Source organism: Ciona robusta, chromosome 1 (genome assembly GCF_009617815.1).
Source record: "Ciona robusta chromosome 1, ASM961781v2".
NCBI classification, from domain to species: Eukaryota; Metazoa; Chordata; class Ascidiacea; order Phlebobranchia; family Cionidae; genus Ciona; species Ciona robusta.
Window position 1 is genome coordinate 1,922,508 of NC_143235.1, and position 485,843 is coordinate 2,408,350.

At 36.4% G+C, this 485,843-nt stretch overlaps 44 protein-coding genes, 4 long non-coding RNA genes and 1 other non-coding gene across 77 annotated transcripts; 22 read left to right on the forward strand and 27 right to left on the reverse strand.

Moving 5' to 3' along the window:
* Positions 1-296: 296 nt before the first annotated feature.
* LOC149741254 (uncharacterized) lies at positions 297-8,477 on the forward strand. The gene is made up of 3 exons (XM_089893939.1): positions 297-348; positions 4,649-5,110; positions 6,376-8,477. Exons 2-3 carry the CDS (start codon positions 4,799-4,801, stop codon positions 7,306-7,308), a joined length of 1,245 nt encoding a protein of 414 aa, XP_089750065.1. The 5' UTR covers positions 297-348; positions 4,649-4,798; the 3' UTR covers positions 7,309-8,477.
* A 16,019-nt stretch (positions 8,478-24,496) lies between these two features.
* On the reverse strand, positions 24,497-39,849 carry LOC149741255 (mannose-P-dolichol utilization defect 1 protein-like). Its single transcript, XM_089893896.1, has 7 exons — positions 39,665-39,849; positions 38,951-39,016; positions 38,475-38,607; positions 38,114-38,174; positions 36,874-37,017; positions 25,344-25,526; positions 24,497-24,923 (listed from the first exon to the last, which is right to left on the reverse strand). The coding sequence occupies exons 1-7, from the start codon at positions 39,741-39,743 to the stop codon at positions 24,849-24,851; spliced, it is 741 nt and encodes a 246-aa protein (XP_089750022.1). The 5' UTR covers positions 39,744-39,849; the 3' UTR covers positions 24,497-24,848.
* Positions 39,850-43,275: 3,426 nt separating this feature from the next.
* LOC149741256 (phosphatidylinositol-binding clathrin assembly protein LAP-like) lies at positions 43,276-46,027 on the reverse strand. Its single transcript, XM_089893886.1, has one exon. The coding sequence runs from the start codon at positions 45,919-45,921 to the stop codon at positions 44,074-44,076; it is 1,848 nt and encodes a 615-aa protein (XP_089750012.1). The 5' UTR covers positions 45,922-46,027; the 3' UTR covers positions 43,276-44,073.
* A 3,779-nt stretch (positions 46,028-49,806) lies between these two features.
* LOC149741257 (uncharacterized) lies at positions 49,807-86,174 on the reverse strand. The gene is made up of 5 exons (XM_089893888.1): positions 85,907-86,174; positions 73,768-74,051; positions 62,992-63,099; positions 52,128-52,301; positions 49,807-50,984 (listed from the first exon to the last, which is right to left on the reverse strand). The coding sequence occupies exons 1-5, from the start codon at positions 86,035-86,037 to the stop codon at positions 50,602-50,604; spliced, it is 1,080 nt and encodes a 359-aa protein (XP_089750014.1). The 5' UTR covers positions 86,038-86,174; the 3' UTR covers positions 49,807-50,601.
* Positions 86,175-96,408: 10,234 nt separating this feature from the next.
* LOC149741258 (uncharacterized) lies at positions 96,409-100,740 on the forward strand. Its single transcript, XM_089893887.1, has 9 exons — positions 96,409-96,718; positions 97,107-97,330; positions 97,656-97,816; positions 98,222-98,452; positions 98,818-99,008; positions 99,136-99,258; positions 99,577-99,681; positions 99,949-100,105; positions 100,405-100,740. The coding sequence occupies exons 1-9, from the start codon at positions 96,510-96,512 to the stop codon at positions 100,477-100,479; spliced, it is 1,476 nt and encodes a 491-aa protein (XP_089750013.1). The 5' UTR covers positions 96,409-96,509; the 3' UTR covers positions 100,480-100,740.
* On the reverse strand, positions 97,637-102,251 carry LOC149741259 (uncharacterized). Its single transcript, XR_016387363.1, has 3 exons — positions 102,115-102,251; positions 101,420-101,526; positions 97,637-97,777 (listed from the first exon to the last, which is right to left on the reverse strand). It is a non-coding gene; the product is annotated as an uncharacterized LOC149741259 (long non-coding RNA).
* Positions 102,252-102,535: 284 nt separating this feature from the next.
* Positions 102,536-107,389, reverse strand: LOC149741260 (membrane-spanning 4-domains subfamily A member 8-like). 2 transcript variants are annotated; one of them, XM_089893895.1, is made up of 10 exons: positions 107,252-107,389; positions 106,824-106,919; positions 106,338-106,460; positions 105,642-105,701; positions 105,292-105,402; positions 104,840-104,950; positions 104,311-104,392; positions 103,663-103,790; positions 103,267-103,299; positions 102,536-102,888 (listed from the first exon to the last, which is right to left on the reverse strand). In XM_089893895.1, exons 2-10 carry the CDS (start codon positions 106,905-106,907, stop codon positions 102,862-102,864), a joined length of 759 nt encoding a protein of 252 aa, XP_089750021.1. In that variant the 5' UTR covers positions 106,908-106,919; positions 107,252-107,389; the 3' UTR covers positions 102,536-102,861. The 2 variants fall into 2 exon arrangements, with proteins under 2 accessions (XP_089750021.1, XP_089750020.1); XM_089893894.1 differs by having other exon boundaries at positions 107,228-107,367.
* Positions 107,316-113,420, reverse strand: LOC149741261 (membrane-spanning 4-domains subfamily A member 8-like). Of its 5 annotated transcripts, none has more exons than XM_089893890.1 (9): positions 113,258-113,419; positions 112,775-112,894; positions 111,873-111,929; positions 111,465-111,602; positions 110,947-111,060; positions 109,725-109,812; positions 109,121-109,266; positions 108,714-108,749; positions 107,316-108,444 (listed from the first exon to the last, which is right to left on the reverse strand). In XM_089893890.1, exons 1-9 carry the CDS (start codon positions 113,351-113,353, stop codon positions 108,418-108,420), a joined length of 822 nt encoding a protein of 273 aa, XP_089750016.1. In that variant the 5' UTR covers positions 113,354-113,419; the 3' UTR covers positions 107,316-108,417. The 5 variants fall into 5 exon arrangements, with proteins under 5 accessions (XP_089750016.1, XP_089750017.1, XP_089750015.1 ...); XM_089893891.1 differs by having other exon boundaries at positions 107,991-108,444; positions 109,133-109,269; positions 113,258-113,420; XM_089893889.1 differs by having other exon boundaries at positions 107,991-108,444; positions 109,121-109,269; positions 113,258-113,420.
* A 667-nt stretch (positions 113,421-114,087) lies between these two features.
* LOC149741262 (uncharacterized) lies at positions 114,088-117,698 on the reverse strand. 4 transcript variants are annotated; one of them, XM_089893902.1, is made up of 8 exons: positions 117,544-117,698; positions 117,177-117,302; positions 116,914-116,970; positions 116,365-116,469; positions 115,902-116,018; positions 115,565-115,622; positions 115,187-115,218; positions 114,088-114,783 (listed from the first exon to the last, which is right to left on the reverse strand). In XM_089893902.1, exons 1-8 carry the CDS (start codon positions 117,607-117,609, stop codon positions 114,769-114,771), a joined length of 576 nt encoding a protein of 191 aa, XP_089750028.1. In that variant the 5' UTR covers positions 117,610-117,698; the 3' UTR covers positions 114,088-114,768. The 4 variants fall into 4 exon arrangements, with proteins under 4 accessions (XP_089750028.1, XP_089750027.1, XP_089750030.1 ...); XM_089893901.1 differs by having other exon boundaries at positions 115,187-115,221; XM_089893904.1 differs by lacking the exon at positions 114,088-114,783 and adding an exon at positions 114,820-114,856.
* A 1,025-nt stretch (positions 117,699-118,723) lies between these two features.
* Positions 118,724-125,624, reverse strand: LOC149741263 (uncharacterized). 7 transcript variants are annotated; one of them, XM_089893897.1, is made up of 9 exons: positions 125,465-125,624; positions 124,471-124,593; positions 123,911-123,967; positions 123,407-123,511; positions 122,804-122,920; positions 122,194-122,245; positions 121,844-121,887; positions 120,661-120,696; positions 118,724-119,540 (listed from the first exon to the last, which is right to left on the reverse strand). In XM_089893897.1, exons 1-9 carry the CDS (start codon positions 125,525-125,527, stop codon positions 119,529-119,531), a joined length of 609 nt encoding a protein of 202 aa, XP_089750023.1. In that variant the 5' UTR covers positions 125,528-125,624; the 3' UTR covers positions 118,724-119,528. The 7 variants fall into 7 exon arrangements, 4 of the variants coding, with proteins under 4 accessions (XP_089750023.1, XP_089750026.1, XP_089750025.1 ...); XM_089893899.1 differs by having other exon boundaries at positions 118,873-119,540; positions 121,840-121,887; XR_016387359.1 differs by having other exon boundaries at positions 119,420-119,540; positions 120,597-120,696.
* Positions 125,625-126,527: 903 nt separating this feature from the next.
* LOC149741264 (uncharacterized) lies at positions 126,528-127,149 on the reverse strand. Its single transcript, XM_089893908.1, has 3 exons — positions 126,967-127,149; positions 126,824-126,867; positions 126,528-126,688 (listed from the first exon to the last, which is right to left on the reverse strand). Exons 1-3 carry the CDS (start codon positions 127,107-127,109, stop codon positions 126,636-126,638), a joined length of 240 nt encoding a protein of 79 aa, XP_089750034.1. The 5' UTR covers positions 127,110-127,149; the 3' UTR covers positions 126,528-126,635.
* A 1,823-nt stretch (positions 127,150-128,972) lies between these two features.
* On the forward strand, positions 128,973-136,093 carry LOC149741265 (uncharacterized). Of its 3 annotated transcripts, none has more exons than XM_089893907.1 (4): positions 128,973-129,235; positions 129,568-129,611; positions 133,012-133,096; positions 136,037-136,093. In XM_089893907.1, exons 1-3 carry the CDS (start codon positions 129,012-129,014, stop codon positions 133,065-133,067), a joined length of 324 nt encoding a protein of 107 aa, XP_089750033.1. In that variant the 5' UTR covers positions 128,973-129,011; the 3' UTR covers positions 133,068-133,096; positions 136,037-136,093. The 3 variants fall into 3 exon arrangements, with proteins under 3 accessions (XP_089750033.1, XP_089750032.1, XP_089750031.1); XM_089893906.1 differs by lacking the exon at positions 133,012-133,096 and adding an exon at positions 135,885-135,968 and having other exon boundaries at positions 128,975-129,235; XM_089893905.1 differs by lacking the exons at positions 133,012-133,096; positions 136,037-136,093 and adding exons at positions 129,971-130,054; positions 130,123-130,176 and having other exon boundaries at positions 128,975-129,235.
* A 1,841-nt stretch (positions 136,094-137,934) lies between these two features.
* On the forward strand, positions 137,935-138,908 carry LOC149741266 (uncharacterized). Its single transcript, XR_016387362.1, has 4 exons — positions 137,935-138,117; positions 138,260-138,303; positions 138,700-138,783; positions 138,852-138,908. It is a non-coding gene; the product is annotated as an uncharacterized LOC149741266 (long non-coding RNA).
* A 1,842-nt stretch (positions 138,909-140,750) lies between these two features.
* On the forward strand, positions 140,751-141,723 carry LOC149741267 (uncharacterized). Its single transcript, XR_016387364.1, has 4 exons — positions 140,751-140,932; positions 141,075-141,118; positions 141,515-141,598; positions 141,667-141,723. It is a non-coding gene; the product is annotated as an uncharacterized LOC149741267 (long non-coding RNA).
* A 2,657-nt stretch (positions 141,724-144,380) lies between these two features.
* LOC149741268 (tumor necrosis factor alpha-induced protein 8-like) lies at positions 144,381-146,501 on the reverse strand. Its single transcript, XM_089893936.1, has one exon. It carries the CDS (start codon positions 146,387-146,389, stop codon positions 145,826-145,828), a length of 564 nt encoding a protein of 187 aa, XP_089750062.1. The 5' UTR covers positions 146,390-146,501; the 3' UTR covers positions 144,381-145,825.
* Positions 146,502-147,571: 1,070 nt separating this feature from the next.
* LOC149741269 (uncharacterized) lies at positions 147,572-161,458 on the reverse strand. 3 transcript variants are annotated; one of them, XM_089893924.1, is made up of 13 exons: positions 159,801-161,458; positions 158,908-159,073; positions 158,267-158,395; positions 157,673-157,756; positions 156,148-156,311; positions 155,201-155,296; positions 154,614-154,740; positions 153,099-153,173; positions 152,412-152,603; positions 152,010-152,111; positions 151,578-151,724; positions 151,007-151,072; positions 147,572-148,828 (listed from the first exon to the last, which is right to left on the reverse strand). In XM_089893924.1, the coding sequence occupies exons 2-13, from the start codon at positions 159,037-159,039 to the stop codon at positions 148,709-148,711; spliced, it is 1,434 nt and encodes a 477-aa protein (XP_089750050.1). In that variant the 5' UTR covers positions 159,040-159,073; positions 159,801-161,458; the 3' UTR covers positions 147,572-148,708. The 3 variants fall into 3 exon arrangements, with proteins under 3 accessions (XP_089750050.1, XP_089750051.1, XP_089750053.1); XM_089893925.1 differs by lacking the exon at positions 159,801-161,458 and adding an exon at positions 150,290-150,409 and having other exon boundaries at positions 158,908-159,768; XM_089893927.1 differs by lacking the exon at positions 159,801-161,458 and adding an exon at positions 150,286-150,409 and having other exon boundaries at positions 158,908-159,768.
* A 551-nt stretch (positions 161,459-162,009) lies between these two features.
* On the reverse strand, positions 162,010-164,812 carry LOC149741270 (charged multivesicular body protein 5-like). The gene is made up of 6 exons (XM_089893932.1): positions 164,619-164,812; positions 164,137-164,288; positions 163,635-163,800; positions 163,284-163,392; positions 162,818-162,927; positions 162,010-162,392 (listed from the first exon to the last, which is right to left on the reverse strand). The coding sequence occupies exons 1-6, from the start codon at positions 164,685-164,687 to the stop codon at positions 162,345-162,347; spliced, it is 654 nt and encodes a 217-aa protein (XP_089750058.1). The 5' UTR covers positions 164,688-164,812; the 3' UTR covers positions 162,010-162,344.
* A 708-nt stretch (positions 164,813-165,520) lies between these two features.
* LOC149741271 (uncharacterized) lies at positions 165,521-173,727 on the reverse strand. Of its 3 annotated transcripts, XM_089893917.1 has the most exons (17): positions 173,554-173,726; positions 173,045-173,255; positions 172,600-172,700; positions 172,139-172,306; positions 171,597-171,787; positions 171,056-171,166; positions 170,268-170,959; positions 169,631-169,859; positions 169,092-169,304; positions 168,653-168,734; positions 168,233-168,319; positions 167,748-167,870; positions 167,053-167,181; positions 166,792-166,857; positions 166,418-166,488; positions 166,004-166,139; positions 165,521-165,728 (listed from the first exon to the last, which is right to left on the reverse strand). In XM_089893917.1, exons 1-17 carry the CDS (start codon positions 173,606-173,608, stop codon positions 165,721-165,723), a joined length of 2,673 nt encoding a protein of 890 aa, XP_089750043.1. In that variant the 5' UTR covers positions 173,609-173,726; the 3' UTR covers positions 165,521-165,720. The 3 variants fall into 3 exon arrangements, with proteins under 3 accessions (XP_089750043.1, XP_089750042.1, XP_089750041.1); XM_089893916.1 differs by having other exon boundaries at positions 166,418-166,485; positions 170,268-171,166; positions 173,554-173,727; XM_089893915.1 differs by having other exon boundaries at positions 170,268-171,166.
* A 2,760-nt stretch (positions 173,728-176,487) lies between these two features.
* LOC149741272 (glutamate--cysteine ligase catalytic subunit-like) lies at positions 176,488-185,127 on the forward strand. Its single transcript, XM_089893920.1, has 15 exons — positions 176,488-177,678; positions 178,537-178,649; positions 179,036-179,185; positions 179,241-179,306; positions 179,612-179,728; positions 180,000-180,058; positions 180,383-180,588; positions 180,955-181,061; positions 181,276-181,397; positions 181,725-181,837; positions 182,472-182,669; positions 183,022-183,130; positions 183,440-183,516; positions 183,854-183,971; positions 184,221-185,127. Exons 1-15 carry the CDS (start codon positions 177,526-177,528, stop codon positions 184,409-184,411), a joined length of 1,899 nt encoding a protein of 632 aa, XP_089750046.1. The 5' UTR covers positions 176,488-177,525; the 3' UTR covers positions 184,412-185,127.
* Positions 185,128-186,756: 1,629 nt separating this feature from the next.
* LOC149741273 (glutamate--cysteine ligase catalytic subunit-like) lies at positions 186,757-198,920 on the forward strand. Its single transcript, XM_089893921.1, has 15 exons — positions 186,757-186,952; positions 187,523-187,635; positions 187,776-187,925; positions 187,979-188,044; positions 190,612-190,728; positions 191,119-191,177; positions 192,273-192,478; positions 192,830-192,936; positions 193,234-193,355; positions 193,700-193,812; positions 194,447-194,644; positions 194,992-195,100; positions 195,406-195,482; positions 195,823-195,940; positions 196,190-198,920. Exons 1-15 carry the CDS (start codon positions 186,800-186,802, stop codon positions 196,378-196,380), a joined length of 1,899 nt encoding a protein of 632 aa, XP_089750047.1. The 5' UTR covers positions 186,757-186,799; the 3' UTR covers positions 196,381-198,920.
* A 263-nt stretch (positions 198,921-199,183) lies between these two features.
* LOC149741274 (uncharacterized) lies at positions 199,184-201,796 on the forward strand. Its single transcript, XM_089893930.1, has 6 exons — positions 199,184-199,489; positions 199,776-199,971; positions 200,191-200,282; positions 200,556-200,733; positions 200,852-201,046; positions 201,409-201,796. Exons 1-6 carry the CDS (start codon positions 199,404-199,406, stop codon positions 201,523-201,525), a joined length of 864 nt encoding a protein of 287 aa, XP_089750056.1. The 5' UTR covers positions 199,184-199,403; the 3' UTR covers positions 201,526-201,796.
* Positions 201,797-201,883: 87 nt separating this feature from the next.
* Positions 201,884-209,279, reverse strand: LOC149741275 (mannan-binding lectin serine protease 1-like). The gene is made up of 16 exons (XM_089893918.1): positions 208,967-209,279; positions 208,499-208,661; positions 208,039-208,203; positions 207,626-207,729; positions 207,125-207,217; positions 206,598-206,754; positions 206,096-206,284; positions 205,716-205,836; positions 205,327-205,442; positions 204,906-205,016; positions 204,524-204,614; positions 204,296-204,368; positions 203,809-203,937; positions 203,196-203,325; positions 202,745-202,892; positions 201,884-202,501 (listed from the first exon to the last, which is right to left on the reverse strand). Exons 1-16 carry the CDS (start codon positions 209,222-209,224, stop codon positions 202,306-202,308), a joined length of 2,244 nt encoding a protein of 747 aa, XP_089750044.1. The 5' UTR covers positions 209,225-209,279; the 3' UTR covers positions 201,884-202,305.
* Positions 209,280-210,754: 1,475 nt separating this feature from the next.
* LOC149741276 (hematopoietic prostaglandin D synthase-like) lies at positions 210,755-219,402 on the reverse strand. 2 transcript variants are annotated; one of them, XM_089893935.1, is made up of 5 exons: positions 219,151-219,402; positions 212,279-212,481; positions 211,616-211,708; positions 211,026-211,194; positions 210,755-210,878 (listed from the first exon to the last, which is right to left on the reverse strand). In XM_089893935.1, the coding sequence occupies exons 1-4, from the start codon at positions 219,281-219,283 to the stop codon at positions 211,030-211,032; spliced, it is 594 nt and encodes a 197-aa protein (XP_089750061.1). In that variant the 5' UTR covers positions 219,284-219,402; the 3' UTR covers positions 210,755-210,878; positions 211,026-211,029. The 2 variants fall into 2 exon arrangements, with proteins under 2 accessions (XP_089750061.1, XP_089750060.1); XM_089893934.1 differs by having other exon boundaries at positions 210,755-210,893; positions 219,151-219,399.
* LOC149741277 (uncharacterized) lies at positions 212,807-215,554 on the forward strand. The gene is made up of 2 exons (XM_089893923.1): positions 212,807-215,020; positions 215,298-215,554. The coding sequence occupies exons 1-2, from the start codon at positions 213,552-213,554 to the stop codon at positions 215,302-215,304; spliced, it is 1,476 nt and encodes a 491-aa protein (XP_089750049.1). The 5' UTR covers positions 212,807-213,551; the 3' UTR covers positions 215,305-215,554.
* A 310-nt stretch (positions 219,403-219,712) lies between the features above and the next one.
* LOC149741278 (metallo-beta-lactamase domain-containing protein 1-like) lies at positions 219,713-221,709 on the forward strand. Its single transcript, XM_089893931.1, has one exon. It carries the CDS (start codon positions 220,614-220,616, stop codon positions 221,349-221,351), a length of 738 nt encoding a protein of 245 aa, XP_089750057.1. The 5' UTR covers positions 219,713-220,613; the 3' UTR covers positions 221,352-221,709.
* Positions 221,710-221,843: 134 nt separating this feature from the next.
* Positions 221,844-250,063, reverse strand: LOC149741279 (disks large homolog 2-like). 5 transcript variants are annotated; one of them, XM_089893910.1, is made up of 26 exons: positions 249,931-250,063; positions 249,069-249,200; positions 248,697-248,836; positions 241,244-241,369; positions 240,528-240,575; positions 240,055-240,108; positions 239,714-239,838; positions 239,255-239,353; positions 238,351-238,466; positions 237,854-237,990; positions 237,192-237,447; positions 236,692-236,824; positions 236,126-236,282; positions 235,006-235,108; positions 229,458-229,619; positions 228,283-228,359; positions 227,689-227,814; positions 226,496-226,598; positions 226,225-226,266; positions 225,310-225,351; positions 224,742-224,843; positions 224,180-224,352; positions 223,688-223,797; positions 223,315-223,406; positions 222,815-222,933; positions 221,844-222,474 (listed from the first exon to the last, which is right to left on the reverse strand). In XM_089893910.1, the coding sequence occupies exons 1-25, from the start codon at positions 249,947-249,949 to the stop codon at positions 222,827-222,829; spliced, it is 2,781 nt and encodes a 926-aa protein (XP_089750036.1). In that variant the 5' UTR covers positions 249,950-250,063; the 3' UTR covers positions 221,844-222,474; positions 222,815-222,826. The 5 variants fall into 5 exon arrangements, with proteins under 5 accessions (XP_089750036.1, XP_089750037.1, XP_089750040.1 ...); XM_089893911.1 differs by lacking the exon at positions 226,225-226,266; XM_089893914.1 differs by lacking the exons at positions 248,697-248,836; positions 249,069-249,200; positions 249,931-250,063 and adding an exon at positions 245,811-245,983.
* Positions 249,317-277,002, forward strand: LOC149741280 (ATP synthase F(1) complex subunit gamma, mitochondrial-like). Its single transcript, XM_089893929.1, has 9 exons — positions 249,317-249,331; positions 274,012-274,103; positions 274,266-274,303; positions 274,418-274,549; positions 274,898-275,096; positions 275,419-275,562; positions 275,896-275,960; positions 276,231-276,386; positions 276,817-277,002. The coding sequence occupies exons 2-9, from the start codon at positions 274,060-274,062 to the stop codon at positions 276,918-276,920; spliced, it is 882 nt and encodes a 293-aa protein (XP_089750055.1). The 5' UTR covers positions 249,317-249,331; positions 274,012-274,059; the 3' UTR covers positions 276,921-277,002.
* On the forward strand, positions 250,865-256,302 carry LOC149741281 (cilia- and flagella-associated protein 100-like). The gene is made up of 12 exons (XM_089893922.1): positions 250,865-251,037; positions 251,278-251,453; positions 251,835-252,018; positions 252,304-252,535; positions 252,769-252,880; positions 253,184-253,291; positions 253,622-253,694; positions 253,987-254,153; positions 254,490-254,641; positions 254,868-255,050; positions 255,409-255,658; positions 255,885-256,302. The coding sequence occupies exons 1-12, from the start codon at positions 250,989-250,991 to the stop codon at positions 255,996-255,998; spliced, it is 1,800 nt and encodes a 599-aa protein (XP_089750048.1). The 5' UTR covers positions 250,865-250,988; the 3' UTR covers positions 255,999-256,302.
* LOC149741282 (uncharacterized) lies at positions 256,298-260,182 on the reverse strand. Its single transcript, XM_089893938.1, has 5 exons — positions 259,488-260,182; positions 259,062-259,189; positions 258,642-258,762; positions 257,876-258,003; positions 256,298-256,467 (listed from the first exon to the last, which is right to left on the reverse strand). Exons 1-5 carry the CDS (start codon positions 259,517-259,519, stop codon positions 256,403-256,405), a joined length of 474 nt encoding a protein of 157 aa, XP_089750064.1. The 5' UTR covers positions 259,520-260,182; the 3' UTR covers positions 256,298-256,402.
* LOC149741283 (transmembrane protein 26-like) lies at positions 260,311-268,354 on the reverse strand. Its single transcript, XM_089893928.1, has 9 exons — positions 268,007-268,354; positions 265,633-265,739; positions 264,969-265,134; positions 263,600-263,723; positions 263,166-263,312; positions 262,794-262,925; positions 262,314-262,508; positions 261,899-262,088; positions 260,311-261,534 (listed from the first exon to the last, which is right to left on the reverse strand). Exons 2-9 carry the CDS (start codon positions 265,649-265,651, stop codon positions 261,116-261,118), a joined length of 1,392 nt encoding a protein of 463 aa, XP_089750054.1. The 5' UTR covers positions 265,652-265,739; positions 268,007-268,354; the 3' UTR covers positions 260,311-261,115.
* LOC149741284 (small ribosomal subunit protein mS25-like) lies at positions 269,162-272,598 on the forward strand. The gene is made up of 4 exons (XM_089893933.1): positions 269,162-269,444; positions 269,803-269,909; positions 270,194-270,281; positions 272,259-272,598. Exons 1-4 carry the CDS (start codon positions 269,227-269,229, stop codon positions 272,470-272,472), a joined length of 627 nt encoding a protein of 208 aa, XP_089750059.1. The 5' UTR covers positions 269,162-269,226; the 3' UTR covers positions 272,473-272,598.
* A 222-nt stretch (positions 277,003-277,224) lies between the features above and the next one.
* LOC149741285 (uncharacterized) lies at positions 277,225-281,653 on the reverse strand. Its single transcript, XM_089893919.1, has 9 exons — positions 280,869-281,653; positions 280,482-280,534; positions 280,039-280,152; positions 279,724-279,808; positions 279,379-279,633; positions 279,011-279,155; positions 278,597-278,716; positions 278,033-278,188; positions 277,225-277,666 (listed from the first exon to the last, which is right to left on the reverse strand). Exons 1-9 carry the CDS (start codon positions 281,605-281,607, stop codon positions 277,375-277,377), a joined length of 1,959 nt encoding a protein of 652 aa, XP_089750045.1. The 5' UTR covers positions 281,608-281,653; the 3' UTR covers positions 277,225-277,374.
* Positions 281,654-284,666: 3,013 nt separating this feature from the next.
* Trnag-ucc (transfer RNA glycine (anticodon UCC)) lies at positions 284,667-284,738 on the forward strand. The gene has a single exon. It is a non-coding gene; the product is annotated as a tRNA-Gly (tRNA).
* Positions 284,739-286,018: 1,280 nt separating this feature from the next.
* LOC149741287 (uncharacterized) lies at positions 286,019-292,002 on the forward strand. The gene is made up of 7 exons (XM_089892736.1): positions 286,019-286,306; positions 286,543-286,752; positions 288,483-288,650; positions 289,405-289,524; positions 289,991-290,208; positions 290,730-290,880; positions 291,298-292,002. The coding sequence occupies exons 1-7, from the start codon at positions 286,209-286,211 to the stop codon at positions 291,332-291,334; spliced, it is 1,002 nt and encodes a 333-aa protein (XP_089748862.1). The 5' UTR covers positions 286,019-286,208; the 3' UTR covers positions 291,335-292,002.
* A 315-nt stretch (positions 292,003-292,317) lies between these two features.
* Positions 292,318-310,992, reverse strand: LOC149741288 (potassium voltage-gated channel protein Shal-like). Its single transcript, XM_089892726.1, has 7 exons — positions 310,364-310,992; positions 301,120-302,191; positions 300,239-300,401; positions 298,179-298,283; positions 297,575-297,664; positions 295,466-295,746; positions 292,318-293,432 (listed from the first exon to the last, which is right to left on the reverse strand). Exons 1-7 carry the CDS (start codon positions 310,413-310,415, stop codon positions 292,793-292,795), a joined length of 2,403 nt encoding a protein of 800 aa, XP_089748852.1. The 5' UTR covers positions 310,416-310,992; the 3' UTR covers positions 292,318-292,792.
* A 3,227-nt stretch (positions 310,993-314,219) lies between these two features.
* LOC149741289 (creatine kinase, flagellar-like) lies at positions 314,220-328,646 on the forward strand. Of its 2 annotated transcripts, none has more exons than XM_089892703.1 (25): positions 314,220-314,355; positions 315,108-315,129; positions 315,574-315,740; positions 315,902-316,024; positions 316,329-316,486; positions 316,745-316,938; positions 317,315-317,555; positions 317,975-318,188; positions 318,527-318,703; positions 319,364-319,481; positions 319,986-320,089; positions 320,467-320,576; positions 320,842-320,984; positions 321,240-321,363; positions 322,007-322,109; positions 322,871-323,012; positions 323,549-323,696; positions 324,125-324,242; positions 324,445-324,579; positions 324,825-325,029; positions 325,410-325,534; positions 325,803-325,941; positions 326,392-326,556; positions 326,929-327,030; positions 327,402-328,646. In XM_089892703.1, the coding sequence occupies exons 1-25, from the start codon at positions 314,331-314,333 to the stop codon at positions 327,523-327,525; spliced, it is 3,426 nt and encodes a 1,141-aa protein (XP_089748829.1). In that variant the 5' UTR covers positions 314,220-314,330; the 3' UTR covers positions 327,526-328,646. The 2 variants fall into 2 exon arrangements, with proteins under 2 accessions (XP_089748829.1, XP_089748838.1); XM_089892712.1 differs by having other exon boundaries at positions 314,288-314,355; positions 315,114-315,129.
* A 5,265-nt stretch (positions 328,647-333,911) lies between these two features.
* LOC149741290 (voltage-dependent calcium channel subunit alpha-2/delta-3-like) lies at positions 333,912-358,620 on the forward strand. Of its 2 annotated transcripts, none has more exons than XM_089893959.1 (28): positions 333,912-334,075; positions 334,159-334,243; positions 334,616-334,738; positions 335,007-335,121; positions 335,285-335,401; positions 336,498-336,699; positions 337,403-337,553; positions 345,735-345,809; positions 346,400-346,489; positions 347,458-347,574; positions 347,632-347,766; positions 348,387-348,482; positions 349,377-349,507; positions 350,205-350,327; positions 351,318-351,438; positions 351,778-351,948; positions 352,474-352,681; positions 352,776-352,875; positions 353,860-353,967; positions 354,384-354,538; positions 354,876-354,964; positions 355,250-355,318; positions 355,573-355,734; positions 355,963-356,015; positions 356,223-356,315; positions 356,761-356,862; positions 357,085-357,313; positions 358,038-358,620. In XM_089893959.1, exons 1-28 carry the CDS (start codon positions 333,957-333,959, stop codon positions 358,254-358,256), a joined length of 3,558 nt encoding a protein of 1,185 aa, XP_089750085.1. In that variant the 5' UTR covers positions 333,912-333,956; the 3' UTR covers positions 358,257-358,620. The 2 variants fall into 2 exon arrangements, with proteins under 2 accessions (XP_089750085.1, XP_089750086.1); XM_089893960.1 differs by having other exon boundaries at positions 352,480-352,681.
* On the reverse strand, positions 338,244-344,626 carry LOC149741291 (uncharacterized). The gene is made up of 5 exons (XM_089893961.1): positions 343,020-344,626; positions 340,603-341,257; positions 340,044-340,192; positions 339,357-339,475; positions 338,244-339,031 (listed from the first exon to the last, which is right to left on the reverse strand). Exons 1-5 carry the CDS (start codon positions 343,606-343,608, stop codon positions 338,369-338,371), a joined length of 2,175 nt encoding a protein of 724 aa, XP_089750087.1. The 5' UTR covers positions 343,609-344,626; the 3' UTR covers positions 338,244-338,368.
* Positions 358,621-360,382: 1,762 nt separating the features above from the next.
* LOC149741292 (ruvB-like 1) lies at positions 360,383-363,904 on the reverse strand. The gene is made up of 8 exons (XM_089873276.1): positions 363,649-363,904; positions 363,287-363,415; positions 362,890-363,064; positions 362,450-362,607; positions 361,925-362,138; positions 361,471-361,669; positions 361,028-361,222; positions 360,383-360,605 (listed from the first exon to the last, which is right to left on the reverse strand). Exons 1-8 carry the CDS (start codon positions 363,787-363,789, stop codon positions 360,446-360,448), a joined length of 1,371 nt encoding a protein of 456 aa, XP_089729402.1. The 5' UTR covers positions 363,790-363,904; the 3' UTR covers positions 360,383-360,445.
* A 313-nt stretch (positions 363,905-364,217) lies between these two features.
* LOC149741293 (prolyl 3-hydroxylase 1-like) lies at positions 364,218-376,059 on the forward strand. Of its 2 annotated transcripts, none has more exons than XM_089873232.1 (17): positions 364,218-364,393; positions 364,656-364,728; positions 365,058-365,166; positions 365,504-365,595; positions 365,904-366,034; positions 366,287-366,455; positions 366,843-367,013; positions 368,002-368,130; positions 368,435-368,556; positions 368,627-368,996; positions 369,451-369,563; positions 369,995-370,234; positions 370,602-370,697; positions 370,899-371,058; positions 371,652-371,833; positions 372,391-372,531; positions 375,060-376,059. In XM_089873232.1, exons 2-17 carry the CDS (start codon positions 364,656-364,658, stop codon positions 375,162-375,164), a joined length of 2,403 nt encoding a protein of 800 aa, XP_089729358.1. In that variant the 5' UTR covers positions 364,218-364,393; the 3' UTR covers positions 375,165-376,059. The 2 variants fall into 2 exon arrangements, with proteins under 2 accessions (XP_089729358.1, XP_089729366.1); XM_089873240.1 differs by lacking the exon at positions 375,060-376,059 and adding an exon at positions 372,777-373,211 and having other exon boundaries at positions 364,221-364,393.
* A 130-nt stretch (positions 376,060-376,189) lies between these two features.
* Positions 376,190-387,388, forward strand: LOC149741294 (chemokine-like protein TAFA-4). Its single transcript, XM_089873351.1, has 4 exons — positions 376,190-376,892; positions 378,132-378,302; positions 386,225-386,361; positions 386,701-387,388. Exons 1-4 carry the CDS (start codon positions 376,787-376,789, stop codon positions 386,710-386,712), a joined length of 426 nt encoding a protein of 141 aa, XP_089729477.1. The 5' UTR covers positions 376,190-376,786; the 3' UTR covers positions 386,713-387,388.
* Positions 387,389-388,281: 893 nt separating this feature from the next.
* Positions 388,282-414,555, reverse strand: LOC149741295 (ephrin type-A receptor 4-A-like). Its single transcript, XM_089873219.1, has 20 exons — positions 414,374-414,555; positions 409,692-409,756; positions 408,472-408,629; positions 408,124-408,247; positions 407,688-407,798; positions 407,239-407,397; positions 406,610-406,727; positions 401,050-401,205; positions 399,819-399,927; positions 398,471-398,615; positions 397,376-397,466; positions 395,916-396,139; positions 394,229-394,413; positions 393,732-393,940; positions 392,587-392,837; positions 391,228-391,437; positions 390,688-390,837; positions 390,133-390,320; positions 389,586-389,837; positions 388,282-389,168 (listed from the first exon to the last, which is right to left on the reverse strand). The coding sequence occupies exons 1-20, from the start codon at positions 414,471-414,473 to the stop codon at positions 389,027-389,029; spliced, it is 3,147 nt and encodes a 1,048-aa protein (XP_089729345.1). The 5' UTR covers positions 414,474-414,555; the 3' UTR covers positions 388,282-389,026.
* A 338-nt stretch (positions 414,556-414,893) lies between these two features.
* Positions 414,894-419,049, forward strand: LOC149741296 (structure-specific endonuclease subunit EME1-like). The gene is made up of 3 exons (XM_089873288.1): positions 414,894-415,832; positions 416,182-416,750; positions 418,657-419,049. Exons 1-3 carry the CDS (start codon positions 415,469-415,471, stop codon positions 418,945-418,947), a joined length of 1,224 nt encoding a protein of 407 aa, XP_089729414.1. The 5' UTR covers positions 414,894-415,468; the 3' UTR covers positions 418,948-419,049.
* Positions 419,050-420,277: 1,228 nt separating this feature from the next.
* LOC149741297 (uncharacterized) lies at positions 420,278-425,628 on the forward strand. The gene is made up of 7 exons (XM_089873265.1): positions 420,278-420,563; positions 420,929-421,091; positions 422,038-422,256; positions 422,606-422,829; positions 423,517-423,640; positions 424,380-424,579; positions 424,827-425,628. The coding sequence occupies exons 1-7, from the start codon at positions 420,307-420,309 to the stop codon at positions 425,020-425,022; spliced, it is 1,383 nt and encodes a 460-aa protein (XP_089729391.1). The 5' UTR covers positions 420,278-420,306; the 3' UTR covers positions 425,023-425,628.
* A 205-nt stretch (positions 425,629-425,833) lies between these two features.
* Positions 425,834-465,728, reverse strand: LOC149741298 (complement receptor type 1-like). Its single transcript, XM_089873206.1, has 63 exons — positions 465,636-465,728; positions 457,195-457,426; positions 455,488-455,599; positions 454,323-454,490; positions 453,336-453,472; positions 452,929-452,999; positions 451,330-451,518; positions 450,885-451,014; positions 450,747-450,829; positions 449,691-449,867; positions 449,427-449,609; positions 448,980-449,159; positions 448,292-448,422; positions 447,912-447,993; positions 447,426-447,626; positions 447,032-447,208; positions 446,804-446,930; positions 446,335-446,420; positions 445,915-446,037; positions 445,476-445,655; positions 445,000-445,176; positions 444,535-444,791; positions 443,901-444,054; positions 443,449-443,625; positions 443,005-443,300; positions 442,707-442,863; positions 442,195-442,371; positions 441,613-441,863; positions 441,058-441,211; positions 440,608-440,784; positions 440,031-440,257; positions 439,696-439,849; positions 439,231-439,407; positions 438,762-438,982; positions 438,282-438,441; positions 437,750-437,926; positions 437,244-437,467; positions 436,773-436,929; positions 436,270-436,446; positions 435,769-436,004; positions 435,418-435,571; positions 434,952-435,152; positions 434,539-434,780; positions 434,052-434,208; positions 433,601-433,798; positions 433,201-433,424; positions 432,918-433,071; positions 432,386-432,565; positions 431,853-432,079; positions 431,476-431,632; positions 431,047-431,226; positions 430,659-430,867; positions 430,293-430,440; positions 429,841-430,017; positions 429,554-429,626; positions 429,170-429,276; positions 428,677-428,941; positions 428,228-428,337; positions 427,886-427,989; positions 427,451-427,607; positions 426,917-427,074; positions 426,328-426,485; positions 425,834-426,030 (listed from the first exon to the last, which is right to left on the reverse strand). The coding sequence occupies exons 2-63, from the start codon at positions 457,383-457,385 to the stop codon at positions 425,982-425,984; spliced, it is 10,404 nt and encodes a 3,467-aa protein (XP_089729332.1). The 5' UTR covers positions 457,386-457,426; positions 465,636-465,728; the 3' UTR covers positions 425,834-425,981.
* LOC149741299 (ubiquinone biosynthesis protein COQ4 homolog, mitochondrial-like) lies at positions 464,616-467,555 on the reverse strand. The gene is made up of 5 exons (XM_089873316.1): positions 467,393-467,555; positions 466,777-466,976; positions 466,219-466,327; positions 465,636-465,738; positions 464,616-464,827 (listed from the first exon to the last, which is right to left on the reverse strand). Exons 1-5 carry the CDS (start codon positions 467,493-467,495, stop codon positions 464,662-464,664), a joined length of 681 nt encoding a protein of 226 aa, XP_089729442.1. The 5' UTR covers positions 467,496-467,555; the 3' UTR covers positions 464,616-464,661.
* On the reverse strand, positions 467,503-468,308 carry LOC149741300 (NADH dehydrogenase [ubiquinone] 1 beta subcomplex subunit 10-like). The gene has a single exon (XM_089873327.1). It carries the CDS (start codon positions 468,256-468,258, stop codon positions 467,665-467,667), a length of 594 nt encoding a protein of 197 aa, XP_089729453.1. The 5' UTR covers positions 468,259-468,308; the 3' UTR covers positions 467,503-467,664.
* Positions 468,309-469,182: 874 nt separating this feature from the next.
* On the reverse strand, positions 469,183-484,809 carry LOC149741301 (DNA replication licensing factor mcm7-B-like). Its single transcript, XM_089873252.1, has 16 exons — positions 484,668-484,809; positions 480,793-480,875; positions 478,430-478,594; positions 477,825-477,956; positions 476,316-476,492; positions 475,877-476,014; positions 475,054-475,236; positions 474,760-474,841; positions 474,018-474,134; positions 473,656-473,813; positions 472,559-472,711; positions 472,148-472,329; positions 471,649-471,732; positions 471,212-471,380; positions 469,814-469,923; positions 469,183-469,532 (listed from the first exon to the last, which is right to left on the reverse strand). The coding sequence occupies exons 1-16, from the start codon at positions 484,708-484,710 to the stop codon at positions 469,316-469,318; spliced, it is 2,193 nt and encodes a 730-aa protein (XP_089729378.1). The 5' UTR covers positions 484,711-484,809; the 3' UTR covers positions 469,183-469,315.
* Positions 480,871-483,398, forward strand: LOC149741302 (uncharacterized). Its single transcript, XR_016384494.1, has 2 exons — positions 480,871-482,758; positions 483,162-483,398. It is a non-coding gene; the product is annotated as an uncharacterized LOC149741302 (long non-coding RNA).
* Positions 484,810-485,843: the final 1,034 nt, after the last annotated feature.

The window sequence follows — 485,843 nt, forward strand, 5'->3', positions numbered from 1 at the left end:
AGATTGATAGAACTTGGTTCAGGTAACGTGTCAGAACTTGCAAAGCTATTACAAAATTCCACCCACGTTACAAAAAAGTCTGTTTTGGATAATTTATTTCACATATGTAACCCCATAACGTCTTACAAAATATGTGACTTGTGTATCCTCGCATGGTATGGCGACGACAGTCGTTTTTACACGAGTGTTCCGTTCCGTATACTTCGTACCCGTTTACGAGTTACCACACATGTAACTTTGTGGTGTATATTTTCTTGGTAAATAAATGCCTTATAAAAGGTCTTAATATTTTCCAGATAGATATGTACGAGCACCGAACCCGGAGCATGACAGCGCCACACCGAACAGGTGAGCAGGTCAGACTGTGTGTTGCTTCATTACAAACAACAACACGCAGAGTTAAATCATTATGAGGTTAAGAAGTGTCTTCGCCAAACAGTAAAACAAAAACAAGCAAACACCGAACGTCTGCGCGAGACCTGGACTGAACAAATTCAAACTCTCGGCCGAGAATTTGTGTCATGAAATAGCTGTGTTTTGCCAGGAGGTTGCCGCGCGAGTGTTAGCTTTTCGTCTTAAGGTGCATCTCCCAAACTGGGACGGCTCGATTGCATGTTCGAAAATGATAACGTCTATTGTCCTCTGTAACAATAGAATCGTTCTAAATAACGATAGTGACTTTAGCTTATCTATGCTGGAACACTACGCTGGATCTAATGTCCAGTAGCGAGTTTTCTAATTCAGGTTAACGGCTTCAGTTCCTGTGATAAGTAACGAGTCTGATATTAATTTTTGCTTCGTAAATTTCAAATTTCAATACATACAGACTTACGATGAACCAAACTGCTATAATAGATGATGGTCTATGTTTTATTTTATCACCCCATTTAATAGTAAACAAAGAATATTTAAAGAATTGTAAAACCGTATCCTTACTATGGAACGGTATGCTAACGGTATCCATCTTACACCACAGTACTATAAACCAACATAAACCTCTGTTTTGAACAGTTAAGCAAAAACAATTTTCACATTTTCGGTGCCTTTGTAGCATCCATAGTTTTGTAATGTTTAGAAAACGACATTTCTCCTAAACCGGTTTGTATTGGTTGTACTAACATGATGTCCCTTCAAGACAACAAATGTAATAGCTGATGTCTTTGCGGTATACGGTTTGATGGCATGAGGTAATGTCTGTTTTCAATCCCCCAATATGGGTAAATAACCGGCCATAACAGCCGAAGCATGAATTGCAAGCACATATAGCGTGATATGGGCCAATACATGAATACCATTCGCTGTATTTCATTTTCACGGACAGTCAGTAATACGGAAGCATCGTATACCCACGTCTGAATCATTGGGTATGAGGAGTGTCGTCTCACGACACGGACATTAGTCACCTGGGTTTTATTAAACTATCGCTGCTTCAGAACTATAGGGTAAACTTTGAAGTCTGGTTGTATGTTACCCCGCACCCCGCAATTGGTATCGTTTACATCATTCATTGAATGCAAAATCTAATGTTTTATTCATTGCTGATTGACTGACAAAACTACAACCATTGATAATGGGACAAGTAAGGATTAATGGTATTACATTATTAATGGTAATGATACGGTTTGCTGAGACCGGCGACTCGTGCAAGGACCTTTATTAAGGATTTTATTAGGTGCTAAACGAGGTGGAATTTGGTATTGGTTTTGTCAAACGGTAAGGGGAATTTCGTTCAGAAAACTAAACAAGTTTTAGCCTTTTATAAATGATGTGACATAAGAACTGTGGTGGGCCAGGATGGAGACCTTTAGCACATAATCCAATATATTTTCTAACCGTGTTTTAACAATTAACAACGCTCTTTTAGAGTCCTGAGGATACGGTTATGATAAAAGCAAAACACGGACCATTTTATCACAACTTACAATAACGAGTTTAAATCAATTAAAACACGAGACAGGAGAAATTCTACACGACTTCAAAATGTAACATAACCAAAACTATAGTACAGTCAGCCTGGCCTACGTAGGTTTTTGTACAATGTTACACCGCCTACGATCTAGCCCTAGGGCTAGGAAATACCCGTAGGGGTAAAGGGGCCTCGGGGACGACTGGGCTTGTTATTATTTACACAAGTCCCATGAAGCGTTGCGTGGCCTGCCTCCAGTCGTGAACCAGTTATCCCTCTCACGCAACAAGGTATGCAGCACCCAGTTAACGGTTTGATGGATTGGTGTCGTGGTGGTTAAACTGATTTTGATATAAAGCATATATTAGGGTGGGAAAATGGGACACCTTTTCATTTTATTTCCATGCTCATTTGGTAGTAAACAAAGAACATTGAAATAACTATAAAAACGTTTGAAATTTGTTGTGAAATACACTGTATTTCTTTTTATACAAGTTTAAACGCTAGCATGTCAAATAGTTCGAATTTTATTGTAGAACTCGGGCAGTTGTGATGTAACACGTGAATTGGATTCAGCATTCGTTCTTTAAACCTATGAGTCGGCAAGGAAGCGATCTGTCAAATTAAATCGAATCTTTCAGCGCTCGCATCGAGACATAGCGATACTGGAAGCGTCGGAAATAGAATAGTGGGGTTGATGACAGGTGAAAACAGAATTCGTTGCGCAAATTACGAAATATTTTGCGCTGGTTTTATTACACAACAATTTTCTCAATAGTGGGGTCGAAATTGATGTTTGCATTTTGTTGTAGGGGTTGTACATGCGGGATACGCTCCGTGGTAGGCGTCTATGTTATACAGTCGGTGTAACTTAACGACAAATATAGAATACGTTGTGTTCGTTCATTGATGGTCTTGAGTTGCACGATTTCCCGTCGCAAATGAACCGTTAACACAACTTGGCCCGAAGCAGGCATGGCAGAAGTCGTCGTAAGTAGGCTGGGGTGTCGTGGGGCCGCGCGTCGTCATGCTAAAACCGACCGAGCAGAGCGTAGGCAAAAGTAAGCACTGAATTGAGTGAAACGCGACGAAAAAAACGGTGGTACTTGTCGGTTTGTCCGCGCTGAAACCTAATAACTGGCTGCGCGTGTTTTCTAGGATGTCGAGTGTTCGCGGACACTTGAACACTTAGATATCTACATGCTGTCGTTGCTTTGGTTGGTTTTACACTGGATTTGTATTGCTGGTGTTTTGCTGTAAAGCCAGAGTTTGTAACCATATAGACATCGTATATTTGTAATGTAGTATTCCTAGTTTTGAGTATAGAGCTCGCTATTTAGTTCTGTTGTCAGTTTTAAGTGTGTTAAGGCAAGATACATAAAGAAACAAAGTCTTTATCTATCTTGTCGAATAGAGTAACGAAGATGAAATTATTAAAAGTTTAAAAACAAGGAATTAACAGCAAAATGACAGTTGGTAAAACACGCTATGAATAAACTGTATTGAAAAACATCAGGAAATCGTTTGGTTTGTGTTCAATTTGTTTAATTTAGAAGTTTTGTATTGTTAGTATAATGACTGTTGTCTGTACACAACACGTGTTGACCACTATAGTAGTGTAGTAGCCCAATAACAATTACTGATGTTCTGCGCATAAGTCGCGTGTGCTTTACTGGGCATTCATGCCGGTAGAATTAACCATTCATCGTAAAAGAACAAAACGGTCTATTCTGATCCGTTCATTGAGTGGCTTATGAATTGGCAAAAGTGCTTGTAAAGTCGGCACTGAATGGGCGCTGCCTTTGTTACTGACAATGTGCATTCATGACGATAGTTCCGAAAGGTGTGGAAGTAAAATACACTGTTTGTGTTCATACTACGCATTCCGAGGAGGAATACCTTTTTGATACGCCATGTATGCTTGATTTTTTTTGACAAAATTAAACATTACAATTATTGGAACGACCACAAGGTTGTTAGTTTTACACTTTGTTGATATTTTTGTATGGGTGTTATACGTTAATGGGGATGTTATTGAAATATAGAGTTGTGTAATTGTAATTGTGCGGTTTCATGTTAACGCTTAAAACAGTTTTCTTTCTAAGCTGGTGTTTTGAGTTTTAGGTATATATGCTAAAGGTTTAAGTATTGGGTTATGAGTTTTGTTATTCGTTTCTTTTTTGTAAATATAACTTTTGCGGGTTTTCATATTTTTCGATTCGTATAAAATCGAATTCTGTCTTATCATGAACCGACCACGTTTTTCGCTGATTCGAAGTCGTTTAGATGGTTGCTTTAGGGAACGCTGGATCCCAACGAAAAGAAAAAGGCGACGTTCGCCTCCGCGAAGATAAGCCGTAGCGAGAGAAAGGTCGTTTGTAGCGCAATAAAGGCAGCCTGTGAGATGCCTACTTCATTCATTCTGCCTTTTGTGACTTCATAGTGGCATTGTGAGCTTCTATTCAGGCATTGTCTCCAAGAAAGTTATGAGTCCATAGATTATAAGACCTCTTCTATGGACAAGCAGAACAATTGAATTACAATTGTTAAAAACAATCGTAAATTGTAGACCGTAGTTTCAATAGAATTAACGCGAGAATATTTCTGGAGTAAAAAGTCTGAAATAGAAAAATAGGGACCATTAAAAATTGTCAGCCGATAGCCAGAATATGTTACAAGTCAACTGTGATTTGTGTTTGAAGTTTTTTAAATTGATTTTTAACTGAAACTTCTACTTTACAGCGTTTGGAATCAAGTAAAGATATTTAATTCAATTCTTGCGAACATTCGCCTAAAGTCTCACACGTCATTAAACTGGATTTTGTAGCTTACAAAAACTTCTCCGTCCCTACTCCACCGGGGTTTCTGAAAGAGCCATCTCAGAACGACTTCATGTTAACCGTTGACCACAACCCAAACTGGATGCAGATCCCATACCCGACCTCAGGGGTTCCTGTGATACCAAGCAATGCACATTTGCCGCCTCCAGCCCCAATTGCTGGATCGACGCCGACCTCTGGCTCGCAAGGCGACGTGAAACCATACATCGGGGAAAACGGTCATCTCGGCGGGAGTATGACGCACCTAAGCCCGCCGATGATGAACCACGTTCAGGGAAGCCACAACCAGAACAACAACAATTCGTCCGCCAACAACAAAGTACCACAAGAGCAGAGAGTGAAACGACCAATGAATGCATTTATGGTAAGCGTAATTATATTTAATCTTTAATTTAGTGTTAGCATACGCCACTTAATATTCTCTTTAAATTTTATCCGTCCTTGAAAACAGGCTGTTAAAGTACGATATTACCAGTAATAAAATGTACAAGGGGAACTTAAAATGCCAAATGCCGACTGTAGCTTGGCGCATATATTTAAGCTGTTTTATTGGAGTCGGCACTGCTGGTCTGTGTGCTTGTAAACTCAGTGATATTACAAACCGCTGGGTTTACGATTGGAAGCATTGCTCTTTAATTAATGAACGTCTCGTCCCGTCAAATATTTCATAGACTTGAAATGTCAGTCAAACTTTAATACCTCCGCCCTAAAACAGACAATTCTCAGATGATTGTTTTAACCAATTTTATTTTCGTATAAAACGTTTACGGCCGAATCGTGGCTATGGGAGTATGTTTAAAGTTCGGCCTTGAACAGAACTGTAAACAGGCCAGGAATTTTCAATTCAGTTTTATTGCCAGAACATATATTTCACGAAACCACATAATACTGTCAATACGTTCCCGCGTTTTGGATCGTAAAGTTAACGTTTGGATTTGTCAGTATCGCAATTGGTGGATAGTTATATAGATAGTTAGCGCCGCAATGTTTTATTCATGGGGCACGCCGCTGCGGGTAAGCTGCCTGATATAATGAATGTAATGACTCGACTTAGCGACCTATTTCTTAAACTGTTTTTAGTCAAACTTACTTCCAAACCAACACAGTAATTCGTCGTCAGCATGAATATAAAAAAAACATTAACATTTTTCGATTTAAAATTAAAATGTATTTTGCGATTAACGACGCCATTTTGTTTATTCGATATCGCTGCCTCACGACGTCATGTGATGTGACGTCATAAACGATTCGTAGCGGTATTCTTAGAAGTAAGAAACAAACAAAATAATTATGGAGTTCAATTAAAGAAGTACGGGCGCGATTTTTCTTGAATGCGAAAATTGAACGCGCCTCAAGCGAGTTCCAGTCAAGCAATTATTTGATTGAACTCGCACGAGAAGTCTGCATCAAGTTGTAGAATACGAACAATGCGATTCTAGACACCCATTGTTTTAACAATTGCAACTGTTGTGAACAATGGCAATGGTTACGTTGTGAAATTGCATTGTTTCCAAAACAATGAAATCGAAGTTCGAGCGATAATTACATCGAAACAATTAACTGACAATGATAACACTATACGCTACAGACATCTAGACTTTTGGTTAAGTTGTTTATGTCGATTTACAGGTGTGGTCTCGCGGGCAACGCAGAAAGATGGCACAGGACAACCCAAAGATGCACAACTCTGAGATTTCCAAACGACTTGGCGCGGAATGGAAAACCCTTTCAGATTCCGACAAGCGACCTTTTATCGACGAAGCGAAACGACTGCGCGCTCTACATATGAAGGAACATCCAGACTACAAGTACCGACCACGCCGCAAAACGAAGGCGATCCTTAAGAAAGAGAACAAGTTTGGAATGGGCCCAGGTGGTATTATGGGCGGAGGCGCGGGACCACAAATGTCGGCTTCCGGTCAACGATCTCACATGTCCGCGGCACCGATAGATTACTCGCAATATTACCAGCACTCTATGATGGCGGGCTCGCAAGACCCAATGGCATACGGGGCGCCTTCTCCACACGCTTACCCGGCTATGGCAAACAGTGGAACTGCTGCGAACCGATACGAAATGTATTATCCAAGCTACAGTACTCCCACCACTTTACCCAGCATGAGTTCTCTAACCAGCCAACACAACAGCTACGCACAATCAGCATACAGCGTGGGTGGGTCGCCTGCATACAGCGTAGCACAAGCCCATACACCTACAAACTCTCTACACAGCATGGCGGGATCCCATCACGGTAGCAGCGGCGTCCATTCACCGGCTAACACCAGTCCAGGTGCTTCGTCTGTGACGTCAGCGGCTGCGTCATCAGGGGGAAGTCCCCTACACCAGCAACTACAGTCGATGCTACCATTACATTCACACCAACTGCCGATAAGTCAGATGTATTTGCCCATAAGCGAGCAGCAACCAGCCTCCGCAACCACACCGACCGATCCATCACATAGCCCTGGACTCTCCCGGCTTAATTCAATCGGTCCAGGCACCCACTACCCCATCTCTACATCTATGGGCCAGCTGCCTATGCACATGCCTGCGCATATGTAGGAGTTCGTCACTCAGTCTATAACACGAAGTTCAAAACATACACCTCGCGTGTAGAAGCCGCGCCAGCCGAGCACGAGTTGGAAAAGAAGCCCAGGATCTGAAACTAAAACCACAGAACGACCTATCACCATTGAAGTTGCGTATATTGTCTTTTGTTTTAATTTTCCGTCTAATTTAAGCTTTTAAACTGTGACATTGTACATAAGCTATACACATGTAGCTTTATAAGTTAACAGTCCAGCGGTGCTGGATTTATTTCGGGACTTTGCCCAGAAACGCAACTGCACCGTTTTAACTATCGCCGCGTTTTCTGCTGTACAGTTTTTAATTCGCCGTTTGTGCCTTTTAATATAACACAGTTTGCAACCCAGCCCCGTATCTTCAGTAAGCATCCAATCTTCAATTTGATTTCACTCACAATCTACTAAAACCACTGACTTTTATTTATTTCCATCTTGTGATTCTGCATATGAATGACGTATGTCAACGTGGCAGCACCAATATATTGCAGACTTAAATCAACTGTATATACACGTTACCTATTTGGAAGTTTTGTCCATTTCCAACATGATAATATTGCTAATTTTTGGCAAGACACAAACCCATTATAACTCGTTACGAAACTTTTGCGTTATATGATAGATGTTAGTCTTTTCCCTTTAGAATCGAAGTCAATTTTGTGTCTGAATGTTCTACAGTTATGTTATTATAGTTTTTTTCAAGGTAGCTTTTACACCACCGCTTTTGTTTCAACTTTCTACAGCAACCTACTTCTGGGGTTGTCCACTTTACGAGCCAGTAGTGTAGCAAACCCACAGCGCTGTGCCACCACATCAAACTTTTGTAAATCCTTCGAATGTTTTTGCTTCAAATAATTTGTAAATTTATGATTCCGGTTCCCCATGCGAACGCTACAACCCACACATGCTGCAGCCTCAAAAAGGCTGTAGTATTGTCGATAGCTCAATCGTAACCACTGTCACTGTACAACGTAGCCTAAAACGTACTGAAATCCGCTCTCGAAAGAATATATACCGCGCTGGTTGTGAAACTAACAACTGTACATTACCACTAACCCACTTGAGAGCATTCAATTTTTCTTCTTGCGTTTTGCTGTTGAACGGCCCTGTCTAGTAAAATGTAGTGACCAATAAAATAATTGAAACCAATACTTTTGTGTTTTGAATCTGTATTTTATGAAAGTCTAGAAAGACAGTTAGAAGTTTGGGACAGTTACTATTTTGTATTAGAAATTAAAACACAAAATGAAAAACTTAAATCTATATTTAGTTAAATTTAAAAATACTTTGACTATATAGAACGACCACTAGAATTTGTACTAAGATAGAAAATACAAAATGGAGGTTATAGTGAAAAATACAAGAATTTTCAAGTCATTTTCAATACGAACACAACAGCCTATATATATTGAATGCAACTGTCAATTTTAGATTAGCTTTGATTTCACTGAAAATGGTTTCAGTATAAAAGGCCGTGACACAGTGTACAAGCTTTTTCCCTCCCATTTGGTAGTAAACAAAGAGTATTTATAGAATTATAAAACCGTATCCTCACCACTCTAAAAGAGCATTGTTAATTGTTTAAAACACGATTAGCAAATTGGGAACATTATGTGCCAACGTTATATATCTTACCCTCATAATATTATATTTTAAACCGAAACACCTGGAAATAAAGATAACTATGTCATATATGTGTGCAGTTATATTTTTTATCAAAAGTAATTTGTCTAAGCTTTTGTAACTTTACACGATATTTGAGGCTGTACGAAGCGGTTATTCTCAATATATAAATTAGTAAGCCAGCCAAGCGTAGTAAACAGCGAGTTTCCTAAGTACGTTTTATAAACAGCGAAACCCAGACTGGGTTGTAGATTGCTTTGGATAACATACCATCGTTAATGTTCACGAAATAAAGTGCTGGTAATGTGCACTGTGACGTCATACCGTGACGGTAAACAGCGCTTCGTCGCGTTTTGTAGAAAGACATCGAAGATTTTAGGTCGGGGTAAGATGGAAACCGTTAGAGCACAATTTCTTATATTTCATATTAACAGATTTAACAATTAACAAAGTTTTTTTACAGCCGTGAGGAAACAGCCATAAAATTCTGTAAATACTCTTTGTTTACTACCAAACAAGACGATAAAAAAAATTGAAAACTTTCCCCATCTTACCCACCCTACTGTATAAAAGAGTTCACATTTAAAACAAATTAATTAAGCAAATTCATTCGATTTTGTTTTACAAATTAGGTGCCGATTGGCTTTTGTTTTTGACTGGCTTAAACACCCTTCAAATCTGCTTTATGTTAAGATCAATTGAAAAAAACAGAGAATTTTTATAAGAGAAATTCAGTATCTGGGTGATGGTATAGTTGCATAACATAGCATGGGTCACACTTAGTAGGGGGTTATTATGTTAGGTATTATATGTAACTCGGTGTGGTTAATTTTCAACAGCAGATGTACGTATTGTCTCTACATATTGGCATGTAGCATTAATAAGCTTGTTTTACCTCGAATTGGCATGTAATCCAAAGTTAATTCCATCAAAACAAAAGACTTTGCCCCCCAAGGAAAATATCGATTCTGTACACCGTCTTATTACAGCCAAGCTTTTGTTTTACGGAAGCGTAAAAATGGGCAGACGAATTTTTGACTTTTGAACAAAAAGGGTATTAACGCGTGTATTGATTCGTTTTATATATGGGTAATATTATGCAAAAACGCAATTAAAAGTAGACATGCGATTTATCCAAGGCGCCCTTTGGCAAAGACATTCTGTCATTTTACATTCATATAAAACACATAAGGTTGGGGTATAAGATAGTTAATGTTTTCATTCTCTCTTATCGGCTCATTTGGTAGTAAACGAATAATTTTGACAGAAATACATAATCGTATCTACACGATCTAAAAGATAATTGTTAATTGTTAATAACACGATTGGGAAATATGGGATATTATGGGCTAACGGTATCCATCTTACACTGTAAAACGAACACTTTATTTAAATAAAACTTAAATGAATCGTAAGATAAACCGGTGAAAATACGACGCGATCACTAAATAACTCAAGCATTTAAAGCAACGTTAATGGAGTATATGTTCGTTTCAAGTGCGCTACAGCAAGTAACATGCGTTCCTACAGACGTATGAGCGGACCCACTCCGTTGCTCGAGGGCCATTACCGCTCAGTGTTCCCGAAGTAGTTAACCGCTTTTCACAATAATAAGATCATAAGCAACGCTCTATAGAAGACATTGGTTGTAAGAATGCAAATATAACACAATAGACTCTAACTGCGTAAAAAAACTAATATAACCACAAAGTTACATACGTGGTAAATCATAAACGGGCACGAGGTGTATGGAACAGAACAGCCGTGTTATAACCCCTGTCGTTTTCCCGCCATGCAAGGATAAAACAAGTTTCATTCACTCAGTTATTAATAAAAGTGTTTTGATTTAACATGTACAAAATTACGAGGTTTCGTTTTCCAGCAATGTAACGTTTAAGAGTTGTTTGGGGTAAATGAGAAAACACGCTACACCATTTTGGTTTAGGAATACAAAAAAATGAGTTGTGTCGAATATAGCTAAAAAAGCATGTTGAACATAACTAAATTAGAATGGTCACATCACTGCTGAAATTACTCGTATACGACGAATGTTAATTCCTAACGCAGTGGTCCTCCAAATTAGTTCCCCATCGGTCGTGCTCCTAAGTACAGCTCAACTACTATGAGTGTCTTAAGACCGACAATTGAAAGCAAGTGTTGCCGAGTAAAAAATCTTACGGTTCAAGGTTCGACGTTGCTACCATATTGAGGGTATATGTCATTAGGCAAGACAGTTAACGGAAACTGTGTAAACCTAACGATTCCTTAAGGGTTGTCGAAATGATTAGTCTTATATTAAATAAAATTTCCAAGAAAATGGTTAACCATAAAGTTACCTACGTGGTAACTTGTAAGCAGGCACGAGGTGTATGAATACCCGTGTTTTAACGACTGTTGTTGCCATGCCACAATACCTAAGTTACATTCCCTTATTCAGAAAAAACAAACGCGACGAAAAGCACTGCCGGCAACACTGAAAAGAAAGTGTCGCGACGATTCAGATTTTACGCGCGCACTGACACAAGCCACGAAACGGGCAGTAAACAGAGATGCGTTTACAATATTTGCTCAGCCTGTGACCAAATTAACTCGAAAGCTGGCTAGATGATTGTTTTAAGGCGAGGTCTCCTCAAACGGAATGTTTCCATGTGATAATATATGAAATAACTTTATATATATAATTTATGTTTTTCAAAGAAGTACAAGGATATATACTCGGTTACAAACGTCTTAATCGTGTTTTTAACAATTAACAACGCTTCTTTTAAGCCTTGAAGATACGTTTGTATAATTATTCTTTGTTTTCTACCAAATTGGACGGAATAAGAATAAAACATGGCCCATATTACCCCGAATATTTGGTACATATTGGACCTTTCAAAAAGTCGCACGCCTTATGTTTATGAACCATATTATGCCCTCAATCAAACGTACCACAGTGTTATATTATCACTCTCTCACGTGCTTTTTGTTCTCACCACTTTTTACGGTAGTTGAATTTCCGGGCCGTGGGACAAGCTGTACGCGAATCACTGGAGCGCAAAGATAACGCAATCGACCAACACGTAGAGTAAAGGTAATGATATACACGTGGGTATATTATGGGAGATGAATTTAAAACATGGACAACAACGATAACTCAGTTCGTTTGAATTTACTTTATGATTTGTTTTTTGAATGAAAAACTGTGGTGGATTCCGTGACTGGCCCTGTTCAAGTGCTTATAAAGTTGGACGATTCTCGTAACGAAATAACAGTCAGTATCAAGGGCTACGAAATACAACACATAATAGACATTGCGCCCAAAATGGCATCGTTAGTCTCTTATTCTTAATCATTCCTACTGTTTAGTAAAATACTTTGTTTTACGTTATCTTTTATAACCCATAACAGAAACATAATATGGACTAATATAAAACATGGCCTTTTTGGTTGTTTGCTTTTAAATACAAACTCACAATAGTGGTTTCTCTTTATAATAAAGGCGTATTTAACAAGCAACACATTATGGGCTCAGGTTGTGGGCATTTAAGTAGCAACTGCAGTATGAGCAATTGGGTAGCGTCGTTTTCTCTGGTTCCCATATTCTATTGTTTCAGACACCGTTACCCATCGTGTGTTTCACACGGTTAAAAAAACGGGACAGCAATGCGTCATTCACTCTCACACGTTGCAGTTAGACGCCGAAGGCAGACACCTGGTTACAACTCTGTATATGGTAGGAAACGTTCTACATGCTCTATATCTTACACACGTGGCAACGTAATATTTTTCTCGTATACTTTCTTTTTTTTTTTCAAATGGCAACCGGAGTTGATTTAACTCGAATACAGGGCTTTAAACGCTTTATATTCTACACGTGGCTACAACGACAGCACTATTAGGCTATTTCGGTTATTTCATTTCGCACCCGAGACTTTTAAGCTGTGTAATTTAAGAGCACCGCGACAATTTAGATACCTGCCATGTTGCGTATAATTTAGCTTCGTTTTTTTAACTGGCAAACGAAACGCTGGTTTACGAAAGGTGCCAACACTATTTGTCACGTCATAGTCTTAATTGATTTCGTCACGAACGAAGATACCATGGAAGCGACACTGTTGCATCACAATAGATTTCCGCTCGAGTAGTCTACCTTGGGGTGGCTCGTGCAAGAAAGTGGAGTTTTATGACGAAACAATGACAACGCGTGCCTCATTGTTCGCCACTCCATTGTCCATATTCACACGCGAAGGAAAAGACACTTTTCCAATTCCAATTTTGGGGATTTAATAGAAAAGGAAACGACTTGTCCAACGCCTTTTTTTATGAAGCACTTGACGAATTCGTGTGTGTGTTTCTGTATCTTATACCATTTTTAGTATATAACAAAGCTGTTTATTTATCTTCTAAACGAGAAGAAGTAATCACTCAACAGCAAAACGACAGTCGTCAAAACACCATATGAATAAAAGTATGGAAATGGCTTCAGTTAAAAACGTGATGCTGTACCCATAAAGCATATGTATTGCCGAAGTATGTACTGTGGGCTAAAATGGGCCGCATTAAGCACATAATATACAAATATCCTGATCGTGTTTTAAACAGTTAACAACGGTCGATGGGAGTCGTGAGGATACTGTTTTAGAATTCTTTAAATGTTTTTTGTTGACTATTCCTAATGGGACGAGAAATTAGAATAAAAAGGTGTCCCATCTTCCCCAACCCTACTATATGTACAATACTATATTTTCGAGTGATTGACGCAGCGGTTTTATCCAGTTCTGCTTTATGGCATCGTATTCCTAAAATAGTCGCGCTAAACGACGCCCGCCTACAACTGCGTATTAGCCATTTCCCGAAGACGACATTTTAAGGTGTGGCTCCCAACTACGCCTAGATGAGCAAAGCATTGCCCCTTGATATCTCCGGGTCCACTATGTACGTAGACGGGGTCGGGCGGCTAGGGGGGCGGGGTTAAACGGTACAAACCACCAGAACTTTGGACCCAGCCCAGCAGGTCGATATTCGGGTCCCCGCAATGGCTCAAAAAATAAAAACAAACCTCTAACTGTGTGTGATGCTGAACGCAGGAAACGGTAGAGGTAACGAAACAGAATTCGACCGAAAAACAAAATTGTCAGCTCCCATTTTAGCGTGTCGGGGTAGCGAGTAGTACGAAGACTATACGCAACATATTTAAGGGAACATTTTGCAGCGTATGTTGGCGCATAACGCAAATTGGCATTAATACTAACACAAATAAAATAACACTAATGACACTAACACAAATAAAAACGTATAACATCAATGTGTAACTCACACCATAAACAAAAAATAAACAATATTTAATAAGCTTTATTTGGCTTAAACGCTCTTGTAAAACCTTAACTTATGCATTAATGTGAATAAAAACTGAACGATGCGATTTGCAAATAAATTCAATCCCCAAAATAATTAGCAAACACATTCAACCCCCCCCCCCAAAAGCGACACTTTCACTTTGAAAGTACATGACTTGCGTCCAATAATACACCAGGCACGCGCCTTCGTTTCAATCACTTTCCCCTAAACGATTTTGGCAACAAAACTGCTTTGGCCTTTCATATTCAGAGCCACCCAAAAGTAAACGAACCCAACGATCCGTGCTAAAAGTGGGTTGCCACTGTATTACGTCATCAAGACTACTCCAAGGGTGCGGCGACGGCTTTGCGGTGATTACTGTATTTATGCAACAGGAAAATGGCCGGATTCGGGATCAAGTTACGAGTATACATGAAGTTATACAACGCGCGATAGTGGTATACACGGTGCCACTGTTATGCCTGATATTTTGTAATGTTTAATAGAATATATAGGCGTTTCTAAAACGGTGCGGCATAAAATATAAACCAATATGGTCTGTTCTAATGACAATGACTTAATTACAGCGTCATTAGATGGCTACTGTTAGCATAAATGTTCGTGCAAGTTATTGCAACCAACTAATAGAAAGACCAAGTAACATATTATATGCTTTAAATTATAAGGCATATTATATGCTTTATTTAAATTCGAAAAAATCGAATTTTCGGTTAGTAATAGATAGATATTTCTACTCGTGTGGCGGGGCAACGAGACTTATAGTTACATCACGGGTGTCCTGTTTCATACACACCAAGCGCGCTTACGAGTTTTCACGTTTATAACGTTATGAATATATATGAAATATTTAAATCATCATTTATTCCTGTACACGTGCGCGTATGTGTTCGTAATTCATCATGACTACTTTGCCATAATCCCTGTCTGTACGAGTGTCGGTTCGCCACCCAGATCGATCAGCGACCAAATTAAAGATCGCAGCATGAAGCTGCCCGGACCGTGACGGGAATAAGCAGGGAGGAAACGGGCTAAGTCTAGCGTAGGACGCCTCAAGTTGCCGGGCTTTCTAAAGTAAACAAGGACGCTAAAACAAAACTGGGGCGGGTATAATCGCAGGAAAGGCCAGGTTTAGAGGCCACTCAAGTCGGGAAGTGCTGTTCTTGAGCGTCCTTCAATGCGATATGGGATTCAAGAATTTGCTCTGGTTGCTGGGCTGTGATATGTATGGCAGCCAATACACAGGCTGTGGTAACTTAGGGGGATCTCTATATATAAGCACACGTTTATAGTTGCTTTAAATGGGATTTACAGAGTATGTCGTAGACCTTATAAACCTTTACGCATTCAACATGTTCGTAAATATAACATGTGCATTTAACATGCGACGCACGGTCAAGGTGTAAATTCTGAACATAATGTAAATATAAGAAGTCGATCTGTATAACTAAGACGTCTAAAGGTTGGTATACAAATGACGGAAAAGGTGTTTTGAACAAAAAGTTGTTTTCTTTGCAACAGGTAATTTACATATAGAAGTCGATCTGAGGACACCAAAACTCCAAAACAAAAACACTATTGCGCTTTGCAAAGTATTCACCAATGGCACATATACACTAATAAATACCTTCCTATAAATTAAGCGAAATAAACTAAAAACATTATCACTAAAAATATTATTGTGGCAAACCATGTATACCAGCAACGTAACACAGTGAAAGTTGCGTGTATACAAATACACATACTTATAACCATTTACAAACACATGTGGCCAAGCAGCGAGTGTTTGTATATATGGATATAGTTGGTCAAGAGTAGGAGGAAATGACGGACCACAAACCCACGCCCCGTAGAAGATGGGACGCAAACATACAACTTAAAAATAACTTACGTTTGTATGAGCAAGAGTTTACGTTAGGAGAAAATCTTTTGTCACGCAACAAAATATGGTTCGCGTGAGTGAGTTGAATCATTGTGGTCACACTACGATATGCATGACTGCATATTTAAATGACAAGGTTAAAGAGAAATATGAATTTTTATTTGAAATTTGTTCTGCTGGGTTGTGTAACTTTTGAAAATGGGTAATTGAGTATATAGCACTGTGGGGTAAAATGGTGGGGCAAGATGGGTACTGTTAGAACATAATATTCCATACTTCCTTTTTTAATCGTGTTTTAAACAAATAACAATGCTTATTTAGAGTCATGAGGGTCTACCATTCTACGAGAACGAAAATATGGACAGTCGAAAATATGAACAATCTTACCCTAACCTATAATATTAACAAAAAACAGCGTTGTTAAATTGCGTAAAAATATATGTGACTTCAGCTAAGTGGTTCATAGGAACCTACGTCGTAGCGAAACAAACAACTGCCATTAAAACATCACTCAAGCGTAAAAACACCCACGTGAAAATAAAGTTCCCACAAATCTTGGCAGAAGTTTCGAAACTCACAAGAGAAGTATCGAATATCACATCCGTATGCGTAGAATGTTATGGTGTATACAGCAACGTGTGTACACATACGAACCGCACACGCACAGTCGGTGTTGGGGGTAATGTAACTACAGCTAGTCGCTACGTCTGCATTACCAAGCGTGGGAACGGGGCAGTCGTGCCTACGTACCCGAGAATTTTAAGGCAATCTCTCATACTAGACCCGGAACGAAGCCCAAAATTTCACTGCTGGTGTGTTATTACGTGCGGTCATTACACCGAACAGCTACCTGTTACCATTAAAGCAAAGCACAATATTAAGCGTTCAAATGACGCATAAGGAAAATAACTTAAATATTCGTGATTAAGAACTCGTAAAGATAGTCGTCTTCGAAATGTTATGTATATACCGCACCAGCTGTTTGAAAATTCTCATGGACGATAAACGACCGGATTCCGATTAAACGATGCGTTTTGCTATCTAACTCGTTTGATGTGGTCCTATATACGTTAAAACAAGGGCTAACGGTGTAGACTCGTAACATATGCCGAGGCAGTTAAATTTATCACTGCTCGCAAAATTTTATTGGGAGAAATTAAACGGCGTGAGTTGTGGAGATAGAATTTACCTGACAATAAAAATGGGACGTATGTGTGTAGTAGTCTGTGTACGGGGAGCTTGTAATACGGGAGTATATGTATATATGCCCTCTGTGGTAAAATGCGAACAGGTAAATGCAAATTACCTAGGGATTTTAAGAGAATATATTGGCGGGCTAACTTTACGTTTGTCCATATTGAAGGTGGGGAAAGATGGGACACCTTTTTATTCTAGTTTCTTATCCCATTTGTTAGTAAACAAAGAACATTCAAAGAATTAAAAAACCGTAATCCTACAACTCCCATAGACTGTTGCTAATTGTTATAAACGCGATCAATATGTTTGGATATTCTGTGCTAAAAGTGTCCCGTATTTCCCATACTATATATAGTACTGTGGGTGAAGACAGATACTGTATAAGCACATGATGTCCCATACTTCTTAATTGTTTTTTAACAACTTTAACGCTCTTTCGGGAGGATACGGTAAAATAGTTCTGTAAATATACTCTTAAATGAGGAGATAAAGGAGAATAAAAACATGTCCCACCTTACCCCAACCTATTGTATATTCCACGAGAGTGTAATTATTCCTACATGGCACGCGAGAGATACATTATTCAAAAGGATTAAATAGTTAATTTATTATGAGCTAATAGTTCAACTAATTAAGCGATTTACAAGATTACATGGGTTTATCGACGATGATTTCCGCTCATTCATAATTTAACCGGTTGCGAAACTCGGAAGCGCCATGAATGCTATGATGATGGCATTCTGCCACGGACGTGAACCATGTGCGACCGAAGCCAAACTATAATGATGGCATTGTGAACCTGTACTATGTGTGACCAGAGCCTTTTTAACAATTCATGTCGGTTTTGATGCGATGTCCTTGGTAGACGCGAGGCGGTTACTGCATGTGATGTTTGTTTAACTTCAAAATTACAGAATAGATCGGTTAATTTGGATTGAGTATATTGTTTTGTTGCCCACTATGAATATAGATATTTATCAAACACTGTACATAGGGTAGAATACTTTACAACAAGATGGCTATGCAGATAGGAGGTGCAAACACAACAACCCATATTACACAACCATATCGAAAGTATAAGCCATTGGGGTCATTTGTTGAAGCGACCAAAATAATAATCGTCACTAGGTAATGCCATAACTATAGTAACCACTAGCCTGCTTTGGGTGGAAAAGTCAAAGTTAGATTAATTTTGAGGCCATTTTATTACGGACCAAAATAATGTTCGCGTTTATACGTGCGGGTAAGATGTGTGTTTTACGAAGGGAGGGCCGACCCGGGGAGATCGATCGACTTGTTTTATTTGCCTTGATCGGGTCGCTTATTTGCCGCCGAACCTGCAAATCAACCCCGGGCTCTTCCGTCACAGCGGCGCAAACAGCTCGCGCGAAATTAATCGACTGGCGCGATTTGAAGCTCGGGCGTGAGTCGCGATAGTGACGTCATAAACGCTTATGTGTTTGCGCGAGAAGGATTGTTTCAGCGAAAACTGGCAGCGTAGGCTCGTACTTCCCCCGACTATTTGAACAAGCAAAACATCAAAGCAAGCTATAACGAGCTACAAACGACAGGAACGAAATCAAATATTAAAATCAATCATGCCCACCGCACACGACAGATGCGTATTAACCTTTAATGAACAAGAAATGTTCATAGCGTATTCTATGCAAATACGAAACAAACTATATATAACAGGAAACTGTCATAATAGTATAGGAAACTTAATTCACGATTTTTCAGCTATTGCAAGCATCAAATACATGACAACAATAGTTATGCATATAGTACTATGGGGTAAGATGGAATTTATGCATATAGTACTATGGGGTAAGATGGAATTTATGCATATAGTACTATGGGGTAAGATGGAATTTATGCATATAGTAGTATGGGGTAAGATGGAATTTATGCATATAGTACTATGGGGTAAGATGGGATAACTCTAGCGCATAATAACTTGAATTCCTTAATCGTGTTTTTAACAATTAACAACAAATAAGCTATAAATGGTCGTATTCAACACAACATGAGAATTAATAGCAAAACGACAATCGTTATAACACGCTATATAGACATAAGGAAAAACATTGGTAAAAAGCATGGCTGCTTCGTATTTGTTTAACTAGGAAAAGTGAAATGTAATAAATCTTGACGCGATGAGTTGTTGGGTTAAAAATTAACTCGGATTTTGGAAAGTTAATAGTCGGTCCATCAAAAAGTTTTGGGTCGTTAAAATCTCGCTAGAACAGTTTGCTGTTGGTTGCTGAGCTAACAAGATTGTTTTCCGAAGGCGGCACTCTGCCTGTGTAGACGAACTGAAAGTTTTGGAGCTGGTTGCACGCTGTTAACTGGCTTTATATAACGCTGTGCGTTTAGTACTGTGGGGTAAGATGAGATATTATTAGCATTTAATTCCCATACGTTCCACGCTCTTTAAAAATCGTGGGGATGCGCTTATATAATACTGTAAATATTCTTTGTTTACTACCAAATGGGACAAGAAAACTCTAAACGAAAACATGTCTCATTTTACCCCAACCTATATAACTATAAAGGTTTGAAAACCTTAATTCTAGGAATTCGGTTTTGATAAAACTTTACAATATAGTGTGGTGTGATTATATACTGCTTGGTCTATTATTGCCGCATAATCGATCTATCGTTGCGTCACAGACGAGCTGACCTTTCGTAACCCCGCGGGTGTGGACCTTACATCGCTCCATCAAACGAAAGACAAACAGAAAATCTTTCTCGAAGTCGATGTCTTAATACCCAATTAGATTTTAGATTGGGGTATATTAAAAATACACAAACAGAGCAAAATAACCCAAAAATAAAATTGAATAAACTTTTGCGTCCTAGTATGAACGTAAGTATGAACGTAAAGGCATTTTAAAGGCAAAAAACGATCGAAATACTAAATTTAAAATTTAATATTGAACAGTTAAGAATACCCAGAAAAAAAAATATATAAAAACAAAATTTACAAAAATGAAATTTACGTTGATAGATCAAAATTCCTGCGCTAACGTTTGTACTAACAGTTGTAATAACAGAAATATGGACGTAAAGGAAACTTTCTTTGCCCGAAACAATAGAGAGACCTTTGCACAAACATTAAGAAGTGAAATGTACAACTAACTATATCAACAGACCTACTTCTATGGAAACACGGGGTATATAGCTTGACCAAGCCGGTGAGTTACACTTTCCAACCAGCGGGAACAAAAAACAGGTAACTCGATTGTACACAAGATACAACGATATATGTTTTTACGTTTTTTGAACGCTAAAGAGTGTAGGACGTTAAATATAACAAGACTATATGGGGTAAGATAGATACCGTTAGCACAAAATATCCCATATTTTCTAATCGTGTTTTTAACAATTAACACCATTCTTTAGAGTCGTGAGCATACGGTTACATAATTCTGTAAATATTCTTTGTTTACTACCTAATGTCACGAAAAAAAGAAAGAAATCATGGACTATAACCTTAACCTATTATATATATCGAAATTGACGTATTGCAATAAAATGCAGCAAAGAAACCGCTATGCAACTATAAGCGCAACATCAGAACAGTAAAAACTTTTAAAGTGTTTCTAAAGTAAACAGAAACCATAGTCTGAAACGGGCAGTTATAACTGAACGCTGCAGTTTTGTTTTAATCATATAAACTTAAAGTGGAAACACGTTATAGGGCCACGCCATGGGACCTGGAGTTTAGACTGGGGTTTGGCCCATTACCCGAACACCCAGGGTGCTACCAACGAGATTCAAGACCCACTGATGGCAGTTTATGGAAGCTTATTATTACAGTTATTATTCTATAAGGGTGGAGTACTTTACGACAAGCTATGCCGTAGAACAATAATGAAACTTAGGCCGGACGAGTTGGCCAATTACTCCCGGTCAAAAAGCTCCGAAATATCAAAGGAATTTTCCGTTTGTTTTATGGATATTAAGTCATAGCCGACACCTGCTTATACAAATATGAGATTCCCGTTTAGTTTGATTTCCGATGACGCAGAAATCATTCTATTTGCATTAATACATCGTGAGTTCCGAACATGAGTTTTTATTTGATCAACACATCGCTTGAATATTTACAAACTTTCTAAAAACTTCCTATTTAGGCCTATAGTGAGGTATATGTGTGGGTAACGATAATTTGTTAAACGTTTCGGCATACTTGTGCTAAGTTTTTAAAACAAGCAATGCCGCAAACAGTTTTAATCTATCTTTATCTATAGGTACCGGGAACTCCAAATGCACACCCTAATTCTATGACAAGGCATAAGAAACAAATATTATATCTATCACTACTGCACAAATACCAGTTAATCATATCCTTGAAGAGCAAATTTAAACAACACATGCGCCGTCTTAAGCTTCATAAGGTGGCAAGCAAGGAATTGTTTGAGATAAAATAACAGCTGGCTACACAGACTCGGATGTTTGGCCAACGCTCGCCTCAAAAGGATTTATCACACAAAATCAACACGCAATTAGTCACCCAATATACTCGTTAACCTGCACGGCGTAAAACAAACGAACCGTTTACTTTGGGATGGCGAGAATAGAAAGCGGTTTTTAAGGAGACGGTATTACGATTTATAGCTTTGTTGAGCGACCTTGAGATATTGTACGACAAAGCGAAGTAGAAACGAAACAACATCTTTGCACAAATGCTGCAGTGCTTGGTACAGCATGACGTAGCACCTGGTACATACGTCATGGATTGGTGATTAGCAATGAGTTACTACGTCAATTGTTGTGTGTGTTACGAATTGTTAGAATTCGTGGTTTCAAATTTGAATTGACTTATTTTTTGTGACATTGGTAGAATTCCACTTCGCGCGTGGAAACGCCGTTGTTTAAGCTTGTTCATAATTTTAATTAGAGTTTTGGTGCGGTAATAAAAAGTATGACACTACCGTCCCTTACAATGAATGAATATAGCTTATTTATTTTTGCGTGGCTTGGCAACGACAGTTTTTATAACATGGGTGTTCCGTTAATTTAATACACGCCTGCGTATAAGTTTTTTTTTTCTTTACTACCAAATGGGACGATAAAAACATGACATCATGGGCCATCTTACCCTACCATACTTTATAATATTTAAATAAACCCGATACACTTTTATAAATGTTTAAGAATATTGCAATAATGCTTTACATTATATCAGCGTTGGGTAATTACAAAATCCTTGCATACGTCAGTATTCACTTTGTTTTTAGACTGCCAATAACTACGACGTAATGATGGATCAAGACAATACATAGCACTACCCCGCTGTGGGACGACCGCATTTTATCTCGCATGAGGAGACTTGGGACAAAGGACCCCCGCTGTGTTGCGCGGTTTGGTTTGGCGAACCGAAATGTGAGGCAGACTGAAGAGATTTCAACGTTGGCTGTATATCCAGCTCATGCGTTTGGGTGTGTGGGTTATAAATTGCTCGAAACGTCATACATACGCTTTTTAATTTATTTCTTCAGTATAAAAAAATTGTTCTACATCAACCCTTCGACTGCCTTTTTAGCTAATTTTTAACGAAGACTAAGTTTACATTATGCCTTGGATCAGAAGTAACACAATATTTATTCCATGTATTCCAACGTAATGAGGTTTAAAGGAAAGGACGTGCTTTTGCGTCCAAGACAATATACAGTAAATGGTAATAAGTTAATTATTGCCAAAGATACCAAATTCCATATAGCATACCACGCTGTAGGATCTCATCCTTACAAAATAGAAATGCAGTAACGACAAGAGACACGGCCTGTCAAAATGATCTGACAGCCTGGGAAAATCTTATTCTATGAAAATCAAAACAAAAGCTTGAATGGGCGACGTCGTCTATTCTTCCACACACTTTACAAACTGCTTTAGAATCTAAGGACAATTGTGCCAGCGAAACCTCGGCGGGGATAATGGCGCTAGCGGAAAAAGACAATACGGCGGCATCTCCATTCGGTTCGACAATAGAGAGGTTTTACTATCAATGGACCGCTGGACTTCCAGTGAAGGTGAAATAGAATAGACACTTGTCACAATAGAATAGATTCTTTCCTATTGTATACAGCGCGTGTCACTCGTGTGGGCTACGCCGCAACCAAAATGGCGTATATTCAACGCTCTTTGCTCGCCTAAAGGCGCATTGCAGCAATTGCTTTGCTCGATACGTAACAAAATTTTGATTTTCGCGCTAAATGCAACTTTAAAATTAAAATTGAAAAAGTTGAGGTAGTAAAATATTTTGTGCCCTTGGCTCTCTATCGCCGTTGGAGCTATAGCGTCAAAACGAAACAGCAGCTACCAGGAAGTCGGTTATTTTAGAATCTGATATCGACCAGAGCGTCGAAATTGGCCGTTTACGAATTAAGAGGAAACGGTTCCAAAAACAGGTAGACCTCAACTGAAACAACAGCTACTCTGCGTTTGATGATTTTGCTTTTAAATTGCGAGGAAATGGGTCAAGACCTGTGCCAGTATGGGGCCACAAAACTTTGACTCTAGGAAAGCATTGGTTTCCTAGTAACGCCTCACTTGCAGCCAGCGCGGGAGACACACCTTGGACAATATTTTCTTTTCCAAACGAACACACGCAAGTCTTCCATATTGCGCCTTTGATTTATTTAAACCTACAGCGTATACTGGATTAAAAAAGTATGTTAGCTTAAATTCGATTAACATAGCTAAGAGATGGGGATCTCAATGAACAACAAAACGTTTATAATTTACCAGTTCATGTGCGGTATTTCTTATCGCAAACACGAAAATTAAAAAGCATTTTAAAGCAACCAGCCCAAATCTCAATTCCAATAGCGTGTCTTACTGTAAAATTTAACCAATATAGAGTACTGTGGTGTAAAGACACCTTTAGCACGTAATATTCAAATACCCTAATCCTCGTCCATTTAACAACGGCCTTGGAAGTCGTAAGCATGCGTTTTTTTCTTTTAATGTTTTTTGTTTACTCCCAGATGGGACGAGACGAAAAAATAAAAAGGTGTCCCATCTTCCCCAACCCTACAACATTTGTATTTAGAAACGACAATAAATAAACGAGAAATCGTTCTTACAATACAACAGTTACACAAAATATGCCATCGAATTTCTGCGTAGATTTGATTTATTTTCATATTTGAACATTTACATGAAAAACGCAATTCAGAAACAAAGAGGTTTAATCTCAATTTTACTAAATATACTGACTCCTCGAATCTACTGTTTAATGTGCTTGACTGTATACTAAACCTATATCAGCAAACTGCAGTTAATTAGCCCAAGCTAAATACAAAAGCAACTGTTAAAATAGCCTATGTATGTTATGGAATACAAGTTGTACAATAATTATTATATAAGCCAGGTTTTAATATATAGACTTGCAGTGTATGTACCTTTATAAATTCAACTCTCATTTGAATAAATACTAATTCTGATCTTAATTGTGTTTAAAATTATTTTTAATGTGCCTTTTTCTTGGTGGCAACATAGGTTTTTTTCTTAGTGGCAACATTGGCGTTCCAGTACCAAAGAATCTGTAAAACAAATCAATGTAAGAACCTTTACAGAAGTAATGATTGTGAAACAGTGAGTTTTTACAGAATTATACAACCGTATAATTACTGCTCTAAAATATTCTTCTAACAGTAACACAATTAGAAAATATTGGATATTATGTGCTTACGACAACCATCTTACCCCACAACACTATATATATTTGTCAGCGTGTCTATATGTTTTAATTGGCCATTGTATTTAGAATCATCACATAAAATATGGGTAATGTGCCATATCTGGTTTAAATCATCGTAGCCTTAACAAAGGCCTAACACATAAAGAACAGAACATACAGAATTAATCAATGTAAGAAATCTTCTAGAAATAATGATTTTTTGGAGTAGTATATGTTTTAGAATTCTGAAGAACATTTACAAAATTAAATAACCGTCCATTACCTGGAACGCAATGACACCATTAGACGTAGAAGACACGATGTAGTTTAAAACAACCAAATTGTCCCCAGTCTCCTGAATGGATGTGAAAATACGAGCAAGTGAACCAATGAACATTAGAAACACAGTGATTGCTGATAGTTGGCCAGTACTACCGTTCTTGTAATTATCCAAGGCTTGAATTAGCTGAAAGAAAGAAATATCGGTTATTTTGCTGCTTAATTAGTTAAATTTTATTTATTAACACAAATTTTATTCTTGTCGAAAACAATTGTTATTTCGACAATGTTTTTTTTTTTTTTAAAAAAAAAGCGGTTTTAATTTCAATTGTTTGAACTCCTGAAAAAATAATTAATTTCGCCAGCCGCAGCAACCGCAACACAAGTCACTGTGTTTGAAGTAATTGACGCGTAATGTGTCAAACGTACGTGGGGTAACGCTAACACAAAAGTGACGACTCCAGGGGCGTGAACATTAACCTGACAGCATCAAATCAACAAATTTAGGGGAATCCAAATATTTCGTGTGCTTAGCCAATATGGCCAAGCCTGGGACTATTATTACTCTACAATTCACTTTATTGACGTAATAAATACGGTAGCGCGGCGCGATTAATAATAGAGCTAGGCACAGCGTGGATCCGGAGTTTATTATCGTTGCCACGGGTGCGGCACGCAAGAATACGCGGCCACCTTAGTTATAGGAAGTCATATTCAAGCAATTGTAACGGACCACTACTCCTGTGCGGTATAACACGGCTTTTGTTTTAACAGACCTTTGGTATATTTCGAATCAATTCGCTACAAAGGCACAAGTTCTTCTGTTGGAATTTTGATATAAAATGGGAAATGAAAACGATGGCGAATGTACAATTTTCAGGGCATTTACCACATTAATCAACGAGGTTTCCCATGCTTGAGGACTATGCATGTAACTGCATTTTAACAATGTCACCCCGGATTTAAACCTGCTGTTAGGTATCTATGCAAACAAGCAGAACCAAAGTATATTGCATTTGTAACATTAATTAACGAGGTTACCTATGTTTGCTTCTATGTAACCGCAATTTAACAACGTCATGTAACCATGGAAAAATTTAATAAACGTGACGCCTATAATTTGGACCGGATGGTCGCAATTTTACGACGTATGTCGTGTCATGGTGGAAATATGAAAATGAGTTCTGGGTGAAATGGCCACCCATTATGACGACATAAACCTGAAAATTAACCGCAGTGGTCACGGTTTTTGGTCTAGGTTTTAAAACAAGAAACAAATCTGGGACATTTGGCCGGAATTTGGAAATTAAGACACACCTGGTAGACGCATATTAGAAGGTAGGGTAAATAAATAAATGGCGGCTGGGTGAGGGGTTTGCTATGACTAGTAGGGATAGAAAAACATTAGGAATAAAACGACTCGACTTAAAGGTAGGATTATATTTCAATGAATGTTTTTGTTTTTAAACAAATCTCTGCAGTTTTTAAATAATAACCCATACGCTGTAAAAGTATAGACCCGAACCCCAAACTGCAAAAAAAAACAATTTTCGATGATTGACACCTAAAACACGCATCTAATGTCGTCGAATGTGTTTGCAAAGTTTTCTCCTGCATGACCATATATGGAAATGATTTTCCCAAAGCGTACACGTTCTATAATATAAATCTTACCTACTTGGAGAATATAAAATTGTTTCCATGCCTCTGATTTTAAATATTATTATTATGGCAAAACTGCGGGAAAAGCTAAAACAAATTATACAGTGAGAATTTTCCAGATTAACAGCAAGAAGTATTGCAACACAAACAACGAGGCTGCACAAGCACGGATAACTACACATGGTCCTACAAATTTGAATATGTGTTTTCCATGTTTCGTTTGCTTTCCCACCAGTAAATCATAAAGCTATGCATTTCAAACAGGTTTCCCATGCGTAGCATATATGGAGATAGTAATGTAACATATTATGAATTGCATGTAATGGTACGGTGTGTACAATATGGGTGTATATTATTAAGTCGAGAATTTGTACTTTGCCAGAGAACTATGATGTTTTGTAGATATTTGTAGCGTGTGAAAAACTCACTTGCTACTGGGATAGCGAAGGTAAGGTGTAATTTAACAGGCATGCCGTGTAGTTAGGAGTTCAGTATATACGGTGGTGGGTTTAAATATATAGAAGGTTGAGGTAAAAATCGTAAAATGGTCCAACTTTCATTCTTTGTTATCGTTTCATTTGGTAGGAAACAAAAATAAGATTTGCAGAAATATATAACCGTACGAACTCACGAGTCTTGCGTCGGTAATTGTTAAAAATACGATTAGAAATTTGGAATATTATGTGCTAACGGTATCCATGTTACTCCACAGTTCTTAATGTACACGGGAAAAACACTGGAGAGATGGGGAAAATGACTTGGTCACGACAAGGGCTGGAATGAGACTGAAGTGTTGCGTACTGTCTGTACAGGGCTTTAAAGCCGCCGAGCATTTGTATTAAATATCTCATACTATAGCTCTTGAAAGGCGGGCCAAACATAGAAATGTAATATTCTCTCGCCGTCATATTACGTCACTCAACACGTGTTTGGGTTCTAGTTACGTCACGGCTCGTTGACCTCGGCATTGAACCGTGACGACACACTCAGCAGTAGTAGTGACTCGATTTCGCTGAAAATTGACTTTTACTTGAGACGTGTCGCCCCAATGCGCCGGAAATTGTTCCAAAAAATGAATTACTCAATTAAATGGTTTAAAACTTGCTAAGTAAACATAGGCGCTTGACTTGAATATACAGAGTACGCATAGGCCCTGATATAATTTATGATTTCATTTGTCAATCATCTTAGTATACATAAAAAAAAGACAACGAGAATGCTTCAATTGAAGTAAAATATTAAAAAAGGTCTTAGTAGTACCCCGGTTTCCAAAAAAACGGTAATGATTTTTTGAACTATTACGGCGGAGCATTGGACTAAGTTAATACGGGTAGCTGATCAAAAATGGAAGAAAAAACAGTGAATAACATGAAATATATGCGTGGCACGCCGGGGTTGCACTATACGTATACAGCAATGATAAAATCACCGATGAGAACGCTATAAGTTTGTTTAAGCGACAAGAACAGTGATTTTCATACTCCTACGCTTTCGAGGGCGATAAGGGTTCGGGTATACAGCAAGCACTTACGTTGGACGAGCAAATCTCGCCTCAATCTCCACACCGTATAGTTAGCACCTGAGTAAAGTCGACTGCTGGCGCCTTCCCCGGAGAGGGTCGGCTAATCGTATTAGATCATCGGCGCCACCCATGTAGCCGGAAGCATGGAGTCACGTGGTTTATAGGGGTTTAATGGGCGAAGCCCTTGTAGCGGGATAGGCGTCAAACTTTTGAAAATACGGGAGGTGGATGTAAAAACGCCATTGGCTGCAGTGTTTACGGGTTGATTTAATGCAGAAAATTCCCGGCAGTCTTTTTAGCTTCCCACCCTAAACTTTGTGCCTTTGCCATAGCCGTAGCGGTGTATTAACTACGGGGATATTACATTCAAAGCGCATGCTATATGATGGGTGTTACAATTTCAGAAAATGAAAACTTCGCAAGCCCTCACATAGTATCTATGAAGTAGGGTGGCAGATTGACGTTGGCGCCATATGTAGTGACTTATGGGCGATTATAGTGGGTGATGTATCGCGACGGGAAAGTCGTCGCCGCTTCAGAAACAACAGGAGGATAAAAAGCGGTCGCTAGTGTTTGTTTGTTCGAGGTTTGTTGTTTGTAGTAATCGGGTTGTGTGTCATAAACGATGGAACGACGGTGCTCGGGATTAAAATCAATTTGTTTCACGTTTGATCTTAAATGCTCTTAAAACATAAAGGCGGTGGTGGTGTAAACTGGTTTAACACTACTGGGGTTGGTTTAGTGTGTGGGAAGGCAATCATGTTGTAATTCAACAGTAACGTGTATGAATACACCATGTGTGTCTTGTGTACAAGGGGAAACCTATATGTTATAACTCAGCAGTGAGCATGAGGTGTATAAAAACACAATATGTGTCGGGTGTACAAGAAGACAACCTATGTTTAACTTGCCAATGAGCATGAGGTGCATAAAACACTATGTGTGTGCGGTAGTATATATATAAAGATGTGTAGCTGGGTAGTATGTATAAAGATGGTTATGTTGGATTAGAATAAGCAACGGTTTGGTATCTTTACCGTAAGTGGGAACTTCCTGTATCTGTACTTGCGGACAAACGCAGTATGTAAGATAGGCGATCTGGACGGTAGATCTATGGGTGTAAAAACAACAAGGACGCTTGGGTATGGGGAAGGGTGTGATAGGGTAAGTGCTGTTGTGATAACGTGTCGCCTACCACGGGTGCATAGGAGATTTAAAGTGGGGGGAATGATTACGGAAGTAAATTGGAAGATACCTATAGGAAAAAGCGGAAAAAGAGAAAAACGGGACGATTTCAAGAATTATTAAGAATTTAGGGGGGTGTGTGTAAATCTTACTACTATATTTGAGGTGCATGTGTTAATTACCGGTATTGCCTAAACGACTGTGCCTTATTTAAACGGTTTTTAATAAATGTGCAATTTTAAAGCGAAAAACTAACTCTTCCCCCTTTCTTTAAAAGAGGGAAACTCGTCTTATAGCAAAGGGTTATAGCAAGGCGAATTAAGTTTTAAAGTTTAAACCACTTTATAACTTAAAAGAGAAATAGAAAAATCCAATTGAAAAGTAGGCTAAACCATCAAATATCAGATCTACAAAGGTGCTGGGTCTCGTTATTTTAAAAGCGGTACTAAGCTGGGCGGGGACGTTATTTTGTCGGCGTTCGAATCCAGTTTAATCCGGTTGGATCCGGTTTGAAGGTTGTTAAGCAGGAGTGCCACCGAATCGCCACGATTTGAATGACATGATACATGGGCCGTGTAACGTAGGTTAGATTATAAGGATCGGAGTCGTGTCATAGGCGTGAGAACACAAGTAGCAAAATGCGATTGTTTTGTCACAAATTTAAGCATATCACATCTGTATAAACAAATATATACAGTATATGCATAATAGCGCGTACATACCTACAAATTTAAAAGATATCATTAGCAGCCCATGCTGGCGCATTGAACGGGACAAACAGGTGGAAAACATTTTAATAATAACATTTTACACGGCCTATCACTGGAGCTTGTTCATATATTTTCAAAACGGAAACGTTTGGAATTAAATAAAAATGATCATGTATACTGTATACATTGTATAGGGATGTAATTTGTTTTAAAATTGACCTGGAAATCTATGTTTTAAGTGCGTATATAAGACGCGTTTACTGAAATGGTAAAACAAGACGAAATATTATTGGTACAAAATGGAAGGCAGAAAAAACACTTGGGTAAGTCAACCTGAAACTGGGGACGAAGCCGCACAATAATAATGACATTGGTCGGAGTTAAGTGTATATGAGCAAACTGCCACTACTGGAAATTATGGCTTACCCTGGGAAAGCACGAAGCAGGTAGCTTGTAGGTGAAAATATAAGTGAGAAAGTGTAGACCCTTGACGGTTGCGACTTAAAATAGCGCAGCGTGGAGCGTAAATTGGACCCAAGCACGAAAAGTGCGATGCTTGGTATATCATGGTGACCGGTGTTTGACCTTTCATATTAAATGAGTTGTGTTGCGTCACAGTAATGATTATTGAGGTTAGGGGGTGATAATTTGGGATAGGTTGCGTATGTTTATATATAATTTAGGAGTTATAAAAGGAAATACCAACACTGGGTAAAAGTTGCCTTGCCATTTCTATACGGCAAATTTTAACAAATTGATCACTCGTCGTTTATGAATGAAATCAATAAAAAAAAGTTTTTAAAAATTAAAAAAGGAGAAAAAGGATTACTTAGAAAAATGTCTCGTACTTGAACGGAACATGCAGAAGCAATTACTGGCTTCTTAAAATTTCCACGGGGCGAGGAGTTCTCACACGACAGCCCCGACTTATGGAACGTGTGCGACACTTGAGAACCATTCACTGCTGGCGGAGCGGTTGGGATAATGTTACCCCTGTTTGATGGGGTACAACGTGACGTCACATGGGGGTTGGGTAAGGGCGTAGGGTGTTTTCAAGATGACGTAATATTTAGAAGCATTGGGCTAGTTTTTATTGTGAGTTTAAAAGTGTAAATATGAAGTTACTTTGTAACATAAACAACAATATGTCTAACTCTGGACTAAATCATAGGTCGCATTGCACACCACGCTGTAGCATCCACACATGTAGAATAGAAAATAGATTTTTGTCGTTTTTATATGCTATGCACAACGATAGAAAACGTCATAAAAAGAGTGTTTTTTTGTAATTATATCAGATTTATGGCAATCGGACAAGTTTTTTCGTTGCAAGCTTACGCCTATATTTATCCAACACTTTATACACAGAAACACATTATACACAGACGTTAAATTCCATATTATGGATAATTATGTACCGACGTACATGCTGTGGTTCCACTATAACAGTGAATAAGTCACGACGAAAAAGTGCGTTTTAATATGGCCCAGTTATAGCGGGCCCGGTGTTTAGCTATATGACAGTTTGATTGAGTTAGAATGGCTACGACAATCGCACAAAGAGGTGGATCTACGGATCGTTCATATCAATAGACACCACGAGTGTGACGTAACCACGGTAAACTAGCAGTGTTTCCACGTATTTTTCGGGTTAAAATCAAGTTGGATGAGAATAGCTGAATTATAGTTAATTTTAAAACGTATAAACAATTTTAAAAAAGTGTAAATTAATGAACTAGCGTGATGGTGTTAAATTTTCATTGGTCAACACTTTAAACGGAAGGAGCCACAGCCGCGGTTGGTGTAACACACAGTACACGCTCGAGCGCCACAGTATGTGGGCGTAGTTGGGGGGGACACGGGTTTGATAATTGTTCGTGGGGGTTAAGGGTTATTTTATGATTGGGTGACTTGCAAACTTTAGGTCAAAATTTATGCGACAGATTGTGCGGTTACTTTGTGCAGCAAAAAATCTCTTTATTGTAAATTTCACGTTTTAAATTTCTTTTTTTTTTGGTAAAATACAAAGAGACATTAAAATAAATAACAAATTTATACAAATTCGGAAAATAAATAGATTTAAAACAACAAAAAAAAACTGTTTCATGTTGTTTCAATTAGGAAATGCACGGGAAGAGATACGTAATCCAACGACTGCTTGGTGCATTGAGGCAACGTATAGAGATTGAGACGACAGCCAACCCACAACTCGGGAATGGGGTATGATATTAAAGCGTGGAGCATTAGTGAGGTGTTGAGGTGTCACGAAAACATGCGACAGGACCACCCAGGTTTCGGAACACCGTTGGAATATATTGGGTGAGAAATACGTGAGCTTACAATGGTGACGTGACACTGTATAATCCCTTGAAGTTATAGCTAATATAGGGACTGTGGTATGAATGTACTCGATAGAGATTAACAAAACTACACACAAACCATATTCGTGTACAGGACGTTGTGCATTTCGCATTAAGTTACACCTATGTCGCAAATCGGCACGTAGAAAGGTTAATTAATTAGTGATTGACAAAGTACTAATCACACATTTAACAATCGTATTTTAAAACATTGCCACTCAGCAAGAAGCCAATAAGTGTAAGGTTATAGTGGCTTGGGGTGATATGTGACCTTTAAAACAGGTTTACAAAGCTTTAACATGCTGTTAGGTGGCATACAAACGAGCAGAGACAAAATGTACACTATTCAACAATGATGATGATTATGAATGTAACTGCAATTTAACAATATCCTCCAAATTTTACTAAAAATTAAAATCGTGACTCCTACGAACGAGTTCTACTTTACCGGAATTCCGTATTCTGCTAACTGCGTAGGCGTTGGGATAGCGTTCAACCCATTATCGGGTACTCCGAGCAATTTTTGCAGTAAAATAGCGGGCTTTAAATTAACGGCCACGCGTTTATTTTCGGCGGCCATAGCGTGACAAAACACAAACCAGGAGAAGGACTAGCACGAAGGTAGGATACGCGTGATGCTAACTTAGGGAGAAAATTACTGCTCTGTTAGATATATGCAGCCAATTTCTGGGACATAATGAAAGTGCCGAGGGACTAAAAGTACAAATATAGGTGCCGGGTGTGTAGGTTTATTGAATACTCGCATGCAAAGTGCTGCTGTCGCGAGCAAATAACCGAGCGTTTTGATCACAAAATCACAGGATTGCTGTAACCGCAGGTTAAGGTTAATATGTCGGGTAATATACGCGGAGGTAATTTCAATAAATCACCTTATAAAATAATGAATAAGATAGATATTAGATCCGCAATCATTCAAGTCTGAAACAATTTTCCCAAAAGAGCGTGGCTCTTTAGCGACCGTAGGTGGTAGATACTAGCACGACATTCGACCGGCGTATGGTAAAAGTATAGTTACAAACCGTGGCTCCTAATATTAATATATAGGAAGTTGGGGCAAGTTGTCTATGTTTTAATTTTTTTTATCGTTACTATGGTAGTAAATATTGAAAAGTTACGTAATTTTGTAATCTCCACGAATGTAAAGTTTTCTACTGTACGTTTAAACTTGTCTGTAAATATATAGTTATGTGCGCAGTGATCAATACTATATAAAGTTGTTAAATTTTTGGCTAAACTTATACAATCGTTGGTTTTATCTATAGGTGTGAGGGTCGCCTTAAGCTCTTAGCACGTCTGGAATTTTGGTCCTTGAAATAACACGGAAGGCAACGGTGTCGCACAGATGTCACACGTCCCCCTGTCGTGACAAAAGCTGGAAACCGGAACCGCAAGCCAACTAAGGAATTAGACGGTCAACAAAAAATCGTGCAAGCCGTGGTGAATAGAATTAAGACTGGCGCCATTGTGGACGACAATGGTCAGAAAGCGGATTTTTAATCAGACAAAAACCTGAGGGCGAAAAGCACTTCTAACTTTGGGGTCGGTGGGGGGGGGGGTAACCGATCAGTTTAATTTCCCCCGGACCCCATAACGCGATCCTGGACCCATTGTTCCTCAGGAAGCATCAATCTCACGCGCACGCAATTGTCAGTGAACAATAGAAGACAATGAAACAAACCCTACACCGGTTGCAGCGTTGAGTAGAATGCAGATTTCGCGAATTAAGAACAAAGAATAGTGATTGAAATTTGCACATGGCTGCCAACTATACATATTCACAAATTGGATCTTTATTACCCAAAACATCTTTTAAAAAAGTGTTTAAACTTATACACCAGATGTGCTGTGGATTTTAGAGTAAAATATCTATGAAGTTCTATAATATTCTTCTTGTGGCGACGCCTACGTCTTTTAAAGTCCATACACCTTTTAAGTATTAAAAATGCGTTATATGCGTTTCTGTATGAAGCTAAATTTCAAACCTAACAGTAAACAAGAGTTTTATCGTGTTTACAACTGTATAACAATCCAATCCAAGGACACGGACACCTCAGTGAACAATAGGAAAAGGTTTTAAATTTTTCAGCGACAATAGATCCACTAAATAAATAACACAACTATTTTAATGAAATGCGCGAAAAACACAAAGATTTCGGCTAGTTTGGCCCAAAAAGCGCGGCGTAAGGCATTCCTTTGCGAACCTTAATAGTGTGGGAATATTTAGCTGTGCGACTTTCACAGGCGGACTAGCGGCCGGGTGGAAACAGCTCGCTTTGTGATTTTGTTTGCCTGTAAACTCGGGAATAAAGACCAGCGTGCTAGGGACATGGGCATGCACGGTTGTCGACTTGATACAAAGGTTGTACTTTGAATTCAATGACTTTGTATAAACAGGTCAAGTCAAGGTCGCGTACGGGCTCTGTTTACAAATTTTGAACAAAACATGCAGCACGTTTAGAAACAGACCTATAGTCCTGTTTTCTGTAGTGTTAGATGAATATCGATAGCATACTTTGTATTAAATTTTCGTAATCGTGTGTTAACAACCAACCACGTTCTTTTTTTGAGTCAAGAGGATACGGTTATATAATTCTGTAAATATGAATTGTTTACTACTAAAGGGGACGATAAAAAATGAGAATGAAAACATGGGTCATCCTACCAAAACCTACTATATATAATTTAAAAAAAGCCATACATGTGTTGCCCGAAGTTTTGTGACGTGTGCAGAGTAGGTTAGTAGAATTAGAGACAGACTGTCACATTATACCACAACAAGTTATACTACATGCACTTGGCGAACGAGTTGAGATGATACAGGTTTTTAAAATGGGTATATACCAGATGTAGAACTATGATAAATAAACCACGGAAAAAATGTAAATCATAATGACGGCCATTTTGCCCCAGAACATGGCACACCCATATACCCGCTACGTCGGTGTTAAACCAGAGTTCTTCTGTAGTGTTATGTCACAAGAATTGGAACCATGTATGACGTCAGTTGCGTTGACGTCATCGGTTGGTGTAGGGTTACCAGGGAAACGGTCACGTGGGTAGGGGACAATAGAGATACTTGAATAAGATATGGGGGAAGCGATTGATATCTGGGACCTTTGATTGAAGGGGTTGGGGGGCATACGGAAGTAGAAACATGCACTAAGTAAATACTAATGAACGTCTAAACATTAAACAAGTACTAACGTACTATGGCTTGGTAGCAGGTTCAAAAAGTTACTATGCATTATTGAACATGCACCGAACAGCGGCATTCTAGGTTTCAATAACTCAGTAAGAATACGCCACTTCTCTTAACAAATATTGGCATAATATAGCTTAGAAATAAGCGTTACTGCGCATTCATTATGTACTGTCGTTCTGATATACGGTGTTTCAGGATCAAACGGGAATAAGAATACTTTACTATGCATCAAAACAAATAGTGACTACCGACTTACTATGTGTTGTAATAATCGATTGCGCAACTGGTTAGCCGTGTAACGATTTAACTGGATGTTTCAGTACGTTGTTCAGTGCAATGTTATTCAATAGTCGTTAGGTTGGGTATACCAATACGACTACGAGTATATCGTAGGATTACGCATATAATATGTTGATATTTGATGAACGAATATTACTGTAGTCAATACGATTGCAGTGTGAAGTAATTTTAATACATACTGTGGGTTTTAGACAGAGAGTAAATTCATACTATTAATTTGCGAGCGTCGTTGTCGTCACTTATAACTCTCTGTCGCCACCAAGTGAACGCCGCCACAAAACACACATCGTCATACAGTGACGCTGTTTTTGCACTGGTTATGGTAACTAAATATTCAAGCCAAAACAATCGAAATCAGTTCTACTTATATAACAAAATTATTTATAGTAGGGTGGAAAAAAATAGATAACTTTTCAATGTATTTTTACATTTTATTTGGTCGCAAACAAAGAATTATAAAACCGTTTCCTCAACTCACTTAGACCATTGTTAATTGTTTTGTATATTATGTGCTAAAGGTAACCCCAACCCTACTGTATATCATTATTACTGATTATAAACACCAGGCTCACCTTAGATATAACCACAGCTGGCATTTGACTTGCTTGAAGTGCAGATAACACAGATAAAGGTGTGAAACCAGAGATTAGAATATATACTATGGTTGAATACAACACAACAAATGCACCGCCTGTACCAGTTTTGCCTTTATAATGCTGTAATTAAAGAATTTGTGTTATGTTTTTGAAAATATCATTTGATCGATTACAAAATTGGCACTTGATTATCTTGGTGTTTTAAGACTGCAATTAACTTGGACACAGTGTTTGGAAAACTTGCCTTTGGAGTCTACTTTAGACCATGGCATAGGACATGGGGTTGAAGCTTTACACTGCCACCTTCTTGGTGTATGTCTTGGGCAAGATAGTTACCCCAGTTGTCCCATGAGAGTTTAACACAGTGATTTTATGGGTTTCTGAAATTGTGAGGCATCGCAGAAAAATAAGCACAAAGCAGTGTACGAAACAGAAAACTAGCGTTGTAATGTTACAACTATCATTGTCCCGGCATGCAAACATAACCAAGTTACTTTCAATTACAACAGAGGAGTGCCTATTGTATTAAAAAAACATCTGCCAAATTGTAAGAGAGAACAGCAGCGTCTCTAAAACTAGTGACAATTTACCACCAATTGCTGAGGGACCATAGTAACAAAATTAGGCGGAAAATAATGACATGAGAGGTTAACGAACCTAACACATTTTCACTGCTACTGCAGTAGTTATCAGTCAGGTTAGTAGGTTACTAAACAATTCAAAACATCAGTGGTGGACAAATTAAAAAATATTTGAAGTGGAACCAGTTTATAATATATTACTGCATTTCCTTAAAAAAATAATATGCTATGGTAAATTATTTACATTTTGGACGAACGTATGGCTCTGTTTAAATGAATGTGCAGTTTCTTTATTCTCACATGGCGGGGAAATGACAGTAGGTATAACACGGATACTCTTTTACATACACACTTAAAAGTTACCAATACCATGTTTGTAATTTTGTGGGTGATTTTCTGTGGTATTTTATTAATTTTAGGTAGTTGGCATTTAAAACAACTCATAACTAGGTTGAAAAGTCTGTTAAGTATCTCACACAACGAGACAAAAAAGATTCTTTACATGGTTGTGACAACCATCTTCATTTTGTAAATGACGTGTAGTTTATTTGTTCACACAAGATATGCATGGTTGATGATTAATGTATTGCATATCATGATATCACGAACATAGCTAAACATTAACTTTTATTTACCTGGATCATAGCTCCAATGAACACATTTTGCAACATCAAGAAAAATGCATCGCCCCAAGTACTGAAACAAATACAATGTATTATATTTCATCTCTGTGCAGTTAATTTGATTAAATAAAACTTGTATTGTTTAGTGAGCCATTATACATTCACATGTTTACATTTTTTAACTGTAAGCGTGTTTTAACAACCGGTGTTTTGTCGCTATATCCTGTCTTTTTGTTTAAAATATTTCTAAATATTTGCTACCATAATCGAAGATACAAATAAAGTTATTATTATTACATTGGTGCATAATACACAGATATTCTGGTCAATTTCAATATGAAACAAAAAGTAAAATAAATCCAGCAAAACACACCTGAACGGGAAATCTTTTGCGAGACTGTAAGCAAAGAAAGTTGTGACTGCGTAGATTTCCAATAACAATGAAGTAAAACTGACACCAACAGCACTTTTGGCGCATATTATTTTTATAATTTGAGGAACCTTTACTGAAAAAATATATAGGCTTACTCATATTATTTGGTGAGCATACATGGTCAGCTCAGCAGCTGGTAAACAATTTAAAAAAAGACTATATAATAGGCTATGTTACCAAGTACACTGTCACTGTACGTTAAAAACATTTAATACATATCTTGCAGTTATTGTCATATTATTGATTGGGTAAACAGTGTATTTAATATATATAAAATAGAACATAATTTGTTTCGGTTAATACAACAACTTGCTTTTACACAATTTAATTTCTAAATGTCGTGTATAACAGATACTTTTAAAATTATGTTAGACATATATCGATTTTTCAATATATAAATTAAATAATATTATTACCCATCATTGCCCCGGCAACAATTGAATAACCAAGTAGTTTGCTGATGAGTGCAGTTAGGCATGGTGCTGTGGAAAAAAAGGTATTGGTAGATACTGGATAGTAAATACACATATATCAATAAAACAGAGTTGTATTTAAACTTGTTTCAAACAGTTTAGGTTAATCTTACCTTGGCAAAAACATCTGACTTATATAACTGCAATAGTGTATTTAGATTCAAACTAAAGCACAAACATGGTATCTTCCTGACTAAGGTACACTACTTCATGCACAGATTCCATTTTAATATTTTTAAATTGATACGCAATGCACAGAACATTATTTTATTTGATCACAGTAACGGTAATTATAAACAAATAGAAAGACTCATGAAGTACAGTAAAAGTAATGCAAGACAGAAAGAAAACTTTGTACACAAACATAAATTTAAACCTTCATTCTTCTTATATACATCTCTCTTGAATCAAACTTCAAACAATTATAAAAAAACTGTGTCTCCTTTTAAATTGACTATTATAGCTCAACTAACTGGCTCCTTTAGACCAACCACTTTTAGCTAAAAGTTATGTCGTCTGTAGTATTTACTAAATTTATCACAGAAAGTTCACTGATAAGTTAGTAGTAAATAACAATTAAACAGACGAAAAATGTGTTACAACTATCATAATCATATTCATAACTATGCATACGTTTATACTCTTATAGTCTCTTACCGTTAAAAAAGTCAAAGTCCAAGAAAAATTTGTCATAGCAATGATCTGACATAAACAAGCTCATTGCTTGTTTAAACATTTTGCTTATTAAAACTGAATAATTGCCCTTGCGATCTCTTTCCGTATTTGTTTAGGAAACGATATCAAATTTTCTTCAGACTTTTCAGACTTGAAGTGAGATTACTCTCCCGCTGCTCAGACTTAACTTTAACATTTTACTTGGGGTAACAACAAATCATCACGGAGATTAAGCACAAAATAGCCTGTTTAAAATCTTTAATTTGTTTTTAAGTACATTAATATCTTATTAACTTCGAATTTGTATTAAATATTAATAAATATAGAGTATAAACATAATATACGAAGTGTTTTGGAGCCATAACGCTAAACTGGTATGTTAAAATATCAATGATTGACATGACACGTAACAATCAATTTAGAAACCAGTTTAAATATGAGTTCATTAAGTTTGTAGTAAAGATTGCTAGTTTTGCTGGTTTTGCATGTTAGGCTACGTACTGAAATCTAAAAGAAATGGTGACCCGTTGTTGGCTATAATGCTCATATATTGGCATGAGTTTTATGTTTGTCTGTGTCATCTTGCTGCAATTCTGTGCTGATAAAAAATGAGTGTTATTGAGCACAATCCGGTGTCTGGCGAATTCAGATTAGCTTAGCCAGGAACAATGAGAGTATTGTCGTACTAAGTATGTGTACTTTATTCACTTTGCATTATTCAAATTTACAAACAAAACATCCTCTATAAAGTCTATATAATTATAATTAATTAAGACTCGCGTGGCGGTGCAACGGAAGTCGTTATATAAAGGGTGTTTTGTTTCATACACCGCTACGAGATACCATATTTGTACTTTGTGAATTTTTCTGAATTGATGGCAATCTGAACAACCCATTGCCATTGGTGACCCCAGGGTTGTAGCAATTATAATGCCGTCTGTTGGACCCATTATACGCGGTCAATGGTATTAATATCGAGCATCGAACCCGATTAAGAATTAAGATGCCAGCGCCCAACTGCTACTGCATACAAAGCAGCAAACAATACTTCCGTCGGTAGTTATAACAGATAACCTAAAGTCAAATTTTACCTCATAATGACTATGGTTACACCATGTTACTTAATACGTGACTGTAATTAGGTGGCATGGGTGCTATATGTAAATTTCCTAGACAGAAAATACGCATGGTGCATATATAATTTCTTTATTTCCTGTCCTTTGATCTGTTTTAAACATACTGTTGCAATGTATATACGGTACCGAGACGGTTCGACGTCCTATTTACAGTACGTATAAGGGTAAAAACAAAAACTGCAAAATTAATAAAGTGAAACAAAAAGCCACTGGTCCATTTTTTTAATAAGTTTATACATTTTTATGATACCTTTACGGGCCCTGCATTTTAATTACAAGGGCATTACGCATAAATTATTCTCCCTATACGTACTAGGCAGCTACTGCCCCTCTATGTTACCTGGAACAGTACGGCCCTGACAAACCAATTCCCAGAAACAGATATACTAGTTATGCTATTCAAATGGTTTAATTGCAGTGTCTATTTTTGTGCCGGTGTCCGTAATAAGACGTATACTTATTGAGCCCTATAATATATATATATGTTGCGCGGTAAGTGTTAGCAGTGATATTAACACCTATAAAGTATGGCACAATAATAAATTTACAATTACTGCGCATACCTTAACACTGCCTATACTAGAAATAGGTCGTGACCTTGACTAAAACACGTGAGTTTTTAAACTCCGTTGTCCTATTTGCCATTTATAAAAAAACTGGTATTTCCCACAACGCATGCGTAATTTTTGAACGAGGTACTGCTATACTTAATGCAGTTTCATACCAAACATGTGCAGTACCTGTAGAACACAGTTTAATACACTGCTTTTATGTTGTGTTGGGTAAGATGGTCCATATGTTCTCATGCTCGTTTATCGTCCCGTTTGGTTACTAAAAAAGAATATTTACAGAATCGTACCACCGCAGACCCGCACAGTCGCACACTAAAACAGCGTTGTTAATCGTTCAAATCACCATTATAAAATGAGCTTTAGCTGCTGACTGCTGTATCCTATCTTACCCCATAGCACTAACAAAGTAGGGTGGGGGAAGATGGGACACCTTTTCATTCTATTTTTTGATTCATTTGGTAGTAAAAAAAGAATATTCAAATATTTTTACAAGCGCATCCACACGACTTTCGTAGGCCGTTATTAATTGTTTAAAACACGTTTAGGATATATGTGCTAAAGGTGTCCCGTCTTGTCCCTCCCTACTATAACCTAAATCGTCCAACAATACGTGTACTTGATCATCGCCAAACTCACAAACGTGCCACAGTTAACAGACCTATTGGTGTGTCGATTTTAATAGGACGCCATACTTGAACTCGTTCATTTTATTGCTCTGATCGCAGAATACAATGAGTGAATATATGTATTTTTACGTTAACATGAAAGAATAAGGAAAACTACACCGGAATTTATCATCGTTATGAGTGTATAAACCGTGAGTGCAGCGTGCTAGTGTCGGTGTACATTTGTAGTTAATTTGTATATAGATATAATATACAGATATGTAATTGCAATATATTTAGATAGATACACACGCATAGGTCGAAACGTGTGGGTTGTACAGAAATGTGAAGAAGGGATCTAATTTACACACATACACAGTAAAAGTAGGTATATGGGAATCTAAAATGTCAAATATGCGCGATACGCAATATAATAAATCGTTGAATATATACTAGTTATACAGGGATGTTAAATTTGAAAAATCAGTTATAGGATAGAACTTAGCAGAGAAAGTTTTCCGACGCACTTGCATAGCGCAAATAATGTAAATATTTAAACAAGTTCGAATATACGGGATAGTTAAAACACGTCAAAGTGCGCAAGTAGTATTTTTGGAATGTGTTCGGTCCGACTTTGGATAGGTTCAGGTTAAAAACGCTTATGACAAAACGTGAGTAACGTAAACCAATATGTTTGTTGTTTACTACAATTTAAACAGCTTAGAGCAACATTACACCATAATCAAACGACTAATTAAAGAACAACAAAATCAAATGGCATTACAATACCTAGGTGCTGCTTTGAAAACCAAAAAAACGTCGACGTAACGAAGTGAACTCAATTTGTTAGTTAAATGCATTCCATACGCCAGAATAGGGTATGTAATGAGACCAAAATAGCTTATCAATCGGTACGGCGCAGCGGAAGTGCTCAATGACGTCATCACAATGAGAATTATGACGTTGTGGATAAACAAGTTTGTGGTAAGAGGCAATTACTAAATCCATGCTAAAACAACAAAGTCGCGCAACAAGGAAAACAGCAATGTCCGCCACAAATATTAGTAAGGGTAATCAACCTATTTCCCTAGCGGCTACTGGAGTATTGATTCACGTAGCTAGCTGAGAGCAAAGCCGCTACTTGGGATATGCGATTGACACGGATATATATGAAATGTACAGGACACCAAATGATTGTGGAGACCGAAAATCAATTACCAAGTGCTTTGGGTGGAACGGACCAATAAGATGTGACAAATGCACTGAACAAATTAGGAATGTGCGATTTTGAAAATTTAATTGCTACTGTTACCAAACCTAGAAATTTAGGCTTTGAAAATCATACAAAAATTTCATTTATCTTTAATTAGACTCCATAAAATCAAGAATTACAAAAGTTCGACTATGCTTGGCTGGTGATTAAATATAGTACATACAAACTTGATGTACTATATTTTGCAAAGAGAAAGGAGTATACAATATAGAAATGGTGTAATCACTAAATTGAAAGCTTTTTGGTAAACATTATATCGAAATTATGACTTTTCAATGAGGTGAAGTTAGATTGTAATTGAATTCATTAGAAATGAACAGTTTGATCTATTCTAGTAACTGTAGCACAATTATCAAATTTACAGCCAGTTAGGTGACATATGTGGTTGCAATATTATCAGGGCATTTAAAGGGTTTTAGTTGGATTATTTGTTTCTATGCCCAACACTGCTAACTCAAAATGACAACACAACTACAACAGCTGTTGTTGCATGTTTTTACAAATTGGTGAGCAATTGCTGGCATTACAGCGCATTTAAAACAATCAAAAACTATGCTTTTGATAATGAGCAAATTATACATTTATACAAAGTTTTATATTAAATTGAAAGGTTAGTACAATAATGAAATAAATAGAACAAATAACATACATGCTTAACTGTAGTTCAAGCAGTCACCAACAACATCTAAATTACGCCACAACAAAATCAAATCTGGTAATCAGAAGCGAAAAATTTGAAGGTTTAAAATCCAATGTCTTTATAACGGAACTAATTCATGTTGGCAGCGTTTTTGATGTTCAGTTCTTAAAATTGAATCATTGGACCAAATGGATTGTTTGGATTAAGTTGATTAGCAGTTTGTGCTGGTTGAGCGGGGGGCTGCTGGTATCCCATAGGTGGCTGTGTGTACATACCTTGCGGTCGGACCATACCCATACCTCCCATGGTATTCATAGGCATACCCATCCCGCCAGGCCTTGCACCGTACATTTGTGGCTGTGCACCCATCATAGGAGCTCCATAATAACCCCCAGGTGTCATCATGGTGCTTGGAGCAACTGTAGGCATGTAACTTCCCCCTCCAGTAAGTTGTCTTGCTTCTGGCTTCATTTGCGCTGGGTTGTTACGCTGGCCAAGTGTGAGGTTTTGGTACGCACTTGCCAACGCTGTTTCCAGGTTGCCGTTACCAGTTTGCTGGTTGTTGGGAATTTGTTGACTTTGCGGGTTCATCTGTTGGGTTGGAATGCTAGCCACTGTTGGTGCCATAGTGCTCCCAGTTGGTGAAAATGGGTCTGATGACATGGGTGCAAAGAGGTCAGTTGTATTTGTAGCTTGGGGTTGCTGCATTTGTGGAAAGGAGTTGTTTGTAGGTTGTTGTGAGAAGAGGTTCATACCAGTGTTTCCATACATGTTGGTTTGCATTGCTGGCTGTGTAGGTTGGACATTGAGGGATCCAAATAGATCAAGTGATGATTGTGGAGGACTCTGAGTGAAAGTTGTAGGTGTGGGGCCAAAAAGATCCATTTCAAGTGACGATTGTTGTTGCTGTTGTGGTGGGTTGGTTTGTGCTGCTGGAGGAGAGAAACTCACAGGTGGGTTACTACTCACAGGGTGTGTGGTTTTTATTTCAACTTCTTTTTGTTGTTTAAATTGATTCAATCGTGCTTCTTCTTCCGCCAAAGCAGTCTGCTTGTCTTTTTCGTCAATGCTCTGAAGTGAGGTGTTGAATGCATTGAATGAGCTAACTTGGGCTGCTGTTGCTCCGGTTCTCTTTCCATCAGATTTTTTGCCCTCCATTGCAGCAAGATGCTGCTCCAAAGCATCCAGCAAGCTGCTTGGTGCTTTAGTAAGGTCAGGGATATCTCCTTTGTCAATACCGACTTGCTCGGCCACTTTTAACATTTCCGAAACCTTTTCCATTCTGGTCAAAAACCTTTTGTAAATGTCCAGACTCTCTTTACATTGTGCTTTCTTCATTTCAAAGTACTTTTCCAGTAGGTTGATAATCCCATCATTATAGCATGCGAAAAGCCTGATAAGATCTTTGAAAATCAACAGAAAAGCGGAGTTGATTACGCCACTTGTCAGCTCATTTGGACTTGCATCAAACTCCAACAAGGCATCTAACTGCCTTTGAATAGTGGGCAGTTGTTTAATGAGGTTTTCAGAGGTAAGAGATCGCATTACACCACTTTCTTTGCCCCGCTTTGCCCTTGTGAAGTCGTATGCTACCGTACGGTAAGAAAAAGCTTTCTCATTTAAATACTTGCTATATCTTCTTATATAGGTAGACATATCATAGCCTTGAACGCCCGAATTATCAAGAAAATGTGTAAGATTAAACAGGGAATTCCTTGAAGCAAGATGCTGTAGAAATTTCTCATTCCCATAACACATTAAATGATGTGTTGTTATTAGTGACTTGAAAACTACGACCCACTTTGGTTGTTTGCTTCTTTCGACCAGCATATCAGCTAACTCTGGTATGTTAATGTTGGGTTCATTCGTTAAAGATCTTAAGTAATCCAAATGCTTTTTCTTAGGGCCCATAACTTCTGTAGTTGTAGCTTTACAAACACTTTTTGACATTTCCGAACCAATAATGGTATGTTGAGCAGCATTAAAACGATCGGAAATAGATTGGCCTGCCATTTCTATTATTAACGATGCTAAACTACCAACAGAAAACTAGAATATTCAGTAAACAGGTCGCCCGAGAAGAGAACTAAGGTGACTGCCCGAAAAATATGAGAGAATTTGTGAAAAAGGTAAATCAGGAGTTGTACCTAAATTTAGATGACAATCTCTCCGGTATGCTCATTCTATGTTTGAAAATGTTTATATGCTTGTGTAATGGGGTAATTGATTTATGGTAATAAATACAGATGAATATAATTTTGCTGTAAATTTAGTGTCTAGTCTGTATATTTCTGTAATCTGAAACCTACTGGTACTTTTTGCTGCACTTTGTTAGTTGTCAGTAGGGAAAAAAGCCTAAATCGCTATGTGTTAATAATTTATTACACACCAAATTCAACTATATTCTTTGGGCGCTCCAGTCATTAATATTGGACGCTCGTTACAATTAAACTACGTGGGCAGAACCATAGGTCTATAGTTGGCGATGGTTACGATTGACATTGGAGCTTAGCTACTATAAATGATCACTTCCTCCTAAAGAAATTGAATGAGTGTAACTTATGTATCCTGTATGTCGGAGCAATGACAGTCGTTATACCAGGAATGTCTGCTTTGTGCCCTCTTACGAGTTACAATTACATCTTATGTGACTTCGCGAAAAGAGGCAGGCGCGCTACCAATATATTATAGGACACATTTATTCACAATGGTATAGCAGCGTCGAGCCTCCTAATTGCCTGTCATACACAGACATACTACGCCTACAATCAAGCTGCGTGGGCGGGACTATAGCTCTATTGAATGATTCATAATTATGAGTTACAAGAGCGGGCCAAAGTTCAAATAAATAAACACCTTTTTATTATGGAAATGTTATGCCTTTCGCGAGGAAACACTAGACATTATGCGCTAATGGCATCCAACCTATAGGTGTGTAGGTACAGTTTAATGTCTGCATATTTTACATATTAAATTACAGAAAGTAACATATACGTCTCAGAACTGTGTGTCCGTTAGAGAATAATCTTTTGCGGTAACATGTTTTGCTTAATACTGTCTAGGCTAAAGTCTTAGAAAAGCAGAAATAAAATATCTTAATCGTTGAGACCGACCGAGCTAAATTGCCGAGCGCTAGATGGCGATCGAGAGCAAGTTGCTAATAAACTGCATTGTCTGATCGGATTCCAATAAAATAAAAATAAGCAACCAATCACGTATATAACTTAATGTTATAAAGTAATATCTATTCGAGTTGTACTGTTTTAAACTTAAAAAATTAAATACTTTGTTCTCTTTAGTTTATACTTTATATATAGTCTGAAAGCGTTTTATACCAATACACAATATCAAAAACAAAAATGAAACAAAGATTTTTTTAGACTTTTAATATGCCTGATACCAACATCATATATTTAATGTCCGTGGAATTGGAAATATTACGAACTCCTTATACCAGTGTAAAATTGGGGCAGGCATAATGTTTGTATTACTGGGATTAAAACTTACAATCCGTGGTCGGTTATGACATCACAATCACCGGTATGACATCACAGCGGCGAGCGCGCGGTTAAATAAAGAAATCGACGTAATGTAAACAGTCAGACTTTGCTTGTATTAGCCCAGCTTCTGTTGACAGCGGGTTAAAAAGTCGGCAGTTTTAATCGTTCTGTTTTTACCGTACATGTACAAATAGTATCGCACACCTGCGTCGTTCATGTTAATTGACAAATACCCAGTTGGACACTCTAAATTGGAATTTTATATATATTTTTTTAAAGTGGGACAAAACACAAGCTCCTTCTTCTAGGAAAAGGTGATTGAGTAAATCCAAGAACGAAGCGATTACAACACACACTACAATGTCAAGATCAACTGAGACATCCAATTAGAACTTAAGAACACTAGAAACGACCGCCTACGCCAAGTACGACCAAAGGCTCTTGCACCAATTAATGGAATAGCTCCACCAGTCTTGTGCCTTAATGAACGACTCAACGGAGCAATTGAAAGTTAATTGGCCGTTTTTCGTTTTACTGGATGCCCTACCCGAGTTCGTGCTGCTATTTTAGATTCAAGTACAAGAAAACTCATCTTATTTTGACAACTTGACTTTAGTATCTGCTGATTCATATCAAAGTTTTGTTGAGTCATATAGAAAAAGAAAAAAAGCGATATTCGTTAAGCGTAAAACACCAAACAAAGAAATCAAATAAACAACCATTTTAAAGTTTCCGGAGAGGAAGCATTTGTCTTTGATCTCACTGCAATACTTTATTGGGACAAATATAAACATAAAAAGACGCAAAACAGAAATTGTTCCCAAGTTTGGCGGCTTTTTAGGTGGTGGGAAACGTAAAGTTTTTGGTTAAGCGCCATTTTCGGTAGTCATGTGATATTGTTTATTGCACATATAATATTCGTGGTTTTAAACATTTAACAACGCCCTTTAGAGTCGTGAGGATACGGTTATATACTTTTGCAAATGTTCTTTGCTTTACTACCAAATGGGACGATGAAATAGAATGATAACATGGACCATCTTACCCCAATCTACCATACATACCATATATAGAAAGTTACGGTTACCATATAGAAAGTTAATAAGTGGCAGTTAAAAAAGGGTGATAAACTGATCAAAAACCCCTCCGTTGTCCAGCAACCACAAATCGCTTATTATTTCCATAACGTAACTTTTATTTTCTCTCTAGTTTTATAAAGATCAAAAAATGTATAGGAACCCAAATATAAAGTAAGGTGGGGGGAGATGGGACACCTTTTTATTCTATTTTCTATTCCAATTTAGTAGTAAACAAATAACATTCAAAGAATTATAAAACGGTGTCCTCACGACTCTCATAGGCCGTTGTTTAAATTACGATCAGATTGTTGTAAAATCATGTGCTAAAGGTGTCCCAACTTCCCCCACTAAAACACAATAGTATAAGGAACGACCATATCTTCAGGGCTAAAGGAGGGCGCGCTACCTCTTTTGACAATTAATACAAATTTTTAGTTTATAATACCGTAACACTTAACCTAAAACCCTAATATAAACAGGTAAGCGATTCCACAGCACACGCTTGATGTGTCAAGGTGTGAATGTATCTTAGATTACACATTGTGTTGCGGTTGTTTAATAAGCGGCTTATTCTCTTGTTATCGTCTCGTTTACACTTAACCAAACTAATTCATCATTCTAACCCGATTTTCTACACAAAGAAACCTGTTTGATTTTCCCAAACCCACGTGCAGTCATGCGTGAAGAGGATAAACACGTGACCATCCCACGGTCAATATTTGCGAAGGTAGTCCAGTTACCATTCACCGCCTAATTGGGGTAAAAATGCCCCTTTTGCGCCTTGGTTTGTAACCTTTAACTAGGAAGGTGAACTGAAATTTTACTCCATGAATTTACGGGAAAATGTGCTTGACAGTTTCAAGACACCATGCGTTGTTTTAATGATAAATCCAGTCAGCATAAAACACTGTATAATATATTATTGCATTACTTGTAAACTACAGGAAACAAAACGTGTAAACAAATGATTACCCCTCGGTTTAGATTAGTATGTCAAGCCTCTTACCGACTGTCATATTCTAAAACCACGACCTCTATAATATATCATATTAAAGTAAGCCTTGCTTGAACTAATTTCTGTTGTAAAACCAAGCAACTTTGTTAATTGTTAAAACTTGGAATTTAAAATGTTGCATGATAACCATCTTACCCCATGTTACATTATATTTCGCATGCGAACGTTTCAAATTGCTGCTTTAACCGCTTTTACAGCCAATTCCACGAACACTATAGTTGGGAATATGGTTTTGCGGTATTGGGACATTGGATTTACTAAGTCCTGTTTGTTTAAATTATACGAAGTAACACCAACAACAGTGTAGCATGGCTAAATTGTATTCAACAAAATTAATGAATTTAAAAGCGCGTAAAAGCGAAACGTTGGCAATAAACAAGACAGCAATAAAAGGGTTAAGTAAAAAAAGCATAAAATTCAACATATAGTTTTAAAATGGCTATTCCATACCATATACACCGAAATTGTGGAAAATCTTTGGATAAATCTTTAAGTGAAAACCTAATCTACAACCAATGTATATTGCACCAATTAAACAAGTCCCACACTTATCAATATAACTGCATTGTAACTTTTGCAGCTGTGGTCTAACCCGTACTAAAAGAAAAAGCAACTGCACGAGCGAAAAGCAAAAGAAATATTTAAAAGAACGATTGTTATGTTGGTTGACAAAAGTAAAAGAAAAAGAAATTAAATAAAACCATTTTATATTAAATCTCGTTAGAAGGTGAAACTGACGTTCATTACACCAATCTAAAATAATTGTTTTTCAGAAACAAATAGCTAAGTTAAAATTGAAACCCATTAAAAGCTAAAAATTTCAGACCCCAAACAATACGTCATGGCTTATGCTCCGCAATACAATTAGGTTGGGCACGTAAGTTCCGTGCATTGGGCAGCAAGCTGGACTCGAATGACGTCATCGTTATGACGTAGAAACGTGACGTCATGAAAGTGCAAGGTGCATTTTTGCGCGACTTTTGCGCCCTCTCATCTATGTCGCTAACGCGCTGTAGCGTCGCGGTCGCTTCACAACCCCCTTGGTCGGATCAGCAGCGAATTAAGTTCAGAGCGGGTGAGACATCCCTTTACTCTTAGATCACACCGCAACTACGGGACCTCCGTTGTCCAGGAACGACTCGTTATACGAGGGTGGTGGTCGCTCGCTGTGGGACGACATCGTGCCCGTGCGGTGGCGCTCGTGTTCCGATTGAATACGAGCATGATGTCCGTGTGGCGTTGAGATTGGCAGAAGTGTGACTTGATGGAGTGGCGTGGCGCCACGGGTTGGTGTCATTGGCGGCGACTGGTACTTCTTCATGTGCCGACGCCGCCGATACACTTTGTAGCCCAAAAAACCCAACAGTACAATGAAGAGAACTGCGCATGCGCCAAGGACGACTCCAATTACAAGACCATTGCTTCCTACAGAGGTGCTGTTTTCTGATTGTGTTGGTGCTACGGGATCGACAGGCGGATCAACTGCAAAGAGAAAAAATAGTTTAAACTCAAAACAAAGGATTAAGAAAATGAAGAAGTCTCGCCCAAAACTCGTTTATCATAAACCATCAGTTAACCGACAAAAACAACACGGTTTAAAACTCGATCATATTTCCCTCTGAGGTTTTGGAAACTTTACTTTGTTAAATTAGCGGTACCAGCGACTTTTGGTCAAAGATAATAGAAAAAAATGGTGCTAACAAAAACAAGGTGTGCGCCAACATTCACACAAGGAAGTATCTAGTCAAAGAATTATCCGTTTAAGCGACGCCGTGGCAATGATAGTAAACACAACATGGGGCCAGGGGATAAGTCAGATATCTGGACAAACCAGGCACCAAACCATGGGAACTGTGCCGAGGTTTATCGTGATGATAAATAAACGTAAAGAAAACGATCCGAAGCTACGAGGGCGGTTGTGTTTAGTTGAATTTATGAGTGATTCGAGAAACGCGACGCGGACGCATTTTAGCGTGTAACAATGACGTAACTAGATCTTCGTGAATTGGTAGTGTGATGTCATAATAGGAGATGCGCGATGTAATAATAAACATTAACGGGAAAATCTGAAAATTTACCCGTAACTAGTCTAACGCCGTTTCGTTGCCATTTTTGGCAATATGTAAGAATCGATGTTGCTTCAATAACGGCACCTGGGCATGGGATATCAAAGCGAAATTACGACAAGGTAATTCGTATGCATCAATCTAAGAGCCGACGAAATTAAATTGGGTTTGAGGGGACGATTTTAATATCGTAGCAGTCGTTTTGCTGTAGCCCTACACTGACAAATCGCTACCCGTCGAAACGTGCGCGTAGGTGGCCTTGCCTCTCAGATTACCAATAAACCAACATTGCCACAAAATAATAGGATTTGTGACGTCTTGGATGTCTCGTTTCAAAACCTAGGTTGGTACAAAGTCGAAAAAACTGCGGTTGCTTATTACAAAATCGATTTTTTGACAAGCGCTGTCAAAATATGACTAGATGGAGACGTGCCCATCTGGCTGGACATTAAACTAAATCGAAGCAAACTACGATTTTTTATAAGTAAGTTTTCGAAAATAGATTTTTTATTATATGTTCTATAAAAACCCTACACAAGTTTACAGAAGGCGTTCTCACCTGGATTAATGCTTTGCGGAGGCGTATTCTTGGGTGTGCCTGGTGGTACCACTACCGGGTTATAGTGGGTTGGGGGGTTAGGGTCAATAATAGGCTTGCGATCTGTAACTTTGGGCGGGAGATGGGGCTTGGGGAGATTGTGTTCAGTGGTGTCCACCATTACTCGGTTGTCAACTGTAATAGAAAGAAGTTTATAAAGACTTGTGTTTACTATTTCGGTATATATGGATTTAACTTATTATTCATCGTATGTCAGGACGAAGAATAACACGGCTGTTCTGTTTCATACACCTCGTGCCCGCATACGTGCCCGCATACACATTAGTGGTGAAATTAAAATGTTACAACTTTGACAGCAGGACAACGGGCCATTCATTGTTAAGCATTTTCTCCGAAACCATATTAAACGGATGCATTAAATAATACCAAAGTCACGAAAGGATTTAAAGTTTAGACTTTAGCACGTTAGATCTAAGGCAGTAGGAGACTTGTACAAGAAAACCATAAGTCATTCGTGACGTCAACAACAAGCCTATACAGCTGTTTTTACGGTTAGTTTGTTGCCGTTTGCTTTACTGGTATGGATAATCCTTTCTAGGTTTGTTGTTGGTCTCTAGACACAACTGGTAATCAAAGAGAACGGGCTTGGGCAGGATTAAAAGATTGTAACAATAACAGTGTAAAGAATCGTGTCTCAGATTCGAGCGTTTTTAACCGCAAGTTTTCGTCCTGCTCAAGGTTGATAACTCCACCCAAAAAGTTTCATTTGTGGTGTATAGGATTTCTATGCCCACAAGTTTAGGTTTTCTATGGGCTAACCACAAGTCGAAAAACGCGGAAAACGGGGTGTACAAATGTCTTTGTAAATATTTTGCTATAAGCAAAAACAGACATGCTTTAAAGGTTGGACGCCGCGAGATGATTTTAATGAGGCTTAAAAAAGTCAGTTTAGCGCAAAAACCAAACACGCTTTTGACAGATTGATCGATGGGCTTGTAATTAGAACAGAGGTTCGCAAGCATTGGTGAAACAATTAGGCTGGATTTTTTCCAAATATGATAGCAAAATACTTAACGGAAATGCCTGTTATTTTAAATGTGTGTTGGGTAACGTTTTTCTTTAAGTCTAAACGCGCACATCGTTTTAGTTTGAAAGCACAACGGTACAATTGAGTATACAAACATGAAAAACATTATATCATTCTTAATCTGGGCGGGTTCATTTGCTTAATCTGATTACAATAGCCACGCCTAAATCCATTTTACAACAGTTTCACAGGAATTACATCAAGTAGAATTATTCACAGTTGCAATGGGGCGAATGAACGCAAACAATAAGAAACTCGAGCAGCTGTGGTACGCAGCATGGAAGCAACGCTTCAGACACGTACCAGATATAAGGTGCAAATAAGCCATACAGACCCACTATTGATGAATGACCAATGACCGATGGTGTTAACGACAGACCACGTCAAAAATGACAACACCTCAACTTAGATACGATTTTTCTATTCTATGTGAGGGAGGACCGATAAGCAGAAAATGTGGGACTGCTCCAACACATATCTTTCATTTTATATAAGCGAGACATTACAACTATAGACATATACGACCTTGGAATTAGGCCATAAGTGGATCCTTACTCCAGTATAGCCACTTTATATTTAAAAGTGTAAAGAAATGCTCTTATTGCTAATATATTTGTTAAGAATAAAGGAATTTTAGATACGTCTTAATATATCTTCGTATACACATAAGTGTAGCAAATGTCCGTTAATATTAAAAATATCAAGGTATGAAAAGGAGCAACTTTCTAGAAGCGTGCAAATCATTTTCCGCCACATTAAAATTATACCCAAATCTAACATTCTTGTGGCCCTAATCGAATTTTGTGGTTTTATTCGATACCGCAAAGTTGAAAATCACGATTTGCGAGTCCGATGCGCTTTTCGTTTACTTTCACACCGATTCGAATTTCCGCGAGGGCATTAAAAATCAATTACCCTTATATCTCCACGGTCCGCACCGGCAGATGTTGCCCAAAACAGCAATTTTAAAGCAACGAGCCCCACACCGGTCGACAGTTTTCAGATTTTGTTAAAGTCCATCGGTAAAGAATTTAAATTCGTAAAACCCGTAAATTTGATCGAAGAGCTAAGAAAATGGCCTTAACGCAGTTAATAGCGGCTTCTTGTGTGCGCGGTTGCAGATACCTAATCCGTAACACCGGCGTGAAAAAACTGGCCAGTACTTCAAAGGAGGAAACGGAATTCCTGGCCCAACTGACCAGGCGGTAGAGTTTGATTGATGAATGCTGCTCAGGTGTTTCAGTGCAAGTCAAGTTTACAAACCGACTTCGCACGTTTTATGGTGAATTTAAACGCTTGGAATACTCGCGTGAAAAGTAACTGGACAAAAGCAAATATTTTGTTTGGAATAATAAGTCCGGGCAAGATGGATTCCGTTAGAGCAAAATATATGTTTTACGTTATATCAACAACTAACGTTCACATTTAAATGTTATTGGTTAATTGAGTGTATTATGCCATTTATACAAAATACTGGTTGTTGAGGTTCAATAAATACACATTCTCACGTACATAATTTGCCCATAACTATAAAGGTGCTGTGTCTATACAGTTATACACATCTTCTAACACAATGCGGTGGCATTGGGTAAACGTTCTGATGTTACTTCGATGTTTATCACAAGTTGGTGACGCGGTACCAGGGTTTCGTGCCCATATACTACGTCACAGATTTACCACTTTTGACAGTCGGGAATTTTAATGAAACCTGACTTTTTATCTCGGTCGCGATTTATTTGAAAGCTTTTGCGCGATTGCAATTAGTGTTTCCAGCTAAAATACATTTTCCAACGTTAAACTATTTAAAAAAAGCGAGTGTTTGGGATTTGGCAACACTTGAGTTAGGCCTTAATAAAAATGTATCGACAAATTACATTTTGAAATTAAATGGTGCGATCTAGGTAGAGGTAGCGGTTTGTGACCAATAACAAGCGGATATGTTACCAAAACTAACAAAATATCATTTGCCCTTTAATGCCGTGTGATAAAAAGACACCCGTGTGGCGGTGTTATAAGATACGATGTTGTTACTACATGCGAGAATAAACAAAGGACATTCGTTCATTCTGATGTTCCAGTAGCACATACCTTTATGGTATTTAAAAGAACACTATTCATTACTCAAATTCATTCACGCTTGTAACAGATTTGATATAATTAAGAGACCAAACAAATTGTCATGCTATTACTCATATATCGGTTTTGTAATTGCTTCAATGTAAGCGTCAAATTAACGTAGAAGAATCTAATTTAAACTCTAAGAAATCTTGAATACGAATTATGTACTTGAGACATATTTCAATTAATGTACCAAACACCAGGTTTGGTTTAAGTATGTTTTTGATGCAATCGTTGTTTAAAGAGCGTTCTTTTAATTGTTGAAACCACAATGAGGAAATATGAATATTGTGTGCGAACATCCATCTTACCCAACTGTACTATACATTTAAAAATGTATGTGAAAGAACATTATTTGCATTTAAAAAGCTGCATACTTTTTACATTAGATTCCTGCTCAATGCACCCCCAGACACTCTACAAACACATGGGAGGCTACAATATCCAGCCAGGCGTTTAACCTCGTCTAAAAGTGAATCAGACATTCGGAATTGCAAAGAATTCGGCCTGTTTGCGACCCTTTGCCATCTGTATTGCTACCCTAATAAGGGAGTACATCGGTAGATATAAAACCATGGATTGAATTACAAGCATTCGCTCCGGGCGCACTTAATATTGCGTCTGCATGTAACTTAATACACGGTCGTCTATACTCCAGGCACACCAGTTCCCACTTAACGCAAGATACTAGAGTTCAGGACCGGATGCTAGTTAAGATAACGCGCGACATTTTTTCGACGTCTGACTTTCAAATACAGGTGTAACCAACGTCGGCAATGTTGCTTTTGAGGGTCAAAGGCTAAATGTGCTTAGCGCTAATAACGCACCTGGGTGCTCGGTCCCCTTGTAACAGCATTACTGCGAGTTAGCAAGCCAGCACGATGACAAAGGGAACGAAAGCATGAAAATCGATTGAAAAGCTGTTTATTATTCTTGCTCAAACGCAACGCAGACCATTCGTCTTCTCTCATACGTGCTTAGAGCGGGGACGTCAGACAGTAAAGTTTAAAATCTGACCCCAGCTCTAGGGCGGCGCGAACGAGTGCTTTGGAAACAGACTTATGTCTGTATTAGCCGTTACCCCATTGATAATAATACCTGATTTTTGGCAACGTGCGGAGGAAATGCATGTGGCGCGAAAGTAGCTAAAAGCAGAACTATTACTCCGAACTTAACACCTAGTTGCATTACACGCATCAGTTGTTTCGGTTACTGTTCAGCGAATAAACGTCACGGTTGGAGTAAAACTCAACTTGACTTACACTCCTACGGCAATTAGGTTATTTACTCAGAAGATACGGACACGCACCGCGGTAAACAATGCAATAAATCACAATTACGAGCCTCGTTATAAACCTAATAGGCATGGGGTGATAAAACCCTTGAATTGTTATTCAATTCACACCTTTTCGGCATGCGGTCTTTTCGACAACAAGAAAACTTCCTCGGCGGTCGAGAATACCAACGCCCGGGCAAGGTCAAGCCGCCGAAATCGATATTTTACCGAGGAAACCAATCATTGGGCGTCTATGCGCTGTTCGTGGGGCCTGGAGTTGCAGGATTGCCTCGAAGTTGTGAATAATTAAACAATTCCGAAGTCACATTGATTACTGTTAATATTGAATTATTACTTCGCCCGGGAAAGGTCGGACTTGAAAACAATTTAGACTTCTTTAACTCCGTTCTATTGATCACAGTCTGCTTTCAATACAATTAACGATTTTTGCTAAATCAGGAGTTTGCGCGGCTTGTTTTCGCTTGCATTTGATTAATAGGCGGTAATTTCTGTTAGATGAATCATAGTCTACTCTACAGAATTACCGCACAGCCACGTCGCTAGTCCTCGCTAACCTGAACCCACCACTTCAGATCTAAGATCGTAATCGACACCGTCGGAAGTCCGTGACGTCATCGTGACGTAAATGGAAGCGGTCACTGGACACGGGCGATTGCAAGTTTCAATTCTTGATAGCGTGTATCTTTGAAGCGGAGATTTGGAAACAATAGACTTAACTTTGAGCCGAACGACAAGAGTCTTGGGTTTAGGTGCGTAACTGGCAACAAAACAACATCAGCTATTCCCAGAACACCTTGCCATGGGTGTAATGCAAACCTTGGACTGCGGAAATAGCGGATCTCTAAGCTTATGGTCTGTTGCCTTTACGCCTTTCGTTAACGCAACAACGATGCGAAAAACACGGAGCAAAATACTTGGTTATGTATGCAAGATTGGGTTACAGCTAGATTAGTTTCTGCGGCTAAAACGGCGCCGTGGAATTTTTAACGTGGTTGGTATAAGGGGTGTTTACCTACTTCAAGATTATATAAGAGGTTGGGTAAGACGGTTCATCCTTTCATTATCTTTTATTGTTAAAAATATTTACAGAATTATATAACCGCATCCTCACGACTCTAAAAGAGTGTTGTTAATTGTTCAAAACACGATCAGAAATATGGGACAAATGCTAAAGGTATCCATCTTATCATCCTACTTTATAACTGATGCACTCAAGTCTTGAACGTGGTTAACATAGACATCTTATATGTTAGACCGCCCCACCGAAATCGTATACGCTCTCTACGTAATTCAGCAGGTGTACGGTCTAAGTTTAAGCTCAGTCTTTACCTAAGAGGTATTCGACACCTTTCATAGGTTTATCATATGATGATCTTGACGCGCCGTGATTAATGAGTGAAATTTCACGAATTCCGGAAAGAAAGGAGTTATAGGTGTTTGGTAATGCAACAATATGGCTACACACGAAAACGTCTGTCTTAAAACCCATCGGAGTATATTACGTTTACATACCGGAAACACGGTATATGGGTCTAAATAACTGGCAATATTTATAGATTCTTGAAAATAACTTTTACGTTTGTTATTTTACCAGCGAAAAAGTGCTGCCGACTGCATTCCGAAAATGGGCGTTAAGAAAACTAAAGGTCATGTTGTTGGGAAGAAAAGGGTAAAACTGATAAAGGGCTATAGAGATGCGGACTTTACATTCATAGAAAGCGGTCAAGGGAACAGAGTAATGATGGATTGGGTAAACAAGCTATGGCTGTGGCATTCAATACGAAGGTTAATATCGTCCTTAGGTAGTGGTTGGTAGTTCCTTTGACCTTTACAAATGCTTGCTTGTCTACAGACCGCACTACTAAGTTTTCTAATGTTCGGTTTGGAATTCGGTTGCTGTTCCCGAATCGGCACGTCGCGGAATTTATTCGCGTCACAATGAACGCGACGCTGAATCGCGGTTAGAACACGTTCGACAAACAGTGGATTCGATTACCCTTATCTGCCCCCGCGCTTGAATAAATCAAGACAAGAACCTGTCCAAGATATTTACCACAAACTTTTTGCGCACCAAAGATAAACTAAGACATACAATTTTTTAATATGAAATATTTCAGGTTAAGATGTGACATGCTTTTCATTACTTTTATCGTTTCATTCAAAATGTTACAGAAATATAACCGTTTCTTACGACTCTAAGAACGTGGTTAATGTCAAAAAACATAATTAGGAAATATTGAGTATTGTGTGTTAACGATATCTATCTTATCCCTAGTATACCTTAAAGCTTGGTAGCAAGAGTGACAGGGCATTTTTTTTATGAAGAAACCGCAAAATCCTATTAGTCGGGAATTCGCAACTGACAGCAAATAAAAGTTTGCCTGGCAATGCATGAACTTTTCAATTTCGTCCAATTTCCCCTGCTTTACATAAGGGTCTGATCGATGGTTTTATTTGAAAGGGGGCTTTGTATTAAATTAGAACCTCGATCAATCCGTGCAAATAATAAGGAGCACGATTTTGCAATCGCAATGTTTGAGGAATAAGAAATTTTTAAACAGGAGAGCTTTGAAACCAAACGGTCGGTAAATAAGACGAGAAGAGTGTTTATAATTCATCATTTCAGCAGTGTATGAAGTTCTATAAGCAGACTACAGTCTGTGTCTGTGCTCGCCTTTCGTGTTCATTGAGCGAATACACGTAACTGCAGGTGCGCGGAATTACTGTGTCAAATTTGATTTATTGACGTGTTGGGTGTTTTGGTGGCCCCTGCCTATTCATTTTGCGCATCCGGTAAAAGGGCTTTAACCTTGTGTGGAAGGATTAGGGGCGTTCGATTCAACGCACAAACAACCGGGTCTAAGCACAATGGCGTAAATTACAGTCATTTGGAGAAATATGGCACTTGGGCGATACGTGTAAAATATTTGGACGGTTTCCGGATCGGTTTGTTGGAATTTGTTGGCTGCGAAAATATGAAGATTGGGCTTGCGTTGTATTAACGTGGGTGTTAAAACGAATAACGATCAAAGAAACGGCTTTTATTAAAGGTGGCTTCACGGGGAATGTTGGTGGTAAAATGGGAGCCTGATTGATGCACTCGGCAGAGATTTCTGACGTATATGAAAGAGTCAGGCAATTTAAGAAGGGACCTGTAACTTAAGAACTCGTCGACGTGCGAAAGTTGCTTTTGAGTGAAACTCTCAGATGGTAGAAATACTTCCGATGTAAGATAGGCACGTCCCGTGCAAACCATCGGTTCTTCAGCGGTAAAATAGAAGCTGAAATGAACGGGGTAACCTACGTAGGTCGCAACCTTGTCATCACTAGGCTAATGCTGCCAGGTGTCTATCAACATGCGACGGCTCAACGGTATATAGCGTGGCGCTATTACCGCTAGTGATGCCGCTAATGAACTGGGACACGTCGGGGCAAGACGGCGAAGTTGCGCTGATATACGCGCTAAATAAACATGTCACCTAGAGACAACTTTTAAACGTGAAAACATGGCGCCCGAAAAGTAAGAAAATATCTGGCAACACTGGAACGGTGATGCTCTGACTCACGGAGAACAAAAGCCGCTTGTTTTGGTTCAAGGGCAGACTCGCTTGGCTGGAAAAAACACAAGATGACTTTCTGTTCTAATGTTGTTGATTTGTACAAGATTTCGTGGCGTAGGCCGTGTCACGACTAAATAAAAGACACAAAAGCATCGCTTCTACGGAGATTAATAGAACGTAATGATTGACACGTCGACGGCTTGCGGGCTTCGTGAGTGCCGTAGCATTGATTTAGGGCATTAGGAAATATTAAGCCATGCTAAAATGCAATTCTGTCGACACGTAACAGAAGTCATGACGATATGACGTAGGTATGGTTGAATATTTGTGCAATAGGGCCAGGAGAATAAAAACTTTGACTGCTATATTAAATTACATAAACCTGGGAGGCAGCCGTCAAAAACATCACGTTCTGTAAATGTTTTCGTGGGTTTAATTATTTTGAAGCTTCATTCACAAACCAAAAGCAGGTACCGGGTCTCTGTCAAATGCAATCGGATTTGACACAAAAGAAAACGAACAACACACTGTTACCCGATCCAGGCTACAAGTACAAGGTCAAGTGTGGGGTCCATTTTGCAGACAAGCTCCCAGGCCCCATGGGATCTGCAGGCCATGGAACTATGTTCTTATTTTGTTTTGTAAACTGCGGCTCAATTGAGCAAACGCTTAAGAAACTGGCTTTAAAGCCGAGACCCACAACCTAGCATTCAAGCTTATACAGGCAGTTATTTCTCATATTGAAGAAAAAAAATCGTTGTTTTCCTTTTACTAATTCGTAACAAAGTTCGCAAGTTGTTTGCTATCAGTGCTTTAAGTTATACCTTTAATAAATCGTTGCAAATTCGAGAAAAAATCACCAACTTTCCACTATGGGTTACTTGTTCGTATTTGTGGGATTTATATTGAGTGGATGACGCCATACCACACCTGCTATCATGGATTGATCATCCTTAATACAACTGCGCCGGATTTCACGCTAGATTAGAATTGTTAAAGATGAAATCGAAACTAAGTTTAATCGTGCAGCAATCTTTTAATTTCAGCTTTTGTAATTTACAAGACAACTTTGCGCAGAATGTCCCGTATTGCTTATGTGTTTTAATAATTACCAGCGCTCTTTTAGAGTTATACGGTTACATAATTCTGTAAATATTCTTTGTTTGCTACCAAATGGGACGATAAAACAAGATGAAAGCACGGACCATCTTACCCCAACCCTATCGCATATTCCACTTAAATATGATCGAAGAGATAAACAAAAAGTCTACACAATTCTCCATACTGGACAATGCAGCCAATTTCCTCTGACCACCTGGATCGACATTCTTTCGAGCTTGTTGTTTTGGTCAGTATCGTAACGTATTGCAACAGCAAGCAGGTTGGAGGAGCGGCAGCTTTTAAGTGAGCTATTTTTACCCCGGGCCAATTATAGCGGGACAATTAGGTTTATTTGGTAACAGTAAGCTTCTATGCCTAAAACGGGGGGTCTAACCCAAGTCCTTAACTTGGCGATTTAGAAATTCAGGTAAAGACTAAAGATTGTTGAAACCAATAACATTAGTCAAGAGCACCGACAGTTCTGTCTCTGTTTGGGACTCGAAACACCGCGACTATGAAGGCGTGAAGCTTCAGAGTTTTTACCGATGACCAATATTTCTTACGATTACAATTGTAATGCTGTTTAAACTAAATGTTTAATTACATTTGTGTTTGTAGGAAAAAAACAGTCACGTTATAAATCGAGAATGATTTATACCTTCGTTTCAACCAAAAGCGTGTTATAACGACTGTTGTTTCACCCTAAATTCCCATTATTTTACGATGTTGTATATTGCTCAAGACTTTCGTTACCGTGACCGAAGGTACAAAATGTAGTTGTGCCTTTATCATTCATATGTAAACCGTGTTGTAGGCCACATATACCCCATACATTACCCCTATTTAGCAGACATGGTTAGATCGGCCACTCATGCGCAAGACAGGATCCCGACAGGCAATTACTTTAAAACGGGGCAACGATCCGTTTACCCAACAAAATTTCAGGCCCAAACTGGTTTAATCCTGTTCTTACTGCCAGACCAGTTCCGATGTGTCCAGTTACCTAATGGCGCCTATTTGTTGCTTATAAGCAAAATCTGGGGACAATCTGTCTTTAACGAATAAAGCCGAAGACACAAGACACGCGCATTAAATTCTTGGCTCCCAGATCTCTATGGTTTCGGTAACCCAGTGGTTCCCTATCTAAGGTACGTATTTGGTAAGGTGCGAGTTTCTCACGCGAATATATGAAGTTTTGGCTTGTACAAAATCAAAAAACACAAAAGAAATCAAGACATTGAGTGACATTATAACGTATACTACAGCTGATGATTTTCAAGTCGCGTAAGTTGTACGTGCACGAAACTAAAATAGTTTGGAAACACTGGCATAACGTAATTGAACTTGAATTTCTGTCTGGTTTACAGCCGAGTGCGAATATGGAGCGAGAATGAACTAATCAGGCGCTTGGCTTCGTTTAAGTGAACAGGAACCAACAGTCAAGGAAGGCCTTTTGGTTTTGGCTCGTCGGTCTAGCTAGCCATATCAAACACCTAATTGGAAGTTTCAGGCCACTGCTTCAGCGCGGCTGAGGTTAGCCGACTAATTGACGCGTTTTTTGGCAGAGTATGCGATTTCTTAACATCGTTAGACACGCTCAAGTGATTGGAGGAAAACGATTGATGTTAGGTCACGTGGGCCTCATAACCTTGCACGCTTCAGTGCGCACGGGGTGAGTCAGAATAGAAATCTTAAACTTACCGATTGGGGTATCTTCTGGGTGAACTCTGAGCTCTAATTTCATGTTCATTCTCGTGCAGACTCCGCCTTGAAGACTTTCGATGCCGGATTTAGTTCCGTCAGATGTCGCTGTAACAAATAAAGTTTTTAAATGCATAATCAAATGACACTTATAACAAATGAATAATACTCATTTGGGTTACCGACAGTGGTTGTAACACGGGTGTTCGACGAAAGCTTATAAGTTAAGTTTTTAACTTTGTGAGTGATTATTTTTATGCGTGGCTAACAATATAGGAAACGCATAAGCAACCACTGGGTTTGAGCAATTGTTATTAAGTGATTTGCTCAAACACATATAATCCCATAGTAATAGCAGCGCCGAGCATCGAACCCACAACCTTTATTCTTATTAGGGCGCTTGCTCTTAGCAGTGCACCGTTGGTTGCGCAACATTTAGGAACTTTAAACATGCGTCACTGTTTGAGTCACACGTTGGCACACTTGGTATAATCAGCTCTACTGATAACTTAAGTAACTTACAAGAATGGCCCAACTAGCTATACATTTTTAGGGGAAATAAAAAGTCTATCTAAAACTCTTCGCGATTAAAAAGCTTTAACAATTTGTTTAGTAAACGATACAAAAATTTAAATTTTTTCATGATATAATAGTTTGGTTTAAAAAAATACAAGTCAGATCTAAGATGGCCTAATTATAGCGTTTGGGGTTAAAACAGCGAATGCAGTAAGGTTATCAGTGGCAATCAATGAGGTATGGGAAAATAGCAGCGGGTATCTGTAAGCGCTGTTCCCATGACTAGCCACTTATCGTATCACTGTGTCTGTTTAAAACAGCACGAAGTAAGAAGCAGACCATTAAGTTACTACCGGTCACTGTGATGTAACCAAGCGTAAAGAAAAATGGTTTGTGACATCACAGTGCGCAAGCTGCGTCATAGAAGAAATACTATCGATTTTAATATTATTTTTAGCAAGGGTTTATATATAAATAGTAGGTCGGGGTAAGATGGTACGTTTTTCTCAATTAACCCCCCTCCCAAAAAAATACAAGCGAGTCTAAAATAGCGTTGTTGGTTGTTAAACACGGATAGAAAATATTGGGATATTAAGTTCTGTTTCCATCATTCCCTTCAGAACTATATAGATATATATATGTACATAGGCGCTATGTTGGGGGTTGAATTGACAAACACACATCACGAGCATTCCTAAATAAGCATATACCCCTCACGTTGTTAGGAAACCGTTAAAAGGAGCTGGGATCAAGTCCCATGTCGTAATATTCACAACAAAGCTGTCTTTAAGGTTCATTTCAGGCCAGTGGTTCCAGGGCACCAGATGTTGGTTATGTTTGGTGTAGCGGATGCAGGTGCGGTAAAATATCTTGCAACACTGAAATTCTTTGACAAACTTTTGCTTCCGAGGAGACAAGCCGTTTGTTGTCGGTTGTCGGGTGGTTTACCAAAACTCGGCAAGTGAAATGTTTTTGTCCACGAAATATAAACAAAGGTGCGATCTGATGAAACGGGACAAGTAGAGAAGGATTTCAACGATGCATTAAAGAGCAAGGCTTCAGATAGATTTTTCGGGTGAAATCTAAAGACATTTTTCGAATTTTATACCAAGTTTTTTTGCGACCAATTAATCTGCTATGCGATTGGCACGTGACACAGGACACGCATGAGTGATCCTGCACGCCCTAGCTTTCTTGTATGTCGGGACTTGAAAGGGGAAATGCTTTCATGTCAAGCTAGGGCTGGGGGCTGGTTAAAAACAAGGTAACGATGGATAAGTCAGTGGTGAAACGCTCTACATATCGGGCTGCTGCTTTAAGAGGTCTAAGCGCATTTCCTATAGTGCACAAAAGAGTTTTTTTAAAGAAGTTCTTTTAATTGAAAGTTCCAGCCCGAAACTTGCGTTTCCGCAATACTATCTTAAGCGACCGGGTGCCTGTCGGTAAAAACAACATTTCAGCACAAAATAAACAAAATGCCCGTCTAAAAATAAACCGTAATCGCCCACAAGTGTCCCAGGGGTAAATCGACTCTCTTAATCGGATTCCGAAGCCTTATGAGTGGGGCAACGAACCCAGAGGGTAAGATGCGCCTGTTAAATGAGGCGAGCGCTCCAAGAAACGCGTTAAATGTCTATCTCGAGGCGATGTGTTGAAACAACTATCGACCACCCGTGTGTTGAGTGCCTTTGACATTGAATTTCACTCGCTCATAAAATGCTGCAAACTCGCAGTGAAAAGGATGGCACACAACGTTAACAGACTGTAAACTTTAATGGCTCACATTAAGTCCCACAAAAACCAAACGAGGTGCATCAAATATGTGCCAACAGCTACCAGTACGTGCTATATGTTACGAGTAAAAGCATTTTCGGCCAAACCACAATATTTTGATTCGAACAACATAGTTTTTTCTGAAGTTTCAGATTACATGGCGTTAGTTGCATGTCACGGCACGAAGTCTCGCCACGCAATTAATGTGTTGTGGCAACACCACAAAAGTAACAATTGCAAGTTCTCACGTTGTAAGCCAAAACTGGTTAACGCGAAGAAATTTTCCGCTTAGATTGTAATTGAATATTCATAGTATTTTATTTATGCTGATTTAACTGGGATTCTAACTGACGACTGCAAAACGCTATAATTTTCACACAGGTATGACGTTACAATGAGAACTGTGGCGTCAAAAACGCAGCCGTGAGGGCCTGGTTTATGACGTCACAGAGGGCGAGAGAACCCATTGTTCTGGTGACGAAATAAAGATGCGACAATCTCTTCAATTACATCACAAAGAACGTCTGTGTATCGAGCGATATATGTGACTCAAAGTCACAAACGTGGCAATGAAAGTAACTGGCATTGTTAGATCGAATAGATAAAGTGTTAACGCCTCAAGGTTAGATATATCTCGCGACCATTGGCGCAAAGTGTCTTGGAAATAAATATTTCAAACCAAACGTGGCAAAACTAATCAGAAACAAGCGACCAGGCAATTTCCCCGGAAGCAAGAAGCAACATACTCGACAGCAGCCATGAAAATCCGCCAGAATGTTTATTTCCCATACATAGGTAATATTTCAATGTTCTTTCCAGGCCACCGTGCTATCCAATAAGCTGGGTGTGACACCGGAATAAGCCCTTATCTCTCGCCCACTTACAACCAACAAAATGTAAAAGGTCGTCCTTAGGTCAGGTCGGCAAGACCTATACTTCCCGCCAGGTGTTAATACCGACACCAGATTAGAATAAACCCCAAATGAATGATTTATGCAACGTTATGCAGGTCAGTATCAATAATTAAAACTAATCGTCCATACTAAAGCACGCTCAATTCCGTGTGTTTAAAACGTAAGCCAGTATTCTAGTGGGATCACGTCGTTTCTGCCATGCAAGAATGAAATAGTAATGCGGGGTAATTCATCATACTCTATCTGCGTCCTCACTTGCTCTTTAATCGAAAATGTTGCTTTTTGTCGATTAAAATAAGATATAGTGAACCGATTGGCACAAGGTTATTACACAGTGTGTCGCTAGTTGTCCTATTTTCTATTTTATCTGACAGGTCGTAATTTGCGATGCAATTAACATGAGCTTGGGCCAAGAGTAGCATTATGGCGACTTAATCTCTCAAAGTGCATTGCGTTAACTAGAGTTATGACAGCAGATCGTCGCTCTGCCGATCTTATCGCATCAGCAGACTTGTCCCTGTAAATTGGGCGACTGAGAGCAAATTCGTGTACACCCCTGTGCTTATTCTGATGCTTAATGCTGATAGGGCGTTATCACCGCCCGGTTCGCCTCCGGGAACCTCCAGTTTATATGTGTCTGAGCACGAAGCAACTTTTCGGTATCATTACAATGACAAAGCAAGCGCTAATGCATTGCGGGTTTAGAATGCGTAAACATTTCACAAAAGACCGAGAAACCTAAAGTCGAGATCAAAACCAGATCTTACTGACGAGGATAACATGAAACGATATAAAGAATCATAAATCCATCTTCTGCCCGTCAAAATAAACGTGAACCGAACGCCAGCTTCTCCTAAGGCGTACTTAGCTACGGTTTAATCGAGTAAAAGGCGTAACGGTCTCCACGAGGCTTTAATGTCGTCAAATTATCTCACTGCGGTAGGATTCGGAGGCCTGCCCTTTGAAGGAAAGATTTAATACGTAAATTGGGCCTGCGAGACCACCTGGCGAGGAAAACGGTTTAAAGTGGATGAATACACAGTCGCTGTTTAACCCGAAAGTGGGTATTTTAGGAACCAAAATTGACCAGTAATCCCAAGTGCTGCACGAAGGCGAAAGGCTTTCATCCAATATTTGTAACCGAATATAGTTTCGGAATTTAAATTCGGGAATTAAAATGCAATTGCACTTTTAATACAACGTAAATGCGTTAAGCCATTAAAAGCAAGTTTAATTTGATCAAATGTCGTAAAGCGAGCGAGCGCCGATTCGAGCGGTCTGAGCCGGATGAATAAGTCATGGTACAGATGTGACAATTACTTATTGCATGTTGTGAGATGTAGCTTGGAGTGAGGAGTGTCGAAATGGGAATCCATCAATAATTCATGAAAAACACACCTCGGATGTAAAGCAGCTAAATTGGCCCGACATGACGAAATTGGACGACCCCATACTGTGCTGCTGGCTTAGGCAGTTCGCCCGGACGCGTCTATTATAATCTATCGACCACCAGGGAACTGAAGATGGCTTTCCGCTGCTTTCAGACCCGTCACGTTTGTTTTCGTTTATCAATGCAAATGAATATACGCGATAAAATAGAGAAACTGTCACATTTGCTTCCCTCTTATTTGAAGCATCGAAAACCCTGTACAACCGACTAACAGAACTATTTCAAAGAAAGAATTAAAAGCATATCATACTTTATAGCCTTTTCCCGAATGGAAGGTTATTTTCAAGGAAGAATTAGCCACATACAATATTTTACAGCCTTCGATTATTTTTCCGGTGTTGTGGTCTATAACTTTTCTGGACGTTGACGGCCTTGCATAATGAGCGTTGTGACGTGTTTATACGTTGATTAGTCAGCTTTACGCCTTGCAAGACAACCAGCTGCAAGCAGACTAATTAGTCGAATACAACTCGAACTTGTCTGTGGGAACGTCAACACAATGGGCTGATTTTCTATTTAAAGCAAACTTATAGACAGCGGTTGATTTTAGTCTGGATTCATTGGAATGACAGTTGTTAATAAGGCGCAATTGCGCGTCAGGCCAGATCAGCATAAGGGTTATGTGGGGTTAGATTGTAGGTTCGATTAGAGTTGTTGTTGGGGCTTGGACCCAGTGTCCGGAGTAAAGCAGTGAAAACACATCAATCACAGAAGTTAAATGAATTGGGCGCTGTCTTCGTTTTAACTTTGACTTGGAACACAAAACATAGACTCGAGTGAGTCATTAACAAACCACGTGACTACACGCTCCAATGAAAACAGACGACAGCTAGAACCGAATACGGAAAAGCAGAAACTAATCGTTGGTGACCCAGGACGAACTGACAACAAAAATAGGCTATTAAACCTGGAATATAAGTGTTTACCTATACACACATCATAAGAGCCATCGATACGAGGCGTTTAACACCTAAAGTGGGAATAAATAGACAGTGGTGTCGCGGTATTCATCCAGATACTTAGGTGTGTAGTATTGATGGGTCGTCAAGGTTTCAACTCAACCGTTGGAACGAATTTTTAAGATGCCACAACTCGGTTTCCTTCGTCTTGTTTATTGTTGATAGAACAAAACCAACCAAGTAATTTCTGAATTAACCAAAGCCCAGAATTCCTTGACCAAATCCCCGAGCACAAGTACAAGCCTCCGCGCACTTTTGACCTCTTCTTGCAACGTAGTCTTTATGCACTTAGAACCCAGGGAGCCTGCAATAATCCATTGCCCAGCTCTAGGATTACTGTCTTCTTTATTGACAATGTCGTTACTCCGAAACCGCAAGCTAGTATCGTCGTTGTTTATATTTGTGTTTCAGATAATACTACCCCTCCCCTGGTAGTGTAAGTATATGACGCCTTTTCGTTTTACTTTGTACACTAATTCTGAGTAAACCGTTTCCGCACAATTTAACTTAGCCGGGAATATCTTGGCTCGGGAACCACTGACGTTTTCTGCCACAAGCTTTAACATCATAATTGCCGGTTATGCTACGTTTAGAATAAGCATGGAAGATAAGTAATTACGCTATCCTTCATTCCAGCATATGAGATAGGAAATAACACACAATTGGCGCCTTTGTGAAGTTAGGGCTAATAATAAGTTAGCTAAGACAAATCAGTAAATGATGATCCTCACGAAATACCAAAGTTCTAAACCAGTGTTGATGCCCGTTGACTCAACCATAAGCAGTGGCTTACATTGGTTTCACAGTGGGTAACTTCGTGCGCAACCTAGCATAGATGGCTGGCAAGTACTGACAATGCATTTCGAAAAACGAATGTAGAAATGAGTGTATATAAAATTAAAGTTAAAAATCCACCGTTTCGCTTTTACTTTTGCTGGATAAATGAAGTATTTTGTTTACCGCTACTTCATGTACCTAAATGAAGCTTCAATTTTGATGCATGCACGACTTTTTGCAAACTGTTTCTTCATTTATATTTAAAATCAAGCCGGTCGATGTCTGTTTTGTTGAGACGTCTCCAACATTACAACGATGGGGTCAGAGTAACGATCGTAACCTTGGATCCATTAGAGCTGAGTCTCAACCCACCTGTGCAACTAAAGTAATTGGGGATCCTTGAAACGAGTAAGGTTGAGGTACCTTTGCCTTAGTGGATCCTGGGCCAGGTTGGTCGTAGCCGTGACGAAGCAGTCACAAACATAGAGTAAGTGCGACACAAGGCCATGGAATGTAAAGCATTTCGTCCCCTGCCCACCGAAGGAGTTGTCCTGGCGACATGGGACTCTTGCCACCAATTAACTGGACCAAGTCCGTGGTTTTGTAACCAAAGTTAGGAATCTGAGCCAAGGTAATCAAAACATGTGGGCACAGCCACTTTTGGCCGGACTATGGCTACTTTTAGCTGTCAGTTTCTGCTCCAGTGCAACAAATTCGGGTGGCGACGTAAAAACAGCTGTGCAAAGCCACTGCCAAGTCGTTTCCCTGGGCTTTAGTTGACGTCCAATGATATCTCAAAGTCAACATACTGAGTTCGCGATTCGGGCGGTATTCTTGGGGTCGAAAACATCACGTTCCGCGCCACTGAAGGACTAAATTGGCGCTTAAAAGGATTTCAAAGCCCGCCCGCTAAAAATTATGTGGCGCAATTATAAAACAACCTGTAAACAAAACACAGAACATCTCCCTGCCGGGCACAGTTAGCTGCGATGTTTGTCGAAAACAAAAAGTGGTAAACCCGTCGGAGTAGTTTAATAAACACTATAACGGCAACGTAAGATATATCTCGCCCAAGCTGCCAATTTCGTTGAAGACTATTATTCAGAGCATTATATTGAAAGATTCCAGCAACTCAATTTGAAATCGTGCTTATATTTCGTCAGCAAGGATAGGAGAAACCACCAACACTTAGAACCACAATTGTTCAGTGGATTTTGTTTTCTCGCGCCCCCTGACACCCAGCTGTAGGTATAGGAGCTGGGTCAAGTTACCCCGTGTCTATCGTCAGCCCCACCAACCCTTGACTTAGGAATTTGCTCTTCAGGAAAAGGCGTAGGCTAATTGCTGGCTATGAACGATGTATTGTTAAAATGCACAAAACAACTCTTGTATCTCGTGATCGGCTATTTTTCTTCATAACGTCCTAGTTTGTTCAATAAAGTACATTCATTGGGGTTGCTTGATGAGGAAATACGATGCGGCCAATCTTTTTGTGGTTTGGCTTTAGTAGGTATACTTGAATATATCAAAACAACGCAGCAGTTTTTTCAAAACATCTCAGTTACCTTTGTCTTATTGGTCAAGCGCAGTTGCAGAAGTAATTTATAGTTCAGTGGGGTAAGATTGATGACATTAGCACATATAGTATATTTTCTATTCGTGTTCGAACAATTTTAGAAGATGTGGTTATATAATTTGGCAAAAATTCTTTGTTTACTACCAAATGGGACGAGAGAATAAAAACCTTGACCCTCTTGTCTAAACCTGGTACATAATGATAAATTGGGCAAAGTTACACTTTCACATAAAAATGCCTGAAGGTTTTTTAGTGTTTGGAGTTAAACACAAGTTTCCTAAAACTGCTGGGTTAAAGCGAGTCGACAGTCTTGAGTTACGCATGATTAACCCTCCCCCCACTATCCAGACAACGCTGGGTTGGGTTTCGTGATATTTTTTAACCTGACACCAGCAAAACCCACGACTAACGCACACCGGGTTGAAATTTGCGATATGGGGCATGGAATTTATCGACAGTGAGATAACTTTGTTAAAATTATTATCACACTACTATCGCTTGTTGTTTGGGTGGGCTGGGTTCGAGTTGTTTTTCGTGTAACGTTGATTGGAAGTTTTGACACTAATCCCACCAAACAAAGTGATTCACACCGTGCGTACAAGTTATGCCGCCAATGAATCACTAATTCCTTATCGCTTGTTTTGATAGAGCAGTACCCAAAGTCAACGATGTAAGTGATAAATTCCCCTTATACCCTAGATCTAATATTCGGGGGGAAAGTTGTGGAACGCAACGGATAGAATGGCTGTTTCTGTGTTGCAGAGCAGAGGCAACCTAAGTTACGTTCAAAGTTGTTTTGATTTGCTATATTGCGTGTTACACTTCAAGTCTTTTGGGGCTGCAACGCCAAAGACACAACAACGAAAACATAGCGATCTGCTTTTCAAACATTAGCGAGCCTTAGTAGGAATTCGACCCCTTAAGGTCCCAAGTCATTCTCCGTATCGAGCTATGTCATGTTAGGTGGTCTAACATCTGTGGCGGGTGCCTTCCCAAATTTAGAGCTGTGATATCACCCCGACAGAAGCCGCATCCGCTGAGGCCTAGCATAACTAACAACCAACAAAACATGATACGGGAAAGCGCTACACTTGTTCTTGAAGGTGAAACTAGCTTTAAACGCAAGATCAGAGGCCTCGAGACAGTAAGCAAGGTTTTGATGACATCAAAACATAATATGGGACAACGTTACATAGTCAAACAAACCTTAAAACCTTTGAAGGAAATATTTTAAACGATAGGCCCTGACACAGAAAATACGGCCTGAGCAGGACTGAAAGTGATTTTAAAGACAGCTATCTTTGAATGCAATTGTAGGCATTTATATCCTTGGGCAAGGCACTAAACGGACATTTCTTCAACTAAGCGGTCACTAATGCGCTGAAACACCCTGGGTGTCAGGGTGATGGGCCTAAATCTTCGGTTCTATGGCGTGCCCACTGCAGGACCTCACCCACGAAGAATAAAATCTCCAAATGCGTTGAAATACGTCACAACAAATTTGCCGCTGAACGTAGTGAGCCGTGACTACGCACCTGCATTTGACGCAAGGAGAATTGGGGAGTTATTAATGTAACCCGATGGTGGTCGACGTATTTAGGAACGCGAGTTGAACGTACACGCAATGGGTTGGGGTGTATTACATTGTTTGGCATTGGGGCGTGGAAAACGGAGAACGGGACGTTCGTGCAAGTTCGACATCGAGGGAATGGCCACGCATCGCTGACAAATCCCTTAAGCGCCCCCTATCACGCAAGGCAGGTGAACCGCAGGTAGAGGTGACAATTTTGGAAGGTCGATTTACTTGGTCCCGGCAATTTGCTTGAGGCATGGTTAAACCCAATACTTGGATATACGAATATACGTAAAATGTACAGTATATGCCTGTGCTATAGGGTGTATGCAATCACTGCCAAGGAACAATTGCTTGTATTACAACAAAGTGCAACGATGGTGGATAAGACCCTAATCCAATTTAAAGAGGCATGGAGTTAACGTCTGCTTTCGGATTCTTACCGGTTTATCGACTAAAAGACATCAGAAACGGAAGGACGTGTCAAAATACAGGGGTGGCCGGTATAGGAATGCTGCCAAACCCGAGAGATCGTTTTACACGAAGCTTAAAAACGCGTCGAGTTGCTTGGCTTTAAAAAATACATGAGCGCAAAATTGTGACTGTGATAAATAGGCCTCCCAGAGCGCAGTATCATTGTATGCAGGTTTTGGCGCCAATCCAACGGGAAGCACTATGCTGTGGCTGCCAAACTGGAATGCCCGTCGATTTACGTCAACTGTTTAGGCGAGAAGGCTAATTTGAAACGTGCCGAAACCGCCAATTTGTTGCTGGCTCTGCACCAATCGATTGGCATAGGGATTCATTTAAGTATATCCCCTGGGGTGCTACCGGCGTGTCGTAAACTGTCGGTCCCATAAACATGATTATTCGTTCAATGTAGCGACGCACGTGGAACCATCAACACGGAAAGTATTTCAAACGTCATTGCTAGCTGTCTGTTTAAACTACTTAACGATAAGCCAAGTTACGGTATTTAAAACATGCTCTGGGTATTGAGAATTAGGTATAATACTGATAGACAAGATAGGCACCGTTAGCACGCAATATCTCATTTTCCTAATCATATTTACCTAACAATTATAACAACGCTCTTTTTGAGTCGTGGGGATAAGGTTATAAGTTACATTCGTTGCAACTCGTAAGCGAAGCACCATTATTTGAGCATTTCTATTATATACCAATGCGGGAAACTTATTAACGTGCACGTAGTAGATAAATAATGAAACACAACTTACATATAACGTAGTAAGTCTCATCTGGTTGAAACTCAATTCCCCACGGCGAGGGCGATATCTCTTGGAAGTAAAAAGTATATTTCTTTTCCCGGTCAGGTACATTGCACGTGATAAGACGACGTCTATCATTGTTTGATGCATTACACCTTTTAAAATCTTCCTTGGACACAAGGTACAACTTGTAGTAGAACAACTCCTCGCCCTCATCTCTTCCCCTTCGAGGGCAAATGATGTCCAAACGATCGTTGATTGCTACGTTGATCAATCTCGTCTCAGAATCCCATCTGGAAAATGCAATTTTTCGGTTATAAGTCTATTTGAATTCTATAGTAAGTCAGAAAGCGTCATATTCTGACGGAGTTCGATTGTCCAGAATTTGGACAGTTACAATACTGTGTGTGGGGCAGAATGAAAACCGTCAAAACATAAATGGCATGATACCCTATACTTCTATATATCCTGGGTATTTCGTAAAGACTGGGTAGGGCTCAATCCCCAAATACTAGTTTTACTTTCCCAAACCAATACTTGCTATTGTCGTGTTCTATTGATTTGGCCAAGATCTAGTTTATATATTGATTGATACGCAAGGGTAGTTTACCATGACCAGGAATCGATAAAGTAACGCTAATTACTACCATTAGACAAGGAACGATACTTAGCCGATTTCACGAGTTTATCGAACCTTGTACAATCGAAAACGTTGGCAAGGGTCGAGATGGCATTATTACGTCATAATCCCTTCGCCACGCGTGGGAATTCGAGACGACGATTAGTTTAAACATTGGGCAGCGCTTAAAAGTTAATTACTTGTTTATTTCGTCTTATTAAAACAATAATTAGTTTTAGGGATTATCACGAATAAGAAACCGTATCGAATTGCATGTTTTAGCGATTAGTGGGGATTTGAATTAAGAAATTAAACACAACGAAGCAGGTTTCGTGGCGAACAGGTGAAAAACAGATGATCTACGACTGTCGTTTGGCAGCTCATTCCCTTTTCTTCGTTATTTTACTTATTTTGATCTTCGTTATCGTATTCGAAGAGATAAATAAAATATTTGCTGTTTAATTTTATTTTTGGTATAAATCCCTTTACTAAACGAGATTTTGAACGGAAATTTATATACGACATAAATCCTATGTATTATTTGAATTAAAAGTTGTGGAAATTCTGCCACTCTTAGTATTTTGTTGAAGAGAAACTTCTATTCGTTAATCCGGTAAAGAAACTGTCAAACCATCGCTCTACAGACCGCGTGTATGATTAGAAGCTCATGGCAGGTGCTATGACGGTGCGCCTGTCGTTATGTTTATTTATGCGGGCCAGTATTGCAGGATTTTGGTCCCACGACGCCCGCAATGACGCTCGTACCTGCTTGCAGTATACAAGCTTAAGGTTATGGTTCCGATTCCTCGAAAGTCAATCAAATATTAGGAAGTCTAACCCGAAACGACCTTGATCTATGAAGATTTTTGTAGCGGGTAAAAGCTAAATAAGGCGTGACAACTTATATGGCGGTTTGATACCGCTAGCACATAAAAAAAAATTAGCACATAAAAGAAATTAAATTTCGTGTTTTTTTCAATTAATAACGCTCTTTTAGAGCCGCGAGGATACGGTTAAATGATTTTGTATATATTCTTTGTTTACTACCGAATGAGTTGATAATATTGATTGAAAGCATTGTCCACAATAACCTACTGCTATGGACATACGTTTACTGTAGAGTAATTAATACAAGTTATAACATTAGAATTGGAAATAGTTTGCATTAGGGCAAGGTCTTATAAGGTTTACAAGACCAGTGCCACACATGTGAAGTATTCACATTATAAATTTCTGTGGTTATTTTATTATTACTGCGACGTTACTAGATTGCGATGCCTTGCGTCAAAGGTGGTCTTTTACTTTCACAATTACCGGAGCCTAAACAAGGTATTCTGCTTTGGGTATCGTAATTGAAAGCGTGTCGTCATTGGGCAGTGCCTATAAGTCTAGACCTGAAGTTTTTCGTGACGAAACAGCAGTAATTATTACAAGTGGACTAGATACCGTGTATTAAAGAAATCTGTGTCATTTCAAGTTTAAGCCAAACCCATAAGGCCGTTATACAAGTTTGGGTTTAATTGGTTTAATTGTGAAATAGATACACCGCTTTATAGACGACGTCAGTTTCTATCTTACGTCATTTTAGGAGAAAAGAGTAACTACCATGAGTTTAAAATCTTCGTGGCCTCTGTATAGTAGGTGGGATAAGATGGTTCACGTTTTTTGTCTCTTTTATAGTCTCATTTAGTAGCAAACAGAAAAATTACAGCATTACATAAGCGCATCTTCGCAAATAAGGAGCAGAATTATTTGTCACAAACACAATTATAAAATGTGGGATATTATGTGCTAACGGTAGCCATCTTACCCCACAGTACTTGGACTGTCCCATAGGGTGGACGTCTTAGCTAAAATGTTAAGAGGTTTCAAGATAAGGGTTGAGATATCTTGCTTAACTCAAACTGGGACATTTGACAAATCCAAGACCTGCTGTCAATGCTGGTTAAATTCTCAGACACAAGTCACAATGTTGATTGTTTGACGTTGAACAGGCGGCGGGGCTCAGCTAAAGAATGCACGAAATTAAGCCGGGAATCGCACGAGCGCCTTTTATTACTCGGAACGTGCTTTTTGCTCGAAGGAGTGGATTATATGATGCCATACACTATAGAGTTGGTATGTACGAATTGTAAACATAAGTTGCAATGCTAACCCGGCATGCATGGTTAGTGTTAGACTTGCTTGAAAACATTAATACGTACAGACACAACAGCAGCTAATCGGCAGCAAGTTCTATAAACATGATGGCGAACGGTGGGTCTAGCGTTCTACACTGTTTACAAATAAAAGCGGCTTGAAACTGCCTCTGACGTTTTAATCTGTCGACAATGGCGACTTATGCGGGCTCGAGGGTCTGCTACGTGTCACCGTATTATGGAAGGCCTTTAACTTGATGTTGGTCGCCAAACACTTGTCACGCAGCAATCACAGCCACTTTGACGGACACGTCACCTCCCAAACCGTATAAGCGGATTACTTTCATATTTTGTATGGGGGATTAGGGTTGGAGGGACTGCAGGTACCTGCATTGATTTTAAACCAAAACAAATGCCTTCTAATACTAACAACAAGAAAATATATGTTTAGAAAAATATCAATATTGCTGCGTGGGGGGTTTTACGCATAGATTATTGGGTAAGATGGATACCGTTACCATTAGCACATAGCGGGACCATAAAAGAGATTAAAAACATTGACCATTTTACACCAACCTACCATACAACATATAGACTAAATATAAGAAAAAGTGTCTGCATTCATTTGAAACAAAAGTAAATATTTCCATGAATTTTCACACCACGGCAAAAGTTTCAATTTCGAGTTTGCCACACTTCGAAAGTTTCGTGACCATTCAAGCGTTACATTTTACGTCATAATTCAATTACGTGGTTCCTGCGATGCGCAGTGAGGCTTGCTAAATTGGTGTTAAATTGAGACTAATGGGAAACAGGGGCCGCCGCGCGTTCCATGTTTGCTTCCAATAAACTTGGCTCCGACTACGAGCTTGGCTGTCATTTCGATGCGTTCATAGAAAGTGTCATTTCGTTCCGCTTTTGCGTTAAGTCGCCAGGGTTTTATACGGGTACGGTGGTCTTTATGTGTCTAAGCCCGCCGCCTTAACTCGCATGGTGGGGGCCTACGGACAATGAATGTCAAATAAATAACAGCTTTTGCGATTCCGCTAATGGCAGACGAAGAAAAGAAGGGCAAGCTTCGCCGTTGAACTAGAACATATTTGCACTCCGATTTCTCAACGGCTTAGCTGTCTTCCTATTGTTGTCATGTTTGTCGCACCGGAATCAAAGACTTGGGGCGAAAATTAAATTTTCTGTGTTGGGTGCTAATATTTGAACTGTAGGTGGTGCGTGTAGTGCAAGGCGAATAGAACCAAGGTTTTCTGAATCAATAGAACATTTGTTCCCTTGCCGGTCGTTGCCTGAATTGGTCGGCGGTTTCTATTTTAAACCTGGCCCCACTTTAATGCAGGGGGCGGAAGTAGCATGTGCTAAACCGTGGCAGCTAATCCAAAATATATACACGCTGAAAACAAAAACATCGAATGGAGAATTGGGCTTTGTGGTTAAGGGGGCACAAGGAGAATCGAAACCAAGATTCGAATCAAAGTAAAATTGCGCAATGTATGACGTAAAATTTGATGTCGTCACTAAATTTGAATGTTTGTTTACTATTCGAGTTTGCTCTTTTAAGATAATTGCTCCACACGAATGTAAACATCTAATTATCGCATTGGCTGGTCGTGCTGTGCGTAACTGTGGGCCAAACTTCGATACGGTTAGTTGCGTTTACGTAAGCAAGAACCCTTTACTCCCTTATAAGGATGTAATATTCTGCTTATAATAGTAATTGTGGTTTGGTAACTCATGCGTTGCTTGCGTATTGGACTTGATGGTTTAAAAATGCAAAACAGATTTAGCCTTAATCCCAGATCCTTGACAATGACTTTGCCCACATAACATAGACGTTGTAGTTAATACACACTGTTTCAATAAAACACATTGTTTCATACTTTTTCTTGCATTCGATTAGGTTGATATAGCTGTCTATATTTTACCCAATACTCATTCATTCATTTATTTTATCCTGAACGTGTTATGGCGAATGTCGTTTTGCTGTTAATTCAATATGAACTTTGCTTTCGTAATGAAAGGAATAAATAAAAGTTATGTTATATGGCAGTGTACGTTGTTTAGTTGTATTATGTACAAATGCAGCGGCGGTACAATATCTATTAATTATTTAAAGGCCTGCAACTTGCAAGGGTACAATTACCGCAATAAAGCTCATATGGCATGCACTGGTTTGTTACACTTGTTTTAAAGACTCGTTTTCCTGGAAAGTCATTAAACTTCGCCAGCAAACGGTCATTAGTTCTATTTTTAAACAAGGAAACCGCTAAAGGTAGTTGTTACTATATGTTGGCACGACATGCGTGCATGTGTAGGTCGAGTGGGCAAATTGGATTGGGCAACTTATACGAAATGTACACCGGATTATTGGCGGCTAAATGAAGACGGAAACGGAACTCGCTTAAAATCCGATTAGATAACAAGCCTCGCTTAACCATGTGCATTTTGACGTCATAATACGGGTGAGCGATTTAGGGGATATGTGCTGAGTATGGGACAATTCTCGTAACAGTCAGGATCAAGGGCTACGATAAGTGTAGGTAAACTAATATCAAATTGGTCACTAATACGAAAATTCTGAGGAAAAACTATAAGTTTTATTCACTTTTTCGTTTCCCCCAATTTTCCTGGACAAGGACCTCGTATTTAAATGATTATAGGAATCTTACATTGCTGGAAATAAATAGGCAGCACGCAAGAGTTTGCAGAAGGAATTTTGGTTTCATAAACTAACTTTACTTTTTAAGTTTACTTTGTGGGAAAGTGGCGAAAACGTTGCGATTTTCCAGCCAACTAAAACTGTAACCTCAAATTTAATGCGAACGACTGTAATTTATGGCTATTATCATAAGTGGCACATATTCTCACTGCTGGTCGGGAATTTCCTTAAGCTTGACTTAATACGAACGTTGGGCGGTAATTTTGACCTAGAAACATATGCGATATACTAATACGATAATGGCTCGTGAAAAGTGGAAACACTGGAAGTTATTAACGGGAAACACTGTCAAATGCCTTTTAAATTAACACAAGAAGTTTTAGCGAAAAAGATGGAAATTAACAGCTAAACGATAGTTGCTTCAATACCCTAGGTTAAAATATTTGAAATAATTTTGTTTAAAAGCGCAACGTTTAAACTTATTTAGATTAAAAACTCAATAATAAATACAAAATGAACAAACCAAACTTCGCAAGCGTTGACTTAATTACAGTAAAGATAAGTCAGTTTTCGCAAATCTCGTAACTGAATTAGTTCTTAGGGCTCATTGGGATTGGGAATAATTAAATAAAAGACTTGTTCGGTTTTATTATCCGTTGAGTTACAAGGAGTCTTGCGGAACGAAGGTTTAACGGAAGGGTTTGACAGAAATGTGGTTTTAACCGAATTTTTGTAGTTCTTTAGCGCATTTAAACAGTATATATTGTTCAAGAGAAAACCATGTGATTCGGAAATAAAAATAACTTAATAAAATTATTTCTCTTGTAAGTCTACCGTTGTGAACAATTTTAAAGTGAGCAATTTCTTAAGGTGAAATTTAAATTGCATCACCAGTTTCAAAACAACAAAGTTTCATCTAAACTACAAGATGGATAATTAACATTTTTTGAGCCAAATTAAGATTTTCATTGCCAAGTAGAGACTTTGGTATCATGACAACGTCGTCACGGCAACCATAGAAATAGGAAAACAACCGATAATTAGTTGCGTTGGACGTGAATTATTGGACAGTACGAGTAGGTCACAGTTGTCTATACAAGGTCACACAGGCAACAAAATAAGCGGACGACGCGTTAAGCCGCATCTTAAGAAGCACATTAACCTACAAGCGGAGTTCGCTTAGCTTTTTGCTTAATTGCAACAGTCATTATAGGATTTTCTTTGATATTTATGGAGCAGGCAATTAATTCGCGGAGAAAATAGCCTTCTTGATAGTTTCTGTACATTTTCTTGCCCAATTATTCTTGTTTGTCGTCGCCGTGTTAAGAAACATGAGCAAAACGATCACGATTCTTCTGCGAATCATTGAAATAATACGAAAAGGAGTCGAAATTGCGCGCACTAGTCAAAGCAAAATAACATTAAGTCAAATGACGGAAGTTAATGTTGGTTTTCGTTTCATAAACGACGCTCAAACTTTATCGCGGTTTTTAGAGAAACTAACACGACTTTTAAGAATGTATGCGGTTTATTTTAAGCGATATATTTATAGTCCAGGAGATATAAAATATTGCTGCCAAGTATATAAGGTAATCATAATACACTCCATATGGTAATTTATTACGGTACTAGAGCGTTATTTATAACGACGTGAACTAAATTACCAGAAAAATGTTTGTAGAATTAAATATAATTAACCTTCAATATATTATTGTGGGGTAATATGCTGGGTATAAATACACTTTGTTTACTACCAAATGGGACAATAAAAGAGATTGAAAATAAGATCCTTCTTACCCCAACCAGCAAGGATACAGTTTTATAACAGTATGTATTGCCTTATTTTTATCGTATAAACTGTATTACGAAACAGACATTTTAGACAAAGCCAAGTTTCAATGATAGTTTCTATGCTTGCCACCCGTGGATTTTAGTAATTGGATTTCGCAGCGTGCGATTTTCGACGAGCTGGATCCCATATGAAATATATCGACACCCCGCATAGTAATATATTACCCGTCCAGAGATGCTATTGACGACATTTAATTGCGGGTGATTGGGTATTGACTTAAAACGATTAAACGCGAGCGCTTCGATCGGCGTATGCCGTGCGAATAACAACTCAATTCCTCAAAAGGTCGCAATTGCATTTCGATCAGGATTTCAAGTCTCAGTGGGTTTTATGTCAAGTTGAAATTCGCTGTTGAGTCGCCAGTTAACCTTGGCATGACCGCGAAACTCAATGGTGCTGTCAAAGTGTCCAGCACTTTGAGTTGGATAATACAGCGTAGTTAAACTCGTAGCTGAAAACGCTACTCCTTGCGTGTTTACTTCGCTTAATTAGCTTTTCTTCTATGGCTGGCTGTGGTGAAGGGCGTTTGTTTGAGGGTCATTTGACGCTTTTTCTTTTTAAGAAGGGCAAGCTGCACTTGTGTAGATTAAGGAATCGATGTACCGAGTGCCAAAAGAGTGCTCAAGCTTCGGGAACAATCTTGCTTTTGATGTCATAGGCGACAAACGTCACAATCCTACTTGTTTTCACAATCGAGAAATACTTTTAAATTAACCAGTTATTCTAACGAGAGATGCCACTTTTGTTTTTTTTGCAATATTTTTACCTTAGTTTAAATCAAACGTAGTGTTTAATTGGCACTAAATTGATGGTGTGTCTAATACTGCTGAAATATAAGATATAGTAATCATATTAGCCACAAAGGCGAAGCGTAATCCCGTTTGCAACGATTTTAGCTTTAATGTAATACTGCGCAGCAACGTAGTTTGGTTCCGTGAACATTTTCTTGCAAACCAAATACCGTTTAAAAGCTGGCAGACAGGTTATGAGGCAATAAACGGTAAAATAGTACAAAGCTTTGAAACGTCGGTGTTGCATCGCATGCTCGATTTGTGGTACGTAATAATTGCCTTTATGACGCGTTTTCTGATCGTTGGGGTAATAATGTACCACGCGAAGTAAATAATTGTGAGGTGTTGTCGTCTTGCCCATCTAAAACAGTAGCGCCGACATATATACGACATGTACGTTTCTTAGAAAGCGCAGTGCGATCATTTACGGTTCAATCCAAAGGAATTCAGTATGGCCAATACATCATACGGCTATAAACGACACTTTTGTGACAAAGTTGTCAATTTGCTCTGGGAATATAGAACTACGACAGAGTGAAGGTTTTATATTGCCGATTGCTAAAATTCCCAAGTCAATATACTTTACGGCCACTTTGTTACATTTGAAACATACCGCTGGTTTTTATACCTGGCGCTTTTACTCTGAGTCAGAAAAGACAACAAACTTTTATCGCCAATATGTTTCAAACGAATGGGATGAGACAAATAACGTCATAATACCGACTGTGATGTGGTAACATTAATCGTTTAAGAAGGCGCCTCGCTGCGAGAGCAACTTTTCTCAGAAAAGTTAAGATCTACGCCTCATAAAAACAAATGTCTTTGATATAAGAAAGCGTATTGGTGTACACAATAACGCTGCAATGTTTTGGAGTTTTTATGGTTTAGTTATATTGGAGTGAGATCAGATAATCCGCCTAAGAAAATAGTTTTACTGCGTTGTGAAATATGGCGGGCTTGTAAATTTACACTTAACAAGTGTATATAGTGTTGTATAATGCAATCTCGCCGAAAAAGCAGTTGCATCAAAGCCAAGGGAAACCTGTGAAATACTTTCCCAAAGTAAAGGTTAAAAAATCAAGACAGATTACCTGCGTTAACACCAGGGCAAATCAATATAGATTCCCGAGACAGTTGGGGTACATTTCACAAAGGCGGAAAACGCAAAACCGAAAACTAACGACGTGCGTGGAATAAATGCTACCACGTCATGTAAAGTAAATTTTTCGGTTCATCTGGTTTAGAACTAAGGAGCAAAATGGAATACCGTTAGCACATGATATCCTTTATTTCCAAATTGTGATATAACAATGAACAACGTCTTTTAGAGCGGAAATATATTTTTGCTTCCGAATTCGACACATAGATATTATAAAAAATGTCTTTTGCCTTTCACCCTGCTGTATATATAACGATAAATATACCAAATAAGCCAAAAAAGTGTTTTACATTATCCCTGGTAGCATAGGTAACACAAAACATGACGTCATGAATACGTCACACAGACGACCTTTCGAATTTTCCCATCCCGAAAACAGACGGAAGAAAAATGCAAGCCAACGTAAACGGCGCTGGGCAGTCTAGCAAGGGCGTCTATGCGTCTGCGGTACTTCTCAGCATGCTGGGTTTTGTACAGAATAAGGCCGTTGATAAATAATTCGCGACCGCAGGGCGCAACAGGACACCAACGGTCTCATTGTCAAGGTTGCCACGTCCCGAAGTTTGGGTCGTATTTTAAAACCCAACCGACTAGTCCTTATCGCTGGCTAGGGTATAATACGTTTGACAATAGTGGGAACTTTACGTGATAGACGAGAATGGAAATTCTGAATGCACTGTATCGTGTGACTGTTTCGGGGTGTTGGGTAATGGTCCAAATCTGGGCTAAATCCTAGGTCCTATAACAAGGACCTCACCCATTTATACTGAAATCGTTCGGCCATCTTTTCCATGGCTCGTAGTAAGCACTCTAAGCGATAAAACGTCTATCAATGTCAAACAACAGAGCAGCATATGGCTCTAGTGCAGGGCGTAAATCCTCTTAATTAGCCGTATTGGAGCAACAGGCTGTTCGGCCATTTGTTCGACCGCAAGTTTTAGTTCATTGCCATTAGCACAAAAGAAAATCGAACAAGAACAATGAAATATTCGGTAATTTCGAAAACAGGACAACTTCATTCAGTTGCCATTATGAGTAAACCACCATGCCGGCCTTTCATTTATAAGCAATGATCGCTATTATGATACAACGCCACGAGTTTGAATATATATAGATGCTTTTAAAATCACTTTCATTGTTACGCAAACAAAGTAAAATGTATCATAGCGAGGCATTAAGCTCGATTTAAATATGACGTAAAATCGTCTTCGTCACGGTGTGTGACTTTACCGTTCCGCTATAGTGAGCACGAAATAACGTGAATAAAATTAATGTAGGACACTAAGGTGTTCAAAACATTATTGAAACTAACCCGGAGTTTACAAAATGAAACGATATTTTGTGATATAATAGGTTGGGGTAAGATGGGACATGTTTTCATTCAATTTTATTGACCATTTGGTGTTAGTCAAAGAACATTTACAGAATTATATAACCGTATCTTTACGACTAAAATGGCGTTGTGAATTGCTAGAACATGATTAGTAAATATGGGATAATGCTAACGGTATCTATCTGACCCCACAGTAATATTTCAACTTTTATCTTAACATTAGTCATTCACCAGATCTACCTGGCCGGGTTAGTCACGCCGTTTTACTTTAAACAATAAAACACTTGGCTAGGATGGCTTATTACTGATATATATAACAACGAATCATCGACTGGGTATTTTGGTTGACTTTTTAAACAACAAAACAGGTGCGACCGTTTCATTGTTTTCATAACTGCCAAACAAACACACAATGTATGGAAACGTACAATAGTCATTATTGTTTTGCTATTGAAAATTCTGGAAGTATTTTGACATTATGACGTAATCGCAGTAAATTCTGAACGTAGCCTTCTGGGTCGCATAGTCGAAAGTCGACGTAAAATTAACTGTTTTACCAACATGATATCTGCTTAGACAATGTCTAGTTGCGACTTAAAGGCGGGTCGGTTTATAATGGGATAAAACAGATGATTTTGGCTTCAATTGTTCGTGTTTTGTATTGGGCGGTAATATTATAACAAGGCCCTTTAGTTAGGATACCCAATGAATGCCTTTTCCCCGTGAAACAATGAAGCGTCGGCCAATACAAACACCACTGTAGCCTGAGGCGCTCAGGGCCGCCCAACAAAGGGTCTACATAGCACTACTAGGTGTTAACTTGTATTCTACACACTCATGTCGTTTCATGCCTTGTAAAAACACGCGTACTGCTGTAACGTTTCGGTTTAAATTGAATTACTCATGGCTGGAGTAGGACTTTGCGACGTAGCCTCGCAGGTGGGGTACTAGTACGTGTTATTCTTGCAAGAGACTACTGTACCAACACCGTAAAGATGTAGTACAGAAACATCCTTACGTCGCTGATCGGCCGTACATTCTATAGGATTGTAACGGCTCAGTGCAACAGCACAATAGCGAGATAAAGATAGCTTACACAGACTGTATTCTAGCGCGGAAGAAATAACTTAATGTTTGTCCATTCGCATTTTGCGGAGCTTTCGAATAATTGCAGTTCGATCCGACTGCGAAAACAAACGCACAGCAATTTCGCGAGATTACTATTGTGACGTAACAATGCGGGTGTCGATTATCTTTACGTACAATTCACTACAATTGCTAGTTTCGCTCGAAAACAAACAAATTCGTTGCTAACTTTTGAACCAGAGAACTAATTTTCAGCCGTTATTGCTACAAGGAATAACGTAATATTAATAATACACTGAAGAACTCTCGTAAAATGAACGCTTTTCACCAAAAGAGATATCCCTCGCGAAGTTACATACGTGGTAACTCGTAAACGGACACGAGGTGTGTGTAACAGAACACCCGTGTTATAACAACTGTCATTGCCCAACCACGCGAATATAAAAATGTTACACTCATTCATATTTCTAATGTTACAAATCAAATTAAAGCAACTTACAGTGGGTTCGCTGAGTTCCAATAAATCGGTTCCCGTGTTTTTCCTTCCACGGTGACGCTCTCCGGCCCCCAAATAACGATACTTAGAGCCGCAACAAATATGGTTAATTTGTCCATCTTAACTGTGGTCATTCTCTCCAGGTGCTGTGGTGTGAATATTAGTTTAACTCGCAAGTGGTACGAGCTAATCAATAGCTTCGCTTATAATCCGAATGTTTTTGAAGATATGTATCCTCCTACTGTATTCCAACAATGGATCTAGCTGCAAAACTAAGAACTTATTGATTAATCCGGTCACTGAAAACCTTGGCATGCTAAATAAAGAGCGCGTGTAATAAGCGAAACCAATCGGCTAACAGCCCGACGCGACTAACGGTCTCTGCGGGCCTTGGAGCGCGTCTGGCCCGCGGAGACAGGCGAAACGACCACAGTTTCTTGACGATTACAGGCTCGTATTTCGATCAATGATTTAGATTCGTAAAGAGCAACATCATTGATTTTCAAAAACTGTCGTCGACCCGACCACCGAGCTATGCATTAGCGGATTAAAATAGAAGGAAAATACGAAAGGTGCGAGCTGAATATATCCATGTTATCGACCGCATCCTTGCACTTGAACGGTGGTATAAGCCCAAATACAAGCAATGTTGTCTCAATCGAAAAGAAATCAAATTTTCATCTTCAACCAACCGAGTGGTAGTCTGTTTACGCAAATTTCTGACGACTTTCGACTTTTCTAAGTTTCTGATACTTCTGAGTACAACTTTCCAAATACTTTACTAAATCTTGATCTACTGTTCCAATAACTACATTAATAAAACGCATACATCATCCCTGTCGTACACATCAGCTTCTACATATGTGTCACCACCTTTCGAAATCGAGCAACGCAACACCAACTGCCTGCAAGTTTTCAATCATGAGTGGCAACTCTACTTTTCCCATCCACAAGTCTCGCGCCCGCCGCCTTCTTCTTATACCAGCAAGGCGCCTGGAGCGTCTTGGTCGTAATCAGCGCTCTACTGTAACTGGATAATACGCCAAGAAGACAAAAGCTGTTCAATAGCGCCCTCTGTGACAACAGTAGCCACTCTTACGCCTTCTGTGTGATTGTTATGATAAGGACACGCTACAGTGACAATCCAGAAGAATAGAATTAATTGTACCATTGCAACAATCGACTTATCGTAATCTGAATCAAACATCGACCTATGATTCGACATTGAGTTAAAAGCGTATCAATAGTACACCGCTAAAAAGTCTGTATGCTCTTAAAAACGCAGTTCGTAACGACTGCCACATTGCTGGTAATTCTTATTGACGCATACACATATATTGCTTTAAGCTAAATGCCCCGCTATCTCTTGAAGGTTTGGATTTAGCATCATATTATTTGATAATTTCCGTCGGTGGTTTATAGCTGCAGTGTGTTATGTTCGTTGTTTTTAACTCATACGTTCTTTGTAAGCAATATTATTTTTATTCTACGATATTTTTGCTACTATATAGCAACTTTACAACATATAACACCTTTTCTGTATGATTGAACCTGCGAAATCTGTATGCGTAACTAAACTAAACTTAGCAACTAGTAACACAAGGTGTATAAAACAGAACACCCATATTATAACGACTGTTGTTGCCTGCCGTGGGCGGATAAATAAGATTCACCCATTTGACTGTTGTGAACGCCAATTGTAAATGCAATAAAGTACGAAAATAAAACGAAAGGTAAATGTAAAGCGAAACTGGTGCAACTATCCAACATTATAGTCATAGTTATCCATTAAGTTACATATTTGGTAACTCGTAAGATGGCACGAGCTACATGAAACAGAACACCCATGTTACAACGACCGTCATTTTTCGGCCACACGAGGTTAAATCAAGTTACATTCATTCATTTAGAATATTAATCAATATATTTCAGCAGTGTGTTTGTATAAGTACAACAAGTCTTGGTGGGCTTTTGATACCGAAGTCTGCAAAATAAGAGTCTTATATTAAATAAATATTTTCCTATGGCGTCTTATCAACATTTTATGTATTTAATATTCATATCTAACTAGACACACACTTTCCCGGACTGGCTTATCTGTATCCCTGGAAACTGACTGGAAGATATACACGTGACGTTGGGACTGTACAGACGAACCAACTATCGAGCATTAATGAATAAATGAATGAATGAAACTTTATTTAACTTCACATATGACGCGGCAATGACAGAATTTATAACCCGGGTGTTCTGTTTTATACACTTCGTGCTTGCGTATGAGTTACCACATATGTAGCTTTGTGGGTGATTGTTTTCGATGAGTATTTTCCCTTTTTAAAAACTACAATAGTGAAACCACACTAGTGGTGTGTTTTTTGAAGCAAAATATACACTCTGATATGAAATGCCTGTACAGGAAGTGTTATATTGTTTACTTTTGTATATACACGCTAATATACCAGAGTACATAGACTACATGAACCGAAAAAGAACAGTAAACAATAGTAGAACAATAAAATTAGGGGAAAATGGGCCAAATCTGGTCCAAACCTCAGGCCCCATGATGTGCCACGCTATATAAGCCCTCACCCACGTAGAATAAAAATAGTCTGGGAATTATAGAAAATATATAAAAATCGACTAGACACGTCGTAATAGCACAGGAAGTATTTGGCAACATGGGAAAATATTGATGTGTTATTTCAGGTCGAAAACGTTTCGAAACGGGGGATAAACGACATTTTAACGAGAATTCCAACTCAATAAAAATTTACGATAGCTTTCCCATTTATTAGCTTAACCTACAGAATGGTAGTTACAGTGAATGACTTGGTAACTGGGCGCTCGGTAGCAATAACTCTTTAGTAAGTAAATATTGCTGTGATAGAAATAGAACAAAGGTTTGATTTCGTTTATTCCAAGTTGATAAACAACTAGTCGGCCCCGTTTTGTCAAAGAACGTTGTTACTCATTTCTTAAACAAACGTTGTATACTACAGTTGGGAGTATTTCGGGGTTCTGAATAAACGTTGTATAATTATACTGCGGGGCAAGTTGGTATACCGTTAGCACGACGTACTATTCCATATTTCCTGCTGGTCGTATTTTAACAATTAAAACTCTTTTAGTTGTGAGAATACAGTTATATAATTCTGTAAATATTCTGAGTTTACTACCAAATAGGACGATAAAAGAGAATGAAAACATGGACTATCTTACCCCAACCTATAATACTCGCAACATGTTAACGAGACAGTTTACCAAACGCTTGAAAGTGCGCCTAATAAAACTGCAACAACATCAGTCGGCCGCCAGTGTACAAACAAAAACATTCTGTTATCTCTCTGGTATTTTAACCGTCCCGCCGATGAGTATTTCAGTACACATACAACACCAGCCGTGGTTGCCAATGATTAACAAGCATTGGTGGGGCGGATGGGTTCGTTACTTCCCGCTACGAGAATTTACGTTGTGAGAATTAATCTGTATGCCCCCTAATCAGTTGCTGACATGACTGACATACAAACGACAAACCGATGCCGTTAAAATACACATAACGGGTGCGCACGACCAATTGTGGGTCACATTGGCAACAAATGACTTTCTGATATACGGGCGAATGACTTTAAAATAGGCGATAATGTATCAGTAAATGTGTTTACATGTATTAGCCGTTACGTGTGTTGAATTTAAGGTTTCTTTCCTAGAAGTACAGTATATGTTGAGGTAAGATGGTCTTTATATTTTTATGCAGATAAAGCGGCATTTCAAATTAAAGATGACACAGTTGCAACATTACCTAAGTAGTGTATCACCACATATAAACAATTCAACATTTTAAAAAAAATAGCTCCTCAAGTTTATAAACCCATTTTCAAAGACTACAAGTGTTTTACACACTGAAACATTGTATGTGCTAGGTTTGTATCTAAGAAGATTAATCTACTAACAGCTGCCAAGAGATGAGAGCCACGTTATATATACGCAGTGATGAGAAATATATACCTCTCTCTAGATAAGCCCCGCTTGGTTATAAGGCTTGATCATTGCAAAGGTCACACCAACCTTTTAAGCTGGGAGCTGTTTAGAACTTTGCTGAAAACTTGTAAACATGTTTTAAACGTAAAACAATTCATTATTTTTGACTGTCACACTAAAAAACAGCATTTTTAAAATATAGATTATGGTAAGACTGAACATGTTTTCATTCTCTTTTATCATTTCATTTGGAAGTAAACAAAGAAGTTTACAGAATTATATAAAGTATCTTCACAACTCTAAAATATTGGGAATTGTAATTGGTAGAAACCGATTAAAAATATGGGGATATTATGTGCTAACGGTATATTCATCATTACCCCAATGCAGAATACATAAATCGTTTTTACATCTTTGAACATGCGATAGCGAAATATACCTTTAGCATTGGCATAATGCTCGTATTGTGCATATAGAATTTGGTGTATATAGCTTCCACCCTAAATCAAAGGAATATATATCCTATACAGCACTTATACTATACAGCACATAATATAAGTCCCCTAACCGATATCTCAATAAACATGTGACCGCCAATACTTTGTCCCCTGTACAGCCTTCCACGTTAGAAGCCACGAGCAGATAAGCAGCACGCATAGAAGTAGAAGCTTCAGCTGTAAAAACATGGCTGGTATTTTGAATTCAACTGTTATTGACGGCAACGGAATTTCGTAATATAGATTTCTGACTCCACTGTTTGCAGAACGAAGTATATTGGGTTTGGGTAAGGAGTTTGTTTTTATTTTTATCGTCCCATTTGGTAAAAAACAAAGAATATTTAAAGAATGATATAGGTACCCGTATCCTCACGACTCAAAAAGAGCGTTGTTAATTGATAAAAACACGATAAGGAATCGTATATATGATATTATGTTCTAACGGTATCCATCATACACAGACCAACAGTTCGGTGAAAAAACATAGATTTTTGGATTCGTTTTAATACGAAAAAAACACACTAATATTTTAAACAAAATTCACTTCTATTTAATTGTTTACACATATGTCTTTTATGCAATTATGTTTATATTAAAATTTCATTGATTTATTCACTTCTAGTTGATTAGCTTTAAAAAGATCTAAAATAAATTACAAAAGAAATCTCAATAAGGTCGTAAAACGCTTGAATTTAGTTTGCTATGAATCACCTTGTACCTACCGACAACGGTGCGGTCGACGCTTCAAAGCAACCGATTCGATCTTAATTCTCTTTCAAGATTGTCACCTATTCTACAATAGCTCTCGAAACAATCTAAGACAAAGGGAGACGCTGCAATCTGCATTCTAAAGAAGGGCAATAAAATTTTGTATCTGGTGCCAGACGCAAATTTAAAAACGGCACCTTGCAGAAGTATTTATATACGAACCTTGTAGGGGTAATTTTAATTCCATTTACATTTAATTGAAACATCTTGTAAAATTGTTTAAAAGGAATACGAGGGGTTGTTAACAAAGAAACTACTACAGCCACATAACTTATATATAATGTAGAATCTAAAATCAAAATGGCTGAATATATTGCCGAACACTCTTTTGGTTCATGTTTAAGTTCTCTATAAACGAAGAAAGATTACAAAATTGTAAAACCGTATCCTCATAATTTCAAAAGAGCGTTGTTAATTGTCAAAAACACGATTAGGAAATGTGAATATTATGTGCTAACGATATTCATCTTACCCTGCAGTACTATAAAAAATGTTCTTATACAATACTTTCAAAGGCTCGTTAAATGCCGGCGTTTGTATTATATTATTTATAAAACCTGTTATAGGACTTGTCTTAACTTTTATATAAGAGTAAGGAGATAACAACATGATATTTCAATATCGTGGGAACTGTTATCTCTTGGCGGAATATACACCGTTTATGTAAAGGTGTTGCGTGTTAAACATAGTTTAAATTTAAGGGTAGATTAGTTGCTTAAATATATATCAGTGTAATATTCAATGCAGTGCCAATAAAGTTGAAAACGATCATAAGTTTTAACCAGCAAACTCACCCAAAGAGTAAAATTTAAATACAATTTATACCGCGGAAAATCTTCATGTTCGCATTTTTCGGTCGGTTTTAAAACTCGTGCCAATAATCTTACCGTTTTATAAACCGACACATTTCAAACATTGATTGATGGCTTTAGTCATTATGGGAAGTTTAGCTTTTCTCTGCGGGCTCTAGAACCGCGTATATTTATTATGATGTTGCCCGTCCCATGGCTTTAGTAGTTGAGTAGTTTTAAGCCCTAGTGAAATCGGAACTATAAACCAAAGCGGGGATTTCACATTTAACCTTTACATTTCCCCCTTGAACCATTACATAACCTAACGATGGGCCAAAATAAATTAGAGCCAAAATTCAATGAAAAACCCAAACGAAATGACAGCCCAATGTTGTGATATCGCTAAGACGACGCCGCTAAATTTAACCTGTACGGCAAAGAGTTCTAGTTAAATTAAAGATGTGAAAACATTGCTTGTAGTTTAGGTCAATTGTAATCTTGCTAATCTGATTCAAACCATCACATTTCAACGGACGGTTGTCATCAGAACGATGTTTTTGACCAGTCTTTCCGAATGTTTTAGTCAGTGTTTCCGTACTTTTAACCACAAACTATATCTATAACCCGCAACGCATTTTTCCTAAGTTTAAGTCATATCGATAAATCACATTTGTAAATTGTATAACCGCATCATTACGCATCTAAAAAAGCGTTGTTAATTGTTAAAAACGCGATTAGGAAATATAGGATACTATGTGCTGAAGGTACCTATCTTACCCCACAGTACTTTATTTCAGTTATTTCCTACCTCATGGCGCAACGACAACCCCAGCAGGCTTTAATGTAGAAACCATAACAATAGCAGCGTTTACTGCAACGAGTTTTAATTCCTGCGCAGTCACAGGTGCCGAGTTTGTACAGGGTGCTGTAGGCAGTTGTTTAATCTCATCAAAGCAGTAATCCTACTGCCGGTGTTTCAATAAGTCACTTAGATGTAGGACCTACAATTCAGGTGGCCAACTGGGTTAAGTAATTAAGAGTAAATCTTGTTAAACAAGAAAACGATTGACTTAGTTCACAGCACTCGTATAGGTCGTGTGGTGTTGTTATAATATAACACATGTCTAAAAACGAAACCGGTGTTTCGGTGACGTCACAGATAAAACTTATGTCACAAAATGTATGGTAGGGTGGGGAAAGACGGGTCACTATTTTATTCTAGTTTCTCGTCCCTTTCGGTAGTACAAAGAAAACTAAAACAGCTATAAACCTGCATCCTCACGACTCACATAAACTATTGGTAATTGTTTAAAACACGACCAGGATATTTGGATATTATGTGCTAAGCGTATCCCATCTTCTCCCACCCTAATATTCCAATAAATCTGTTTTTGTTTAACTGACATCGGGCCTATTGCGCGGGTGTGCGTGAGAATATTCTATATTTACTACCGAATGCGACTATAAAAGAAAATAAAAACAGACTTCAACACAGGCTTATACAACTTGTGGTGGTTCTGGTGTTCTCATAACAATCAATAAGTTGAGAACTAACTTGATTAAAAAGACTCAAAATCTTCAAAATTGAAACAGTTTGTATGAAGGCCACTCGCTATGAGAAATGTTGCTAAAACAGCTTATGGAACTTGCATGCAAATTGATACACAAAGATTATTCAGCTTGTATATCCATCGACTACCTGTTTATTGCTCCTTTAAATGTAAATCAGCGGCAATTAACTTATATTCTGTATTTGCACTGAATATTGTATAGGCGCAGCAAAGAAACGATCGAATTGTACATTTAATTCTTGCCTGTTTTTTTGTGCCGTTTTAAATAAACGAATCAAAAGTCTTATGTATTTTATTGAATGCTGTAACAAAGATTAGATTATTTAAAACAAGGAAAATTAGCAGCAAAACGAAAGTCGGTATAAAACATATTCTGGAAATTATGACACGGGTAAAAGTAATTACATAAAAGCGTGGATACAAAACCCAAAATGTAGCGAAGACTCAAACTAACTGTATCGACGTTAATGCCATTAATTTGACATTGATTGATGAGTGGGCGATACTGTTTATTACTATTTATACCTAGAGGGCGACTAATTCCCATACAAACATGAGCCACGGATTTCCAAGCATACAACGTGGTGTGTTCGTTTAATTAGTTGGCTTGCTTCGTGACATAAAAAGTTAAATGCAAGTATAACTTGTACAGTGCAAAATTTGGGAAACAGGCTTACACAGAAGTAAAAACTGTAAATTTAAACTGTAAAGGTCGTGAAATGTTGCCAAATAGCTATATATGATACCCGTATATCTTCTGTGTCGAAATAATTTATCAGGTTGGGGTAATATGCTCCATGTTTTCATCTTATTGCATCGTTTTGTTCGGTAATAAACAAAGAATATTTATAAAAATATATAACCGTATCCTTAGCATCTCATGATCCTAAAAGGGCGATGTTAAATGTTCAAAAGATGCACTTTTCGTTTACGACATTTGGCATAATTTCACTTTTTATCGATTCGCAGCGCTTCAGCGCCATCTTCTGGCTAAAAGCCAGGAGATTTAAGCCATTGAATTTAGCTGTCAGGTGACAAAGGTCAAAGGATCGGGTCATGCGACAGTTAATAAAATACGCTTGGAATGTAACCTGTATGAGACTTTTGATTTGGGCCAGAAATTGAGAATTACTATGTGGCATTGCACAAAAATGTAGCCTATAAGGTTTATTTCTTAAAAGTTTGTGATACACGTCAGATGCAGTACACTTCAAAGCGTTTCCAAATCAGGACAACGTAGAAAAAAGTGTAGAAAAAAAGTGTTTAGAAAAAAGTAAGCAAAAACACCTAAACTTATAGTAAAGTATAGAACGGCAAAGCATTTACTTTAAACTAAGTTTATTGTTTCAATAAAGTTATACCACTTATGGCGGGCTTTTAATTAAAGGATCCAATAACTCTGATAAATTTATTTAGCAACAACTTATTGAGTATTGTGCTAATTGGAAGAAAACGTAAATATTTAAAAAGAGGTGTACGAAACAGAACACACGTGTTATAACGACTTTCGTTCCCGCCTTATTGAGTATTGTGCTAATTGGAAAAAAGCGTAAATGTTTAAAAAGAGGTGTACGAAACAGAACACACGTGTTATAACGACTTTAGTTCCCGCCTTATTGAGTATTGTGCTAATTGGAAAAAAGCGTAAAAAATTAAAAAGAGATGTACGAAACAGAACACACGTGTTATAACGACTTTCGTTCCCGCCTTATTGAGTCGTTGTCTAAATGTCTTCAACCATAGCCGACTAACTTCAGCACAAAAGCTACATTCCCAAATATTTCAATTCAGTTTCAAAGAATAACACGGTACGGTACTTTCCACGCGTTTTGGTTGTTTTTTGGTAAACATTCAGCCAAGGTAGAACGATAAATAGCGCTAGCTTTTATAACCGGTCAATTCTGGAAGGGTTTCTTTACTGCTATTCAACTCGGTATGCAGTTTTCGTTCGCCCTTTTTCGTTTACTTTTATTGTCTGTTCGCTTTAATACCCAAATCGTTAGCTTTTATAATCGATAACTTGTGTGTGTAAGGCTAGCATATAATGTCGTTTTGTGTTAAAACTGTATGGCCGTAGCTCTAATAAGGTGTGTACCTAAATTGTGTACGTATTTATCTTGGGTTATCTTATCTTGTCGTTTTGCGTTCAAATTCTATGGTGTTAACTTAAATAAACGGTAAATTGTGTACGTGTTTTATTTAATGCTGACTTATAATGTTATTTTTCACAATATTCTATATTCGTTAATGCAGTGATAAACGAATCAGAATTCATCAGAATTCTGATTCGTTCAGAATTTAGATTTAGGCCTATAATGTTTTTCAAATCCATTTCTATTATATCTATGGTGACAACGTAAACTGTTGAGAAAATCAATTGCTCTAAAGTTAGATGTAAATTGAAACTATTGTTTTGTTTTGTTCGTTTTAAAACTTTTAACGATCTAAATTTGAACTGGCTACAGATTTTAGCTTGTGTATATGGTTATACGACGCTAAAGATACGGCAGGGTAAGTAAGGTTACCATAGTAGCTGGCATAGCATAATCACGATTTCAAGGAAATATGTTTACGCTACATCAAAGTCCGTATATAAGGATGTTTACCAAATAGGTTCCGCTTTTAGTTAAAACAGGTTATTTCCAGCTAGACCTATAGTGAAGAAAGAAACAACCACGATGCCTCTGCTGTACTGTACACCATAAGTAGTTGAGTAACATTGAACAAGTTCTCAATAAAAGACAGAAAGGGATACAAAGGCAGCCCTGAATATTTAAAGGTATAAGTTAGCTTAGGAATTTTATAGTAAAACGTATATGGCATAAACTTTATGAATAAGACACTAATGACGCTAGAAGATGTTGACAAAATTAGTGTTCGTTACTTTAAAGTTACTACTTTAACATGTGTAAATTTACAGGAGACTTTCGTATAAAAAATTAGATTAAGACACCATACGATAATATAAAAACACACGTGATCGTTATGATATGGAAGTATCATGACATACAGATTCCAACTTAAGAAGCCGGTGTTTAAGGTTCACCGCAAGGCTAATGGATTATGCAAAAACTTGATCATTTGTTTAAGTGGTTCTCATTTTCTTGGACGTACGAAATACCAAATAATTGGACTGGTAGTTATATTTAGCGCATTGCTGTTGGGAATCACTACACTTATTGATATCATTATATTGGATGGAATGATGAAGTACGTATACAAACTTAACCATTTTATACTTCCAGTGTTTATTGTTTGTTTTTACACAGCAAACAAAAGTACTAAGTTTGTATTTCATTTCAGTTTTATTCAATCGAAATCAATTTTAATAAACCTTTGTCAAAAATAAATAACATGTGATGTGTGTATTGCCACATCATGCGTGTTCAACAGGTAATATTGTCACTTTATTTACCAACAAGTCGACCGGTCCGCAAGCTAAAAAGGTTGAGAAACGCTGTGCTACATGGTTCAATAGCATATTCTATACAGAACGCAAAACGCCTGCTTTCAAACAAACGAAATCAAACTGATCTAGACCACTAGACCCATTCTGTTTTATTTGCTTATACCTTTAAAAGACATATTTTATTTTCAGCTTTGCAGTTAAACGCCACCCCCATGTCTGTGAGAAAGCTCATTTCTTCACACAGCAATTCAACGCCCAGCAAAAGATGATTAGTGACGAGATACAATTGCAAAACTTGCTGCTAAGTTCAAGCCACTCCGTCACTGACCATGCTAGGCAGAAAATCCATCCAATCACTCAACAAATTCTGGAGTCTGGGAGCCATATATGCCCCTTGATATCTGGTACACTAGGTATGTAATGGGGTCTAATGGGTGACTTGCCTTAGGACTTTCTCATGTAAAATAGAAATGTAACACTTATTACTCTTACTACTATGCTTGTTCTTTTTACTTTTCTTACTCTATGTAACACTAAGGTAATAGGCTAATCCTGGCCTAAAACAAATCATACTGATAACATGTCATGTACAATACACTTAGTGAAAACTGATCCAACTGAATTGTCACTAAATAAGTTGTAGCACCTAGAGTGTCGAAGGTTTGGGCTAAAAGGAATTATTCATATGATCTTTAATTATTTTTAATCTTACCCAGTCCTTTTATACATGTGTTGCAGTTGGTCCATTAAAAGTTAATGAAGACTTAACCACGCTTGATGAAGATCTTAAAATTCTTGAATCTGAGTTCAAAGCAAGAACTTCTGTTCATTCTAATTTAGCTCATCGGGTTAAGAAAAGTCTGGAAGTAAAGGATGAAAAATTGATCACTGTGAACACTGTAAGCATCTGTATGATCAAAAAGTGTATAATAAACAACGTATGGTACGGTGGGGGAAGATGAGACACCTTTAGCACATAATTTCCAAATATCCTAATGGTGTTTAATAATAAGGGTCTATGGCAGTCGTAAGAATACGGTTCAAAAATTTTGACTGTTCTTTGTTTACTACCAAATGGGTGAAAAAATAGAATAAAAAAGTGTGAAGATAAATTTTGAAGAAAGCAACAACTTATCAATCCTAAGGATTCAATATTTAAACTAAGTAGGCATAAAGTAAAATTTTAACATGTTGATTTATCAAACAATATATAATAGCTTATATCTGCAAACAAAACTACTGCCATACTATTTTAAGATGACATGAAATGCAAATAATAATTATTTGATCTTTTGTACTCACAGATAGAAGAGCTTCAGAAAGCCCAAGTAAATTACACAAATGCATATTTCCCTCTTTCCAATGTGGAGCCTCCAGTAGGAGTTGTTACACCAGGCAACTGCTACCCACACAGACGGACTGCGATTGTTATACCGTACAGAAATCGTAGCGAGCATTTAAAAGTTTTTCTACGCCATTTGCATCCAATATTACTGCGACAGGACATTGAATACGGAATATACGTAATTAATCAGGTGGAAAGTTTATTATAATATTAACTGTCACCTGTAATAAGAAACTTAATCTGTTAGTCAACCAAAATTTACTTTAATGGTAAAGGTACACTACAGACGATACAGTTTTAAGCCACACATTTTCTAAAAGTATGGTTCGCGTTGGCGACGAATATATATATACTAGTATATTAGTCTATTAGAGTGAGAGTCTATTACCATTCTTTATAAAAAGCTTAACCAACCACTGCAATCACACAATGCAATACATGAATTTCTAAATTAACAGTACATAACAGAACCTGAATGAATAGATATTTTTCTAAGATGGAAAAAACACGAAGCAAAAACCAAGGATATGTCTGATAAGCTACTTTTAATTTCAGGTTGGAAATGGGAAATTCAACCGAGCAAAGCTACTTAATGTTGGCTTTAGTGAAGCATTGCAGCATTACAATAAATATGATTGCGTCATATTTCATGATGTTGATTTACTACCAGAGGATGACAGGAACATCTACACATGCAGTTCCCAGCCCAAACATATGTCCATCGCTGTTAATATATTTGACTACAAGTGAGTATCATGCAATATGGTAATGTTGTTCTAATTTTTGTGGGTAAGGTCCCTTGTTTATTTATTTTTGTACCCTTTTTATTTTTTAACCTCTTTTTTATAACTAACATGGTGTTATATCTTCAAGGTTACCATATAATGATATCTTCGGAGGCGTGACGGCACTTACACCAGCACAGTTTCAGTTGGTTAATGGATATTCCAACGAGTATTGGGGTTGGGGAGGAGAAGATGATGATATGTACAAGAGGTAGGAGGGATGGTGTAACTTGTTTATACCCGATTGAGTGTAATAAAAGACATTATCAAACAGCAGTAAGCAAATAAATGCTGGAGCCTGTTACAACACAGGTGTTCTGTTACACCTCGTGTCCACTGACTGGTTACAAATTCTATGCATGTAACTTTGTGGCAAACAAGATAACTTGATATATAGTACATTCATTTCAAATTATACGTTAAAGAGGTAGCGTCACACTTAAAATACATGTGCTATCGTATAGGTTCCAATTCCTATAAAGTTACCAAGTTGAACTGCAAATATAAATCTTACACTTTCTCTTTTCAGAATCAGGTATAACTGCATGTCAATATTACGAATATCTGAAGAGCATGCAAGGTATTTGATGGTGAGACACCATAAGGATAAAGGAAATGAAATAATGCCTGAAAGGTAAGGCCACAGTTACTACTATACACCATATAGGTTTTTGTGCATGGCTATGGTTTTAGAGAGCAACAGATAAAATAATAACATATTTGAATTTTTTGTATACTGAATTATTGTGACAAATTACAACAATCTGTAGTATTTACATTAACATTAGTAACAATTTATTTTCACAATTAACTTTATTATGAAAAATACATGAAATGTCATGGCCATTGTAGAAGTCTGCAATTTTTATATTCTAATTTAATTTTGAACATTTCATTTCAGATTCACGCTATTAAAGGCATCATTAAACAGACAGCCCTACGACGGGTTAAAGTCGCTAAATTACACAGTCCATAATCGTATGTTTGGTGTTTTGTACAACAATATCAGTGTTTCTATCGGAGAACCTTTGGTCAAAACCATGACACAAGAGGAACAGGTAATATAACAGGCACTTATTGTTTGTAATGTGCATTGAATTCCTAATCTAGTGTTATGAAAACAAAAAATTGCATCATAAAAAAAGTCACAGTGAACTGTATTCCGTAAAAGATATATATTTTGCCTAAAATGATATTGTAAGTTAAATCTTAAGTTATAGAAATACATCCAAATGAGTTGTACAGAACATACAGGTATAAAAACTGTTTTTACACAATGGTATACTTTGTGTCAGCTGCATATATTTGAAAATAGTACAGCAAACTATAGGTTTAAAACTTTTTCCTAATTCTGCAGGCTGTTCATTTTGGAATTGGCATTGTCGGAATCTTTATAATCTACATTTTACTGTTTAAACGAACCTGTTCTTGAAAATTCGTCAAACATTTAATTTCAATCATGCCAAACTTGGTCTAAGGTTTTACCTTGTAGTCTAGAAATATTTCTACCTCCAGGTTGCCATGCAAATTTTTTCGCCAAGCATACTGTCTATACAAATGCAACACCATGTTTATTAGAATGCGATACATTAGTTTTATCTTCAACTATGTGTCGAAACAACTGGTGCGTTATTTAAATTTTTCCAAGGAGTTGCATTCTAAGATAAATAATTATAACTTTGGTAAAAATGTCTCCAAGAGTCTGTAGTGGGGGGTTGTAGGCTAGCAAGCATTTCTAAATGCATCACAGCAGAAAAGTTAAGAACCAATGACATACATGCAAATTGTAGCAGCTTCACACATAGAATTGTCCATAGATATAATATTACCAATTACAACTGGATATTTTTAGTGATAATATTTTAATAAGAATTAATCTTGAATGTTCCTGTGCAATAATGCAGTTAAACCATTTATACCCCACTGTTTTCTTATTGATTTGTGTCTCCCTAGAACTAACTATGTAGTAAAATACCCAGCGAAATATTGCTTAAAACAACGCCATAATACTGTTCTTTATTGTGTCAACTAATCTAACATGAATTTTTTTCGTGATTTTGGCGGTAATTCTAACTAAATAATACGTTTTTTGTTATTATCAATTTATCATGTGCCTTACACAATTTGCCATATATATATATCTACGAAATCATTGTGCATGAAATGTAACACAATATTGTTGTTAAATTTGGTTCTACCAGCTTAACAAAATAACTATCTGATTTATTTTTAATCCACCTGTTTCTGGTGTTTATAGCCAGCTTAATATGTACTGTGGAGTGTATGTGAACATTACAAATAGATAAGAAAGTAAGGCTTTTGTTCAGTATACCTTCGTGTTACACTGACTGCAATTGAAAATGTTGACTTACCCAATTATGTTCTGTAGGAATCTGTTGTGTTTCTTTTGCACCATGTTTCCATAAGTGTGTAGCTGATTAGCTGTATCATTAAAACACAGAATCTTTTCCAGTTTTCTCTAAAAACGAATATATATATATATTTTTGTATGTAATTTAGAGCAAGAGATTAAAATGCTGCGAAAAATGATATTTAATTACAGAATTATAGAACCAGAACCTACAAAATGTGTAATTTTGATTTAGGAGAATAAACAAACTTTTTTCACATTGCATGTCATTTATTGAATAACTTTTAAGCAGGGCTTTTTACTGTTACTGTAAGATTCTATCATTTTATTGTCTGCTTGATGCAGTTTAGAATTGTGGTTCAAAAACACCCAGATCTTAATTTACATTAAACATTATTTAAATTGATTGCAATCCAACTTTAAAACATTAAACTATATTGTAGTAAACTTATTTTTATCGAGCTTCTGGAACACTATTACACCGGGTTCCAGCTGAAACGCAACGATGTTTACTAGAGTTTTATCACAAGGGCAATCACAAACAAATTCGCTGCACCAAGTAGAACTTAGAACAGCACTTATAGATACGAGCTTTAGCCTTTAAGTGAATGATACACTGTCCATATTGTCAAACATTATTGGATTGGAAAAATAAAAAGATTTCACATTCAATTATAACGATTGCTTTTCCTTTACCTGTATAACATTCTTTATTTTGACAATAAAATAAATAAAAAGCTAGTAGTTTTTAAAAAAAGGTTAAAATAAGAAAATTCATAAAATATTTGGCTAAAACTTTACTGAGTTGTTTATCTGCATAAACTACCTACAAAATACAACTATTATTATTATTATTATAAAGTAACCTATTTTTCCCCAATTCTGAAACGTCGAGGTAACGTTTGAATTTGGTAGTTCCCGCCATTTTCGAACTGCATTGTGGGTAGTTGTCTTTTATAAAGGTCACGGGGACAAATAAAATTTATGTATATCAATATTTAAAATAAATGTATACATTGTTAATGCGGTGCTGCACTACATACCATTCTTCCTATTAATATAAACTTGTTGGATATGCCCAAAGCATGATTACTAAAATATCAAACTAAAATAACTATTCTAACTCTTAAAGATTCGCTTTATTAGTGCAATACATTTATATACAAACACCATTAAATCTGCACACAGTAAATAACAAGCACCATGTAACATGTACCAGGTAAAAAGGGACACTAATAAATTCATAATCTGTCACACAAACACAAGACGATACAATAACTTGAAAAACAATTTACCCCCAAAACCCAAGATCTTGCATGCTGAACAGTCATAACATGGTGTTTGACAGTTTGAGCATGGCTACGTATGATCGAGATTCGTAAAGCATAAATCACAGGGAAGCAATATTGTGTGAAATAAATAACAATCTTTTTGAAAACATCTTTATTCTGGTGGAATAGATTTCTGGACCTGTTTGAAAATTCGGTTAACCAAGTTTTGTGTTATTATTTATTGTTGTGTGGCAACGACGGTCGTTATAACACAGGTGATCTATTTCATATACCTCGTACCCCCTTACAAGTTACCACATAAACATAACTTTGTAGGTTATTTTATTTTCGTAGGGCTTCTGATTTTGCCAACTATAAGCGACCACTGGGTTGCATTAGATGATGTTAAGCATATTGTACAAGGACACATATATACACACTAACACCTACAATAGCGAAAGGAAGCCTAGAGGGGAGTGTTCTATTCCCTATATAGGTAGTGTTTAACATATACATAAGACAGTTGTTTGGTTTTGTAAACCTTGCCTACAAAACCAATTCACCCAAGCTTACTTACCTCATATTCTGGGGGTGGTGATTCCTGTCCATCCTGCAAAAAAAAAAAGTTAATAAGAAGTTTTAAAATTGTTAATAAGTTTGCAGATAATCTATTTTATGTTGGTAGAGTCTACTTCACATTTGTGGTTAGGCCTACAGCGCAGCACGCCATGGGACCTAACATTTAAACCAGAGTTGGCCTATTATCCCAATATCCAGGGTGCTGCAACATTTTCCAAGTGATTTCTAAGTGCCTTGCCCAAGAACACTACCACTTTATAACACCAGTATTATTATATTAAATCTGGTATCTAACCCAGACAAACTATTAATCTAATATAGATGGCTCTTATGGTGAATGATTCTGATACAAATTGAATTCGTTCTTCATGTTATTCATTGAAGGAAGACTTACCTCAATTTGAACATTAGAAACAGGTTGAGCAGTGGCAGTAGCACTTGGGGGAACATTTGTACTTACTGGCATGTAAGAATAAGCAGGCATTTGCCCTGGAGCTTGTACGTAATACTGTACTGGATAAACTGGAAAATATTGTAAAATAGAATAGTTTAGAAACAATAGGCTAAGTAGTAAGTAGATACAGCACTAAAATTACAAATATTGAACCTTGGTAGCGACTGTTGTTTTGCTGTTAAACACTATCCTATCCAGATGGGTGATGTTAATTAAATAAGACCTTTTTTGTTGCAATTGATAGATAATTATGTTATGTTGCTTTAAGATTTTTGAGAATTAAATTGTTTTTTTGAGAACCACATTTCCATTGGTGTTTTTTTCGCCCCTACTCCTTACTAAAAGGCTGTAAAAACAGTGGTTAATTAAGAGATAATGTTATGTTGCTTTGAGACATTTAAGAATGAAATTGTTTTTTTAAAAACTACATTGTCTATTTAAGGTATTTTCCCTTAACAGTCTAGATAGATGCTTGCTTCAAGCTTGTATAGATGCTAAATATATGTTAATTAAGTCAAACAAAATTGTTATACGGTGGTCTTGGATTAGCCACCAACTTTGCACAAATTATACATTCATATATCATACCTACTGCCTGTTGACCTGCTGCCATATTAATGGCTTGTCCTTGGGGTATTTGTACAATGTGAGAAACAGACTGTGGTTGTAGCTGAAAATAAAATGGATTAATAGCTTAGAGATTTTGGCTTTAGATTAAGAATCAGATTCACAGCTTATTGTACATGTAGGTAAGACATATATAGCATATATTAACAATAATGGCTTTAAGCCAGTGGTTCTTGAAGGGTTATATAAATTGTTGGCTATAAATAAAAGAAAAACATTACCCGAAATGTTACATATGTGATTTTCATGAGCGTGCATGAGGTCACTGAGGTGTATGAAACATTCGTTTTATAACAACTGTCAATGTTTTGACATGCCAGGATGAGCAATTACAAATATGTTATTAACAGTAAAACTAAAATAACTAATTGGTAAGTGGGCACGAGGTGTATGAAACAGAAAATCCTGGTTATAACAACGGTCCTGCCCCACCACGCATGATAAACAAGTTACATTAAAAATATTCTTTTAATAAACCAATGTAACTTACCGTGCTTTTGTGACAGCAAGTACCAGCGCAGCACACAGCTGAATGAACAATTGAGAGAACAAACTCAAAAAGCGCGAAAAAGGCAAGAACAGAATAGAGAATGACGGTGGCCTTGGTTTGAAAGATTCATGTAAATGTATCCAGTATTTTTTTCATGAGTAATTTTAATACAAACATTACAGCATATATATATATCTTACATTAAACAATTCATTGGACCAGATTTTTGTCTAAAACGTATTTTGTAGCGCTTGACCTTGAACATATATATACGATTGTATTTAGTTTTAGGAGTTTCAGATCAAAACTAAAACTGCCTTTAGTGATGTTGGAAGTTCAAATAAAATTGACGATCATAATTGATATGGGCTGTTACGTTCATATCAAAACTGATCAAAAAGTTTTTTGTCACGTTTTTTTCTTAAAATATAAAAGAAAACAGAAAAACTTACATTACTTTCACCAGAAGTAGTGCCTCCAACAACAGCAGTTGTTATGCTGATGATAATCAAATTAAACGCCATCACTGAAGACATTATAGAAAGAACCATAGTTGCAATGACCTGTAATTGTAAGTGTCATTATTTATAAAACCGTGATGAAACAATGGATTACAATGGGCCTCTTATTTTCTGAGCAATTTAGGTGTACTCCTAGGCCATGTATTGAGTAGTAGCCATGGTGTAATTAATTTTTTTTAGTAAAGTCTACAGTGACATTGCAAAATTGGGGTTATATTCGTAGTCGTCAAATATAGGTGACCTCATTTACTAATTTAGAGTGCAATATACTTCGTGCTTACCAAGCATCGGCTGTTCTTTGATTTTGAAGCCAGAAACCCAAGAATTCCAGCTACTAGAAACTGAAATAGATATTATAACATTGAGTGTTAAAGTTTAATTGCATATTCTTGTGTGGGGGGTGGTAAAGACAAGTTTGGTTGGTTTGTTGACTAAAAGTTTGAGTAGACCTTAAGACATCTGGTCGGTTTTCATACAAAAATAACAATATAAACAACAGGCTTGACTTAAACCACACACTTGGTTGTTGGTTGGTTTGCCGACCAAAAGTTTGAGTAGACCTTAAGACATCTGGTCGGTTTTTATACAAAAATAACAATATAAACAACAGGCTTAAATTAAACCACACACTTGGATGGTTTGCTGACTAAAAGTGTGGGTGGAGCTTGTAACATTAGTACCATACGAAAATAACAATATAAATGACAGCACATACATAGTACACCATTGTTTTTAGTTTTCAACATTGTGTTTTAAAACCAAAACCTAATAACAATAATATAATAATAACTTTTATTTGTCTCTTCGATTACAGAAGCGAAGATTTGGAAATATTTTAAACAAAAAAGACAGGACATAGCTTTTCAGTATTATCAAACTTAATGAAAGTTTAAAATTAAACAAAGAAAGGAAATGCTAAACAAAAATGACAGTGAAATACTATTGGTATCCTAAAAATAAAACATGGAACAACTTACAAAAATTCCGCACCAGATTCCTGCGCCGGACTTTCTTATACTGGAGGGATAATAACCTTTGGAAATGATGAAAGATACAATAGCAAGTCCAATGCATAATACACCTATTGTCATCTGCAATATCTGTAGATTACAAACAGTATTTAATTTATTCTGTAAGGGTGAAGTCCTACAATATGTCACACCATAGGACCTGATATATAGACCAGAGTTGGCTCATTACCTGCATCATTGTATATACTGTAACCAGTAACTCCATCATTTATTCTGTGTGGGTAAGGTCCTAGAACATGGCATGGCATAGGGCCTGATATATGGACCAGAGTTGGTCTATTACCTCAACATTTCATATGTACATTCTATACTGTTTGGGTAAGGTCTACATTGTGTGACATAGGACCTGATAATTAGGGACCCATCTTACCCCACACAACTATAAACATAAATTACAGTGGGGGAAATGCCTAATTAAATAAGTGTACTTACCCCAAGAACTTTATGATTGTTTTGACGTTTAGGTTTTGGAGCTGGCATCACTGTATTAGGTTGTGGTTGCGTAACACTGGACATTTTACGAGGATCCTAGAAAAAAGCAACAAGTGCTAAACAGGATTAAAATAACAACATAATCATACTAGTTAGACCTATTTAATAATAATACAACTTAATAATGAAATACTAGTATGATAATACACAATACATGATAATACAATGGTAATAACATGATACATGATATTAATAAGATAATACAATATGATAAAACATGACAGCACTCCAAACAAATTCTAACTATACATCAATTCTTTGCAAATCTAACTTTGGTATTGTAAAGAGGTAAATAAAATTTTGGTATGTTATATATATATATGTGTGTTATATTACATGCATACCTATACTGATATGAACCAACTTACGTTGGAGAATTATCTTTTGTGGCGCTTGACACAGTTACCTACTTACACCTAAACTTTACATCTCCTTTTAAAAGCAAAGTTTAGGTTACTGTACATTTGGCAGCAATGTTAACATTACATTCGCAAACATACATAAACACTTTAAAACCAATTTTTTAGCCAAAGGTAACTTGGTAAACACAAAGGGAAGATCATAAAACAAAAACCAAAACACAATAAATTGTTATGCTGTTCTTTGAGATTTTAGGTTTAAGGTAATGGTAACATGCAAGGTCAGTCACAACATTTTGGTCAAATTGTGGGATATGGTGCATAAAGTTGTGAGATTTAAAATTTCAAACAATATTTAAACACCACTGTCTGGGGTAGAAAACATATTGTTTAATATTCAATTTTATATAGCCTTGAGGTTCTTGCAGTAAAATACTGGGTTTGGCCAAATGGTCAAATCCTTATAACGTCTTGTTAAATGGAAGATAAAACGCTGGAATAAAATTATACCGTAGATGTCAAAAGGTCTATATTATATTATGGTTGGTGAAAGAAATATGAGAATAAACTTTAAATTGTTGGTTGACAATGTTGATATAAAAGCACTAATGAGGAAACAACACCCAAGTGAAAAATTATCTGCAGTTTGATTTCACACAATTACAAAAGTAAGTAAAAAAATTGTAATGGAATTTAGTGCACCTAACTTTTATGGTACAAAAAACTGCGGTAGCGAATATATCACAAATAAAATTAAACGCTCATTATTATTGCAAGCACAACAAACGTACAAGGCAGAAATGATTAAAAAATAATTAGCCTAACACAAAAGTAATGCATTTTGGAATATTTTTGATTGTATTTTATAGCAAAACATTATAATGCCCAAAATGTAATCTAAGGTTATCGTTTTTGGGGAAAAAAATTGTTGATAGGTGTAAAATATATACGTACCAATATGTATGAAGTGCATATAAAAGGCATGCGCAAACTGCAAACACTGTACATTAACGCAGATACATACATACTAAATTTCAAATACTTCTAACTAACTTTGATTTAGGTTTGGTGTTTGTAAATTACGTTTCACACGATTACAATTGTGTAAGTTTTACAGATATGGTAAAATGAATGCTTCAGCATATGCAATTTTTTCACTTTGCAGTTTAAAACCTTCAAATTTTCGCTGGATTCTGAAGTGTCTGTATATGAAAGAATAAATAAATCTAAAAGCAATTGATGTTAAGTGTCTTATCCACAATGGCAGCAGCATCAAGCCTCAAACCCATAACCTCTGGGGATTAGAGACAGAAGTGCTAATCATTATGTCACAGTGCCAAATAATATACAATATGGAAAGGTTACTACAGGTTCGTAAAAGGTGATTTTAAGCTCCAATTATAGATTTTTGTCAACGAACAGTTAAATAAAACGAAATACAAAAAACAAAGATTCTACTTTGACATCATACCTCATATGCCGGAGGTGGGGCAGATGAAACAACGCTCTGTAACAAAACCAAAATAAACTTTCTAATTTATATTCGCGTATGATTAGGGATTTTATAGAGCAAGAATATTAAACTAAATTTTAAACCTTAAATTATTTTTTTTAGAATGGCTCAACGCTAAACATTTCTCAAAAGCTGTGTAAGTATTATAAGTAAGAGGCAACGCATATACCTGGCGTGGCATGAGATCTTACTTGAGAAATAAGTCAGATTTAGACAACAGCAAAATATGTAAACTGTGATTCTGTAAACCCTAATGTTTTGTATTCATAAAGGATCTGGTGCTACAAAAACGTAACAGACAAAAATCAAGTCCAAGACAGGACAATTGGTTGATATTTAAATACATGTAGAAGTCATGACTTTACCTGATTAGGAACCTGATTAGGAGCAAGAGCAGGGGCAGGAGCAGGGGCAGAAGCAGGAGCAGGGGCAGTTATGGGCACAGATTGCATTGATTGGTTGACTGCTGTGTATGTATATGCAGGGTACTGGCCTTGCACTGGGGGGTAAGCTGCTACGACAAACATAATGTTAAAAATAAGACAAACTATTATTTGAACACGAGACTTATAATGCTAGGTATTGGTAGTATATATATCTTTGATATACTATTCGTTGGACCATATTTCTGCTTGCTACATATGTTTTAGCATTTGGTGTATTCTGGTATAATGCAACAAGAATCATCCAACAATCTGAGTGTAAGATCAGGGCCAGATTCACAAAAATATCATGTTAAACCACATTCATCATAAAAGCATTCATAAATATAAAGGTACATTTAAAGGGATTGTAGTCCTATGGCAGCTTGTAAGCAGGTACAAGAAGTATGAAATGAATCACACACGTTATGACGACTGCCGTTGCCCCACATCGCAACATGCAAGCCTAAAGAAGTTACATTCATTCATACACACTCAAAAAAAAAAAAGTTACATACATAATACATTCAATGACAGCATATCTTACCATAAGCAATAGGTTGTTGTAAATACATAGTTTGTCCAGTATTGGGCACATGTACCATCATCACCTGGTTGTGGTTGTTAGAAGTATTCTGTGGAATAAGATGAAGTTAAATATATCCTTCTACATTATATTTAACTCTATATAGGCTATTTAAATCTAGCCTCTGGCATAAGTGGATCTTGTAAGCATATAATACCCCAAATTTCCAAATGGTGTTTTTAACAATCAACAACGCTCATTTAGAGTTCTGCAAATACGGTTGTATAACTCTTCAAATATTCTTTGTTTAATACCAAACAGGGCAAGAAAAGAGAATAAAAACTTAAACTATTTTCCCCAACCTACTATATATAATGCTCTTTTAAAGTCGTAATGATACTGGTATATAAATTAGTAAATATTTATTGTCTATTACAAAATGGAACAGTAAAAAATCATTTTAATGTTTGCATGATACAAGCCCTAAAACTGTAACTTTTATTTGATAAATCTTTTGTGTAAGTAAAAAAAGGAAAATAATAGTTTTTAACCTTTTATATTGATTTTGCGTGTATAGCTAATGTTTTATTAATTGTATCAGCTTTTTACCTAATCTGGTTTAATCTGGACTGGATGTATATAAAAAAGTAAGAAAAGTTAAAATAATTTTCAGATACTCTCAATTTAGGATTTTTCACTGAATAAACAAATGTTTAGAATTTTTTTCAACTGTTGTTAATTTCTTTACAAATTAAACATACATAGCTGCAATGCATACAATGCTGTAGCCTGTAGGTTAAGAAGTAATTATTATTTATCAATTGAAACATACATAACTGAACATATTGAGCTGCAATGGAAACAATGCTTTAGGTTTATGAAGCAATTCCCATTCATTCCATTGTTAGGGGAAAATTACACCTTTTGTTCAAATGCAATACGCAAATGATGTATAAAGATCAATCTTTTTTGGTTGGCTTGCAGTCTGTCACAGCAGGCTTAATGAAACTACCCAAGGATTATTTTATGCTTGTATAACAAAAAATACAGTTATTTAACTCTTCGGATATGATAGCAAGGAGCAAATTTAAAATTAGCAGCAAACAACGACATCAATCCCTTATAATAATAATATTGTAAGACTAAGAACGCTTCACATAATTAAATGCAAGGCCCCCAGGTATTCACCCATGCAGCATAGAATTCTGCAGAAAAATCAACCCAGGTTTTGTCCCCTACTCACCTTTGAACAACTTGCACAACATGACGCTACACAAAAGAAGGCTGAGTGGACGATTGAAAGAACTAGTTCAATGAAGCCCGTGATGGCTAGCAATGCATGGAATGCAACTGCCGCCTGTAAAATAAAAATGTTAATTACTTTATCCTCGCGTGGCAGGAAAACGACAGTCGTTATAACATGAGTGTTTATACACCTCGTGCCAGCTTACGTTTCCAAGTATGTTACTTTGGGGGGGATTTTTGTGTATGCATGGCTGATAATTATATTAGATGATTAAATTTAAAGATTAATTAAAATTTATTTATCCTTTCGTAAAAGGGCATTGGCGGTAGTCATAACACCAGTGTTCTGCTTCAAACACACTTATGGTGTATAGCTACAACTAAGATAACCCACACGCCACCACTTACCCATCAATTGTGAAGAACACATTTTTTACATGTCATTTCGAAATTTTTAAGTAAGAGACAACTATAGTTGTACAAAAAGATTAATTATAAATATAAATAAAGACTTACTTCATTTTTACCGCTGCTGCTATAATTATTATAGTACATATATTGGGTGTCGTACTGCAGAGCATAAACAATAGATATTATGGTGAGAACGCTTGCAAATAAAGCAGCAAATATACACAACACCATCCCAGCTATTATCTGTAAAGAAAATAAATTTAGGTGTTGAAAAGATTACCATAAGTGCCATTAATTAAATAGTTAAATAGTTAACAGTTTTCTTTAAAAAAAATAACCAATACAAAAGCTAGAATAGATGTAAAACTGGGGTCGTAAAAGACAATGACAACATTGTTTTAAATGTTAGGGTGACATTTTACCCACTCATGTTATGACAAGAATCCCTAAAGTTATAAAAATAATTAAAAATAAATACTATATCAACAAAAACAACATGAAAAGAAAACTAACTTTACAACTGTAAGGCTTAGTAGCAGCGTGCATGCTGATCCCACCAGCAAGGAGAAACTGAAAGAAATTAAAATTGACTTTAATATCAATAAATGCATTTAGGCCTATATGACTTATTTATCCTTGTGTGACATGGCAATGACAGTCATTATAACATGGTGGTTTTATGTTCTTTCCATACACCTCGTGACGACCAGCAAGGAAGGGAAATAAAATAGAGAACAGAGAAAGAAGAGAGAGGAATTCAAATTAATGAAATCGTTGCAACAAGGGGAATTTTTAAAAAATGTGCCGGCTTAAATATATTACATGTAAAACACTTTGAAGCAAAGCTTTAATTAAAATTTGTAATTATACTAGTGGGAAGAAATTGTTATTGGAAATGTAAATTGTTTGTTGACTTATCTGTTAACAATGTTTATTTAATTCTGCTTATCTGTTGACATGCTTACTGCTTAGGTAGTAGGTACCGCTAATAGGTAACGAAGACCAAACACAGTTGTTTATGCTCTCTAGTTTTTCGCAGTCACATTAAAAGAGATTTGTATACCAGTACCTCAAAACTTTAACAAGGCGTGACGCGTGATCCGTTACTAATTTAATGAATGAATTCAACTTATTATTTTTGCGTGGCAGGGCAATGGCATTCATTATGACATGTGTATTGTGTACTATATATGTAACTTTGCTGGAGATTATGTTTTTGTATTTTTTGTATGGCTGACAATACCGACATGAACAACCCATTAGTGACCACTGGGTTGGAGCAATTGTTGTTAAGTATCTTGCCCAAAAATATATAGACACACAAAAATCTAGCATTACCAAGCCTTGAACCTAAATCAATTAGACTAAAAAAGATGTTTTAATTGCCTAGCCACAGCACCAGACAACTAACTTACAAAAAACCCGCACCAGATCCCGCTCCCAACTTCAACCATGTAGGAACTAGCAGTGGTGTTGATTAAAAGAGCTGCAATTGCAAAGAAGACAGACAAAGTTCCAAGAATTAACTGGGAAATCTGTAAAAAAATATATATATTTAAGTGCATGATTAATTAACTTAATTAAGACATAACAAAACAAAGAAGAAAAAATTTCACCCACTTCCACTTTGCCGGTACCCCAACCCCCTAAGCCCCAACTTATTATTGGATACAAATGAAATACATTGTGCAGAAGTATGACACTTTTAGTTACATTCCCAACAAATTATAACTCTTATTACAGGCTCAAAACATTTTTTGTGTCCTTTTTGTCTTTACATACATGGCAACTCACAAGCTTGCATGAGGTGTATCAAACATGACATGTGTTATTACAACTGCCGATACCTCATTGTAAAGATAAATAAGTTATACTCATTCATTTCCCAGTCAACTTACCCCAAGTGATCTATATATCTTGGCATATTTAGCTCCTGGTATGCTTCGTTCAGTTGGAACTTGACTTTCTCCCAAGTTCTGATTAACTGTGGTCATGTTGCAGTACCGGTATTATTATTCCTGTGGCACAACTGCTGTGAAATAGTGTTAAGATATAGGTATATTAAACATGAAATGAACAAGTAAATAGTAAATAATATGGTTAAATATATAAACTAACTGCATAAATATAAGTTAATAATTACAGTAAAACAAAAAAATAGGTGCTGACAAATAAGCTTTTTCCCAGTACGTATTTTGTTACGTATTGAAAACTGTAAACAAATGCATTATGTACAAAAATGCATTATGTACAAAAACGCATTATGTACAAAAACGTAATACAACATTTCGACTTCGACTCTATACAAACGCCTGTGGATGCATTAAAAAACAAATCCAACTTAACTGGATGCCAGATTACACAACACTGCAGAAAACCCGGTGGGAATGTCACACAAACTATTGAACTACTGCGGTTAGGGAGAAATAGCGTTTCTAAGTTCCCCTTCAGTCAAAACAAGTTTTAAACCAGATTGGTAACCTTTTGCGGGTAACGTATTCGGGGATATTTGCACGCGAAACGAATTGACTGTTTTCACTTGCTGCTGCATAAAATATCGTGGTTTAACAGAGTTTACCTTTTATACCTAAACGCATATAGTTATCTTATTGCATTTTTAAAGACGCATTTCTGTACATCGAGAACTTACGTAAACCAGAGTGGGTATATACGTACTGTGATAAATACATGTCATTTGCGCGAAGCTTCTGGTGTAATAACTCATACATAGGCTCATACTTAGTACTTTAATACATAAGTTTAATACATTTACATGCAATATCAGTTATCTTTGCTAGTAATATCAACGTGCTACTTCCCACCTTTTTTGCATCACCACCCACATTTATGAAGCAAAAGTTCATGGCAAAGTAAAACGAAATTCGATACATGATGCAGTACAAAAAATTGTTGAATGTACAATAAAAATCAATTTGGGATTACAGCCAAAGGGTTTTATGAAACCTAGTACACAATTTAACTAAAAATGCACCAACACACAAATGTACAATTAAATGAGGATTCATATAGTATAAAATTACCGCAATCATTTTAAAGTGTAACAACTTTTATTTACTAGTGTATAATGTTTAGATTGAAGAGGTATATATATCTTTCAAAATGCATTTTATAGATGAAAGATTGAGTAAGAGTTCTGTACCAACACTTAAACAATTAAGAGTTTCAGAAACACTGTACATGCAAGGCAATATCATTAATTCATTATAAACACTAAAAGGTTAAAATAGCAGAAGTACTAACGAGGTTAAAATGACATGGTGTGTAATATAGTACATAAATGTCTTAATAATACAATAAAGAAATTGGGTGGGCACTATTAGAAAGAAAATGATAACATTCCGTTGGGCAGTAAAGCAGGAGTTTCTTCATAAAGGTAAAGATCGGCACATTAGACTTCTACCTTCTGTGGAATAAACATCAATTTGGGTTTTTGTTAAACTGTTCACGGCCTACTAGAAATAACTGTTCACAGCCTACTAGAAATAATAACAGTTTGTATAGATAATAATCATTATTCTGCCCCGTGGCACAGTGATTAGGGTACGGCTTCAAGTTTAACGTTTGAAATTGCTTTACCAATGTTGTTGGCACGTTTTTTTGAAGACATTTAAAGGCAATTGCTTTAACCAAGTGGTCCTTTATATGTTGTTTAAAATGCCAGTAACGCATTCAAAATATTACCTACAATGTTACATGGATTGCAACTCGTAAGCAGAAATGAGTTATAACGACTGTCATTGCCCGAGAATATAAACAGGTGACACCCATAAAACCAAAAAGGTCTGGCTCAATTCAGTTACACTTACCTGGGGCAACGGAGCTTGTCTTGGATAATCTGCTGCTAAAACAAATAAGTTAATTTAACTATTTAGATTAGTAGTTACTGTTAGTAATCAAGCTAATACCAAATTCTTTAACATGGGATATGTTACATACGTTATCAAGCACATATTAAATTTAATTTATATATGCAAAAATACAATTATTAATATTATTCGGAAAGCAAAATATAATTTAATAATTACCAAACTATTCCCAATACCATTTAACCATTTATATTCATATCATCAAATGATAATTTTACATCATTTATGTTGTTATTTCAAAGCGAAGATATAAAACATGACAACAGTTTGTTGTAAAGAGTTTGAAAATAAATACATTGTTTTTATAATGCTACTCACCTTGTGTGGCTGGTTGGTTTGCCACATATGTTATTGGCACAGCATTAACAGATACTGCCTATAAAATGAAACAGAATTTACTGAACTACTAAGAAATTTAACTTTGGTATTCAATCAAATCGTAAAAACTGTTTTAAGCAAAAAGGGTGCTGTGCCACTGCATATGACTATTTGTTGCAACAGCCACAATGTTTAATGAACACTTAGCATTTTTTATCCAAAACATGTTTTAAAAACTGTTGTATTGCTGTTGATTCCCTTCACCTTGTCCTTAAATAACATAATTTTTGCTATCGTTTCGAACAGAATAAATTTATGTTATGTTGTTGTTACTTACTGCATATCCCTCCTTTCCACAACAAACAACCGCAGAGCAATAACCAGTAAACACAGTAGCAACTATGGTTTCACCCAAACCTATGATAATATTAAGGACAGAAAGCACCCAGATCTCCTGGATAAAATGTAACATGGTAAATAGTAATCATAGAAATTTGATTATATAGACAGAATTCATATAGACATATAACTTCCAACCATACATGCCAGCTATCTCGTAAATATTTTAGAAACTGCCATTTTGGCAAAAATTTTTATGACCGAAATCATGTGTTATAACGTCAGCCATTGTGTGTTCTGCAAAGATAGGTAAGTTGGATATACTTCTTTGTTATGAAAATCTGGTTTTATTAAATCAATAAAGGAATTTACACTTCAAAATGTACAACAACCTCTGTACACTACTTTTGTTCACTTAAAATCATATTTAATGACTATTTTAACATTTTTGCTATACTTACTGTTGGAAACATTGAATGGTAAACCACAATTAACCGAATGGCAAGTATAAGCACTCCCAAGCTGAGAAGGCCAGAAATAACGGACATAACCAATCCAGCAATTATCTGTCAAAGCACTTTATGATTTATATAATGAATAAATGATTTTAACTTATTTGCCCTTAGGTGGCGGGACATCGACAGTTGTAATAAATTGGGTGTTCTGTTTCATACACATCGTGCCAGCTTATAAATTTGCCACTTTATTTACTTTCTAATTTTTAATATATGACTGATAATTTAGACAACACATTAGTGGCCACCGGTTTAAAACAATATGAATTAGGTGTCTTTGTCAGAGCACACATACAACCGCAATGGTAGTGTCAAACTTTGCTAACTATTAACTAATGTTGTGTTTGTAACTACTTAGTTTATCTTCGTACAGCTGGAAAATGACAGTTGTTAAACCTGGATGTTCTGTTTCATATACTGCATCCCAGCTTACAAAGTAGCCTACCAAGTATGTTACCTTGTGGTTAAATGTTAGTTAAAATCAAACATACTTACCACTCCTTTTGCTGGAAACCTGCTGGCTTGAACACCCAGAGCACCGGTACCCATGAACTGTAAGAGTTTAGTTGTATCTTATATTAGTACTCATTAAATATACCCTGTGGTAACTTAACAGAACAGCCGCCAATACAATGTTAGGTAGCCTATATAGGCCAAACTCTTTAAATTTTTAAAAACCTTTTTTTAAACTTTTTTTAAAATAAAAAAAGTTCGTGATAAGAACTCCATTTAGGTATAATGACTAAAACATAACTCACTATAGCTCCAGCCCATATTCCCATGTATATATCAGAACCAGATGAACCATTCTTAATAAGAAAAAAAATAATGTATCCAAAAACTTCTTCTAAAAAGATGGCAGCTCCAAAGCAAATGTGTGATATCTAAAAACAATATTTAGATAAATTTGCAATAAGTATCACCATTAAACAGCAAAAATAAGTAGAAAGTTACATTCATTCAAAATTGGTGCTAGTGAAGAGTCTTTCCCCTACCTTATTTGCTAACCACTAACCCCTAACCCTTAACCCCCTTATCATCAACACCTAACCCCCTAACCATTAATGGTATAGATACCCAGCAATCTACAAATAACTTAATAAATACAATCTTAAACATACATACCCCCCATACTCTGAATGGTATCACATATCTCCATTGTGGCTGTGTAGTTATTGGTGCAGCGATCATTTTAAAGCAGTTGTTTTTAGGCTACCTTTACAAATATAGTACTGTGGAGTAAGATGGATAGCGTTAGCATCTAAAACGCATATTTTATGCCGTGTTTAACAATTAACAACGCTCTTTTTAGAGTCGGGAAGATTATATAATCTGCAAATATTCTTAGTTTACTTAATTTTAATAAAAATTAATAAAACGATAAAAAAGACGATAGAAAAAGAATGAACAAACATGTCCTGTTTTACCCCTGCCCGACGCCGTGGCAAAGAGGTTTTCGCGCATTTCCTACCTAAATCTCAAATCACTGACTTGGCTCAGGTGGAAAAGAAAGCGTTATCTAAACGTTTGCATTTATACCGAGTGTTTTTAGCTGCACCGATAAGAGTAAAGCCTATAATTATATCATAGCGTGGTCGTCATGCGTATAAAGGGAATCGAAGCACCCGCGGCAAATTAGATCAAACGGAATGCTCACAACTCCCACGCATAAACCCAAGGCGTTACCAATTTAAATCATTTTATAAACGATATGCTAAAATCGCCCGAATCCTGACTACTTTACTTCCAATTTCCGAAGTCAATGCTTGAATAAATGTATGATCGTTGGCAAAGGCGTAGCCTACAAACGAACTATAGCACAAGCTAAATAAAACAGAGAACAGTATTCTGCATGAGTGGGTACTCCATGGGGAGTATGCTAAAGCGCATTTTCCAGTGGGATGGCAAAGGTATTACCGCATAAGCCTCTACCCAAGAGGATAGGCTACCGCTACAATACTTGACGCCGCTACTATTGTTGGCATGTGCCCTTGCGCAAGATACAACAGCAATTGCTTCTACCCGGTGGTCGGTAATTATTTTTTGTCTGAACTGTCACCCATACACTAAAAACATTATAATCACTCACACATTTACATATGGGTGAGAACTTGTATGCGCGGACGAGTTTTACGAAACAGACCATCCGTCTTATAACGACTACAGTTGCTTGCAATGCGAACTGTGCCAGTCTTTTCTCTGCCTTATTATCAGCCCAATGCATGCTCGGGGAAGCGGTTAAGAACACCTGCTGTGGGCAGGATCACGGCTAGTAGGCCGTGGCAGGATTCTCATGAGACTACTCTGGTGACTGGGTTGTTTTATTGAAACTATTCTGTTCATTCCATAGCACCATAAACACACAAACACAATAAGCATGCACCAGTAAAACAAAGTGTAAAAAGGCAAATGCGGCAGTTTAGTAACCACAATTCAGTAAACAAAATACATGTATATGTATCGTAGTCAGTTTAATAACTACAATTCAGTAAACAAAATACAGGTGTATGTATCGTGGTAAGACTTTGAAATATTAGGTTACAGTAACGAGCACCAAAGGTAAGAGTGTAATTTAGACAAAATGTATACCAACTTAATGTTTAAAAACAGAAACAATGTTGATTCAGTAATTCTAACAAAACTGAACCGCAGAAAAATATGGCAGTACCATACGCCAATGCTACACAACATGATAAACACTAAACATGGTTATAATAAAAAAAATCAAGCAGATTTCGTTTTTGCATGGCAATGTGCTTTTGTTTGTTTTGTGCTTAAAATATGGTCACAATCTAATTCTTCCAAGATTATATAATTACTGATGTGTATAACTAAAGTGTGGTTAGTAAAATGATTCTGCCACAAACAGATAAAGGCTTCATAATTTCAAAACACTTGTCTGCACTGAATAACAAAAGCTCTACAGGACCATGCATTCTACATTCATGCTATTTTAACAAAATTATTACAGTAGTCTTTTAGTGATTTGAAACTCCATGTATAATAGTGAGTTAGTTCGTTGTAATACGCTTTCATAGTTAGTTGTTTTCTATACTACATGCAAATAGTGGTTGAATGTGGTCATGACGTGTTATTGTAGTAGAAGTCTTTTATTCTTGAACCTGCAAAAAATAAATAATGTTCTGTTTAAATAGGTCAGCTTGGTACAATACCCCAGTACAGATTTGACTGTGAAATACAAAAAAATAATAGTTAACCAGCTGCTTTCAATATTCATGTATTATACATTTTAATGTAAAATGCAGAGATTTTACAAACATTACATAACATAACATTGTTAATTTATCTCTTCAAATACTATATTGAAGATCGAATTCATTTAAATAACAAAGATAAAACAATTAGGAACAAAATGATAGTCGTTAAAACACCCTAAGTAAAAAAACTGAACCTTTAAAAAGTGTGACTGCTATAAACTCACAATATAAATAGTTTGTTAACTCAAATATTTCTTACAGTATATCAAATATATTAATAGATTTTAATTAAACAAAGTTAAATACGATGCACCAAAATGACAGTTCCCTAAAATAGATTATGCCTGGTAGGGGCAGCAACAGAACATTACTATAATCTGGGGCATAGGTTGCTGTTTTATGTGTGGTTTGTGGGTTACTGCATGGAAATTTTACAACAAAGACAAGAAAGCTAGCTCCTAGTTACGTAATGTATGCAATGCATTAGTTATTCCAAGATTGTAACCTAGATTACATTTCCAGATGGGATTTGAGAGGCTCAACCACAAGAAACTCTTATTAATAATTCAGAACTCAGCAAGACATAAACCACCACACTGGGAATAAAAAGCGTGAAACCAATCTTTTTACCAAAAACTATTTTAAATTTAGCAGCCAACAGGCAAGATTGATCCAACTTCTATATTGTAAACCAAATAACTCAATTTTCTCAGATTTAACCAATTCAAGTATATATATTTACGTATACAGTTAGAATATATGAATTTTTAAATAATTAGTTTACCAATTGAATTTATGACTCTCCTTGGGGCAGTCATTATAATACAGCTATTCTGTTTCATACCCATTTTACCAGAAATAAATATAATTTTGTTGCTGCTTAAAATTGTTACGTTGGGAAATGAACTGCCAAGTGATAATCATTGAAAATATTAGTTTTTTTATACATTAACCTAGTACCTTAATGTATAATACAAAAGTAATGAGAGCAGCATACAATATTTATATTTATGTTTCAACTTGCCAATTTATACTCTGGGGGAATCTCTCCTTCAGGCTTCTGCAGAAATTAAATAAATGTTTAATTAGGACCATGTGTTAGGTTTAGATCAATGCATGAATGCAATGTAATAATGCTGTGGTGTAAGTTGGAATGATAGGAAATACACATAAAAATATGGACAACTAAAAACAACATTATATAATTTTTATTTATCTTGCAGGCCACACCCATACAAGTAAAACTTAACCCTAAAAGTTAAAAATGGAATCTTTTATATTTTATTGAAATAAGCTCTATATGGTTGCCATTTATAATACATATAAACATTGCAGTTTGATTATTAATTATTCATTACAAATATCATAGCATTCATTCTTATACTGTTGCCCCCCTCCCATTATAAAAAGAATGCTTGCCAGATATGTGTGTGTGACCTGAATCACACCATTGGTATGCAGTGGTATGTCATGTATGCCACAAATATTGTGACCAATGGGCACACACATACTCCCTCTTCAGTGTTGCCAAATAAAAATCAATAAAACAAAACTAAAAAGTCACATTGAAATAGATTCGAATTTATAATTCTGAAACATTACATTTAAATCATTGTCTTTTTTATTTTTATTATGGTAAACACTGGAACCTAAACCTATTTTACTCTCTTGTTTCTCTCACAGCAGGGCAGCATAATAGCCTTATGGGCGTTTTAAAATCGATCGAAACTATATTATGGTTGTGGGTGCACAGAAGGTGATTTTTTGACCAGTTTCAATAAAAACGTACCAGACCATATATATAATAACACAGTAGTCTTTTATGTTACGACTTTCACTTAAAAATTGTATCACATATAAATCTGAAGAAAAAAATGCAAAAATTCAGTTTCACTCCTAATCGTCAAACTTAAACATTGGAAACTCTATTAATTAATGAGCCAAATGCAATACTAGCTCTGGTTATTAGTAAAGATACCTAACAGCAGGGTAAAAGCTATTTTAAACTGCAGACTAAAACACATAATGTCATGTCTGTTTTAAAGGTTTGAGTTACTTGTTAGCTAAGACACTAACATTCACATATGCCAAAAAACTAAACGTATAATTTAAAAAAGCTGTTCTAGGCTTAACAGTGAAACATTTTCGACACTCCAAATTTAACACCTATGGCCCTATGTAATATTATTTACAATCTACTTACTTACTTGGGATTGGGGTGGGTAGCCTGTTTGAGGTTGGTAGCCAACAACTGTAATAATAAGTTATTTATCAATATATAAAGGTTAAATAAACTTGTTTATCTTGTATATTTTGTATGCCGGCATGAGGTGTATAAAACAGAACACCAGTTGCAGCATTTGTGGCACATAAACATTATATATGATAGTGGAAAGTAGGTTTGGTGGGAATTGTATACATCCCAGTTAATTCATGTTAAGTGCTGTAACATTAAACCAAAGCCTTAATGGACTAAATGTATACATTGGACTATACATTACATGGGAGTCCAAACATGGCATAAATGTTACATACAAACAACAAGCTTAAGCCTTACTTGGTTGATTAGCAGGGACAGTTGTCAGAACAACAGTATTAGCTGGTACTGCCTGGAATATAATTGACAGTTTTAGTTTTGGTCATTTTTTTACACTTACTTTAATTCCAACCACTTTTTGATTTGTTTTACAACTACATATACATAAGTTAATTTACGAGCTTTAAAAATTGCAAAATCAGAAAACATTCTAACCAGCCTACATTCTTTCCATTTACAACATACCATAATAACACCTGTTAGCGGTTTTAAATAAATATTGTTTGTTATCTTTTAGCAGCTGTGGATATTAAATCCCAGGGGCGAGCTGTTTGCTAAATCTACTAACTTTAAGAGTAACCTATAGAACAGTTCTGGTAAAAATGTGTATTTTGTTGTAGCAAACATTTCATTTATCATTCGGCATGATTTCACTATACATAATTGCAAAATTTTGAATATAATATACTTTGGCTCTGTTTATTTGCATAGACACCCGAAAACAGTGCAAAAACTGTTTTAAACTTATATTTGTGCATCTAGGTACCCTTGTGTTACCCCAGGCAACCCTAATGTAGCACTTTATACTTGTACATGTTTCATAACATAAAATTTGATGAAACATACGTACCGCATAATCCTTCTTCCCACAGCACACCGCACCACAGCAGAATGCACTGAACACAATGGAAGTTATGAACTCCCCAAGTCCAGCAATTGCTACAATTAGCCGGAATATCATGATCAGCTGAAAAACACAGAATTTATAACATAACGGAATAAAAATTATAAATTTTTTAAAAAAGTTCCTCAGTTTAAAAATTCCTAATTTTTTTGGCAACCCAAACATTATACAAAATTTAAACAAGCATGTCCAGTAAAATAACTTTAAAGCAATTTTAAAAATGAGGTCAATAGGCATTGTAAACCACTGTAGTGAGTGACAGCTACATCACATTGTGACCTATTTTAGTATTACCAACAAATGGGCAAACAGCATGGTACTTAAAGACATCCATGTTATAATTACTGTCACTGCTCCACCACGCGTAAACATATAAGTTGCATTCATTGAATCATTTATTTATTTATTTATTTGGAACACTAATTGAAAATAAAGTATAATCAAAAAAAGTCTCATAGAATATTACAGATAGAACACCACATGTTATAACAATTGTTGTTGCCCTGCCACCCGAGGATAAATATGTTACATTTCTTTCAGAAAACCTACCGGTAATACGTTTAATGTTAAACCAATCATTGCTGAGATTCCAGTGCACATAATCACAAAGGCAAGTATGCAGGATACAATTGAAACCACCATTCCTGCAATAACCTGAAAACAAGTTTAGCACTTTAGCTTGAAACACCAACTAAGATAATACATTAATAATAATCGTCCGACGCGGTGGCATAGTGGTTAGCACATCTGCCTGTAACCCAGAGGTAATGGATTCAAGGCTCGATGCTGCTACCACTGTGGGCGTATGTGTCATTGGACAAGACACGGCAATTGCTCCAACCCAGGGTCACTAAAGGGTTGTCCAAATTATTAGCCATACATAAAAAAATCTAAAAAAATCATCACCCACAAATTAACATATATACATGGTAACTTGTAAGTTGACACGAGGTGTTAAACCCGTGTTATATCGACCGCTTTCCGGCCATGTGAGGATAAAGTAAAAGCAGTTACATACATACATCACAATAACATTAGACAGACTTAACTTACCAAACGCCTTGTTGGGCCTTTCCCAGCATGTATGCCAAGTACACCGGCAACACAGTACTAAAATTTTGGAATAAAATGTTAAACATACATGAATGTATTTAATGTATACATGCGTAATACGTCAACTACAGTTTAAATCTCAGGGTACGACATATGAGCTTGCCCAATACAACAAATATTATACAACATAAAATAAACTTTAACTTGTATTTATCTATAAGACAGACACTAATAAAGATCAGGTTAATTAAAACAACGAAAGGAAAGGAATAAGCAGCAAAGTGAGTAAACACATTTTATTGGTAAAAATTACTATAGTAAAGGTGGTCAAATAAAACATGTGTACTATAATGTATTCATGGCCAATGGGTTAAAACATGTTTTATATCCCATGTTTAGATTCACCTGTAAAGGTTTTAATAATACCTATGAGAAATTAAAGATAGGACTAACCAATACTTTAATTATAAAATTTAAGGGTCCCAAGTTTGCATAAATTTTCCAAACTTGCATTATTTTTCATAAACAAATATGGGCCAGTTTAAACACTATAAACTCACCAGAGCGCCTGCCCACATCCCCATATAAACCCCTCCAGTTGAAGCACCTAATGCTGCCAGGATATAGATCACGAAACCCATCTCACCCACAATGCTGATTATCCCAAACACAATCTGTGCAATCTGGAAGAAAAGAAAAACAAGAGGTAGGCGACAAGGGCTTTTTTGGTGATGGAAGTTTAAAGATTACATCAACACTTGAGGATAATAAGTTCAGGGCTTGATGCTGCTACCACTGTGGGAATATGTGTCTTTGGGAAATACACTAAACAACAATCCCTGTGGTCACTAATGGGTTACCTAAGTTGTTAGAGATGCAGAAACACAATCGCAAGCAAAGTCCGGCGCCGTGGCGTAGTGGTTAGCGCGCCTGCCTGTAACCATTAGGTAATGGGTTCAAGGCTCGTCGCTGCTACCATTGTGGGCGTATGTGTCCTTGGGCAAGACACTTAAGGACAATTGCTTCAACCCAGTGGTCACTAATGGGTTGTCCAAATTATCAGCCATACATAAAAAAATGAAAAAATCCAAAAAAAAATAATCACCCACAAAGTAACATACATGGCAACTCGTAAGCTGGCACGAGGTGATAAACCCGTGTGATAACGACTGTCGTTTTCCGGCCACGCGAGGATAAAGTAAGTTACATTCATTCATTCATTCATTCAAAGTTACAAAGACTGGGTTTGGATAAAGTGGTACACGGGGTAATGCGGGACAATGTGTTTAATTACCTTTTATCTCATTAGATTCATTTAATAATAAATAAAAATGCTATAAAACTTTTTAAAAGTTTTTTCATGTCTGTATAGATGTCTTTCCAAAGTCGATTACTGTTTTAACTAAATCAGTGTTAAAATATGGGAGAACATGTGTTTAATTGTCCCAATTTCCCCTATTCTACTATATATAACTCGTAAGCGCGTACAACGCGAGGATGAATGTGTAAAACTTATTCATTGCTTACTAATTACACCAAATAACACATACGTACCCCACATTTTCGGTATCTATCTGCGTACTTGGCTCCAGGAAACTCAGGATTAGGTGCGCTCATTGTTCCTGCTATGTTTAATATTCAAAACACAATCAAAAAAATCTATAAAACAAAATCACATTGCAATAAATGTAAAAGTATATAACACGCTTTTTGCAAATTAAACCCATACTGTTTTGCAAACACTACGAACTGCAATGATGGTAAAACTGCTGTCGAATGTAAACGCCTTTCTAACGCACTACGGCGTGGCAAATCCTTCACTAGAGCTACAAAAACATGCTGCAGGCTGGGAGCCGGAAAACGTAGCGAGAAAAACATCCAGCGCGGCGAGTGGTCCAGTTAAGTGGGTTATTAAGAATGGTAGGGAAGTGAAGAGAAAGAGGGAGAGGAGAGAAATAAAGAGTATAGGCACGGAGCAACGGGTTGTGGGAAGAATGCAATGTGGGCAGAAAGAGAATCCAGTTTTACCACTTAACTTGTAGGTCAAGAAAGAGATGGCCCTGGTTCTCTCTCTTTGTAAACCGCAAAGTTTTCGTTCTGAAGGGTTTCTTGTTGAAGCACCCCAACAAAAGAAATGCCGCGGTATCTCACGCATTCTAACCGTTTACAACTGGCGTTTAGTCGGAATTTGGAAACCCCCGATGACTAGGTTCATGCGAATGTTGCAACTGACTAGGTTCATGCGAATGTTGCACTTATGTGATACAGTATACGATATTGGCCCATTAGAGTATATAGTACTGTAGGGTAAGATGGACACCTTATTCATGCTTTAGCACACAATATCTTGTTTTAAACAATTAACAACGGTCAATTAACAACAAACCGAATCCTCATAGGAGTCGTAAGGATTCGATGTTATAATTCTTCCGACAATCTTTGTTTACTACCGAACGGGACGAGAAAATAGAATGAAAAGGTGTCCCATCTTTCCCCACCCCAATTATATATATTTATATATCGCATGTGTGTATTATACATATATGTAACCGATACAGCTGTCTTTGAAATCCACAAGTTATACATTTTATTTCCGTTTATTGGTTCAACACTTTGTTTCGTTCAATTTCACCTACATCAAGATAAATATTGAAATAATTAGGTACGAGATGAAAATAAACACATCCTCACTGAATGGTTGACTCTTATTCCACCCGCACTAGTCTTATTTTTCGTCTGCCATTTGTTGCATGATACGATCCATCTCAGACGCTTCTACTAGAATAAATCTTAAAATCAAATAATTGCGAAAGTGAATATATTCATATGCTCATATATATATAGGTGCTTATGGTTAAATGCTCAAGCTAAATCATATATAACGGCAATAGTTTGTCGCTTATTTAAACTTACATTCATCCTCAATTTCTGGAGCAAAGTTCAAAGAAGCAGCTCGTCTGCAAAAGATGAAATTTGTTTTATAAATTTAACAGCCAGTTTTATATAGCTTTAACCGTCCCAAAATAGAACAGTGAAGAAAGGCGTTAAATACTTACTGATCCCACCCTGATCGGCGAGCTAAAGGTTTAAGTGCATGCGTTAAGCGGAGTAGAGAGCGACCAAGAGAACTCCATCCATAAACCGTAGAAACGTTGAGAGACACCAAGAGAAGAAGAGCAAAAACAATCTTTCGATCCATTTCGTTGAGATTTGTCTGGAATGCGTTGATGATTATGTGGTCGGTGTGGTCGCTTTTTATATTCTTAAACCCCGATAATTCCACCGATGATAAGCGGTGAGAACGCCTCCTGTTTTTGTCTAATTAAATTTAAATATTCCAATGCGGAGTTGCGAGTTATAGAATATAATGGGAGTTATAGAATATAAGTAACCGGCTACAGATGAAAGAACAAATATATATTCACTGTTGCCAGTATAAGAAAAAGATCACCCATGCACAAAGTTACGCCAGAGTAATTCGTATACAACGGTCTATTCCAATGGTTCTTAAACTGGGGGGCGTGAAACACTCGAAAGGGGGGCGCGAAAAACTATAAAATAAAGTGCTATTACAGTGGTGTTCAAAAGGCTAAAACACTACGCAGGTAAAAGTTAAATTAAAAAAGCAAACATTTAAGCCTGTTTTAAACCTCTTACACATGCTAAACGATTAGGTGGTCAATCCCTATTATGACGCAAATAATCGCCGTGTGAATTTCCATTATGTCGTAATTAATTGCCAGGCAAAACAATCGATATTGTGATGCAATGAATCCCTACTATTTCGTAACAAACAACTACCTGGCTAAGAAAAAAATGGTAAATATAAGGTTAAACTACAACGTAAACTGAACAGTTATTTGATTTCACTCTTGCGTTGATCGCGGTAAAGTGTTTAACGCAATAATACAGATAAAGTCAACCAACGGGCGCGGTTTAAAGCATGTCCAATATGTCAGGTTTGGATGTGGTGGATCATGGCAGAAATTAATTGAACACCACTGTGGTAACTTAACAAAGGGGGGGGGGGCGCAAGTTTGTTGCGATCTTTACTTCAAAAAGTTTAAGCACCCCTGGTCCATTCTATTGGAGTCGTGTGGATACGGTTTTATATTTCTTTGGATCTTCTTTGTTTATTTTCAAACGGGACGGGAAAATAAAATATAAAGGTTCCATCTCTATAAAGGTTCCATCTCTCCCACTCCAAATAAAAGGTTGCTGAACCACATGATGCAATCTATTCATAAGTTAATTAACATAATTCCATAGGCTTTACGTTTGCGTTGATTATTCGAAAGGCCACTCAATTATGCTAAACCTATAGCTTGGGTAGTTTGTTGGGTATGTATTCCTGCTTCTCCTAAGTATACAGTACAGTTTAATTTACATTTATGTTAATTTATATCAATCTATATTTTCATGGGACGCTATTCCATGGGATTACTGATTTAAATGTCAATTAGTTACTAAGCACCAAGCAGTGTATATACGATGGAATAACATAGGCATTCCCAGGTACAATACACTGTATAAACAGTTGCATGCAAATAATAATATATGTACACTGATTTGAAGATATACTGCAGCGACGTAATAATTACATATGTCGTTGTTTTGCGTAAAAATTAAAATTTTATCGGGTGTAAACACATCCACTTGATGGTAATGACTTAAAATGTAAACGGGATTAATAAATGTAACTTTTTTTATGCGTGGCGGGGCTTGTTGGCAGTTGTTATAACACGGGTGTTGCGTTTTATACACCTCATGCCCGCTTACAATTATCAACATGTAATACCAAATGTTACATTCAAGAGCCACACATTTTAACTAGCGCTCTTTCACAATCTCTTTACGTTTATCTTCGTTATCGTTTTCAAATATATAAATATTATGTTACGTATAGCGTTGTGGGAAATTTTTGATGTTACATCATTTACTATAAGCCGCAATTCCGCATTGGAATATTCTAATTTAGTTAGACAGAAACAGGAGGCGTTCTCACCGCTTATCATCGGTGGAATTATCGGGGTTTAAGAATATAAAAAGCGACCACACCGACCACATAATCATCAACGCATTCCAGACAAATATTAACGAAATGGATCGAAAGATTGTTTTCATTCTACTCCTGGTGCTTCTGCATATCACTGCAGTCATGGCTAACTGGTCGACAGGTCTCAGATGCGCGGCTGACGCTTTGAGTCGTCGCCGGCGTCGAAGTCGAAGCCAGAGGCGAAGCCGAAGCAGCAGCAGCGGTACAACAGGTAGCAGCAGTAGAAGCAGCATGAGACGACGACGACGCCGCCGCCGCAGCAGTAACGAGTTAGTATGTTTGCTGTTAATTTGTATCCATTTACATATCGTACACAGCAACCCAACTTATATATAGTAGGGTGAGGGAAGATAGGACACAGTTTTATTCCATTTTCTTGTCACATTTAGTAGTAAACAAATAACATTCAAAGAATTCTCAAACCGTATTTTCACGCCTCCCACAGACCATTGTTAAATGTTTAAAAAACGATCGGGATATTTGGATATTATGTGCTAAAGTCACATGAAAAAGAGCCTTAATTAAAACTGTATGCGACTGTACCGTGCCTCGCTAAATCCTTCAACTGAAACAATTAACTGTGTCTCATTTCTACACGCAGGGAGATTGAATCCGACGAATTTGCTTCGGAAATAGCGGATGCACGTAAGTAGTTAAACCACTATAGTTGTATTTAATCGATTATCTCTATTGAAGCGTGTTAACATTTTGCTGCGTGTTTTATTGAATAGCCAGCTTGGTTTGTAATTACTGTTGTTTAGGTTTTTAAAGAATAAATGAAAGAAATGAATGAATGATTGTTAATGTTTTCAATCTCTTTTATCGTTCCACTTGGGTAGTAAACAAGGGAAATTCACAAAGTTATAAAACTGTGTCTTCAAAACTTTAAAATAGCGCTGTTAATTGTTAAAAAATCACGGTTAATTGTCACATAATATGCTAACGCTATATCCATCTTAGGGTAGTATAATTAACCTATTACAATTATTTTTGTTCCGAAACAGTGTCTGCCGCTGAGATGGAAGAAGTAATGCAAAAGATTATGGATCATCAAGAGTAGTGCGGAGGAAATAAGAGTCAACCATTCAGTGAGGACGTGTTTTAAACTCTTTGTTTTCATCTCATACTTTATTATTTCAATATTATCTTGATGTAGGTGAACTTGTCATTGAACGAAACAAAGTGTTGAACTAATAAACGGAAAAATGTATTTTAGTTGTTTTTATTTGCGCCAAAACCATAGTATACTGAAGTGAACTACAGTATACTATGCCAAAACACAGACAATCAGATTGCTGAAAAATCTGATTTATTAATCTGCTAGTAGGCGCTAACACACATAATTTAACAAACTACAAAAATTTAAGTTATTTTTAGTGTAAGAAAAAAAAAATAAGGTATGAAAAAGCGAAAAAGCGAAAGCAAAGGTAAGTGACAGTTGTTTATAACAGGCTTAAAAGTTAAAACAAAGATGATAAACTTATTAAGCAAAAAGCGTGACGGTAAAAACGTAAAAGGGGTGGCAAAAATACAACGACAGAAGTTGCGTACATAGTATGGTGGAGAAACTAGGAAACTAAAGCCCATATTTCCATATATTTTTAAAAACTGCAAACAATCGGAAACAGCTCAAAATTCATGTTAATTTTAATCAATAGACAGATTTATTATTAGAAATACACGTAAATAACACGAAATAATCTTGTACTCTTTGAAAATCAAGTTTAAATATTCTTTTCCTTGCCTTACTGGTGTAGTTTTTAACATTTTACCTACAGTTTGGTATTGTTTAAAGAATTAGTGTTGTTTTAAAATAAACTGCCTGCGTTGTTAAAAATTCTATTGATAATTAAATATTGTATGCTACAAATGTATTTAAACTTTTAGTAACAGAAATTATTCTAAGTTTATATTTTTGCCACAAATCAGGTATAACTTCAATGTGTTTAACACAAGTTATTTCTCATAATTTCTCACCAATTAAACACCAGTGACTAAATTTCGAATCTACTTTCCATAAAATCTTTTTATTAAAACTGAAAGTTATTTTTATATTAGTGGTATTCTACAAAAATAAATGGCTGGGGTAGTTTATTTATCACAAACTTTATAAGCAGTAATTCAAATTGATTTTTCTCATGTAAATCTCAGTTTTTCTCACAATGCCGCCCAAGTTTATAATAGCAACCCGCACGTTTAATACCAATCACTCATAAACATCAAATGTTTCACGTGGCCCTACAAAATATTAGCGTTTTAATATGATTCAATGAGCGTTCAAAATAATTGTCTTACTGTTTGCTGTTTTTCTCCAATAGAATAAATATCGTCATTTGCATGGGTGATTGCTTTTGCCCGCTTATCGCTTAAAACAGTTTGTTGCTACACTTATTCCAACTCCGTCGCATTGGAAAATCCATCAGTGTTTTGAATAAAGGATTTCAACAACACAATGTGCAAGGAATTATGTAAATTGGAAAGAAATTTCGACTTTTCAAATTAACATAAACGCAAACAGGATTTGGGAACCAAGTGTTAATTAGCATATACCGTTAGCACGTGAAGCTAGTTACCCATGCAAATGTTTCTTACAGAAACACTGCCTATCTGTCGAAATTTAAATCAGTATTATTTCTAGAGATCGAGCGAGTATTATTTGGCGAATGTACGTGTCAGCTTAAGTATAAACCAACAACAGGTTTAAAACTTTATGCTCACAAAACACCGAGAGTCCTTTGTTATAATTTTCTATTACCCTCTTAGTTATGAATGAATGTATAACTTATTTAACGACAGAAGTTATAACACAACGATAGAAGTTAAAACACAGTAGTGTTTTGTTTTACACACATCGTGCCCGCTTACGAGTTACCACCTATGTATATTTGTGGGTGACTGTTTTTCCGTTTTTAATGCATTGCTGAGAATTTAGACAGACCATCACGGATATTACGGAATGAAACACATTTAATATATTGATAATTGATGTATGGTAGAGTGGGGGGAGATGGGACACCGTTAGCACATATTATCCAAATATGCTGATCGTGTTTTAAACGGTTAACAACGGTTCATGGAAGTCGTGAGGATACAGTTTAATCTATGGTTTAATCATTTTTTGAATGTTCTTTGTTTACTACTAAATGGGACGGTAAAATAGAATAAAAAGGTATCCCATATTCCCCCAGTCTCCCACCCTACTATACGTTACTGTTGTCGTGACCGAAGGCAGTCGTGCTTATGTTTAATCAATCACTTTACAACGAGAGTATAAGAGTTGATGCCGTTATAATGTGATTACATCATTTTCTATAAGTCGCAACTCCGCATTGGAATATTCAAATTTAATTAGACAGAAACAGGAGGCGTTCCCACCGCTTATCATCGGTGAAATTATCGGGGTTTGAGAATATAAAAAGCGACCACACCGACCACATAATCATCAACGCATTCCAGACAAATATTAACGAAATGGATCGAAAGATTGTTTTTGCCCTTCTTCTGGTGGTTCTTTTTGTTTCACAAGCGGCGGCCGACGACTGGGTAAGTACAGCTGTAGGAGTTGCAAGTCATCTGCTATCGGGTCGTCGTCGTAGAGGTTGGAACCAGTAAGTATGAGAACTTAAAATGGTTTTTATAAGGCATAACGTAATACCAGTAAATATTTCTCCCGGTGATATATGACTATGTTGTTGTAAGCGAAGTGTAATATATAAAGTAATTTGTTAAATCTCTCACAGAGCCAACGGTTTGAAGAAATTCTCCTCTGACGCGGAAGAAACACGTAAGTTCATTGCAATTACTGTATCCTATGTTCCTTTTAATATAGTAATGTGGGGTATGATGGGATACCGTTAGCACATTTTATCCTATATTTCCTAATCGTGTTTTTAACAAAGTAAGCTTGAGGCTATGTCCTCTAGTTTTAAAAATCTCTAACTACAGTTACAAGGTGCCTTAGTTAAATAATGTCTTTATGTTGAAGTGCATTTTGTTTCACAATACTTTATAGGATTTAGTTCTTGTTTTAATAATATTATAACAGTGTCTGCCGCTGAGATGGAAGAAGTAATGCAAAATATTATGGATCATCAAAAGTAGTGCGGGTGGAATAAGAGTCAACCATTTCAGTGAGGACGTGTTTTAAACTCTTTGTTTTCATCTCATACTTTATTAATTCAATATTATCTTGATGTAGGTGAACTTGTCATTGAACGAATCAAACTGTTGAACCAATAAACAGAAATAAAGTGTATTTTAGTTGTATTTTATTTATGCCAAAGACAGACAATCAGATTGCCGAAAAATCAGATTTATTAATCCGCCAGTATAGGCGCTAACGCATAATTGAACAAAATGCATATTTTCCAGTTATATACACAAAAAAGTAAAAAGACGAAAGCAAAGTTAAAATAACAGCTGTTATAACACGCTTACGAGTTAAAACAGAAGTGCAAAAAATGCAAACATGCTGGGTTAAGTGGGATAGCTCAAAATCCGTGTTCATTTTTAATCTTTAAGTGTATTTATTAATAGAATTACACGTAAATAACACAAAATAATGTTGTAAGCTTTAAAAATTAAGTCTAAACATTCCTTGTTTTGACCCCCACTGATATAGTTTCTAACATGTTACCTACAGTATGTTATTGTATGAAGAATTAGAATTGTTTTAAATAAATTGTCGTTGTTAGAACGTCTATTGATATTTAAATATTGTATGCTACAAATATATTTAAACTTTTAATAAGGGAAAATTAATATTAAAGTTTATATTTTTGCCACAAATCAGGCATTGCTACAATGTGTTTAACACAAGTCACTTCTCATAATTTCTCACCAATTAAGTAACTGCGACCAAATTTCGAATATATTTTCCATACATTAACTTGTTATAGAGTGGGACACCAAGTTGAAAGTTATTTAATGCTATTCTGCTACTTGTGTATTTCTACAAACTTAAATGGCTGCGCAATTTTATTTATCATTAACTTTATATGTAGTAAATTAAACGGATTTTCTCATGTAAATCTCAGTTTTTCTCAAAACACTAAAACTAATTTTATCAGACAAAATTAAATTATTCGAAATATTTCAGCCGATTTTATTTAACTTCGAAACTCAGATTGATGATTTATATACAGTACTAGCAAACTGCAAAGTTTCGCCGGTTTTAATATTATTTAGCGAGCATTCAAAATAAGTATCTTTGTATTCGTTCTTTTTCTCCCATAGAATAAATATCGTTGCATGGGTGATTGCTTTTGCACGTTTATCGCTCAAAACAGTTTTTTGCTACACTTATTCCAACTCTGTCGCATTGGAAAATCCAGCAGTGTTTTGAATAAAGAATTCCAACAACACTCTGTGCAAGGAATTATGTAAATTGGAAAGAAATTTCGACTTTTTAAATTAACATAAACGCAAACAGGATTTGGGAACCAAGTGTTAATTAGCATATACCGTTAGCACGTGAAGCTAGTTACCCATGCAAATGTTTCTTACAGAAACACTGCCTATCTGTCGAAATTTATATCAGTATTATTTCTAGAGATCGAGCGAGTATTATTTGGCGAATGTACGTGTCAGCTTAAGTATAAACCAACAACAGCTTTAAAACTTTATGCTCACAAAACACCGAGAGTCCTTTGTTATAATTTGCTATTATCCGCTTATTGGTTATGAATGAATGTAAGTTATTTATCCTTGCGTGGTGGGGCAACGATAGTCGCTATAACACAGGTGTTCTGTTTCATACACCTCGTGCCCGCTTACGAGTTACCACGTATGTAACTTTGTGGGTGACTGTTTTCCATTTTTAATGCATACTGACAATTTAGACAACCCGCAGATATTACGGAATGAAACACATTTAATATATCGATCATTTATGTATATTACTGTTGTCGTGACCAAAGGCAGTCGTGCTTTTGTTTAATCAATCACTTTACAACGAGAGTATAAGAGTTGGTGCCGTTATAATGTGATTACATCATTTTCTATAAGTCGCAATTCCGCATTGGAATATTCAAATTTAGTTAGACAGAAACAGGAGGCGTTCTCACCGCTTATCATCGGTGGAATTATCGGGGTTTGACAATATAAAAAGCGACCACACCGACCACATAATCGTCAACGCATTCCAGACAAATCGCAACGAAATGGATCAAAAGATTGTTTTTATTCTTCTTCTGGTGGTTATTCTCGTTTCACAAGCGACGGCGGACGACGGCTGGGTTCGCACAGGTCTTGCGGTGGCACGTCTAGTCGTGGGTCGTCGTCGTCGATGGAACGAGTAAGTATGAGAACTTAAAAAGGTTTTGTTTTGTTGCTTCAAGGCATAACGTAATACCAGTAAATATTTCTCCCGGTGATATATGGCTATGTTGTTGCAAGCGAAGTGTAATATATAAAGTAATTTGTTAAATCTCTCACAGAGCAAACGGCTTGGAGAAATTATCTTCTGACGCGGAAGAAACGCGTAAGTTAGTTGCAATTACTGTATTCCAGCATGTTACTGCTTGTATAGTAATGTGGGGTATGATGGGATACCGTTAGCACCGTTTATCCCATATTTCCGAATTGAGTTTTTAATTAGCAACGATCTTTTTGGCTCGCAGGCTACGGTTATATAATCTATATAACCATGGCCTACTCAATATGTATTGAGTAGGCCATGATATAACTTTAACAGTCTTTGTTCATTACCAAATGGAAAGAGACAATTGCGGTTTAATGGACACATATGCCCGCAATATTGGCAGCATCGAGCCTTGAAGCTATGTCCTCTAGTTGAAAAATGCTTCAACTACAGTTACAAGGCGCCATATAGTTAAATAATGTCTTTTGTTAGAGTGCATTTTGTCTCACAATACTGTGTATAACATTTAATTCCTTGTTTTAATAATATTATAACAGTGTCTGCCGCTGAGATGGAAGAAGTAATGCAAAAGATTATGGATCATCAAGAGTAGTGCGGGTGGAATAAGAGTCAACCATTCAGTGAGGACGTGTTTTAAACTCTTTATTTTCATCTCATACTTTATTATTTCAATATTATCTTGATGTAGGTGAACTTGTCATTGAACGAATCAAAGTGTTGAACCAATAAACAGAAATAAAGTGTATTTTAGTTGTATTTCATTTATGCCAAAGACAGACAATCAGATTGCCGAAAAATCAGATTTATTAATCCGCCAGTATAGGCGCTAACGCATAATTGAACAAAATGCATATTTTCCAGTTATATATACAAAAAAGTAAAAAGCCGAAAGCAAAGTTAAAATAACAGCTGTTATAACACGCTTAAGAGTTAAAACAGAAGTGCAAAAAATGCAAACATGCTGGGTTAAGTGGAATAGCTCAAAATCCGTGTTCATTTTTAATCTTTAAGTGTATTTATTAATAGAATTACACGTAAATAACACAAAATAATGTTGTAAGCTTTAAAAATTAAGTCTAAACATTCCTTGTTTTGACCCCCACTGATATAGTTTCTAACATGTTACCTACAGTATGTTATTGTATGAAGAATTAGAATTGTTTTAAATAAATTGTCGTTGTTAGAACGTCTATTGATACTTAAATATTGTATGCTACAAATATATTTAAACTTTTAATAAGGGAAAATTAATATTAAAGTTTATATTTTTGCCACAAATCAGGCATTGCTACAATGTGTTTAACACAAGTCACTTCTCATAATTTCTTACCAATTAAGTAACTGCGACCAAATTTCGAATATATTTTCCATACGTTAACTTGTTATAGAGTGGGACACCAAGTTGAAAGTTATTTAATACTATTCTGCTACTTGTGTATTTCTACAAACTTAAATGGCTGCTCAATTTTATTTATCATTAACTTTATATGTAGTAAATTAAACGGATTTTCTCATGTAAATCTCAGTTTTTCTCAAAACACTAAAACTAATTTTATCAGACAAAATTAAATTATTCGAAATATTTCAGCCGATTTTATTTAACTTCGAAACTCAGATTGATGATTTATATACAGTACTAGCAAACTGCAAAGTTTCGCCGGTTTTAATATTATTTAGCGAGCATTCAAAATAAGTATCTTTGTATTCGTTCTTTTTCTCCCATAGAATAAATATCGTCATTTGCATGGGTGATTGCTTTTGCACGTTTATCGCTCAAAACAGTTTTTTGCTACACTTATTCCAACTCTGTCGCATTGGAAAATCCAGCAGTGTTTTGAATAAAGAATTCCAACAACACTCTGTGCCAGGAATTATGTAAATTGGAAAGAAATTTCGACTTTTTAAATTAACATAAACGCAAACAGGATTTGGGAACCAAGTGTTAATTAGCATATACCGTTAGCACGTGAAGCTAGTTACCCATGCAAATGTTTCTTACAGAAACACTGCCTATCCGTCGAAATTTATATCAGTATTATTTCTAGAGATCGAGCGAGTATTATTTGGCGAATGTACGTGTCAGCTTAAGTATAAACCAACAACAGCTTTAAAACTTCCTTTGTTATAATTTGCTATTATCCGCTTATTGGTTATGAATGAATGTAAGTTATTTATCCTTGCGTGGTGGGGCAACGATAGTCGCTATAACACAGGTGTTCTGTTTCATACACCTCGTGCCCGCTTACGAGTTACCACGTATGTAACTTTGTGGGTGACTGTTTTCCATTTTTAATGCATACTGACAATTTAGACAACCCGCAGATATTACGGAATGAAACACATTTAATATATCGATCATTTATGTATATTACTGTTGTCGTGACCAAAGGCAGTCGTGCTTTTGTTTAATCAATCACTTTACAACGAGAGTATAAGAGTTGGTGGCGTTATAATGTGATTACATCATTTTCTATAAGTCGCAATTCCGCATTGGAATATTCAAATTTAGTTAGACAGAAACAGGAGGCGTTCTCACCGCTTATCATCGGTGGAATTATCGGGGTTTAAGAATATAAAAAGCGACCACACCGACCACATAATCATCAACGCATTCCAGACAAATCGCAACGAAATGGATCGAAAGATTGTTTTTATTCTTCTTCTGGTGGTTCTTCTCGTTTCACAAGCGACGGCGGACGACGGCTGGGTTCGCACAGGTCTTGCGGTGGCACGTCTAGTCGTGGGTCGTCGTCGTCGTCGATGGAACGAGTAAGTACGAGAACTTAAAAAGGTTTTGTTTTGTTGCTACAAGGCATAACGTAATACCAGTAAATATTTCTCCCGGTGATATATGACTATGTTGTTGTAAGCGAAGTGTAATATATAAAGTAATTTGTTAAATCTCTCACAGAGCAAACGGCTTGGAGAAATTATCTTCTGACGCGGAAGAAACGCGTAAGTTAGTTGCAATTACTGTATTCCAGCATGTTACTGCTTGTATAGTAATGTGGGGTATGATGGGATACCGTTAGCACCGTTTATCCCATATTTCCGAATTGTGTTTTTAATTAGCAACGATCTTTTTGGCTCGCAGGCTACGGTTATATAATCTATATAACTTTAATTTTCTTTGTTCATTACCAAATGGGAAGAAACAATTGCGGTTTAATGGACACATATGCCCGCAATATTGGCAGCATCGAGCCTTGAAGCTATGTCCTCTAGTTGAAAAATGCTTCAACTACAGTTACAAGGCGCCATATAGTTAAATAATGTCTTTTGTTAGAGTGCATTTTGTCTCACAATACTGTGTATAACATTTAATTCCTTGTTTTAATAATATTATAACAGTGTCTGCCGCTGAGATGGAAGAAGTAATGCAAAAGATTATGGATCATCAAAAGTAGTGCGGGTGGAATAAGAGTCAACCATTCAGTGAGGACGTGTTTTAAACTCTTTATTTTCATCTCATACTTTATTATTTCAATATTATCTTGATGTAGGTGAACTTGTCATTGAACGAATCAAAGTGTTGAACCAATAAACAGAAATAAAGTGTATTTTAGTTGTATTTCATTTATGCCAAAGACAGACAATCAGATTGCCGAAAAATCAGATTTATTAATCCGCCAGTATAGGCGCTAACGCATAATTGAACAAAATGCATATTTTCCAGTTATATATACAAAAAAGTAAAAAGCCGAAAGCAAAGTTAAAATAACAGCTGTTATAACACGCTTAAGAGTTAAAACAGAAGTGCAAAAAATGCAAACATGCTGGGTTAAGTGGGATAGCTCAAAATCCGTGTTCATTTTTAATCTTTAAGTGTATTTATTAATAGAATTACACGTAAATAACACAAAATAATGTTGTAAGCTTTAAAAATTAAGTCTAAACATTCCTTGTTTTGATCCCCACTGATATAGTTTCTAACATGTTACCTACAGTATGTTATTGTATGAAGAATTAGAATTGTTTTAAATAAATTGTCGTTGTTAGAACGTCTATTGATACTTAAATATTGTATGCTACAAATATATTTAAACTTTTAATAAGGGAAAATTAATATTAAAGTTTATATTTTTGCCACAAATCAGGCATTGCTACAATGTGTTTAACACAAGTCACTTCTCATAATTTCTCACCAATTAAGTAACTGCGACCAAATTTCGAATATATTTTCCATACGTTAACTTGTTATAGAGTGGGACACCAAGTTGAAAGTTATTTAATGCTATTCTGCTACTTGTGTATTTCTACAAACTTAAATGGCTGCGCAATTTTATTTATCATTAACTTTATATGTAGTAAATTAAACGGATTTTCTCATGTAAATCTCAGTTTTTCTCAAAACACTAAAACTAATTTTATCAGACAAAATTAAATTATTCGAAATATTTCAGCCGATTTTATTTAACTTCGAAACTCAGATTGATGATTTATATACAGTACTAGCAAACTGCAAAGTTTCGCCGGTTTTAATATTATTTAGCGAGCATTCAAAATAAGTATCTTTGTATTCGTTCTTTTTCTCTCATAGAATAAATATCGTCATTTGCATGGGTGATTGCTTTTGCACGTTTATCGCTCAAAACAGTTTTTTGCTACACTTATTCCAACTCTGTCGCATTGGAAAATCCAGCAGTGTTTTGAATAAAGAATTCCAACAACACTCTGTGCCAGGAATTATGTAAATTGGAAAGAAATTTCGACTTTTTAAATTAACATAAACGCAAACAGGATTTGGGAACCAAGTGTTAATTAGCATATACCGTTAGCACGTGAAGCTAGTTACCCATGCAAATGTTTCTTACAGAAACACTGCCTATCCGTCGAAATTTATATCAGTATTATTTCTAGAGATCGAGCGAGTATTATTTGGCGAATGTACGTGTCAGCTTAAGTATAAACCAACAACAGCTTTAAAACTTCCTTTGTTATAATTTGCTATTATCCGCTTATTGGTTATGAATGAATGTAAGTTATTTATCCTTGCGTGGTGGGGCAACGATAGTCGCTATAACACAGGTGTTCTGTTTCATACACCTCGTGCCCGCTTACGAGTTACCACGTATGTAACTTTGTGGGTGACTGTTTTCCATTTTTAATGCATACTGACAATTTAGACAACCCGCAGATATTACGGAATGAAACACATTTAATATATCGATCATTTATGTATATTACTGTTGTCGTGACCAAAGGCAGTCGTGCTTTTGTTTAATCAATCACTTTACAACGAGAGTATAAGAGTTGGTGCCGTTATAATGTGATTACATCATTTTCTATAAGTCGCAACTCCGCATTGGAATATTCAAATTTAGTTAGACAGAAACAGGAGGCGTTCTCACCGCTTATCATCGGTGGAATTATCGGGGTTTAAGAATATAAAAAGCGACCACACCGACCACATAATCATCAACGCATTCCAGACAAATCGCAACGAAATGGATCGAAAGATTGTTTTTATTCTTCTTCTGGTGGTTCTTCTCGTTTCACAAGCGACGGCGGACGACGGCTGGGTTCGCACAGGTCTTGCGGTGGCACGTCTAGTCGTGGGTCGTCGTCGTCGTCGATGGAACGAGTAAGTACGAGAACTTAAAAAGGTTTTGTTTTGTTGCTACAAGGCATAACGTAATACCAGTAAATATTTCTCCCGGTGATATATGACTATGTTGTTGTAAGCGAAGTGTAATATATAAAGTAATTTGTTAAATCTCTCACAGAGCAAACGGCTTGGAGAAATTATCTTCTGACGCGGAAGAAACGCGTAAGTTAGTTGCAATTACTGTATTCCAGCATGTTACTGCTTGTATAGTAATGTGGGGTATGATGGGATACCGTTAGCACCGTTTATCCCATATTTCCGAATTGTGTTTTTAATTAGCAACGATCTTTTTGGCTCGCAGGCTACGGTTATATAATCTATATAACTTTAATTTTCTTTGTTCATTACCAAATGGGAAGAAACAATTGCGGTTTAATGGACACATATGCCCGCAATATTGGCAGCATCGAGCCTTGAGACTATGTCCTCTAGTTGAAAAATGCTTCAACTACAGTTACAAGGCGCCATATAGTTAAATAATGTCTTTTGTTAGAGTGCATTTTGTCTCACAATACTGTGTATAACATTTAGTTCCTTGTTTTAATAATATTATAACAGTGTCTGCCGCTGAGATGGAAGAAGTAATGCAAAAGATTATGGATCATCAAGAGTAGTGCGGGTGGAATAAGAGTCAACCATTCAGTGAGGACGTGTTTTAAACTCTTTATTTTCATCTCATACTTTATTAATTTAATATTATTTTGATGTAGGTGAACCTGTCATTGAACGAAACAAAGTGTTGAACCAATAAACGGAACTAAAATGTATTTTAGTCGTTTTTTTTAAAATATAATCGACGCAAAGAGACTGAGATTACCGAAAAAATAGATTTATCAATCCGCTAGTAGGCGCTAACGCATAATTGAATAAGCGGCATTCTTTCGCCTTGCGTACAAGGATGGCACGCAAAATCATGAGGCGTTCCATATTCAATTCTTGTAAAAACACACGACTGTCAATTTAAACAATGAATTGACGTTGCTATTGGTTACATAGAGTTAAAGTATTTAGGTATCGCCGATATGGCTATGCGAATAGAGCATGTGAGTTCAAGGCTCAACGCAGCTATCATTGTGGCGTATTTGTAATTGGGCAAGATATTTAAGGGCATTTCAACTCAGTGGGTTCTTATGGGTTGTCTAAACGCTATAAATTGTCAGTCAAACATAACAACTACATTCCCTAAATTGTGGTAAAATAGTCCAATTAAATAGCCAGCCCTATCACTGATACCAGCCAAGTTAATACAGCATGACACATATACAAACATGTATGCATACAAACAAACATTATACAGTACAGTATATAACTTAGTATTTTATATAGTAGGGTGGGGGAAGATGGGACACCTTTTCATTCTATTTTCTCGTCCAATTTGGTGGGAAGCATATAAAACTTAAAGAATTATGAAACCTTATCCCTACGACTCCCATATACCGATGTTAAGTATATAAAACACGACCAGGATGTTTGGATATCATGTGCTAAAGGTGTCCCATCTTCCCCACCCTACTGTATCTATTGCATGAGTCAATATTGCTGTGACGGTTCTATAAACGTGTGGGAATAACCTATACATAAGAGCATGCGGTTCATAATCTATTAATTATAAAGGAAACGTGTAATGATCTATTAAGTTTGAACGTCAATGACAATTTGACATGAAATTTACCGAATGTTTGGTTAAAAGGAAACAATTATAAATTAAACGAATTCGGAGTTCTATCACCAGCGTTGGTGCTGTGGAAGCCACGCAGCCGCGGGCGTTGATGTGGGCGCGATATAAACAATGTAAGCCTTATCTGACAAAACACTTCTGTGACGTCATAACACGATAACGCCGATAAAATCAGCAGGGATTTTAAAAATTTCAAAGTCATGGCAGTTAAGATATTACGAACGGTGTATATTTTATGCTGCCCAGAGCTATATAGACCCTGAGTCCCCTATTCATATGGATAGGGTGGGAAAGATGGTACACATTTTCATTCTATTTTCTTTTCCCATTTTGTAATCAACAAAGAACATTTAAAGAATTATAGAACCGTATCCTCACGACTCTAATAGACTGTTGTTAATTGCTTAAAACACTCAGAATATCGATTTACATGCTATGAAAGGTGACTCATCTTACCCCACAGTACTATATACCTACAATATAAATTTAAAAAAAAAACGATTAGAAAATATTGGACATTATAGGCTATCGGTATCCGCATCTTACGACACCGAAATACATGCGCGGGTTCTTATAGCGCTTCATATGCAGTAACATGCTTCTGTGCCGCATAATGTTGCTGGTTACATTTATGTTGATAAATAAACAGTACGGGCGCCTACAGGCTTTAACATACACCACTGGTACATGTATTTTGAGACATAACTCGTAAGCGGGTACGGGGTCTATGAAACAGAACATACTCTATTGTGGGTTTAGCACGCGTTTTTGGACAGTTTTATTCCGTAGTTTTACCAGTAGCGCATTTTATAACGACTGTCGTTTGATTGCTAATTCCCTTCTTTTTGTTGATTTAAATAAACTAATCTTTTGTACTGTATTCGAAGAGATAAATAAAAAAAATATGATTATGCTGTGTATGTAACATCCGTGTTATTACGACTTTCGCTGCCTCATCGCGCGAGGTTAAATAAGTTTCAATCATATCACAGGTCGTAGAAGCTATAGGATATTTAGCATTATTTATCATCACACAAGGCGTTATGTAAGCTAAAATAGCGACGCCCAAACACGTATTTATTGCGGGAAATGCAAGAACAAGATGAACGCTTTGTGGTTAGAGAACTGGCAGCTCCGAGACCGAGAGCGTAAATAATATTTCCTGTAATACCGACAACCGAAAGCAATTAGCTATGACAGATCATTACCGGGCGTTGTGGTTTTACTTCGGCGGTTAATATTATAAAGCATATCAATTTTATGGTTTGAATTATATGGTTTTTAATTTTTTTATGGTTTATTATCATGGCATATATGTTTATATATACCTTTTTAAAATAACGTGATTCCTTTTTATTCCGTAGCTACATAATTTAATGCAATTTCAAGAACCTCAAACCAAAAATCATTCGCCAATATTTTGGTTACAGTAGGGTGAGGCAAGACGGGACACCTATAGCACATAATATCCAAATATCCTGATTTTGAAAAGGTGTTCCATTTTCCGCTACCACACAATACTTTAAAAAAAAGTGAAGTATAGTGTGGTGCGCAAATTCCTAGGTTTCATGACGCACCCATTCGTAGCACCTCATTCAAACAGAACACGGATATATTCCAGCTGTAGCTACTGTTTACAAAACCATATACAGACGCTACAAGCATGCTGTGCTGTTTTTACGATCACTTACGATCGCATAAGCTACTCTTGTAAATCGTAGATCTGTCACTCAGATATTTAAAAGGTTTTAAGATTGTCGTGTTGTATTTAAGGCATTGCACAAAATATTTCATAAACAGTAAGGCATGGACGGAAAGTAAAATTAATCTCAGGACCCAAGGAGTACGTTCGTGCAATTTAAAATAAAACGTTTACAGTATAGTTATGTTTCCTATAGACACACAGAGTTCTAATAAGAAACACGGAAACGAAAAGATGATTTTTCACCGTTTGTCTCATAAAATTTTTAAAATTGCAGCCTATCGGTACAATTGGTAGAGTTAAAAGGATTAAAATTAATAAAACAGCCTCAAACTGGTTATTACAGGTCGCTGGCGCTTTAAATTGGCCAAGCGGTATAACCATAACAGTTCGGCGCTGTAGGCTTTCTCTTATTAATGTGGTCGACCTATTAGCAACAAAGTAGAAGTAACGAGCTCGAATGTGAGTTTTTCATGGAATAAAGTTGACGATCGGGTTGCGGGGAATAGTGGGTAAAAGGAATCAATTCGTTGCTCGTCGCTTTAAACGCCTGTTAGGCTGTGACGTCATATGACGTCACTAACACTATGTTGGGAGGAAAGCCAATGTCAAATACGTGAGGTGTTTAAACCGGGAATAGTCAAGGCGTAAGAAATGAATTAATGCGGGCAATACGAACGAAAATAGAAACGAGAAGGCCATGGAATTTTGCACAGGATTGTTGGATCGAAGTATAAAGGACAATAAAGCTATAAAAGTGTTAAGCAGCGCTCTACTGGGAAGCTAGCGTGTCAATCAATGCGTCATGCAGTGCATCGAGCTATGGCCGGAAATGACGAATTTACGCGGCACATACACCGCAGGCACGTGCTTCACTGAACGAGCAACAAGCACACACACCTACAAAGTGATTGAGTCGCACAGGAAGCGTCGAGCTGCGACAAAACACGTTCTTTACTCTTTTAAAACGATTTTGTAAAGACTTGCTGAACAAAACACCTTTACCACAATTAGTTTTAGAAAAAAGATAAAAATAAAAAATGTCGTTTTTAGGATTCTTCCTATAGGTAGTCTATTAATTAATTGTGTCTACATTCCTGTGCAAAATTACATGAATCCTAACAGGAAAAAAGAAAATTAACAAACTGTAGCTGAAACACTGGTTATAAAACGATCACAAATTAACTCCAGTGGAGAATACTGGGTAACAGTAACAAAATAAAACAAAAAACAACATTAAAAGGAAAAGGTTAATATAAAAACAAAACATATAAATAAGTATCCGCAATATTCATTGCTGTTAGGTGAATGTTGGACAATTAAAATGGCAGCAAAAGGACAAGATACTGCATTGAAAATAAATATACATTGCACTAACTAATATGGCTGTGTTTTATGATGTTATGTAATGCAGCTTTTTACTGATTTCCAATCTTGTGGCCTCTTGGTGCAAAATTTGCCGGACACAGTCATTTCCTGCACAGTGGAACTATAATACTCCGCTATCGAGAAGTTCATTTATCCGCTCTGCAATTTTGGTGAGGGATGGTCTATAGGTTCCTTGTGGATCAAATAAAGCTTCCAGGAATTCTGTTTCTCCAATTACATCAAAAATTTGGTTGATCCTGCCTTTAGATTTTTCAGTGACATGTTTAGCCACCACTTGCTGTAACAAGGCCCTTTGTTCGTTGATCTGTTTCGACAAGACGAACTTATCAAATGTAAAATCGACCTCATAAAAACTGACAATTGTCATAGCTGTCATCTTTGTCTTTTGTTGGAGTTTATTGAGAACTTTTAACTCATCCGCACTGAACTGATCATTTCTATGCAGCAGCCCAACCTTTACCATGACTTTCACAATATTTTTAAGCATTTTTTCAGCCAGTTTTTTATTCCCGTCAAGACCTTTTTTAACAGTGTATAATTCGTCCAAAATTTCATTAGTCTTTTCATCAATTAGAGTTTTTGCCAAGTTTTTTCCCGCCATTTTGCTAAGGATTTTTTTCTGCGCTTTTAGCGCAAGATCTTTTGATTTCACATCATCAGCCATCACTACAAGGAAAGAACTGACTGAGGTAAAAATCTTAAAAAGAAGGCACTAAAATATCACCTACCTCCTAACACAACAGACATAAAAATCTACAAAGATAGAAACATGATTTAAATAAGACTTCTTCAAATTAGCAATAAAATGCAATCAATTCTTATAACTTATTTTAATAAAACTTTTGAAACAAAATTACATTACATCTGGTTAGTCACATTTTTTACAATAACAAAAACCAACACCAAAAACATAAGCTACCCTTCAGTTACTTTACAAAACCATAGCAATTTTATTTTATAGGCCAATTGACAGTGTTAGTCACATTAAATAAGTTGCAATTATCCAGAACAACAAAACACTCTTGCAATAAGAACATGTAAGAAACACGGCTAAATTACGTGTACGAAGCATTGCAATATACTGTTTACTATACGTGATTACAGCGTATTCATCGAAATATGGGCAAAATATTTGATACGCACCCGAATTCTTAGAACTGTAGCCACAAAAACAAGACAGTCGTTTTGACTTAATGATATAAACAGGCATGCTCTTCTGCTATCGCTTTAACTTCTATTTATAACTTGATATATGCGCAGATGTTGGTCCATTGTGCAAGCAAACAGCTCGTTACTCACGCTTGTTTGACCATTAGTCAACCTAAAGTGATATATTAACACTATGTCAGCGGTCCTCATTATACGTAGGCGACTCTATACGAAGTGATCTAAGCTATTAACCGGTCAAACTAGAATGACTATACTCTTATATCCCAAGAGCCTACAGCTTAATGACAGTCTCCGTCGAAATTGGACCTAAATCACACGGGAGTTTACTGGATATAGCAAATACCGTCACGATCGTATAACTACACTAGGATAACCTTTCACGAAAACGTTCCAAGTAGAATGAGCAAAATTAAATTACGAGGGATTTCCCGGCAAAATTGTTATCGTTTTGCCTTTTTCTTTCGTTCTCTCGTTACTCGTGCCGATTTGTTTGGCAAATCTACAAAGGGATACTTGAATACTACATATCATAAATCATTGCTTTATAATCTGTTTACACCACCATATTTGGAGGTAAACACGGTATTTATAAATTTTAACATTAGTATATACTTACACCCGGATTTTGCAAAAAAATAACGGTTTAGCGAGCAAAAACAGCCAACGCAGTCAACAATTGGATACAAGTATTGTATTTAAGAGTAAATTCTGCAAAATTGAATCAGTAAGAAAGAAAAATGCTGTATTGGGAAAACAAAACATTTTAAGTGGTTTGTATTTGACCAACCGCGATATACAGAAAAATATGTATTTTAACTCAGTCTTTAATTTAACTACACTTGATATTTTGAGTGAAAATGCAGACACAAGATTCAAGAATGTTTAGCGACATTTTTAAAAGGAAATACCAGTTGTAACCTTACATAAGAAAGTTCATACAATTCCACATGTGAATATATATGTTACGAACGCAGCAACTAGCAGAAAAATAGTTGTTCAAAAAGTTACTACTCATTTAGAGGCAGTAATCAGTTTATAGCACCATAAAAATAACAAGTTTATTCCTTTCCAGCAAATAACTTTCTGTAATTCTTGGAGCTTCTTAGAAGAAAATTGTCTTTGACATTTCCAATAAGAAATAGAGCAGATGCAAGCGTGTTGTACCATTACGATGTCTCAATGTGTACGAAACTAAAACAACATATCCCCATAGTGTGTGGTCTCAAGGATGTATGTACAACAGTCTACTTAATTCACGTAGAAAGAAAAAAGGGAATACTGAACGCCTATTTAGGTGCGGCACATTATAATGTACAGGGTGGGGAAATTGTGCCAATAGTGCAATGCACTTGTATATACAACAAAGAGAATAGTTTACAAAACAGAAGAGTATAAAATAAAAAAAGGATTTTAGGGAAAAAACAATGTCAAAGAAAAATTTGTTAATATTGCCTACAAAACAGAGGAAAAAAACAGAAAGAGAAAAATATCAGTTTTTGAAAAAACTCCCAATTTTAATCCACGATTCATAAAAGGATGCATTAATTTTGCAAGCATAGGCTTGTCATGTAATCGAATGTGAGAGAATATGATTTAAAAAAAAGGTTTCATAAAACTGGATCACATAATAATATGCAAAAATCCGACATAGGAAATTAGCCTTCAAAGAAAAAGTTTCTGTGCTTTGTCACTGTAACTTGTAGAACTTATGACTTTTCGTTTAATTCAGATCAAATTGCCTGCTACAGAATTATTTGGTTAGCTAGATTTAGTTTTCACAGTAAATTATTTCTGATTATTTTTGGTTCAACTATCACAATAATATGCAGCATCTGCAATATTTTCTCCGGCCAGAACGATTGTTGTTGTTAATGGAGGGCGCTGGGGAGTTGGGGGCAAAATAAGCGTGGACTTCTAGGTCGGGGAAAGTAGCCTGTAAAAAAAGGTTGAAATTAATTATAATGATAATAATAGTTGAGTCTGCAAGCTTTTTTGGGGTGATGGGTTTGAATTAACAATGTAGTCTGGAAAGGGAAATTTAGGTGTTGAGGAGAATTTAAATATGACTATAGTTATAAAGGCACGTTAAAAGTTATGTGACTTGGGGAAAAGTAAGATTGAATTAGAAAAATTTAAAAATTTTGTTTAAAAAAAATCCTAAAAAGTGTTAAAAGAAGTTTTGTTAAAAGCGTTCAAAAAATAAATTTAATTGTAATGATTTAAAAAATACAAGAGTATTTTTAAATAAGGTAGTAAACATTAATGAATAGAAAAAACGGGAAGTCAGAATATAGTCACGAAACAAAATCCGTTAAATAAGTTTAAAATATTTATGAAGACAACTAGGACATTATTTAATGTCGTAGGTTGAAGTACTTATACACATGATTATACTGTGTTTCAGTAGGTACATAATGCGTTGTAGTTTATATATGTCAACTAATTGAATGAATTTAATTGTTAACTGTGAACATAGGAAATATTAATAACATATGTTCTCATAAATATGTTTAAACATAGCATTTCAGTGTGGCTAAATAACAACCGATGATTGGTTGAAACTAGGTTTTCTTTAAAGCATTAGCACCTGCTATTAGAGATTATGGCACAAATAGATTTTTAAAACCAATAACATATTGAAGCACATGCAAATCTTAATTATGTTGTATGAAGATTAAGTTTAATTAATGATTTGATAAAGAACATATGAGTTATTAAATTGGAGTGGTTTATTCAAAAAGAAGGGAAGCAGCAACAAAAGGACAGTCGTTATAACAACTGAAGAAAAAACATAACCCAAGTTTGGTGGGTTGAAGTGAGAACTAATGATTCCATAAGCTGTGTTAGAAAACTATTGCTTAAAAATCAAAGCATTGAGCAATATTCCATATTCATGAGAATAAAAACAAGTAAAATATTCGTTTCCATAAGAGTGAGGTCTGCATTCTACAGCATTAGATGACATGGGACTTAGGAATTACGACATAACTGCCAAATTACCCAAACACCAGGATCAACACATGGTAAAAATAAATTCAAAACACTTCCAATGATATGATGATGATTAAAAGCAAATGATTTGTTAGTATAAAAATGATCACAAATCTAAATGCATGTGTTTGTACATATAGCAATTTGAGGAAAAAATTGTCAACGTTTAAAATTTTAATAATGTTATTACATAATAATTTAAAGCAGCTTTCTTAGTATAGAAAGAATGCAAATCTAAAAGCTTAGTATTGCATTTAGCTGTCTGTGGAAAAAGTTTTGTCAATGTACTTGTCCCTTGTTACAAAATTACGCAGCATAAAAAGCTGGTTTGTTAATATAAAAAAGGAAAATTTACCACCCTGTGTTTGTAGCCGTTTGAGGAAAAATTCGTTAACGTACTTGCCTCTTATCATAAAATTATGCAGTTGCAGTCAGGGCACAGTCTGCGGGTTGCCGGGCCAACAGAGGGCTGGGGGGTAATTGGTGCAAAGTACGCATGGATTACTAGCTTGCGATTTTGTTCCTAAGCCCGAGAAAACATGACGGGATGTAAAAAATGTGGATTAGTTGATTATTGTGCAGGCAGATGTTAAACATAAATAAAATCAAATTAGGAATGAAGTTTAAAACAAGATGCAAACACAAAATAAAATAATGTGGAAAGAAATTGGGTATCGCAACAAATTAAACCAATAACTTTGTAGCATCTGATGCTAACATGCAAAGTTAAGCAATGCATAACACTAAGCTGGCAGCAAACTAACTACAACAACTTTAGCAATACGTGATAAAACATGTTTCTAGTAAGTTTCAATGCAAACAACAGCCCATATATATCATAGAATTTTAAGCGTTTTAGTTTAAAAACTGAAACCATCTTCAGTGCTGTAAGAATTTTAACTATAAGATAAACGCTACCAAAGGTGCAAACAAAAAAGGCAATAACAGATAATAACAAAATAAAGACAATTATTTCATATATATTGGCTGTTATGTTTGTATTGAAAGCAACCTAAAAGCTGTGTTTTATCACCTAATTTTGGCAACAAGCATTTTACTTTGGCGCAAAATTATTAAGATAAACAACCTTATATTCATACGCCATTGTAATTAGACTGACCTTTAGTTTATTAATCCCAGCTCGGGTGATCAACTGACAATCATAAAGTTCCAATCGACTCAAATTCTGTATTTAAATAGGATATCTATGTTATTGTTTGCAGCACATTTCAAGTGTTTAAAAGTAACATAGCTAACGATAATAGACGATAAGGTACAACCTATTTCAAAGTTTGTTTATTTATATTTAACTTAATGAATGATTGGAGCAACTCTGCAAAATGAATTAGTTAAGGGAAAAACACAATGAACGAAATAACAGTACACTACATGCATTAAACGCACGACTGATGAATTTGTGGTTGCATCACACCACGTGGCATTCACGGGCGAACAATGCCGTGCGTGACGTTTACACGTATAAAGACGATATTCGTCTAGATAACACATATTATGGTATAATTTTTATCCTTTTGATGGCAATTAAATAGGTCATATTTAATAAACATGGCAAAGAGATAGAAATTTTTAAATTCAAACAAAACTCATTGGTTATAATAGTTATGAAGCAGTCTGCTTTCCCTGCAGCCATAAGTTTGACATCTAGGTACTCAATAAAAACAAAACACAACCTGACACCCAACTAGATGCTCGAGACTGTTATCGGTTATAAGAGGACAATTATCGAGTTCCAGAACTTCCAGGTGCTCCGATGCACAAGACCCAGACCCAAGATCTTGAATTCCTTCATCTGTGATCAACTCGCAGTGGGATAACGTCTGGAAATGAATAAATGAAGACACAGAGTAATATAGCTTGTGTAATATTATAAACCAGTTACTAGTGTAATAATATCAAATTTGGGAATGGCAGAACAGCCGTTCTGTTTCATACACCTTTGTGGCATCTTACAAGTTACCTAAGTATGTAACTTTATTGTTTTTTTTTAACATATGGAGCAATTGCCACAGAGTGTTCTGCCCAAAAACACATCATGTCCACTGGCAAGTCATGGTTGTCATCTAATATAACAAATAAAAACAAGAGTAAAATGAACACCGTACCAGTTCTGTTAGTTTGATACAGTGTATTGATAGATAACGAAGTGTTTTGTCCGATACTTGAACGCATTCTTCTAAATCCATTCGCTCTAAATCAGGACAACTCTAGAAAAAAATTTATATAATTCTCCATTCAATATGGGTACGAAAACCTAAGTTATGTTACAGGTATAAATGTATGTCCTAAAAATGTACTATTTTTGGTAAAAACAATCACACACAAAGTTACATATGTTGTAACTTGTAAGCGGGCGCAAGGTGTTTGCAACAAAGCACCAGTGGTATATGACTGTCGTTGCCACATGTAAGGATAAACTGGTTACAATTATTTGTACCACACTCTTGGTCTGGTCCCAACACAACTTTGGCAAAAAATAAAAATTGCTCTTCTTTTAATATCTTTACCTTGGCAAGGCTTATAAATCCAGTATCGGTGAGATTTGAGCACAAAGCAACTTCTAACGTCTTTAACTTATGGCAATGCAGACTAAGTGATTGTAAAGATTCATCTTGAAGATTTAAACACTCAGATAGATTAAGTGATTCTAGGTTCTTGCAACCCTCAGTGAGTTTCTGTATTCCTTCATCTGTTATGTTCTATTTAAATATATTTTAGGATTAAGATATAGTATGGTAGGGGAAGAAGGAACACGTTTTTATTCCATTTACTTGTCCATTTGGTAGTAAACAAAGAACATTCAAAAGATTATAAAACCACATCCTCACAACTCCCATATACCGTTCTTAATAAACAGTTAAACACGATCAAGAAATTTGGATTTATGTGCCCATGCTGTCTACATAACTTATATTTATCCATTGAATTACAATAACAAAGGTCATATTTAATTAATATGGTTCCTGTGACATACCATGGATAAAACAATGAAAGAGTGTTATAAAGTTATGTTAAAAAAAAAGCTGGTTGTACCCCATTACATTTAAACAAAACAGGCGTGTTAAAACATGTGGTTAACCCTGGTTCAAATGTTCAGAAAACATGTCACCCGAGGCATATAAAGGTAAAAGTTAAAAATATTAATAAGGGTAAAAAAGGCCCAAACGTTACATAGTGTATTAATATATACTCACCCCACACTTATGAAGGTTAAGCAGCAGCAAACATGGACAATTCTTTGCAATGTTTTCAAGCGAGTTGTCTGTTAACTGCAACAAAATATTCAATGTTTAATGCGAGTTGTCTGTTAACTGCAACAAAATATTCAATGTTTAATGTATGGCTGATAATTTAACAAATCCATAAAAGCAATTGCCATAGTGCTTTGCCCAAGAACACATATGCCCACACTCCATACCACTATATGCCATAATGTTGGTAGTGCTGAGCTGCCAACACAAAACCAAACAAAAGTAACCTCATTGGTTAATAAGGTAAAAGTAATATACTTTTTATTTGATTGCTTGTATGGACACCTAACAGCAGGGTAAGGCTGGTTTTCATTTAAAACGAGATCCTTAAAACGTACATTGTTATCCCTGTTTTAAAAGTTAGGGTGACAGACCCCCCAGGCACCCCCAATGTTATACCTTATCCAGTACATTGTCATTTGCCAATACATTTAAAATAAGGAAGCTGACAAGATTAAACAGATCAGCTATTCAAGTCACTTATTTTAAATTATTTATCTTGTTTTTAACTGATCTAGGTTCCCTAACAAAGATTAACATCTTTATATATAATCATGACTTGAGCTTTTGCAGGTATGCTAATCAGCTCAAGGCGATTGGGTTGGGCATATGCTTTACCTTTTGTATGTGCATGTAAAATTCATGAACTGGCACAAAAAGGCAAAAATAATTTCTTTCAAAACAATTTTTATTTTAAATCTAAAAATTATTCTGTAAATAACATGTACAAAAACATATATAACTTTGTGGGTGATTGCTTTTGTTGTTTTTTTTTGTATGGTTACTATCTTGATAACCTATATTATAGAACACTGAGTTGGAGCAACTACTGTTAAATGTTATGACCGAGAAACACACCTATAATGGTAGACGGATGTACCGTATTATGAGTGCATTGTGGAAATCTGAACCTTGATGTAATCTAACTAAATCTCATCGTACACCAGATGTAACATATATTAATAATTAATAACTCGTCTATACAGAAGGTTGGCTAAGAAATATTTATATTTAAAACAGAAGGGGAATGTGGTCAAGTATACATTGGTAGGGTCAGTGGCGCTGCCAGAAAAAAAATAAGGGGGAGGGGTTTAAATCAAAAAAATTTCAAAAAAAAATTTTTTTTATTTATTCTTTTATGGTTTATATGGTTTATGGGGTCGCAACCCCTAAACCCCCTTGCTGCGCCACTGGTGGGGTATTAGTGTTTTTATTTGTTAATGTATTGCTGACAACTTAGACAACTCATACGGAACCACTGGGTTGGAGAATGTTGTTTAAGGCTTACCCAATAACACATACGTCCACAATGGTGGCATGCGCCTTAAACCCGCAAACTTTAGGTTAGAGGCAAGTGAAGTAATCACAGACCGGAAATATAAAATCCAATAACTTGCTACAAAACTAGGCGATTAAAGAATATTATGAGTTGAAGTTGCTCTAAACAGCCCCACTCACCCTAGTAACCCCCTTCACAAGCAAATGTTTGAGCTTAGGACATCCATTGGTGAGATGACGTATCCCACGATCAGTGATTCGATCACACCATGATATATCAAGGTGGGACAACAGGGGACATCCTTCTCTGTTGGCAAGGAATAATTAGAAAAAATAACTCAAATAAAACAGGTAAAAAACAGAAAAGTGAAAAATTTGAAAGAACAACAAAGTAAAATATCTGAAAAATGTCTACAGACTGCCTAGACTCTTATAGACTGAAAAAACCATCTATTTTAGTGATATTTAAACTAAAGTATTCTATGTGGTTTAAATCTTAGGGCATAGCATGCCATAGGGTCTTAGATTTAGGCTAGAGTTGGCCCATTTGACACTTAGGGTGCTACAAACCATAAGTGACCACTGCCACTCCACTGGGTTGGAACAATGTCTGTTGAGTGTATTTCTTAAAGACACATATTCCTTTTTTTAATGGTTGCAGCATCAAGCATTGAATTCGACAACCTTCAATTTCGATGCAAGTGCCTAACTGTCAGCCAAAGCGATGGACAAAATGTAATGTACAATTAGACACATCGAAGACTTACCCAAGATGTTTAAGTCCCTGATCAGTTATTTGTGTACACGAGCTTGTATCAAGATAATGTAGCTGAGGGCAATTCTTACCAAGGCTTATAAGCGTCCTGTAATCAACCACAGTAATTATCACAGACTTGTATTTCTAGTATGGTTAGCATCATGCGTGTGTCAACGGTAAATTCAATATGTGAACTATGATTTATTACCACTTAAATCTAAATGTATATAGTTCTGTACGGGTTAAGACGGACACCATTGTTTGTTAGCACATAATATTCAATATTTCCTAATCATGTTTTAAACAATTAACAACGAATTGTGATGGTACAGTTACAAATTCTTTAAGTATTTTTGGTTTACTACCAAATGAGCCATAAAATAGAATGAAAACATAGACATGTATTGTGATTGACGGTCGTTATAAAAACGGTGCAGGTAAAAAGTACTTGTATAAAAGTATTAGATAAAAGCGTGGCAGCTAGGGATGCACATTACAGAATAGTTAGGTATTCTAGGATATCCTAGAATACTTTATTTCGAATCTAGAATTCTGAATCTAGAATTTCGAATCCTTTTTTATATTTATAGGAAAAATGAATTTTTCCCACATGAGTCAGTTTATAGACTCTTTCATAGTAGCCTTGTTGGATCATGAGCTGTAAAATGATCAAAAACTGTACTATTGGGTAGTTTTTGTGTCATGAAACATATAGCATGCTATGAAAAGACGTTGCGAAACGTTTACTCTCGAAAGTCCCACTAACACAAAAATATTTTTTTTTAAATTATTAAGTTTCAAAAATTTGTTAATATAGTGTATGAGATGACGTGTGATGACGTCATTAAACAGAATACCGAATCCCGTAATTAGATTCGAATACAAAAAGATTCGAATCTCACGGATTCAAAATTCTGTAATGTGCATCCCTAGTGGCAGCTAACCCACAATACGTACTGGTCAGTTATCTTCTTGCAGTTGTACAAGTTAAGTCGGTCAAGATTACGACAGTTTTGACTAAACACCCTCAACGTTTTATCCTCCACATTTTCACAACCTTTCAATGATAATTGCTTGAGGAAGCCACCACATCGCTTGGATAAATTCTCAACAACGCCTCCCTGTTAAGGTTAGATATGAGTTAATCTATGGATGTATAAGATTCATATCATTTTCCACTACTTTGAGAAAAGAATTTTTTATTGAGCAAAAGCAGACATATTTCTTTATTGACCAATATTCAAACCAAAACATGTTTTTTCAATTGAAACTTTTTTCGTACTTGTTCATAGTAGTAAACAACCTTAATTTAATATGGCATACAAACATTGTCTAATCCTATATATTTCTCAACAAGAGTCAACATGTGTATGAAATGTGTTATTAATTTAACAATAAAATGTAACATAACATATGGTAGATAATGAATATGTTCAATAAAACAAATATTTGTGTTTTTATCCAAGTGCAAATAATTGCACCTTGTAGTACCATTATTATTAATATAACCCCAATGCTGTATACTATACTATATGGGTGTACTGTTACAACAAAGTAAGCCATATAGGCATAAAAGCTGGGGTGGTACGGTGGGAAGGCCTACCCTGGAGTTTACTACACTTCATGAATTAGTCGGTCTAACTGTACCAATAAGTCAGATATGTTCCACAAAAATGTGTGTCTAACTGTACCTGCCTAATTAAATCCTTAAAAGAATATGCATAACTAGGAAAAGATAAATCTCCTCTCCAAAAAAAGGAATTTATTTTACCATTTGTGCCCTTTGCAAATTGATATTTTTTGGAAACAATACATTTAGGAGTAATCCAAACACCCCTTGCTCACCACTTGAATGTTGTCAATAGTATTATTTAGACTGGGATTAATGGCCGCTATAACACCTGCTGATATTATTAATTAGAATAGGCTACCACCTGTTGCATGTCATCAAAATTGCCTAGGGTTTCAATTAAGTTAGTTAGTAAGATGAATAATGTCAGATCACTAAGGTGACATGGGTCAGTGGTTGGCCGTTTGCATCTAATCGAAGGATACCAGGTTCGATGCTAGATACCAATAGACATATCACATATGTGTCTCTGGGCGAGACAGTTAGTTTTGCTCCAACCCCGTGGTCACAACTGGGTTGTAGCAGTTTGTGTTGGGATAATAGGCCAACTGTGGCCTAAATCTCAAGTCCAATGGAGTGCGAGACTGCAAAACCTCATCCATATAAAATAAATATCAATAATAATAATGACTTCGGTATTAAGATGCTTATTGAATTGAACTTTAAACATCTACATATGGGTTGGCGTAAGCAGGCCTACCCAGGAGTTTTCGGCATTGTATTTATCTATTAATAAACATTGCAACCAAAAAATTAGATTTATTTCATAGAACTGCGTGTCTAACTATGTCTGAATCCCCCTGTATTATAAACCGTTCGGTGATATTTGTGGCTTGGTATTTGTTTGCTTACCTCAACTACAGTTTGAAACAGGAACAAGTCTACCCTCTGCCAGTTGCTGCCATCCAGTGCTAAGTTATTCCATGATGGGGACACCTGTTAAAAAGATACAAAGTTACGTAAAATGGAGAAATAACTGCCATGAGGTATAATATAGGCATATGGTGCGCAAGTGCAACAGAAAGCTTGAAATACTCATTTAAACAATGAAGTAGTTGTTGTTAACCTACAGCTTGCCAGTAAATAATTGACTTTCTAGCAAATAAAAGGGAAATACAATTATCTTTCACGGTGACTCATTTAGACAAAAAGGTTCATGACCCCCTGTAATGGAGTAACAAGCATGTATAAGATGCACAATAGAACACTCATGAAGTTATATATTGCAGTAATAAGCAATAAGACATGAGGTGTATATTATACATGGTGCATAGCAGAACACCAAAGATAATAACTTTGTCAAATACAGGGAAAGTAAATTGTATTCACCACATTAATCCATGAGGTTTCCTATGTTGTACAGCTATGACTGTAATTCTATTTCAACAATGTCACCCTAGCTTTTTACTAGTTAAAAAAACTGTACTTTTATAGTTGCATACGCACCTGTGCGCATCTGCATAAAGTTACAATATCCAGATATGAGAATATCCGAAGCAACAATTCTTTTGGGAGTTTGTGGTTAATGAGACCTTCATTCTCCGAGGGCAGGAATGCTTGGCGAGTTTTGAACTCCTGTGGAAAGTTCACATTGATTAGAAAGCTCAGGTGAAACTACATAATATGAATTTCTTTGAATACAGGTTTCAAAATAAACACATTACTATTATATTTATATAAATATATATATATATAAATTTTATTACATAACTTATTAGGTTACATATAATAAAAATGACATAACGCACTACATAACATAAATGTTTGTTTGTCTTTTCAAACATGATAACAAATATGTTTTTGATTAATTAAAACAGGGAAGAGAATGGTAACCCAATTATACCATATTCAATGCTAGATACTGATAGCAGTAATGGACAAATTCTGACCTCAATCTCAAATACCATGGTGTGCCATGGTGTAGGACCTCAACCATATACCTCTAGGACAAAATGTGTTTCTACAATTGGAGCAATTCGGCAACTTTGGCCTAAATCTAAGGCCCTATGGGCGCTATGGCAGTCCCAAACTGTAGGACCTTAGACATACAGAATATAAGACAAGTTCCTTTTATAAATATTAAATACCTCCAACTTTTGCTTGAAGTTCTCTGTGCGACTCGACATTGCGGATACGGAAGCTTCAAGGTTTTCCTTATCCTCGTTCACGTAATCACAATGTTCTACTCTACGTTTCTTTTTACGGAGTGGCTCCAACATCTACACGGCTCGTGCCATTGGCAATGAGGAGCGACTGTGACAGAACAAACAAAAACAGACACTCATTACACTCTCTGCGATGTAACATAAGTAAAATTAACTCAACTATTGTGTTCAATGATCATACTAAACACCTTGGTCTGTAAACGCTATGTTTATCCTTTTCTGCTAAATGATACGATGTAATTTATTTATACTTGCCTGTCAGGGCAATAACAGTAGTTACTAGTTATATCACGAAAGCAGTTTTAAATAGTTGTAGGCTTGCGTTCAACCTCAAATCTTATTCTTTCGGGTCTAACCACTGCGCCATGGTGACTGGCACATTTTCAAGGTTTTTGATAACAGGACTATATGAACAAACAAGCTAACACCATTGGTATGTCTGAATCATTGTGCAAATAACATTTACACCATGGCACACGTACATCGAAATTTCAAGAGTTAATTGAAAAACCTTTAAACAATGTAAAAAAAATATGGTTTTAACACTTTAAAAGAAAAATAGCATTAACAGTCTGCTCTGCTTACTTTAATACCACCATGGAGAATATATATAAAAAGCTTAATGGTGAAAACTCAACATACAAAAATTCATTGTACTGGCCTGCAGCACTGAGAAGGTGGATTAAGTGTTTGTTAAAATTTAAATAAAATAGCAAATTATATGCGCCAAGTTAACTTATTAAGGTAACTTATCCCTGCTCACAACAACAGTTGTTATAACATAGATATCTTATCTCTGTACTGTTCTTACTTACCTAAAAGCTACAACACAAGATAACATATGCAAGTTGCAACTATTAATAAAATCTGAGGAGTAAATGGAATCAACCTATTTAGCATTAAGTAAACTTAATCAGCACATAATCCAACTAAAAGTAAAGGCTTATCAGTACAAGGAAGTGATAATTGCAGTGATCATTGTTTAATGTACTAAGCTTAACTTACATAATGTAAAAGCAAGCATACTGATTTGCTATTAATATGTAAAACTCTAGCATAGTGTAAAATCTATGTTTTAAATCCACCGAAAGTGTAATAAGGTATAGATATTTCAAACTATACAAATGCATGAATTATAAAAAAAAATTAAAATAAATACTAGCAGTATTCTGAATGCTATTTCCCTTTATAACTATAGGAGTGCCACAGCTTACTTTTAGTCATATTAGTTTGCACTGCAGCATATGTTACAGTTATATAATAGTGGTAATTGTCCCATGATCTGACTTTCTAGGTAAATACAAGTAATTGAACATAAACAACAACCGTGTATTATATAACAACAATAATATAGCAAACATATACTAAAGTAACAAAGCATATAGTTTTAGCCTAATAACACAATTATATATAACTAACTAGTTAATCGACTAGAAACCATTAATAATAGCCTCAGAACGCAAAACAAGTTAAAAGTTGTTGTCCAGTCAGACTATAATGTTCCTAATGAAGCGATGGGCAAAATGGGAAATAAACTGTCTCAAGCAGAAAGCTTAATGTCTTTTCAAATCCCTTGGGGTTCAGAACCTTATGGCAAGATGTACATTGTTAAGGCTTTGTATTATTTCCTACTAGAATCTTGCTGCGTAAGACAATGGATCTTATGTCTAAACACTGACACAAACCAAATCCCAATGGATTTTTATGCATTATCATCAATTTTGCTTGGAGATACCATTTACACATAAGACAAAATGTATATCAATTGTTCAATATTTGTAAAGCCAGAACATGTAAAATTACTTTGTAGGCATGCAAGTATTTTTAAAGTATGGTACACTGCATAAAAATGCTTGGTTTACCAAAAATTTGTTTAATTTATATAAATTATATATTTTTATTAGTGCATGAAGGGTCTTTCATACCAAAATAGCACAATTGTAAATTATACAATATCAAAGTCTAAAAATAACACAGTATGTACAGTGCAGATTTTCCAAATATAAATTGCACAGAAAATGGATGATGTAAACAAAATGATATTTATAACAACAGTAGCAAGATAAAACTTAATAAGATAGACATTGTAGTGATCAGAAAAGCTATTTTATCGATACAATTAGTATAATAATTATTTTATTTGAATTTTAAGGTATACTTCTAGAATTAGATAAAACACAACAGAAAACATGCATTCAAAATAAAACACAATTTTTCGTGCATTCATTTATCTTCAATGAAAGTACATTAGCCGTTATATCTATCAATCAACAGGTAAACTAGTTTTAACTACACTTAACTATATTAGCCACAACAATTTATAACAGCTTGGCATTTGATTGCAGCAGTCACATTTCTCATGGCCTCTATCAAAATTTACGTCACGTTTATAAATTTTCTAATGTCAGCAAACAGTTTACCACATAACTATTGTCAGCAATTTAAAACTGGATATTTTTGCTCAAGGCACGTGTTTGAGTATACCCACTTTTCTTTGTTCAAAAACACGACATCGCCATTTTTAACAAAAACAGAAAAAGGCCGCAAACCGTCGTTAGCCTTCTGTCTGTCAGCTGATCTATCAAAACAATAACAAACATGGAAAACCTAGGTTACATTGCGGGGAGCACAATACTGAACTGTTTCATGCAGTTTTGCGGCATATACCTGTCCCCGACTGACGTTTAAACGTGGATAGATGTTTCATAAATTATTTAACACACATTTTTAATTGCTAAGGGTACATTCCCATTCGTTCACCAAGTTCAGAGTAACATTACATAATGTAGCAATTCAATTCTGACATTGCAGGTTTAATCTTTGTTATTATAACAAACCAATTGCTTTGTTTACTATATGTTGGGATTAATAACCACCCTTCTAAGTGACTCTCCTTTTTCATACTAATCTCTTGAGTATTTTTAACGTTGATCGTTTTACTGTTGATTTTCTTCTGTTCGGGTTCGGATAAAATGATCTTGGCTGTCGTTTTCAAAGAGATAAATAAAAAATTAAGCTATGATATTTGAGACAGATAAACTACACGTTTATTGCGAGCACATGACTGTATACGCGTTCATAAAAGTTGAAGTGAAACAGAATAATTTGCGGCCTACTTCAAAACAATACAATTAATAAAAACATTATCTGAAAAGGTAACCCAAATTATTTCGTGGTTAATTTAAAATATTGAATGTTCCTGCTTTTTTACAACTTTATCTCTTGAATGAAACATTTCATGAAGGTACGAAAAAGAATAACCAATACTAGACCCAATGTGAAGGAGAAAAAGTTATAAAGTGCAAAAGGTATTGGACCAGACTCTTTCAGCTGCAAAACAGCAAGATCTATGCTGATACTCATGCTGGCAGTTGTGGAAGTCCAAACTCGTCAACTGGTACCCCTTCCTGTAATTCAAAAGATATGATGAAACAATTAGTTAACTTTGAACTGCAAATTGAATAGTTCAACTTTGTCATTGTTATTAACTAAACTTGTTCATTTGCGCATACTTGTCTCTAGTACAAGTGTTATGTGTTCAAGTCTCGCTGTGCCCATAATTGTAAGTGTAACCGAGTGGTTTACTATGAGTTGTTGAAATTGTCAGCCTTACATTAAATACTAATCACCTATAAAGTTACATACATGGTAACTTGTAAGCGGTTAAAACGGGCATTAAGGAACAGAACACCAATGTAATAAGTTTATAAGTAACATTGTACCACCATGCAAAGATAATTAAGTTTCATTCATTAGGCTATAAAATTATAGCCTACTACTATATACAGCACCACAGGATTTTCCATATAGAACTCAAATACCATTAACTTACCGAATTAGCAGGAACTGAGTCCCCAATAGCATTGGAAGGAGCGTTAGGGGCTGCCACTTCATCTCCAAGGAATTCATCTTCAAACATATCGTCACCCAACGCATCCAGCTCTGTAGGAAATATAATGTCAATAATTTGTCCATTGGATTGGAATAAATTGTTAAGTGATCGGATATTGTTTACAGAAATCATGTATAAAGTGGTACAGGCGGTCTTTACAACCAACACAACAAAGTCCTGGTGTAGCAGAAGATTTTTAAAGGGGAGGAGATTCAACTGTATTTTGAAACATATTTTATCACACAAGTGCGAAAATCAGAGGTGCAGCGCAATGAAAAATAATTATTTGATGCGTTATATTTTACAAAAAAAGGTTCCAAACCCCCTGACCCCCGTAATACCTAGTTTATGTTGACAACAAACACAGTCAAGGTTGAGCAAACCCTTCCTCTATCGAACATCTCACCTGCTTCTAAATCATCTTCATCCAACTCAGGTGTCCCGTAACTTCTGCCAAGCGTTTCTTGAATTTCTTCCGACATTTCCAACATGTCTGCCATGTCATCTTGCAAGTCCTAATATAAATTAACACAACATGGTTTTATCCATTAACACAACATAAAAGTAAAATAACATACCATCATTTTATAAGATTTTGAAACTGCTTTTCTGATATAAAATACTATTTAAAGCATAAAGATGTAACCTCAAAAGATTTGTCTGGTGTATGTTAGAATTTACAATGACACTTTAAACTTTTTGCAATTCTCAGGGTGACTTGCACACCCTGCAGTACTGCACCATATTAATCATTTACCTCTATCTCATCAAGGTTGATTTTCTTGTGTTCTTTTTTCATTTCTTTGAGTCCAATTTTCATTGCCCCAACCACATTCTTTGTGTCTTTTATTGTTTGTATGGAATAGTTGGTTTGCTCCATGTTAAAGCTTTGGCTCATCATATTGTCTCGTTGTGTTTCATACCTGTGTTGAGGAAGTTATATTATAGCATTATGAATTAATAAGACTAATTTATCCTGTGTGGTGGGGCAAAGACTGTCATTATAACATGGGTGTTTTGTTTCATACACCACGTGACCGCTTACCGCTCAAATGTAACTTTGTGGGTAAATATTGTTGTATGGCTGACACTTTAGACAATTCATCATTGACCACTTGGTTGGGGCAATTGTGCAGAAGTGTCTTGCGCAAGGACACACATACAGACACAGATAATAGTAGCAGGGTCAATCCCCAAACCCTTAATCTCTGGACTAGAGGCAGGTGCTTTTAACATTGCAAACAGATAAAGCAATTTACATTTTCTTCTGCTTTAGAACTCTAAGTGCTCGGTTTTGAACAGCTTTCTTGGCAGGTCCCGGCCTCATTTTTTTCATTTGGTTGCGATACTTTAGAAGCTCTGCATCAAGCTTTGAGATTTTCTTTTCCACTGACTCCGTTCTGTCATCAACCTGTGCCAAATAAATGTTTGTAAATTATATATTACCAACATATGTTACGTTAAGTGTAAAAGTCACAAGATGTAATGGGTGTATAGAACAAACATAATTTATATTTATCTCTATAAAAACAAATGTGATTACCATATTAATAACAACATTGATGAGAAGGAAACTATTAACAAAATGACAGTTTAACACATTATGATAGAAAATTACTTGAGAAAAAGTGTCAAATAAATCAGTTATTACTCGACGTTACCCTTTGCTATACGTACCTACTAAAAATACATTTTTGTAATTGCAATTAGGTATGTCTAAAACACTTTATACAACACTTACAGAGGCAATACAATCATTAAGCGTTGGTGCTGGCTGCTTTGGTTTTGAACTTCCAAAGATTCGATTCATGGTGATAATTTAATGTAAAGCACAGATATCCAAAATACGAGACTAAGTTGACAACATGTACTGTTACAGTTATATATATATAACTATTACGTGTTTTTCGTGGTGGTTCTGTAACGAAAAATAAATTGATTAAGAATGTACAGAGTAACGAAAATCGAAGAATTTTATAAAGCGAAAATAGGCCAGGGGAAGTAACGGTAAAACAACAGTCGTTTTAACATAAAAACTAGCCTCACTCATAACCTATTCTATTATACAAAACATATGTGGCTGAAAACACCCTAAATACTTCATAAAAACACTTAATATCACACAAAAGCAGAACAACAAACCCCTTTCGTTCAGGAAATTGTAATAACAGCTACGCTCTAACTTTAACCGATGGAGCGTAACGTAAAACTCACGTGATGCTGTGATGTCATATAGGCACATGACAGGGCACCCGTGCTTCGTCTTTATCACAGATGAATTTTGGTCATTCTGTAATGGCTCCAGCACTGTTTGATGACTAATCGAACAAATAAGACAAACAAATTACGGAGATGTGTTAACTTAACATACCTTAAAGCCTTAATACCTTGTAAGCGAGCCTATACTTTTATCCCAAACCGTTTTTAATGACTATTTTGCCGCTAATGCTCGTCCCTTGGCGCGTATGGAGTTATAAAACAATGTAACTAACCGCCAACCGCCATGAACTGGTGACCTACGCTTTTCCCCAAAACGCATACTCAGACAATGGTAGCAGCGTCGAGCCTCAAAACCTGCCCATCCTGACCATAAGCAGGCGCGTGAAGTGAACCACGTTGCCGAAAGATAGGCACAACAACAACTGAGCGTCTAACGTCCATGTATTTACACCACAGCGATAAAATAAAAATCACAATGTGTACAATAAAGTAAAAATGGCACCAATGCAAATAACGAATGAAATGAATAAAATAAGGATGAGAAATCTTGACCAATTGAACTGGAAAGCAGATGCTCCTCAAATAGCTAATATATTTTCATGGTTGTTTTTCCCAGTTTGATTTCAATTGACTGTTAAAATAAAACAAAAGTTAATAGAGACCTGTCATAGGATCTTTTATTCAGTCCATGGTTGCCTATTACTCTAACAGCCAGAGTGTTACTGTATGGATCTTAAAAGATGTTAATACTTGACGCTTCCACGAAGATATACGACAAGGGCTTTATAGGTAATAGATGCCTATATTATGTCCATACTTCTATTTGTAATAAATGCCAACAATCTCAAATGAATGTTCACATTATGTCCATAATCTTTTAACGAACTACACAAGTGTATTACGCACCTGGTAAGAAACATGAATGTTGCCCAGGTGTTTGTACCCAACAACACCCCCGTTGTACGCATTTAAACCATTCATGTTCACCACAATCCACCCTTGTAATGACACTTGTACAGCTCTCGGATAAGTTGCTGGATTCCTGTGATATATTTTTATATTTATTCAAGAAGTATTTTATATTTATTCAAGTAGAAAACTGGAGAATAAATAAAATTAAGTTACATATGTGGTGACCAGCAAGCGAGCACAAGGTATAACAGAACACCAGTGTTATAACGACTATCGAGGATAAAAAATATGTTATATTTCTTTATTTAAACCTCTTATCTGTCCTACAATAAAAATTTCTATCAGACATACAGTTTAAACATTATTTGCATTTCAAATTCAGTTAAGTAAAAAGTCATTCCAACTCACCAATGCTGAATGTTCACCGTCCATGTGTTGTGTTCTTTGCTGTGTTGATTTAATTTGTGTGTTTTCTGCTGCTGCAATGTAAGCAAATTAATAAATGAGGAAAAAAGTTTAAAGCATGAACTGTAATATATACAGTAAATGTGAACCACCCGCCTGTTAAATGCAGTAGTATACATGAGCTATTTGACCAATTTTTGTACAAGTATATCTGATTGTTTAGTGTTTAATAAAGTATACAGAACCAATTTTTGTACAAGCATTTCCATACATACGAGCTAACACAATACCTCTATAAGATACAGGTGTATAAAATTTCACTATAAATTTACATTTAAAAGTCTTCATATGGTAAAGTATAAATCAGGAGTACATACCTGTTTGTTGTGTATTTGTACCTGACATGAGGTTCTGTGCTTCTGTTACCGATGCCACTGAAAACACTGTAAAGAAAAATATATTTCAATTTTAAAAAGTGGTTTCAGAAGACCAAAATTATATTTGGGATTTTGTGTAATAGGAGACCCATTGGTCATTAATGGGTTGTCCAAATTATCAGCCATACATGAAACTGAAAAAGTTAGAAAAATATAGAATGACATTAGATGGATATCGTTATATGGTTGGTTACAACTCACTTAAGTTTAGCGTTGGGTCATCAATAGGAGAAATACATCTAGCATTTGAAGCAAGTGGGTTGCTTGGATTCAACATGAGTGTAAGAAGTGGGTTGGCTGAGGTATCCAGGTTCAGGAGACGAGATAGAACTAAAAAAATCAAAATTTAGTGTGCAGATAACTTGATTTTTTCGCATAATCTTTATAGAATATTAGAATGCAGTACAATGCTATCTCATCCATATGGAATGGACAATTTTTCATGTTTCGACATTAACATTAGTTACCATAAGAGTACGTTTATATAAACCATTCTGTTCTACGTGAGTGAGGAACTACACCGTGGAAGGCGAATGGACCCAAGATTTCGGCTACAGTTGGCCCATTATCCTATCTTGACATTGACACCAAAGATTTTAAAACCTATTAGTGACCATTGGGTTGGACCAGTGTTGGCTAAGTGTCTTACCCAAGAAGATACACCTATGGCTATTAGTAGTATGCATTAATCCCAATATCCTTTAGTTACGATGCAAGCCCCTTCCTAACCACAGAACTGCAAGGCTGTCAAATAAGTTAATTTACCTATGCAAGTACAAGAACATCAGACTCATAAAACATTACCATAATATAGGTGAGCATTAATATAGAACAGAATTATTGTAAAACTTGGAAATTATATCACAAAATACAATACAACAATACTATTTACTTACCACTCCCATGGACCCAGCAACACCCAACTGCTACACATTCACTTTCACTGTTGGCCACAACAGATGACAAGCAAGGTAAACTAAATTTACTTTTGCTATATAAGCCTTCAGCATTTTGACATTCTGTTAAGAGAAAGAAAATTTTTATAAGCCACCATTTTTTAAGGTAAAGGTATCTTCGTAGCTTATTATAATTGTTCTACCTGTTATTGTGAATGAAAGTTGTTAAATTAAACAAATAAACATAACTTGTTTATCTCAGCGTGGCGAGGCAATGACGGGCACATCATAGAACCATAGAGATTTAGGTCAAAATTGGCCCATTACCCAAACACACAGGGTTCTAAAACCCAACAGTGATCGCTGGGTTTAAGAAATGGCCGCTAAGTGTCCAAAGACAAAGAGACCAATTAGTAGCAAGCATCATACCGGGTATCTTTCCGTTACGATGTAAGCGCATAATTCTAATTTAAACAACCATTTACCTTTAGTTACAGTTGGCTTTCCACCACCAATAAGTCCCAACAAGTTTCTCTCAAATTGTGGAATTTCATTTGTTCCAGTTGAAAGTGCTGAAAGAAAGAATTTTATTCATGGACTACTTGAAAAGATACAAAGCTATTCAACTTAGTACAACCAAACTTAATAGAATTATTTTAGAAATATTAAGTTATAATATAACATAGGGTGACAATTGGGTTAACTAAAAGTTAAATATTGTAATTAATTGGGTTTGTTTTAATGTGAGTATAACAGCTCATATTATGACAGAATTGTATTCATTTTACTTTTGGTTAAAAACTAGAACGATTATTAGTGGTGTCGGAAGTTAAAATAACCACTGTAAGTGTAAAGGAAAACCCTCCAAACAAGCGCAGTGACAGTTAGGTTTTAAAGTAAGTTACCTGAGGTTAGTAAGTTTGTTTCTCCAGAAAGAACTTGTTGAATGACTTCAGAACTTGGTAGAGTTAAACCATTTGGTCCATACTGAAATAACAACAATGCCTGATTACTTTTAGGTAATGTTTCAATGGGTAACGTATGCAAAACATATTTTATGGGAAAACTGTGTTATATATCTTAAATATACTGATGTAAGGTAGTGCATCATAGGTTTTAACGTATATAGGAAAAGAACATATGCATAAAAAAATACAGTTAGTATAAAATTTTGGAAAAACTTTTAAAATGATGTTCAGCTTTTAGCTATTGACTTTTAGATTACCATGGAATTGATACATTTTTATGACAAATATTTTTGATAGTTAATAATATAATAATGCTCTATTATAAAACATAGTGTAATTTCAAAGATTTAAATTAACAAATATTAACACAGCTTACCATTTGAGCAAAGGAACATATTTTAACCATGTCCCCTTTGACCATATTCAGCAACTTCATAGTTTGGCACATTGACTTAATCCTGGTGTATGGACTAATGGGTTTAACAACCAAAGTTCTGTTGCTTGCTACGGGTTTTGGTGTTTTAGGCAGAGACTGGCTTTTTAAATCATTGCTGTAGTAGTTAGTACTTGCGACTGGTGTCTTGATCATCTGTTGAAATTTAAAACATAAATACTTTTTAATAAGTCTGCCCAGCGCTATAATATTCGTTGGCACACATGCCTTTATAACAGAGGTTTGGGTTCCAGACCAGGAACTGCTTACTGCTAGCATTCTGTGTGTCTTATTTATAGATTTAAGGCTTCTGTGTGTCTTATTTATAGATTTAAATTGTAGCCAAAGAATTGTAAGTTTTTTGGCAAATTCTTTTGATTACATTTTAAATTTTACAACGCCATTTTACTAAGTTTACGAATAAATTATAAACATAGAAGGGCTTTAATTTTGTGTTGCTGATTATAACATGAAACACTTACGGAGCCATTTTGATTCAAATAAGCGACTAAATTTGATTGAACAATGTAAGGAACTTGTGGTCTTGCTTGGTTGAATAAAACAAGAGAGCAAAGTTTGGCGTTTCCCAACAAACATAGAACACGGTTTTGATCCCATGCCTCTACAGCTGGGTTGTTTTGCATTGGTTTAGGTGATGGGTTAGATATGAAAGGATCCTTTGTAGGAATTGGGTTCACAAACTGTGAAGTGCTGTAAAATATAGCTGTGTATAAGATACAGGGGTAGTGGGTTCAAATCTCTGTGGTAGTTTTTGTAAATTTTGCTAAATCACTGGCACAATGGCACAGCAGTTTGAGCGGTAGAGCCCAAAGTTTCCATGCTGTTGTTGTTGCTCAAAACTGCTACCGCTGTGGGCACACGTTTCCTTTGGCCAGAAACTTATGGTCCAAATTGAGAGCCATACATAAAACAGTGAGAAAATCTTTTAAAACCAACCTTATTTATACTTACACAGAACGGCAAACAACATTGATTATAACACAACTGTTCTGTTTCATACACGTTGTGCCCACTTACAAATTACCACATGTGGTATAATTTGTAGACGGTTCAAATATAATTTAAAAAAATTTACTCAAAATATAATTTAAAACTTACTTTTCAATTACGTTGTTTAAATTAGGAGGTGTACGAGCATTGGATGTTGGGGTGCTTGGTCGTGTTTCAGGAAACAACACGGCTACTGTGGTACGAGGGGATATGTTGTTTATTGTTCCTTGGGTGGATCGCCATTTGTATGTTGATGTTTGAACGGGTGGGTTGGTGGTATAGTAAGTTGATGTTGTTGTTGTTCTTGCTGTCGTTGTTGTGGTAGTTGCCATTGTTGTTGTTGTTGTTGCTGCTGGTGTTGTTGCTTTTAATGTTTCTATGGTTGTTGTTGTTATTGGAGTTGTTGTTGTTTTTGGTGTTGTTGTTGATGCCATTGGGGTTGTTGTTGTTGTTCCCATGGGGGTTGTAGTAGTTGCCATTGGTGTTGTTATTGTTGCTGCTGGTGTTGTTGCTTTTGATGTTTCTATGGTTGTTGTTGTCATTGGAGTTGTTGTTGTTTTTGATGTTGTTGTTGTTGCCATTGGGGTTGTTGTTGTTGCCATTGGGATTGTTTTTGTTTTTAGTGTTGTTGTTGATTTTGGTATTGTTGTTGTTTTTGGTGTTGTTGTTTTTGGTTTTGTTGTTTTTGCTTTTGGTTTTGTTGTTGTTGTTGCCATTGGTGCTGTTGCTTTTGTTGTTGTTGCTTTTGGTTGTGTTGTTGTTGCCATTGGTATTGTTGCTTTTGTTGTTGTTGTTTTTGGTGTTGTTGCTTTTGTTGTCGTTGCTTTTGGTGTTGTTGTTGTTGTTTTGGGGGTTGTTGTTTTTCGGGTTGTTGTTTTTGGGGTTGTTGTCATTGTTTTTGGTGTTTTAGTTGTTGGAATCGTAAATTCAATAAACAACCACGATTTTTCTGTTGTTGTAGTTTTTGAAACAGTTGATTCATTTTCTTCATTGTTTTCTGCTGGTTTCTGAATATGTCAATTATGTTAGCTGTTAGGTGTTTATACAAACAAACATAGGCAAAGTTAGGCAAAGTTTGTGCGATTCGTTACATTAATCAATGCGGTTCTATGAGTGTAACTGGATTTTAACAATGTCACCCCAGATTTAGTTATAAATGCAGTCTCATAGTCATAACATTTAGATGTGGTAGACTTGTAGTGCAATCATAACCCAAGGATACCGGGTTCGATGCTCGACTAATGGGTGAATGTGTCCTTGGGCAAGACACTTAACAGGTATTTTTCAAACCCAATTGTTACTGATTGGTTGTACCACCCTGGGTGTTTGGGTAAAGGGCAATAAATTGTGGCATAAATCTCATGACATGCCTTCAGCCTTGTAAAATAGAAGATTAGTTAGAATAAATTAGCATGTTCATAAGTAACACCAACTTACGATTTCCACAGGTTCATTGGTATTCGAATCCATCGCACTGGAATAGAAACACCATGGCGCATTATCAACTTTGCTGTCAAAACAACATCCTCTATTCATACATTGATCTTTAGTGATCTGTTTCCACCCACAGTCTGTTCTTAAGGAGGAAGGAACCTGTTGGCATTTTGCTTCTGATGCTCTCTCAAGGACTAAAAGAAAAAATCGATTAAATATTTGAACCGTTTTAAACAAAAAGGTTAAAACGCTTGTATTTTTACAGTTAATTATTTAAAATACCATGAAAGCATTTTTGTTCTATCTGTGTGAGGTCTAACAGCATGACACGCTCTGGGACCTGAGATTGTGTTCACAGTTTGCCCTAGACCAAAAGAGAACTGAGATTTAGGCCAGAGTTACCCCCTACAGGCCTAGACTACACCATTACCGTTAGACCCAAAGTGCTACAATTCAATAAGAACTGTTGGCCTATTATATTAACCCTAGGACCTAATCAATACAGAATACAGTTAAGATAAATACAAAAGAAAACAAACACTTACATTTATCATAACATGGGAGGTTCTGCGATACGAATGGGTCCCAACAGCAACCAGCATCCAAACATTCATTTTCATTAGTAAGCATCCAAGGATTGTCCAGCAATGCCTGGCATTCTATCCTGTAGTTTGGTGGTGTGGTTTCACATGTGGGTTGTGAGCATAATGACGCTGTTAATGTAAAATACAGGGTATAATAGATGAATGATTGTAGCTTATTTATCCTTGCAGGTCAGGGTCAAATACAGTGATTATAAAAACATGGGCGTTCTGTTACGTACACCTCATGCATGCCTATGAATTACCATGTATATATGTAACTTTGTTTATAGTTATACTTTGAAAGGGAGTTTTTTATGTGCATGACAGCATGGCTAATTTATTTAGATGAGTATAAGGGATCACTCCAACATACAGTGGTTTTGTTTAAAAAATCAATGTGAAATAAGATAATATGAACTTACAATCTTTTTTAAAACATCTTTGCCTCACATCAGAAGCAGTATCATCCCAACAGCAATTACGAGATAAACATTTCTTCTCGCTTTTACCAGTGTATTCACAGCTAGAAAAAGATAACGTTATTTAACACTGATATTTGAATGCCATATTGCTATTTTTTATGCCCTTTGTTTGGTACGGTTTAATGGTTGCCTAAAATGTTAGTTAAACAGAAAACAATCACCCACAAAGTTATATATTAGGTAATTCTAAGCTGCCACGTGGTGTATGAAACAGAACACACCTGTTTTACGACTGCCATTACCCCGCCATTCTAAGGATGAATAAGTTACATTCAGTTGGTCAAGTTTAACACTTTGGATCAGTAGCTAATGCTGTACTCGTTAATGTGTGATAAGCGATAGGTATATACAATATACAAATATTTCATAAACATATTTTACTTACGAGACCCTCCTTCCGTAAGCGGTTGAGCATTCTGCCGCACATGGAACGTTAAACATTTCCTTCTTCTCCTCGCCTTCTTCTTCCACCTCTCTCACTTCGCTTTCTTCTATTTCTTCCTCAAACTCGCCACTCTCAAATGCCTTCAATCTTCCATGCGTCCATTCCTTACTCAGATCAGAAGACATTTTCCAAACAAATTTTGAGAAACATTCTGCCGAAAAGTAAAAATAATTGTTATTAACAGTCTAGAACCTATCCCTGTGATTTTAAGATAAATTGAATTATTTAACACGGATAAATTTGGTCAAATCTTGGAAAAACATGTTTAAATCTGTTCTTCTCCAGACCAGAAGATACACATGCTGCCCCAACACTGGTGTTTAACGAACTATCGATTCATTCATTCATTATACAATCAAACAAACACATATAAACAATGTATTTTGGGACTTTCCTGTGTTAGATAGGATTAAAATTAATCTATTTTCAAAGAAAAACATTTCACATACCTTGCTGCAGTAAAAGAACAAACAAAACGACGAGAGGAATTTGAATTCTTGTCATCTCAAAAAAAACACTGTAGTTATATAAAAACCCTATGGTGTGTATATATAGGCCAGCAGTAATCTGCGAAAACTTGAAATTATTTGTTCAGTTTAAATGTGAGGTTTTATAATTCTGTAAACATTTTTTTAAGTTCCTACCCCAACCTACTATAAAATATATAGTGGGGTGGGGGAAGATGGGTCACCTTTAGCACATAATATCCAAATATCCTGATCTTGTTTTAAACAATTAACAATGGTCTATGGGAGTCGTGAGGATATATTTTTATAATTCTTTAAATGTTCTTTGTTCGCTTTCAAATGGGGCGAGAAAACAGGACGAAAAGGTGTCCCATCTTCCCCTACCCTTCTATACTACGAACGTAATTATTAATATCTTAGAATGATGAATGATAGCGAAGATATTTGTTTTATTTGTTTGTCACCATTTGATAATATCAATCTTACCTCAACTCACTAAAAATATTTTATACACGCTTTCCTGCTGGCCATATAGCTTGTATATATAGTACGTTGGGAGAATAAGATAATACACGTTTTCATTCTATTTTGTCTCCCAAATCCTACAATATGGTAACCCATGCACCTGACTAACTGTTCAATCCCAAAGAAACTAAACTCCCGCTCTTAAAGCTGATGGCTTATATCAGATGTTCGGCTTTCTAATAAGTCTTGAGGTGACTTAACTAATTTCAAAACTACAACGTTACTGCTTCTAAACAAGTTCACGTTCTGTACTCACAAATAAAAGTTTAGAAGTCCGCGCACCGACCATAGCATCATATAGCGATATTCCTATGTGTGTAGTTTAGAAGTAGGTATTACAAGCAACGGGTGTAATCACATTCTTCACGTCTCACACACTGACTTAACTTTGCGGAACAGAGATCGTAATTTTCAAAATGTCGAAAAAGATTCTAGCTTCGAGCCTGTATTATAACCTATAATCATGATAAAAGCCGAGGGCTCTAGCGTTTGCTTTCAACTAATTACAAGTTCTGATTACCGTATGTGTTTGCCGTAAAACGCGCATGTGTTCTTGTAAAATAATCACTGTATACCAAACGCCGGTCTTTTGTTCGGCGCTGTCTTCCGTCATTTTCATTGCAGGACACACGTGCATTTGAAGATATTTTTAATTACAACTTAAATGACTGGCGCCAGCCTGTCTGCACCAAAACTGAATTACCGTCATTGAAGAATCTTTAGAACTGTGAACATACTATAAGCGGTAACTAAGCGTATGTACAAAAATGCAAAAAGCGCTATAATCAAGACAATTGTATTATAGTAGGTTGCTTTATTTTATCGTCCCATTTGGCGGCATTTACAGATTTATATAACCGTATTCTATCGTTGCATATAGTTTACTGTTTTTTGTAGATTTTCTTTGTGTTGAAACGATTTAAAATGTTTCTTATAACAAGCGTTTTTCTATGTAACTTTTTTCTTCTACCTGTGACTGTCGACTAAGAATATAGTGCTGGTAGGTAAAATGAGACACCTTTATCACATATATCCAAATTTTCTGATGTTAACAATTAACAAGGGTCCATGGGAGTCGTGAAAATAAGGTTTTATAATTCTTTGATTGTTCTTTGTTTATAACCAAATGGAACGGCAAAATAAAATGAAAAGATGTCCCATCTTCCCCACCCAACTATATACCACGGACTTGCTTTTAACTTAAGGTTAAACTTGAACGTTTGAATCCTAAGCATTGAAGCGTAAAATCATGTCCAGCCAGTACTTGTTGTCCTACAAGTTGCTTTAGGGGTGTATTTACGGCTAACCGGACAGCTACAAAAAAACTTAACCATATAATAGTCAACGTATAATCGAACAACTCTAGGCCTTTAAACCTATAGGTTCCTTATATGGCAGATTTCGCCGTAGGCTACGTAGGCCTCCACTCATTCGTGTAGAGTAGAATATAGTTAAAAAAGACTCGTTCCATATACGTATTTGGAGCTAGTAGGACAACTAGACGGTGGGCTACCTTATAACGTGACGTTGTAGGGCCTCACTGCAGTAAAGATTATGAGACTATAACCCATATATTGGAATAGTGGAGAAAACCCCGATACATACGTTGAGGGTATTGGTCGACTCAAAGGCAAAATTTCGCTACAGGGTTTCTTGAAGCAGTACAGGCATCAGAGTGCGTCTTACTAGAGAAAGAAAAAAATGCAAGTATTCAATGGTAGTTATTTTCCGATAAAAATATTTATATATAAGGAAAAGAAAGGTAAACGAAAAGCTTAAAATTGTAGTGAGTGATATATCGACAGCAGAGGTTGCGCTAATACATGTTTAAAGGTTGAATTTATTGCAAATATGTTTTACGCTAAAAGGAAAGAAACTATTATTTGGTATAAGTTACAATGTATAACATACTAAGTTTAGGACTTTATTCTACGTGGGTGAAGTCCTATGCAGCGCTTTACAGCATGGGACCTTAGATTTAGGCCAGAGTTTGCCCATTACCCTGACACCCAGATTGCTACAACCCATCCGTGACCACTGGGTTGGAGCAATGTCTGCTAAGTTTCTTGCCCAGCAAGGTAACATACGCGTATTAGTGCACTGAACCTGTATTCCAGCAACCATCATCCTGCGTTTTAACCTTCATTTTTAAGAGTACGTCTCTTATGTTTCTGCATGACCAGCGAACCTGAAATAATGGTATAGTTTTAACATTCTAAGGTGCCCACACACGATTGCCTGCGCCGTTGCATCCATATAGCTCTGGTCTAATCCTATAGTTATTCATTCATTCATCCATTCATTCATTTTAACCCACAACGTGCTTTTAATAATCCTTATATAAGACAGGAAGCGTGTTATTTAACGCAGGCGAGGAGTAAGGCTATAAGATTTAAGCCAGAGATATCCCATTTAATTAAAATACTACGCATATGGTCTGCTAGTGTGGAGCAAGAAATAAAATATTTCCGTATAATTTAATGCGTTATAGTTTATTTCTTCTAACATAAAAAAATAGTAAACTAAATCACAATATACTTTATCGGTACTGCCATTAATTTTATTGCCATTCGTAAATTAGAGTGTTCTATTCGCTCCTTTAAAACCTTATATGCGCCTCCGGGTTTCAAAAGCGTTAAACTTCAATTCTATTTCCGAAAAACGTAAGTATAAATGCTGCTGCTGAATCAGATTCTGTTAGCAAATCCTTACGGACAGTTTCGATTTATATGTGAATAAGGTTATAAAGATTCTGGTACTACGAAAACGTAACAGACAAATATCAAGGCCAACCAATTTATTGTACAGTATACAGGGTAGCGGAAGACGGGACACCTTTAGCACATATTATCCAAATATCCTGATCGTGTTTTAAACAATTACCAACGGTCTATATGGGAGTCGTGGGGATATACAGTTTTTTATTTCTTTAAAATGTTTTGTTTAGTACCAACTGGGCCTAGAAAAATAGAATAAAAAGGTGTCCCATCTTTCCCCACCCTACACTATATTAAAAATAGAAATATTTTGCCTACATAGCATCGTCAATCAAATCGTATGTTTGTTAATTCAGTTATATGGCCTAATAAATTAAACATGCAATATGCCATGTAACATAGCAATTAAATTATTGCATTCTCAGTTTATAATGTCTCGCAACTACCGGACATTAATATGTGTCCCTTCCCCGTTCCAGTTAAGTTGAAATGTATATTAAGCTTCGTAGAGTTCCAGCCGAGTGAGTCAAAAAGTTAGTCAACTGTAGTTTATACCATATACCGCCGAGATTACAATGTTCCAGCATTAGTTTTATTTGTCGCCAGATGTCTAACGTGTTCGTGATATATATGCCGGAACAAATGATTCATTTCTAACTATATTATATACATATAGTCGAAAGTTGTTTAAAGTTATTTCTGTCAAATAGAAATGGGATTTCTAGACTTCAATGGTGAACCGTTGCCGTTTAAGGAAATACGAACTCATATTGATCATGTAAAACGTCATGGAGTGTTGCAATTCCTGAATATTTATAGACGAGGAAAGGAAAGAAACAATGATGATTTTAAATGGGGCGACGAGGTAAAACTATCTAAGTAAATTACTGTGGGGTAAGATGGTATACTGTTATCGTGTTTTTAACAATTAGCATCGCTCTTTAAAGTCGTGAGGATATGGTTATATATTTTTTAATAAATGTATATTGCTACCAAAGGGAACGATAAAGGAGAATGAAAACCTCGACCATCTTACCTTACGCTATTGAAAATATTTTAACCTATAAGCGTATTATAATGATATAACGCCTGTCGTTTTACTTTTAATTCCTACCTCTTATTTGCTATGTTAATTTAATATATGACCTTTCTATTGTAATCATAATAAAACTTCAAAACTATATCATAAATTAATCTAAAATTGCAAATTTAGATATAACATGGTGCACGTGAATGTTACTCATATTTATGCAACCGTGGTCTACTTAAATATTATACGAGGCCTTGTATAGCGTCAAAAGCGATTGAAATTTGAATGGTTTCCTGTGCATGTTTGTTACAATCGTCCAAGTTTCATTGATATAACGATAAACCATAGGCACGCAAAAATATCAAACATCACATTACTACATTCTGCCTAACCTACTATACCTAAAACATTTTATGATCCCAAAAAATATACAGATGGTTTGGGGTAAAATAGTACACGTTTTTATTCTCTCTATAGTCCCCCTTTGGTAGTAAACAAATCATATTTAAAGAATTATATACCCGTATCCTCACTGCTCTAATAGAACGTTGTTCATTGTTAAAACACGATTGGGAAATATGGAATCTTATTTGGGCTAACGGTATCCATCTTACCCCACAGTACTATCCGCTGCAAATCGTTCTTACAATTTATATTTCTCGTCATTAACTTTTATTATTTGTCGTTTTACAGATCGAGTATTCGGTTGTACATTTCGATGATGAAGAAAAGAGAGCAAGGCTGAGTTTACGAGCCGAGGAAATTCTTGCAGCCTTACAAGAGAAATACAACGAAGCAGATATACCGTAATATATAATATTTAAATGCAATGTGGCTTTTGTAGCGTTTGGTAATTCTAAAATAGACCACTAGCAGGTTATTAGGGTGAAGACGTGTTGACGTCCTATATAGTATAAACATGTCGTTTTTTATTGGGAAAACCAAATATAGATTTGTATTTATCCTTTCAAACACGACTGTGAATAATAAATTATCAGAACTAGAAAAGGAATGGACCTATGAAATGAAAAAACGACAGTCGGTAAAACACTCTATACGGGTAAAAATAAGTTACTGAGAAAAAATGTCACACGCAACGCGTTTCTGCTAACTCCAGCCCTTAAGTCAAGAAATACATTCATCTGCTATAAAGTGAGAAGTGACGTATTTTGTAATGTATTTTGTATTTCAGGATTTGTGACCCAAAGTTGCCAGAAGGCGCGAGCTGGGGTTCGCATTGGAACCCAGAGTTTTCCAGTTTTTGTCTTGAAAATTCACCTGATAAGCCTTACCATGGGAGCTTGGAACATTTGGCTAAAGTGGAAGCGAACATGAGATACAGGTATATAGATATATAATTGGTTTGTATTAACCTTATTCTAATATTTAATTTGCAGACGAGAACAAATTAAAGAGTTTTTGAACCCAGACGAAATGGTTTTATCTCTTACAGGATTTCCAAGGTAAATTAAACAAAGTAGTTACTAATACACAGTGGAGGGTTTTAACGCAGTTTGACAACTAACACTATATATTAGTGTGGGGTAAGATGGATGCAATTAAAACATATTATCCCGTATTTCCTAATCATGCTTTAACAATTAACAAAGGTCTTTAAGGGTCGTGAGAATACGGGTATGTACAATTTTACAAATCTTTTTTGTTTACTACCAAATAGGACGATAAAGAGAATGAAAACATGGACCATCTTACCCGAACTCATTATATAACTCCTAATCCTGCTATATTTTTAATTTTCTTCCAACAGGCTTGGCTGTCCCGACTTTCTCCACCCTTCAACCGCAGTGCCCAACCCCATCGAAAACCCGGTGTCAGGTTCAATATTTTACCCTGACGCTGCGCTCTCTTGTCACCCAAGATTCCCGTAAGTGCGTTTTACAACTTGGTACATGCATTTATATGACATATAAGCTAGTGGGCAGGGGGAAGAAGGGACACCTTAGCACATAATACTCACATATCCAGATCATGTTTTAAACCACTTACAACAGGTCTATAGAAGTCGTGAGAATACGGTTTTATAATTTTTTTAATGTTCTTTGTTTACTATCAAATGGACGAGAAAGTAGAATATAAAGGTGTCCCATCTTCCCCCACCCTAACATATAAAACTTTTTTCATATTTTTGTTTTCAGGGGAATGACAGAGAGCATACGTGAACGAAGAGGTTGCAAAGTTGAAATTAATGTTCCAAGTAAGAAATTATTCGGTACTATATTGGTGAAGGGATAGAGTAAACGCGGTTTGACGGCGCACAGACCAGAACCTATGGTTTTATAAGGCTTCATCAAGCTACTCTAAAGATTCTTTCAAAAACTTACAGTAAAATAGTTAGAATTTACGATTGCGTGTGTAAAGCTGTAAGGATAGGAAAACAAACAATTGCGAGTTTTATAAATGGGGAAGTATAGAACGCGAAAGTAATTGCTCAATATCAGATGTAAGCAACTAAGTTTCAATCGCCACTCTATATTTATATTAAAATCGAAATTAATCCAATTTTCCGATTAAATCGCAGTTTTTAAAGACATCAACACAAAGTCACCGTTTATTGAAGTATTTAATGACAACGAGTCAAACACCGCAGCTAAACCAGATCATGTATATATGGACGCTACAGGGTTTGGTTTGGGACAAACTTGTTTGCAGTGTACAATACAAGCCAAGAATCTGGATGAGGCAAAACTACTGTATGATCAGTTAGCGCCTTGGTGCCCGATCATGGTATGTATTAGGTTTGGGGGAAGTTCAAACCTTTAAAACCTGCTCATCAGTGACTGAAATATATAGCACTGTTGAGGATTTTGGTCGATTCTGGCTTGATTCCTATATAATGGCCTAAAGTCTCACTGTATGCTGGTCTCATCGAAGGACCTCACTCATACAGAATATAAAGTAAATTAGTCCGACTAAAATGAACTTGACTAGAAGTAAAGGAAAGTACAAATACAGCAAACAGTTTTAGTAAATAAAAAATAAGCACAAAATTATATAATTACGGTTATAAAATATGGGACATTATTTGCTAACGGTATCCATCTTACCCCGCAATTCAATGTATCCCACCCATATAAATGTAATACATTACAGATAGCTCTGAGTGCCGCCTCTCCGTTTTACCGAGGATATATTACAGACACCGACACACGTTGGGGCGTCATCTCGGCGAGTTGTGATGATAGAAATGCAACAGAAAGGCAAGTTTTAAAAAGATTGTTTAATTAGGATACAAAATTATGAACAGTTACATACATGGTAAGTTGCAAGCCGCGGGCACGAGGTGTAGGAAGCAGGACACCCGTGTTATAACGACTGTCAATGCCTATCTTGCGAAGATAAATAAGTTTTACAACCATTACATTGATTCACAAGATTATTAATGTGCATTAATATTCCACTGTATTCGCGCAGGTCAACGGATCTAAAACCACGGCACGGACCAATTGAGTTATATTTATCACCCCAGTATCATAAGTACAACGATCTTAACTCTAAGATGAATAAAGAAGCAAAGAATACGCTGTTAAAAGGAGGTTGGTTTATATGCGCTGATTATTTTAGCCCACATATGCGTTGCTGGTAACAATTTTAACACTGATCAAGAAAAACAATTTTAAAGATATAGTTATGCGTATCGGTAGTCCTAAATTCGAGGTCATATATAGTATTGTGGGACACGAATATATACCACGAGCACCTATAAATCACCTGTCCTGTGCAGTCAAACTGTATATTTAGCATGGTTTTTAAGAGCGGTAAGTTGCATATGCATTATATTCACAGTGCTATAGTGGTATAGCACCTTAAGTGACGATGAATTTATATGAGCATTTATAAACGTAAAGTATTCTACCATATAGGTGTGGAAGAAGGGATTGCAAACCACATTGCCCACTTATGGGTGAGAGATCCGTTGAATTTATATTCGGGTAGAATTAATATCGACGATGAGACTGAAGCTGATCATTTTGAGGTAAATATGCAAAATATAGGTGTCTCTATATGCAATAACAGTTGAATAAAGGTAACTTGCTTTATTGTCGTGTGGCCGGAAAACATCAGTCGTTATAACACGGGTTTAACACCCCGTGCCGGCTTACGAGTTACAATTCATGTTCCTTTTTGAGTTTTTTCCTTTGTTAAGCTGATAATTTGAACAACCTATTACCACTAAGTTGGAGGTAGGCGCGCTAAGTTACAGGGCCTCACGTTGAAACTAAATCACTGGTTCGTAGGTTAAAGAAGTTAATGCCAAGTATCATGACCCATACAGTTTAATTTTAATGGTAGTAGCAGACGAAAACTTACAATTCCCTTGTAGGTTTAAAAACGAAAAGATTTGATCATATATAGCTTATGAGTCATAAACAATAAAATAGTCGGTTGGGGTAATTTAAGCCCATGTTTTCTTTCCCTTCATTATTCCGTTTCATCGAAAACATTGAATATTTACAAAATTATATAATCGTTTCCTCACGACTGTTAAATTGACGTGGTTGTTGTTAAAAACACGGTTAGGAAATATGAGATATTACGTGCAAAAGGTAGGCTATCCATCTTAACCCACAGTGCTGTACAACGTTACTAATAAAACAACATTTATGCAGTACATCCAGTCAACAGTCTGGTATTCCCTGCGTTTCAAACCACCGACACCGGACAACTCCATTGGTTGGAGGATTGAGTTTCGTGTTCTTGATGGTCAATTAACGGACTTTGAGAACGCTGCGTATATTGTGTTTGTTGTTCTACTGACGCGAGTCATACTTGCTAAGCATCTTGACTTTACAATACCAATGTCGCGTGTAAGTGTTAAATATATTTAAATGAATAACACGAATGAATTTTATTTATCTTTTTTATTGCAATAACTTCTGTCATATTAGTTAACTTTTTGAAAAGATGAAAATTAACAGCAAAAAGACAGTCGCTGTAACACGATATCGGGTATTGCAACGATAAAACTACATATACGTGGTAACTTGTAAGAGCAGGGCACAGCATGGTCTATGAAACAGAAAATGTAGTAATTGGCCAAAATACAAGACCTTTGGCGTGACTTTGGTTTGAAAGACCTCATCCATATATAATAAAACTTAATATGAAAGAATTTGCATCAATAAAATAGTTTATTGTTAAAATGTTAAAACTTTACAGATAACGACAAACATGAAGAGAGCACAAAAGAAAAACGCAGTTCTGTCTGAATTATTTTACTCCAGAAAATGCATCAAAAACAACAAAGTAGAGAATGGAAAAATCAAAGGTATGAATGTACTTTATTTATTTATTTATAAACATACGTCAAATGCGTTTATAAAATATGTGTAAAATACACAGTAATGCTTGGGGAAGATGGGATACCTGTTTACTCATTTTCTCATCCTATTTGGTAGCAAACAAAGAACATTCAAAGAATTATAAAACCGTAATCTCGCGACCCCCACAGACCGTTGTTAATTGTTTAAAACACGTTCGGGACAATTAGATATTATGTGGTAAAGGTGTCCCATCTTCCCCTACCCTACCATATATCTCCCCCTATCATCATATAGCATATTCTATACAATTTTAGAGAGCAGCACCTCAAGACAGAATGGATGGGTAGAAGTTGACGAAGAGATGACGATAGACAGGTTTATAAACGGAAAGGTGAATATACCATTATGTATGGCTGACAATTTAAAAAAAAACAGTGTAGACCACTGGGTTGCAGCGAATGCTGTTAAGTGTCTTACCCAGGGACATAGGTATCGCCCACAATGGTAGCAACGTCGTGCCTGCATCCATTTATATTTTTATGCGAATGGCGCGCGCTGTAACCACGCCTTAATTAAGCAGTGTGTTAATAATTTATTAATATTAAAAAAGGGACTTTCAAATTACTATAAAGGGCAGTTATTAGTATAACGGATCTCTGAATTGTAGTAAACATTATGTGGCATTTAAATTTAAAATCATATAATTAATTTACATTTATCACAATAAGGAGGGATTCACGGGCGTGATACCCGTGATTCGTGAGTACCTGGATGAAACAGGAATTCAAACCAAAGCAAGAAATGTAATTGAACGTTATTTGGAACTTATCAGTAAACGAGCAAGTGGTGAGTGGTTGTTTAGACATATTTTGATCCTAACTACATCGATTTATTTATCTTTTATGCCGTTAGGGCAGTATAGGCTATAATTTGGGGTAAGATTGTTCATGTTTTTATTTTATTTTCGTCCGATTTGGGAGCAAACAAAGAATATTTACAGAGCTGTATAACGCATTTGTAAATATCTGGACTTTAGTAGTATTTGTTTTAAAATAGTGCAGGGAAAAATAGAATCTTATTTTAACCATTATATAGGTGAGTGCCTCACTGCAGCTCAATGGAAACGACATTACATTCGAAGTCACCCAGATTATAAACAAGATTCTGTTGTGTCACAACTAACAGAGTACGATCTTCTCAAGACATGCGACAAACTTGAAAAGGGGGAAACTTACGAACACCCGGTGTATTTGGACGTACAGCACCTAAACCAAAACGGCGCATGATGAAAATCTGCTAGAGTGAAGTCGTACCGTAAAGGCAAGACATGGAAATATAAGCCAGAGTTGGCCTATTACCCCGACATTGTATGCGAGCATTCAATTCTTTATGGGTGAGGTCCTACAGCGAGGTATGTTCTTCGCCGTAGAACCCCAACCATATATAGAATATAGAATACATCTATAGCATTTAGAATTAAAGCACAGATATTTTTACCCATATATTTTTAAATCTTCGTGTTTATACCTGTGTATTGTATTTAAACGTAACCTGCAATTTTATTAATATTTTTATATCATTTGTAATATTTCATTATGTATAGTTATATAGTAGAGTGGGAAAGATGGCACACTTTTTCAATCTATTTCTCGTCACATTTATAGTATTATATAGTAGTAAACAAAGATCTTTTGAAGAAATGTTAAACCGTATCCTCACGACTCCCACAGACGGTTGTTAATTGTTTAAAAGACGATCAGGATATTTGGATATTATGGGTTAAGGGTGTCCCATCTTACCCCACAGTAACGCTTACCGTCGTGTGTTTAATTGTTTGTTTAACTTATTTTTTACTGCTACTTATTCTCTTAGGATATTTTTCTTATAGATCAAATTAGAACCAATATGAGCAGGCGACATTTGAACTTCTATAAACTAGAAAATTTATATCATACGATACTATGTGATGTTTATATTTACCCATTAAAAATTATTTCTAAAGGTTCTGCATATAAGTTAAAGTATTTGGGTAGAACGTTGTCGTATTCTAGTTCCAAGCAGCATGTCAATGAACTGCATATAGTTTGTATTAACATTGGTTTAACATCAGTGATTCCCAAACTTTTAATATGTGATACAACTACAAGTATATATGTAATAACGGTTAGTGGCTATACAAGTAGTATAAAGTATGATATTTTCAAATAGCTATTTGTTTGATGGCAAATCATTTCCAAGCCATATTAAACAGAGAGGGCAAAACTCATAAGTTTGAATGCATTGCATTGTATCTAGATAGTAGGATGGGGGAAAAGGGGACACTTTTTGTTTTATTTTCCCGTTCCATAAGGTATAGTAAACAAAGAACATTCTTAAATTGTAAAACCATATCCTAACGACTCCCATAGACCGTTGTTAATTGCGCTTAAAACACGATCAGGATACTTTGCGGAACAGAGATCGTAATTTTCAAAATGTCGAAAAAGATTCTAGCTTCGAGCCTGTATTATAACCTATAATCATGATAAAAGCCGAGGGCTCTAGCGTTTGCTTTCAACTAATTACAAGTTCTGATTACCGTATGTGTTTATGCCCAGGTAGTAATTGTTGTTTTACAAGTTGCTTTATGGGTGTATTTACGGCTCATAATATCCGAATATCCTGATCGTGTTTTAAACAATTAACAACGGTCTATGAGAGTCTTGAGCATATAGTTTTATAATTCTTTGAATGTTCTTTGTTTACTACCGCATGGGACGAGAAAATAGAGTTAAAATGTGTCCCAACTTCCCGCATCGTACTACAACATAAGCTCAACCTTTTATTCTACATGGGTCAGGTGGTCAATTGTTTTACACCACAGAACTGGAGCAAGGCTAAGAATTGGGCCAGAGATGACCCATTAATATACTACGCATACATTCTGCAATTGTAAAGCAAAAACAACATCATTTTTGTGTAACTTATTGTGTTATATATTATTTCTAACATAAAAAATAGTTAACCAAGTCACAATAAACTTTATGGGTACCGCCATTAATTTTATGGTCATCCATAAATTAGAGTGTTCTATTCACCCAATTTAAATCTTTATGTGTCGCTGGGTTTTACAAGCATTATACTTTAATCCTGTTTTCGAAAAAAACGTATTAAGTATGAATGCGTCTGCTGAATCAGATTCGACAGTATTTCTGCGTCTGCTAATTCAGATTCGCCGTATTTCTGATTCAGGTATATTGCTTAGTAAATCAAACATGCAATACCGGATGTAATATATAGCAATTAGATTGTTTTATTCCGAGTATAAATTGTCTCGCAACTACCGCAAACTAAAATAAGTTTCTAACCCGTTCTGGTTAAGTTAAAATGCATAGCAAGCTTTCTTGATCTTGTTCATGAGTTCCAGTCGTGTCAGTCAAAATGTTAGTCAACTGACATGTTATACCATATATGGTATAACATGTCAGTATAACATGTCAGGATTATGTAATCTCGCTTATAGTTATACCATATATGGTATAGAGATTATGTCATGTTCGAGCATAAGTTTTGTTAACGCACAATACCGAACACGTTTGTTGTATATAGTTGTTTTGTCGGAACAAGTAATTCATTTCTAACTTTATTTTGTACACAGTACAGTCGTAAGTTATTTAAATTTCTGTCAGTGCGAAATGGGATTTTTAGACTTCAGTGGTGAACCGTTGCCGTTTAAGGAAATACGAACTCATATTGATCATGTAAAACGTCATGGACTGTTACAATTCCTGAATATTTATAGACGAGGAAAGGAAAGAAACAATGATGATTTTAAATGGGGTGACGAGGTAAAACTATTTAAGTAAATTACTGTGGAGTAAGATGGTATTCTGTTATCACATAATATCCTGTATTCCTTTATCTTGTTTTTAACAATTAAAATCGCTTTGTACAGTCGTAAGGATACGGTTCTAAATTGTTCTAAAAATATTTTTTATTTACTACCAAATAAGATAATAAATGCTATTTTGTTTTCTTTCACCTCACCGTATTATAACGCCTGTCGTTTTACTTTAAATTTCTATCTCTTACTCTGTATGTTAATTAAGTATGAAATTTGTTGTTGTAATCAAAGGCATAATTTAAAAATATATATTATATAGTAGGGTGAGTAAAAATGGAACACCTTTTCATTCTTTTTTCTTGTCCCATTTGGTAGTAAAAAAGAACATCCAAAGAATTATTGAACCGTATGCTAACGGCTCCCATACAGACCGTTGTTGATTGTTTAAAACACGATCAGAATATTTTGATATTATGCGCTAAAGGTGTCCCATTTTGTCCCAAAGTACTAACCGCTGCTATTCGATTTTACAATTTATATTTCTCATTAACTTTTATTATTTGTCTTTGTACAGGTGGAGTATTCAGTTGTGCATTTTTCTGATGCTACAAAGAGAGCAAGTCTGAGTTTAAGAGCCGAGGAAATTCTTGCAGCTTTACAAGAGAAATACAACGATGCAGATACAACGTAATATATAAAATATGAATAAACTGTGGCTCTCATGCATACAGTGATTCAAAAATTGAACCCAAGCAACCTGCTAAACAGTTAACGTTATAAAAAAAAACTCAACTATAAAGTGGGAAATAATGTAATTTGTATTTCAGAATTTGTGACTCAAAAGTGCCAGAAAGCGCGAGCCGGGGCTCGCATTGGAACCCAGAGTTTTCCAGTTTTTGTCTTGAAAGTTCACCCGGTAAGCCTTACCATGGGAGCTTGGAACATTTGGCTAAAGTGGAAGCGAACATGAGATACAGGTATATGGATATAATTGATTTGTATTAACCTTATTCTAATATTTAATTTGCAGACGAGAACAAATTAAAGAGTTTTTGAACCCAGACGAAATGGTTTTATCTCTTACAGGATTTCCAAGGTAAATTAAACAAAGTAGTTACTAATACACAGTGGAGGGTTTCACCGCAGTTTGAAACATAGTATTCCGTATTTCCTAATTATTTTTAACAATTAACAACGGTATATAGGGGTTGTGAGAATACGGTTTTAAAAATTCTGTAGAATCCGTACGGGTCTGTAGGCACTGGCTGTGACCTACTAGCTTACGAACGAACCAGTTATGCGTAATCAGCAATTTAGTCTGTCTCACCACGTCGAGTTACGTCGTAACCGGCTATTTCCCGCCCGGCTAATTCCCCACCGGCTAATTCCCCCCAACGACTATTTCCCCCCGGCTATTTCCCCTCCGTGACTATTCCCCTCCGGCTATTTCCCCTCCAAGACTATATCCCCCCCGTGACCTTTCCCCACCGGCTATTTCCCCCCGATGACTATTCCCCCCCGGCTATTTCCCCCCAAGACTATTCCCCCTTGGCTAGTTCCCCCCCGTGACTATTCCCCCCAGGCTCTTTCCCCCCGGCTATTTTCCCCCCGACTTTTCCCCCGGCTATTTCCCCCCCGGCTATTTCTCCCCGGCTATTCCCCCCCGGCTATTTCCCCCCCCCAGCTATTTTCCCCCGACTATTCTCCCCCGGCTATTTCCCCTCGGCTATTTCCCCCCCGTGACTATTCCCCCAGGCTCTTTCCCCCCCGGCTATTTCCCCCCCGACTTTTCCCCCCGGCTATTTCCCCCCCGGCTATTTCCCCCCCGGCTATTTCCTCCCGGCTATTTCTCCCCGGCTATTTCCCCCCCGGCTATTTCCCCCCCAGCTATTTTCCCCCGACTATTCTCCCCCGGCTATTCCCCCCGGCTATTTCCTTCCGGCTATTTCCCTTCCGACTGTTCCTCCACCGGCTATTTCCCCCCATGACTATTCCCCCTGTGACCATCGTGTTAGCGTGTTAGGGGTTAGCCGGGAAATAGTCACGGGGGGAATTAGCCGGGGGAATAGTCACGGGGGGAATTAACCGGGGGGAATAGTCACGGTGGGGAATAAGCCGGGAGGAATAGTCACGGGGGAATAGTCACGGGGGGGGGAATATCCGGGGGGGGGGAATATCCGGGGGAATAGTCACGGGGGGAAATAGCCGGGGGGAATAGTCACGGGGGGGGAATATCCGGGAGGAATAGTCACGGGGGGGAAATAGCCGGGGGGAATAGTCTTGGGGGGAAATAGCCGGAGGGTAATAGTCACGGAGGGGAAATAGCCGGGGGGATGGTCACGGGGGGAATTAGCCGGGGGGAAATTAGCCGGGGGAAATAGTCAGGGGGGAATAGTCACTGTGGGGAAATAGCCGGGGGGAATAGTCACGGGGTGGAAGTAGCCGGGGGGAATAGTCACGGCGGGGAAGTAGCCGGGGGGAATAGTCACGGGGGGGGGGGGGAATAGTCACAGGGGGAATTAGCCGGGGGGGAATAGCCGGGGGGAAATAGTCACTGGGGGGAATTAGCCGGGGGGAATAGTCACGGGGGTAAATAGCCGGGGGGAATAGTCACAGGGGGGAATTAGCCGGGGGGAAATAGCCGGGGGGAAATAGTCACTGGGGGAATTAGCCGGGGGGAATAGTCACGGGGGGAATAGCCGGGGGGGAATAGTCACGGGGGGAAATAGCCGGGGGGGGAATAGTCACGGGGGGGGGGAATATCCGGGAGGAATAGTCACGGGGGGAAATAGCCGGGGGGAATAGTCTTGGGGGGAAATAGCCGGAGGGTAATAGTCACGGAGGGGAAATAGCCGGGGGGGAATGGTCACGGGGGGAATTAGCCGGGGGAAATAGTCAGGGGGGGAATAGTCACTGTGGGGAAATAGCCGGGGGGGAATAGTCACGGGGTGGAAGTAGCCGGGGGGAATAGTCACGGCGGGGAAGTAGCCGATGGGGAAAAAGCCGGTGGGAAAACGCCTGGGGGGATATAGCCTAGAACCGAGTTACGTATATACAGTGTATTTACAGTTCAGATGGTACACAGCGGCAAAAGTACATATTCGGGTAAACCAAATTCAATTGCAAATCACCAATTGACTAAGGCAACTAGTCGAGCTAATGAACCAATTAAATTAATCAACTAAATAGAACTAAATTTCGGAAGTTAACAACCCCGGTCAAGATCACGGATGTCACCTTATTCAAATATAATACAGAATTAGCGTTAGTACAGTTTTAAGTGATATAAAATAGACTGTCATTACGAATAATGGAACATAGGTACAACGCTAAATCACTGCGATTAAACTGGATTAATAATACTTAAGAAATGCTGCCCTGCACAGAACCGTTGCACAGAACTAAAAATAGCTACATTGAACTTAGCTTTGCGGTTAACAAAGGAAATGGAAATAAAGGCGGTTTCGTAACGCATGGTAATTTTGGAATGCTACAGCATAGATATCGCATAACACAATGGAGGGGAATTAATAACCGTAACATATTCTTTGTTTACTACCGAATGCTACGATAAAAGGGAATGAAAACATGAACCATCATACACCAACCTATTATATAACTCCTGATAGTGATACTGCTAAACTTCGACTATTCTTCCAACAGGCTTGGCTGTCCAGACTTTCTCCACCCTTTAACCGCAGTGCCCAATCCCATCGAAAACCCGGTATCAGGTTCAATATTTTACCCTGACGCCGCGCTCTCTTGTCACCCAAGATTCCCGTAAGTGCGTTTTACAGCTTGGTATACAAAGTATATACAGCCATCCATGTTTAACCTTTATTTATATAAGGCAGGTACGTTCAAGCACTTTGCCAACCAAGTCGCATTACCCACCAACAGATCGATTTTATTCGTTATAAACGGGTATGGCAGCACGCATAAGTCCATGTAATTTGGAAATTGTCTAATTTTAAGTTAATTTAAAATTAAAGCCCACTTTATAATTGGATTCATGTAACATATAGCAGGGTGGGAAGAAGGGACACCTTTATAGCCTATGATATCCAAATACCCTAATCATGTCAAATGAGACGAGAAAATAGAATGAAACGGTGCCCCATCTCCCCCAACCCTTTTGTATGGAGGTTCCATTTATAATCTTGTATTCAGGGGAATAACAGAGAGCATACGTGAACGAAGAGGTTGCAAAGTTGAAATTAATGTTCCAAGTAAGAGATTGTTATGTACTATATATATATAGGTGAAGGGATAAAGTAGACGCGGTTTAACGGCGCACAGACCAGAGCATTTGGTTTTATAAGGTTTCATCAAGCTACTCTAAGTTTCTTCCAAAACATTACAGTGGATTAGTTAGAATTTACGATTGCGTGTGTAAAGCTGCAAGGATAGGAAAACAAACAATTGCGAGTTTTATAAATGGGGAAGTATAGAACGCGAAAGTAATTGCTCAATATCAGATGTAAGCAACTAATATATCAGTGGCTCATCTGGTGTAAAAACGTAGTGTATTTCCAACGTTTCGTCTGCCATACGGCGACACTTCATCAGGGAATGAAACGCAACAGTTACAACAAGCGAAAAGCAGGAAAGGGTGGGGAAAAAGGCGATATTAACGTGATAAGGCCACTGTAAGGAAGAGACGGTGCGGTGACTGTGAGGGTGTGTACATCGGAGAAACGGGCAGAGCTCTAAAACGCGCTTGAAAGAACATCGCCGAGATGTCGCAGCAAAGGACGCGAGCAAGACGGCTCTGTCCAAGCACTCAGCTCTATGTAATCACCGAGTGGCGTTTGAGAACGTTCGAATTCTCGAACGGGAGACTCACGACCTGACCAAATGTGTGTTTTTAGAGACTCTACACATTCACACACACCGAGAATGTGTCAACAACAAAGAACAATGCACCTATTTCCCCACAGTTTACAACAACCTGATATAAATTTTCAGTTTTCGATTTTTCACGTGACTGCTGTTGTGCGTTTTTGCCCTCCCACCGTCTCTTCCTTACAGTGCCCTTATCACGTTAATATCGCCTTTTTTCCACCCTTTCCTGCTTTTCGCTTGTTGTAACTGTTGTGTTTCATTCCCTGATGAAGTCTCGCCGTATGGCAGACGAAACGTTGGAAATACACCACGTTTTTATACCAGATGAGCCACTGATATATTGTTTATACTATGCCTGGTAGCAGAAGTAACAGAATGTAAGCAACTAAGTTCCAATCGCCACTATATATCGCTATCCAATCGCCACTCTATATTTATATTAAAATCGAAATTAATCCAATTTTCCGATTAAACCGCAGTTTTTAAAGACGTCAACACAAAGTCACCGTTCATTGAAGTATTTAATGACAACGAGTCAAACACCGCAGCTAAACCAGATCATGTATATATGGACGCTACAGGGTTTGGTTTCGGACAAACTTGTTTGCAGTGTACAATACAAGCCAAGAATCTGGATGAGGCAAAACTACTGTATGATCAGTTAGCGCCTTGGTGCCCGATCATGGTATGTATTAGGTTTGGGGGAAGTTCAAACCTTTATAACCTGCTCATCAGTGACTGAAATATGTAGCACTGTTGAGAATTTTGGTCGATTCTGGCTTGATTCCTATATAATGGCCCAAAGTCTCATCGAAGGACCTTACTCATACAGAATATAAAGTAAATTACTCCGACTAAAATGAACTTGACTAGAAGTAAAGGAAAGTACAAATACAGAAAACACTTTTAGTAAAAAAAAAAATAATCACAAAATTATATAATCACGGTTATAAAATATGAGACACTATTTGCTAACGGTATCCATCCTACCCCGCAATTCAATGTATCCCACCCATATAAATGTAATACATTACAGATAGCTCTGAGTGCCGCCTCTCCGTTTTACCGAGGATATATTACAGACACCGACACACGATGGGGCGTCATCTCGGCGAGTTGTGATGATAGAAATGCAACAGAAAGGCAAGTTTTAAAAAACTTAAAGATTGTTTAATTAGGATACAAATTTAGGGAAACGTTTTCGGTCGAACTTTACGTATATGTTTCCCAAACCGGTGGTCACTAATGGGTTGGCTAAATTATTATTCATAAATTAAACAAATTTACCACAAAGTTACATTCGTAGTAACTTGTAAGCGTGTACAAGGTGTATGAACCAGTACCCCTGTGTTATAGCCGTCATTGCAACAATAAGTTACAACCATTACATTGATTCACAAGATTATTAATGTGCATTAATATTCCACTGTATTCGCGCAGGTCAACGGATCTAAAACCACGGCACGGACCAATGGAGTTATATTTATCACCCCAGTATCAGAAGTACAACGATCTTAACTCTAAGATGAATAAAGAAGCAAAAAATACGCTGTTAAAAGGAGGTTGGTTTATATGCGTTGATTATTTTAGTCCGAAGTTAGAGTCGCTGTCAATAATTTTTATATTGGCCAGGGAAAATAAATAGCGGTTTTAAAGATAATTTGTGTATATCTGTGAACCTAAATTCGAGACTCCGTCATATACAGTACTGCGAGGCACAAATTTACCGTGAGTACCTATTATAAATTACCCATACAGTCACACAGTATACGACTATACGTGGTATAGCTTATTAGAGCGGTATGTTACATTCTTTCTTTTCACGGTACTTATGGTATGGTAGCTTATTATATAAGCGATAATGGATTTATACGATTTTTGATAAACGTACCATATTCTACCATAGGTGTGGAAGAAGGGATTGCAAACCACATTGCCCACTTATGGGTAAGAGATCCGTTGAATTTATATTCGGGTAGAATTAATATCGACGATGAGACTGAAGCTGATCATTTTGAGGTAAAATATGCAGAATACAGGTGTCTCTATATGCAATAACAGTTGAATAAAGGTAACTTGCTTTATTGTCGTGTGGCCGGAAAACATCAGTCGTTATAACACGGGTTTAACACCCCGTGCCAGCTTACGAGTTACAATTCATGTTCCTTTTTGAGTTTTTTCCTTTGTTAAGCTGATAATTTGAACAACCTATTACCACTAAGTTGGAGGTAGGCGCGCTAAGTTACAGGGCCTCACGTTGAAACTGAATCACTGGTTCGTAGGTTAAAGAAGTTAATGCCAAGTATCATGACCCATACAGTTTAATTTTAATGGTAGTAGCAGACGAAAACTTACAATTACCTTGTAGGTTTAAAAACGAAAAGATTTGATCATATGCATCTTATGAGTCCTACAATAAAATAGTCGGTTGGGGTAACTTAAGCCCATGTTTTCTTTCCCTTCATTATTCCGTTTCATCGAAAACATTGAATATTTACAAAATTATATAATCGTTTCCTCACGACTGTTAAATTGACGTGGTTGTTGTTAAAAACACGGTTAGGAAATATGAGATATTACGTGCAAAAGGTAGGCTATCCATCTTATCCCACAGTGCTGTACAACGTTATTAATAAAACAACATTTTATGCAGTACATCCAGTCAACAGTCTGGTATTCCCTGCGTTTCAAACCACCGACACCGGACAACTCCATTGGTTGGAGGATTGAGTTTCGTGTTCTTGATGGTCAATTAACGGACTTTGAGAACGCTGCGTATATTGTGTTTGTTGTTCTACTGACGCGAGTCATACTTGCTAAGCATCTTGACTTTACAATACCAATGTCGCGTGTAAGTGTTAAAAATATTTAAATGAATAACACGAATGAATTTTATTTATCTTTTTTATTGCAATAACTTCTGTCATATTAGTTAACTTTTTAAAAAGATGAAAATTAACAGCAAAACGACAGTCGCTGTAGCACGATATCGGGTATTGCAACGATAAAACTATATACGTGGTAACTTGTAAGAGCAGGGCACAAGGTCTATGAAACAGAAAATGTAGTAATTGGCCAAAATACAAGACCTTTGGCGTGACTTTGGTCTGTAAGACCTCATCCATATATAATAAAACTTAATATGAAAGAATGTGCATCAATAAAATAGTCTATTGTTAAAATGTTAAAACTTTACAGATAACGACAAACATGAAGAGAGCACAAAAGAAAAACGCAGTTCTGTCTGAATTATTTTACTCCAGAAAATGCATCAAAAACAACAAAGTAGAGAATGGAAAAATCAAAGGTATGAATGTACTTATTTATAAACATACGTCAAATGCGTTTATAAAATATATGTGTAAAATACACAGTAATGCTGGGGAAGATAGGACTACTGTTTACTCATTTTTTCATCCTATTTCGTAGCAAACAAAGAACATTCAAAGAATTATAAACCCGTATTCTCGCGACCCCCATAGACCGTTATTGTTAATTGTTTAAAACACGTTCGGGACATTTAGATATTATGTGGTAAAGGTGTCCCATCTTCCCTCTACCCTACCATGTATCTCCCCCTATCATCATATAGCATATTCTATACAATTTTAGACAGCAGCACCTCAAGACAGAATGGATGGGTAGAAGTTGACGAAGAGATGACGATAGACAGGTTTATAAACGGAAAGGTAAATATACCATTATGTATGGCTGACAAGTTAAAAAAAAACATTGTAGACCACTGGGTTGCAGCGATTGCTGTTAAGTGTCTTACCCAGGTACATAGGTATCGCCCACAATGGTAGCAACGTCGTGCCTGCATCCATTTATATTTTTATGCGAATGGCGAGCGCTGTAACCACGCCTTAGCCTTAATTAAGCAAGGTGTTAATAATTTATTAATATTAAAAAGGGGACTTTCAAATTACTATAAAGGGCAGTTAGGTATAACGGATCTCTTAATTGTAGTCAACATTATGTAGCATTTCAATTAAAAATCATATAATTAATTTAATTTATCACAATAAGGAGGGATTCACGGGCGTGATACCCGTGATTCGTGAGTACCTGGATGAAACAGGGATTCAAACCAAAGCAAGAAATGTAATTGAACGTTATTTGGAACTTATCAGTAAACGAGCAAGTGGTGAGTGGTTGTTTAGACCTATTTTGATCCTAACTACATCGATTTATTTATCTTTTATGCCGTTAGGGCAGTAGGCTATAATTTGGGGTAAGATTGTTCATGTTTTCATTTTCTTTTAACGTCCGATTTGGGAGCAAATAAAGAATCTTTACAGAGCTGTATAACGCATTTGTAAATATTTGGACTTTAGTAGTATTTGTTTTAAAACAGTGCAGGGACAAACAGAATCTTATTTTAACCATTATATAGGCGAGTGCCTCACTGCAGCTCAATGGAAACGACATTATGTTCGAAGTCACCCGGATTATAAACAAGATTCTGTGGTGTCACAACTAACAGAGTACGATCTTCTCAAGACATGCGACAAACTTGAAAAGGGGGAAACTTACGAACACCCGGTGTATTTGGACGTACAGCACCTAAACCAAAACGGCGCATGATGAAAATCTGCTAGAGTGAGGTCGTACTGTAAAGGCAAGACATGGAAATATAAGCCAGAGTTGGCCTATTACCCCGACATTGTATGCGAGCATTCAATTCTTTATGGGTGAGGTCCTACAGCGAGGTATGTTCTTCGCCGTAGAACCCCATCCATATATAGAATATAGAATATAGAATACATCTATAGCATTTAGAATTAAAGCACAGATATTTTTATCCATATATTTTTAAATCTTCGTGTTTATAGACGTGTATCGTATTTAAACGTAACCTGCAATTTTATTAATATTTTTGTATTATTTATGTTATTTCATTATGTATAGTTATATAGTAGAGTGGGAAAGATGGCACACTTTTTTAATCTATTTCTCGTCACATTTATAGTAGGCCTATTATATAGTAGTAAACAAAGATCTTTTGAAGAAATGTAAAACCTAATCCTCACGACTCCCATACACCTTGTTAATTGTTTAAAAGACGCTCAGGATATTTGGATATTATGGGTTAAGGGTGTCCCATCTTTCCCCACAGTAACGCTTACCGTCGTGTGTTCAATTGTTTGTTTAACTTATTTTTTACTGCTACTTATTCTTTTAGGATTATTTTTTTATAGATCAAATTAGAACGAATATGAGCAGGCGACATTTGAACTTTTATAAACTAGAAAATTTATATCATACGATACTATGTCATGTTTATATATATACCCATTAAACATTATTTCTAAATGTTCTGCATATAAGTTAAAGTAGTTGGGTAGAACGTTGTCGTATTCTAGTTCCAAGCAGCATGTCAATGAACTGCATATAGTTTGTATTAACATTGGTTTAACATCAGTGCTTCCCAAACTTTTAATATGTGATACAGTTACAAGTATATATGTAATAACGGTTAGTGGCTATACAAGTAGTATAAATTATGATATTTTCAAATAGCTATTTGTTTGATGGCAAATCATTTCCAAACCATATTAAACTGAGAGGGCAAAACTCATAAGTTTGAATGCATTGCATTGTATTGGAAAGCCATAATATTTTCTTAAGCGTCAACTGTAAGGTTAAAGTAGATTTCTATTTGGTTAAACAAAATGACCCATGTTTTCATTCACGCTTATTTACAGAAATATATATAACATTCTTGAATGTAACTTGATTTATCCTCGCGTGGCCGGAAAACGACAGTCTTAATAACACGAATGTTCTGTTTTCACGACTCTAAAGCGCTGTTTTAATTCTTAAAAACCGATTGTAAAATAAGGAATTTAATTTGCCTATAGCCCTATAAACAACATTGCCTATATTGCAAGTAGTATAACCATGGTATAACACTGTATGAGCATGCAGTAGTAACAAAAGGGTCACTGCAACCCATACTGCATACTTATAGTTAACATTAAAGCCTATATATTATATTGTAAAAGGTAATACCTGTAGAAGCAGCAAAACAATCTCAGAACAACTGATAAATACTGTCCAAACCTGTATATGTATGTAGTAACAGAAAGGTTAATGTAGTCTATACTTTATACTTATATGGTTAATATTCTGTAGGAAATAAAAGGTTAGACCTGTAGAAGCAAATCGCAAAAAGCAACTGAAATAAAATTAAAACAATAAGTAAAATAAAAATTCGCAAAAGCAGCAGCGCAAGCAAAAATCGCCGCAAAAGCAGTTGAAACAAAAGCAATACTGTTAACAGTGAAGTAGTACTAACTGTTGGCTACTGTTTCGAGCCTACATTATACCATTCGGCACCGAAGTCAAAAACGTTGATTATTTATCGCGCTTTGCACGCTTTTGGCAAGACCCTCTTAGTGAGCTCCGAGCAGAAAGGAGCATTCCATATTTGCCGCCAAGTTCTTTTAGATTGGCCCTGGTTTTCTTATGGTAGAGAATGCAGCTTAATTACAACTGAACATGAGTTAATTTACACTGCGTTGTGTGTTTAACGGCCATGATTTATCATATAGGCCTACATTTAATTTAATAGTTTTTACCCGAAGCGTGTTTTAAAAAACTTTAAAATAGAGGTAACATTTTGATATGCTTTTAGAATGAATGCCATTATATATATTCCCATTGTTTCATACACCTACTGCCATTAGTCCTGTTTCATAAACCTTGAGTACGTTCACCAATTACCAAATGTCAGTATTTATTTTCACTGAGGCATGCTTCAAGCAACTAAAACTTTCTAAGAAACTTGCACAAAATATTCGAAGATAATAATGTATAGATGCATTTCTACACTGCAGTATACAAATAAGTAAGTATTCACAAGTTAAAATACTGCAATGTAAACAAACTAGCAAGGTATATACACAAGAATGTGCCATATTTACATTCGGTTAGCGTATCAAATATTAACGTAATGTTTTTCGTTGTGTACGTGCCCTTGTATTGCCGACGTTGCAAGTAACTTGTATTGTGAGAAAATGGTTTGTAGAAATCGTTACCATAGCCATGTAGGCTACATTGTGCAGTAGTATCAACATGTACAGTATGTTTAAAAAAGTTAAGCATAAACTTTGGACGCTGTAGTATGCTGTGTTTTATAGCACACTTAGTAAATGTTTCTGCGTATTTAGTAGCACTTGTATTCTGTTATGATATAACAAAAATTGTCCAACAAAATGAGTGCTGGATCAGTGCCCGATTTACTGAATGTATCATAGTAATAACGCCAGTCAGAACCGAAATAGCTAATAAGCTACGGTGAAGCTAAGTTAGTGCAAGTATTATATATTAGGGTGGGGGGAGACAGGATACCTTTAGCAAATAATAACCAAACATACTGATCATGTTTTAAACAATTAATAACGGTCTGTGGGAGTCGTGTGAAAACGGCAGTTTTATGATTCTTTGAATGTATTTTGTTTACTATACCAAATGGGACGAAAAATAGAACGAAAAGGTGTCCCGTCTTCGCCCACCCTACTATATTACTAGCCCCCTATTTGCACTGTATAGACTTTTAGTAGCCTAATTTTGATTATTTGGGGTTGTCCCTTCAAGCAAAAGCTATGTATAAGTTTGTTGAAGGACAACCTTTGATCGTTACTGAAAAGATGAAAGAAGATTTTTGGAGAGACGGTTACATCATAGTCAAGTAAGCGTTGTACGTTAGTTTATTATTGAAGCGGGCACGAGGTGTTCGAAATCTAACTTATTTATCGTCTTGGAGGGACAACGACCGTCCTGTATAGCAAGAGTGTTCTGTTATCGAGTGAATGAACAACTTAAATGAAAGTAACTTTTATATCCTCGCGTGGCCAGAAAACGACAACGTTATCACAACGATGTAATGTTTCATACACCTCATGCTAGCTTACGAACCATGTATGTTACTCTGTGGGTGATTATTATTATTATTTTACCACTTGAATCTACTACAGGCAGCTACTCACCAAGGGCGAAATACAGAAGGTTGTTGGGAGTTTAGAAGCCCCCGACTCTGCTGTGATGGCTGAATCATATGAACAAGACGACGGATTTGGCAGAAATGTTCGCATGGTTCTGTGGAACCACCCTGGTAATGACGTCACCGGGATGGTTAATCGATGCGAGAAAATGGTGAATACTTGTGAAAAGGTGGGTTACTTTATTTACACTCAAGTTATAATACGTTTGTTCTGTTTCCTACACCTTATGCTCGCTTTTGAGTTGCCTATATGAGTCGTGAGGATACGGTTTTATATGATTCTTCGAATGTTCTTTGTTTCCTACCAAATAGGATAAAAAAAATTGAAGAAAAAGTGTCCCATCTTCCCAACTCTACTATATTATTAATATCAACTTATTCTTTTCCAGTTATTGGGCGATGATGTTTATCATTACCATAGTAAGTTCGTGATGAAGGAGCCGCATACGGGTGGAGCGTTTCAATGGCACCAGGATTATGGGTACGGACGCTAATGTATTTTTGCCTTGAAATTGAACAAAAACGATTACAGTTTCGTTTTGAATGGAGAAATTCATGCCTTGGAACAAAATTTTGACAAAAAAACGTTTTTGGCTCGCATATATACAGTGTTAATAGAACTGTGTTTACATAAGATGGGATAGATTTGGACGGCTTGCTTTGGTTTCCTTATAGAAGGGTGGGGGAAGAGTGACACCTTTAGCACATACTATCCGAATATCCTGAACAGTCTACTATACAACGTATGTTTCAGCTACTGGTATTTAAACGGGGTTCTCTTTCCCGACATGATATCAGTGCAAATAGGCGTTGATCGCATGGACAAAGAGAACGGATGTTTACAAGTGTTACGTGGATCGCATAGGATGGGAAGGGTGGAACATGGTAGGATTGGACAACAGGCAGGCGCAGATTTGGAAAGAGTTGCAGAGGTTAGTTGACCTAGCAGGGATTCAAAACCGGGGTATTTTTATTCATAGAGTTTTAAAACATTTTAACTTAACATATTCTTTCGTTTAGTTATAAAGAAAAAAATGTTTTAACTTTTAGGCGGAAAAAGTCCTGGATAAAGTTTCAGTCGAACTTAATCAAGGCGACGCTTTATTCTTCCATTGTAACTTATTACATACAAGCAGCGCTAACAACAGCAGTCGCAGACGATGGGCTATGATATGTTGTTATAACAGTGTTAACAACAACCCAGTAAAGAAACATCACCATGCGTCGTACACCCCACTACACAAGGTATGAATGTAAACATAGATCGGAACGTTAGAGAAAACTAACGTTTAAAGAACGATGTATCAATTAACCAAATACACTATGCCTAATATACCGTGTGTGGGGCAATGGTAGTCTTTATAACACGGGTGTTCTGCTTCATATACCTCGTACAAGCTTACGAGTAGCCTACAACTTTTAAATTACTATTAATTCTCCGAATAAGTGGTTACTTATGGATTGTCTAAATTGTCAGCCATACAGAAATATAATCCCCACCAAGTTACATACGAAACACAGAACACCGGTGTTAATACGGCTGTCGTTGCACACCACGCGAGGATAACTAAATGACACAACACATATTCCATTTAATGTTTTTCCAGGTCCCCAACTCTGCTATAATGGATTGCAAAAATCTAAACGATTTATCTGGAAAGTGGTTTGTTAACCCAAACAAAACTGGCAGAGAATATCTGCCGACAGAACCCAGAAAGCAGTGAATACACCTGCTGTGCTGATTAATATAGTACGTTGTGGTAAGATGGTACAAGTGTGCATTTACTTTTTTATCTTATTTGGCAGCAAACAAAAAGATTAGTTTCAATTATTAACTTCATCCTCACAACTCTTTTTAGGTGCTAACGACATCCTATCTTACCCGGAAGTTATATTCACTGATTAAATGTAGCAAGTTAATGACTTTAACATCGCTTTATTTCTGGTGATTTGTGTTTATTTCAATTATAATGAATAAAATTGTTTGATCACTTATTGGATTAAATTCATGGTAATTCATATCAGGGTACGAGATATAAAAAACAGAATAATGGTATATTGACTCTCATTGACCCTCTGTGCCAGGATAAACAAATTATTTTTATTTATTTAGAAGAAAGATATTTAAGTAATGGTAAACCAAATAACTGAAATACATTCATTAATTCACTTGGAACTGATAAACATAAACTTTGTGTGTGATATACTGTATCAAGTAATATATGAAGCATGTACAACTTGTGCAGGATACATAGAGAGCGACTTAAATATGTATTATACAGGGCTGGATTTCTAAAACCAGAACTACTGGAACCATAGGTTAATTCAGTTACAAAGCAATTAAAATTATTGCAATCTGGGTAAAAATGTCTTTTTACTACTAGTTAGCTGTTCCAATAAACTGAATATATTCATTGAGCTTGAAACAGTGCTCTGGTGTAATATTATGTGCTAAGCTAATGGCATCTACCTTACCCCACAGTACTATATATGAATGTTGGAATCTAAAGTCTTGTGTGTGTGTCCAAGAAATCAGTAAAGTTTCCCACATTGGTGTAAACACCCAACACGTTAATTTGATTGCATTGCTGTGATGTTCCAAAAGATACAACTCCATTTAAATACCATTGGTTTGTGATTAGGTCACGGAAAATAAGAGGGCCACCTGAATCTCCAAAGCATGCATCACGATTCCTTTGACTGTATTTAATATAACATGTTAAACCAGGGGCGTGATAAAGGTATGTATTCTATTTTGTTGATGCAATTAGGTCTCTAAGCACTTGGGATTTTAGGCAAGGTTGGCCTATATTCTAGTGAGTTTGCTCCCAAAGGTTACAAGTTTGAAGCTCGATGCGACTACCATTGTGGGCGCATGTGTTCATGGACAAGACAAGTCTATTGACAGGTAAAAAAGTTACATTTATTTATTCGATCACTTACACAAATCCAGCACAAATCATCTTGTTAGTAATTGACAGTCCTTGAATACCCAGTCGACCGGATTGTTCGCGAAACTGCCTTACACAAGTATCATGGTCAACAAACGGAACACGAGCTTTTTGTAAAACTGCAGGCCGGTTGCCGCTGGCTGCAAATGTAATGTGGTAAAATAAATATTGGTGTTGTGCAAACAGTGGTGTACAGTGTAAACCAGTGATATTTACTGCTAAATATCTTCTTAACATTAACAGCTAGAACTAACAACTGTTTTTGTCTAACCATTTCTACATCTAAGAACTGAAACGAAATCACAAACTACTAATTTGATTTTAAAAGGTGTATTTAAAAATTATACTTTTCTGCTCATTTTGCATTTTCAATCTTGATATAAAATAAATTCCAAAAAATCAACTATTTATCGTTAAGATTACAACCACATATGCCAACCCACCATCACTCCCCCACCCGGTAACAACCCCCCTTCTCATATATCGTTCTGTATCATTCATATTCGGTCGGGCAGCCCCTCTTTGTGGAAGTTCTTTATGACGGGGACTTCTTGGAATGCAAATTGGTCGTACCTTGAATGCATTGAATGAATGTAACTTATTTATGCTCATGTGGCTAGGAAGCGACAGTCGTTATAACACGGGCGTACTGTTTCATACACCTCGTGTTTACGAATTACCATGTATGTTACTTTGTGTGTGATTATATTTTTCATTTTTTATGTATGATAATTTAGACAATCCATTAGTGACCCAGCGTTACAGCAATTGCCGTTAAGTGTCTTGCTCAAGAACACATTCGACCACAATGGTAGCAGCATCCACTTTGCCACAACCGCTGGATATAATGTAATGCGCAATTGTTTTTGTAATCTTGAAGGACAGAGACAAATTTCAACTATGTGAGTAGATAATCCATAAGTTACCATTGAGTTCAAAAACTGTCTTGCCTATAAAACAGATACGCATACAACAGTTGTCATGTGCTGATAAGCAGAAATGACCTAATTAGTTTTAACAAAGCAACTGTAATAACAAATTAATTTGCTTACTTACATAGTCATTTATAATAGCGGGACGGTCCAACTGCAACACAGCAATATCGTTGTCAAAGCTTTGTATATTTTGTTGGAGGTTGGTAAGTATATAAGCTGGGTGGCTTGTCTCTCTAATAACCCGAAACTCCTAAAAGTTTAGTAATTTAAACATAATGGGATCTTTGTTAGCCTGCTGGGTGTAGCAACCACGATTCTTTCGTCAAACTAATAATAATTGGCGTTTTGACTCTGAAGTTGGTGTTTTCAAATTATCTATTTTTCTGTTTTGATTAAAGATACAAATAAAAGTTGTTATTATTATTATTAGGTAACATAGGTGTATTGTCACTTGTCAGGGGTAAATCGGTGAGATGTCACCCTAATATTTTGCAGTAACATCATCTGTTTCAGCACCAGTTTTAAACCTGACAACTTTTACCCTGCTGTTGGTGTTTATACAAACATTTACAACCTTAACATTAAATTACAACAGAAATACAACAAACCTGTTTATTTGGATTAGTTGTATTCGTACGATTAGTAACACCCAAATATACTCGAAGATCCTCAGTTTGAATTCTGTAAAAATAAATTTACAATTGTTGCATCACAGATGTTTTTTTCCATACACCTCAAGCGCATTTCAGATATTTTTTTTTCATTTTTTGTATTTTTTTGGGGGAATTTTTTATATTTTATTTTAGTTTTGACGGTCAACTTAACCTATATCTTACTCTCCCATGCAGTGAGCAGCTGTAACTATATGCCGATCTCCAACAAGAGAACCACCACAATACGAAGTACTGAGTTCTGGGCCTCGCAAGTCTGTGGAATAAACTTTTATAGGCAGGTTGTATAGATGTATAACTGCGTATACACCAAACACACATGGTGTGTTCGTAAACCTCATGCTCACAGTCAAGTTATAACAAGAGTGACTTCTTATACACCAGACACACATTTCAGCGACCTCTAACAGTTAATAGTTTAACAATGCAGTTATTTGATTGGCATAAAATTGGAATACTCTTGGCGACCCTGAAGTTTTATTTTATTTATCTTTTTTTTTCTATTAGTCCAAGTTCTTTGTTAAATCACTATAAAAAATTACTGTACCAAGATCAACGAAAGCCATCCAAGGCCACTCTCCGATGCGACTTGCTCTTCCACCGGTTATATAGCTCTCAAGTAAGTTCTCAAGCACAAAGTAATTTTTGATTCCACAAGCTAAAAACAAGAAGTCATTATTATTTGTTATATACTTATTTAACCCAAATACAATAGAATAGAACATTTGCTGTTGCAGTTTAGCATTTATTCTTTTGTGGCAGGGCCATGGCAGTTGTTATAACACAGGTGTTCTGTTTCTTACACCTCGTGCTTGTTTTTCGGTGTTATTTTTAATAATAGACCGGTAACAAACTAACATCTTTTCGCTATTAGGCATTCCATGCAGCATTGGTATCAGCATATACATATGTATACATATTGCATATAACATATGCATATACCGCATATGTTTTAAACATAGACTTACCCGGTCTGCACAATGGGAGATTTCCATTATTATTTGCTTGAATTATTCTGCTGCTTGGTTCCCAAGTTTCACTATCCCCACATCTCCATTCTAATGCTCCAGACATTGCAATATACCTTAAAATTTATGATAAAGCATTGTTATTTAGACATAGTAATGAATGAATGAATGTAACTTACTTTATTCTAGGATGGCCTAAAAACAACTGTTTTTATAATAAGGGTGTTCTGTTTGATAGGCTTGTGCCTGGCCTACAATTTACCATGTATGTTACTTCGTGGATGATTAATTTTTGTATGCATGTCCAAGAATTTGGACAACCCATTATAACCACTGGTTACCACATTACGACATAGATCATTTGAAATAATATTCGCTTGATTACTTACCATTTAATGCATTCAATCCTCACCACAGTCCCATAGGTAACACTAACATCTGTTGCATTCATCCCGTTCTGCTTCGTGTCAGATATATTGAAGAGCTGATGAGGCATGGGACAAGTTTTAACTGCAATAAAATAGAAAATCAATACTTGATTTACATTAGGATCACGTTACAAATACCCTAGTAAACTCTGCGCCACAAATATTATGTATTTTATACACACGCACACCCTTTAAATCTATGTATAAACCAGCCATAAACTTTCTCTTTTCAGTTTAATTAATTACATTCTTTGTTACTGTATTCAAGGAGTAAAATAAAATATATATTATATCACTGATTTTTCATGCGCCTTTTATTTCTCGATATAAACCTCACTTACTCTGACACCTTGGTATCCTGTTCAACCAACCTCCCTCTTCCCCACACAGTAGATGGTCATCTCCTCCAACCAAATGGTAACCAGTGTTACAAACAAAGTTGATGCGATCGTTAAATACAAAGCCTGATGTCTTGTTCGACACAATCCGTCCATTCGAAAGCATTGCAAGGTTAGCTCTGCATCTGGCAACTGATAAATACAAAGAGTAGAATGGGATAACTGAAGTACTTTAAGATTGGTTATCGCACCTGTGAATGGAATATACCAGTAATTTGCAGCAATTCGTTAGTCACTAATTGGTAATGGTTACCCTGATTATCAAACTTTATTCGCCCATACAGTTACATATACGGGGTAACTCTAAAGTGGGCCCGAGGTGTTTGAAACAGGTCACCTGTATTATACTGAGTGTCCTTGGACCGCCACATAAAGTTAAACTAGGGCATGTTTAAATCTGAACAAGTGTTGTATTACTTTATGTATCAAAATGTGAGATTCTTACCACTAATTCTGTAGTATAACTTATATCCTTTAAGCTCAATAGCTAAGTCACTGTGGAAAGTAACTTCAAGCCTTCTTGTGTTGAAATCTATCCATGTTCCGTTGTAAGGGGCAGAGCTTCCACATAAACGAACCCGGTGACCATTGTTTGTCAGAAGCTTCCCAAAATATATGCGTTAATAAAGTTGCAGTGCATGAAAATTACTTTGTAGGTCATAGCAATATAACTGCTGCATACTACCGCAATTTTTAATTGCTGCACTCCTGCATACCCCCTTTCCAGGATACCCCCTTACAATTTACTAGGGAAAAGTTTTCTTGGTAAATCGAATTCAAAAAAAAGGACGGCAACCTATTTACATCTGACATTTCTACAATACAGTTATAGTGAATAGGACATTAGTAAATAAGTTTTCTCGAAACAAATTAATTTCTACTATACTTTATTATGCCCTTCAAGTTTATATAGGTAGCGTCATTGATTAAGTAGCAAAAAATACTTTGATTGTGATTGTTTTTATGTTTTACCTGCACCCAGTCATACACACACTGGTATTCTACGTGATCTTCTATTTCAAACAAAGGATCAAATCTGATCTCCACTGTTTTCCCGGGGCCAGCCTGCATATTGTAAAACATAGTTACGGGGGTAATGGTCCAAATTTTAGTACTGTGCTTCAGCAGTTAGGAGCTTGCATCGCAACTGAATGATACCAGGTTCAATTCTTGACATTATTAATATCAATAGATGTAAGTGTCAACCCGTGGGCACTAATGGCTTGTAACACCTTGGATGTTGGGGTAATAGGCTAACTCCGGTCTAAATCTCAGGTACCACGGCATGACTTGCTTAGGACCTCATCTATATACAATAGAATGTGCTTGTACAATGTTGGGGTAATGGGCCACCTCTGGCCAGATCCCATGACTTGCCAAGGTATGAGACCTAACTTAGGCTATACCCATACAGATCATATAGCAGATTTGTTCTACCATGTAAAAATAAAGGTATATTGAAGTCCACCCAACCTGTATAACCTGTGTACAGTCACTAAGCTTTGGGTAATGTTGTGGATATTCCTTGGATGTCAACACACCAGTGAGTGTTGTATATGTGACAGCTGGACAGTCTTCTACATAATAATTAATACAGAAAGTTGAATAAATTCCTTAAGTAAACTAATTATTAGCAATATTTTGGTACTACAATAATATGTGATTCAATGCATAACTCTGGGAGTTTATATTATAATAAAGTTAGTAAACAAAGCATTAATTCTTCAAACATATATACCAAAAAATATGCAGTAAAATTGTAAAATAACTGTACGTAAAAACATAACACATACAATAGGGAAGTAGACATAGTTAAGTCAAAGAGATTAAAATGGTCTTAATCTCTTTGGTTAAGTATACCAAATCAGAGCTTAACTTGAACTTACCTACACATGTGTGTCTATTTGCATGCAGGTGATACCCCACTCTACATGAACAGTAATATGAACCAGGAACATTATGACAGTCATGATTACAATATACAGCTTCGTCCCAATCGACAACGTTACCAAGTGCCTTCGCACGTTGGTCTCCTATGCATTCATCTTGGTCTGTTATGGGAATATTAATCGGTTTATACGATATTCGTTGTGTTGAAGTGATGAGTATTTTAAAATACGCGCACACGACAGAAAATTCATATATAAAAAACATCAAAAATCTAAGCGGGGTGATAAATATCAAAAATCTAAGCGGAAAATATCAGACAAAACGGAAAAAGTCAGAAATTCAAAACGACCGCGTGCCATTTTCATTATCTATTTTCCCGCTTTGACATGTTACCAAAAACCATAGATGTCTACAGGTCCCTAATAAAACTACGAGTTGCAATAATCCACTTCTTACCCACAGTTCTATAATGCGCCGAAAAGCCAATAGGCCTTGGTGGGTCGTTTGAATAATCAGAAACAAACTGTACACGCATTTGTTGTCCAGTGGATAAAATCTCACGGTTCGGTGCTTGGCTGTGTTGGCCTGTACGCCCGCAATATCTACGACCGTTGTCGATCTGGGAAAATAATTATGACTTTTGTTTGGCAGAGATGTGGTACAGTGCAAGGCTCGTCGCGGCTACCATTGTGGCATGTTTCCTTGAGCCAGACACTTAACGGCAATTGCTTTAACCCAGAGTCTGTATACGAACAACTATGATGGCAGCATCGAGCTTTAAACCCGTAACCTCTTTGGTCTTGACTAAAATCTAGCTTATTTTTGTACACTCGATAACAATTCTGACCTACATCGCGAATACCCTAGCAAATTTCACCGTATAGAAACCTACTCACATACAATAGAATCTTTACACACACAAACCTGTACATAATCATAGACGCAAGAACCGCCTTCAATTTCATACGAATCTTCCAAGTCAAAATAAGTAAAGTGTAGTTGCACCCTGTAGCCGGTCCTTGCCGTTATAACCCATGTTCGATTTACATTATCTTGGTATGGTCTTGGGTATCCGTTGCTTTGCACCCTTCCAAATGGGCCAGACAGACGCTCAACACAACACGCATGGTTAACCATGTATGTGATGCAAAGCATCAACAATATAGCTACTACAGACTGCATGTTGTGTTTAATCTACACACAACGTATAGTCATGACAAAAATTTAAAAGACTTTTAAAACGATCAAGAGATTATATAATAGGCTGGGGTAAGATGGTCTATGTTTTTATTGCTTTTTTTGCCACATTCGGTGGTAAACAAAGAAAGTTCAAAGAATTATATAAGCGTATCCGTCTTCCATATAACTCCATTGTTATACTTTTCACCAATAAAAGTAAAGACAAAAATCGGTTGAAAACATTACCAAATGCGAACTTTGCCTGCAGTCATTTAAAATCAGATGAACTAAAGCTGTTTGACAGGTTAAGCTGGTACATACAAACAACCTAAACCTCCTTTACCTTATAGTTCATCTAATATAACAAATCAAATTACTTTCACAATTCAGTTTAGTAGTTCCCACTTGCATACAAAACACTGCAATGCGCTTAACTTCTGACGTAGCTACTTCCTGTCTGGTTTCGATTGCACCGAATTTCTCCTGAAGTCGTGACAATGGAATTACCCCTTATTTCAAACGTCACTGATTCATATCATAACTACACGTTCGGTTACAATATCGAAGTTTGCAGTATTTGCAAGAACGATTCAAATTAGCATTGTAATCTCCCACAAAGTAACATACTTGGTAACTTATAAGCTGGCGCGAGGTGTAAGAACATCCGTGTTATAACGACTGTCGTTTTCCGGCCACACGAGGATAAAGTCATGTACATTCATTCATTCATTATATGTGTTTAGCCAGGCGATGGGTCTGAATTCTTTACATTGCTGGCTTACTGCGTGTAATGTTTATAGGGAACATTGACTTTGCCTAAAATGCCTTTAATTTCGATATAAAAAAAACAATACACATAGAACCTGAAGCAATTATAACGGGTTCCGGTTCTCTACACATTAAGTAGCAAACGTAACTCCGCTGCAACCTACCCTAAACTTCAACTCGCAAGCTAAACAACACGACAGCAGTAACTTCTCGACACAGAAAATGCTTCAAGCATTTAATTTACAAGCGCGTCATGGCCGCAAAAAGCACAAACCGCTGAAGATTATATTACCTATGAAAGTCGTGGGGATTTTTTGTTTACTTCCAAATGGAACAAAAAAATAGAATGAGTAGGTATCCCATCTTTCCCCACTCTACTATATATAGCATTGCGAAGCAATTCAATTTCGTAGTTACGTATGTCTCTGAATGTATGTTATATGCACGCAGCACGACGTATATTAAACAGAACGACCATGTTACAACACAACTGTGGTTTGCTTCACCACGTGAGGATAAATAAGTTAGATTCGTTTATTCATTTTCATTGCATCTGTGAACACTGGTTTGGAGAAATGATCGACAAATATCATTCCTAATTAATGACACGCATGCTGCACACAGACATCAAACTTCGTTTTAAGTCTGGAATCTTCAGATTAAAAAAACCTAACCAATATGTCACCACGTCGCGACCAAGATGGAAGGAAAACTAAACAACATGCTACTTTTTAAAAACAAAAGCATGACCTAAACACAAGCTCGTAATATGAAATGTACTGGTTTATTATGGTGAGTAACTTTACGGTATATAGAATTAGTCGAGATACATAGGTATGATACTGTATTTGGTCTCCTGATCGCGGTAGGACTTAATTGGTGCTTCAACCTGCAGGTCCAAACCCTGTTTAACGTTTCACGATAATTACAAATAAATAATAAAAAAATAATGAATATAATTCGACCATATTTTTTATTCAAAATAGCAGAAATGTTAAACGTTTTTTTTATTGTAAGTAGTGTGTGAGGTGTTTACCTGTTTACATGCTTGTCTTTGGTCTTGTGGCCACATACTTTGCAATGTTTGGAATACTGAACACTCTTTCCTTGAGGGCTTTTAGCTTTGGCGTTGCGTCGAATATATCAGGTCTCAATGAAAGCAGGTGATCCGCACATGATGCAAACGTGATGTCCCCGATGGTTAACTAAAAATGTTTGGGTTTACGGGTTTAATAAACGTGTTTGGTATACTGAGGTATCGAATATAACATGGATGTGTTCTTGTGTAAATAAGTATAGAGACACTCATGTTATAACTCGACAGTGGGTGTACGAAAATCGCCATGACGTCTGAGTTATAAAAATAGATCCACGTTATAACTTAATAGTGAGTATGAGCTTTATATATACCATGTGTGTCTGGTGTATAAGAAGACACGTATGGTATAACACGACAGTGAGCATGGGGTGTATTAAACCACGTGGACCAAATCAGGCAAACACGTTATATAGATTACGTGGCCAAGTATATCACGGGACGTCTCATGAGATGAATATTATCACGTGAGGGATGATCATATGAGGTATCATATAAATAACAGCGCTATCAGCGTCAAGCAAACAAACCTCGCCCGCCCAGTAATCGCCCTGCAAATATTCTTCGAAGGGCAGTAGCATCGGTGGTATGGTCTCGTTGACAGCAATCTTTGTCAATTCTTCCTGCGGGCAAAGGTTAATTAGATGGGTTGAATCACTACAGGGACAAACACGTTTGATAATCAGTAACAAACTATAGTGATGTCATCACGGGATATCATTACGTTACAAATTAAGAAAACTTCCGTGTACAGCCCAGCAGTCTTATGAAATAGAATGTACATAGCGTATACAATGCTGGGGGTAATGGGCGAATTTTGGTCTAAAACCAAGGCATTATATGGTAAGCCTTGCCGTAGTACCTCACCCGTATATAATATAATGTGGATATACAATATTGGGGTAACTGGCAAATTTTCACTGCCTAGCTACTATGTTAAATGGCAACCGTATGGTAATAATTAGCTATTAAAGTTTGAAAAGCAACTGTGTAAATTAAACCGTTTTCTCCCATACAAGGTTGTTAATTGTTTAAACGCGATCAGGGTTTTTGGATACTATGCGTTAAAGGTGTCCCGTCTTTCCACCCTGCTATATATTTTTTCAACGTTTTTAAAACAAAGTTTTACTTATAATACACCATTCCACAACGTATTTATTGATGCAAGACAATCAGTATTATGACGTTCTAACCTTCTTCTTTTCGTCCTTTTCCGTCCACGGCAATTTTAACATGACGTCATACATTGCGTCACCAAATTCGTCTGACTTGTAACCAGCAAAATTGTCTTTACCGTACAGATTAAATTCACGAGCCAAATACCGACAAATGGCAGAACTCTGCGACATCTTCTTACCGTCGACTTCGAGAATGGGAATCTGCCCGAACGGCATTTCTAACAAGAAATTACCATAATTAATTTTCACAGTTATGAGTTTTTTATAGAAAGAATTAGTGTAACTTAACTATCCTAGCGCATTTTACGAGTCATAACACGGGTTCCATTTTCAAAAGAAAGAGTGAATGAATGTAACTAGCTTCATTCTCGCATGGCGGAACAATGACAGTCGGTATAACGCGGGTGTTCTCTTGCATACAGCTTGTGACGGCTTATGCACACTTTAAAATATGGGATATTGTGTGCTAATGGTACCCAAATTACTCTACCGTTCCATGTCTGATGTTCATTAAATGAGATTAATGATTTTATGTTATGCAAGTGTAATGTCGTGGGTTTAGCACTTAGTTTATTGACACGCGCACTGTTTTTGTTGTTTACGTATAGTATTTGTATTGTATATTAGTTTAGTTTTAAATGTGTTTCTTCTCACTAGTTGTGTTCTTTTGTGTTTTCCTTGTCACTATTTGACCTAGTATTTTGCTTTCCTTATCACTGTTATTCACGCACGACTTGTTTCCCGCACTTGTTTTAACGTTCCAACGTGTTCCTTTGTTGCTGTCATTGCCGTTAGCCGAATTGCTTGTCACGTGTCACGCTTTGCGCACTTTTCCTCCTTCTAGTTTTAGGTGTATGGAGCAGTTCTTGTTGTATCGTGTGGACGAAAGGTTGTATTAATTGTGAACTGCTTTATCGAGTGAAAGCCGTATCGAGTTTTTGTTGTATCGAGTTTTTGTTGTATCGAGTTTTTGTGGTATCTAGTTGTGGTTTATGTGGTTTAACAGTTTAGTGTGTATTTTAATGCCATTCGTTTTTATTCAGTTTTTATTAAATTACATGTTTTTATAGTGAAGTCGTATTCAGTGCAGCTTACAACAGACTACAGCAGTCAGGCCCCGCGATTGGCCGTTAAAGCAGCGTCCCGGACCAAACTCCCGTTATCAAACGTAACAAATTCTTGGCGATCCTGCCAGGACGTTGCAATCGTTTTATCGGCTGTCTGTAGTCTGCTTACAGCGAGAACTCAATATTTTATCAAGTTTTAAGTGTACTGGTGTTAAAACGGTATGGCTTTTAATGTTTTTATGTCACCGCCTGCATACTCTCCTGGTTGCGACCTTGGCAATTTTATCAAACTATTCAATTCGTATTGCGAAAGCGTTAAAGCATCAGACGATGTGAAGCGTCACATGTTCATCACGGCAATCAGTCAAGACTTGCGATGGCAACTGCAAGGTAAAGATCCGTGCATATTTGACTTGTCGTACAAGACGTTGACGGAACGAGCGTTGGGTTTAAATAACAACAAAGTTCAGAGGGAGTACTTAAGAGAAGAGCTAATGAAACGCCGACAGCTACCGAGAGAGAGCACCCGAGATTTCGCTTTCACTGTTAAGAACCTTGGTGACCGCGCGTACCCAAATGCTGTTGATGAAGCGACGATACGCAATGAAGTAACGTATTTAGTATTTACTTGTGGTTTAGCTAATCGTGAGTTTGCCAAGACGATACCAATCAAACTGGATTACTCCCGCGATTTCTGGGCGGCTGCTGATTTGGCCATAAAAATGGATGCCTCAGAAAATTTGGAAGTAGCTCCCGTAGATCCGCGTACTCTAGATTCACACGTGTCGAACAGCAATACAACTAGTGATATTGCAGAGAGCCTGAAAGCGGTCCAAAACAGTATCGAGGGCTTGCACAGAATGATGGCGCATAAATCGGAGCCGCAACACCGACAACCACCCAATCCAATTCGTGATTCGTATCGACCAACTGCTACACGTGGATGTTATGGATGTGGACAATTCGGACACATACGTCGATTTTGCCCATATGAACGACAAGTAAGCAGACCTCCCGTGCCAATTCATAATAACATTCGAGGTACAGGTATGTTAAACACAACCACTTTTCACAGGAAAGAACCCAACGTACGTCGGGACAACACTGAAAATGAACATTTTAACGTACGAACTGAAAAAGTAGGTTGTCTTAAAGCTGCAAAACTCCATCGTTTTGCAAATGTCGTTGTCAACGAGACTGTGGTGTGTGCTCTCGTGGATTCAGGCTCCACAATAACTTTAATGCGCGCGGACGTATTGAGTAATATATCCGTTAACAAAAAGATGTCTGCTGTCCCGCGGCATATGCGTTTTGTGGGCCCAAGTGACGAACCAGTTGCAATGCTTGGTGTAGTCAGAATACCACTCACAGTTGCCGGGCTCAGAACGAATGTTGACGCTTTTGTTTCCGCCAACATTGTCCATGAAATGATCCTGGGGCTTGATTTCTTGGAAAATAACCAGTGTAAATTATGTTACAGTTCAAACTTGATGTCTGTCGGAGAATCGACCGTTCCTCTCCTGAACAAAGCCTTTATTCCTGAACGGCAGGAAGTATACGTGACCGAATCTATAAATCTACCGGCAATGACTGAAACCATCATTAATGGAGCGTTGGAACATCATCACAATGACGACGGCTGGCCTGATTTCCCTGTCTTGATAGAACGAAACGATGACTTCGGTGCGAGGTACGGTTTACTTACCGCTAATTGTGTGGCAACAGTGAAATCCGGGGTTGTGCCCGTAAGAATGGCTAACTTTACCGACGATATCATTAATATTCCCAGTGGTGTCCGAATTGGTGTCGCCTTACCATTATCAGCTTTTGGTAAAACTGATTGTTATATGTCCGAAACGTGTGTTGTTGTCAACGTTCCTGATGCCAGTACCTCCCGTTCGACTCATCGACCAAAACACGACATCTGTTCGGTTAACCATTCACCTAACGAAAATCATAAATTTCAGGCCATAAGAGATGGTGTTAAATTGAGCAGCGAGTTGTCTCAACGCCAGAAAGATCGAGTATTAGATCTGTTAAGACGACATGGACGTGCCTTTTCTACCTCATCCACTGATTTGGGTCAGACGGACCTAAAGAAACATTACATAGACACCGGAGATGCCAGTCCAGTACGCCTCCCTCCTCGACGTACATCACACCGAGCACGTCAACAGATCGAAGAGATAATCTCCGAGATGAAAGAGCAAAATCTGATTCGACAGTCTACGTCGCCATGGTCCAGTCCAATCGTGCTGGTAAAGAAGAAGTCGGGAGAAATGCGATTTTGCATCGATTACAGACGCCTGAACGAAGTGTCCAAAAAGAATAGTTATCCAATTCCAAGAGTGGATGACAGTCTGGATGAAATGTCTGGCTCGGTATACTTTTCGACCCTAGACTTGAAGTCCGGGTATTGGCAGATACCTATGGACAAGCACTCACGAGAGAAGACTGCATTTTCGAGTCACGTCGGGCTATATGAATTCAATGTCATGCCAATGGGGCTTTCGAATTCCGCCGCCACGTTCCAGAATTTAATGCGAATTGTCTTGAATGGTATAGAATGGAATGGGGCATTGGCTTACTTGGACGATATTATCGTGTACGGACGAACATTTGAAGAACACTTACACCGCCTGGACGAAGTGCTTGGTCGCATCGAAAATGCCGGTCTGACGTTGAAGCCATCGAAATGTGACCTTTTCGGAGAAAGCGTCGGGTTCCTCGGACATATCGTGTCAAAGGATGGTATCTGTTGTGACCCAGCAAAAGTCGCGACGGTGAAAGCGTGGGTTGTCCCCAAGAACACCAAGCAGGTACGGCAATTCGTGGGCCTTACGTCTTATTATCGAAAATTCGTCAAAAACTACGCTGCTATAGCATCACCACTGCACAAACTGACAGAGAAGGGTTGTAGATTCAACTGGTCTGATGATTGCCAAAGAGCATTCGCCTCATTGAAGGACGCGTTGACTCGCGCACCGGTCCTCCAATATCCAGACTTCACTAAACCCTTTCTCCTAGATACAGATGCATCAGACGCTGCAATCGGTTGTGTTCTGGGTCAAGTAGTGGACGGCAAAGAACATGTGGTCGCCTACGGCAGCCGAACCTTGACAAAAGCTGAGAAACACTACTCAACCACACGAAAAGAACTATTGGCCGTAATATTTGCAACTAAACTGTTCAAATGTTATCTTGCAGGTGCTCATTTCACTCTACGAACAGACCATGCGTCCCTACGTTGGTTATGGAAATCCCGTGACCTATATGGACAATGCGCTCGTTGGGTTGAACATCTTGCCCAGTTTAATTTCGAACTTGTACATCGACCGGGTAGCAAGCACAACAATGCGGATGCCTTGAGCCGCTTGGAGGTTGAAGACGACTTCCCGTATTTAGTGAAGGATGAAAACATCGACGAAAACGAAGAGGTTGAGCAGGTGTGTCAATTACAATTAACATCAGCACTAGGTATGACAACAGAAGAGATTGGGAATGCACAACGTTCGGATGATCACCTCACTCATGTTCTGCCGTGGCTAGACCGTGGTGTGAGGCCGACGTACAGGAAAGTGAAGAAATTGGGAACAGAAGTTCTTCACTACTGGGCGATGTTTTCAAAATTGCATTCCGAAAATGGACTAATCTACGTGAAAGATGAAAATGGCGTACCAGGTACATTAACACCTAAATTAGCGGTCCCTGAAAAGTTAAGACACGAGTTTATTAAGTCAGTTCACGACCAAGCTCACGGTGGCGGCCACTTGGGAATTACAAAAACGAAAAGTAAAGTCACAGAAAGATTTTATTGGCCTCGATGGAGGGAGGACGTTGAGAAATACTGCCGGCAATGCGAAATGTGCAGTCTGAATAAAAAGCCAAACAAATCAATACGAGCACCACTGATCCCGTCCACCGAACTGAAAGCAATGCAGAGAATCGAAATCGATGTGCTCGGTCCTTTACCCACAACACGTGCAGGCTATCAGTTTATCCTGGTGGCTTGTGACGTTTTTACAAAATACGTCCGAGCTTGGCCTATGCGCCAACAAACAGCCAAAGAGACCGCTAGCTTGTTATATCATCGGTGGTTCACGGTGCATGGCGTACCGGATACCGTTCATTCGGATAGGGGTACTAACTTCGAAAGTAAGCTTTTTCAGGAACTAGTACAACTCATGGGAAGCAGAAAAACGAGGAGCACAGCGTATCACCCGGCAACCAATGGAGGGGTAGAGCGAAACAACAGGACGATCATAACCATGCTGAGGAATTATATACAAAAAGATGAAAGAAATTGGGACGAAGCGCTCTCCGCCGTCATTGCAGCATATAATGCTAGCAAACACGGAAGTACAGGGTTCGCCCCACATTTTCTTCTCACAGGCAGAACGCTTCGATTACCGACCGACCTGATGTACACCGAACCAGGAGAGTCCAGGACATCGAGTCCCCTGAGTCACCTTGAAGGGCTACAAGAACAGCTGGTACTAGCAGAGGAAATCGCACGCGAAACGTTGAACGCACAAAGGGCACGAATGGAGAACCAATATAATAAAAAGTCGCACGGTAAATGTATTGAAAGTGGCGACATCGTGTTGCTTACCAATCCAGCCGTACCGGTCGGTAAGTGCAAAAAGCTTCAATTCCCATATAAAGGACCATATCGGGTGGTTGACAAGATAAGCCCAGTAAATTTTGTCATACAGGATAGAGTTGGCAAGACACAAACTGTCCATTACAATCGACTAAAACCTGCAGCGGACGGTGCAACGTGGACCGAAGAGGCAATTGTGCCAGTAGACGAGCCAGACGAACGACAGAACGCTTCGCAACAACCGGTATGTGGACATATATATACCCCAGAGTTCACATCGGCACCGCAAAACGAAAACGAGAACGAGAACGAACAAGACACGAATGAAGCAGACGAGACGACGGACGAAGCAGTCGTCGAGGAGAACGAAGAGACGGCACAAAAGGAACTTATAAACACGAGAAACTCGCGAAACGTTACGTCACAGAGTGATCTGACTCTGCACGCACTACCCCGACAGAGGCCCAGACGTACTTGCAGAAGGCCCGAATATTATGTTGAGATATGTAACCTCCAGGAGGAGGATAAATTTAGTAGGGGGGGTGTAATGTCGTGGGTTTAGCACTTAGTTTATTGACACGCGCACTGTTTTTGTTGTTTACGTATAGTATTTGTATTGTATATTAGTTTAGTTTTAAATGTGTTTCTTCTCACTAGTTGTGTTCTTTTGTGTTTTCCTTGTCACTATTTGACCTAGTATTTTGCTTTCCTTATCACTGTTATTCACGCACGACTTGTTTCCCGCACTTGTTTTAACGTTCCAACGTGTTCCTTTGTTGCTGTCATTGCCGTTAGCCGAATTGCTTGTCACGTGTCACGCTTTGCGCACTTTTCCTCCTTCTAGTTTTAGGTGTATGGAGCAGTTCTTGTTGTATCGTGTGGACGAAAGGTTGTATTAATTGTGAACTGCTTTATCGAGTGAAAGCCGTATCGAGTTTTTGTTGTATCGAGTTTTTGTTGTATCGAGTTTTTGTGGTATCTAGTTGTGGTTTATGTGGTTTAACAGTTTAGTGTGTATTTTAATGCCATTCGTTTTTATTCAGTTTTTATTAAATTACATGTTTTTATAGTGAAGTCGTATTCAGTGCAGCTTACAACAGACTACAGCAGTCAGGCCCCGCGATTGGCCGTTAAAGCAGCGTCCCGGACCAAACTCCCGTTATCAAACGTAACACAAGGCAGAGAGAAATGCACAGAAAACAATTGCAACAACTCACCATGTTTGCGCGATGGCCAATCTTCGAACGGAATTCTAATATCTTCGAATTCAACACCAGCACAAGCGAATATGAGACGAATGACTTCGCCTCTGCCTTTAAGTGGGAAGTAGTATAACTTGTAAACTGGCATGGTCGATGAGTAGATACGACTTGACTGAGAAACTATGCTGCAAAGTTCGCTGGGTGTCTGTATAAGTACTCTGTTTTGCTGGGCAGTGGAACGCGGTGTTATTTGCTGTCGCGAAGTAGTAAGAGAGAATTACGTATGGAGAGATGATTGAGCTACAAAGGAGAGAGAGAGAGATGATAAAGAGATAGGGAGAGAGAGAGAGTAAAGAAAAGAAAGGAGAATAAGGTGATTTTCCGGTCTCGTGTTCGGCATTTTTGTATGATGTAAGAAAACAGAAAAATCATGGCATTGCGAAACCATGGCGACATTTTCCGCTAAGATACACGTCATTGTTTGTCCTGTCACTCAATAGTATGATCACTCGTCCACTAAATAGCGTTTTAGCGTTTTGGTCGACCTAACGTCCCCGTTTTAAAATAAGAAAAAGATTTGTAGCATTTTTTTGTCAGAATGTCGTTACATTTTCAGCGGGAAACTGCTAAAAGTAAACAACAAGATAACGTTCAGTTTGCATCCAGATTAAACGGTAAATTAAGTACATCAAAGATCCATTATAACGTGAATTGTGTACCTTACGGAGTAGCGATAGTAAATACACGTTACATTTACTCTGTTTTGTAAAAAATGACTTCAAATAAAGAAGGTTTTAGCTCAGAATTTGCCGTAAAACTGCTTGAAAAACATTTCACCGACCAGAATTCTACAAAAATCTCTACTAAAGACGGCACTGGGCGAATATGTGCCGAACTTTTATCTGTTTTTGTTGCTGAAGCCGCTTCGCGAGCTGCTAAACAAGCAGAAAATGAAGACGCTGCAATTTGCGAAATTGAACATGTGGAAAAAATTCTGCCGCAATTATTACTTGACTTTTAACTTTTCTATTATTTGTCTGAGCACGAAGCAGTACGCTACAGAACGGCTTTATTAATACGATTTAGTGTAAAACTTTCTTTTTAAAACTTTTTATTTCTTTATACTTCCATGGCTTTAATTATGCCTCGGTGCATCTTCCATCAAGGGTAACTGGCTTTTTCTTTCAATCTTCATTTGTGTAGCATTTGGTAAACCCATGTTTGCCAAGACAACATCAGACCATAATATATTTGACTAGTGTATCTAACAAAATATTATTGTAACAGAAAACTGAGTTCTTAACTACATGCAAGATGCACCTTTTATTCAATTTAACAAGTAGCAAAAATCTCATTCGGTTTCAATGTCTGCTGCAGCTTTTCTTTGAACTGTTTTGCCCATAGACTCCTTAAAAAAAGGGAGTCTATGGTCTTGGAGTTAGAAATGGAAAAAGTTCCTAAATAGGTTATTTCTCTCTATGTTCACAGCCACAGGTATTGTAGTATCTTCTCATTTTACAAGGTCTAATTACTGTTCTCTTTTTAAAGGACAATCTTTTACACACAGTATTCAAACTAAAATGAGTAAATCGAAAATTAACATTCTGCAAACTGGATACTGTTTAGACTGCCCAACAGACAAGTCAAAATTCACAGCAGATTGTACAGTTACTCTCATAGAGAATGAAAATAGTTCTCCTATATTGGTAGACACAAGTGGGCCATGGGCTTCTGAAAAGCTTAAAAGTGACATACATGGAGCTGGGTATACCCTTGATGATATTAAAACTGTGGTATGCACACATGGGCACTCTGACCATATTGGAAACTTAAATTTATTTCCAAAAGCAAAGTTTTTCGTAGGGTTTGATATATTTTGCGGGAATGTTTACGAAACTTTTGATTTTAAATCCTCATCTGTGAAGTATGTAGTTAGAGATGACATTGAAATTATAGCAACTCCTGGACACACTAACGCAGATATTTCAGTAATTGTAAAAAATACTGAACTTGGTACAGTTGTTATTGCTGGCGATACTTTTGAAAATGATAAAGATTATTTGGATGCTGGCTCAGTTTGGAAATCCCTGAGTGAAAATATTGAACAACAAGAAATTAGCAGAGACAAAATACTCTCTATAGCTGACTATATAGTACCTGGACATGGTAAAATGTTTAGTGTATCAGTGTATAAAAATGAAGCATGTAATCACTAACAGTTTTTTATCAATTCAAATCTCATTGTGTTCCATCAGTAATTTTGTCAGCTTTAAACTGTTTAAGTGCAATACATATTACTTACTTTCTGTGTTTATACAACATAGTATTTTCCAGTGGTACAACCAGAAAAGCTGGAGTTTCAGCTGAAAATAAAAAAAATGTAAGCACACCAAATCCTAACCGTTGCACTGCTAATGTTCATTTGCATGTGTAGGATCTTTACAAGATACAGATTCCTAACACTGTTTTACTGCTGGTAATAAATGACAATTATATAATAGGGTGGGGGAAGATCGAAGATGGGACATCTTTTCATTCCATTTCTTGTCCGCTTTGGTAGTAAACAAAGAATATTCAAAAAATTATAAAACCGTATCTTCATGACTATATATTTAAGAACTAAGAACACATACACCAGTTTCTAACCCATACCTTTCGGTTTAGAAGTGATGCAATGGCTTCAACATCTAACATATATACACAGTGAACAAAGCTTGTAAATATACTTTTATATCAATACAAATACAATGGAAGTGTAACCCATGATACACTTCTTAAAAACAGCAGAAAATTATTAATTAAAAATACAGACTCTCGTAGCATCCTTTTAAATAAAAAATAGATATTTCACAAATATATAACCCATACTTTATGTTGGAAACACAAATATGAAGAACGTAATAACAGTTGTAGTTTACTATTCAGCTCTTTAATATAAACCAATTTATTTGAACAGAATAAACTCTGTTCTGATTTTATTTGGAAATTTTTAACCAAATTTTTCAACAACAAGCATTTTTTTTCGAATTTGAATTTAAACTAGAAATGTAATATTAACATACTCTAGTTTCTCTTAAGTAATATGTTAAAACGTACTATATAGATCAAAAGTTTGTTATAACATGAAATAAAACGCAGCGAAACCAATAAAGATAAGAAGTGTTTTGCATTCATGATAGAATTGCGATACCAGCACCATATTCAATATAGAGCAGCACATAACAAGCGTCTTGCTGCCAATGATTGATATTCATTGTTTTTACTTGAAGCTAAGTCTCTGTCAGCATCTACTCTTGGTGCTTATTGTTGGCATGCGGCCCAGAACATTTTAGAGATATTCTGAAACAAAAAACAAGGTGCTGTTAAGAGGAATGCATGAACGAATGATTGGTTTACATTTTAATAAGCAGAATGCTTAAACAGAATGAATAAACTTAATTTTTATTGTCGTGTGGCTGGGCAACTGCAGTCATTATCACACAGGTGTTATTTTTTATATACCTGCTTACAAGTCACCACGTATGTAACCTTGTTGTGGTTAACTGTTTTAATGTATGGCTTACAATTTGGACCATTAGTGACTGGGTGTGAGCAATTATAGCGTATCTTATCTTCAACATCAAACCTGATACCTCCTGGTCTATGGTTGGAAAAATGCAACACTATATCTCCAGCTTACCTGTTTGTAGTTTCATAAGTCATCAGATGCAGGCACCCATACTACTGGACCCGATTGTTCCTTTATCACTCCTTTAACATTTTCATACAAATCATCTATGGTGTCACCTTGCACAACCGCTGGAATAATAGTTGTATATTTAAAAAACACTTAGCAACTAACGATAAAAAGCCAGTAAATATTACAGATAGCGAGTAATACTTCATATAGTTGCTAATGAGAATTTATAACTCTATTTTCAATATATAGAAATTTTAAAAAGAATGAAACAGAAATCAAATTAATTGAAACAACCAACAGGCAGATCGGCAAAACTAGTAACTAAACTGTACTAGTTAAAAAAAAAATAAAGCAGGGCATTGACAACTAAAATCATTGTATTTACTTTTCAATTATTATAAACCAAGAACAGAAGCTTACAAGTTGCAAGGTTTGTATTATATAAAATACATCCACAGATTTTTAAGCAAATATTTAACAACATACACCCAAGATCCAACCTGTAAAATATTCCCCAAATTCTTGCTCTTGTTTCGTCGCTCGTTCAAATATTTTACGAGCTTGTTCTTCAACTAAACGCTTGTTTAATTCCCTGTTGATGTTCAATTACATAGTAATTAAATACTACATCACTATATATCAAGAATGCATGCATAAACATTAAACAGTCAATTGATTCTATTTAAAATGCAGGGGATGCAGGGTTAGTTAGAGGTGCATACCTGAAACAAGAATTTAACCATTGGTTTTCAACAGCAAAACAACAGTCGTTTACTAATTAATTTACTGTAGAAAATTCCAGGGTAGGCCATGTATGTATCAACTACAATACTTTTAAATTACTTTTTTCTTATGCATAAAAACTATACTTACATGAGCCACTCTACAGACTTAGGACGAATAAAGATGGCAATCGGCCACAACCCAGCCACTTGTAACCTCTTTATAGCATTGCCTGACACATCAAGGATACAATGTTTGTTCTGTAAACAGAAGTTGTGTATTAGAGACATATGTGGGGCTATGTAAAGGAACTATAATGTGTTGTTAAAGTTTGAAAGAGTAGTTCGACATTGTAACAGACCACATATAGCTAACTTTCTCATTGCCTGAAACCAGAAGTCTTACAGCATAAATCCTTTGTGACCAGAGATTTATGCCAGAGGTGGGCCATTACTCCGAGGTAAAAACAATCACCCACAAAGTAACGTACATGGTTACTCGAAAGTTGGCATGAGGTGTATAAAACAGAACGGTTGTCATTTTCTGGCCACGCAAGGATAAAGCAAGATTCATACATTCATAAATAACAAAACGAACTATCCAGTTATAATATAGCAGCCCATATAAAGTAAACCAGCCCACCTTTTCAGCAACATCTTTAACCGACTGAACACTCGTTCCATACAAGTTCTCGTTATACTGGCCAGCCTCGATGAAGAAATGGTTCTGTATATCAAGTTCCATCTTTTCACGGGATTCCACGAAATGATAATCACGTCCGTCTTCCTCATTGTCCCTTCTCTCTCGAGTTGTGTCTGGAAAATCGAAGATATTTAGTTGAAAGATCAGTTTGCTCTATAAGGCGAGGTATCAGGCGTATTTGTAAGGTAGTTTATAATACATGGGTAGACAAGTCGGTATAGACAAGGTTTTTATTAAGACAGACCTTAAATGAAATGTAATGAGGTATATTTTCCCCAACACCCAGGGTGCCACCAGCTATATCCCACTGAGGCAGTTTAAAAACACTAAATAATAGAGATTCTATTATATAAGGGTGAGGTCTTTAGTCAGACAAGTTTTAAATGAAATGAAGACACGAAAAATATTGGTAATTAATAAATATATTAATTAATCCAATTATGTTTAGTTAATAAGTGTACATGGGGAGATAATAAAGAGTTACATAACTTAAATAACTTACGTGGAACACAGGACCCAAACTTATCCACATACTCAGCGATCAAGTCATCATTAATACGATCTTTAAATGGTCCCAAGATGACAACTGGGCGAGTGTACTTCACTGTGCAACAAAAATACCTTGTAAAATGTATACTATTCAAAATATGAAAAAACTACAAATTTAAAAGGTAATATATAAGAATTTAACAATTGTTTTTACTTATTCACAACTTTTTATAAAAGGTTATATATATATAACGTCATTGCTTCTCAACCTCTTAGTGGTCGTTTAGTTTGTTTTTATGGCCTACTACACTGGTTCACAAAGACTATAATTGTGAAAAAGCAATTACAATTAGGCAACCTAACATTAACTTTTGCTTAAATACTGTTTAGTACAGTGGGTACAAAGGTTAAGAAACACTGTACTAACACAGCCAAACCTTGAATTTTTCTCTATATATGTAATATACAAACAGTAATATGAGTAAATGAAGTTTATAGTGCTTGCTTTATAAAGGGGAGTTGTATGTCAGTTTTCTTTTATAAATGTTTATTATTACAGCACAATAACTTATTCAACTTACATTCTTTCTGAACAACAGTCTCATACGACAAAATAACATCATCTGTAAAAGAATAATATTATTTTATATTGTATGGATGCTATATAGCGTCTTTGGTGAGGCGCACATGAGGCCTGGGATAAAGGTCCATTACCGCATTACCCCAACATCTAGGGTGCTACCAACTAGACCCGATTGAGGCAGTTTATAGACACTCATTAAAGAGATTTTATACAAAAGAAAGGCCTTCAGCTTGGCACGCCTGAGACCTGGAATGTAGGCCCATTACCCCAACACCCAGGATGCTACCATCTAGACCACATACTTCACAAAATATAAACCTAAACCACATTCCAACTTATAATTCCCATAAAGAATTTAATATCATTGCACAATATTTGTCCTTGACAAACATTACAGTTGGTCTTAAACAAATACGACAGGTATCCAGCTATCCACATACAGTATATAAGTATAAGCAAGCCTGGACTGCCCAACTCTCAATACAATTACCCAAATAACAAATGATTGACAATTAAAACAGTATCCTAAACTGGAATATATACACGACTAGATTTGTAATACCAGAGCTTCCGCAATTATTAGTTAATTTAAATAACAAAGCGATTAAAATTATTGGTTTAAAGTGTCTCGCAACTACAGAAATACTAGTCCATATATATACTTATATGTATATTATATATATATATTATATGTATCAGTATACATAACAATTAACAACACAAAATCTAAGTCTACATAATTAGACTGGGTGTTGGTGTAACAAGCCCAAATGCCAAGTCCTTTGAAACAAGGACCTCATCCATATAGATTAGGAAGCGCATGTGCAAATAAATAACATACATATTTGGTTTTAAATAATAAATTCACACAACCACTAAATACATTAGGTAAGCAATAGTTTATCACACTTACTTATGCTGGTTTCGCTATCACTTTGGTTTGAAGCCACGTGGTCTGTAATAATAGGGTTCAGTTTGAATCTAATACACCTCATGCTCACTGTCCAGTTATAACACGAGTGTCTTTTTATATACATCAGACACACATGGTGTATTCATACACATCATGCTCACTGTTAAGTTATAACATGGGTGCCTATACACTAAACCCAATGGCATACCTCCTCATGCTCGCTGTCAAGGTACAGTAGAAATACACCCCACCAACAAAACCATCAACTTACTTTCTTGGTCGCTCAAATCATCCAAGTTTTCTTTACTTTTATAAAATGGAAACCTTCTACTAAACATCATACTCTTTTTCCTTTTCGCTTGATTTAAGGATTCCTGTTGAAATATTTGTCATGAAATTATATACCTTATAGTTATTACTAATAGACTATAAGTAATATACGTAGCAAACACTGTACTATTGGCATTTGGGGTTGCAGGAGAGTAATACAAAAGTCATGTCATTTGATTATATGCTGTCAAACCGTTGTTGTTTTAGAAATTGGGTCACCAAACCTCCACTACTAAGTTGGAAATTACCTCACCAAAGCTTTGAGCCACAGCACAAACTCATAAACCAGGATAGTCTCATCTGGACCAAGGTATATTTACCAATACATAAATAGCAGGCATAATCATTCACCACACAGTTGCTAAAAGCAAACTCATAAATTGAAAACGCATAGTATTAGTGGCTGTAACTGTAATAGATGACATTATACTCCTTAAGCAAATAATAATCACAAGTAGTCTTGTATACGCACTGGTAAGTGTGTTTTAAAGGCTGTATAATTCAAGCTAAATTCAGGCTTTTAGTTTTATTTTAATACAGTGAAAAACATACATGCAGTACATCTGTGTTTTGATATAAGTTATATATGTTGTTTTTAAGCATATTAATATACAGGAATTGGATGTTATGTGTCATATGTATGTTAACACAGGTACTGTATTACACATGAAAAACAAGTCTAAACACGTAAGTGTAACAGTGTAGTATAGGTACAAAACATATGCTTTTAAGAATATAATATAGGTCTTACAAATTATAAATATCAAGTAGGTCTTACGTGTGTGTTAATACATGTATATATATGACAGTGCTGTAGGGTACTGTATTGTATGCAATTCTGTATTACACCCAGCACCCACAACTAACACATAGATTCTTTACACATGTATCACATAAACAATGTAAACCAGTCCTCATACTTCACAGCCAACATATGTAGTACTGTGGGGTAAGATGGATACTGTTAGCACCTAAATCCCATATTTCCTAACTGTGTTTTGATTAATTAACAGCAGTTATATAACTCTGTAAATATTCTTTGTTTACTAATTACTACCAAATAGGACAAAAAAAAGAACCATCTTACCCCACCTAATATTTCCAAACATATTAATATTATTTATAACCTCTCACCTTATTATCAATAAGTGAAGGTTTAAACTGCGAGAATTTGACTTGTTTAAGTCGAGCGCGTTCCTTTCTTTCGACTCGTTGCTTGGCGGGGATTACCCCAAACTCCTCACTGTCTCTACCTCCCTCCTGTGACGGGAAGGTAAAGTTAGATACCATTATACGCATGCATTCCATATTATTTAACGAGGTTTACCCCAACACCTTAGCATATAGTGGCATAGACTTAATGGTGGGGCCTAAGGTGACACTCCAGAAATTGGTCACAAACATGATGGTAAACAAACAAGGCTTGAACCAATTAGTCCAGTGGCAGGTGCTAAATGTATGCTCAATTTTTTTTTACAAACTTTTGGTTATGTACGTCAGAATTTGTAAAACGAATCAGGGGTGACATTGGAAGTTTCAGCGACCCAGTTTTAAATGCCTATTTGAAATCTAATGTGTATTACCCAAGAACACACATGCCCACAATAATGGTGACTGCGACTGTTAAGAATTTCTATATCCTCTGGGCTCTAGACAAGAGTGTATGAGCCAAAAGTCATCAAATTATATTCTAATGCACATAGATACATAGTATATATTGCCACTTACCACCCTTCTAGCTTGCCACCATTCATCATCACTTGCATTTACAACATGAAGTATGTCACCATATCGGAACGATAAACCTGTTTGTGGGATATTGGTTATATTGGTGATGGTACATACGTTGTCATGTTTAGAACTGGAAATTGTATGCGGTTATAAGTCTGACATGGGTTTGACAATGAGCATGAAGTGTTCAGTGGTTAGGAGCTTGTAGAGTTCAATGCTTTATACTGACAGGTGTATTTGTCCTTGGGCAAGACACTTGGCAGACTCTGCTCTAGCCCATTGGTTATTAATATGTTGTAGCACCTTGGTTGTTGGGTAATGGCCTAATGGGCTAACTAAATTTCAGATCCCATGGTATGGCACTTAGTAGTACCACTACAACTAGTGCAATGCTTGTAAACACAGTCTTTTAACTTGGACACAAAAGGATTCCAAAAATATCTTACATAATCCGATTAAGAATCGTTAACATTTTGATATCCATAGGCGTGGTTGTATTGACACAGCTATTATTGATTCCCATTTAATCTATATATTAATACATTGTAGCAAGGGTGGTAGTTAGTCTTATATCATCATGCTGTAATCTTATATGTTGGTAAGGTGTTATAATGAGGTGTTGGGTGTAATGCATATAATCTAATGTGGTTATCTTAAGGTTAATTATGATAATTATTGTTTCAGCAATAAAAATGGTAGGATGGGACGTGCTTTCATTCTCTTTTATCATCCTATTTGGAAGTAAACAAAGAATATTTACAGAATTAAACAACCATATCCTAGAAAGACTTTAAAAACAGGTTGTTAATTGTTCAAAAAGCGATCAGTAAATATGGAATTTTGGTGCTAATGGTATCCCATCTTACCTCAGAGTATTGCACATCAACAATAAGTAAAAAAGTATTTATCTATGTCCCATATTACCCACGTAGGAATTAGGTTTGATATTTTTGGATTACCAGTACATGGAACTAAAGTTAGAGGAGAGCTACTTGGGTATTGATTATCTATTTAATGCCATAATCTATTGATTGCCTTTGAATATTATTTAGTGACTTATATTAAGGATAAAAAACTAAAGCAGAAAACAAAAATGAATGTCTTATCGACTCCTATATAATGTTTGAGGTGGCACTCCAGTTTTATAGGAACACAGCCCCTATGCTCCTTACCTTTGCTTGGCAGCCCAGAGTCCCGATACGAGTCATATTCGAACAGTGATCTCACATATAACATTCGCTTCTGGGATGTGAGCAAACTACCCCCGCTGCTCACCGATAAATTCATCATTTGTTCTCGGAGCTCCTGAATCTTCTCTTCAAATCTGTTGTAATCTGAGGATAGAAATATTATACGTTAACAGAGATAAAAATATGGAAGTATTGTATATGGACATGGAAATATTATACGCTAACCAAGATGAAAACAAACATGGAAACATTATGTTTAAAAAAACGTTAAAGATTAAATTGATTAGAGTAAACTATGATCTGAATATGACTTATGTAAATTGCAATTTTATCATAGAAATGCTAACATAATAAAACAATAAAAACAATCAGCAACAAAGTTGCATAGCATGTGTAAGCCATCTTTATTACACAAGCATTTTTTTAAATAGTTTAACTTTTTAACCCATACAACCAAACAGACACTGAGACACATATGGATTGAGAAATATATATAATTAGGAAAATGGTGTAGCCCCAAAGATACCCAGAGGCTTCAAGTGTGTTGTGGGTCTGAACGTTTATAGTACTTATATTGTATAGAGATAATACACTCAATACATTAACCTATAAATAACAAAATATTTAAAACAATTTTCCCCAATATACGAACACAATACATACTAACCTAATGTACCTGTCTACCAGAACAAGTCAGCTCTTGCCTTATCTAATACTCAATAATATACAATGACTATTATGGCTACATTCTATAACCAGAAATAACACATATAGCTTGTATATTCTCATCTTTATGCAATAATTTGTAAACAGGAAAACTCAATTTTCTAAGTTGAAATGCTACTATATGTAAGCAACAACAAGTATGCTAAAAAGCTAAACTATCTTTTTGAAAAAATGCCCTAATGTATAATATATAGGCTCGTATCAAATTTACCACAATAGCTCAAAGCAAAGTATCAGATACAGAGTATAGCAACATATTCTACCCGCTTCCCACGATATAGTGGTCGATAAATAGGGCAAGATTCACCTCGCACAGTGAACGACGACTGGCGAAGTACCGCTATCTGTATGTGTGTGTTCGTGCGCAATGATAAACCAACAGTGTTACGTGTATGTATGAACGGCGGTGCACGCGCACGGCCACGAACAAGCGACGAACATTCCGATCTATGACGTATTACGATTTCTGAACCGACACGCTTGGGCGACGGCAGCCAATAAAAACGCAAAGCTGTCGTAAGTTGGCGGATTTTTTCGGTATCTCCATAAGTTGTAAACAAACTTGGTTTACGTCGGTAATGTTAAACATTCTGCAGCTAAATAGGATAATCCAGCATACATGTTGTTGCTGGCAACCATATTATTAGGCCTAATAAGTCTGATACGGGAATTTAATATTTTACCAACTTAATACAAGTAACTTGTAAAGACGTCGAATAAATGGTTCGCAAAATAATAAGTTGCCAGAAGAACTCTTTCGGCTTTAAGGTTAATCTACGCTTATCTCTAAAGCGGCAAAACAACACACCCGAAGCGCTATTTTTTATAATATAGAATTGTGCAGTAAGGTGGATACCGTTTGCAGTGTTAGTACATATAGTAGGGCGGGGGAAGATGAGACACCTGTTTATTCCATTTTCTCGTCCAACTTAATAGTAAACATTTAGAGAATTATAAAACCGTATCGCCACGACTCCCATAGACCGTTGTTTTGTTTAAAACACGATCACGATATTCGGATATCATGTGCTAAAGCTGTCCAATCTTTCCCCACAGTACTATAACACCCCAAATATACTTATTATTTGATATCGCGTTTTAAAAAAATAACAACGTTATTTAAGAGTTATGAGGATACGACTAAATAATTCTGTAAATGTTTTTTGTTTACTACTAAATCAGACGATTAAAGAGAAACGACAACGTGTCCCATCTTACCCCCTACTCTAACAAGCTAATTAAACAAACAGAACAGTTAATATTAAACTTTCTAACAACGTGTAACGGCTACAAATTACCGCTTTCGTACACAAGAAAAGTATTAAACTATACCGTTATCACAAGATCAGTGATTACTCAATAGAATTTAAATTCTGCTGTATCATGGGTTTGGCGGCCCACGCTTTCATCTGAAACTATTTTTATAAGCGGCGTGTTTCAACTGTTATATTGTTGCAAAATCCTATTTCTTCGTCGTTTTACTTACCCGTTCCTCGTTATATAACGACCTAAATTAAAGCGTTATATAGTACGTTTTTGCCAAGTTGCACTGACTAAACTATACACAGTTTTAACTGAACAGCGTCCTTTATACAACCTACTAACTGAACAACGAGTAACGAAGCCCAAGACAGCTGGGACTTAAAATTATTGATTTAAATAATTACACTGTACGACATGAGTGACAAGAGCACACTAGGGATGCAGCCTTTGTTAAGAAAATGAGGATAAGCCTTTGGGATTGGAAGCTCTGTAATAATCCATGCAAGCATCATAGAAACCCATCGAAGTAGTAGTGACGTTTTTAATTACGTAATATATTGACTAAGGAGCGTGTAAGAGTGGAAACATAGATTACATTATGACAACATACGCTTAACAAATCTTTTGCTCAGCTATATACCCAAGCAATTAAATATCTATATTAAAAAAAACATAAATTACATTAAGAGTTCACGGCGCATACAAATCAGTTGCTTGCTTGTTTCTATATATATTTTCATATAATCAAATTAACTATATATATATATATATAAACGTCATGTGCTGTTTAGCGTTATTGAACGCAACGTAACCTAACTTAGGCAAATTACGCAAGTATAGTACCAGCTAACTTTTAAAATGAATAATACACGTGATACAATACAGTGGGGTAAGATGGAAACCGTTAGCATATAATATTTTCTAACCGGACACATTTTCATTCTATTTTCTCGTCCCGTTTGGTAGTAAACAAAGAACATTCAAAGGTCCTCAAGACTCACATAGACCGTTGTCAAATGTTCAAAACAAGATCAAGATGTTTGGATATAATGGGGTAAAGGTGTCCCATCTTACGCCACAGTATTCTATACACAGTTTTACAAACCTTCAGTGCCCGCAACTTTAACAGGCTCAGTTTCAGTATCAGCGACTCGCTTCTTACGCTTTGATCGCTTGGACAACCGGGTTGATATTTTGCGAATAAACATGCTGGCCCCCGTGTGAACCTCGAGGGTGGCATTGGGAGATACATCAGTATTATTGTGTGGGATATCCATTTATACACACAGTGGGTGTATTTTATGAATGCAACAGCAGTGGTATGGTCTAACCGGTTAAATACAGTCTAAAGCTATGTTAAAACAGCGGTTACTTTAACTCAGTTGTTACTAATTGGTTGTACTATAAACCTGCGGGATAATGGGCTAATTCCCAGGTCCCACACTGTGCCTCACCACAGGACTAAAGGCATCATATATGCTACAAATAGTAACATACTATTACTAACGTCAAGGGCCACGGTCACAGTTTATCTATTTCTAGCTGCAATGACCACCACAAATAAAAATGACTGGACTTAAATATATAAGCTAAACTGACGTATACACGCTTGCGTAAATACTAAGTTAAATATATACGATATGAGCCAACTCTGACCTGGATCTCAGGTCCCCAAATTTGCCTTAATGTAAAACCTCACTTTATAAAAGAGAATCAATTAATAAATACCTAACACTGGTATACTACAAACTTAACGGCAACATCGTCGTTTAATGGTAAATTCTAATTAACTGGGCAATGGGCCAAGCATAGAATATAACCAATTAATAACAAACTTCTATATTCCATTGGGTTAAAGCGCTTGTCAACGGCCGTTCCCACAACACTCCGCTTTTCCAATAACTACCCTTTCCAACAGCTATAAACCTAAGGGCACTAGCTTCGTTTAACGTAAAATGCTAACAAAATTTATTTGTAACGAGCAAACTCTAGCCCGGGCATTACCCATACTTAATAACTACCTTAATTAAAAGCTACTGTAAACTAAACACATCTTAACACATCTGCATCAGCAGTATTCTATAAACCTAATGGCAACAACATCGGTTGTAAATTTAAACATCGCAACCGCCTTTTTCCTTCCCACCTGCCGCCTCTGTATCTAAATGCGCTGCACAGATAAATCTAATCTAAAACTCCAATGCTCCTGGCACCCTACACCGCCACAACCTTCGCCCTTTGATAGTAACAGCTATTTAAACAACAGAAACATCTGGCCGACGATTTCTGAATCAGAATCAACTTCTTAATGTGACGTCACACCTCAACCCGGAAACTCAATGTGACGTCACACATAAGCCACCAAGAGAAGCGAGAATTCGAGTTGTTGTTCTAATTATGACGAATAACCGGTGTCAATGGGACCTCACTAATTATTGCGTCATATACGGTTATTAGTGACGTAATAAAACTACTTTTTACAGAGCTCGTAAAACTTTGAGTACAGTTTTAATACAGACATAACATGTTGTCCTAATTATATATATATATATACGGTTGGGGCAATTACGGTTAACTGTCTTACGACACATACGTCAAACGCTATGTAAAAAAATACGAATGCAAGCATTACACATATGGTTAGCGACTTGCGATTTAGCGTGCTCTTTCGACTTTGCATTGGGTCATTGGGGTGTATATATACGTGCATAAAACACGGATTTTCTATGAGCATTAATATAAACATTCCAACTCTCGACGTCACCAAAGATGGTTTTAGTTTTTAAACTTAAACGTATGAAATAAAAGTCGTATTTAACATATTCTATGCGACCATTACATGGAGCTGTATCTATATTAAATATTATTGGAGAATCCATTAACGTCTTGACATGAGACATTATTATATGAGTCACATCTTGAAGGCATGAAACTTAGTCACTACGTTTATCATTACACGGTATATGTTCATACAGAGTTCAGTATCCGGTACACAACAACAATATGTAAGAGGAATTAATGCCTAATATACCACTGGAGTATTGCTATATATATATAGTATACTATTTTATATGGGTATTACGTTTAAAAAACACTAAAATTTTAAAATGAATAATCACACCGTCACACGTGATAACTCGTAAGGTGGCACGAGCTGTATGAACATCTATGTTATAAAAACTGTCGTTTTCCGGTCACGCAAGGATAAATTAAGTTCATTCATTCATGTTCTATATATAGCCTAGTCTTGAACCTGCTATATAACCTATAGGTGTAAACATGGGGCGCACAAATAATAGTCAATGCGCTACGTACGTGACCGAATTGCTAACTACATAATGAATAGACACTTTATTCTCGCGTGACAGGAAAGGTCACCGAAAGCAGTTATAACATTCGTGTTTTTTTTAGTACACACTATTTTTAGTAAACTATTTACTATTTAGTTAAGTATTTTATCACTGCATCGTGAAGCATACAACGCGAAAATTTATTGGCCATGTTTGGTCTAGAATTGCCAGATACTAATTGAAAAAGTTACCTTCTGGTTTATATTGTGCTCCAATGGTGACCACTTTGTCGGCGCTCTTTAACGCATGCGCTGCTTCCTCGTGTGTTGCTTTGGTAAGGTCAATGCCATTAACCTACAGGGTAAAAAAGGTCGTTTATATTCTAGTGGGTGAAAACTTAAGTGACTTATCCATGGTTGCCACTCTAATGCCCTCAGTTGAGCTGCTGAGGCTATTACAGTGTGTGGATAAGTAGACATGACTTTAGGTTGGTTTGGTCATTTATATCCTGGTGGGTGGGAACTTGAGTGTCTTATCCATGGTTGCTCCTTTAATGCCGACAGTTGAGTTGCTGAAGCTATTACAGTGTGTGGATAAGCAGGTATGATATTTCTAGGATACAAATGTAGCAACAGGCAGAAATCTTATTTCATATGAATTAAAATGTCACTTCATTTAAAACACAGACACATAGCGTCATAACATTAGATTACTTCCCATTTTAACCAAATAGGAAGCATTCACTTACATAAGGATGAATGTTACACATTGATTAACATTTGATTGATAAGGTTTGAAAATAGAAAACCAAAGATGGGAGAAAAGAATGCAAAGGTTATGATTCAACTTAATTTTATTAAATTACTCAACAGATGACAAATTCAAAGTTATTTTAGGGGGAAAAATTTTCACCAATAAGTCTTGCTATATGGGAGACGAAATGTTGGTGTAATAAATTCTCTTTTTATACTGGTTGAGCCAATTTAATGTTTAAATATTTTGTAACGCATAATGTTTAAGGGTGAAAATGGTGCCTAGGGCCAAAAATTAGAAACAAGTTAAAAACTATGTTGCAACGTGAATAGAAAACTAGCTTCAAAACGAGAAGAGGAAAAAAATAAGATAGTAGGATACAGGTTTAAGGCTTGAAGTTGAAGGCAAGACTTTAGTAAATGCTCTAACCCAGTGGTCGCTAATGGGTTGTTCAAATTGTCAGCTTTACACAAAAATCACCCATAAAGCTACATACGTGGTAACTCATAAGTTGGCAAGAGGTGTATGAAACAAAACACCTGTGTTATAACTGTTGGGAGCCAGTGGAATTGCCAGCCATAGATAAGTTTCATGCCATTAAATAAATCTTTTACTTACTGATAATAGTTGATCTCCTCTGAATAGTTCACCACTCACATCTGCAGTACCTCCAGCAAGTATGTAGGATATGAATATCCCTTCACTACCATCTCCACCTACTATGTTGAAGCCAAGACCAACCCCTGTCTTGTTAAGTGTCACAAACCGCACCTCCCTGTGTAAAGAGTAAGTACAGATAATTGTATGTGGGTGAGGTCCCACAACGTAGCATGTCATGAGTCCTAGGATTTAGGCCAGGATTGGCCTATTACTTTAAAAGTACAGGTAATAAATGCGCACATAGATTAATACTTTGTTTTGTAATAAGGATAAGGGACCTGTTTAAGGCTCAATGTTGCCACCGTTGTAGGTGTAAGGCAAGATACTTAAAGGCAATTGCTACAACTCTGGCTGTGTCAGCCATACAGAAAAAACACAGCCATAAAACAGCTACAAAGTTACATACGTGGTAACACGCAAGCGGACATGAAGTGCATGAAAGCAAACAGAACACCTGCCTATAACAACTGCAGCTGCCCCGCCACATTGAAATAAGTTAGACACAGTCGTATTCATATGTTCACCTTGGTATCTGGCTTCTCTTAGTAGCTTCATCCCTAGGTTGATAGATGGGCATCTGTGGTGGGAGTTCTACTTCATGGCTGTCATCGGTGGCTAACATGGGATCACTGGTTTGGTAACTTGTGGGTGGGGACACTGGGTGTATAGAGTGGTGTTAATACACGGGGTAATACACAATAGATAAGGGTTTCTTAACCAGGGGTGCGAGAACTATTAAAAAGTTGGTGACATTTAATGTAGCCTTTAAAAGAAACTAAGCCACACGCATATAAGATGTCTACTTGAGTACTTGTTGCCCTGAATAATCTAATGATGAAAAACTCTGTATTAAAGAATACAAACGTATTTCTTCTTTCATTAGATGTAGCAGCAGAAATGGGACTTAAAACCTATTTACATCTGTTACTTTATTCACCACTTGGTCTCAAAATAAAACCAGGAATCTGCTAGTTATCCCAATATGCCTAAAATTTAAAACTTTGAAACAAAAAAATTAAGGCACCTTTAATGCCGCTTTCAATAGATGTAGCAGGTGGAAGATGACGTTCCTCCTGGAACAACTCATCTGATGGAGGAGGGAGGACAATAGGAGCAACATCCTCTTCCTGGGGATCGGATGTTTGTATGGATGGGAGGGGATAATGAGAAGTGATGTTGATGGATTGACGAAGTATATGAAGATCAACAACATTAGATGTTCCTTTTAATATTGACACAGCTGCTTCGTGGGATAAATCCAAGACGGAAATGCCGTCAACCTGGTGTGGAAGTGGTGTGTTACTACTACTGGGGTAAAGTTTTGAGCTCAATGCTGACACCATTGTTGGTATATTTGTAGTTACGCAAACCACTTGACTCCAATTGCTCCAACCGTGAGCAGCTGGCTTCGCTAGCAGCACAACTTTTAATTTCTTTTTAAAAAATATGCAACTGGCTTTGCGGGCCACACTTCTTTTGGACGCCTCATTTGGCCCGTAGGTTGCAGGCCTCCGCTTAAAACCATTAAATCTCATAAAATATGTGATAATATCTTATTTCATGCTATGCTAGATTTCGTTTTCCTTTTTAAACCCACATAGTTTCACATATTTTCTTTTTTAAACCCACAGTACCTTGGTATTATAACATTGAGATTGAACCACATAAAACATAAACGACACTTACAGATATTATCTTATCTCCAACTTGCAGCACCCCGTCAGCCTCAGCTGCCCCACCTTCAATAACCTTGGTCACGTATATGCTATTGTCACCAGGTATATGTTGGTTACCAATGCCACCTGCTATGCTGAAGCCAAGACCTGTTTATTGAGTGGGTGGTAAGTAAAATGGTTTGTGATATTGAATTAAGCGCCTTGTGGCCAAAAGCATTGGATTCAATGCTTGAAACTTTTGTGGGGGGTGTGTGTCCTTGGGCAAGATAACATGACCAACAGTGAGTCGTTGAGCAAAGAGAACATGACCAACAGTGAGTCCTTGGGCAAAAAGAACATGACCAACAAAAAGTTACAAATGTGGTTTCTTATAAGCAGGCACAATGTGTATGAACCGGGTTATAGCGACCCTCGTTTCCCCAAAGATAATTTATAGGGATGAGGTCTTCAGTAAGGCACGCCGTGTGCATAAATATACAAACAAACAACATTAATTGAAATACGAACCTTTAGTTCCTTTCACAAGTTGAATATCTATTTCGGTTTCTTCCAAATTCTCGTCATTTATTTCATGTATGGAGCGTACGGTTGACATATCTTCCAATGACCGACGAATCCTTAATCTGGGTTGGGAGATGTAATAGTTGAATATAAAGGTAAGTATACCCTGTTGATCATATTGAAAATATATTGAGGAAGAACTTTTAAAGAGGTTGAGGTAACTGTAAGAGGGTTTGATTTAGGTAAAGGGAAAAATGACAGTACTTGTTGGTTGTACTGAACAATTTTTATGGCTAAATCAAGCACACCTATTCAGTGATAGAGGCATGGCTAGGGGGACCTGCGATTTTGGTCTAGTGAGTGTCAGATACTTTTATTTCTTGTGAAATTATTTTTTGATAGCAAACATACAATATGGCATTACTTTGGTAAAAACAGATTTAGTTTGGGTAAAAAAACATTCTGTATCCAAAGTTTTTACATATATACGTTCACAAATAAAACATATTACTTTAAAAAATCGTCTAAAAATATTTTATTGATTTCTGTAATATTTTACATTGTCTTTGTTACGTCACAAAAATAATTATGACTGTCACAGCATCAGCCAACCTTATACGCTTGTTACTCTGGTAAAATAGGGGTTATAAGCCATGTTTATTACCAGCATATGTGTCGAACTTCTTGACCTAACTAACAGTATTCGTTATAACCAAATTTTGGCCAATACAATTCGCGTCGCCAATATAGCAAGGAAAACCTTGCCCGACGCATAATTATGATTTCACATATTGGCCCGCGATAAAATAAGTTTTGGAACCCCTGATTTAGCCTATGAAATAAGGGCAACCTAGAATAAAATAATGTGTTGTGAATGTATAGGTACATTGTAAGCTTAGTATGAACTTACACAACTGTTGAACCAGCCATCTTAAGAGCATTCACTGCATCAGCATGGCAGACATTGCTTGTGTCCACGTTATTGACTGCCATAATTGCATTGCCAGCTCTGAAACAAATGGGCACGCAAGTTGAAAGAACAAGGGAACACAAATCAGTAAATAACATTTATTAGCACCAACACCCAGTTTCAACTCTTACGTGCAATGCATCAGCAGTGCAACATACCCTGTGTCAAATTTATTTTAACTATATTCCGTTCCATATGTCATTGAAATTTATATAAACTTTTCCCATATACACCATTTTATTCCCTTACCTATTTATCAAGGTCAAAGGATAATAGTAAAAAGTCTTTTTTGCTGCTTTGCATGATAATAGGAACAAAATTAAAGTTTTTTTACTGAAGGAGCCCAAACACTATTATACATTAAAAAATTAAGTATGTAATTTCAAAGCAATGACCCACCTCAACCTTCCATCAGCTGCAGCAGCCCCACCAGGTATAATCTTGGTGATGTATATACTGCCATCTTGTGGCTCAAGTGGGTTGTCACGACCACCAGCGATCGAGAATCCAAGGCCGGCACTTCCCTATTTTAGGAAAGAGGGTTATAAATGGGTGGTTGTATTATTTTCTGGGGGGGGGGTGTTGTTAGGGTTTAAGATATCGGGTATGATGCCTGATGTTGCTACCAATATGGGTAAGCCTCGGACAAGAGGTGTTTTGATGATTGGTTGAACAAATTGTCACCATAGAAAAAAATAGATAGACCAAATTGTCAGCATGGAAAAAATTCTCTATCTTACCCTTTCTAGTAGAATGTCTTCATATTCGTATGTTGGTTGTGGCATTGAAGTGTGCTGGAATTAAACATCATATTAAGTTGTTGTTATGGGTAGGTGTAAGGTGACTACATAATTACAACTATGTAGAAGAAAACAATGCATAGGAAAAGTTAGTAGTTGCATCTGGCCTCAAAAAACAGTGGATTGACTGATTACTGCTATACCACAAAATACTGGGTTTGTAGATTGACACTGCCACCATTGTGGCATATGTGTCGTTGGGCAAGACACTTAACAGCAATTGCTCCAACCCAGTGGCCACTAAGGGGTTGTCCTTGTCCAAATTGTTAGCCATACAAAAAAAGATGTATTACTAATGTACTATTATATGCTATACAAGAAGATATTATATGCTATACAAGAAGATATTATATGCTATACAAGATGGCTTACAATATCACCACATAAGCACATTAACATGAAGATATACTTACAATAACTGGTGTTGTAGGCATGAATGGTTTAGTTTGATGGCTGTCCAACTGCAATAACAGCAACATATTAGCATATATGCATATATGCACCTACTAAATGAACAATACGTCATTATAGAAAACTATGCTAAACTATAAGTGGGGTCATGTAAGACTTTAACAGTAACTGTGTGTGACACTGGCAGTGCAATGTCAAGTATGGTAATATATTAAAGTTATGTGTGCAAGTTAGTGCATATCAGAGATTAATTTAAACTTCAAATCGATTCAAAATTCAATATTTTCATGAAAGTGACATGCAAGTCTTATCTTATATCAGAGATAATCAATTTTATAAGATTGCAACCCACTATCTATAACCGAGGTCCTTGGTGGGATACTAATCATATAATACACAACTTCTTGCCTACAGATATTAAACTTCAAATCATGGTTTAGTAGTTTCAGACACACAATGTGGCCTGGTGTATCAGACGACACTCATGTTTTAACTTGGCAGTGAGCATGAGATGTATGAATACACCATGTGTGTCTGGTGTATAAGAAGACACCCATGTTATAACTTAACAGTGAGCATGAGGTGTATGAATGCATCATGTGTGTCTGGTGTATAAGAAGACATTTGTGCTCTAACTCAACAGAGAACATGGGGTGTGGGAACACGCCATGTGTGCCTTTAAACATCTACAGCCCGACAGTGAGCATGAGGTTCTTACATTTGTTGTCATCTCAACAACTTGTGGATGATTCTTCCTATAATGAGGATCGAACCCAGGATCGGAGGATGTCGATTTAGCGATGTCTCCATGTGAGAGTCTCTCCTCATCTTGGTAGCGATATTTCTGGAAAAATACAAAGTTTAAGACTTACATATGTGTAACGGTAAGGACCTATTGAAAATGCTAATGGTAGCACCCTGGTAGTGGCCAACTCTGACCTAAATCCTAGGTCTAACTTAGCATACCATACAACATACACATACAGAATACAGCTTAATAAACTAACTTTACAGTATTTCTACTATTTTTCTAAGTGTTTACCACAACCAACGCAAATACAGCTTTAAAGAGTTAAACATATTATTCCAGCGTTTACCGTCAGCACACAATTACGAACGGTTTACTAAATTGCGTCGGCAATTATTAATTACCCCGAATTTCTAGGGCTTAGGTCATGTATATAGAAGCATGCGGGTTTGGAAAAATGTACATCAGAATAAATCAGCCTTGCTTCTTCGTATTTTGTGGTTTGATTAAACTGCACAAAGAAGCCGCATATACAAGGGGGTCAATTACACGCTACGTTATTGGATCGCTGCCAGCATTCTATCGACGCCATTATATAAGGCCTCGTATAATTATGTGCAACGTATTAACTACGGTGGTGAATTAACAGCGAACCCCAGAGGTGCTGTGTGTTGTTATAATGTTCGATTGAATGTTATGCGATTAAGACGACGTGCGAATGAATAAATGAACATGACCTATTTATTCTCGCGTGGCGGAGACACGGCAGTTTTTATAATGTAAACGGGTATTTTGTTTCTTACGTCTTGTGCCCGCTTACGGGTTACCACCTATGTTGATATATATAACTTTGTATGTTGTTTTGGACATTCAAAATGTATACAAGAACAAATATACAGCGGCCTACCCAACCTACTATATTACTACAGTTGAATCGTATTAAATTTTAATCATTCGTAAACCTTTGGATTACTTTTAAGTAGGTTAAGCGTTTATCATTGTTTGAAGTAAACTTAAAAACTAAACCATGTTTAAAACAAAGTTTAAAAAATAAATTAAGTTTAACGCTAGCTTACACGAGAGTAGCGTTACCGTGGCAAACTTTGTATCGATCTAAGCTCTGCTTGTTATTAGTTTAAAGCTACATGACGGTGCTACCATAGAAACTTGGTGGGTATAAAATAGCTAGTGATAATCATGGGTGGATTAACTGGTATTTAACTGGAAACCACCAGAACCCTATATGTAGTAGGGTGGGGGACAATCCGAAGAAGGGACACCTTTTATTTTATATTTTTGTCCCATTTGGTAGTAAACAAAGAACATTTAAAGAATTATAAAACTGTATCTTAACGACTCCCATAAACCGTTATTAATCGTTTAAAACACGATCAGGATACTTGGATATTATGTGTTATAGGTGTCCCGTCTTCTGTCGGCACACAATTATCAACGGTTTATATCTACATTATTCTCTTCCGGTACCGTTTTCCATCTACTATATATTATTAACAGTCTTCCGGTAACTGCAAGACACTTTTAACCCAGATTACAATTCATCTTATCACTTTGTTATCTGAATTAACTAAAAATCCCACAAGCCCAATACATTTTTTAAGTTTACTAAAAAAAAAACGTTTTCTGTTATTACGAAACATTTAACACCTATATTGCAATTTAATTGCTTCGTTACTTCAACTTTTTATCTAACAACTTTGGGTAACATTCTAAGATGTATATGATGTTGATGTATAGGTGTTATAAAATTATATTCTGGCAATAGTTTATTATGTGACATTTAAAGGACTAATAGTTTATAATGGACCCTTATATATAACAAAATATTTTATGCCTGAAGTTCCCTTTTAGAATCAGAAAACATTCTGTTTGTCGGTAAATTAATGCAAGCAATGGTGACAAATGGCGCGTGCAATTTCAGCATTAAATTCCCTGCAAATGTTCTCGGGTGTAGGCTTAATGTGAGCGACACATGGAAGGGTATTGACGTGATGGCTCGGGTATATGTCAGTGGATATATGGGGGTATAAGGTTAAATCGGCCTTACATGCAACAGATAGGGCTTATATTGAAACTGTAAAGTTGAGGGCCGCCCAACGCATGACTTGCCCGCCTATCATGTCATTAATTATGCACGAACAGCATGAGGCCAACGGTAGAGCAGCACATGCTATTACAGTATACGTTCAATGCATTCAATATGTGGCCAACGGGTTCTTATTACTTTTTAAGGTTGCTTGCAATTTGGAGGCGGTGTGAATTTAAAATTATCATTACTTTACAATAATTAATAAAAATGGGCATATGCAGGGTAAATTTGGGGTACATTCTATTACAGTATACGTTATAGTATTTGATGTGATTCTAATTACTTCTATGTTATTCTAACTTACTGCAACATTCGGTCTGACTTACGCCGTGGAACTATTGCGTTTACGTTATAATACAAAAAAAACAAGTTTTGGCATACGCTGTGCAACGTAACGCTGTACTGGGAATGCATTGAGTTTAAATAGTTTAAAAAACATTGGCATTCCTGCATCGTGCGTTAACTAATCGTTACTGGTTAGTAAAAACCCAAATAAAGTCAAACCCGATGTAAACAAAAATGAAGCTGATACCCAACTTTATTATGTCTCATATATTACTATGTGTCGCTATGCTCCTATTATGGTCGCGTGTTATATTTCGCATGGGCTGTACTAGATACGATGACATAGTATACTTAATTTGCTTGACGTAAGAGAGAATAAAATACACCTTACAAAACCAACATATATTAAATAGCATCACATTATACATCAGCTTTATTGGAGTTAATAAACACCACTTCAAAATCGGTGAGACAACACCTTAATTTCGAGACAATACCTAACTTGAAAACAAGCCAATTGGAAATTGACGCCAATGACAATATGTGATGACGTATTGATCCACACGATACCGTGTTATTTCCAAGCATTATAATCACGCCAAGAACAAGATACAACGACGAAAACAGCTGTAGTACCAGATACAAGTGAATATAATGCAGCATATTAGACTAGTACACGTAGAAACTAAAGCCTAATGTATTAATGTAACCCTGATGAAGTCTTGCTGAGTAGTGTTATACCGGAAAAGCACATAAAGACTATTTCCTAAGGTTATAGTTATATATTTCTGAAAATAGTCTTTGTTTTCTATTAAATGGGACAAGAACATAGTATGAAAACATGTCCCAATTTACTCCAACCTATTATATACCATTACGGTATTCTTAAGCTCTCAACGTATATAGCTTACCTTACAACCGAATGAATAGTTAAATGTAGCCCGTTTACATTTCATACTACACGAACATAACATTCTGTGCCTGCAAGAACATTAACCCTGCAAAAGCTTGTTTTAAACCGAGATCAATTACTGCACCTCGTCCAACATGCATAGCTAAAATTAACTGTATATCCTAGCAGGTACTGGTCGCGTACTGCTGCGCAGGGTATGTTGTATCGATTAAATTTAAAACATGGTTGGTCGTCAAAACCCGGTAGCTTGGTATACTACAGTGTGCCTATACTCTGAACTGAGCAGTAATTGCATCATGACACTTAAATAAACTAACACCTGCCGATGCCTCAACTTGTTAGGCGACAACTTTAAACAGTATCGTATACGGATTAAACCTTACGCGTACATTAGTAACCGCTAGCGCTAATTAATCAGTACCTTTCTATAGAACGTTAACTGCACAAGATTGAATACTTTTAACTAGCAGCTAGATCGTGGGCCGGTAAAGCAAAGTGGCGCAGTACGGTCTTTATTGTCCTACCATCGATCGAACAAGAACAGAGACAGCATCGATTTTTGGGTGACGAAGGAAAAGTAATTGTGACCCCGGGGAAATTTTACTTGAAGGCGACTTCTGGTATTATTTTAATACCCATATTGTATGGATTGATACAGTGCACTACTTGTAAAGGGAATGTAAGATGGGGAAAGAGAGTAGTAAACATGCGAAGTACAGCTATACTGCAAAGTTGCATGCTAAGAATATCTTTATCTAAAATAGGCTCAGTCCTTGTAATATTTCATTTATTGTGCAATTGGATTAATTTAATGTACTACTTGTACATTAAGTGAACACAAAGGTAGCGGAAGGGTGGTAATTCTGCAAATAAAGTTACAGCTGTAGCAGAGTAGTATTTAGAGTATTTATAACTGCATCTCTTGATACGGGTTTAGGTGTGCTGCGAAATTTTCATTAATAATTCTTAATTGCCAAATTGGCAAATTTGTTGGAAGTTTAGCGTGCGCTGTAAGGAATTTATTAAAAGAGTTTTTATAAGTGTAGGAAGACGGAGACGGACGAATTTATAGCATTTAGGTTAAGCTGTTGCCCTGGAAAGGCACTGAGAAAAGCATACACGCAGCAATGCAACTATTTTTGGGGGCAATGATATACAATATGATACAAAAAGCTTGGGTTAATAGAAGTTGATAATACAGTTATTACCACAACACAACACAAAGTACAAACCTTTGCAAAGCATAAACAGGACATTGTACAAGGTTGCTGAATGCTATTTCCAGTGAGATATTATAACGGTATATATGCCCTACATCACAGTTGTGGGTAATATATACAAACATGCGTCTTACACACTAATTTATACAATACGATTTTCTATGCCCTGTTCATAAGAAATTTGTTAACAAGAGAAAAAGGGGAAAATAAATGAAAAACTCAAGGTATCGTAACGACGAAAGAATGTTTCGTTTTTGTAATACGTAGTCATAAAAACAGCCATAAAAATCGGCGATGAGTTTTACTACGTTGCTACTTGCTATGCCACAACCACAACCCAAAGGTAGTATTATACATATTAATAATACTGACCAATAGATCTACGGGAACTAATTATTTTGCTGCAAAATATAACACAACTTTATGACATAACTTTATTTATCTCATCACCGAAAATGGTAACGAAGACCAAATTAATTAAAACAACAAAAACAATGGAATTAGGGGCAAAGTCGTTAAAACACGTCACGGATAAGATACATACGAAAGTATTGGTTAAAAGCGTGTCTGTTAACTCCAACATACAGGAAACTAACTACAGAACGTAGAGTCTGTCAAATGAATATTTCGTTTGAATGCACAGCTGTATTTAAGATTTAATAGCACGTTCTATACAAGATGCACGTATATTGGTACCGCACTGCACAAATAAACAGCTGAAAATAGAATATTTTCCAAGTAATATCGATTCCTTATCTCGGTTTACCAGACTTAATATATACGCAACAACAAGAATTCTTTAAATTTTAAATTAAGCCTGGAGCTTCAAAAGCGTTGCTAGTTCTATCCTATTAGGTATAAATTATAACTTTATTCTTCTATGTACGTCGCGTGCACGCCTAATCTTTATTAAAAAGCCTGATCACTACATCAAAAGTTATAGTTGCTACGTTGGTGCTAAATTTATGCTATTTTTTGTCTAGTTTAATAGAATGTGAACTATAGCCCTGATCGTATTCAACTCAACAACACATCACATTAGAATCTATACTGTATTCTGCATCATTTTTGTTCCCTAAGGTACATTATACGGGGAAACGTTAAACTGCGGCGAGCATAATCGATACACATGTATAATGCATTGGGTCAGGGAACCGCAAACTCTTCTTGTGGTGTAACACGGCAACATGGAGACAAGGAATAAAACGCAATAAAACTATTCGAAAAGAACTCTATACACGTCGTCACCTCAAGCTTAAAACGCCAGTCAACTTTTTTACCCGCCACACACGCGAGTAATTGCTTTAAAAAGCTTACAGTAAAGACGGGCCGTAATTAACGTGGAAAGATCGCAAATTAATTACGACTCTTAACAAGGCTGTAAAAGATGACAAGTCTATAATTAAGCAGCTTGAATGAACTGTAGTAGAAATAGGGTCTATTATTAGCCCGACGCCAATTTTCAGGACCAAATAAAAATCTGAAAGTTGCAACACAGCCTTTGATAAAAGCAAACAACCTATATTTTTACATATTATAAGTTTTAAAACAACCACTATTAAAAACACTGCGTTATGAGAGTCACCAACGTCGTTTGCCGTGCTGACGTAATTTGCTCTCTAACGCCAACGTAGGGACAAATATTTATAGCAACCGGAGTTGGTCTCTCAAAGGAAGTGCAGACACTGTATCAGCGTGTTTCGTAAAATCAACACACATTGATTACACAAGCAGACTGCAATGCCGGAGAAAAGAAATCAAATAAACTTTCTATTAAAAAATTAATATGTCACTAGACTCACTAGTCACTACGGTTGACTGCTATTTTTGCTGACAATTTTTATACAAGAACAGTTTTAGTCAAACCAGTAAAAAACAGAACTCCATTTAAAAAGGCTGATTTTACAGCAGTGGTTAACATGCTCTGGCTATCTACAAGGCTAAACTCTGCTTAGGAAGAACCTGACACTTATTTTAGAATCACTAAGCTTGAAAAACCTATACATTTACAATTAAAGGCCACTGTACCAAACAGTTCACTTTGCTATACAACTGTCCAATGTTTAGAACATGTCTATAAGACACTGCCACACTGGCCATGCTATAACCACTCTTGAATAAATAAATCTATATTCAATACTTCACTATTGATGGGACAACTGTTTGGGAGAAAGGCTTATTAAAACTATTGGCAAGTTATCATTAAATGAGATATTATGGCAATACCTTAAGGAATTGTGGTCAAATATGAAACTCACATTAAAATGCAATTGCCCAGTTTTCCGAATATTAAACATTTAAAATTGGACATTTAAGTGATAGATCACTATCCAATTTAAGGTATAGAACAGTGCGGTAATGGATAAGATGGATACTGTTAGTACAGTTTTAGCAATTACCAACAACCTTTTACCTTTTTAACAATTTACAGCAAAACAGTCATAAAGACATAATTCTGTAAATATTCTTTGTTTACTACTAAAGGGGTTGATAAAAAAAGCAAATAGTGGCTAACAACTAAGCTACTACATATGAGCGAGTAGCTTAAGTAAACAATATACACGTAAGTATTTGAGAACAATATACAGGCTTGTGGATTAGAACATGGAAAATCTAAGTGTTGCAATGTTTGCATTTATTTATAATAAACAATAACACATAACACATATCCTATATTTCGAATGACATTGGATTCAACAAGTTTTATAGGAATACGCCGAACCCCTGCTTACCCGCAATACTTCCAATGAGCAACAACAAAAATTTGTATTAACACCTTACAAGCATAGACCAAAGACTTAATCAGTAAAAAGTACATAATTATTATACAATTATACAAACATATAAACCAGCTGCTATAAACAGATAATATGCCCATCATTGCTCTATGGATCATACCTTATCGTTGGCATTGTTATTGTAGTGTAGTTCACTAGTGTTATGATGCCACGCTATAGATGAAGGCTCCATGTTTAGTTGATCGCCTCCTATCCGCTGGAAAGCTTCAATCAACGTCACTTCATAATATTCCTGAATGTCTACCAAGGATGAATGATGGCTAGTATATAGGCTGGTAATACAAAACACATACACACCCATAGGCCTCGGTGTCAAACTTTTTAACATGCCAATGAAAGTTGGATGATGATGGTTATTGGGTATTAAATTAAGTGGTTCCCAAATTTTGCAAGCTTAAATTTTGCAAGTTTTAAACTTTATCTGCAATCTAAAGGATTTATCCAAAAATTGAGAAACAAAAGCATGGCCTACCAAGTAACGCATGGAATAGTTCACTTCGAAATATGTCCATAACTTTTTCCAATGCTCCACGTAGAGCCATGTCACCAGGCTTTGTCAGTTTAACATGGTATTGTTGAAGCAATGCTAAAGCACGCTCAGCATCTGAAAACAAAAGTTCAAAAAACATCACAAAGAAAAAAAAATTAGAAGAATGTAAAGAAAGAATGTGTTTAAGTATAATAATAAAGAAACAATGGTTGATAAAACATGCTTAAAAAGATTCTATTTGAATAATGAACTTATAATGCCAGTTGTATTATTATAATGCCAGTTATAGAAAAACATTTATATTATCTCTTTGGTACACCGTTAGTTAGTTAAAATATATTTTCATTTACTGGATAAAGTAGCACATGTTCTATGCTTGAAAGTATACACAACCTATTTGGTGAAAACGTGTAACTAATACATGGGCCCGTTGTGACAGTTTTTAGTGATACTGATATTTTCATTTAAAATACTTCAAATAAAAACACTTCCTATTTAATCAATAAAGGTCATATTTTTAAGTGTACTTCATATCACACGCATCACTAAACACTACTTGACTTTTCGTGATGAACATTAAGGTCTTATTTCACACACCTTGTGCCGCTTACAAGTTACCATGTATATAACTTTGTTGGTGATTATTTTCCTGTATGGCTGACAATTTGGACAACCCATTAGTGACAACTGGGTTGGAATAATTGCTGTTATTGTCTTACCAAAGGACACATTTGCACAATATGACACATTCAAAAGTATATACTTTCGTTAAAATGTGTTCCCTGAACCATTAAACTATTGTGCCTGACTATTTAAATATAAGTTTTAACTTAAATATAAATACCTTGTTTTCTCACAGGCATTATTCTTGCATTAACAGCAGCACCACAGAAACTTATACAAAATAGAAAAAGTTCATAACATTACCTGTTTAATTCAATAAATTTTGTTAAATGTAATGCAACTAAAGGACATTAATTTACTGAATCAGCTTTAGCTTTAGAATAAATTTAATTATGTCATAACAAATTATAGGCTACTTTTCATGCTAACAAATAAACGAAAAACACGATATTACAATAACAAATAAACACTGTTTATGTACTATGTTTAAATTATGACATTGAAAATAGTAGTTTTATTACTAAATCAAAAGTCTTGAACTCTTCTGACGTTTACACCCACACACAAGATTAGAAAAGTGTCTGGTCAGATGACAGCCATAATCTACTTAATACATGCTGTATAAAACATATTTTAAATGTATCTACTGTATCTGTGATACATTTAAACAATATATATAAATGTATATACCCCTCATAAACTAGATCTGGTTTGTATACGCTTTCTTCACCAATGAAATTACTAAGGTGTTTAATTTCCCTTTGTGTACGATTTACACTTTTAGTTCATCATTGAAAACTAATTCCGTAATGTAAGCGTTATCTCACTACGAGATTATTAGGTACTAACAATTTAAAATCTAATTAATATACATTGTAAATGTGATGAACGCAGGTTTAAAATTGGTTCAAATTTGAGAAATACTGTACCGAGTGACTGTACCCGTATGACTCATGTCGGCAAATATTTAACCGAGGAAACCTGTGAAAGAATGCCGCAGGACAAAAAAATTCGGTTTGAATAACACTTACAATTTAATTGCTGATTTTACTTAATTGTTTTGATAATTTGATTAAAAGGGCGCCAAATGACTTATTGAAATCTATTTACAAATTTGAATTCCATTTAAAAATTATCGCAGCGCCCTCTGTGGAAGTTTGTGTGGTCGTTATAGAAACTCCGTAAGCTTCTTGGAACTTTTGTTTTGGTTCATTTTTTGCTAAAATTCGAGGCATATGATCCATTTTCAGGCGTTTGTTAAGATAATATATAATAGAGATGTCGGAAATATCAAGTAATCGGTCTCCAGGTTCTGCTGCTTCGTCAAGTAAGTTGTTAGTTGTTAGTTCTTACATTTACACATCATGCTCGTTTTTGCCACGTAAAAACAAATAAAGACAATTCTATTACTGTCCCTGCAGATTAATGATGTATCTTAACATTAAAAAACATGCATATTATATATAAAAATGTGTTTTTTTATTAACACACATATTATACATGATATGTAACATGTATTGTGCAAACAATTTTTTGCACTGGTAAAATTTTATTTTTTATGACACAGGGGGTGCAGGTTCAAGGCAATCTGGTCGAGTAACTTTTCCCCACTCAACAAAGTCGATGTCATCAGGAAAGTCCGTCATGCAGCTTGATGATTCCAGTGATGTGAATCCTTTTAAAGTTCCTCCTGATCAAGATATCTTCATGTTAAGAGATAAGGAGAGACAGAGGAAAAAGGAGGTGAGATTTCGTATGACAGTTTGGTTGGAGTCATGTTTCAAACTTTCAACAAAACTTGGAGTGATGATATTGTTAAAATGCAATTCTACCTATTGTTGTTAAATATGACACTTCACAACCACATAATCACCTAAATAAACTCTCTCAAAATGTTGCTTTTTTACAAAATGCAAAACAAATGATTACACAATGCACCGAGAAATAATATTTCCCTGTAAAGTAAGTAAATAAAACAGAAATTTGAAGATTTGTTGGCAAAAACAATTTTACATTGAAAACTTTGCAGTTTAATTTGTGAATATGTAATTGTCCTGCAATAATTTCTAATTCCATATTCATTCTAGGTTACTGTCCTTTCATGTTAATATTTTGTGTTTACAGGAAAGAGAGAGGCAACAGAAACTTAAAGTTCATGAGAAGACAACTTACGCTTCGAGGGTGAATGCAAAAACCGCCTCCATGAGAAGAGCAGCCCTTGGTAGTGAGGAGCTTTTACATGATGAAGAAGATTCAATTGATTTGGCCGTCAAGGATGATCCTTCATGGACACTAGCTGTGACTAGAGGTTTAGCTTAGTAATAATGTGTTTGGTGACTTAGCTTTACATTGTAGTTGTCCTATTATGAACTGCTTAAAATGCTTTTCTAAACAAACAGTTAGGTTTGTTTATGTTGTAAGTATCTTTAAAATAAAGCTTGTTTCAGAGTTTATAGTTCAATGGTGTTTATTTCACACATGAATAAATTAGTTTCATTCAATAAAATTACCCATTACAAACAACTATAATGAGTATAATCTTACACAACTCCCTCGAATATAGCTTTAGTTCAACATGATATTTACTGAACAGATCGCAATGTTGAGAAAGAGGACCTTGCAGAGTATGTGAGTAAGAAGAGAGAAATGTTTCTGGTTCAATACTCCCTTCGTGTGAAGAGAGATGAGATGCGGAAGCTGGAGGAGCTTGCAGCAGCCGAGGAGAGAAAACTAGAGAGAGCTGAACATTTCCTGGAGGAGGATGCAGCCATGTTTGATGAGTTCTTGAAGGAAAATGATAAAAATTCGGTGGAAGCAATAAAAAGGTTGGCTGCTGGTGTTTGGTTAATGCTTTTTATTAAAGATAACTAATTTTCCAATAGTTTTTAATAAATTTTTTGAAACCTAACTATAATTTTTCTGTTTTAAAATGAACCCCTTTTGTGGTATTATCTTTTATATTACATTCCATGATTTCACTAATGCTTCTTAGTGGAGTGAAAAATGAAATAGATATGCTGAGTATAATATATTATAATAAACTTCATATCTTGAGCAGAGCTGAATCGGAAAGTAAATCTAAGCTTGAAAAAGTTGCTGAGATAAAAAAGAACAATGCAATTATGATGGCAATCAAAAGTGATATTTCAAAGCATGAGGAGACATTAAAGGTAAAATGGAAATTATTAACTTTTTTCCAAAATCTCAATTGAAAAGTTGTTTTTTAATATAATCTAGAGTTCTACTCTTACTCTTTTTTTATGAATGAATGAATAAATGTCATTCGTTCATCATGTGTGACAGGGCAACTCTAGGCATTATAACACTGGTGTTTCTTTTCATACAACTTGTCCCCTAGAAACATCATTAAACTTAATAATATGCCTGGCAGTAACTGCTTTTATATTAACAAGAGTAGTTATACCACAATTACCTTATATAATAACAGCTAACTTACATATTTATATTAACAGGAGTACATGCTCTACAAAGAGTTTTTGGAGAAGTTGACTCCAAATGAGTGGAAGGAGAAGAGGCGAAAAGAGCAAGAGGAAAGAAGAAGAATAAAGAGAGAAGCTCAGGTCCAATAACTAACTATCATATTACCTTTATGATAATCAGGATCTAAATAAATGAATAAATAACAATTTAATAAGGGCAACAGCAGTCTAAAAATTTGTAGGGGATGGCTTATATGTATTGCTGATCATTTTTTTATTGTGTTTTACTAATTTGTTATGATTAGATCCTCTAACAAGAGGTTATGGGCTAACTCTGGCCTAAATCTAAGTTCCCATGAGCCATGACGTGGTATGGTGTAGGACCTCAGTTATTAGAACAAAATACAATAGAAAACTTGTATCAACATAACTTACTTATCATGTTTGATTATATCACATAATACCATGCAGGCAGCTCACCCAAGTCAAAGTCAAAACTTGGAGAAGAAATCAACGAGTTCTATTACATCTGCATCGAGAAGGGGTAAGAACAAGATAGTAAATGAATCTTCATACACCTTGTCCCTGCCTACGAGTAACTGGTGGCTGGAAGCAGTTGTCGTAAAGTACCTCCACAAGGCCACATACGTCCACAATTTTGCCAACATTATTTTTTTGACAGTAATCTTACCCTCAAAAGGAGTATAAACTACGTAGTTAAATAATTAAGTGTGTTGTCCCCACTACAATGGTAGCTACACTGAATAACTTTACATTTACTTATCATATTTTCCTCTAACTTATTTCACTTTGAAAAATGAACCTGATTTTTACAGAGGGTGAGAGTAGATCCTCCAGCAGAGTCCAATCCTCCCTTGTAAGAGTGAGGAGCAGTGTTTTGAAGAGCGGAGGAAGAAAGGCACTTTCAACTCCCAAGAGCATAACGGACACTGAGAGCGTGAGATCAGCGGAGGTTTCATTCTTCGAAGAGGAGAGCGATGAGGTAAAAAATGTTTATGGGTATTTTAATTGGGGCTTTGTTGCGTAAATGAATGAACGAATTGGAGTATTAGACCTTTATCAATCTCATGGTATTGGTAAGATGCCAACTGTGGCTTGCCCAGCACCATGGCTCATTGGTTGGGTGCTTGCGTCATGACCAAAGATAACTGAGTTCGATGCTAGACACTTATAAAGATAAGCCCATGTGTCTTTGGGAAAAAAATGTTTAATATACATAAATTGCTCCAACCCAGTGGTCGGTAGGTTGTTCAGAAGTAAATAAGTTACATTTAACAAAGTTCCCCTTTACTTTTTACTCACCATTTTATTCCAACAGGAACCTGAGCTTTATTTCACCGATCCTGCTCAGTTGCTGAACATGTTCCAGGAGTTAGAGGAGCATAATCTATCTCTTATCACCAATAGTCAAGAGACAGAAGAAGCCATGGAAGAACTTAAACACACAATAAGGAATACTAAAGATAAAATGTAGGTCAATCTTATTGTTTAAGGTTTATATGTGTATTGGGGCTTTTTCATTTGCCAATTTGTTTTGTTAAGCTGTATAAAGTATTATATTGATTTTAATTTCAAATATCCTGTACTTACCTTCTAGTTGCTAGTTATGTAACTTTGTGGGCGGTGACAGCATTGGTTTTGAAGCTGGTGCCCTTTCGTAACAAATCACGTACTCTAACTACCTTACCAATTCCAGGGGAAGAGAAACAGATATGCTGAAGGCTCAGATCAACATGTTGAAAGCAACCATCCGCAGAGAGGAAGAGAAAGCTGATGATTTGGAACTGAAATGTAAAATGTTTTCTTATGGGGAGTTTAAAGCTGAAGACCAGGAAAAGATGTTAAAACATCTCGATAAGAAAGTTGAAGAAGTTTACAGGTAAGAGATTATGTGGGTGTTTTGTCTGTTTCAGTGTTTGGATCATTTTATCTTAAGTAGTGTTAATATGACCATGTTGAAATGAATCTAATGCTTTTTACAATACAGTTACATGACTTTTGGTTGGTGATGGTTTGTTGGTATGTGGTTCACATTTTGGTTATGTTTGTTTTTCACAACTTGACTGGGAGTGGCAACAATGAATAAAAAAGGCAAGTTCTAACCCACAAGAATAGAAATGAACAAACCAATCAAAAGTCATGTCTATCTATCCATGCACTGCAATACTGGTACATCGAAACCTGCTTTACCATGTACATATTATTTATTCATTTGTTAACAATTTTCCTTAACACAGGGGATGCATTGGGGATAACGAAGCTAACATCAGCACGCTGCAGATGCTCACAACTATTGAGAACAAACTAGAAGACTTGTTTGAGAATATTGAAGTTATGCCACCTGAGCTTGTAGAGGCGGCAGAGAAGGCAAAAGAGAAAGAAAGAAGAATGCGTTTGAGAGAAGAGAAACTTGCTGCCCAAAGAGCACATCAAGAAGAGAGAGTGAGAAAAGCTTTGGAGAGAGCAAAAGCTGATCCAAAGAAAAAGGTAAATTGACTTTGTTTTCCTATATTCTTAAAGTATCTTTTAACTTTAGAGGTAAGGGGGCTTTCTTTCCCTAAATATCAGCAGCCCTGGTGTGTCTTACTTCGTAATACCTCAACCAGATAATAGAATTTAGTTCCAGGTTGGGCAGACATGACATGGTATGCTATGACATGTTAATATAACATACTTTTCTAGTGTACAGTAACAGCACTATAATATTATACAGGCTGGGAAGAGACTTGTCTTCCGATCTGAACCTCCGCAACGAAAACAAAAAGAGAATAAAAAGAAAGAAGGACAAGACAAAGAGGAAGAAGAAAAACTTTATTTTTTCACCTAACCCTATCGTTTTACTTCAGAATCTTAACTCCAGCGTAGCTCGCCGTTTTGCCCTTCATAAAGCTAAGATATATGTTTACGTTATACAACATAGCTTATGCCATGAAAATTAACCAAACGTCTGCAATGGTATGTAGATGTACCCTTGAATAACCGCTACCCAAAGCATAAGCTACATTGTTGTGTAAACGCCACTCAAAACATGATAGTTTAAATTAGAACATTTATCCTGGGAAAACTATCTTTAAAATGGTATGTTGGTTTTCTAATTTTGATCTGAATATAATATACAAACATCTATTCAAGCGCGGCGTGGTTTATTATGGCACAACAGCAAATAAGTTACAGAATATTAACAATTCTTGTATACGAGAACATATCACAGTGAAGACGTCATAATACGCTTCATGTCCTCACAGCGTCACCAAGTCCCAGCACTGATTTGTAACTTCCCATACCGTATTTACCATCTATAAGAAAACAACGATTTATTAAATTCCGAGGCAGATTAGTTCGCCTGTCTCTAGCCCATTGAAGGGTTCGAGCCTCGCTGTTGCTACCATTGTGAGCGTTTGTGTTCTTGGCAAAACACTAAATAACAATTGCTTCAACCCAAAGTTAGTATAGACCAAGTTAGGAAACGGATTGTAAAACAACGAGTCTTGTTATCCATTGTCTCGCGTCTATGACGTCATAGTCGCCACCATTACGGAGCCCACGGCATAGCATTTTATCATTGCTGGGTGCTGTTTTTCGTTTAAATATTGCGATTTTTTAAAAACTAAGCACTTCTGCGCGTAAAAATGGTTTTCTACTAATGTTATATCTTATTACAATAATAAACCTCACAAAAATAATCAACTTTTATTGAACACTCAATCGATTAAAGAGTAAAAAAAACAGAAAATATCAGGTTTACTAGCCAAAAACATAAAAGAACATGTTTAAAATATAAAAATACAAACAAAAATAACATTACCATAAATACAAACGCATAACATTACCATAAACTGGTGTATCTAGCTGCAGTTTTGCATGTAAATTGCCGTGATTTTACTTTTTGGCTCACAAACTTAACACGTATACCCGGCAACGAAACTTAAGGTATCTGTGTAAAATTTGCCTAATATCAAAGTGACATTGAGGAAAACAATACCAAGTTACTATTTTTGGTCCTCTGCTTGAATTAGTAAGCTACCTTTTTTGCGTTACGGGTCTTTATGAAATCGGAAAACGCGAACACCTTATCTGCTAGTACTTAAGCAGTTTGAAGCTGCATGTCCACTCATGTTGGGTTATAAATGTAGTAAAGAATAGCTCTGTAGATTCGTAGGTATGATCATATACTATTATGTAAACTAAGCTGATTGATGCTAGTCTTAATCGCCAACGTAAAGTACCCTGTCTAACCACACTGTACGCTGAAAACCAGTCAAAATATTAATTTACTTTACATTAATTCCTAGGTTTAATATTATATAACAAGATTTATATTATAAATTATATTTTTAATGTTAAAACAACCGCTATACGTGTTTTCTAGCTTTGTATCGCTTACAAGAACTAAATAAACACATGCCGACCATGCATTTGTATAGGCGATTTACGCTCTGTGGGCTCCGTAATGGCGGACACGAGCGCCGTTTCCTAACTTGGTCTATACTAACTTTGCTTCAACCCAGTGGTCACAAATGGGCTGTTCAAGTTGTCAGCCACACAGAAAAACAATGCCCCACGGCGGTGTATATACGTGGTAACTCAAAAACGGGCGCGAGGTGCATTAACCCACAAACGCTGTGTATAGTGTATAGTGTTCAACAGAACATCCGTATAATAAACCGCTAAAACGACACAGTATGATACAATTAAATCACTTACACAATGTTGGCTTAGGTCGGGTTAACGGCCAGAACTTGAATCCTTCTCTTGCCCGATCGTTGAACTGGTTACGGTATTTCTTCATGTTTGGAATAGACCTGGATCTGTAGAGTCTGGTCTTCTGGTAGCTGGAGATATAATTATATTTCATCCTTTTGCATTATACTAAGGTACATGACTGATAAATTAGACAACCAATGAGAGACAAATGGGTTTTAGAAATTGCCGTTGAGTGTCTTGCTCAAGGACACGCATGCTTGTAAGTGGTAGCAGCGTCGCGCTTCGAACCGTAACTTCTAGTCTACAAGATGGAAGCGCGCCAATTACTATGGCATAATTAAGGTTAATAATCTCCATTATTGTGTTATGATATCTATGTTTTTGGCGCATTTCGAAATCACCATGCGTTAAGAAATCGTCATTAGTTCATTTTCTCATTGCTTGTTGTAGCGCCAAGTTAATCAATGTAGCTGTTTTAGTCCTGTTAAGTTCAGCATTTGGCAAGTGTTTTTATAATATAGTAGAACAGGTTAATCAACAGGCAGGTTGTTAGCCTTAGAAATGTATTGTTTTAATTGATGTAGTTCACTCACTATTAATCAGATATTAAGTATTAGTGGTTTTGTGTGTGATGCGTGGGCAGGGCAGTGGCAATCGCTATAACATTTATGTTCTGTTACATACACCTCATGCCTAATGTTGTAACACGTAGAAAGGTATGCGCAACGTATTAATTACACCTACGGTTACACATAATGCATCTCACTTTCCCGGAGCTGTGTCGTCTTGAAAATCTCGGTTTAATTTATCATCGAATGCTTCTCCCTTCAGCGGGATGATGCTTCCGTCTGGGTTCATCCGATAGCGTGATGCGTCTTGCGGTAATTCTGATGCGTAATGCGCAATATTATATAACTATACTTAATATATTGTTATGTTTTGTCGGTTTTACTGTTAAATAGGAATATTAGCATATCAATGACATGTAACTTAGAGTTTAAAGTGGTATTGACTGTGCGGCTGTACGCCCTTGTTAATAGTAGCCAGCCAGAAGCGAAACCGTAAGCTAAATAAAGCACTCAAATATTAAAGGCATACGACTGCCTAATCTTGTACTTTTACCAAACGCATCAAGGCCTATTTGGAACCAAAGGCTACAATGTAAAGCCACATACGGAAAACTCACGTTTAGTTATTACAGTTGCTTCTGGCATTTTAAGCGTAAAGTTCGTAGCTTGATGTTTCATCTTCGACCAATGGTCAGTCCTACTTTGTTGCATCGACACTGGGTCATGCTTGCCCCATTTCGATGACCTGTAACCGTTACATAACTCTGTTGTACATGGATGTATTCAGATTTATAGTATACGGTTATACACTAGTGTTAGTACTGTGGGGTAAGATGGATGTAGTACCAAAATCACAATTATGCTGTTTCTGTTTTTAGCAGTTAACAACGCTTTTTTAAAGTCGTGAGGATATACGGTTATATAGTTATTTAAATATTCTTGGTTTACTGCTAAATTGTACGAAAAAAATGAATGAAAACATGCCATCTTATACCCTATCGTACTATATAGAACAACACAGTACATAGGTATATTATACATACGTTCTTGCCCCTGATATGAAGGTAGCCGACATGATCTTATTCTTGTGCCCGAATTCCAAAAATTTCACACGAAAACTAGCTTAATGTTCCTGCTCAACAACGAAAATAATGTCATTTATTGCTATTTAACTGCGGACGCTTCAGTAAAAATAAGTCAAATACACCTGCAAATTTTCTGGGAGATCGAACCATTATAAGACAAAATTCGCTAGAAACGCGTTAAAGTAAAAAGAACAGTAGAACACAAAATCGTGCAAACTCTGACGGTGCTCAACCTTACAGCATATGTATATATGACAGTATAGTGTACATGTATACATCAGACATAAACGAGTTGTTGAGTAATCAAGGTCATAATGAAACGGATACCCACACGCTGACGAGCCTATATCTCCCACGAGGAGATTCGAGTGTATATGAGACAATAGGGGAATGGTACTACTACAATCGAGAAGGGCGGTACAGTGCACGTGCCGGTATTGTGTAATGACAATAGTCATACAGCTCGAGTGTTTAACATGAAATTTAAAACGCTTCGGCAAAAGAATTAGAACTTTATTTATAAATTACATAAACATAGACATTCTTGTCGGATTTGCAGCAATTAGATGTTGCAATCAAAATATTTCGCTTAGATATGACACGAGTGTCATATTTTGTACACCTCGTCGTGCCCGCGTATGAGTTACCATATATAAAACTTTGGCGATTGTTGTTTTTGGCTATCCCATTAGTGACAACTTTGTTGGAGCTATTTCCGTGTCCTGCCCAAAGGCAGATACGTCTTCAAAGGGGACAGCGCCATGCTATTTAAAAAACTATATTTGTTTTGATTTGCAGTTTATTTTAAAACGAGGATTTATAACTGACACGATATTTAGTCTATCGTACATTTATAAACTAATAGGTGCAATAAATACTATAGTGCAATATGTACAAAAAAATAAAACACGTTCATGCTTATTTTAACCTTGAGAATCTTAGAGGTTTCGTAGAAGGATACATAGTATAGATGTGGACAACTTATACCTTTAGTACATGATTATCATGATATCTCATATTTCTTAATTGTGTTTTTTTAGGAATTATCACCGTTCTTTTTAGGTCGTTTATTTGATTTTGTAGATATAGTCTTGTACAACCAAATGGGGCGAAAAAAGAGAATGAAAACATGAACCATCTTACCCCAACGTATAATATTGGGTATACTTATCGAGTGTAGTTTAGTGCGTTGTATATTGTAGCAGCCTACAGTATTTTTGTATGTGAATTATCGTAGATTTATTTGCGGCCTGCTTCAGAAATAGTGTTAATTCGGTTGAAATCGAAAAAATGCAGAGCCTGCTGTGTAACGATATGCATGTGTGCCGATTGCAGAAAGTGTTTTAACGGTAAATTATTTTGACGAGGAACTGTAGATAAAAAATGTTCATCAACTCATATAGGTTGACGCCATTTTGAAATAGGACACGATATGTTGACGTAGTTCAAGTGTGCAAATAAAATCAACAGGTGTTAAGCTATGTACACCGTTCGTCGCGCTCACAGTAAAAGTGAAATCGTCTTAGGCAACATGGCGCCCTTTTTAACAAAACCAAGGATATAAGAAACCTTAAACTGTCTTGCAGTTAAATCGGCAAAGTAACTTCTACTTTTGGAGAAACTTTACTGACAGGTATGGGTGACTTTTTCCCAGAACTTGTACCTGCAGCTCCAGCAGCAGATGCGCGATTTTTAAGGCCCGCCTTGAATTTTCCTTTCGCCAATGCGAGTGTTTTGATTTGGTCGATCTTTCCTCTTGCATATTCCGCCTCCGCGTCTTCCTCCTCTTCATCTTCCGGTTTCGCGAAGGCGATGATTGAGAGTCTGTACACCTGTAGCAGCACCACCAAGCAGTTCTTGCATGTAAAGAACACGATCATCTGGTGCACAACGTTGCGTCCTATCATGATGTAAAGACGCATGGCGAGGAACGGACCATCCTGGAGGATCAACGTGGACAAGATGCCCCAAACTTCAATGTTGCCAAAAAACTTTCTAAAAGCACCTGAGAAAAGTTGTGTTGGAGGTGTTTGATTTGTGATTTAACCGGCGCGAGACGTGTAAAGCCATAGCATATGGTGCACAGTAAAACACCCGTGTTATTAACATGGCGCGAGAGGAAAGAGTTTTTATTTCAAGTTGGCACTTTAGCTACTTGGCATACTGCATCATAGGACCTCACTTATATAGAACATGGTGGAAGAGCACTTTTGTATAAAACCATGTGCTTCTGCTGTTCCACACCAAGTTATTGATAAAGCAGTGCTTTGGTAGCAACTATTTGTAAAGAACAGTTAAATTTCTACAATATGTAAAGACGTTCCGATAGAACAAGCCATAATATGTCCAAATTCAAGGAGGTAACTCACTCTTTTCACTCTCTGATTCCTCCACAACAACCACGGGCGAGTTCATCCCACTTTCTCCATCGTAGATCCCTACCGCCCTTGTGCGGCGAGCTTTTGCGGCCGTTAGCACGAAGGTGAATTGCAATGTGCTCCACGACCAAAATCCCATGATAAATATGATAAGCAGACGGTCGCACCTCACTGCTACTTCCTGTAAAAGTATACGGTGTAAGATGGGAAACCAGTTAGAAAAATACGTAAGAACAGACCACATGTAGAGTATATAGGAAATATATATATTTCAATACTCCTCGTGCCCGCCTACGAGTTGCCATTTTGTTACTTGGCAAGCAATTAGTTTTTTCGTAAAAATGCCAGAGGATCCTTTTCTTGTGATATACATGGCAGCAACAGCAAATATATAACTTTATCATACCTTCACAGTTTCGGTGACAAATTCCAAGATATCAGCACCAACTCCAATAAACACAAGGAGCAATTGTGACAACTCGTCTCGAGATATTCCTTCCCCAGTGGGTAGTAATGCTCTACCGATAATTAGAATGAACAGTAGAAGTTGATGTAATACAAGAACCCAAGTTGTTCGATCGAATATGTTGACTCCACTTAACTGTTAATTGTAGTGCTGGTTTAGTAATGGAGCTGCTTTGCTTTGTTCTTAAGGTTGAGGAATATGTCGTTCGTTGCGTCTGGCTCTTTTAGTTACGGTGGGCCGCTTTGAGTATTATACGCCGATTTAGACCTTTCTATCTCATGTTCACTGTCGAGTTATATATAACGTGGGTGTCTTCTTATACACCAAACAGACACGATACATTCACCTTAATGTACTCACTTTTAGATTATAACATTGGCATCTTCTCACACATACACATTATTCATACGTTCATCTCACCAGTTGATCAATTGCTTTTTTCGCGTCTTCTATCGTGCCCACTACTTTACCGCCAACGTCAGAATCTCCACCCACAACTGTTGATAGTTGATTGTCTTCGGTTGTCGTTGTAGGGGAAATAGTCGTGTAGAGCTATAGGGAAATTTATAAGTTTAATGTATTTTAATCATGTTTATATAGTACTCTTGGGTAATATGGGTACGTTAGCGTATAACATCCAATAATTCCTATTCGTGTTTTAACAATTACCAACGCTATTTTAAAGTCGTGACCATATAGGGTTGTATAATTCGATAAATATAAAGAAAACATTGACCATCTTATACCCCAACCTACAATATTATCCGGCAACGATTACATATGTTAACTCACCGATAGGTTTTTTTCGATAGCAGATTTTTGTTCTAAATACAATGCTTCAGCGGCACAGGCAGCTTTTACAATGGTAGCGTTCTTGTAGATGTCAGTAACGTTAACGTACGCAGCGTTCTCGAAGGCAACGATACAACCCGGCTCTTTCTGTATTATAATTTGTATAGATTGTTGATTTCAACATTTATCTAACCGTTACCATACAGTTATACCACGTATGTAAAACATATTTTTTGTATGGCTGAAAATTTAGACAACTAAGTAAAGCAATAGCTGTGAACTGTCTTGCGAAACAGCATTACTCGCCCACAATGGTAGCGGCAGCAACTAGCCTTGAATACAGTACCATTTGGTTACAATACGACTAATGTACTAAATGAGTCACGTTGTTAAATATCTCAAAACAATAACGTTATAACATATAATTTTTTTACCAATTTTCCCCAGAAGCGGTCATTGCAGTAATGGTATCCCCCCCTTACGTCCAAGTTCTTTAGTTCTAGGAACCAAATAGAAGGCACCACTCCACATAAGTAAAGCAGAACACATGGGCTGATCCTTTAAAATATGGTTTGTTGTTAATATATCATGTGTTGTGGTATTTCGAGGATTAATTAAAACGCCCCACCAGAGAAATCTACGATTTCTATGTATGATGGCTTTCGAGATGTCTCTGTAGTAGGTAGTGGTATAAAAAAGCAACATTTGTTTTATATTACATCCATTCATTTAATCGATGTAATATTCAACTTTCATAAAACACAAAAAGTGATTTTGGCATTTTGCTGTATATTTATAGGTCGAAATGTATGTTAAAGAGTGCTTTTAACTCAGATTGTAAAATAAATTACTACAGCAAGGTCAATAAAAAAATTAACATAATTTGCTGAAGCATTTCACTGAAAAAGTGAAGTTACACTGCATTTATTATTTTTGGGGCACTTTAACATACTGTGTCGCGATGCGTCCTTCGTGTTTAAAAATTAAAATTCCTACACTTTCGCCGCCAAAGGATTCGACGCGGGTTTCTTTTAGCGCTCGTGTTTAATGTAACCGATCAAGATAATGGCACGTTGTATAAACATTATGATTCTAATGTATTCTGGGTTAAAGTTAAACACAGCAAGGTTCAAATGCATGCCTAATGTTATAGCTGGTGTTTTGTTATCTTCATAATATCCGAGTATAAGTTTTGTTGCTGTTTTAACTGTTTCTATGTAAAAAAAAATTATGGAAGTATTATTCAAATACATTTAAATATAGTAGGGTCGGGGAAGATGGGGCACTTTTTTATTCCATTTTCTCGTCTCATTTGATAATAAACGAAGAACATTCGTATAATTATTAAACCCTATCCTCACGACTCCCATATAGAACGTAGTTATAACTGATTAAAACACGTTTAAAATATTTTGATATTATGTGCTAAAGGTGTCCCATCTTACCCTACAACAATATATATATGCGGCAACTGCAAAACATATTTAATAAAAAGCCTATGGGTGAATGATTCACAAAATAACCGTAATTTGTTATGAAATTTTTTCGGCATGTGTTGTTGCTGTCGCTTACGAGATACACCATAGCTTTTTGGGTGGGTAACAGTTGGGGATTTTAAAAGTAAGGCTGACAATTAATTAGTGACCACTAGTTTAAAGCAATCACTGCGTTAGGTGTCTTGACAACTCGCCCACAATAGTTGCAGCATCGAGTTTAGAACCCGTATCCTCTATAGTCTAAATGTGATCGCTGTAACCACTGCCCCAGATCATATATCTTTAAATGTCAACCACACATTCTTACCATTTATATTCCTCGCCACCCCTCACACCAACAGTGAACAAAGCTTCAAGGACCAAAGCTGCTATAGGTATAAGCAGCAACCACAAAGTGACTTGATTCCACTCGGTCTGTGCCCGCCATATCGCTATCAAGCCATGAGCAGCGAATAAAGCCCTTGTAACTAAAGCTGAGAAATTGTAGGATTATAAGACAAGCGGGTAAGATGAATTATTAATATTATGATGATAATGTAACTCGCGCGTGTTAATCACAATCTCAAGCCTTTTACAATGACATGCAGCTTGAGTAGAAATCGCCCACAAATCATAATTAAAACATTAGTTATTCGTTACGATAATTCAAAACAAAAAATATTTTTCTCCTCGGCAAAAATTACGATGACCAACATTAATGCTTAACGAGGAAATGATCGAGCAATAAAACAAGAATTATTAAAACGCACTTAATTAAGGTAAATGAACGCATTAAAATTCGACTGATAAATATAGATAAAATATTGGTGTAACGATGAAATAACATAGATGTATATTTATCTTTTTAGTACAACAGCAAGCATAAACTATAACTTAACATAAACAGGGAATTAGCAGCAACACGTTAAAATACTCACTGGTAAAACCACTTCAGTAAAAGTGTACAACCAAAATATACAAACCACTCTTACCGAGTATAATGTCCTTCATCGCAACGTTTTGTCAGTTAAAGATATTTTTTTACAAAACAACGAAACTTTGCAAACGACTTAAAGAACAATTCAGTTGATTAGGCGATCTGAAATATGGTCAAAATGTTATTGTAGTTTATATACCAACTGAGTTTAAGGCCACATTAATAACAGCAACAAATTCCAACTGTGTTTATACGGTATTTTTATATTAGCTTAATCATCAACTAACAAGAATTGGTTCACTGCCTGTAATTTAAATTATTCAACTAACAAAAAAATATATGAATCTTTAATTGTACAACTATATACTAAATAGATAGTTACGAACAAATTAATTTTGACAAAGAATAGCGGCAGTTCTTATAATACATTATTCCACTTGCTATAGTGCGAATGAACTTCTTTACATGGCAATTTTTCGTATATAACCAGCCTATAATTGTATTATGCAGTACTAAGCCTGACTGTATTACAATAGGCAATGTATTAACTATATTGTCTTACCGTCTATTGGTGTTTGTAAATGGACTACTTTATAAACATCTGCGTTCAATTACGCATTATGTAGATCGTATATGATGCGATTCTATAGCATGTGTTATAGACTGTATTATGCCTATATTAACCCGTCAGTGAGTTTTACGTGTTAAAATTCGACAGTGAGCATGAGGTGTATGATTTTATATACCATATGTACCCTATACAAGAGGACAGCCATGTTACAATTTGACAGTGGACATAATGTGTACGACTTAATTATATTCTCGTCCCAACAGCCATGATTTAAACCCTAATTAAATGGATTAAGATAAAATTAATTTAGATTACAAGCACAAGCTTTATCAACTAATCGGGGGAAGTAGGCGCTGTGTTTGATGGGCGGCCATTAAAAATGTAAAAGAACATGAAAAATTAAAGCGCTGGGACGTTGTATCGCCTGGGCCGGGCATACAGTAATATAGTAAAGCAAAACAAGCAAGAACATCTATTTAATTATATTGAATTACTACTAGAGATTCTTTCCTATGCGGTTGAACCTCTACAGATTTATGTCGCACCTTACGAAAAAATACAATCGGATTTATATCCAATTTACCTAATTTTATGTATGGATATTATATGGGTATTATTTGAATATTGCGTTAATATTGCGATGTTATAAATTGCTACAAATTAAAGAAAATCGCATACAGTATAGTACTGTGGGGTAAAGATGGGTACCGTACTACCGTTAGAATATGATATATACAATAGTGTTAAATCACAGTGTAGTTCCCTAAAATAATTAAATATAGAAAGTTTCAAACACAAAATTAGGTAACGCAAAAATTACTGAACCCGCGTGAATATAAGCTTCGCCATTTTGTTGCTGAAGATATGCTTTGCGTTCTTATTAACGTATTATATAATCTATTACTTCAATTAGAATTGACCAACTTAATTTGACAGAAATTTCAGAAGGGTATACCGTGTCGTAGCACATCACTCATATATAACTTATAACCTATGATTTTAAACCAAACAGATACTCTTGCAATTCGCCGTATAAGAAAACAACCGTAATACTTATTTATTAAAATATAAAATCTGTTTCGTTTGATCAACTTTTTAAACTGATACTTACGTAAAAGCTAACTAATCGACTAAATAAAACGTTTCTTAACTGATAATTGACAACAGCTTTTCCCTAAATTACTATTTCCCAAATCGCAGTAATTTTTAACACGAAATACAATAAGTTGTATTTTCTACACTAACCAGCATTTCGTGGTATATCATATCTGATGGCGTGACAGGTTGATTATACAAAAAGGTCTGAAGTTTTACTGAATTAATACAACAATGCGCAACTTTTCTTATTGATTAGCTATAGTGCTGTAATAATCATTATAGTACGACAAAACTATAGTTCAAGGCGTGTATTTGTATGGAATACGAAATCTAAATACACCCCGCAACCCGCAAAATTATTCCTTCGCAAGTGAGATTTAGGCCAGACCTGGACCATAAAAAATACACCAAGGTATTACACGAAGAAAGCCACTATAAGTTTAAGTCAAATTACAATATCAAAAGTAAACTTCCAACACAACAGAAGTGAGCATAATAAAATCACTTTAGGCATGCACGCTAGATACAAGCAATACAGTGTATTGCATAATATTAAAGATTGGCTTTTATGTTGGGCGCTACATGAGTCTGTTATTTTTTCTATATTGTATATGGTTGAGGTTAAAGGTAGGTATGCGGAGTATAAGACTTGAGGTATGCTATGAAACCTGATTTAAACCACAGTTGTCCCGTATTAGACTAATATCCCACCTGTTAAACCACCAAATTTTTAAAAATACTTCGTTACATCAAATCTTACCTCCAGTATAGCTTTGTCAATTTACTTTGATTTTCTTGGTTTCCTTGTTATGAAATGATATCGTGTCGAAGCCGCAATCTTCTAATGATAAGACGAATGTCCTTGAAAGATGAAACTAAGTTGTCGTCTCCCTTTTTCCTCTTCGTACATACATTCATTTCTCGTGTACATTTATTATAAATTTATTAATAATTCAATACTGCTTGACGCGTGCGAGAGGAAAAATCGTCCCCATAGATGAAAATGGAACAAGCTAAGAAACTCCTAGATCCTATGCTCTGATTACACAAGGCACCAGGTTTGTATTTAATTATCTCCGCTCAGTGCAAACTAAACAAGTGCCCAATAGAAGGGCGGCGAGTTATAGCTTTTTAAAATGCATTATTCATATGCAGAAGGGAGGGAAGCCGCTTTTACAAGACTCTGTTATAATTGCAACTCGGTCGTCGTGTAAATAATTGCTGCAAGCGCAGCTCGCTAATTAATTAAAGTGCTTGACGAATATTGAAATTTGGAAATTCTAGACAACTAAACAAACTATTTGAAATTCTGGTAAAAAATGTTAATTACCACTTTGAAAAAAAGTAACATAATTAAAAAAATATCGCATATTAGGGTGGGGGAAGACGGAGCATATTTTTCATTTATTACATAATATCCTAATATCCTGACCCTGTTTTAAACAATTAACAACGGTCTACGGTATTCGCGAGTGTAAGGTTTTATAATTCTATGTATTTTTATTGTTTACTACCTAATAATCAGAGAAAATAGAATGAAAAGGTGTCCCATCTCCCCCCATTCCACTATAATTACAATAAATACACGTTTGGTAAGGCCTGGTTTGTTTGGGCCGAGTAACATACCCTTATAGTTTTAACAGACCGTGTAGCTAAGTCACTTATGTTACGATTAGTTTAAAATCTTAGTTTTAATTTGCGTGTGTTGCTGATTTACCCCACGTAGCCTATATGCGCTTTTTATAAATGATGCAGTTTAAATCAGTAAAAAATACCTTTTGTGTAATATACTGTAACAAAATACATCTATATGCAATAGTAATTACAAAAATACAGTAAAACCTAAACACGTATTACCAAGGGAGGAATAAAATCTACGTAATTAGACCTCTATAAACAATTCCCACAACCGGGACTTTCCCTACACATTTTTATTAGTGCACTTTGTTAAAAGTTTTCTAGATTAAAAAATAATACAAAATGGTTTTGTTATCTGCGCGACTATTACGGATTCAACAATTTAAGAAGCTTATAGCTGACAATCAGAATGCTATGAAAGGTCTTATGAGTGGCAAACACCCGATTATAAAAACGAAACAATACCTTGATCAAGGAATCGTATTAAGAGACGGCGTGAAAATCATGACAATGCATTACGGAAATTATGAAAGCAATTATGAATCGCATAGCGGGATTCGGTGAGTGAATATGCCAATATATGAAATTTGTTAAATCTGCAATAAATATAGTGAAGTAAGTTTTCCTTTTTCAATTCCTCTCCTAGTTTATTGCTAACTATGTTATTTTTAATTGCCAAGGGTTAAAACCAATAATTCATAATGTAGCTGAACATTTTGCCTAAGTTTTACAATGTTTTTAAATTCAAACATGGGTATCGCAAGTTCACGATTTTTAGAATTTTTGTAATATTTTGTATGACTTTTTTAAAATACAGGTTTTACGGAAACAGAACCTTATTGCATTCATGTGGAACCACATTGAAAATTAAACTTTTTAATGCCCTGGACTCCCGTTTATTTATTAATTTGTTTCCAGGAAAGTAGTTGAGCTGAACTTGTCTCAGTTTCAACACAAGAATCCTGACGTTCAGATTCTAGTCATTAAAGATCTCACGCCATCTCCGTTCTTTACATTTTTTCTTGGTGGGAATGTGGTTGATATATTCTTTTGTGTATATTTATATCAAGTAATGTATATATGGTTACTAATCCTTTATTAGGGGCCAACTTTGGTCATCTGGTGTACAAAACATTAAATTATGGGATATGTGCGCCAAAAGCTATTTACATCACTACTTTTGGGTTAGATCCTAATTGTTAAAATAATTGCACAAAGTATTTTTCATTATATTTTTATGGTAGGTGTAGCGTAGGCCTATATCATTGAGCTGGCTGGTGTTTACAATAAACTTGTTTTTCATTATTAGAAAATGGTGAAAGGTTTTATATAGATGTGGAAGGGAAGAATCAAGTTGAAATTCTATCTCAAATTCAAAAAGTCATCGGCAAACCAAAGTAAACAGGAAGTTTATCTATAATTCATTTTATTTGGTGTTGGATATACCAAGTGTGTTGACTCTGTGTGGAAGTCAGTGGCGCAACCAGCGCGTTCAAAAGGGGGCTGTCATAGTTACGTCCAGTCAACGTTTATCTATGACACGATAAAACACTCCCTTTATTGGTTGTGCACACTAATATATATCCCATTTTACGCGGTAAATTAAAAACACTACGTTATTAAAAAGACGTATCTAAATTAGTATAAACTGTTGAAACATTGGTGCAAGTTTTACGCATGTCCATCGTGAATAATCTAACGATTATTTACATCAGAATAAACCTTTGAAAAACCATTACGATTGTTACGTCACAAACGAGATTATTGGTAAACAATCGTGTTTTATTTGCTCCCATACGATCTGTAGTTTTTGTATAATTTCTGTTTCTGATGATTAGTTTAAATCAGTGCTTCCCAAACTATGGTACGCGAAGGCCTCCCAGGTGGTACGCGAGCACCTTATTAAGTTCAAACCAAACGATCGCAAATGATCTTTTAGTGATTGTCGTAAGCATTATTTTAATCCACATAAATTACGTACAGCGTGACATTTCATGCTATATTCCCTACACCGGTGTTCCTAACTTTTTAAACTTAGGCGTTGCTTTATGCGTGTACAAAGTATTTTTGCAAGCCTATCTTTACTTATGCGCATTCGTGAAAAGGCAAATATCCAACCTGTTTTTAAGCACATGCATGTTAAATAATCAAGGGGACAATTGCTATTATGACGCAGATATTCAACGTGTGAATTGCTATTATGTCGTAATCAATTACCAGGTCAAACAATCGTTATTATGGTGCAATGAATCCACGTGTGAATCCCTACTATTTCGTAATAATTATGCTGCTTGGCTGAGGAAAACATCGTAAATATACAGCAGCGCTACTTCTGGAACATATTTAGGTTGTTTATTCCACCCTGTTACCCTGTTTAATTGGCAAATTACAATTATTTTACACGCAGCTTTGAGAAAGGCAGTGCCAAGTTTGTGTTACAAATACCCGCGGAAAAATAGGTGTGCCCGCGGTACGGTTTCTAATTTCACTATTTAAAATGAGTTGTTCACGAGGTTCTAGTAGTTTAGTGTGTAGGTGGTACGAGAACGCTGCATGAACCAAAAATATGTATACGCGAGTAGATAAAGTTGGAAACCACCGGTTTAAATGCAGATAAACCGCGATTATGTGAATTTTAATTGGTACAAATATAAAAGCAAGTAGCGACGCTATCAGTAAATTGGAGCCAACAGAAATCGTAATATGATATTACAAAGTCCCGGCCTTGCTTGGACAGAGTCGTTCGTTGTCACCGCTAGAGAACCAGAGTTTCATTACGTCACTTGTCACGAGAATAAATTCACAACGATTGCTTCGTTTGTTAGGTGTAGAATGTATGCTACCGCATGCGTCTTCCTTTATTTCCTACGCCGGCGCAGAGCGTAAAAATATGACGCTCATACACGATGTTTCGATGTCGTAGTTGGTTGGGCAGTGGGCACATTATGAAACGTCATAATTAATAGTTACGTTGCAATAGACCAAGTGACGTAACAATTGAACGAAAAATTGTTCCAATTCCAAGCGAACGAATCTAATATTGAATGCAACGCGTGTGTGTGCGTCTTAGCACTTTCTGGCTGCGTGCGTGTCTGCGGAAAAGGGGGCTGTCATGACAGCAAAACAGCCCCCCTGGTTGCGCCCCTGGTGGAAGTTACCCAATGATTCACACATTGGTAGCATAAATAGAATTTGATTTGCCAGTATAGGTGGCTTTTAAGTTTGCTTAGGTCTGCTCATTCCCTTATAGACCATGGAAAATTGAACAGCTTTACTGGATTTTTTATATACTGATAGTTTGGGCAAGTTACTACAAGTGTAACTTTGTGGGTGATGGTTGCTTTAATACCATATAACTTATTCTTGTGTTCCAGGGAATTAATAGAAAAAGAATCAATCGCTGCTGAAGCAAACCCTGCTAACTTTGGTCCTGAGTTTAACAGGAAATGCATATGTGAGGTTCAGGGACAATTGCCGTGCTCATTTGTAGATGATGTGTGGCCTATATTGGAGAGAAAGGAACTTAAGAAAAATATTAATCTTAATCCTAAAAAATATGTCTTTGGGATGGAGGATGAAGACACTTAAAAGAACTTTGAATAAATTTTTATTTTGTTTGATCATATTAACTTCTAGTCAAAAGGCTCTAAAACTGATGTTTTAAGACATGTGCCCAATGAGGTCTTGAAATATCTATAAAACGGCATATTTTCATGTTTAGTCATAGGTCAGTTTTCTAATCTCTTGCCCTTTACGACATTTACGCCACGAAGACAGCTCATGATCTAGTTTGGATAACTATGTCGTTCTTGTTGAGGCCCTGGCTTAAGGTGGCTGTACACAGTATCCGGAATTCGTCCGTTTTGTCCGGATTCCGCTGCCGCATGCGGAATTGGACACGGGTTTGCATACGAATTCGCATGAATGTAACATATACCCTTTTTGCATGGTCACTTTTATGCGCGTAAGTACTCGCATATTTACTCGCAAAAACAAAGTAAACACGCATAACGTCATAAGCGTGTAATCTGCTGTAGGAGGTTGGTTGTTACTCGCATTATGCGAGTAAAGAAAGGTATTGTGGAAGTACAGTTTCACTTTGAAGAGCCTAATCTTTTTCGGGTATTATTTTTACAGTTTTTAGTTGGTAATAGCACCATAAAGTATCAAAACTTATCTTATAAACTAGATTTAACAATATTGCGCTAAAATAAGCTAACTCAATGTTGATACGCGCATAAACCAATGACCATGAAAAATAACGCCGTAAGCGATCGAGTTATCATATGATTTTTTACCATGCAAAAAGGGTATTATTTAACCTACCGCAACGAAAGTCAGTACCACGTCGTTCCGTTTTATACACGTCATGATAATGCTTTTTAGGTCAGGCACGTTAATTAAACTTTTTTATTTGCTGGTACAGGCAAGTAATTAACTAAAGCGAAACACGCGTTGAGTGAATTGGTTAACTAAATAATAGCAATATTTACACCCCAAACAGGCAGTCTTCCGCTGCAATAAACACCATTTGTGAATTACACTTTATGGTCTTACCTTCCACCTAATTACTGCGTCGGCCACGCGCGCCTACTTTAAAATTAAATCTTGTTCGTTGTGTTTTAAGGGCACAAAAAGTGTCCTTCGGTTAAAACTCTTTTTTAAGTAGCGAACGGCACTCAGAAAAGTAAAACGAATAATTAGATATTTAATTCGGATTGTGCAGGCTGATACAAAAACGACATGCCTGGATTCTATTACTTTGGTTTGCAACAAAAAAAAAACAGAGACCATATAATAAGGGTATATACTCTGAACAACGTAGTAGTATTGCTCTCTTTTTATGTTAGCAACGTACGTCCTTGCTCATATAGCTTTTAATCAAGATTTTGTAAGGTCACCTGTGGCAAAAATTATTTCTGATTTTTGATCAAACTGTTTTCCCTGACAATTATAGATACATCTAACTATAGTTTAAACATATTTTTTTTAAGTTAAAGCAAAACGAATAAACTTATATACATATTCGTCTAGTGAGAGTCTGTGTTGCTGTTTTACGTTAATTTTTTGATGGTATTTAAAAGAGAACATTAATTTCAAAACGTGCATTAATTTCGTAACTGATTTAGATCGTTTTTGTTATTTGGTTTCGGTTTAATAAGAACTTCTGGGAAAATGATGAATGCTGCCAGCAAAGCATCTGTCTATGTTCCACAATTGTGAGTTTATTAATTAATATTTCCTATTTCATAATAATACCGAATATAAGGCGGCGGCGCCGACATGCGTAAGATTTAATGTTGCAATATTTAATGTTTATTAGTAAACTAATATTGCATTAAAATATGTAAATTCCTTGACCACCTTTTAAATATTTCCAGGGTTCAGGTTCGGCATTCATCTGGAAAATTGAAGGAACGTAAGTTGGTTTAGAAAATTCTTTAAGACCTAAGAAAAAACATTATTTGCACCAAAGTCAAACCTTTTAACTGGGCCAAACAAAATTCCCAATTTTAACTTTTATTGTCCCCAGTTGGCATCAGGTTGAAGGCGATCAAGAATATCCAGAAGATCACAAAAACTATGAAGATGATTTCAGCTGCAAAGTTTGCACAAGCTTCCAAAGCAATTATCCCCGCAAGAGCTTATGGAGTTGGAGCATTGGGTATGTGCATACTTTACAAGGCTTACCTGTTATCTGGCACTTACTGTACTAAATTAACCAGTAAACTTTAGAATAAAAAAGTTTAATTTTTTTCGTAGCAATACACACTTTACTAAAAATTCTGCATTCAAGACTCCCACATTTCGCTAAAAATTAATTTCTTGCATAATTTGTCTATATGTCAACACCCAATTATTTACCATTATACATACAATACAATAAATACGTCATGTATCCACCTACCAGTTTTACCTCATTATTTAATCTGTTTCAGTAAAGATGCAATGTGCACGAATGTGTTTTACGAATATATTACATTACCATTCAATCTATGTATTTATTTTCCAGCTGTTTATGACAAAGCAAAGATTGAGAGCGAGGCTCGACCCAAGCAGGTTTACATCGGAGTATCATCCGATCGAGGTTTATGTGGAGCCCTGCATTCAAACATTGGTCGTGCATTAAAGTCTAAGTTCGAAGAACAACCAGATAATGTTGAAACCAAGGTTGTGACCGTTGGTGACAAAGTGAAAGTATTTCTGCAAAGGTTGGTTTGGTACAAATAAATAACATTAAAGGAGTAACTATCGCTCCCCCCAGTTTTACAACTATAAAAGCTTTTAGGCTGCTGTTATGTGTTTAAGCAGAGAACCACAGTAGTCACTAAGGTTGTCTAGTGACTACAAATGTTATGAAATGTTTGTGAATGAATGAAACTCACCCTTGCATGGCGAGACAAAGACAGTTGTTTAAACACGGATGTTTTAATCCATTCATCTTGTTTCTGCTTACAAATTACCACGTATGCAACTTTGTGGGGATGAAACAACTGCCGTCATGTATTTAGTTTTAACTCTCAATATTTTTAGTGGGCTGTCAGATTCCCTATTACTTGAATGCAAAGAGCTTGGACGCCTCCCACCAAGCTTTAATGACTCAGCTGTTATTGCTGAAGAATTGTTGGAATCTGGGTACGAGTTCCAACAAGGAGAAGTCTTCTATAATTGGTTCAAGTATGAAAGATAACATGTGTTTACAGTTTTTAAAGTTAGCTAACATATATACCTTTTATTTAACTCGTATACCACCTTTTTCAAATGCATGCTCATTTTTAAAGCTGCAAAATCAGAAAAATTATCATGTCACTTTTTTAAAATCTTAACAATTTGCTTTTAAGCCACTATTCAGGTCCCCAATACATTTGTCCATTGCAACTTTCTGTTGTCTCCAAAAGTGACTCCTAGTTAGCCACCAAACCTTTGGCAAGGTTGACAGGCTTACCTTTGAATTATCTGCACTGTATTAATTATTAAACATTAATTGAATTTTTTTCATTCACCATTTAGGTCGGCAATGACTCAAATCATTAAACAACAACCTTTCTTCTCTGTGGAAGTCATCAACCAATCACGTGAGTTTAACTTTAAATGATGAAAACGACTTTATTAAAATATCTTTCACTTCTTGCCAGATGGCAGACGAAACCTCAAAAATACACTGTTTTTTTTTTTATACAAGCCGTCGAAAAAATTATCTACATTTTTCCTGGCAGCAGCAGTAACAAAAATTTAAATTTACGACCTAAATATTTTAAATATTTATGATTTAGTTTATGATAAAAAAAATCTGGTCAAAAAAGAAAGAAAATTATAAAAAAACTTCATTTTCCACGTATTTTCAGCCACCATTACGGTGTACGACTCCTTGGATGAGGACGTATTGAAAAGTTACCAAGAATTTCAACTTGCCAATACATTGTATTATACAATGAAGGAGAATTATACAAGTGAACAAGGTGCAAGGATGATATCCATGGACGGTGCTACTAAGAATGCTGGTATGATATATCAACTTGTTTATCTCTCATGGAACTGTTTTATTACAATTTTGTTTCATGGACCTTAAAATTATTAGTTACCACCTGTTTAACTTTTATGGCGTACCACGCTGTAACTTTGTGTGTTTGTTTTTTTATTTTTGTTGTTATATGCTGGACAATTCTGCCTATCCTATTATATTTCTCCTTTTATCTCAAATCCTAAGCCACTACACTTCAGATCAGATTATATAAAGTTAGCTGTAATTCTTATAACAATGCCTGTTTAGCAGATTGTTAAAACTTTGTACTACATACAAACTAACCCATTATTAACACCTGTTGTCTTGTCCCTATATCCTGTCTTTTCGTCTAAAATATTTCTAAATCTTGGCTACCGTAATCTAAAGACAAATAAAAGTTATTATTAAAAATATTCTCTTCCCCCCAGGTGATATGATCGACAGAATGTCGTTGCTTTACAACCGAACCAGACAAGCCGTCATTACAACAGAGCTGACTGAGATCATTTCTGGCGTTGCAGCTTTAGAATAAATAAATTATTTGGCTCCAAAAGTTCATTTGTTTCCATGAAAAATAAACCATTTATCGTTGATGAATAAAATTTGTACCCGTGTGTGAGAGTCATTACTTGTAATTGATCAAGAGTTGTAGTTAGGTATCATTGCATGCCATGCAACGACAATCGTTTTATTACGGGTGTTCTATTTCGAGCACGCTTCCGTGTTGCCGCATATACAACTTGAATTTTTATTGCATAAACTGAAGTGCTTGAGTACAGTTACTATACTACACGGCTACAAACTTACGTGCGCTTTTGTCGTATACATCAGAACTCTTACAAGGTAAAACGGTTTATTCGACTAATGAATATACAGTTACAGTAAATACAACAGAAACTAATTACAGAAACTAATTGTGTATGCAGTAGTACGGACACAGTCTACTTATGTAGGGTAAGCAAGCTTGAATTTTTAAACTTTGAATATTAATAGGTTCTTCTGACATTGAAATTCAAAGGCCTTACTTTCATATCAACGTATTTGAACGAATATCTTGAATTACTGGTCGAGTCTGACAATTTATACCATGTACCCCAATATATACCGTTTTGAACCCCCTTGTAAGGCCCAGTGTAATAATTTCCGTTTAAATTCGCAGCAAAGCAAGCGTTAAACCACCAGCCTGATCTATAGTAACGGCCACAGTTGCCCAATGCGTAACCGTCGTTGTCGCGATCAAATGTTGTGAACGGTTGGAGATGATGATTGTAATTCTCGCTGTAGAGATAAAACAAAAATACGTTTCAATTATTTGCTTGGGCAACACTTACACATCTATTTCTCCAGTTTATAAATAAATGTAACTAATTTATCCGCGGGTGTGGCGGATAACAGTCGACACTCGATTTAACACGAGTGTTGTTTCTTAAACCTTGCGTCTGCTTATGTGTAACCGTATATATGATTGACAATTTAGTCAACCCATAACTGGTTTTTATTTGACACTTTTCTTCAAATGGTTTTTATCCATACCGCATTTTAACGACTGTCGATTTGTAGCTAATTCCCCTTTCCTCGTTGTATTGATAATTTTACCTTCGCCACTGTATTTGCATAGACAAATAAATGTTACGTTCTACCCACCCATAGTTCAACGCATCTCCAGCGGTTCCTGTATACCGCTTAGCAATCAGTTGATAATTCTTCCCTTCCGATCTGATTCTAAATACACCATAGTTGGCGTAATGACTAACGTCGTCCCAATCAGTGAGATTGATACGTAGCTCCATACGTCGGCTCCTGAATAGAAGTCACAGAGTTACAAGTCATTTTCAGTTCAGAACATTCTCGTCTCAAGATTGTTACGAGATATAGGCGTTTAATTTTTTTTTAAATTATGCATTTGACTAATAATTGTTTATCGCGAGGGAAGAGTTTCTCTTATTGTTGGTAAATCGACATATAGCTTTGAAATCAAAATCAACGTGTCCAATTACTAGTCGCAATTGAGCCACCATCCACTATAGTTTGCGTGGCCATTTATTTTATTCGTCGTGTCCATTTATTTCATTTAACGTTTCCAGTGATTGGAGCTACACGTCTTTTATTAAACTTACTTATTGCTAGTATACCTATATATATAGGTCTTATATTGAACTTTTTTGTTGTTTGTACTTATATGATTATGTTACCACCTATCTCACTTACTTATTGCTTGTACTTATATGATGCATCTTTTCCAAACCAATCCAATGGTCAGCGTTAATATCACCAAATCCATTCTTGTAAGATTTCCAACCTTTAGAAAAGTTGACGATACCGTCTATTCTGTGACGTAATGTATGACGTTATATGACATAATAGTTATAATACGGGTAATGTTTTGTTTCTTACACTTCGTGCTCGCTTACGAGTTACCAAGTATAACTTCGTGCCGTGTTTAAACGTCTTAAAAAGGCACACACATACGCCTACAATGGTTGCAATGTCGAGCCTCGAACTCCCCCCTGTGCTAACCACTGTTCCACGGTCTCAGACCAACGAAGTTTACGTGTTATCTGGCTGTCGTTGATAGTTATTCAATCATTCATAATTTGTAAACAAAGTTATTTAATATTCTACCTTCTTTGTAACATGGTCCACCCTCCACCGTCAGTGTCCATATCGCAATATACTGTCCACGTTACTTTGGTACCTGGCCTGATGTCATAAACACCACTTTGACGTACACCTCTTGCGTATAATTCAGCACAGTCGTATGGTAGACCTGAGTCGGTATTTTATGGTCTTAATTTGAGTAACTCGACAGCGAGTATGAGGTGTATAAACTATGAATACAGCATCATGTGTGTCTGGCGTATAAAAAGACAACCATTTTATAACTACCCAGCGAGCATGGTGGGTACAGCCTACATGACTTGGATACATAAATTGTGCCTGGCACGTAAGACGCCTATATGTAGACAATGAGAATGAGGTATAAAACTTACTTTCAGTCTGGCCATCTTGTACGGGGGTTGGGTTTGTAGCTCTCAATATTCTACTTGTAAATTCTATACCCTCTGTTTCGTTCGTAGCATATCCATCTCTAATGTTCACACCAGACCCTTCACTGTATATATAGTTAGGTTGCGTAACTTCAACTGCGTGGGTGACGGTTGTTGACGTAAACATGGCTTCATTATTCTCGTGCGTGACGTCAGATCGTGATGACGTCACTTGACTTCTTGTGGTCGATCTGGTCTCTAAAATATTAAAGCTCGTGATAGGAAATAAATATACAGGTTACCTCCCACCTACTATAAAATTCATGGCTTTAGCACAAACTTTTATACCTTGCGTCTCGTCTTCCGTATAGACTTGCTCTACTCCAGTAACCCGGTCGGTAGTTTCCACTGTTCGTGTGACGTCTTCTTCCGCCTAAAGTTTAACACACGGGATAAGTTATGCAAATGTATGAACGAAACATATTTATCCTCGCGTGGTGGGCAATGTAGCAGTCGTTATAAAACAGGTTCTGTTTTATACACATCGTTCCCGCTTATGGAATGCAACATACGTAACCTTGTGCCTGATTGCTTTTTGGGGATATTTTTCTCTAGGTATAAAACATGCGTTCAAGTACAATATATATTGTTATAATATCCTACCTCTTTCGCATCGTCGTCATTCTCTTGTGATCTCGTATACTCGGCGAAAGAGACGCGCTCACAGCACGTTCTACACAACATCATCTGTGGTCCTTTACTACTTTCAACGGCGCCCTGAATAGTAAAGTTAAATTTACAAACAACAACTAACAGATTTTGTTTATTTTTGGAATTTTAATATTTTATAGAATTCTTACAGGCTTAGTTATACCCCGTTACAATAACATAAGTTGAGTATATAGTAGGATGGGGGAAGACGGGACACCTTTTCATTCTATTTTCTCCTACATTTTGGTAGTAAACAAAGAACATTCGAGGAATTATAAAACCTTGTTCTCTCGACTTTCATAGACCGTTGTTAATTGTTTAAAACACGACCAGGATATTTATATATTTTGTGCTAAAGGTGTCCCATCTTCCCCCACCCCACTATATATATATACCTCATCAACAGCTGGCGTAGATAAAGCCTCCTCCGTATCCGGTTGGTCGTCAACTGTAAAGATAAAACAAGTATATCATTGGGAAGTATATCGGTCGTATATAAGGTAGTCTTGGTGTTAATAAAGTAATGGGTCAAATATGGCAGAAATCCTATGTTTTTGAACAAGGATCTGCCCCGTATATAATATAGTATCAGTAAATTGTGGTTTCTTACATTACGTTTCAAGAGCGCATAGATGTAAAGGACCTTATGTGCGTACTGTTAGGTTAAATGATATGCCAACAATAAACTTGGGAAATTTAAAAAAATATCTATCTCGGTTTAATATCCCCCGCCGCACTAATTATTACTATACAGCCTAATTATAAGAGCATAGACATTACACCTGTATCTGATGTCCGTCCTCCAGAACAAGCTGCTGATATCTGTTCAATCCTCGCTATCAGTTTGCTTTCCATTCCTTTCAATGTTTGCTGCAATGATTCTTGCAATTCCAAAATCCTTTGTTCAAAGTTGGATTGCTTTTGTTCGTTTCTTTCAACTTCAATCCTTGACTTTGGTCTTGGCGTTGTGAGCTTTCCCATTCTTACTAGAAGCGCGATCGAGTCTTCGTCTTCATTGTCGCTTTCATGGTCATTCGCCGCACTAATCATTGTTCTATTAATCGCTGTCAGCGTTTGAGTTGTTTTAGTCTCCAATACGCGTACGCTATTCGAAAGAGCCGTCAATTTTTCAGTAAACCCAACTTCCAGCCTGGTCAAGTCTTTAGTAACATTCGATAGCAAGCCTTGGCTTCTTCTAACCCAAGCTGCTTGGTTGTCTCGGATGATTTCAAGGTTCATTCCCAGCCTTGAGCATTCTGCTGCGAAGTTACCACCCCCACGGTTGGCACTGAACATCTGGGCGAATTCACCAACTATATCAAATGAAGGAACGTTTACTTTGTACCGACATGACCCATCGTCGTCACAGTTTCGTCCGACTCTCATAGCGCACGAAGCAGCTTCGTTAGCTGCAGCATCATTTGTAGCAGGTGGGGAAGTTGGGTCGCCATTAACTAGCAAATGATTGAATGGTGATTGAAGTGTCAGAATTGACAATATATAAATAGGAACGGACAGCATTATAACCTGCCTTATAGTGTATTGACCCCTGCATGGAAAAAGATGTATATGAAAATAGACAAACTGGTACATTTAACGGTAAGTCAACGAAGTGTTAAACTGGTACATTTAACGGTAAGTCAACGAAGCCGTATAAATAGTCAAACTATAACTAAAAGTGCTCATTCGCATACTGCAATAGTTTCAGCAATACGACTGTGGGCATAGCAACTACTGATGTTATAATCTGTACTAACCGCTATACCTGCGTTTGCTTTATTAACTACGTAATATACATACTACCTTGTAAGTTGGTACGAGGTGTATAAACACCCGTGTTATACCGACTGTCATGTTCCGACCACGCGAGAATAAAAAAGTAAGTTACAAGTTATAAGTTATTCCACATTGTACAGTACATGAAGCGTTTATATAGAGCGGACTTTACCATCCGTTCAATCCACATTACTGGCTATAAGTTGAGCTTAGTATCTTAATACTGATGGCCGCAGGATGTATTACTGTCTGTACATACAAACCTAATCTTCACCCGATCTCCGCACATTGTTTACATAAAGTTAAGCCATCTATACAGTTTAAGTTAAAAACTCAATGTGTTTTTGAAATATTTTAGAATAGCTGACTAGAAATAAATCTGCAATAAAACATATCGTTCAAAATATATACCTTGTTTAAAAGCAGCATTTATAAAGGTTTACACTGATGCTGGTGCTTTTTTTGCAACACGCCAATTTTTTAAATATATAGGTATAAATTACTTTTTTTTATTTCAAACAGGCCAGTTCCTAACATTTATAACTACCCAGGCCCTCAATAGTCCAAGCATTCATATGCTCTACTAACGGGTTGTCGCCAGCTTATATATAGGCCATTTAAAATGTGTCTGTTCAGATCAAAGTTAGGGCCCAACGAGCCCAAAGCTAAATGCCTAAAGCTCAATACGTAATTGTTATATATAATGCATTGTTTTCTACCCGCTACACGAAGTGACGTAAAACGCTACAAGCTTAATTTAAACGCAATCAGGTAATCTACATCGGCCTGTGACGCCAATTTCAAACACTGTGGCAAATTTTTAACCGCCGACACTTTTTCAAATCCGATTTATCGTGCTCAATGTCGCTTTAAAGTAAACACCATGTATGTATGCTGTATTCATGCACCTCATACTTTCATACACTGTCGAGTTATAACATGGTGTCTTCTTATACACCAGAGTCTTATGCACTACAATACGAATATGTTATACTCACTCCATTACACCAAAATACTCAATAAAACTTTTATATTCCTACTATACCCGGCTTACAGTTATTACTATTAAACATTCCCACGCTGTATAAACTTTCTATTAATAACTTTCCTAATATTTCCCGACCCAGCACTATAGGGAATTGTGATTAACAGGACGCCACCGTTTTACCACTGTGGCTAAAATAGGAAACCGTAGTTTTGTTGTCATGTTTACGCAAAGTTTGAGCCGCAAACACGTACATCGACACTGTGATGTAAGATCGTAATATATTCTTATCAACAATTATGTAGGGTGTTGTATTAACGCGTGGCTTTAAAGTTTAAGAATATAACATGAACCTTTTGCTGACACTTTATCCGAAGGTAAATTTTTAGACCTACTTAATTAATATAACATAATATTGTATTTAAACGCATAAGTACCGTGCTATATTTGGATCATATATCCGAACCTTTGCTCATTTTTGAATTTTATACAATAAGTGTTATATATAATATAAAAATACGCATGTGCAAACACGCAATCTCTTGTGCCTTTCCAAACGTCCTGCGCGCAATTTTGCTAAGTTTGACAGTTTTACCGCGTGTTTGATTATGCTGTTCTATTCTCCTTATGGCGTAGTGAATGCCCACACTCGAAACTTCCAAAGTGAAGCAGAAGAAACTGAAGCCAGGGTTTTAAACCGCGCTGTCCCAACATAGAGGTGTCGTGTTATTAGCATAGGGTTGATCAAACTCTAGCCTTGGTGTTACTTACCGCATGTCCCAAGTTCATTACGTCAGCGACGTTTGATGTTGACGCTTTCTTTATTGTTTTGACTGAGATCTGGCACGCGAGACATCGCATCTACCTGCGACATTAGATCGGCGGTTTTTTGAACGTTGTTTAAGAATCTTCTTTACAGCGCCGTTGCTCAGTGGTTAGATCGTTTGCAATTTAGTGGTCACTATAAATGGGTTGTCCAAATTATTAGCCACACATAAAAAAAATTAAACAATAATCACCTACAAACTAACATATACTTAGTTACTCGTAATAGCTGGCAAGAGGTGTATGAACGCCCATGTTATAACGACTGTCGTTTTCTGGCCACGCAAAGTTAAAGTAAGTTGCACTCTGCCATAACTGGCGGTCTAAAGTTGTCCAAAAAAGCATTCCCAGCAATTTGCATATGTGGTAAAGTAGCCGGGCAATGACGTAATAACACGGGTGTTCTGTTTCATACTCGTCGCCGTTTCCGAGTTACCACGTAGGCTATGTGACTTTTTAGATGATTACTTCTGCCTTTAACGGTTTGCTATACAATTTATTGCCTTATTCGTGATTGTTTTAGGCGTGAGACCGGCTCGCCGCGTGTTTTTGTATTTTGCTTTTTCAAGCGAGTTTGCTATATCGCTGTACAGTGTGGCAATTTGAAGTAATGAACCAATACCGGCTTATTTAGGTCTGGTATGCTTTACCATATGACCTAACTTCCACAGAATAGAATAGTGTATTGCGGTTAGACTTTTCATGCGAAATGTAAAAGGGATGCATCAAAACGGAGTAAGTAGTTAATAACATTAAAATACCGGTATTTTTGTACAGTAGAGAAATACAATTGACTAAAAATGTATGTACTGTATACGCTTTACACGTATATAGCGTATATGTACCCCTTCGCTTAAAAGTATATACAATTAGCGTAAGCAAATGTTTTAGCCAAAGAAAACAGTACATATATATGCTGTAAGTATAGTTACTAATGGTATAACGCGTTTGCATGCGTTGTTTACGTACGAGTTTTCGACATGTTTGGTCGTAAGCGTCGATGGTGTAACGGTTAGCATTGGTGCCTTCCAAGCACTAGTTCCGGGTTCGACTCCCGGTCGACGCACTTTTAATTTTTCAGCTACAAACCTAATTATACTGTATATCTCTTTTTATAGCTGTTTTTGCTTAAATATTGTTAGTTATTTAATATTTGATTTAAAACTGATTTTGTAAGTGCATTTTCGGGGCACAATACGTTACAAATTTGAATATACCATTTGCGTTTTCTTGGCCATATTATAAGAAAAACCGTTATTTGTTTCTTCGAGTTGATATCAAAGAAATAAATTAACAATAGCAGTGAATTATTACTAAAACGACAGTCGTATATAACAAGCGCCTTACTTTAAAACATTTATAGAAAGTGTTTTCTTTGGACTTTAGATATGACATATTTTATCTTTTTTTGTCCCATTTAGTAACATAAAAAAATATATTTAAAGAATTATATAACCGTATCCTCAGTAATCTAAACGAACGCTGTATTGGTTAAAACACGATTATAGGATGTTTGGATATTATGTGCTAAATGTGTCCCGTCTTCCCTTACTATATATTTACGATGGTGTACAGCCTTAAATTTAGAGCACCTGCAGGGGCATAATAAGCATTTTAATGGTCTGTAGATTATGTCTTATCTTTATAGATCGAGTCGGACAGGTGCCCATACATTATTCATACCCTGTCTGTGTACGACTGGTTGTATAAACAAAGTAATCAAGATGTCTTAATTATTAAAATCACGCATGTATATAGAGCTAGTGCAGTATTTTGCCATGGAATCAAATTTACACAAGATTTTTTTGAGGTCCTGCCAAAGCAGATGTACTGTAAAGACGAGCTGAGCTTTTCTGTTGCAAGTGTTGGTGTATAGGACCCCTTTGAATTTCAGCAAGCATAAGAGATAGAAAATGCGTTTGTAGCCTGTGTATAGTTAGGGTTTATTTTACCTGCTGATTTGTGGCGATAAAACCCTAGGCCTATAATATAGTAGGTTGGGGGAAGATGGGACACCTTTTTATTCCATTTTCTCGTCCCATTTGGTAGTAAACAAAGAAAATGCAAAGAATTATAAAAGCGTATCCTAACGACTTCCGTATACCGCTGTTATTGTTTAAAACACGATCAAGACAATTAGATAATACGCGCGCTTAAGGTATCCCATCTTCCCCCACTCTACTATATATCCTGTATCAATTATCTGCAGAAGTATCTCTTAACAGACAGATGTATTGGTTATAAAGTAGATTGAGAAACGGCAGTATTCCAGTTAAAATTAAGCCATTTCATTCAGAATTAGCGTATAGCTGTAATTCAAGAGAAAGATAGAGAGAGACCTAATGCGCTGTACGATAGCAACATAGTACGAAAAACCGCCACTAGCCTCCTAGGGCGCTCTATTAAGTATATTGCACCGGCGCTCTGTAATTGGAATTTAAAATTGCTTCATTAGCTCTCCTGTTAAAAGGGCCGAGGCGCAGACTGCAAACAATTAGATAGAACAGGTCGACGAATCAGACTGATCATATCTTCTATGTTGGAGTTGTATAAGCAAGCCACCATGAACTACAATAGATCAACAAGGCGAAGTAATAGCGTTCATGTAATTGACTTCATGGAGTGGGTAATGGGGTAAGATCTGTTAGTGTTAATGTATATAATTAGGCCTTTTAAACATATGCTTGCCAGAGCTAAGACAGCATAATAGGCGGAGATACATCGTTGTAGTGCATTAAAATTTTATTACAGCTCGTATTAGGGGTTCATTTATTCAGTGAATTTATTCAAGCCTGTGTGTCTTTCGTATATCGTTGTATAGCGAGACTTCCGCGATACATGATTCACGTTAACACGTTACATCTATACAGAGACATGCCCTGGCAAGGACAGCATCGTTCAAGATCAAGTGCATCTGGCCCACCTTCGGGCAGAAGAAGGAATTATCCAAATGTTGTGTCGGGTCAGAAACGATTAGAAATGGACACAAGGAGTCACACATTCTCAAAGGAAAGACTTGACGAGTTTCGACAAATCTTTGAGTTTTACGACGTGGATAACAACAGGATTATGGACATGGGGTAAGTTTGTTTAAAACATGGAATTAAGTGCCAGTGATTAGAAAATGATTTTTGGCCGGTTGTATTATGTAATTTGTATTGTATAAAGGTGTATAAGGAGACAGCCAAGTTATAACAGTAAGCATGAATATACCACGCGTGTCTGGTGTATAAAGAAGACACCTATGTTATAACTTAACAGTGAGCATGACTTGTATGAATACACCATGTGTGTCTGGTGTATAAGAAGACACCCATGCTATAACTTAACAGCAATCATGAGGTGAATACAATCAACCATGAATGTAATCATATTCGCATGCTTTTATTCTAGTAATTTAAACAACAGAAGCATTAAAACTTTTCAACAGGGAAATGAATGAACATAGACATAGCATTAATATTTAATATTTTAATAACGCCGCAATTCTTAGCTGAATATAGAAAGTCTATACATTGCTTTACCGCCATCTTATATACATGCTGTATGTACAGCGTAGTTGGGTTTAGGCGCAAACGCAAGATTTCTGGAATTTACCAAGTGCCATTGACCCGTATTGACATATTTGTGGGGCAAGATGGATCCCATTGGAACATGCTGTTCCATATTTTCCAATAGTGTTTTAACAACTAACACCGCCCTTTTAGAGTCTTGGGGTTTAAATAATAAAATATATAGTAAGATAGTCCATGTTTTCAATCTCTTTTATCATATAGTTGGGGGAAGATGGGACAACTTTTCACTCTATTTTCTCGACCCATTTGGTATTACACACAGAACATTCAAAGAATTATAAAAATGTATCCTTACGACTCCCATTGGCCGTCGATAATTGATTAAAATACGATCAGGATATTCGAATAATGTGTGCTAAAGGTGTCCCATCTTTCCCTACAGTACTATACCATTTGGTAGTAAACAAACAATATTTACAAAATTATTTACTCGTATCTTTGCGACTCTAAAGGAGTATTGTTAATTAATAAAAACACAATTAGAAAATATGGAACATTCTGTGCTAACGGTATCCATTTTATTTAACCCCACTGTGCTATAACTTAACTTAGTCGACACTTTATGTTTCATTGCTATATTCCTACCAACTACACACGCGGGTGTACTAAATGCCATTTCGTTTTATGGTCCACTACGCATATTGATAAAATTAGACGTTTTGTTATAATCTATATTGGTGAGGTCCTAATCTGAGGTTTGGGTGCATAGTTTATATTAAACTCCATTCTCCTATATATCTATATGCAAAGTACTTTTTAATGCAATTCCCTTGTATTTTGTGTGTCTTGAAAAATTCGGAAAATGTAACAATGTTATAAAACATTATACACTTTCGCACGCAACGCTGTTGCATTAATATTTGATGTTGCTTTTAAGTGTGGCCAGAATATGTTTTTTGTTCTTTAGTTTTATATATAGGCTGCTACTTTCGGGTTTGTTCCAGTTTATTCTTAACTTTATAAATACGTCATTCGTTTCTCTGTACGTCATACTGTATAAACATTGTGGGTATGTGAGTGGTAACCATCATAGAATAGGTGCTTTGTATGTATACATTCAATAATTAAATTCACCCTTGCATGGTAGAGTAATGGCACACTGATGTTCCGCTTCATATACACCTTATGTGCCCGCTTTGCCTTTATGCATGCGACTTATTCTTTTTGTAATCGACTGAACTAAGTGTAATCGACTGAACCAGTTGCGATTTTTCCCTAAATCCTATATGCTGTAGGGACCTGGACGTGGCGTTACGAGCCTTGGGTTTTAGTCCAAGTGAATCCGAGGTTGAAGATGTGATCGCCCTTATGGATGTAGACGGAGACAAGACGATTGACTTTACGGAGTTCTGCATGATTATCGAGTATTTACAATTTAAGAAGGGAAAATACGGAGAATTAAGGTGAGACCTTAATTGTGTTATAGTATTATATCGTACGTGGGAGAGGTCCAGCTGCGTGGCACGACATGGGTCTTAGGATTTAGGCCATTATGGGTCAGTTACCCAATGCGTCGTAGTATTACGCAGCTGGGGTATAATTGTCGTGATACCTCTAAGACAAAGTTAAATGTAAATCGTTAACAAGCACCAAGGGCATCAAACAAGACACCCCTGTTATAACGACTGTCGTTACCTGCCACGCGGGATAAATAAATTACATTCATTCATTCATATACACAAAGTAGATTTAACGGTATAATACCTACATGGGAAATGGGCAAGGGGTTGAAAAGAATGCAATTGATTTTCTTGCAATTGCCAACTTCACTGACATGAATCCATATATAGATATACATTTCAAGATAAGATTTTTAATCACGACAGAGATCTTACTTTTCCACAAGTCTCTTACTGTGAGCCAAACACGACGGTAGTTATAACAAGTTATTGGGGATAAATTAAATGAAAGTGCAATGTGTAAAACGAAGTTGTTAAGTTATTCACATTTTTAAATATCAAATTCTATTCTAGGTGGGTAAGCTCCTTGCCAAAGACCTGAGATTTAGACCAGATTTGGCACTTCACGTACTAAACAAAAATTACTAAAGCATTCGAAAAAAACAGTGTGTGTTAAAACATAAGCCCTGTATTAATAAATATTATTATGCAAATTGACTTATCTATACCGTCTATACTTTCATAACCTTTTTTTAAGGGAAGCCTTTCGAAGTCTCGATCTTTGTAATGAAGGATTGGTGCTGGAAGATGACGTTACTCAAATGCTGACGTCACACGCGAAAGAAATGACGCTCAAAGAAATAAACGATTTAATCAGGTATATAGTTATACGTCATTAGGGGTTTAATGATAATCCAACCCCCGAAACCCCCTTTTAAAAAGAGCCATACTCCAATATGCAGGTATAATGTAATGTGAAAGCTAAAATGATGACTAATTGCTAAACAAACCAGAAGTAGCAAACCAAAATTGCCAAATGGTAATTTTATCCTATGGTTTTAGGACCACGCTGACAAACCAGAAAAAAATAACTTATATTTCCATACCGTGCACTTTTTTGCTGTTATCGCGCATGTCTATAGTATACAGTAAATATAGGTTCGAAGCTTAATGCAGCTATATATCTGACACATCTCTGCTTAGAAGACACTTAAACGACAAACCCTGATGTTACCTCGCTGTATGATACAGACATAATGTCCGTTCTACCGATCACAAACCAATTAATTGCTAAAAAATCCCTGTCAAACTTACTACTTTACAGTATACTTTTGTGGTTTTAGGTTTACTAAAACAGACGAACTGGATACGATCAATTATTCCAAATTCGTCGACGCCGTAGAAAAAGCCGACTGTGACAAGAACAACGATAAAGACGAAGACACATTCAAGTTGTTGAATAATGTTAAAGAAAGCTTCTCAAAACTTACAACGAAAACCTCGTATAGTTGTTCATCTAATAATGGAGCAACCAATATTGAGAAGTCGCGAAGTCCTTCAAGTAAGCGGGTCTATTTATTATTAATACTCGTGGTTATGTTTTGTTTCAAGAGCCGTCACAAAGTACATGTTAGTGGCGTGCGCCGTGGTAAGAAGACACCCATGTTATAACTTTACAGTGAGGATGAGATGCATGAATACACCATATGTACAGTGCGCAATGTAAAGTATATCCATCTAAGACATCTTGTATTGCCGCGTCGAGTGCTGGGACGCCCGCTCTTTCCCAACAGCCGCTCTTTCCCATGCTTTTTATTCATATGATGGCGTTTTTAACGACTGTCCCTTTATTCTCGTTCCGTTGTTTTATTTAATTTGGCCTTCGTTGTCGCTTGACGGTGGGACAGTTGTTATAACACGCGTGTACTGTTTCATGCATTTCGTGCGTGCTGACCAGTTACTACATATTTTAATTATGACGAGGTAACACGTATATGTAAAAAAGGCCATCATTTTCGAAAGATATAAATCAAATTTATATTACGTAAAATACAATCTTTGCCTTTATAATGTTATCCCCAGAAAAACGCCGCAACGTTGAGACCATTGACTCCTTAGTTCGAGCATTAGGAGGTCCCATACTGATAACTAGCGCTGTGATAATCACAGCCAACACAGAGGAGAAAGCGTCAAGGCGGTGGCCACCTGTTAAGAAAGTACTTGGTTTACAAAAGTAAGAGGGCTGAACTATAATAGTAGTACGACCGAATCTTCTTTACAAACTATAGCTTTAGAAAACATTAACATTGTTCTACTTAAATAATCTCATAGCAGCGCAACTGTTATAAAAACGTGTATTTCCTGTTTTTTTGGAGTTACCCAGTATAGGATGGGAAAGATGGAGCACATTTTCAATGTTTCATATTATCCTAATACACAGAAAACAAAGTTTATTTACCGTGTTAAATAATCATATACCTACGACTTTAAATGGCATTGTTGGTTGCTACTAACAAGTTTAGGGAATGTGGGATGTATGTGCTAAATCCCAACTTACCCCACAGTACTATATAATTGTCTAGCATTGTCAAAGAGATAAATGCAAACCTTGTTTTGTAGTCACAACTTAATAACAAAACCTAATCATTAGATTTAAACGAAACCGACTCTTCAGCGCAAAATATTGAACAAGAATTGATTGACAGCTCGTTTTGATGACGTCAATATCCACCTCTCAATATAAGATTTCCATGTCAGAGCGTTTTGCATAAATAACTAAAAATTTAATTTTTAATTTAATATTTTCATTCTATGAATATGCATCTGGTCCAATCATTGTTCATAAACTTTAACGCTTTGCCACGTTTACAATATATTAAATATGAATGAAGAATAAGACCAGCCACAACAGGAAATTTGGGTTTTGAACCAGAGTTGGCCCATTACCCGAGTAATGCTTATTTCTTGTTATATGTATTTGTATGATATACGTGAGGTCTTCCAAATGGTTCCAGCAATAACATGTTTGGATGGAAATAAAGCAAAGTGAATATAATGAAATCAAATAACTGAGAAAAACTGTTCTAATGCTGCTGGTTATGCTGTGTTAGCCGTTTCTTCACATTTACTGTACAATTTGACTTGCTCATTTTTAATGTGTGTTTCCATTCCGTCTTATTTATTCAATAGCGTAATTTTGTCTTGCTATGCTGCGTATAAGTGTTGAACGTTACATTTTCTAATTTTGTTCGTGCAATATTTGTGTGTTTCGAGCAAAGTATATGTTTTAAATAACAATATACTCACTCTGTTTAGATGAAAATCGTGTTAGAATAAAATAAAACAACAAAGTTTATTTGCTTAATGGTGATTAATAAGATGACCTTGCATGGCGGGGCAACGGCCGTCGTTTATTACCACGAATGTTCTTTTTCGTACATCTCGTGCTGCCGGCTTACGAGTTACCACGGATGTAACTTTGTGGGTAAATAGCTTTTTTATGGCTGACAATTTAGACAACCCATCAGTCACCACTAGGTTGGAGCAATTGCTGTTAAGTGTCTTGAACACATACGCCCATAATGGTCGCATCATTGAGCTTCGAGCCTATATTTAATAAGTTATACACCGTCTTTCTTGGCTTCATTTCAAAATAAAATAAATAAAACCATTTCCGGAATAATTTTCTTTCGAAAGTTAATTATAATGCAATAGTACATCATTGTAAACCGATTCACTCTACAGCGAGCACAGAACCAATGACATCAAGGTTACCAGCGGGTCTATATAGGTCTCTAACACAGTGGTTATTATTACCTTTCGTAACACAGAATAGCCGTTGAAACTTCACGCTTCTAAAACTACGAAACAAAAACATTAAGAAAAAGTAATCATCCGGTTTCGTCAGATGAAAATAGACCAACTCGCTTTAAAAACACATCAGCTAAAGTATATGATTGCACGTTATGCCACAAAACTGCGTAAACAACACACGCTTAAATGAAGACGGTTATCTTAGTAATGCTACAATGTCCAAGATATATCGCCACGAAGTGTCTCTCCTGGCTAGTTTGACAGTTTAATTGCGGCGTAACAAATTCGCCGACTTTGTGCAAAACGTAAAGGTTCCCTCTAAAGTCCCGCCGCTACAGTGAGGAAATACGAATCACGCTGGAGTTTGAACCATCAACATTTGCTGGCAATATTCCGCTCTTTTCAGCAGAAACTCTATGTCGCTGGTCGGCGGTGTCGGCGTGTGATGGTGCAACGCATGTAACTGTAGACGGCGGGGATTTAGGGCTCGATTTCCGGGGACCGTCATAATTTTCCCTGGTCCTCGAACTTCGTCTAAAAGCATCAATCCCTGACTCTGACCTTCTGTGTTGTGATCTGCTCTCATGTGTCGGGATGAGGTTGGGGATTCTTTCATCATCGTCACTGCCTCCGTATCTATAATAATCCGATGACCCGCTAACTCCGGACGTGGAGGAAGACGCGTCCGATGAGGACAAAGATGTCATTGGAACGGAAAGATTATCAGCTTGAAGATTTCTCGTCGTAGACGGCGTCGTTACATAATTAGTAAACCGAGACGGGATGTTACAAAACTGATCCGTGACGTCAGGCAACGCGATTGACGGTATGATGACGTCAGACTCTACGTCATCAATTGATCTCATATTGTCAGCCACAGCGAATGACGTGGCGCAAGGTGATTGGTTTAGAGAGAAGGGCGGGGGTGGTGTGGCTTCCTTTGTTCCAGAAAATCCAAAGTTTGTTTTTTCACTGAAAAAAGAAAAAATGTTTTAATTTTCTTCAAACATCGTCGTGTTACGCTTGTTGTAACCCGTAAAGCTAACATGGGTGTTGGGCCAACTTTGGATAGCCCGCCACCTTAGAGCCCCTCACCCTCACAGCAGAATAGTATTGCTAGCAGGCATATTATTAAATATATCATAGCGTAAAGCGACCTAAATGGTGCGTCGAAAGGTTGGTTACGACAGTCGAAAATGACAGAAAACACGAGTTATACGTCAAGAACAGATACGTCACAGAGTTAAGAGTTCAAGGCACCGGATGTATTCTAGAATAACAATAAATACTTCCGGTTCCCTGAACTCATAATTCTGACGCAACACAAAGTGACAGGCCCCCGTTGCATAAGGTAAAGTAGGAGGTGATAAATTATTCAACTCTCTTATATAAACCCCTTGATTCGGCGCTCTTGGAGTTTTCAATCCTAATTTAAATTCAACCCGCCACACAATGAGATTCATTTCTCTTAATTTGATCATATTCAGATGATTAAGCGTGGACGTTTGGTGATATTTTTAGAATAGGATTAATATCTAAGTATTTAAACTGCTGTTGCGCAATTACCCTGTCATGTAAAGTGATTGAATAGAAACTGCATGAGAAATAATGATTTGTATAACCGCATTCTCACGACTGTAAAATGCGTTGTTTAAAATACGATTATAAAACAATAAGGTCATATGTGCTTACGGTATCCATCTTACTTCACACTAATATATCACCGAGTCTGGTATCGAACCCAGTACCCCAATAATAAACAAATCGTCTTATAATCTATGTATGTAAACACACCAAAGTTCTCCTGAAACATGTTTTTCGTCAAGACGTTAATTACTCGATTGCTGGGGCGTTTGTTACGCTTTAGACGCTTACAGCACTGTAGCAACTTGCTGTGTGTTTTGATCAATAGTGTTTACAAGCAGTAGTGAACATCAGATACGAGTTATGTAGCATGCTATGGTATAGCAATATGATTGTAATCTTGCGTGGTAGTAATGTAGCTTGTAATATATGTAGTTTAATGAAGTTGTCTATGTTTATGCATGGCATAGTGGTATTGCATGGTAGTTATACTGTGTGTAGTAATGAATAGTGGCAATGCTGTTATAAACAGTAAAGGCATTGTCAATTGTTTAAACGCAATAAGAATATTTGAATATAATGGGGAAAACGTGTCCCGTCTTTCCCCACCATACTATAACATTAGATTGGTTTAGTGGCCTGTCGCTTTATCGTGTTACCTATGAAGTTATATAACTACTTGGTTTTTCAAATTTTGTTGTGTTAAAACGACATGTCATGTAATGCTTACAGTAACACAATTATAACTGCTGTGACACGGTGTATTTATATGTGGATTCCATTCCTAATTATATTTAAGGTATTTGAGTGTTGTTAATAGTGATGCATTCTGCCGAAACTTCCCTTCAAGATAGTGTGACGAATGGAGCTGGATAAATAAAAGATCACACACAAAAAGAATGTGTGAGTACGTGTTTGATTACATAGTATGGCGGGGAAAGATAGGACACAGTGAGCACATATTATCCAAATATCCTGATCCTGTTTTAAACAATTAGCAGGCGGCATACGGAAGTCGTGAGGTTACGGTTTTATAATTCTCTGAATGTTCTTTGTTTACTACCAAATTTGACAAGAAAATAGAATGAACAGATGTCCCATCTCCCCCCACCATACTTTAATTAAAAAAGACTGATGATGCTACCGTTATTAAACTGGGTTTGTGTATGTGTTTAGTAGCACTTGGTGTATTTTGTTATGATGCAATGAGTATTAATATGAGTGCTAGATCAGGGACATTTACGGTACATATTACAGTTATGTCTGATGCGCGCGTTATGGCCCCAATCCCAAGTCCCATGGCGTGTCTGTGTTTTCATTCCGTTTTATCGTTTTATCAATTTGGAAAAAGAAAAAAGGTAAAAACGAACATCCAATTTGTGACCACTTAACTAGAAAGGGTGTAAATGGGTGTTACTTACTTGCTTAAAAATGAATCGTCATCCAGTTCGCATGCGTTATCATGTTGACTTGTGTGGGAAACGCTAGACGATCTAGAGCTGACGTCATTATGACGTTGCAATGAACACGTGCTAGTGGTTTCGCGTCGCCCTCTCTGTAGCGACATCTGCTGGTGGTAAATATTTGACTGGTTCTGATTAGCAGAGTGAGTGGAAATGAGAGATTCGGATTCATTGTCGCCACCACGTATGGCTATCACGGATGTGGAGTTACACATCTGGTTTTCGGTTATCTCATGGTCCTGTAAAAAGATTTGCGTTAGTTTAACAGATAATGAACGCATAAATCATATTATGTTCGCTGCAACCATTGTGGGTGTATATATCCTTATAGGCAAGATACCTTTTAACAGCAATTGCTCTAACCTAGTGACCACTATCTTAACCCACAAACAAGTAACTTGTAAGCGGGCACCAGGTGTATGAATCAAAACATTAAATGTATAACAGACAGCTTGGACAATCTATAAGCGGGTACCGATTCCACAGCTACACAGGCTATAGCATCATCAACAACAATAATAATAACAATAATAACACCGTCTGCTTCTATTTAAGTTGACGCTACATTGACGTACGCAGTTGCTTCAGGCGAAATATGAATGTTATCTTCATAAAAATCAAATTCCCGCGGCCGGGTGGCAGACGTGAATATTATCTTAGTAATGACTTTTGATGTAACGATAGTGTGTGTAACAAACGAAAGTGTAAATACTAAATATTATTGGCTCGACAGCAATGCTTTATAACCTAAATGTGCATTTTTTATCCATAGCGTGTTTAACCGACAGTGTAAAATATAACTATCCTCACCATAAGCGTGTAATTTTTTATATTGGTATTGTAAAACCTTTTCGTTGTCATTTTAATGCTTACAATAATTTTAGTGCTTGCAACCATACAGAATAATAATGGGTCCGACACCATCGTTTTCTAATGTATAAGTTGACATGTATGTTTTAGTAGCGTGTTAGATGTTAGTTGTTTTAATTTCCTGTCTACTTGTTGTTTAACCAATATATCGTTATAGTACTGTGGGGTAAGATGAATAGCGTTAGCACCTAATTTCCACACTTAATGATCGTGTTTTAACGCTTAATAATATTTTTAAATTCATGAGGATACGATTATATAATTCTCTAAACATGGCTTGTTTGCAACCAAATGGGACGATAAATGGGAATGAAAATGTCCCATCTCCCCCAACCTTGTATATACAAGTTGTTTGTTATGCATAATAGGTCCAAATATAGATAAAGGTCGTTACTCAAATTATCTGTTTTAATCTGCCTTTTATTTCAAGTGAACAAATTGATGAAACGTAGATTATATCAGTAATTTCACGGCTTGAAATAAACGCAAATCTAATTATAAATACTCGGGACTAAGAATAACACGAGATTAAAATAACTATCTATTTGGAGTTTTAAATAGTTTTAAATAAGCAACCAACGATAATCACGTCCCAAAATAGATTACTTGAAGGCGGTATAGGTTCAGGACACTTTGCAATGTAGTATAAACAAGACTTAAATGTCAAACTTTCTAAATAAAGTACTATATGGGGGTAAGATGGGTACCATTATCCCTTAATATCGCATATGTGGGGCCATTTAAATACGAGTCACCCAGTATTAAAAAGAGGACCTTGTTATTACCCATATTTCAATCATTGACAACAAATATTGTGTCTGTTTTTTAACAATAGTATTCGGCTTTACGTGCGCTTTGTTGAACCGTTAGAATACTGCCGAATAATACTGTAGGATTTATTTTATTCATAAATAATTATTGGTACTAAAATTAAAACTAAAGTTGGGTGGGGGATATTAAGACACATCAGCAAATATTTTAACATCGATTTTTAAAAGTTAAAACAGTGATCGGTTTTAGCGTTTGCTTTGTAGTCGTGAGAATACTGTCGAATAATCCGGTATCATTTTTATTTGTTTATCATAAAAAAGGGGCGCCTAAAAGTAATTGTCCAATTTTACCCTGATGTATAGCCAAATATCAATCGTTTACGTAACAATCGACTAAATCCCATGTTCATTATGACGCCACACTTACCGTTGTTCGTTCGAGGCAGTGCAAAAGATGAAAATGATTTTTCTCGAATGTTGCGTTTAAGTTGTTGGAGCTGGAGGTCTCGGCTTCGCTCTGTTAAAATAAAAGCTGTGAAATATTACTGATATTAGTTATGCGGTAGTCGGATGTGTTTATGTCTTATGCACTCTGTTTGTTGTGTATGTGTTCTTTATTGTTTTTCTTTGCTGTTTTCTGTTGTTCTGTGTCTAAGTTTTGTGTATTTTGTATGTTTTTGTTATCTGTGTGCTATGCTTTTCTTATCTTATTTTGTATGTGTTATGGTTTTTGAAATATGTGTATTTTTTATAGTTTTTTTTTACAACGTATAAACGCCAATACATCGCATATTAGCGACAACTAAATATCAAATCTTCATTACTCAGCCCAAAGTATATTAATTGAAGAAATGCTCCTTTTCTAAGTAATGTCAACATAGCAGACACTTTGTTTTCCCGGTTCTAACCATACAATAACACACACGTAGTAAAAAACAAACTCGTCAAGGGGCATTAAAAAACCGTGGGACATTAAAAGCGAAAGATCAAGGGTTCGAATATCGGCCAAGGCAAATAAAACCGCAACATACCACATCTGGTGGGGGGTCTTGCTCAAAGTCGTGATCTCCTTTATTCTGGCAATACGACATCGCACTCGTAGGTTTCCCTGCTCGTATCCGAGCTAAGCGAGCTCTCTGTGGAAATCTATGTTTAGCACCATGGAAAGTATAAATAAATGAAACGTAATGATCCTGGCGTGACGGGAAATGTCATAGAATAGAACACTTGTGTTCTGTTTCATCCACCTCGCGCCGGCCTACGAGTTACCACATATATTGTGGGTGATTATTTTTGGGGTTAACAATTTAGACAACCTATTTGGGACCACTGGGGTGGAGCAGTTGCCGTTAAGTTTCTTCTTACACATTCGCCCGCAATGGTAGCAGCACTGAGCCTCGTAGTCAGTCTACCTTTAGGTTATGATACGATCTCTTAACCAATAAGCACAAGCGGCGAAAAGTGTTTTAATGTACACTTGTATACGTAGAAATGAGAGAAAATGCTAACAAAAATTGCTTAATTATATAACCGCACCCATTCAGGACTGAAAAGCGCTTTTAATTGTTAAAAACACTATAAGAAAATATGGTATATTATTCTCTAACGGCGTTCATCTTACCCCACAGTAGTGTAACTAAATTGAAAACACCCTAATTGTGGTTTAATTGGTTGTGTATTAAACATGATGTTTCGTATTTTAACTTAGTTTAAAAGGTTTGAACTTTATTATTATATGTTACTTTGTCACATTGTTATCTCTGAAAAAGCAAACGTTTTTTTTACCATTCTATGTATAATGTATAGGGTGGCTAATTTATTCCCTATGCTTTGTATTGTAACATGAGTCGTAAAAAGTCTTACAAACTCGACAGATAACGCTTAAAGGCCATTACCCCTTCGCGCAGTATGACAAGCGTTACATTTTAAACACTGTTAAATATTTAAAATCCTGGGCACCTAATTACACAAAAATTATGCCAGTTCTTCTTTACTGTTTGTGTATGCATATATAAGTGGTAAAAGGGTATGGTTTATGTGTATTCGTAATCGACTATATTATTGTAACGTAACTAAGTGTTTATTTACGTCATCAAATACGAAAACGAAGAAACAAATTTGTTTTATTTAATTGATTATTAATTTTGTTTTAATTTATAGTAGGGTGAGGGAAGATGGGACACCCGTTTATGCTATTTTTTTGTCCCATGTTATATTAAATAAAGAACATTCGAACATTTATAGAACCATGCAACTCCTGTAGATCGTTGTTAATTGTTTAAAACACGATCAGAATATTTGGATATAATGTGCGAAAAGTGCACCATCTTCTTCCACCCTACTATACATATTAATTAAAACAAACGAAATTTATTTTTAATTTAAAGAAATTTAAAAAACGACAGTCGTTAACATGAAACTTATTAAAACCAAAAATGGCGCTTTTTTAGTTTTACTTTTGGACCAAACTGCTTTTAAAGTACTACGTCTTTTCTTTGTAACAGCGGTTATTTCTACGCCGGTTAGTATTACAGAATTAATCTGCGATTACGGAAGATTAATTTTTACTTGTTAATCCCATCATCCAATACCCATGTATGGTTCAACTTGCACTTGAGGCGACAGTATAACTACTTAACTTTTGAGATTTTAGCTCCGCTGTGCAATGTACACAGTATACTGTATGTGTAAGATTTCTATACTATTATTCTCTTTATCATCCCATTTGACAGTAAATGAATAATATTTATAGAATAAAGAAAAACGCGTAGGGTAGGAAAGATGAGACACCTTTTCATTTTTTTTATCGTCCCATTTGGTGGTAAAACAATGAAATAATTGTAAAACCATATTCTCACGACTTCTATAGATCGTTGTTGATTGTCTAAAACTCGGTAAGGATATTTTGATATTACGTGCAAAAAGTATTCTGTCTTACCCCACTTTACTTTATATCATCACATTGTATGTGTCTAGATACAGCATAGTTTGTAGCCTGTTATGCAGCAAAGAAAAAAGGTACAACCACTGTTGCAATGTGTTAATAGGCAGTCCACATTTAGCGATTTTGTATAGAGAACCAAAGCATTACCTTTTGGGCTCTTCGTTTGTCTTGTCTTTGATTTTGGCTGTAGATCCGTCCAAAGTTACTTACGATGACAGGGACTGGCAACGCAATCACGAGCACGCCGCTTAATGAGCACACGCTGCCGAATATCTTGCCGGCGATTGTCTTTGGCACCATGTCACCGTATCTGTTTATAAAATATTTATAGTTACGACAGGGGAGAAGAGGCATTACCGCCATCCAATACAAAAGGGTGGAATTAGGGTAATAGATACTAAACGTGTATGTGTGGACGTCTCGAACAACTTGGTGGATAGTAACCCCTTTTACACTGATGATGGACCAATAATTTACTGTCTGGATACTAAACTCATAATAGGAAGATGTTTCGGAAAGTAACTTGGTGGATAGCATAGTAACCTTTGTTATACTGACGATGGACCAAGTTGCGGTGTGGGAAACTGTTGATACAGACCTACTCAATAAACTTATACGTCAGTCAGAGTATTTCGGTAAAAATAGCTTAGTTGCCCAGCCATCAAACACACGCATGGCGCATTCATACTCCTCATGCTAACTTTTCAGTTATAGCATGAGTGTCTTCTTATACACCAGACGCGCATGGTGCATTCATAATCCTCATACTAACTTTATCACGCCATATCATAAGTGTCTTTTTATACACTAGACACACATGGTATATTCCTACACCTTATACTCATTTTAAGTTATAACATAACTATAATGTGTCTTCTTATACACTAGATACACATGGTGTATTCATACACCTTTTAAAAAAACAACCTATAATTGCCAAGTTATAACAAAGGCATGAGAAAATTTATATGATTCCTAATTATTACTTTAATTATAGTCAAGCCAATGTATAATGAAGTTCTTCTTACCCGAGCGTGGTCATCGTTACTATTGTGTACCAGAACGCTGCCGGTATGCTCGTGAATGTAGTGCCTTCCATTCCCTTCTCCGCATAAAACATAACAGTTGCGAATATAATGATTGCCATGGTAAGAGAAAACAAGAGGAACCCAAGTTCACTGGCACAACTTTTCAGTGTATAGCCCAGGATACGAAGCCCTTGTGAATGTCGCGAGAACTTGAATATACGGAAGACCCGGAACACACGGAGGGTAACGAACGCCCCGCTTACATCCTCGTTGTCAGTGATGATGAGACCAATGTAGTAAGGTAGAATCGCTACAACGTCTATAATGCTCATGACGGATCGTAGGAATTTACATCGGTTTGGTGAAGCAAAAAGTCTCATGAAGTATTCGACTGTAAATATCATCACACATGCCGTGTCCAAGCAAAAAAACGTCAGCTGATATCTTTCGCCACACTGTTTGACTTCAAGCGTTCCCGGCATCGCTCCGCACGGCACGGTCTCGACTATGTTAGCAAACACGGAAACGGCAATGAAAAACCCGGTCACATAATAAAACACAAGCGCTGGGGTGCTGGTGTGGGGATTCTCAAACGCTCGCCACATTCGCTTCCTAAGAGATAAAGCGGGAGGCGGGGCCTTTCCAAGAGCAGGTCCTCCAGGAGCATCGCTAGCATCGTCAACTAATCGTTCATCGTTTTCTCTTTTACGATCTCTGTAGTCCTCATAGCAACAATCAGCTATCATCTCCGGCAAAATACCGAAGAACGCCAGCTCGTCATCAATAGAACTGATGCATTCTGTCCGCGGAAAGTGCATCTTTCCTGTTCTATAGAAACTTAAAATATGTCGAAAGATCTCGGGGTCTCGGTCGAAGAAATATTCTTTTCTATCGTCGTCGTAGAAAAATTCTTTCTCTTGGCTCCCTAACATTGTATCTGGGAACTTTTCGAGTGTGTTCTTCCACGTTTGAAACCGTCGCCCGCTAATATTGAGAGTGATGAGTGTGTCTTTTGTTTTACGTCGGTTAAACGGGATGGGGGGTAGGTTATTGGTAGCAACTGGAACCCAACCTAAAAAAAACAAAATAAAAGAGTTAACGTATTTTCTTATTTTTTAAACTTTGGCAGTCAAAATGCTACTTCAGTTCCAAGTTATAACGACTGTCGTTGTCCTCTCATAGACTAGAATAAAACGTGACATCATATGAACGTTTTCTCTAAACATCTTTTAAGTCAGGGATTTACGAGGCAGTGCAAACTAATACAATGTAGTGTAAATGTCATTGCTGTGACACATAAGGAATCAACAATAACACTATAGGGAATATGTGGATATATTTTACATCAGCTTTGCCAATAGATCTCAACGTATTTCTCTGCTATTGATTAAACCTCACGATTTGACGTGTTCTCTGTATCTATAGACGGATATATTATGAATTTTACATTGCTTGTAATGGTTTCGAACCCTGTAAGTTTCTAACAGTTGATAATTGCATACAAACTGATAAAATAACTTATACTATTAAGGTATGCTCTATCTTATTTTAATGCGATATCATAAATTTCAAACCCAACGTTTTTACATAGAATTATTAAGTTTAAGTTGATCTTTCGTAATCTCGGATTAATTCTGTAATTCGCACCGGTCCAGAATTAGCCGAATATATATTACTGCGGGTAAGGATAAATTGCACTTTAAGTACATGTTTCATAGTCGTGTTTTGGACAAATATAAACACTCTATTCAAATCGTGGGGATACCGGTATATAATAATGTTTTTTACCAAATTAAACGATAAAAGATAATGAAACCTTGTCCCATCTAACCCCAACCTAATATACAATGTTAAATTGACAAAACATGCTCAAGTAATGGTTTAGGTGTAAACGTATATAAGCAATATAGCATACACGAATTAGTTTATAGTTATATATAATGTACAGTACTTTAAACAGATAAGTTTTGATATATTTAAATATCTTAGTAATGCTACGCATCTGTTCGCTTAGATGTGTCATACATAGTACTCCAATTAGTGGTTTGGTCGCTTCGTAAAAAAGAAGGAAAAAATTCTTAAAATCACCGTGACCAAATAACTAGACTTCCATGTAACCGAACACTCGTGTTTAACGACCGTCGTTGCCCCGCCACGCAATCAAAAGTCAGTTTTTTTATAGGTTAAGTAGGGTGGGGTAAGATCCGTTTGTTTTGCTTACTGTTTTTATTCAAGCTATATATAGTACTGTGGGGTAAGACGGGACACCTTTCGCACTCGAAACATTCCGATTGTGTTTTAAACATATAACACATTATGTTTTATCGTCGTAATAATACGGTTATATATTTCTTAGAATGTCCTTTTTTACTACCAAAGAAGACGGAAAAATTAATAAAAAAATACAAAAAATAATAACCCATACTATTAATGTTTAAAATATCACCGAAGGGGCAAAACCTAAAGAGAATAAAGGGATAGACAATCTTGCTCTAACCTACATATTTAAAGTTATAATAGCCCGCGTTGCATTACAGTAATTTACCTTCTTTTCACCGTGTATTCATTTAAGCTAAACGAATAATTTATACCCCTGTTGTATTATCATTCTCGGTGTGTATGAGCAGTCTTTATAACGTGCATAGGAACCCAGAATGGCGGCAAAGATCTTAATAAGACCTCATGAATAATGCATAGCGGATAATATCATTGATTGAATGTGATTTTGGTGGAACAAAGTTGCCTTAAAAAGGGATATAGCTCCGCGCAATATTAAAGGCGGAAATAAGATTACAGAGATAAATAAAATATTTTTCGCCGTTGTTTTGTTATATTGCTGGTCAATTGGTTGTATTCATTATCAGCCAAATGTTTAATAAATACCAACGTTCACCACAAAGTTAGACACTTATGTTTAGAATATTATGGCTGTCGTTGCCCGCCACGCACATATTTCTTAAATACAATTTTGTTTTGTTTATTGAAGAATATAGTATGACTGAAGTAACATAGTTTTTCCCTCTTTTTTATTGTGCAATTCGGTATTAAAATTAAAAAAATTATACAGTCTTATGTTACTGTATCTTTTGCTCTAAAGTATTTTGTTAAAACACGATTATGAAATATGGATGTTACGTGTTAGCGGTGTTCATCTTTTCCCACAGTACTATACTTCGTGCCCATTTACACTAAGTATATGATTTATCATTATATTGTGGTGTCGGTGTGGTTTCTAATGCATGATCACGCCACAGCGTGCTTTAAACGTGATGAATGGCTTGTACACGATTTTTCTTTGATGTGCCTAACCACTATAATCCCATCAAATCCATTCCCGAAAGAAAATGAATTGTAAAAAATTGAATTGTAAAAACATCTCCCAGACCCATCAAGTGTTGTATTATTGTGCATTTAAACTTAATAAGTTCAAACAGGATGCTAAAGGGTTTTTATCGTTAACACCTGAAGTTGTCTTAGCCTATAATGTATTTTCACGTTTTTTTAGGTCTAAGTGTAAGATAACGAATACTATATCATAGTTATACTGGTAGTTTGTCTCTTTGGTTATAGTAATGTGCAAATTAATTCACTAAAAGAACGTCGTTAATCGTAAACAAACTGGGTCATAAAATATGGGATTTTATGTGGCATAATTTTCCATCTTACCCAACAGTATACAATGTTATATAGGAAATGAGATATTATACAGTAGGGTGGGAAAGAGCGGGACACCTTTGACACATATTACCCGAATATCCTGATCGTGTTTTAAACATTTACCAATGGTTTGTGGGAGTCATATGGATACGATTTTAAGATTTTTTGAACGTTCTTTGTTTACTACTAAATGGGACGAAAAATGAATTGATAACTCATTCCATCTTCCCCCATTATACTTAAAATACAAGGGCAGCTTCATTATATATGCTGGGCAATGTATATAGCAATTGGCATGAAGCAGAATAATAGTCGGGCCAATTAAAGATGGTCCAAGTAACAAAACTAATTAGAATGGACAGAGGGCGACCTTAGGTTACAGGATAGGAATAAAAGATCGTAAAACGACAGAGAATGACCGGCATGGGCAATCTGGTCAATGAATGCGACCGTGGAGAGTAAATTAGCCAACAGGAGGCCAGCAGGCCGTGTAATTATACAACTCATTGGAAACTTTAATTTTCTGTTAGAGTCCCCGATACTCGCGGGTCGATGCAAGCATTGGTTCCGACGCTTTAATTAAAATCAAGATTCCACTAGCTAGCAATTAAAACGAACGAACGGGACTCAACATACGAGTAATGATACTAAATGCACCCTGGTTTAACTTTACAAAGGTTAATGCTACAAACGACCCGTATGGAGTCGGCTAAACTCAGCATTGATCTAAAGGATAATTATTTCTACTCTGTCCGCCGAAAGTCGATTTCTGTTCGGTCCAAAAATCGTTTTCAGGGAAATGCCAACGGAAGAGAAAAGCCGGGATTTCCGTTCAAGATCTAACCGCAAAAAATGCGGATTTTTCGTGATTAAAATGCAAATTCTTGAAGCGACCATCAAAGTCAAAATAAAGAATAAAAGTAACTTAGTTATTCTCCTGTGGCGTAGCAATAACAGTCGTTATAGAATGGGTGGACTGTTTCATACATCTTAAAATAGAGTGTTAGTGTAAAAGCGTAACAGCTAGACAAAAGATTGTTTACGAACTTTTGCAGTATGAAATTATCGTCATAATTTAAGACACGTGACGAAACACAACTCCGGTTTAAAATTACGTCGACGACCATTAACGATAGGTGTGGCATGAAGTACATGGCTGTAATTAACATAAGTAGGACGGGATGGATCGCCATTACCAGCAGAAAACAGCAAAGATCGTTATAAGATCGATATGATTCATATTTTAGTCTTGTCCCGGGTACTCTAAATTGGACAACAACTGTTGTATTGGTGTGTGGTGTCATCGGAATATTATGGGGTTAATGGCATGATCCAGACCTCGAAATTCACGGTGGCTTGACGGCATTCGATGCAACCAATGGTCTATTATGGAATGTGCAAATCAGCTACACAGAGAACAATTATCAACAAAGTTACATAATCGGGCACGGTGTGTATGAAACAGAACATGTTATAACGACCGTCGTTGCTCGCAACGCGAGGACAAAAATGTCATTAACTCGAAACCGGGCAGTTTTTCGAGATCCCCCTACTTTTACACTCACTAATTTTTTCTGGCCCAGGCTAATTTACAATAACCTTCTAATGTCGCATTTTGCTTTACTTTTATAGCCTTACAAATATTATTCGTGGGTGGTAAGATGGCCCATGTTTTCACTCTCCTTTATCCTCCCATTTGGTAGTAAACAGAATATTTACAACATTCATTATACTGTATTTTAAAAGCCGAAAACCCATGCATGACCACCGGGCTGGAGCAATGTTCATTATCGTTTTAACTTAAACACGGTATAAATTTATCAGCCATATTCAGCTATCTTGAGCTGTTCTTTACATTATAATGCATTCACCGCAATGTATAACGTTGTTTAATGGAGCATAAGGCAGACACCTCGGCCTCTCATATCTCCTTCTACACCATCGATCGTTTTCGGGCCTTGGACGGCGTCAGTAATTAGGTTTCAATTCTAGCGCGGGCGTCGAAATGCAATTAGTTTTCCACCCAAGTGTCGCTGCGTTGTGTGACCGAGATCATGCTGTGGTGAGGCTTTAACAGATTACCGGGTGTTAGGCGTGTCGGATATCGCTCAAACATTATATCTTGTGCTGGTGGTACAAGTCCCATACCCGGCGGTGTGATAATGGTGTACATGGAGCTAACGGACAATGAAAATTATATAAATATTTTAAGAATTGCCAACCGTTAAAGTAATAAGTTTACCCTTTGATATGAAAGAATATAACCCTATACACATAGTACTGTGGAGTAAGATGGGTATACCGTTAGCATGTAATACCCAATATTTCTTAATCATGTTTTAACAATTACCAACACAAATCGTGGGGAGACGGTTATACAATTCCGTAGATATCTTTGTTTACTACCAAATGGAAGGATAAAAAGTAATAAAAACATAAACCACCTTACCCCATATATATCCAAAGAGACTCTAAACTGTATATTAGAAATACTTTGTCGACTTTAGCATGATTCAAATCATAATTACGATACAGTTTTGATTTTCAAGGAGATTTTTTACACGATTTTCACTTAATGTATGTTATAGGGCCATGTATGTGGTAAAAATAAGTCTCTCGACCGTTTGCGTCACTCAGTTAAAGTAATAATCAATAGTTCAACCTATTTAAAGCAAAATGAGGAAACTGCGATGCCGTTAATAATACAAACTGACATCTCTAAATGAAAAGCTAATTGTTTCCAAATTCTAATCAGGATATGGCGTATACAACTCAAGATGACCTCACACTGTTTACGTCATAAATATTTTTTATCACGATTTGGTAAATAACTTTATAAAATATTGTGGGGTAAGATGGATCCCGGTAACACATAGTATCCTTTGTGGTTTTGAGCGCGAGGACACGGTTATATAATTCTGTCAAGATTCTTTGTTTACTACCAAGTGAAACGATAATAAAATAAAAACATGGACCACCTTACCCCTACCTACTGTACGAGCTAAACATGTTAAGATTAAATGCCAAAAACTCGTTATAAACCTAATGGCAGCAACATGATAAGCGGTCTATGTTTTGCTGTAATTCTAAAGTAAACAACGGTGCAACCTATGATTAAAACAAACCTTAATTAAGCCGTTTTAACAGGCGCAAATAGGTAGCTTGATTTTTACTTCATTATTTAATCATTTGTAAATTCTCCTTTTGTTAAAATGTTTGTTCACTTTCGCCGGAGGTTGCAATTTAACGATAAAAGTCCAGCGGTACATCAATAATTTAAAAAGGAAGCAAAGAAGCTGTCGTGCTGCAATCAATCACTCAACAAATAAACCAACGATAAGTTTAAACGAGCAGAATGCAGAAGGTACATGTGACCTTTTAAAATACTCTCAGATTTTTTTCTCTGTCGTTTACATCATTGAAACCAATCGTAACGTGTGAAAAACACTATACGGTACACTGTTTGGCGTTTATCCCAAAACCGATGTATTGTTATATCTTAAAAACGGTACGCCATTATATACCATACGAAGCAGTACACTATTTCACGTTTATAATTTATAACACAAAACGGTACACTGTGGCGTTTGTACAACGAGCCGTTTATCTTATCGTACAAAACGGTACACTTTTATATCATATATACTAAGCCGCTCTAAGCGGTACACTAATTTGTCATTTATTGTTCAAAGTGTCTGTTAGCCACAAGACAATTTAAATATTATGAAATTTTTTATTTACTTGGTATTTGTGTTCTCTAATTGAGATAAAATGTTTTAATGCAAATTCATCCAAAAATTTGCTTCCACTATAAATAATTGAATTATTTGTATATTTATATGCAATAAGCATATTATGTTGTTCACGATATTCAGTACTATATATAAACAGGCTATAGTACATAATTAGACTAGTCAATAGAAATGTTTTACAAAAGCATTCGTTTGTTATTCACAGAACAATACGGTTTACAAGCCCAAGTTCTCTATATAGCTCTATGCGTTTCACACGCGCTAATAGGCGTAAGCACCAGCGCCTATTAAAACTAAGTGGCTTTCGCGTTCAAAAGTGCGTGTAGGTTTTATACCACCACCACCACGTCTAGGTATTTTGGCAACAAATGTATCATAGCCGTGTATTGTGCTTAACTAACGATATTAATCAACGATGCTACATCCAGGGAATAGTGGAGGTGTATATATAATATATTTACGCTGATGGTGCTTTTACAACAGTGGCTGTAGCCCGCTCGTGAAGGTATAGAACGAACGTGGCTCGGCCATAATAAATTATTCATCTCCATCGTCAACGGCAAGAGACAGGCTGAATAACAGGGCAGGAGTGATAACGCGAAGACGTCCTAAAAGATTTCTGCCTTTCGTCGTGGCCAATGTATTAACTAATATAGCGTTGCGGGTAATAGGGACATTAGACTTTATTTTAAGAAAACAAGACACTGGCCGTCCCAAAATAACCAAGCTATCGGCAGCTCGTAACTGGGTCAGGGGAAAACTCTTTTACAAAGACCTCTTGGTTAAACCTTTTTAAAGCCTATTGTAGCGGTTGTGTCTTGGGCAAAATTATTCTTTTAATTACATAGTGATCGTTATTTATCTGATTTTTTCAACGCACTGTGAATTCTCTTCCGATGTGTAGATTAGATTATCGAAATAGGACACTTCTTACATTAAAATGTTTTAAAATTTTTGATCTTTCATTTAAAAGTTGGTAAAAAGTATTTTTAGCTATCGTATAGTGTTAATTACTTTGTTTAGTAGAATTAAAAAAAAAACTGCCTGTAGAAATGAAAAAAACACAAGTACCTTTTTTGCACAAGTAATTAAATTGCCATGTTGCATTTAATTCAATATTAAAATAAGCATTTGAATGGGGGTATGTATTAAATTAACGCTAAATTAAATACATAGATATAACATATTTGGTTATGGAGTGTAATGATGCGTTAAATAGTTATAGTAAATTTTTAAGTCTGAAAACTTTATTATTATATATATTAGGGTGGGGTAAGATGACTCATGTTTCAGTTCTCTTCATCACCTTTTTGTAGTATACAGAGAATATTTAGATAAATGTATAACCGTATAGACTCTGAACAAGCCGTTTTAATAGTTAAAAACACGACTAGGAAATATAGAATATTATGTTCGAACGGTATCCACCTTACCCCAGAGAACTATGTATTGTCTTGGTTATGTAATAAGTGCTATGTAATAAGCACAAATCTATGTTCCAGTGAAAAAGTCCGATACTGATTGGGAAGACGTTTTGTAAGGCGTTTTGACAGGTGCTGTGGCGAGGACAGGACACGGTAATTGCATTTAGGGCGAAGAGAGCGACATAAACCCGATACTTGAGCAATTTTAACGACGCCTGTACTTGCGTTATGTGGTGCTATTAATGTCTGGATATTATATCTTCAAACAGGTAAAATGGTAAAGACGTTTACGTCACTACTGTGGTAGCCCTGCAATAACAACAGCCGTCGTGGTTGACCTTAACAAGTAGTGCACGACGTTACGGCTTAACGCACATCACGTTTATAATTATAAGAACATACGCCACATACCTATTGCTGCTGCCCTTGCAAACGGTAGCCAAGCTGCTACTGCTGTTGCCATCGCCTTTGATCTTCGTACTTGACAGTATTGGCTATGAATCCGTGGGTAATTGAGCTTTCATTTGAACAAAAGTGCTGTCATTTGTGAAGGTATATCAAGGCTGCACATTCCAACTATAGTGTCTATTTTACTGTGAATCCTATAAAAGAAACTTATTAGTTTTAGTTTTCCTCGGTACACAGAGTCGAGCTATTCAGCGTCCTACTTTGTTTATGTTTTTGCTGTACTGACTGTTGTACCACTAGCCCTATTGAACGAGCCTGTCGACCAGAGACAACGTCCCAGGTCTTGCTCTGCGTAATTACTCGTTCTATTGATTGAAGTTGGACGTTGGATTAGGAAAAATCGAAGAACCATTCTCGTCGCAGCAAAAGTCAAGGCTAATGACCAAGTCTTGCTATTCTCTGTACTTTTGCTTCTTAGAACGGAATGTAGCTCGACTGCTATGCCTAGTTCTTAGTACCAACACTGTAATTACCTTGAATATGAGATAATATAACCTTACATGCAGTCGTACTGCCTTTTTCCCGAACATTACCGTAATACCGCCTATTGTTGAACTGTCGTTTCGTTTCAATTGCTGGCCTTCGCTGACTTAAATTTCGTTATTATGGCTTACAATGTAAATCTCCTCGCTCGTCACTATTGCGTACATTTTGTGCGTGGAGCCGACTTTTCTCATATGAAACTTACGCAGACGAAACGACGAGAAAGAAGGCGAAACGGAGACAGCGGCGAACGATAAAAGAAACAAAGATCGCTTGTTCTCTTACGCCCAACAGCGTAGTTAACTCTCTCCTCACAAAATACGTTTTGGGGAACATTTTGAAATATTTATTTTTGAACTTCACCAGTTTTTTTTTACAAATCAACAAACATTTAAAATAATCCTGGCTACTAAAATGGTCCCAATTTGGTCTGTTTCAAAAATAGACTTTAACATTCGAAACCAAACACTATTTTCCACTTAAACACATATTACGTTCATACATTCTAACGGCTAGTAGTCACGCTTTTATTCGAGATTCGTCTCAAGTAGTTTTTACCCGAAGCGTGTTTTAACGACCTTCGTTTTGCTGCCAATTCCAATCTTTCCGTTATTTTAATAGTTCGACCTTCGCTACTGTATTCTAGGAAACAAACAAAAAGTATCTTATTCTAGCCTTGCTTAACCATTAGTTGTAACGTACGTCTCATTCACTATCCCTTACTAGCTCAATAGCACATTTGCAGTCACATAAGATACGTCCATGCCCTATCTCGTAAGGCTGCAATTAAACATAAAATATCAAAACGAATCACTTATGTTGCCCCGTACCCATCGGCCCGTTGACGATTCTTTTGTTTGCTCGTATAGCTTTCGATATTACGTTATTCTCGCTTCTATTAATATCTAGGCCCTACCACCATTCCCTTATTGCAATTCAACCTCCCTAGAGACCCATCACTCGTCCATGCAGCCTACATACAACGCATATCTATGCCACACGTTGGTACATCGGCCAAATAGATTGAGACGGAGAGCTTGAAAATCAGATTTTTTTCTGCAAATGTAGAGGCGTTATATTCCAATGAGACCAATTTAGTTTTTAGGTTAAGTATAGTAGGTTAGAGTAAGATGTTCCATGTTTTCTCTCTATTTTATCCTCCCATTTGGTAGCAAACAAAGAAAACTTACTGAATTATGTAACCGTAGACCCGCAGCTTAAAAGGAATGTTGTCAATTAATAAAAAAAAAACATCAGAAAATATGTAATATTATGTGCTAGTGGTATCCATCTTACCACGCGGACCCAATTACGTCTAACAAGGGCTGTGTTCTCATAATTACTCGCGGGCAACTGAGTATGTAATTTAAAGCCAATAAAATGCTTGAGCTATTTCAGTGTTAATAAATTTATTCTGATTGAAAATCCATTCATTTATCGCGGAAAGCAGTTGTTGTTACCAATACGCACAGTTATTCTACAGTATACGCTCGCTCATATTATTATTAAATAAAACTTGATTTTATTTTGTCAGTTACAGAATGTTAATAAGTAAAAACGATAACACTAATAAGACGGCATTCGGTAAAATACATCATAGCATATAACCGCTTATTGGATATTATTTTATGTGTGAAGCTTTGGGGTTAAAAGTTTACGCTATATAAGTTACAGTTCGATCTAATACATATATATAGTAGGTTGGGGAAAGATGGGACACCTTTTCGTTCTATTTTCTCGTTCCGACAATTGGTAGTACACAAAGAACATTCAGAGAATTATAAAACCGCATCATCACGACTCCTATAGACTGTTGTTATTTGTTTGTAACATGATCAGAATATTTAGATATATGCTCAAGGTGTCCCATTTTCTCCATGGCGGCCTACTATACATTTTTAACTGTTCTTTTCAAAACAGAAAGCTGTAGCCATGTTACTATGCTGTATTAGTCGCATTTATCTTTTCGAATGCAAAGAACAAATAATTAAAATAAAATAACAAATACAGGAGAGTTGGCGGCAAAACGACAGTCAATAAAACCACGCTAAATCATCTCCTTTTAATATTTTAATTTTCATACTCGCCGACTGTACAACGGTATTAAAGAGCTCTTCCACTTTATAACAAATTAATAATATCGCCATCTAATCTTATCGTGCCTATGTTTCTGTGCATTTTAGTGCTTATAAGTAGGTATAATAGCTATAGGTAGCTGTCGGTTGTAAAATTTAATCGCATTTGCACGCATGGTCAAGTAGTAATAAATTTATTTTATCTTCTGCATATGAATTGGTCGCCGCGGTATCTCTTTTGTTGTTGTGCGATTACCTGCATTATACTGTGGACCTGGTATTGAACGTTGCAATACAGTTAATGATATTTAACCCCCATTGGGCACGTAAGCCTATGTGACCTTGGATAAGGTAATTGATTCAAACCAGTGGCTACTTATCAGTTGGCCAGATTACCAGCCATTTAAATCAAGAAAGGTTCATTCGACCTCAGCTCTGTTGTTTGGTTCTAAAGGGCTTTAATTTATAGCGTAACTATTGATCATTTTTAGATCATATTAACCTAATAGTTCTACAGCAAAAATCTCATGTGAGCTAATAAAGTAATAATATATAGTAACAACTACCACTACGGTCCCCTAAAATATTGTTTCAATTATTGGCCCCCGCTATCGGCGGCAGAGGGACGGCTTGGGTTGTTATAGCAACTGTTACTTTTTTGTTGAAGGTGAATCTTTATTTAATCGATAGGTAAATGACCAAAGTCTATATTAGGTCATCGTTTAGCAATTTTAACTAAACATTTGATTAAAAACTGTTTGTATCCAAGCAAGTATTGCTACAATATAATGTATGATTTTTTTATAAGCAAATTTTAATTTTGAAGTGTTATTAGACTTTGTTTGTTCATCTATTTTGTTTTCTTATAAATAGTTATTTTAAAGTTGTTGCTCTTTAATTTACTTCGGTTGGTGAGCTCTTATAAACAATCAAAGTTCATATATGTATAATGCACTCTGTATATTTAACATTAAAATTAGGTAAACTTATATTAAATTATGTCTCTATAGCCAGTCTTTTTTATTTACCTATTCGGTGCTAGTGAGGAATCCTCCCCCCCTTGCCTATAGAAAAAACGAGAGACTAAAAAAAGAAAAAAGAAAATCATTAGACCGTAACGGTATTTCCCCATAAAAATCATATATTAGTAAATATATCATATATTATTAAATATCCCGGATTATGGTACACCTGCAGCAGCAATCTTGGTGTCGTTAGAAAGAAGAAGCGCACCACCTATTCTTTAATGCTGTAATCGAAGAGACAAATATAAAAATAACTATTATAAATTTGCATTTCAGCTGTTTGTAGCATTCTTAGTGTTGGTTGTAGATAATTAGAACAAACCAACAATGGGTTGCGTAACCTCAAAAGCAGGTATGTCATATTCCAGTAAGCCATTATTAATTAAGCATTAACCTATTTTAATTTATGTTGTCCGCTTAAATGTACTTTTCAATCAATTGCAGGTTGGGGGTCTGGACCTGGAAAAAAAAAAGGGGGGGGGGGATAATCATGTTTCTTTGTGGCACACATCTGGTTTTCGCAAGTCTTGTAAAGATGTTGCAAAATATCACTGTGCCCCATTTGTACATTCCTTGATGCCCCCTTGTATGCAGTATTTTTTTGGGCCAGCTCATAAAATTCACCACGGCATTATGCAATTTGCGCCATAGCAAAAAAACATAAGACTGAAAATGGCAATTGGTTAGACCACTTTAGATGCTGGGGGTTAATTAGTTATCAGGATATTCTTCACTAGCACCAAAACCTTTTTGTCAAACCATTACTTTTCAAAAAATTGGATAGTATTTAAAACACTGTTTTTATAATATTTTTTATCTTTATCATCATGTGTTTATCTCATAATTATAATTAAATAAATATATGGGTAATGTAAATTATATCCCACTAACTTATTGCAGTGGGCCATGGTTCCCCCTGAGTTGGTATATAAAGCATTTCATGCATAAACCAAATATTTTGTCTCTCACATATGTTAGATTATTAAATAGACATTTATTGATTTTTGTCTCAGCAAAATACCTAGGGATTATCCATTGGTGATGTCATACATAACTCACACATTGTAACAATGCTCTTTATATTTCATGTGTTACATCATTAAGCTGCAGAAGGTGGTGCTGTTGTGTAAGTTGACTTGATTATAAAGTTAATACGGTTGAATCTGTTGATATCTCATTTTAAATTTTCATAATTTCATATTTACAGTTTAAATTGGGTTAAAAAGCAAGTTACATTTTTATGTCGATCCTATTAAAACCTAGTAACTTTAATTTTTCAATATTCAGACTAATCAGACACAAAAATATAAAATATATATAACATATGTATGATTTTTAAAGTATATTATATTGTGTAGTAGAGTGGGGGAAGATGGGATACTTTTATCACATAATATTCAAATATCCTGATCGTGTTTTAAACAGTTAACAACAGTCAATGGGAGTCGTGAGTATACGGTTTTAAAATTCCTCGAATGTCATTTGTTTACTACCAAATGGGACCAGAAAATAGAATCAAAAGATGTCCTATCTTAGCCCACCCCAATGTATGTTTATTTTCAATATTCAGACAAAGAAATGTTGGTGGTAAAGGGAAGGGAAAAGCAACGTCTAATTTCCCTGATCTATCTAAACACAACAACCATATGGCAAAGTGTTTGACAGAGAAGTTGTATAATGAACTTTGTAATAAAACTACTAAAGGAGGGGTGACACTGGATGAATGCATTCAAACAGGTTTGCAGTATTTCTATTTTTGTATTTTTTTTGGAAGAATCTTGATTTTTTTATAGTTGTGGCAAACTGCCATTTTCTCTCCTGAAATATCAGTCTTTGGCACCATTGATCTGGCCAACCTAGACATCCTTCACATTACCTAATGTTCCCACACATTCTAGGCGTAGACAACCCTGGCCACCCATTCATAATGACTGTTGGTGCTGTAGCTGGTGATGAGGAAACTTATGAGGTGTTCGCGCCCCTGTTTGATAAAATAATCAGTGAAAGACATGGCGGATACGGTGAGTCTATTGTGTGGTTGCTGGGGTGTTTTCCATTCACAGTATTTTAGTTTAATTTTAATAAACTAGTTTATTAGTCAATCACTTCAACCAGAGGTCACTAATGGGTGTCTAAATTTTCAACCAAACAAAAAAACAATCATCCACAAAGTTACATACATGGTAAACTAGAAATGGACATATGGTGTATAAAACAGAGTTACATTTATTTGTGATGACTCGTAAGCAGGCACCAAGTGTATGAAATAGAACACCCATGTATAAAACAGAATACCCACTACATTCATCTATATTCCTTATAAAGGCAAAACCCAACTTCACTCAACTGATTTGAACCCTGAACATTTGGTTGGGGGAGATGACTTGGACCCCAAGTATGTCTTGTCATCGCGTGTACGCACCGGACGAAGTATTTCTGGCCTTGCCCTTCCGCCCTGCTGCTCACGTGCCGAGCGCAGAGAGGTAATATGGTTTTCATTTACGCCTATGAGCTATTTTAGGCTGTAAAACAGGGAACTAAAACACATAATACTTCATCCAGCGCATATAACTTTTCAAAAATGTGGGTATATGGACCTAGTCTGCCCTACGTCCCATGTCCTCTGGCTTGTCTAACCATTTTGCCTCACCAATACTCAAGAAAACACATAAAAAATATATATATTGACATAGTAAGTTTTATACCTAAAATCAATTTTCCTAACTAAATCTATTCTCCAGGTTGAGAAGATACTTTCTGAAGCCTTAGCGGCCTTGGATGGTCCTTTCAAAGGAAAGTATTACCCACTGTCTGGTATGTCTGATGAGACACAAGAGAAACTTATTGAGGATCATTTTCTCTTCGATAAACCAGTGTCGCCCCTTCTACTTGCTTCCAGGATGGCACGAGATTGGCCTGAAGGTCGTGGTATTTGGTGAGTCTTTTACAAGTTTAAAAGTAAATAAAAATATTTGTCTCTTGAATTGTAGCATAGCTTCAGGCGCCACAGCTCAGTGGTTAGCATGCATGCTTCTAACCCATAAGTTATGGGTTCAAGGCTTGTTGCTGCTACCATTGGGGACGTATGTTTCCTTGGACAAGACACTTAGCTGCAATTGCTCCAAACTAGTGGTTACTCATGGGTTGTTTAAATTGTCAGCGATACAGAAAAGACACACCCGTACAGCTGCATAATAGCACAAAATGTACGAATCAGAAAACTGGTGTTATAACTTTTCCCGTTGTGCGAGAATAAAGCAAGTTCCATTTAAATGTAACTGACACTTTTAACAATAAGTCATTGACCCCAGGCACAATGAAGAGAAGAACTTCCTTGTATGGGTGAATGAGGAAGACCATAGTCGTGTAATTTCAATGGAGAAGGGTGGGAACATGAGGCGTGTGTTCACAAGGTTTTGTGAGGGCTTGAAAAAGGTTGAAGACACCATAGCCAAGAGAGGACACAGCTTCATGTGGAATGAACACCTCGGGTATATTCTAACATGTCCATCAAACCTGGGTACTGGCTTAAGGGGTGGCGTGCATCTTAAGGTGGGTGTTGGTGAGATAAAAAATAAACTTTGCTTTAGTTTAAGTCTTAAGATAAACGAATTATGAATAACTATTAATCCTTCCATGGCGAACTTGTGCTGTTTCATATACTCAGGTTGCTTACAAGTTATGTAACTTTTTGGGTGATTGTTTTTCTGTATGGCTGACAATTGGACAACCAATAGTGGCCACAGGAATAAACCGTCTAATGAACTACAGCATAGGATGCCATGAGACTAAGATTTAAGCCAGAATTGTCCCACTGAAATTTAGGCCAGTCCCAGTGGCCATTTTGTTGCCATATAAAATGTTCAGAACAGCAGATCTAGTTACACATGTTGTACTCATTACCCCCATCTCTAATAATATGACCTATGATACAATAAATCATTGATTTTAACACACTTTTTTTATTTCAGATCCCCTTGATGAGCAAACACCCCATGTTTGAAAATCTTTTGAAGAAGCTTCGTCTACAAAAGCGAGGCACAGGGGGTGTAGATACGGCATCTACAGATGGAACGTTTGATATTTCAAACTCTGATAGATTGGGATCATCAGAAGTAGACCAAGTACAATGTGTCGTGGATGGTGTGAACTTGCTTATACAGATGGAGAAGAGATTGGAAGCAGGTTTGGAATATTTGTTTATAGGTTGATAATAGATATTGTGGTTCAGTGTTTGGCACTGGATTCAATAGTCTTAATTAATTGGTGCTACTGCTACTTTAGGTGTATGAGTATTAGTCAAGACACTTAAAGCTAATTACTCCAATTCAGTGGTCACAAATGGGCTGTCTAAATTGTCAATGTTACAGAAAAACAATCACTGACAAAGTTACATACGCGATAACTTGTAAGCGGCCACTATATGTATAAAAGTAAAACAAAACATGTGTGTTATAACAACTGTGCCCCACCACACCAGAATATATAAAATACATTCATTCAACATGTAACTGTCTCTCCAGGCCAAACTGTTGATGATTTGATGCCAGCCGATAAAAAAGTTGAAACTGACATCAATTATCCTGACCTATCAATGCATAACAACTGGATGTCTAAGTGTTTGACACCCGCTGTTTATACCAAGCTTAAGAATCGTAAAACACCAAGTGGATATTCACTTGATAAGTGCATTCAAACAGGTAGGTGGTTTGACAGTGAGCATGAGGTGTATACCCTTTTATGTTTAGTGTAAAAGAAGACATTCATGTTATAACTCGACAGTGAGCATGAGGTGTATGAATACACTATGTGTGTCTGGTGTATAAAAATACACCCATGTTATAACTTGACAGTGAGCATGAGGTGTATGAATACACTATGTGTGTCTGGTGTATAAAAATACACCCATGTTATAACTTGACAGTGAGCATGAGGTGTATGAATACACCATGTGTGTCTGTTGTATAAGAAGATATCCATGTTATAACTTGACAGTGAGCATGAGGTATATGAATCCATGTGTGCCTGTTTCAAGAAGACAAGACAATGTTTAAAATGTTATGAATTCATGACTTTACAGTTTTTGTTAAACAAACTTTATACATATATATATATGTACATACTGTTGCTGCCCAGCATACTATTAGTCTGAAATAAATTCTTAAAATATGTTATTTGTGATCTTAAATACTTACCATGGTGTTGTCTTTTATGTGGCAGATGTAAACTATAAAAAGTTTTTGCATTTTTATTCAAAACTAAAAAATTGCCAGAAAATCTCTTCCAGAGAAAAAAGTTAGAACATCTTTGTACCATATATGGTAACCCCTACTAAACAATATTAACCACTTATACAACAGGTGTTGACAATCCTGGCCATCCATTTATAATGACTGTAGGATTAGTGGCAGGGGATGAGGAAACTTATTCAACTTTTTCGGAATTATTTGATCCAGTGATTAGTGGAAGGCATGGAGGGTAAGTATGGTTTGGGTTTGGGGTGAGGTCTTTGTCTAGGACCCTCGGTTTAGGCCAGATTTGGCCAATTACTAAATTACCCAGACTACTTATAAATGTTTATGCTGCAGCAATTGGCAACCATAATACTTGTGTACCGCTCAGAGTGTATTTGAGTTAGTAAAAAAGTTTAAAAGCATATTTAATCTTATTTAGTATGTTAATATTGGCACCGTGGCAAAGTGGTTAGCATGCCTGCCTCTAACCTAGAGGGAATGAGTTCAAGGCTCTTCACTGCTATCGTTGTGGTCATATGTGTCTTTGGGCAAGAACTCAAGCGGTATTTGCTTTAACCCAGTGGTCACTATTGGATTGTCTAAATTGTCAGCCATACATAAAATAAATAAATACCCTCTAAAAGAGAATCACACACAGTAACGTTACATTCATTCATTCGTAATACGCTCTGGCCTAAATGACTTGTATCCAAACCATGGAATACATTCCAAATATTGTTCACCACAGCTACCCTGCAAATGCTAAACACACAACAGACTTAGATGCCACTCATCTTAGAGGAGGTGACAATCTGGATCCTAAATATGTTTTATCATCAAGAGTAAGAACAGGTGAGAATATTTTGCAGCTGTTTATTTTTAGAATGATTATTTTTGTGGTTGGGCATTGAGACTTTACATTTTAGTTTGCTATAACAACTACAACAAATCTAGGGTGACATTGTTAAAGCAGTTACACATTATACTCATAGTCGTAAAACATAGAAAACCTCATTGATCAATGTGGTAAATGCAATATACTTTGGCTATGCTTTTTAGTATAGATACCTAAAAGCATGGTAAAGCTGTTTTAGGTGTAAAACTGGGGTGCTAAAAGCCTAAAATATATGATTACAGGGACCCTTTATATTACAACTAGGACCTAACCATCGACTAAAGGGGATGGGCTATGGTTTGTTTACTGCTGTATTTTAATAATACAAACACAGGTCGTAGCATCCGTGGTTTAGCATTACCACCATGGTGCACACGAGGTGAACGTAGAAAGACAGAGAAGATTATAACGGAAGCATTGTCAGCATTGGATGGCCCGCTAAAGGTGGGTTTTGATGGCTGGGTTGGTTTGGTTACAAAACTTGCCAGTTATTTTTTTGCCGAACTTGCCAGGACCTAATCTTTATATTTTGTTATGTCTGCTACCAAGGATAATGTAAATAATCTTTTAGCAGCTTATCTGGTATAAAACGTAGTGTATTTACGAATGCATGAAGTTTTTGAAACATTACATGTGTTATCACTATCAGCGACTGTTGCCCTGCCACACGAGGATAAGCTCGGTTTACAATATGTGTCTGTATACCCAGGGCAACTATTACCCCCTCACTGGAATGACAGAGGAAACGCAGGATAAACTGATTGATGATCATTTCTTATTCGATAAACCGGTGTCACCTCTCCTTACAAGTTCAGGGATGGCACGTGATTGGCCGGATGCCCGTGGTATTTGGTGGGTTAGTTTGATTGTGTGTTTGATTGTATGATGTCTAGTGCTGTCGCACAGTGGTTAGTTCGCTTGTCTATAGTCCAAAGAATACTGTATCAGCATGTTTTAACAAATGACACTTCACTGTTAGTTCCCTTCTCTTTGTTGTTTTAGCTAATTTGACTCTGTTACTGTATTTAAAGACACAAGTAATATTTATCATGTTTTTTTATAGTATACCACAATGCGACATAAACATTACATTATATATGACACCAGGCACAACGATGAAAAAAACTTCCTTGTATGGGTGAATGAGGAAGATCATATGAGAATCATATCAATGGAGAAGGGTGGGAACATGAAAGCTGTGTTCCAACGCTTCTGTGATGGATTGCAAAAGGTGGGTAGCCGGCTATTTTTTTGTGTTAAAAGAACAATGGTGGGAGACCACAACTGTTAATGCATTGTACATCAGTGGTCAGACATTTGTATATTAACCAGAAGATACTGGTTTGATGCTAAATGCCGATGTGGATATGTGTCCTTGGGAATCACACTTAGGACATACTACAACCCAGTGGTAACTAAATATGTTACACAACAATTGATGCATTGGCATTGACTTGTTACTGTTATGTGGGGAGCCATTGAAAGGATTCTCGTATACCTTAACTTTATACTATTAGTCACAATTGGAAAAATTATGTTTAACCAAACATTACTAAAAATACATACATTTAAAGTGTTTCTTTGTGTATTTTTTAAAAATAATAATAAAAATATGAGCGCCCACTTGTGAAAAAAGAAAGTGATGATCGCTTAATCAGTCGTAACTACTAAAAATGGTGCTGGTGTTTTAATTTATATGTGGCACCTGTGGCCACTACTAATATAGAAGAATCTGAAAGAGTGTATTCATTTAATAAACATGAATCTAAATCTGTCTATATACTTTGTGAATGTACAACAAAACTATTTGTAGGTAAATTTGATCTGGTTCTATAACTTAACAGCGAACATAAGGTACTTTGTTTTATTTGCAGGTTGAAGCTACCATAAGTACAAACGGTCATTCATTTATGTGGAACCAGCATTTAGGATATATCCTCACATGCCCTTCTAATCTTGGCACAGGTCTTCGAGGAGGTGAGATCATACATGTAACTTCAATTCATTTGATCGCGTTACATTATATGAGGGCTTGTGTGTGAAATAGGACACCAGTGATATAATAATGACTATTATGTGCTCTGACATAAGAGGATGAATAAGTTACATTCATTCAGTTTTTTACATGTAACTGTTTGAAACTTTATATTTTGATTGTTGTGTGGAGACAATAGTTTAATTTAAAGTATTTGCCCTTTGTGTGTCTGCCAATACAATGTACTAGCTTCGATCAAAGGTCATTTAAACAATGTCTGTTCTATTCTTATGCCTGAATAGCTGGTATTAATTGGGTAAAAACTAAATGTATCTTTACTTAATGATCTGTACATTTTGATTATGCATGCTTGGTAGACTATTGTCTGTTTGTCTGGCGCTATGGCTCAGTAATCAGACGCTTGTATTATAACCAAAGGATAAATGTTTAATAGTAGATGCTGATATGCATATGCGTCCTTGGGCAAGACACACAAGGACATTTCTCCAACCCAGTGGTCACTAAATGGGTTAGATTTGTAACAACTGATAATCTGTATCTACTTGTCCAAATTGACAGCTATACATCAATAAATGAAAAAGTCCCCCCGAAATAATAACCCACAAAGTAACATGCATGGTTATTCGCAAGCTGGCACAAGGTTTATGAACACTCATGTTATAATGACTAAAAGTTTTCCGGCTACATGAGGATAAAACAAGTTAAGATTTATTCATTCAGTTACATTCACTTTCCAACACAGGTGTTCACCTTAAAGTGCCTTTGCTCAGCAAACACAAGAAGTTCGATGATATATTATCAAAGATGAGATTACAAAAGCGGGGCACAGGTGGTGTGGATACGGCATCTACAGATGGAACGTTTGATATTTCAAACCTCGACAGGTGGTTTGGTTTGTGTTAAGCTGTTGTATATAAAATAATGCACTCATGAGACATGGGTATTTGGTATACTGTTAAAGACCAAGGTTCTATTATACTCATAGTGATTGTTTTCAATATGAAATGTACAGGTCTGTGGACATCATGGTGCTTAACAATTTTTATTCTGAGATTTTGGTCTATTGCCCCATTACCCCAACATCCAAGGTGCTACCATCTAGATCCCGCCGCGGCAGCTTATAGACACCCAGTAATACAAATTCTGTAAGGGTGAGGTCTTCAGTGATGCACACATGAGGCCTTGGTTGTAGGTCTATTATCCCATTATATCCTTGTTAATCTATAATATCTACCTCATATACAAGACTTAAAAAATCAAAAAAATGTTCTGCTATTACATTTACATACTATTTCTATATTTTGTATTAATGGTGTCTAAAATAAGTGAAACCAAGATGTATTTATTGCTGTATTACTAATACCTCCCAATATAACATTCATATACAAGTATTACTAATACGATTCTTTCTATTGTACAGACTTGGATCATCTGAAGTCTCCCAGGTTCAATGTGTTATCGATGGCGTTGAAACCTTGATACAAATGGAGAAAAGATTGGAACAAAAGAAATCGATTGACGATCTCATTCCCAAGGAAACGAAGTCAAACAAAACAACAACAGTCGCAGTAAGATTTCATTTTTATTCCGGTCATTTTTTTATTTAATCCCGAAAAAGTAATCACCTACAAAGTAACATACATGTTAACTTGTAAGCTGGTATGAGGTGTATGAACAACTGTGTTATAACGACTGTTGTTTTTCTAGCAACCCGAGGATAAAACAAGTTACATCCATAATGACATTTTACTTTAACTGTTTTAGTACCTGACTTAAAAAATGTGTTTCTGCTATAACACATAATACCAGTATCACATGTTTGTGGGGACAATTTCCCCAAGCATACAAGATATTTGCTTTAACAAGTCTTTAATGAACCAGTGCATTTAAATAGGATTGTGTGGAAAAATTGTATGTAGTTTTACGTGATGCAATATCATATGAAATTAAATGAATAGAAATCCCTTATCCCCTCATGATACCTTCATATTCCCAGACTCCCGTGAAACTTTCATTCGACAACTTTCCTGATTTATCTTCTCATAACAACTGGATGGCTAAGTGTCTTACTAAGGAGATATACGCAAAACTGTGTGACAAAAAGACAAGTTTTGGTAAACATCCACCTCTTTACATTTTGTCTAGAACCGCATCGTAACCGAAACTTTGCTTAATGGTCACTCCTTTTATCCAATAGGTTTTGAAAAACTCATAAACTTTTTTGAATTTTTTTTTTTTTTTTTTAAACTTATAAAACAAGAAGAGCCATCACATATACATAAACAATGTCACCATTCCATTCCCCATCTCACATAGGTTGCACCCTGGATAGCTGTATACAGACAGGAGTTGACAACCCGGGCCATCCATTCATATTCACAGTAGGATTAACAGCAGGAGATGAGGAATGCTATTCTGTGTTCAAAGACTTGTTCGAACCAGTTATATCCGGTTAGTTTTAATTGGACTTTTAGAATCGATGGTTTAAGAGATACTGTGTTTGAGGTTTAATGCCACTATTGTGGGCAAATGTATCCTTGGTCAAAACACTCCAATTCAGTGGTCACCAATAGTTGTTTAAGTTGTTCCATATGTGGTAGCTTGTAAGCGGGCACAAGGTGTCTGAAACAGAACATTCATATAACGCCTATCGTTGCCCGCCATGAGAGGATAGTTAATTCACATTCACCCTTCAGGTCGCCACAATGGTTATCTACCTGATGCTAAACACTGCACTGATCTCGACGCCACTAAACTAAGAGGAGGTAACTTTGATGAGAATTTTGTTCTCTCCTCCCGAGTACGAACCGGACGCAGCATCCGTGGATTGGCCCTCCCTCCTTGGTGTACAAGGGCTGAGAGGAGAAAGGTAGAGAAGTTGTCCGTGGAAGCTTTGTCCAAGTAAGTGTGGGTATATAGTGTAAGCCGTGGCAAGTATTGTCATTTTGTAGTTGATCACTTCTGATGTGAGATGATTGTGAGCGTATGTGTCCTTAAGCTTATGTTGTGAGGGTCTTTGTCCTTACCTTATGGCAATTGCTGTCACTAATGGGTGGTTTAAATTGTCAGCCATACAAAAAAACAATCACTCCCAAAGTAACAAACATGGTAACTCGTAACCTGGCAGGAAGTGTATGGAATAGTTTTGTTATGAACTAGTAGATATTGGACCAACGTTTGACATAAATTCCCAAGGCTGACCTGTGGTTGGCCCTTACTCATATGATATACTTAAAATATGGGTGTCAGCAACTGCTAATACATTGTGTTTAATATCTCAGGTTGGCAAATGAACTGAAGGGAAAATATTATCCATTGAATAAGATGACGGAAGCTGAACAAGACCAACTTATTGATGATCATTTCTTGTTTGATAAACCTGTTTCTCCTCTACTTACAAGTGCAGGTATTCATTTTGTCACCTATGTGACAGTGTCAGTTGCGTCAGTGGTTCATATCTCTGTCTCTCACTGGTTACTAACGGGCTGTCTAAATTATCAACCATACACTGTCGCTTTTTAATTCAAACTCTTTTTCACACATTTTACCCATAGCGTGTTTTAACTACTGTTTTTTTTAGTTCCTTTTCTTCAGGTTTTAAATAACATGATCTTCGCTACCGTTAAATAAAAAGTATGTGTTATATATTATGTAACACCCCCATATTAACATAGGCATGGCACGAGATTGGCCGGACGGTCGAGGTATTTGGCACAACGATGCAAAGAACTTCCTTGTGTGGGTGAATGAGGAAGATCATTTACGACTTATCTCAATGGAGAAGGGTGGGAACATGAAGGCTGTGTTTGAAAGGTGGGGATCATGGTCATTCAATGAATGTAACTTACTTTATCCTTCCGTGGCTGGAAGACGACAGTGGTTATAACATGGATGTTCTGTTTCATACACCTCCTGTCTGCTTACTAGTTACCTCAAATTTAACTTAGTGGGTATTGTTTTTTTATTTTTTTTTATAATGTAGCACAACAAGCATATGTAAAACTGATTTAAATTACAAGGTTTTAGTGCTAGTGCTTCTTAAGTTTAGATGTATAATTAAACATAACCTATTCATTTTCGCATGGCCATGGGGGGCAAGGTCGCCATTAAAACAAGAGTGTTCTGATTCACACACCTTGTGCCTGATCACGAGTTACCACATATGAAACTTTGCTAAAAATCATGTAGTAAATTTTTTTTAAGCTGGCAAGATTTTTCTTTAATTAACCAATGTATGTTCACTTACATGGTATGTTATATCAGGTTCTGCAAAGGAGTGCAGGAAGTTGAAGCTTCACTTAAACAGCGCGGTTGTGAGTACATGTGGAATGAACACCTCGGGTATATTCTAACATGTCCATCAAACCTGGGTACTGGCTTAAGGGGTGGCGTGCATGTAAAGTTGCCGTTACTCTGCAAAGATAAAAGGTATTGACTTTCAATGTGTATAATACTATAAAGGTGCTGTGTTTATTTGACAACTGTCGGGTGTCGCTTAATAATTTGTGCAATAATATTTAATTTATTATTGTGTAGAAAATAGTGTGATGCTGTGACACACTTGGTTAGCGTGCCTGCTTCTAACCAGGAGGTAATGGGTACAAAGCTTGTTGCTGCTACGGATGTGTCCTTGGGCAGACACTTAACAGCAATTGATCCAATCCAGTTGTCACAGATGGTTTGTTTTGTCGCTATATCTTGTCATTTTGTTTAAAATATAAGTCTTCGAATCGAAGAAACAAATAAAGTTATATATATAAGACTTTTGATTCTTGATAAACACATTTCTTGTAACTTTAGATTCAACTCCATCCTTGAGAGTTTGAGATTACAAAAGCGAGGCACAGGGGGTGTGGATACCGCTTCATCAGATGGGACATTTGATATTTCAAACCTGGACAGGTAGTTGCTTATATGATAGTGATGTTATTATATCTGCGGTAAGGGACCAAATCTGGCCTAAATTCCAAGTCCTCAAGGACCTAACCCATATAGAATAGAATGGTTATTAGATACATTGAATGAGTCGTTGTAACACCAGTATTTTGTTTCATACAATTTGCTATCTATTTGTAGAACCCATTGGGAACAACTAGGTTTTAGCAATTGCGGTTAAGTGTCTTGCCCAAGAACACATACAGCCACACTGGTGGCAGTTGACCCTCTTGAAAAAAAAACAAAACTACAGATTGTGTATACTGTCAGCCATATATTAAAACAATAAAGTCCAAAGACGTTTAAAATTAAAAAAAATCACCCTCTTCATATTCTAGACTTGGATCTTCTGAGTTGGACCAGGTACAATGTGTAGTAGATGGTGTTGAGTTGCTTGTACAGATGGAGAAGAAACTCATGACAGAGGAAAGCATTGATAGCCTTATCCCTCCGACTAAATAAACAACTAGCATGTTGTATAACTCCATCCAAAATCACCATAAAAATTCATGACGTGTGTTTAGTAATAATTTTTTTTTTGTAATAAAATTCCGTTATCCCCGAAATTGAACATAAATTTAAAAGCAAATATAAAGTTTTTTTCCCAATTCACCATAAAAATCCATGACTTTTGTGTTCGGTATCGCTACAGTTTTTTGTGATTTTTTTTTTGTTTGTGATTTTTACCACAAAATTTAAACCTAACTAAATAAATGTAGAAACATTTTTATCCAAAACTCACTATAAAAAATCCATGACTTTTTTTGTTTTTAGTAATACCCTTCACTTTTGTTAGAATGTTTTTTTGTATACTTCATCAAAATTTGGATAATTTATCCCTAAAGTTCCAGCCATATCTACTATTGCTACAATAGATGTTACCTGATACAGCCAAATACGCCAAACTGTGAATACATTGGTTTCTAAAACCTTTTAAAGTGTTAAAACATTTGCCTAATCGACATTACAGTTTTCTACAGTATTGTTTTAAATTTTTACCCAACATAACCAATTTGTGATTTTCGTTCAAATAATTTTGTATTTAGATGTGATTTAGTTTGATTAAACTATAGTTTTAATAATCCTTGTTTCTTGTGATGAGTCTCAATATTGGCATGGTCACCGGCGCTTTGGTACAACGGTTTGCGTACTTGCCTTTAGCTCAGAGGTTACGTGTTCGATGCTTGACGCTGCTACCACAGGGCCTTTTGTTCTGAAATGCTTAAGCCCTTCCGTTTATGAGTTGTTCAAATTGTTAGCCATACATGAAGAAAACAAAAATAATCGCCCAAACAAAAATGTGACAACTCGTGAGCGGAAACGGCGCCATGGCGTAGTGGTTAGCGCGCCTGCCTCTAACCCAGAGGTAATGGGTTAAGGCTCGTCGCTGCTACCAATGTGGGCGTATGTGTCCTTGAGCAAGACACTTAACGGCAATTGCTCCAACCCAGTGGTCACTAATGGGTTGTCCAAATTATCAGCCATACATAAAAATGAAAAAAAAATCCCAAAAAAATAATCACCCACAAAGTAACATACTTGGTAACTCGTAAGCTGGCGCGAGGTGCACACCCGTGTTATAACGATTGTCGTTTTCCGGCCACGCGAGGATAAAGTAAGTTACATTCATTCAAACAAGGTGTATAAAACAGAACACCCGTGTTATAACGACTGTCGTTGCCCCGCCATGCGCGAATATAAAATCCGTTTAACAATAAAACATGAAAAATAACCACCGTGAAGTGGTAGCAGTGAGCATACGTCGTCGACCATTTGAACCTAAAGGTCGTGTGTGTGGGTGCGCGCAGTTATTTCAAGCCTCAGACTTCTCCAAGTTAGCTTTAAATAATTAATGAACTAAAACCACTTTTGGGGGAAGCGTAGTTCGTTGTGGGCGCTCGCTATTGTATTGTGAGTTAAAAAGGTTCATCTTACTTGAAACAGTTGACTCTTAGGTTGATATATCAGATCAGGGAAGCTGGACACAGAAGTAAGACGTGAAGGCAGACGTGTGAGTTGTAACATTATGAATCTTTTATAAAGGGTTTGGTGCGGCAAGTAATTCTCTTAATTACGATAACAGTCACCGCGCTTCGGACGTCGAGAATCTTTTTTTCTGCGCTTTCTGCTGCAAGCGGTCCAGTCATTTTGCTTGTGTAGACTTACAGCATGGACGTTTTACCTCAGTAAGGACTCGTTTGTGTGGCGCAATAGCGTAGATGTAGCAGTTGCAGTAAGACGCAGTTAAACTAGATAACTGATAACTATAGTAGGTTGGGGGAAGACAGGATACCTTTAGCAGATAATCTTCAAACATCCTGATCGTGTTTTAAACAATAACAACGGTCTATGGGAGTCGTGAAGATACGGTTATATAATTCTTTAAATTTTATTTGTTTACTACCAAATGGGATGAGAATATAAAATGAAATGGTGTCCCATCTTTCCCCACCCTACTATTAGTTAACTGTTCCAGCAAGGGTTGTTAACACTTAACAACCATGTGTTAGAGTCGCGTGGCTACGGTTTTATATTTGTGTATATATATTACTTGTTTACTACTAAATGGAACGGTAAAATAGAATGAACACCTGGACCTTTTTACTTCAACCTTCTATAGATACACTATATACTACGCTGTAATATATTATATAGATTGTTAGGCTACAATGCACTAATGCTTTCAGCAGTTTAATCCTTGTAAACATGGACAGTAGGGCAGCGGTAATGATTGTAACAGGGTTGAATCATTGCGTTTATTATACGTTATCATGGCGGCTTATAGCTTACAGAGTATTTGTGAATATATAGTAGGGATAAGGAATATGGGATGCCATTGTATTCTGTTTTCTCGTCCCAATTGAAAGAAAACAAAGAACATTCAAAGAATTATAACACCGTGTCCCCACGATTCCCTATGACCGTTAGCCATAACACGAGTACATATACGCCTACCGTTTTGCTGCTAATTCCCCTTTCTTCGCTGTTTTAATTTCATCTTCCTTTCCCTATTCAAAACATTTATGCTGTATCATGTTTTTTATGTTAAGAATAGAAGGAATGTGTTTCATGTACCTTATGCCTTTTTACGAGTTATATATGTTGCAACTTGATGCAGATGTACAGATTTGCGTATTTCGTACGTTCGTATGATAAATAAATCTATTTTAGGTTTGGATAACAACCGAAACTTAACTCGCTAAAAAATATATGTGATTTAGCTGCTAAAGTTATCCCATATAACCCCACAGTAATATATGAATATGAGCTACATTATTTAGTATATATGGATAAGAGATAGATACAGCATTGGTGTATAGATACTTGAGTATAGATATTATCGCATACAGAGAGTGAGCGTACACCCAATTTCGGACCCCGACCTTTGACGTTCGTTTAAGATTCCATTTAACAAATCGAAATTACAAGATGTACATATAATGTTTCTTAACATCAAACAGTAACATTCAATTTTAAGTGGAAGCGTTGTCGATTAAGAGGCATATGTTGTTCTCTAGTCTGAATTAAAATTTAGGGGATTAATTTCCTAATGTCCGGCTCCAATGGGACGAGTCGTACTGATTTATTGATCCACAGCAACCGTTATTTGTGCTTGTGTGTTTGCATACATGCAACTTACTATGGGAACTTTGTGTTTTAGTTTACTAACTGCCCTTATAGCATTATGTGCTCCGCATATACGATCCATCTATTATAGGTTTGAGAATTTAGTTTTGTTGGTTTAAAACTTAGATAGATGTTTTGATATCATATATGTAAAGGTCAAAATTAACAGTTTTCAAGTTAGAAAAAATCTCGTATGGGCAAGAAAATGTATATTCCTACAAATTTAGGCAGTTACGTGATGTAGATTTTACGTCGAAATTATACAACTTGCACACGTTGTTGTTTATGTGTATAATTTATGCATCAAGTGTCTTAATTTTGTGCGGAACAGTATTCAAATAAGCAACACAATGTATTTTGCTCTTATCTGTGTTTGCTAATTACATTTCATCAGTTCTGACTTGTATTGTAAATTTGTACAATGTGGGTGTCTTTTTGTATAATGTGGGTAATCTGTATGTATAAAGTACCTTTTTTAACTGTCAAGAAAAGGCACATCGATTAGAACAGCAGGAGAATATATACCTTTATAATCGCCTTTACAGTTTAATAGCTATGTATGAATGTTTATACAGTTACCTATATAGATATAGTAGGGTGGGGGAAGATGGGACACCTTTTCGTTTAGTTTTCTCTTTTTATTTGGTAGTAAACAAAGAACGTTCAATGAATTATAAAACCGTATCTTCACGACTTCCACAGACCGTTGATAATTGTTTAAAACACGATCAGGCTATTTGGATATTAGGTGTTAAAGGTGTCCCATCTTCCCCCACCCTACTATATGTTTATTCTGTACGACTGTACTATAGTAGGTTGGAGGAAGATGGGACAACTATTTATAATTTCTCGTTCCATTTGGTAGTAAACAAAAAACACTTAAAAAATACAAAACCGTATCCTTTCACAGACCGCTGTTAATTGTTTAAAACCAACTAGGATATTTGTCTATTAAAGTGCTAAACGTGTCCCATCTTCCCCCATAGTAGCCTACTATAAATCTTTATTACGTACGTTTGTTTATATCTCGGTTAGTTTAACTGTTCATAGATTTCAAGTATTTTCGTATTTTTTTGCTTATACCGTCCCAAGGAAGTTAAGTTGTATCAGTGGGATTATAAAGCTTAAGAAATACTAGATTTTAATATCAACATGTCAGTATGTTGTTTTTAGTACTACAGACGTATTGTAATACTTTGATTTTGTATAGTGTTGTTTTGTCGTTTATTAAACACTAAGTGAAATTTAGGTAAAACAATTCGGCTTTATAGAAACTAAAAAAATAAAATGCAAAGAAGTTATTGTGGTTAATCACGCTAATTTTACGTTTTTCTAATATAGTACCGTGGGGGAAGATGGGACACCTTTAGCATATAATATCCAAATATCCTGATCGTGTATTATTCAATTAACAACGGTCTATACAGAAGTCGCGAGGAGCGGTTTTATAATCCTTTATATGTTGTTTGTTTACTATCAAATGGTACGAGAAAATAATGTTATAAGGCGCCCTACTATAGATGAGCAATTTGAAGCATTGCATTTCAATCTCTCCGATAACAATTCATTTAAGGAGAAATACAGACGTATTGAGTTTACTCGTGTTTTCTTATCGTCCATTTTCAAACCCCTGGAGACTGATATTGCAATACACAAGGCCACTATAGTATTGAACAATCTGTTTCAATTCCTTGGACACACTTAGAATGGCCCGTAGTTTTGTCGTTGTAAAGTAGTGTGTATTTAAAATGGGATTTCATATTGTTTGCAATACACATTTGCGTTAGCAGTTATAATTGTAATATAGTACTGTGGTGAAAGAATGGACACCTTTAGCACATAATATCTGAATATCGTGATCGTGTTTTAAACAATTAACAGTGGTCTATGTATGTATATGAGAGTCGTGAGGATACAGTTTTACAATTCTTTAAACGTTTTTTTTGTTTACTACCAAATTGGACGAGAAAATAGAATGATGTTCCATCCCCTCATTCTATATTATTTTTTATTATTAAATAAAATTAGAATTTTAGTATAAACTTAAAACAACTATATATCACATTATTCAGTTAAAACGCGCCTGACTATACATTTTGAGATTAAGTGAGATCTTTCAGTTTCTTTTGTATTATTATTTAGTTTCAATTATAGTTGTTTTTTTAGCATCCTGTAAAGGCGATTGTATTTATATAAAGAGTAGTAAAACACTATATAAAAAAGAAAAAATAACATTTGTTAAAAAACGCTATCTTTAAAATATAATTGCTCATTAAAAGCTTGACAAGTACAGGTACTGTAAATTTGATCATTTATTTCTAGATGGCAAAAGCATGCTATATAAAAAAGTTTAAAAGTTAGTCAATAAATCGTTCTCATTAGAATATATACAATATAAGTTAAAGAGTGTGGTGGGTATATGAACATAATTGAAATAAATCTAAGACTGAACGTCAAAACGTCGGAACAGGCAAAATAAATTTGTCAGAGTAGATTTATATGATTTATATGGTAGTTTAGGGTAACGACGTATGCAGCTTATATTGTAAGTTTATATGCATTACGGTGGGGAAAGATGGGACATTTTTCATACTATTTTCTCGTCCCATTTGGTAGTAAACAAAATCTATGCAAAGAATTATAAAACCGTATCCATACGACTCCCATAGACCGTTGTTGATTGTTTAAAACAAGACCAGGATATTTGAATATTATGTGCTAAAGGCGTCCCACCCTAACATAGAGCCCATATGGGCGAAATAAATTTGCCGGGTGAGCAGCATCAGTATATTGTGCCTGACAGGAAGAGTTTCTGTTTAAAACGCTTTATCGTTGTGTTTTTACCATCTTTATCCACGCAGAATCCAATGTCAAAATATTTGAAAAAGTAATAGGTTTAGACTTGATGGATTTTTGTCAGTTCCGTATTTCGTCGAACTTTATTTTGTTCCTTCGTTACGAGAGTTGTCTATAACTTCATGAGCACTCGATCAGGCCAAGATTTAAGGAATTCATCACAGTTATTAGATTCGTACTCCTAGTATAAGTATTCGCCGATATAAGCGAAAAATATTAAGCAGACCAGTTTTATTATAGAGCGGGGAAGATGGGACGCTTTTTTCTTCCATTTTCTCGTTCCATTTGGTAGTAAAGAAATAACAACGAAAGAATAATAAAACCGCGTCCTCATATGGTGTATTTTCGTTTACAGGTTTTTATGTTAACTTACTCTTCTTTTCAGCGTGTGTATTGTATAAGTATATAACATGAAACTGAAAACATGGAGTATTCGCGTACAATATTTTCTCGTTACATTTCTCTCTTTATCGCTACACATGCAATGGATCTGCACGACTTGCTTTGCTGTATCACTTAGTGCACAGGCGTAAGTATTCTGGGTGTTGGAATAAATTATTAACAATTGTTTGTTGGAGGTGTGTTGTGTTTATGATTCGCCTCTCATTTTAGGAGCAATAACGAGTTGGCTCAGAGCTTTGGTGCCGCCCTCAACGTCAAGGCAACTTTATACAGCGGGTACGCCGCCATGCAGAGCGTAAGTGTCACTTGGAATATTTACAATCATATTATTTACTTAAAAATACATTATAATTGATCAGGTAATGGGTCAAATCTGTACCCTGAATCCAAGGTCCTCGACAAAGACGGCACCTATATAGAATAGATTACATGGTATAAACGACAAACAATGGACTGGTCCTTATAGGATATAAATATCAAACAGTATACCGTTCTGTAGGCTATAGCCCAAACGACAAACAGTATAAATCGAATATATACCCGAACCGTTTTTAACAATTATCGTTTTGCTGCCGATTCCCCTTTTCCTTACTAAGATGATCTTTGCTATCGTTTCGAAGAGATCAATACAAATTGTGTTGTGGTAACTCGGGTGTTATTGCCACAGACATACGAAAACAGGCTGAACGCTGGAGTGTTTACTGTACATCGACTTAATGGAACTAAGTTGATTAAAACCATGGCTGCAGACCTTGAGAAAATGCTAAACAGAAAACGACTTGCTGTAGAAGTAAGTATATGTGTGTGTGGATATGTTAGGGGTTTATATTAGGACATATAGTATAGCGCGACAGTGGGTATGAGGTGCATGAATACTCCTTGAGTCTAATAAACAAGAAGACGCCATTAACTCGATAGTATAAGCACCTTGGTAAGCACGAGGTGTATGAATACACCAAGTGTGTGCGGTGTTAAGTATAAAAGATGTTACAACTGTACAGTGAGCATGAAGTACATCTTTATAGTAACGTTCAACTATAACCTATACATCCACACAGAGACTCGTACAAGTCGCTGAACGACATGCCGCGAAATACGACTGGAATAAAGAACCATCAGATGAATACAACAACATTCAATACATCAATGCACCTGAACCGTCCAACATAGAAGGTTAGTAAATACTGCTGTTGTTTGAATGAATGAAAATTATTCATCCTCGCATGCTCGCGGGGTTACGACAGTCGGTATAACACGGGTGTTCTGTTTCATACACCTTACGGCGTCGATAGATTCAAATACCAGTTCGGTAGAATAAACTCTTTTATTCTAACAGAAGATGATTATGCCAGTTTAAGGAAACAAATGCAATTCAAGAGCGACGCTAGGTTCGAACGTGATGTCAACAAGAATACTTCAATAGTTCAAGTTCCATTTAACGTCTATAGTAAAGGTATGTGTATTTATATATAACTGTGTTGTTTAAAAGCGGGTCCCATAAAATCTGTAGCTGTAGAGCCGATACATCAATAAATTTTATTTATCTCTTCGATTTTTTTTTCAAATAGAAAAAGTATAGATTGAATTAATTAAAACAACAAAGAGAAGGTATTTTTTATAACATCCAAAACGACAGTCGTTAAAACAAGTCTTGGGTAAGAACCACCTATGGGAAAGTTTCAAATAAGACAGAAACTGCTAAAACCATAATATACGGTATATTGCTAAACTCATGTCAAGTGTTGTTTAATTAAAATAGTTTAACATGTTCGCGTGAAGACAAGTACCAAGGAGGTACGTTTCTATAAATGCTTAAGTATCAAGTCTATAATAGTGTTTGCACATATTTAATCAAGCACCTATATATTTGGCCTAATAGATTTTAAAGCGTAAATTACAAATTCGTGACGGTTTGATTAGAATAGGAAGACATACGGTGCTTGGTCATTAAGTGCCCTACAAGGAGTTTAACGACTACGTTTCAATCTGTTTAATTGATGTAGAATACATCAGCAGTTGTGGGAATCCGTTTTATTGGAAATTTTATGATTAAAGTATTTGGTACTATTTGCGTGCAGCAGTTAAAACAAACAGTGCTATTATTATTATTGGAAAACGAAACATTGGTGTAATAAAAACGTTTATGCCGAAGGAGACAATCTAAATATCACGGAATTTTATCGTCATGTTAGGGTTATGCATTTGTTTATATTATAGGTGCGGGGTTCTGATTCTTGTTGTAGTATTGTTTAGTAATGTGGGGTAAGATGAATTTCGTTAGCACATATCCCACATTTCCTAATTGGGGTTTATAAATAACAAAAGTTTTCCATTTGACATTATACCTTTTTGAGTCGACATGGTAACAAAAAAACAAGTATCTTGCTTTGTTATATATTGTTTAATGTTTAGGCCTGTAGGGCGACAAATGGGACGATGGAATGAAATAAAACATGGACCACCTCATTCTAACCTATTATATGCTGCTTTAACTTGTTGTGTAAACTGTCTATTTTGCCTGGGTTAATGACATAGTGTTTAATCTTTAGGCACCAAGCTGTTGAAATCTGTCGGTTGGTCAAAGGCGTTAAACCAGCAATTCAAACGAAACTTGGAACTTGACCCTTCGTTAAAATGGCAATACTTCGGTTCAACTGAAGGATATATTCGTGTTTATCCTGGGTTCCAATGGCGGATGAGAGCTGGGCCTCATGACCAACTTAACATATATGACTGTAGAACGAGGTTATGGTGCGTCAGGGTAACATTACAGCTGGAAATTCAGCTGCTGAATAATGCATGGTGTGAGATAATCAACGGGCTGTCGCTAATCTTTTGATAAGCGAGAAACCCAAGTTGCCACGATGTTCGCAAGTAAATGATACTTTATCACTTTTTGCGGCAACCCAGTGTAATAGTGTGGTCGGCGAAGAATAATCGATACAATTTTGATGTTTAATGTTAAATTGGTGTTTTATGGACGGTGTTATATCCGGGGTGTGAGTAAAGTGTATGTAGAATATTGAGCTGCTTGTGTTGTATTCAAACAATGAGCAGGAGGTCTATATATGAATACATCATGTGTGTCTGGTGTATATATAAAGAGACATCCGTTTTACAACTCGACAGTGAAAGCGCTTAACGGGCTTTTCGCTTTAGCCTTTTTTCGGGTTTAGGCTTATCGCTACCACCACTGTAGGCGGATGTGTATCTTTGGGAAAGACACTTAACGGAAATTGCTACAACCCAGTAGTCACTAATGATTTGTCTAAAACTATATATAAATTGTCCGTCATACAGAAACAAAAGTACATAGGTGGTAACTCGTAATCGGGCACGAGGTGTATGAAACAGAACACCCGTGATAAACGACTGCCATTGGCCTGTCAAGCGATGATAAACAATTAAGTTAAATTCACATCCATCAAACCCAAGTAATAACTACACCACGCAGGTACACACAGTCGTCTACCTACCCCAAAGATATGATCATCCTCTTAGATAGGAGTGGAAGCATGAAAGGTTTAAAGAAATCGATCGCCATCGATGCTGTGTCTGCTTTACTGGATACACTTGGTGACAACGACTTTTTCAACGTTTTAACGGTAAGCAAGTGAATAAAACACTAGCTAGAACTAGTTACTTGTTATTATGATTTAAAAGTTGTTGAGTACGTACGTTACGTTCGGTGTATGGATAAAATACGAAATATGTAACAATCTCTCGAAAAGTTACACGTGGTAACTTGTAAGCGGGCACGAGGTGTATGAAACAAAACACTTGCGTTAAAGACTGTGGTTGCCCCGCTCAAGTGATATTTGGATGTTCACTTATTTTGTATGTTGATTCAAATAATAACGTTATATTGTTAGGAACTGGAAATGCATATTTAACATTTTGTACTTGTGTACCTTTGCCCTATATATGTGTGTAGCTTTGAATTAGACTTACAACATTATGTGGGTGGTAAAAACATGTTTGGTATATGTATAAGTTTTGTATAGTAGGGTCGGGAAAGACGGGACACCGTTACCACATAATATCAAAATATCCTGATCGTATTTTAAACAATTAACATCGATCTATGGTAGTCGTGAGGATACGTTGTTATAATTCTATGAATGTTCTTTATTTACTATCGAAAAGGCGTCCCATCTTCCTTCGCCCGACTATACTTTCACTGTAGAAACGAAATGTAGCATTTGTATTTGTGTATGTCTATATGTTGCGGTTGGCCTATACTGTTGCATTAGGCGTGTAGGTTTGTTAGGAATCGATAGAAATAGACTTGTAAATTACAATTGCGAAATTTATTGCTGTTTAGAAAATTGTGGCACTTTTAGTAAAACACACAAACACATTGAATAACGAGCAAATAACAAAATATGCTGATTAGAATAGATTTCAATTAAACTGTGGGTTAGGGCTTGCTGTAAACTTCTAGTAGATGTTTAAGCCTATTTATTGAAGCCTGACTCACATAGGCGCCTAACGTTAAAGTCGAGGGTAGCTCGGGGTTTTCATTCAGCCAGACTTCTTCAAGATATAACTGGTTATCAAACAAATCGTGCGGGAGATTTGAGATTCTATTTTTACCCAAGTTAACTACAGTGAGTCTTATATTCGAGAGGAAAAGTTCTCTTGGGATGTTGGTTAGCTGGTTTCCTTCTACGTTGAGTCTCTTTAACCGATGACAGTTGCGGAAAGTGGTTCCAGATATCTCTGTAATGTGGTTATAGTCTAAGTAGACTTCCCGTAAGTCGGTGTTGGTTATAAACAGGGTTGGTGGGATGGTGGTGATTCTGTTACGGCTTAGACGTATCCTTTGTAACTTAGTGTTTTTACGAAGTGCTCGAGTTGCAATACGCTCAATTTCATTTCCCCTTGCGTTTAATTCTCTAAGTTTAAGTTGTTTTCGGAACACCCTTCGCGGGATGTAGTGTAGCCGGTTATTTGCCAGATTTAGAGATAATAAGTTTCGTTGTCTAATCAACAAGTCTTCGTTTATTCTTGATAAATTGTTGTTGCTAAGAGACAACCTTTGCAGTAATGGGTTGCCTTGGAACGTTGAAATTGATAGAGTCTGTTAAAATATGTTTAAAAAATAAATGTATAACTTATATATCCGTGCGCAACTTAGTAGGCAATTTTTCTGAATTTTGTTTTTTAAATGAATAAATGAAAAAGCGTTATAACAAGGGTGTTCTGGATACACCTTGTCCCAGCTTTTACGAGTCAACACGAATGAAGTTTGTGGGTGATTGTTTTATTATGACTTTATGTGCGGCTGACAATTTAGACAACCCATTAGTGACCACTGGGTATATGTTACACTTTACGCATATGAAGCCGACCTACTTTACACGCTTAACAAAATATATGTAGCTAAAACTAGTAACCATATGTACCTGTAAATTCGCATGCTCAACTTCCAAGCTTTTAAGGTTTGGTAAATGTCTCAGCACTTCTTGCAATTCCGCCCCGTCTTTAATTTCATGCGATAGAAAACTAAGATGTTTTGTAGACCCTGCACACAACATGTTTAGCAATTATTTTAGTGTTTTAACTTAGCTGTATAGCATATATCTTAATTCTTATGAAATATAATTTATTGGTCCAAACCGGTATTACACTAATATTGTACAGAAGTGGCTAAACATGTTTATATAGTTTCATTGGTCAATACACCAATACTGTACTGTATTAGCATCTTTCTATTTCATATGGAAGAGGTCCTACGGCAAGACACTGTGCCCAATTACCCAAACATTGTTGGTAAGGCGGGGAAGATGGGACACCTTTTTATTCTATTTTCTCCTCCCATGTGGCAGTAAACAAAGAACATTCAAAGAAATGTAAAACCGTATCCCCACGACTCCAACACATCGTTGTTAATTGTTCAAACCACGATTAGGATATTTGGAAATTCCGTGTTAAAGGTGTCCCATCTTACCCCGTAGTACTATATATACACAAATCATTCTAATTGGGTAAACGAGGCTCTACTGCGAGTCATGTCTGAGGGCCTGAGTTCCCATATTACCCTTTATTAAGATTCTAGTAAATTAACCTTTATGAACACAACTAGTTATAACCTGGCAAAACTGTTGTATCTAGTCCCATCTCTACCGGGCTACTCAATGCTGATTCGCTCATAGTGCCTCCTGTACACGTCATGATCTTCTCTGTCTTGTCCCAAACACAGTTGCGCAGCCCTTCTGATGTTGCTGTTTTGCAGTGGCCCCTAAAATGCAAGAATAAACAAATCGGTATGCTATAATAACAGTAGCATTTTTTACCGATAGAAGGGTTCCTGTATTTAGTTGCGGCAAAAGGACACTGTATTTTTTAAATTGTCAGCCACACCAAGAGTAAATGAAACAGAACACCCGTGGGCCGTGCTATTAGCCACTGTCACCCCGCCATACGTGGGTAAATAAAGTAATGTGGGGTAAGATGTGACATCTTTAGCACATATTATCTAAATAACCTGATCGTGTTTTAAACAATTAACATATGTCTATGGAAGTAGCGAGGAAACGGTTTTATAATTGTTTGAACGTTTTTTTTGTTTACTACTAATTGGTACAAGAAAGTAGAATGAAAACGTGTTCCATCTTCCCCGAACCAACTATGCATATATTCCATGCATACCTTTCATTTTTCCAACCCCGAGCACATAGACACAAAGAATTATTTCCACCATTATCTTTAAACGACGGATAGCAATCGTATTTAGCATTTAATCTGTCGTCGGGTTGGGTACATTCGTCCTCTGACCATTTAACTTTGAGCCATCTCCAAATAAAATCGACCAGTTGCTCTGTTATTCTCACTACCGATGCCCTTGTTACACCAGTGCTGCCTAATGGTCGAACATAGGATACGACACCAGCTACAGTATGCGCTGTTTGGAATGTAGCGTTGGTTGCAACAGAACTTGAGTTTAGCTTGTACAGTACAGGACTTCCATTTACTATGTACTCGCCTATGTCGGTTGAATTAATGTCCATACACATTTTCTGGCTTAGAAACTTCTCTTCTGTCGAGAAGAATATACGTTGGCTGTCCCAGTTAATATCGGGCAAATTCGGAATATTGTAACCAACAAAAAATGGAGTTTTTTTGATCTTTTTTGGCTTACTGATCGTCTGTAAAACATGGGCGTTTTCTGAAGTCAGTTTCAAGTCTCTAAGATGGTTTGCGCGCAGTTTGATTACAGCAATGTCGTATAAGCAATCGCCACATTCAATGTACTGACGTGGTATGAGAACGAATTCATTATTCAAAGGTACTGTCACCGTTGAACCTGAAACATAGAACTTAATTAAGCTTTTATTGGAGTTCAGGCGTTTACGTTGATAAATGAATGATGATGTATGTGCATTCCGGTGACGGGTATTCTATTCTATGTGATTAAGATCCTACGGCGAGGCTTCGCTACAGGGCTTAGCCCGATTTGCCCCCAACACCAATGTCTATTTTAAGCCAGTTGCCCAATGGTTATACATTACTAGAGGCCTTACAAATGCGCGTAATGGTTAGGGTGGTCTGTTTTATTCACATCGTGCTTGTATAAGTATGTTCTGGTACTCATAGACAGTATAGGCCTACATCGAAACTCAATGAATGCGTGTATAACACATATATGTCCTACGCGTTCAAGTCGGTCTCATACACCTACGAATAAGCTGCTTTAAATCCCGATATCACAATGCAGTGCGTTTGCCTGATGTGTAACCAGGTGATACTGGGTCCGATGCTGCTACCATTTTGAGCGTGTGTCTTGGGCAAGACACTTATTAATGACAACTTCTTCAACTCAGTGGTCATTGAAGGGTTGTCAAATTGTCGGTCATTTAGAAAGACATTAGTCACAAAGTTACATACGGTCGACCTGTAAGCGGGCATGAGATGTATGAAACAGAGCACCGTCTTACATAGACTGTCGTTGTCCGCCATGCGAGGACAAATAAGTTACATTTAGTTATTCCTATTTCTTCAGTTACATTCTATCCCCCTATGTAATGCTATAATTCAAACCAGCTATTAATAAAACGCCATAGAATTCGAGCAGCATACCACTGGTCCGATGCCAGCGAACATAATACGTCTCTGTTCGTATAGGATGTCTTGAGCGATTAGTCAAACACTGAGTATTTGAGAAGGGTATGTCAATTTAAAGAACATTCTTTTGGCTTCATGCCGCACGGTAAACATGCGCTGAATGAAATAAAAGTTAAATTGGATAAACCACAGCTTTGCAAACGCATGCATCGTACATAGGTATATTTACATTAAACACACAGACGGTAAAGCCATCGAATTAAAACCCCTTTCGCTGTAAATTGTCTTGTGATATACCATATTTATTCAAATGTGGTTAATACTAATTATAGTCGGTGTGGGGTTTAAATTATCTAACGTTTCTCACCGATTCCTCTAAGCGAGCTTTTTTAATTGTTAAAACATGATTAGAAAATATGGAAAAATTATTTGTCCCATATTCCCCATAAAGTAGTGAACCGTTTGTCATTCGTGACGTTTAACTATAATAACAAGCTTCGCTTAAATAAGGTCTACGGTTTATTCGCGGAAGACCTCGCCTTTGTGAAACAGAAATGACATTTACGAATCTTTTAAAGTGGGTTGATTATAAATATGTGCTCAAGGAAATCGTAAAGGATTGTCTGTCATTACGTTTTATAGCAACGAGGAAAATTTGAACTAAACCGCTTTCGTTGCAGATGTGAAAATGTTGCATTTGAATAATGCATTTGTATAATGCATAAATGATAAAATTTTGTTTTCTGGCATTGCACGGGCCATATCAACCGCGCAAGTCTCATTTATACTGCTAAGACACGCATAAGATTAGATTAACGGCTGTGGCGGCTTTGGCTTAAATCCCAGATCCCATTTGACGTGCCTAGCCGTAGAACCCCAATCATATAGAATCTGCAGGTTTTAAACAGCCTTTGAAATATAATAGAAAGGCTACGTGACTGTTTTGTATACGTTTTGTATTCCAATCGTGACCAAACCTATTAGTTCTGCACAACCGCACTTACCGTTATTAGTGATAGTAGCGCAGTAGGATCTAAACCCTTTAGAGACCTGATCGATCCGGGTGTCCGGATTTCCGAAGCAAGCCGCAGATCCATGGATTGAACGCGATTCGTTGTTTGCTGTATTAGGAACCGCACAAGTCACTTTAAAACGGGAAACACAGCTAGCAGCGGTAACCACAACGAGTCTGTATTGCTTCGCGTTTGGAACAGCTGCCAGAAATCCAAGGCATTCCCGGTCGCCGGCTTTGATTCGTAGTACACCGTGTATGCAGTTCGTGCAATTTTCGTATTCAGGATTTCTTATCCGCGGTTTTGGCTTTTTGTTCAATTGTGATGAAATATTTTGCGCCTCATTACCAACAAGAAGGCATGGTGGTTTTCGAGTATAATCGCAACCAACGCATTTCCTTGCAGGGGCCCTGCAGTAATGCTTATAACACAATCCTAAGTCCTTGCAAACGTATTCACTTGGGTCCCGCAAATAGTGAGAAGTCTTTAGGCATTCCTGCGTCTTCATGTTCGGTCTCACCACTCGTGCACTTGTGTAATGCAGCAACACAACGAACACACACCATCGTTGCATTGCCATTGTAATCTTATTCAAAAGCTACAATCTACTACACATTGTCGAAGTTTTCCATTACAGATAATTCATCGATATTCATATGCGCAATACAAATGCATTAACTACCCGCACCTTATATCTAAAAATAATCAAACCAGATTGAAATGGTTATTAACTTAATAACTTAACGGCCATTTAAACCAACGCTATTATAGCTAATTGGTGCAGACGGGCATTAACGCATTGCTAAGGGCGTGCTTTTGAATAAATATATTTTGCTCCCAATTGATCCATTTTGAACAAGAAACTAATATTGTTTTAGTTATTGGGAAAATATGCATATATCTTGGTACACCACTAGTTGTACTGACGTTTTGTTTGCTGCATATTTAGTAGCACTTTATTCTATGTGTGGCGTATCTTCATTATGTTTATAACGACATAGCTCAATCAGAACAAGTTATATTCGGCATTCGATATGCTTAAACAAACATAAATCAAGCTTTGTATAGTAATTACACATTATAATACCAACTACTCTTGCGGTAATTCTTATTCCGCCTATATTTGCTTTCTAAACACAAACACACTCTCGTAAAGTTGCTCAAACACACAGCCATACTATGCCGATTATTTGCCACCTTCTGGCGACTATCAATGTTATCTAAAGCAATTTAGCGCCTGTCGGTAATCCACCACGTTCACGCCTTCGTCTTATGGCTCCACATTATCCAACCGTTGTATGACGAACACAGTGTTCGCCGATACCTCTCTCTCGTTCTTTCTCTCTCAACATTCGTCATAATAACCCTCTGCTTATTCTGTGAGGCGACTCCAATTCGGTCGTCTGCGGTTTACTCCCACCGAATTCTCACAATGAATAATGTTTGCGAAAAAGGGGCTTACCAAAGATAAATCAAAACTTGGTCACTAATGGGATATTTATATCGTCAGCCATTAGGACAAAAAAAACAATCGCCCACAAAGTTACATTTGTGGTAACTAGTAAGCGGGCACAAAGTATATAAAACGTATCATTCGTATATTATAACGACGGTCGTTTTCCAGCCACGCAAGGATAAAGCAAGTTACATGCATTCAACTTGAATATAGATAAAGATGAAAATGAAAATGTGTAGTTACCACACAAAACTTCTCAACGATTCTGAATACATTGGGCCGTGTGACAGATTTATGCCTAAATGTTGGTTTACTTAGCTACGCTGTATTCCAAATCTCACGAGTCGCTGGCTTTTAGATTGAGTGTTCCACGCTACAAATAACATTAAAGCTTCCGCAACTCAGAATGCGATACCGTGTCCGACTTTTATAACTTAAAGTGGATTATAAGGGATTGAAATGGCCATTAGACTGGCGTAAGACGGTCTATGTTCTATGGTTTCATTCTCTAACGTCATTTAGTAGTAAACAATAAGAAATATTTATAGAATTATCTAATCGTATATTCCTACGACTCTAAAAGAGCGTTGTTAATTGTTAAAACACACTAAAAAATATAGTAGATTATATGCCAACTCTATCCATAGTCACATATACAACCCCCTTTGACCTAGCTAGCCTATACATCAAAGGACTAAGCCTGCAGACCACACATGTTGAAATGATTTACTGATAAGGGTATATAGGCCCCGCACTACCAGCAAGACTACACCACTGTACACCTGTTTATGGGATTGTAACCACTTAACTTTATATAGTGCGCAAATTTGCTCGCGTACCCGTTGTAGTGTATACTTTCGACAATATGTGTTTTATACAAAACTCCGGCTAAATACATTTAAATAGTGTATAAAGTACCTGTGTATAATGATAATGAAGTGTATAGGCTACTCATGGCATGTGTCGTTTCTGGCGTCTTACGTTGTTCAACTAACCTTTGCAATATACTTATATCAACAAAACATTAATTATAACACGTTATATAGCTTCCTTTTTTTAAATACTGAAACAGCCATTATGTTGCTTTCTTTTATATTTGATCAGTTTTTAGTTCGTAGTACATCTACTGAAAATCTGCTATGTTTTAAATGATTATCACCTAATAAATTATATGCTGCGTTACCTTGATGACACCAACTAACTATACGACATAGTACGATAACTAACTGTACAATGTATTTCTTCTGCAGTTTAGCAAGAAGGTAATCCCTGTGGATCCATGTTACAACTCCACATTAATGCGAGCCGACCGTACAAATAAAGAGGTAAGTATCCCAATTTATTTTTTACTGCCTGATGTGAAGGTTCTGTCTGGGCATCTCTTGACTTTAAATACAAGTCGGCAAATGCAAGCCATTTATTTAAAACCTCCAATATATAGTATATATAATATCCCAGACTCCCCATAGACTCCCTATGTTTTAGCAATTAAAAATGCTCTTTCAGGGTCGTGAAGGTATGGTTATATATTTCTGTATAAACTCGTAATTTACTACTTGTTACGATAAAAAAATGTGTAATCTTTCCCCAACCCGCTATATAACCACAAAGTAAGCCTCAAATAAAGTCCCACACTTATTTATATTCTCAAAAATGATGGTTCAGAAACAAAACTAAGTTTAGGCTTAATTCAAAGTTAAAGACAGTTTAAATTGCCGTTTTTGGTTTTTGGTAATATCTTCCGATGCCGAGGCAATTGTTGACCGCAAAAGTTCTAACTTTGCACGCAAGAATGAATAAGTTACATTTAACGTTTCATTTAAAGCAGACAAAATAATGAATCTTCCTATTTGTTGGCAATATATTTACGCTTTGGATCGTCGTTCAACCGTTTTAACAACTCGTTGTGTTACAGAACGTTCTCACGCGTCTACGGGACATGGAGACCTCTGATATTGCCAACTTCAAACTCGCACTGAAGAGCACACTTGATATCATTGCCGAAGTAAGAATTACGATTCTGTAGCGCGCTATGTGTGTTATTATGACGCAACTAAAACAACATGGTCAGAGCACAAGGGCAAAATATTGACACAAAATTGAGCTTTCTGGCATTGAATTGTTTTTATGTTAGGTGTAGATTATCACATCCTCGGTTATAATAACGAAGTATTTTGGGGTAATGGCCCAAATCTGGGTTAAATCCGAGGGCATTGACAAGGACCTGGTCCACAATTAAAACCAAAAGTCACGTGGGTATTACGTCATGATGTTTGTGATATATCAACATAGTTACATTTTTACCGAAAGTTGAAACTCGCTAAAACGTACCAAAGTAACTCAAATCCTTAGTAGCAAAGTTTTGGACTGACATGAAATATAGCGGGCCATGTTTGAAGTAAAGAAAGACAAACAAAGCAATCGGCCGTAACCCATAACTCTTAAACCCGCAACTACCCTCGTACATAATGGATATAAATAGAATGTACGGAGCTGTTTGTAAACTATATACATTAGTTCTATATATAGCGTCATTAGACCCCCTACATTGTAACGTTTCTATACAATAGCATTAATTAAGAACCCCGTATGTTAATTGTTTAAAACAAGATCAGGATATTATGTGCTAAAGGTGTCCCATCTTACCCCCACAGTACTATATATTAAATACAACGGCAATTTCAACTTTTTAGTTTCAATTCATAGAATTAGTTCCAAATGTTAATTACACAGCACGTAGACCTACTCGGTCAACGAAAGTACAAACCCAAAAAGTTTTAAAAACAACTTTGATTAAATCACACAGCATACGCCTATACCTATATACACACTCCTCTGCATACCCCAAATCCCAACACATTCACTTACCCCTTAACTCACATATACCCTACGACCCCATGCCTCCATCCAACCTTCAACCCCCAATAGCACCTATAACCCCCAAACAAGTTATAACCTCTTACACCCTTCCAGTTTCACAACAGAGGAGACGGCAGCGGTTGTGACTGCGAGATAATGTTGATCACCGATGGAGCGCCAGACAGCTACCAATATATATTTGACCAGGCCCACAACTTATCTGTTTCCCAGGTAGCTTACATGTTTGTTACGTAGATAAATAAATCAATGACCGTTGTGACGTCACAGAGCCATTTTCGAGTCTTCGCTTATCTGGTCGGACAGGACAAGAATTATCTCGAACCAGTTAAAGATATGGCGTGTAATAATAACGGCTTCTTCACTCAAGTAAAAAGCCCGACTGGTGTCACAGAACAAGTCTTGGTAAGACTAAACGTAATTTATTTATCCCCGCGCTACGGGGCAACGACAGTTATAACACAGATGTTCTGTTTTATACATAGCATGTTCACTTACGAATTACCATGTATATAATGTAGGGAAATATGGGATATCGTTGGCATTTAAATCCCATATGTTTCTTGGTCGTGTTTCGAACAATTAACAACTCTCTTTTAGAGTTAAGAATACGGTTACTTATATATTTCTGTAAATATTGTTAATTTACTACCAATGCGACGAAAAAGGTGAATGAAAACTTATTCCATCTTACCCCACCCTACTATTATAAATTTTTTAACTTTCTTAAAATTAAATAAAAGACATTCCGGTTTTGTAAGACACTTTAAATTTTAGGTTCACTATGCTTTAACTCTCGTATATTCCACGACCACCACTCGCATTTGCAAATTATAGCGAACTAGATTGAATTGTTTATAGTTTCTGGCGATATATGGCCCTGGCGTTTTATACGACCAAGACCCTCGCCTACTTCATTGCAATGCTATTTAAATGTACAATTTAAAATATATTTTTTTGTGACGAAAATTACCAAAGTTTATGTTACGTTGCTTACGTTTCTTTAAATTTCTTTTATTTTAAAGCATCACGTTAACGTCATGAATCGACCTCTCGCGTATCAGGGCGACCACCACGTGACGTGGACAAAGGCGTATTATGACACAACAAATGGGGACGAGGTGACTTTTTCGTTCTATTAAATATTAATGAAACGACCTGGAGAAGAATAACCATATTATTTAGTCAACAGTTACAGCCAAAATGCCCAAGAGACACAATAGATCTAACGAACATGATATGATACTTACTCGATTACTAAAACATATGAATTTGCTATGCGGCCCAAAGGTTATTTAGAGTCGAATTTGTTAGATATGCAGTATGCTTTCATACATGAGTAGTCATATACATAAAATATAAAAGTTACAGTTTTACACGTTTTTAAGCAATACTTTAACAGAAATAATTTGGGTAAGATGGGATATCTTTAGCACATAAACGAAGTCGGTCGTTTGTAGTATATAACGCGTTTTCTAATGAAAGACATTTATAATACGAATTAGAATTACAACAATTCTTAGACAATGTTTTATTATCAAGCTATCGGCCTAACATAGTCTTCTGTTTGGTAATCCGCCAGCAATTCTGGCATAAATCCACGATCCCGTGGCGTGTCTAGCAACTGGCCCCCACCCATATAGTATAGACTGTGCATACAGTGTTGGGTAATGAGCTAATCCTGCCCTAAAGCCCATGTCCCGTTTAGTCGTTAAGCCTCACTGCATTACACCAGCATCATGGGTATTTGAATCGCCGCCGAGTTTTTACTTGTAATCTACAAATGACTATGAAAGTTAAATTTCATACAGAAGAGTTTAACCAGCTTTGTGGCATCAGCGTACCGATTGTCTAATATGCTGAAATACATTATCCTGTATTGTATTTACTTTACAAGTCGACTTTTCGTTTTTGAATCAATATTAAAACCACACTTTACAGACCTTCTGTATACATTGGTGTAGGCCTATACATCTGTTAAAGATAATTAACCTTAAACATTTTCTTTCATGCAGGGTTTCGGTTTGATAAGCACTGTTGCTTCCACAGTCTACAAGATCGTGCCCGGGGAACCGACTGCGTTTCTTGGAATAATGGCAACTGACGTGCCCATAAGTGACATGATGAATAGCATGCCCATAAACAGGTTTGTAAACTACGTGTGCGAATAGGTAGTGCTGGCGTCACAACCGAATCTACAAACTATTGCTGGATGTATTACAATAATAGTAACGGTTGTATAAAACAGAACTCCCTATAGTTAAAACGACCGCCACTGCCACGTAACGGAAAGATTAATCATTCACATTCATTAATTCGTACACACTGGAACAGATATACTTTATTAGTTTAATCAGTTCATCGTTATTTAAACGTCGATTTTCACTAACGTTGCGATCTGTGTTTATTTCCCAATAATCAATGGTTTACACGTAAAGAGACACCGGTAGAGAACTCAAGCGACCTTATCCGCCAAAAGGAAAGAATGTAACCCGCTTTATCTTGCGTGGTGGGGCAACTACAGTCGTTGTAACACGAATGTTCTGTTTCATACTCATCGAGCCCGCTTACGGCTACGTATGCAACTTTGTGGGTGATTGTTTCAATGTATGACTGACAATTTAGACAACTCGTTAGTGACCATTGGGTTGAATCAATCATCATTAAGGGTCTTGCTCACATACGCCCAAATTGGTACCACTAACGAAACTTGAACCCGCACCCTCTACATTTAGACTAGAGGCAGGTCTCCAGTCATTGTGCCACAGTCATTGTGCCGGTAGCACGCAAAAGGGGCGCAGGACAAGCACCCAAACGACGCTTAAATTGTTGTTTATCTTCAGGATTGGCGTGAACGCTTACGTATACATGGTCACCAACAATGCCTACGTTATGTTTCACCCATGGTTGGAAACAAAGTACGTTGGTTGGGATGGGAAGGTTAAAACTAAGCTTGATTACAACAGGTCAGCATTTGGAGAATTTTGTTGGCACTTAAGTATCCCATGTACCGTTTTGGGTTATAGTAGGGTGAGGAAAGACGAGACACTTTTAGCACGTTATACCAAGTAGCTTGATCGTGTTGTAACAAATAAAAACGGTCTATGGGGTTCGTGAGAATGCGGTTTTATAATTATTTGAATGTTCTTTGTTTAGTAAATGGGATGAAAAAATAGAGTGAAAGGTGTCCCATCTTCCCCACCCTACTATATATTGTAAGTACAAGACTAGGGCTTTCATGTGATTAAGTGTCATAATATAGTCTGTGTGGTTCATTAATTTGTATAGTACTGTGGGGTAAGATGAATGCCATTAGCACATAATATCCCATATTTCCGTATCCTATTTTTACCAATTAACAACGCTTTTATGTCCAATCTTACTCAATCAAATTTATATTAATTTATTTGATTCATGTTAACACCAAAAACTGTTTCAAAGTAAAAAGCAACCCAATGGACTTTAATACTGTACTTAATTACGTTAAAAATAACTTTTTCTTTCTTTTCACTTTGAACTTTTAAATTTAATTAAATAAGCCACAACTAAGTTGCTGCTGGTAGTCCGTCTGTTATTTCACTTTTGTCTGGTTGTAATTTAATTTCAGTCATTTGATTGACTTGCACTTTGCCTACAAAAGGCACTTTGCCAATACCCAGAGCAGCTTGTGTTAATTTAGGCCTTCAAGCTTCTAAACTTGAAGCATGGGGCATTGAACTCCTTAAAGATAGACGGGGAAACTAATTTGGTTTTTAACAAAGTTAAAATTATTGATGACTTTATTTCTAATTGCCATTAAAACCAAAAAAATACCTTTTAGCCTATAAATTTAATTGCTCTGATCAATATAATAAAATATTACATTCACATTACACTATAGATTACTAGCTATTGTACAAACATAAACAACTATAGTAGGTTAGTTTGGTATAATACATTTTATTTTCACATCACAGCATAGACATTGACAAGTTGGAAAAGGATGACGGACACGCTGAAATTAGGTCAGCTTTGGTAAATAGAAGAACTGGACAAGTTTCAACCAAGCAACATTACACACCTCTGAATAACGACATGGTAAATATAACAGTGTATGAACTTGTCATGTATTTACGACTTTACATATATAGTAACTCGTATGCCGGCACAAAGTTCATGAAACAGAAAACCCATGTTAACAATTGTCGTTGCTCCACCACACAAGAATAAATTAGTTACTTTGGTTAAACTTTGTTGGTCTAAAACTACAATAATAATGCTTTTAATGAAATAAGTCAAGTTTGGTGTTCATACACCAAATAAAGTGTATAGACCAACTATTTAACTATACTATCTTACTGAGAATGAATGAATGTATATACGTCAACTTTGTGCTTACCGCTCTTTACATAACAACATACATGTTTAAATTTACAGAAGTCACTCCTAATATCAAGTGGTGTGTATTACTTTGTGCCTGTGGCTGACACTCCATTCAGTTTGGCCATGTTTCTACCATCTAAGTATGGCCACACCAAAGTCAACTACTCAGCTAACCTACGATCTATAAGATATGATGCTATCATTGATGAGGTGCATTGTAATGAGGTGAGATAACTGTGCTAATAAAAAAAGATAAGGTATTTAGTTGAGCCACACGTAGGGCCTATGCATGGGATGTAGGTCTGTTACCCCAACACCGAAGAGTACTACTGTCTAGAGCCCATTGAGGCAGTTAAGTACACTAAATAACAGAGAGTAGGCTATAATGTATTAGGTAACTAAAGGATATCGGGTTTTATGCTTTACGTCGCAACTGTTGTAGTCATGTGTGTCTTATGGCAAACAACTTTACTGTTTACTGCTTCAATCCAGCGGTCACTAATATGTTTTAGCTGTTGGGGTAATGAGCCTAAAGCCAGACTTGAAACCTGGGATGTAAGTCTATTACCCCAGCACCTATGGTGTCATCTATAGGCTACCTTACTAAGGCAGTTTATAGGCACTTAACAGCCTATACATTATTTGGGTTGTAAATTGGAAATATTTCAATATTTGTTTACTGTTTATATTAGGATGTAGGTTCATTACTTTTAGTGTAAATTCTAAAGAATTAACTTGTTTATTTGTCAGGTGCAGAAACAAATGCGAAGAAATGACTGGGTTGAGATTGATCGTATCGCTGCTATTTGTTCATTGAGGTATAGCGATGTTAGTGTTGCTGAAACTTGGAGATATTGCTGGTTTAAGAACAAACAAAGCATTGAAGAAATGGGATGGTTGTCGCAAATAGACATGCTGAAGCGATATCTCCTCTCTCCGAATAGCCAGACCATAAAATGTAAGAAATGTCACTTTTGGGGGAGGTGTTAAATTATGTATGGGGTGATTGTGACCTCAGGTTTGACATTGTGATGTCATAATCTACTTCACAGGTAACCAGGAGTTGGTGAATGGAGTATTGTTTGATGTTTATCTTACAGCGACACTTCAGTCTGTTTGGTCAGAACAAAAAATGCATCAAAATACTTCAGGGTGGGTGTGTGTTTAAACAGTTGTAGCCGGACATATTACACTTTTTTAAAACAGCTTTTCAAGCATTTATTTGTGTATCGACATTTGAAGTTTTATAAAAGGGCATCTTTATCAGTGTGAATGACACTTATCAATACAAAATACCGATACACTAATATATAGTATACTGGTTTTAGTACTTTGGTACTTTGCACAGTTGAGTGTCAATTACTTCGCTGAAGATCACTTGTATAGAATGTACAAACAACGAAACACAAACAAATACCCAAATATATGTTTTAGAAAATGTGTTGTGATAATTGCATGTGCTGTTAAATTGTAAAACAAGAGGTAAAATGACATGAAAATGGATATATATATAAGTCTATTTTAGGGAAGTTTTGAAACCATTTATCCCATTGTACTATCATGGCATAATAGGAAATTATAGACTGTCTTGGTCCCAAAAGCCACATTAAAATCATTGTGTTGCAGATTTAAATATAACCTTATGACAGGGTGCAGTTTGGACCTATTTTTTTCCGAATATAGCAGATCAATGATAAAAGGGACTAAAGTTATCTCTTGGCTCCCCCACTGCCTATAATACTTACTTTTCACTTCTGTGGTTGCAGAAGTATATATTCAGGGATACATGTAGTGAAATAAGAGACTGTTCTTAGTCCTGCAAAACACATACTGTCTAAATTTAGTCGCATGACATTTAGGACGACATTAGTCACATTAACCCTTGTGGGCGTATGTGTCTTTGGGCAAAACACTTTCTGGCAATTGCTCCAACCCAATGGGCACTAATGGATTACCTAAATTGTCAGCCATGCAGAAAAATGACAACCTCATAGTTACATACTCTCGTAAGCTGGCACGGTGTATATGAAACAGAACATCTGTGTTATAACGATTGCTGTTTTCCTGCCAACGCCAAGATAAAGCAAGTTACATTCATTCATATTATTTAACAATAAATTTCTTCCCACATTCTAGCAAAGGCATTGAGATGACCTTCTTTATCTCCCGAAGTGGTGTAGTGAGAAAGTATTGGCACACAGATGCACAAGATGCTTATAAGGAAGATAGGAATGTTGTATTTAGGTAAATATTCATGGCAAATGGATATGTGTTTTGCTTTGGAGTATTTTATTTTAAAAGAGGTTTTAAAGAATGGCATGTTGAAAATCCTGGGACCTTTATATATTGCCCCTATATTTTTTTGTTTTAAATCACTTGGTTCATAGTTACCGACCAAAATGTTTTTATGCTCACATTTTTGACAACTGGGTTGGAGAAATGTCTGTTTAATGTTATATACAAGAATAGATGTGTTGTTACTGGAACCATTGTCAAGCATCAAACCCGGTATCTCTCAGTTACGATACAAGCATCTAACCACTCAGCCACAGTGCTTAGCCTACTTTTTTTATACTCTGCTGTATATTTGTATCCTATATCCTGCAGCTTAAATACTACTTTAATTTGATGTTAAAATTTTAACTTGTACTTTGTTCTAGATTTGATAAATTGGAATACCCGTTAATATACAGACGAGCTGTAACTCAACCTAACGATAGTTGGTTGTATGTTGTACCCCCTACCACACGTGGTAACAATAAACAAGTTGTGTTTGCTGCAAAAGCTGTGAGACAAAAAGAAGCAATTATGGGAGGTAATAATATATATTCTGGTGTCATTAATGCAAGATTACACATTTTCAAAGAATGACAATATAACATATTGCACTCTACAGTACACTATATGAGTAAGGCCATACTGTGAAGCACTGTAAGACATCAACAGGACCTGGGACTAATCCAGAGTTGGATCATTACCCCAGAACCCAACATGCTACCACATAGATTACCTATTAAAACCAGTATTTATTTGGCCAATTCCAAAAATCTATTTGGTATAATGTTTGAATAATGAGCCAACCCTGGCCTAAATCTCATGTCCCATTCCATGCTTTGCTGTAGAACCTCACCTATATAATTTTATCTCCCTAGTGTCGGGTTTGATGCTCGGATACGAAAGTTTTGCTTCTTTGTTCTGGGATGAAGTGGCGCAAGTGTATGGGGTGGACTGTATGGATAGGGTAAGTAGGGTTGTAGTATTAAGTGCGAAGATTGTAGCCTAACCCCTCTTGCTCAAATATTGTGGTTCCTCATGGGACTAAATTGTAAGTCACATGGTAAAAAAAGGAAAACACAAAAAAATAATCACCAACAAATTTAAATACAAGGTAACTTGTAAACGGCATGAGGTGTATGCAACTGTGTTATAACAACTGTCGCTGCCAAGTCTTACTTTCCTTCATTTATTCAGATTTTTTTTATATTTTCAAAAGGCAACCTATTAATCATTTAAACCTCATTGTTAGACGAACAAAAGGTTTTGTTACCTCGTGGATGACAATGCAAAGATTGTTCTTTCCAAGGAGAATCAAGAAGTGAGTTTATGAATTGGAAAAACTTTATAAACAGAAACAATGTTTTTTTTTATTCTACTTTATGTGGGTGAGGTTCAGCATGGTACGATTTAGAGATTTAGGTCAGAGTTGGCTTATTACACCAACCCCCAAGGTGCCACAAGTCATGTTTGCAACTTAATTAACAAATATGTGTTCAACTTGTAGCTTCTATGTTTTTGTTTTCTACTAAACAAGTATTTTTACCTCAAAATTCCCCTTTATGATGTCAAAAGGTTGGTCGTTTCTTTGGCGAAATAAACGGGCACGTAATGAACCAATTAATCGAGGCGAAAGTTTTCGACCGTATCGTGTTAACCGATGAGACAGCAATGTGTCAAGTTAAACAGACAAAGAAAAATGTGGGCTCGGCCGCTTCTAATGTTCGGTATAACTTGGTGAGTGTCTTAATCATTTTTAACCGCTTAGCAGACAACTTGGGGTATAATACGTGGTACATGTAAGTTCTTCAACCAGGTCGTATAAAAAACAATCACCCACAAAATTACATTCATGGTAACTTGCAATCGAGCACATAGTATATGAAACAGAACAACCGTGTTACATCGACCATTGTTTTCCAGATATGCGAGTATAAAGCAAATTATTTGTCTTTTTAATTTTAGCCATTCTTCTCAGTATGGTCTTACTTTATGTGGTGGACGAAGGAACTGGTTGTGTAAGTTTATATTTATACTTAAACAATTTGTATTTAAATCTTTTAAACAAAACGTAACATTAACTACATTTCTTGATCAAATGTTTTGCCAATAGTTTAAAACAATTAGAAAGATAAAACTTTTTAAATATTGCTTTTTATACCTTATACATTTCTATATAGAGAGCACTGTGGCGTATTACATATTTAATAAAATTGTACTTACAGTCTCCTAGCAAATGTTGCTTTATACAACTGGTGGACATTAGCTGTGGTATCCCAGCCTGTGCAAGCAAATATCAGGAACCAACCAAACTACAGGTAGACATACTCGAATACATACTTGATTAATTAAATTGAAATGTTTGAAAAACTGATTTAAGGTTACCTCACACATACATACCTAGACCATAGTACATACCTAGACCTCACTTGCATAAAATAGCTATACACTAGTCTTACAATATGTATTAAGGCTAGCACGTTGACTCAAGTAAGCAACATGTAAAGTTTGTTTAACCACTTAGTCAAGAACTCTGTTTCAAAAGTGGGTTTTACCCATGGTTAAGCTTGGTTTCTCGATCAAGGTTTTGTTTGAGTAAGATAAGGACCCTCAGTTTAAACAAAGCAAATAACTCGCACTATTACTAGACTATAGCAAAAATATCAATGAAACAGAAACACCTGTGTTATAACTGTCCTTACCCTACCGCGTGAGGGTAAACAAGTTTTCATTTATTCATTCATAATAATGTTTCATATTTAGACCTTGCAATCAAAAGTATGAAGTGTTTGTGGCCAATAGATCAAAGACACCGTACACAAATAGAACTTGGTGTAAAGATAATTATGCAATGCTGTGTGAAGGGTAAATAATAATCAACTTTTATTTGTGTCTAAGAATATGGATGTGAAGATTGAAAAATATTTAAAAAGAGAAGACAGAATATAGCGACAAACAATAATTGAGGAAAGCAGTGTGGTCGCTACACCTAGTGGTCAAACAACATGCCATTTATTTTGTTTCCAAGTTAAACTTTTAATGTAAACGAAAGTGTGTGTAAACATACTTACATTGTCACACCTTCAGTGAGTTCGGAGTGTTCAACGTAAGCAACAGCAATCTGTTCCTGATCGTTACGGAGCAACTATGGGCAAGTGACTTTGAGAGAGAAAGATGTAATTGCTCTGGGAAGAGCGAGCCATTCTCTCCCATCAGAGGACTTGAGGTGGAAGCAGCGATGGAAGACACTTGTTGGAGAGCAAAGATAATAAAAGAGAGGAAGAGACCTTTGTCATGTTTACAAGCTAAAGAAGGGGTGAGTGGTGTATGGCGTATTATTATGCATGGGTAAAGAAAACTGACTTAAAATTAGGGAAGGTTTTTTTTTAGTTATATGGTGTGGTAGGGTGTTTTATTTAGCATGGGCTTTATGCTAATGGGAACTGAAAATTACGTACTTCCATATTTTATGAATAAAAAAATAGAGTTTTACCTAAAAATGTGTTTGTAGTAGAATACAGGAGTAAAGGCTGCAGTAAATTTCTACAAATACATTTGTGCCTCAAACTTTCTTGGCTATGATTTAAATTATTATATATAGAAACAATGTGTCAAACCTATGATGTCAACTTCATTTAATGTTAATGAATAAATAAACAATAATAAATACTAAAATTACCTGAATGTCAATGCCACCTCTAAACTGCGCCACTGTCTAGAAAAATTAATTCTATGTTTCAAGCGTTTGTTTTATCTCGAAATCTTGATTATTAAATATTTAAGCCTAAACTATCAGTTGTGTATTTGCATTCAGCAATGCTTATCAATTCATGGGCCATGACCCAAACATGACTTGCCTACTACAGGTTCAAAAAGTTTTTAACTGTTATTGAAAAGTTATTATTTTATTGTTTAGGTATAAAAAAAGTTGTGTGAAATGTAGTGTTTAATAATTGAACGCCAAGCTGGTAATGTATGTTTAATAATCGTGATGCGGAAAGGTTAAGAAGCAATGCAATGAATGCTATCTTATCTCATAGACACCTGTAAAGGAGCAACCATGTACAACTGAGGTTAAACCTCCAACTAATTCTGGAGCAAAACTCCTTCCGTTTTGGGGTGGCGTTGCAGCAAAGTCAAGTAAAGGCTTAAGGACGTTTTACTCAGCATGGATTTCATGCTTGACTATACATATGGTCGTGATTGCAGTATTTTCTGTGATATGTGATGGATCATTACTTAGGTCTCCTGTTTTATGATGATGTCATTATGGTAGCATTATGGAGTAATGAATATGCAACTGTGATGTCATACAGTGTGGTGAGGTATCAACCCATAAGTTTGAACCCAAAAACCCAAGGTGTTGGGTATAAATTTCACCCCTTGTTCAAAGTACGGGATGTTGGGTGCAATTTCCATGTAATGTTTAAACAACAGGGTGTTGGGTGTAAATTTCACCCGATGTTTAAAGTACAGGGTGTTTGGTGTAAGTTCCACCCTATCTTTTTACAACATTATTAACCACCAGACAGATCACGCACTTCATGTTCCTTTTACCATGTTTTTTTTATGTTAAAACTTTATCGAATAATAAACTTATAAATTCCGTTGTACACAATCACACTTTGGGATTCTGTGTTGACTTGGCGGTATCAGACATGCTCAGGGTTTACAAGAAACATATTTCTATGCTTACTACTGAAGTTTTATCTGTTGCTGCAAATTGCTGTAGAATCCTGATGCTGCTACCATTGTCAGCATGTGTGCTCAATTTTGGATTTTTTTATTTTGAGGTGTTACAGCACAGATCGTAGGACCTGAGATATATGCCAGCGTTGGCCCATCATCCCAACATTGTAGCCTATAGCCTGTGCCCATTCCGCTCAGTTGATGCAACAACAGAAGTTAAAACAGTTAAAACATGGTTGTTAGCCATTCGCAGGGTGTAGCAACTAAAAGAAACTGGAAAATCAGTTAGGCAGTGGTCATAGGCACCAAACCTGGGGTGGCAGGGTAGACTGCCCAACCGTAAAACATTCTGCACTATATGAAACAGTAAGCATTGCAACCAAATGAAACAGTAAGCATTGCAACCAATAAGTTGGATATTATTATAGGAATACACAGGCTACCACTGCCTAACCTGTAATAAAAAAATTGGCCTCTTTGACAGTACCATGTGCAAAGTTTTTGAAAGGAAACTTGTAAACTTCTGCCTTGCATTGAAAGCTCAAGACTTCCATTGAGAAATAGGAGATAGATATATCTAAGGTCCAGATTTACCTATTGCCTAACTCAAGACCAAATAGTAATAACTATGGTAATAACTATGATAATAACTTTTATTTATTTCTTTGATTATGCTATGGTAGGAAAAATTGAAAAAAATGAAAACGAAAAGACAAGACATAGCGACAGTACAGTTGTTAAAAAACGCTTACAGTTAAAAACATATTTATATTCAATTGCAAGAAAAAGTGTTTATGTTAACTAAGTTAAAAACATATTTATATTCAATTGCAAGAAAAAGTGTTTATGTTAACTAAGTTAACCTTCTAGACACAAAAATGTCTCTTTTAAGCAAAAAAGACCTCTTTTAAGCAAAAGACGCTTCTACTTCATGGGTGAAAGCTACAGCGCAACACAACCAAGAAGGCCAAAGATTTAGGTGCCTAGTTCTTCCATTACACAAGACCTAATATAACAGGTATTTACGAAACATATTTTGTTTATCAATTTTAGCAGTGTACTATTTTATTTTTTGCCCTGCATAGGGGACCTCATTGATAAATGTGGCAAATACAATACACATTTAGTCTGTTTATTTGTATAGAAACAGCAGTAGCTGTATTAGTGGTAAATATTGGGTGCAAAAGCATCAGTTACCTTTTTTTTTAATGTATGGACTTTGGGTGACTGATCACTCCACTAACTCCCAACCCTTCATATCAGTGACGCAGTTACAAGAAAAATATTTTTTTGTAACAACCCATTGTTTTCGCCACCCCTACTTTAACAGAACGACATTTTGAGAGAACTTATCCATTTTAACACATTTTACTGAAGAAGCTGTATTAGTGGTAAATCTTGGGTGCAAAAGCATCGGTTACCTTTTTTTTTAATGTATGGACTTTGGGTGACTGATCACTCCACTAACTCCCAACCCTTCATATCAGTGACGCAGTTACAAGAAAAATGCGAAACATTTTTTTGTAACAACCCATTGTTTTCGCCACCCCTACTTTAACAGAACGACATTTTGAGAGAACTTATCCATTTTAACACATTTTACTGAAGAACATTCTTATAATGAAAAATACCTTAAACTGTTACAAACTTTCTTGGCTGCACCACTGACGCCCATGTTACACAACAACCCACAACATACAGAAGATTGAGTTTTATTATAAAAATCAACAGCATTCAAACACACACTACATATCTATCATCACTTCATAAATTTATCTCCTTGTTCGGATAATATTTTAGCCGACGATTTTGCGTCGTAGAACAACTCATTTATTTCGTCGATGTCTTCTTTGGCAATCGCTTCACGACCGTTGATACGGGCCAAGATGCTTGCAGGTGTGAGTAGTTGAACAACATATCTGGTGAAATAAGGACAATATTTAACATTGAAGTAAGAATGATTTATTAGAACTTTGATTAAAGTTTTTTTAGCAATCATTTTTTACGCTTATTCTTTCATATCCAGTAATATTGTTAAAATGGTTGTCAAACTTACGAAACCTCATTGATTAACATGGTAGATGCAATATGCTAGCTCTGCTTGTTTGTATAATACCTAATAGCAAAGTAAAAGCCAGTTAAGGCTAAGAATAACAACAATTGGTATAAGTTTGTGTTAACAATATCGAAAAAAAATTAAGGACACCATTATGCGCTCCCCCCTTAAAAATTTTTTTGCGATAAAAACTAAGTTTGTTAGAAAATAAAAACATAATAGAATTTTCCACATGAACATTAAATTCACGCCTTCACCTTAATGTACACATCATGAAAACCTTACCTTAACGACGTTCTGCTCCCAATCTCCCCAAACACTGTCATGGCAACATCCGATACCTGGATTCCCTCGATCTTCGCACGGATGTTCAAGATCTTAATCATCTCTTCATTGGAGTACATCATTGTCTTTATGATAAGGATGCGGTCCAACAGATCAAGAGGAATCCCGTGAGGAGCAACGATGTCCTCCGTGCCTCTGGATGGAAATTTAAAAAATGGTAAATTAATGGAAAAAATTTAGAAAAGTGGTAAATTATTTGAGATTTTTAAAAATGTTAAAAATATGGAAATTTTAAAAAAAGGTAAATTAATAAAAGATTTTTTAAAAATTGTACAAGGCGGACTCCAACTAATTGGATGCGCTACCTAATTTATAATATTATTATTCTATATGTGACCAAAACAGCCTCGCACTTTTTTACATGTATTTATGTCAATACTTACTTTATTGTACAGTGTCCTCTATTTGTTGCGAATATTACAATGGGACTGATGGCAGACTCCAATGCTCTATGAAGGTACGTGAAACACTCAATATCCAACATATGAATCTCATCTACGAACAACACACCAGGTACAAGCTCTGCTACTCCTTGGTCAATGTATTTGTTCACTACTTTGTTGATCTCCGTCCTCAGTTTATCTGGAATAATAACCGTAGTAAGCTATGCTGGGAAAAAGGGGAATGTATTTAGTTACATGGAGCCTTTTTTTAGTTCATGGCAAAGTTGCACAGCATCAGTGGACACTATGTTCTATTCCATGTGGATAAGGTCCCTGTAGAGGACCTGGGACTTTTGCTATTCTCACTTCATGGGGTAATGGGCTAAATCCTAAACCCCAGTTCCTCGACAAGGACCTCACCCACATAGAATGGATATTCCCACTTAGAACTTACCTGTAATTTCAGTTTTCTTAGGTTTCATGAGTTGTCCCATGATAGACACAACATCCTGTCCTCCTTGCGGCCGAGCATTCGCAACATCCAGATCATGAAGAGTGACATCTTGAATTACTTCTCGTCGTTTATGAACATCTCCTTTAGGGATGGGGACGTATTCTTCAGCTTCAAGATCGTACTCAGTGGCGTAAGTATCGGATCGTCCCATCCTCTGTTGTGTGGGATTATAATTAATACCAAAGCCATATTAAACAAGTTGAATTTATGAATTCGTAGGCAGAAGTTAGATAGTGCCTACTAGGGTCCTCCTAGCTTATGTTAAATGTTTATAGGATGAGGTGTGAACTCTTAACCTATTTCTAGTCTAGTGTAAAGCCTATTTATTACATTACTATACTGACAAATGACTAGAGTTACTGCAAAAGAATTGTTATTATGAAAACGTAACGAAAACAATACAAACGGACGGTAACGAAATAGGGCTGTGTTCAACAATCGGCTATCTACTGTACAGTACATTACCTTCACAGCTCCACTGTTAGCTTCAATATAAATAACATCGCCACATTCGACTTTCTCCTTTTGTAGATTTTCATAAATTGAAGGATCAAGTTTGAGTTGTTTTGTTCCTTTGGCTGTTTTTAATCCCAGCACAACATGGCTAACTGTCTTTCCATAACCTGAAAAAATAAAGTTGTTTGGTTTGAAAAGTCTTTATGTTGCAGTAGCAATAGTCTCATTCACATAGTATATTCCAAAGGTTCCAACCACGCTTATAATGTTCCTAGTTATAACTAAGGTAATTTATAATACACCACAGTGACCACACTATCACTGCCGAGCATAACATGGAGCCATATGTGTCTTATACTATACTTTATAATGCATATGCATACATATACATAGAACATCATTTAACACATGAAAATGCATAAAACATTCATTCCACTTTTCCCACAAACCTCCCATTGGGTTCTCGGTCTCGTGAGGTGTGACCTCTGTGACCTCTCCCTCGTAAACTTCCTTGGTTTCCTTTATCCGCAATCCAATCGCACGACGGAAGTTCTCCATCAAAACCTCGGTCTTTTTAATCTCGGTTGAATAGACTTCGCTGCCAACCATTGGGCAAAATGGAACCTAAAAGAACATTAAAATAAATGCTGTGATAAAGTTATTTACCCTTGCTGGGGGGTAAATAGATTATAATAGTTCAATACACCTTATGCCTGCAAATTAGCACACACATATTTAGTTTAACTTTGTGAGTAATAGTTTGTCCATGGGCTGACAATTTTAATGACTCATTAACAAGCACTCATGGAATTTCTTTTTTACCATAAGTTTATGAATATAATATACCTTGTTACCAAGCTCATGGGCAATGGCTAATGCAAGGGCAGTTTTTCCCGTCCCAGGAGGTCCAGCCAACAACACACCACGTCCTGCCATCTTCTTGCTTCGGATCAAATCAACCACAACCCCACATGCCTAAGTAAGTGGTTGAATGAATGTATGGAACATATTCAATATGTATACAGATATGATCAGAATTCAGATACTGTTACAAGGACAAACATATGCCCACAATGGTTCTATGCGAGTTAGGTCATACAGTATGCAACGCCATTGGACTTGTGATATTTTAGCCACAGCTGACCCATCAACCTTAAATTGTGTCCAGAATACATACGTATTTAATGCAGCATTAAAATTGCACGTACCTCGCGCGCCTCTTCTTGCCCCACCATACCAGAAGCAGAATGTGTTGCTTTTCCTTCGTCATCTAAACCTAACCCTTTAACGTGAGAGTGTGCCGCGATTCGCTGCGTTTTCGTTGTAGATTTGACTTCTTCAATCTTCATTTTGGAGAGTTTTTACCACGTTAATAAAGCAGTAAATAAAAAATAACTTTCCGTTTACTGTATAAACACACAAATTGGAAACTTCAGGAAGAAATTTTGAATAACGGACGCATGTCGTATACATAGAAACCAAATAAACGTAAGCTTAGTAGTCAAGCAAGCAATTAATATCCCTTTAGTATAAAAGTGGTTAACAAAAAGTTAAACTAGAATTTTATTATGACAGTTATTACTAATAATGCAAAATATAAAGGTTTATAGGGAATTCAAGTTTTTTAATTGTGTTTTTTAAACTTTGTATTAGGCGTTTGCGAAAAGGGTAAATACAAATAAACTATTATATAAAGGTTTTACACTTTTATTTTAATTTTAACTGTTTTCATTGCTTTAAAAAATGATTTTGTGTACGTGACGAAATTTAGGAAACCAATGTTTTCGACGGGACTTCCCCTAGCGGACATTTAAAATTCCCGGTTAATATAAAATGAAGCAGATCTAAAGTTTCATAAGGTTTTCGTTGATTTGATGTAAGCTGGTGGTGTATCCTCCTGCGAAGAAGTTAGATTGGAGTCAAAAGGTGCTAAAAGGATAACATCCTAGAAAGGTAAACTTTTATATTATGGCTTTGTAGTTTGCCACGTAAGGTATTTACGAAGCAAGTGTATTTTTTATTTATATAAAGTTGCCTACCAAAGTGGTAAATCTATTAATAATATATAACAGCAGATATTTTTTTAGACAGATAACATGACTGTATGCCTCTCCGTCATATTCAAAGATAAAATACCTCGGTCATATCAGAAATATTGTAAAAATAAATGACCTCTTTTTATTGGCATAACGAATAATGATTGCATTCTTCTTAGATGGGTGTGTTAAGAATATTCTTGTTCCTGTTGTGTGTGTTGCTACCAATTAAAGCTGCTGAAACAAATTCAGGTGAGCCTGTTCTTACATATCTTTTGTATCAAGTTATTTTCAAGAGTTTAATTCTTGATGCTGTTATTTTTTTAAGCGAATGTGTAAAAAACCATACCTTTTATCGCTCCTTTGTGCTTTTTTAACCTATCAGCCATTGCTTTGACCCAGTGGTCACTAATGGCTTGTCTAAATTGTAAGCCATACAGAAAAAAACAATCACTAAAAAAGTTTCATACTATGTAACTTAAGCAGGCGTAGGGTGTATGAAACAGAACATCCATGTTATAAGGATTGTCCTTGCCCAGCCAACCGAGAATATATAATCCACATTCAACCATCCACCATAGTTTACATGACAACTTATGATGAACTTTATGCTGATGGTTTGGAAGCATACTGGAACGAAAACTGGGAAGGTTGTATCGAGAAAATGAACAAAGCTTTGGAGAACTATAAGTAGGTTGGGGGAAATTTCTTTGTGTTAGCATTTGGTATGGTGAGGTTGAGTGTATGGAGTAATTTGTAACTGACTAACTTGATCTTTGCCAAGTTTAAATCATTTACATTCCTTTGTTATAGCACCGCCGGGCAGTATTTGATGAGTCACGGGTTAGATTATTGAATGACTCGGATGTTCGTTTAACATTATTACATTTTACATCGTGATGTTAAAAATACATTTATGCGATAAACTTGTTTTCTAATGACTAAAGGTCACAACAACGTGCATTTCGCCAAACTACCTGTATGATATGTATAATCTACATATTAATAACTTTTTGTTTTAACCAAGGTTCATCCAGAGAGAAGTACAAGTTTGTTCATTAAGTTGTCGTCCCACACATGCATCAGAGCAAGGCTCACTTGAAGTCATTCAGCAGCATGGTAAGAGTGCATGTAAACTAATATATGAGTGTATACTACCTTTCTAAATGGAATCCGTATATATTAAGTGTCTATAAACTAGCTCAGTGGAGTATAAAAGGCAGCACCCTGTGTTGGGGTAATGGGCAAAAAAACAACAGAGAGATCTAAATGTTATCAGTCTGTGCCCTGCTTCTCCAGGTATCTGGTAACTAGATAAAAACGATAAAAAGTACCCTACAGCCCAAGGTGTGCATATGTAATATATATATATATATATATATATATATATATATACTTTATAAAATTTATTGTAACTTCACTTTCAGCACTATGCACACACAAATGTGAAGAGAAGAAGTTTGGAAACCCTGAATCGATTCTTCGTATTTCTGATGAAGTTAAACATACGTTTAAATCAATGGAACCTTATAGATATCTTCAATATGCTTATTTTAAAGTAAGCTATATGGTTACAGACTTTCAGTTACAGGTTACATATGGTCACTTATGAGTTGTCTAAATTGTCAGCCACGCAGAAAAAAACAATTAAGTTACATATGTGGTAACTGGTAAGCTGGCACGAGGTGTGTGAAACAGATCATCTGTGTTATAACCACTGTCATTTTCCCGTGCATCTGAGGATAAAGCAAGTTACATTCATTTGAAATATTACACCTATGAGCCATTCTGTATTTACCATCCACCCCAGGTTGGAGACTTAGCGAACTCAGTATCAGCAAGCTACACGTACGCAAGTTACGATCCACTCGACCCGATGATGAAAGATAACTTGGATTGGTTTCGTAAACATGAAAATGCTACAGAAGAAATGTTTGTTAACCTGGAACCTATATCTCATATTGATCAATACGATAATGGTGAGTGTACTGAGTGATTTATTGGATTTGTTTGCTGTTAGTACACTATAAAATAAGAATACCTCTTATTTGTCTCTTCAATTATAATAGTGAAAATTAAAAAGTATTTGATAGTAAAACAAAAAAAAAACAGAATATAGCAAGAAAACGAATTTTTTTTAAACACGCTTATAGTTAAAAACATCTTTACATAATTATATTTAATTGAAAGAAGCTACAGTAGTCGTTATAGGTGTTCTGTTTCATACACCTCGTGCTCGCTTACGAATTACCAATATGTAACTTTGTGAGTGATGTTTTAATTTCATACACTTATTAAACTAAGTTTAACAAATTTTATCACAATTTGCATCAACACTTACATTAATGTATTAATCTACCATCCAGGTATACAAGCTTATAACAGAGAAGATTACACTGAAGCAATTCCTTTGCTCGAGGATTCCTTGGTAAAATATTATGAGATTGAAAGGAAATGTCGTGTAGATTGTGAGGGGGAATATAACGCTGGCGATGAATACAAGGATGAACCAACTGCCTTTCATAGGCAGATTACTAGTAAGTTCTCAATTATAAAATAGTTATAATATGATGGGGAAAGTCAGGACACCTTTAGCACGTAATATCCTGATTCCTAATCGTGTTTTAAACAATTAACATCGGTATATAGGAGTTGTAAGGATGTGGTTTTGTACTTTTTTAACTGTTCTTTGTTTATTACCAAGAAGAATGAGAAAATATAATTCAAAGGTGCCCGATCTCTCCCCACCCCACTATTTCTGCCTAGTTTGTTTTTTTTTAATAGAATGCACTTTATTATTGCATGTGATTTTTTCTGTAAGTTGAGTGTCACATCTTTTTTGTTATTGTGAGGCAGCTCAATTAGAAGTCATTTTTATTTTGTACCAATGTTATCCTGTTCCATACTTAGTTATAACTTACAGTTTTTTTAACATGTTTGGTTGACGATATGAGCAACCAATAAAGGACCACTGGGTTCAAGCAATTGTCTTTTTGTCCAAGGGTACATAGAAAAAAAAAGAAAAAGCTCTCAAATTGTTCATTCATGCATGATATTACATATTAGAGCAGACAAATTACACCTTACGGACCTCTCTATTGAGTTGAGGCATAATAACACTATGTTTCTACTGTCCCAAGAGTGTAATATTATCCTTGTCTTATAAACTAGACATAAGCTCTTATGAGTGGCGGGTGGCCTATATATTAATATATTGTGAAAGGTTTTCTATAAACTGCTGTTTTTCCAATATTCTCATTTCTGTATTATACTCATTTTATGCACTCATGTTTAGACATATTTCCTACACCCATATTTGAAGACCAAAATAAACTGCATGTTATTTCATTGTAGGCATAGTACCTGTAGTATAATCTTATATCTCATGCAGTGGTTCAGTCAGAAAAAAAAAGAAAAAAAAGGGTGTTTCTCAACATTTTTTCATAATTTGATTTTTTTGTAAAAGAAGGGGGCTTGCGATCCCAGTAACCCCTTGCAGCCCCACTGATCTCATGTATATTTCAGATCACTACCAAGCTGTATTAGAATGCTACATGGCATGCCCTGATGAAGCAGCTAGAGTAAACGCTAATTCATTCATCAACAATTTTGTGCCAAAAGTTTATCATTACCTGCAGTTTGCTTACTACCATGGTAGGGTATTTACCCAAGTTAGTCACTTTATATTTCATCGCCACATATACATTTGTTGTTCCAATTCCGTGTATTATTTTAAACATTGTATCTAAGTGTGATACTTTGTGTAAACTGTAAAAGTAGATTCTGTAAACTGTGTCCATTTCTGTGCCTATTTACTTGGTATTTGTTAACTCTTAGTACACATAAGTTTACGTACCCTGATTTTTACATTCTGTTTAAACGGTCTAGACATTCTATTCAATTAAAAAAATGCTAAATTTTTTACATTTGAAAATAGTTAAAAATTCTTTCTTTCCAGTTGGTAAACATTGGCAAGCAGCACAAGCAGCAAAAAGTTATCTCTTATTCTTCCCAGAAAATGTGTTGATCAAAAATAATTTAAACCATTTTGAAAATTCAACCGATGCTAAACCAAAAGAGGTAAAAAGTTGTGCCAAAGCTACAATACTACTAAAAACTAACCAAGTAAACTAACTTGTATTTCCCATAGGACGTTTCACTTTTCCATCGTCGCTTAAAAGTTCAGTCGAAAATACTTCGTCACATTTACCAAAACTTTGGAATTCGGAATTTTTCCGAAAGTCTTTTAAATCCATATATGGAAGAAGATGATGGTGACTCAGAAGAAAATAATAATGAATCATCGGAAAATGTTGTTGACTCAACAGAAAATAATGCTGATTTGGCAGAAAATGAAGATAGCATAGTTGGGGAAATGGGTGACATTTCAAAAAATACAGAAGACACTGAGGACAATGGTGATTCAGCAGAAAATATTGAGTTGAAAGAAAATTCTGATAAATCAACCAAAAATGTTGCTGCTACATTAAAACAAGTAGAACCACCTAAGGAAAGTAAAAGTAAGACATTTGCTACTGAACTACTTTGTTTTCGGTTGTTGGGGTAATGGGCAACTCTGGCCTAAATTCCAGGTACCATGGCGTATCACACTGTAAAACCTCACTCATATAGAATGGTATCAGCCATTTCCATAAACAATCACTTTGTTTTTTAACATTATTGTTGGTGTGGCCAATGGTTTTTTGTAACTCCATGGTAAATAGAACATGCCTGAAAAATTTAATTGGAGAGCGTAAATTTTCGTAATTAAAAGGTAAAGGGTGTTTTAATATAATAATGCACAATGGAAAAAAAAACTTGGTGTATTTCCTACGTTTTGTCTGTTATTTGGCAAGACTTCATCAGGAAGTGTGCATTTACATTTGTTATATGATACACGTTCCCTGATAAAAAGTATTTGAAATATGCCTGGGAGTAACAGAACAAATGCTAACTGCTTTATTGTTACAACAGCCCAAGCAAAGGTGGAATATAATTCCATGAAAGATAAAACCGAAGACATGATTGAAGCCAAGGATGCTTACAATGCTAGGATGGAAGTTATAAGGAAGAAAAGAGAGGCGGAGGTGTGTGGTTGTTGGTTATGTGTGTTAACCTTGTAGGTTGTGAGCATGATGTGTATGAAAATGGGTACCAAACCTGGGGGGCAGGCCTACCCTTGTGGATAACCCTGTCTGCCCTGCAATTTTTTTGGCATTTGGCATCTGTGTATAAATACCTCATATGTGTATTGTCTGTATTGTGTTCTACAGGGAGGGGTGACATAGGCAGTTTTGTGAATGAATGAATGAATGAATGAATGTAGCTTTTTAATCCTTACATGGCAGGGAAACGACAGTTGTTGTAACATAGGTGTTCTGTTTCATACACCTCATGCCTTACGAGTTACCACGTTTGTAGACTAGTCTGTAAAAATAAACTCATGTTAACACTCGGCATGAGCATGAGGTGCAGTACTATCTAAACAACATCAACTTTAACACATCCCACCACACAGAGCGATGTAGATATCAGTCACATGTCGTCCGACATCGGGCATGAGGTCATAGACTCCAACTCCATCATATCCATAATAGACAGCACATCATTACCCCAACCCCCCACTCCAGAAGGACCCCTGCTTCATAATAAAGTTGTGATGCTAAGCAACTCAACACAGATGGCTGGCCCATTAAGGTTTGCTGTTGATGGGTTTGCATCAGAACAACAATGCCAAGATCTTATTGATCTTGAACTGGTAAGTTGGTTTCAATCAGGGTTATATTTAAAAGGGGGCTAATGGGGGTCTGAGCCCCTTTAAGTAAAAAAAAATTTTGTTTTGATTATTTGTAGTATTTCCTTATTATACTAATTTACGCCTATCAAGATTTAAGGAGGGGGTGTTTTAGATGAAAAGGGGACGATTTATCTAAATAAAATAGAAAAAGGCTTGTAGTTGCTTGGAAAATATCACAGTTGCTATTTAATATTCTATTTTTTTTTATATTTTTATTTGTGGATTTTGTTGGTTTTTTGTTCTACACCTTTTTACTTTTTATTCAATATTTAACCCTTAATTTTTAATGTTTAATATTCAACTTACTTATTGAATGTTTAACCCATAGAGTGGCGGTGTGCTGGGTGATGGATACATGGGAAGGGTATCACCTCATAGTGAACATGAATTGTTTCAAGGGATGACTGTGTACCTTGCTGCTAAGGTAAGGATATAATGTGGGTTTATTAAGTTACGTACTAGTAACTTGTAAGCGAGCACGAAGTGTATAAATAACTTCTGTGTTATAATGACTGCAGTTGCCTGGCCAAGCGAGGATAGTGAAGTTTCATTCCTTTATTTAGGTCAAAATTTCTCAATAAAGTTTTGGTAAAATACATTTTAAATAATTACAATATCTTCACAGTTAGCGGAGAAGGGCAAAGTTCCTCCCCAAACTGCAGCTCTGTATTATAAGCTTAGTGAAGAAGCTAGACTACAAGTGAAGATGTATTTCAAACTAACACAAGAACTCTACTTTGATTATACACACCTTGTGTGCAGGACAACTGTTAAAGGAAAGCCTGGTTAGTTGTGTTTGTATGTATGGTATGTTGGAACTGGAAGCTTAGGCACCAAACTTATGGTGGCAGGGTGGCCAGACCGACCCTAGAATGTTGTACAATGCATTATTCAGTAAATATAATTCAACTAATGAAGTGGAATTTATTTCACAGGGTTGTGTATCCTACTATTACGGCCTTGCATACACTTACAATCGTTCAGGCCAAACATACTGATAAGCATAGCAATGTTATAAATGGACAGTGAGCATGAGGTGTGTGAATGCATCACATGTGTCTGGTGTATAAGAAGTCACTCATGTTATAATTCAACAGTGAGCATGAGGTGTATGAATACACCATGTGTGTCTGGTGTATAAGAAGTCACTCATGTTATAACTCGACAGTGAGCATGAGGTATATGAATACACCATGTGTGTCTGGTATATAAAAAGACACCCATGTTATAACTCAACAGTGACCACGAGGTGTATAAATACTTCATTTGTGTCTGGCTGTCTGTTGTATAAGAAGACACCCATTTTATAAATCGACATATGCCAAAACATCACATATGACGGCATAACACCTACTTTATAGCAAATACATTCCTACAGTTAAAAGAACCGACCTCAGTCATCCGGTTCATAGCGACAATTGTTTATTGAAAGAGAACGGCTCATGTTTAAAGGAGAGGCCAGCTTATACATGGAGAGATTACAGTGCCATATTGTATCTTAATGATGAGTTTGAAGGTGGTGAATTTATAATGACAGATGCAACAGCAAGAAGAGTGAAGGTTAGTTTTTTTGGATTTCCTAATCGTTTATATTTATCTTAACAAGTGTGGAATACCCTTATTTTATCCATGGTGCGTTTTAACAGCTGTTGTTCAGCAAACAAATTAACAATAAGTGAAATAAAATTATGAGTTTTGAGTTATACTATGTAGTTTGATTAAACAAGTGGTACGTGGGTTTTTTAGGAATGTTAAATGATATGAAAACATTTTGAGCGCTGGGTTAATATCCTCTTCTCTTAACCAAAGGATAAACTTGGTTCAAAGCTTGATAATGTGACCATTGCGGACATATATGTCCTAAGGTAAAACACCAATCCTGGCCTAAATATAACGTGCAGCTTGAACGCTGGGTGCTTACCGCTTAGCTCTCGTTCTCGACCAAGGGATACTAGGTTTTTATAGCTTGACGTCCCTTCCATTGAAAGCATATATGTCATTGGTTAAAACACTTAACGTCTTTAAGAAATTGATCGATTGTATGCAATAACAATAAACCGCAAAGTAGCTTTAGTATAATAACTGCATAGAAATTATTCTTTCCATCTAACACGCAGGTACAAGTTCGGCCTAAGTGTGGTCGTCTTGTTAGTTTCTCTGCTGGTAAAGAATGTCTTCATGGAGTCAAACCTGTTACTAAAGGACGTCGTTGTGCGATGGCTCTCTGGTTCACCATGGACCCCACACATAATGAAGAGGTAATTATGATGTAATGGAAGATTTGTGAAGTGAAATACTGGTTTGGTATGTTAAAGCACATTGGCAATTTTTTTGTACTTTTTGTTTCACATTGCAAAAATATTTTTTTTTTTTGCTAGAAAATTTTACCCTGTGCGGTTTGCCAGATGTTTTATCTACTTTTTACAAAAAGAAAATGTGTTTTTGCACATTTTTAGTTTTTTGGGGCTATAATTTTGAAAGTGTGCTACATTATATTTTTCAGTCGCGACAAAAAGCGGAAAAGATTTTGAAACGTCTTCTAAAAGATGAGTTATGAGCCTTACACATAAAACAGCTACATACACAATACATGACCGCCATGCAGTATTACTACCATGCCTTGCAGTTAGGAGAATCGCACTTTACGTCGTCAATAGGTCTGAAGATAAATGACCTTATTAAAAATTCCGTCTTTTTATATGCAGTCGTGTAAGATTCCTTTAATTTTTTAACACCGATGCTATATTGGTGTATCCATACATCATATATATCATGATTAAAAACAGAAAGAAAATTCTTTTTACGAACTTTCTTTCAGTATATGTCAGTATTTCTTACATATGATCAATTAGGTAAAGTTTATATGAGTGTTATTTTGAAGTCTATTGTGTCTGAGCCAATGTTGGTACGCTTTAATAAAGAATGTGAAGAATATTTCGTTATCCTTGATTATTTTCTAGTTTTGGCCCAAGTCAGAAAGTAATTGAATGAATGTAACTGTTTTACCTTCGCGTGGCGAGGCAATGACAGCCGTTAATACACACGTGTTCTGTTTCATACACCTGGTGCTCGCTTGCGAATAACCATGTATGTAATTTTGTGGGTGATTATTGTTTGTGGATTGTTCCCTGATGTGTTGAGGCAATTGCCGTTAAGTGTCTTCCCCCAAATACCCATACGCCCACAACGGTAGCGGCGTTATTTGTAATCCAAGTGAGTGGCTATTGCTTCATCAACGTAGTGATAAGTGGCTTTTACGTAATAGGTTCGTAGAGGAAGGGATTAAACAACAGCTCTCTACAATATGCGACAATCTTACACCTTCATTATTTATACAAAGGTTCAGTGTCATGGCTTAGTGGTTAGAGCGCTTCTGTTGATATAAACATGGGATACTAGGTTCAAAGCTCACTGCTGCTACAATAGGGGCTCACTGCTGCTACAATTCTCTTTAGCCAAGAAACTTTAACGGTAATATTTCCGACCCAGTGGTCACTAATGGGATCTCTAGGTGATCAGCCATATACAAAAGGACATTCACTCACAAAGTTACATACTTAGTAACTCGTAAGCGACACGATGTGTTTGAAACGGAATATATGTGTTATAAGGACTGTCGTTTCCCCCACATAAATGATAAAAAGTAATTGAGATTTATTTATTTCCTTGATTATGTTATCGTGGTTGTTAGCGCCATATAGCGGCAGAATAATATCACAAATACGTTGGCGCGAGGATTGATGTTCCAATTTAGCGATTACGATTCGTGAACATTGATCCTTGGAAATTTGCTCGGGCTCAGTCTCCACTACGCCAAACATAATTTATTATTCATTACATCGAACCGCTGTAGAAATATCTGCAGCCGCCATAAATAAGGCATGATGCCGACCTGATATAGCAGACAAGCGTGCTAATTCTAAGCTTGCTGCTAACCTCATTTATCCACACCTAACGCCGGGCATGGAAGAGGTAATATTGCCATAGACCATTTTGCCAGTACCGTTCGTATTTTGTCGTTCCCGCTCATTTAACGTCCAGGCGATAAAGTACGAAGCACGGTTTTACGGCTGTCTCCTGCATTATTAAAAGCCTGCCTCGGTCGGACGTCTGCTAGTATCGCTCCAACGCCGCTTGGAGAAAGAACTGCTGTACTGCAAGCCTTGAGCGCCTTTGGTGCTTCCGTACCGGGGTCTTTAGGTTTCTAGATCGGTCGATAACGAAACGATGAGACTTCAACGCTCAGTAATATACACAGAACATAAGAATAGAAACCTATTAGCGATAGGTCGCTTTATCAGCAAATCGGAGAGAGAGAGAATCCTGGGATTTAAAAAAAAATTAAACAGATTTTGGGAGGTTGGAGTAAAATGCTACATGTTTTATTGTCATTAAATTTAACAGATTTCTCACGATTCTAAAAAACAGCTTTTAATGGTTAATGCACGATTATGAAATATTGGATATTTTATTCTAACGGTATCAATCTTCCCTAGTAATACTATATAGTTCTAGCAAGATATTAGACAATTTTAGCCTTTTGAAGGATTGCTTTGATTTGTTTAGCTGGAGATTACGCTTTAAGTTTAAATGAATGATGTAACTTATCTTACTTATGTATCCTCGCATGGCGGGACAACGACAGTCGTTATAACACGGGCGTTCTATTTAAATCATTCCGTGCCCCCTTACAAGTTACCCGTGTGTAACTATGTAGGTCACTGTTTTTTTGTATAACGATTTTTAAATTTAGCCACTATCAAACACGGATTTTGTTTTAAACCAGGGAGCCTTGTTAATCGAACCTGGTCTAATCCCCACAAACATAAAGTCATTTCCTCTGGGTCAAGCTGTCAATCAAACTGTGATCCGCGCTAGCAATAAATCGTAACTCTCGTGTTGGGGTAACTGCATCCAATTTCCAGAACTCGCTTGCGCCAACAACGCGGCGCTCGCCGCTGCTGAAATATTCATCACTATGACGTCACACACGGCGTGGTTAGGTCAACAAAAGGAAAATTAATGTTACTCCGAAACGATTGTGGCTTAACAAAGCATGCAGATATGGGATTATCGGAACAATACGGATTTGCGGTTTGAGAAAATATTGAATTATCTTCTACATTCGCGGCATTTAATTGTTGTTTCTGCTGAGATTGTTTTTAGTTGGAAAATCGTATTAGATATGAGGGGCATTACATCGTTGTTTAGCTAATATATAATCAAACCAGGCGAAAAAATTCTTAATTATTTTATATTTAGTTGGTTATATCCTCTACTGCCGAAGCCGAGTTTCGGACCTATACCTTATTTTGTTATTATTAATAATTATAATGGTGCCTATATTTAAAAGCGTTGCGTATGTTTTTAAAACTACGCAACTCTTCATTTGTAAAGTATAAATGCTTTGTTTAAGGAACATGTATTCTCAGCGCGCTTGATTCGCCTTTGACGTTATTGCGTACTGTGGGGTAGGTTGTATACCGTTGGCACATTGCTATACCCCGTATTTCCTATAGGCGCGCATTCAACAACTTACAGCGTTTTTTTGTGAGAATACGATTACATAATTCTACAAACATTATTTGTTTACTACCAAGTGGGACGATATAAGGGAATGAAAACGTGCCCCATTTACCCTAACCTAATATATTATATTGTTCATTGTTACCTCAATTGGGTTTCGTACACAAATCAACATAGTTGTGCGGAGGTTATTATGCATTGATTTGTATTGTATAGAGTTCTATACGTCCAATAACACGCTCAGATAAACACAATCAATACAGTAGTATATGGTGTAACCACATAGGCTTGCATAAGCATATTAATTACTGAGGGCATGGTCCATCTTAATTCCTAACCCAAACTACTATATATGATGATTTTATGCCATCCGCAGTGTCTCTGTAGTTTCTGTGCAAATGCGTTCTGCCGACTAGGCAACAGATTGCACACAACAAAGCGCAACATTCGTTAGGAATGCAGTGTAGTAAGTGTAAAACCGTGTTGAAATCTCATCGATTTTGTCTGAAATCTTCATGTCCCAAACACATTAGTGGGAACTAGGTTGGAATAGTTCATTGCATAAAGTAGAAAAGTGCTCGCATCATGCGTTCAGATGCCTCTGCTTGTAGTTTAAAAAACAACATAATTTTAATACATTTCAAAACATTTAAGCTTTTAGTTTATTAAGTGTCTAAGCAGACATTACATTGACACTGTATAATCACTGTAAGTGTACGAGTCTATGTATATGTATATATCACGTTATTGAATTATTGTGCGAAAAGTTGCCTTTTGACAAAGTACGATAAAAAGTACCAATGGTTAGTTCTATTAACAGGTTATACAAATCCATATACTTGGGGCAATTGGCTAATTCTTTTCTAAATACCAGGTCCCTAGGCGTGCTTCACAGTAAGGCACGTATATGTGCAAAATATGCAATCGATAACCTTCTATGTATTTTAGATTTGCTTGTTTTAGGATTTTGTAATTTCTGTCAAAGAAATGGCGAGTCGATTGCTGGTCGTTCATCTGATATCAATATTATGTTGCTTGTGTGTGTTTGGAACGGTGCAGTCACAAGGCAAAGGGAGAGACACAGCGCGTCTAGGTTTGTCATTTTATTAGCATTGATTTTAAATGAGACTTGATTTGTTTTACGAGAATTTCATCCAGAATATAAGTCAGTAAAATGTCAAGTTTCAACATGGTCTTTTGTACACCAGATTCACATGGTGTGTTCATACACGTTGATACCCACTGTCCAATTGTAACATATAGCCGTCTTATACAAAATACACATGGTGTATTATAAACATCTTAAGCCTACTATCGAGTTACAACACGTGTCTTTTAATTTGTAACGCTGCCCGTAAACGTTAAAACAAACAAATTATTTACAACGATTATCCATTCGCTTATCACCGAATGCGTTTCCGTCTCTGACGTAATCAGTGACGTAGTTTCCATTAGGCACAATAAAGTCGTTTTCCAATTGTGGCGAATTTTTGTCTACAATTTGTTTTTTTAACCATGCTTTTGTATAAAACTTTTACCCTTTTACTGCCTAATTAATCTTATCCTCGTTACTGTATTCGAAGAGAAATTAACATTTATATTTTGTTTATATGCTATGAAAGACAATGTATGATTTTTTCGACATTAATTACACCATAACACCCCATTCACGTCTATTAGTAGCGATCGCTGTTTCCTACTATGCTGTCATAATCCCAAGCGCACGGGCGGCGTTGATTGAAAATAGATCAAGTTTTATGACAAGAAGAAACGATGCGTATAACATTACTCGGCGTCGACATTACCGCACGTTTCCTCGTGTAAAAATAGGCGGGAAATGAATTGTTAATTCAAATTGAAATTGGTTTGTGTGACGTAACTGTGATAATTGTGACGTACTTTAATGAAAACGGCATTTTCTTGATTGACATTTCTAAGCTTGAACCAAATGTAAAACCCTATCTGTTGTCTTTTAATAGACGTTTTGATATTAAGTTTTTAGTATTAGTCTTAATTTAGATTTAAACATCATTTCCCCCTACATTTCCTGGCTTACTAAACGTTATTAATATTTGCTGTCGGTCCAGCATTTTTGGGGGGCAAGACAGTCGTTTTAACACGGGTTTTCTTTTTTATACACTTCGTGTCAGCCTACAAGTTATCACATGTGCAAATGTGCTTTTTTGTGTTAATTGCCCTCATCAACTTAAGCAGTTGTTTTAGCTGTAATACAAGTTCATACCATTTTTTATATTCTATTGTTTCACTATATGTTATCGTGTTTTTAAAAATACTCGATTCGTCACAAACTTTATTTGTTTACTTCTCCCAGATAAGGACGAGGTGTCAATATCTGATGGCCCGGGAGGGAGTTGTAAAGTTATTGTGAGCAGCAGATGTTGTACAGTAGATAGAGTAGTGCGACAAGTCCTCCGCGTTAAATGTGAATGTACCACCGGATATGCAGCGGGAACAACTCGATCTCAACCATCGTGCGTGCCAGGTAAACCCACCTTATCGATCGACTGTCATATTATGCATGTCAGCAACGAGTGCTTAGTTCGAAACCACAACCATAAGTAACTTATGCAGCATAACATTTAGGTCAATTTAACTGTAAAGGTATGCACATTGCTCATTAGAATAGAGACTTTAAGATAAATGCAATATTTATTTTATTTATCTATACGAATACATTAGTGAAGACCAAAGTATTAAAACAAAGAAGAGAAGAAAAGTAGCAACAATCACTAAAACACGGTAAAATTACCCTGGGAAACGTATTAAATAAAAACCACGGCCGCTAAACAGAGTTCGATTTAAAAATATAACACAAATTTAACATTTTATATTGTCCACTGCTGCAATCACATGTAACTTAAAGTGCACAGAAATCTACTGTTTGAACATAGATTTTAATAGTACCTCTAAAGTTGGAGCTGTTAGATACTAACAACATGGCAGAGATCGGACATTTGAAGCATTTGATGCCACGCTCAAATTAGGCAAACAAACACAACAAATGTCAAAGTAATTAGTTAATTTGATGCTTGTCTTAACACAACACGAAATACGAGAATTTTTGTTGAGATTTAATGAAATTTAACTTGAAGTAGTACCCTGGTAAGACGGAAACCGCTAACACCTAATTCCATATCTTCTGATCATGTTTAACAAGCTTCTTATAAAAAAGTTTAATAGATCAGCAAATCAAAACGTTTTTTAACGTATGGAGGTTATTTCCTTTAATGTATAACTAAACAAAATAGCCTACCAAGCTTTGTGCAGAATTACTTTTCGTGACTTTCCAGGGTTTAGATTTTAAATTCCTTTTGTTTTTTTTATATGGCATAGACTATTATTTATATACTGAGTAATCATGCCTGATTGGTGCTGTGTTTAAAATAGCAAGACAAGAATGACTGTAAAGCAATACAAGTCGCGTCGCCAATATAGCAAGGAAAACCTTGCCCGATGCATAGTTAGGATTTCACATATTGGCCCGCGATAAAATAAGTTTGGGAACCCCTGTTATAAAGTGATGGGGATAAGGTTAAAAAAGTCTGTAAATATTCTTTGTTCACTCCCAAATGGGACAATAAGAAAGAATGAAGAGGTAGACTATCTTACCCCAACCTACTATATACGTTGAGTAATGTTTGGTGCGTTAGCCTTAAAAGGGTTTGTCGGCTTATGTATGTTTTGCATACATGGCCACGTTTTTACAATATGCAACTCAACTTTTAAATAGTACCTTAAGTCGTTGTAACTGTCGCTTTATATTTGAAAGCTGAAAGATTTGTTTGTTGTTTAACCAGAGTCAATCTCTATATACTCTTATTTCGCTGTAGACCTTCTGGAAGGGTATTTGTTGTACATCTGATTTTGGTTACCTGTTTGTTGTTTAGTCGGAACTGTCAGTATCCTGTTTGTTGTTTAGTCGAAACTGTCACTAGCCTGTTTGCTGTTTAGCCGAAGTTCTTAAATTAATGTTTGTCGTTGTTAGTATGGAATGCTGGCGATCGCAGTTTTAAAATTCACGATCTGTAAGCTGCGCTTCGGTGCACGAACTGCGTCTTTGTAAAAGTCTTTAGTAAAAATGCCATGAGCAATTTAAGTCAGTGAAGCGCCGCCCATGGGTACGAAGGTGACGTCTTCCTCACGCTTGCATGGCGAACAAAGTGTTGTAATTACTAAACATTGGTAATGAGAAATAACAACGCCCTCGCTGTGGATTCTACCGGTCAATAAATCGATGCAGCTCTGCAAGTTTTAATGACAATAAGTCGAGTCTCGCTTCGCAAACGCTTTTTTCATAGTACATGGGTTGAAGTATTGAACCTACCCTTAACTCCCACGAGGAATAATATGCACGCTATAATTAGGAATAACTATACCGGCATATTTACTTTATTACCTTTGAGTTACCCGAAAACACACACGCAGAATTGATTGGAAAGTTTGTTTGTAAATATATAGCTGGGTACTTTATGTTGTAAAATGTGTTTAAAAATATGCTGTTTACACTATACCAAAAAAATCACGACTCACCGTTGTTAATTGTTTAAAACACGATCCGGATATTGGGATATTTTGTGCTAAAGGTGTCCAGTCTTCTTCATCAATTAGGCAAGAACCAAAAGCCTGTTCGACTTTTATTATTATACCTATATTTGTTTAAATTATTTGTTTTGTAACAACTGTCGCATATATGTCACATATTCTGTCAAAACCGTTTTGATGTAAACAAATGTCACATATATTGGAACATGTTCTTAGATCGATTTGCCCTTAGTCAATCTCAATCAATTTATATTTTAGACGTTTCAAAATCGAAAAGATATTTTTAAAATCGTGATAACAATAGACATTTTATTGAAAATAACGTATTGGATACTAAGACTAGAAAACAGCAGTCTTCTGTTTGCGGCACAGCAATAACAATATAGCTTGTGTATAGCGTATTTGCAACACGTCAGTAGAACAATATAAAGTTTCTGAACCCCTATGGGTTGTGACCAAAAGTTGGTTACCGTTTGACTTGGTTAGTTCGCCTACTACAATGTTTCGCAAAGCGTTAGAACTGTTGTCGTGAAAAATGAGTCATTTTGTTGTTTTTATTGTATACTTACAAAACGTTGTGCGAAATGTAGTTTTGGGGTTGCGCAACTTGAAATACGAGAAACCTTGATATATTAGAACCGTTAAACAATTTTCGCTGAGAAACATGTAGTTTGTTTTTAGCTCTGCCACTATTTATGCCTGTAAAATGTTAAAATAAAAAATCCTAAAATAAATCACTTTTTGCCCCACTGTAGGAGACCCATTTAAACCAAGTGCCATCCCTAAGATTGAGCAACACTGGCCTAATGTAGATTGCATATTACGTGATACATTCATAATACCACTTCGCTTAATTGCCACAATCGTCATATATGTGATGTATAAGCCTCCTTTGTCTTTTACGTTATAGATTTTTTCTTCATTTCTTTGTTGATGTTTAGCCTTTTTCATGATTAGCTTGTAATCCGATTTTGCTGCTACACTCTAATTGTAAAAACGCGAAAAATCTAAATCGTTAGCGTTATTGGCTACAGGAAGCCAGTGCGGGAAAAAATCTTTCTAAGGACACACGCCCACGCGTATATGGCCTGCACTTTAGCATTTTACCTAAATATAACGGTAAACCAAGTTTAAAACCTTCAATAATGCATTATGTTGACAAGATACATCCATCAGAAACATCTGTGTTACTTTGGTTTAACCCGAACCCTGGTCGGCTATATTACTATAGCATTGATTTGAAGCCCGTAGTTTTAAATCAGAGAGAAAAAAACAATCAGTGCAATACTTCCTGCCCCTGATATTGGCTTGGCAGTTTGACAATTCCCTCATTTACAAAGCCACGCACGTATATTAAACATTCGTTGCTGTCCTGTACACTTCCCTTGTATAACTGAAACCGGAATAAAGGAGCGTAATACATAGCCTAACTTACATTTATTTACAAAGTCATATTAATTAAAACAATTAACAAAGAGACGTAAAAAAACGCGGTAGAAATAGAATAAAAGGTTTATTTTCTTTACCAAGTTAAGTTTTTAATACATTTTACAAGATAACCTTAAATGTGGCAAGTGATATGCTATCGAAAATAAGCGCAATTTATTTAACCGTATAGGTAATGCCTTAAGTAAGCCATGAAATAGTGGGTTAAGTAATTTTAAGTATAGCCCTAGATCCCATCCAATTTAAAACTGTATTGAAATTGCGCCTTTATTTAAAATTCACTCACGTGATGAGCTGTCACAATTGACATTGTATTTAAACAATGGAAATCTATATAGTGGAATATTTTATGAATCCATTTTGTGACGTCATATCGGTTTAACATGGCTAGTATTTTAGTTATGTGCATTGTCTTTTATTTAGTCAAATTTTGCTTTTATTTTATATATGTGGTTAGCATTTAATAATCCATTCTGTCAATAGCTTTTCAGTGAGTTTCTTACAGCATAATTATTGCTTAGAAAGACTGAAAAGTATGCTCATTAATACAGACAAGCGCATAGATTAACGTTAGCCTTTTACCAATGGCATAATCCTGCATTCATTAAATACGCTTTTGATATCTCGTGACTGCTAGCATTTCGAAATAACTTATTCATCTATGTAGGGCCTCATCCGTGCATTTGTTTAGCTTTATTAGGAGAAGGTCCAAAACGGCAGCCATCTTTTACCGCTTTATAAAACATTGATATATACCAATGGGTCTGGTACCTTGATCGAATGTCCCTCTCTCATTATACTGGATGTGCATGCAATTTTCTAAGGGTAGGCGTTATCCTAAGATAGCCTCTGCTATCAAACTGGTGATCCGGGTAATTAAACATCATTGCATGCTCGTTTTTACTTGTGAGGCGCTTGTATGTTTACATATACCACCTTATCTTTAAGGTGTTAAGGTCATGTTTAACATAACATGCGGCTGTGAAATCGTACTGATGTTTTAACATTATAGATACATAGTTGACTACCTACTTTTCCCATGTGTTTCCAATTAACTAAAAAAGATAATCGTTTTTTTTTTATAAAAAAGTGTTTAAATTTTCCAAAATATTTTCCCGAATTTTTAATCTTGTCAAAACTGTTTTTTCTCCCTTCATTTATTTGTCGAAGTTTTAATTATTCAGCGAACATCGATATTTTAATGTCGAAATCATATATAGCTAAACGACAAGCCGTCTTATATCCGCAAAACAATTATTAAACGCTGAACCCACTGCCAAATTGTAACAGTCGATACTTTAACTTATTCCAATTAAAACCATAGTAAAAATGATGCATTTAAACAATATTTTTATGTAGGCTATTCAAATGTAAAACGTTGTATGTAAATCGAATTTATATCATAGCCTATATAGACTTATAGAGGACTATTTACAATGAATATACAGCAACTGTATGGTTTCGAAAAATGGTTATTGCAAATTTTTTTATTTTAATTAACTAGAAAACAAATGTCCAAGAATTTAGGCATATAGGGTGGGGGAAGATGGGACACCTTTAGTACATGATATCTAAATATCCCAATCGTGTTTATATATAACAACGACAATTGTTTTAAACCGACAGTTACTTTAAAATGACATAGTAGTTTAACACGCTTAAGGTAAAAATTACGGTAACTTATTAAAAAGGGTGTACTTTTTGAGCTTAAAATATTTCTCGGTTTATCGACATTTACAAAGTAATAAACCCACATTTGCCGCATTTCTTTTTTATTTAAAGTTAATGTTCTTGCCACGTCACTTTTTCCGAATCTCTTGAATCCATATATCCCCATTACACTCCGCCTTTTATTAATCTTGGCGTGTAATGCCTCTTCCGAATGGTAATGCAGGTTCACGGCCATGTTAATTCGGCTAAAATGATCAATATTATGATATTTCTCTACTAAATCGAAATTCATTTGGTCTTATAACGGAAAACTGTCAACTAAGTTATGACACTTGCCACTACGTATTTGTCGTATTAAATATTCAAATCCGACTCAAAATATCTGAACTATTTGTTGTGTGTGTTTTGGGTCGCTGTTATGATGTACGTTATGCTCCATTTCGAATTGTTACAACGTTATTTTCCTAATACACCGGACACACGTAGTGTATTTGTTAATTGGGTGGGGGGAGATGGGACACGTTTACATTTTATTTCTTGTCGCAATTGGTAGCAAACAAAGAGTATTCAAAAAATTATAAAAACCGTATTTTCACGACTCCTATAGTTGTTAATTGTTTAAAACGCGATTAGTAAAATTGGATATTAGGTTCTAAAGGTGTCCAATCTTACCCAACAGTCCCATACCTTGTACCTTTTAGTATAATACTCGTGATAAACGGATAGGGCAAATTGATCACAATTTAAAGAAATGTTGTCAAATGTAGAACTCTGTCTTTTACTTCAACGGGCTACTCTATTTGGAAGAGACCCAGTCTCGGTTAGAATCCTAAATTTAGTTTATCTTTCAAGATTGCATGAAATATTAAGCAGAGTGGTTCACAGTGGATTAGAAGCTTTGTTTGTTCTCGCTAATGACGTTTCGTTTAGTGGCCAATACGTTTAAGTATACACTGCAATTCAAACATACAAGTTTGCATATCAAATAGATAAATGAATAAATCAGTGTAACTAACTTTATCCTCGCGTGGCCGGAAAACGACAGTCGTTATAACACGGGTGTTTACACACCTCGGGCTATCTTACGAGTTACTATGTATGTTATTTTGTGTTTTGAACAACCTATTGGGGACCACTGGGTTGGAGCAATTGCCGTTAAGATACTTTTATCCTAGCATAGCGGGCAACGTCATTTGTTATAACTCTGGTGTTCTGTTTTAGAGTTACCATGTATTTAACTTTGTGGGTGATTCTTTTTATCAACCTATATGGCCGACAATCTACAAAACCCATATTTAATCCCTGTAACGTTTTTAATCCGGCATCTTCAATTTGGAAGCAACTTAAATTGTTATAACACAGGTGTTCTATACTTCGTGGCAATGTTATATATGTTCAATATAGCAGTTCTCATTATATTGTCAACAGTTCTCATTTTCTGCAGTTTTTAAAAATTTCGTCCTACATCTTTAAATCTATCTGTTTAATATTTGGTTTCAGAATAAATGAAACTTTAGGGGCTGAGCGCGATTTTTTTGATACACATACATTTGAAAATTTTGCTCAGTGCGGGACAGGAAACCATGAGAAAAAGTTTAAAATAGGATAATCCTGGGTTACCTCTGGTGCGCCGCTAGTGTACAAATACTTTCGCCACTAGAGTCACTTCTTTGTTTATTATAACACAACGGCGAAATACATCATATAACATATTTTCTTCTCTCTATGTGCTCATATGTGTTGGCGAAAGTTACTTTGCAAAGATTCCGAAATATTTTGTGTTTCATAGGTGACAATCATAGAAATTTGCAAATTCTTGTATTTGGGTGTTTGGGTTATAACAACTGTGGAAATTTTCTAACAATTAATTAGTTCTATGATTTATAAATCACCTAACATTACTGATATTTCCGTATTTTTCATAATCTTTTTATCTCTTATTATTTTGACATTTTGTGTTTTACGTCATCTTGTAAGTTTTTTGTTTCTTGAGTCAGGTTCGTGACGTCACTGATGATTAATTTAAAGTTCCCGATATTTCCACAACGTTTCGTAAACTTAATGCGAGCTGCTATGAAGCGTGGTCGAACTGTTTGCCCTAAAGTTCAGGCAAATACGATGTCTTTACGATTTCGACTACAAAAAAATCAAAAACAAATTAATTGAAACAAAAATAAAATGAGCAAAACATCAATTATCGGAAAGCTGACGTTTTAAAAATAAAGTAATGAAAAATATTAAATGCGATAAAGGTCTTCTGGTCATTTATTTCGAGTATAATGACGTATCAGATGTCTCAGGCCGACTTTGTCAGGGCAAAGGGTAAATTTACACTGATGGTGCATAGCCTTGATGTAGACGACCTGAAAAGAACGTAGGTCGGTATACGTAATAAATTGCTTGATGGGTTTATAATAACATTCTATAAATACAGATGCGTTATTATTGCCCACCGTATATGCAATAATTAACAAACACAATATACGTAAAATTAGTTTTAAAAAACATATACCGAAATAGTACTGAAATAGTAAAACATATTACCAAAATAATATTTAAAATTACTTTATGCATGGCCTACTCAATACAATACATTAAGTAGGCCATGCTTTATGGTTACCATAAAGTAGATTCACACTCATTCATTCACATAAAGTATTTCCCCCCATATCTATATCCTACTCTGTCACTTCAGGGCAAACCAGAAGACAAATTAATTAATAAAATCTTGTAAATTTATTACAGACTATATCAAATACGAAGGCAGGTGGTGTGAAATGGATCCTTGTCTTATGAATGAAACTTGTAGTTTGCTTCTATCTGATGAGGGAAGAAGGCTTGGTTGGGAATGCACGGATGGAAATCAAGTTAAAACTACAAAAGTAAATTTGGGGTTTTGCATGTGGGTTGCAAGAGTTCTATAGTAGGGTGGGGTAAAATGGGAAATGTTTTCATTTTATTGTATCATTTGTTAGTAAACAAAAATTACGTTTACATAATTATAGCGTATCCTCAAGGCGTCTTTGTATATGGCTGAAGACAATTCATGAGGATTGAAAAGTTCCTGTTAAGAAACACCCCCCCCACCAAAAAAATAATGACACTATTAAGTTTTGAACCCGAGATTTTCTATCATTTAGAGTTACTTTAATTGTCTTATCACATATTAAATTATTTTGTCGTCCAAAACTTGTTGTTAACTTTTCAACATCTTGCTTCAGGTAACGGGATGAAAAACTTCTGCGCTCACCATTTCGCCTTAATCTTCATAAAGCGCCAATAACTGCACCGTGTATACCTACGACACACCAAAGGACAAACCTCAAAAAGACAATTTTTGTCGAAACACATCGAAATATGGGAACCCCGAAATACAACATGTCCATTCCAACCACAACGTTTTGTTTGGTAACTTGCTAATACAGACTTACAATAATATTCGTAACGACAACAGTTGTACCATGAAAATATATATCATACAAAATCCTTCGAAAAAATCATGTACAAAAATGTTCAAACTGTTCCTATTTTTATATTTCAAATTGAATTTTCATGTTTGCTATTTATATGGACAGTGTTGGCAAGAAAAACGTTTGCTAATTGTTAACAAAATCTCAAAAAAATCCCTGGCAACGTCATAGTCGTTACGACAGAGGTGAATACAACTCGTGCCCACTGACGAGTTATCACGTATGTAACCTATTTGTGGGTCATTTTCATAACATGTGACATAGTCTTGATGCAAAGGATAAATAAGTTATAACGAAATTTATTCTCAATTTAGGCCCACTGTGTTATAACATTGTCACACGCTACAGTTTGTTAGTTTGTTCACTTACATTGTTACGTCATTCTTCCTATTGTTGTTAAACAATGACGTCATATGTGATAATAAATGATGATACAGTATATTTGTCATGTGTACTTTTCCGTGGAATTTATAAAACTATCAAAAAAGGTTTTAAATCAGTAGCTTTTAAACTTTTTTGTATGCCCTTTAAACAAAGTCAGGTTTACCCCCAATATGTAATATATCGCTCATTTATTAACAAGCGAAAACAATTAATTATTATACATCAGTCATATTTAAAAATGATTAAATCAGTATTTAATTAATAATTATTACATCCGTGTTTAACTAATTATTACATCAGTCATATTTAATGCGACGACTGCGCTTGCTTTTTGGCAACTTGTAAAGTACTACAATTGGCATAATTTTTGTCCCATTAATAACTGATATGGATTTTGATTGGTAGCTCATTTACCCTCTCAATACGAGGTACTTACCACGGGGGGTAAATTTACTCCAGTTTAAGAAACGCTGGTTTAAACTAATTTACGGAGGGTTCACACAACCCGTGTCATTTATTTATATAGTTGTGCAGGCACAGGCGTGAAATTTCTAAATCAGATTGAGGAAGTTCTAGACACAATTAATATTACAAAGTGGAATACCATTTCATCAGTTTGTTGAAGCTACCGGACTGTACGGTTTGAGATTCAAACATGTTTTGCAAATTTTATTTAAAAATAAATATTTTGTCCGGGACACATATTCAAGAAAAAGTTCTGCTCTAGCTCATTTTTTTTCCAAATTTTGTTCATGTATTGCTCAACTTTTGTTCAAACTTTTGTTCTGGTTTTGTTCGTGTTTTATCCATATTATTTTTCATGTTTTGTCTATGCTTTATCCAATTTATTAGAGATGTTTTGTTCAAATTTTTTTTCAAGTTTCCGAATTATACACACAAGTCTAAAAGTAACTTGCATTTCCTTTTTGAAGAAACTTTGTCCACGAATAGATTTATGATTACTTTATTTTATTTATATCCGTTTTTACATTCAGCACAGTGTTTAAATGCAGGTTTAAGTTTTACGCAATAAATTACACCGAAACGAGTAATAAACCTTCTTTTTTTCACTGGCAATTTCGGCCATGCAATACAACATATTTAAACTTAAAGACAAAACATTTGGCTGAGTTTGCCATTTGTAACTTTTGTTACGGTTTAACCACTTCTTACTCATACAAAGTAATGTAAGTGTAAGGAAATTAAATCATGAATTATTTGGTAACAATTTTTGGAGCAGTTAAATTATTAAGTTAAATGCATTTGAATGCCAATACACTGCAAGAACATACTATAACGTTTAAACTGTAATGTACCCATAGGAAAGATTGCCTTGAAAAAAGTAGAACAGAAATAAATTATAAACTTTAAATGCATAAAATAAAAGTCCAACAGCACGATAAATGTCCATTATATGATTGTACGTGGTACCCAGATTTTATCCCATTGTTTCTCAACCTTTCATGATCAGTTGCCTATTTTAGACACTCAACACCCGTCGTCCCATGCTCCATCAATAAAACAACCCTGATTTTTTTGAACGTATTTACGTCGGAGTTTTCACATTGCAGCATCTACCATTTAGGGGTATGTTCCACTTGTCGGCTGATAAAGATTAGCAAGCCACTGCGGCTTCGTTGGGAAACATCATGCCAGGAAAGTTTAGTACGATTGCAATACATGGGTACTTCCCCTAAACAGGGATACCAGTTATCCGTTCGTCTCTATACTGAGGTGGTTTCCTTCCAGGGTTGGTTTTGTATCTGATTGAAGATATGCTTTCCATCACGGCGTTCTGCTGGTTTGTCTCCACGATTCCAAGGCTTGCTAGATCGCTGTAAAATAATAATTAATATTAAACTGGTGGTAATAATGGGTTGTCTAAATTGTTAGCAATACAGAAAAACAATCACTCACAAAGTTACATACGTGGCAACTCGAAAGCGGACATGAGCTCTATAGAACAGAGCGTGTTCTAACGATTGTCGCTTTTACACGACGACAAATATGTTACATTCATTCATTAAGGTGTGTCGTGTCATACATACCATGAAGGTGTCTTATCAGACGGCAAATGAATCGTTGGTATAAAAAATGTATTATACCAATGTTTACACGAAGTTACTAAATAAATAATAAAAACTAAATAAATATTTTATAAAACTAAAACTGCAGTACATTATAATTATAAAAATCTACACTCAGGAACATTTTAAGTCAATGATAAAATATGATCTACTGCTGTACTATACCTTGGAGACATCTGTAGGACTTGGTCCAACGACGAGTAGCCAGCAGAAACAAAATTTTCTTTATAATTTCCAAGTCCCAACCCGTCCAACCACACGCCAAGTGAAGAGGGTACTTGATGACGTAGCAATGACGTACACCGTGTGCGGTCATCCATGAGAAGCGTCATCGTTTCGGAAATTCCATTCGGGCCTTGGAATGACGGTCTTCGTAAACTTCCACGCTCGTTTAATAAGCAACCGTTGCGGTTTTTACTGAAATATTATTAATATTATTTAATATCTAGAGTTAAAATATACAACTGTAGAATAAGACGGGGTACCGTTAACACCTAAAACCCATGTTTACAGATCGTATTTAACAATTAACAAAGGTTTTATCGCGGTCCTCTGTTTTATAAGATATTTTTGTTTGTCACCAAACTGGATAAGAAAATAAAATGAAACATGTCCCATCTTACCCAACCCTACTACAGTCGTAACAATATTAATACATTTTATAGCAATACATGAACAGGAAAAAAAGATACGGTCTAGTACCATTACTTACTCATGGCCAGCTATAACTTTCAATTGTTCTGGTTCACGTATCATCCGATCTAAGGTTGCAACAACCTGGGAGAACTTGGGTCTCTCGTTTCTGTCTTTCTTCCAGCAGTCTAGCATGAGCTTGTGTTGAACTTGCGGGCAATCCATGGGTGCTGGGAGTCTGTAGCCAGTTCCCACAGCATGGATGACCTGCGATGGTAAGGTTTGTTGTTACTATGGGGTAAACTTTGGGTGGCTGGATGAGGACTGTAGCACAGTTTTATATTGCGCAACATTCATGGCGGCTGAACATCTCATGCTTACTTTCAAAGTATATTTTCTCTTATATAGGAATGAGGACCTGCGGCGAGGCACGTCAAGAGGTTAAAGTTAAACATCGGACAAACTGTGACGTTCTTATTTTTAAGTAATCAATCACAAAAGATTGTTGCTGTCGGGCATATCATAAATATATAGCTATTCTGAAAAACTTTCTGCAAACCAATGTTTTGACATCGTATTTCGTCGCTTTTATTCAGATAATTTACAAAAAATAATATTCATAACATATTCTTACATCTTGGTTCGACATTCCCCAGTATGGTCTTTCCCCGTATGACATCACTTCCCACATAACAATGCCGTAACTCCATACGTCACTTGCTGACGTAAACTTACGGTAGTTGATTGCCTCTGGCGCCGTCCAACGGATCGGAATTTTCCCGCCCTATTTAGAAAGAAAATCGTGTTAAAAACGTAAGGTTCTATACGACATTGATTTTCATAGAACATGAGAAAAATGTTCCTCTATGTAAATCTACTTTGGTTAGAATAACATGTATTAAGGTTGCCTAAACTCCCAGAAAGACCTCTGTAGCGGCCCATGAAGGTATATTAAATAAAACAGTAATTTTTTTCTGCTGTACACATATTTAGGGGTAGCCTACTGTGATAAACTATTGTTAAACTGAAAAAAAATAGTTTAGCTACTTATTACTTTAACGAAGTTGCATAAAATGAAAAAAAACACTATCGTTTTTTTTTCTTTAAAATTGTTCTGTAGAACAGCATCGGCAATAAATGGTGGTCTATTAAAACGAATTAAATGTCTTCTTACCCTTGTAGTGTACGTTGAATCTGAGCTTTCCTCTAAAACTCTGCTCAACCCGAAGTCGGATACTTTACAAATAAGTTGTGCATTGACCAGAATATTCCTCGCAGCAAGGTCCCGATGTACGTAACCCATATCGGACAAATATTTCATGCCAGCTGCGATGTTGCGGAGGATTCCAACTAATTGGATCACTGTGAATTCACCATCGTGTTTCTAAAAAGTTTAATAATTATTTAAATTGTTGAACATTTTCAGTCTATTTTTTCACCAAACGTATTGATAATATGAACGACAGTTTTCTTAAACAGATATTCCTGTAATCAATATTTTTCAAAGTGTGTCATATAACAACTGCCATTTTACCGCTATGTATTTTCAGTTACCATATTTAAAAGAAAAATAAAGTAAATAGTTACATTTTTTAAACGTTACAATCCAGCTTTAATGTTAAAAAATAATAAAGCAACAAAAACGTAGACTTTCGTACGGGTTATACGTTATTTAATGTTCTAGGAAATAAGTCCGTACTTCAGCTGTTCATTATATACCGGGCGGAATATGAATAAAAATGTCAACAGGAACGGCTTAAACTTTCCTGATCGTAACTTGATTGATTAAATTTCAAGATAATGTGAGCGTAGACGAATGAGGTTACAACTTGGAAGGGAAGAGTTTAAATTGTTTCAAGATATTATTTGTTTTAATTTATTCCTTTAATCGATCTGGGTTAAACGAAAAGCTGACAACGGCCGTTCGCAAATCGAGTATTTTAACTAAAGCTGGAACTGAAACGACGTTTAATGGGAAGTATAATGGACTTTGTTTGAGTGCAAAGGCATGCAGTGGATCAATACTTGGAATAAATGAGATACATTCTAACTGTATAGAATGTATGGTTAATCGGCCAACTTTAACCGAAATTCCAGGTTCCAGGGAGTGCCTCGCTAAAGAATATTTTTCTACAAATCGTTATAGGCTATGATAAAATTCTGAGAACATAATTTTGTTATCCCTACAAATTGCGCCATTTCGGAACGATATTTCGCGATTAGGAGACTTAACAACAGTTTGATTTTTAAATTAAACAAATGCATGAGTCTCCTTATACCTGCGTAGCATAAAGTATAGTACGTGACTGTGCGGTTGGTGGGGAGTTGTTATATAATCTTGCTTTGTTTTTATTATGCTTGTATTATGAGTAAGCGTCACAGCTATAAGCGGATAAATTTCGATGTGAAATTTGTGCTTTTAAGGGGATTGAGCATTTAGCATGAGGTGTACGAGAAGACAGTCATGTTATAAATAAAATAGTTAACACAATTCTACTTGCATAAGTCATATAAGATGTTAAAATTGTCTTACTCTTAGAAAAGTATCCAGTGATCCATTCTCCATGTATTCAGTGATAATCATATGCGGTTGACTCTTCGTGACAACTCCTTCCAACCTGATGACATTCGGATGATCGAACTGTCCCATGATCGAAGCCTCGCCAAGGAAGTCAAGCTTCTGTTGAGTGCTGTAGCCAGCTTTCAATGTCTTAATGGCTACGTCGTGTTCTTTCTTGCTGTTTGGCAACCTCATGCGTCCAAGACAGACTTCTCCAAACTCTCCTGTGTGGAGTATTTGGATTTATAAAAAATGAATTTAAACAAAGTGTCGTATGGTGGGACGTGTTGTTTGTCAAGAGCATGCATTATTAAATACACCACACACAGGGGGGCCTGTCAGCGGGTTGTGTTTGGAATTGTAAATCCAATGCAGCTACTGCAGGATATGTAGTTACTGCTGCGCTCATATGACCACATCATAAAATATACAAGCAAGCTTGCATAACAATGGATTATACACCAAAGACAAATAAATTGTGGCCTCGGTTCTATCTACTATGTGTTCACTTTTGGTTGCAGTTCAGACAAATATAAATTACATGGTAGTCGTGTGATAAACGCAGTGAACCTTTTTTGCAGGGTTACAAAGTTTTAATGTTAAAACAGTTTGCGCCCGCGTTTAACTATCAATAACGCTATTCTAGAGTTGCCAGGATACGATTATACAATTTGTGAATATGATTTGTTTACTACGAAATGTGACGTTAAAAGATAATAAAACATGGAACATTTTACCCCTCGTTAATCCCTAGCAATACTCAGGATAATTTTGTTAGCAATAGTTATTGATGCAAAAAAGACCATAGAAATAGATTAGGCCCAACCTATTATACTATCGAAACTTAGAGATAAATATCTGAACGAAGAACATCCGGGTTTTACGTCAGTTTGATTCTTATCTGATGACGTAAACGTTCGAAAAATCGATGACATTCGACAAATAATAAAATTGTTAAAGTGAGCCTGAAGGAAAATCGTTAGCCACCCCATAAATAAACTATATATCAGGGGATTAAAGGTAACTTATTCTATTAGTTATCATAAATCCGATCTAAAGCGTTTGGTGTACATGAAACGCACATTATATTTTTGATGAAAATATGAATTCATATATACCTCCGCCTATAACTTCTTCTATACCGATATAAGAAGCGTCAATCTCCTTTGTAAAGTCAAGCACGGCTCTTGCAGGATCTTCATAAGTCGTGGGGTCAATGTAGGTCTTATGACCCGGCATGTAGCCAATGCTGCCATTCTTAAGATGCCCCATAACGAACATTGGCAACTTTTCCATGTCTAGTTTCGATTTGTTTTGGTGCGATTTTCTGTAATTTTAAATTTTATTGAAAACAAATCAGAAATTTCCAAAGTTAACAGAGCGTCATTCATATCATTGAATAGGAAAACGCAGGTGTTATTAGTTAAAGAATTTCATAGTTGTTTTGTTCCGCTTGATGTATCAACCATTATCATCATGTGTGTATATAGTAAGACACCACATTTTCCTAAACCCAAAGTGGCCAATAATCGGTCGATCACATCGCAAGTTAATTTTGTTCGTTGATTCATTCCACCTATCTTTTCGTTCATTTATTTATTCATTCACCACTCACCTCCTGCAGCAGAACACGATAAGCACGATAGCGATGATGATGCTACATCCACCAATCACAGCAATAATAAGTTGAATCGTACCCACGTGGTCGTTTGTATTCGGTGATGACGTAGTAGATTCAAGTGGTGAGAACTTTAGGGGAACGCTGTAAGGTCCAAACCCGGCGTCGGTGGAAGCCCGAACCTATTGGAGTAACGTATCATAAGTTAGTTAAGTTAAATATACCGATAAATCCAATGCAAATATTATTTGTGAGTGAAAATCAGCAACTTATTTATCCTGGCATAGCGGAGTAAGGGCAGTCTTTATAACACAGGTGTTCTTTTTCATACACCTAGTGGCCACTTGAGTTACCGTGTATGTAACTTTGTGTGATTTTTTCGGTTAAGCACAACTTTTGGTTGGGAGAATGTATTTAGTTATGCAAAAAAGTTCTATATATGTATTATATAAATCTATTTATACACATAGGGATTAACGGTAGTTTACGAGTTCATATGTTCTATAAATAACTCTAACAGATTAAAACCGTTTGGTTGTTCTTTGAGAAAAGTACATCGTTTTGAGAAAATACAGCTTTATATACCTTCTCCTGCAATACTAAAGGTAAATATTTAGTTTTTAACTAGACGATTTTACATTGAAAAAATAAATCTTTATCATTTTTTTATGTTCGTTTTTACATGAAGAAATATGGCCTCAAGTATTTGTAGCTGCGGGATAGATTATATAAAAATACGGTTTTGGCAATCTTTTTAACTTTGATGTTTTTCCGCATAATTTATGTCCACATCGTGTTTTAATAAAAGTCGTTTTGCTGCAAATTCTCTTTTCTTCGTTGACTTAAATAGTTTATATTCGCTATCGTTTTTGGAAATATAGAAAAGTTATTTTATGTTTAAACGTAAACTTACCAGGTCATATAAGAATAAATTTGTTTTCATTTTTAAACATTTCTGTTTTACAAGTTTTGTAGTGCTAAAAGTTGGGCAGTAACGTGCTAGTACAACGGGTTGTACCGCGTCAGTTTAATCCTGTTCTATATGCACGACATACAGATTGTTTACAAGCTTAAAATGAAACGTGCTGTAAATTTGTGCCAAGTATGTTTTTATATTTATCTTACAAAACTAGATTGGCTAAGTAGTGTATAACTATCATTTAATTGAACTGTACGATGTTTCAATTGTACATTATACATGTCAAGAGGTTGATAGGAAAAGATAAAAGAATTGAAGTCGATGAAACAAATTGTGGCGGGGGTTTCAAACATACACAGTTCGTAGTACATAACTTGAGCCAAGAATTGAATTGATACTTTTACTCAAGTAGTTTTTACCGATAGCGTGTTTAACCGATTTTCGTTTTGCTGTGTTTCCCATTGCTTCGTTATGTTTTAAATAAAATGATTTTGCTCCTATGTTCAAAGCGTCACATAAAATTTATGTTATGCGTTGTAACAGACTATAAAAACCTAAACATACATAGTAATATATAATTTACCTTAACAGAGAATATTATGTGTCTATATATAAATCAAACCGAACTAAACATAATTCATCTTTTGGTGACTCAATTGTTTGTCAAAAAACACTACATTTTTATACCCGATAAACCACTAAAAGATTATTTACATTACGCCCGGCAGCAGAAGTAACAAAATAAACATAAGTCGTGATTTTTACCTTGACAGCATACATGTTGTTCTGCTTCAACCCATCCAGCCTCATGCTCCTCTTGCTTGTTGAATTAAACATCCTGATATCGGTGACTTGGCCTTGGTACACCAACCCCAGTGATACAACGTAGCTTCGTATAAGACCGTTTACTTTGGCTGGTGTATCCCATGTTAGAATGGCTGAGGTTTCACTGAGATCTGTAACTCGAACACCGAGAACCATGGACGGTGCTGTGAATAAAAGAAAAGATTGTTATATACTGTAGGGTGGGGGCTATTCTGCCGTCCCGTTTGGTAGTAAACAAAGAACATTCAACATTTATAAAATAAAAACCTCTTGCTTGGATTCTAAATTGTTTTACGGTCCAGGTTTTTAAGTGCCGTGTGTTTTTAATTAAACCGTTCAGAAGTTTTAAATTTGATAGCTGTCCAATAACAGAGGTGTAGACATGGTATTTCATCGACCCCTGTATGTTATACAGATTCGTGGTTGGTTTACTGGAGCGTTGAGTGACTTTGGTTTAAACTACGGTTCCAGGAAACTTCCCAAACAACCAAAACATCCCGTTATAAAGGATATACTCTCAATACGCGACAACAGCGTTGTTAATTGTTAAAAAAACGTTCTTAAAAAATAAATTACCAGTAAAACTCAATCAGAGTTTAAACATGCCTGGCAGCAAACTCAGCTTATTTCCTATTTTGCGAAACAGATTTCATGAATTATTTACTTTCTGTTTAACAAATCCACACACAGAGGTAGCGTATCTTTCCAAGAGCGTTGATTAGATTTTCCAATTATAATTCACGCATCAAATATTTAAAAGCGGAAAACATAGATTCGACTTGCAGTGAGGCAGCGTGCATGGGGTCCTAATGGTTTCAATGTGTCCATACATTGCCAGCGATATGCCGATATTGAAGACATGCTCTGGGCAATGCAGTATAACAGTGGGCGTATAACCAGAACGTATATACTATCTGAGAAACGATTCAATCAATGAATAAATATTTGTTACCAGTTCAATCTCGCGAAAACGACTTTTTTTTAACACGGGGGTTCGTTTCTGCACCTCGCGCACGCTTGCAGTTTAACACATATGTAACCTTGTGGGTGATTGATTTTCTGCATGGATGACAGTTTAGACAACCATAAGGAACCACTGGGCTGCAACAGAAACATCGCAAACCCTCTCTGACATCATAGTTAAAACGACATCTCGCAAAAAACGCATTTGAAGTAATAATGTATTCATTGTGTTTCGAATATCAATATTGTGACGTAGCCAGATGGGATTGTGTCGTCATAAAACAACGAAGAAAGATGGTTTATTACGAACCGAGTGGTCATGAATGGTATATGGTTCGAATATTGATTTTTTTCAATATACAAAAATGACGTGCGTGGTGTGACGTCATATTTAAATTACGTCAATATGCGACGTCATACTCCAATTACGTCATTACCTGCTTCGTTGGTTTCTACGGTAACTTCGGCGTATTCGACTTCTGAGGGGCTAAGTTGCGCAACCCACGTAACCCCGTTTATAGCAAATATCTGTGACAGTAATTGAATGTTTACATAAATGATAAGAAAATAAGAAATTAGGTCCCACACGGGTGGTGCGGGACAATGTATTAAGTAAACACAAACACAGATAAGAATGTAGTGTTACCAGATGCTATAACTGTTTATAGCTTTAAGCTATGCTGCATAACAGCTGGGGCAAACAAATGAAGACATTCTTTGCATTTACAACCCATGGTAAGCGTACCATTTGTGGTACACGAAGGTGTTAGCGAACGCCATATTTAATTTTTTTATCAAAGAAATGTGCCTAGCAAAAAGGTACGGCAGCTTTTTGGTAAAATTGTGAGTAAGAACAATAATGCATTTTTTGTCTTTAAATTTTTAAACTGTTTCCAAATAGTGAAATACCGAACCGAAATTATACAACAGTCACTAAAATTTTGAACTGAGATTTTAGAAAGGTTATTTTCTAAGTTAAACTTGTTTAAATTTTTAAACACAATTGTTTAACATTGGTGTATATATGGTTGAATCGTTGAATCACTTTCCTCTACATTCAGATATAACACACAACTCGAACTCTACGCAATTAAATGTGTGTGGTTGCTTTACGTTGCAACGAGACGGTAAGCATTGATTTTCAGATTAAATTTAAATTCTAGCAGAGGTAAGTGAGGGAATTTAAACAAATTGTTTGATTTTTACTCCATACTTGCTTAAAGTTGGAAATAAAACTTTATATGTGTACGTTGCTTAGTATGGACTAAGAGAGACACGGCCGCAATTGGGAAACGAGTGTTATAATAGCTTTTGCATTGCATATAGAGACCTTGCCATATAGAATATAATTTTGAAAATGCATGATTTCGTAAGTGTATAATATAGTACAGCTGATTATAGATTAACGTATAGGAACTACTTCTAAGAAAAAAACTTAAAATGTTTTGCACGTTTTAATGTGTGGCAAGACCCCATGCTACGTTTGTCCATTACCATGCTTTACCAAAACATTAGAATTTCAATAGTTTTACCTTGAATCGGTAATAAGCATAGGAGCTTAAATCCCTGACGACGACTTTCGTAACTACGAGGTCCCTTTGCCGGGGCTCGAAGTCCACACCCTGAGGGCATGGGGCACAATGGTCGAAGCCGACCTGGCATCTTTGGCACTCAATCCTACAATGAGAAGAAGGTTATTAATATTTCATGCCCGTGTATTTCCCGCTATGCAGAGAGAGATGCATTAGACTCAAATCAGGTTATGTTTGAATCGATTTGAAGCCGGTAAGTGCAGGTAAATGTAGAACGCGTCAAACTGAACAGAAGCCATTGTTTTGTCACATTATGCCTTTTACCAAAACCGATCAAAACAGTAGCAAAAGAGTAGGTCCATTATAAAAATATTAAATATAATAAATTGGCGAACATAAGACGTTGCGGTTTATTGCCCAATCTGGTTAAATTGCAGCATTAAACTTTAACGCAAAACATAAAGTTTTCAGCTTTATAAAATTTTACCATAAACATTCGAAGCAAATGCCAAAATAATACAGCGTTAATATAAACTATAGTTGCCAATCATAATGCATATCTAATACAGTCTTCCGTCATTTTTTGGCATTATATTAAATGAGAGACAACCTGAGTAGGACGTCGAAACGACAAGACAAAAAATACCTTTTACAAAAGATTTGTATTCATATAATAGTTTTTGTGTTATAAGCACAAGCCTTAATTTATATTTTCGCTATTTGATCAAAATAATAAAGCGATGTATGTCGCATTTTACCCTCAATCGATAAAATATCATCTTATATAAAAGGTGGCCGTTATACCATGTTGTAATCGATAATATTACGGAATAAACGGATACTTAGAGTCAAGAGCTCAAATCTACTTGAGTGTATTGACTGATTGGGAATAGATGACGTAATAAGAGATATGTAATAAAGGGGTTGATTCTAGAATTGCGAAGGGCCATTATGAATGAATGAACGTAACATCATAATTGTAAACGGCAATAACAAAACATACAGGTTCTTAATCTTTTATGGGCACGGCATTGGGTTCTCTGGAAATATTTGCGCCACAACATATTTTTAACTTATATTTTACAATTATACACAAACATGCTGAAATTGTGTTCAGTTTTAAAATTACATACAGCTACAGATGTATGTATACAATCTTTCTAAATAACTTTATTTGTGATCATAAAAAATTAGATAAGTTTCTTTCAGACTAATAATATGCCTGACACCAACATCATATGTATAGTAGAGTGGTAAGACGGGACATCTTTAGCACATTATATCCAAATATCCTGATCGTGTTTTAAACATTTAAGAACGGTATATGGTAATATTTATCTAATATTACCTGTACGTTATATCATCCCTACCACCATCGTTAAACGGCCTCTCCCATGTTAAAGTTATCTTGGTTTGGTTCACGATAGCCAATACATTTACAGGTTTGCTTGGGGGTTCTGAAAGCAAACGTAACGATAAAATGCTATTTAATGAAATAAAAAATGTTTTGTCAGTTGTACACCGATTTAATAGTCATTTAAAGTTTTCGGTTCGGAGTGCGCTTATAAAAGCCGTGAAAATAATGTGGAATGATATTTTTTCTCCACATTTTTACCAATTTGTAAAAACGCAACATTTATACCACATGGTAGATCCAAGTTAGTTTTACATTATTCAAAACTATAGCAGCTTGTATTATGACTGTTTTATATTACGCATGGGAATCTTTTTTCAACATTACATTCAATCACCAAATATTTCAGGTACGTGGTCGCAATATCTCTTTCCATATGACGTAATGTAATTTATTGTGACTCTGTTTTAAAAGATCGCTGACAAGTTACGTATATGGTCACTCGTAAAGGGTACGAGGTGTATGAAACAAATCACCTGTGTTATAACGACTGTCATTGCCCGCCACGCGAGAACAAATAAATGACATTTACTCATAGTTGCGGTTTCAGTTCAAACGTCCCCATTATAAGATATGTCTGAATCAATAATGTTTATGATTCATGCAATATCGCTCTATTCAGACTATTGTAAGGTGGTAATGACGTCATTATTCGATGACGTCATAAAACATAACCGTGTATAGGCGGGGTCATAACGAAAAACTTCAAACGGTTTGTCATAATACCAAATAAGGGAAATTGAACCACGTTTAAGTTATTGTGTCTGTCAAAGTCGGGATTTGAACCCATAACCTACGTAGTTTCAGCATAATGTAAAGATAATCCTGCACTGTAATGGAATGTGTGGAAGCTTAAAAACCTGCACTGACATTTTTCGATGGCTTATCTCCCTACGCTGTATGCTACGCGAGTAATTTTCATTGTAAAAGTTTAAACTTTAAAAATTCCAAAATACGAGGCAGATTTTAAAAGAAGTTGAGAGTTTTAAAAAAATGGTGCATTTGATTTAAATATACTTTCAATTGCATGAGCATTTAAAGTTGTCCTTTTAATTGAGTTTGTTGCTGTTTTTTATTAAAGTTACATCCATTAATCAGTTTTTCACAACAGTATACGTCGCCGCAAGTCTTTGGACTTAAAAAAAGTAAAATTACTTTAACTTACGTGAGCATGGTTTAGCTGCGTCATCGGACAACGCTCTGTAGTAACCGGGCATGCATTGGCACTCTGTTGAGCCGTCGGATTGAGATTCACTGTATGCAGGACACCTAACGCAACCACCGTTCCCCACGCTTGACTTGTAGAAACCCCTACCGCACTCTGTGAAAGAATGTCGTTCAATTTATCGGTTGGTTGAATTAGAAATACAAACAACCAACGCTCTTTTGGTGAATATTAAAAAACGGTTTTAATTTAAGTTTCACCCATAACCATATAGGCGCCGTAAAACTTACTAATCTCTTTTGACTTCGTGACGTCACAAACCGAAGTTATTTTACGACACAATGCCAATGGTTGCGTGATATAAATCTTTATAAAGTAATAGTGAGTCAAATTCTAAAATTCTTTAAAATTCTTTGTATACAATATCATAGGTTTGCTGCTGTAATTCTACAGTGCGCAAAGTGGCATTCCCGTCTATAGTATTAAGTTCGTAACCTTTTAAACCACGGTGGGAACCTACACAGAGGGATTACGCCCCACTGAGTTAGCCCTTCACAAGTTACAATGATATAGGGAAGCCAACGAAGCGATGAAAACTTAACACCAGGATACGACCCACATTCTCTACGTAAGGTTGTATTATACTGGCGTGGGTACGACGTTGTGGGTTATAAATACCGCACTGCATCCTATTTACGTGGTAAGGGGACCTGTGGTTCTAGTTCCCTTTGTTTTGGGTGGCCAGAAAATATTTTTGTAACCGTGAGTGTAAATGTTGAGGTAACATGGGTTTTCTTTTATCATTACATTTGGTAGTAAGGAAAATATTAGAGTTATATAACCGTACCAACACGACTCTAAAAAGCGTTTAGCAAAACAGGGGATGTCATTGGCCAACGTGAATCCACATATATAACCTCAACAAATATTAGCCGTTTGGTGACAGTTTTTAAATGGACAATATAGAAGTGTCATTATGTAAACACGTTGCAGACAAGAGTAGAGTGTTCACTTCCCTTTATAAAAAGCACTTGCTTGATTGAATTATGAATATAATTGTGTTTGCTTTACAATCGTACAAATGCCCGAACATAGTATGAATATATAGAAATATTTTCCAATAGGATAGCAAGAATTATCTGAATATTTAAGAAACATATTTTAACTACATTTGGCCACAAAGTCCGTGTATATGATATATGTTTAATAACACTTATTGGATGATGAATTAACTCTGTATAAATGTAACGCCTCGTGGTGTATCTAACAACTTTATGGAGGATTCAAGCAATTAAAGGAAAGAAATTAGCAGCAAAAAGACCAACGTTAAAACACGTTAAAACACGTTAAAGTAAAAACAATTATATAAAATTATCAACCAAAAATCGTGGCTACACATTAAGACCAACAGGCGCTTTATCTTTCCCAATTTAACACTAAGGATTTTCAAAGTGGAATTCGAGACTCAACTTAATAAAATATACACTGTTCGGCTAAAGAATAAATTAAAAAGGCAGAGAAATGGAGTTAATCTGGATAACTGACTCGGAAATAGTTGTGATCAATACAACGACAACAAAACTACCATTGCATTGTATTGCGGAGATAACCGGCTCGTTCCAACCTTTCATTATTGAATACTTAACAATACGGTCAATACGGCTTACTAGGGCGACGGGATGGGATAAAAAAGCCGAAAAGCTAAGAACGGTAGATAATGAAAGGGCACGAAATTAAGTTTAACGTTTCACGATTTTCTGCCAAATACACCTTAATCTGTTTTTTTTTTCAAATATAACTTAAAGTGAATGTGATTTGTGTTATACTGCATTGTGGTTTCAGCAGCCACGATTATTTAACAGTTTTCTTCTTTTATCCCGTTTAGCGTGTTTTTAACGACTTATTTTACTGCTAATTCCCTTTTTTGGTTGTTTTATTAAATCAATTTGACTCGCTATCGTATTCGAAGAGATAAATAAAATATATTAAATGGTATACATTATATTTAGTTTTTGTTATTTAGATTCTTGTGGATAAAAGCAATGCAGCGAACACTAGTGCGACGAAAGGGTCCCTTCGTGCCCAAAATGCGTCGAACGGCGAAGCGTTCGGTTGCCAGACGTTGTTGTGAGATAGAAGCGACGCTAAAGCTTATATTGTTGTTTTACTCCGCCCACTTACATGACATCGTCCATTAAAACCTTCGCATGAAATACACGTCGTGTCCCGCTACATGTTTTACGTTCTGATTCAAAAACGGAATCTTTTATTTTTCGCAACGGACAAAATCTGTTGACTTGGAAAACAACAGAAGCAGGTGGGGTGGTTTACCGTAAACAGCAATTACACGAGGCAAAAACAAGAACCGGGGTTGAACCTTCGGGTTAAATGTAATTTGACCAACTATGTGGTTGCATGTATTTTAATTATGAGACAGTCTATAATAATGCCTGTTCCGGTGTTTATAGGTAAAGATTAATGACTTTTTATTGAAACCGAATAAGTATTTACTAAAATCTTAGAAAAAGTTTATTTTAAAAGATTGACACGAAGAAGATTCATATTAACAAATACCGTATAGTAATGGGCCAACTTGGACAAAAATCACGATCAAGCCCCGTTGCATGCTCGGCAGAAGGGCATCGAAGATAAAAAGTAATACTTTCGTTTGCGCTAAATTTAGCTAAACATTATTAAACTGGTATTGCCGTCTATGCTTTTTTTATTATAGCAGTCTCTATTGTTTGAGCGCTGGGCTAATTTTAAAAGCACACGTTTGAAAATTGATCGAATATGGCACGCGTTTTGACTCCGAATGGGATGAATGCGTTGACTTGGATTTTCCAGACAAAACAAGCGACTATATTATTATACAGCGGCACTCGTCACGCTTGAAAAGGCTGTTGCTGGCTGTGGAGTGAATGCGAACAAAGCAATTTTATCTGAACGGAAAATAACACAGGACTGTCTGGAATGTAAATAAAGAAATCCCGAGAAAAATTGAAAACAGCTTCTGCTTTGAAAACATGGGACAACTTTTGATTAATAGCGGAAAGAATGGCGATCTGTATTCAGTTATACAGCGGTGGTTATGTGGAAACTCTGGCTTAAATCTAAGGCCCTATGGCCTACCATGATGTAGGACCTTACCCCACAGAATAGCAAGCTTTATAATTAGTTTGTACTACTAGTAAATAATTAAGCTATATTATTATATTCCATAAAGGGCCAACCCTTACCTAAATCCCAGCTCCCATGGCGTGCCCCGTTGTAGGACCACACCCATATTAAATCGAATATATAAACGTCTACATAAAGTATGTTTGTATCGTTGCAATGGCTGTCACGAACCGTTGATCATTTATTCATAGGCTTAGTGGGGCAAGCGAACCAGACCTGACATGAACGGGTTGCTGTTTAATTAAGAAAGAGACGAAGCTTTAACACAGAAGCGAAACAGAAGCCTATATGGTGTTGGACCCAAGAGATGTATGGATACCGTTACGTGCCAACGCATGCCTCATTAATATTTATAAACAATACATCACGGCAGTAGGGCACGCTCTTACGTTAACTGGTGCGTAGAATTGAATAGCAAAGAGCGCATATGTTATATTAATAAATTTTATCGGGAATATAACTGAAATACTGCGGGAAATAGCTCCCAAATTTACCGGAAAAGAAACAATAAAACTCCGATCCAAAAATGCTTATCAAAGTTGAAAACTCGCGTTTTTAAGACTAACTAAAGTTATATATCGAGATAAAACACAATAGTGAAGCTTGATTAATACTAGGGCTGCTAATGGAATCATTTCGCCACAGTGGTATACGAGCCTTCAGTAAAAATATCATAGCAAAATCTATGAAATATCCATTTGCAAAGGCTTATAATCAGTTTCACAAGAATACCACGATATTTATTCGTATAACGTATGACATGACAGAATATCCATTTTGACATTTCAACATAGCTGTAAGAATGTATAGGAATTGCCCTGCAGTAGGCTACAGTCGCTACTATCGGTCTAAGGGCACTTTTTAGTCGATACTCTTTATAAGGGCACTACTTCTTAGTCGATACTTTTTATATATTTTATCCATACACGCAATATCGACTGTCGTTTTACCGTTTACCCGTTTCTTTATTATCTTGTACTACTTTAATGAATCGCATTGCTCTAATACATTCATTCTACTGCGACTTCGCTTAAAAGTGATACCCTATGTATAGTAGGGTGGGGGGAAGATGGGGCACATTCCGTTTTCTCGTCCAAAGGTGTTAACTGACTGGCGTTTTACCGTTAATTTGATATTTTACTTGTTTGTTTTTTGTAAAAGTGCAAAAAAATATAAAGTAAATTACGTGAACTTACGTAATTGATATAAACACATCTTAGATGCATAACCTTCGCACGCCATTTCCTTATAGAAACAATCGCATGTCGATTACATCCGTAACTGTGTTCGTAAACATAACAAATCAAACGACCACAAGAGAACGAAAAACTATCTTCCACATGTCTGGCAAACACGTCAAGAATTCGAAGCACTTTGAAAAAGAGTCAAAAAGATTAATTCTCTCTGTCGCAGCATCTGCTCGAGTGCCGAAGCTGTCGTGAAAAGTCATTCATCTTAATAGGCGTAGCCTTGCCTGGCTTTGGTCTTATGCGCGGTGTACACCACATGGTTTATCTTGGCCGTAATCTCAGATATCTTGGCAAGCAATGGAAACGTCGGCGAAACGCTTTTCGTGGGCGAGCAATTACTTATATGGAAATATAAGTAATGATGGCTTGTTCGCTTTGTTTATGTAAGTTTAATACGAGTTATGCGGAACAAATGATGGGGTTAGCGCCCTAGGATGATTGGTGAAGATTTTGGTTATGATAAGAGTGATAACTGCTCTTTGTGAATGCTTTGGATCTTATCCAAGTTCAAATGTCTGACTCTATATTAAACTGGCATGACCCCTGAGACTGAAATTCCTTTTAAGGGTTTTACAAGCGGGCTACTAGCCAACTGGACAGCCTAACCATTTTCCAATCGCTTGGAACGGACAGGGGGGCAATTAGACCTTGCTGGCAATATGTGCCTGGCAGCAACCTGCAGTCTATCAAGAGACCTACATCTTGTGTTGACATCTCGCCTGGTTTACAAAACCTTCATCGATCGATTTACATTTCACCGCCTACTAGATGCTTATCGATCACAGCCAAGCAACCCGCATCAGCTAAGTATACGGGAGGCTATAACAGTCCGTGGGAACAATAGCCATGCTTCATGACGTTTACATGTTTTCAAATCACTTATCGACGCGGTGGGCGGCGAAGTGGACAAGAGTAGTATTATCACGTCATAAATAAAAAACAATCGCAAAGTCGACGACCAAATGTTATTAACATCTTGAACTCACAATATTTACAAATATGGGCGCCATGTAAACATGACCACATAAAGTGAACAGGTGAAAGCGCTGAACGCTTTAAACCAATGTAGTTTACCTATATATTATTGCAATAACTTTAACTTTTATTCTTAACACGTTATGTATTCTAACCTTGACATGAAGTGCTTGTATAATCTGGTCCATATCCACGATCACAAAGACACGAACCCTTTGGTACAATCCATTCACCTTCGCTGTTACACCGAAATGTTGCACGGTCGTCGTTGTCCTGAGAATGCACGAATGAAACTTATTTATCCGCGCGTGGTAGTGAAACTTAGTTATACATATATTACTGATGTAATACTAATTTAATAAAAGTGTATATTGCAAACTTTATTAATATTTTGAGAATACGCAATTAATAGCGAAGTTTAGCAACTAATAGCAAATTATTTGTAATTTTTAAACCTATACTTCACACAACTTTATTGTAAGCATACAAAACATGATTTAACATTCAGGAAAAAAAAACGATCAAAAGCCTTTGTTGGACATAGCAGTATAGGCGACCAAACCAAATCAAATAAGGACCAACTTTTGGGTCGGCAAACATTAGGCATAATATAGAGAAGGTGCAAATAGTTAACCAAAGCGAAAGGACGGGAAGTAACGATGAAACCATAGTCTTTACAACACGTCATGTGATACAAAGCTTTATACCTGAATAGACTATAGAGATTATTATAGACTTCTCAACACAATGTAGTGATCCATAAGATGTATAATTTATAACATACCGCTAACGAATTATCGACGCAAGTTCCATTGGCTTCCACCAACGATGCCATGTAAGGACCAGCTGTTGTGCGGCCAAAGTTGGCCAAGTTACTTTCGGTTGGAGCGCAGTATTTGTAATACACGCGCACGTGCATGAGAGCCATGCATGCACCAGTATCCTGGGATTAGAACATCAAATTTACTGTACGTTTTATAAGTGAGGTATACTAAAATATTCGCGGACATTTTCAGAAAGAGCATATAGTGCATAGTATTGTTTTGTGCAATAAAGAGAGCATACTGAATATGTGGCAACTCATAAGCGGGCACGAAATTTAAAACACCCGTCGCTGTCTGGACACACGAGGATTTATAGATGACATTCATCCAATTTCAAGCTGGACATTCCATTATGTTGGTATACTCATAGTAGCTATCTTTTTAAACACATACCACACACGTATCATACCTGTATAGCTAGATAAACTCCTCTTTTAGTTAAAGGTCCAATGTCTCGAGTTTCAAAATTTCTCTCAGCAGATCCAGGCTTGAACCGTTTGTCTGCAGCTATTGTGTCAACCTATGTATACAAGCTTTGGTTAGTATGTAAGTGGAGGCTATATAGAAAAGAACTACAGTTAGCCAAGTAAAAGTCAAGTATGCCTATCCGCACATTAGGTTCAGCAACAGTTACTTGGCTGGGGGCATCGAATTGGCAACCATGGTTGAGTCACTCAAGTTTTTACCCACGAGAATAAAATGGTCAAGCAAAAGTCATGTCTGCTTATCCACACACTGCAAACGCTTTGGCAATTCAACTATGAGCATAGAAGTGCAAACCATGCTTAAGTAACTCAAGCATTAACCCACGAGGATATAAATGAAGAAAATCAAGTCATCCCTACCTTTATGTAAGCCCCTTCCCGCCATGGTGGGAATGTGCTTGTAGCTTCGTCTCGATCAGTTTCATAATAATACAGATTGAAAGTTTCTTTGCATGTCGCTACGTTGGGTACATCCTCACATGATCTAATAGGAAAAAAATGGTTCCAAAACTAGCACGAGGAAACATACATGTATGTAACAACTTATCTATTAAAACAAGCTGTACTTTACATTCATATAGCAATACAGGTGAAGCTATAGGTAATTTAACGGTTAACTATACTTACTATATTTTAGATTTGGGTTACTATGTTTTATGGCAAGCCTAATCTATTTACGATGAAATAATGAATAGTATGTTAATTCACCTTATTGTAAACTCAAATTCGACATAAATTCTTTCCGCCCCGTCCACTGGAATGTACGGAGTTCGTGCCCAGTTGTTCTGGTGAGGTTTCTTAATCTGGCAAACTACCAACATTCTTCTATCCCTCCCATCAGGGTGAGGTCCATTGGCTTCTGTCCACTGCAACGTATTGACAAGGTTAAATGTACTGGAAGGGCATGCTAATACCGACTGTTTGATGAAAGCATTTTTCAACGCGTATCTGGACAATGTTCTTAAAGTTTTACCCCGCTTAATTAAAGTTTACTCTAAAATTCGGTTAGCGTTGGTAAAAGGATTGGTATGCGTTGAAAAAAGTTCAATCTTTTAAGACGTCCTTGGGCTTGAAGGGCGTTTTCTGTGCGTTATACGTCCTTGTGTTACTGCGGTGGGTGCGGTTACAGCTGAACTAACAAGGTACCAATGTTAAAAGTCATTATTATCCTGCCAGGTTTCGTGGGCGGATATGTACTCGTGGGAAGTTAGTATGATTCATGGCGTCATACACATTATTATGCCGTGTTTAACCTATGCTTTGTCTAGTCGAAATTACGTCACAATCTAACCTGCGATTATCACATTCGAGTATACACTAGTTTAAAATTAATATTTGATTAGTTAGTACAAATCGCAGGCTATGCTTAGGCGGTATAGCTGCGTATATAAGCGCATTAGTGTCTATAAGCTGCGGTGAATGTTTGGCAGGCATGTTTCTCAATACAGCAAAGGCAGCAACCGTACATTATGGATATTAATGGTTTACTATAATACATGAAACAAGTTGCCTGTGAGCATGGGAGCGTTGTGTTTGTTATGTATGCGCCCACCCATGAACAAGTCACGTTTAAATATTCCCACCCACGATGATATGAAATGATCAAACCAACCAATTTTAAACCTAGGTGTTGGGGTAATGGACCACTACACTTGCATCCCAGGCCTTAGGTGTGTTTCGCAATACAAATATCAAATACGGCGATTACAATACTTCAAAGCGAACTTTGAACCCAGGGCGTACAGTTACATTATACAAGTACATGTTTACACTACAGTGACTACACATCAGTCTAAGCGTACGATAACGAAGATCATTTTAATTAATGCTTTGCTCATGTTACATCTTAATATTACAACCACTATATCGTTGTTTCGCCATGCGAGAACAAATAAGTTACATTCATTCAATCATTTATTCTAACTTACGTCAGATCCAGGAGACATCGCCCAACCAATGTCCGATATTGCTGTTCGCGTGTCCATGAGGATTGCTGCAAAACAATTAAAAATCATTGTAGGAATCAGATTTACCTTAATAACCTAATGTCGTAGTATAATTGGTAGATCTTGCATCAATATGTCATATTGGTTGTAAAATTCTTGCCCTTAAATATATCGGCTTATATAGCACACATTGGCTTTAAATATGTAATCTGTAACAGTACAGTAGTTAGACCAAAGATTACAATTGCTTACAAAAGTCAGCCCTCATTTAAAATGGCTAACTGTAACTTAATGTGAGTCGTGCCGCAATTAAGTGAGTTATATCAGCCACAGGCTGAAACAAATTCAATATAATGACAGATTTCAATCCATAATTGATGCAGAAAACCCGTATAACTTTTCCCACCGTTTATAATTGAAACAGATTGACAAAAACAACAGAAATATGAAAACGATTAAATTTTGGCCGAATTGACAGATACTAAAAGCAATTTTATAAAGATAGACTTTATAGGAATGCTGCAATAATTCGTTTTCGTGGATATATAGTGGAAATTATACGACCCTACAATGCAATGGCAATGGCAGTTAGTAACAGTTAGATTATATACATATAGTGCGTGGGGTAAGATGGGACAGTTTTAGCATATAATATCCAAATTTCCTGATCGTGTTTTAAACTATTGACAACGGTCTTAGAGAGTTGTTAGGATACGATTTTCTTACTTTATATGTGTTTTCTGATTAAAGCTACACCAATCATTTCCATATCCTAATAAATATCATTCACTGATTGCGTTTTACCGTTATTGTAAGGATACCATTTTGTAATTGTACCAACCTATCTTACTTTACATGATTGCCTTTTAAAGTAACATGAAGAAAGGCCAGGGCTTGATTAAACGGCCATTAGACAGATAATCTAAAACCTTTTTATTTCAGTTTATTTCATTACTTCTATAACATTCGACATCTTATTACGTTTAATCGTCGCATGAAAAGATATTCGATTTTTATACATTAGGTATATTAGCATTCGATGTTATTACCTAATATGTTTTATGGCAATATGTTCTATTTAAACTTAGTAGGTATAGTCTAATCTGCGGTCGTTCAATACTCGTCAGTTTTTTAAACACCGTTTTTTTTTTTAAAGCATTGAGCGTAGGTTTAGCTTACCGTATGTTTTTATAAATACAAGTATCAACCGTCCGAAACAATAACATTTTTAATGTTTTTCTTTTTATAAAACAGCTTACATATACAGTAAGCTTTACACATGTTAAAAGTGTTCTATGGTATTAAACGGGTAAAACGAAGATTGCAAGCAAACAACCTTTTACTAGAAGCAATGTGACGTTATCAATGTAACCACAGCCCAACCCTTTTAAACTGCTAGGAATTCGTTAAATATTATTTATCCAAGTTTAAATCGCATTTTTTATAAATTGGGCAATCGCTTGAACAAGCGTATTATACACTTGGTCATGTTTTGATAGTTAAAGCGATTTCCACAGCGTTTACAAATTACGTTAAAATGATAGGCTTGCCAGGTGCGCAGTTAGGGGCTTCTATCGCCACTGAGTTGGCAAATATTTGCGCCCTACTGTGAGACTAGGTCAAGCCAGTCAAAGCTTATGACACCAAACTAACAGCGATGCGACGCAACATTGAGATCTGTTTTGTAAATATTGCAACACAACAGATGCTTTAATTGAGAAGTTAAACAATGACGTATAGATGCATCCTTGCGAACAGTAAACATTGGCATGGACCAATAATTAAAGACAAATAGTTCTCAAACATTAAATGCGAAACACCTCAAACACAGATAAAACCTATGTATAAAGTCTCAATGTCATTAGTATTTTATTAAATTAGTAAGAAAATTCTAAAGTTTGAAAGAAAGCCATACAACTCCAACCGCTAGGTCTGTATCATATTATCACGAAATTGAATCCTAATATAAAAGTTACAATATATATAAGGTTACGACTAATGCCTCCGCATGGTGAAAATATTTAAAATACCTGCATGTCCCCATCTATCATTATGCTATCATGAGGGATTTATATTACGAGTTCAAATCGATGCTACAGCGGTTTCGGGTTACTTTACAGCAGCAGACTACAAATTCAGACACGCCGGCGCTTATTTTTGATTTACGATCCCGAATTCAAAGGGCACAAGTGCTCTGGTGGTCTGGTACAGAGTGCCTACTTGAATATGGGATCGCGGTAAGGGCTTCTATACATGGCGCAATGCCGGAATCAAAAAATGCCTTTTGAAAATCGGCGCTGACATAACTATTTTAAACAATACAATAAAACACGGGATTCGAACAGACAACCAGTTTAAAGTGTCTGAGCAGCCGAACGCCCTTTTATATTTCTTTAATGGGGCGTTAAAATATACTTCCACAACTACAGAAAAGGAACAGCAAAGCAAGTTGTTATCCTTTAAAATGTACATTCGGTAATCAAGTAAAACTTGTAAAGATATATTTGGATATGCGGTTTTGGACAATTGGCAACTCTTAATTCCCATAGCGTGCCGTGCAGTAAAACCTCCACCATATACGGTAGAAAGTGCATACACAATGTTAGGGTAACGGTCCAACTCTCGCCTAAATCTGTGGTCTTATGTACAGTGTTAAAACGGCCATTAGGACAAAAGCTTTGCCATTTTGAAGGTAAAGGCGAGAACGTGATTAGTTACGACCGCAACTGTAGGTGTCTGGTTTACTTTTAGATTGCGTGTGGTTGTATCCCTATACTCGATACATTGTTTCGTGCTAATACCAAACACAGGAAGTTAGACTCATGGACGTGGTAGCTTCAAAGTAAAACACTGGCCGCCCTGGCTACAATATAATCACCGTGACAGCCACAGCCGCCGGCCATTGCTACGAAAGGAAGCGGTGAACCAACGTGGACAGCGGGGTCGTTCATTAAAATTTGAAACTTTCTAATCTGGGCGACCGTTCAGAGACCGCTAGTTATAATTCCTGGTGTAAGAAACAAACAACTTACAAACAATTTCCGTTACGGTGTTTTACGACACCAATAAAAGCAAACAAGACTTATTTGTCGTCTTGTATCAAAATTTCCAAACAAACGGCCCAAACTAATTAAATTTTCGTCTACACATTGCGTCTTATTCACTAGCAGGTGTGACGTAACCATTGAACTTGAGAGGGTATTGTGACGTCACAGCACCTTCCATTATTCTACACACGACGGCGTTCGAGTAAAGAAGCGCGGTTGTAATGAGACTTGTAATCGTCACCCGCTATTAAGTGTAATCCCTTCCATAATTACAAGCTTTGTTAAGAAGCAGTAAGCGCTTTCACTTATATAAGTTACATTAGTCAAATCACCGCAACGGATCAGATAAAATGGAAGTAAAACGATACAATGTGAGACCTATATATTCCAAAGAACAGAAACCACTTAAATGAAATTGTAATGCTTTCTCGGTAGTTTGGGAGTACACTACTACGCAAACAAACTATTTTAACCAGGCCATTTAAATGCTTCGGGGTATACACTGCATATAGTTAACTATATCATTACCTACGAAACGATGTTTCACTACAATAATATTGCTCTGCTTACTTTTAGATAAAAGCGCAAACAAACTGTTTAAAGGAGTATATTAGCAAAACACCAAAAGTTGTATATGGATTGAGGGTGTTACGATTTTGGAAACTTTTTGAGTGCTATACCTTTAGATCACATTTTATATTTTTATACATAGATTTTTTCTTTGGTATGCCCCTTTATCGATTGCATTTCGCATATGGTAGGAAATACATAGCTATAGGTATTGCGTCCTTGCTCGATATTTGCAGCAAACTTGTTACATACTGATTAATATCGATAAGGAACACCCACGCATCCAAGTCTAATCAAACCGATTACCGCATAGACAAAGCAAGGTCAAAATCTTTGATATTTTAGGGTCTAAACTTACATGCGTTTGTTTAACAAACTTTTGCTGGATATATAGTAAAGTGGGAGAAGATGAAACACCTTAAGCATATAATATCCAAAAATATGAATGTGTTTTAAACTATTGACAACAGTCTATATGGGAGTCTTGGGGATACAGTTCTATAATTTTTTTAATGTTTTTTTGTTTACTACCAAATGGGACAGGTAAACAACATGAAAAGATGTCCCATCTTCCCCCACCCTACTATATGTTGCAACCATAATTTAACGACTGCGTTTCTGTGGCTATATATCTTTTTTTAAGGTAAAGTTTATAGCTACCGTAATTAAAGGCAGAAATAAAAGTTATGTCATGTTTGTAGTAAATGCTGGTAGCGTTAAAAACGCATTTCGTAATAGAAGTCAAACACCAGAATGGTAGTTGACTTTAAAAATACGAACGTCAATATTAACCTAGAAACCTGTACAGGCGCCGCACAATCAGTTATCGATTTATTAATACCCTAACATTCCATGGTGCTGTGTTATGGCTGTGTGTACAAACCACTAATCCGCATGATTAAGACGATAATCAGAACTACTATCCCTCGTCTGCTTGCAGCACAACTCAACAATACGCGAACATTTTACAAAAAAATCTTAAATCGAATATTTTAGAAAATTAAAAAAATCAGCAATAATTAAAAGTATTAATATTTAGATCTTCACCTTCTTCTGCTATTACGTGTCGCTCCGCTAGAAATCCGGTGATAATTATAATCCAAATCATTTTATTGCACAGAAAACACTTCGTATACTTCTGTTCCATTGTAAAATTCTCGCTCGTTTTAAACACTACTTATCTCCTTCGACCACAGCGAGCGTTTGAATGGAAATAGAGAGACTAGCCCGACTAGCCGGCCACTTTTTCTTTTCGTTTCTGGCATCTCATGCTGCGAACAAATTTACTGGTTAGCGACTCCTTGCGGGTAAACCTTTATGCAGAAATGTTAAGGAAGTAACACCTTAACTGATCTTATACACAGACTGCATCAAATGCCTACTGGTATTTTGAAAAATGTATTTTGCAACTATAAAGGTACATTTAAAGAATGCAGGTATTATAAACACTTTTAAAATATGATAAATTTGTTTTTTACAATAATTAAAATAATAAATAAATAATAACAACTATCATCATGCTACGCATTAAAAATAGACAACTAATTAAAATACGTAATAGTAACGTTTTTTAAATGCGTCCCCATTTTAATACTTGTCTCCAGGTTATATGGTTTAAGAACTTCTACTGGCGGGAAATCCCAAAGATAAAAACAATTTTTTTTGGTAATAAAACAAAATAGTAGTCAATTTTAATATTTTTGTGCACCTTTTTCGTATACTGTGTTTTATGGTAGTGTTTGAACAACACGCCTTCTGCTTGCTTATATAAATTACAAGTGTGATAGGCCCAACTCGTTTTTTTTTGTTGCATACGTCTACGTGGTAACTGGGCACGACTCACGAGTGCACGACGAGGTGTATGCAACATAACACTCTCGTTATAATGACGGTGGTTGCCTCGCCACGTGAGGATAAATATTCGTAGTAAATAGTAATTTTAATATTTGACATTCCAGAGAAATCGTTGGAAATAAACACCAATGTTATTCTAGTGTATATTACTACATTACATATGTCATATACATTATATACATTAATACATAGTACTTACATATCAAATATTTTGCCACCATTTTCAATACTTTGGGTAAACTAAAAGACAACCAATTTAAATACATACAGAAGTGTTAGACTTAAGAAATGCTCAAACCAACTGCTTATACTACCAAACAAAAGTCTCTGTTTATATCGGATTCATCATCTGATAATGAAGAACTACCAGATATATTCAGCAAACGATATTTAGGTGAAAATGGAGCAAAATCTAAATTTGACACGGGAACAAAAGTTTCTGCTGAACCTCAAATGAAAAAAAAAGTTGTAAAAAAATCGATAACGAAGTTGAATAAAAAAGTTGAAGATGTAGAGAAGGCAAAACGTAAAGCTGCACAAGCTGAACTTAAAGCTTTGAGGCCCGAAGAGAGTTTAAAACAGATAGTTTGTTTGGTGGACGCTAAGATTGAAGCAATGGTGGGGTGTGGGGTGGTGAGAAAACTCTGTGAAGGTAATTTGCCATACATGTTATATTTTGTAAATTACAGTGATCTTTGGGCAATAGTAGTATTACCTTTGATTGGTGCAGTATTACTAATTTAGCTGTTAATATGTGTAGTATATTACTCACAAAAGGTTTCTAAATGGTTTTCAAAACTAACAGAATTTTGAAAGACTTTTATTGTAAATTATACCCTAAAGTTACATATGATATGTGGTAACTCGAAGTGAACACGAGGTGTATAAAACAGAACACCACTTGGAGCTGTATAAAACAGAACACCAGCTTGTTATAACGACGGTCATTGCCTGCCAAGCAAGGGTAAATAGATTATACTCATTGTATTTCTTTATTTTAGGTAGTGTGGCTTCATACCAAGTAACTGATGGTGGATTCTCTTGTGTGAAATGGAGACGGAAAGTTGAGTTGTATGGAACAGATGAAACTTCTTCTGTAACTATGACCACTGATGTGCAAGACGAACCATATGTGCTACTCGTGCTTCCATGTGTCGATTTTTTAAGCATAGTGTCAAACAGAGGTGCTGTCACTTGTAATGCATGGGTTGGAGAATTAAAACAAAGTTTTCCAGCGTGTCAGATTTATGTTGTTTGTTTTGGAATGACAAAATATCGCCGCAAAGTGAAAAACAACGCCCAGAAAAACTTTCGACAGCAAGTTTTACAAAATTCGGAAAAAGTTGTGAAAAGTACAAAAAAGAAACCAAATTTTGAACTCACTGACTTTGAAATCGAAGAACTTCTTGTAGAACTGCAATTAACATCTGGTTTTAAAATTATTTTTGTGGAAAGTACAGATGAATTGGTTTTATTGATTCAACAAACAACAAAGTCCGTAGCAGAATCTCCGTATAAACGAATGAAAAGAAACAATGTTCAGTTTATTAATGAAAAAGCTTCTGTTAAGGTAAGGAATAATGTATTTCAGTATTTGTACTTTGTGTGGGTGTAACTTTTTTATCCTTGCATAACAGGGCAATGACTGTCATTATAACATGGGTGTTCTGTTTCATACACTTCCGGCTTGCTTTTGGGTTTCTGTATGGCTGACAATTTGAATGACCAGTTATTAACAAATGGGTTGGGCAATAAACATTAGGCCTTTTACCAAATGCATATCTGCTCTACTTACACTTGTGGCAGCATCGAGTCTTAATTTATAAGCTGGCACGAGGTGGCGGTGTATGAAAAAAAAACACCTATGTTTAACAACTGTCGTTTTTCAACCATGCAAGGATAAATAAGTTACATTTAGACCCAGTATCGTCCGGCGCCATGGTCCAGTGGTTCAGGCGCCTGCATCGAAACCAAAGTGTCCCCGGTTCGGTGCTCGGCAGCGGTACTAACACTGATCGGCGTATGTGTCCTGGGCAAGACACTTAACGGACATTGCTCCAACCCAGCGGTCACTAATGGGTTGTCCAAATTGTAAGCCATATCAAATAAATATCATACACAAAGTTGAAAAGTATGGTAACTCGTAAGCACACGAGGATAAAAAATGGTGCCAACAATACGCGTCTGACTGCGATGCGGTGTCGCGGCACCGCACGCAAAAAGGACTTAAATGGGCTTTTCTGGGTGTTGGGGTAATGGGCCAAATCTGGCCTAAATCCCAGGTCCTTGACAAGGACCTCACCCATAAAGAATAATAATAAAAAAAAAAAAAATACTCAGTATCACCTGATAACACTTTAAACATTGGTCTTGCAGGTTATACACAACATAGTTAGGCCAACAAATATATTTTACTACAAATGATACAAAATGAAGTGTTTGTTAATTTACTTAACAGTTTTGATTGTCAACAAAACCAATTAAGCTTGTTACACAAATAGTCACGGTCGCGATAAGAATTGGTTTCCCTTTCTATAATTTAATTTAAAACAAATTTTTCTTGTAACGCCTGTCATTCACTCTGATTCCTGCTATATTTAAACAGTGTTACCAGATTTATTTATACTAAAACCAGTGTTACACAAAATATCTTGAAATATTTGACTTTTAATTTTTTTTTTAGTTTAAATTTAGTTGTTTTTGCAAACTTCTTTTATAACTAGAGGTGTTGCCATGTTTCTTTTTGATAATTTTTGAGCTGGAAACACCGTTCAGTGGGTAAGTAATTGAACCGTGGGAAAGCAAGCTGTATTGCTCATTCAACTTACAATTGCCGCATATTGGTTGAACAATAGTGTGTGGGATTGAAGTCCTGAGACTGACTGGCTCATAAGTGACCTGTGTGTACCCATAGGTGCAATCGGTTTTGTAAATTTACGGCAAGGCTTACCAAAATATTTTGCAAATTTTTGTTTACTCAAATCTATAAATAAACTTGCAAAGGTCTTGCATTAAATGTAGGATAAAGGATATAGTACAACATCAAATCACAACATGAAGTTGCAGCCACATAAAAAAACAATAATCTCTGACATTTTCGAGATTATAAGAATCCCATTACTATAAGCCCATAAGGCATGTTCAAAATATATTGTTCACCCCAATAAAGTGTCTTAAATATGCCATCGATGATTCGTTACCACAAGAGCTCAATAAAAGAATTATTATACCTATATTAAAGTTTATGCAGTTTTGTCAATCCGGTGTTTAGTTAAAACAGCGCCTTTTTTGTGATAAATTACCCAGAAAGTTACATACATTAGCTTAACTTGTAAGTGGGCATTGGGTGCATAAAACAGAACACATAATGACTGTCCTTACACACCATACAAGGATAAATAAGTTACAACTATTCATTCAAATAAATTATATAAAAAACATAAACAGTGACACAATATCTCTTATTCATAACACAGGTTGATGCAACTACAGGTCAAGGTTCGTACAACGCGTGGAAACAAATGTTGTTACAATTCCATAACCTGAGTCCTGACATGGCGGATGCTATTCTTAAGCAATATCCCAGCCTATCTAGCATCATGTCTGCATATGATGGTTGTAATGCAGCAGAAGGAGAGACACTGTTGGCTGATCTAACCATAAGGCGAGGGGTGGGAACCATACAAAGCACTAGAAGGGTGGGACCAGAGCTTTCTAAGAGGATTTTTAAAATGCTAACGAGCAAAAACGGATCGGAGATTTTATGATTATGGTTTACTGAAAGTTAAGCAGCGTAATAGTTTGTAAAAAGATTTGACAACACTTCGATTTTTGTGTTATATACGTTAATAAATTCATTATTATTTGAATTTCATTAGTAGTTGAATAAATGAACGGATGAAACTTATTTAACTTGTAAACGTGAGGTGTATAAAACAGAAAACCTGTGTTACAACGACTGTCCTTGCCCCACAAAGCGAGAATTTAACACCAAAATGACAGTTATTAAAATACGGATGTTTTGTTTCATTTACTTTGAAAACTGTTTCATAGGATCAATAAATGTAACATAGTTGGGCGGGGGAAAATGGGACACCTTGATAGTGCCGCTTTTAAACACTGATAAGTAAGTCACAGTAGGGTTGTATATGAAAAGGAACTCCCGTGTTATAACGACTATCATTGCCCTGCCATATGGGGATAACTCTTTAAAATTCGCGAGATGAATGACAATGAATACATTTTCATTCAAATGTTGAACTTAAGTTCAGAGTGGGCGAAAACACACGAAATGGCGGGCTATTATGGCCGTATACGATCAATGATCACATTATCTACCCGACGTAACCAAAATAACCAAACTTGGTCTTGGACTTCATCAATTATTAAACGAATCAGTGTTATAAAATCAATAATAAAGGAAACGCTCCAAGCAACGTACATTAAAAACGAAATATGGTCGAGTATTGTTTCCGTTCACTACCTATTCAACGTTGGTAGGAAATAGTTTTCTGCAGTTTGCGGGACAAACGTGGTTGGATTGTTACAACTGACGCCACGCCGATTCGTCTATGTGTCTACGTCTAAAAACAAGCAAAAGGGTTTAGCAACTTTAGTCAAGTAATTTTACCCGTTGTGTGTTTTAATGACTGTCGTTTTGTTGCTAATTCCTTTTTCTTAGTTGTCTTAATAAAACTAACGTTGTCGTATTTGAAGAGGTAAAAATAAATGGCATGCACTTAAACGATAAGTTATTTAAGTAGTTTTAAACTGTATTTTCTTGCTAATTTTTTGTTTGCTACCCTTTCCATCGTTGTTTTAATTAATATAACCTTTCCTATCGTATTCGATGCAAAATACAATGTTTTGTAAGATCAGACTGCAGCTTTCAGGCGAGCCAAAGTTGTGAAGTTTTCCACGGTAGTAACTTGTAAAAAAATCTGCGAATCTAACCCCGATCTAATGCTCATAAAGTTAAACGATTCTTGTGCAAAAAATACAGTAAGGAACTGGTGACGAGTCTTGAACTTGTAACCCCTGGGTTAAAGGTAGGCAGGTCAACCACAACTTAAACATCACATTATATTTTCCAGCTGTATCAAATATATTTAAGCTAGAACATAATAATGAACGAACTAACTTTAAGTGACAACCAAGATACTATGCGAGGAACCTCCGACCATGGCTCCCTCACCAATATGAGCGAGGCAGAGATACTTGAACAAATGATTTCAAGGATTTGTAAAAGAAATGCCAACATAATTACGGAGATGGTGATTTTCACTGTCGCGATCGTGCTCGGGTTGTTTGCAAATGCTGCGGTCGGATTCGTCTGTGGGACCCGGACGGAACCGGAAAACCGAAGCGCTAATCGTTCGAAATGGTAAGTCGTATGTTTGGTTAAAAGTGTAACGTTATAGTTTGATATCCCCCAAATAAAGTTGAGATAATTCGTTATAGCAGCCTAGTTTAAATAAAAACTAGCGTGTACGCGTGTACCCTGTTAAGTGTCTGTATACAAACAAACAGCTTCGAAGTATATTGCATTCGCAACATTGATTAATAAGGTTTCTTTTGTTTGAGAAATAGATCGTGCATGTCTGCCGAATAAGAAGACGTCCCATGTTATAACACGACATTGAGCATGGGGTGTATAAATACACCATGTGTGTCTGATGTATAAGAAGACACTCATGTTATAACTCGACAGCGAGCAATATGATATAACATTCATTCAATTACTTACAGGATGATTCTCCAAATAGTGGTGGCAAACCTTGTGTATTTAATCTTTGCATTAATACACACGATAACGGAACTGATCGGCCATTGGACACTTGGTGCAACGATGTGCAAGTTATTTCGAATGGCAATTGACGCGAGTTGCTTCGTTGTGGCTTGCTCACTTATAGTAGGTTTAATACGGAATTGTTAAAGTACAAATGTATGAACACATTATGCTATAGTTGTAACAAATGCGTATCATTTCTATTATAGTAGGGTGGGGGGAGGTGGGACAACTTTTTCATTCTATTTTCTCGTCCTATTTGGTAGTAAACATAGAACACTAAAAAAGGTTATAAAACCATATCCCCAGGACTACCATTCACCGTTGTTAATTTCTTAAAACACGATCCGTATAATTGCATATTATGTGCTAAAGGTTCCCATCTTTCCCCACCCTACTCTATTGTATATGGGTGAGGTCATACGTCGAAGAAAGTAATGGGACCGTAGCTTTAAGCAAGAGTTGGCGCATTATTCCATTGCAATTCACAATCTTGCAACTGCCAAGTGTATACCGTATGTTTAACCAAGCACTATAATAAAGCGGGACCTATGTCACGCATTAGGCCACAAAATAATGAACCGACTTCGGCCTATACATCTCAGATCCGATATGGCGTATACCTCGCAATAGACTTCACCGATATAGAATAGCAATGTCACCAATATGAAACTGGGATAAATTTCGTAAATCTGGGTCTGGTGTTTTTGCCAATGAAGTTGGACGAACGAAATATCAGCCATTTTTTGTTTGTGTCGCAATTCGTACAATTTGATTCTGTCATTTATATAGTATTGATGTGGGATAAGATGGGATACTAATAGCATCTAAAACCCATATATCCTGATCGTGTTTTTAATTAACAATGCTATTTTATAGTCGTAAGAACATACGGTTAAATAATTTTGTAAATATATTTTACTAACAAATGAATCAATAAAAGGGAATGAAAACATGTCTCATCTTATCCCCCCTACTATATGTTAATATACCATACAACCACATACCCATACATTTAACCTATATATGCGACGCAGTTTTGTTTCCTAACACGCGATTTTAACCTTAGATCGCCAACGTAGACCTCTTGTTCATGAAACTCGGCTCCGCTTTTCAACCACCCAAATTTTTCTCCTGCTCCGGCAAACTACACCGACGCCTCGTCTCCTTGGCAGTTTGGGTGATTTGTATTTGCGTCAGTATCCCGGCCTTTATGTATTCTAACCTCGGTATGTGCAAAGATTGCGTCGTCGTTTACCCCATCACCAAAGACGAAATGTGTGTAATGGTAAGATTTGTTTATAGCTCGACTGTATCTATGATTGCTACTATGATGTCTACTGCCGAGTTGCTGAAGCCATTGCAGTGTGTGGATAAGTGGACATGACGTTTGGTTGCTTTAGTCATTTATATTTCCGTGGGTGGGACCTTGATTAACAAAGATACATACGCGGTAATTCGTAAGCGGGCTAGAAACAAAAAAACGTGTTGTAATAACGTCGTTGCTGACAAGACATAAGATAGGTTTTTTAATTCGTCCCCTATAGTTGCTACTGCCATGCTCAAAGTCGAGTTGCTAAAGCCACTACCGTGTATGAATAAACCCGACTTATACACACTATAACCCATACCTCTAGGTTGGTTTGGACGAAGAAGCTTGCAACAGAGAAAAGTCACTGTTTGATCTCTCTGAGATCAACAACCCATCACAAGAATACGACTATTTTATTCCTGAATATGCTGACCCGGGAAAAGATTCCCTTCTTACGCCATGGGAGGGTAATGATTATGGAGCAGAGGGACCGACATTTATCAATGAAACAGGTGGCGTGGTAAACATTGGACAGCCGACTTCGTGCAAGTAAGTAGTACTGAGTGAATTTGTAAACAGGCGGTGTGAACTTTGGGTAGGACATTGAACCCGAATACCCCCAGTGGCCATTAATTGGTTGTCTGAATTGTAAGCCGTACAGAAATCAATCACCGACAAAATTAAATATCATTGTCAAATTCTGCTATACTATACACACAATAGCCTGTTGGACTTACTTAATGTATAGGCCTATTGCGTATAGTAGTATATAGAGGGGTGGGAAAAGAAGGGACACGTTTTCATCACATTTTCACGTCACATTTGGTAGTAACAAGAGAACATTCAAAGAATTATAAAACCGTATCCTCACGACTCCCATGGACCGTTGTATATTAAAACACCAGAATATTATGTGCTAAATGTTTCTCGTCTCCCCACCCTATTGCATAACGAATGCCAATGGCCCGCCGTGCGAAAATAAATAAGTGACATTGTTTCACCCGCTGCTAATAAATACATCAACAAAAGTTACACAAGTAATAACTCGTAAGCGCAAATGATCCAGCGCTGTCCGTCGCGTAGCGCATGAAACGGTATATGATACCGCGCATGAAATGGAACCCCCGCGTTGTAACTATACTGGCGATGCTCGCCATGCGAGGATGAAAATGTGGTAATTTATAATCATACACTATACTTATAAATACGACCATACCTTACTTTTATATTCCATAGAGCCGACGCAGCCCGATCATATCGCACATCCCTCTACTTGAAGTTTCTCTTCCATTTCTTGCTTCCAGTCATACTGATGATTCTACCGTTCGTAGCTTCGTTCATGGCGAATGAATCGCAGCAGGTAAGCTAAACCACGAACCTTAACTCGGTATCCTATATGATAGATGTTACATGTGGTCCATTATGGGTTGTCCAAATGGTCAGTCGTACATAAAAGCATTCACCCATAAAGTCACACAGGGTGTAACTCGTATGTGTATCATAGTAGATCTGTTTATACCTCGCACGCTTACATGTCTTCTATAATAGACAACCTATAATACCTTTTGGCTGTTTAATGCATACAAGTGGCGTAACTTTGCTATATCTGTCCTGTCTGATACTTTCCACATAATAAAGCAATATTCAATACAAAAAATCATGCATATAAAATGTCTCGAAAGTCAAACACATAAGATCTCACTTCAACTCATAACAAGGCTGTACTGTTTTTATTGGACTGCCTACACACTGCTGCTGATACGAACTAAACTCCAATCTTGAAGCTTCCCTCGCATTACGTTGATTACTGAAGCGCTCGCGGTGCTGCGTATTTTTACGTCATGTCTGCCACAATCTTACGACTGCAGATACAAATGCAAGACACGCATTATCAAAGCTAGTACAAGTTTAGATCTGCACTATATATCTTACTTTTGCTTTGGCTTATCAATTTCATGCATTTTTTAACCGTAACATAAGAAAATGAAGACAATTGTGACATATGGATATAAAAATGGGCTGTAAAGCTGCTTATTAAAACATAAAAACAAAACTGTCTCTAAAAACTGAAAAACCAACACATATTTTATATCCTACAGCCAACACGTGAATCTCGTACTTGGTCAATCACAATTAATGTCACGAACATTCTGTTTATCGTATGTTGGCTACCTGTATTCGCTATAGAGATGGCAAGAGTGAACACGATACCAGCATCTCCTAGTTTCTGTGATGGCCTTCTACTTTACAGTAGATTCTCGATCACTTTTAACCCGGTCTTGTTCCCATTCCTTTACATGTAAGTCCTACTGACCTAGGTAGGTATCGAACCAATAACTCTGTGGAACAGCCATTAAATATAAACTAAATTGATTGTTACTTTAAAAGTAGCAAGGCCTATATATAGATGTACAATGTCCCACAGTAAGACAAATCATGATTGACCTAATTAAAAACTTATTTTCAATAACCAGTGCATATCTTACTTCACTAGGATTCAAACCAGCGTCCCTTAAGCCTTTCTCTAACAATTCCTTCCCTCTCAGGGCAGTCACACCCAACTTCAGCTATCACCTATTCACATCTGCCGCATCAGTGGCATACAGGCTTGCTGAACGCGTCACCCCTTCTAACGATATCAATCTACGCAAGCAAACAACGAAACAACCAGAGGCAAACGAAATTGAACGACAAACGTTGGTGGGACAAGGGCCGGCGCTCCCCGCCACAAAGATTGCCTGAATAACAATTTCAGTGGCTCTAAAGTACAACAGACTATAGTAGGCAGCCAATAAAATAAGCCTAAAGCACCAGCGTTATCCTACATTTCAAACCACTCAAATCGCACTGTTACGCTTTAGTCATGGATTCATTTTCCTCGACTTGATTGGTATCGTGCTTCTACATGCGTCTTTTTCGAAACAGGTGTAACCTGAGCGTAACAAAGTGGTTTGATTGATTGAAAAAAGAGGTGGCTGCAGGCTGGCTACCAGTATATATTTTAAAAATACGCCTCTCGGTTATATGTGTTTGAGCTGTAAGTTAGAGTTTTTACTCTAATTTGAACTGTAAGCCTCTGTATAACCGGTGTAAATATGTAAGTAGAAAACCAGTGATGTCTTTAATATTAAACATAGATGTTTTTACCATGGCCTAGATTCGAACTCTAACCTCTGCCTGTTTATACAGCCTTCCTAATATTTTAGACTTCATATAAACCTCATTTCTATAAAAACTTTACGTTTTTCAAAGTTAATAATGTCTTTTACTTGGATATATCGCCTTACGTGTAACTACCTGCACCTGTGTAAATATCATTGAAAATAAAATCAAAATTTGAGCAATGGACTGACAGAACTAAAGACTATTGAACAGCTGTTAGAAAATATCGTATAAATTGCAACCAAGTATAAGTTACTGTTCCCACCCACGAGGATATAAATGACCAAACCAACCGAAAGTTATGTCTGCTTTTCCAAACATTGCAATACCTTCAGCAACTGTACTTTGGGCATGAAGTTCCCATTGACAACAAAACAATTAAACATAAATATATTGTTGATATTCTTGTAATGTAACAAGTTTGGCGATAAGAGGCACAGCGTAACACTAGGCGGTAAAGTTCAAAACAGTGCAAGCAAAATACATATAAGATGTCGACAATATTTAAACAAAGAATAAATAAACAAAAACAAGATTAACTATACTTGAATGTAGTTGTGCATTTCATTCTGGTAACTTTGACTCAGTCTGGAATATAAAAATTCAAAGTTAGAATTTTACTTTCATATTTCGTGGTATTAACCATAAAACAGAACAACAGCTTTTTATTTGCTATCCGTATAATTTTTATTTTGGTGTAAAAATTGGGGTTACATAAAAGTGAAATAGGACTGACAATTAATAAGCAAAGAGTTATATTTAAGTCGGTTTAACAAAATCCCAATTATTAAATGAAACGAAGAAAAGGGAATTAGCAACAAAAAACTGTTGTCAAAAAAAGCTATGGATAAAAGCAAACCAACAAATATTAGTCGAAATACTTACAGGCATGGATTTTGACACATATTCATGATGATAGCATCAGTTACACTTGTTCCAAGTTGTGATATATTTGAAACAGTGTGAACATAACTTGGTTTGGTTGCTATCTCTTCAAGTTGTTGAAGCTGTGTCTTCGTCCCATCCATTCCAACAACTTGTACCTGTCAATCAAAATCACAGTTATATACAAGTTGATAGGGTTGTATGAATGTAACTTTTTTATCTTCAAATAGTGGGGCAACAACAGTCGTCATAACACATTATGTTTCATACACTTTGAGCCAGCGTACAGGTTGTTACTTATGAAACTCTGTGGGCGATTACTTTAATGTATGGCTAACAATTTGAACAACCCGTAAGGTTACACTGGGTTTGACAAAGTAATATACCCTCTTCCAGTGTATACATCCATGCTGTGCATACCACGGCGGAACCACTATCAACTAATGTTTTAGGCAAACTATCAACTATTGCTTCGTCGCTATATCTTGTCTTTTCGTTTTATTATCTGTCAATCTTCCCTACTGTGATCGAAGAAACAAATACAAGTTTTCATGATATTATTTTTAACCATATCCAATATATTACATACCGTAGCACGTTGCTTTAATAATCCAGCTGATGCTGTAACATTATCATCGCTACTACCATCGGTGAATAGAATAACGTGGTCACGCACATTTGGTCTGTTTGTATCAACCAACAAACTGTCTGTAGCAAGATGTTCCAATGTTTGCCCGATGTTAGAACCTGGATATAATAATAAATGTTAAGCATAAACGTTTTTATTGTAGATAATTTAACGTGTAGATAACAAGGCACACTTGATTGATAACTTAAGATTAAACCAGAGTTGCCCTTATTAACCCCAAATCTGTGCCTTTAGCACATAATATCGAAATATTCCTGTTTTGAACAATTAACAATGGTATATGGAAGTTGTGAGAATACGGTTTTATAATTCTTTAAATGTTCTTTTTTTTTACTACCAAATGGAAGGACGAAAAAATAGAATAAAAATGAATCCTATCTACCCCAACCCTATCATAATGTAGAATAGATATTTAGTCACGTTTTTTAAACTTATTTATGCGGTATCAGAAAACAATTAATTCACACAACCCACCGTATCCCCCGTATGGCAAGAACTTCACAGCTCTTGATAATTCCTCGACGTTTCGATATCTACCGAGTGATACTTCTCCTATGACATCAACGTTTCTATGGTAACGAAGCAAACCAACCAAAGTTGTTGAGTCATCAATGCTGAATCGGCGAATTAACTGAAAGTTGAAGGTAATCATTTGAATCATATTAATGTTTATGAACGAAACTGGTAGATAATGTAGAATAATTATATGCAAACATTAACGCCGCATCAAATAAATTTCAATTTTGGCAGCAACCACAGAGGATATATGGCTTGGCCACTGCATGTGTATATATAATCTATAGATTGTGGCAATATATGGAGTTAGTAAGGGTTTTCACAACCCTTGCTCTTAAACCCCACAATACACACATCGCTATGCATATAAATAAAAACATGATGATAACTTACTGTTTCTACGAAGGCAAGTAATCGGTTCCAGTCATCACTTTCACCACTAGTGCTGCTCTCGAGCACAATATACAAATCTACCTTGGTACGGGTCGGACATGATTCTGTGAATTCATTGTTGTTAATAATATGCATTATAACTATTGTAACATTTAATTTAAGCGTCTTTTAAAAACAGTTATAAAAAATATAAAAAAAACTATAAAAAAGTATTGTTTTTGTACTAGTTACATAAACTGTTTATATAAAAGTTGCCTGGGTTTTGGGGTAATGGGCCAAATCTGGCATAAGTCTCAGGTCCTTGACAAGGACCTCACCAACATAGAATATTTAACATGTTACCTGCACAACATGGAGGGGTGCCTCCCCACCTTCCGTTTGATTGACAGGTCATAACATGAGACCCATGATGGGTTATTGGGTTGGTAAGAGTACCGGGGTTGCATTGAAAGCTGGAGAAAATGTCGGGTTAATATTGGGTTGTATATAACATATTTTTTATTTATCTTTTGAAGGCGATAGCAAATTCATATTGTTTAAAAAAGGAAAAAGGGGAATTAACAGCAAAACAGCAGTTGTTGATTTGCTACAGATACAAAATAGTGTAGGTTAATTTTACAATTTTTACACAACACTTTAAAATATTTTGTAAATTATTGTTAGTTAGTGAAAGTTTTATAATATAACACATCAACAGTTTAGATATCCAAAACTAACTGGACTGTTTAATATAAGTATATCATAATATTAAGCGCATTAAATATATTAATGATAATATATTGAATATTAACCTGCATTGTGAATGGTGGTAATTTGAATTGGTGCACGTCACTTGTCCGTTATCAATATGGTTGAATATGACATCACAATGGCCCCTACAGTATGGCGCTTGGTTTGTCCATTGACCATTTGAACCACATATGGTTGTGGTATGGTTGCCATCAAGCTGGTGTAGTTGGTTGCATGTGAAGTTACATTCCGACCCCATTTCATTATGGATGTCTCTATTACACTGGTAGCCACCATTAGCAATGTGTAAGGGTGGGCACTGTAAACCTGGGGTGAGAGATGGGTTTAAGATAAGTCAAATAAAGTAAAACACGTTTGAAAATGTAGACCAACGGTGTCAGCTTAAACCATATGCCATCTTATTATGTGATGAGAACATATTATACACACATTATAAAAGCAGCAACTTGTTACTTTAATATTTGATAAACTGATTTTTTAGATAAAGCAAGTATTACACCATTATGCTTGTAAAACTGTTCAGTTGTAACTTACGTTTGCATTGTGGCTTCACAGAACTCCATTGTCCATTATTGTTACACGTCACTTGACTTTGACCATCAAGTTGATACCCATCATCACAGGTGTATGTTGTAACTGACCTGTGGTTGGTATATATATTAATGCCTATAGTACTGTGGAGTAAGATGATTTCCCATGTTTCCTAATCGTGTTTTAACAAGTAACAATGCTCTTTAATGTCAAGGGGATACGGGATATGAGATATATTATTTAAAATATTCTTTGTTAATTACCAAATTGAATTATAAAGGAGAATAAAAACCTTCACCATTTTACCCCAACTTACTATATGTTGTGACAATGCAATCATAATACATGGATTAATTAACAATAAGTTATTTTAACATAAATATTTACCCTGGAATGTTAGAGTTCGATTGAACGGCGTTTCCGTGTTCAATGTTTTGAAATGTGGCGTTGCAGGAAATAACTAGAAGATTAATTTTTGTTAATGTTAAGTGACTTATCCATGGTTGCCACAGTCTAGTAGTACATGAATGTAACTTATTTACCTTCAAGTGTTGGTGCAATGTATTTTACACCTGTGTGTTGCTTTTACAGGGGTGTTCTGTTTCATACACCTCATGCCCGCTTACGAGGCATAGCACTAGACTAACAGACACAAACATTAATGGTTAATTTACCTTCACATGAGGGGACCTGATTGGTCCATTGAAGACCCGCGTTACACCTCGTTGCGATCGATCCAGACAAACGGTAACCACGAGAACATCGGAAACGACAAACAGAACGAAACTTGAACCGGTTGTTACAATCCATGGTTGCGTGTGTGGGCGTGGTAAGGGCGGGGCATGATTGACCTGGGTTGGATGGTATAATTAACACTGTGTGGATAATAATTATATTGACATAATGGAGTTTGATTTATTCTATGTGGGTGAAGTTCTACAATGTCAAAGGGCATAAAACCTAGGATGTAGGCCTGAATTACACAAGCACTCAGGGTGCTACAACATAGACCTCTTATATATATATAAGTATCTTTGGGTTATGGACTTCACCTGGCAAGTTTTGCCATAGCATATAACTTATAATCAAAAAATTAACAAAACAATATCAATTAATGTTAACTTACGTAGACATGTTCCCAAAGGTGTTGACCAACTTAGTATTCCATTTACTTCGGTACAGTTACTTTCGCTTGCACCAACCAAAGTTGATGTTAAGTCACAGTTGAGACGACACAAGTTATTCTCACACTGGATGGTCCCGTATGGAATGTGCTGTAACATAAAAAAATTATGATAAATATTAAAAATTGTATTTAACAAATAGCAACATTTATTGCTACATACATAAAGATGGGTACACATTTTTCTAATTGTTTTATACTTTTGGAAAAAACAGGCGAAATATAAATTGTCATGTCATATTACAGCTATATCCCCATTTGTGTGAACAAATCTGTGAATGAATAATATCAACAATTGACACCACTTACACTAGATGCACATGTTCGCCGAAGCATGCACGCAGGTTGCACCATCAAGTCCCATTCCTTTGTATCCCCACAATGAGCAATGTTTGTTGCTTGGTTTAATTCATATCCATTGTTACATAAGAATTCACATTCAGATTGGAAATAGTTTGAATTGTTGCATAACACACGTCCATTGTTCAAGGTAAGGAATGAAGCAGAACATGTTTTCTCTGAAAAAAAAAATTCATTTAATAATAAACTAGATGAACCTCGAGCTCTATTTCAAATGAACAGCATTGTCAAGACATTTAAATCAATTAAAAATAACGAGTAATCAGTTTTAAATTTTTTTTTTTAAAGTTTATTTCCCTACAGTATTTGTTGCTAAGCAACTAACCATGTGACTTACTTGTGCACTGAGGCGCGGAGCCCAGCCATTGTCCATCACCCATGCAGCTTATGACATCATAATCACCCAATGCTTCGTAACCATGGTCACAACCACTGAAGGAACATATAGAAGCAAACTTGTGACCATCGGAGCAAGTGAGGTGGGTGTTGGGTATGGAAGGGGTTGGGCATGTCAGTTCTATGTAATACAAAGTAATGAATGGGCAACAGGAATCTTGACATTATATGTTGCTAGATAAAACAAAGTCCAAAATTTTCTAAAATTTCTTGAATCACGATTTTTACCAAAAGTGCTATTAAAAATGATACTTGTGGTATATTATTCTCAGTAAAAAAAAAATTATTATGCTTTTTTATTATTCTAGAATAGTTAAAAAAAGATGCTGGTAGAAAAAGCTTTTACATTTAACTAGTTTCACTCCCTTACTTTGACAAGTTGCAAGCTGTGGCCACCATTGTCCTGTGACATCACAATTAACAATGACCGATTGTGACGATGGTTGGTATCCATTGTCGCATAACAATGCACATCGTGAGCCATATGTGGAACTTTCACTACAGTTAAGTCGACCATTCATAACATTCTGCAACAAATATGATGTTATCAAAACTTTAACTTAGTAATAGGGAAATTTCTATGCAAGAAATATGATTGTAAATAAAATAAAATCATTTAAGCAATTTTCAATAAAAAAGTAAACGGTTATTATTTTTTATATGAAGGCCAAAAACTAAAGAAAGGTAAAAAAGTTTTACATCAATTTAAAGATAAAAACAATGCACAGACCACGAAAACGCACTTACCATGGTAGGACAGGTAACACGGACACACTGAGGTGTGAATACAAAATCCCAAGTTCCGTTCGCCAAGCAGGTAGATGCAAGTGTTGTGACATCATAATCACCATTATGATGTATTGTGAACCCAGGATCGCAAACAAACACGCATTGTGATTCATATTTGTTCCCATTGTCACAAGACACTTGACCATTTTCGATGTGTCTTATTGGTTCAGCGGGACAATTGATCTCTGTGATGTAATAATGACAATTAAACTCTGATTATGATGTAATATACCAGCGCCATGGTTCAGTGAACACTTGTATTGTAACTGAATGATACCAGGTTCAATACTCGATACTGTTGGCATATGTGGGCAAGATATCTTACAGTCATTGCAACCTAGTGGTCAGTTATGGCCCAACTCTGGCCCAAATCTCAGATCCCATAGTGTAAAATGCTGTAGGACCTCGCCCATATAAAAAGTGGAATAATGTAATATACTGGATATTTAAAACAAACTTGACTTCATTGATCCTTGCCACAATATACTTACTTTGACATGTTGGTGTATTGCCCACCCAACTCCCATCAGCCTGACACACCATGTTGTAAGGGGTGGGATCCTCAAGGGTGTAGCCTTCTATGCAATCAAACACACATATGGATTGAAAGTGTGCACCGTCTGTGCATCGTAGGGTGGTGTGTGGGACATCTAATCGCAAGCATTCAATCTCTGTGTTCAAGTTATTGGTTAGTTTGTATTTTACCTAAAGTAAGTGGCTTGGACAAGACATGCATGGTACAAGCCTCACATCAGTGACTGCATTATAGTACTGTACAGTAAGATGAATACCATTATTACATAAAATCCCATATTTCCTAATCATGTTTTTACCAACTAACAATGTTATTTTAGAATGGTGGGTCGATAAAAGAAAGTGAAACATGGACAATCCTACCCCAACCTATTATACGTTTAAGGAAATATATTTTTAAAACCTGGGCAAGATTTCAAGTCACACCAAAGTACAACATAGAACCTCACCGATGTTAAAAAAACACCTTATTATATTCAAACAACTCACTTGAGCAAAGCCCAATCCCATTGCTCCACACTCCTGACTCCAAACAATTAGTTCCTGGTTCTCCACTCATCTCGTACCCATCGTAACATCTTAGCAAACATCGAGACCCGAACTTATTTTCATCAGTACATGTGACATCACCGAACACCAATGCCTATGAAGATAACAAAAAGTTAGTTTACCATCTTGTGTTTAATGCCTGGTTTAGTTGAGATAAAAGTTTGACGCCTATATATGCGCCTGTGATAAAATTTGACACCTATAAAATATATAACCTCGCTACCTCTTGAATGCTTGTATCATTGGCAGGGCATCGGTTGTTGTCGCAGGTTGGTGTTGGATTATTCCACATCTTAGTATGCATGCACTCTGCTGTATCAACCTGTCCCTGTATCATGTGATACCCGACGTCACAGTGGTAGCTGCATCGTGATTGGTAGATATTGGAATCAGAACAAACCACTGAACCGTGACTGATGGTCATGTGACTAGATGGGCACATAATTTCTGAAAGAAAAGATTTTTAGGTAAATTTTAAATATTTTAAGAATTTTTTTAAAACGGCAACAATTGTAAATATAGATTATCACAGCAATAGCTGCATACAATTTTAATTTGAGTGGCAACCAAAGCTCTGTAAACATGAGGTTCAGTAATAATTTTTTTCATTATTTAATTCTTACTTCTACATTCTGGTACTTCCCCACACCAGGTACCATCAGCACGACATTGTATTCCTTTGATGACATCATAATCATCCTCAGGGTCAACGACCTCATACCCGATGTCGCATGTAACTTTGCATCGAGATTTAAACAAATTATCCTCGGAACAAGATATTTGTCCATTAGTGGGAGCCATCAGTGGTGGACATTGGATTTCTATATGGATAAGGTAAATATATTATAAATATTTTAAGATGTTTAGAAATAAAAAGGGTTCAGGTATTGATGCTAACCAGGGTCACTTTCAATATCGTTTATAATTGGACAACATATTTATCTCCAGGATTCTATACTGAAGCATGAATGTGTTACTCACATAAATCTGTCTGTTAATAAATAAGTCCACAGTGACTTTCTGAACACTATGTATCATAAAACACCCCAATAATATAAAAAAACCAACACTTACTTTCACATGAGGATAACACAGGCATCCACTCCAACGAGGATCCACAACTTGTAACATTATTATCTCCACCAAGCTCATATCCTTTGTTACATTGTAGTGAGCATTGTGATTGAAACAATGCATTATTTGTGCAAGTGATTACACCATGAGGCTCACTCTGTGATGTCATAGTTGATATTATTTTTAATGGTTGTAATGTAGAGTTATTGTAAATTAACCCTTAGAAAACTTTTTGTAGCTTAGAAAATAAGTTTCACAAAAAAATACGCTAATAAAAATAAGGATATTAACTTTGCATTTTTAACAATAGTCTTCTCTTAGTTATTTTTATTTAAATCCCAAACATGGTAACTTCTAAGCGAGCACGAGGTGCATGAAATACAACAGCTGTGTTATAACAGCTGTCGTTGTCCCGCAACGTGAGAATGAAAAGGTCGCATTTATCCACTAAATTGTTACAAATTCAAGGCAAGTATAAATGCCTCACCTGTTGTATTTGTGTTGTGTTTGGTGAACACATTATCCTTGTACATTGTGGTTCTTCATTGACATCCCATACACCTTCGCTACCACATGTTATAACCTCACTGTGTTGATTGTTTGAATTACTGGGTTGTACAAGACGATAGCCATCATCGCATACATATAAACATTGTGACATATAGTTGTTATTGTCGGTGCAGTTTTGGATTCCATTATTGAATGATGACCACAATGGACATTGTTTCTCTGTGAATGAAATGTGTTTGGTTAAGCTCAAAGTGACAAATAGCACAATTCTGCCACTCTTGATACCAGGCTTAATTTAACCCAATTAAAAATTCAGATTTCTAGTTTACCAACGTTATTTTTATTACAGTGTAGATTTAATACATAAATGCATCAAATATGAATACTCACTTTGACATTGTGGCTGTGTTGGTAGAGTCCATGTTGTATCCGCTGTGCATCGAGTTGAAATGTTGACTGGAATAGCTTGGTTGGATGTAATGAATTGGTAACCTTCATTACATTGGTATGTACATGTAGATGCAAAGTCGTGATCAGAGGTACATGTGATGTCTCCATGGTTGGGTGGGGTGAGTGAGCTGCATTCAATATCTGTGGCCAACATGTATTTATTTAGTGGAATAATATATAATGTTACAGTTAATGATCTGAGTTAAATAAGAAAGGCACCTTTATCGATGTTATATTAACACAACCCAAATTCCCGTTACATCTTTGTATATCACTGAATGCATAAATCACCTTTTTTTCTCTGATATTGTGGGTTAACAAATGTTTTTATGTGGGTTAACAAATGGGTTACAAAGTATGTGACTTTGTGTGTGTAGTTAAATCAACTATAACAAAGCTCACTTACTTTCACAGTATCCAATAAACCCGCTCCACGCTCCAGCACTTGTACATGTGATCACATTCTGACCAATCACATGATGTCCATCACGACACGTGATTCGACAAACGGACCCAGCACGGTTCGCATCACTACAATCAACCATCCCTGTCTCCATGGCCTGCCATAACAACGTAAACTTTAGTTTTGTCTTCGAATACAATTGCGAGACCAAATTACTTAAAAACAGAGAAGGGCATTAATAAAAAAAACAGTTGTTAAAATCTGTGTTTGACAACATAAACTCGTTCAATACAATTACTGTTAACCCATATATATAACCTTCTAACCACAGCCACCCCACACTCCATAACTTACAGCAACAAACGCTTCATCTTCGTGCGAACAAGTCTTCTTTTCACAAATAGGAACTTCCTCTGTCCATTCACCAAAGTACTGGCATTGTGATGTCACATGCGCTTCTGTGATGTAACTACCGAACACCTGGTACCCCTCATTACACTGGTAAGTACACACAGATTGGAAAAGGTTTCCTTCTGTACAATTTACGGTACCAAACTGAACGCTGTTGTGATCATCGGGACAACTAATCTCTGTAATGTAATAGGGGAATTAATTATTGTTCAATATACCATTGTTACATAATAGAGATGAAATACGTTTTAGCTTGGAAGATAAAACGTGTTTTAATTGCTTTTTATTTAAAAGCTAATATAAATATTCTAATTCATATAATACAGTTTTGGATAATTGTGGATGTAACATAAAATGACCAAAAGTTTTGAAGATAGTTTTAGAATTGTATACACTTGACGCTAACAGCATATGTAAATATAAAACAGTTGTTTGTTTACTTACTATGGCAAGAAGGCAGTTGGTTTGAATATGTTCCGTTGGCTTGGCAGGTTGTAGAATGCTCACCAGCACGATAATACCCAGGTGTGCATGTGAACTCACAAGTGGATTCATATTTATCTTGGTTGGAACATACCATAGTGGAGTTGGTGGGTGGGGTGAGAACGCCACAACTTATACCTGCGTGTGGTAAGTATAAACGTTAAATATATATATATATATATGGGTGATGTTCTATGGCAGGGCATGCCAGAGGCACAGAACTTAGGAAGATTTGGTCCATTACCAAAATGGTATTGGTTCTGAACCTTTAAGGCTTGTGGGTGGTGCGTATAGTATTCAATTCTTTATCACCATATTAATTGCAACTGAATTGAGCTATAATAACAGTTTGTCAATGTTTTAAAGTGGGAATAAAAGGGTCTACATATTTAAAATTTTCTTGCAATATTTTAAATGTATATATTTTAACTTTTTTTATAAATTTTATAAGATATCTATCTTACGTTGGCAATATCCCATAGTTCCGCTCCACTGAGCAGTATGTGTGCATGTAATCTCACTGTTGCCTTCTGTGACCTCATAACCAGGGGGACAATCAAGGGAACATTGGGATTCATAAAGATTTTCTTCGGAGCAAACAACTTCACCGATCAGTGATGCCTGGATGGGGAAGGGTTGGTGTTAATAAGGGGTGGACTTATACTATATTCCATGTTGTATTGCAGACAGATCAGGCATTATTGCAATATTGCATGCCTGTTAAGATATTATTGCAGGCATGACAGGAAGCCTAGGGTTTAGGTCACAGTCTGTGTGTTACCTTGAAATAATAGGTAAATAACATAATAATAATAAATTATAAAGCATAAAAAAAGGTTTTTTTAGTTTTATATGGGAGTTATACATAGTATTTAATCAGCAGACCAGGAGCATGAGGTTAGCTGATTAAAGTATTGGCACTATGTTAAGTTTACCTTTACAATATCTGCGCTGTTCATTGGGCATTTCTTCTTCATACATGTTGGTTTCTGATTGGTCCACATCATTTGATCCGTGCATTCTGATTGGTTAGAATCTGTGCTTGACATTTCGTAACCTTGGTTACATTGGTATGTACACACTGATTCAAACTTGTTGGTGATTGTACATGATGAGGACCCATGGGTAAGTGTGAGGTGGCTGGATGGGCAACTGATACCTGGGATAGTGGTGATATCGTATGTTTAGTTGTGATGTAGAACTTATTAAATAAAAACAAATGTAATTAAAATCAAACAAGAAAACAAAACTTATTTACAATTCTTTTTATTTTTTATTTATTTGTCGTTTTTATTAAAACTGCAGCCACGATATTTAAAAAATCTGGCATGAAATATTTAAGATATATACATAATACACAATTATAAACGATATATATATAGTATACATATACACAATTATACATCATACACAAATGCATTATACATATATAAATACTTACGTTGACATGTAGGTGAGACATTGGTCCAAGTTTTATCCGCTTGACACAAAGTTGTTGCGCTTCCCACGACCTCATACCCAGCATGGCACTCAAACTCACATTCAGAAAGGTACTTGCTATTTTCACTGCAACTGATGCGGCCATTCACGGGATCAATGAGCACAGGGCATTCAATCTCTGTGAATATAGTGGTTAGGATTATAATAATATATTGGTATTTATGAATTATTATAAATAGTAGCGAAATTTATATCCTATCAATATAGAAAGACAATATTAAACACTGTGTTAAGCTAAACAAATTATAAAACACCACAAGAGTTATAAACGAAGAGTTAAATTACAAAAGGTTGTTATGGTCTGATATATGTGTTTAAAACAATATTCGTTAAACATTTATTTCGAATTTAAAATATTATTAATAATTAAATAGAACAGGGAAATTAAAAAAAAGATAGTTTGTAAGTTATAAACACTTGATCGTACAATAGAAATATTAAATAAAAATGTAAAGATAGTATGAGCAGCTTACTGATACAATATCCAATTGTAGCCTCCCAAACACCATCTTCATTGCATCTTGTTTCATTCAACCCTCCATCTATCAGTCGATACCCAATGTCGCATTGTAATGAACATACAGAGTTAAATATGTGGCCGTCGGTGCAAGTTAGCTGCCCGTTTCTCTCAGCCTGTGGTGGGATACAGGGTTAATGTGTAAATAGGCAGACATGATTTTTGGTTGGTTTGGTTTTTTATATCCTAGTGGTGGGACTTTGAGTGACTTATTTATGGTTGCCACTCCCATGCCCACAGTCAAGTTGCTGAGCTCATTGCAGTGTGTGGATAAACATACATGACTTTTGGTTGGTTTAGCCATTTTTAAACTTGTAGGAAGGAATTTGAGTGATTTATCTATGGTTGCCACACCAGTCGATTTTTAGCTATCATAATGTGTGGAAAAGGAGACATAACCTATGACAACTGCTATAATATCAATACAATTACCCACCTTGATTAGGTCGGTGTCGTTTGATGAGCAAACCTTCTTCTCGCAAGTTACTTTTTCCCCACTCCATGTTTGGTCATCCATGCATGTAACCGTGGTAACACCCTGTGTGACCTCATAACCAGGTATACACTCGTATCCACACACTGATTCAAACAAGTTGCTTTCACTACAGACAGTTGTAGCATGGGTAGCTGTGAGATGGGTGGTTGGACAACGAGTTTCTGAAAGAAAAGATTTTGTTCATTTATTTTTAAAGAATGTTATTGCACACCATCTGTAGTGTCCACCTATGCTCACTGTCGAGTTTTATGTTTATTCTATGTGTGGAAAATGTTTAATACACAAATATTGCACACTATACATACATGGTGACTTTATACACCTCATGCTCTGCCAATTTCTTAATTAAAAACTTAAGTTAAAGTTTTCTTTTTTTTCTAAAGTAAGCTTAAAAAAACTTTAAACTTACTTTGACAGACAGGAGCTTCATTATTGAACGTTCGGTTGTGTTGGCATTGTGATGTCACTTCCCCAATTATTTCATACCCAGCATCACAATGGAATAAACAGTTAGATTGATATCTGTTTGCATCAGAGCAAGTCACACCCCCGTTAATGGGTGGGGTGAATGGGGGGCATTCAATCTCTGTGAAAATTTAAGTGTTAAGATTTTTAACATTCGTTGTGACATTTAATTGATTATAAAATCAAGAGTGAGTATAATAGTCAGCTAACATTTAAGAATCTTGTGTTTTACGGGACACCATTGTTACAATAGTCAAACTTAGAAATTATTGCATTATCCCAACCTATGTTTCTTCTATCTATTATTCTACTGTAACTGCTTTGTTATTTAATAAAAACTAAACCATTGGGGACTACTGGGATAAAATGTCACATCAGTGAGCCTTGAACCTGGTATATTTACACTTACTTCTGCAGACCCCAAAGTTTTCACTCCAGGTTTGGTCAGCCAAGCAGACAGTGTTTCCAGATCCTGTTTTTTCGTACCCAATGTTACAAGTAAGAGTACACTGTGATTGGTAGCGCATGTCATCACTGCAGTCTATGCTGCCATGATCAAGTGCCTGGTAGGGAAAACAAGAATAAATATAAATTATTTATGGCAGGCCAATGACAGTCCTTATAACCGGTGTTCTATTTTATAAACCACTTACAAGTTACCACATATGTTTTCTAGCTATAACACGGAAGGTCTGTTTCATTAATCTTATACTACTTTGCGATAATTCATATACAGCAACTCACATTGACTAAAGTAGGGTCTGCATGTGAACACAACTTCTTCACACACACTGGTTTGTTCAATACATTCCATTGATAGTCGATCTGGCATCTTGTGGTGGGTGAACTATCCTCTGTAAGCTGGTATCCATCATCACATGTGTGTTCACAATGGGAATCAAACCGGTTCGAATCCGAACAGACAACGTTCCCATTAGCGAGTGTGGTGAATTCAATTGGACAAAGTATTTCTGGAATAAAGGAACATATTAAGTATGCTTAAAGTCGTGTATGGACACATGCATTTTTACATTAGGTTCATATCCATGTTTTAGTATATTGTAATTGGCGTGAGTGAGGTCTTACATTATGTAACACATGGAACTTGGGATTCAGGACAGAGTTGACCCATTACTCTAAGACCCAGGGTGTTACAATCTAATAATGTGTTAAAGCAACATATGGTAAATGTCTGCACAAAGACACATACTACTACAATGGTAACAGTATTGAGCATCAAACCCTGTATCCTACGGGTACAAACAAGCGCCAAACAACTAAACTGATACATCATATACACAATATACATACTATTACTAACCTCTGCAGGTTGGAGCATCTTGCGTGAATGTCCTGTTTGATTGACAAGTGGATGATGCGGCTCCGATTCTTTCATAACCCCGGTCACACGAGAACGAACACACAGACTCAAATTTATTTTCGTCGGTACATGTCATACTGCCATCTTGTGGTTGACTTAGTGCAGGACATCGGACCTCTGTTACGTTATAGTAGGGTTATGGCAGGGCATAGTCTTTATAACTCAGATGTTTTGTTTCATACACTTTGTCCTTCTTACGAGTTACCATGTATGTAACGTAGTTGATTATTTTTTTCGAACTTTTTTTGAACATGACATCATATATAAGTCGTTGTTAATTTTCTTGTGGGGATACTAAAGTTTTTGAACCTGGGATTTAGGTCAGATTTTGCCCATTAGCCCAAGTGTAATAACTAAATTTGGCTTATTACCCAAAAATAATAAACTTACTGTTGCAATGGCCAATGGTAGGTGCCCAGTCAGCTGATGCTGTACATTGTGTAGATAAAGATCCAACCAAGACATATCCTTCATTACATGTAACACTACAATGTGATCCATACCATGAAGACTCGGTGCATACAACATTGCCATTCAACTTTGCCTGTGAGGGGTAGGGGTTATTGTGGGTATGTATGCTTACAATGGTGACTGGCAAAAATCATTACTTAGAATATTCTGTTACTTCTACTATCAAGCATAATGAAATAATGTAAATTTTCTGAAGTCTTGCTAGATAAAAAACACATAGTTTTTGTAGCAGATGGTCCAATAAAAGGATATTTATATTACTTGGAATATTATCAGTGTAAATATAAATATATTTTAAAAAACAGCTCCTTTAAAAAACAGTGGTAACTTTTATGGTGCCTTTTAATTTAAAACTCGAAAAATAGTAATTGTTACAAACAAAAAAGCTTTTTAATTACTTTTTGTAATGTTTAATAAAACAATAAAATAAAAGACTTAGGATTGTTGACATCTAACCATGTATGTTATTCTCACCCTTGTAATTGCGCCGTCATGCATGGAACATTGCTTTCGTTTACAATACGGCAACCTTCCATTCCATGTTCTATCTGCTGTGCAAGTTAATACTGCAGTATCTGGGCTATCCTCTGTGTTAGATGTTGGTGAGTCTGTCATCTCATAGCCAGGGTTGCAAACGTAGACGCACCGGGATTCGAACCTGGAACCATCTGTACAATCTGCTGCTCCATTCATAAGAGTAGTGTGACTGGTAGGGCATTCAATTTCTAGAAAAAGCGTTTGAAATTAAAGTTGGTGATATTCATTTAATAAAGGATGTTGTTTAAATTGAAAACTGAGGCTTTTTCCATAATGATATTTAAGATAATATTGTCTAAATACATGAATAAGAGGAATTAACTGTAAAATAACAGTCATTTAAAGAATGCATTGAGTATTGTGTACATTTTAATCTAATATGTATAAAGCCAGTATCATGAGCATAGAGCATTGTATATATTAAGTATTAGCAACACACATCATATGTTTTTTCATATACATTGAGTATTCATATACATTGAGTATTCATACATATTGAGTATTATAACATTTCCTCACTTTGACAACTTGGTTTAGGATGAGAGAATGAAGTATTTGCCAAACAAGTGGAGGTTGCTGAACCAACCAAGTCGTATCCAGCAGAGCATTGAAACGAACAAACAGATTCAAATAAATTATCCTCGCTACAGTTCATTCTTCCATTGTGAAGTTCATCAAATTCATTGCATCGGATTTCTATGTTTGATGTATACCAGTTTGAAATAAAACTTAAAAAACTTGTAAAATATAAGCGCAATGTGTACTGGAATAATGAGACTATTAGATCCTGATATTTTTTAAGCAAATTATGTTTCAACTATATAAGTGTTATTCATCATAATCAATTCATTTTTAAAATTCTGTTTAAACTATGTTAAACTGTTGGTGTCTCTAATAGTTAAATATTGTAATCTGTAGAATCTTATTTATCAATTACATTATGCCCATCAAGTATTAGAAGCAACAAAATAATTATTTATTAACAACCCAATAAAGTAATCAACAAAAAAATTTCCCTAATTAACCCTCACTTTGACATGTTCCCATCGCCGCTGACCATTGTCTTGTTGACCCACACTGTACTGAGGGACTTCCCCCGGTGACCTCATACCCATTATGACATCGTAGTGTACAGGATGACATAAACAACTGACTGTCTGTACATTCAACTTCACCATTTGATCGAGCCTGAATAAACAAAGTAAGTGGTGAATATAATGCAAAAGTAAAACACACATCAGCATGTATAGAAAATACAGAACAAAACACTGCATGCACTATACACATACAAAGGTGTAGGTTTAGTAAAACACATACACATCCCCCCACCTGTCTCATTTCATCCTCGCTCGGCTCACACGAATGTTTAACACACGATGGAGCTTCAGAGTCCCACTCCCCAGTTGCCAAACACCGACTAACAACTGTTTCAAATGTTGCTGGTGCCTCGATGCCTGTTATAATCGCTCTAACTCGCGATTTACGCAACCCTCCTAAACTGTTGGCTTCATCGAATTCATACCCAGCGTTGCATGAAGCAGAACAATCAGAAGCGTAATAATTATCCATTGTGCATGTAACAATACCGTTTGCAATCGCGGTACGAGACTCATTACATTGGATTCCTGTGAAAAATTTAGGCTAAGTCAAATCTATTACAAAAAAATATTGGGACATTGAAAAATGTGTTGGCAAAATTTTTGATAGAAGAGCCCAAAATATTAGTAAAAAAATATTAAAACTAACAAAGTTTATTTAAGTTTGTAAACTTACGTTGACAAGTAGGAGATGGCGCGCTCCATGTACGATCAGCTTGACACAATAATGTTGCAACCCCAACCATATTATAACCTTCATTACATGTATATTGGCAAGTGGATTCGTATCTGTTGGTATCGTTGCAAGATATTGCCCCATCGTGTGGTGGGAGGGTGGAGGGACATCTGATTTCTATGGTGGGTGGGAAGGAATAAATTCAAATTTAGGATTTTAGGTAAAAATTGCAACGAGATTGTTGAGTTTAAACTGTTGGTGTTGTTGACTGTTTAGAAAATGTTTCGTTTTTAACCTCTAACCCTTAACTGCAAAGATTCTCAAATTTTAATAATCGACATTGAATACCTGCATTAAATTTAACTTCGAAATACCTTGTAAAGTAGCTTCCTCATGCAAGCGTAACCATATATAGCACAAATAAAAAACTTAAATATTCCAACATAACTTACTTTCACATTGGCCCAAGTCATGTGACCATGTTTGTGTGCTCAAACACCGTGACCGTATTTGGCCAATCAGCTCGTAGCCGGCATCACACGACATCGTGCACGTAGAATCAAATAAATCGGAATCCGTGCAAGTTATTTGGCTGTTAGGTCGAACCTGGGTGATTAAGAATTGGATGTTGGGTTGTGTGTATGAGGCCTTTAAACTAAATACATATTTTACAAAATAACTGCAAAACATGATTGAATCTCAAATGGTCAGTCCGAAGCATTTTAACTAAATAATGAAATGTAAGGATTAAAAAATGTTGTTTGGTACCTAAGGTCTATAGCAGTTAGCCACCAAACCCTAACCCTCAAAATTTCTATTTTTTATGAAATATTGCCATGAACTGTTGGAAATTCATATTATTAATGGAAAAGAGCTAAACAATGAATGAGATATGATACAAGACTTACACAAGGAATATCACAACCCAATTTTCTCGTATCCCATATAGCAGCTTATTTAGTATAAAAACGTAGTGTGTCATACAGCAATGGCAGACGAAACGTCAGAAAATGCACTACCTTTTCATACCAGATAATTTGCTGAAAGAATATTTATAATATGCTACACACTAAAACATTAACTTACAGAATGAACATCAGTAAAAGTTGGTAAACATTGTTTCTTCTCGCACGACGGCGCTGGCAACGACCATGTTCCATCCTCCATGCAGGTTGCTATGGGGAAAAGTAGAAGCCCAAATGGAAGTAATGTTTCTTGAGGTGAAGCTACGAACTGATATCCAACATTGCATGCGTAGTGGCAGTCTGAGTTGTAGAAGTTTGCGTCCGAACACATAGTAACTCCATTGTCAATGTGAGTGAGTTCCTCTGGGCAACGAACACCTGAATTGGATGCATGTTTAGTCAAAAAATCCTGCGCAAAGTTACAGACAAGGTAACTCGTAAGCTGGCATGAGGTGTATAAAACAGAACATCTGTGTTATAACAACTGTGGTTTTCCAGCCAAGCGAGGATAAAGCAAGTTATATACATTCAATTATTCAAAAGCCATACTATGACATCACAACACACTTAATGACATCATACTCACGTCTACATGTTGGCGATTCTTGGGTCCATACTCTATGTTCAGTACATGATGTGTCGGGTACCCCAATCATATTGAAACCAACATCGCATGTGGATCGGCATACGGATTGGTAAAGATTATCCTCGCTACAACTTAAGGTTCCATTGGTAGGCACTCGTAGTGGGGGACATTCAACCTCTGTTATAGGGTGTATATAGATTAGTTACTTGTTATTTATATTGTTACTGTAATGGTAAACATTCTACAGCAGCAGTTCTCAATTTTTTCTGTCTTTTTTCATTTTAAATATATCTTGTACAATTTAGTTAAAAGAATGTACAATGCAGGGAATAAAAATATTGGGGACGTTTATGTACCACAAGTGGTCTGCAACAAGAAATAGATAATCACTGGTTGTAGGATTTGTTAAAATGCACAACAGTTGGTCTAAATCTTTTACATGGAACTGATTAAAAGCAGAAGTTACTCAAACTTACTCAAGCAAGTTGCAAACAGTTCGTTCCAAGTCCCGTCGTTTCTACACACGAGCTCAGCACCTCCACCTCGTGGCTCGTACCCTGTAACGCACGATATCACGCAAGTTGAACCGATCGAACGTTCGTTTGTGCAAGTCACGCTGCTCCGACTGTCGGGGGGAAACTCAGGGCAAAAGATACCTAAAACGTGATAATTATTATAAACTCGAATGCACACCCTGTGGTAACAGCAATTAGGAATCTATTTAACCTAATTATTATAAAACCATTTTTTTCCAAAAAAATATAACTATATATATATGAATTAACTCAGTAAACATAAATATATTTCTTTTATTTAAAAAAAGCTTACGGACCAACATATGCCATTTGACAAAGCAGTCAGAATGAGTTCTAAGAGTCTCTATTTGTAGTGTGTGAATAGGCAGAAGAGACTTACGTCTGCAAGTTGCTCCATCAGCGTTAAGTTGATAATTCTCCCGACATGAACATTGGTATCCACCCATCTCATTGCTGCAGAAATGATCACAACCACCATTGTTTACCGCACATTCATCAACATCTACATCACAATGGGTATTATGATGCGTACATTGTTATATACACACATTCAAGTTTATACCCTTGTATATATCTATGAATGAATGTAACTTTTTTCCCTCGCATTGCAGGGCAATAACAGTTGTTATAACACAGGTGTTCTGTTTCATACACCTCGTGCCAGCTTAGGAGTTATCACAAATGTAACTTTGTGGGTAATTATTTTTATTGCATACTACATCAAATCCATGATAGATTTTGACTAAATACAAACTTATGCTAAAGTATTGCTACAAGACTGGAGGTTAACAAAACTCACCAGCACATTCCAGCGATTGGGAAATAATCCATTCACCGTCTGTGCCGCATTTACTACTGTTGCCACCGATGATAAGGAAACCAGAACTGGGAAGAGAAATTATTTTTTATTAAAGTTAGATTTAAATATTTTATAAAATTGAGAATGAAATTACGGAAGTATTCTATATAGGAGGGGTCCTACGTCAAGAAATGCCATGAGATTTGGGATTTATGCCAGACTTGACCCATTACCCAAACATTGTATATGCTCGTTCTATTCTACATGAGTGAGGTCCTTCATGGTGGCACACCACAGGGCCTGAGATGTAGGCGAGAGGGTGCCTATTACCTCTGCATAAATCCTTACAGCCTTTGGAGTCAACTACATGCCTGATCATGTTAATACCAAAAAAATTAGGATAATGAGCCAACTCTGGCCTAAATGCCATGTCTTTATCAATACAAAACAAAAGGGTCAATTGGTTTACCTGCACCGTAGTGGGCACTCAAAGTCAGTGAAGTATCTTTGTACAACTGGGTTGTTACGTGCATCCTTACCGCATGTAAACACAATATTACGCGTGGTCACTTCTGTTGGAGCGCGGCATACAACTCCTATGTGGGAAATCAAATAGTAACGTTATAAAGCAACGCATGAAATAGTCACACACCCTCTACATAGCAAGATTCACATCAATAGAAACACTTTTTCTTACGTGTGCATCTAGCTTTGGGTCTATTCCACCTTCCATTCATTGCACATTGGAAGTTCGCTTCAGATGTTGGTTCATAACCTCTCTCACATGTAACTGTGCAGTTAGAACCAGCGTATATGCCATCAGAACATGAGACCGCTCCAAAGTTTGTTGGTGGTAAGCGAGGACAACTACGACCTATTGGGAATAACTGTTTAAAACCGTGTCCACCCATATATTTGAAAACTGTTTATTATTTTTAATTTTGTAAAATAAATTTCCAATTTTGATTCATTATATGTTAAGTATTAATCACAATATATATATATATACATTAATCTAATTTTTTCTGTATAACAATTCAAGAAAAAAATTGTTTTTTAAAAACAAACTGTTAACCCACACAAGTACTTACGAATACAATATGTTCTCCCAGCTGACCACCTTCCAAGCGCCACTCCAAAGTAACCCCTCCTACAAGTCCTGCTACTCCTACCAGCACGGAAGTAACCAGGATCACATGACAAACGACATACACTGCCTATTTCACGATAATCAGACTTTGAACATGAACGACGCATCCCAGGTGTAACGGTGAATGCAGCACATCGAGATTCTGAAGAAAATTTGAAGTCATTCTACTACTGTTTCTAATGGGTTTATATAAAATTTGATGTTTAATGTAAAACTGAATGCATGTTAATATATTACTAGAAATAATTTTTATTCTGGCAAGACATTATTAGAGTATGACAAAATATTCTGCTGATGTTGCTTACTTACTACTAAGCATAAAAAATACTACAAACAGCCTTTCTGATTTTGGTAAAAGAGCTATTTCTGAAAGTTGAAGTTGTTTTAACAACTTTGATATATATTGTAATATATATGTTAGACTTACTTTCACAATGTGATACAGCAGGTGACCATCTTCCCATGTATTCATCACTAGGCCCAACATTGGGGTTGGCGTTACATGTGATCTGTAATGTTAAGTTGAACCATGTTATTGTTGGCTATAGTAACAATATATTATAAGCCACAGCTGCAACTTAAACCTTTGCAAGGAAAGTGGTTATAACGTGGGTGTTCTGTTTCAAACACCTTATATCCACTTACAAGTTACCATGTATGTAACTTTGTGAGTGATTATTTACTTTGATTTTTTTATTTAAATTGATTTTTTTATATTGGTTACAATTGTGACAACCCATCAGTAATTACTGGGTTGGAGACATTGGCAAGGAAAACCACAACTATAAGCACGAAACAACCACTTACACGTTGTCTTGTTGAACTGCCGCGCCCATACCCTGTGTTACACGACAATGTACATACGCTACCAGCGTTCCATGCGTTGTTGCATGAGTATGTGCCCGTTACTGAGTGTGGAATGGGTGGACAACTAACACCTGAAGTAATAAAGTGTTAGTTTCATATATAGATATTACACACTATACATTGTGGGTTTATATGGTTAGATAATTTGGGTTAGATAATTTTATGGGGTTTAATACTCAGATATCAGTAAACTATGACAGTAAGATAATTACTATACAGAAATAATAATATATTTTGTTGAAAACCAGTTTATTTTAACTTCTACATCACTGAAGATGGTTTTATGACACTGTAGTCTGTACATATGGGTATATATTTTAACATAAACCAACTTTTAAATCAAATATAGTCATGATAACAACTGTATGGTAGGGGAAGACATGACCCTTTAGCACAATCCATCCAAAAAAAACTGATTATGTTTTGAATAGTCAACAGCGGTCAATGGGAGACGTCAGGATACCGTCAGCGGTCAATGGGAGACGTCAGGATACCGTTTTATAATTCTTCAAGTGTTTTTGTTTACTCCAAAAGGGACGAAAATATAGACTAAAAGATGTCTCATTTTCCCCCACCTTACTATGTATAATAATGCAATACACAATCCGTATAAACTGTCTCCACTTACGTTCACAGGTTGGAGCACTATGGCTCCACCGTGTGGAAGCCAAGCATCTTACAACTGGTGCTCCCCTCAAGACGTAACCAGCCCGACACGTGAATGTGCAGTTGGAGTCAAAGTTGGAATAATCAGAGCATTGTAGCCATCCAAAGGCTGGTTGTCCCATGTCAGGACGACAACGAGTTTCTAAAAATGGTGATTAAATGGTTGTTAGACACATCTAAAGTTTTTTTGAATTGAATGGTAAAAACCACTACAGCAACTATTCTTACTTTTCTTTCTGTGAAGGTTTATTGTTTACGGGTAAATTGAATGAATGAAACTTGTTTATAGCCGTGGGGGTACAACAACTGTTGCTAAAACGTAGGTGTTCTGTTTCAATCTTACCCACTTGAGTTATTATGTAAACGCATCAACCACATATAGCATATACAACATACACCACACACTCACTTGAACATAAAGGAGCTGCGTTACTCCATCTGTTATTTAAACAAACGCTAGATGGCGTGCCGCGCATCTCGTATCCAGGTTTGCATGAGTAATGACATCTAGCGCCCTCTGACGGTTGGGTAAATTCCTCACATTCCATCAAAATGTTGCGACCGACGCGGGGTCTTGCTTGGCAACCTCGTCCTTATAAAAACATAATGTTAATATTGTTTCAATATAGGTCAGGCAAACAAAGGGTCAAATATACTATGACGTCACACTTACTTTCGCATCTCGGTATCACGTGACTCCACCGTCCGTTGCTACGGCACGTGATCTCGTTTTGTCCAATCAACGTCAATTGTCCAGTGCATGACAATTCACAGTTGGAGCCAACGTTCCGGGTGTTGTCGCAGTTTATAACGAGGTATGGGACCGGTGGTATGGCCGGGCATGTGATGGCTGTGAAAGGGTTAATATATGTTGTTACAATACTATTTGTTGCATGCTAAAATTTCGCGTTTTACACTGGCATTTCTTGTAGAAGGTATGTGGTTTGTTAACTTTTTTGGCCTCTTGTATAAAATCGTAAATTAACTTTAAAAATATATATGTCGCCCATAACATATAAACACAAAAAACTTGTATCCTCCCGTGGCGGAGCAACGGCGGCAGTTGTTATAACATAGATGTTCTGCGTCATGCAGCTCATGCGCGCTTACCACATATGTGACTTTGTGGACATGGTCGTTTTTTTATTAAGTGTTTAAAACCAGGCAGGTTAAATGCAGCGCAAAATACTCTTGATGAAATATTTGTCCTTAGGTTGACATTTTCTGATATTTTTGTGAGTTTTGAGAATTTTGCACAAATAGCCTGCGGTACCTAGGGCCACATTCTTACTAGGGAATTCCCCGCATACCATACCTGATGACGTAGCTAACCTTTACGCAATTCCATAAATTGTATATATATAATCTATTTATATAATCTGACCTACGCTAGACCGCTATTGCGACGTCGCAGTGACGTAGGACAAACAAATAAATGACGCACGACGTAAGACTGTGCTTGGACAATACTAACTATTCGAGATTAACTTAACTATGACGTAACAAAGCCGTTAGTGACCTAAACATAATATTTTCACCACAACTGGTTAATCTTGTTTAGGTGAAATACCTGGTAACTCGTAAAAGGGTACGAGCTGTATGGAAACGAACATCCGTGTTATAACGATTGTCGTTACCCCGCCCCACGCGAGGATAAATAAGTTAAATTAATTTGATTAACGAGCAAACATCTTTAGCGACGACTAGTGGTTATAACATTCTTACTCACCTGTACACAAGGGGACGCTACCACTCCAGTATCCGGTTCTGCCACATGTACGTGTCGCGCTACCACGTGTTAAAGTATAACCACTGTAAACAAATAACGTTAGTAAAACTACCAGGGCCGGGATTCGAACTTAGTTACCTTGTGCATGTGAAGGTACATACGGAGTTGAGCCGGTTTGCTTGTAAGCATCGCATCCTTGTGTTAGGAGGTGCTGCCATAGTGGGGCATTCGTATGGGGTTGTACGTGCTGTGGTGACAGGATCCTCTACTGCAATAAGGGTTTGGTTTATGTTAAACATTATATTTCGCATGAGTGAGGTATTTTATTGTAATTCGATTATATAGGTTCACTACAACGTTAATTTAATAAAGCTAAAATGTTGTTGGCATAAATTATACCTATACTAACTATTTTGGTAAATCAGTTTCAGGGACCGACGTTCAGGCCATTTTATCAGGATAAATGCAATATACATTTGTCACAAGAGTTTCAGTGCATTTACATTATTATGCCCATGTACACTATACGTTTTTTACATTTTTTTCCTAACAGATGAGCTTTTTTATGTTGTGCTATTCCTACCTTGAGGTAATACACATCTCGGTGGTGTTAAGACACTCCATGTTCGGTCAGTTCGACATCTAGCGCTTGTTATACCGATGGCTCTTGCATTTTGTCCCCTGCATCTCCATGTGCATACTGATCCAACTCTGTCACCGTTAGTGCAATGTAATGTAGCCGTGCGTGGTTGGCGGAGTCGGGGAAAGCATCCTAGAATAGCAAGTGTTGTTATTTGCAGTAGGGTAAGCCCTAATGACCTCACCCATATAGGGTATATAGTAGGATGGGAAAAGATGGGACATCTTTTCATTCTATTTTTTGTCCCACTGAGTAGTAAATAAAGAACTTTTAAAGAATTAGACAACCGTATCCCTACACACCCATAGACCGTTTTTAACTGTTTAAAACACAACCAGGATAATTGGATATTGTGTGCTAAAGGTGTCCCATCTTCCCCCACTGTACTATATATTTATATGGAATGTGTTCCATGTTGCTGTTACGTCACAATGATACCTGTTTAAACTTCCAAACATGATGTTTGTGACGTAACAAGCGTGGTAGACTACCTGGATTGTGATCATGCGTGTTATGTCACAGACAGGCATTGTCAAGCCCTAAATATGCTTTTGACGTCACACAGTCTGCGCTGACGACGTAAACAAAGAAGTTTGAACAAACATGTTTGATCATAAGTATTGTAATGTCACTATACATATTTATAGAGGATTTTTTTAACCTCACGCCTCGTTTTTACCAGTGATACGCCGCAACTAATTAAGGTTGAAAATTTATGATCGATTGAAAACAACCAAAACAACCCCCAGTTATAAATGTGGTGTCAAAATCAAGAATAAGATTTCCGGATGATTGGCAAGTATTATTTAAATATGTTTTCTATGATCACGAACTATTTGTGATTAATGTGTATTTTATTGAAATTATTCCAAATCTTTTGTTACAGGCACGATCAACGTGATGTTTTTCCGGTAACTTTCATGTCACGACTGTTATTGATGCAAAGGAATATTTAAGCTGGGCTTAACGACGCTGGGTGTAAATATTTATTAGTTTGTTCTTTTCGAATCAAAGCGAGTAATGCCGTTGCGTAAACGCCGCCTAAAATTAACATACAAAGAAATATCTACGCTGGCCTGCAAACATTCTTTTTCTTTTTACATCAAAGCGAGCTGCGCTGTACAGTATAAACGCCGCTTAAAAGACAAAAATCTAAGTTAAAAATTCGCTCATTCCTTTGCACTTTAGGCAAAAAAAAATTCCCAGAGGTATAATGACCTTGCAAGCCGCTTACAAGTTACCGCCAATTTTATGTTTTACAATGTTACTGTGGTTAGAAGTGGTGGAGTAAGTATAACGTTACGAGTGCTACCACTTATGCTCGATAAGTTACATAGGTGTAGCGACCACGCTTCTTTATTTCAATGAAATGTAAATATGTTTTTAACGTGTTTTACGACTGTCGTTTTGTCGCTATATCCTGTCTTTTGGTTTTAACTATTGTTTAATCTTCGCTACCGTAACCAGAGACAAATAATAGTTGCTATTATTGTTATTATATGCGCTATAATGAGTTATTGTTACATGCACTATTATACTTACGATCACTGCAGGGCAAATCCGCGGCGTTACACAAGTCGCTCTTACACATGCATTGGCAAACGGCGTCTTTCCTGTGGAATAATTAAATGGTCGGTAAATGTTAATCCTTAATATGTATATTAGGGTGGGGAAGATGGCATGGGACATTTTTATTTTATTTTCTCGTCCGTTTTGGTATAAACAAAGAACATTCAAAGAATTATAAAACCGTTTTTTCAATAACGTACATTTTCATACACCTCGTGACTGCTTTTGAGTTACCAAGTATATACGTAACATTGTGAACGTCATTTTTTTTCTTTATGGCTGACAATTTAGACAACCCATTAGTGACCACTAGGCTGGTGCAAAATGACACTATACCAAAATGATAGCCATAATGGTTGTATTACAAAGTAATAACTTACGCGTGTACACCCCTGCATGAAGCTGTGATGTCAACGTTCCCTCTCATTTTACGGGCAAGCCTAGGTTGAAACTGGGCGCATCTTTTAGTGAACGTTGCTATACCGTTCTGGTATCGAACCTCGTTCAGACAGCTGTCCTGTGACGTAAACAAAGGGGTCAATATGACGTCAGAATAGTAAATTGTGTAAAAGAGGGATAAAATCGAAATATGATGTAACAATGTTTTTTTTTACGAAAGCAATATAATAAAAGTAATAATAAATCAAGTTCACACCCCTAGCCATGTCGCAATGTTATTATGACATCATAAAAGTTAATTCTCTCTTTCGGTGACGTCATAAACAGGAAACAATCGACCTCAAACAATAAAGTTTATGATGAAATATTAGGTGGTCGTAAAATTAAGTGAAACAATAATTTACAAATTGGCATTCAACGAATTCTGTATCGGCGATTATAATGGGAATTATGACGTAGTAATGACGTAACAAAAAAACATTTCAAAGTTAGTTTGAAGAACAAAATTTATTTTTTCCGAGAAACCGTTTATTGTGGTAACATTAATTAAAAGTGATGTCACATATATGACATCACACGACCTTTCCATCACGTGACGTTGTTACCATATTTGGAAATGTGGGAAATAGTTTGAAAGCCACGGAAGTTTTGAAATGTTTTAGGTGAACCACGGTCCACGGCAATGTATATACATGGGTGTTTATTGCTTCAGGTTGTATATGAAACTTATATACAAGTTTATATACAAAACATTCATTAATTAACATTCTTTAAAAGTTTCAGAATACGTTATGTATATTTGTGAAAAGGTAGTTTTAAAATCTTAATGTGACGCAAACAATGATCTCAACTTAAAAATCCCCACTAAAGTTAGAATTTTTGAAACTGCTCTTTCGAAAACCAAAAATCAAAAAAAAAATTTAAAAGAAAGAAAAAAGTGATATAGTTATAATGGAACTTTAACTTACGGTTCCAGCTGGGCATTCCTGTACAGATGATCTTGTGTTGCATTCCCTGTTAGAAGCTCTACCATTGCAAGTATAACATCGAAGTGCTGTGCCAGCGACGTGTTCAGATACGGAACCTATTGGACGACTCGCTCGGTTTAAACCTTGGACTTGAATCAAATATTCTCGCTGTTGGATATTAGGTTGGTTAGTACATATTAAACTTACTGTTGAGTTTTAACATGGGTGACTGTTTTAACATGGGTGACTGTTTTAACATGGGTGACTAGCTGTATAACATGGTTAATTTATCTGATATACGAGTCACACATGGTGTATTCATACACCTCATGCTCAACGTCGAGTTATAACATGGGTGTCTCCTTCTACACCAAAACACACCTGGTGTATTTATACTCCTTATGTCGATTTATTATAGCACTTGCGCCACATACAGAAATAGTAAATTTACATTACGACAAAACAATGTAACCGCGACTAGACATTAAACGCCCATTGTTACATCACAAAGTATAATGAGAGTAAATTGGGCGTGATTGTCTTGTCATTTAAATTTCACAAATACATTTATGTCGCTGACAAGGTTAATCCGTTTTGAAATTAATCTCCCATGTTTGAGCACTTGGTTTTCCACCGTGGGTAGATATAAGCTGATGTGAATACCGCAAATGGGTTGGTGGAGTCACAAATTCCAGCTTCAACCCACTACTTGTATTAATTCCCGCATAAATTTGCTACCATCATTAACCTAAGCGACACTAAGTCTGGATTAAATTATGAACTCGTGCTAAAGAATTACTGCTGGAGAGTATTTTCGTAGTTTGCTAATTTGTCTTCATTCAAATTGTTGTCGTTTATTTTTTTTGTCTTGAATATAAATATCTTTCTTGCGGTTTAACAGCCACGTTCTTTTCTCTTTAATTCTGTTTTATCCGCTTATTTGGTAGTAAACGAAGAATATTTACAGAATTATATAACCGCATCCTCGCGACTGTAAAAGCGCGTTGGTAATTATTCAAAACACGATCAGGAAATATGTAATTTAGGTGCTAACGGTACCTCAATTACCACACAGTACTATATAAAGTTAGACATCTAAAATGTAATAAGGGACATACAATGTTGTAAAAAAATCCATAGAAATAATATTAAACAACTAACTCACTCCTGGATCAAGATTCTGCAACGTAGCTTGTCGCTGATGTATTCCAACAATCTTTTCGTTCGTTGCAACGGTTTGTTCGTAAGTACCGTCGATCCATTCTTTGGCTGATACTCTATAATGGCGGGAAAGGCATTTGTATAAGATGGAAAATAATGACCAAAACATAGCAATATAGAAACGTTACAGTATTATAGGTTTAGCACTTCTATAAAATTGTTTACTGTTATAATTGGAGCCATTATACAAGTTGCAATTAAGTTACAAAAATATAATGTCCAAAATGTATAGGAACTTATTAAAGTTGCTAGTATTATATAGGTTTAGCAGTTTAATTGAAATAAGATTATAAAAATCGCGGGTAACGGTGCTACAAAACAAAGCTATGTGTTACTATCATGAGTTACCATTAGAATTAAGTTTTTCATGAGCTTAAGACTTTTTTTAAATTACTTTTATCAATTTTTTTTTGTCACCAATTTCGCTGAAAACGGTGGAAATAAATATCGGTATTTTTTGTCGTTTTGAAAACAGATTAAATTTTGTATATTTATGGTGAACGCGTTAAATCTGTTGTAGTAAACATAGAACTGCAAATTAGGCACTGCAAATGCGGCTATCGTATCTTGCTTTGGGCGAAACCGCTTTTAGTAAATGTCATAACAAAGCGGGGACGAAGTTATAAAATGCGGGATAATAGCGGTTGCGATATACGTAAATGTAATTACCTCTTCGAATACCATAGCGAAAATTAAATTAATTAAAACAACAAACGGAGGGGAATTAGCAGCAAAACATCGTTAAAATACGCGAGAAATATAAACTACTCGAGGAAAAGTTCCAAATAAAAGCGTGGTTGCAAAACCCCCCACCGTTGTAGGTCGCAACGTTTAGTCAAAATTCCCCTCGACCAATGAACGCTCTTGATCCTTGTTCTGGAATTCGTGACGTATATTCGGTTGTGACGTAACAGACATGAGTGTTTTATCTGTTTTTAATCAACACCGCAAAATTTTAGACTTATCCGGAAATTGTTCATTTTGTCACGAACCCTGGTTTAGGACGAATAAGGAGTTACAGCGCATCCCTGGGGCGACAAACACACCTTTAATAAAGGTTAGGAATTAATAATGAGGTTGGACCTCGGCGAGGATATCCGAAATCTCGGGTTTGATCGTTTATTAGAGGATTGGAATAAATATTATTCAAGAAAAATTATGAAAGTGATTTTTCTGACCTTCTGAGAACTTTTTTTAATCTTTAAATGTTTCATCTTCTATACAACGAGACATTATCAAATTATTTTTTTTTGATTTTATTTTATTTATTTTAATCTTTTATTCCTAAACATATTAATAAATTACGAACGCTGCTGTTGCTACTAGACAATATTCAAAAAATATAAATAACATTTCAACAAAATTTATAATTTGGCGACGCATTTCGTACTAATATGTACAATTGTAACACGACTAAGTTATTTGGATTATTGAACAATATGTGTTAAAAGAGTTCCATCTTTCCCCGCTGCTACTGTAAGACGTCGAAGCATTCAAATAAGTTTACAAAATCTTTATAAATATTCCTAAGTGTCTACACGCCACATCGTCGAAATAAATTAAATAAGATAACATTATATCCTAAAACATTTTTATCAGGTAAACAATGGACAAAGCATTCACTAAATGGCTAAATAGTTCAAACATTCACCTGTATCGTACTGCTCCTTGTATATATCTGAAACCGACTTGAATCGTTTGCGCTGATGAGTCTTGTATGTTGATACCTGCCGACCCCGTAACAGGGGTCCTTCTTCGGATTCTACTGGGTGCCCTTACCCTCCGAGAATGCGCAGATAATACAGCTATGCTTAGATACAGCAGAAGTAATCTTAAATTCATGTTGTTTTTTGTTCCAAATTTCGTGGCGTTTCTAATAATACCTGCAAAAGGCAAAAGGTAATTATAATGTAAACCTCTGTTTGAACAAATGCTGAAACATTTGATTATTTTCTACGATTTTTTTACAAATATTTACCATTCACGTTAAAACTTTTACATTTGTAACAATTTTGGTGATTCATATTATCGGGTTAAATTAAAATCCACGAAAATTTTAATCCTAAGTTTTATCTGCTATAGATCGTATTAAATATACAAAGCTACCGGCGGTGAGTCAACGTTTAATATTTTAATTTAAATCAAAGAACATTCAATATACTTGTGGTCTTTAAGTCTGATAGCAGGCGCCGATTTAATGACAAGTCTTTAAGTAGACACCACCGTTTATATAAACCATTGGCGGGTACGTGGTGTTAATTTAAAATATTCTCACATCGTCGGCCTGCGCGCAACCTTATAAGCGCATGACTCGGCTACGGATTTGCGGGCAGAATCAACACGCGATCAAACTTTAACATTTCATGTTGGTTTATATTAAAATATCGGCGTTGGTTTATATTCAAACATCGTGCCGACAAAACCTAAATAAAATACCACATTATGACATCATAATACTGCGCATCAAACAGCATTGTCATGTCATACTACTTAAGGTTAACCGCGTCGCTATGACCCGCTAAAGCAGCAATATCCCACGACCTCTCACCAGCCACTTCATGCTTCTGAAAAACCTTGTAGCGGTACCTGCTTATAAACGAATCCAGCCTTCAAAAAGTTTTTCTCCTTGCGAGGCAGTGGGCGTGATCGATTTGCTTCCCGCCTTAAATTAGCCACGCAATTGCGTGAAGTTACGTAGACGTCGGTAGCTGGATAGGTCAGCTATTAAATTCATCAACTATTTTCGTCTATCAACCGGTGCGCCGTCAAATTGATAAAAATTTCACAAATTTTATTGACACAAATCTTTTGCCAAATTATTTTGGCCCCACCTCAACCAAGTAACAACTGAAATAACATTTTATTTCACCCTGCTACACCCATATGCGGGTATATGTGAAGTCTTCAAATAGGCGTTACTCTGCAATTTACAGCCGAAATAACAAGCTAGTTGGAACTGGCTCGTCTTCTAATTTGTATCACAAGTCTGTAGGTCGTTAGATTGTCGGTTATTTGTTTTCTTTACAGATTTCAAGTTCACTTTTAAAAAAATAATAAACTTCCAATTTAACGAACTTTGCGTTGCATTTAGACGGCTGAGGATTAAGTCACTAAGTTGTGCATATATAGCTCTGTGATTACATTTTTGTGTAAGATAAACATAAAATAAATTATAGTAGGGGGGGAGATGAGACGCATTTTCATTCTATTTCTAGTTCTATTTTTATGGTCGTTATACGGAAGCATGTACTGTGTAAGCTATTAAAATATCGTTCATTTAGTAAATTGTGTTGTAAGTAAACTTAGATTCGTCGTTAAGGTGGTAAAAATAACCCAGGTATGCAACTATGTGCTCGCTACTTGACCCTACAAAGAAATACATTAAAAAGTCGCCGTTAGTTCTCAGATCGAGGCAATTAACCGACACTTACTATCAAGGTCTGGATTGTTGCGTGCGGATCTAATTACAAGCTACTGTAGATCAAAATCTGGACATAAAAGAAAAAAGTTCGTGGACCAACGTCAAAATATGCCGCAACCACGTGATTGTGGATCACTGTGACGTAACAGAGGTATCTGTTGATTTGCAGTTTCGAAAAACAACACAATTTCGAGAATTATATTTTGGTGCAGAGCGATTTTGTTTGTTAGTTTTATATTTGCGAATATACAGCATACCATTTTGTTTATTATATTTGGATAAATCAGACTACTCTATGGTATGAGGCGTGTCGTTACACGCAACTTTTCTCCCAATTAAATTTTACCTTATTTTCATAAACACAACTCACTGTGAGTTTATTGTATGTTGGCTTTATAGTTTGTAGGCTACCTGTAGCTTGTTTTTAACGTCTGTCATTTTGTCACTAATTCCTTTCTATTCGCTGTTTTTAAATTATTTGATCTTTTCTATCGTAATTAAAGAAGTAATTAAAATTGATGCTAATATTCTACAAACTTTTATCAATATTGCATAACTTGACCGGGGTCGTGAGTTTAGCATAAATACCGGTTCGTGAAATATCGAACTGCAACATCAGAGTATTCGAGGAATTCGTCACATAGTTTATGCTTGCGTGCAAAACATCGCGTGGTTTACGAGAACAAACGTGAAAAATCGCACGAATAGAAACGATATTTAATGGAGGGAAAATTACACGTGTTTGTTGTAATAGTGACATCATGGAAATATTTAAACCAGGCAATGATTATGATGAAACAATGGTTTAATACTTGTCATTATGACCATTGTGACGATTTCTCGGTTTCATAGTTTTGCTGTCCACACTGTACTACAATGTGCAGCATTTTGCAATCTCTATATCATATCTAAAGTTTCCACAAACATGGACATTTAAATAGTTTAAAGAAAACCTATGGACCCTTGGATTTAAGTCAGTGTTGGCCGATTGCCCCAACACCCTGCGAATTTGGCCATAGTAGGTATATATTACTCCCAAATTAGAGTTTTTAGCAAGATTGTCTCTTTTATTTATCGTATGTAGAGTTTATATACGGACTCGGATCGTATGCATATTGTTCATCTTGTGTTATAATGTGCAACATTTTGCTACCAAGCACAAAAAGCTTAACGACGAACAGTAATGTTTTAAATGAGTATTAGTTTAAACATAGAAAGTTTTAAATAATTATATGAGTCACTTTATGGAAATTTTACTCCGCGAATGCATTACAAATACATCTATAACTGTGCCCACGTTACAGCAAGACTTAGGGAATTAATCTTCCCTGCTTAAGTAATTAAGCCATGAATGCTACACACGATACACAGCCCCTCACGTTATATGAAATGGTGTAAACGTTCTGCAGTCTAAAATCACAGTTTGGTCCAATCGTGCACGATTGCCATGCATATGACGTATCTAAACCACACAGAAATCGCCAAAAAAGCCGTCAAAATATTGCTGAACGTGCTATAATACAGCACGGACGATTGACATTTCTATTATTTAGCCAATATAGCAGGAACTGCTTATATAACGTTGATGATAAATTTAAATGGGCGCTATAAAATAATGACTTCCGTGAATACGCTGACATGCATGAACTATATCGAAAGTTGCGTATCCCGCAAAGTTTATTGATATTTAATTTGACAAATCATGTCGAGATAAAACTTTAATTTTGTAAAGATTAATTTTTTTCGGAGCCAAGAATCGAGAAATGTTGCGTGTGTATTATGATGTAATAAGGAAAATTTTAATATCGCGAAGAGATGGATTAATGTTTTATGTAACAATGCTTATTGTAATTGTAGCTATGTGAGACACTAATTGGTATGACGTAATAATCAAACCAGCGCGAAACGCGGAAATCTCATCATGATATCGATTAGAAAAACAATTAAAGTTGCAGTTTTATGTTATTATGACGTCATAGAGACATCGATCACTCGAGTTTCGCGCACCGTTTGATACGTATGTGGAACTTATAATGGCTTCTATGCACGTTATTTGTTGAGTCATAATTTATTGAAGAATTTTGGAATTTTGTTCATACGTACAACCCTGTCTCACGTGAGGATATTACGGTACGTTATACTACGCGCGTGTTTTAGGGGTACTTCGTGCGCAATTTACGTTGCGTAACAAAATAAGTACAGAGACAACTCAAGCTTTTTAAAATCTTAAATCTCATGCCTTGCCGCAGAACCTCACCCTTATAAAATACGTAACAGGCCTATGAAAATAAAAAAGGTGTTTGTCTTAAAATTTTTCTGCGTACAAATATACAAGTAAGGTGGGAGATGGTAGAAAACATTTTTAGTCTATTTTCTTTTCCAATTGCAATTAATTTGATTTACCAAACAAACATTTAAAGATCTTTTTATAAAACCGTATCTCACGGCTCCCATATAGATTGGTAATTGTTTAAAACACGATCAGGATATTTGGATATTATGTGTCAAAGGTGTTCCACCTTCCCCTCCCCTACTATATCTTAAAGACCACCAACAACTGCTAATATTTAGACCCAAATTTTAACATTAAAGTTTGCGAGACAATAAAGTAAGATAATGACGTCATCGTGTTGTTTTGTACATTTTATTATATTCAGTCACGACGTAATTATATAGCTTGGAGTCTTGTTTAACGCGCAGCTGGTCAATAATGATGCAAAAGTGTTGCGACGCGCACAACGGTCGAGAAGTGCGTAATGTAATTGGCATACCAGGGCAAGTTATACACCTTAGGTTGCCGCTTAATCGTCTCACCAGGTCGATTGAAATCGGTTTATAATTATTGTTTACATTAACTTCGAAGAAGGGTGGGGAAAGTTAGAGCTTCAACGAATCTGAATGTGAAGTAAAGGCAACCATGGCTTGCATGGAATGTAAATCACCCGAGGTTATGTTTGATATTGCGTGAATAGTTTTGCGATAAATACGACGCAGCTATAACGTTATAGCTTAAAACTCAGAAGTATGGGTTATTTTTAGGTTCACAACACATTAAGATCCTTTGGATTTTTTTCTACCACACCATATTTTAAACACCTCCTATTTTACAATTTACACAACCCAAGCAGAAACTTCTCATAGGTTATTGTTAATCACTATATCGTGGCGCACCTAATTTGGGCAGCCTGGGTTATAAAAGATATCCCATAACTCAAATAAATATAAAGCTATATTAGGGCAAGATGGTTTATGCGATCTTTCCATTTTATCGTCCAATTTGGTAGCGAATAAATGACATTAAAAGAATTATATAACCGTATCCTTAGCAGGACTCTAAAAGAGATTTGTTAATTGCTTTAAACCACGATTAGGGAATAATGAATATGTGCTGAGGGTATCCTATCCTACCCGCACTACTATATATTGCATTTATTAATCCATTCACCTCTCTTTTTTTGCAAACATTGCAAAACTCACGTTCGTGACGTCACGAAGTACGTGAAGTAATCCAAATGACGTCAAATGATTGACGTGTGTTGTAACAATTGGCATTGTGTCGTTTGACTTACGTGAGTTGCAGACGATTAGAAATGTCAACAAGTGTGCAAAAAGCAATTTGTTTACAAATCCCCACGACTTACAATCAACGTGAGCTTTAATTATTCGGCATATCTTGGAAATTAGACAAAGTATGGGACGTTAATCTTTAAGTAATGATTCCTCCACTTAACGTTGAGGGTTCAATTAAACAATTACAACAACGTGTAGGAGGCATAGTGTTGTGTAAGTGTGTGGAAAATTCCCTTGTTAAATTATATCGGGTTAGGGAATTCCTGATATGATACGTCTTCATAATATCCCACTGTACTAAGTGCTGAGTGAAAGTTCTGAATGTGCAGTATTATGCGTATACGGTACAAGTGGTCTATGGGGGAAGATGGATATACGGTTAGAACACAATATCCCATATTTCCTAATTTGGGTTTTGTATTTAGCATGACCTAAACTGCTGGTGTAAGTTGACATGCATAATAGTAACCCACAAGTTACCCTTAATGCGTGGTTAACGTGGCGTCATATCGTCATGGCATTCATTATACAAGGCCTATATACGTGTTGGTATAGGTTAAGGTTTAATATAGCATAACGCAATCTCGATGTTTTTTTTTATAACTCAAGACTCACGCTATAGACATCCTGAGCCTACGTGTGTGAAATGACGTAAGCCCTATAGGTTTGGGTTTAAAAATCACGTTTTGCGTAATTCGGTTGCGTGGTCGGATGAAGGAAACGTGAAGGTTTAGCAGACATTGCGTAATTCTACGGGAAACGCAATATTAGGATTGAAAGCGACACGATGTAAGATTGGGGTAAAGGGTCTGCCGGTGCGATGCATTCGCGGAATATAAAAGATTTATGGTTTATATTCTGCATGTCCGTGCCAGTGTCGGAGCACGGATTCGTGTGGGTATCGAAGTGTCTAGCCATGAATCTATGGGTGGGTTATTGTGGGGGTTGCGACTGTATATAAGTCACGTTCATTGCTACCCAATGGTTTTAATGTCTAAGTCACGAATAATATGACGTTATTCGTAGACGAATTAAGTTTAATGCTTCCGTACTTCGTGCGGTTTAGTGAGGCGTGAAATGGCAGCGATAGAACTTAATGTCGTATAATTGGATAAGTCATTATTCAATATTTGTTCGTGTGCTTTGTATATGGATGTCCGTGTATGCATCTACGTATATGAATGCGGCCGATATAGTGGCAATTAATCTGCATGCAATCTGCGAGTTGCAACAAACTTGGTTGCGTGAGAGTGATTGTTATGTAATAAACGAACTGAATGTTGCTTTATGATGATTCAGACAGGCTGATTGGAATTTTGTCTCGTTTTTCCAATCGAAGATAATGTATAGTAGGGTGGGGGAAGATGGGACACTTTTTTCTCTATTTTCACCTCTCAGTTAAGTAAACAAGGAACATTCAAGGAACTATAAAATTGTTGTGCCAAAAGTGTCCCATCTTCCCCCAGCCTACTTTAGTGGGGTAAGATGAATAACATTGAACAATATCCCATATTTCCTAACCATGTTTTTAACAATAAACAACGCTATTTTACAGTCGTGGGAACACGGCTGTATAATGTTCCGTAATTAATCTTTATTTACTACTAGGATAAACGGAACGAAAAAATATAATGAAATGCATCATCTTACCAAGATTAATGATAAGTACAAGTACTTATAGTGAGCCTCGAACACGCAACGCTGAACATTGCAGTGTTAGCCGAAAATGTAACATTTTGGTTTTGATTTTAAATTCATAATCTGATACGGCTTTTCGCATAAAGCAGAACGACTTGAGATAAACGGCGGTAATATAAACATTTGTGAAGTATTGAACAGCGACCTCTTGTGCTAATAAAACTTAAATAAGACCGCACACTAGAACGCAATAAAGAGTCGAAACGTAAATGACCTTTTGGCATTGCATAAGCACCAGTGGTTACATTGTATAACTTATATTAGTAACCACTGGATTAAACGGATAAACATTGAGTGTCTTGCCCAAAGACACCTTTGCAAAAAAATAACGTTTTTCTAAACTTCTGCCTAAAATTACAACTTAATATACAAAAAAACAGGGAAAAAATCAAAATATTTTATTGCATTAAAATAAACAAATAAATAATTTCAAGAATGGGGTAAATAAATTTTCATTTCATCTCTTAAATCATCAATATCTTGATCCAGTCTTTCTTCAAAGTAAATATTCATGAAAAACTGACAAGATTTTGCCGTCGGTATTATCCATGGTAGGTCTTGCTGCAGTAAACGTAATCTTCGCTTTCGACTTAATCTGTTGCAATTATTTTCATTTTACTGACAATATTATCCAACTTTTTGTTAATGATTTTCTGGATGCAATTATTTCAAATTTTTTTAACAATTTTAACATTTTTAAGCAAAATTTGAATCATATTTTATATTTACCCAAAATTTCATTATTACCCATCGACTAAAACACTTTAAACGGAGGTCACCGGGTATAAGTCTGGGTGCTAACACCAGCATGCTCTGGTTGCAATAATATTTCAATTTACTGAAGGATTAACAATCTCAGGATTTTTAAGTAGGCAAAATTTAGAAAACATTTAAATTTACAAGAACCATTGTCTCTTAGTAGACACTTTTGTTATTTAATATGTAAAACCGAAGTTTATGGTTATTGCTTCAACCCAGTGGTCAGTAGATTGCTATGAATGCTATCCAAATAAAATATCAAAAGTAGGAGCACATGGCAACTGTATATAACTGTCATTTAAATGATTCAATGCAAAGGTAGGTTCAAACCCTACTGCTATGACTGCTGTAACTGTACTGGTACTGGCATGCATCAGGGTGAGTTGGGCAAGACACTTAATGAACATTGGCTTTTGGTTATTAATATTGCTTGTTGAAAAAAATTAAACATGTTCAAATATTCTATTATAACTAATTTGGGCGTGGTCATGCAGTGAGACATGCCACGGGTACACAATGGGCGCGTTGCCCCACATCTTTAAGTAAGAGTTTAAAAGCAAAAATACAGTGACAATTTAGGCAACAATTCAGTTACACTTACACACAATCACACACATTTAAGCTTTAAATATTAACCCCCTTACCTTGTTGTGCCTCCAACTGCAGCCATCCAACACATAGGAAGGGATGTTTGCATTGCTTCAAACCATTTCACTGCAACCTCACCTCGGAGATTTGTTCGTTGACCTGTGTAGTATTTGTATCATTAACTGCAATATAAATAGATGTATCTACATCATGCTTGGATGAATGTAAATTATTTATTCTTGTGTGACGGGGCAATGGAAGTAGTTATAACAAGAGTTCTCTGTTTCATACACTTCGTGCTGCTTACAAGATACAACATATGTAACTCATTTATTCTCGCTTGGCAGGGCGACAATAGTGGTTATAATACGAGTGTTCTGTTTGATACACCTCATGCCTGCTTACAAGTTACAACGTATGTAACTTACTTATCTTTATGTGGCGGCTGGCTGGAAACAGCAGTAGTTATAACATGGGTGTTCTGTTTCATACACTGCGCAACTAGTTACAAGTTACCACACATGTAACTTTGTGGGTGTTAGGAGCATTTCAAGGCACACTGGTGTGGGGTGGCACTGAGAAAGGCTGAATTAATCAACCAAACCCACAGACAAAAAAACACATTTATTACTTTCCCACCTAACAACAGATGATTGAAGTCGTGTGTTTCTCGGTATCGTTGTAAAACAAAGGCGAGCTCAGGGTCGTCCACAAACTTGACATCTCTCCTTGAATCTGGAGTAATGTTCTGTAATTCATTTATATTTTGTATTGCATACGCATTTTTACTTTTAAACAAGACAAAATTTGGGAAACCCATACGTATTTTCACAAATGTAAGAATAATATTTTATAATTTTAATATTTGTGAACAAGTGCTGCAGTAATAGACGTAATCACCTAACATTAGGAGAAATTAGGTGTTACGAAATATAGTTTAGAATTTTAGAAAAAAACATTTGCAGAGACAAATATATAAATTACTGGAGTAAAGGACCAAATCTGGCCTAAATCTCAAGTCCTCCACAAGGACCTCAACCATGTAAAACAGAATCATATTTTACGTGTAGATAAGTAATCTGGGTGTTGTCATGTTGTGGTAATGGGCCAAACCTGGGTTATATCCTAAGTTTTGTAACAAGGACCTCACCCATACAGAAAGTAAAATAATACAAATAGTGATGGCAATATACTCACATATTTGTTCAACATGTTAACATATTGTCTTCCCAGTGTAGACTCAGGTAAAGCTCGTAATAACTTCAAGTCAACAGTTGAACTATTAACACGAGGTTGTTCGTTTAATATTCTTCTTCCTGTCTCGTCATCCAACATTCTCCCACGCATATGTTCCAATGCATTACACGCCGTTGTTTCGCTGCACACTGCAACCATGTCTGGGAATACAAGTTGATGTGGTTGGGATTTTCTAACATAACGAATGAATAAATTTAACTTATTTATGCTAGCGTGCCAGGGCAGTCGTTTTAACGTGGGTGTTCTGTTTTATACACCTTGTGCCCGCTCACAAGTATCACGCATGTCATGTAACCTATTTTTTATTGTGTGTGGGGCAACCAAAGTCTTTATAACACCAGTGACTAGGTGTTTTTGCATAAATCACCAACAAATTGTACAACACTCAAGGGTAGTGTCATATTTTACCTATATTTTTATGGATAACCTACTGTGAGTATAAAAATAACCCATCTTTTTGGCTAAGCCACCTTGCACATTAATAATAAGATGCCTGATATTTTTAAAGTTTATAACATTATTTTTTATTACACTACAAGACAAACACGCAACATACCATCTCTGTATGGATTCCTTAAAGCAGCAACAGCAGATGATCCAGCAAGTAATATTCGTGATAACTTTGTGATTGGAATATGATTTGGGTACAAAGCAGCCATGCCTACATCTAACCATAAACAACACACAAAATATGAGATAAATTATTATTTGACACAAACTACCACAGCATGTAAAGAAACTATGGAACAATTTGGCTTGGTTGTCATAATGATAAACACCAGTATTTCATATACCACTTAAATGTTCAACAAAGTAAAGTCCAAATATTTAACTGGATCCGGCAACCCTTGCCAGGTATCTATCTTCAATATAACGATTCTTCTGCTTCTGTAGGACTTTTCGTGCCGTCAGGGCGCTACCAATGTCACCGTACTTCACCTGCCACGCATGTGTGGCTTGCTGCTCCAACATTTTGATCTCCTTGCATTTCTCCATGTCAACATTCTGGTTTTGGATCTGGCACGCTGTCAGTCTTCGTTTAATGACTTCAATTATTTCTTGGTCCACCTTCTGGTCCCTTCTGAACTGAGCCTCTGCCTCGTACACACAAACATAATCTTCCACTGAGCATTCCCATATGTTTGGCACACGAGGATATTTATGATGATAATATCGTCGCGGCTTCGTCACACGAATGCTGTCGGCAAATTTTTGAAAGTATTCGATTGGTTTAAACATAGGATAATACAAGGCCGAGTAAAACATGGGTAAAAAGTTAAACTTGCTTTTATTTTCAATGATTGGAACGTCTACGATTGGATCATTGTAGACTCGGTTTCGTTCCCGAATCCTTGGGTCGGGCAGATTGTCAACAACGCCTGGAATTTTTGGCAAACCAGAAAGAGTTGATTCTGACTGCATTGTCAGGCCCTAACAAAGTTTCTGTTGTAGCATAATATATTATGAATGAAACATGAGTATTCACGATTTCACGTGGTTTAGCTACCGCAGTCGTTACTCGTTATTACGTTTTATTGCAATGGATTTTTTGTAACCCACCTTGTTGACACATATAAGGTATACATCGTATGTTATTTGAAGTGGATTATTTGTTCTAGCGTAGCTTTAAAATGGTGCTAGATGATCAATCATAGCGTAATGCCCACTTAATCTGAAAACGTTGTAACCTTGTACTAAAAATAACAAAACCGAACTAAACTATACACAAAGTGTTTTCTGGCATAAGTTAGGACGAAAGCAAGTGAACATTGGTCACACGATCCCTGGCGGGGGAACACTGGTCCTAACCCCTAGAAAATAGTTGATTTGTATGCATACGCCCGTTGTAAATATGTGTAGATAGTATACTGTAAAAGTGTAAACTATAGCGACCTTTAAGCTACATTTTAAGGTAGTCGTTAGGAATGCAGGCGCGCGTCCTACATCCTACGTTAATTGCAATTTACATTTTTAGGTTTCTTGTGTTTCGTCTGGCCTTCAAGAACTTTTACGCGCCTAAACTATCCTATTGTAATGTCCTACATACTTTTGTTTCTATTAAAAGTACAATTCGAAAGTAAATAAACATAACTTGTTTATATGCTAGGTGATGCGTACACGCTTATTTTCTTCCAAATAAAATTAAGTTTTAACAACTATGGCTTTGTTGAGTCTATTTGATTTAAACGTTTTTTTTTTAACTTCACTACCGTAATCGAAGAGACAAATAAAGTTATTTAATATCAAAGCTACCCAACCTACATTAATACAGGATTTGTATGACTCACTTAACTCTATTTTTGGCTCTATTAGCTATACATACTATACCACATCAGCGGTAATTGAAAAATGGTGACTTTTTATTTGGCAGTTAATAGCTTTTTCGCAAGGACTATAAAACACAACTAGTACAACATAATTGTTTGGGGACAAAATGTCTTCTGTATATACAAAACTTGTAGCAGCAGAATGATATGCATTATATAAAAGTGAGACGTGTCTTGGCCGTGTTTAGCAGCCACACATTCAAAGCTTCATATTCTTCAACAGCTTCGTCAAATTGGTCTGGAGTGAAACCTTTAGCAACACAGCGTTGTCTGGCGTCAGCAACTCTGACACTGGACACCGTGTTGCTGCCATCTTGTGGCGCCATGTCGCGCAATATTTGGAAGATCGCGTCAGTAGGCCGTTGTTTTCTGAAGAAAACAAATTGTGGTAAATGCAAGTAAAAGCGGAGTATTAACAGTATATAGTACTGCAGGGTAAGATGGGATAGCGTTAGAACACAAATAATCTTATATTTCCTAATAGTGTTTAGAACAATAAACAACCCTCTTAAAGAATGATGTGGGCCACAGGTACATAATTCTTTTATTTAATATTACGTTTACTACCGAATGGGACAATAAAGTGGAATAAAAATATCTTACCCCACCCTACTAAATATATGGTTGGTTTAATGTTACAACAATCTTACCGTTGAATATTTTCCGATCCAGGATTCAGAGTATCTTTCGACATTTCCATCATTCGCATTGCTTCGTTGACGTCATCTTTTTCTACTACGTCAGCGAGTCGTAAACGAGCCTTAGATATAGGGCATGTGTTAAAGAACGAGATAGTTTTATGTGGTGTTGAATAAATGAGTGCAAGAATAAATGTAACTTGCTTTATCCGTGCAGGGGGGAAAACGACAGTCAGTATAAGAGGGGTGTTTATACACTTCATGTCATCCTACAATTGATTATTTTTCGTGAACTTTTTATTTTTTTATGTATTGCTGATAATTTGGACAACCTAGAACCCATAAGTGACTACTGGGTTGTAGCAATTGCCGTCAGGTGTCTTACCCAAGGACACATAAGTCCATAAAGGTAGCAGTAAAAAGCCAGTGTTGACAAAATTTAACTAGAGATAAAGTAAGGTAGGATAGTCCCTGAGCTACAGTTCTATAATTGGGTAAATATTCTTGTTTACAACCAAATAGGACAAGACATGCCATTACTAATTGGTGTGTTGAACATTTGATGAACGGGAACTAGATCAATAACAGTGCAATGCAACATTGAACTTGATTTGCATCTGGTATTGACCGATTCCAATTACCAAGACTTGAATTTGTTTAAAAAGTCTTAATTCATAATTAACTAAGCCCCCCTCTGTTCAAGGCTAGTCGTTGCCACAATTGTGGGCGTTTGTGACCTTGGGCATTCATTCATTCATTTAATCAAGTAATAAACAGCACCCAGCCCAGCTTTTATTCCATTTAAAATTCTGGCAACATTATTTTATTTTCTGTAAGAAAGTCCTACACTATGGCATGTAGATTTAGGCCTCAGACCAGTACTTCTGCTGCTTAACTTAGGTAAGAGGACTAATGCGTATAGACTGACTGGTCACATACATATGGAGGATTTAACAAATTGAAAAAATTTCTGAAATTTCGAAGTAAATGCGACGAGCAGACCAGTCTAGGGAAGTGCAATAATTCACAACGATTCATGCACCCACCCACACCGACCTGCAGTGCCGCAGTTTTGTTTTACCAGGGGTAATGAACTGATAGTGATAACTTATTATTTTATAAATACTACAAAACATGACTGAATCTTAAAATGTGGTACGTTTTAAGTAAACTGTAAAATGTGATACAGTTGTTAGCTATATAGATAGATATACCTCAGATTTGCAGTTATTTATAAGATAGTTACTTTAACGTTAGATATACAGCTATTATTAAACGTAGAATGTTCAGCAGTATTTGAAGGCCGGGACAAGTGCAATAGAAATCTTATAAAATCTGGTGCACCGGTCCAAACCTGCAAGTAAACTGCGAAAATGGAGCTTTTTATGTAGGAATTATTTTCACACTTACCAGTGCGGTGGCAATGCGTAGAATGGACAGAAGGGTACGAGCGGATGTGAACGTAGCGTCATTGCTGGCACGAGCTTCTTTACGTAATTCAACATAAGCTGCTGTGATGTAATCACGCAATTCCAGAGGAACAACAGGGTGCTTGCTTTTACACAGAGCTATGTATTTCCTATGTTACAAAATGCAAATGTTAATAGAACAAATAAATTAAAACAGACATCAGATGAGGGAAGATGGGAAATTTTTCAATCCATTTTTCTCATTCAATTTGGTAGTAAACAGAGAACAGGAATTCAAGGAATTATAAAACCATATCCTCACAACTCCCATATACCGTTGTTAATTGCTTAAAACATAATTGGGATATTTGGATATTATGTGTCAAAGGTGTCCCGTCTTCCCTACTATATATATTTAATCAAGTGACATTCACAAACCTCATAAGCCGCATGTCTATAGGTTGGAATTGCAAAGGTGGATGAACCGAATGCATATGCACGTATGTGATGTGCTGCGCCAATCTACAAAAAAATTTTGTTAATATAACAGCAAAGTGGGTTTTTTACAAAAAAATCATAAAAAAGAAGAGTGTGAGTACATGTAGAAAAAACTGTACTCCTAAAAGTAGTTACATGTTGGATAATACGACAAAAATTAGATACGTCAGACAACAGGTAAAAAAATGGGAGCACAAGAAAGATATAATAAAATCAAAATTTCTGCTCTAACTCAAACACTATTTAAACCAGAGCTGCTTTAATTGTAATTCTCCGAAATTTAACAATTTTACACAAAGAACTGCTTGTGTTATACTGTTAACCGTGAAAAGTCTTGAAAAAGAAGATTGAAAGGGGTTAGAGCAAAAAAGTCTGGAAAGCTTCGGTTTAATTTTAAACAAACATTATTTTAAATATGCTTGGATCACTTGTGTATCACCTGAGATCATTTTCGCGATCCGGTTTGTCCTGAATCAGCCAGAGAAGATCAAATCTTGAAAGAAGAGCAGCCGGAAGTTGAATGTTGTGTTCGATCGATTTCTTTGGGTTGTAGCGACCATATGCAGGGTTGGCTGCAGCGAGGATTGACACGCGAGCATTCAGGGAAGCCATTATACCAGCCTGTTAAAATGGTTCATATATTTAGCAATTTTATATAATAATAAAAATAACATTAAACGATTGCTTCTATTACAGACAATGTGAAATAGAAAACATGACTAAATCTAAAATGTGTTTTTTTTGTAGGTAAATTGTAAAATGTGATATAGTTGTTAGGTATGTGGCTGGATATATATGTTGGATAGGCAGCTATTATATATTATTCTGCAACAAAGAGACAAATTCTCACCTTTGCGATTGAGATAGTTTGTTGTTCCATAACCTCGTGTATGGCTGTTCGATCACTGTCCATCATTTTATCAAACTCGTCAATACAGCAGACACCCTGGTCAGCAAGAACCAACGCACCCCCCTCAACTACAATCTCGTTTGTAACCGGGTCCTGGGTTAAAATTGAAAGTTATAAAGGAAATAAAATAAATTATAAATATAAACTGAGCTTGCTTAAGCTAAAAAAGTCAAAATCTATGTTTCAAAATTACGAATTCCTGCTGCCAGATCTTATGTTAAATTTTATATTTTTTCATATCGGGTATAGTAGGGTGGGGTAAGATGAGCATATTTTCATTCTTTCCCGTCACATTTGGTAATAAACAAAAAATATTTACAGCATTATATAGCTGTAGTTCTACTACTCTGAAAAAGCTTTGTTTATTGTTAAAAGCATGACTAAAGTACATGGGATTGAAGTGCTAACGGTATCCCATCTTACCCCATACACTTAAAAGATACTTAGAAGATAAACTAAATGTATATATTGTTAAAACCTTGATACATTAACTACTTTTGCAGAAGATCTTTGATGGAATTACATTATCATGATATAGCAGGTAATATGGAATAAATGATGATTAGGCATGTTTGTACGGAGTTACGTAATGACTAAGCAAATATGTGACAAGAGTAAATGAATCCTTGTCTTGGTATGTGGATAAGACATTTTTATTACACATAGTTTAACCATAATCAAGAGTTTTACAAAATCAGCTTTAAACTAATACACAAATGTTTGTTGCAACCAAAGCAACGTTTTGAAGTGTTTATATTTTTATCTTTTTGACACAAAAAGTAAGAAAACAAAAAATAAATTTAATTGTTTTTTTTCTTAAATAAGCTTAAAGTTGGACCATTCAACGTATTTTCCTAAGTAGTAAAAAGTAAGAAAAAAAATACGCGAAGTTTAGATATTAACTATATATTGCTCAGTCCCCAAAGAACTACTCATCACCCCATCGTATTTTTTTTATTCTTTAATCCAAAAAAAGGACTGAAGATTTAGATAATGAATGTTTTATTCTCTAGTCTTTAAAAAAAAATTTTAAATACCTTCATTACTGCAGCAGTAAGACCCACACCAGATGATCCACGACCTGTAGTGTATTGACTTCTTGGGGCAATACGGTCAATGTAAGAAAGCAATTGGGACTTGGCGACACCAGGGTCTCCCATCAAACAGATGTTGATATTTCCTCTGATTTTCATACCTGAAGTAACATAACATAACTTTTTATTACCTCTTCTAAGTTTTCAATGAAAAAATGCAGGAAATAAAATGACAGTCTTTAAAACACGCTGTGGATACCCAATTTATACCCAATTTAAGTGAGCCAGAGATCACGCAAATTGCTTATCCCGCCGCGGATAAAACGGCAAAAGTGTGATATCTTTTATCAAGATTAGAGGCTTACCATTAGCATTCCTATCCACACCACCAACAAGAAGAAGAAGAAGGGCTTTCTTAATATCCTCGTGTCCGTAAATTTCGGGGGCAATTGAGTTCGCAAGTTTATCGTAAAAATCATCCTCTGCAAAACGATAAGTAGTTTATTTATTCTAACATAAATAACAAGCAATTTTTAAGGTTGAGTCATATAGATACAGCAGTGTGAGTCATTTGTGTACTTGGTTATTTCAAATTTATTTTACCAAGCACTTTGCTAAAGTAAGAATTGATAAAAACCCACATGCTTTACAATTAATGCGTTATCTTGTCCATACATTTTACTACAAGTTACTCAGTTAAAATCATGCTTGGCGGTCACATTTATTGGTCCCATTTATTTATTGAATGGCTTTAAGAGTTTTTTGGAAGCTTTTCATGACATTGCATGTTGCTTGTTTCATTCTTTATGGTAAACAGAGACGAAACTTGGGGGTTAATCATCCACAAAAAAAGCATATAAATAACAATGAGGGTTCCACTACGTTGAAAAAAATTCACATCATGTTTTGGTACCCCAGCTTTAACTTAAGTGTAACAAAACTTTACCCCGCTGTTAAGTGTCCATACAAACATGCAGACACAAAGAATATTGCATTCGCCACTTAATAAATGAGGTTTCCCATATAAACAGTGAGTTCATCTTTTTAAAACAGGTTGAATAAAATTGAATAAAACTAAAATTTAAAGCCAGATTAAATAGAACTTACGAGTTATCTGCTCAATTTCTTCTTCTGTCATCTCTGATTCATCTTGCTCGTTTTCCTCAATCTTGTTCATCCGAACAACTCTCTATGGAAAAAATGTAAATGTCAAAAATAAAGAATTGCCAGCTTTCAACACTTTTTAATCTCCGAAAATGTTTTGCAGGTTTTTACAAAAATATCAATAAAACACAAAAAAAACATCAATAAACTACAAAAATATCAATAAAATACAAAAAAACTACAAAAAATATCAATAAAATACTATATATATATATTTCAAAAATTCTCCCCACATACATGAGCCTCCATGTAGGAATCAGTAAGCAGGCCTTGTTGCATTTGTCGGAATCCAATCTTCAACATTGGAAGAAAGACACCTGTGATACTGATGTGGTCGCCAGCGGATGCGCATCCAGTTGTCTCTCCTCTGCAGTAGATAGTCAAGCTCCGAGGAATGTTTCCAACAGGCACCATGTCACTCTGTTATTAGATTAATAGATTTATATAGTGGGGTGGGAAGATGGGCCCCTTTAGCACATTATATCCAAATATCCTGATAATGTTTTAAATAATTAACAGCGGTCCATGGTAGTCGTAACGTAAGCATACTTTTTTTTACGGTTTTATAAATCTTTAAATGTTTTCTGTTTACCAAAAAAATAGGATGAGAAAATAGAATAAAAAGGTGTCCCATCCTCCCCACCCTACTATACTATTAATATAGGCTATATTGTTGCAACCAGGCCTGTTTGACTCTTGCGCACAAGAATATTGATTTTTATTAAACAAACAATTTAGAAATTTTGACCTAAAAATTATCATTTTCACGTAAAGGCCGATTTCGTATCCAAATATGCTCATAGTAGATTTTGTTGATTACACACACAAAGCATGTTGATTTTACGATTTTATTGAACCAACAATTTCATAAATTGGAGTTCAAAATTGGCTTTTTATAAAAACCCAATCGGATAGAAATACTACAATAATAGATTTTGTTGGCACGCTCACTTTCATCATTTATTAAACAAAGAAAACATATACATTGCCCTTGAAATTTGATGCAAATAGCAATTACATAAAAGTACAATTTGTATGAATATTCATTATTACAACTTACATGTTCCTGAATTTTAACCTCCTGGAACTTGGTGAACTTAGATCCACGATTCTGCAGACATAGCCGACCACCACTGCGGTTGGTTTGGCAGTCCTCACTTGGACATACGACAAGTGGCATAAACGTGGGGGATGAAATCTGAACATTTCAACGCGAGATGAAAATTACTTCATTCAATAAAAAATCCGATTTTTATTAATCGTAATTGTAATTTTTAACACAAGTAATTTAAAAATATTGCAAGCACAATTTAATTTTTTAGACACACAATCCTGTGAAATAAATTTTACTTCAGTTAAGGGGTGGTAATTTTTAATTATTTATCCAGTGTAAAAATTTCCACGCCTAACCTACCATGCCACCCCAACTATAAGGCTTGGCTATATTTTATATATTATATTCATTACTGATTTGAAATGAAATGTAAAATGTCACTTACCGGTTGATACGTCTCCCCGCCACATCTATCACATGTATATGTAGCTACACACATCATGGGTTTGATGTCGGTGGCTCTTATAACGATGCCACGTACAGTTGATAACTTCCCGATGTGAGCAGCTTTTAGATCTCGCATTGGAAGAGCCTTTTCATCCGACAGGTTCTTGAAGCAAATCTTAAAAATATAAATAAAAAGTTAGATTTGTTAACAAATATTCTGTTACGTCTGCTACCAGGAATAATGTAAATAATCTTTTAGCATCTGGTGTAAAAACCTAAGGTATTTCCAAAGTTTCGTCTGCAATTCGCGAGACTTTGTTGGGAAATGATTCATTATACCAGATGAGTCGCTTAAAGAATATTTAGAGTTGTTAAATAATACTCTTTATTAAATATAATTTGTAAAAATTAAATTAAAACAGCTAGTTTTCCCTGTTTTGCGAAATTTCCTATTTACAGAAGCCAACAAAGTGATTGTACTAACAGCTATAAATACTTTAAGTTCATGTACACCAGTTTTAAAATTTACATTAAACTTTGTACTCCAACTTCTCCGCTAAAGAATTCTCATATTAAAATGCTACCGGCAAGATTGGTATGCAAGAAAAGTTGCCACACACACAATTATCCACTTCACTGATTATCAATCTCTATAGAGTGTCTACTACATAAAGCATGGATTGCACTAACAACTTGCATTATTGTACCATATAAAAAGTACAAACTAGTTTTAATAATAAACAAAATATATATCTATATAATTTTAATTAAATAAAAAATATTCTCCATTTATAAGCTGTGTGAATTGCTTCATTTATAACATATTTATAAGCTGTGTCTTGAAAATTTAACACTTTTTAAGTTGAGCGGGAGTAATATTTTTTTTTCTCTAAAATAGAGTGTTGGAAAGAAACTATGCAACTTTGGAACAACCACTTAAACAATGTATTGCGAATTTGCAATCACTGGTTATATTTCTCTAGATTATTTCCTTCCTAATGCAGGATAAGATTTCAATTTCTGCTAACTGCACTAATAATTAAGTCCTACTATTTCCCTTAATACACTAACTTTTAACCTGCCATGAACTACATTGTATGCAAATACCTCATTTTAAAAAGACCGTGTCAGTTGTTACATAAAATAATAAGTGAAACATTTTACAAATTCACAGAAAAAAAATAAAATCTTTGAAAAAAATATTTATTAAACCTAAAGTTATATAAAAAATAGACACATGTAGAAGATTGTTCTAAATAAAACTTTAAATTGGAATTAAAAAATGTTCCCTAATTCGAAGTGCGAGAGTATACCTTTAACACAACAGTTAAGACCCCTAATAAAAACCCCCAACCTTAAAAGCCCCAATGTTAATCCTATGGTCCACACACTACCTATTCTATACACTAGGATTTAGGCCAGGATTGGCCCATCACCCCAACAGAACACCCAGGGTGCTACCACATAGACCCCACCAGATTTAAAGTCAGCCATTTCCCATACACACCTCATATCTCCTCATAAGTTCTGATGGATATTTATTCCTCCAGTCCCTGTGTTCTGCAGGATCCTGATGATTCCTCTGCTCCATATGCATCCTATGTTCGATGTACACATCCAAAGAATCTTTGTAGGTAGCCTAAAGTCATAACAACCTTATATTATTACGACCGTCGACCAATATACTGATATAACTGGCATTATGTCTACCAAAAACCAAAAAAAGTAAGACTGTTTCTCATACAACTACCAGCTATGCCAAAAAGGCTTGGTTTAAATTATTAAAGAACAAAAACATACTGTGTCCAAAGTATTGGACTACATAAAGAATTAAACATGTTGTTTCAAACTCATGTTCAAAGGAAATAATAAAATGTTTTACCAAACGGATTTTAGTAGAGTGGGGTAAGATGGCTATGCAATCATTCACTTTTCTCTTTACATTTTTATTTTTTACAGTTTTTCCCATTTTCATCTTAGCATTTTTATCAGGTAACCATATTCTCACCTTTCTAATAGACTGTTGTTGATTTTGAAATTCAGGTGTTAACGGTTTAGGTACTAATCCCATCTTACACCACAGTAGTATACAATATGATTTAGCATCAATACCTCTCTCTCCTTGTAATCGGGCAATAGTTCTTCAACCACATCTGCGAAGATCTTCTGATAACGGAGGGTGTTTTCCAATACATTCTCAACAAGATCAGAGTCGTATTCTTTAAGATCTTCAAGGTCAATGGTAAGTGCTACTTGTTCACGATGTGCTAGCTTGGTCTAAGAAATAAAAACAAGTTATAGTAGGTTGAGGTAAGATGGGACAAGTTTTAATTTACTTTTCTGCTACCATTTGGTAGTAAACACAGTTATTAAATATATAACTGTTGTCCTGCTATTCTATAGAAAAGTGCTAACAATTGTTTAAAACACAATCAGGAAATAAGGGATATTAAGTGCTAATAGAGTAACAGTATCCTATACCCAACACTAGTTCACATTGGCCAACTAATACTACATCACTTATTTTATTAAAATTTTGGTATACATATTTAGTAGAACTCTATACTGCCTATACTGTAAACACAGCATCCTATTTCTTGCCTAAGAACTATTCGTAAAGAACTAACCAGTCGTAAGATTATTAAACATACGTGAGCGACATAACTAAGTAAATTGCACGATCAGCGTCTAGTTACGTAAATACAACGCCTGGCAAGATTCGATTAATTATTCATTTACGTGAAGTCCGTGAGACTTCTTCAGTCGAATTTTCCGTGCGAAGCGAAATCGTACAACAAGTTAGAGAAAAGACTCCTTTTCTTTATTGGCGAGCACTAAATCTCGCGCACGAACAGCGCGAAGGTTTATGAATCTCAAATCGACGGTCGTTATGCCTCTTGCTCGCTGCGTCGTTCTCTAGCAGCTGGCTCCGGCAAGTTCTATTTATAAAGCTCTGATAAATGACAGCTTATATGCGCTATGCCGTTGCCGATAACATAGAACTACTTGGCACTGTGGCTAATATATACTGGAGCGCCGTCTGGGGACGTTTGTGACAATGGTTGCTAAGTGATGTCTCTCTCACGTTCAGTTTAACTAATTTCTAACTTTTTGAATCGGAATCTAAATTTTTAATCGCAGTCCTGAAGAATATAGCTGTAATAACACGCCATCTAGTTTCGTGAATAAATTGACTAGTACTGTCTGAATGTCCGCGCCAATTTTACTGCTTGGCACAATTTGAAGTTAAAACGAACGGTTGGCCGCGCGAAGAAGGTTTACGAACAATACGAATCCACTTTTCGGTTTTCAATGGTCCCTTCGTGAATAGAAACATAGCGCCGGAGTTTCTTTAGCCGAATAGAAACGTCTTCGTCCCTAACAAACGAGATGGCTGAATGCTCGAAGTTGGCCAAAGGAAACACAAGCCAACTGTTAACGGACACCGAGGCCTATTCTCTTTTTGCATTGATGGGCAAAAGAAATTCTTTCGGCGGCCGTTCCCGCCCAGCAAATTACTATTGAAGACTGGCGTCTAGATAAAACTGATTGTAAGTAAAAAGAGAAAATTTCGACGACGGCCAATTGCTGAACTGTCAACCATACAATGGTTCAATGGTTTCTTATACCCGTGCTTTTAGTTCCAGGAAAATAGGCCAACAACGGCCCAGCGGACCACGTGTTAGGAATCGTCAGCATGACACTCGATAAAAATGGCAACTTTTAAGCAACTGTGTTAAACAAAAAGTAAGACTTTGTAGCAGCAAATGCTTTTCTTTTTTCACACCACGGGCAAAATGAGTTTAACCATTGAAGTGTTGTGTGTTTATTAAACCAAAGTATTTGTTTTCGCGGTCGCGGTTACGTAGGCTGGCTTTCGGTGTGCGTACACCACAAGCTCTTGAAGTATTTCTAGTTTACGATAACCTCAAATGTTTGATATGTCGAGTAAAGATTGCGTCATCGCAAAATGGCATCTGCCGATTATTTTCTAGTTAGAGATCAAAGATAAAAGCAAGTGCACTTATACACAGTCATAGAAAAGGATTTCGAATTACAGAACTCATTTCCGGTTCACGGGTCTTTCTGTGGTAATATTCCCGACCGGTGTAAACAGTTTAAAAGTTGAATCGATTTAGAACACTGCACGAATTGGTTGGAGAGTAAAATTGCGACTGACATTGCTCTGTCATTGACAAGGCGCCTGCAGGCAAAGAAGAAACACGAGTTCTTGCGAAAGAATTCGATTTTGAGCTGCGAGTTGTCTTCACAGTTTTGTTTAAACGCTCGTAAAACCCAATGTTAGTAAAGACATTGGTATAAAACCTATACACGGTGAGCCATTAATAAGAAACGTGCTCTGTTTAAGGATTGGATTAATTGTTAAACACAAACCAGCGCGGGAATACACACTAACAGTACACGTTGTTATCTAAGTTACACATTAAAACAAAGACAGGAAATAAAATACTTACCAAAACCTGGCCGTATTTAAAGCATTTTCCCGAACCCGAATGGTCGTCTTGACAGAATTCACTTAAAAACGACTTGCAACGTTCTAAAAACAAAGAATAACAAACGAAATTAATATGCTACTTTCTTGGATTCGCCCTTCACGCGCCTACAGTGAAAACTAAGTTTTCACGAGCGTAACTGTCATTGCGGCATGACCTCACGCTGGGCGCTCAGCTTGAACAGGTAGGGCATTCTGCCCCTTTTCCCTGCTGTGTAAATAAGCAGTTCAAAAACCGTAAAATAATCTCTATGTCTGCTGTACATAGAACGACGACAATGAGAATATCCTTTCTTTCCTGTTTAAAACACTTCTGCGAAAACCTTCGTGCTAATTTAGTTCGTCTTAGTTCATTGCCATGAAGGCATCTACTTAGTTGCCAAGAGTAACAGGCGCGCGGCATTTTGTGAAACTGTCCTCCGTTTGTGGCAAGCAGATAACTTCCCTGGTTCATGCTTGACTGCTCCATAAAAGAGCGGGCAAGGAGTGGTGTTTGTAGACCGCTATCTCCAGCGGCGCGCACACACACAAGAGTATGCGCGAAGTTATAAGGCGTCTTAAGAGCGTGCCATAAACGGCGGTGCGGCTACGCAAACAGAAAGAAGCGCGAGCGAACTGCGAGCAAGTACTCAACCGTGTCCACTACGATTACCTAACTTATCTGCCTTCGTTAAAAGAGGTCAATGACTAATACTGAAGTGACGATCAAAATGCTCGACGAATTTCGCAAGAATACGGAACGTTGTTGTAAAACATCGGCACCTTAAGATTTGGAAACACGCGAGCGTTTTATAACACCGGAAACCAGGTGGAAAGTTGGGTAATAAAACGACTCCAGTATCTCACTTTTCAGAAATAGTAAGCCCTTTATAAAAATAACTAAAAATGGTCCAAATACAACATGAAAAATCAATAAAATTTAAATGAATTATACTATTGCAGTAGATGTAAAATATATTGCAGTACAAACATTTAAAGATTGTATATTAACCCTGGAAAATGTGACACTAGACCAATAAGCTTAAGACTTATGCCTATTCACTATTCAAATGCTGTTCTGGGAAATGGTTTAATTCAGTGACAATTAATCTATTACCATAGAAACATATATAGCAAATTTTTTAAAATATATCCTGCTACTGTTTCTCCTCACCTACTTTTTGATACCTGTTTGAGGTATGGTAATGTATGTAAATACAACACTTAAGGAGAAATTAACAGATTAAGGCATGCGTATGTATGTGTGTGGGATAGAATGTAAAGTAACTCATGAAAAATTCCCAAAGTTAGTGCCAAAGTTTTTTTTGAATTTTACACAAAATCACATTGCAAAGTAAATTGCAGTTTTGCAAAATACAGTTACATTGATAGTTGTAAAACCTAGGCAACCTTGATTAGTGTGTTAATTGCAATATACTTTGGCTCTGCTCATGTGTATAGACACCTAAAGGCAGGATAACACGCCTTAATGTCTTAAACTAGGGTTCCAAAACATATCATGTCATCTGTTTTGAAAGTTGGGAAAAAAAGTCAATCTAGGCCTTATTAATGTTCTGCCTATGAAAACTGCTCATCTGTATCATAATAACAATAAGCCTCTGGCCTTCTATATAAACATATAAGGGGGTACAATGAGATAAGCCAGACACAGCGATTCAGATTGTTTGTATGGATGTATCAACATATTCAAGTAATATATTTTCTCTTCAACAATTTCCTTGTGGTGATTAATAAACTTCTTTGTACTTGTTGAATCTTTTGTTAAATATCCAATGTAAGTGAGTGCTCAATAACTTTATAGACAAATTGAATTTAAGAATACTGTCATGTGTCACGAACACTTGAAATCAAGGTATAACGGATAAACAACGTCCGGCGCCGTGGAGTGGTTAGCAAGGCTGCCTCCAATGGAGGAAGACCAGTTCAAGGTTCGTCACTGCTATCATATGTCATGTGTCCAAGCTTGATGTGTATGAACACTTGTGTTATAATGACTGTCGTTTTATAAACCGCAAGGATAAAGCAAGTTATATTCAATCATATAAACAAAATAATCATAGCATCAATTAAGGAGCATTGGCTGTATGAGATGCAATATTTTGTACAATACTTTACAACAGGTTCACACCGGTGGACCTACATTAAGGCTGAGTGTCATGTGCAACTTAAAAATAAAGAATAATTAGGACAAAAGTATGCAACTCAAAAAGAAATAATATGAACTTAAGTTGATTAAGCAAATGCTGCTGTGTTTTAATACCATATGTGTTATTTGTGGTTATATTCAAGTTTAAGTACTGTGCTAACTTTCACACTATTCCATGTGGACAGGCAGAAAAGTTGACGCGGAGTTCACCAATTTTACACAAAGTACCGCATATGATATATTATATTATTAATCGCAAAGGGCACCGAAAAATTTAAGGTGATTAAAAGGAATTACAAACATAAAGTTTGGAAATACAACGAAAAAAGGAAAACTTGCACAAAACTAACTCATTAAATTTTTGTTTAAATATATGTTTGCTTGCGTTACCAGATGGCAATAAAAATTCTTTGTATATCTGGCTTATTTTTCAATTGTTAATCATCTAACAACTAGATTTGCCAATCTTTCAGCACATATTAGATTCATATAGCGTCTTAATGCATATACAACAAACAAAAACACAACATCACTACAATGTTGAATGAAATTACAATTATAAACACGTTGTTTTAAATTAAGAGGCAGTAGGCATATAAATAAAGATATAAGGTAGCTAACATAGCTTATGCAACAGTATTACCTGCCTTGCCCACAATTCTGTCACTGGTATTTCAATTTGCAACCTAGTGTTATAAATATGTAAAGATTGCTATTCATAATATTGGCCTTGTATGTTGTATATACATTTTTTTGTATGCTATTAGTCCTCTGTATTAAACTGATTAAACCGTTTCAACTTTGGCTTTTACATTTGAACCAAGATATATTAAGTTAGTACATTGTCATCACATTGCCAAACCATATATATTCACAGTTTGTGTTTTACAATTCTCATTTGAATGATTAGCCTATTATTTATAGCAATAATAATAACATGCAACTCTTAACATTTATGAATAACATTATTAGGCATTTTTCATTCTAATCATACAATTGAAAATATTACACATAAATAAAAAATAAAATAAGCACCATACTGAAACCACAATTTTTCTGTTTCTATTGGTATTATAATAGTGGTTCTCAACCTTTTCTGCTTACAAACGGGTAAAATTTAAAACAAACTTTGCGGACCAACGAGCCTTCAAAAATCAACTCAAAATGTAAACACGACAAAATGAGCAAAGAATTACGACAAACGACAAAAGTGTGCAAAGAAAAAGACTTCAATTTAATGAGAAATTTGAAGCTTTCTTTTTGAAACATCTTGCACTTTGCAATTGGATATAAAATTAATATATTTGGCGGACCGACTGAAAAGTCGCTGTATTAAAACAAGCAGCAATAAAAAACATTTTACAGAACCAGAGTCGTGGCACACTGCTAAGGACGTCTGCCTCTAACCGAGGGATATTAGATTAAAGCTAACGCATTGCGGGCATTTTTTTGGGCAAGACAGTGGCCCCTTACGGCTTGCGAAATTATCAGCCATATAGGCCTATAAAGAAATAAAATAAATCTAAAAAAACATTCACCTACAAGTTACATACATGGTAACTCTTAAGTGAACAAAAGGTGTATGAAATAAAACACTCGTGTTGTAATGGCTTTTGTTGCCCGCTATGAAATATATTAAATTAGACAATACCTAGCAAGCTAGGTGTATAATAACAAACACAAAGTTGTACCTTTATCAGCTGCATAATCTCTTTTGTTCTTTCCAGTGGCCATGATTAACAATTCAAACTTGAATAAAAACACTAACAACACAAACTGTCAACAACAAAAACTTGTTATTTTCAAGCGCAAAAAAAAACAAAAACCAATTAAATAATAAAATGAGCGCAGATTTCTGGAACTTTTTGTGCGTTTAAGTATCACAGTATTTATAATGTGTGGAAATGATAAATTGTCAGGCACAGGTATTATAAACTGCAACATATATAAATTAAAAGACTGAATCTAAAGTGAAAGTAAGTTTTTTGTAAAAACATGTTAATTCTAAATGTTGCGGCCGGACACATATAATTAATCTTTCTAACATAGGCTGAAAATTCCAAGATAAAAATACAAAATTTAAAAAATATAAGTCTTCTCAATGCAGCCCTGTGATAAGAATCATACTCTTGCATGACCATAAAATAACAGTTGTTATATTACATGTGTTTTGTTTCAGACATCTTGTGCCAGCTTACAAGTTACCGTATATAGTAGGTTACTTTGTGGGTGACTATATTCTTTTTGAAAACTGCTGAAATTACGTGGATTTTCTTAAAAATCTGTCTTTTAAACCTTTTTTTCTATTATGGTGATTTTTGATTAAAAATATTGTGATTGGCAAAAAATATCAAAGAAATAACCAAACACTCGTACACATGTGTATACTTTATTTACGACATTTAATATAAACAAGGAATTCCCACTTTATTTTAAAGAGGAAATTTAAAAGTAGAATATTTTTTAGGGGGCAGTTAAGTAAATTAAATCATTCAAATAATTAATTTAAGAACAAACAAAAAAAACAAGATAAACGTTACCCTAGTTTAATCACCATTGTAAATATGCCTACGATACAGTGGGTATATATTATATATATAATATACATAATCATATTAACGCACAACAATGCTGTTCTTTACCTTAATAATATAATAAAGTAAATATATCTGGTGTAATATAAATGCTTGTATATAAAAGAGATACCAAGACCCTCACATAAGCCTGTGAAGATCACCTTAAACAATAACATCGTAGATTGCAAATTCTTTTTTTTTATTTTCACGCAACAGTTTTCGGTCTGAAAATGTTTACTGTCTAGGATATTTACAAACCTGAAGCTATATATCAAAAACGAATATTTTTTC

What these genes read in the sequence shown, in the direction of transcription:
- LOC149741283 (XM_089893928.1), bottom strand. An exon ending in GGTGGCGAGGAATATAAATG is followed by an intron (nt 263,724 to 264,968) that starts GTAAGAATGTGT and finishes CATATTTTAAAG; the next exon opens with GATCAGCCCATGTGTTCTGC. An exon ending in ACCGCTTCTGGGGAAAATTG is followed by an intron (nt 263,313 to 263,599) that starts GTAAAAAAATTA and finishes ATTATAATACAG; the next exon opens with AAAGAGCCGGGTTGTATCGT.
- LOC149741275 (XM_089893918.1), bottom strand. Translation starts at nt 209,224, where the DNA reads ATGCAGTCTGTAGTAGCTATATTGTTGATGCTTTGCATCACATACATG. An exon ending in GTTATACTACAGAATTAGTG is followed by an intron (nt 206,285 to 206,597) that starts GTAAGAATCTCA and finishes TGTATTTATCAG; the next exon opens with TTGCCAGATGCAGAGCTAAC. An exon ending in CAACTAATCCAAATAAACAG is followed by an intron (nt 203,938 to 204,295) that starts GTTTGTTGTATT and finishes CTAAACTTTTAG; the next exon opens with GAGTTTCGGGTTATTAGAGA.
- LOC149741258 (XM_089893887.1), top strand. Translation starts at nt 96,510, where the DNA reads ATGACATACAGATTCCAACTTAAGAAGCCGGTGTTTAAGGTTCACCGC. An exon ending in ATATTGGATGGAATGATGAA is followed by an intron (nt 96,719 to 97,106) that starts GTACGTATACAA and finishes TTTTATTTTCAG; the next exon opens with CTTTGCAGTTAAACGCCACC. An exon ending in GAATATACGTAATTAATCAG is followed by an intron (nt 98,453 to 98,817) that starts GTGGAAAGTTTA and finishes TTTTAATTTCAG; the next exon opens with GTTGGAAATGGGAAATTCAA.
- LOC149741263 (XM_089893897.1), bottom strand. Translation starts at nt 125,527, where the DNA reads ATGAGCGCACCTAATCCTGAGTTTCCTGGAGCCAAGTACGCAGATAGA. An exon ending in GGATGTGGGCAGGCGCTCTG is followed by an intron (nt 123,968 to 124,470) that starts GTGAGTTTATAG and finishes CCAAAATTTTAG; the next exon opens with TACTGTGTTGCCGGTGTACT. An exon ending in GCTACCCACCCCAATCCCAA is followed by an intron (nt 120,697 to 121,843) that starts GTAAGTAAGTAG and finishes TAATTTCTGCAG; the next exon opens with AAGCCTGAAGGAGAGATTCC.
- LOC149741300 (XM_089873327.1), bottom strand. Translation starts at nt 468,258, where the DNA reads ATGCAGTCAGAATCAACTCTTTCTGGTTTGCCAAAAATTCCAGGCGTT.
- LOC149741256 (XM_089893886.1), bottom strand. Translation starts at nt 45,921, where the DNA reads ATGGCAGGCCAATCTATTTCCGATCGTTTTAATGCTGCTCAACATACC.
- LOC149741293 (XM_089873232.1), top strand. Translation starts at nt 364,656, where the DNA reads ATGGGTGTGTTAAGAATATTCTTGTTCCTGTTGTGTGTGTTGCTACCA. An exon ending in TATTGATCAATACGATAATG is followed by an intron (nt 366,456 to 366,842) that starts GTGAGTGTACTG and finishes TCTACCATCCAG; the next exon opens with GTATACAAGCTTATAACAGA. An exon ending in ACCACCTAAGGAAAGTAAAA is followed by an intron (nt 368,997 to 369,450) that starts GTAAGACATTTG and finishes TTGTTACAACAG; the next exon opens with CCCAAGCAAAGGTGGAATAT.
- LOC149741260 (XM_089893895.1), bottom strand. Translation starts at nt 106,907, where the DNA reads ATGTCCAGTGTTACGCAACCACAACCTAATACAGTGATGCCAGCTCCA. An exon ending in GAATCTGGTGCGGAATTTTT is followed by an intron (nt 105,702 to 106,337) that starts GTAAGTTGTTCC and finishes TATCTATTTCAG; the next exon opens with TTTCTAGTAGCTGGAATTCT. An exon ending in CACCACCCCCAGAATATGAG is followed by an intron (nt 102,889 to 103,266) that starts GTAAGTAAGCTT and finishes ATTTTCAAACAG; the next exon opens with GTCCAGAAATCTATTCCACC.
- LOC149741285 (XM_089893919.1), bottom strand. Translation starts at nt 281,607, where the DNA reads ATGCTGTCCGTTCCTATTTATATATTGTCAATTCTGACACTTCAATCA. An exon ending in AGGACGGACATCAGATACAG is followed by an intron (nt 280,535 to 280,868) that starts GTGTAATGTCTA and finishes TTATCTTTACAG; the next exon opens with TTGACGACCAACCGGATACG. An exon ending in CTACGCCAGCTGTTGATGAG is followed by an intron (nt 280,153 to 280,481) that starts GTATATATATAT and finishes TTTACTATTCAG; the next exon opens with GGCGCCGTTGAAAGTAGTAA.
- LOC149741301 (XM_089873252.1), bottom strand. Translation starts at nt 484,710, where the DNA reads ATGGCCACTGGAAAGAACAAAAGAGATTATGCAGCTGATAAAG. An exon ending in CCGATTACAAGGAGAGAGAG is followed by an intron (nt 477,957 to 478,429) that starts GTATTGATGCTA and finishes TTATGACTTTAG; the next exon opens with GCTACCTACAAAGATTCTTT. An exon ending in GGATCGGAAAATATTCAACG is followed by an intron (nt 469,533 to 469,813) that starts GTAAGATTGTTG and finishes TGTTTTCTTCAG; the next exon opens with AAAACAACGGCCTACTGACG.
- LOC149741265 (XM_089893907.1), top strand. Translation starts at nt 129,012, where the DNA reads ATGGATCGAAAGATTGTTTTCATTCTACTCCTGGTGCTTCTGCATATC. An exon ending in CGCCGCCGCAGCAGTAACGA is followed by an intron (nt 129,236 to 129,567) that starts GTTAGTATGTTT and finishes TTCTACACGCAG; the next exon opens with GGAGATTGAATCCGACGAAT. An exon ending in TTCGGAAATAGCGGATGCAC is followed by an intron (nt 129,612 to 133,011) that starts GTAAGTAGTTAA and finishes ATATTATAACAG; the next exon opens with TGTCTGCCGCTGAGATGGAA.
- LOC149741294 (XM_089873351.1), top strand. Translation starts at nt 376,787, where the DNA reads ATGGCGAGTCGATTGCTGGTCGTTCATCTGATATCAATATTATGTTGC. An exon ending in GAGAGACACAGCGCGTCTAG is followed by an intron (nt 376,893 to 378,131) that starts GTTTGTCATTTT and finishes TACTTCTCCCAG; the next exon opens with ATAAGGACGAGGTGTCAATA. An exon ending in TCAACCATCGTGCGTGCCAG is followed by an intron (nt 378,303 to 386,224) that starts GTAAACCCACCT and finishes AATTTATTACAG; the next exon opens with ACTATATCAAATACGAAGGC.
- LOC149741292 (XM_089873276.1), bottom strand. Translation starts at nt 363,789, where the DNA reads ATGAAGATTGAAGAAGTCAAATCTACAACGAAAACGCAGCGAATCGCG. An exon ending in GGCAAGAAGAGGCGCGCGAG is followed by an intron (nt 363,416 to 363,648) that starts GTACGTGCAATT and finishes CCACTTACTTAG; the next exon opens with GCATGTGGGGTTGTGGTTGA. An exon ending in GACCGAGAACCCAATGGGAG is followed by an intron (nt 362,608 to 362,889) that starts GTTTGTGGGAAA and finishes TTATTTTTTCAG; the next exon opens with GTTATGGAAAGACAGTTAGC.
- LOC149741289 (XM_089892703.1), top strand. Translation starts at nt 314,331, where the DNA reads ATGGGTTGCGTAACCTCAAAAGCAG. An exon ending in ATTAGTGGAAGGCATGGAGG is followed by an intron (nt 319,482 to 319,985) that starts GTAAGTATGGTT and finishes TGTTCACCACAG; the next exon opens with CTACCCTGCAAATGCTAAAC. An exon ending in ATGAAGGCTGTGTTTGAAAG is followed by an intron (nt 325,942 to 326,391) that starts GTGGGGATCATG and finishes ATGTTATATCAG; the next exon opens with GTTCTGCAAAGGAGTGCAGG.
- LOC149741271 (XM_089893915.1), bottom strand. Translation starts at nt 173,608, where the DNA reads ATGACAAGAATTCAAATTCCTCTCGTCGTTTTGTTTGTTCTTTTACTG. An exon ending in GCTTACGGAAGGAGGGTCTC is followed by an intron (nt 172,701 to 173,044) that starts GTAAGTAAAATA and finishes ATCTTTTTCTAG; the next exon opens with CTGTGAATACACTGGTAAAA. An exon ending in AACAAACTTACTAACCTCAG is followed by an intron (nt 168,320 to 168,652) that starts GTAACTTACTTT and finishes TCTTTCTTTCAG; the next exon opens with CACTTTCAACTGGAACAAAT.
- LOC149741274 (XM_089893930.1), top strand. Translation starts at nt 199,404, where the DNA reads ATGTATAAGTTTGTTGAAGGACAACCTTTGATCGTTACTGAAAAGATG. An exon ending in TGGTGAATACTTGTGAAAAG is followed by an intron (nt 199,972 to 200,190) that starts GTGGGTTACTTT and finishes ATTCTTTTCCAG; the next exon opens with TTATTGGGCGATGATGTTTA. An exon ending in ATTTGGAAAGAGTTGCAGAG is followed by an intron (nt 200,734 to 200,851) that starts GTTAGTTGACCT and finishes TTTAACTTTTAG; the next exon opens with GCGGAAAAAGTCCTGGATAA.
- LOC149741279 (XM_089893910.1), bottom strand. An exon ending in CTCTGGGCTGCCAAGCAAAG is followed by an intron (nt 228,360 to 229,457) that starts GTAAGGAGCATA and finishes TCCCACAAACAG; the next exon opens with GTTTATCGTTCCGATATGGT. An exon ending in GTTTGGGTCCTGTGTTCCAC is followed by an intron (nt 224,353 to 224,741) that starts GTAAGTTATTTA and finishes TCGATTTTCCAG; the next exon opens with ACACAACTCGAGAGAGAAGG.
- LOC149741298 (XM_089873206.1), bottom strand. Translation starts at nt 457,385, where the DNA reads ATGAATTTAAGATTACTTCTGCTGTATCTAAGCATAGCTGTATTATCT. An exon ending in TGCAGAATCTTGATCCAGGA is followed by an intron (nt 454,491 to 455,487) that starts GTGAGTTAGTTG and finishes AATATCCAACAG; the next exon opens with CGAGAATATTTGATTCAAGT. An exon ending in GCGAGGATGAAATGAGACAG is followed by an intron (nt 442,864 to 443,004) that starts GTGGGGGGATGT and finishes TTGTTTATTCAG; the next exon opens with GCTCGATCAAATGGTGAAGT.
- LOC149741278 (XM_089893931.1), top strand. Translation starts at nt 220,614, where the DNA reads ATGTTCACAGCCACAGGTATTGTAGTATCTTCTCATTTTACAAGGTCT.
- LOC149741284 (XM_089893933.1), top strand. Translation starts at nt 269,227, where the DNA reads ATGGTTTTGTTATCTGCGCGACTATTACGGATTCAACAATTTAAGAAG. An exon ending in GAATCGCATAGCGGGATTCG is followed by an intron (nt 269,445 to 269,802) that starts GTGAGTGAATAT and finishes ATTTGTTTCCAG; the next exon opens with GAAAGTAGTTGAGCTGAACT. An exon ending in AAAGTCATCGGCAAACCAAA is followed by an intron (nt 270,282 to 272,258) that starts GTAAACAGGAAG and finishes CTTGTGTTCCAG; the next exon opens with GGAATTAATAGAAAAAGAAT.
- LOC149741288 (XM_089892726.1), bottom strand. Translation starts at nt 310,415, where the DNA reads ATGGCAACAGCAGTAGCAGCTTGGCTACCGTTTGCAAGGGCAGCAGCA. An exon ending in ACAAACGAAGAGCCCAAAAG is followed by an intron (nt 298,284 to 300,238) that starts GTAATGCTTTGG and finishes AGATTTCCACAG; the next exon opens with AGAGCTCGCTTAGCTCGGAT. An exon ending in AAGACCCCCCACCAGATGTG is followed by an intron (nt 297,665 to 298,178) that starts GTATGTTGCGGT and finishes TTATTTTAACAG; the next exon opens with AGCGAAGCCGAGACCTCCAG.
- LOC149741291 (XM_089893961.1), bottom strand. Translation starts at nt 343,608, where the DNA reads ATGGCAATGCAACGATGGTGTGTGTTCGTTGTGTTGCTGCATTACACA. An exon ending in CGGGGTTGGAAAAATGAAAG is followed by an intron (nt 340,193 to 340,602) that starts GTATGCATGGAA and finishes CTTGCATTTTAG; the next exon opens with GGGCCACTGCAAAACAGCAA. An exon ending in AGATACAACAGTTTTGCCAG is followed by an intron (nt 339,476 to 340,043) that starts GTTATAACTAGT and finishes TGTTGTGTGCAG; the next exon opens with GGTCTACAAAACATCTTAGT.
- LOC149741264 (XM_089893908.1), bottom strand. Translation starts at nt 127,109, where the DNA reads ATGGATCGAAAGATTGTTTTTGCTCTTCTTCTCTTGGTGTCTCTCAAC. An exon ending in CGCCGATCAGGGTGGGATCA is followed by an intron (nt 126,868 to 126,966) that starts GTAAGTATTTAA and finishes CATCTTTTGCAG; the next exon opens with ACGAGCTGCTTCTTTGAACT. An exon ending in TCCAGAAATTGAGGATGAAT is followed by an intron (nt 126,689 to 126,823) that starts GTAAGTTTAAAT and finishes GATTTATTCTAG; the next exon opens with TAGAAGCGTCTGAGATGGAT.
- LOC149741272 (XM_089893920.1), top strand. Translation starts at nt 177,526, where the DNA reads ATGGGATTTCTAGACTTCAATGGTGAACCGTTGCCGTTTAAGGAAATA. An exon ending in TCTTGTCACCCAAGATTCCC is followed by an intron (nt 179,729 to 179,999) that starts GTAAGTGCGTTT and finishes TTTTGTTTTCAG; the next exon opens with GGGAATGACAGAGAGCATAC. An exon ending in AGAGAATGGAAAAATCAAAG is followed by an intron (nt 183,131 to 183,439) that starts GTATGAATGTAC and finishes ATACAATTTTAG; the next exon opens with AGAGCAGCACCTCAAGACAG.
- LOC149741299 (XM_089873316.1), bottom strand. Translation starts at nt 467,495, where the DNA reads ATGGCTGCTTTGTACCCAAATCATATTCCAATCACAAAGTTATCACGA. An exon ending in CTTCAATCATCTGTTGTTAG is followed by an intron (nt 465,739 to 466,218) that starts GTGGGAAAGTAA and finishes AATACTACACAG; the next exon opens with GTCAACGAACAAATCTCCGA. An exon ending in GCAGTTGGAGGCACAACAAG is followed by an intron (nt 464,828 to 465,635) that starts GTAAGGGGGTTA and finishes TAATTGCAACAG; the next exon opens with ATTAAGTCGAAAGCGAAGAT.
- LOC149741255 (XM_089893896.1), bottom strand. Translation starts at nt 39,743, where the DNA reads ATGTTTAAACAAGCAATGAGCTTGTTTATGTCAGATCATTGCTATGAC. An exon ending in TGTTGCCGGGGCAATGATGG is followed by an intron (nt 38,608 to 38,950) that starts GTAATAATATTA and finishes ATATTTTTTCAG; the next exon opens with TAAAGGTTCCTCAAATTATA. An exon ending in CAGCTGTGGTTATATCTAAG is followed by an intron (nt 25,527 to 36,873) that starts GTGAGCCTGGTG and finishes TCTTTCTTTCAG; the next exon opens with CTAATTCAAGCCTTGGATAA.
- LOC149741282 (XM_089893938.1), bottom strand. Translation starts at nt 259,519, where the DNA reads ATGTCGGCTACCTTCATATCAGGGGCAAGAAC. An exon ending in TTCATATCAGGGGCAAGAAC is followed by an intron (nt 259,190 to 259,487) that starts GTATGTATAATA and finishes TAACGGTTACAG; the next exon opens with GTCATCGAAATGGGGCAAGC. An exon ending in GACGACACAGCTCCGGGAAA is followed by an intron (nt 258,004 to 258,641) that starts GTGAGATGCATT and finishes TTATATCTCCAG; the next exon opens with CTACCAGAAGACCAGACTCT.
- LOC149741254 (XM_089893939.1), top strand. Translation starts at nt 4,799, where the DNA reads ATGTTAACCGTTGACCACAACCCAAACTGGATGCAGATCCCATACCCG. An exon ending in GACCAATGAATGCATTTATG is followed by an intron (nt 5,111 to 6,375) that starts GTAAGCGTAATT and finishes GTCGATTTACAG; the next exon opens with GTGTGGTCTCGCGGGCAACG.
- LOC149741287 (XM_089892736.1), top strand. Translation starts at nt 286,209, where the DNA reads ATGTTGGAGTTGTATAAGCAAGCCACCATGAACTACAATAGATCAACA. An exon ending in GAAGTCGCGAAGTCCTTCAA is followed by an intron (nt 290,209 to 290,729) that starts GTAAGCGGGTCT and finishes TGTTATCCCCAG; the next exon opens with AAAAACGCCGCAACGTTGAG. An exon ending in AAAGTACTTGGTTTACAAAA is followed by an intron (nt 290,881 to 291,297) that starts GTAAGAGGGCTG and finishes CCTAATCATTAG; the next exon opens with ATTTAAACGAAACCGACTCT.
- LOC149741295 (XM_089873219.1), bottom strand. Translation starts at nt 414,473, where the DNA reads ATGGAACAGAAGTATACGAAGTGTTTTCTGTGCAATAAAATGATTTGG. An exon ending in CACTGGATACTTTTCTAAGA is followed by an intron (nt 391,438 to 392,586) that starts GTAAGACAATTT and finishes TAAACTTTTTAG; the next exon opens with AAACACGATGGTGAATTCAC. An exon ending in ATTCAACGTACACTACAAGG is followed by an intron (nt 390,838 to 391,227) that starts GTAAGAAGACAT and finishes CTTTCTAAATAG; the next exon opens with GGCGGGAAAATTCCGATCCG.
- LOC149741281 (XM_089893922.1), top strand. Translation starts at nt 250,989, where the DNA reads ATGTCGGAAATATCAAGTAATCGGTCTCCAGGTTCTGCTGCTTCGTCA. An exon ending in AGGAATACTAAAGATAAAAT is followed by an intron (nt 254,642 to 254,867) that starts GTAGGTCAATCT and finishes TACCAATTCCAG; the next exon opens with GGGAAGAGAAACAGATATGC. An exon ending in AAAGTTGAAGAAGTTTACAG is followed by an intron (nt 255,051 to 255,408) that starts GTAAGAGATTAT and finishes TCCTTAACACAG; the next exon opens with GGGATGCATTGGGGATAACG.
- LOC149741273 (XM_089893921.1), top strand. Translation starts at nt 186,800, where the DNA reads ATGGGATTTTTAGACTTCAGTGGTGAACCGTTGCCGTTTAAGGAAATA. An exon ending in AAATACGCTGTTAAAAGGAG is followed by an intron (nt 193,356 to 193,699) that starts GTTGGTTTATAT and finishes ATTCTACCATAG; the next exon opens with GTGTGGAAGAAGGGATTGCA. An exon ending in CTGAAGCTGATCATTTTGAG is followed by an intron (nt 193,813 to 194,446) that starts GTAAAATATGCA and finishes CATTTTATGCAG; the next exon opens with TACATCCAGTCAACAGTCTG.
- LOC149741280 (XM_089893929.1), top strand. Translation starts at nt 274,060, where the DNA reads ATGATGAATGCTGCCAGCAAAGCATCTGTCTATGTTCCACAATT. An exon ending in TTATGGAGTTGGAGCATTGG is followed by an intron (nt 274,550 to 274,897) that starts GTATGTGCATAC and finishes TTTATTTTCCAG; the next exon opens with CTGTTTATGACAAAGCAAAG. An exon ending in GTGAAAGTATTTCTGCAAAG is followed by an intron (nt 275,097 to 275,418) that starts GTTGGTTTGGTA and finishes CAATATTTTTAG; the next exon opens with TGGGCTGTCAGATTCCCTAT.
- LOC149741269 (XM_089893924.1), bottom strand. Translation starts at nt 159,039, where the DNA reads ATGTTGGAGCCACTCCGTAAAAAGAAACGTAGAGTAGAACATTGTGAT. An exon ending in GTATCAAACTAACAGAACTG is followed by an intron (nt 151,725 to 152,009) that starts GTACGGTGTTCA and finishes ATTCATTTCCAG; the next exon opens with ACGTTATCCCACTGCGAGTT. An exon ending in AGCATCTAGTTGGGTGTCAG is followed by an intron (nt 151,073 to 151,577) that starts GTTGTGTTTTGT and finishes ATTTAAATACAG; the next exon opens with AATTTGAGTCGATTGGAACT.
- LOC149741296 (XM_089873288.1), top strand. Translation starts at nt 415,469, where the DNA reads ATGCTCAAACCAACTGCTTATACTACCAAACAAAAGTCTCTGTTTATA. An exon ending in GGTGAGAAAACTCTGTGAAG is followed by an intron (nt 415,833 to 416,181) that starts GTAATTTGCCAT and finishes TCTTTATTTTAG; the next exon opens with GTAGTGTGGCTTCATACCAA. An exon ending in ATGAAAAAGCTTCTGTTAAG is followed by an intron (nt 416,751 to 418,656) that starts GTAAGGAATAAT and finishes TTCATAACACAG; the next exon opens with GTTGATGCAACTACAGGTCA.
- LOC149741297 (XM_089873265.1), top strand. Translation starts at nt 420,307, where the DNA reads ATGAACGAACTAACTTTAAGTGACAACCAAGATACTATGCGAGGAACC. An exon ending in AGCGCTAATCGTTCGAAATG is followed by an intron (nt 420,564 to 420,928) that starts GTAAGTCGTATG and finishes AATTACTTACAG; the next exon opens with GATGATTCTCCAAATAGTGG. An exon ending in TTGTTCCCATTCCTTTACAT is followed by an intron (nt 424,580 to 424,826) that starts GTAAGTCCTACT and finishes CTTCCCTCTCAG; the next exon opens with GGCAGTCACACCCAACTTCA.
- LOC149741270 (XM_089893932.1), bottom strand. Translation starts at nt 164,687, where the DNA reads ATGAATCGAATCTTTGGAAGTTCAAAACCAAAGCAGCCAGCACCAACG. An exon ending in TGAAGATGATTTAGAAGCAG is followed by an intron (nt 162,928 to 163,283) that starts GTGAGATGTTCG and finishes TATTTCCTACAG; the next exon opens with AGCTGGATGCGTTGGGTGAC. An exon ending in ACTCAGTTCCTGCTAATTCG is followed by an intron (nt 162,393 to 162,817) that starts GTAAGTTAATGG and finishes TTTGAATTACAG; the next exon opens with GAAGGGGTACCAGTTGACGA.
- LOC149741277 (XM_089893923.1), top strand. Translation starts at nt 213,552, where the DNA reads ATGGCTTTTAATGTTTTTATGTCACCGCCTGCATACTCTCCTGGTTGC.
- LOC149741290 (XM_089893959.1), top strand. Translation starts at nt 333,957, where the DNA reads ATGAAACTGAAAACATGGAGTATTCGCGTACAATATTTTCTCGTTACA. An exon ending in GTATCACTTAGTGCACAGGC is followed by an intron (nt 334,076 to 334,158) that starts GTAAGTATTCTG and finishes CTCTCATTTTAG; the next exon opens with GAGCAATAACGAGTTGGCTC. An exon ending in CACCTCTGAATAACGACATG is followed by an intron (nt 351,439 to 351,777) that starts GTAAATATAACA and finishes TTAAATTTACAG; the next exon opens with AAGTCACTCCTAATATCAAG.
- LOC149741257 (XM_089893888.1), bottom strand. Translation starts at nt 86,037, where the DNA reads ATGACCACAGTTAAGATGGACAAATTAACCATATTTGTTGCGGCTCTA. An exon ending in TGGAACTCAGCGAACCCACT is followed by an intron (nt 74,052 to 85,906) that starts GTAAGTTGCTTT and finishes TGCATTTTCCAG; the next exon opens with ATGGGATTCTGAGACGAGAT. An exon ending in TCCGCAAAGCATTAATCCAG is followed by an intron (nt 50,985 to 52,127) that starts GTGAGAACGCCT and finishes TTCTCTTTGCAG; the next exon opens with TTGATCCGCCTGTCGATCCC.
- LOC149741276 (XM_089893935.1), bottom strand. Translation starts at nt 219,283, where the DNA reads ATGCCAGTTTACAAGTTATACTACTTCCCACTTAAAGGCAGAGGCGAA. An exon ending in TTGGCCATCGCGCAAACATG is followed by an intron (nt 212,482 to 219,150) that starts GTGAGTTGTTGC and finishes ATTTCTTGTTAG; the next exon opens with AAATGCCGTTCGGGCAGATT. An exon ending in GCGATTACTGGGCGGGCGAG is followed by an intron (nt 211,195 to 211,615) that starts GTTTGTTTGCTT and finishes AAACATTTTTAG; the next exon opens with TTAACCATCGGGGACATCAC.
- LOC149741268 (XM_089893936.1), bottom strand. Translation starts at nt 146,389, where the DNA reads ATGGCTGATGATGTGAAATCAAAAGATCTTGCGCTAAAAGCGCAGAAA.
- LOC149741261 (XM_089893889.1), bottom strand. Translation starts at nt 113,353, where the DNA reads ATGACCACAGTTAATCAGAACTTGGGAGAAAGTCAAGTTCCAACTGAA. An exon ending in ACAACAACCTATTGCTTATG is followed by an intron (nt 109,270 to 109,724) that starts GTAAGATATGCT and finishes TGTTTGTCGTAG; the next exon opens with CAGCTTACCCCCCAGTGCAA. An exon ending in CCCCACCTCCGGCATATGAG is followed by an intron (nt 108,445 to 108,713) that starts GTATGATGTCAA and finishes TTTCATATACAG; the next exon opens with ACACTTCAGAATCCAGCGAA.
- LOC149741262 (XM_089893901.1), bottom strand. Translation starts at nt 117,609, where the DNA reads ATGATCGCTGCACCAATAACTACACAGCCACAATGGAGATATGTGATA. An exon ending in GGTTTCCAGCAAAAGGAGTG is followed by an intron (nt 116,470 to 116,913) that starts GTAAGTATGTTT and finishes GTGCTTTGACAG; the next exon opens with ATAATTGCTGGATTGGTTAT. An exon ending in GTGGAAAGGAGGGATATGCA is followed by an intron (nt 115,623 to 115,901) that starts GTAAGTAACAAC and finishes TTCATTTTATAG; the next exon opens with GCAGTATCTGTTAATGCTGT.